General features: G+C 40.5%; 4 protein-coding genes and 1 long non-coding RNA gene across 38 annotated transcripts; 2 read left to right on the top strand and 3 right to left on the bottom strand.

Annotated features, from left to right (window-relative positions):
* Positions 1-3,945: 3,945 nt before the first annotated feature.
* Positions 3,946-56,463, bottom strand: LOC129783666 (uncharacterized). Of its 2 annotated transcripts, none has more exons than XR_008745446.1 (3): positions 56,137-56,463; positions 11,669-11,788; positions 3,946-5,425 (listed from the first exon to the last, which is right to left on the bottom strand). It is a non-coding gene; the product is annotated as an uncharacterized LOC129783666 (long non-coding RNA). The 2 variants fall into 2 exon arrangements; XR_008745445.1 differs by lacking the exon at positions 3,946-5,425 and adding an exon at positions 8,947-10,508.
* Positions 56,464-84,535: 28,072 nt separating this feature from the next.
* Positions 84,536-106,047, bottom strand: LHX2 (LIM homeobox 2). Of its 2 annotated transcripts, none has more exons than XM_005231418.3 (5): positions 105,032-106,047; positions 102,105-102,310; positions 100,994-101,376; positions 92,753-92,958; positions 84,536-85,334 (listed from the first exon to the last, which is right to left on the bottom strand). In XM_005231418.3, exons 1-5 carry the CDS (start codon positions 105,257-105,259, stop codon positions 85,047-85,049), a joined length of 1,311 nt encoding a protein of 436 aa, XP_005231475.1. In that variant the 5' UTR covers positions 105,260-106,047; the 3' UTR covers positions 84,536-85,046. The 2 variants fall into 2 exon arrangements, with proteins under 2 accessions (XP_005231475.1, XP_027634112.1); XM_027778311.2 differs by having other exon boundaries at positions 102,105-102,307.
* A 32,135-nt stretch (positions 106,048-138,182) lies between these two features.
* Positions 138,183-355,183, top strand: DENND1A (DENN domain containing 1A). Of its 5 annotated transcripts, XM_055793719.1 has the most exons (24): positions 138,183-138,342; positions 144,569-144,639; positions 174,354-174,397; positions 192,903-192,952; positions 198,744-198,863; positions 227,968-228,037; positions 229,183-229,263; positions 231,457-231,510; positions 238,227-238,337; positions 246,303-246,403; positions 255,826-255,871; positions 264,831-264,932; positions 272,294-272,419; positions 303,839-303,940; positions 304,494-304,581; positions 305,164-305,204; positions 306,906-306,977; positions 308,061-308,117; positions 315,354-315,485; positions 332,837-332,896; positions 337,417-337,505; positions 347,261-347,389; positions 349,882-350,137; positions 351,050-355,183. In XM_055793719.1, exons 1-24 carry the CDS (start codon positions 138,326-138,328, stop codon positions 352,370-352,372), a joined length of 3,342 nt encoding a protein of 1,113 aa, XP_055649694.1. In that variant the 5' UTR covers positions 138,183-138,325; the 3' UTR covers positions 352,373-355,183. The 5 variants fall into 5 exon arrangements, with proteins under 5 accessions (XP_055649694.1, XP_055649695.1, XP_055649691.1 ...); XM_055793720.1 differs by lacking the exon at positions 332,837-332,896; XM_055793716.1 differs by lacking the exon at positions 347,261-347,389.
* A 5,055-nt stretch (positions 355,184-360,238) lies between these two features.
* On the bottom strand, positions 360,239-433,859 carry CRB2 (crumbs cell polarity complex component 2). Of its 8 annotated transcripts, none has more exons than XM_055793713.1 (14): positions 400,002-400,264; positions 388,372-388,617; positions 387,913-388,263; positions 385,391-385,586; positions 384,730-384,869; positions 384,077-384,259; positions 383,017-383,130; positions 371,196-372,143; positions 369,820-370,376; positions 368,759-368,924; positions 367,004-367,871; positions 365,260-365,376; positions 364,672-364,798; positions 360,345-361,670 (listed from the first exon to the last, which is right to left on the bottom strand). In XM_055793713.1, the coding sequence occupies exons 1-14, from the start codon at positions 400,072-400,074 to the stop codon at positions 361,443-361,445; spliced, it is 4,314 nt and encodes a 1,437-aa protein (XP_055649688.1). In that variant the 5' UTR covers positions 400,075-400,264; the 3' UTR covers positions 360,345-361,442. The 8 variants fall into 8 exon arrangements, with proteins under 8 accessions (XP_027633761.2, XP_027633764.2, XP_055649688.1 ...); XM_055793711.1 differs by having other exon boundaries at positions 360,348-360,477; positions 361,411-361,670; positions 387,913-388,617; XM_027777960.2 differs by having other exon boundaries at positions 360,239-360,477; positions 387,913-388,617.
* On the top strand, positions 433,761-506,632 carry STRBP (spermatid perinuclear RNA binding protein). 21 transcript variants are annotated; one of them, XR_008745436.1, is made up of 20 exons: positions 434,072-434,200; positions 458,637-458,812; positions 462,098-462,315; positions 466,222-466,387; positions 469,074-469,218; positions 474,778-474,872; positions 475,285-475,380; positions 476,137-476,248; positions 476,838-476,935; positions 477,409-477,520; positions 478,212-478,337; positions 479,170-479,369; positions 482,762-482,920; positions 485,022-485,156; positions 486,076-486,216; positions 487,808-487,931; positions 490,033-490,077; positions 496,334-496,398; positions 496,679-496,749; positions 497,811-506,632. XR_008745436.1 is itself a non-coding variant. In XM_055793737.1 (19 exons), the coding sequence occupies exons 2-18, from the start codon at positions 458,810-458,812 to the stop codon at positions 496,354-496,356; spliced, it is 1,998 nt and encodes a 665-aa protein (XP_055649712.1). In that variant the 5' UTR covers positions 434,072-434,200; positions 458,637-458,809; the 3' UTR covers positions 496,357-496,398; positions 503,917-506,632. The 21 variants fall into 21 exon arrangements, 19 of the variants coding, with proteins under 19 accessions (XP_027633768.2, XP_055649712.1, XP_055649711.1 ...); XR_008745435.1 differs by having other exon boundaries at positions 496,334-496,749; XM_055793737.1 differs by lacking the exon at positions 496,679-496,749 and having other exon boundaries at positions 503,917-506,632.
* Positions 506,633-513,690: the final 7,058 nt, after the last annotated feature.

Below are 513,690 nucleotides of genomic sequence, written 5' to 3'. Positions count from 1 at the left end.
CTGGTCTGGGAAGTGAAATGGTATCACATGCACAGCATGTCAAACCAGAGCAATGCAAACTTCAATTGTACATGCTGGCAGTTTCCTGTCACAAACAAACTGCAGACCAAGAACTCCTCATTACTACCTCAGTCATTTCAAAGCATAAATGCAATTATCATGATCTGATCAGGAACAACAGAGAAAGAGGCATAATTTGCTGACAACACTATTTGCAATAATTAATCTCCCAGATCTTGCCTTACAGGGTCACGGACATCTTGAAATGGGAAATGGGATGTTTAAATCATTTGCTTCCCTTTAATCATGTGCACATCATGTGCACCAGCCAGGGTGATGGAGGGCCTCCTGCTCAGAGTCTGGCTGGTCCAGGGAGGACAGGCCATGCTTAGGCGCTCCCACCTGGGGTCCAGCAGGCTACCTTAGTCCCCTTTCCTTCCAGGGACCAGGACTCTGCAAATCAGGAGAAAAAGCCCTGCTTTCAGTTAATGGAAGGAGCTGTAAAGCTTTTACAGACATCAGTTCAAATAGCCTTTATCAACACTGGAGTTGGCTGTAGCCCTAACCTGAGATGCCATCAAACTAAGCCCACAAGCTCTGGGGTTTATCACTGGGTGAGTGTGGGGAAGTTTCAGCCAACTGATGAGTAAAGAAGACACCCAGATAAGACGGGTGTAAAATCAGTAACCAGACAGCATGTCTCAAGCAGGCTTGCAGCCTAGCAGGGTGGGGAGGAGTCAGGCAGAACAGACAGGGCATGGGCAGGGTTTAGAGAAACCAAGTCAGGCGTTAACCTTGCCCTGCAAGGTGCCAGGAGAGCCAGAGGAGCTCAGCATCTAAAGCCTCGCTAGTCCTTGGCCTTGCTGACAATACCCACAGCAAACCAGTGACTGTCAGTGGGAATAGCTGGATGCTGTGCTGAAGATCCTGCTCCCTCACAAAAATCAGGGATGTGTCCCACATCCTCCCTGTGCTCCCTCTGACTGCAAAGGGCTTTGTTTCGGTCACCCAACATGCCTCAGGAGGGAAAGGATTACATGAGCAGGGGCATGTGTGTCTCCAGGTCTGCCCACGTGCTGCTTGTCCTTACAGCATCCAGGCAGGTGGGTGCTGTAGTGTGAGATGGGAACTGGCTGATGCTGCTATAGCAGCAATGTGCTGTAAAAATGAGCCTGAGAGAGTAATATTGTTTTCATGGGGAAAAAAAGTCCTGCTCACCTGTAAGGCCACTGAAGCAGAGAGTAAAAAGGGTGCCTGGAAGAGGTAAACAGAGCCAGGATGCAAACTGCATTATAGAGTTGCCATTTCCAGTGCTGAGCTCTGGCCCCTGGGCTGACTGGCTTCCTTTGCTCCCCGGAATAAGACCTGTCAAAATTCTCCTACCTTTGATCCCTTTTTGCAGGAAGATGTTGTACACATTAGATGCTCATTAACATTTATGTAAGTCATCTGCTGCAGTAGAAGCTTATCTTTCTGCTATTTGGGAGAAAAGAAAACTCACAAAAGGTCTGCGCAGAAAAGCCCGGGACCACAGCACTGGAAAGATGTTGCTGAAAAGTCCATCTGATCCCTCAGCACTGGTCTTACTTCTTGCTCCCATAGTAATTCCCACAGAGGCAGAAGCAGCGCAGGGGGAGCTTCCCAGCTAAACTCTTACTGTTGCTATACCAGGTTAAGCAGTTAACTGGATGCACTCTGCTTTCAGACAATGGTTCACTGAGCACAGCTGTCACCAAACAACAGCATAGCAGAGACTGAACAAATGCATTCCGGGGAAATCAGATAATAGAGGTGGAAAGTGTCTTGTGATCCATTTAACTGTCTGCTCCCATGAGACCACCGCAGAGACTACTGGATTTGGTAAACCAGCATGACCGTGCACACACACATGGTGGAACACGTTCACACACAGCAACCCTCGGGCAGAGCACGGCACGGCAGAACGTGTGACCCTGCCAGCAGGCTGCTGGGACCAGCATGGACATCACCAACAGTCTCTGTGAGCAGGTCTGGAGGGAGGGATGGGCACTGTACTCTGGCCAAGACTAATCTTGGTGAGCCTGTTGCTTCACAGAGTCTGTTCAGCAGATGAAATCTCACCAAAGCACTGTGTGGAGTTTACACTGAGCCAGGTGAGTCTTGCAGACTCTCCTGCTCACCTGGCTCAGAGAGACTCAGACCACTCTCCCCACTGTTGTCTTAATAATTAAGAAGTTGTTCTTGCCAGATTAAGGGCACATCTTTCTTTACAGAGCAGCCGGCTCTGTTTACCCCTAATTGCACTCTAGGTAAGAGGTTAAGAGGAGAAAGGATCTTATTATCTGGGTAAGCTGAAAAAAAAATCCCCAACCAGGAGGGCCAGTGCAGCTGTTCCTGCTTCTCCAAGGGCAGGACTCTGCCTCTGGAACCTCCCCAGAGCCCCATCCCTACCCTGGAGAATTAATTATCTGCTCCTTGTGCCTGGGCAGAGAGTGGAGAGAGATGATTCCTTTGTGTTATGAGAGGAATTGTGAGACAGACGAATTAGGTCTCGCTCAGTGTTCAAAGTCAATTACAGCGCAGCCTGGAACAGCTCAGGTCTGCACAACACACCATACCTGGTATACAGAGTCCTGCGTATGTCTACGCACACAGAGCTGTGTTGAAGCAAGGAAGGATTTCTCCTGCAAGGGCCTGAGACTACTCAGACAAATCCTATTGATCAGCTGAGGTCTACAGAATAAAACCCCCGTGACATTAGCCATGCTCTGCAGTCCAGGGGACCAGCAATGTTACTACGAATGCCTGAAGTGCCGGCTGCTGTGAGCCCTGTGGTGAAGGTACTGGTTTGACAACACCGAACAATGACAGACAATGTAAAGTAGGCGGCAGTGTCTTAGCTCTCTGTAGCTCTATCCTAACCAAAAAGGAGCAAAAAGGCTAGCATGCAATAAATGAATCCTGCAGCCTGGCAACTAGGACAAGGTGGAGCTGTGAGTGCACAGCACAGGGATTACGTGGGGCAGCTGCCAGGGCACCCAACTGGGATTGCAGCAGGACTCAGTAAATCAGAATTGAATGAAAGACGCATAGAGGACTTCATACAAACCGTCAGAACAATTGACCTACCTGGCAGAAAGAGGTTTTAAGCACAGAGTATCAGAAAAAGCAGGTTCAGGAATGTTGAATTTTTCCAATTGTATTTAATCTGAAATGAACAGCACAAGACACCCATCTCTCAATAGTAATTTCTATCAAAGGAATGTGGAGCCCATTTGGGACAGCATGTTGTCTGGGTTCATTTCCATTCAGATGTACTCGCACTTCCCATGCAGCTCAGAAAACATGCTTATCTTTTCCAAGTAGGGATGCTTCTTGACATAGCTAAGAGATGCTGGAATACACTCTGTGTGAAGCACAGTGAATTCACGGCAGGAATTGCTTTCCCATCTCCTGAGCACACCAGTCAGCTCTGAAGCGATTTCTTCTTCTCTGTTAACAATGTAAAGCTTTGGCAGATTACCCAACTTAAAAAGTAATTTAAACTGCACTTATAAAATATTTCATGAAACATTTCTAAAAACATTGCCACTTTCACTCCCCAGCCATGACAGTAGCAGTTGAAAGAAGGATAGTGCAGTGAAACCGCTCTCTTAAACTCAGATCTCTTGAAATTTCTGCTACTTCAAGCTGCTATTTCTATTCTGTATTCACTTAAAAGGTGTGGAAAATAGGCATATTCTATATCAGATTTTGTTGTTTTAAAACTGGTGGAAGTAAATACTTTGATCTAATCACATGTAAATTATGTGTCACTGTTAAAATATGGGACTGCATGTAAATCTCAGATACAAAAGAAGTCATCACCGTCTCCATGTAGAATGAAAAGAAATGTAGAATATTAAAATCAGGAGGTTCAACTTTATTAGCATAACAGCTTCAGTTTATATTCATGTGCACCAAAAATGCATTCACAGCAAAATAACTCAGAAAGAAGAAAAGCCCTGATTCAGCACAGTAATTTAACTCATATTTAGCCTAAGCATATGCTTAAGTCCAGCTGGGCTTAAGTCCAGATGGAGAAAAGTCCTCTAATAGTCAAGATAAAGTCAATAAAAGTTGAACAAATGATTGCAGGCTGACCAAAAAATCCAGAATAGTTTTTATCTGAGTTCAGTCTTTGTTTCAATTCAAGTGTGTTCTGTTGTTACAAATCTCTTTGTCCGGGCCTAAGCCAAGTCCTCTGAGGCTAACAAATTCATAATAAGTACTATCCTTGAAGAATGGGGGGCAAAAGCTTCCAGACTGCATCAATCTTCCATTGACAGCAAAAGAAGTGGATGGAGCAGCTACAGGTAACAGCAGCAGAAGCCAAGTGGGGCATACTGGTGTATACAGAGAGCCGAACAGGACACTGTTCGTCCTCCATTTTGTGTGAAAAAATGCAACAGGCCATGAATTCCCACCTGCTCCCTTCTCCCTCCTGAGCTGAGCAGCAGTCCAGAGCTTCAAGGTATTCCCTCCCCGTCCTCCCAGCTGGGGGTAGGCTGTCATTGCTGAAAGGTCTCCAGCTCTCCCATACAAAGGCAGGCCTGGTGTCAGGGCTAGAGAAAGGACTTAAACCGCGGGTGGCAGAGAGCTGTTTTCCTCCCCTACCTGCTCTAGGGGAAGCGCTCGCTTTGCAGGAGGTGATTTTCAGTGACAAGACACTGATGCAGAGGTGGTTGTGGCCACTGCATGCAGAGATCCCTGACCTGGCAGGCTGTTGTGACTCCCTCTGAGAACTGGCAGTGCCTTGTCAGGCTGCTCTCAGATTTCCCAGCTCAGTGATCAGTGACAGCACTGTTACAGACCATCATGGCAATGAAGCCATGGCTCAACTGCATAAGGGGGGAGAAGCGAGAGAGGGCTTCGCTCTCTGCCCGTCCGTCAGCGCTTGTGTGAGTGTCTGAGTCCGCATCCAGTTCAGGCATCAGCCCGAGAAAACAGAGAAGGGTTTTGTGACTTGCCTTGGTGAAAGTGTCACACGTTAGCTGCAGCAAAGAATACAAAGCAGTACTGCTAGGCTTGGGGAAGACATGAGTATGTTAAAAGCAAAATAAGATCAACATAATAGGGAATGGTTTTCAGCCACTATTAAGTGGAAGAAACCTATGCTACCCTTCAAACAATAGCACCTGGCACCCGAACAGAAAAGCAAGGCATCTCAGCTCACACACATGCAAGAGGCTAACAGATGCTAACTGATGCTAACAGACTCTCAGACTGGCTTGAGAGGGTATTCCAGGACTGCTGGGCTGCAGTGGGCAACAATGGGAGAAGACTGAGGAACTCTGCAGTACCACCGCTCAGACTGACCCTCAGCTGCTCATAAGCAGAACTGCTTGTTAAGACCATGAGCTTTTCAGGGCAACAGCAAAATTCTTACTCAATATGTATATGACACCTAGAGAAGGAAAAGTACATTGTCAGTGAAGCCAAAGTTGTTAGCATAAATATTGCAATGAAAAAAACTTTTTCTCAAATTGAGGAAGAAACACCTGATTAATCTGGACAATGGGCTGTGCCTCCTGTGGGTACAGGCATCAGCAGCAGGGTAAAACATTTTGTCCTGTTCCAAAAGGCTTGATGCCCTAAAAGCTCTAAACCCCCTAAAAACTCTCTGGTGACATGAATTCAACCGTTTCCCAACAATCTTCTTTTCCAGAGCAACAGTGAGACACCCTCTTTCAAGGCAATGCAAAGCGTCACTGGCCCCATGCACACAGGAGGAGATCACTGCTTTCTCTCTCTGCACATTAGGTGACTTCACTCTGTTTGCTGTGAGCTTTTGCAAAAGGTTCCTTTCATCAGCTGCCTTTGAGGTTCTTTGAAAAATGGAAATAATTAGGCATGTGTATTTTCATTGGCACAGAGAGGCTGAAGCCTGATCTGAAAGGCTTTGCCTTTGCAAGAAAATAATAGGTCCAATTAAATGTACTTTATTCTCTGAAGTTCAAACGCCATAGCTTTGGGGGCAAAAAATACGTGCAGAACAGGGATATAGGTATATATAGGACTGGGGTTAAAGATAATCTGGGTTTACAAAACAACAATGCTGATGATTAATAGAGAAGCAAAGGGTGAAAGTGTGACACTCCTGTCCAGAGGGACAACAAAAAAGCCCTGTGTCCACTGGCACTTAGTCCACTGAGAACTGAGTGACTCCATTTGCATGCGTAATCATACACCAGCCTGCTAAAATGATGGATGTAGCTGTGATAAAAACACACTGGCCCTGAAGGGAGCTGGCTCAGACCCCTAATTATCACTCATGATTCCTTGTTCAGTTAATACTTGCAAGAAGTTTCTAAACTTTCAAAGGAATATAAATCTTATCAAAGTATTTCTAATTGCACGTAAATGACAGGTACAGTGTCATTTAGCTTGGGCTGCAGGGAAGGGGCAGCAGAGTTCTCCAGAACCAGTGCAAAGGTCTAGTACTGCATTCAAAACTCAGAGAGAAATCAAACCCTCATATAAATTTTAACTGAAAGCAAAATTGCAGTTAAAAACCAGAGAGGATGCTCTAAAAATAATTAAAATCATGTGAGACAAATCAACATGCTCCTCTGCTTATGGGTCTTGGCTCTCTGGGGGCTAACGCCTGTCTTTGCTGCCTGCAATGGCTTTCTTTCTGTATGCTTGGACAAAAGACACTTTATTACAGTAATTTATCACCCCATAAAAGTGGCTTTCTTGTATTGCTGAATAATTCTGAAAGAAATATGTTTTAAAAATTAAAAATGCAGTCAGTGTATGCACACTCAGGTCTGCTGGGAGACATTTCTGCAACTACTGTAACTGCCTGGGTAGTTTTAATACCTCTACCTTCTATTATTTAAAGTATGATGATATTTTTTTTCCTTCTCTGAGCTTTGTCAGCTATAAATAAAAGATAAGGGTTGAATTGTACAGGGTATCTGTAAGCACTTCCATTATTGATACTTAATGCTACTTGGAGGGGGTGGTAAGACCATGGTGCTTCTCATTTGCACCTAAACCCTGAGGCCCAGCTGAGAAAAGCAGAAGGTGAATGTTTGAGAGGTCATTTTTTCTGTGCATGCTTCCATTTTTTGTCCTCCATGTGGCACCTTTCAGCATGAAAATGAGACCTATCCACAGATATTTAATGAAACATTAAACAAAGATGCTTGGTGTGGCTGTGAAAACTGTTTGATGGGACCCAGGATTAACAGGAAAGGATTCCTAGGATAATCTCGGGACTCAGAAGATTCTCAGACAAGGTGTAGAACCGTGTCCGTGATTGTGAAACAACAAAAACTTGTTTTGCACTTTATTATCCCAGAGGGTCCTTTGTCTGCTGAACTGGAGCTGCTTTCTCCCCAGCTCTGGAACAAAAGGAGCTCCTTTTCTTGGCACTCTTGACTTTTAAAGTGTTGCCCTTGTTTTTAGCGCCACATCAGTCAGTTGTTCCTCAAAAGCAGTAAATAAGGAAAAAAAAAACATGCTAAGATGGGATCAGTAAGAAATATACTTATCAGACTTGTCCCAAAGCAGAAGGGTTGTTTGACCTGGGATCAGTCTGAAGGAAAAGGAATGTGTTAGTAAGGCTACTGTTAAGGCAGACCTGTAATATGGTTTTACAGGTTCCAGGGTCCTTGTTCCTCACTCTGCTGTCTCCACCAGCTCAGCATCCTTAGGCACTGGACTGAAGCAGGACATTTGCCCCAGGGTGAGTGTCCCTACAAATCTTTTATTTATAGCTCACTCATGTCCTTGTTCCTCAGGAAAGTGGCGCCAAAGCAAACCACATGTACATCTTTTTGTCTGCTGCTGTAGCTGTATCAAGAAATTTTTTGCTGTTAAAACAGATAGGCTTTTCAAAAGGGTGAGGACTACCTACTCTATAGGAAGTGTCATCCCTACAGTCTCTTGGATTTGCAAAGTAGCAGGAATTGGGTTGGAACAAACACATGAAAGTAATCCTAAGGGATAAACGGGCATGAATCCTGCCCTCTGTGTCATTTCTCCAATGCTTTTAAAGATCATGTGGCAAATTCTAGCCCATGGAGCCAGGCGAGTGAGTGCAGTGCCAAAGTTGGAGAATAACTGGGTAAGTGGAGTCACTGTCAGACTCAGCCACCCGTGTGTCCACAGGCTCATACAGGGAGACGGGAACCATTCAAAGCGATGCTTCCCTGGGAGTTTTCATAAGAGCTAATGACCGCCTTCGGTTTTATTGTGGCCCAGTGAGATCACAGAGTAACCGGATTGCTAATCAGCCCCGATAACACACCAGCATTTGCCTGATGAGTCAATAAGTACATTGAGCTGAGTTTCCCCTTCATATTCTCTGTCTTCCATATTGCCTCAGAACTGGTAATGACTGTATCAGATATCCTTTACCAGCCGTACACTAATTACAGATCTTCAACCAGTCCTGATGGTTCTTCAAACCACAAGATGACAAAATTAGATCATTACTCACATCACCCTCTTTGCAGACAATTATCAGAGGGATGCAACAGTATCTCTCCCCATTTCATTTTCTAAGAAGTGACTTCAAGACCCAGAGAGTGAGATAGTGAGTCATGCTCAGAGGTTTCTTCACCAGCTTTTATTTAATCAAAGTTAACAATAAGAAAAGCTGCTCTCTGTGCATAGATACCTAAAAACTGTACTCACATGGTAGCACTGCAAGAACAGCCACACAAACCTCAGGCTCTGCGTAAATTCAAATCACTGGTCTACATTTTAAAAGCAAAGGGGTTGCCAGGCAAATCATAGGCACCACTGAAAGCAGAAGGGTGGGAGCCTGCATCCAACCATGAGCATAAGGGAGAGTCCCTAAGTTATCTCACTGACAGATGGACTCCTTCTGTATCGCACGTCCTTGAACTGCCATTTCAGTTGGAAATACGCAGCAAGCAGTCACACAGACACTGGGCAGGGCGCTTAGAGGATTGGTGCTGTAGAAATGCCTAGACAGACACTCACTTGTTGAGCTAGCAAGTTTTGGTACAGGTACAGAGCTACACTGAATCAGACCAGAGGCTCATCTAGCCAGTGTCCTGTCTCCATCAGTGCCCAAGGCAGATGCCTAGGGCACAGTTTAAAGTCAGGCCACTGTTCAGGCTGACCCAGTTTAGCTTTTCATTTATGAAGTCATCTGGGGAAAGACACACCAGGCTGAGCTGGGCATTTCCCACATAAGCGTGGCAGCATTCCAGATTTCCTAAAATGCCACAAAACCCACAGCCCCACTGCTTACACTGCCCTTGCAGTCAGCTGTGTGAGCTCCTGCTAAGCACAGTTATCTTTCCGGGCACTCCCAGCCAGACTTGCAATACCACAGATACTTTGCAGAGCTGCCCTGATTATGCTTCATGTTATGGTACCAGTTCTACGCAGCTTAAAAGGCATTAATAAATAATTAATTGAAGTTGTTGGCTTGCTATATATATATAAGCAGCATGTGTCCAAAATGGTTACCAGCACATCAGTGGAAGTTACCATAGATAATGATAAGCTACAATTAAAAACAATCTATTGCTCTGCTGGACTGTGTAACCGTATGTAATAAAAGACTAATCACTTATTAAAACAGCTACAAATATTTCATTAACCTTTATGCATTATTTCTAATGGGGCTTGTCTACTCTGCAGTCACTGCAGCGACTAAGTGACAGAAGTACTGGGCAGGATTTAAGCAGCCCTGTTCTGGCTCTGCGGGCAATGCAGCTGCTGTGACTAACAGTATTGTTAGTGCTTAGCCCCGAGTATTTACCCAGCCTTTTGGGCTGGGTTTCTGGCCCATGCTGAGTTCTGCGCTGTTGCAGCACTACAGTTAGCAGCACACAAAGAACAGGTTTAAAGCTGAAACTGGAGCTGCAGCTCCTGTGAGAGCACATTGAGAAATGACTCTTCACCATGGAGCCCTGCATGACACATCTCTGGCAGAGTCAGGCTGCTCCCTGTGAAGTGGCGATTCCCAGCACTGGCATCCCAAACTGGATCCCCCTGGCTGACTTCCTGCATGCTGCAAAGACATTTTGCCTACACACAGTGGACATTCCCCATAATTCTCTAGTGACCAGTTGAACTCTTGCCACCTGGTTTCCTTCCCATAATAGAAATCAGATGGGTCTGTTTTCTGGAAAGAAGCTCTCCAGAGAGCTCTGGATGTCTCTGCTCACCTTCATTTTGTGTGAGCATCACCTGTGCTGGGAACACCCATGTTGTATTGTGCCATTTGCACCTGGGGAGCTCATTCCATTTATTGTGTTCATGTTCTGTTATCAGTTGGATCTGGATTTACACAGACATATGGAAACTCAGGCAAAATCTTTCCTCTGAGCACACACTATTAACTCTGCTGATTACTCCCAGCAGTACTTACCACTGGATAAGAGAGGCTTTCAGAACTGAAGTACTTCAAGGACTGTGTTTCCTTCACAGAAGCTTGTCTGCTTCTTCAACACCCTGCTATTTGAAGCTCTCTCTGCCCATGGCAGCCTATCACAAGCCTGCAGAAATTAAATCAACTCAAAAATGGTGTGCGAACTGAAAAATGGTTTTCAGGAATGCTTTTTAAGCGTGTAAAATAACTCCATGGCTTGTTGAAAGCCATCAAGGAGTATGCTTGAGGAACAGTGTTTGCAGACAGCAGAAAATAGCTCTTCATTCCAAAGGACAGTAAAGTATCTCTAGTTCTCTTTCATTCCTATGCAAATGTTGTCCTTTAATGTGGCTGGTCTTCGAGTGATAAAGGGCGTACCTTCCCCATCAGATGAAACTATGGTCTCTTTTCTGTGTTCCTTATCATGCTTTCTCTATGCAGGAAAGAGTCTAAATTCTTCCTTAACCTCTCAGATTCTGCTGTGTTGAAGCCCCAGTATTACATCCTATTTGGCTTCCCAGCCCTACCAGCTCTCAGACAGAATCATCTGAGACATTGCCTGGGCTGCAGCCCTCCTTTATTCTCATGTTTGTGGGACCTATTCACACATAAGGGACCTCCATTTTGCTTGATCTGAAAGATATGTGACATGTGGAAACAACATACTTTGAAACATTCATGCAGCAGTTCCATAACCTCTGCCAGAGTTCACAAGTTGCACGTAGACAGATTCCCTAAATCACTACGCTGAAATACACTGTTCTCCAGCAAAGCCACTTCTGTGCCTAGATGTAGTTTCTGCCTGTTGGTATCTTTTGCTTTTGAAGGTTGGAATTTGTCTGATATATCAAGGCTAGGGGAGGAAGCAGTATTTTGCTGACAAAGGTTTGAAACTCCTGTCAGTTTTCACCTGTGACTTTCAAACCAAACAAAGCTCTAGTATTGCTAGATGTCACAACAACAATGTAAAGTGTCGCTTAAGTGCATGTTTCCCCACTGTTTCCCCAAAGCACCAAACAGCCAGGTCTAAGCAGAGGGTTTGGGAACCTCTCAGTGAACCTGGGATAAGTTTTCAGCTTGTAAAGTAAGTCGATAAGTTTCTTTTTACACAAATCTACCTTAGGTGATACGTAATTTATTAAGAACACGTGCACCTTGTTTCCACTGGGGTATGAGTGTGCTGGAGCTTGTATGGCAGAGGAATCCTTCCCTGATCCTCTAATACTAGGGACATATTCAAAAGCACCAATCACAGAAGCACAAAGTTTGAGCAGCAGCATGACTCACCACAAAAGATAAAATATCAGCCTCCCAGGAACGGGTCCAGGAGCACAGGGACTGCTGTAACTGATGAGCTGAGTGGTCTGTCTGCTCCAGGGTCCTGCCTCCCACACTTGCCAGCAGCAGCTGTTAGAGAGAAAAGTGCAAAATGCACTGACCGCAGTGCAAGTTCCTCTCTGCTCCCCACCCCCGCCCCCCGCAGCAGGACAGCAATTTGTGCTCTGAAGCAGCAAGGTTTAGCTATCCAGCCCAGAATGATGTGATGTGGTGTTTATAAACTCATTATTACATGTGAGTAATGAGACAATCCAGAGATCCCAAATATATTTTTTGCCCTGTTAAGTTTTTGACCCAGACAATAATTTTGCTGAATTGAAAGTACAATTTGTATGAAAAAGACTCTCTTTTTCTGTTAATCTTCGTATTCCTGCTTTGCCGTACACGGTCTCTCTGCAAGACTTGTCACAGTAGTGGAGATTGCCCTAGTGCATTACAAATGGTGGAAGGTTAAGAACGATGTGGCAGGTTCTGAAAAATTCTAAAGAATCTCAGGCAACGATTCTTTAAAGTTTTTCTTTGGCATATGTCTCCTTTAGCATTGAAAAAGGGGTTATCTACTGTGGACATTATATACAGGGTGGGGAGCACAAGGAAATTTATGAACTGTTTTCTGGAGAGCAAGCGCCTTTCAGTTATGGTATGTACAAACTTAACATCTTATGCTCGATTTGACAAGAAAGAAGAGTTTCACTAAATTGTCCTTGCATTTGCTCCATCCCCCTTGCTGCTTTCAAATGCAGAAAGCATTCATCTCCTTTTCAAAGATCCAAAGAAGACAAGTCTCAGAAGAGAGCATTCCTGCCCAGGGTTGGATCCAGAGTTTCTGCACTTGACTCTGTTAATAATGGGTGTCCCTGAACTCACTGTTTACAGGATGAATGAAACATTTTTCACCTTTTGTTTGCCTCTGTTCTTGGCGCCTCTGCAAACTATGAAAAGCTGAAAAATCTGGAGCTTGCCAAGAACTGTTAATATGAAAACTTAATCTTTCCTCTCTGGTCTGGCAGTCACAGCTGTCAAACAACATCTAATATCTGATCTTGGGCAACACCTGAGCTTCTTCATACAAAATGGCGCAGAGCTGGGGCTCTACATACACGTCATACAGGTCCATTTCTTCTTGTGTTATGTCAGGAGCAGCCAGGCACTGCAGCACAGCTTGGTCTACTGCCTGTTCCCTCTTCCAGAAGCACCATTTTTTAAAAACAAAATCCTTGGCTGTCTTAATCCTTCCAGTCCATTTTCCAGTTCATTTCACCCACTGAAGTAATCATGGTTACTTCTAATGTGTCTCAAAGTATCTGAAATAGCTTTTGTGATTTCCTACTGCTGGCTTTGGAAGCAAGCGAGCAGGGAAGTTGCCCAGGGCTCAAGGTCTTAGGCAGGGCCTGTTAAGCTAATACAGGTAGTAGTTGAAGCCTCACTGATATAAGTGTAAAGGAGTCGTCCATCCCTTGGCCTCTGCTTGAGTCTAACAGCCATTCTACATGCTGCTTTCACTCCTACATAGTTTGTCCTGTGTGCAAAGTGGTCTCTCTTGGCAGTGCAATTTTCTTCCTAATGTTAAATCTTTTGGGTCTCTTCAGCCAAAGCTGAGTGCAGTTTCCCACAGAGCGGGACACCGTACTGTGTATGTTAAGCCTGATAGCAGGCCCAGTTTTCAGAAGTGCTGAGCACTCACAACTTCTATTGCGGTCAGGAGGTGCTTCGTGTTCCCTGAAACCACAAGCTCTGCAAGTCCAGCTCTCCATGTCCCCATTCCTCAGTACTGAAGTCAAACCCACTGTCTTCCCAAGTACTCCAGTACTCTCAGCTGATGTAAATTAGCTATATTCCACGGAAGGCAGCTGGACCACACAGACTCGCATTGGCACTCTGATCCCACCTTTGCCAAGGACACTGCGGGTTTATTTACACGGGTAGCCACTGCCTGGCCCATATTAGTGCTTCAAATATATAAAATATTGCATGCAAGTTGAGACGGGATTGCTTGAATGGGTTAGGGAGTATCAGGAAGCCAGGCTGGGCAAGCAATTGCGTGATGTGCACGCCTTGTCCCATACCCTGCAACACACCACCAGTCAGTTCACTTCATATTCCTGTTCAACCACCCGAACGGTCTGTCAGTGGTAACGAGCAGAGTGGGGCCGAACAGACCAGCCTTGACAGACTGTAACAGGAGCTGTGGACCCAGCTGCATGTGCTGTAAAACTCTCCTTGACACCACCACAGTCTGCTCTCTTGGAGCCCTGGAATGGTTTCAGCATTTCTCAGACAGTATCATATCAAATTACTGAAAGTATTTTCAAAGGGGTATTTGCTTCCCTAAATTTTGTTTGCGTTAATAAAAACTGACAGAGTTGGAGAGAAAGCAAAGCACATGTGTTCCTGGAAAGAAAAAAAAAAAAAAAAAGCCAGTCAACAAAAATGTGACCAACTGGAGAACAGTGCAATCAGGATGGCTTTGAAACATCTGCAGCCAGAGAGTGAGGGAAGAGCACAGGGAAAGAAGGAGCAAGAAGGGGAGAAGACAGCTCTCCGCAAACCTCAGGCTACCTTCAATGTCCTCCACTCACTGCCTTCTCTTACAGATGCTTATTTACATGTGGTTCAGGCAGGTAAGGCCAGAGCTGAATAGACACCTGGTGCACTTCCAGCAGCAGCATTCTCTTCCTTATGAACAGATATGGTCTCCTGTCTAGGAGGAAGAATAAGTCTCCAAGGCTGACATTCTAATAACTTTTAGCAGTGCTAAATAAAAGTTGGTGGCAAGAGGAGGACTATTTTATTTACTTCTAAGTGCCAGAAAACAATTTTTCGTTTCTTTCTCAGGTCAGTCATGTGTTTGTAGCTTAGAGCTAATTAAAATGCTAAATTACCTCCAGCAACTGCAGAGAAAAATCATAAGTTAATTACCTGTGAGAAAAACTTTTAAGTTTCTTAGTTCATTTTGAGATAAACAAATGAAACCCCCAAGATTTGTTGCTTTGGTGGGTTTTCATAACAGGAAATGGTACTACCACATTTCTGTCTGTAGGAACTTCCTCTGGTTCCCCTCTTGGCACTAAGGGAACTTTAGGAAGCTGCCTGAAACAGGCAAAAAACCTTTGCCGTGGCAGGAAGCCAGTTCCCTTCACTTTCTGTCTCCTGCTGAAGTTATTGGGAACCACTGAAAGGCTGCCTGGCACTTGGCTGAAACAGGAAAGTAAAGGTCTGTGTCCTGCAGTTCTGTGCTCTTAACTTAGACACACAAGGGAATTAAAAGAGGAAAAGTAATGTCCTGATTTCCTATGCTAAGCCCTGCTTGCCTTGTGTGAAACAGACAATCTTACTCCAGGACAGTCTGATCCTAGACTGAACCCATCCACACACAGAACAGGTACTGCTCTCTGCATTCATGGGCAGCCTTTTTGCAAACTAACATTAAAAGGCAGACAACACCTGTAGCAACAAAATGAAAGCTGCACTCATCGGAAAACCTGGCCTTTGGCAGCACACATAAGGTCACATTAAAGTGTCCACATCCCAGCCCTGAACACCCCTGCCTGAAGTTCCAGGCACTCCTGTTACCATCCTGCCAATGGTCTGCGAACGTGGCTCAGCTGCAGGCGTGGAGCAGGGGCTGCTGCATACTGTTTCCCCCATCTTTTAAGCAGCCCATTGCTTACTGCTGCTGAAATGCTGCCTGCAAGTCATCGTACTGCCTCTTATATAGAGAGTTTATAATGCACTATAACTACACTGTACAGGGTCAGAGCTGCTTAAGCACCTGTAATGGGACCTACAAGCAAAGAGTAGGCAAGGATAACACTCTAGATCCCGTGCTCATTGTGCCTGGAGGGGCAGGACCTGGACAACCCCCTGCTGAGACTGTGCCACTCCAAGGAGCTTGCTGTGTGGCAGAGCAATAGAGAGGTCCCTGAATGGTCACTATTAGCAACTGTGAAATACGTATCTCACCCAGACACACCGTTAAAATACATCTTTCTAATTTGGAAAAGCAGATTTTGCCATCCTCCCCCACCCTTTCAAGCTCAGAAATGTTAACAAATGCTACAGTTCAGAGGTATGAACAAGCCTGTCCTAATAATGTGTCTCTCTAGATTCTTGTCATGCTGCCCTGGTGATATTCAGCGTGATAATGAAGGCAGCAGGGAAGGAAGAACAGAGAAAATAGCAAACAACCTGGGAATAATGTGGAGTTGCCATGAAGAGTCACAGATTTGCTTACTGGAATTTAGAGCAGTTTGATTTTTTCACTGATGTCCTGCTTGTTGTAGCAGAAACCAGTACGTAGCAGCAGAACCACTCAATGGGGCTCAACACTGCACGGGCAGCTCAGGTACAAATGAGAAGATTTGTCCTGGGCACTTTGTCAGCTCAAAGATGCTCTTAGCCTACAAGATCCAGATGGAATGAGAGGGTACAAACAGCACCAGGGCTGACATCACCTCACAGCCTCGAGAAGTTCTTACTTGGGCTTATCTTAGCACTGAAAATGCAAGAATGACCTCTCCTTTCCAACCATCCCTGGCCAGCACCTGGGCTGCCAGTCACAGAAGAGAGCAAGGGTCAAGAGAGCAGGGTGACAAAATAGCTCCCCAGTTTGCTGCAGGACCTCAGGAGGTTACTGCAGTCGGGAGTGAAAGGTGGGAAAGTGAGAGGGGATGGAGCAAAAGAGAGAGGGAGGATCTGCTTGTAGTGGAAGGTGCAGAGATAAAGGAAAAGCCAGGAACTTTCCATCCATCCATATTGGCCTTGCCCTTCATTCTCTCACACCTGCTGCCACATGTGCTCATTCAGCACCCCCAGCACCCGCAGCAGGCTCCCGGCATGACCCCCTGAAAACCCAGCCCTATGATCTTTCCTTTGCTCTTCAGCAAACATACTGTGTGGATTTGTACTGAACAATTCATAGCTGCCATAAAACACATGTGCATGTCATATAACAAGCTATGAAGTGAGGCACATGGAAAAGGCATGTGGTTCCAAACCTGCAGCCAGGGGTACAGGATCCCTAGATATCAGGTGCCCCAGGACAAAGTCAAACTTCAGGAAAGAATCTGGAGGAAAGACCTGAGAAAGGAAGACTGGGTGCTGCCCATTTTGGAAGCAAGTAAAAGATTATTTGCCAGGATAATTAAGAGGGAGTGTAAGATTCAGGAGAGCTGCCTGAGCTGCGCTTTTTTGTGTCCTGTCATAAAACAAAGTGATGGGGTAGGTCAGAGTCTGGTACTGTGGTTTGCGCCTGAGAAGTTCTGAGTAGATTCCTTTTACACCTGGACTGCAGGGAGTAGGGAATATAAGGAGCAGAACAGCAGATACTGCTGCTATTAAACCTACTGGGTTTAATACCCTCTTCAACCTTAGGATGCTGTGACACAAACAGAAGTGGGACGAGCAAGAGATTCAGACTTCTCTGTTCCTCCAAAACTTCAATGCACTGGAATGAAGTTAGCTTTTTATTTTCTGCTGATTTAGCTGATAAACTTTCATGATATGCTCCATCAGGTCAAGGTGGCAAAACTCTATTTTTTAACTGGGCTCAGAGAAGTAAGGTCCTTTTACTAGTTTCTGTAGAACTCTAGATATAAATTTATTGATTTGTGAGATGATTTTTTTCATCTTGGCATTTGTTTTTAATCTTTCTTAATAGACACAAGGTTTAATTCACTGTAACTAAAGGTACTGGGATTTTAGTGAGTTTTCTGTCAGTTCCCATAACTCATTTTGATGGGAACCCATTGGATTTTAATGGAAACCTATTAGGTGAACATATTGTGATCATTAATGAACTTGATGTGCAATTATACGGGGAACCACCTAAAGGTAATTAAAACCTATCAAGACCACTAGGGAATAAAGAGAAAGGAAGTTAGTCTTGTTTAAGACAATTAGTGTAGACAGTGATCTGAGAACAAAATAAATGATCCCTGATGGAGAAAAGCTGTGTAGGTGGCTACCCTGGAAGATATAGGCCATGCAAACAAGGGCTTCTTTAGAAAATCAACAATTATGGTAGTCTTGTTTTTTTCTATTTTAAGTGGTGCTTTGACAGGGAAGTTCAGCCTTTTCCTTCCTATCACTTAATTCTTCGACATTTTGCTAATCCTCTGGTTTTCTGGGTCTGGGACAGAAGAGCACAGAATGTCCTTCTGACACCTCTGTGCTTGTAGATCCAGGCAGAGGGAAGCAAAGGAGTGTTAATCCCTGTTGTTTTGAAAGGATCTGCTGGATGACATTATGCCTGGATTATGCACACAGACAATTTTCACTCTGTGTTCAGGGTAGCTGGAGAGGTTGCATACGGCTAACAGCACAGAAATGGCAATACCCCAAAGGATGAAGTCTAGGCGTGGCAGAGAGCAGAGCTGTGTTCCACCCTTAGCCAGGGACTCAAATGATACGTAAATTTTCCTTTAGTCTAGTACTGTTCTGCCCTACTGAAATGTTGCTTGGCACCAGGGGCTTATCCTCCTAACCATGAAAGGCCAGCATCTCAAAAAGCAAGCAAGCTGCAGTCTCAGAGTGCCCCCAAATCACCAATATATTCCTCAAAATCACAAGAAATCCTATTGCTTGTTGACCACTAGACAATTAAAAGGTCCCGCGCTCCACTGTTGTTGATCTGCTCACGCCTTTGGTGCAGAAAGGGAATGTAGCATAGTTAGCTGGCGGGTGATGTCCACCAAATGTCATTCCTGAACACATTTGCCTTAGTCCCTATTCACCAGCGTCAACAGCAAGGCTTCTTCCCCATCCACTGGCAAAGGCTTTCGCCAAGATTTTAGAATTCAACAATGAAACAGGCCTGCAACTAAAACATTTATCTGGCAGTTTTCCCTCTTTAAGTCAAAGTGTTATGTTGGCACACTGCACTGTGGGTGGCGATTTGCCAGAGAAAAGCATGTGTTGGAAAACCTTGCTCAATATTATAGCAATCTCGTGCTCGCAAGCCTCGTACAACTCAAGGAGGAGACTGCCAGCAGGGCTCACAGCCGTCCTCCCCTCTTCCCAGGGCAGGCATGGAGCAAAGCTCGACAGTTGCCCAGAGCAATCGAAAAATGAGGTGTTGCTGGACACAGCCTAGCATGTTACATGTTGGGTTGGGGAGGAATCGGAAAGGTGGGGGGGTTGTACAATGACTGCCATTAGTATGTGTCAGCTGGTCAGCAGAAGAAAGGTTTGGGGAGGATAGCATAGAGAGACATTGTTTTATATTTTTGAAACAGTTCCCTGCAGGTCCTTAAGTTTCTTTGGGACCAGCCCAAATGTTGGACAGCTCTGGTGGGCTTTTTATATGGGGCAGATAATCCTCCCTGAAGCAGAAGGAAAGACTACAGGGACTTGCCTGTAGTACAGAAAAACATATTGAGGAGGCAGCAGTAACTTAATATGCAAGAGAGGCCTGGATTCAGAAGTCAGTTGCATCATTCATTTAGCAACACTCAAGCCGTGCAGCAAGAGCTGGGCCGCCAAGTGAGTGCACTGGGCATTGTGCTCCTGCCAAGTTACGTCTTAGGGGAGCCAAGGAATGAGCCAAGATGAAAACAAGAGGATGAAATGGAGTACTACAGAGCCAAATGAAATCAGGACTCTCTTTCCCCTGTGCTCAGCTGACCAGGTACCTGCCCAGTGAATGGGACTGGGAGAACACAGACTGTGGACAGCTCTGACCACCCTTCTTTCCCTGTGCCGTGTGCTGATACGGCTGAGGTGCAGTTGGCAGGGCAGAGCCTGTTGCCCCAGCTGAGCTCAGTGCTGGTGGAGCTGTTCCTGCTGCATACACAGCCAAGGACCTCAACTAAAATGTCCCTTGGACCATCCAGTTGAAGTTCAGCCTTTTGGGGCACTTCTAAGCGAGAGGTCTTTGAGACGCACAAGTCTGCTGCTGAAAGAAGGGCTCTAACTCAGCTGTAACTTCTGAGGCTGGTGCTGGGGTTCACTGGGTGAGGCGAGGGCCCCTGCTTTTTTGGACAGGATGGTCCAAGCAAGCCCTCTTGCTATTGAGCTGGAGGTGTCTCCAGAAACCTTCCAGTCAGAGCACAAGCAGGACAGTACAAAAAACATACCTTCTGTTCTAAAATAGCTATCTACAAAATTGTTATCAGAAATGATAGCTAAGTTAGACATCAAAAAAGCCATGAAACAGGTTAGCATTCCGTCTGCTTTTTCACCATTATGAACACCAAGAGCTCAAGGTCTTCAGACATATCCTTATCCTGCTGTCCCATTTCACTTCCCTCCTGCTCCCTACCCCATTCCTGCAACAGCCTCCAGGCCAGATGTTCAGCAAGTGAGTGGCAGAGTGGCTCTGTGAATCCTACCAGACAATGGTAAACTGCACCTCCTCTGTGTAATCCTATTTTTCTCCCTCAACTGTAGTGAGGTACAAAGAATCTTTTTCACATCAATCTTTTTAATATAAAGTTCTGCAATATCTTCAGGGTTTGTTTGAGACCCTGGTTGTTGTTGAGCTGGGGAAAGAGTTACTGCTGTAATCACTAGAAGTCACAGCCCTGCTTGAAAAGTGCAGCTTCATCTTTTAATTCCTTAGTTTGGATTGTGATTTCTCATTACACTTCAAAAATTAAAGCAACATGCATTCACCCCTCTCCTACGTTCATGTAGCTGCAACACTAGAAGTTGCTTTGAATCACCTGGATACAGAAGATATGGGACAGATGGGAATGGTTCTTGGTGCAGTCTCACAAATAGAGATGCAGCATTACAAATGTTTTAGCTAAGCCAAGCTCCTGGTAGTGGTATAGCTACAGGAAGCGAACAGTCCAACCCGCTACAGCTATCACAAAGTGTGGTTAGAGCAAAAGCAATTTCATTTCTATTTAATGAGGTTTCCAAGTAAAGACATTCTGGGTTTTCTAGGATCTTCATCTTGCTCTATTTAAAACTACCAGCAGGGCAGATGTCACACAGGAAATAACACCGCTGGGCAGCTAACGATCCTGCAACAGCAGAGCTATTGCTCTCCTGAGTTGCACAGAGCAAATACTGGAATCTAGCACACCTCAGTGGAAGTCAGTAGAAGAGCCCCCTTGTCAGGGCTCCCATGCCTGGTGCACTTACTCCTCCAGCTAGCAGGCAGAGCATGAACCTTTCAGATCGAGAGATATTAGAAGGGAACCACCCTGGAAGAAAGGGTCAGAAATAAAACAGCAGTGCAGCAGGTACTCAAAATGTCTGTGTAACCAGAGGTACACCTCACTTCCTCTGGTAAAACAAAAAAGAAAAAGAAAAAAAAATGGAGTGTAGAGCAGGAGGGGAAAAACACGTGGCTGTGATTAATACCTCAACCTTTTATTAATATGCCTTTATAATTCTATCTGTTCCACTTCACTGGTGTCAGGAGCTGCTGTGCTTTCATATGTCTCCCAATGCATAATTTGTTTTTGAAAAAAATATGAAGATAATACATTAACATTATGCACGTGCCAGTAATGCAAGCCATCCTTCAAAATGCTCCCCTCCTGACAGAACTGCATGCAATGTACACGCCTGAAAACCTCCTTAGGATTCCTAGCCTGCTTCCTATTTACCCTCCATTTGAACTGAAGCAGGAGACGGGAAAAAATTCCTTTTCTTTTCTGAAGTTTCTTGCCTTTTGTCTCTGTGGTGTGGCTGGCCTTGCCCCTGTTGCAGCTGAGATTCTTTTGCTGCATGTTCCAGTTGGGATCCTTGGCCTTTGGAAGAAAATAGCAGCTCCACCAGCAGCAGGTTCTCAGTTCACAAATACTTCCATGGGGGACACTACTCCATTCTCCTTTCCTCTTTCCCCATACTACCAGCAAAAGCTTCAATTACCTTTTCTTACCACTCTTGCAAGCCATTTAACCCTCTTCTTACTCCTGGGCAAGCTCAGTAACTGATTTACATTGCTTTGTGCCTGTAGTCTCTTCAGATACCTGAAGTGCCACAGATCAGAAGGGCAGACACAGAGCAATATATTTGAGGTAGGAGATAGGATCTGGAGTGTTTTTACCTTTTTGCTTTTGTTTCATATGTCTCCCTCCAGCCCAGCTGCTACTGATGGAGGCCGTGAGAAGGACTTGAAAATGCCCGCTGAAGTGAGTGGATATTATGGGATCTGGGCTGTAATTTTGTATTAATTGTTCCAGTCTAACATATCTGAACATTAGTATTGTCCTTGGATAGATTTCTGTGATATTTGGTCTTTGCATTCACTAAATTAATAGACCATTTCAAACCTGTCACAGTGACCCTAGGCTGTCACAGACTCTTCCCTCACAGTGGGTATCAAACCCACTATTTCTGCCTGTCTACAGTCACCTAGACTAGTCCCACACCGAGTCCCTGCTTTCCCAAGACACACAACTTTCCTGCACCAATATAATACACGAATCGTACCTGTATATCACATTAGCACTGTGATAGCCTATTTTCATCCCAATCCTTACGCTTACTCCTGGCTCTAAATTGTTCTTTATAAAGAGGTCTGCAGGGACCTTGTTATTTTTATTGCTGTAATAAGGCAGCTCTACAGGAGAGAAGGAAAGTGTTTAGAAAGATAGTAAAGGCCCAGAGGCTGTCTGAATGTCAGGGAAGGCCTGTTGCAGAGGCCAAGCAACTTGGACTCTTGCCTTGGCAAGCACTAATTGCAAAATGTATACCAGGCAATAAAATACAAAGGGTGAAGCTATCCAGCTCAAGGATGAACCTGCACCAGGATCCCTGGCCAAGAAAGGAGGTAGAGCAGAGGTATTACACCTCCTCAGAGGGTGCTTTGGGGTGGTGCTCCTCATTTTGTGCTCAGGGAACAGGCACCTTCAGCAGCAATGACCTGAACCCTAGGGAGATGCTCAGTAAGGGCAAATTACTAACAGCACATGTATGTATTTCAAGTAATTCAAAGCACAGGCTCATCAGGCAGGTAACAGGTGATGAATGGTGCTACCCAAGTCGTGTGCTCAACATGCCCGAGTGCTCTGCGGTCCTGTGAGAGGATGTGCGGAGCCAGCGCTGGCAGCTGCCTGGAGCACCTCCCCTCCCTGTGCCAGGGGCCCTCCCAGGGACCTTTTGGGGCATTTCTAAGAGTTTGCACATCTGTCAGGATGATTCCCCTGCCGCTTGTATGTGACAGATTCATTGTAGCTTTTCCCATGCAAATCCTATCAGAACTGTGCTGTCATGCTTCTTTGTGAGTGAAAGAGTTTGATAGAAAGATTCTGAAAAGAACACAACACACAGGCCTTGCTCTGCACCTGCCGCTTTGGGTGATGTGAAATCTCTATCACCATTACCTGCAGGTTGAGGAGTTTGTTGTGGCAGATATGTTCCCAGGATGAGGATTGACTGGCTAAATCTGTTGATGGTCAAGCAAACAATGATGCATCATCAGATTTGTCTCTCAGGACTTCAACAGAACAGGTTTTCAAAAAAGATAGATAGATCGATAGACAGATAAGTGTCCTGGTGGACCTAGAGGAGATGAAGTAGCACACTGACAGGTGAGAAGTGCCTGCCAGTAAAAGGAATCAGTGCACTGGCTGAAATAGCTATCGATCCCGTGAGTGCTATTGTCTAATCTGAAATCAAGTCCTCCAACACGCATGACAGAAGATCACAGCCTGGATTTAATTTCCAAATCATGCAGTAATAATACAGAGAGAGATAATGTTAAAGGTAGAGCAAGTGTAAGAGACTTCCAGGGTTACAGTTGAAGCAAAAACAAACATTAAATAAATTGGGTGACAAGAGCTGTGCCCATCCTCACTGCAGCCACTCTCGCTGAGCAGAGATGCTCAGAATGCTTTTGACCGAATGTCAAAAATCAGAAAATGCTGTTTCATCAAGAACAGAAGTGCTCCCTGGGAACATGGGCAGTTCAACAAAGCTTGAAATAGGAATATTTCTGAACAATTTGTTCCTACATTCTGAAGTCTATATCGCTATATACTTTATTGTTATATATCATCTCTGACACTTCAAAATTATTGCACAGAAATGCCTCAGTATTAGAGAAAGGTAATGTTTTGATAATGCTGTTTTGCAGGTTTGTTCCCAACTGAAATATTTCAGATGTTTTGTCCAATGTAGCATTTCAACATTTTGGTTTTTATCATAATTTAGGACAAAAATACTCCAAATTCTGAAATATCAGAATTTCTTGGGGGAACAATATTTTGTTTTCCAAAAAGCCTTATTGCTGAGAAACTAAAAAGTTAGTGTCTTGGGAGGTGATTCACTGCTGCAGCAGCATCTCAGATGTGAGAGTACACTATACTAATAGATGAGGCTGTTGTATGATGCTAATATGGAAACTAGAGCTCCAGCAAGCCGTTCATCTCCCTGGTGAACAACTGAGCTCAGTAGCTCACAACTGTTTGCTTTATATGCTCCCTTCTTGTTGCCATGAGTCCAGGCACACATATTCAGTTCCCTCAGCATTCTTGCAAGACTTAATACTCATTCCAGGTTCCCTCTTGGCACAGAAAATTTGCTGGCTTGATCCAAAAGTGAAAGCAGCTTTTCTTGTCTCAATCCCATTGCTTTCAGCACAGTGGCAACTCATTTTTCTGAGTGTGCTGGGATTGAAAGAATGAGCTCTCCACTACATACCTGTGCAAACCACAAAGGCTTGGCCTGGAAGATTTGCTGTGAGAGCCATTCTGCCACCATTATCTCAGAGTTCCTTTAAAGATCTTACAAGGCAGTGATTGATCTGCCCATTGCAGTGGGTTTGACTAACATTTCATTACCTATCCCCACTGAAAATGTTGTTTGATTTAGGTTCAAAGAGCTCATTATGTAGGGCTTTTTTTTTTTTTCCTCAGGAAAAAAAAGTGGAATGCAGAATAAGAAAATATCAAATACTGAACTAATTACAATTTTCCAGGTTTGGTTGGTGTATGAGTGTATCTGAGATTTTGCTCATTACCAGTTGTATAATATAATTTCTACTGCACAGTAATTAGTACCCAAAAAATAACCTAAGGAATTTACACAAGCCTAGTTGGAGGACAAGAAATAAATCACTGAGGAGTAGGTCTAGGGAAAATCCCCAGTGAGGACATTTCACTATTGATGTAAAACACTCAGAGGATTAACTTTCAAAACAGACATTTTGGGAGAAGCTCAGAAACATCTCAAGGAGAGCCTCTGTGCCATATTCAGACAGTTAAACTCCATCTCATTGCACAAGCTAAGTGCTTTTATCTAGTTGATGTCAGCAGATCTCCAAACAGGACCCAGCTCAGGCTTGGGAATCATGCTTTCCGTTGACTTGGCAGAAGCACTGAAGTGATACTCAGCCCATCTGAACACAGCTGCCTTTCATCGCACTACTTTGTTTCCAAGACTCCCCTTCTTTTGACAATTCATTCCAAACACCTGAAGCTGACCTGAAGAGAAATTTCACTTAAGCACTAGCAGATATCTCTTCCTTCTACCACCATGGTATTCATCCTGAGACAATGGAAAATGTCATCAATCCTTTGAAGTCAAGAGAGCTATGATAGACCAGATGACAGATCGGCTCCCTCACAGTCAACCAGGCTCCCTTAGGTTATGTATAGCCATGTGAATTACCTTCCCAGCTGTGCAGTGTGACTGAGAAATAATCATCTGACTCTTAAAAGGCTTCATCTTGGCCAGTGGTGCTCACCACTGCCGGGACAGGACATACTGAAAAGCTGCTGCTTCAATTTTGAGGCAGATGGGTTTTACTACATATGTGGGTTTGGTGAATGTGGTTTGTTCTCCAAGTCAGTTGAGCTATTCTGAACTTTGGCCTGGATCTGAAAGGAACAGCTCTCTGCATATCCCTTCTAAACCAGTTCATTCATTCCTACTTTCTGCCCTTTTTCATTCAGATACTTTTTCCCTTTGAAACATGTCCAGTTGTTCTACCCCCAACCAAAAGAGAAAATAAAATTTACGATGTACATAAGCGTACTCTCTGTGAGGCTCTTCCAGCAGCTCAGCAAGAAATAAAGCCTACTGGGATGTATTAAAACCAATGACCATCCCAGACTGTTTAAAAAGAAGTTAAGATACCAGTAACCAAATACGTTGCCGTAAAATGTATTGCTCTGTCTGTCTGGGTCTGTGTTTGCCATCATATCAAAGCCTAGCAGTGATCCCCAATTTGCCTGTATTGGAATTCTTCACTATTCACCACTCCTCCCGAATCTGATGTGATCTGCAAACTAGGAAATCTTGCTTTCTATGTCCTCAGCCAAGTCTTTCATACACTGTAACTATCAGAAAGACCAGGATCTGCCAGTGCAGTCTCCTACAGTACACGCTCCTTTATTAACTTGTCTTTCATCTTGAAAGGCTTCTATTTATGCCTCCTTTCCCCACTCTGCTCCTGTCCTCTGGCCAATTTTCAATCAGTGAGCCAATTCTTCCCCTTTCCAACTCCCCACCTTTAGACATTAACCTCCGACGTGGGACCCTGTCAAACACTGTCTGAAGATCCAAGCCTCTCCTGACTGCTGCTTAGCCTCTTGTCTATGCCGACAGGAGTGTATGTTCTAAAAAAAGAAATTTCCAAAAGTTAGCGAGGCAGAAAAGGTCCTTTCCGGAAACCATACTGGCTATCTTTGGTCAAGCTGTGCGTTTCTCAACAGGCCACCTTTCATCTATTAAAACATTTTCTAAGACTTGTCTTCACCTGAAGAGAAACGAACTTCCCTGCAAGACCCTGGTGCACATCTAGGTCGTTCCTTAAATAATGGTGGGAGGCTGTCCGCCTTCCACCTTTGAGGAATCTCCTGCAAAACACTTCAGCTCTGTGAAGTGCCTGTGAAAACCTTTCCAATTTAGACCCACAGTTCCTTTAACCTCTTTAATAAGAGAGCCATAGAGTAGGGGGTTTGGTACCAACCATCCACTTCACACCCTCCAGCTCCCTGAAAGCTTCATTTCCTGTGCTCTCTTTTCCTTTGAGGAATAAAGTCTGGTTTCCACCTTTCTACTTACAACTTTGGTCCAGACAGCTCCTCTCTGACTCAGGTGTATTCTCTCTGCCAGTAGCCAAGCCTGGTGTTTCTACTTGCCTCATCTCTACTCCACAACAAATAGGTTAAAACAAAATTAGCTTCCATCTTTCCAGCCGGTCCTTTTCTTCCTGCTGACACGCAGACTCTGCCAGCTTGTTCTCACCCTGCTCAGTTCCAATGCCAAAATGTCCCCAATTACCAAAGAATCCCATATATCCTGCTCTGTGTGTGATCACTCCTACACCATTATCTTGCCACTCAATTCATAGCCTCTGCCTAGGAGCAGCAGTAAACCTGTCTCAATGTGCCACTTTACATCCACATTGAGTCTCCTTGGTCTCCAGAGGAGTGTCTCGGTTCACAGTCACCTTTCTGCTATGCCATTTATAGAGATATGTGTGTGCTTTCTTCCTTGCATGCCAGATGAGGAGATGAATATCCTATGTTGCTTACATAGCCACAGAAACAGGCATTTTCCCAGGCCACTATGTTTTGCATGATTAGAAAGAGCTGACTTAAACATATTCAAGTGATTGCATGGGCTAGTTACAGTACATTGTGTGGAGTGGCTGCAATTTTTATCCTCTGTATATTCACATTGCCCTGGACAAAGGTGTTATGTGAAATGGAAAGGAGCAAGATCAAAACTTGTTTTGGGCAGAAGTAGTTCTTGAGTTTGAGTAATTGTTGGGGCTTGGTGGGGAGGGAGGAAAAGATCAGCCCTAAATAATTTGTGTCCAGTTCAAAGACTGAATTTCTCACAGGCTTCCCAGTTCATCCAAAATGTACTGATGTACAGGGAGAAGTAAAAATTATTCTGCTCTGTCTGCCCTACTTCAATGTCCTTCGCACTAGGCAAGGCAAGCCAGCTCTTTGCTTCAGCTTGAGCTGTTTCATTGTCCAGGTTTTAGGTCATCCAAGGCAGTGACAGTCCCTCACCAGAAACCCTTCCAATCTCCTGAATAAATACGGGAAACACAGCAATTCTTCTGGCAGCTGGTGGAGCAGAGGACTGAGAACTAAGCTGATAGCTCTTCATGGCATTGTCCCAGACAGACATACCGGCTGACAGAGCTCTATGCTGCAGACTACTGCGAGCAGTACTGATGTCAAGAGGAAACAGCTGCTCCTTTGGGTTTTCCTGAATTTCTCTGAGTCCAAAGGCTCCCCAGCCCCAGCCGCAGCCACCTGGCCAGGCATGGCCTATGGGAAGGTTCATTCTGTATGCGAAGAAAGTAGGTGAGGCCTCTCACAGGTGCTTGCGTGGCTGCCTCTTACGGCCTTGCTGAGATCTTAACACAGCAGTACAGCAAAAGTGGCAGGTAACACCAGAAAGGCGCCTGGCATGGCCCAGCACTGCGCTGGTGCTGCAGCCAGTGGCGCAGCCAGGGACAGGACAACACACCTCGCCTGGTCAGCTGTCCTGGCTCTAAGGTCATTGCCACTTCCAGCTCCAAGCCCTTACTGCAGCAAACTCTCTGCTTGTCCTCTGGACTACACTTCGCTCCCCCTCCACCCCAAAGATAGCCAAGGTCACATTTGCTGAGTTACAGGCTCCAAAGAAGCTTTGTTTGTTTCAGACAAGCCAGGGGGAGCAGACAAGAGAAAGTCAGTCAGTGTTATCACAACTAATGCAGCTCATTAGAATTGTTTTAAACTCTGAAAGCAAATGAATATCTAATGAGATTTCCCCCCAGGTGTAATTAGCAATAAGCTTTACATTGCTCTAAAAATACCCTCCAATTTTTTGAAAAACTAAATGCAGATAACTGGAAGCTCTAGTTACACTTAATGAACTGAACAAAGCACATTGAAAACTAAGAATATTTTAATTGTGTTTATTTAGCCTTCAGCAAAGGATCCAAGACATTTTCATAATCATCAAATTAATTTCAAAATGCTTCTTTGTAAGTTGTCCAGCTAGCAATGTCGATGTTGATCATATCCAGTGGACTATTTCCTGATCGGACAGTCAACTTACTAAACAATCTGTTATTCAAGAAATTGAAGCCATCTTTTCACCAAGCTTTCCCTCCCCTTTCTGCCTCCCATGGGCTGTTTATTGTATAAAAAGAGTTTATCAACTCAAGAAGAAACACTGCAGTTCTGGTTAGTGAAAATAATTATGATTAGATATCTTCTTTCTCTATATTTGTCCCAAAAAGAATGGTCAGGAAAATACTAATTTTCTTTAAAATTGTCAAGAATTACTAAAAGCAGGTATTGCCTTTCACATTCACTTCAAATTGGTAAGTTGACTTTGTATCACTGAGCACCCCAAATGGCCAATTTATTTTGGCAAATATCAGCCAGGGCTGTCTAAAACACTGACCTTTGAAAGAAAAGAGGCTACAGCTTGGTACATGTATCATCTTTCCCTGTGAGTGTTTAGGACTTAATCCTGGTTTTGATTAAATCAACAAAACATCAGCAAGACAACTGCCTCACAGTTTCTCTGCTTCTGGTGATTGCTGCCATGTTTTTGAGATGTAGCATGAGGTGGCCCCTATTGTGAGTGCCACTATCATTTGGATACCTCCAATGTGCCTTTGTCCATGGGTGATGCTAACATATAATACAAAAAAAAAATCACAGGACAGGAAATAGGGCAACCAGTCCATGCTGCACAGAGCGATGGGGCCCAGTCCTGCAGCCTTTCCCACATGCTGCTCCGAGGGAACATCTCAGCGCAGTGTCCACGGATGGATGCATGTCCTGTGGGTGATGGGAGCTGCACAGCTTCCTGCTTTACCTTCATCAGCTGGGAAGGGCAGTTTGGGAGCACCACATGTCAGTTAACAATCCAAAATCAAGCTGTTAACTATTTTGTCATATGGATGGATCCTTGCCTCTCAGCCAGGCTGGGGGCGCTTCCTGGGCCTGCTTGCTAGGGCCATCCTGACACAGAGCCTTTCTACGCCACTGTGCCATTGCAAGTCAGAAAAGCAAATGCAGAGTAAGAGCAGGGGTGCCTGTCGCCTTCCCAAAATTCATACTGCTGTGAGATATTTTTTTTTAATTCAATACTGATCACTAGAAGGCGGAGCAAGCAGAGTAATGAAAACAGAGCTTGAGTCAAAGAAACGAATACATAGAATAGGAGCTGTGATGAGACCTTTCCTGTGAATTGTCAGTGTCATTCCACTAGAAAATTCAAAGTCTAAACAATAACTCAGTCCCTTAGACTCCCCCACACTTCCGTCACAGGTAACGGAGCTGCTGCTTCTCCACAGACAGCGTGTTCACAGCTTCATCCACACATCCCTGAATAAGCATGAAAGAGCAGGACACAAGAAGGGACCATGGCAACTCTCCCTCCTGCTTCTGCTGATCATCCTCCATGAGTAGCCCCTGGAGCCCAGGCTTGGCCCAGAGCACAGCCTTGCTGCACTGCTTCACACAGCCCAGGTAGTCAAATCCCATTGATGTCCTTTGTGTCTCCATGCCTAGCTTGCCAGCTTCCTCTGAAGCATTGCAAAGGAGAGTTAATTAATTCTGATCAGTTCTAATAGTCTTCTAGGTCACAAATTGGTGATTCAGCTTCATTAATTTGATTTCTAACATTTCATCCTTTGCACTCTGCCCGATTAGCTTCTTGAAATTTAGTTTCAGTAAATGGGATGAGCAAGGCAGAAACTTCCAAAGAGATTTTCCTCATTGGCATTTGGAGGACAAGCCACAGCACAGAACTCCTGGATTGGCAGCCAGGGTGAGGTCACCTCAATTCTGCAAACTTCTTGGTGACAGGGATAGTGTGGCCAGGCTGCAGTCTGAGTCACTGTGCAAAGGAAGCATTGATTTTCCTTTCACTCAGACAGGCCTGTATCAAGAAAAGCACCAGAGCAAATTGCAGTAGAGTATGACTAGCACAGGAGGAAAATCAGGCCATAGAAGATCTGAAAATAACAAAGAATTAATTTTTCTGGTAGTATTTTTAAATAAAAGCTGACATTGATTTGTAGGCATATGTAAGCAGAGATTATATATACTGAAAAGTTCTCTATTCTTTCAGGCATCTATACATGCAACATCAGGGAAACAAAGCAAATCATGTCAGCTGCACTCTAGGGGAGTGAGAATACTGCAAGTCACCAAATGCTGTTCCTTTGTCTTATGTGATTTTTAGACAGGCCATTGCTATAAGACCCCCTGAAAAGTGAACATTTCAGGTGGAGGAAATGAATATATTATTCTGTATTTGAGACCTGGGTGGGGTTTAAAAACAAAAAGACATTTTTCAAAGTGACCCAAGGATCATTATGGCTACATTTCTAGTTTTCAGATGAGAAGTCTGTAACATGACATGTTCATATTTGTCTCTCTGTGGTAAGAGTCTTTATTGTATTCCACTGTGCAGCATCCTTTTTTCCAATGGGAGACCAAAACCACTTCTTCCTTAGTAGGACCTAGTCCTTCTTCCCAATGAGTAAAAGCTTCAGTATACTTACACATGCCTGCAAGTCAATGCTGTACTCACAAAAATCATTATATCAGCTGGGGAGGGAAGAGGGCAGGAACAGTATCAGTCAAAAAGCAGCATTTAATTCTGTGATGCTGAAAGTTTCACGAGAAGGTCAGAGAAAGACATGAAAATGTTCTGTGATCCCTGGTGGTCCAGGCAGAAAATTGTACCTTTTGTCTCCATACAGATGACTGAGAAACATCTTCTAGCTGAATTAACCCCAGAGTTCATTGTGAATCTCAGCCCAAGCCATGGCTTTTCAGCCAGGTTTGAATCAGCAAGGTGCATGTGGTTTTGCCACAAAACCACAAGACAATATAAGTTTGGGGATATTCCATCAAACCTAAGCCAAAGCTTATCACAGCAGAGAAATGTGAAAGCAGGCTGGTCCCACCTGGCTTGTGGGTTTCACTGCAAACACATCACAGAGCTTGAGCTGCAAAAGGAAACAGATTTCTGAGGCCAAAGGAAATCTTGGGGTAAAAATATTTTCTAGAAAATTAGTTGAAACATGCAGATGTACACCCAGAGCAGCGCAACCTGAGAGAGAAAACAAACCCACAGCTGTGGCTGGAAAATAAACCTGCTCTGTCGGCAGCACAGCTTTTCACATCACAGGAGCCAATGAAAAAGTGCTCGAGTGTTCTCACTGCTCAGACATGTGCAACCTGGACCCTTTGCTGGGCTTATTGTTCCCTTGCAAAAGGCCCATTTATAGCAAGCCCAGCAAGCCTGAGAGGGGAAGGAGGACAATGGCAATCTCTCCCATTCAGCAGCAGAGGCCTAGGAAATATTTGCTACTCCAGGAGAGCAGCAGAGGAGCCTTTTCAAAGCTGCCTTTGCTGGGAGCTGAGTGACAGCTGAATCACAGTGCTGCTTTCCAAGAGCCAGACCTCAGTAGCACTGCCAAGAGTGGCCCGTTGTATTCAGAGCCCCGACACAGCTGCAGTTACTGGGAGGTCCTGCCATTGTCCTCCCCCAGCAGAAAGATGTTTCTGTCCCCCCTTTATAGACCTCCATCGCTGCCCAGTACAGGCAGGCTGAATGAAAATGTCAGCAACAAGCACCGAGCAGATGTGAAGGGACCATGCTCTCTGACCTGGATTCACCCATCACGTGGGCTAATGCTGCTAGATGGAGAATAGCTTTATAAGACAACTTCAGGGGGATGGGATGCTGCCATTTGAAACAGCGTGAATGTGGGGCACAGATATGACTAACTCAGGAACTGTGCTTCAAGGGAGGCTGAGAGAAATTCTTCCAGGGAGACATCCAGGAACAGATCAGCACTGTAAGAGTTCAACAGGATTTGTACACTCAGGAGTATACTGAAAACTCTCCCCATCTAATCCCACTCTTAATTTCCACATAGTGCACATTGGTGCACAATTAATACCCCACTTTTGAACAGTGGCTGTAGGCTTAAGTCCAAGCTTTTGCAGTAACAAAACCAATAAAAAGTAGAAGTTTTAGAAAGCATTAATAATGTAATGTTTCCAGAAAGTAAACAGTATGTGGTATCATTCTGTCTGTGGTATCATTGTCTCTGCAGAATAATAGAATGAATTTTATTCAAAACAAACAAAAAAAAGAGTGAAAACAACTAGTGTAGTTTCACAGTCCTAAGTAAATAAGATGCAGGAAAAAATAAAACTGAGTAAGAGAAAAATACCACACATGTTCAGAATAAATTTTAAGCACATTTTGTCCCCACTATGTTTGTGACACTTCCTCAGTGGATGCTAGAACTGCAATTCATCAGCCCAGCGCTCACATAGAGATCTTAAACATTCACCTGAAGTGCATCCAACTGTCTGATTATACAAAGATTCAGAATCTGCCCTGTCTCCATGCATGCACTGCTCCACCAGCCAGCACCCACTGCCATGTGACTTACGTGACTACCCACGACTGCAGCTAGCATATGGGCACAGATTTGCAGCATCTGAAGAAAGTACCAAGCAACACGATTGAGAGTTGGGTAAGAAAAGGAGAGGAAGGGGAAAAGAACTGGGAGGTCTGTCAACAGGGCAAGCAGTGTGGTCCAGGGGGGATTTTACTTCATTTGGGAAACAACGGGACATTTACGGAAGGGACTGTGCTCCTGGGGATAGTACAGGAGAGCAGCTGCTTTACACTGTCAGCCAGATCAGAGACAATGCTGCATCCAAGGGCTGGATGTGAGCCAGGTGTACTAAATGACTACAGAGATACCTAAGATACAGGGATGGTAATCTCTCACCAGGTTTGAAATGCAGATGAGGGTCTGCAGAAAGGGCAGCAACACAAATATCTTGGAGCTGAGAAAAGCCAACTTTGAAGGGAAATGAGACAAAGCTGAAGGAAATTGGCTGGGATTCAATAAAGCCTGAGAAAAGCACAATGGAAAGGGTTTAATGCAGTCAGAAAGTAATTACGTTAGAATAATTCTACTTTACAGCATTTTTTTCATCATCAGAATTTTTGTCGTGTTCTCTCTCAGTGAGTGGCAGAAGCCAAAATTTCACAAGGGAAAAGTCCTGAAAGAAATCTCATGTGCCAAAGTACTGAAGACACAGGATCCACGATTCTTCTCAGCCAAGAAAGAAGCACTAGAGGAAGGCAAAGCAGGCACAGCGGTGCAAGAGCAGGTGTTGGCAGGCCTGCCGGAAAGCTTCGTGGCAGTTTGTACCTGCCACTTCGAGTGCTGTCAGGTGTGCAGGCAGGAGAAATAGCCGCTCCATTCAAAGAGCTCCTGGGTAGAAGGTCAGTGCTGTGAGTGACAGAATAAAACTAGAGGGACGGAGCAACTTCTTACCCACACTTCAAAGCAAACAAAGTGCCAGTACAGACAGCACAATGAGGCCATTGAAACCAGAGAGTGATAATGGGAGAGGAGGCGGCACCATACAGCTTAAAACCAAACAGATTCTTCCCAGAACTCAATCCCAGAGGCATTACAAACTGAAGGGAAAAACAAGAGGGTAAAAATAGATTCAACTCTGATCCACAGTAATTGCACAACAGGGATAACAGGGATCTCAGAGGTGGAGATCATAAAGCGGCAGAGTTTTAAAAGTTAAAACTGTGAGCACCAAGAATCAAAGCAGAAGTTGATGAATCTGGAAACTACAACCTAAAATGTTGTTTCGGCTCTGGGCTGGCTGGGACATTTCTCTCAGTCCAAGAAAGGGTCCTCCTGCCACTTTGACAAACAGGGGCCCTTGCTAGGAAAGTGGGGTATGTGCAGCTTATACAGCCACTAAATCCCAAGGAGAGGGAAAAAACATCCTGCTCCTGACCCTGGCTGTAAACAGAGCAGATACGAAGCCTCCAGCTCTGTCTTACTACCATCTGCGTAGTAATCCTGATGAACTACAGCATTTTCCAGCCCAGCAGGATTTTTCCATCTCTCAGTTCTAAGGGGAGATTATACTGAACAAATGATTTGCACTTTAACTTTAAAAACTTGCTTTTCCCATGTGTCTTTGTTCTGATTTTATCTGCCTTAGAAGGCAAGGCAATTTTGACTAACACAGAGTAATTAAAGTTTGAGACCGGAGTCTTAAACTACTACCATTAAAATTTCTTCCAAGTTACTGACTCCTAAATAGGTTAGACACATGGAGAAGGAGCCTTGAAAAATGAGCACGAGCAGCCCATAGGGTTCATCGTGTGCGCATACAGGCACATGGAGGGGACGCAGAGTGATTAGCATCGTTCCACAGATGGGGAGTGTCCATCTAGCTCCAGCCCCAGGGACAAGCACCACAGCCACTGCAGTTCCTGGTCATGCTCTCTTCTCCCTCCCTCACCAAAAAATTGCCAGTGCCTTCAGCCTCTGAGTGGATCAGTGCCACAGAGCCTGGGCCAGTGCCAAGCATAGCTCGTTTTATCTGCACAAGTATATAAGCAGGCTTAGAACAGGAGTAATCACAGCATGCATTGCCAATTTCATGTGCTAAAAAATAATGACTCATTCTTCCTCCCCAAACTGATCATGTGATAAAGAGGAAAGCTAGACTTTGGTTTCTCTTTCTTTGCTTTCTGGTTTCTGATCCATTAGGCTGCGTTCATTTCGTGTTTTAAAATGTTCTTGCATAACCACAAGGATTAGAAATATGTTTTCTAAAATGAGAGTTCAAATTGCACAAAAATCCATTTCTTTAAGCATCTGGAAGAAAAAAATCCCACCAAATACTGCAGGACTTAGTCACACTACCAACAGGACACCAGTGAGTCCTCTTCCAGCAATCCCAGCCTGATTCAAGTGCCCTGTTCCCAAAAAGAGTTCTGCCTCAGGAGTAAACAGACAAAGCCAGAGAACAAGCCTTCCTGCTACTCTCACTGCTGCCTCTACCCAAAACCCTGAAGAACAGAAGCATGTCTTTTCAAGACTGACAGTTCTCTCACACCTATAAGAAAATATTTCAAATATTACATGTAGTTGTACCAACTCGTGATGCCTTCTATACCAAACAGTCCCTGGTTCGTGACCATACCATGCTTCAGGTACAGTTTAGAAAACTTCTTTCCAGCATCACTCTTCTTCTTGCCAGGGGAAAAAAAAAGTTAAGCTTTCCCTCCTAACAGAAGTATTAACTATTGTTTTCATGTAGCAAAGCCAAGTAAAAGAAATGTAACAACCACTAATGCAACAGCTATAGGGCTACAAAACGATGCTAGCCATTGCTGGGGGTTATTACCAGAGTCCTCGTAATTCAAGAGAATCTCGTATCTCCCTGCATTTACAGCAGGAACACAGGCCTTCTGCTGAAGAACGGAGCATTGGGTCTCTCTCAATGTCACACTGAATTTATATGTACCTCAGAGTAGAGGCATATGTCATTTTTCTGTGATTAACACATTTCTAATGAGATCCAGACAAATCTGACGGGGTGATAGGGTTTGGAGGGAAATTAGGTGGTTTTGATTCAAACCCTGGCTTCCATCAAAATGCTGTGGTCTGTTAGAATGTCTGCGGACATCATTTTACAACACACACTCACACACACAAAAAATTCCCTGGGGGTTCTAAACCCTGATTTGCAGCAGGACCCAAACTAGAAACTTGTGTAACCAGACTGCCAGGGACTAGCAGGAGCCTCTGCAAGGAGAACTGTAGTGGCTGGACAAGACAAGACAGAGGGGTGCCACTGGAATGGGGTGCAGATTCCACCACCTCTCACAGTTACAGCTTTTGAGGGCCTTTGTCCTTGCTGTCCTGGGAAGTTGCACACAGCAGAAATGGCCAAGCCACTTCCTGAGTCACCCATCACTACTGTCTGCAGGAGCTGAATGTGTCTTGGAAGCCTCCCACTTTAGCACTAACTGTGATCAGTCATCAACTCTGCCTTGCTGCCATCCGATGGGCTCCCAGCACTAGGTGGTCTGGCTGTAGGCACAAACACAACCTAAAAAGATAGTAAATTGTGTGCACAGACACATGGTTTTTTTCATGTCCACCAGATTATAACTGAAAATATTTCAACAGCTGTTTCTTTTTGCTGCAGGGGAAGGCAGGGAAAGGGAAGCACATGGCCCAAGTTATTATCTCAAGGATACTTAATGCTGCTACTAAAAGGAGCAGACATTAACTATGCTGTCACAAATCTATGTCCTGCTGTGGACCGAAGACTGGCAAGTTCCTCCTCTCACCTACAAGTAATTCTCAAGCAGCCATCGCATGATGAAGAGTTTGAGGGCACCTGAACGGTCATTCCGCTGTCCAGCGTAATGGGTCAATTAGTACTTCATGGCAGGTTCTTTTCTCATCCTCCAAAGCACAACTGCTACTGGAAAGGCACAACCAGGAGGGAAGGTCCAGAGTTTTAGGCTGGGCCTGGAAAAGCACCTGCCTCCACCACCCAGAAGATACTGAGATGAAGTGCCCCCTCACATTGCATTTGCTGTACCACACTGCGTAGGTTCCTGGCAAGAGCAGGCACTGACATCTCTGTGCCCAGAGGTGCCCTTTGGGCCTCTCTACTCACTCCACAAAACCCATGCTGCCTCAGATCAGATATGGGTATTTGTTCTCTCAGGACATATTACAAGTGCTTTAGGGCTCGTCTCCCGAAAGCAAACCCTCAGCCTTGCTGCTCACTTTATGCTCCTCTGTAGCTACCCAGGAGGAAATGTTTCCTTCATGCTGATTCCTAGTGTGATGCCTAATACAACCAGGCAACATGCCCTGTATTTTAACTGTCTAGTAAATATTTCAAATGCTTCTGGATCACAGTTCAAGCATTAGAAACAGCCTGGTCCCGGGATAACAAGCTACCCCTGCCTATAAAGAGCAATGGTTTATGCCTTTCTACCTGAGCATGCGAGAGAACAGCAGCAGAGTGTCACCATTCTTAGCTAATTTGGCACTTCAAGCAAGAATGGGGCTTTCATCTCTTCCTTTTCATTATAACATGGTGAGACACACATTAGATATCAATAAGTAACTAAGCTGGCTACAGAGGACAAACAAATAATTGCAGACGCTTGCTTGGTAAGTGATAAGCCTTTTTGGGCTCGATCACCACCTGTAGGCAAGCTTTGATTCATACATGAGATCATGGAAGAGGAAGTCAGGCACAAAACAAACACGCACAAGAGAGTAGCACTTAATTTCTTCTGGTACCTAAGACAGCAAACACAAGCAAGTGTAACTCTTGTAAAACTCCAGTGGGGAAGAGGCAGAAGAGATTACTCCGATGCTTTCATTTTTTCTAATCAAATTAATATTTATTCTTTGCACGTGTGCCTCCCTGTTCCCACCCAAGTATACACCCTGCACTGTGTGATGGTATCTCCAGCGCCAACGGTTGCTTCAAATAAAGAATCTCATGTTACCTCCCCCTTAAGAGGGGACTAGACGCAGGGTCTCTCTCACTTGTGTGTATGCACCAGCACACAACAACGAACCAGCCTGAGAAGCATTTCCTTGGGGCAGGAAACTCAGGTAGCAGCAGCAATAAAACACCTTTACTCTCATTCACAAAGCCAGGTCAAACCAGAGAAAAATAGGTTGCGCCATCACCTGCTGAACATGTACAATGTGGAGAAATGGGTTCGGCTTCAGGAAAGGGCAGCCAGGCTGCAAAGGCCAGGAAGAAAACCTGAGTGCTTCAGCCCTTGCTCAGCAGGGCTGTGTATGGAGCTGGCTCCTGTTTCTCGAGGCCTGAACCTGACACAAATGCTTCCAAACTCCAGACTTCAGCCTGGGACCTCCTTGGCCTGACAGCATGCTTCACCTTTAAGCAAAGTTTAAATGTCAGATGGCTGCTAAGCCAAAGGACAGCGGAGCTGTGAGCTGCACCCGGCGCAGCAGAAGAAGTCAGGGAGATGTCTGTCAACTTTTACTGCCGCTCTCTCCTGTGCAGCGTGAGGAACAGGAGAACCTAAAACACAGCCCGTTCTAACAAGGGGCTTATTTGAACTTTAACCAACACAGTAGCCACTAGATGGCAAACTCACAGCCAAAACTGAATACTGACCGTAACAGACTCCTCAACTGCTGTAAAATCAATGGTGCAAAAAGCAAGCGGGGGGACAGGGGAACGGGGCAGGGGCAACAACACACACCAAACACAGCAAGTTCCTTCACCAGGTTCAGTTTCTTTGTGTATTTCTGTCCCATCACTATACTGCACAAAGATGAGCCATAACCAGTGTGCTGTCAACTGTGTAAATCTTCTCCTGCTATTAATGTGCAGTTCCAAACATCACAGGCACAGTCATGGCAGAAGAGACAAAACAAAATTCCAACACATCCACTAAAAAACATATTGCTGAAGCCAGAAAAAAACGGCAGCCTGCAAATAACATGGCTAAAGGAGACCAGATTGCAGATTATGTATTATTCATTGCTATCATCATCGTAAGCCTCCAGCCAATCTAGTTTTTTCAGCATGGGCTGCAGGAAAGGTGGGGCCACTATGTAAATCAGAAATATCTTGCAAATGACTCTTACATATTAGCTGCATGTCTGTGAAAAGAAATGAATTGCATGGTAGCCAAAGCTCTACACAAGCAATCATCTTTGTCTTGCAAAGTGGCCATTTGTATTTTATGTCAGCCTGTTATTATCCTGAATCAGTTCTTGAGCAAAGATCAAAGCTAGTGTGGGTAAAGCAGTCCTCACTCATTACATGTTGATAATTTTTCTAAGTAGGAGTCCTTTCCAGGAGCTGGAGTCACAGCAATGGGCACTGTTACGTGCACAGATTCTGCAAAAAAGCTGGGCCACACTGAGCCAAATTTCAGCAAAGATGCTGAGAGCAGCTGCCTGCCTCCACATCCAGAGAGACTGAATGTCAAAATTTCTGTGCATCTGTACAAATACAAGGGCAGCAATGTGATGGTAATTTTACAGAAAGCACTAAACTTCTCATTTAGCTACAAGGGGAAACATCCCTTCAAGAATAATAGGAAGTAGATCCATTTTTATTTAGTGTCCAAATGTACAAACCACCAGTGATTTTACCATGCTACTGTACAGGGAAAGACCAACTCTCAGGCAGTTAACATCCCTTGTATGACTATAACAAAGAGTTGATCAAAACAATTTTCTTTTTTACACCAATTTCAGAAGTTCATTTTCCCCAATAGAAGAGTTGTCTGCTGCACTCAAAGTAGCAGCAGTGCTATGTACCCAGACTCAAATACTCCTTTCATCCACAATTACTTTAGGAGTGTCAGGAAAGAATAAACTCACAATCCTGCAAGCATTACTGAAAATATTTGCCTCACCCAATGATACTGTTTCACGCCCCTCAGCAAATTCAGCCTAAATAAATAAATATAGTGGATCCTACTGATCCCTGGTTTTGTAAGTGTGGAGCCATTCAGCAGAACTCATTTCCCAGGTTACTCTTTCATACAACTTATCAATAAATTTTACACCATCAGTTCTGAATTACAGTAACTCCACAGATCTGTGGATCACCAAAGTCAGGGTGTATCTTGCTCATAATACTCACAATAACCATCTGCTCCTTGCCAGCTGTGAACCTCAGCTCCAGAAAAAGATATGCCCATTGACCCACTTTCCAAGAATCCCAACTGAAGTACTCTGGAGTCCATTCATGTGGCTCATCCATATATACCCTCTCTGCTCTGCTTTTTTCAATTCCACAGATTTATACAAGCCAGAAAAATTTCTCCTGAAAGGGTACTGTGCAGCCTTAAGCAACAACACATTGCTTCCTTTTGCTATTCTGGTTCTGCTGTTTCCCTGCTCTTGCACCCACTCCTTTAAATTGTTGACACATCTCATAAGTGTGTCTGTTATGACCAACATATTTGATCAGTGTGTTTCAAACCTGAGCACTGCACTTGCCCATTTAATGAGCAATATTTTAGACATTCTCCAAACTTCCTGTCACCAGCATTAGCTAACACACGAGCGATCCAGACAGACTCTTTTGTTCTGAGCAGCTGTGCCGTAAAACAGGCTGAGTTATCTTTGTGGCCACAAACTGCTCTCCAAGGTCTCCCCATCCCCAGTCTGCCATATGTTGCCCCGATAGTTTGTACAAACTCTTTCATTTCCTCTCTATCCTGTTGCATTTCATCAGGTTAAACTAAAAGCACACACCGGTATCCCAAAGCCTGGCTGTCTGTAGTGCTCTGTGTGCTCCGCTCTGTTTTGCAAAGGGCACACAGCCTTTCAGTGAAGTTCCTTACATGGTCTCTCACTAAGCTCTCTGATTGTCAGGTTTCTCAGCCTTGCAGCTCTTCTACTTTCAAGGAACACTTGTGAGCACTGGAGCACTGTGAGCACTGGAGGTGTCACACTCAAAGCAGTCCGTAGCAAAGACAGTGCTAGGTGGTCATGCTGCAGTGTGGCTATCTCAGGTCAAGATCGAGAAGTCAAATTGATTTAGATAAGGAAAACCGTCAAAGAATTTTGAAGCCATCCACTGAGGTTGGAGAGAGACAGGGCCACTCATTGGCCAAAGCGCTGGGAGCAAGGTGTAGCTTCCTATCTATTTTTGTTCCCTCTCCATCCCACTATGGAATGTTCCCAATACTGGGGACAACTAATCAAATGAACATTGGTGCCACTAAGATAAAAAGAAAATATGAGATGAAGTGCTGATCAAAATTAAATGCTGGTTAAAATACAATCCTTTGATCCCCAGTTGGGACTCCAGGTTTCAAGAATTGACAGCCCAGTCTAACACCCCCATGTGATGAACAGCCAAAACTGGCACTGGATGTGGCTCCACAGTGAGTTCTGTGACGGAGACCTCTTCCACATTCCCATGGGGGGGCCATGTGGCAGAGGCATGCATCACAGACAGGTCCATGATGTGAGCTTCTGCCAGGCACAGAGCCATTAAATGGCTTTCCTCTGCACCCAACAGCTATCATCTGTGCCACTCTGTCTAGTACCAACAAGGCTGTGTTCCCTCCACAGTGCTGTCCCTCCTCCCCAGCAGCCTGCTACATAAAGAGTGTGCACAGAAAACTGTGTCCTGGTTTGGAGAGGAAAGTCACTTCAGATGATCCAGCCACAGTAGAGGAGCTATCTCATACCACCCTGTCAGGCTGCCAAACAAACACAGAATATCTAGCTCATTCATAACTACTGAGATAAAGGCTTGCATCAACAGCAGATTTTGAGAAAAGCAGAGCAAACTATAGCTAAGAAGCAACCACTTGGAAAGGCAGAGGCTGTGCTGTACAGACATCACGTGCTTCACAGGAGGAGAGTTTGTGTCCTTGATGCTTTACTGGAGAACCCTGTGGAGCCTCACTGACATGACAAGCAGCAATGGTGAGAGTGAAGGAACATTCACAATCTCTTGAGCTCTGATTATGAAGAGGAGCCTTTTCAGTTCTTCTCAGTTCCAACTTTGGAGGCCAATGAGACATGAATACGTGTCAAGCTCAGTGTCAGAAGGATGCTAATGTGTGTATATAACCCAGTCTGACAGGCAGCCTCACTATCTGCAGATTTTCTCAACTCTGAGCAAGCTGTTGCCATCCAGAAATCCTGCACCAAAAGTCACCGTAGTAAAGCTCACTGCAGAGGCCCAGCACATTTGATGGGCAACACTGCACTTTCTGCACCTGCATTGTGTGGCACATGCATATATATTTCTGTCTGGATAGGGCCATATGAGAGCCATACCCCTGGCCATGACCCAGCCGGCTGCACTAACTGGAGTTTAGGAAATACTGTCCCTGCTCCAGGAGACACTACTACAGTGAAGTCAGTGGAGCTCAATCAAAATGCCACTTCTGCTGTGAATCCAGGGACTCACATCCCCTCCCACTGGGGGACAGCACATTTTCCATTTCTCTGAACAATCTTACCAAGCTGCAAGCATCAGCAGCACTAAATTCTGCTCTCTTTTGGGAAGGAGCCAAGACTGCAAATGTAAAGCACAGGATGTGATTTCCTGCCCCTCCTGGAAAAGGAAGCTACAGTCCAAAAGGTACAGAAAGAACTATTAATCCTAGAACAACCATTTTAATGTTGATGAACACATGATGCAGCTGCAGAAATACCAATTCAATTTAGACAGAACTTGTAATGTGCTAACCATGCAGGACTCATGATACTGAAAAGGGGATACCAGATCTGGGTGCTAAGAAGAGGAATTATTATTCACAGGCCCCTAAGGAGAGATGCCTCTAGGACCATTGCTCTTCTCTCAGAATTCTTTAATCAAGAAAATACTAGAAAACCATAAAAAACTAATGGTAGATTCGTTACAGAATCTCCTACAGGTCTACTTTATACTGTATGTATGAGCCAATCAGCAGCAAGGTGCTGGCTTCTTGGGAAGGGAACAGCTTATGGAGTGAAAAGAAAACTAATGTACAACCCCAGCAGGTTTACTTTTGCACAGGCTTTAAAAAGAGATGGAGAAATAAGCAGCGCTATTGAGTTAGTGCAGAGATGGGCTGTACAATTCCAGTAGCTGTTGCCTGCTTAAGCACAATGAAATAGGATGAATAGAAGCCCTAATGTGGCTGACTCACCCTCATTACCCAACAGCTTAAAATGGGGGGGTGGGTAGGGGGGGTGTCTTCTGAGGAGATCAGAAAATATATTTTTAGATGACTTAAGGTGTGAGTCTGTACAGTTTACGCAGCCCAAGCCACAAGTGCCCGTTATTTTCCATCTGTATGATTGTAAGAACTCTCCCATGTGCAGAGCTCAACAACTACTTTTGTTTTCAGAGTGTCTGCAACCATTTGCAAAAGACTGACAGACATGCATGCGCAGACACACACACCGTGCTGTCATGGGGACTTGCCTTCTGTTCTTTCTCACTACAGTTTCCCTCAACCTAAAATAAAAGCATGTTATGCTGTGCCCTTTGTGCAAGAAAATATAACACAAGAGTGTTTATTTGCCTATGAACACTATAATCTTCATAGATCGATATTAAACCCCTTCACACTTATTTTCACTGCCTAGTTCAATTGAACTTAGAAATTCCAATGTATCTTGAGAGAGTGCTGAACAGCTGCAAACTAGCCAAGGGATCACATTCCCACAGATGGTATTAGAGTCCAAAGCCCTTCATGTTTGACTGTGGGATATGTACAGGTCAAATGAGAAGTTACACTGTCTGGGAACAAAGTTTAACAAACCTTGCAGACAGTGCTATTTGTTTTTACAGTTTTTTGACTTAATACCATTTACTTGGAAACGGCTATTTTATAGAGGTTTTTTTTCTGTAGAGGTAATTCAAGGCCAATTAGCTTTCACCGGAGGCCATCTTCTATGTAAATTCTAGTATGTCCAAACTTTGTAGCTTCTCCACTGATTGATTAAATGTAAGGTTTGAAGTACTGTTTTCAGCGGTAATCTGACAGGTGTCCAGAGAAATGCATTAGGCTATACAGTGGTCGAAGGAGGGGATTAGGAGCTAGGACCCTTAAACTCTAGATCTGCTCAGTATTGTTAATTATCCTTGCCAAATTTCCTACCCTCATTTATAATCTGTCGGAGACATGCAGTAAATTTACTGGATGGGGAAGGAGGAAGATGTCCATGATTGTTTGGCACTCGCAGGCATTATCTGCTATGGCCTGTGCTCAATGTCATGCAGCTAAGGTGAGACTGTCAGCCCTGCCACGATCACTCACTGCAGCTGCCTCCAGCTCACAGCTCAGCACTGGTGTGAGCAGCCAGTCCAAGAACAGCCAGTGACAACAGTTTGCTCACAAAAAGGCAAATGGGTGATGATGAACATAGCAACTTGTTCTTGCTTGTGATCAGTAGCACCAGAAAGGATGCTATTCAGTCCAGAAAGACCAAAAAGCATAGACCCACATCATCTGTCTGACCAGAAACTGCTTTCATGTACTTGCTGCTATGCTCAGTAATGATCCAGAGCTCCAGAGTTTTGGAACATGCATTTCAGGGGCAGTGACTTTCCAAATACTGCAGTCACAAGAAGTATGAAACTTAGAAAAAGCAAATCTTTTTACTATGGCTGTTTCAGAAAGCAGGTGTACAAGAAGACCCCAGGTGCCCAGATGCTGGACAATGCAGGCACAATTGTATGTTCAGAAGCAGTAGCAGCTTGTTCAAAACCTCTGCCTGAAGAGCTGAACTCTGGAGTCATCTTTCATTATTTTTAACCAAAGCTCAAGAGCTGCTTGGCAGACACGAGCTCTGGATTGCTAGGCAAGCACAAAGTTTTATTGTCCCTGTGTGATTGAGAGGCTAACCCACAGGATCTTTGTTTCCTGACCTCATGTATTCAGCGAACACTGTAAAGTGCACAATGGTCAATGTGGCAGCCTATTTGCAACAGCCAGGGCAATAGGCAATTATGCTCTGGAGACAAAATGATTGTATGCATGTCTATATGAGAGTAGGAGAGAACAAGAGAAACAAAGAGGAGAAGAACTGGTGAGAGTATCAGCCAATTTCTCAAATGCCCTGCCTTCCACAGACAGGCCAGTGGGCCACCCCCCTCCTCAAACTGCCCAAAGCAGTCATGGCCTCCAATGAAAGTGTCACCTTTGAAACTGAAGAGGTGAGCACAGATGTAAAACAAGATCTGCTTCCAATTGAGTTCCACAGCCTTCCTTCAACATCTCCAGTTCACACATCTTATGTTAGCGTGTCCTGGACACCTACAGCCAGAGCACAGCTGAGTGGATTCTCACTCAAGGCTGTCCCCAGGATGCAGAAATATAAATTATCTAATCACATCGAGATAGAATATATCTGCATTGCAGCAGAATGGGCAATCTCAGAGCTTTCCAGTGGTATTCACAGTGCCTTTCTTCATGTAAGCTTCCAGAATTAATCACCAGTGTATGAATTTGGCTTCCCATCCCTTTCCCCAGCTGACAGGAATTGATGGCACCAACTGCCGTCACCACTAGAAATAAGTGATTCCTTCACTAGCATGGCAGACATATGCCAGCTAAGAAGAGAAGATCTGATTATCAGACTTGCTTGTTTTGGCTTTTCAATGCACAAAAGGCTGTTTTTCTCAGAATTAGGGTGACTGCAACAATCTGTTTTTAGACAGAGTTAGAACCGCAAGATAAAAGAGGCAGAAATCTTCTCATCTGCATATTTACCATCAAAATGCAGCAACTGCATAATTTAAGCTTAGTGTTAAAAATATTGTATGTATATTTTAAGGTTTTCCTACTCAGGTGAAAAGGAGACATCCTTTCACTAAGGAGGTTAATTATTTCCTAATGGTGTGAAAACAACAGAAAAAAAGGAATCAAAAGGAATTCTCTTACCCTTCCCCCTACCTTGCGGCACAGCAAAGAGACATCTCCATCCATACCCTTCACAGACACATGCAGTAAAATGACTCAGAACAATAGAGCAGAGGCATGCACTAGTAACTGGGGTCCCACTGAGCCCCACGAGGGTCTGGACACTTGCACAAAGGTACAAGTTACAAGACATGTGTGGAGAGAGCAGGAGCTTATTCTCAGCTCATTAAACTGTTCACCTGAGAAGGGAAGCACCCCCACACCCAGGGAATGGGCACAGGCCCTAACCACCTAGTGGGTCTGCCAGAGGAGAGGCTCTCCAATACCACGGGCAATGGTGCCACCCAGCTGGGCAACCACTGCCCCCAGCCTTCTCCAGCATCAGCATGCCAGCAGCTGCCTCCTCTGCAGTCCTGAGCAGAACATAGCTGGGCTCTGGCTGCCCTGTGTCATCCTCCCCACCCCACACACCCTCGGAGAGGTGCTCTTCACTAGGCCAAGCTCCACAGGGAAGAATGAACTAAATACAGGCTGCCTCTGTGGTATTCAGTCACGACTGAGCTCCGTCAGTGGCACCACAGGAGTTTCCTCACTCTCTCTGCTATACATATGTAGCCTTTATACTCTGTAGAGCTGAAGTCACCAGCTAGCTGTACATGAAATCTGACTTAGTAAGAGGACTTCTTCACCCAGGGGTGTCCTGGTTTATTGTTGTCTTTCCCACTGGCTGCTTCCTTAATAGAGACATTTTTATGTGACCTCTGCTGCTGTCCATACAGACACGTGATGTTCCAGACAGGACCTTGCTTTCATTCTAGGAAGCATCCTTTCCTCTCCAGCACTGCCCAGGAACCCTGCAGCACGATCAGTCACTGCTCAGAAATGTCTCTGCGAGCTTGGCATGCCCCATGAGGGCTGCAGAGCAGGCTGGCCTGCTGGACACAGCCAGCTGGTACTCCCTTCGCTGACACAGCTTTCCCATGCTCTCTGCCGGCTGCCTTTGCAGCCTCACACGGCCACACAATCCACTCTGCTTTGACAGCCTCATCCCTCAGACCCTAGTACCTATAACTACCTGATATGCACATGGGCTTCTGTTTAAAAAGACAAGTTAGAAGGGCAATGCATGACAATAGACCGCAATCTGAAGACAGCCAATCAAACCAATAAATCCCTACTCACTCCCCAACAGCTGTAGCCCAATTAAACTCAACAGTTCACAGGTGTTCATGTAATGACTTTAACACAAAAAAGCACCGTTCCCTTTAGGGGCCTTTAAAAAAATTTAGAGCTCTTTAAATTTTATATACCAACAACATCAAACCAAACTAGGAAATAATAAAGAAGGAAAGGAGATAGAGCAAAGAAAATACACAGAGTGTCAGCGTCAGCATCAGCAACAGCCTAATTAAACAATAGCCAACAGGAAAATGCACATTCTGCTCACCCAGCCACGGCCCTTCTTGAGACCTGTGTGCTGGATGCAAGAGCAGTTATTCATACAGCCTTTTCAGCATTGTTGCACCAGACACACTTTCATTCATGAAGTCCCTCTGCCTCCTCAGAACAAAGCTGTGAATGAACTCATGCTAGCAAACCAAAGGCCTGCATCTATCATTTCTCTCCAACTCTTTGGCTCCCTCCCTACCATGAGGTCAAAACTGGGCTGGTCTCCATGGCGTGCTGGGAGGCAGAGCTGTACACCTCTGGAAGTGACTAATGACCCCACTATTTTCTGTGGCCCTGCAGCACATGTTAGCTGATCCAGGGAGCCCTGCTGAAGCTGACACCCTTGCTGTTCGGGTTGTCTGCACCATCTGTTTGCTGTGTGCCAGCAGCAGGCTCTTGCTAGGTGCCTCCTTATTCTTGGATTTTGTTACACCTTGCTATCAGTTCTGGCCACAACCTCATTATTTTCTTTTGTAGTTTTCCCATTGATTGCAGGTGTTCCCTCTACTTCTAACTCACCTTCATCCCCTTCATTCTCACAGACCTACGTGAGCCCCTAGCACTGTTAGGATCACAGCTAGGAGCTGCCACATCTATTCATTGCAGGAGGGATGAAGAGACAGGAAACACAATTCTCACAAACCAAGAGAAGGAAGCACCAGGCTGGAGAAGAATGGATACTTTTGGGACCCTACAGGGTCCTGAAGATGCAAAGAATTTGCAGTACCTCAACCTTGGGGGAAACTCAGTCCAAGGATTCTTTCTTACTGCCCTTGCTTTGATTATGTGTTTGTAGCTTCCAACTTTCCCATGGTGACCCACTAAAGCCCAAGTGGATCTGAAGCTTTTGCCTTGAAGCAATCCTGGCTTCAGCTTTTCATTCTTATGAAGAAACGTGAAGTGTTCTTATAAAGAAACATTTTTGTCCAAAAGATTTTTTAAGAGTATCAATGAAAAGATGCTGCTCTGTTGAGAATTAGAAGGTTCTGGGAGAGGAACTCAGTTTCTCTCCATCTTACTAAAAAACAAGAGCCTAAGAAACCGAAATATTTTGAGGCTTCAAAAATCAAGTTACAGTGCCAAAACAGTGCAAAAGAAGGCTTTTCCAGAGTTCCTAGAAAAGGAGAAGACTGTCTTGCTGGGCCTTTGAAGCCAGGAATTAGCACAGGAGCAAACCAGGCAGCTCTGAATCCTGAAGTCCATTTTTGCATTAGCACAGCACAGACAGCAGCAGTAAACTCCCTGGCCCCAGTCTGCCTTTCCCAGAATATGAAATCTTAAATACTTTCTAGAAGCAAAAAGATGCGGGGTTGCAGACTTCATCCATTCCCTGTCCTCTGCTTAGAGGGAGGACTGTAAAATGTAATCCCCCTACAAAAGGCAGATTCATAGAGCAGTATGGAGATCTTCACAGTTATGTATCTTATTCATGCACTGACAACACCTAGCACACTGGGCCGCAACCTGGAGACTCCTTTAGGAATTACTGTAATATAAATAGTAAATGAATATGAATAATTATCTGAAGATGATAACTAGTGATTTAGATATGAAAAGGCCCCAGGATGCAAGTGCTAATCTCCTGAGATACTTAGCCATCCTTTCAAGATGCATGAAGACATATAAGTAGGCTAATTACAAAGGAAAATGTCTCTTGTATATAGATCTCATCTAAATTCAGAAGTGAGGCAAAAAACAAATTGAGAAGATACCCAGGAAAAGTTCAATAATATTGCTGGGAAAGGTTAATTTTCAGAGATTTCTTTAAGATAACCCAGAAAAACCCTTAAATACAAAACCAGTTAAACCTTAAATAGCAACTGCAAATGTCACACCAGAAAGGCACTCTAAAATGAATAGGACTATTGAACTGTGGAAGCATCATGGCAAAAACCACAACAATTTCATTTTCTTAGTTTAGTTTCAATTTCTAATTCACACAAGTAGCTTAAACACGTTGATTTGAGATCAAAACAGAACTGCAGGTTACATAGCATCTGTTCTATAGGAGGGTGCTGTGTGCACTGAGATAATTTTAGATGAATGTGTTATAAACAAGATCTGTGGAACATTGCAGAGTAGCAAGTTTTGAGAGAGAAAAACATACAGTTTAAATGCATAAATTGTTTAGAATGTTTAGCATGTGGTTGTAGAGCAATCAACCAAGTAATCTGTTTTCCAGAGTAGGACAGCTCACACAGATGAAACAGTAGCTTCCTCTGTAATTAATGTAAGTCTCATTCAACACTCAGAGAAACATCTTCTTACTCTGTGCAAACTTGGTGCAAAGCCACAGCTTTTAGCCACTGCTTTTGTTATTTTCCAACAAGAAAGTTGCCCAGGCTGCTGCTGCAGTTATCAGGCCTGCATGCATGACATATTCTGGCTGGGAAAGGTCCACTGATGACCAGACTAGACCTCCCCTGGGACATACTGGTCAGTGTAGACTGCCACTTTGATACTGTTATTTTGGGATATGGTCATTTTTGCTGTGAATTTCTGAGGTTATAGAGAAATAAATACATGTTTATTCCTTCTTGGGGAGGACAGTTTTGGAGAGACCCAGGAACCAAGCTACACCGCTGAGGTGCCTTTCCAGATTCGTTTACCAACATACTCTAAGGACATCAGGTTGCCTGTTCTGCCTACAGCAAGGCGAACACTATACTGTGTCCTGCACTCACAGGACTGGTTTCTAACAGGTCTTCCTATTCTAGTCCTAGACTCAACATTCCTCCAGTATTCCTGGGTCATCTCTCAACATACCTTATTAATCCCACAAGTCCTAGATAAACTCAGATGATAATCAAAAACTTGAGTGTAGAAATGTAAACTAGATTAACATTTTATTTCTTCATAGTTTTTCCACCATGTGAAAAAGGTTTGTGTGTAACACAGGGATTTCTGACATACTCTGCCTTGATTTATCGATACAAAAATTTTCTGCATTTCAACTCCTCTTTTAGTCAAACCTAAAAGTGAGTTCATGAGAATGGTGTAGGTTCAGGTCAGAAAAAAGGCATTTCATATGTGAATGTAAATGAAGATGCATGAAAAGGGTTTTCCTTTTAGATAAAAAATCTGATATTTAAAAAAGTGTGAAACTACCTACAGAATATAAGACAAATATCATTTCAGTTGGTTCATAATCCTATCCAGGCTGCAGTGGAACATTTCCCTGAAATGTTTCCTGCCTTGCTCAGTTATTTATGATTTGCTTTCTAGCCTAACTGCAGCAACTGACACCCTGCAAAGAATCAGAATAAGAAGAGAAAGCAGCTAGCACCAGCTTTCTCTGAGATGCTCTAACCTTCTGACTCCAAAGCAGATTCATCTCTTATCGAGCCATCACCACAACTCACCACAGGAGCAGTGCGCTGCCGTAGTGCTCATGACCAACTCCACAGTCACTTGTTGCTGAACACAGAGCACCCAGGTACTCAGACTGCAGGGAGGAGCTTGCAGGGTAGGCTAGTTCAGCTCAGTGTCAATGTTTAGGCGATAACACTCTGGAGATCTACTGAGGTCTGCAGCACTGTATGAGTTCTCACCTTAGTGAAACCTGTGATGAACTGTAACATTTTCCATCATCTGGAGCAAGGGCTAAGTGTAACCTGCTGCCCTAGTAGCAGCCCACTCCCGCTGAAGCACAGTAACACAGTAGCTGCCAAGCCCTTCCTTCTTCTACATGAGCTTTTCCTGCCTTCCCTGAGCCTGCTGAACTGATGCGAGACACAACCACACCAGTCACACTCCATTCAGTGAATGAAGCTGGCTCTGTTTTGCTGCTACGAAGACCAGCAAGAAATTGCAGCAGCTCTATTCTGCCCTAGGGAATGGAGACAAATGGGTCTGGCTCGCTCTATAGCAGAGTCACCCTCTCATTGTGACCTCCAAAAATTCTCTGTGGCAACTACACATGAGAGCATAGTGAGCCTGAGCAGTATTAACAGGGACACATATTCCCTCCTCAGCTGCGTAAAACTACCCAACAGTAGCACCTCTCAGTGGAAGCTGCAGCAGCCTTGCTTCAGCAGAGCCCTTCTGCAGAGACCAGAGGTGGAAGGGAGATAGGTCACTGGGTGTGATGTGAAAATACCCTCCTTGCAGTCAGCACTGGTCTCCTGCAGCACTCTGCAAAGGGAAAAATCACACTTGTGCTCCAAACCAGCACAAAATTGCCACTAGACTGCCAGAACTGGTTGCCCATGAGGACAGGCTCTGGGTACTGGATTGAGCAGGGCAGTGACATCTCTTGGCTAGACATACTCTCCACTCTCTGCTCACATGTTTGTGGCTACCCAGTGGCACAGAGACTAGGCTGTGATGAGGATAAGGTGCCCATCTGCTGTTTGCACTGGTTGCTCACAGGGCATGCTGTGACCTCCTCCCACCCTTCTCCAGGCACCAGCCGCTTCCATACATTCATCTTCTTGCATATTGAGCCACTGTGCCGTCACTCACAAAGCTTATATTTAAATACGTCCTTCTGTTGAACTCAAATTAAATATAGCCTAGTTGAATCTGATACCATGAGAGAACCAAGGCTGGAGGCGAGACTGAGAATGAGGAGGAGATCACAACTGAACAAATACATTTAAAGTTGTGAAGTTAACACCAGGCTGCACATCTGACTCAGGTACACACTGGGTTTGCTTCTTTTCAGCTCAGCTATAGTATTAGTTGCAGTGAGGTCATCCTTGCATGTCCTTCTGCTTTATGTCTCTTACTAGATAGACACACACAAATCTTCAAATTTTACAGACAGAATGAAAATTCACACAAACATTTGTCTTCCTGACCTGTCAGCACTTACGGCAGCGCCTGACTGACAGATGCACGACAGGGGAAATGAGAACCTCTGAAAAGGCAGGTATCTCAGGACTGATTTTGGAGTCTACTGACAACAATAACAATCAGCTCTTAGCTGATGTCACAGTGCAACAACAAAGCCTGCGGCAGCTTGTGCTGCAATTCAGGCCAAGGACTCATTTTGGGCCCTCTCCTGATGTGGTTTGCCCTGCCAGCCATTTTTCAAGCAGTGCTTAAAATCTGTTTGGGGAGAGTGGCCTGGGTGACTGGATCTGAAAAAGGACCAGAGCTGAATGTATGGATATTAGCAAAGACATAATTAAGGAGCCCAGATGTAAAAAACCAAAAGACCAGAAAGTGTGACCATTGAAGTAAGGAAGAAAAGTTGTAACGTTGTGGTAAGAGCGTTCACAAGAAGTAATACAGTAAAGTTAAAAACCAGATCTTCAGGCCTGCAAGACTCAAGTGTCCAGATCCACTAAGCTGTCTGCTTAATACCTTGAAACTCTTCATTAGGCTTCAGGTTGAATAGCTTCTAGCAGCAGAACAGATTTCATCTAGGTCAGTAAGCCATGAAAAGCCTCATCAGTCATCACATGATAACCTTGATTGAACCATCCACATATATTTAAGAAACCAGTCCCATTAGTTGCATTGTGAGGAACCAAGCCAAGTTGTTCCTATTTCCGTCCCAGTATCCTAAAAGCTAGTCCAGATCTACTTTGCTCCAACCAGCTGACTTACTTTATGGCTACCTGTTGTCTTTGACAGCTACGAATCCACTATGTTTAGTTACAAACTGAGCCAGGGCAAGGAGAAGCAGAGGAGGAGAGGGAAAAGCATGCTGAGTGAACTTGTCGGGCTTGCAAGAGTTAAAGGTGCTGTGTGTCCCAGTGCCTGTAGACTGTCTCCAGTACTGATAAAACAGTGTGCTTCGAAACATATGGTAGGCAAGCCCTGGTTTGTCCTGCTGCAATCTCTTCAATTATTTTTTCTGTTGTATATTTTACAAAGGATAAATCAGGGAACATTTCAAGAAATGTTTTCTCATTCTAAAACTTATCAAAATATTGCTGACACTGATCCATGGCTGGGAATGTCATTCCTGAATAAACATGATGTCATTCTCATTCCATTCATACTTCTCCTGGACAGCTGCTGTCAGCCTCAGTGAAGAAAAATGCCACCTCGCTGGTGACAGCTGCCACTTGAGGTACTTTGTATATCAGCCTCCATAGGAAAAAAAAAGGAGCCAGTCACGCAGATGCTATTTAAAGTATGTTGCATCTTGATGAGAAATGCAAAAGTTAATATGGAGCAGGTTGCTCTGTGTCAGAAGTCTGGACAATGAAGAATAAGGAACTTTTCTGGTCTCACCTTCCTAAGAAGCAAGACTCAGAGAAGGCCCTCACTCCTGCACTGCATTTGCTTTAAAAACAAAGGAAGTGCTAGCTAAGATGTGCTTTGGTTTCTTTACTTTTCTTTATTTTAATCAAGACCTGGAAAGTCTTCTGGAACTTACAACTTAAGGGGGACAAAGAAGTGCATGACCAAACCTATTTATGTATGCTTGCCATGACTTTATACCTTCTATGTCCCAGAAAATACCCTAGAGGTGATGCTTCCAACTTGGTGTCATCTGCAAACTTGCTGAGGGTGCATTCCGGTAAGAACCTGTAACTTGACAAAGCAGGTAACTGCCAGGGAGCAGACAAGCCCTCTGCACCTGTTCATGTTTAGAGGGGACTGTTCAGATCAAGGGCTTCAGTCAGACTCCAAAGTGCAAGCACCAGCACGCTAGCGAAGCTGTGGTCCAGTCTGCAACAGACAGGCACATGCATTACTTTGCAACCACACTTAGAATGCTCTGGGAGAGTTCAGAAGGACACAGGTAAATGAGAAGTCAGGACAGAAGAATGAATATTTTGACTTCTGATGATGGTTTTTATTAATTTCCTAGGCCACAAAGAAAACTAAACCTAATCCTTTAAGTTTCCTCCACCACCAGTAGAGTCCACAAGAATTGATTACTACAAATCCCTGATATGTGTTGATGGAAACTGTTTTGAGGCAGTTGAACCCTTGCATTGACTCACTTTTCCTCATTCAGTGTCAAAGGGGCAGATGTATAATCTGGCAAGCTTTCCAGATGCATCTTGAGCAAAGGAGAGCACTGCAAATCATTAGTACTAGGCAGGATCTTTCAGTCTGTCACAGTACCACTGGCAGCACTCAATATGTACTCACAGCACACCCAGGATGACAAGCACCTCATGGAGGGGACACCAGTATTCACCAGAGCCAGTTTCTCAAAGAACAAATAAGTAAATTATCTTCCTTGCATGCTGTGGTGTTTCATCACACACACTCTGCCCCCAGTAGAATGGCAACAAGCCCATGCTAGGCATGAGCTCCTTTGTAGCCATAAATGTTGCATTAATAGGTTTCTTGCTAGTACTGGGCTATCAGTTTAACTTTATTACTTCTCCTGTCCCATAAATGCTCTCAGGTTCTCTTCCAAGGAGTCTGTGCAGATTGCCAAACAGAGAAGAATGACAATGACATGGCCTCTGGCTCTCCCCTGAAACAGCAGCTTTTCTGTCATCCCCTGGAAGTGCTCCAGTTTCTTTACAGCTCTGGAAACGTGACCTAAGCAAGGTTGCCAACACATGTTCGTCCATGTCAGACATTACTCTGATTCTGGAGCCTGCGAGGAGCCTGTCAGCTATCATTCTGCCAAGAATACCCCAGCCCTAGCTCCTCTGCTTTCAAATTCAGTCCGTGTTAGGCTGAGTAAGAGGAGCTGTCAGGTATGTGGAAAAACAATAGCAGCTCTTGCTTTAATTTGCATGCCCAGTATTGAAATCCTTTGTCACTAACTCAAGTAGGCAGTGGATAAAAACTAAGTGAAATATAATGATGCAATTCACATAAATGCATGAAGAGAGGATCTCTGCGCCTAACCTCATGCTTGCCAATGTTCTGGTGCAGATTTGTTGTGTCAAAGCATCAGAAAACAAGCATGCTGGAGTCCCCTGATCAAAATGTTCACAGTCTCACAGACTGTCCACTTCTGATTTCAGCACAGTGGCAAGTCACCAGTTCTTTCTTTAACCTGCTTTCCTCCGACACCTAAACACCGCCTGACCCTCTGCTGGGACTGCCCTCCAGGTGTGTCCCATACCAGGTTGCTCTATAGTTCTAGCATTTGGAAGAGAGAAAGAAAACCTCCGTGCAGATTTTTTATGTGTGTTGGTCTTGCCTGGCCCTTTTGACACAGAGATCCTCTGCTTCTTCACCGTTTCTTCCTGCTGGCCTGTGTGCGTAGCCTTATTCCCTTCTCAGGCTGCCGTTGCAGCCTGCACGGCTGGTAAGCACCCACATCTCAGGCAGCTGAAACACCGAGCACCTCCCAGCGCTATCGGCTCCTCACACTGCAAGACAGGTGGAGAATAAGGGAGCTCCAGCACCTCAGCTTTAAAAAAGAAAGCCAAAGTGCAGAGCAGTCACCTATACAAGACTTTCACAAAACTCTGCCTTAAATTGGCACTAACAGAAGTAAAGCTAAACTTTTCTCCACGTGAAAGCCCTCCCCTGTCTCACAGCCCGGCTCTTTGTCTCACCAGCAGCCACAGATCTCCCCAGTGCTCAGATGTGACACACCCTAAAGCCCCAACCTCACTTTTAATTAAGGACTGTGCCCCTGCCAGCCCGTTTTCCAGGAGACCGTGCTCTCCTCATGGAGAGCCCCCTGCGGCACCCAGGCCTCCATGGCCTCAGCCTGCTCTGCGCAGGGATGCAGCCCTCAGGCCAGCACCGCCGCCACCGCAGGCACTGCACATCGTTCATAAGAGAGGATACGACAGAGGGAACTGAGCCCCATGCTCAGTGTAGTGCACTACATCATTCAGTTGCTGTGATCCTGCTGCAAACATCTCCTGAGGGGGAACATGAGCAGCTCCACACGCTCCAGGCCCCAAACACCCCAGACTTCCAGCCTGTCTTCTCTCCAGCCTCACCTGGTGCTGTCTTCTGGGCGATGTTTCCTCACATGGCGCCCACAGGAGATCACCTGCTCCACAGAGGCCTCCACTGACACCGCTGGCCCTTCCCTTCATGGGGAAGGGGCGTCCATGTCGGAGGGCACCGGCAGCAGAAGGCAGGTCCCTCAGACAGGTTCCCGCCATGCCCAGGCCGCGGGAGGGTCACTGTGCTGAAGTGAATTCTGGGATTTCCTCCACTTTTGAGGATAAAACACTCGCTTTACAGAGGCCATCACCTCACTGAAAGCACCTTGCACCTGAGGAAAGCCCCACCTTCCTCCCAGCAGCCACCGAAACACCGCAGTTCTGTGAAACGTCCTTTCTCGGAACGTGGCCGCCTCAGGAAAACCCAGCATTTGATTCGAAACCAGCCCCGACAGCCACCTGCCTGCTGCAGCGCGCTGCGGCCGGTCTGTGGCGGGAGGGCAGCTGCCAGCCGGGGCTGCCACTCCTCCGAGCAGGAACCCGCCCACACCACTCCAGAACCTTCTGGCACCTTCCCTCAGGGAGACATGGCCACAGCGGGGCCCAGCTGGGCCATGCCAGGGCAGGGTGGCAGCGGCCATGAAGGATCCCCCGCCCTCACGAGGCCTGCGGGCGCTTTGTGAAGGAGGGGGCATCGCCGGCTGCAGAGCAGGGCCAACCCTTTGTAACGGAGTGTGACAGTTTGCAGGGACACTGCGGGAGGCAGAGGAGGGGACAGGAGCTGCCACCACAGCTGAGTGGGCATTGCCACAGCACTGTGCAGCCCCCGAGCCCCCCAGGGCATGCCCAAAGGCCCGCCAGCACCAGGTCCTGGGGCAGGGACAGGACTTCCTCCATCAATCAAGACAGAGCCTGCAAGCCTCAACAAAGAAAAGCTCTAGCAAAGAGTTAATTAAAGAGTTCCATTTCCCTTCGACACAGACCCTGGTCCTTTGTGAGCACAAAACTAAGCCTGAGCATTCCCACAGCTAATTATGAATATGTTGAGGAGCTTTTTGATATTACCGCTGTGGTTCATGCTGTTGCTGCACAGTGCAGACAACACCCACCAAAACCACTGGTGTGCTGGCTGCAGCCTCTCCCCTCCCTTGTTTTGTTCATTTATGTTGCTTGCAAGCTTTAGTGGCAGTCTGGTGTATCCCTGGAACTAAAGCTGTAACTGCTTTCTCCAGGAAATTCTCAAAATTGCACCATGTGAATCTAACCCTGTAATAGTGATGGGGAAATTACAAAGATTTTTTTTTTCTATAAAAGGCTCCTGTATTTTTCTCCTAAACAGGCGGGTCCACAGGTAGAAATACAGAGCAGGCACATACATGTAAAGCCATGGTTGCAGCAACCTTTCGCCAAGGTTTGTCAGAAGCTCTCACAGCTCCTGGCTGTTTCAGAGCAGAGTTGAGTTTTGTGAGTAGATACGTGGTGATGTACGCCCACAAGGAAAGTGGCTGCAAAGCTCAGAACACAGACAGTACTTCCAGAGACTGCCTCTGCTGGAGGGCTTGCTGAGTCACATGCTGACTGCTGAAATACGTGGTCACCTGCTAGCTCAGCTACTGCAAAAATGGTGGGAAGGTGATAGCAGTTCACACTCTAATGCTTCCTCTCACTGCTCAGTGCCAGGTCATCCAGCATTGTTTGCTAATGCCAAGTCCATGTGGGATGTTGAATTAGGACATGGTGTCGGTGCCCTGAGCTCACAGCACAGTTTTCTCCTGGAGGTGCAGCTCAGTACATGGTTAGCATCACACCAACAAAAAGAATTCTGGACTTTAGTTGGACTAAATGTTGCAAACACATGATAAAGACCAACTTCTCCGCAGACTACGTGGAACAGCGCACAATAAAGCAAACCATGTCACACACCAACAAAAAGAATTCTGGACTTTAGTTGGACTAAATGTTGCAAACACATGATAAAGACCAACTTCTCCGCAGACTACGTGGAACAGCGCACAATAAAGCAAACCATGTCACAAACGTGAAAACCTAGAGCTGCTTTCTCATGTACCATCAAACTCCAGGACTCTCTCTGCCAACAAGACTACCTGCCAGTTTCTTACAGTAAGAGAATTCTTTACACCATTTGGGCTGGTTAAGTATGGGTACCAGCACGTGCTCATGTTCAGCATTGATTCTCCCCAGAAATCCCCCATGGGAACACTGAGAGCAGCTGTAAAACACTCCGTCAGGTCTGCTCCAGGGAGGTGATACTGTCTATCTGCCCGGTCCAACTGATGATACTGGGCTTGGCCTTCCAAGCTCAGCTAATCATGGCCAGCTGACAAGAGACCCTAATAGGAGGATCTCACTGGAGCATTAACAGGAAGCAGAGAGCGTTATCTGTGCAAGGGAATGACTGCTTCAAACAAGGACAAAATCAGAAAGCAGAAAATTAGAGCTTCAACCATAAAGTTCAAAGAACATGGGGGAAAAAGCATGAAAAATAATTTTGACACTTTGAAGTAGAACTCAATTGTTCCATTAAACTGTATTTTTAATAAAAATAACAATTACAGCATTCCAAATATCTATTTTATAAGCTTTACTTATGTATATTTTTTTAATACATGTCAGAAATTCTTACTTGAGGCAAATGCAATATTTATAGAAAGCAAGAGACTTCAAAACAGCTCCAGAGACTTTAAGCTCTCGATTTATTCACAGATTTAGAATAACTCAGGAATACAAAATGACAAAATGTACATTTTTTATATTGTTTACTAATGTATTGTCTCTTGTCCCTGATCCGTCATTTTCCTGACTGGAGGAAACACATTCAGCTTCTTCACTCTCTTTAATGCTACACACTTCTGGAGGAAAATATTCCCATTTGGTGAAAATCTATCACAATTCTGTCTTGCAGAATATCATTCCCAGAGAATTATGTGAAGATCACTAATAAATACATTTTTGCAATGACAGTCATTTCTTCTTTGGTCATGATTTGTACCTATTATTTGCCTCGGCCTCTCCAGTTCCCAGAGAAACTGCTGGTGAGGGTGAAGAAGAGAAGAGGCAGTGCAGCTTCACACCAACATCCAAATGGAGGTTTGCCAGTGGCTATAAAGGCTAGCAAGGTGTTGGTAGTGAGTTAACCCCTAGTTAGACTGGGTGTGGAAAGATGCCCTGCATGGTGTGTTGGATCTGCTTGGAAGCAAGGAGCAGGCTTTCAGGAGGATGGCGCTGGGAGGTCCATGTCTCCCCCCCCCCACCTCAGACACTGCCTGTCTGTGTGGGCTTGTGCAGGTCACAGAACCTCATCCTCAGCAGAAGAAAGGGCCCTCCCTCGGCCAGGGCCCGCTCGCAGCCCCTGGGCCCAAGCTGTTCTGGTGAGAGATGCCATGAACAGCCAGCAGAAAATGGGTAAGAAGATAGGAAGCAGTCAAAATACTCTTTCTGTTAGCATAGTAAATGCTTAGTTTTCAAAAACAATGACTCTAGACTCACAGAAAAGAGTTGCTTAAAATGCCAAATATTGGCTCCTTTTGTATATTAAGTCTGTGTGAATGTGTGACATTCTTCAGTTTGGAGACATTTCTGAAACTGCAGAATTTCCACTGTTCCTTTCTGCCTCCTCAATCAGCAGGTGAACGTGTTTCCCTCTTGCTGGCAGTTGTACCCTGGCAGTTGCACTTTCTGTTCTCATGTGGGTTTTTTCATTATATTACAGTGCACCTGTATTTTTACATACATTGGCCATACCTAAACGCTGCGATAACTGAACACTGAAAAATTTAGGAGCAGCCAGTCTGTAACACTCCACCTATGGCACAGGCACAACATTGCTCTAAAAAGGAGGAAGGGGAAACAGTCAAAAGCCTAAGAGAGCCTTGCAGCATGAGCTGAAGTCTGCTGTCCTGTGCTCTGGTGGAACAAAGTTGGGATATTCAGCTGCAAATAGCTCCACAGTGAAATTTCCAAATCAATACCATGTTTTACTAAGAAACCATAAACTAGTACTGGCTTCTCCTTTTTATTTCAGCACCATGTAAGCTTTAGAATGAAAACTGATGTTCTAAAAAGTAATCTAGCCTCTGATTTTGGGGTGTAAATTTATTCCACATACTTCACTATGTGCCTAGCAGAGGACACTGGGAAACAAAGGAATTTGTGACCCACATACACAAATAACTATATGTGCAGCATGATACAGATCTGGGCAGACACAGGGTTATTTTTCTTTTCCAAGAAAATCCTGGATCAGAATTAGTCAAAAGACATGTTAACCTGGCAAAAGATAAGTCCAGAGCTCTCCCAAGTGTACTGCTGATGAATCAACAGCTAGAGCACTCAGCCAGCTCAGTGTTGTGCTAGTTACACAGCAATAAATGACGTACTTTTGCTACACAAATTGCAGCAGTGAAGATATGCCGTGAAATGCATAACTGTTGAAAGATGATGAGCACACAGTTCACTGTACTACTACAGCGTGTCTTTTTTAGACTTAGCCTGACGTTTCCAACTTCTACCAAAGTCCTGCTCAACCAGAAGGTTCCAGCACCAGATAAAAGACCACAAATTTCACCTACTCAGTTTCCTGAGAGAGAAGAAACAAATTTAAGGTTATGCTTCCCCTTGGACCCACGTGGGCCCTGCAAAGGCACAGTGTCTGCCCAAGATCTGCACAGGAACTACAGATCTCAACTTAGTTTGTTGAACCACAGGTGTCATTGGGGCTACATTTCCTGTAGAAGCAACCTCCACCCATACTCATGGCTACCAATGTTCAGAAAAACAATTCTGATGCTTTGGCAAAAATAATTTTGCAAACTGCAGCAAACCAACACTGTTCGGCTCAGTCTTAATTCACAGGAGTGTCCAAAGGTAGATGGCAATTTGAACTTCCTTCTTCCAAGCCAGCAGCTGCACTGGTCACAAGCTGTAAGTGAACTGTGTTCTGCAGCTGCACATTCTCTCTAATAAGTTGGTGAACTTACCGTAGGTGTAGTGCTACCTATGCTCTTCTTCAGACCATCTCTGAGATTTTTTTACTACTTTAAATAAGTGCTTTTAAAACTGATGCAGTTGCAGTCATTTCTGTCACTAGCATCCAAAAGTGTAACTCAGGGCACAAAACGTCAACAATTTAAAAGTGAGAATAAGCGCTGGGATCTTTTTTCCTTCCATGGTATCTCAAGTTCAAAGTATGATTCCTCACATAGTGCCTTGATTCCAGCAGCTGGTCTTTAAGAAAAAACAGTAATTGTCTAAAGGCATGTGACAAAATCATGCAAGTTGGTAAAAGCAGAGCCAGAGGGGTGGAAGAAACTGGTGAGTCAGCTCATCACAGAAACATATTTAGAGCTTAACTGTCTGTAAAACTCAATAGGGGCTATGTGTTCTAGGGCACTGGGCCAAAATATGCCCAAGAGCCTCCAGCTCCATATGACAGAAGTAGCTCTATCATGCAAACAAACACTTTTCTGAGCAAAGGATTTTAACTGAGTGAGCAAACAGGTCTTTGTGAGCCTTTCAGCACAAATGGCTTTGTGCTACCAAAATCTGGACCCTTCAGACAGAGACAATTTTCCTCCCTGACATTTCCCCTTCCCCTAAAGGACGTGGGAACAGTTCCCAAAGCACCGTGCACTTGGGGAACAGAGGTTGCATAGCTCACTCACCAAGTGGCCACACACTCGCACTCCCGACAGGTCCAGCCCTGTACTTCTGCACCTCCTGTGCCCTCTGCACCTGCACCAGTCATTCCTCCAAAGAGAAAACAGTACATTAATGGCCAGTTTTCTGCCTCCATGCAGACACTAGCAAGTACCCAGTTGTACCAGACCCACGCAGCAGACTCCCTGGCAGGTGTCACTCTTGAAGAGAAACACCATCAGGAGGGATGGCCCCAGGCCAGTCACCCAACCTGCCATGAGCCAGTTGCTGCAGACACTGGTCCCACCGTACCTGTTGCTGCCTGCCTCAGCTACTGGCTAGTTTCTGCTCTGATCATAAAAAACTATCTTAGAGCATGAAAACAATCAGTGAAACTTCTAGGACATAAAGCAAGGGTGCAGTCCAGAAAGAAACGGTGTCACAGGGCAAGCCCGGCCCAGAAGGATTTTTACGGGCATACAGAAATACAGGGAGCTGCTGTGCAAGGGCACACGTGGCTGCCTTGGGAGACACGGCTGCTGCCACAGGCAGGGCCTGGCCGGGCTCCGCGCTGGCGGGAGCGATCAGCACGCACAGACTGGGCTTAACAGCGGGTTTTACAAACAGTTTTTACCAGCTGAAGTGATCCTGCAGCTGCCTTTGGAGACTGCTATTAATAGTTAATTTTGGACCATTTGGTTGGTGCTGACAGAAAATCCCCCGAAGTGCTCACCAATGAAAGCTTTCCCTGGCTACCTTTAAAAGGGGAGGCTGATTAACCAAGAGGTTTAATTGTTATTTTTGATGTTCTGGGTGTTTCCATGAGACTCTGGCACAAAGCTGTGGAGATATTTTAATGTAAGCTTTGACAAATTCACTGGAGCTAAAGCAGAGCGCTAACACTGGAAGCTCTGAGGAAGTGCCAAAACAGGAGTTTTTAGTGTATTGCACAGCTCAGGTTTGTGCTACACAGGCTGCCATGGCCAGTGGCATTTCTTTGCGGGACAATTTCGCTACTAGCACCCCGTACCCTCCTTGACCAGAGTTATTTTTTTTGTCCCAATACACACAAAACTACTGTTTTTTCACAAAATCAAAGAACAAAGCCTTGCTGACACCAAAAATGCCCCACATCACCCTGATAACAACCATTATGCAATTATCTGCAGAGACATGGTGATAACTCTGCTTCAAAGGCATGGGAGATACGGTTTCAAATTAGGACCACAGAACAAATTCTTTGGTTTGATGACACCAAAGAGCTCATACAACTCTGCTGTAACGAGTAGGCATAACACACTGACCCTCATGGGCCCTGCTTCAAGCCCACGGTGGGCTCTTAAATCAGCAATGTCCAGTTTGGGTTATTTTTCTTCTATGTAAATAAGGAAATTCATGCTATTAAGAATTGTGGTTAAACTGCACAATAAAAACCATGGGCATTTGTCTGTATGGAAACCATCTGTGGTCATAAGGTCTAGGGCAAAATCACAACTGCCCTGGGTACCTAGAGAAGTGGTTACTGGCATCACCAGGCCCAGCTGCTGCCTGTGCAGACCAGCAACTGGTGCCATTCCAGCAAACCCTGCAGAATCACAAAGAGCAATTTCCAAAGCATTTGAGCTGGCGCTTTTCACCGGCACTAAACTCATTCAGCTCCTGTGCAAGGACAGGGTGGCGGAGCAGGTTTCAGATCCTGGGGAGACCTGTGCATAACCCCACCTGTGCCCATCCCCTCTGCGACCTGGCCTCACTGCCGGTTGCTGCACCTTGGCATACTGCAGGGCCTTGGGCTAAGTCAGTCCTTTCCGTATCGTATCGGTTATTGACATTTCCCTGTTCGCAGCTGCTGCAGGAGCAATGCTGTCACCAGGGCTCAGTGCAACGACTGGATCGGGGATGTGGGGGAAGGCTGCTCATGCTCTGAACACGCTGGATGAGCAGGACCCACAAGCTCCTGTGCCGAGGGAGCCCTCTTCTCTCTGATACTTTGTCTTAGCAGGACCTCACATTTTTGCATCTTGCTCCAGTGCTCGTTCACAAGCCTGACACGTATGACTGTATCCTGTGTGGCCCCTGCTAATTCATGACAACACTAGTGACGGACAAGAGCTGGCATCTTCCCCATCAACACACACTCTGGGCCAGCATGAGCAGCAAATCTACAGTTGAGGAATCTCTTAAGTTAAATGCTGGAGTGAGTGCTTGTGGCTGTATCTTGCAAGCACTGTTCAAAAGACTTGGCTCCTGGGGTTGGAGTATATCATCTTCAGTGTGAGCCTCGCTGAAGTTAATATTAATGCGACAAATATTAATGCTACAGCTAAGCCAGCCAGCTGCTGCACAAGGCAAAGAGGAGAGTTTATAGCTGAAAAGTCCCTGCAGCCTATTAGTTCTCTGCAAGACAGCAGTCTCATCCTTCCAGATGTGCGCTCTGGCATTCAGCTCCAAAGCGTCTGAGAGCTGTAGAGCTGGCAAGCTCTACACATGCCAAATGTGTCAAAAACATTTCTGAGGAGCGTCTGCTCTTGCTACCCATCCCATGCTGTCCCGTGCTGTTCCTGACATGACCGCAAACGGTAGTGTCACACACCAGGGTTCTCGCTATCAGGAATGACATTTTGAAGCCACACTCCCGATGTCAGCCCCAGCTCTGCCGCCGAGCCCTTGTGCCAGCACGGGCTGGTGATTCAGGCTGCGCTGAGACCGAGCAGGGGGTGCTGGCCGCAGGGCGCTCCACCTCCTGTCACCAGGCAGGGACGCGGTGGAGGGGTCCCGGCTCCCCTCTGCTGCCGTCCCTGGTTTCCTCGCCGTGAGCGAAGGCTGAAGCACGCTGCTGGGCACCGGGGTGTTGCAGAGATGTGGCTCTGGGCACAGCCTGGGTACCTGCCCAAACTGGGAGCCTGCGTTGTTGGGCTGGGTTTGTGGATTCTCACCTCCCTGGTTTGTAGGTGCGTATCAGCCTGTGCATGTGCCACTAGCTGGAGGTGTATTTCTATCACACACCGGCTTAGCAGGACCCATGCCAGAACCTTTGTACACGTTACTAAGTTTCAATAAAGAAAACGTTGCTTTGTTGAAGGGTACAACGATAAAACTGAAACCTTTTCCACTGCATGTTTAACCAGAAGTTACAACATCGGTGGATGCTGCGTTTAATTCTCATTCACACAGAAGCAAATGGCTTGCAAAGATGCACATTTTCATGTCCTGAATAGCAGTACTTTTTGGAAAAAAAAAAAGGCCTTTGAGAGAGCAGTGATTGCTGCGTTCCAGCCCAGAGGTGTGGCTGCCACCTTCCCTCCATAGTAACGTGAACAAGTGCGCTCCTTGGGGGAATTAGAGAGCTGAATTAGCAACCACTGGCCCTATCGTGGACACATGTCACAATGCAAACCAACACTGTAGGAGAGGTTTGCTTTTATTTGGGGGTGAATTGTATTTCCATGAAAGAGAGACAGTAAGGCTAATGGTGCAGGCACAGAAATTAGCCAGGATGTGACAGAGGCATAGTGAGTAATGCACTGGAAGTACTAGTGGGGGGGAAAGACTGAGCAAGAAGTATTTTTCTTCTTTTTTACATTTGTATGTGGACAGATAATACACACTTACATCTCTTGGTGTGTTCTATATTAGTCTCTCCAGTGTCACTGTCTGCCCCTAAAAGACCAACATTTCCCACTCTTCCTCTGCTTCCACAGAAAGTTTTACATGACCTCTGCACAGGTGGAGAACAAATTTTGTTCCGCCAAGTTCTGGCACATTAAACCTAACAAATATACAAGAGATGCAAGAGTAGCTAATGCTGTGTGCTCATTGCCTTTGTGATACATCACTACTAAGGGGAGTGTAGAGGGGGCCAGTCCAGAGCAAAACTATTGTTTGCAATTGCCTTTTCCTTTTGACATTTTCAACGTATGTTCTTTTAGGATTGTAAATCTCCTGCAATGCCTTTACAACACAGCTGAGAAGAGGCAATATCTAAAAGGCTGAGGAAGAAAATGTCCTGCCACCTGGGAGCAGCACTCTTTATCTCCCCAGTAACATTCAGGTGTCTTGGGCCAGTCTGGCTCTCTTCTTTTCCACTATATTTTTCAGTCAATGCATGCCTGATTCTTTTTTTGTTCTTTCCTGAATTGCAGGTAGCTTTGAAAAAATACGCATGAACCAGCCCTGCCAGGTGAAAAATAAAGGCTCCTGATTGCTATCATTATTATTATACCACTAGACATTTTATTAACACTAAAGTGTGACATTTCCCTCCAAAGAAAGGCCTTCTTCTGCCCTTCTGCATGGCTACTTTATTGAATCCAAACTCCGTTTCCGACGATCTTCACCTGTTTAAATGCTGCTGTGTTTCTAAAAGCAATTTAACCTTTCATCTTTTATAGATGGATCCTTTTTTAACAAAAATCCTATAGGGCCATTTTTCTCCTCATCTCCTTGTGATCTCAGTGATATTACGTGATGTAGCTTTTGAAGAAGAAATGCCGAAACAGCAGCTTCACCACCTGCAGCTAATGCAGCAGGAAAACGGAAAAGGCAACCTGGAAAAATCCCTTTTCAACATTTCTCTCACAAGCTCCTGGTAAGAAACCCCCAAACTGACAATGTCTCTTGCATAGAAATGATGGGCAAGCGCCCAGGAAGGAGGGAAGGGCCTGGAGATTTTGCCAGTGTAAAACCCTTCAGCTTGTTTTCCAGCCTTACATCCTCTCATTGCATCAATGACTCAAGCGCCACCCAGCTTTAATTATCTATATTTGGCAATGGCTGTGTGTTGTCCAAGGTAACACAGCCTCCTGGGATGAAGAAAGTTATTCCGAACACAACCAGTGCCAGAGAGGTGCAGTCTTTAGAGACAGAACTGTTTTCAAGGCATTGTTGCATGATTTTACTGCTTACTTACTGCATGGCTCACACGGGATTTTTGGTTCAATAAAAACCAGACAAACTACAGACACTAGTATGTATTTTCCTCTACTAAACCCTCTAATCCCAATTCAGTGCAGAGTACTCAGAGAAATTCAGCCTCTCTCCATGCCAGTACATGCTTCTCCTTCTCCCTCCTCAGCCCGGGCATCTCTCCGGGGGAGGCAGATCCGTCCTCACAGCAAGGCCAGTGCTCCCTGCGCCCACACACGCCACCCCAGGCAGGGATTTACCACCAGGGACCAGAGCACCACAGGGCTGCACTGGCACCAGCTGCAGCAGGTCCCTTTCTCCTCCTCCCATCTGCTTTGGCACCAAAGCTGAGTGATGGCCAGAGCCCACAGGGTCTTTGGAAAGACCTACCACAAATGCAGAGCCCTCCACAGCGCCGCTTGGTCCAGCTCTGCCACGTGCCCATGGAGAGGCACCTGCCTCCGCTGCCCAGCTGGGATCACCCCGTGCCAGCTGGGGGGAGCACAGAGAGCCTGGGCGCTGTGGGAAACTCAAGGTGCCTCCAGACAGGGCCGGGCACCCTCTCCCCGTACAGCCACGCTCGGCTCCTTCCTGAGCCCCTGGCCGGGGAGAGCAGGGCGGCAGCTGGCTGCCTTACTCACGTGGGGAGGGACTGTGTGTCCACAGAGGAGCCCTGATGACCCTTAGGCTCTGCTCACCCTACGTTTGCACAGCATTAGTCCTATGTTTTCTCATCTAATGGCTCTTGTGGGCTGCACCACTTCCACAAGGGAACTCACCGCTCCAGGTCCCCCAGGAGGCCCAAGCACTGCGGCAGGAGACTGAGCTGGCTGAGCAACACAAACAGCGGCTGCCACAGCCCCAAGGTCTACCGGTGCCGAGGGGGACAGTCAGAGGTCCCTGTGAGCAAGCCCTGCCATGAAGAAAACCAAACATGCCCTGGTCTTCCTGTCACCGAGAGGTTCTCAGGAGTTTTTCAGGGAATTTTGAGCAGTAACAAGTAGAGAACTTGGACCTTTTCTTTATAAAGTCTCTGGATCTCTAGTTTGAGCATTGTCTGGTGACTATGGAGAGGAACTGCTGAGTCCTGCAAATGGAAGTTCCTTCCTTGGTGCGGGCAGCTGTCCCTGAGCAGGAGCAGCGCTCGCTGACCCTGAGTACAAGCTGTTTTGCAGATCTCCTGCTCCCTTCTCTCTCCCCTTCCCTGTCCCTCTGCATATCAGGTGTCAGGTTTTAGTTTTGGAGCTTTTGCTTCAGAGAAGCTTCTTCCGGCTACACCTGTGAACATCCTCTTGCTCTGGAAGATGTTATTGTGCATTTCACCCACAAATGAAAGACTGTGGACTCTCACAGGTGTGCCATCTCTAAGCTGTAGTTAAAATCTACATTTAACTATAATTTACTTTATAAAACACATTAATAAAAATAATTAAGGCCACATAGCCAGAGCATCCACCAGCCAGAGACATCATTAACATTCCCTGTACCTGAATAACAAGCAAGGAAAAACAACACAGGGATTTAGAGTTCAACTTGCAAAAGATAACACCATGCATTAGAAGCGAATGAGCCTCCCAATGGGAGAAGCACTAGAGAATGGAAAGAAAATAAAGTAGGGCAGTGTGCCAAATTCAGGAGGTTTAAAAAAAATAAGCAGCACAGCCATCACAAAAGAATCCCCGTTTCAGCCCAGCATGGGAGGAAGTATGAACTGAAACCCAACGAGGATTTCCATGTTACTGTCTTAATTTGTAAAGGCTTTGAAAAATAACACAATGCTGAGCTGGTCTTTCTTTTTGGGGAAGAGGGGAGAGGGTCAAAGGGAACTGTATTGGTTATCAAATAATGACAGAAAAAGCTATTCTCTCTGGCTCTCCTAAACTCCCAAGTGACTTGAAGGGACACAAAACACATCCAAAGAAACCCTTGCACAGGAAGGCAAAGCAAAGCCTGCACCTTTCTCCAGCACGCTGCTCTTGTGTAGCTGCTCCCTGCCTCCTTGCTGTGCGCTGACACACAGCTGCTGTCCCCCCGAGGGACGGGAACTGCACCTTGAAACGGAGACCGATGCTTGGCCTCACGCAGGAAGACACGCTTTGGCGACTGAAAAGCATATGGCAATAATGGCAGGATCAGATCTTGGGCATTCAGTGAGAGTTCTGGACACACGCCACCATGAAGGGCTCGTACCTTGTAATTACTGGTCCAAGCTGGAGGGAGTTTATGCTAATGACACCCACAGGTACAGGACACAGAGCCTTTTTGTCCGTATTGCTGAGGGATGCCACATTCACATCTAACTTTGCCTCCTGTTCAGGATTTTTGATTTTCCCATTCTTATTCTGACAATTTTAATTGTATAAACCCCAGCTTTTCACCTTTTGTTACTCAATGGATATAGGAGAAGGTGAAATGCAGGTAGAGCACCACAAAAGCAAAAGGCAGGTGAGCTTTGAAGGAAAAGGGATCTAGGAAAGGGACAAAAAGGAGCATAGAAATGGAGGGTTGATCTCTGTTGTACTCACAGCATGTAGTAAGCCAAGCAACAGCTACTGTACCTTAACTAGGCAACCGGTAGAAAATCAAACCTTCCCTGTGATCAATAGGATAACGGTGAGAGTTTGATTAGCCTTCGAAAAATTACAATAAGGAGAGAAATTTTTCTCTCCATGGGCTGGGTGATTTCCCTGTGAAAGTTTTTACAAGAATGAGGCTGCATATAATGCGTCTTGTTAACCCAAATTACATGCACTCGAGTTCCCTCTCTTTCCCCAAAGAAATCAGAGGAGAAATCAGGCGTGAAATGGCATGTGGGTGGGGCTGCGCAGAGCAAGCACCACACTTGTAATTAAATGAGACTCGCTGAGCCCCCCCTTCTCACAGCCTTTCAGTTTTTCTGCTGGGCTTCGCTCGCTACCCAGAAACTGGGGAAGTACTGCTTGTGCACGGATTTTACACACTGTGCCAGAGAAAGCATGCTGCAAGGAACAGGGGTGCCTCTTGCCTTTCCCTAGGTCAGGAAACCTTCAGGCCTGAACTTCGTGCTGCAGCCCCAGAGCAGAGCTGACTGCTAGAAATGCGTCATCTACTAATTTGTCGAGTCCACTTTTTAATATCTGACACAGAAGGGCTTCTATCCTGTTCACTAGAGGCAACCGGACAGTGTGATGCATTGCAATGTAATTTTTCTAATCACGTTCATCATTTCTGCTACCAGATAATGTCACCAACTTCACCAGATGTGCCAGGAGCCCCTTCTGCCCTGTCACCCCCGAGCGTGTGCCCACACCCCCATGTGCCGCTGTTTGCACCGATGGGGTGAAACTCCCTGTGCTGGTCCCCGCCAGCGGGCAGCACGTGTGGCACAGCTGTACAGCACAGGGCAGCACGTGTGACACAGCTGTACAGCACGGGGCAGCACGTGCAGCACGGGGCAGCACGTGTGGCACAGCTGTACAGCACAGGGCAGCACATGTGACACTGCTGTACAGCACGGGGCAGCACATGTGACACAGCTGTACAGCACGGGGCAGCACGTGCAGCACGGGGCAGCACGTGTGGCACAGCTGTACAGCACAGGGCAGCACATGTGACACAGCTGTACAGCACGGGGCAGCACGTGCAGCACGGGGCAGCACGTGTGGCACAGCTGTACAGCACAGGGCAGCACATGTGACACAGCTGTACAGCACGGGGCAGCACGTGCAGCACGGGGCAGCACGTGTGGCACAGCTGTACAGCACAGGGCAGCACATGTGACACAGCTGTACAGCACAGGGCAGCACGTGCAGCACGGGGCAGCACGTGTGGCACAGCTGTACAGCACGGGGCAGCACGTGCAGCACGGGGCAGCACGTGGGGCACAGCTGTACAGCACAGGGCAGCACATGTGACACAGCTGTACAGCACAGGGCAGCACGTGCAGCACGGGGCAGCACGTGTGGCACAGCTGTACAGCACGGGGCAGCACGTGCAGCACGGGGCAGCACGTGGGGCACAGCTGTACAGCACAGGGCAGCACATGTGACACAGCTGTACAGCACAGGGCAGCACGTGCAGCACGGGGCAGCACGTGTGGCACAGCTGTACAGCACGGGGCAGCACGTGCAGCACGGGGCAGCACGTGGGGCACAGCTGTACAGCACAGGGCAGCACATGTGACACAGCTGTACAGCACAGGGCAGCACATGTGACACAGCTGTACAGCACAGGGCAGCACGTGTGACACAGCTGTACAGCACGGGGCAGCACGTGCAGCACGGGGCAGCACGTGGGGCACAGCTTTACCGCATCTCACGTTCACAAGCTACGTTTCATTGACCTGGAGGCTTGAGAGCCTTTTGAGCCTTTACATGGCTACACGTTGCGGTGGGTTTACAGTCCGCTCCCAGGAAGTGCTGCAGGAGACCCTGCAGGCTGCGGCCGAGCACCCAGGGGTGCTGCTGAGCTGTGGGGCGCGTTGGTGTGACACCGGTGCCCGGCCAAGTGCCCCCCAAGAGCCTCCCTATTGCCCTGGCCACGTTCAGGACTGTGGGTTTTCTCTCGCAGCTGTGTGCAGGGAGGCAGCACGCTGGCGCGGAAAGAGGCAAACCCCAGCCTGGCTGTTCCTATGGGAGTAGGTGCCACCAGCTGCGGGGGGGTCCGGCCAGGCACAGGGGGGCTGCGGCCCCTTCCCCCCCCCAGCCCAAGGGCGCCGGGACCCTTCCCTAGACCTTCCCGCTGCCGAGCTCCCGCGGCTCTCGAAGGCAGCGGGGCTGGGGGGACGAGGAGGGGCTGGGGGGCTGGGCTGGGCTGGGCTGGGCTGAGCTGGGCTGGGCTGGTGGGATTGGGCTGGGATGGGCTGGGCTGAGCTGGGCTGGGCTGGGCTGGTGGGATTGGGCTGGGCTGGGGGGATTGGGCTGGGCTGGGCTGGGCTGGGCTGGGCTGGGCTGGGCTGGGCTGGGCTGGGCTGAGCTGGGCTGGGCTGGGCTGGGCAGGCCCCTCTGCCCGCAGCGTGCGAGGCCCCGCAGCGCCACCGCCAGGGGCCCACCCGGGCACCCCCTGGCTCCGGCACCCTGCGGCACAGGCACCCCCTGGCTCCAGCACCCCATGGCCCGGGCACCCCCTGGCTCCGGCACCCTGCAGCCTGGGCACCCCCTGGCCCACCTGCTGGCATCGCTGCAGGGAAGAGCCGGAGCAGCCCCCAGTGCGGGAGCTGCGGGACGGGGTGCAGGAGTTGGGTTTGTGAGAGCTGCTCATGTCTCCTGGTGTGCAGTGAGGGGGAACCCCGGTGCGGTAGTAAGGAGAGGGGCAGCCGGTACCTGGAGAAAGCCAGGACACTCAGCCCTACCCAAAAGCCCCTTGGGGACAAGGAATGGAGCTAAGAACATGTGCCAGTGATGCCATCCTGTGCCCACAGGCTCTTTGGGGGTGGTGGACTGAGCACAGGAGCGCTCAGGAACTGGTGTGAGTTTTGTGCCAGGTCTGGTTTCATAGCTGGAGACCAGCCATGCTGACCCAGCCCGGACCCCAGGCCAAGCCTGCGAGGGCACCCGTTTGACACCGTGTTGGTGCCTGATGTGATGCGGTTCGTTACAGCCTGGACAGCAATCTTGTGCATGTGGGTGCTGCAGTTCCCAGTCCCTGCCGTAACATCCACGGGAATGGATTCCCTGTTTCCCAGACAGCACAGAAAACAGTGTATTCAGTTGCTGCTATTATTAACGGCAGTAATAGAAGTACAATAATGTAAATACTAATAATTTGCACGGCAGCAGTGGCAAGAGCGCTCGTCTCACAGTGGGGCCTAGTTGTGCCAGGTGCCGGAGCACACGCAATGCCCAGAAGTCTGCAATCCAAAGACACTCAGCAAAGTCTAGGTGACAGGAGCACTTCAGCCCCACTCCTACAGCTGAAGTCTGAGCTGCTAGTGGAATGTAATGGCAAGATGGACGTTTGGTTATGAAAACAGATGTTGTGACTCTTCCCCTGACTTCTGCTTCGCTGTACACTTCCCTCTGTCAGTGTGGAGACCTGCCATTGCTTCCAGGCTTGCGCTCCTCTGTCTTTCTGGTCCTGGCTGTCCTTGAAGCCCACTGTCTCCTTGGCGGCTTGTGTCCCTGTTTCTTTTATGCTACTGGTGCGCTGGCACCCTGCCTGCTGGGGCTCCTTGCTCCTCAGGCCTCCCCTTAGCTTCTGGCTTTGTTTTTGTCAGTGAAGCATACGGTACAGCGCCAGCGGTCCCGGTGATGCAAGGGAAGGCTGCGGTTGCAATAATAAGCTGTGTAAGTAAGCCCTAAGGGGAGCAACCTGGGACAATACGCTCACGGTGCTGCCTTCCTCCCGGGAGCAGGGACAAGGGAAAGAAACAAAGGAGACTAAGTGAAGAGAGGCAAGCAGGTGGCACTGGGGAGACAGCAGGTGGAAGCAAGGCAGCAGCGTACAAAAGATGAAAAGAGGAACGTAAGAAGAATATGAAGCTCAAAGAGGTGCTCAATCTGGGACAAGAGAATGCCGAAGAAGGAGCCACGTTTTAGGCCTTTGCAACAATAGGTTGTGAGGGGGTCTGCTTAGCAGAGGATCAGCTCTCCTCCTTGACTGACAGCTGCTAAATGTGTCAGTACCTCAAAAGGAGATGTTTTCAGTGCATGCACCTCAGGCTGCCTCTGCTGATCCACTGCCTCAGGTTAGGTGTATTTTAAACACTATAAAATAGCAGCATCTTCAACGGTTCCTGAGAATCTCCCCTTCTCTGCAGTCATCAAAATGCACTCCTCATTCATGTCTCCGTCTGACACTGGGAATATCTCAACCCTTAGCAACAGGTGATGACAGGGCATGACATGTTACATCAGTGTTTCAGTCTCTAGAAGAGCAAGATTAGGTTTCTCCCACTGTTGCATTAATGTCCTGTGAGATGCACGGGGCTCAGCTTGCAAGCCAAGTATCATGTTGCCTACACACGGATGTATGGCTGAGCACTGCAAAAACACAACTAACATACCGGTAATCCTTTCATCTTTTTTTTTAAATTCAGCCCTTTACCCGGGGCCAACTTAATGTAACGCTTTGACAGTCCAGATGCCATGTCAAGAACACATAAAATTAAACTCATTTTTCATCGGTGCCCCGACAGAAACGGCAGAGGTGGCCTTGTAGAAAACACAGGCAAAGCTGTGTTTTTTAAAGAGAGCTTGTGCGCAACTGAGCTTACTACAGGCTGGAATCTGGGGCTGAGGGTCCTGTCTGGTTCAGTTTGGTGAGGAAACCGCTGAGGCTTTTTGGAGATGCCTGTGCTACAGTGCAAGATGACCCAGAGACTACCCAGGCAGCTCCAATTGCCGCTGCACAGCGCTGAGCCCTGGCTGGCTGGCTGCTCCAGCCGTGGCTGTGGGCTCTGGGCAGCCATCACCTGGTAATGCGCTTTGGCTACTCCACAAAGCTGATCAGGGAGCCACCTAATAAAAACCCTAGAATTACGTGTTGGAGACCAGTGCCTTTAGTCTTGATCTGTGTCCAAAAGCAGTAAGGAGAATAAAGCAGAGGGTCTCTGATGTTATTTAGGTGTTTACTTCTTGTTCTCACTATTCCCAAATGTTCCTGGAAACTGCTACAAAATCTGAGCATTGTCTTGCTTCCAGGTGCTGTGCCTCTCTGGCAAGGAGGACTGTAAGCCCAAAACTGGAGCTCGGGGAAGGCTGTGCTCAGTAGTGGGAGAATCTGGAGATTTAGTCTTGTTAATCCAAAGAAATTGCTGCAGCTGGGCCACATCAGTCCATTTTTGCAAAATAATAGAAATGCAGGGATGGACAGGTTTGGCACGTGGGACCCAAATGGGGCCATTTGGTGTGTGTCCAACCAAGGGAGCTTTCCCAGAGATGTGACAGTGACATACAGACACACTGCATTCCCGAGCACTACAGATCACGTACTGCGTAACTGCAAGGCTTTCAGCCTCCCTAATGAATCCTGTTAACTGTATCATTAACAATGATCAGCTAGGCAAACAGCAAAAGAGGTAACCAGTTATTAACAGAGGACTCTTTTATTGTTTCTAAAAATACGCCTGTGCAGCTAGGTGTTTTCTTGTTCTCTACGCACACATTAAAGAGAAACTGCAGAGCAATAAACGTTAGTATTTAAAAACACCCAAGTTAAGAAGGGCACATTCACTATAACTTTCCTCTTTATGGAGGAATAACAAAGGATCCCTAAGCTTCTATGGTTCTACAGAGACTATAAAACGATTGTGAGTTTAACTGAATCTTTCCTGGTTTTGAAGGTATAAGATTAGTGTATATCAAGGGAATACGTTTTGCTAATACTTGAGGTTCAGTCCAGCTGCATTTTCCCTTCATTTTATGGCATCTGGTTTTGTCACTTTCAACAGTTAGGTAATGCACCAAGATAAGAAACATACCCAAAATTAAACTCTGTAAAAGGAGGGATTGGACTTACGTTTTCCCATTACAGGCTTTGTAGGACTGGAAACTTGGGCAGCCAGAAACGCGCGGCGCTAGTGCAGTAAGTGACATCTTTCCTTGTTAATTATTCATACGTAACAACAGATCTACTGCTAAGTAAACACATTTAACGAAGAGAGCCAGCTTACAGTAGCAAAGAGCAGTTTTGGGTACAAAGGCAGCACGTGTAATAGGCTGGGTTTGCCTCCTTCAGATTTCTGACAGAAAGCTTGGAAGCATGAAAGAGAACGCTAGCCCTCTGACATACTCTTGCCATCTTTTACCTTCTGTTAAGAAGGGCTGGGGTGCTGAGCTGTTGGTAAGTATTGAATGTTTAAGTATTGTTACAGACACTGTAGATTGTTTTCTCCCTGACCTGTGCACCATGAATCTGAAATCGTTCCTCAAACCAAAAGCCTTCTGGGGGACCGGGGACGGCGGCACCTCTAACACAGTTAACGTCTCCTTATCCTGGCAATCCTGCACTCCTGACCTCCGGGCCCAGTGTCCTTCCCAAACACTCCTACACTGACTTTTATGTAGAAATGTATCTTTATTTTCTTTCAGTTGTAAAGCTCCTAGGACCTCTGCTGTCTCTCGGGGAAGGCAAAAGGATAGACTTCTCATGCTCTCAGCCTTACCTCTTTTGACTGTTTAGTTTTCCACATCTGTGCTCACAGCCTTGTGCTTTCTATCTGCAGTTACCAAATAATATGATCTAGTGTCTCCTTCCTGGAAAAGGAAGATTTCCTTCAGTGCCATCCTGTATAAATTCCGCTGAGTTTGTTGCATGCGATTGATGTGTGCATTGTCACATATCTTGCAAATCTCCAAATGGACATGCAATAGTTTCTGGTTTCCATTTTCCAAAATAACACAGATCAGGTTCTCCTGTCTTCAGCATGGCTTGGTCAAGCAGCCGTTAGGACCCAGAAGGTGCAATAGAGGTACACGCTCATGGCCACATCCATCTGCTGCGGTTTCATTTTTGCATGGCTTCCCACGTGAAATGTAATGACTTCCACTTTGCAACCACACACATTTTGCTCTAGTTTGGCACTGTTCACTCAAGAACTTCAAAGCGCTTTCTCAAAATAACAGCAAGTCACCTCTGGACAGCCTGTGCTGGCTGTGAAGTACTGTTCACGGCGGCACAGGAGGCAGGAGTCCTGCCTCGGCCTCTGCTCCAGCCAACAGGCAGAAAAAGAAAGAACAGAAATACCCGGAGTCCGGCCAGAAACACATTCTCCCTTTTAATACCTGGCATCACCTCCAATATAATTTTGGAATTAAAATGGATTATATTTTTATGCAGATCTTGTAAAAGCAGCCTAGCTTTCCGTCTTTTCTAAGCCAGCAGATAATTGATGGTACCTGCACGTAAGTGGCAGCAACGCACCTCGCACTCCCGACACAGATCCCCAGGAGCTGGAGCTGTTTGGTGAGGAGTGAGCAGTTCTACAAACTACTGCCAAAGTCTTTTCCGAGACTCCTCGTTTGTGCTGGAATAGCCAGAAGGGACTCTGGAGAATCCTGTCAGTGCCAGTGGGTGTTGGTGTGCGCAAGCGATAACCTCTGGGACAAAACAGAAAGACTGAACAAGAGAGCATGAACACAAAACATGACTAGGAACTGCCTGCACTTGGGGAGCTAAAGAGTGAAGAATCACAGAAAAGAGCATTGTGTAGCTTTTATATTAACCTAAAATGGATTCCTGAACTCTGCAGGCACAATAGGGGTAGAACTTGAAAATACAGAAAGATAAATGAAGGCCACAAATGGCCTTCGTTACTTTAAAAAAGCCTTTCAGAGTGTGTGGTTGGGCTTATTTCTGTAACACGAATGACAGTGGCTGCAGTGTAACTTCTGCTGTCATTTAGCACATTGAGTGAACTGTTAGGAGTCAATGTATATGAAACGGAGAAAGTCTGGGTCTGTATTAATTAGTGTTGACTGAAAGAGATGGTAGGAACATCCATGATTGATTTCTTTAAGCATAATATCAGCTCCAGGAGGCATCAGCAGCTGGCCAGGGCAGCAGCCCGTTCTAAGAATTCTCTTACAAACCCTGCCCAGATGAAAGTGAGCACTGCAGACAGCGCTGGAGGGGAAGATCCTCCTTTCAAAGAGCAGCACAAGCTCATGGGTGTGAAACGTCTTGTCTCCCGAGTCCACGTGCAGCTCACGCTTGTCTGCCGGCTTCTCCAGAAACGGCCAGATCATACAGTAACAAAAATGGGTATAAAAGCTTTTGAGCTACTTCTAAGGGATCCGTGCATGTGAACTAATAAAGGTAAGTCTGTGGTCAGCAGGGTTAAATCCACCAGACAACAGTCTGCACTCAGCAGAAAGCATTCGGGGAAGCTACAGTATGAAAAAGCTGAAACTGCCTGTCTAGAATAATTAGGAGAGCAATGATAAATAAAGTGTTCTTCTGCCTCAGAAAGTTTCATACAACCCTGAACAAATTCTCAGAACCTCTGGGTGCAAGAGGTGAGATGTCTCTGGGCACCTGCCACCTGTTTGCCCTCTTATCTCTCTGTGGGTGACGGTTCTTCCCTGCGTTCCCAGAGTCCTGGCCCAGACCAGCTTGGCATCAGCTTCTTGCTCAATCACAGCCTGCAAAGCCATATTACTGAGTATTTCTTTTGTTGGTCTTCATTTCCAGAAGAAGAACAGCAAAAAATGAGTGATCAAACATGTGGAAATGATGAGAAGGCAAATGAAATGGTGGAAAAGCAATTTCTGTAGGCTGGAGGCTGTAATCAGAAAAAAAAGGCTGAAACCTGTCCACCTTGATCTCACGTCTGTGCTTCCCACATGCCAGGGTTAAGCAGATGGACCCATGGCTGCGTGTGGTGTCAGTTAGGCAAAAACCTGGTCTGAACAGTATTTTGAAGGTGTGACGTGCTACGGTGGAGCTACCAGAGCTGCTGGGTAGCTCCAGGAGCACAATGGCTGCGGGCCAGGGGCATTCGGTCAAACGAGGTACGCCACCGCCACCAGATTTATCTTGTAACTGTACCAGCAGCAGAGCTGGTAAGAACATAACTGGGCCTCTTGGGCTCATTTCTTCTTTAGTCATTAAGGAGAGGCAGTGAGATCCATCAGATCTATACATGGAGAGCCACTGGGAGAATTCAGTTTGTTAGCTCTATGTAGGGAAGAAATTGTCCCTAGCCATCTAGCAAAGGTTTCAACCAACACAAATAATACATGGTTTAGAGCTCCTTATCATTGTTACTCTTTATTGGACCAATACGTTCATGGAAAATCAAAACCCTTTCCTAGGAACACTTTAAATTACCGAAGCATGAGTATCTTCTCACTGTTTTTGAATAATAACCAAGGAATATTAAATTACATGGTAATTACTGTGCAGTGGATGGATAACAGCCTGTGTAGTTTTGTGTCATTGCAAGAAGAATACATGGTTGTTTCTGTGTTTGCATGCTGCAAATTCACTGTGGCTTCCTAACACTAATTACCCAGTAATCTGTAGGCACCTGGAAAAAGTCATTGCTGATAATTAAACCAGGTCAGCACAGAATTGCATAACACTTTCCAAATATTTGTGTCCCTCTTGTTTTAGCTGTTACTTTTCCACCACTACCACCCTCCTTAGGCACTGGGCAAAATTATACAGTGGCTAGAATAGGTTTCCCTCTTTAATTTTTAAATTTTTTTATTATTTCGGTTTTTTCTAGAGATTGCAAAAAAATAAATTCCTGTTAAGTGTGGAAATTTACAATCTGATAAACCGATACAGTGGCACATAAACAAGCTGTGTAAATATATATGTGGAGCCGTGCCTTTTTACAGGGATTTTTCTTAACAAAATAAGAACTTCTACAGAAGTGGTATTCACCAGAAATAATTATAATTAGCACAGTGTTACGCATTAGCATGCTGAATTATATTGCAAGGTCTGAATTTACTGTCAGCAGGTTGGATATTTTAAGTACTATGCTTTGCTCAAAACAAAACCCCAAAAATATTTGCTGACCTTTGTTGCTACAAAAATCTTGTTAGGCTAGAAAGAACTGCCGACATCATAATAATCTGATCAGAAATCCATTAAATTCCCAGTACATCTTTTTATCTAGTCCTTTGGAAAAAAAAAGTTGGCAAATTGATAAATGTCATTCATGGCCCTGATCCAGCACAACTCTTTTTTTACCAGGCTGAATGGTGAGAAGAAACACATGTTTAATTAGTATAAAAGGTTAGGGGGGAGAGTACAATTGTAGCAGAAACAGTGGTAGTATAAATTTCTATCTGCTAGGCCTGTCAGTATTTGCTGCTTCAGTGGAAATAATTTTTGAGGCTGGGTTCTCTCTCCCTAAACATGGCAAACATGCATGCTGGAAGCAATTAATTTGGGTGTCTGCTCACTGCCGCGTGTGGCCGGATTTGATTCCCATGGCAAAACCTGGACCCAATGGCGACAGCGTAAGCTCACCCCGGCTGCATGTCACTCCCCACAGAGCAAACGTTCCCTGGGAACAGTCTGCAGCCGAACCCAGCCAAAGAGGTACCCTTCTCTATGACTGCCTTCGCATCTGATGCTTTTGTAACTACAGATAGCAATATGTGATGGCTGATGCAACTCAATACTTAAGTCCCATTCATGACACAAAGCCAAAGCTACCCTCAGTAAAAGAACCTAAAACTGACTCTGTAACACCCCAAATGCTACAAGACTGACTTTGGAGGTAGCTTACAAAATAATAAATGTTAGCAAAATGAGACATGGGTATTGATTACAATTATACGTTATTACAGTTAATTGCAAATGTGCATTAGTTTCTCTGCTGCTCCCCAGGTGGTCAGCTTGCTTACTGACCATTTCCAGGAAGGTTTACCACATCAAGCACACGAAGGCCATGAAGATGCCTTCCTAGCAGCAGAGCGAGGGCACAAGCGCGTCATTAGCAGCATTCTTTACTGGCAAAAGGCATCACTGCTACCCCATGCGGCCATCTTCCCCCAGGGATTTTTCAGAGAAATTACTGATAACTCACCTAATGTTATGACAGAGTCAACATGATTCTTCACGTTCCACATCACTGTAAGCATCCCAGCTACAGCCTGCAATGAACTAAAGACCGTCTCTCCACTTATGGAAGTGAGAACAGGAGCACTGGGAGTCCAGCTGCTTTGCTGCTTGTCTTCATAACCACAGCAGCTTCTGCGTGTCAAAAACACACCCTCTTTATTCCCTCCATATAGTGATTTGCCAGTCCTAAGATACTCTTAAAACACATTTTTATTCACTGCAGATCAAGAATCTAGTATTTATTCCTTTGCTTCTCTTTAATTAGAATGAGAACAGACCACAATCTGTATAGCCCCTGCTGCTTGCGGGGGTGGGGGTGCATCGTACTGGAGACCCTGAGCAGCCTTAAATGCACGGTACAGGAGGGTGCGAGCAATGTTTGTGGTTTGTTATACTTAGTTTTTTAAGCAAAGGTACTGCAGACTTAGGCAAAATTATTTGAAGTATAGGATTAAGCAGAATTCCAATCAGCTCACTCACAGGACAAAAGGACTTGAAGGTCTGGAAAGGGAGGTGTGATACTATAACTGTGGAAAGCAGAAATGCAGATCACTGGCAACTGCATAACTGTATGCACCAAACAGGGGATGCAGAAGCATTTCACACCCACCCAAACCCTGGCTGTTAATGTGAACTGGACACGTTGCACATATATTTCACCTGTAGCCTTTTCAAACACAGGTCAAAAAAAGTGATCTCAGAAATGCACAGGCCATCCATTTTCCAGATCATTATTTTAGCTACAAATTAATTGCTACCAGGAATAGTTTAAATCCTCCTTATTCAGAAGGGATAAATTCCTGCAGACGTAGGAAAAAACTCCCCTGAAGCGTTCGGCTGGTTGGAGGATTCACGCCATGGCAGCTGTGGGCAGTCGGACTGTGTAAGGTAAATGAGCAGTGTTTGCCAGCGTCAGTATAAGGAGACCGTGTAAGCAGGAGGATACAAACTGTGTGGCAGGAAGATGATCTACGCTTCATCAAACTGAGCCTATTGCCAGCAGTTTGTGATGCGTCCTGGAGAAGAACCAGGGTTAGAAAGATAGAAAGAAAAGAAAAGGGGCAAAAAGACCTTCTTTAAAATGTGTAGGCTTATCTCTTCACGCTATATTTGATGCTGTGACCCTTTCTAACGGTGACATATCAAATTTCATTTTAGAAAAGAGCAACAGAGTTATGTAATTAGTCCTGCTTTCTGAAGTAAAAAAAAAAAAAAATCATAATTCACCTCCTTTCAATTAAAATCTCTCCTTCCAACCATTATTAAGTCACTGTGAAGACCAGAAGCATGTACACATGGAAGTTCTTTTAGTCACCTGGATGTCTCTATCATTGTGCCTGAGTACAAAGCCTGAGTCTTGTTTTCATTTGTGGGGTTTTTTCTCCTTTTCCTTTAGACAAAGGCTTTTTTTACAGGTGTCTAAGCTTTAGCCTTTACCTTCCAACAGACAAAAAATAACAAACAGTTATAGGAAAGTGCTCTAAATATGTTTTTTCGTAACAGCTAGAAAGAAAAGATAGTTTGGAAACCAAAATATCCTGGAGGCACTCTCTCCATCCATAGTATATTTGATAAATTGACTTTTGCCTCCAGGGCAGGCATTCAGCTTCTTCATTAGTTTAATGATCTTTAGCCTCCTCTTCCCAAACTTATTTGAATGAAAAATAAGTTTTGTGAAAGGTAGCTATTAATAGTGTCAGTAAATTGTAAGTTGTGATTACATATCGCTGACAGTAATGCTGTCCCTCTCTACTGTAGATCAAACTATATTTATTCATCATTCTTAAAATCAAATATCCTTTCTCTTTGCTTGACAAGAACTATCCAGTGTGCTGCTGGGTACCAAGGTGACTTGAAAGTTTTTATAACATGTATCCCCTTTTATATTCTGTAGTATGTACGAACTCAAAGACAGAATGTCTGCATTATCTTAAATAAACTAGGTAAAATGTATTTCAAAAAGTTTCTTGAGTCAAAAAGTAGCAAATCATTGTATGTATTTTCCATATTTGTATAGGTTTCATTATATTCTCATTCTAAGTTACTCTTAAGTCTCTTTCATATTTAAAAAATGAACTACACACCTATCATGCAAAATGTAAAGAAGTATGTTCAACTAGTTCAAATTAGATATACAGTAAAAATACACTTCCAAAGAAATATCATTTCCATTTTTGTTCATGTTTTTAACAGAATTTCAGACTAATACATCAAATGTGGAACTGTACAAGTATGTGAAGAAACATTAGGATTGCAGTAGTAAAAAAATGTACAGCATTCAAAACCAACAAGCTCTAAACAACCAAACAATACCACAGGATTGAAACAATCATGGGGACAACATAGGTCATTGGAGCCAGTGAGTGAATCCTAATGCACCTACATAAAGACCCTACATAGAATATTGTCTCTTATTTATATGCAAAAATCCCTGATTTGATTAAACCAGACAATTTCTCTAATTGTCTCTTATAGGTTTTAGATAAGATTAACACGAGAGTATTCCCCTTCATAAATGTCAGTTATTTGAAAAGGCAATATTGAGAATAGATTTGAAATGTATTTCCATCCACGTGGATTCAGGTAGTTAAAATACAAGATCACAAATAATAGCACTGCCGTTTTAAAGAACCAATTGAATTGTTATCCGCTACATTTGCCGTAACACTTAAGAATTCAGGATTCAGCTTTTTAAAACTGTTTACAATTTAATACACAGGGTTTATAATTATGGGCTGTATCCATTTAACAGTGGACCAACATTGCCTTTTAAATCAAGAAAAGATCCAGCTAAGCATGTAAAAACAAAAAATAAAATCTCCAAGGTAATTGACAATGAACAAAACATTACATACAGCAGAATCTCTGTGCCCGAGTATCTTTGAAAGGCAGATATGTACTCTTTTACAGTGCACTAACCAGCACAATTCCTTTATTAGACATGTATTTTATAAAGAAAAATGTCTTGGCCAAACCTGTAGCCGTTATTAATTCAATCCAAATTATCTTTTTAAATGTTTCATCATTGTGCATAAACTTAGTGAGCTATGCTAGCCTATTGGTTTTAGTGACCAGAATGTAATCCCTTCCCCAGATCTTAGCTAGTTAGGACATTTTTAGGACTCTCTGGCTTTTCAGATAACTCACCTGTGGGTTTTTTTAAGCTGAAGTGTAAAAAAGGTTAATAAATGACCTAATTATGTCAGCATTTCTATCCCACAGTCCTCATGCTCCGAGATCTGTCACTGATCTCAATAGGAATTTGGCTTGTACAAGAATGGCAAATTTCATCTGAGAAAGCCGAATAAATATAGCACTTTTAAACCCAAAACATAGTTACCAAAGTGTCTGGCCTACTAAATAATCTTCAATGCACTGAAAGGGCAAAGAACATGAATCTTGGCACTTATCTTGCTGCTTATTTGGAATAATCTTTTAGCAATTTTGATCCATGGGAATGACGGATTAGTTTTCGAGCGCTAGCCACACAGAACCTAACATTTGACTGAAATAAACTGATTGTAACAGGGTTGAAAAGGAACAACCATATGCATCTTATGTACCACTCAAAATCTATAAAACTACTGGGCAAACAGCATAGTGTATACTCGTTCCTATACATATTTAAAATTTGTTGAGGTATTTCTTTAATTACGGAAAAGCATCTTTAAAAACAATAGGGAAAAAACCCCTCAAAATATGAGTTATATTCTGCACAGATTTTTGGGGGAGAAGGAATGAAATTGTATTGAAAAGTCCATATTCATTAAAGGAATAACCACTTTGCTTAGTATTGATAGTATCATATTCTTCCTTGGCTTTTTATTCCTTCAAAGCATTACAAAAAATGTAAGGCTGTGACTTTATAAAACATAATTTTGCCTCGATTTTGCCCACCAGTGTTGTAAAATAACCTGAAATACTTCTGTCTTTTTCCTAGGGAAAACATTGCTCAGTGTCCACCTCTGTAACGGACTGACTGATTGTGGCCACACAGCTGTCGGATACCCCGTTTGCCTCCTCCATGAAATGGAACAAGCTTCCTCTTGCACAAAAGCAAGATTGTTTTCATAAATGCTAGCTGAAGTCAAGTTTCTTTCATGCAACAAAATTAAGCATAGTTTTTCTGTTTGAATTTTAACATTATCTGATAGCTTCTACCTGCAACTAACAGTTATTTATTTCTCTACAATGAAGATACCTAGACTGTTGTACACGCTGGATTTCTCACCCATACATACTTCAGGAACAGGAGGAATGCATACATCATATTTAGAGTTTATCCTAGGCAGATACTGTGTTTGCAGTGCAGTTTTCTAATCCTTTTAAATACAATCAGCCTACCTTGACTGTGACACTAATGTTAAATGTAACTGCAGCCATTACCAAGTAGTTTCCATAAGTGGTTTTATTACTGGTTAGATTTTACAAATTCTGGTATTCGAACAGACTTTGACCTTAAAATTCTAAAACAACAAAGCAACTGATGAAAGGCTTAGGACTATTCAAAGTAACAAACTCTTAACATTTTTGCCCTGGTCATAAATATACAGAGAGAAAAAGAGAGAAGTGGACATGGAATCCAAAGAATGTAGATAAAACAGTATATAAGGCACATGGCAGTCTTTGAAAATACAGAAGCTTTAGCCAACTTAAATTAATTGCTGTTTCCCTTGCTCAGTCCACAAAACTGTACAGTTACACAAATGTTGTGTTGCAATAGATCTTCCAAGTTATTCTTCAGTCCATACTCCGTAATACCAGAACACTACTTTTCCTTCTGCTTTTTTAGGAGACATCCTAATTGTGGTTAGTCAGTTGCTCAAAGCCTCTATTAAAATACACTTGGAATTTCAGCTAAGAATAATTTCTTTTTTAAAGAAATTATTAAGAAAGAGTCATCAGAAAAGATTTGTAAGAGTTGTCTGTGAAGGACTTCGAGATTCATGAACCTCAAGACTTCCGGGCACTGATGTCAAGACAGATGTCACAGTAGGCATAGTAGGATTAGTCAAGTCCGTTAAGGTAGTAGGAGTGCTGGATGGACTCATGGAGGCATTGGATATTTCTGAGGCAGGACCTGATGGGGTCCCTGCTTGGAGTGTTGAGTCTGAAGTCTTATCCACCCCTGTGTTTTCTTGACGTAAGAGGTTCCGTCTGAATTTGGCTCGAGCATTTTGAAACCAAACCTGAAATAGTTTAATATAACAGGGTAGCATTTAAAGAGCTGCAGTGTTTAGAAAAGCAAAAGCATACTCACAAATTCACCAATGCTTGAATTGGGGAAGATGTTTTTACTGGTAACATGTTAGAAAAGTAGCCCCGGTCATGTGAAGTGTCCTCTGCATGCCTGTTAAGCTTTCCTCTTTCCCTCTTCTGCAATCCTGTATAAACAGTCTGCCTGGGACAGGAGTGGACTAAGGATGGAGGAGGGGAGTCCTTCCATTCAGGCTATGTATAAAGATGCTTAGAAATTTGGCAGCCTGCATGAATCCTCGATTGCCCTCAATCCCAGAAGTATTTGTCTGGATGGGGCAGACATCAAGCATCTGAAGAATATAAAATAATGAGTTTCGGCACCCTTGTATCTCAAGTCTATCTCCCATCGTAAGCAGCTGGTGACCCAGACCACAGCACCTGCCCTTCTGCAGGCCCTGAGAGCTCTCCCAGGAACTTCCCGATGTCTCATTGTCTGCATTGGTCTCACTTTTCTAAAAGGACTGCCCCTCTTTCTTACTCATCTCTTACTCCTCTTTCTCAAACACTTTAGCTCCCTTCACCTATGCCAGTCTCCTTTTTCAAATGTTTTCAGTACTGGAATGATGTTGGGAAAAGAATCTTGAGTGGTATTAAAGACCCACATTGCATTGAAAACTGTCATTTCAGTAGAAATTATATCCACATACAGAAATTTTCCCAAGATTGTTACTTCTTGTTTTATTTGATTATTATTTATGAGTGAAGGACAAAAGCAAGGCTTCATCTTTCTCAGTTAAACTTCAGTATTTATGTCCAAGTTAATAATGGTTTCCACTGACTGCAGGATTTGTTTAAAGATAAAGTATTTTTCTGACCTATATGAGAATAGATAAAACAAAATGTATTTGTGAAACTTGCATGAAACCCAGGTACAGCATATTACTTCAACCGAATTTGAAAACGTCATTAAATACCCTGTGTTCAGCCTATATATCTGTTGATACCAGGTAACTTTACTACCACAAACTAGGTGAAATTTCACTATGCTTATTTATCAGAAGGCCTGTCATTGTTACATCCTTTACAATGGACTCAATCTTGATCCTACTGTCCTCATGTTGACCTGCTATAAGGAATAGGACCGAGTCTTTCCATTCCAGATGCAATGAGCCTCATCATCTCTGTATCTGTCGGAGAAAGGAACCAAGTGAGTGAAAGGATCTGCATAGCCCTACAATACCTCCACCAGATCTCTCCTTTGTGGCCTGTGCAGGGAAACTGGGTGCACGGAACTCACGAGGCCACACCAACCCATACGGAAGTGCTGACCTCTAACTCCAAAGCAGCATGGTCCCACCATAGCATCCGCTTTAAGCCAGGCCACTAACCAGGAGCGACGCGTAACGCAAGCAGTCCTGTGAGGTGTTCTGTGGGCACCCTCAGCTTCCAGCCGCAGCTAGGACTGACGAACATGTCTCAGCTGGTTTTCCTCTAACTGGGTTTCTTCTCATCTATAGATGCTCCAGCCCAAAATTCCTCCTATTGAGCCCTCTTTCTTTATCTCTGGAAAGCTTTCTCGGCCAACTGAGGGTCTCCAAGGTGCACATCCTCCCTCTCAGACTCTCTCCAGAGAATGCCACAAGGAAATAACCCTCATGTGCAAATTCCAGCAGTGGCTGTAGGAGCTGCATTCGTGGGCCATGCATACATGGCCATCCCTACAGGTCCTTGTTTCTGAAAGCTTAGAGTTTTAAAACAGTTTATGTTGGCATTCCCTTTGTTAAAACACTTAGTTTAAAGGCTATTTTTCACTTTCATATATGGCAGGAAAACAAAAATCTTCTCCTAAACTAGCACGGGTAAAAATATACTCAAGATTTGATAACACAGTCCATTATAGTGGTAAACCCGTTAAAGACCAGCACTGTGGTCAAAATGGGGCAAACCTAAGTGTGATATTTTTGCCTGACACGTTCACAACCAGCGTCCTCTCCTGTGACTCTTCATTCAGAGCCACGCAAGGCAGGAGGCACAGAAGTGTGCGCAGGGTTCTGAGCAAGGCAAGGAGCCTCGTGTGCAGGGGATGCAAGTGAAGCGAATCAGTTTGTTCTGGTCACTCAAGCTGCAAAGTCTCAATCGCTAACTAGTTAGGAATGGTGAAAAGCAGCAATTTGAACATTTATGTGATTTTTTTACCTTTCAGGAAGAGATAATTTATATTTGTCCCACAAAGTAATTTGGGGTTGTTTTTTTTTAATGTACCTTCTAGCAATTGTAAAAAGGATAATACATATGAAGGTGAAATAGAAGTTTAGACACTGCCACTGTTGATATGTACGTATACCATAGTTATGGAAACAGAACAGGCAAAACCACTAGTCCAGTTGCATATACACATATTTCTGTGTAACTTCATACTTACGTTCATTAAAAATATCCATATTTATATATGCAGTAGTCCCAAATGTAAGTAACATTTCCATTCCTAGTCACAAAACAATTTTCTTGTTTGAAGTGTATAAAACCGTAGAAGCCATCATAACTATTTTGTGTATTTACATTGTTCCTAAACATCCAACTGCTCCTTAACCTTAACAGGGCAAGAGACTCTATGGTATTTTTTCTGTTTGTGATTTGAAACACGTAGTGTGTAAAGAAAAGTGAGCAAAAATACTGATGTTTATGTATTCCCCTTTATCTTCTATTACATATGAAAACCTGTGCTCAGATGCCCTTACCAATGGCCATTCATGCTGCTTTCAGGAGTGGCACTTGTAACATGGCTCATTCTCTCCTTAATAGTGGTAATTCATGCTAGACACAGAAAATACTACATAATCTCGTACATAATATTAAAAAATAGAGACTATATGACTACTTTCACTTTCTTCCTCACTGAGGTATTGTCAAGGTTAATCAGCTAATGGTTATAAAGCTCTTTAACATTGTCCAATAATAAATATTCATACTATTATTGAAAAGACATCTACATATGTGTTCACTGAAATTCTGAAAAAAACTTGTCTTATGATAGAAAGGGATAACAAAAGCATCGCGATGGTTATATTCTGGTATGTGATTAAGATATGACAGTACTCAGCAAAGATTTCACATTGAAGCGTAATTAAAGAATTAAAACTATTCTTTTCTGAACTGTAGGAATGTAGGCCTGCTTCTCTACTGCCCTGTGTCATTACTCAGAGCTGTGCAAAGTAGCGTGTAAGAGCTGGCAAGTTGGAGCTGCCCATGCAGAATGGCAGCGCTGTGTGCTCACATCGGCAATTCAGGCCCTGCACCTGTAGTGGTACTACAGTAAAGTAAAGAAATAATAACCTAAACATATGTAACTGAAAGAATTGTTCCAGAAGGACCTATCTCACATCAATTACACAATTAGGAATCTGGTCTTCAGTACTAAGGAATAAACAAAATCATTGGTAAGTATTTAGTGTTTTTCTGTCCAACTCTATCATTATAAGGCTGAGCTGTTTCAAATCAAAGGGGAAAATATGGACCAAAACTTCCACTGAAAAATAAAAGCAGCTGTGAGACCCACCACTGATGCTACCACATCCTGGTTAGTGGGGCTGTATACCTGTAGCTGGGCAACTCCGCAGCTAGGCAAGAGTAATATTTACTGCAGTTAAAATATTATACTACCTCTTCAGTGTTCTGTGCAGCTAACCCTTTATGCCCATTAAGTAAAAGAAGAATAAAATAACATCTCCCTTAGGTAGGGAAGTATTGAAAATAAATATGCTAAGTATTGCAAAGGATACTGCAGTGAATGAGATAATCTAATCACTTTAGAAAACTTTATTTTCTTGTTTGTAGCACCTCTGTTCTTGCAACTGTTACATATTAGTTGTATGAATAGCTTCTGCTAGAAACAAATTTTTAAACACAATTTTGCTCATCCACACAGCTACCTGGAGACTGAATTTTACTAACTAGTAAGTGGAGAAACAAAAATGTAAAGGATGTTGCACCACAAAGCAAACTACGTTCACTCATTGCACACACACTTTGATTACTCTGTTGTAATTAGTAAACACACAGTTAAAGGGAAACTATGGGGTATTTTATGAATGGAGGCTTGGTAAAGAGTCTGCAGGATGCTAGCCTAAAGCAAACCTACACCAAAAGGTAGCACAGGGTACCCATGCGTGATTGTGAAAATTTTCATGCTTGTTGACTACTGGAAGCTGAATTACAAAAGTCCAAATGAATGCAGTAATCTTTGTAGGGTTTTCATAGCAACTTTTACTGGGGAGTGATTCAAGAAAGAATAAGCAGTGTACAAGACACCCACTGAAAAATAACACTCTGTGTTCCTAACCTGCTTTTGCCATGGAAAATCATATTCCAGACTCCTGGGGAGAGAAGAGGTACATACCCATAGCTAGGAAACTGCATCTTCTTAGGGCTATCTACTTCCACCTTCCCTATCTAAACTCACAAAAAGAAAGATCCATTCCCAAAAGAGGCATATTTATGCCAGTTAGCTCACATTTAGCTGGTCACTTCAATTATGAATGATAGCTTACAGTAACGGGCTTGTGTTCCCCAGCTGCTGTACAAGAGGTATATGAATTGAATCACAAATATAAAGCTAAATTGGAATGAAAATAAATAAAATAGGGGTTAAAAATATAAATATGCTTACTGTGATTCTAATGTGGCTACTTACAGAAAATAGTTTGCATTACAAAGCCACTGAAGGGAATGTAATTTATGAAGCAGTATGTTACATTCCCATGCCATTCCATTTCTGAACATGGATAGCTGATGGCTAATTGTATATAAAGCAAAGACAGAAGTCAGGTCTTCCGAATCCGTTATCACAGATCGATAAGAATATGGTCAAATTCTCTGCTCATTGACAAAGTACCCTTGTAATGTGGTATGTAGGACTGTCTATATAGTAAAGGCACTACAGCTGTTTCCTAAATCACTAGGAACTCTACCACATGTGTTTAGGAAGTACACTCGTTTCAGAACAAGAGACCCTGTTTCTCTTGATCTGCTGCCTTGCGTTTTCTATTAAAATATATTCTGCTAATGATAAACAAAGAGCCACGATCCTTCATCAGCTGAACTGAGATCTGAACATACAGAAAATACAACAGCTTACAAACACGCCTAGTAACAACATAGGGGATGTGGAAGATTTCTTGCTACTGGCAAGTGTGCATGCACATCTGGGAGTCCATGTACCTTCAGTATGTAAGACAGGCTAATACTAATGATGCTTGTTTAGATCAATAGTGTCGGTGAATTACTTCGCATTCAGTAAGTGACACAGCCAGAATGCCAACCTTTCTGACTCAAAAGAATTAACAAGTGACACTGTATCAGTAACCAACATCATGAAGAGTTATCCCTAGCAAAGAGCAACCCTGAAACTCACACAGGTGAACTTCAGTGTTTGAAAAATTGCCTCTCACAGGTTAAAGATAAACCAACTGGGCACAAAGGTTCTAAAATCAAAAAAAAACAAGTTTGTTTTCTCCTGGCCCAAATTAAGGTTCAAACAAAAAGTCCAAGAGTATGGAGTACAGGGTGCTCATAGCAGACTGGAAAACTCAGGCAATCCGAGACAAAGTATCACTCTGAGTCGTTTTCTTGAACTGCCTCCAACAGCATCTTCCTCTGGGTGCAATCCTCACCAACTATTACCTTCCACCACTCCTGAGCTAAAGGAGCCCAGACATAAAGGACTATTTAACTGTGAAAGTAAAAGAAGTGAAACATAAATCACCAAAACAATAACAAAAGTTTAGTGGAATTGTAAGGGTCTGCCACAACAAAGTGGAAGCACTAAGCACCATAAAACTGCAAGATGTGATATGTTTAGGGTGGAAACAGAAGCAATGAAGAAACAGAAAGAGGAACTGAAGTTTAATAGAGACACAGAGTCCAATTTGGGAGAAAAGGAAATACATTCTGAAAAGGCAGGAAGAAACAAAGACAGTAACTTGGAAAAAAGATGGAAGGAAAGACCCATTAGGTGAAAGAAGAGAGAGATGGAAGTCAGGTTGGTGTGGAGTGAGGAGAGAGAACAGAAAGATGATCAAAAAGACACTTTCTAGATACTGATCTCATTTCTTCATGCACTATGTGAAATTTCTCAGATAATTCAGGTGTGAGTGCACTGTAATGGACAGAATTACTGGAGTGTCTAAACTCTGAGGATAAAATAAAGACATGTCAAAACAAGGATAGATGAATGCAGTGAATTATTTTGCCCATGTGCATGGATAAAGGAAAGCTGCTATCAGAGACACTACACCAAGTGTTAGGATGTGCACTAGTTGTATTGGAGGAATCTGTTCCACCACCAAAAATCGACCTCATAAAACAAAACAAAAAAAAAAAAATCCAGCTATGGAGAACGTAGCCAAGAGTAGTAATTACGTACGGTTTTTCATTAGTAGTTTTTATGGGGAAGCCTACAAAACCTTTATTCCTTCTTTAGGTATTAACACTGCAAGGTCCAGAGTCTCTCCAGTGAATTCAGTTTTTCTCAATATTTTTTGTCTGCTGCCCTCCACTTGCCTATGAATTTGCGAGAACTGTCCACAATGTTTTCCCAGGAGTCTGTCTCTAAGCCCTACCTGTCTCTATGAAGCTCAAAAAGCATTTTTCTACAATGAAGACCCATTTAAAAATTTCAGCAATAGAACCTGGAATGCCATGGCTCCTATATGTCCAAACTGATCTCTAGGGATAGCTATTTGGATAAGCGCCCATTAAAAATGACTTCTTGAATCAGAACTATAAATTCAAATAGAGCTGAATCAACTAATATTCTCACCTTTGCTTTCCATAATAGTTCGAACGGAGTGTATATCCGTGAAGCAAGAAAAATCCAGCTTTCAGAGAAAAAGTACTTTTAAAATGCAGTCTCCTTTCATTCTGTTACTAAACTATGAATAAAAAATTAATCTTTGAAAAATTAAATTTAAGTCCACTTCAATTATGAAAGAAAAGATATCCTCCTTGTCCTGATAAAACAAATTCAAAGTGCTAATTAATTTCTTATAAAGGTAAACATTCACAGTAATTTCTAAATTAAGAGCTCTCTGTTTACAGTGAACGCACTAACTAAAATAATTCACTTTTTCTTACAGCAGATTAGAAGGTAAAACATGCACCAGAATTAACTAACTACAGGAAAACAAGCAGGGCCCTAAACCTTCACAACTGTCATTAAAATTAAAACCCAAGTGATCTGCTTTTGGGACACTGAAATGAAATAACTTTTCTTATACTTTCTAGGATTTAACTGGTCTCACAGAAGGTAAGAACAATTAAGAAAAGCTGGAAAATCAGCAAAATCCATGGCATTCTAAATGTAAAATTGGTATTTTGTTTACTTTTCAAAGCAAAAGACTGTTCTTCTTACCTGAAGAACTCTTTTGGTCAGGCCAGTTTTCTGAGCTAGCTGTTTCAAGTCCTTGGCATCGGGATTGTGGTTAATAGCAAAGTATGACTTCATTGTCCGCAACTGGTGGTGTTTGAATGATGTCCTCATACGCTTTGTTTTCTGATTGCTGGGGTATTGCTGGTCTCTATCCAGGTGGTCACCATCGTTTTCATTGCAACTTAAAGCTTGAGGCAACAAGAGGAAAAGGAGTGTAAATCTATGGCTCTGTGACCAACACTGTTTGCAGTTCATCTGAGTGCAGCAATTAAAATAACATACCATGGCATGTATTGTACTGGTACAAATCCTACTTGCCTTCCCCTCCATTTCTGCATCTTCTATTTTCCCCTTACAATAACCAGCCTGCAAGGACCCTCACCTGCCTCTTTATGGCTTTTAAAATGTCAGGTCTGCTTCCTTTTTTCTTCCCTCCATCTCCACACAGCCTTTCCTCCACTTTCTGCTTGTAGGACAGTAGCTGTCCTCAACTCTGTAAAGTGTTTTAATGTACTTTGTATCACTATAAATTGCATTGTAATGTACAAAGAGAGCTACACAATACAGTCCACTTAAATCTCGATGGAACAGACCAGTTAAAATTATAATTATTTCCTCCATCAAACTAAACCCTGTAGAGTACAAGAGAGACCATTAAATGAAACACTATAAAAGAAATAAAGTTTGTGGGTACCAGACAGAAAATTATGACTATAATTTGACTAGCTAAAGAAATAAAGCTGTTAATACTGTCCGTCACTGACATGCCAAACAAAAAGTATCTTTTAAATTATTTTTATGTTTGTATTTCCTTTTTTTAAAAAAAAGTATTTGCAAATACTAGCTTGAATGATCATTTCTATTATATCCTTTTGAAATCACTGAATGACACTGATTGATACATTTGCATAAATCAACTGTAAAGCCTGTAAAGGAGGTCTATGAACAAGCAACATTATAATAATTATCAAGGAGTATTAAAAGTTGAATGCCAAGCAAAATAATCTCATAGACCAAAAGCAGTCTTTCATTTATTTGTGCATACAGTAGACCATACAAAAACTCTTAAAGTAACATTAAGGACTGAGCTTAAATCCACTAAAAAACACAAGGATATCACTGAAAATTAGCTCTGAAAAACTGTCATTAGTTGCTTTTTCTGTTCCAATACCTACAACTCCCTTTTCATTTCCTGTAAGTTTTGTGTTAAAAGTAATGAAAAAATCACTACTATCTCTGTTCTATGTTGCATGCAAAAATGTGAAAAAAAATATATTTAAAAACGTGAATTATTGGTGAATTTCTTAAACACATAACCAGATTTGTTTTCAATTACCCATTATTGCTGGTTCATTACAACTGAGTACATCTCGTAGACATGTCTTTATAGTCTTACTTTAAATTCATGCTATCAATCAGAGGGTTTCAGCCCTAATGAAAACATACAAATACTGAAAGGCACACATTAAAAAAAAGTTTTTAAAAATATACACAAATTGCATGTACTCATAAGTAAAAATGCATACAGATTCTATAAACAGCAGTTTTGCAGCATGTACAGTAGCTGCTTTGCAAACTTCAGCTTCTCAAAGCCTTCCAAAAAGATATGGCACAATCTAGAGCAAGGCCTGCAAAAATTGAGCTTTAAGACCAAAAAGCATGTTTGTTTAATAGATGCGTAGAAAGTGTCCAAAGCCTCAATCTTTTCTGTGTGTTTCAGTACTCCTATAATTTAAAAAGCAGCTTAAAAAAAATTATGCTGTACATATAAATGTGTGTGCGTGTGTGCATGCATGTGCGTACATTTGTATAAATCCTTTCCAGACCTAAGGACCTTGTGCCAAATTCTAGCAACAAGAAGCACTTCTGCTTGTTTTCCTGCAGCATGGAAAGACTAGAAGCACCTGAATTTAAAACATTAAAAGGAGATAGTAAAAATGCAGTATTAATGGAGCTGGATGGAATGTAGCAAAACCTTTTTGAGTTCAAGAACTGAGATGTAGTTGCCAAACTGGGGTCATCCCATGTGCTCCAGTCTCCTTCATAGCTACAATTCCTGATGTAAAGAATACTGGGATAAGTAACTGAAATTATATTGCTCATAACAAATTCTATTATGGAAATGTAAAACCAAGCAGTGCTTGGTTTTAAGCTGTACTCACAGAATTTTAGATATTAGTAATGGAAAAGACCTCTGTGTATTATCTTAAATGCTTTTAAACCCTCCCAGAAATAATAAGGCAGAGACTTAGGAGGAAACACATCAAAATATCTGTCTGAAGGACTGAGGTCTGTTCATGTTAATATGCAACAAAACAAACCCTAGGGCTGCGAGTAGCTGGATTTTAACCTGTTCCATAGAGAATGAGACACATTCAGGATCCAAGGAAATAAAAGTGATTCTAAACCCTCCCAGAAAGGGTATCAGCTTTTATCCGAGCCCTGATAGGACAATGAACAATTTATTGAATTTCTTATAATTTTACCTCCTCATCTACTAAATAAAAATAATATTAAAATGACAGTAAATACATACCATTTGAGATTGGCAACATATTGTCCTTTTCTATGGGGAAAGTTATAGAATGAATTTGAAAGTGTGCAAGGGTGCCTGCTGTTTGTTTTCTGGCACAAGTGGTTCGGGTACCCCCAGGCATCACCCAATAAGACACAAATATTCGTAGTTAATGCCAATTCCCCTCTCATATTTGGTTGCGATGCCTGGCACATCTTCCGAAGTGTATTATATTAGGTCTAATATTATATGCGTCTCTCACAGAATCTGAAATATCTATGGGCGTTGCAGGCACAGGGATACGGGAATGGGCCAAGGATGTAAGCATGTGAAGGTTTTAAGAGCTGATGAGTTTCTGCACAAGGCATCATGGTGTAAGACTAACACTGTACATGCTCCTCAAGCAACCCTCTGTTTTTCAGGCACTTTTCCCCCCTTTCTTTGTGGTGTCCCTGTGTATCTTCCAAAGGAATTGTTGAACTATCCACACGTAAGATTTCCATTCAATTGCAGGCTCCTGCTGGGAGTTCAGAAATACCATTGGTAAAATTCCAGTTGAATAGAGGAGTCATAAATTAACTAATGTTTAATTTCTGTTCTGTGATAAAACAAATTCTGAAGTGGTGCCAAGTCTCTTTTTTGTCCCTAGAACATTTCTAAGGCCCTTGTGCCTTTCCCCCAGTCCCCACACCCAGGCCGTTGCCCTCCAGTCCTCCGGCTGGTCTCACCAGAGGCCAGTTCTTGCAGCCTCCTCCATCAGCACCGTGACACAAATGTCCACTTGGCCACAAGATGGTGATGTCCACAGAAAGCATCGCTAGACACTAAGATTAAAACATTGTATTTTGATACTGGTGACCAAACTATGCTCTGCAGAATAATGCCTAACAGTGTCCCTAAAAGGAGCAACATGAGTATGCTGTTACCTTTGTAACAAACACTGTGGGAAGAAGGAAAACTCAGGAGCACCATTTCACACCCAGATGGCCAGAGCCCCCACATGTTGGGGCAAAGCATGTGCTTAGTGGTTGGTAGGTCGCTAAGTAGATAGTACATGAAGAAGATAGGGAAGAGTAAATTTCCTTTGGGGGAACTTCTGTTCCAAGTAGCTTGTGTTTGACATGTTAAATTACGCAAAAAGAAAGCAAACTAATCCTGATTCTGAAAGAATGATGAAACAAGAGACACATTTGGTGCATGCATCAGCTCTCCATATTCAGTGGCTCAGGGACACACTCCCCTTCAGTAATAAGAGTCAAGGGGATGTTTTAACCTGCTGCTGCCTGGAGAGGGAACTTGTGATTAACCAGACCAGACAGGGGTGCAGCCCTGTTTGTTGTTTGGCAGAAGGTGTAAAGGACTTTGTGGCACCCGCATCTTTGAAGGCAACAGAAGTGAGACAGGGCCCTCCGAACGGCACTGGGGCAGGAGCAGAGGCAGTCTTTCTCCCTGGTGGAAGGAGACACTTGGTGAAGGCAGACTCCTGAACTCCTCCCTGCAGCTGGGGTGGAAGGGGGTGAAGCTGTGGCACTGGGAGCAGGCAGGGTACCCCCCGCTGCTCCCGAGGTGCCTGGCAGCGCTGCGAGGAGGGTCCCGAGCCACGGCCAAGGCAGCGCTGTCCCAATCGTGACAGCTCGGGAAGCGTTTCTGGGAAGGGGGAGATGAGGCCCGTCTGAAGGAGCGACTGCCTCCCAGGCCAAGCATCCCCAGGCCGGGAGAGGGGCGCAGCGCAGGGATGAGCCACCTTCCTTCCCCCGGCCGACCCGACAGAAGGGCGGCGCGTCCCCGAGGGGGCGCCCGGGGCGGGCGAACAAAGGGTCCGGAGCGGGGCCGCGGCGGCACCGGCCGTGCGGGGCTTTTCCCCTCAATTAAGCCAAGTGAATGGCGTGAATGGCTGGTGCGAGTGCGCGGTAATTCCCTGAGCGTCGCGATTAACCCGGGCAGTCCCGGCCGAGCCAGGCTCCTCGCTGCCGCCGGGCCGAGGGAAGGGGCTGGCGGCGGGGCCGCTCCGCTCCCCGTGGGGCTCGGCCCGCCGCGCCCTTCCCCAGGGACCCCCGGCAGGGAGGGAGCGCTCCCGGGGCCCCCCGCTCACCCTCCGTGGAGCGAGCAGCGCCGGCCCCCTGCCTGCCTCTGCCCCTGCCCCAGCGCCGACCCCAGCCCCTCCGCCTGCCCCAGCCCCGACCCCAGCCCCAGCCCCCGGGGAGGGGCCAGATGCACCGCGCCGGGGAGCCCGCGAGGTGACCGCGGCGGGGGCAGAGAGGAGGAGGAGGAGGGAGAGAAGCAGGAGGAAGGGGGGGGGGGGGGGGGGGGGAAGGAGGGAACTCTTATTTTTCTTAGGAGGCCGCTGCGAGACCCCCGTTTTTAAGGTGCGACCCGTGTTCGCCCGCTCGGTAGCGGCAGCCACAGGAAAGCTTGTTCTGGGCTGTCCGTCCGGGGGGACGCGACGAAGAGGAGAAACCCGCTCCTCACAACTTCCCGGCATTTTCCCTCTTTTTTGTTGGGGGGGAGGGGGGGGGGGGTGGGGGGAGGCTGGGCGCGACGGCGACGACACACACACACACACAGAGAACCCACCAGCCTTTTGACAAAGGCCGACCCAGCCCCCGCACCCCGGGGCCACCCGTGCCGGGAGCGGGGCCAGCCCGGCCGCCCCGTCCCCATCGCCGGGGGCGCGCACCCAGCCCGGGCGCTCGGGCACCTTCCTACTGGAACACTCCATCTTCCTGCTAGGAAAGGAGGGGAATACAGCTTACAACCTTCGCCGTTTGCACAGATCATGGTATTTTACCAGCTCGTCGTGCCCCAAGTTTGCGCAATACATCTGTCATTTGCGGGGATATTTTAGTGTCTTCATATTAAAGACATACCAGGTACAAATGAACAAAATACAGCAGGCTGTGGGAGGTTTGGGGTCTAATGCACAAAGGGAGTATTCAGAATTCTTTACAGGTGCTTCTGTGTTCAGCAAGCTTTCAGCCATTGATTTACTGACCTAAAAAACCCATCAAACTCTATTCCAACAAGTGAAAGAAGAAATTATGATCACAGGAACACGCTTAAAAAAAAAAGAAAAGAAAGGAGAAAGAAAGAAAAAGAAATCTTTTTGAAGTTTCAGCATCCTTCTAAGCTATTTTCCACTTGTCAGGCTCTATCCACATCTAAAACCCATCATCCCCGTGCAGAGTCTCGTTTAAGTAGAAAAAAAAAAAAAAGTCAGTCCAATTCGTGTTGCAGATGAATATTTGCTGCAACTTACGAAATAATTCCAGTCTCAACTCTACCTAAACCCCTAAGTTTACAGGTCCCCCTTTTCCCATCACCTCTGGGAGTAGATTTATTTACACAAAGTATTCTACACAAACTATCAGCAACAGATCCCTCAGAGGACAAGATTGTGCATTTCTGAGAAGGAAATGACAAGTTCCATTTAAAAATAAAAAAGAAGCTATCACACTTTTAAACGGTTTCCCTTTCAAAGGCACCAAATCGAAGGCTTTGCAATAATTTGCCAGTTTGTGAAATTTTACATCAACGGGCAGGCAACCTGGTCTGATTTCCAAGATCAATGGCACTTATTATCGTATAAATTAGTCGATTATTGGTTTAATAAATAGTTAAGTAGATAAATAGTTCAAGCAAAGAAGCCAAAGGTTCCTCAAGGAAAATCTCTTCAGCTGCAGGCTCTGAACAAAAATTGTAAAGACCAAAAAATCGAAGGGCAGTTATTTTGAAAACGAATTTTAAAAAATATAATGAGAGACGGTTTATCTAGGAAGTCAGGGAGCAGTAAGACTTCTTCAAGCTGTGCTCCCATCCAGGACAGATGCCGCTGGTTCAGTTTACAGGTCCTTTGAATCTGAACATCTGCCCTGAGCAGGGAGACAGCGGAAGGACAATTAAAACCTAATACCTCCAAAAAGGAGACGTTTTTAAACGGGCAAGATGCATATTTTATGTATGTTTTAAAGCTCAACTATTACTCGCGAGAACACTGCACACACACCTTTCATCAACCTTCACCACCGGGACTTCTACTGATTCTTGCTCTGTTTCCAAATTATTCAGTAATTAGTTAAACCAATAATAGCTGGCAATTTTGTTCCCGAGGTGCGTTTGCCAGTTAGGGATGCGCCTTTTCTCCCTGCCATTTTCAGTGCAAACCACTCAGTTTCGTCGCTATTGTTACTCTGGTTTAGGCGCAAAACACCCGCAGCCTCTCTCTCCCTGCGCGGTCGCCTCCCCCGCGCCCGCAGCCCTCGGTGCTGGCAGACCACCGGGCCCGCCCGAGACCCCCCCCCGCTCTCCCACGCGTGTTCGTCGTCCCCCTCCCCCCCGCTCCGCTCCGCGCAGGGCGGGCAGAAGCGCAGCGCATCCCGCAGCTGCGAGCTGCGGCCGGGGCGCGCAGAGGTGCGGCTGCAAACAGACCCCCACAAACACGGACTTTACCTAACGCCCTCTCCGTGGGCGGGGGGATGGGGGCTGGGTGTTAAAGGCAAATCTACACCCTAGGAAACATGTCTGAACTTCGTAGATTAAAAAAAAGCAAACAAGCCCGGAACCGCGGAGAAGCGCAGGCGACACTGCAGCAGCACCACGAAGGAGGCAAAGCGAGCGTCGTCTCTGGGGTCTAACGGGGCGGCTGGGCGCGCAGCGCGGGGAAACTCGAGCCTGAAGTAAACCCCACCTCTGCCTTTAATTCTTCTAATAAAATCACGATCTAAGAATTTTCTTTTGTCCAAACACTTTTCCTTGTTGCGCGCAAGGAGCGGTGCTGCGTTATAGGCTGGAAGATCCAGTGATCGCAGCCGTTCTGGTGGGCAGTTACATGGGTGAAAGAGCGAGGGGAAGGGGGGAAGCAGGGATGGGGGGTGGGGGGGCACGAGAGTACTCGAATTCCTTTGCCTGCAAAATTACAGTGCTGTGGTGGTGGAGAGGTTAAACGAGGAAACACATCAGAAAGTTTGCAGCTCAATGCAGAGCGCCCGAGAGGCAGGGCTGGAGCAGAGACTGCAGGCTGGCGGCTGCTGCCAGGTTCGCTCCCTGCCTTCCCGCTGCTGCTCTCGGTCAGGAGGCAGGGGCTGCGGCGCGGGGAGGCTTTGCAAAGGGGATGCTGTGAGTTTCCCGACTCTTTCTGGAGCCACATCCGACGAACAGAACCCCCAGCCGAAAGTGCCATGGTACGAGCAGCTCGAGGCGGCCTGAGGACACCTGCTGCCTGCAGCCCCTGCCCTGGCTCCGCGGCCGCCTGCACTCCCACTCGCTCCCACGGCAGCTCCGTGGGAAACAGCCGGTTTCCTCCTTCCTCCCTCGCTCTTCCCTCCCAAAACTACGAGTTGCAAGAGCTCAGGACAAGGGCAGAACAATTCACCCATCAGCAGCCTTTGCGTGTAGCTACTAAAGAAAATTCACAGCTCTCTGAAGTGCTAACTTACAGTCTCTGGTTTCCAGATTTTATTTCAGGCTAGACTCCCCCTTCTCCCCCTCCTTAATCAGATGACCTTGCTTCAAAACATTTTATTTCCAGCTGAAGTGAAAAATGCTAACATATTAGCTTCTGTAATTGCAGTTTGACAGCACTTGATCTCAATAATTATGCTGCAGCTAAACTATTATTAACGGTTTAAGCTAAAATAAACGGAAATCCCCCTTTGGAAGCAAACAGAAACAAACCGTTTGAATTGTTCTGGGGGAAGATGGGGGTCTCTTACCTGCGTTGTAGGCTGCTAGATCTGCCCCAGGCCCTGGGCTCTTCCTTTTCCGGGGTCTCCCCTTCTGCACAGTCCCCACGCCGTTGTAATAAGGCAGTCCCAAAGTGTTGGCAGAGCCTGCTCCCAAAGCCGGGCCCTTCCCAGCGGCTACATCCGAGTGATTGAAATGCACCTGGTACTCCCCCTGGATGAGAGTCTCGAAATGGAGGCGGCAGTACACCAGATTGTCCTTCATGCCAAAGTGATCGCCGGTGGTCAACATCTTGTTGCAAGTGGTGCAAGTGAAGCAATTTAAGTGATATACCAAATCCCTGGCCCTCATGACCATCTCGGAGGCAGAAATCCCCAGGTGACATCTCGCACATCTCTGCACCGAGAACCTCCTGCAAAACAGAACGGCCAGAGAAGACGGTGAGAGGCGCATCCCCCCCCCTCCCCCCCGCCCTTCGTCGGGTCCGCCCGGAGGGCGGCAGAGGGAGAGGGGCTGCGGGGCCCGGGGCGGCCGCCCCAGCCAGGGCAGCTGCACAACGCCGGGACGTTTGCGGAGCGGCCGCGCTCCCCAGGCCGGCGGGGTCTCCGACCCGTTCCCCACCTCGCAGCGCAGCTCCCGCCCCGCCAGCCTCCCCGGGACCAGAGCGGGCTCGGGCCCGGCGCAGGAGCCCCGCCGCCGGCCGGGACAGCTTGCCCGGGGTCGGCCCCAGCCCGGCATCCCCGCAAAGGGGCACGCGTGGGGCGGCCGGGCGAGCCCTCTGGTGGGGGCTCCAAGCTTGGCCGTGTCCTCGCCTCGGGCAGGGATCACGCCTGGCCCCCTCGGCCCCTCATTCCCATTCGCAGCCCGAAAGCCTGTGGGGGGGGCGCTGCCTGAGGCCCCCGGAATCCGCGAACAGGCTGGTGGCAGCTGTGCCCCCTCCCGAGAACACGGGTGGGTCCAGCCCCACCACGAGTCCTCCCCTGCAGTGGGAGGTTTCAGGAGCCCACAGCCTGCCCCACGGGGGCGGCATGCCCACGGGCCCTCTCCGCAGTCCCCTCAGGACGGGGTTTGCTCAGCCTGGGGGGCCGCCAGCAGGTCCCCCCCGCCCCCCCCGGGCTGGTGGCTGAGGGCGGGCTGTACCTGTAGTAATCCTCCTTGCAGTAGATGCTGCCGTCCTTGCTGAAACAGGTGAGTTCGGACTCCAGGTTCAGTTTACATTCGCAGCACTTCAGGCAGCGCATGTGCCACTGTTTGTCCACAGCCAGGAGGTAATAACGGTCGGAGATTTTCCCCCCGCAGCCGGCGCATAGGGCAGCCCTGTCACTGCTGATGGAAGGCATGGTCTGCTGGGGGAAAACAATTACAAACCGTTAGCGAGAGGGAGAAACTTGCGCTCTGCTGGGCTCCCCCTCCCCCTGCCCGGCCGGGGCCGGGCCTCCCCTCTCCCTTGCCGGGGGCTTGGCTGCGCGGGGCCCCGCGCCCGGCCGCCCCGACAGCGCGGGTCCCCGGGGCCGGCAGCAGCCCACCTTCCCGGGAGGGGCGGGAGGGAGGCGAGGCGAGAAGAAAAACACCCCGGGTTTTAGGGGAGGCGTCCGGATCAGACCCAGCTTTTTTTTTCTTTTTGAGTTTCCAGCCCCAGAACAAGAAAAGATGCTGTTCAACAAACAGGCGCAATAATCACAGATAGTTAATTCTAAAATGTATTATTATGGACATACTGAGAGTGTCTGCATAGTTACTGCTCTATGAGTGTGTGTATGTGGAGCGTGTCTGTGTGTGTATTTTCATAGCTATAAAATTCCAAGTGAATTACGATCAAACCCCCTAGTAGTCACAGTGCTACAGACACAGCTCTCCTTGCAAGCTGGTTCCAAACAACACGTATCCAAATCTGCTGTGACCCAAAGGACTAAAGGGATCAATAAATAAAACTACGGAGGGAATGAGCATTGCTAAATCCGAGGTGCAGAATGTTTTATCAAGAAAACGAAATAGTGGGAAACGTGTAGGAAAGAAAGTGGGGGAAAAAACAACAGAGCACTTTAGATTATGTTGGGATAAACTTGGAAGCAATAAAACTAAATGTAACCCCTATATAATTTAATAGTTTAGTGTCACATCGCAATCCAATCGAAACCCTGCAAAAAACAAACACATACATATTCTGTCAACTTTACCAAAAAAAGAAAGACAGAAAAATATCGAAAACCGTTTAAGCACGCTTATTTATTTTAGCAGGCACCTTAAACCAGTACTCAAGAGGGGAGGCTCAGAGTGGAGCAGTGTTTGTGGCAGACCTTGCAATGCGCTGCTGTCCACTTCGTTCCAAACTTACTATTATCCGCGTTGCACAAAAGCACACTGCAGATTTGTTCTTGTGCAAGAGAACCCGAAACATTTTTTTACAGATGTGACAAACTCGCAGTTTGTTTTGCTTCGGGGCGGGGGGAATTGTTTGTTTACTTTTACCTCCTCTACAGCCTTAAGTCCTTGCGCAAATCAAAAAGAAAAGAGAACTAACAGGGAAGAATCGAAAGGAACTGAAGCTATTTTTTTCAGCACATGCTAGACCGATTACTTTCATCCAGTACTTGCAGACATCACAAAATCCCATCGCTATAAGCACTGTTTGCACTACACCATTCCTACTATCAGAACTACATATAAATAAAATTATGGCACTACATTGGTACGTCAGCCACACCAGTGCACTGATAGCTTTTTTCTTTAAGGCATTAACTGAACTCTGATTAGGGATCGTTTTATAACCAAAATAGTTTCTTGTAAATCCACTCTAAATGAAATACAATTTTTCTGCTTTGCTTTTCCTCTAAGAAAAGTATTCTGAGATCCAGAAATGGTATTTAAGGATCCAGCACTCTGTCCCACTATTTCTTATATACACATGTGTATGTGTACACATTATATATAGATATATAAAGGTCTCACGCCACGATATTTATTCCGGGAAAGATCGTTTGATACTGTTAAATTGCACGGAGAAATACTAACTTTTCCAAAGAAAACCAGAACTGTTTAAATAAGAAATCACGTCCTACCCTTACAGTATAAAGGCTGTTTTTCAGCCAGTATTTCCGGATTAAATATTCTCACTGTCACCTTTGAGTAGGTTTCTACATAGCATTAAAAGAAATAACACATACTGATGAAGTTTCAAAACCCGAGAACAGACATCTTTCTTGCATATGCCCCTATCAGTTTACAAGGCAGCATTTAACCAAAGGAAGGGGTGATTTCACTTCAGAATTATCATTTCTTAACGAAAAAGTAGTATACATAAAACGTTGAATCAGTTAACACACTTCAGAAATCTCTTCCACTTTGCTAGCTTAACGTTGGTTAGAAGGATGCATCTTTTTATTATCTAAATGTATTAATACACAAGTACTGCGCATCAGCAGACATAAGATAAAAAGTGGTAAAGTTATACAACTGTGCATCCATCCGTCTGCCTGAAACACATCTTCTAGTTCTGTTTGCTATGTTTGCAAAACCAGTGTTAATATAAAAATTATTTTTTAAAATCATAATTTAAAGTAACTAGAAGTTGTTTGTTTGGAGTTTTTTATATATAAATGCTATAAAGAATACGCCAGTGTAGATATTATACCTGAAAAATAATACAGAATTGGATTCTTTGGTGTTTGTGTTTCCATTCTGCAGACAAAAAATTCCCTGTGCCAAAATGTTATCTGTATAAAAGCATACTTCGCCTCTTCATAAAAACTTTGGAAGGCCGGACAGGCTGGGGGAAGGGAAGGAGTTCCTGGACGCTACCAAAAGGCTGGTCTATCTTTCTGTTTTCTTGCAAGACCAGTACCGTTCATTCCACCCAAGCATTACTATTACTATGCATATTATTAATAATTAACAGTTTCATGCCTTTCCCCACGGTTTTATTTAATCTTTTGGGGTGCTTTTATGCTTAATTTTCCTCTGATTTGCGCACGTTTCCCCCCGATCTCTTATTTTAAGGGAAAAGCTCTATCTTTGAGGGGTTTATTATGTTTAGGGGGTTGAATGACTCCCATTCCTTCGCTTCCTACCGTTTCGGTCTCTCCCCTGTCTATAGCCGAGCTGATGGCCGGTGCTTCGCTTTTGGTTCTCCGATCCATCTCGTCGATGACCCCGTGCATCTCCGAGCCGGACAGACTGTGGAAAAGCATCGCTGAGGAAGCAGAGGAAGAGGCCCCGAGTTGCTGCTGCTGCTGACAGTTGTCGGGGTCCCTGCACGAGCCCAGAACTTGCATTAACCGGAGCCCTCCCCCATGCATCTAGCACGGCCGCCCCGTCTCTCCTTGGGCACCGGGCTTTTCACCCCGGCAAAGGTCTTCGGAGCGCAGCGCAGGCACTGATCCGAGGTTGCAAGGGGATGGGGTGCAGAAAAGGCGGGCGAAGGGGATGAGGGAGAGGGGGTAACTGGTGGTGTAAGCTTCGGGGCTTGGATCTAGTCTGTTGCGCGGCCCCGGCGCATCCCTCTGGGAGGCTTCTTCAGTGCAGGTCTCATTGCCCCAGGTGCGGTCCCAGGCTTTATGCTCTGGCCCAGCTGGCAGAAGGCTGGACAGGTTTACGGTTGGGAGGGATTAATAAATAATAGAAATTTAAAAAATTAAACCATCTTCGTTGAGAAATAAATAATAATAAAAAAACAATAACGACAAGCCCCCTACATCGTACTGTGCGAAATTTAGAGGAGGAAAGCAAGGGAGAGGGAGGCTGCAGCAGGCGGAGAGCAGGCTGGTGCTGCGAGGATGGGGCGGATGCCCACCGCACGCACTCACAGTCCAGAGGGCTGGCAGCGGCGGCAGCTCAGGGGCAAAGTTTGCTCCTTCCCCCGCTCCTCCCCCAGCCCGCTGGAGCTCATTGGGAAAAGAAAAAGCCAAGGGGAAGGAGGAAGAGTTGGATGGGCACCAGATGGGACGGGCACTCGGTGGCCCCCCTCTCTCCTTAAAGCGGCGCGGCCCGCGGGGCCCGGGGCGGCTGCTCGCAAGGCGGCCGCGCCGCGGGGGGGAGCGCAGCGGCGGAGCCGGAGCCGCCGCCCGCCGCGGTGCCTGCGAGCGGCGCGTCTGCAGCCCGGGCGCCGCGCGAGGCTCCGCGCCTTTTCTACAGCCCCTCTGACATCATGTCCTGCCCCGCCGCCATTGGCTGCCGCCGCGCCCGGGCCCGCCGGCATGTGCTCGGGGCTGGGAGGCGCGGAGGGGCGCGGGGCCGCTGCTCCCGCTGCCCGCGCTGCCCGCGCTGCCCCACCTGCTGCTCCCCGCCGCCGCTCGGACGCTGCGCGGCCCCGGGAGCGCCCGAGGCGGCCGCTGAAGGCCGGCACCGGCACCGGCACCCGCTCAGAGGTTTGCGTTTGCCGCCCGGTGACACTCTGCGACGTGTCACGCCTTGGAGCAACAAAGAGGCTGTCGGGGAAAACGCCTCCAGCGCGGGAGAAGTGGGGGGTCAAAAGTTTGTTTGCACTCCGAGATCATGATACCCCAAACACTTACTGCTAATCACCCAATAATGCTCATTATGAAAAATCTTCCCCCTTAGAATATAATAATTTGTGTCGCTCGAGTCCGTGAAGCTTTCCACCGACCCAGGGCTCTCCGTGTCTCTGTTTCTCAGTAGACTTAAGAAAACCAGGTCAGGAAGGTCTCTGAACTTGAGGAGAAGCTTCAGGAAGTCTCCAGAAAAGACAAAAGAGTACACAGGGAAACTGTGGCTGATGTCTAAATATTTATCCAGAAGGTAGGTAGTAAGGAAGGCCTAATTGGTATTAAAGATGTCAAATATCACACTTCTAATTATGTTGGGGAAGGTAGCACAACGGAAGGTAAATCTGAATGCACATTTGAGATCATGAGACACACTGCTTAATCCGTGGCTGGGAATTATTACATCACTTAGTGTATTCCTGTTAGGTGTTGTTTTCTGACATAGTGATTTGCCTCTTACAGGTGTAGTGCAGTTCAGACCAGCTTTGCTAAAATTTGAATTACTCCATTTGCAGTCAAACTTCGCTGGTTTTACATGTTCTGTTCTTGCAATAATCTAGGCTTTTTATCATCTTTCTGTTGGGATTGCTCTGAGTAGTTAAATACATTTGCATGTCACAGAGGAGAACAAAGTGTCTCTTGTAGAAATGCATATGAAATAGCCACAAGACCCCTCAAGAAACCATACAGAATGCAAGCTAATTTGGTGTCTGTGGGAACTATCCAAAGACTGTCCTAAAATCAGGCCTTGGAAACAATGGAAGTTCATGTTTTAATTCAGATTAGAATTCTGCATTAGTGGAGCTGTACAGCATTTGTCTTGATGAAGTAATCTTTCCCTTCCTCCGTTAAATTGCAAGGCATTTCAAATGCCGTCTGTGATGGGAGATTTGCCTCCAATAACAGATGTGGAATATTGCTCACTGGACACCACACACACCACTGTGGAACACCCTTGTGTTATCTTCGCTTAAGCAACTTGCTTAAGTATTATTAAAACATCCTTAGATGATTTAATACCAGTTTAATTCCCTATCCTATAATTGATTACATACGTTTTGCAGTTACGAAGGGTCATGGATTCGTATGCTCTGCCTGACAGTACTAATTATTGAAAAGATTTTATATATTTAACTGAACTAAAATACAATATTTTATGTAACAGTATTGCCCAAGTGGTTGGAACCAATAATACCAATAGCATGCTAAAAAGGTATGGCATGACCTTCAGTTCACAGGCTATCTCTGATTATCTTCTTAATGGATATACAAACACAAGAAGACATCCAACCCTTGCTACCAAAACACAAGGAGAGTAACTGAATGTAAACATAAAGCTGCTAACGTACACACTGACACATGAATGGCATTTACATTGTTCAGAATAAAATCCAGGATAGTCTTGAATAATGAGCAAAAAAACCCCCAACGCTATAGCAAAATAATCTGTAGAATCAAACACAGACTCATTTGAAATGAGAGTTTTTTTCATTAAAAAAATGGCGCAGCTAATAATAAAGTCTTTTAACCTGTATTTTGTTATAGGTGACAGGTGAACAAATCACAGGTCTTGAGTTTCTCTACCCTGCCTCTCTTGGTAACGTCATCTCCAGTACCATCTGCTACCTACCAGACAAACAGACCAACCACATAATGAGGTACCAGCTTCCACCCAGCTACCGTGACTAAATCAGAACAAAAGATTCAACGCCTCCTTCAACAAAGGAACACAAGTCTAAGCTGTCTTTGCTAATTGCTGGGTTTCAGGTTGTCTGTTACAGATTTTAAGTGAGCTACAAACTTCCATCAAATACTTATAGCTGTTGGATAAAGGTACTAAGAATAAAACATAAATGGAAGCAAAAGGTAAGAGAGAAGAGAAGAAAGCTTAGAAAATAAGTAACTACTTACGGTAATTTAAAGGCTATGGAATAATATAAACATGAAAGACCAGGGGGCAGAGTGATTGATATCTCATATGTTTTCAATGCCCCTACGGTTATTAGACTGCAATATATGGGAACATACAATAAACTATGAATTAAAATGTAATTGTAGCTTCAGGCATCTTCTTCATTGTCTGCTGTGGTGTTATGTCTTCATGCACCGTGATTGACAAGGTGTAATTAATCATCTTACTCAGTTGTAAATATGGGCACCCTTCACAGTAGGCATCAGGAAGTGTGTACCAGCAAAGGAAGCAATAGTTGACGCTGATATACCATTAAATCAAAATCAGAACGCTTATATGTTCAGAAATGTGTGTTTGGTGTGACGCTGTTATCGTTTATTTCTAAAATACTGTACCAACAGATTTACTTGATTTGCAAGTTAACTACAACATTAACTGATTTTATTTATTTTGTCTCTTCTTCATTTTTATAGGCAATGATGTTGTTCTCCTAAAATGTGAGACAGTTTGCTTCTTGTCAGCAAGTGGAGCTCAGCTCTTCATCTCCCTGAGTTGCCGGAGACAGATTAGCATGCTTCAAATTCAGTTGTTCTATGGACTGACTTGAAATGATTGAGGGAAATTATTACTCCATTCATATATCACTTTTTGCACTGCTTATATACTGAGTTAGACACTTCAGGTAATTTTAAAGTGAAAGAGAATAATGAAATAATTGTATTAAGAAACACTATTCCTTGTCACAAATGCTGTCCCCTAACTGTGAATGAATACATTTTTTAGGATTTTTTCAGTATTCCAGGGCAAGAAACATTTTATATCTGTTTCTTTTTCTAAATGATTACTATCCATATCCAGTTAGTGCAAAAATGGTGTATGAGTCATGGGAAATTTAAGTGTTTGTCTCAGGAAAATTTGGTAGTATGCATTTTTTTGACGCACATAGAGCTGCTGAATGAATAATTGGCAACCTATTTAATGTCCTTTGCTTTAAAGCTGTCTAGTACGTTTGCCGTTTAAAAAAATGTCTTTCAAAGCTGTTACATATGTAACAAAAAGAGGTTGCTATCACCATTCTGACATGAACAAAGCCATACAGTGTGCTGCCTGAGGTACTTCTACCATGGTATTAATTACAAACACAATAATAAATGAAAATTTGCAAAGTTCTCAAATTCCATTTCTTTGCAATACCAGCTGATGAATGTTTTACAAAAGCATGAAGTAAAAACAGCAGTCTAGGAATTGGCTATTAAATACTACCTAAGCCAAGCATTTTGGGGAGAGTATGGGATCTGTTGGGTCTGTAATTTCACCGTTTACTCTGATGGTGTAAGATCTCTAGCTGTCTCAGAAGCAAACCGAGCTTAAAACAGTAGTGCACTTTCAAGAAGATGATTGACTAAGAATGTGTTTTATTTTGATTTGAAAACCTGTCAATCATTCATAGAAAAGACCAAATAATATTATTATATAATATCAACTAATTGTATTTGTCTGGTAAACCAGGAATATGCAGGAAAGATAAATAATACAGTTTTAAAGGAAATTATTCAGAATGTTTTGCCCAGATGTGCTGAAATAGTCACTGGTACAAGCAATAGACTTCAGATAAAAATACAAGCATGTATGTATAGATGTGAGAAAGAAACAAGATGCCCATGATCTTACATATTTCAGTTTATATGGCCACAGCTATTTAAACAATTCCAAAACTGCCTCTACGGGTGTCAAAGAGGGAGGGAAATCTTCAACCACATGATCTTCTCTCCAGAGTCCTGTTAAATCCACTGAACTTAAAACAGAACAAGAAGTGTGAAATATGGGTTTGAACATGTTATGTCAGAAATGTAAAGGTTGGAAGCCTTTTTAGTAACCGATATTAATATTGTATTAAATGTTATGAAAAGGTAGGTGTTGGAGAGAAGGGCTGGGCTCATGTGCAATTTTGTCAAGGTTTTTATCTGTGATTATGATTCCAGATGTATCTATTCCCTGAGGAGAAAAATGAAGTAAAGTTGGCATGTGACATGTGTTTTAAGGTGTTTGGCACAGTTTCCCAAAGTGATGACAAAATGTTCATTTTTATTACAATGAAATGGTAAAGAAAATATGATTCTGAAGGTCAGTAGCTGTATATTTAAGATAGCTTTGGAGATTTATTTTGGGGAACATAGATTTTTGGTGGGTGTTTAGATCTGATTGCCTGACTTGAATATCTACCATAGTAAATAATTTAAGTAGAATAATTTTTACAAAATATGAAGTGGCAATAACTAGAAAATCAGTAAATTTCATGCACAGAATATGGCAAAGATTGCAAAACCATGTATTTGCATCTAGTAGTGTAGCTGCTTCTTAGTGGTTTTTTACATCTATTTACTATGCACTAATCTTTTTGCTCTACAGTTAAAGTTCAAGTAAGTGTAATAAGATTCTTTGCAGGAATACTTTTTTAGTGTAAACGGATAGATTATTTTTTTTTTTAAACAAAGTGGGGAAGGTATTTTTTTGGCAAAAACTATTTTGTCTAAATGCACGTTAAGAGTTTAGATAAGAAAGTCGCCTATGGCTACCCAGCTCCCTTCTCTCTTCCTTCCAACCCCTTTCTGTGTAATAGTATCAGTAATTCCATGCTGACAGCAGGGCACCCAGGGCTACATTACCAGGCAAACACTCACTCATAAACATTTTACAAGTTCAACATCAACCAATCCTGGAGGTTTGGGAGGCTGCCCTGATTGGGTATATCATGGATTTGGTAAACACGGCTACATAACAAAAATAAGGTTTGTAGAGAAAGAGTCCAATAGCATTGCTTTCTTTGAATAATCAGAGACTAAGAATATGATTAATTCCATATTTTATGAGTAAACTTCCACAGCTCTGTATCCATCTGCAAATATTCAATGTGATGTGCTCAATACATTCCTTTCTGTTCTACAACCACATTTCTTTGTGAATTTAACCACATCAGAAAGCACTTCAGATTTCTAACACAAATATTAGATGCATTTAATGTAAGGAAGCTTCCTTTATTGGAGGTGATTGGGAACATTTTGTATTTTATAGGTATATTTAAGAGGTTAGCAGTAGGGGGGAATCGTCTGTGGAAAATCTGTCTACAGCTGAAATTTTTAGATGCAGAAGTGTTGCTGAAATGCCTAATACATTCACATTCTTTTGTTAAGTAGCTTACAGGACTATCCTCTTAGCTACCAGATACTTCTTTTTCTTTCTTTCTTTCTTTTTTTTTCTTTAAGTCAAACAACATTTCTTTTTTTCCCCTCTTTTTTGTTATTTTCAGGAGTATATACTTGTTTTTATTTTTTCTGTGCAATCAGAAGATTTTAATTCTCAAGGGCTTTACTTTTTCTATGTACAATTTTTTTACTCTTTTCAGTAATCTTCTGCAACTTTATTTTATATTTAGTGCATGCACGAGAGGTATACAGCCCCTTATTTTCTAGTAAATTATTGATAATGATTTACAAGTTTTCACAGATTAATTTTCCATGGGGTAAATTTTCTCCAATATAACAGCTCCAATTAAAGAAAAGAATGGCAAAGGTTAAGGTGTTTCATAATATGGTTTAGAAATTAATTTTTGAAGTCCTTGTGTTTATATTTTACATTTAGAATCCTATTTATACTTCAGTATAAGAAAAATAATATGGAGAGTTTGAAAATTAGAAGTCTGGTATTTTCCAGATATTGAAATGTGCCTGCCTAATGAAGGCAGAAGACTTGCCCACTAGATTTATTTTAAAGCAGTGCTTTTAGATATTCATAAATTAAAATGGCAGTTTTCAATGAGATACTTAATTACAATTTTATTTGATATTTGCAAGATACCTGACCATTTAATATTTCTCCTTTATTTCTCTGAGCTGATCTAATTGTACCTCTCTATTTTGCATTTATTTCTCTTTGCAAACACTACATTATTCACTCTATCCTGTGCTTATTAAACAGTGCCACCTGCACCAAATGAAACAAAGCTTCTCCATCAATCTATCCCAGCTAAAGAACCCTGACTATATATTATAATTAATTGAAGCTCAATTGAACACTTGAGTCTGAACTAGATACAGTAACCTGAAAAAAACATAAAAAAAAATAGGATGTACTTTAAAGAAATCTTTTAAATGAAAATGTTCACTCAAAACTGAGAACCTAACCTTGTACCAAGCACTCTTCATCATCTCTGCACAGTACCTCAAGTAGCAATTAGCAGGTCCTTTAATTAATTAACTATTCCCTGTACATCACAGGGATTTTTGTGGCACTAACGTCATCCCTCATAAGTGAATACCAAATTCAGTCAATATTTTGTCACTATAAACCCTTATCTGGACTACCTGAATGCCCACCGCCTGCCTCTGAAAAATGATTTCAAAACACAGAAAGCAGGTATGGAAATCAGATGCAAACTTTACAGTACTAGCCTGGGTAATGAGAATGGGTAACGCTAGAAATGGAGCAGTAGATGCACGGAATCTTATAGTAAATATTTGCAATAGGAAGAAATCAGATAAGATACAAACTGAAATAGTAATGATGAAATCTTAGAAATATAATTAAATAAAATTATTTTATAAACAAAGCTGAATGTATTTTCAACTTTCAAAGTGCTGCAGACTTCGCTCACTGTGCTGCCTATCTTTAACACTGTCCGCTCTCAGACAAGAACAGATTAATTAAGTGGCAGGTCAGACACAATAAGGTGAAAGGGCACTGCCAACCAATCAGTGACATTTTGCCAATTTTATACTTTGCAAACTTTTTATATAAGTGTGGCTGATTATTTTCAATGTAATTCTCATTTGGAAAAAAAAAAAAAGTAGTTTTAAGGAAATTAACACCTGAAAATGAAACACAAAATACATATTGCTGGTTTTAAGATTTACAAAAGATGCAGTATGTAAATTTGTTTATATAAATATGTATAAGATATATGACTGTACGAGGCTATGTGTGTGTGAATGAACATATGTGTGTGTATCCATCTATCTATTTGTAGATTCAGACAGAGACATATGTTATCATTTCTTAGAAGCAAATATCTGCAGAAATAAGTCTTTGTGTTCAGTAGTTTTCTGTAATGTGTAGTAAGTTTATCTTAAAGAGATTTCTGTGTTCAGGAAAGATCTTGTGAATTTATGTAATGTACAGCATAATGAAATCAAATAAAGTATGCCTCATGATTTTGCACAATTATACATTAGCACTCTCAACATGTGTAATATTTTGAATTATGGAACAAACCTTATAGATAATTTTTAAGTAGTAGATAATACATATAGTGGACTTGCAGAAATAGATGCTGTAGAAATCTCAAGAAACAAGAAAGAATTATTATTCAAATAATTTGGGACTTTTGCCAAATGATATTATAATAAAAAACCCCAAAATAATTTAATTGGGACTAGTCATGAAGAGTAATATTTATTAAATTACCAAAAGATAGTAACTGCACCTTAGTAAGATTTTCTATTTTGTAAGAGTAACAGAAATTTCCATTTTTACCTCATGGATTCTTTTACATCACTGTTACTGCAACTTAAGTTTAAAAAATTTTGGCATGAGCAAAATGTAAGGCAAAATGCAAAGGTCAAATGATAAGCTATGATTGTAGCTCTGTTTTTGCTGTGTAAATCTGCTCTTATCAATAATTCACTATTCATGTTTTACAAAGATTCTATCTTTACATTTTTTAATTAGCACTTACACTTTTACAAAGATAATTAAAAAATAGGAAATATTAATATCTGTACTTGGAGTCCTTATGTAATAATTTACTACACATTTTCCAATAAATTTGGCAAATGAATACTCTATTTTGATACATCAGTCTCAAACAAAGGTGGACTCTGATGCAATTTTTCACTGTTTATTTCCCTGAATCTTTTGGGATATAAAGAATCGTGAACAAATACTTAACAGTCTGATCAATAATCATTGACCGTTGTGAGCCCCTCGTACTCTAACAAGCACAGCTTGATCATGTATATTTGATCATTGTAAAATTTCAAAGCGCCCTGATACAGCAGAGCAAGTCTTTCTATGGTATCTTTTTGCTGTTTCATAAAGTACACATTTCCCATGATTTAGCTTTACCATTAATGGAAACTTATTGCACCTATATTTGATGAAGCTCAAGATCATGAATTTCAGCTTTATATATCCACAGTATTTCATATCGATGGTAAAAATAAACCACTATCCTAATGTTTTAGGATAGGAAACTCTGGATGTGTCTATGGATTCAATGGACCCCAGAGTGCAAATCTAAAAAGCCCTATCGTTATAAATCTTGCATTCCTGTTAAGTGTTGGCATGCACATTACACTGAGGTGTGTTAAGTTTATTTTAGTGGAAAAAAATTTAGTAAAAACCTTTCCCTTGATATCCCTTTAATTATATGTTCACATATGTATAAAATAAAAAATATTCAAGTTCAAAGCTGTGTTAGCCCTCAGCCTTATTAATATCATGTAAAGAGATAAAGATCTAAGTAAAAAATATTTACAGTGAAAAACGTCTTTGCAGAACTTTATTATTGTTTGCAATTCCACATCCAGTGTTTTTTATACAGGAATTTCAGATTTATCATTAAAATATAACATTGATGCCACATTTGAATAGCTGCCTTTTCTGCTTATAATCATAATGTTTATTCTAACTTTCTGGGCTTATTGTTTTAGACAGATATCAGTTTAATTAGCTTAAGCTGTCATACTCTAATAAATACAGACGGGTTGCCTGGTTCGGGAGGAGGAAGGTGGCTGCAGATTTCAGGAGCAGAGACAGTTAATGCTTTGTACATTATCATGTAAACAGCAAAAGGACAAAAATAATTACCTGATAAACTTTCAATTTCTGACTCTTCCCTATATGCTTTCTGACCAATTTTTCTATAGAAAATCCATTCAAATTAGGCAAGTCCTCTAAGTATCTGCAGCATCTGCTGGTTCAGACACCTTCCTTTATGCAGAGTACCATTTTCATATGATAATACATGTAATATGATATAGAATGACAGAATGCATGACAGTTGCCCATAATACATAGAAAGTCACTCAAAGGACAGAAGCGACATTTGGATAATTAGCATCCATTGGGCAGTCAATCATGCGAATAGAAAAAACTGAACAAAACCCACAATGGAGTTAGAAAACAAAAGGGACCCTAGCCAGTCTCAGGATTAACTGCTCTAAAGCGATCTAAATGCTTTTGTATCTAAAGAACTGAGGCTCCCAGGGCTGCCCTGTTCCCCTCTAGATACCCAGGGAACTAATTGTGGCGATCAAAGTTAAAGCATTCTCTCTTCTTTATAGACTGCTAAATACACAGAAAAATTATTTCTCCATTCGTGTTCATTAAACTATTTTAAAGTTAAAAAACTGATGCCATGTTCTTTTGCCAAGTGAAATGAGCTAGAGTATTGAGATTTTCCTGCTTTTATGGGAACACAACAGCCCATTTAATTTAAAGTCTGCCTTTGTTTGAATAATATTATTTTGCTGTTGTCCAGTCTGCTATCTCTTTCTTTCTGGATAACGAAGGCAATTGTCATTAAAAACTCTTGTGTGAGAAAATCCTGAAAACAGCTAGGAATAATAATGATAATAACAAAGCCCATTAACAAAATTAAGAAGGAAAGGTCTCACAATTTCTTAGTAACTGCCACTTCATAAAATAAATAGCGTATTTTTTCACTCAATATATGCAGCTCAGAATATTTCCGCTCCCCAGATTAGTTGGAAGATGAGGGCAGCCTCCTTTAAAGCTCCATCTAACAGAAGAGAGAGAGAAAGAGAAGAGATACAGAGAGAGCCCCAGGATGTGGAAAGTCATGAAAATACCTACCCTGGAGACAGTATTCCCATAGGATCCTTTTCATACAAATTCCAACTTGCCTAATGCCCTTAATGAATGAAATAAAGAGAGAATTCAGAAAGGCCCATGCTGATGGCTCCTGCTGGAAAGTGTGTGGTTTAAGGCATAGCTGCAGCAGTTCTGGGAGGGAATCGGCTCCGGTCCCCATCAGCCAAGCAGACAGGAATCACTGGGGCGAAATCTTCCCCCTCACACATTTGCAATTGACTTGAAATAACATCACGACACCTTTGGATAATTGACGCCTTCTTACCTTTCGTTGTCCTTTGTAATTAATATTTGTAGATCTAGAGGTTTCTCCCAGCCACAGATAACAGGAAGGTGGAAGGGGTGGGGAGAGAGAGAGAGTGTGTGTGTGTGTGTGTGTGTACGTGAGTGTGTGCGTGCGAGAGAGAGAAACAGAGAGAGAGAGAGAGAGGAAAGAGAGAAGCACAGAGAGGCTTTGGTTGTGTGTCTCTGTCTGGGGAATGGTGCGTTGGTGTATTTGTATGGATGTGTATTTGGGGCTCTGTAAACCTCTGGAGTTCTAAAGGCAAGACAGAAGTGAGAAGTGTGATGAGCTGGGTCTCCCTTGTCAGTCGTGACAGAGTTTCAGCAGCAGTGACCTTCAACCCTTTTGCTCTGTGTCAGCCTCAACTTGAGCCCCTTGCCCAGCTGCTGTGCCAGCGCCAAAACGCAGAGAAGGAAAGAGGGACAGCAGAGGTAAGGAGGCAGAGAGAGATTGAGATCAGAAGGGCTTTTCGCCCAGTCAAATGGGCCTCTGGTGACAAATCAATCACGGCCTGTTCAAACCAATGATGCTGCCAGTCTCCAGCTTGCCAAGCCCTCCACAACCTCCCCCAGCTCTTCTGGCTCTCCTGCATGACACTCAGCTGATGACTGGGGCTCCAGTCAGAGCAGGGTTGCTTTTTACAGGTTGATTTGGTCATTAGCATCGTTTCTTCTCTATCTCCCTCTTGCTCTGCCTTTGCCTACCATCTATTTATTTATTAAATATTGAAAGCTAATAATAGAAGAGGGATTGTGACACACAGAAACACTTGTATATGAGTTTGTGTACTGCCTTGCTAAAAGTATCCAGATTTATTTATTTTATTTTATACACTTAGGAAGAGCTACCTGGTTTAATGTAATTAGTAGATCTGATCAGTGTAATCGAGGACAAAGAAAGCAGGCCTTAGAAGATCCTCACTCCACCATCTCCTTCCCTTTATTTACTTCACACTAGTAAAACTGGCTTCAGTATTGTATTCCACTACACCCATAGGACAAGAATTATTTTTCAGCTATCTTTTTTTGAAGACATTGTTAAAATACAATTTTGAAGTCCCTTTTAAAGCTATGAGGCAGTTCCTTAGCTGGAACAAATTTGCATTGCCACTGAAATTCTTGTATTTCTATGAGTGTGTAGTGATAAAGTATTAACTAAGGTAGAAAAACAAACAAAAAATTGCTACTAAATCATAATAAATACTTCTTTCAATAATGAATTTAATATAAATATCAGTAAAATCTTTTAAAACAGTTGAAGAGAGAAACAGCAGTATAAGAAGAGCGCTTAAAAGTTTAGAAAGAACAAAGTACTCTCGTGCAGGTTTTGTGATCTTAGGAATTACACTCTCCTTGCCCCCCCCCTCCCCCAGGCCCCAATCACTCATACAAAGGGGGAAAAGAAGTCAAAATAAGGTATTAACAGAGAATATATTGCGCTCTCTTAGTCCTCTCTAACCTTAATCCCCGGAATAAAATCCTCCTCCTGACAAAAAAAAAAAAAAAAAAAAAAAAAAAAAGAAGAGTATGGCACATGAAGAAAAAGGGAGAAGTCCCTCCTCACCCTCTCATCTTTAGTGCTAACCTCTTAGCTTAGAGATATCTTGTCTGCATAGTCAGGGAAGTCTGTGTACATTTTTACGAACAAGTTTACATGTTGACTATCCAAGAGCAACTGGTCAGCCTTGACAGTGTGGTGGGAAGGAATGATGATGGAGATGTATAGAACAGAGCTGAGCTCTTCCAGGCTCTGTTAAAGAGAGCTTGAGCAAGATACAGCAGCATCAAAAGTATAGCAGAATATACTAAAAAATGTCTCCCCTATCTCCTTTCTAATATGACTGAACTCTGCGAAACTGAAGTGCATTGCAGATAGCAGTGTGGGGTGTTGAACAGCCTGTAGCTGGAGAGTGCTTCGGTCTTTATCTTCAAAGCTGTCCTGTCAAATACAAGGTCTTTTAAACATCAGAGGGATAAAGTTTCTGATTCTGAAGGGTTCGTTTTCCTCTTGGTTTTCCTCAATCAGAAGTTAAGCCCATACGACCCCCACAGTAAGCTGGCTCCAGGATTGCTGCCCTGCTGCTTGCCCCATGATTTGGGGATGCTTGTATAGAGCAATCTTGATTTGCTCACTGTTTGTTGAGTTCAGTTTTCTTCATGTTAGTTCTTTCTTCCATCTTACATGTCTTAAGGCTTTTGCTGTGTGGCAGTGAATTGAATCTTATGAACTTAAAGGAAAATTGTGGCTGGGACTTGGAGAATATTAATCTGTTGCAGAAAACGCTGAAGCCTGAACATGTGAGAATTGAACTAATGAGTTTTTTCCTCATTTCAGTCTCTCAGTCTCTTTTTTAGCCATACCTTAATTGCAGTGTTTCCTGACAAAATAATCCTAGCTCCTAAAAAATTTAAATGTGCACCTTCATTTCATTGCTCATCCTTCCTTTTACCAACATAATAAAAGAATTAAGATGATTTTCAAAATAATGTGTCTTTCTCTCATCTTATTGTCAATAAATAAGTACTACACCTAAATCTAGTTGATTTCTAAAATTAAAATTCATTACATTTCTGGAAACTCGAACTATCAGCTCCATGCATTTTAATTAGATTGTCTATTTTTTCATTTATTACTAATACATTCTTCTTAACTATGATTTATTTGTTAAACAAAGTGCCATAATCCGTCACTTATTCATCTTAATTTCAGCAAAATTAAAGTAGTCGCTGTTATATTACACCTAATTGCACTTGCAATGAAAAGAACGGAGATGTTAATCAAAATAAATTGAAGATAAACAATAAAATCATTAAATCTTTGCTGCAGTAAGTGTAACTAATCAGTTTTGACTTGAAGCGACCGAACACAAATAATGAATCTGTCAGTGAAGACGCGCTCATTAAATACAGCCTAGTCCGCTAGGGTCCTGCAGGCAGCCTGGAACACACAGCCCGGCACAACCCTCTGGTGCCTCCCTGCTATTAGGGGAAAGCGAGGGAGAAAGAGGAAACTGTACACCATTTTCAGGACTAAATGTATCTATATCTTGCAGTGTGATTAAGCAAAGATGCAAATGCCACAGGTATACAGCTACTCCTGTAAACACTGTGCCAGGAACAGTGAAAGACTGTTTTATTCAGCAACCAGCAGGTCAGAGATTAGAAAAAGGGGAGAAAGGGAAACAAAACACAGCAATTTGGAGGTATGAAGCACTTGGTCTTAAAAGTTATTAGAAGTACTAGTTTTATAGCAGATAAATGAAGGTGGCATTGTGTTAAACCATGTATTTTAAATAATATGTTTTGCACTAGTATGAGATAGTGATTATAGTCCTCTGCTATACCCACACAGTAGAGACAATGTATGGATTAGTAATTGAAGCTGTTCATATACTCATTGTCTTTCTATCATTTACCACTTCCAATCTTACCAGCTTATTACAAGGGACAAAATGAGAATTCCAGGTATTTCCAAATATGTTACACTGGCAAAGACTCCTGTATCTGAGCAGCCTGGTGAGCAGAGCTAGAGCAATCTACACTTTCTACTTCAGCTTTTAAATTGTTTACTTAATTATTTGAGTTTCCCCAATGGAGTATTTGTGAGTAATCATTGGTGAGCATGAATTTACATGACAAGGAGCTATTTTTCTTTAAATACTTCTGAGCACTACCTTTTCGTCTGATATGAGACAGCAGCTAAGCGCAGATATAAAACACAAGCAGTGGACCCAGTTCTGTGGTTCTTAGGATTAGATTGAACTATGTCATTATTTTCTTAAACAGCATTATCGGTTTCTAAACTGAAGATAATGTTCTGTATTTTCATGTTTCCCCCCATGTTATATCAATTGTTTTATTTATTTGCAAATCCGACTGTCCTTTGTCTTAACCATTTACTAAACAATATATTTCAGTTTAAAATGTTGATTAGCACAAAGAATGTCTGCCTTGCTCTTGGAATTGTAACACAACCGATCAACACTGTACAATGCTAATGCTTTCTACTGTATGTTAAACAGCGGTCAGTGCAAATGATATAGTAATGGTTTTAACAGTTAATATGCTCTAGCTCAAACATATCAGAGAATTACACATATTTTTTAGTTTACTTTTCATTATCTATGGATAAGAAACAGGCAAGGTAACCTCTGAGCAGGAGGCTACTTCTAGCTCAGTTTTCTTCTTTCTCTTTTTCTGTATATAGTTCATATTTGGGTCATAACAAAAGAAATCACAGGACAACAACGATTCATGGCCTGATTACAGTGTTGGATGACTACTAAGCAAGTTTTTTCCCCTCTGTTTTTCTCATCCTAGTATGATTTGATTTTTGTTAATAATTAGTTTTTTTAAAAAATAAAAAATCTAGCTGATGGACTTTATATTTAGTTTCTGTTCTGCATCTTTCCAGTATTTATAATGCTTAACTTGAGACTTGACATTTCTCAAGGCGCTCATTTAGAATGATTTATATGGGCTTTGCCAGTTCAGTGGCAGGTGGGTAATTCTAGAAATTAAATATTACCTGTTTTTTACTGATAAAACTATAAGCACTTAACACAAGTAGTAAATATTACTATACCTGATATATAGAAAAGGTAATAAAAATACAGACTGAAAAGTGGCTGGCAGGATAGGAACCAGGTAATGATAAAAAATTAACAAAAGGATGGACCTGATCCTTCATTAGTCAAAAACTCCTACTGACTTCAGTCAAAATCTACCTTGAATGAGAATGATACAGGGCTCCAGAGCTGTATAGTGGCCTGTGTAAAGTTAATCTGAGAATCTTATTCCAGTTGCTTTCAGCAGGTCTCTAAAAAAAATTCACCAATACAAGTGACACTAATTGGACCCCATGTTGGGAGACTTCGCAGAGGAGCTTACGATTGAATGGGCCTTGGAAACTGAACTCCCTCTCCTATCTAGATATGGCTCCTTGAGGTCACAGTTAAAGCACACCAGGGGGTCAATGTAGAAGAAGGTTGCTTTTTCTTCACTTGTGCTTTACCTTTTCTGCAGCTAGAATACTTCAATATTCAGGCTTCTCAATGTATCACTTTATATGTGCTCAATATTTTAACTACCCTCTGGTTTTTTTGGTTGGGTTGTTACACACACCCCCCCCCCCCCCCCCCTTTTTTAAAAAAAAATGTAAAGTGTTTCGGACTTTGTTCAAGCAAAATATATTTCAAAAACAGAAGCACTGATCATACGTAGTTATGAACCTGAATCACATGTAGCACATACACAGTGATTAAGAAAAGAGTGTGGACAGCCTGCAGAAGAGGAAAGATTGAAGGAATTTTCTTTAGCCCCATTATGAGCAACAGTTGATGGTTAGGTATCTATAAATATGTTTCAAGAAGACAAGGTGAGATTTCAGTTTGAATAGGAGACGAGTTTGGAATAAATAAGTTGGAATAAATAAATAAATCTGACAGTTGGGAACATAGGGATGATAGCTTAATCTGTGTTTTGACAATAAGATTACACCAAACTAAGATTTGGTTGGAAGTGAGAGAAGGCAGCAAACACATAGCTCAGCTAAATACCTTCAGAAAGTTGGAGATGTAATGTCAGGATGAAGGATAAGTGATGAAATTATTAGAGATGCAAAAGAAGAACCATGAAAGGACAAGGGTCAGGGAAATCAAGGACAAGATGTTAAAACCTAGAATTCAGTCAACAATTCTGAATGATGAAATGTTAAGGGGGATGAAATTGGAATAGTAGTTCTCAGCTTTAACAGAGAAGAAGTCTATGCTCTACACAGATCAGACTCTTAGGTATTCAGCTATTATAGTAATAGTTTGTGTGTAAGTATGTAAACCAATTAATCATTATGGATACATAAACCAGCCCCCAGCCCCCACCCCCAGATGGATACACTTCCTTGTTTTTATTCCTTGTTTTTATGCATGTATGCATACACACTGATTTGATGGCCAACCAGTAATCTAATATAGCAGCACAGCAACTATAACTCTGACAGAAGTAGCAAAGGAAGTAAAATAGAAAGAGAAACATACTAAACTGTATCAGAATGTAATTTTGAGCATAACAATGTAACAGATTATAATCCTGGGAAAGGACTTGAAGCCCAGGACCTCTCAGTTACAGAAAACTAATTATGTGAATTTGAGCAACATGTGCTTTCCCAAGGAACATTGCAGGTTCCTTTTGACCAAATGTTTTTTCAGAATTTGGTATGGTTTATTTCAATAAACTACTGGATTTACTACTGGCTTTTCCATTTTCCACATTTCAACATGATTCATAAATTATTAAAATTTCATTTAGCAGAGGTAAATATTCAATCTGATTTCACTCTGCACAAAGAACAAAAATTCAAACTAGCAATTTCAACAAGTTTGAACACTGCAAAACAGCAAGTCCTTCTCTCAGATTAAATCCAAAGATCCTAAAGTCCTTCAGCAGCTTTATATATTATCATGAAGTAAGTATTATGGAACACAAACGTGGGAAAATTCTTGTCTTTACTGGTCATCTTATACCATCCTTCTTTCCCACAGTTTTTATCTTGTAGATCACTGAGTTGGTGCAAAAACATCAGTCTCTTAAAGGTTCACTTTACAAACCACCTAATTTTGCCCATTACTTTGCTGATTCTATAAAACATTTCACTCTAGAAGGGCAACATTTGACTAATGTCTAAACTGGTATCTTCTTAATTGTGAAAACCAGTGTCTTCTGTAGCAACACAGGAAAGAGAAAATGCCATACTCTTATCAGTAGTCCATCTAATCCAGTGGCCTGTCCCCAGAAATGATGAGTCCTATCAGAATTCCCAGTGTTCTCCAGGGAAAATGCTTCTTAACTCCAGGTAGTTGGGGTGTGGCTCATTTCTCCTCACATGTGTAGTAGTATCCTAAAACTAAACCAAGTCACCTAAGCTCTCAATTCAATGGAGAGAAAAAGACACCTTCAGAGAGGGATTAATCCCACAAATTTTAGGGTAAGATCACAGTCCATGTAAGGCTCTCTGTTTCTTTCTACTAATAACTGAAACTCTACTCAACTAGCCTAGACTGCTCTGGCTGTCAGGTGAGAGTAATCCTATACACTGCTAGCATATGCACCCCTTAAATTGTTCACACCAAGTGATATAAATGTCTAGTTATTTTTTAATCTTTTATAAACTTTTGGAGCTCATGGTATCTGTGGCAGAGAATTCATAGGCTATTTATAAGTTGTACTAAAAAAGAACTGGAAACAATTCTCAATTACTTGCTTCCATTTGGACTGGGCAACCCATTGCTTTTGCATTAGGAAGAGAAGCAGCTGGTCTGTAGTATCTCTTTCTGTATGAAGTTACACAGCTCTACCCTATCTACTTGCGTAAGTTTTCTCCGTGAATGAGTCTAAACCCTACATATTTCCCAACTAGAATTATGTGTTTAGTAGCTTGATTAATTGTGTCTCTGGAATATCTGTGAGAATATTTATACCAACTGCATCTTTTTTAGACTAGGAGGGTGAGAACTGAGTCCAATATTAGAGAAAAAACTGTATGCTTAAAAATTAATCATATTTAATGTAATGTTTGTGGCTAATTTTAAATTTAATACAATCTGGACGACTACTGCAAACTCAGGGAAAATATTATTTTCTTGGACATATGCTCAGATCTTTTGCCTGAATTTCTATACTGAATTTCTTGTGGTATGTAACTCCTTGTTCATATAATTTATTTTTTATTCTATGACTTGCTTACTGTGGGACAGTTTTTAGTTGGAAACAGAGTAAATTTTAAAACATTCAAAGAGCCTTGTAGACATATTGGAAGCCACTGTTCTGTGGGGATGGAGAAACATGTTTTTTCAGAAGGACAGGTTTCTTAGTTCTGACCATATCATCCTAATCTAAGTGATGTGCAATTTTATTTTAACTGTTTCTTATTACTGATGTATCTGGATCTGTGTTGGCATTTCCAGAACTAACCTTCATACCTTTTAGAGCATAAGTACCCTCTACTTTGGTATACATACTGATTTTAATCAGATTGTATATTCTTGTTGATCATTCAGAAATTTCTTCTTTAAATCCCCTTAGAATTTATTGATTTACTTTCCAGCTCTAGGAGCCTGTTTTTATTTAATTTGTGAATTTGTTCCAGCACATCTTTTAATTCCTGTGTTGACAAAACCTCCTCTGTATTACCTAACAGGAGGAAATTTGGTATATTTGTTTTCCCCAAATTCTGTGTGGAAATGCTAATAGAGAAAAGTCATTTACCTTCATTTCAGTGTCTGTATTCTCATTAGCTTTCTTACTTTCCTAGCAAATAGCCCACTGGACTTATAAAATCTCTTCCAGGCTTGCTGCTTCTTAATACTTGAGAAAATCTTGTTTTCATGTCAGGCTATCTGCTCCTCAAATCCTCTGTCATCCTTCTAATCTCCACTGTGTATCTTACCCACTCTATTTTATCCCTATTGACTTCACAAGTTAAAATTCTACCTTCAGAAAAATACACGTTTGACTACACTAACTTCTTGAACCTTCCTGTAGCCCTATCACTCATTTTTGCTTGTCAGCTTCCTTTTTTGTTTAGGATTATGCATGCCTTCTGTTACACTGTTATGATTGCTCAAGTAGCCTCCATGCCGAGTCTAAGGATTTTAATTTCCTCACTTTTGACTTTAGGGTCTTTTTAACTAGCTTCCTCATTTTTTGTACAATCTCTCCCCTGAGGATGTTGAAGTTAATTATATTGTGGTCACTATTACTTAGTGGTTCAACTTTACTTACTTTATAAACTAACTCCTGTGTGTTACTTGAGAGGCTTTTCTTGACTTAGTTCTTTATAGCTCTAAGATTAAAACAACTAACATATGTAACAAAACATTTTTTTAACATCTTAGCAGCACTAACTGGAAAGTCTAGGAAAAGGCATGTACTTACAGGGGAATGATTAACAAGAACCAAAAGCATTACTCTAATACTGGTGAAATGCCACCTATTCTTCATTAACTGTAAGACTAGAACAAATCAAATCAACTAATGATGGCTCCATTTAGAGGCAGGAGCATACTGATATCACCAGAATACAATTTTAAATAATTTTAAATAATACCACAAAAGAGTCAGAACTAGATTCAAAAGAGCCTTTCCAGTTGGATGTTAATCCCATTTTAGAGAAAGGGAATGTATTTGCTAGCTTGCAATACTGTCTGCTGCAGTTTACTATTTAAAGTTCCTCCGAATACTGAAGAGTTTGGTATTTCCCAGCTCATGGTACTACCTCATTACATCTTGAAGTTGTATAGTTGCAGTAATTACATAAATAAAATTGACTTTTTATGAAGTATACAATGAGTGATAACATTTAGAGAAGTGCACTTTGGTTTGGTTCCCCCCCCAATACGGAATGGAATCATTAGCATCAGAGAACTAGTCAAAGTAACATACAGAAATAAACTAGCGCTCTTACTTTTCTTAAATAACACCTGCAGTTTGGGAAGAAAACTCTCCTTTATTGTGAACCTGCAGTCTGTCAAGAATAATGCTACATTTCAAAAAATTAAGTAAACAACAAGACACTAATCAATGACAATTAGCAGACAATCCTCAAGTTAGCCAGGACTCCCTACATTCTTAATAAAATGAGTAGGTTTCTTCCCCAACCAGGTGTTGGACATGAGGCACATCTTATCTGAACTTCTCAGACAAAAGGGGAGTACAAACAAGAATGGACAGATCTGGAACTTACCCCTTGTGTCAGTCAAAGTTACTGATGTCTTCTGAACATCAATGAAGGAAAATCAGTAAAAGAAATTTGTGGGCCATCAACTCCATTTTACATATGCAAGTCCAGAACAGCTACTGTCTGTCTAGCACTAGCTGTTGCCAGAAAGGTCATGCTTCAGCAATCATATGAAATTACACTAATATAAAATCAGTATAAATTACATAAGTCAGACCCCTACTATTTAATAACTGTTCGATTGTAGTAATTTGAATATTTGACCAATTTTCCATATAGCAGTATAAATTAAGTCTTGATTTTAATATTATGTAGTTCAATTTTGATATAAACACATACTTTGCTATTGCTAAAACAACCAGGTTACATCACAGAAGTGCGATTTGATGTTTTCTTAATAACAATTTAAAAGTAATAGCTTATGACAACATGTTGTCTGATGACATCTTAATAAGTAGTGGGCCATCAATAGTTATCACGTTACCCCATACTATGGCAGAAAGGATAAACAGATTCCCCCTTAGAAGGGCACTGAAGCTGACACTGCTAGTGGTCTTTCAGTTTACAGCGATTGTAATGATTATATTTGAAGCCTGGCTCAAAACATGTTTTATTTTTTTATAAAAAAGTTGTGGTAATTGCTACTGAAAACTCAAGATGGACAAACCTGAAAAAAATTAAGATCCCATCAGTTTTGTGAGATGGGAAAAACTGAGGAAAATCATAAAGCTTACACCAATACTTCATACCAAGATCTTATTATTTTTATTTCTAGAACCAGTGCAACAAAATATAAAATCACTTTTTAAATGATAAACACTACCAATGTAGAAACACTGTATTATATAAATTCATTGTTCGTTCGTTTGTTCACTCCTTCCTTTTTTTTTATCTCTTTCTTTTTTCCTTCTCTTTCTTTCATGCTATCAGAGTTCACCAGCTTAAGCTGGGCAGTCTACTGTGCAAGAGTTTAGTATCATACAAAGTAAGTACTTCCCTCTGCTCCAACAACTTATGTCTTGCTGTTCTGGATTTCTCCTAAGTATCCTTGTTCTTCCAGGCTCATTAGTAACTTAGAGGGACTTGAATGTAGCAGTCTGATTTACATCAGTGATCTTATTCCTTTCAGCACAGGAGGGTTATCTTTTCTGTGACAAAGGCTATCACAGATATGAATAACTATTTTCATACTGGGCTTTTTTTTTGTCTAGCTGGAATCACACCATCACAGATTTTGCCTCATAAATCTGACTTCGCTTTATAGAGCAATAACGGTACAGTCAGCACTCTGCCATCACAGCAAGGTGAATAGAGAAGAGTAACTTAGGTCAGTTGCTTCTTTATTATTGGCAGATGAAATAGTGTCTTCAACAGCTTCAGAGCAAGAACCAGCTAGTGTGTTTTCACTATGAAGGCAGTGCCATTCTGAGAAGCCATAGCAAGAGGGTTTTTGCTACATGCAAGGAGGGACATATAGAGTAAAAGCAAACTGCTAAGTAGGTAACCTACTGTTATTACCTGCTGTTATTTGAAAGCCGCTTGGGTAAAAATTTGGAGATTGAAATATGTATGACACATTAAGAGGCAACAAAAATATGGGAGTTCTGTTAACTCTGGTAGACCACAGTAAGAGGAGGATAAACATCGCAAAGCCAATTTAATCTACTTGGAATGCATAAAAAAAAAGTCAGGACCTCAGACATGCCCTGGAAAAGGCAAACATTTAGCGCTTTTCAGAAGATGTCATTGTTTCTAGTGTTTGACACAGTATTGTTACTTCTGTAGAAGTGCGTGTTTGATACAGGCATTTTGTAAATATTTGTTCGCCTTTGTGAAAGAGCAACTTCAAAAAGGTCTGCACCCCGGCAGCACAGCTCTCCCCCAGTGCAGCCCTGCTAGTGGCAGGAGCGGGGCATTGCTGGCCAGCCAATAGCAGCCAGGCTGAGCCTGCAGTCCTGCACTCATTGGCTCCCCTGCTGCTGCCCGACCAATGGGAGCACAGCTGCCCACTGCAGCAGCCACCAGGCGCGACCTGCACAAGGCCAGAGCGGAGCTGTCCCCAGGCCTTTCCGCTACTGGAAACCCAGGGTTTATTTGTATTATTTATTTAATCCACAGAATCATGCTTTTTGTTTCATATTTAATAAAATTATTATTATTCATTATGGCCTTCCTCACCTCCTTCTCTAACTTTTTTCTTAGTTCACCTCCTGGTATCTTTGGTAACATACATACAGGGATGTTCACAGTCCAGTGTGATGTGTGAGTGTTCTAGTCACATGGTTTTGCAATTCATATAGAAAGTTCTAGAGAATTCTTCTGACTTTAAACTTATAAGATCTGAATCATCTTCAGCAAATCAAAGCTGACCTGTAGAGAATATGGCGAATGGAAGACCCTGACACCTGAAAATCACATATGATTTACAGAAAAAACATGGTACCAAACTATGATTCCTTTAAAGCTGGTTGCAGATTGTTTCCAAGGACATGTAGAAGCAGTCATTAGTTGTTACCAATACTCATGGGTTTGGGTATTGACAGTAACCATTTCTTCCTAAGAATGTGTTATTTTCCAGTGGTCTTAGATGAATAATGGTGGACATTGATACTTGGAGACATGTCAACTATGTAAGAAAAATGTGTGTCTCTAAAAACAGGGATACATTTCTGCTAAAATGGAGTAGAAGAAACATTTTCAGATAATAGTATAGTAATAGTCTGTAGGAAAAGAATTTGACAACCTGTAGAAAGCTTAAAAAATTAGAGTGTAAACTTTGAAAATGTCAGGTAAAGTATCAATAAATAAAATGTCTTCAATTTAAAGTTACACTTATGGAAAAACATTGCCATATACAGTTCTAATTTAATTTTACTTTGGTAGGTAGTTGTCTCTGTGAAGAAAATTTGAAGTTGCCATGCTGAAGTTGATATAGAAATACCAGTCTTTAAGACAAAACCTGCTCTTTGCGGCTGGAGAGTGCTCTGAGGTGAAGGTAAAGGTAAAAGACAAAAACCAGTTATCAATAATAAACTAAAATATTATAAATAAAATTAACTAAAATATAAGATAAAAAAATATCAGAAAATTTCTCAGATGAGAAAAGAGCTGTGTTACATGATACAGGCACAAAGATCAAACAGGTGAGAGTAAAAGCGAATGTGGGGAAGCTGCTGACAGGAGACAGTAGAAAAATGGTGTCTACTGCAATATGTGTGTAACAACCAACAAGGAGTGCTGACTCTTTCACCATAACACTTTTCTAAGCACCAACTTCTTAATGGTGAGCTGGCTACTTCTCTTTTATTCAAATACCTTGACAGACCCATCACATAAGATTTAAGTCTCTAGGCTTTTAAAAATGTATATGTTCAGGCTTTTTGGGATAAGAACTTAGTCAAAGAAAAATAAAACTGAAGATAGGAGTTTTTCTCATTTAGTTCTGAATGTGTAAGATCCACAATCATTTTCATCATTCAGACACTGAATTTCATAGATCCTAAAATCCAGCTCCTACTAAAGGTATCTTCTACCACTCTACAAGACAAATGTCTCAATGACAAACTGTAGAGCCTGAAGTGGACTTTTAATTCCATCAGCATTGGATATCCTGAGCAACAGAATAACATATTGATGATAACCTTTACTGAGAAGCATAAGCATGCCTGATTTCTGGGCATATGACTTAATCCATGGATTTCAGCAACACTGGCAAACAAACCTAGGGATCAGCACGTGAATATTGGTCTGCAGCCCCTAAGATAGGGTGTCTTGTTCTGATCACTCACAGATACAAGTGGCAATTTTTTCAATTAAAAGAATCCAGCAGAATTCACAGCTATGAACTTGAAGCATTACAAAACCTAAGTTCTTCAGAGAGCGCAGTGGTTCCTGGTTCCTCAGCTTGCCTTCAGCTTGAACCATCTATACCCTGCTTTCAAAAGAGATGTACAGGCTAATCAGATCGATAATTCTTTGACCTGAGCTTTATCACCAGTTACAGGTATTGAGTAATGTGAGAGAGAGCACTGATTTTTCCAGTACTCCAGAATGAAGTCTACAGAGTAGAGGAAGTTCTTTTAATAATCATCCTCTGATACTGATTTGGATGTTTGGATTAGTTCCCTCTCAAAAAAAAGAGGAAAATTGGTAAATTGAAAACAAAACAAAAAAATGTATTGGATATTTGTGTTTCTTTTTAAATAGTAATTATTTTTTAATAATTTTAACACCATTTTTTTATGGTGGCATACTGTGAATCTTTAATTCTTTAGGTCAACAACTTAAAAGCCAGCTTAAAGAGCCTGAAACAGAAAATATGATCACTATTGTAAGTGATGCAAACAATGGAAATAATTAAAGAGAATAAAACAGACAGAAAAATCACTGCACAGTTAAAGACAAAGAACAGACAGTTCTGGTAGACATTTTGCTAGTTTCCCCATACAATTAAATAACCAGTTTTTGTTAATCATAAGAGATTCTGACAGGGGAAAATGTAGACTGTTGAGAGACAGTAGCACAAGGAAATGTTTGCCATATTTAGATCTCTTTTCACTAAAAAATGAGGAGGTCATTTCAGGTCAATCATCCTGGGCTCTTTTCTTTAGGGGAATGAGTCTCCAGCATGGCTCTTTATATTAAAGGATTTCATGGGCTTGAGTTATAGCTATTGGTATAATCACAGGTATCAGAAATAAGAATAGTTATTTCTTATTTCTTTGTGAATGGAGAATGAAGAGGTCATTCAGTGTATGGTACTTCAAACACTTAAAAGGAAAGGTATTTTACTGCTTACTTAGCTTTTTAAAGGAAGCCTACAGAGGGTGGAAGCAAGGACAGGTAGCCTGGGAGTGATACAAAGAAATTGCCTGAGCAGCCAGGGATCAGGTGAGGAAAGCTAAAGCCCTGGTAGAATTAGATCTGGCCAGGGACATCAAGGGCAATAGGAAAAGCTTCTATAAGTACATTGGTGATAAAAGTAAAACTAGGGAAAATGTGGGCTCTCTTTGGAAGGAAACGGAAGACCTGGTTACCTGGCATATGGAGAAGGCTGATGTAGTCAACGACTGCTTTTTGCCTCAGTCTTCACCAGCCACACCGCCCAAGTTGCAGAAGGCAAAGGCGGGGTCTGGGAGAATGAAGAACCTCCTGCTGTAGGAGAAAATCGAGTTCAAGACCATCTAAGGAACGTGAAGCTGCACAAGTCCATGGGACCTGACAAGATGCATTTGTGGGTCCTGAGGAAACTAGCAGATAAGTGGCTAAGCCACTATCCATCACATTTGAGAAGTTGTGGCAGTCCAGTGAAGTTCCCACTGACTGGAAAAGGGGAAACATAACACCCACTTTTAAAAAGGGAAAAAAGGAAGACCTGGGGAACTATGGGCCAGTCAGTCTCTCACCTCTGTGCCCAGCAAGGTCATGGAGCAGATCCTCCTGGAAATTACGCTAAGGCACATGGAATATAAGGTGATTGGTGACAGCCAACATGGCTTTACTAAGGGCAAATCATGCCTGACAAATTTGGCGGCCTGTGATAGAGTTACAGCATTGGTAGAGGAGGGCAAAGCAACTGACGCCATCTATCTAGACTTGTGCAAAGCATTTGATACTGTCCCACATGTCACCCTTGACTCTAAATTGGAGAGACATGGATCTGATGGATGGACCATTTGGTGGATAAGGAATTGGCTGGATGGTTGCACTCAAAGGGTCGCAGTCAATGGCTCAATGTCCAAGTGGAGACCAGTGATGAGTGGAGTTCCTCAGGTTTCAGTATTGGGACTGGTGCTGTTTAACATCTTTGTCAGTGACATGGACAGTGGGATAAAGTGCACCCTCAGCCAGTCTGCTGACAATACCAAGGTGTGTGGTGCTGTTGACACACTGGAGGGAAGGGATGCCATCCAAAGGGACCTTAACAGGCTTGAGATGTGTGCCCATGCAAATCTCATGAAGTTCAAGGCCAAGTGCAAGGCGCTGCGTATGGGTTGGGGTAATACAAATACAGGCTGGGTGGATAATGGATTGAGAACAGCCCCGAGGAGGACTCAGGGCTGTTGGTTGACAGGAAGCTCAACATGACCTGGCAATGTGCGCTGCAACCCAGAAAACCAACCATATCCTGGGCTGCATCAAAAGAAGTGTGACCAGCAGGTCGAGGGAGGTGATTCTCCCCCTCTACTCTGCTCTTGTGAGACCCCACCTGGAGTACTGTGTTCATCTCTGGGGCCCCCAACATAAGAAGGCCATAAACACGTTGGAGTGAGTCCAGAGGAGGGCCATGAAGATGATCAGAAGGCTGAAGCACCCCTCCTTGTGAAGACAGACTGAGAGAGCTGGGGTTGTTCCACCTGGAGAAGAGAAGGTTTTGGGAAGACCTTACAGCAGCCTGCCAGTACCTAAAGGGGGGCCTACAAGAAAGCTGGAGAGGGACTTTTTACAAGGGCATGTAGTGATAAGACAAGGGGGAATGGCTTTAAACTGGAAAAGGACAGGTGTAGATTAGATATTAGGAAGAAATACTTCACTATGAGGGTGGTAAGGCACTGGAACTGGTTGCCCAAAGCAGCTGTGGATGCCCCATCCCCGGCAGTGTCCAAAGCCAGGTTGGATGGGGCTTGGAGCAACCTGGGACAGTCGAAGGTGTCCCTGCCAATGGCAGGGGCGTTGGAACTTGATGATCTTTCAGGTCTCTTCCAGCCCAAACCATTCCATAAGTCTATGATTTTATGATTATGTACTATATAGAAAGTATGCCACACTGCTATGCAGAAATGGAAAAAAAGCACCTTTTTTTATTTTATGAGAAAATTTCAGATACATCTGCATTTCTTATTTTGACCATAAAATCATAAGGCTTATGAAATCATGGAAGACATGAAGAAGGTAAATCAGAAACAGCCCTTCCCTGAAAATTCCAAGACAATATTTGGTGAGGAGTCACATGAAATTACTGTGGCAGGTTCAGCACAAAGAAAAGGAGGTGGGTTTTTTCACCTGGCATGTGATTAAGTTATGGAAACTCCTTGGCATAGAAGGTAGTGGATTCTAAATTATATATGGATTTAAAAGCAACTGAACAAATTAAAGGAAGAAAAATACCCTGAAAGCTATTAGATAGAAGCAGCACCTGTGGCTGAGAAAACAAACACATTAATTTATTGGAAGCTGGCAGTGGATTCTACAGGCTTCCATTTTTATACACTCCTCCTTAAACATCTGCCACTGTCCAGTTTTGGAGACAGAATGCTTTTGATTTAACTCATTGCTTATGTTCTTACGACTGTTTTTATTTTTTTTTTCCTTTTTTTGTCTGTCAGTTTTTATATTCTGTATTTTCCAAAGATCAGTTGCATTCTGTGCAATTAAAGATTACTGTTTCTTAACTTGTAATCGAAAACAAGTACATGTAACCCATTTCCATCCGTACAAGTAGGTACATAAGCAGATTTAAACATCTCTCTTGTTTCAGGGCATAAACTAATGTCTCTGAAGGCTAACCAGCTATCCTAACAATGCCTGATGAATCACAGTTTGGGAGCATTAAGAACAGGCTTTCTACTAAAGCAACATATGTGAACACTTCTGGAGGCTGTTTGCACGTAAGATGGGCCAATGACCTGATCCATAACTCATGAGGCATATTGTTTGATAATGACAAGAATTACAAGCTTGAGGCTGATAAAATAACTTGTCCTTTAACATCTAAAAAATATCTTTAATAAGCTTTCTATCAGTTTATCAACATTGGTAGAGATTTTCCTAATCTTTACCCACCGAGAAATTTGGAAAAAACATACGTGAACATTATAATCAATACTATTCAGGTAGAAATATATTCTCTTTCAAGGCATAACCTTTTAGATGAAGCCTAACTATTGATCTATAAATTCAGCATTTTTTTTCTTCCCATTCTCATTGGTTCAGATGTACCAGAGAGAATTTCCCAAGTAAACTCAGATTACAGAACGCTTCAAAAGTGTTGTCACTGACTGAGAAGAAACAGTTAACTATGTTTTCGTGTACATTTGTTGCTGTGGGTGCATTACATATTAAAATACAGGTTCAGTCACACCGACCCAAATTCATGCTAGAGTGCATAGTATGAGACCTCTGTTTCTATGGTATTGAACTAAGACTTTCTGGTCAATCTGGAAGCATCCTAAGGCTTTCACCAATCTTTTAATTCCTGGATTATTTTCTTCTGCCTGAAGTTTCCCTTCTGCTTCCCTTTTGTTTGCTATTAATGCTTCGTCTCTTCTGGGAGGGTGATTCACAGTTAATCAGCTCATCTATTCTGAGACATTCAAAAGCACTGCTCTGTGGACAGGCCAGCAGGCATTGCTGTAACCCTTGTGCAGTTAAACCCTTCCCTTTCTTTCCTTATGGACTTCACTGTTTCTGCTGCCCTGTAACTGTTACACAATTATCACCAAACTACTGGGCCAGCTGCAGACATTAGTACCATTAGCAGAATTGCAGAAAATGGAATCTGGGTTATCTAATGAGCAGCTTATTTACATAAATATACCAGGTAAATCGGTGGGGTGGAGTTTTACAGCTTGAACCACAAATTAATATTAGGCAGATAGAGAGAAAAACTTCCTGTATTTGAACAGGAACATCTACATCATATTTAACGTTTTTGTTTTTCCATCCTCTTTTAGCACCTTCACACAGAAAATGCCGTTTTCACAATATGAATAAACATTCTCTAGATAGTTGAGATTTTGCATGGATTCTACTTTATTATTGCCATTTGGAGGGTACAAGCTGTGCTCTATATCCATGCACTGGATTCTGGAATATACCTGATTTTGCTTGCTTAATATATACAAACTAAAGTTATAGCGCACCATACTAATTATATCTTGAGCGTCTGCTTTATTCTTTAACTAGATGAAATTCTGTTCACTCATCCTTTCCTCACCTTCCTGGATTCTCTGTCTTAGCACTACTAGATTTACAAGCTCACACTTGTTTTATTAGGCAGTCCTTTAAACTAGAGTTTCCACAGACTGAATTTGCAGTGTTCACGTTGCTACACCCATTAGAATCTCTTCTGTAGTGAAGACAGAACCTTAGAATTTTCCTTACACATTCCCATTTATTTTTATTAATTAAAATCCTCTCTATTAGCTGTGAGCAGGTAGGTCATCCTCTTCTTGAATTACACTAACATTGTTTTTCAGACAGATTATCTCATGCTTATCACATAACCTATGTAACTAATATTTCTTGCTCAAAAGTTGTAGCATGCACCTGCACATTATCCAGATTGAGAAACTGTTTATGAACAGGTACCAACATGGGGTTGCTATTATAATTTCTTCCCCTATGGGGTAGGAAAATACGCTCATTACAAATCAGTCACCTACAAAATAAATGTTTTACCGAGACATATTTAAAGGTAATCACCAAAAACTAATTTTGCAAACCATTTTCCTGGCATTTTTAGTTATTAGCCGCTCTCAGTTCATCCACCAATTTAGCTATGCAGTCCTCTCAGCCTAGTTCTTGAAATCCAATTTTTATATCTTGTTTTCTCCACATCTGGGTGAATGCATACTTCCTAATCATTCATTTACTGAGAGGATTTACATTGCTCATTGGAATCACCTAGCATTTTATTCCTTAGTCCAGTCTAAAAATTATCCTATGTAAACCAGTCTACTATTATTGCATTCTATACTATCTCCATTAAATATTTACTAGATCTGTTCATATTAATCAGTTTACAAAATCTTTTAAAAGCACACTAAACAGAACAGAGCAAAACTAAAACTGAATCTCTAGCTCTACCTCGTAAGTTTAATGTCAATCCATTTTCCAAAACCCATTTTCCAAACCATTTTCCATTGATGAAATTTAAGAAACTCTTTGCCACTCTGAAAATGTGTTTTTATTCATATTGTTATTTTTCGCACTGCACTAGCACTGTATTGACCAGCTTCCTTATTTTTTTTTGCTTATTACTGTGTTTTTTCTTTTTTTGTTTGTAATCGATTTTAACAATGTCTCTATAAACTTACCTTCATTTAACAGTTATACATATAATCTTTAGTGTACTGGTTTATTTAAGCGGGAAGAATATCCTTGGTCTGAACACAGTAATTTTGGTTAAAAAAGCTATTTAATACTGATACAGGTATTTCTGTATGAGACAGGGAACACTGACATAGATCACCTTTATGTAATGCATATCAGGGAGCAGCAAAGGCCCCTGCACCCTAAAGAAAGCTAGTCAGGAGCTGAGGGTGACCACGATGCAGGCTGGGCAATGACCTCAGTGGCCAGGCACAGTCCTGCAGGCGTGAGCTGGGCAAGCAGAGCAGGGGGGCTGACAGCAACAGATGCTCTTGACAGTGCAGTGGCCATCAGACAAGATCAAGGCAACAGGTCTAAGGTCAGTCCAGGAAATCCAAACAATAATTCAGGATCAGGACTGGGTATGGGTGTATCTACACCACAGCTCAAGCCATGACTGAATGCTGAGGCCTGAGCTGACACAGGGCTCCTGTGGCAGAGGGTGTGGGTGGAAGCCTGTGGGGGAAGTACCTCATCTCAAGTACTCAAATTAGTACTAGAAACACTCCTCATCTACCTAAACATTACTTTGACTTACTGTAACTGTGAATAAATCTTTCCCAACTTTTTGCATGTTTACCATATTTTGTATTTATTACTTGAATGAGGACTGTATGGTTTCTCCTACTCGGCCTCTTTGGGGAGCAAATGGATACAAAAGTACCTCAGATGAGATATTATCTCTCTCCCCATCTTTCTAGCAGACTAGATTCTTCAGCCAAGCAGTTGGCTTCCACAGTGATTTGCAGTTTAGACGTCTTTTAAAGCCAAATTTCCAATTATTTTATTCCTCACTGCAGATCATCTCCAACTCAAAAAAGTTAGGAATTGTTAAATTATGCTAGACATTGTCTAAACCTTCCTGAAAACTGCCTGTAAAAGGTGATTAATAAAATTGTTGGGTACCTGTTTAATCCTGTTTGCCAACTCCAATAAGGCATGTTTCCAAATCTAACTGCAATTTTTGAGTCAACATAAGCTTTGTTCTCAGCAGACTGCATTTCATCTCTCCTTCACTTCTTTTTGAGAAGCCTCCAGTCCCCTTTATGGCCTCACCAGGGCTTGTAACTCTTTCTAGCCATCCTGTACTGCTTTTTCAGCCACTTTGGCTTCTGTGACCGACAGTGCAGAACGTCCTGTCAGAGCTCTGCAGGGCGCCAGCTCGCAGGCCCCTCTCTGACTTTTTTTCTTTGTCTTCTGCAGCCCCCAGGCACCGGGACCTGCTTCTGCCGGGGACTCGGCCCATGCCTTGCCACTCCGTGGGGGTGGCTCACCTCTTCACAGGGCTTTCCAGGAAGCACAGTCCTGGTCCTCATCTGGTCTGGGCATCAGTCCCCTGGGCATTGCTACGGGCCCCGGATCACGCCTGTGGCGCGTTTTGGCCCTGCTCAGGGGGTGCCTGACGATTCGGTTCCCGCTGGCAGGACGCAGGGCGCCGTGCGGGCAGGGAGGCTGGCCTCCTCCACGACCGGCTGCTGGAGATGACTGTCCCGCTCAGCCCCCTCCTGGGCTGCTGTTCGGGAGGGCTCCGAGCCGCTTTTGAGCGCGCAGGGAGCTCTACCCGCCCCGCCGCGGGACGCCCGCCTGAGGCGCCTGAGGGAGCGTGGGCACCCGCCCGCCGAGGCGCAGCGGGGTCGCGAGGCGAGGCGAGGCCGCGAGGCGAGGCGAGGCGCGGGCGAGGCGCGCGCAGCGTTCATTGCCATGCCAGCACAGCGGGGCGCGCGGCGGGCCCCCCGGCCGCTGGCCCCGCCCACGCCGCCGCCCTGGCGGCCCCGCCGCACTACAGCTCCCGGCAGCCCCCGCGCCGCGCCGTGACTCGGCTGGGGCGACGGCGGCGCCGGCCGGGATGGAGTGAGGGGGTGCGCGGCGGAGAGAGCGCAGCCCACCGAGCTCCGGCCCCCTCCCCCCTTGCTCTCTCTCTGGCCCGGGTCTATGCGGCCCCCCAGAGACCATGGGATCCAGGATCAAGTGAGTGCCCCCCGGAGCTCTCCAGCCCCGCTTGCAGGCCCTCAGGAAAGCGGGAGGGCTCTGGAGAGCGAGAAGGGGACTTCCCCGCCCTCCTTGTGAGGCCGCGCGGGCCAGACCCCGGCCGAGCCTCCAGGCCTCGGGGAAGGGCGAGAGAGGGGGAGGAAGAGGGGGACGAGCGCTTCCCGCCCGCTGGCCGGGGAGACGGCCGGGTAGAGGCCCCGAGCCGCCCAGCCCCCGCTCGGCGGCGGTACCCGCGGCGGGGCGCGCCCCGGCCCTGCCCTGAGGAGGGGCGGAGGGCGCCGCTTCCCGCCCTCAGCCCCAGCCCTGGGCTCTCTCCCGGTCCGCAGTTCCCCGTGTGGTAGCGCGCAGGGTCAAGGCTGCGAGGGCACTTCGAAGGCTCGGGGTGCAGGCCTGGAAGGCTGGGGCTGCTGGAGTGGGAAGGTGTGCGGTGCCAGCGTTGGTGCCGTCTGTCGGGGGTGTGGTGGGGTCAGGAGAGCTCAGAGCCCCCTCGTCCAGGTTGGGGCGTGCTAAAGGAAAGTGGCTGTGATGTCTTGGAAGTGCACTAGTTAGGTGATTTGAGGGAAGTGGTGCAAGTGATTAATATGTTGGGCCTGCAGCTCCATGCGCTCAATACTCTCCTTCAATATTCTTTAAAATTTCATAAAACTGGGGGTTGATTTATTGGTAAGCCCTGTTGGTGTGTTTGGTATTGACACATTAAAGATCTCAGTTCATTCATATGCTATTTCAGGCAAATGCCAGGCTCCTCTGAGACAGGTAGAGGTGTAATAAAGCTATCGCCAAGCAGGGAGTGACATCTTTGTGCACGAGAGGTGTGTGATAGAGCGGAGAGATCCAGTTAGTCGGTATTTTATTCAGCACTTTCAGCAGGTGCTGTTGAGCAATTGCTCTTTCTTCTTGAACACAGTGTTCTTCAAGATTACACAGTTCTTTAACTTTTCACCTCTTTTGTTTAACTTGAATATGTGACTGGAGGAGATGTAGTTTGTGGCGTTTGTGTCATCACACATCTTCATGTTCCCAAGCCCATAGGCTGGATAGGCATAAAGGTGTGTCTATCCAGCCAGGTGTTTTAGGAAAATGTAGGCGGATAGTGAGAGCTTGTAATGATAGTGTGGAGGTGATTGTGTTGGTTCCAGAAAGTAACGTACCTTCCTTGGGGGATACTGTGGGGATGATTTGTGCACTTTTTTTTGGCATATGGGTTCTCAACTGTTGCTACAAGAAAAAATCAAAGACTGAGGAACTAGTTAAAACTCTTAGCTTACATTCAAATACAGCTAGAATTTAAAATCATTACTATTTTGATAGCAGAGCAGGCTATATCTGTAACTTGTACCTTTGGATCTTGCACTGGTCGCCCTTGCTTGGGTCACTTCAAGATTATGATCTGAAAGGACTTAGTCTACCTTAAATCTACGAAAAGGGTTATGCTCACTTAAAATGTAGTTTCTTTTTTGTGTACATATTGAATCCACAAGCTGTGATTACCATCTCTGAGTTTTTGATTGCTGATTTGACCTTTAATGGCTTTGCGTACACTTTGCTGGATGTGAATGCAATCACTCAGATGAGAGCTTCAACTGGAAATCTCACTGGTATCAGTGAGGAGATGTAGCAGTTAGAAGTATTTATGACAGCCACTGGACTTCAGGACTTTTTCTGTCCAAAGTCTTGCAGTGTGAATGTGTCTTTCAAGATTACAGACAAAGCCCATGTTTTTCTCTGTCACCAGGAAAACACAGGTGATAACCCCATGCAAGCATTACTTCTCATTCCTTTTGTACTTTGTGAGAAAGCATTTTGTCCATTGTATGATTAAGCAACTTTGTCTTGAGCTATAATTAATAAATCACTTTTTTTCCACTTTGGACAGAACACTGTGCCTGAGTAAGGACAAAATTTCAAAACAGTCTTGAAGTATATAAAGAATGAGAGAGCCTACCTGAGTAACAGGCTTTTCTGAGCTGGATGTTTAATCCAGCAAAGATTTTCAAGTTGATTAGTAGCTCCTATTATTGGGGTGGGCAGGAGTGTGAATGAGAACTGTTTTATAATTGGGTATGCTGAGGCATGCTTCCTTCAGTGGTGTCGCCAATATGTGTTGGAGCCCTCGCAAAAATCCAGTAGTCTGATCTCTTGCTTCTTGCTATAGACTGGTGATTATGAGAGATATTAAATGCCTTGATATGTGATCACTTGCACATGCTATGGTATACTCCTAATGAAACCTGGACATATATGTCAACTGTATTTTTGATATTTCACTCAAGTGAAAGAAATCAAGAAATCACTAGCAATCCCGTAAACTTTTGGCTTCTGTATAGCTGCAGGCGAGAAAAAAAGGTAAGTTGAGTATTGGGTTACACCATTGCGTTAAGCTTCCTGTTGGAGCGTGTCACGCACTACTTGCAAGGCACTCTGTGCCAGCAAGGTAATGTAAAATAGGAATCTAGTTAACCTGGCTGCTATAATTTCTTGGTAACTTTCAGTACTCAAGACTTTACAAGAGAGAAGGGATTTATTTGGGGTTTTTTTGTTTAAATAACATGTCGATATCAGTCTATTCAACAGAATTGCATTGCACTGTTAAAAAAAGTTGGCACGTTCCTTTCCAGAGGTGGTTGAATTTCAGTGGTGACGGAAGAGAACCCTGATACTAATCAGGGAATGCTTTCAGATATTTAACATAGATTGCTATATACTGAAATCTACCTAGGGCGTACCAGGCAGAAAAAGTTAAATATATGGAAATAAACCAGGGTTTGAGGTGCAGTTTCTGAATTGAATTAACAGTTACAGTTTTCTGCTAATATTTTTCTGCAGGAGTTGAGCTACTAAGTCTTGTTAGGAGACAACTAATTATCAGGCAGTGTCAGGCTCCTCTCTTATGCCTCAATTTTTAAGTAGAATGCTACTTTCTTTTATGAGTGCTATTACATTTTCCTATGTGTACAAAAAAAATGCTACTGACAATTTAAACAGGCTTTAGGTACTGAAGGCATCTACTTCCATACGTACAGCTTCAGAGAAAGACTTTGTTTAGTTTTGTTCTGCACAAATCTCTTGCAGTTTTGCAGTAACTAATAATTTTCATTGTAAAAGGTACATAAATATTTAAAATAAGATATTACTTCAGTGTGAAGTAGAATTTCTTACGGATTGCTTTGATACTAAAGCTATTCCTACATCAGAAACTTGAAGTAATTCATACAACTAGCAGTTATCACAAAAGCATTCCTTTCTCATAGAGCTCCTTCCTAAATTCCTGTTTACAAAAAAGTACTGCATTTCCTTCTGAAGTTATCCAATGTGTTCTGGTACGTGTGTCCTATGTATTTTTTTTTTTTAATTGCATCTGGATGTTCATTTGATAACTGACCGTGGGCCTTTAAGTGATTATTGGAAGGAAAGAAAACTTTGTGTGTGTGTGTGTTTAAGGTTATAATGCTGTGAATGATTTTGGTGGGTTGAGGTTTCAGTACAATGCACAGGTGGTATTAGATGTCTACAGGTTATTTTAATAGCCATAAAAATGGACTGCAAAATATACATATTATGATGCATACTTATGCTATATTTGCAAACTATATGAACTCTCATAGTGGTTTGTTTGCTTAATTCCACTGAAAAGTTATAAAACATGCAGAATTCAACAATGACTTCATTCTCATACCTAGGTGCTAGCTTGTTGAATGCAGCCTTTAATACTAAGTTTCTGACCTGGCAAAGCTACTTTAATTTCACTGTTCATAGAAATAAGTGGACATTTGTCATGGAATATTAAAATACAAAATGTGATGTCTTTTTGTCTGAAAGTTTTGGTATATAGTATGTGCTCTTGCCAGCTGTGTTATACAGTGTTTTCACTATTGAACACAGACTCTAACATAATACTAAAAAGGTGTTTGTTATTTTATCCATTAGCTGTAAAAATATTATAAAATTTATAAACTTTTAATTAAGGAAACAGGGTGCTAAAAATAAAGACATAAACAAGGAGGGTAAGATAAGGCTGGACAGCAATATATATGAAAGGAATAATACGTTTCTGGTGTTCTGTGGGTATCATTTCATCCTCGTCCTTTACTGTGGTTGTAGGAATGTAGCTAAGAATCTCAATATGTGAAGCAGATTATATGCAGCAACTCTAAGTAGCACAGAGAGAATTATACAAGTGTGTTTTATACTGCACAATACTGGTTAACTTGTTGATTTTTAGAATTCTCTTAACTTATGCATGTAGTTTTCTGAAAAATGAGTACTTAAGACAAATCAGTTGGGAACTGATGGCAAATTAAATTAACTTTAATTGAATTGTGAACCATTCTTGCTCCTGAGAGCTGCTCTGTAAAGCTGTAGAGTGTGATCCTATGCTACTGAAACCAATGGTAGCTTTTCTGTTGATTTAAATAGGTGTGGGGTTTGGCTTAGAGCCACTTGAGTTATACTAAGTGGGCCTGTGGCATGGTTAGAAATGTTTTGTTTAATCCCTTTTTGTGTTAAAGTAGGATTTAAAATAATAGAAGTTCTCTAAAGAGTAGGCTGAACTCCTTGACATGTTTGGTTTGAGATGCTGGGTAAGATTAATATATATATATTTTTTAATCAGGTAGGAATTCTAGCATATATATACACATATGTGGGTTTTGTCATTATTTTCATCTTTAGCTGTAAGGGAGCTAACAAAATTCACAAGTTAATTATACCTCAGCAATTCTCTAATGTTAGATAGTTTACATTAACACATAGGAGACAGTATTATCACTATGCAAACAGCCATAAATATAGAGCAGTAATTATGCAGTTTTGATTCTTGGTTTTAACCAGAAAGTCTAAGAATAAAATGTCACATGTTCAGACTTACAAAATGCTTATTTCAGTAACCAAACAATTACAGTCTAGTGTGTGATTCTATTTAATCTCATAAAAAAATTTGGAGAAGCTAAAATTGTTAGTAAGGAATTTAACTCAAAATATTCTTTCTTATATAATCACTCGCTGCCTTTATATGCTCCTTATGAAATGTAATTCCAGAGCTTCACTTACATAGTTGTATTAGTAAGAACTGAAAATGTATGCTAGATTTTTTTTTGGTTTGATTTTTTTTTTGTTGTTGTTGGGTTGTTTTTTTTAAAAAAAACCTTACTCTAGCAAAGTACGTATCTTTCCTCAAGCTTCATTTACATTCTGTAGCTGAATCTGGTCTCATTTTTGATGATTGCACCTATTTCCTTATTTTGCATGCATCCGGCAGCTTTCTGGATTTAATACTCCGGAATCTCATGAGGTGAAACCTTGTGCATTTGTAATATTCTTCAGCATGGCCTTTTACTGACAAAGAGATAGAAATATTTTGATAGGTATTAAAGAGGGGAACTGTCTTAATCCTAAATACAGCCTGTTAAGTTTTCCAGTAATGTATGTGTAAAATGACTTTGCATCCTCTTGACTGCAGCTTCTTTTTTTTTCTCCCCCCTTCCTTTTTCCTGAGCAAATAGGTGTCATGAAGTTGAACCCAAGGGTCACAGTAATGAAAATGTGAATCTGGCTTTTGTCCCGTGTTGGGTGATGTGACTGTTACCAGTTTAGTGAAAGAGCATGAAGGATTTTTTTTCCCTGAAAAAAATCCCTGTATCTAGCACAAAGGTGATTTACTTTCTCATTGGAAAGTAAAGGTGAAATAAAAAGAACTTGCTTTTGCAAGTTGCACATGTAATCAAAATTATTATTGTGGCCAAGAACTGAAATAACTGTTGTTTCTCTATCTGAGGAACATTCTGAAAAGTGATATAAAAGGTATGGTTTTATTTTTCTGATGAAGTTCTGAATGATAGGCCTGTGATGTTTTAGTATCTAGAAATGCAGACTAGTCACAACAATTGAACTGACTTTTAAGGTTCTGCATGCTTGATTTCTATTGTTTTGATTCTTTCTTTTTCCTCTGTAGAGGTTTGTTAAGACACCCTGTTCATGTTCGCTCATCTGAGCTTCAGCCATACCTTGTCACATACTAGTAAGGCAGAAAGATCTGATGTGAAATCATCCCCGACTATAAAACAAGAAATGTAGTTTATCAAGTTGTCATTGTAATGTATGCATTCTTAGAACCCTTTTTGACTGTGTAACTGGAAGTACACATAAAAAAAATTCTTAATGTGCTAAATAGTTTTTTTTTTTGTTTCTCCCTCTCCCCTCCTTTCAGACAAAATCCGGAAACTACCTTTGAAGTGTATGCAGAAGTAACCTATTCAGGAGTCAGTTGCACTGGGAAAGGTACTGTTCTGCACTGTAGTTCTACCTATTTATTGACTAAAAGTATTCTTAAGAATCATGTATTGTGAGATCACAAGGTATATTTAATAATATAGTGTTCTAGCTTTTAAAGATATCTTAATCACTGATTCTGTAGAATCTTACAGTTAGGACTAATAATGAGAAATTCTTGCCTCTGTCCCCAATTGTGGGCAACTTTCTGATTTCTTTGACTGTTTTACCTGTTTTGTCTTATAAAATAGAAATAACTTACTTCATTAGATTGAAAAAGTAAATGCATTTTCAGATTTGTATTTGCTGCTCATGTAAGGATGGGTAGTTTTAAACCAAAAAATACTCTACAGCTTCTTGTTTGGAATTTATTCTTACTTCTTCCTTACTTTCTACAGAAGTATTTTTATTGGTTCCCAGAATTCTTCCTTTGAGCAAATGATTTTATCTAGAAATAAGGCGTAAACACAGCTTATGATTTGATTAACTGTTTTTACCAAACATTGTTCTCAAGCCATGATCATACCAGAATTTCTCTGTAATACTATTTCTGGCAAGTATTTCTGTATATATGCTAGAGAAGTCTCATAATTGCTGAAACCAATGTTAAGTATATTTGTGAATTTTTGATTGCACTTTTTTCTGAACCTGAGGAACTTGATCAAATAAGCACGAAAAGCAAAGGCTGAAATTCGTAATCCCAGAATTTAGTTCAAGAAAGTATTACTTCAGTCCTAAGAATGTTACGAAAAAGGAGGGATGTCAAAATTGAATAATTCTGGTTAGTCAACATATACTGATACTGAAGTAATAGGTTTTTATTAAATGATCATGTGTGTATTGTGTATATGGTATAATGAACCAGTAGAAAAGTTTTTGTATTATATTTTATTGAATGGAAAGTCAGTTGTCTCCTTTCATATCTGTATTTGTTTGTTACAATCAGCAAAAGTCAAATACCTGCAACTCTTTCCTTTACCACCACAGCCTCCGTGGGAGTTGTAACTGGAATACAGTTTTGGCTTGTCCTACTGCTATATGCCATCACGACTATTTGATGTAACTGCAGGAGCCCTTTTAATAACTAGTCTTTGTTTCTGCACATCTGACCTGGATTCTAGTGCCAGAAAATCTGAACAAATTTGACCATAAACATTACATTGTACAGTACTAGTGTCTGGGTATAATCTTCTCTTTGAAGTTTGTTTGCATCCCCCTGGAGGGATTAATTCCCTGCTGTGGGAAGGTGGGTTAAAAAGCACGGAAACTACTTTACAGGTTTTTAATTGGAGAATTTAGTATACATTTTGTTCTATAAACCAACTGATTCTGTGGGAGTTTCACTTAGTTGTGTTTTTGTTGTATGCACTTGTAGGTGCAAAATCTTCAGAAATATTTTTAGTGAGTAAAAAAAAGTTTTATTGTTTTTATGACTCATATTCTGAAGTTACTGGTTCTCTCTGAATAATCTTCTAAAAGATTGTTTCCCAACCATATTTTTTCTTATATTTAAGAGGTGCCCGTTATTCTCAGAGGTCTTAGATTTGTGTATTCCCAAATATTCTGTCCTGTTCTAAGTGAAGTTTGTGTTTGGTTCTCCACAGCATTAACTATATTTAACAGCTATGCTGTATCCCAGGTAAATCATCATTCTAGAAATGTAGACCTAGACACCTATATGTAGTCTTTTCTACTTCTTACTTCTTGGCCGGCTGTTCTATGCCAGAAAGCCGAGAATATATATACACTTTTTTTTTTTCATTTTTGTAATCAGGGAACATATGTTACATGACAAGGAGCAGTTACTATTAAGAAAAGCTAAATGTATAAAAGGTGTATGAGGGGCAAATTCAGGCATGTTTAAAAAACTATTTCTTCCTGTGTAATGGATCTCAAAATTAACTAAGACAACTGTTTTTGAAATTCTGGGTCTAGTATAATAGTGCTGTTTATCACTTAGAATGCTTTTAATTCTTATATTGATAGTCTGACATGGTCTTGAGGAGGATGTATTGCTTCAGAGCTGTAACAGTTCTAGTGCATGAGATTGTCTGGCTTGTGGGATGGTAAAATATGCCTCTCTTTTGTTTTATTCAAAAGTTTGTGTAGCTGTTGTGTTTTGACCCCAGCCAGCAACTAAGCACCACTCAGCTGCTCACTCACTCCCCTGCAGTGGGATGAGGCAGAGAATTTGAAGAGTAAAAGTGAGAAAGTAGCGAAGGATGTTTTCCATGTGACTGTTAAATACCAACTGACAGTAAAGGTTTTAGTATATTTCGTAGCTCACTTGGCAGATGATTGTACATTCAAGTAGCTTTACTGCTTGTGTAATTGTTAACAATCTAGCGTTAAATGTCTATTTGGTCAATAACTTTTGAAATTAATGAAAACAGTATTATCCATTGACTATCATATAGAATGATAGAATCATTTGGGTTGGAAAAGACCTTTAAGATCATAGAGTCCAACCATTAACCCAGCACTGTCAAACCCAGCACTGTCAAGCCTACCGCTAAACCATGTCCCTAATCACCATGTCTACACATCTTTTAAACACCTCCAGGGATGGTGACTCTACCACCTCCCTGGGTAGCCCCTCTTGATACAGAAGGCTCCCTCTTAGTTACCAAGACAGTTGACTGCAGAAGGAAAAAAAAATCTGTTCTGGGCTTCAAGAAAGACATCAGTAAACTGGAACAAGTTCAATGAAGGACCACCAAGATGGTGAGTGAGCTAGAGCACTTGCACTGTGAGGAGAGATTGAGAGTACTGGGTTTGTTCAGCCTGGAGAAGACTTCAGGGAACATGAATAGCAGCCTTCCATACCTATGAGGAGTTCATCAAGATGAGATATCCAGGCTCTTCACAGTGATGTGTGGCAGGACAAGAGGCAATATCTGAATCAACACTGAATCGAGGGATTCTAACTGAGTATCGGGAGTGTCTTCACTGTGAGGACATCAAGTATTGGACCAGGTCACTCAGAGAGGTTGTGCGATCTGCATGCTTGGAGGTTTTCAAGACCTGACTAGATCACAGCCTGAACAACCTGGTCTGACCTCACACCTGGCCCTTCTTTGAGCAGGAAGTTGGACTAGAGATCTCCTGAGGTCCCTTCCAGCCTGAATTATCCTGTGATCCTAAGATTTGATTCCTAGAAACGTGTCAGGAACATCTGGAGGATGTTTTGTACTCTTAATATGGTATGAAGAGAAAACTTGATCGAAACCAAAGAAGTTGAAAAAGAAAACATTGTTTTATTCCAGTCCAGGCAGAGCTCTTGCCAAACCACAATGAAATGTGTGAACTGTGAAAGGAAATGATCACTGGTTCACCTCAGCTGTGGTCTCGCTGTCCTTTCTCCTTTAGATTGTTCAGAAATAATGATCATCTGTGCTCAGCATTGGTGACTTGTGTATTTCTGGCATGTGAAGGCTTTGCTATGTCGTACAATTCCAGCATTCAGTTGTATCTAAAAGCTGTGCTTGCGCTTTTCTTTCCTTACAGTCATAGATCTTATTTGGGGACTTACGGATTTTTCTTAATGGGCCACTTGATTTAAATGTGGTAACTTTATTTTGAGAACTGTGAAACAAGACAGCTGCAACTGTGACTAGCAACATTAATATGAGTAATTGTTATTAAGAAGATATTTCCTTAAGAGAAGACAGTTACCAGATCAGTTTTTTGTCTTATGATTGTGATTTCTGTGGAAGCTGGGAATTTCCCTTAGCTAATTGAATCTCAGTTACTGTGTGCGTGGTTTGTTATTTTTTTTTTAAAGAACATTTGACTTCCTAAAATTGAATGAAAATACAAAAACGCTTTTATCTTAACTTTGTTACCACTTTTTTTGAATTATTTTTTTATTGGGATGTCTGGAATTCAGAATTTCTTCACTTGATATTTCAATGGTGCATTTGTCAACGTTCTACTATTTAGTTTCATCAGATAGCACTGTTCTTTTGTCCATAACCTCTTCTGATAAAGTGTTGGTTCCTTCTCACCAAAGGTCTAGGGCACCAAAATAGAGTAGAAGGAATGCAGTCTGCATCTTTACAGTGACAATACATGGAAGTTACCTAGTGAGAAATCTGTGGTGTGTATGTCAAGTATAAGTATGTCAAGCATAGGGACTTTGCAAGTCTAATGCTTCTCACCAACTCCCACACGCTTATTCTGGAAGAAAGGAAAAAATCATGGTTTTAATTAAAAAATGGAATATTGTTATAGGGAAAATATAGTGTTAATACTTTTGATTCTTTCCTTTGTAGTATCAGATAAATACTGGGTGAGGACTGTGACTCAGAGGAAGAGGTGTAGTTCTGAGGCTGATACAGAAGCCTGGCTAATAGGCTGGCTTAGGTTAGTCTTAATGGGTACATTTTGCGCAGTGGTGTAGTTGAGATGGAGTAAGATTCCAATGCTGTACAGATGGGCACAACAAAGTTAACTCTTTGTCAAGTATGCCTGGTGACTTTGGCTTTCAACCATTCCAGGTTGTTAGGACCTAAAAAAATCTGATTACTAAGAAAAAATCCAATTCACTTATAAGGCTTTAATATTCTGTAGCCTCTGTGTGGGGTTTTTGTCTTTGCCTTTATAGATTTTAGTGTTGTGTGATTTTTGACAGTAGGAAAACTTCTAACTTTCCTTATCACCTAGATAAGGCCATCTGCCTTGCTAAATCCAGGTGTGTTGCTTTAAAAAAAAAAAACCAAAACCCACTGCAACCAAACAAAAAGTTTTAGATTTATCATTAAAAAATCCACTGCAACCAAACAAAAAGTTTTTAGATTTATCATTAAAAAACCCCACTGCAACCAAACAAAAAGTTTTTAGATTTATCATTATTATTTTATAGGTTTCACTATATGAGTTAACCTTGCTTCAGGAATTAAATAAACTAGAGCCTCAAGATTCATAGATAGAAGGGAATTATAATACAGTTTATTGCCCAGCGGATACAAGTAATACGTACTGGACATCATCTACAATTGTGTTAGTTCTTCTTTTCTGCTGTGATACTTAATTACTTAAATGTGACTTGGGAGAAGTGAGTAGATGTACTTTTTTGTTGACACTAAAGTGATTACTGTAGCACTTCTGAACGCTACATGCAAGGTTTAAGGTCTACCATTGTTTCTGTTCGCATACTGCTTTATGTTATATTATGTTTCACTGTTCACCCTGGTTTAAGAAAAATGTTTAAAACCAAACTTTGTATTCAGTGTTTTTTGTGTGCAATACCAAAAGGTTTGCAGGAGGAGATGTCTGTGCTGTTTGTGTAATCACTGATGTAGCTGGTGCTTCTCAAATTCAAGAAGCTAAAAGGGTACCCATTTAATTCTCAGCTGGAAATGCTGAGTTTTCTGCTGTTAGGGCAGTGTGTGTCTATAAAATAGCACATTCCTAAGTAAATAATGTTGGACATTCTATATGGAAGCTACAGATTACAGTTTTATTTTAATAACTTTTGATAAGTCTGTGTCTTTGGTGCATGATCTTTTCTCATTCATTGGAATTGTTACATGCAGAGGATAATTTGAGAGCCAAATAGATGCTTTAAAAAAAATACTACTATTTTACTGGATTTGTTTTCCTATTTTTAAACTTCATGTAAAGGAAGAGAAAATGCATTTTATGAGATTGTGAAGTCCTAATGTAGGGCTTGTGTATTTGTCATGGCATCTCATAATAGTAAAACTACACAGAAATTGAGGTAGTAAATTACAAAGAACTTGTATTGTTTCTTTTACAAATTATAACTGCTTAAGTTAGCTTAAGCATTTCTAGAAATGCAGTTCTGTACTATTGACATATTCTATGCTTAAAGTGCATTGGAACTACATTTCCTTTTTTTTATAACCTCAGCTAAAAAATTGTTAGGGGGTTTGGGTTTTTTTTAAGGTGCAGAAGTCAAAAGAATCTAGCAATTTTAGTATAAATACCTATATAAAGAAAGTGAAAGCATACTAACTGCTTAAGGAATCTTTCTTTTACTTTTCAAAGAGCTTTAACGAATGATCTGCAGCAATTGTAATGTCATAAAAATATGATGTCACAAATTTAAGGGTTTTGCTGGACCTCAGCCAAAGATCGTCTCTTGTTAGATAAGGCTGTGAGGAGAATTGTAGTCTAACTGTCAAACTGTTCCATGTAGAAAAAGAGAATTTGTTAGTCTAAAGTAACTGATCAAAATAGTATCTAAAGTTGTGAGCATTTACTTTCAAATGTTCATAGAGTAAGATACCTCCCTGCACCCTTGTCTGGGAGGACGCAGCATGCTTTTGTATGGGGTTTTTGTGTTCTTGCCAAAGCAGACATTATAAAAGTATGTCAAATCTGTAGTTTTACCATGTAGTGTGCCAAAAGGCCTTTCTCTCCAAGGACCTCATCTTTCATCTTTTTGTGAGTGTAGCATAAATTCTTGCTGTGTGTTCAAGGAAAAAGCTAAAATGGTTTAGTACAGCTAAAGGATTTCTTTCTTCTTAAAAAAAAAAAACAAACCAAAACCCAAAACCCAACCAAAAATCCATGGTAAGTTAGAAGCCTAAATGCGATAGCATTGACAAAGTGTAAGTGTGTTAGAGTTTAACAAATGTTCACTGGATTAGTAAAGGAAATGTAGTTTATACTACTTCTTTTATGACAGAATTTAAAAGGTCTTGCTGTAAGACTTGCCATGTGCTTCTTTCTTTTCTCAAAAACATACCACTAGGTTGAAAAGGGAGATGAATCTTAGAAGGAAACTATTAACTCTGAGGTAGTTTATCATTGTTTGAGAGAAAGGATGAAATTTGCATTTGAATCGGCTCTGAGAGTAGCATGTACTACTAATCTTGTTCCTACTAGAAGCTTGTGAGTAGTTTAAGTACTTCCTTCTTTACTTTTCATGTTCTAGCCTTGTGTTGTAATAGCTCTTTCCCTCCCTCCCCCCCTCCCCCCAGTAGATCACAAATGTTATAACTTAAACTAATAGAAGTCCTTAACTCTACTGGGGGAAGTCACGATGTGCTTGGGCCCTAAAATTATTCTACAGTTGTCACTATGGTTTCCATGATAAGGCTTTTGCAGATAGAGAGAACTAGCAGGTTTCTGTCTCTGCAAAATAGACATACTGCTAACTCCTTACCATTGTCTTTTTATCATATGATAGATACAACAGATATATAGATATATCTATTATCATAGATAATAGAGCAGTACCTCCATATAGATGAATCATTTTCTTGAACATAAGCAAAGTTACTGGAGTAGGATTAACTTAAGAGTTGGTCATTCAAAAGTTTATAAACCTTACCTGTGTACCTCTCAGAGAAACCTTTTTTTTTTTTTAAGTGAAAATGTTTTATTGGCTGATGTCTGCCTGTTCTGTATTGAGAAATAGATAACATACTGAAGATTAGGAATAACAAAGGAAGAGTAAAATTCAGGTCTCTTCCCTTTAAATAAGAGCTTTCTGTTGAGTATGTGCTGTAACTCAGGTATCACAAGTTTTCCAATCCCATCTTTATGGTATTATGTTGCTACACTTAATTTACTAAAGCAGGATTGGAAAAGTAACTGAATCTAAGTAGATAGGTAGTATTTGGAAATTCTAATTCTCCTAAGCTGCTGCTTTGTTTTTCTGTTTTGATTTGATCACTTTTCCATCTTGTTTGTACTTAGAAGAAGACTTTTACAAAGAATTTAGTAGGACTGCAGCGCCAGGTCAGGTAAGTAGCGCTGTCTGAACTGTTTTGTTTGAACGGAGTTCAGAGTTTGGCTTTTACATTGTAAATGAAATACTCCATTTGAAGAGAAACTCACTTTATGAAAAAAATATTAAATCTGTCATATTGCAAGTCATCATAAATTTTATCTAGCACACTTTTTTAGGTGTGTTCTTACTGATGGTACTCAATTTAAGAAACCCCCCAAATGTTAGTTTATATCAAGTATAACTGAATATTCTTCAATTTCTGTAAGTTATTTTGTGGGAAGAGATCTGTTTGTCCTTTTTGCTTCATTCCTTAACTACTTCTGTCTACAGTCTTTTCCATTTCACAAGTATTTACTAATCTGTACTATATTGCTGCTGCTGGTGCTGTTTAACTAGACAGAAAAATTCAGCACAGAAAGTCTCACTCACAAGACTTTAAACTTTTGTTGATTTATATTTTTTTAAAGGAGCTTGACATCTTCATCAAGTTCACAGTGGGCCTGCTTTGTTTGCTTTCTCTTGAATGCTTGATAAGATTTTTCTTCTATTGTTTTGTGCAGCAAGGACAGAACTTGCCATGGCTGAGGTGGTTTTTTTGTATATCCACAATATGGTCATTGTCTGCTGCTGAATAATTGTGACTGCTTTTTGTACAACCAGAACTAAGGCTTTGGCTGTGAACAGATTCCTTCTTAGCGTGAAAAGAGACTAATCCATGTAAATACAGCCCCAAAATAAAGCTTTACAGAAAAAGGGAAAGGCTGCTAAGCAGGAGGGCAGAGGTCAGCAATTTAACCTTTAACCTAACAAATAAGAAGCATGAAAGTTCCTGAATTGGTTTACAAAGGCAAGCTCCTGTGATCTGTCAGTTTTTCTTTTCATGATAGAGTTGGGTGAGAAAACTGACTGACAGCTAGTGCCTTTTTAACTGCAGGTTGAAATTAACTGCTAAACTGAAACTTTTTTAGGGAGGTGTTTTTTTAGTGATTTTAACAAATTATTTTCTTTCTCTAGCTGTACTTAGTTTTCCTTGAATTTATAGAAGAGTTTGAATGGTTGTTCTTTTTAAAGAGTTCTTGAAAGACTCGATTTAATACCAAATACTACTGAAACATTTAATATTTTAGCTTTTGAGCCATTTACGAATTTGATGAAGCACTTGATGCTATTAACTCTCTGTTGATGTGCTCCTTTAAGAGTAGGGCTGTTATTCCAATAACTGCAGAGAGATTGTACTTTGAAGAGAGTCAAGGAGTTGCTGTTAAAGGGTGTGTGTGTGACTTTATTTAAGGGAGTAATTTTAACTTTAGTTCATTCTCAGTCACAAAATTTTCCAAGGTGATTTGGTTTTGTTTGTCCTTATTTAATCACAACAGGTAATCTCATTAATGAGTGTTAACTTTTGCTTAAAGCTTAATGCATCTACAATCAGCTGTTAATCTAGATATAGACATTTCTGTAAAGAACTTTTAATTAGAATGTCATTCAGATGAAAAAGAAACAAAGTAGTAATGACTTGAAAGTAGGCTCCCTGTAGATTAAGAATAGCAGTTTTGGGGTTTTTGCCTAATGTTGTAAGCGTTGTCCCAGAAATGACTGATGTTTGATGCATCCACTGTTGTACTGATGCTTCCTATGAGTTTTCAGTGGAAATATTGGAGTTTAGAAATTGTGTCTGTTTATTCTGTTGACATGTAGACATAATTCTACACAGAACACTACTTTGTTCAACATGCAAGCAAAGCAAATTTGGTAGAGCAAAAGGTGAAGTAGATCTATTTTTATTACTGGCTCTTTTTGTTATAGGTAGTTCCTTGCAAGAGGAGAATGTAAACTCTAATTCAAAAAGAGGCCTATCAGAGTGCCTGAGGCAGTATTGGTCTGCTGCTTTTTGGTGTGATGATTTTTTTTTTTATATTTGTTATGGACAAAAAAGACACCTTATAAGGTTTTATCAGGTTTTCTTGTGATTTTTTTGTTGGTTTGGGGTTTGTTGTTGGTTTGTGGTGTTTTTTTTTAAAGATTGAAATAGAGTTAGAAAGAAACATGATTTGTGTTTTTTTACCAATTATTACCAAGTAAAATTATTATTTGTAGACTACTGTTCTACTTCAGCAATGGTTGTAATAAACCAAACCAAATCCCAAAGCCCACCTTTTGTGCTACCAGAGACAGGCTGATCCTGCAGTATTCTACATGAAATGCTGTAGCATGCTGATTCATAGCAAAGGGTCAGTGTGTGGTATGCTTCCCTGTAGCAGTGTTTGTGAATAACAATGGTAAGGCACATTTTAATCATAAAGAACTGTATTATGTTCTGTTAATAACCTAACATCCTCATATCTGTGAACAAGGTGTATCACCAGCGCTCTACTGGATTTTGTCATTGGAGAGGGGAGAAGGAATGCTGAGGGAATGCTGCTGAATCCTGTGCGATGATTAAGAAGGTTTTTGGCCCTGCTAGGGCTACCAAGTTTTGGTAAACCATTTGTCAGAGTTCTGGATGCTGAGTGGTCATTGGCTTGGGAAGATGATTTTTATGTCGGTTTTGGTGTTGGTTTTTTTAAGATAGAATTATCTTTTGATATACTTTTTAATAGGACTTCATGGAAGGCTGGGATAGAAATAAGGAAGTTGAACTGCAGTAATAAGGATGATACTTTTGAATGGAAGGGTGGGAACAAACAATTGATAGTGATAATCTATTTTCTGGAATGGGTTATAGTCTGAAGAGTTCATTTGCTTATACTTCCCTAGAAATTAAAAAAAACCTGCAACACAACAAGCCCCTCAAAGCCCCCAATATTTAAGTTGGTTGTGATATTTCTGAACTCTTCCATGACTGGCTATTTGGAGAGTAATGTTTTCTAATTTGATGAACTAAGTAGTAAAAACAAATGATGCATACTGTAAGTAGTCAAATAATATAAGACTTGTAGAAGTGACCTGTAGAACATCATAATCTGTGTGGAAAGTGCCAGTTAAAAGATGAGGAGCTGGAGTGAACGCTTGTATTTACTGTGCTAAAAATGTGTGGTCTGCCCCAGACTTCATCAACTAATACAGTACATGCACCTAGGGAAGGAATGGAAGGAAAAAAAACCAACAAAACTTTGAGTGATACTTTTAAAGCAGTATCTTGGATACTGTAGCCAAAAGAATTTCCCCACTCAGAATTTGATTTGTGCTAAGATTTTAAATGGTGGTGAAGGGAATTACATTCACGGCTCTCCTTGCATTCTACTGGGATAAACTGAGTTGCATCTTTAGTTCCTTTGAAGAGTCATTTATTTGAAACTGCATAGTTATGAATATAAATAGTGGTAACATTACCATTTTTGAATTGATTCTTACTTTTTTTTATCTTTTAAGTAAATAATTACTCCTTATGTCTAGTTGACCTGTAAAACACTTTTGATATCTTCTATTCCAAAGAATCTAAAACCAGATTGTCACTCTGGAAGAACACCTATCAAAAATTATTAATGCAGACTTAACTCAAATACCAAAATGTGAAGTCAAAATAGCTGACCAAGTATCACAGTGTAGGTAGACAGTAGAATCAGGCTGTTTATTTAAATAATGTGCTTTATCTTTTTGTGAACATGGTGCTAGGACAGTGCAAACAAGTAGGGAAAGATACCAGGAGATGAGAAACAGCTCAGTCAGAATGGAAATTAGCTTATGCTGCCTCTTCAATAGGCAGTTGAAGAGATGGTGGAACAGAACTGGCCCTTAGTGAAGGGCAGGATCAAATTGTCATAAAATATGGCAGAGTAAAAAAAGCAACAAAAAAAGCCACCACCCCCAAACCAAAACAAAACACAACCCCCAAAACTTTCCTTTGCAATGAGTATGAGAATTTCTTCTAAAGTTGCTCTTCACTTGCACCTGAAGTAGCATGTAGTTTTATCTGATATTTGCCTGTTGATCATTCACTCAGTTTAATTTGAAGAATTTATCAAATGTTAAAAAGATTCAGTAGGGTAAATCTCTTTTAAAGCTGTAACTTATGTCCACAAGTGCATTAAAATTCATACTTACAATTATCACAGACTAATATTAATCTCATCTCATCCCATTTTATCTAGGGGTGCTATTTGCACATAGAAAAATGTTACAGATATGTTTTTGTTTCATTGTGATAAATGTCCTTCTACACTAAAGGTAATGTTATATTTGTCCTCTATATTTGTTGCTCTTACTTAATGGCTTAAATGCCTTGTGTTTGTGATAATCTGTCATCTTTCGTACACAGTAGCATTAAAAATTGTTTTGATTATGGTTTGAGAAAACTTACTTGTAAATCATTCACTAAAAATACATCCTACTTCAACGTATTGTAGATTCCATCAGTACTATGTAATTAAATAGCTCTTAAAGGTATCTTCTGCTGTTAAAACAGATGCGTATAGCTTTGTGTGTACCTTGGCAGTATTCATAAACAAAAATAGATGTGGTGAGTAAATAGAATTATTTAACTTGTTCAACATTTCATTCTTTAATGAGCTGTAGAAGTAAAAAGCAGAATCTCACAATTTACCATCTATTTTGCATGGAGATAGCAAAAAGCGTGCTTGGTTGCATTTACAAATACCAAATGTGGTATCCAGTAATACAATAATTGCAGTGCTTTCATTTTGCTTATTTCTAGATTGTTTTGCTTTACTCTGGATATGGAATTAGATCCTTCACTAAATCATCTTGAAGCAATTCTGTATCTAGACTAAATCCATAGACTACAGTGGGTATCAATCACACGGACAATTAAAATTGAGTATTGACATGTTTTTAAAATAGTCATGTGTCTCAATTTTGTTTATCTCAAAGTTTTAAAAACCTAATGACCTCATTGCAGCTTGACTATAATTACCATGTTTAAACTTCTATGCATTTTTTATTTTAAACAGCCTTTGTGTTTTTTTTTAAACCAAAAGAAAATTAATGAGAAGAGACAAAGAGACATCAAAGAGGTTTTCCCTCTGATTGCAGTGTTAGAAGTTTTGCCTGAAAATAGGTTACATTTCTTCTGTTTTCAGCTGAATCCTCATTAACTTTACATTTTAATGATGTCCAGAGCAAATTATAAGATTATGGTAGATGCCTTAAAGGGAAGCTTAAAGGACACCTTTTTAATGTTTGTTTCTTTATTAGTGGCAGTATTTGCACCAGTATTATAAACAGCATTAGAATGCTAAAAGTAATCCCAAAACATATCAGAAATATCTTCCATTTCTGCCATATATGTAGTATAAGTATCTTTATTTAGTATATAACACAAGTGGAGCATGTTAGGGGGATATCTTCATCTTTGTAGAAGACAAATGTAAATCATGCCCTTTGAAAGAGTTTACAAATTACTTTGCATCTTATAGTCAGTTTAATTTATAATGATAAAGGAAAATGGAGACAGGTGATGTAACAGAGCCTCTGAATTGTTTTCTTGAACCTTCAGTGGAGAAGAGGATTGAAATGTGAATAAAGTGATAGTTTGTGTTTTTACAACGACATAAAACATTGTTGGGGGAACTTGGTGGAATTTCAGTGTATTCCATTTAGGGGAACGCTATTAACAGCAATTCTGTGTTCTAATGTACCTCTCCTACTAAAAATTAAGATTGCATAATTACCTTTTTAGATGAAGAATTGTGTTATATCAAATGCAGCAAAAGAACTGGTATTTGGTAACCTTAAACAAGGATAACTGAAATTGGTGATAGCTTGAATGGAGTTTGAACAGTTGAGAATCCAGGTAGCCTGAGATAATCCTATAAAACAAAAAAGTATCTTTAAAAGTAAAACAAAATAAAAATTGTACCTGCTCCCCCGGAAGTATAACAATTCTATATTAACATATTTTTTTTCTGCTCCCCATGTTCCCCCCTTGTACCTTTGCCCCACAGAAGGGTATGTCATTTCTGACTGTAGCTCAATGAAAAGTTAGATGAAAAGGTCTTAAGGAAAGTGAGGTCTTCTGTTTTCCTGTCCTGACTTGGTGTTACGAATAGAACCTTTGATTTTCTTGTGCTACCCTCTAATCAATAAACTAAATTTTTGGGAGGTGGAATTATGGCAAGGGATAGGAAGAAGACTAAATGTAGGAGCGTCCCAAAGTTTAGTTACGAGGTAGGACTCAAAATCCAAACGTAGTTAAATGTTATTTAAGATCTTAAAGGTTAGTATTTCATGACTACATTGCCATAATAGAAGTGAATTTCTAATTAATCTCTGATTATTCCTATAGATATGGCCCTGCTTGACATGCAGTTTTACAAAGCTAATGTCCTGGATCTATATATTCAGTATGTAAGACTAGTATTTCTAAAAAAATTCTTTGCAATGGAAACAATCTTTAGTACTTGTTTTTAATAAGTTCAACCTCCTTGTATGTTCCAGAGTCTTAATGGCTGTCTGCTGTAGTGTTATCCAAAGTTTGCTGTTACTGTCCACCTGCAGGTCTGTTTCTGCAGTTGAGTGGAACTGCACTTGTGTGTAGTCATCTGCTATGAGATGCTCTTGAGAGCTCAAATTTGTAATCATGGCTATCAAAATAATCCTCTTTGTCCTGAGAATTCTACCTAAGGGTGCTACAGTTCTGTGATCTATTTTTCCACTGAAATGTGTGGTGTTCTAGCATCTTGACATATGTACACATAGCTCTAACGTAATTGAAATTTTCCTTTTTGTTTTGAACTCAAATAAATAAACTTCTGCTAAGTAGTGCCTGGTTGAAGACTTCACCCTTGATTTAGACTACTGTGTCTTGATGGAAGCATTTGACATGTCCATCATTAATAAGTAATTGAATAATGCAAGAGTCATTATACAAAAAGAAAACTCAACCTTTCCATTTCAGGAAGATTTTTACATATTTATATTAATGTTTTGTAGAAACTGTTAGAAATTTGAACTGTCATGATTGTCTAGCTGTTACAGCGGACCCAAACTGCGCATCCAGGTGTGCCTTAGCTGATCTTTTCTTGGAAAAAGGGTTTAAGTCTTTCAGATGTTTGGCGCTCCTTAAGCTTGAAAATAGCTTTCAAAAGTTTCGCTTGAATCTTTTAGCTTTGATGACTTCTAATGTAACTTTAGTTTGAAGGTTGTATTACTGAAGAAGAAAAATTTGAGTGCCATTTCCTGCCTCTCTCTCACCTTTATTTTTTAATTATCAGAGAATTTACAGTAACTTAATCTTTGAGATGCATAATAAAAATACTGATTAATAAGCTGCAGCTGATGGAAAGATGTGTATGTTATTTTGATTTCCTTGACATGCACGATTTTGTATAGAATCATATTAGCACTAAAAACCTGAAATGTTCTTCCTGGTAACTTATTCTGCAAGTATTTGCAGTGTGGCTATTTCCAGCCAGTTCTGTGTTAATGATAGTGCAAGGTTGAAACATTCCAATCATTCATATGCCTGTCCTCCCTTTCTCAAATGTGTTTCTTTGCTCAGTGTTTTTGCCTTATTTCTTTTGCTTTGTTGTGGTCAATTCAGCCAGTATAATAGCAAAGACATTGGCTTTTTTTTTTCCCTTAATGAAGAGTTATGTTAGAGATATACTATAACAGAGATAAGAGCTATTTATGTCCTAAGCTATTGATTTTTAATTAATGTTGCCTGGGCTCATACATGTTGGCAGAATTGCTAACAGCTTGTGGCATTTTTTAATTCACATCTTCTTTTTTGGTATTTTGACAGTGTCATTCATATCTCATGAAAAAGTACCTCGTCAGGTTAAATGTGTTAAAACACCGAGGGGGGAAAAAAAAAAAAAAAAGAAAAAAAGCAAAGAAAAAAAAAAAGCAGAGAATGGAACATAGGGCTGCCTAGGAACCTTGATCCATTGCCAAAGTATTTAAACAATTTAGTGTTTTGGTTTTCTAGCTCCAAGCTGCTTCTCAAATCCCTTGCTAATTAATCCAGTTAATTCTTTGTAGACTAACTGTATGCAGGGCTTTTTCTTGTGCTTCTATCGCTGAGAACCCTGTTTTGTTTGAAGCAAACCTAAGCTCTGTTATAAAGGTTGTAGTAATAAAGTGAGTACTTGCAGATGTAAATACAGTGTTTTGAGCCTTTTTAAAAGGAGCTGTGTTTGTGTGTGTAACATCTCATTTAATCTTTCATGTTTAAAAATTAAAACATATATGCTTATATAAAAAGATGTAAAGAACTTTGTCATCAGTTCAATCATTTAAGAAAAGGCCATTAAGAAATGGAACAATTATGGCATGAAGTAATAGCGTTCTGGTACTATGATTACTGATGTATGTTTATTTTTCACAAGTAAATTATTGTAAATGCTCTTTGTTTCTGAACTCCAGAATGGGTGTTTCAATATAGGGCAAATAAGAGAGTTCAACAGGAAGGAGATTTTTTAGAAATGACCTGTTGATACTTTGGATTCTTTTGATTAGGGTACAACTGTGTTGTGAATTCAGAACTGGAAAAAGCAGCTAGGGAGCAGAGAGCTTAGAAGCCCAATTAGATGTGGTATGAGGTAATGAGGAAAGAGTATACACTCCTTAAGGTGTGCTTGTCTGTGATAAAAGCCACTACAGCTCTTGAGCTTACTTCTAGATTTTAAGATTAGTTGAAAACTGTGTCCCCTCATCATACTGCTTATCAGTGCTAGGCATATGATTGTGTGCAACAGTGCAAGTGTAGCTGTCAGTGTCCCTGCCAAGCACTACAGGAAAAACATCTCTGAATGTTCTACTCCATCAGCTTTCTCAGTGATTTTGAGAAGTTGCCTCTGAGGACATACTGTCTATAGGACGCAGCTTTCCCTCCCGTTCTGTGTAATGCTAGGTGTTCTTGCAAATGGGTGATGGAGTGCAGATATTGGGGGCTTTTGCTGCCAGCTGGCCATAACAAGTTATGCTCCCCTTTCCTTAGTCATCCTCAAAAGATTTGCATGTCAGGAGTTGATGACCATCTGCACTGCAGCACCTTGTGGATCAACCTGTAGAGAAAGTGGATTACAGTTGCATTTTTAGATTACCTTTGGAATTGGTGATTTTATTTTTCTTTCATCTCATGGTCATTAGCTACATGAGGTGTATTTTTCCATGTTAGGACCTCTTTCCCCTCACCCCCACTAAGTTTTGAATACTGTTCAAGAAGTTCAGCTTCTGTCATCAACACATCTGACTCCACAGAAACCTTTTGCAGGAGAGCATATTGAATGCTTTTCCTTTTTTTACAAACTTTCCTCTCATTTAGTGCTTCAGTTTGTAGGCTTTCACAAGACCTCAGTGATGCTGCAGCCTCAGTTGAGGATCACTGTGACCAGTCTCTGATTTTTTTGTAATTTTTTTTTTAAACTTGCTTCCAGCTTGCTGGCTTTTACCAATTTTCTTTACGATTTTGATAGAATGGGCAGTACTACTAATATGACTGGTAAGTTGAGATGGGCATGTAACAGTTCAAGCTGAAACAAAAAGATGAAATTGAGTACTGAAAAGGTACAAGGCTAAGTTCTGAAGTGTATCAACAGAATAATGATTGTGTCTTTTATATGTGATCTTGCATGCCTTAAAACTTAGGAGTGAGTTGATGACCATTGAAACTACTGGTCAGTAAGGGTCATTTAATACCATAGGTTTCTGTAGTTGTAAATGCATGAAGCTCTAAGTGTGTGTACGTTGTAGAAACCACAATGGTTATATTACTCTTTATAATAATGTGTCCCCCCAAATGATAGCTAGGCTTGGTTGATAATGAAACATATATGAATCATATTCATTGTATGCTAGATAGGGTATATATTACTCTATATTCCAAAAAGTATTTATTTAAACATGTCCACTAAAGAAAACAACAGAACTAAGAATGGGATTTTCAGTTTCCTGTGTCGTAATTTAATCTTTGACAGAATCTGTTTTTCCCGCTTCAATGGCATTTGAATAACTAAAGCGTCCTGAAATAATCAGAGATGCAATAATAGAAATTCTGAAGCCATCGAGCCCCAAAATGATTTTGAAGAGCTTGTTTTCTATAAAATCTTGTATTGCTATACAGGGAGATTCCCTTAAGAGATGATAATTGTGCAGATCAGTAACACAGAGCAGTGTCATTGGGAGTTGGTGGTACTCCACTGAAGTAACACATGGTAACTTTGAAACTGAAAGTAGTTTGAGACTATCAATGTTGAAAGTATGAAAGTAAGGTCAGAGTTTTAAATGTTATAAAGTTACATAGCTTGAGGCTTAGAAATCAGTATTCACTGTTGCATGTTTAAGAAAGAAGGTATTCTCTGTGTAATTTAGGCAATTACACAATTGCTGAAGAGTAGGGTTGTGGTTTTTTTCTTTTTTAGTACACTACCAGAACTTAGGGTTGGCTAGAACACTTTTGTTGCAAGTGCTTTTTGAGTCAGTTCAGATTAAACCTGAAATGAGAGGGTCCATATAACAATGTATTTCTGCAGTACTGGTATGTATTTGCCTAATAATGTGTCTATCTGAATTTATTATGGTTGATGAATTTTGGAAAGACATGAAAAATGTTGGATGATTATAAAGTGTTCTGTAATACATGGAAAATATAGGTTATTAGCAAATTAAAATGGCCATAATATCATTAAACCTAAACCCAAAAATGGTGAAAATAAAGCAGTTTGGAAAATGTTTATAAAACTCAGAAGTGTTTTCTAGTAATGAAAAGCCTGGTGTTATGTTGGAAAATGCTATTTGTTTTCATTAGCAATTCCTTTAGGTTTTGTAATGTAGTTGATTGATTGCCATGGCCACGTTGTGGTTTTACATGAGTTCCTTGTAATATAATATTTCTAAAAAGTAGTATGACATTAAAATGTTATTCCTGGCTTTCTTCAAAACAACAAACAGAATTAAAAATTTTCTGGTTGACAGGGGAAAATAGAAAATGTGACATTATGTAAAAATTTCTCTTAAAATTAATTGAATAAGGATTTTTTTGAATGAAGGTGCTTATTCCTTTGCCAATGTTAGGTATAAACTAGTTGGCTATAAACTCTAATTTTATCAAATATAAATCTTTTATTTTTGCTGTAAAAAGCTAGCTTAAAGAAATTGTTTTGGGCTACATATGCTTGAACCTTCAGCAGAAGCAGTAATCTTGGGAAAGTAGATAGGCATACATAAGCAATTTGAAATACATGCCTTGTAAATATTAAAGAGGGTGACTGTTTCTTGTAAAAATGTCAAAACTCTAGTTGCTTTGGTCTTATCTTGCGTAACTTGAGAATTTGCATTCTGGAAATAAGTTAAATTGGCAGATATACACAATCACTGTTTGTGTCTGGTATTGTTAAACTCTAGATGATGCACTAACTCTTTTTGCTGTGTGCTAGCTACAAGTGATGAAGGTCTGCTTATTTTTATTTCCTTTATTGCTTCTGAGACTTAAGAAAAATCTTATCTTGTAAATCCTACCCTGTGTGGTATTGGCACTTCCAGATTGTCACATTTAACTCATAGCATGAAATATTAGTTAACTGTTTCTTTCATATTTTCAGGACAAGGAGGGCTTGCCAGCTGCTGTTGAAGTGAAGAGGCTGTCACCAGGCAACTCTGCTGTCTCAGAATATAAGTACAAAGAGGCAGGAGAGAAACAAATTCAGTATTCATGGCCTGAGCACTTGAAACATATCTCTATTAAATTTATAGAGTGGTGAAAAAGTTATGAGGAAAAAATACACTGATCAAACACAAATAAATTTTTTAAATTATTAAAAACAAAAAAAGCCTACTTAAACTAGGTGTTCCTATTCAACTTCTACATTTAAACTCTTTTGTAAAATTATTACAGGCAGCCTGTAAAATGTTGCAAAACACTTCATATTTAATTTTCTAAGCCAGGCTTTGTGGATTTCTTGAACATTGAAGTAGGATGTTACATAATTTTTTTTTTTTTTTTTTTTTTGCAAGTTCCTAGCTGCTGTATAATTTGCTGACTAAAATTACAGGGCGGGGGGGGGGGGGGGAGGGGAAGAATTTAAAGCATAATCCATTCAGAATTTGCTCCTTGCAGGGCTCCTGAAGTTTGGCTTAGATTTCTAGTAATACTAAATTTCTGGGTTGGTTGAAGAACAGATGGTTATGAAGAGAAATACCAAAGTGCATAGTAAAGCAAACTCAAAAGATTCATCAACCATGCTTTAATATGGACTTGAGGTATCACCAAAGTTAATTAACCATTGCATATAAAAGATCTGAAGACCTCAAATGAAGATGAGAGAATCATGTAGCAAACAGGCTTGAAATAAGTACTTTTTTTGTCTTCTGGTTTTGATCTCTATTGTTTTAGCTTTAGCTCTGTCCTATGCATCCCATTTTTTATAGTTCTAGCTTTAGTTATATGAATATCACCAGTTTAGAAATTAATATGGAGTAAAAGTTTTCTGCTCTTCTTTGTGAAGAGTTAATTCTTGAGTTTTCTGATCGTTGGAGTCATCTTAAGTTTTCTAATGTCTCCTTATTCTTACAGTTTAGAATGTTAGTAGAAGAGAAGTTAATCTGTACTGTTATACAACTGATTATTTTTTTTAAACTGATTTGTTGGTATGGATGAAACAAAGGGAGTTAAAGATTTAATATAGAGATAATTCCCCAACCATATTTCATATATTGAACGCTTTGTGCTTGCAACCCAACTGTTTCACAACTTCCATTAAAATAATTGGTAGAGTTTTGATTGGCACCATTCCATATGACAGTCCAAGACAGTAAATAATAGCAGGTGAAGATGGAACAGCTTTTATGGTTATGTTTGTGTTAATGTTTAGATCAAAGCTAACTTCAGTGGGCGTTTTTGTGTGGGGTTTTTGTTGTTTGTTTGTTTGGTTTTTTAAGTCTCCATCACCTGTGTATTTCATGATACTTCAGCTCTTCGAATGGTATTGAAACTAAAGAAAAGATTTTTTCAAAGTTGTGTCTGTGCCAGAGGGAACTGGAGATACCGTCAGTAACTACTCCTTTTCTGTAGTGGAATGTCTGTGTGATGCTAAATGCCTTTTAAGTGGCAAGCTGAACAGTTCAACAACTTGACAGGACATCAAATAACTGATTAGGAGCTGCTAAGAGGAAACTAACACAAACGTAGCCTCTTTCTGCAAAAGGCAATGAATGTTTTTCCTGTTGTCTTATCCAAGAAGTGAAAGTTGTTTCTGTTTTGCATTTATTGTACTTCAGGTTTTTAGCAGGATTGTAAAATGAATTTAACCAAGGCTCCTTTAGGTGGAAGGTTGTTTTGGATGCTAGAAGCAGTGAAGGTCTCATATTTAAGATTTGCTCTGAATGGGTCATAAAGCTCCTGATGGACTAGTGCATGCACTTGTATACTGGTGTGGGGAGGTCAGTTAGGAACCTAGCCACCTCAGGTGTACCGAGACAGGGCAACTGACAACTTGTGCCAGTTCTTGTATCGTTAGGGCTATTACCTCTCCAATCTCTATTCTGGGGACTCTGTAGAGACTTAAGTAAAAATCTGTGAGGAAGTCGTCACTTAACCTGCTTTATTTTGGAAGGATTAAAAAAAAAAGAAAAAAGATATTGCTGAACACTGCCTAGGAAAGTTTTGCTCCTCACTGCCCCTCTGGCTCTTGATGTGTTAATAATATAAAACCACTTATGGAAATCATAGTGATTTGCTTAATCTGTTCTGGTTTTCTCTCTTCCTTCCTGTTTCCTATGATGTATATTTTATGTTGCCTTCATTCTAAGTCTTTCTCACTTTTGGATCATTTTACTGAACTCTGTACAGCATTTTGTGTGTGAGTTGCAAGACTTATATTCTGTTTCTAGATTAAACTGTTGTGAAAAGCATTTTCTTGTTACCAGTGAGGTTTTTGGCACTTGCAGGGCAGACTTCCAAATGTTCTGTTAAGAGAGCGAGGCAAACGTGCAAGTCTGGTTTTTATGGTGTTAATGTCAATGGACTCGTTTGAATAACACTGATGTATATAGTACTTGCTGATTTGCTCAACTGGTGATTGTACATCATTCACAAAAACTTAAGTACAGAAAAGGATAGGTCGGTGTTCACTTATTTATGCCTAACTTGTCACAGAAATGTGGACAATATTTCAAAGATGAAATATTTGTTTGAAATATGATGTGCTAGGTGAACAGTTTCATTGCATACTATTCTCATGTGGGTGGTGTTCTTGAATATTGGACCTGCTATGTATGCTTACAGTGCATATTGATTTTTTGGGGTAACTTTAGTTGCATGCATTGTGTTGCTGGCAGAGGGGTTTTTTGTGTGGGTGTTTGGTTTTTTTTTTTTTGGTAGATATAGTTAAATATAGACATTCTCAAAGAATTTTCTTTTACATCTTGGTTCTTTTCTACACTTTTAAAATATGGAGTACTTTAAGAAGAAAGGATTGAAGTTTTAAAGTCTCACATACAGGAAAATGAAATTTTTATTCTATACGTATTTTCTGCCGGAACTTGTGCTGAGGTTTCTTGTCTGTCGTCTTGTATGTGTAGCTTTTTTCTCTTCCACATTTTCTCCACCCCACCACCCCCCGCCTTTTTCCCTCCTCCCCTTCTTCCCCGTCTCTGAGATGTTATCTGCATGCTAAGTCTGCAGCAGTTTAGGGGCAAGCAGAAGTGTTTGGCTGTACTGAATACAGGACATCAAGGAGTTTGCAGAGGTTTGGAAAGAAGTTTACATTACTTTTTAGTTGTGCTGCATAAGTACTAATAATGTGTAGTGGGTTGAAATTAAAGTTGTTCTGAATGGAAGTCCATTTCATTTTAGAGGGACTGCAGCTATAAAGACCTTAAAGTAGTTAATGGGCTAAATCATTTAGGGACAAAAATTAAGTAATTTTCACTGTATTTTTCAATTTTGGATTAGCATATCTGAATGACTTGTAACCAGTATGGATTAAATTAGCTGACTTTTATCAGAAGAAACAGTTTAGTAGCACTGGTTTTGTGTGGTTAACTCTAGGAAGTATTTTCTGATAATTTGAAGAACTTCCCAGGCTTTATAATTTCCATACACTTCAAATACAGACCAGTTTGAGTTGTGCTATTTTTAGAAGTAATTAAGCATGCCTTTTTTAAAAGCAAAACTCTTCAGTTTATGATGTAAGAAAAGTTGAGAGTAAAAGAGCAGCATAGTTACACTAATATGCCATTGTAGCATGTTCCCATCCTGTCATCTGGAAAATTAAATCAGGTTACAGCATGGATTAACATCTAGACTTGTGAGGAGGGGAAGGTAGTGTCTTAAATGCCATGAAATTGAACAATGGGATTATACAGTTCACAGCTAATTTCAATGTTCTTCTTTATTTGGCTTTTTGTTGAACAAGATTCTGTAGGTAGAGGCAGTAATAGGTTTTAGAATGGAAACATTCACGTATTTAGCAGAATACTAACAATAATAGCTTGAATATGGTTGAGTAATCAATACGATGCATTACATAATGCGCATAGATGTGAGGTAGAATCTCTACTACTTAGAGGGGAAAATCTAAATGTGTTAGCAATGAAAACTGTATTCACCTAGTGCGGAATCAGTGGTGTTACCCATTTGTTGATACTCTAAATGCATTGCAAGGAGCCAAAATACTGCTGTGACAGTGCGGAAGAGTGTTACTCTTCTATTGCTGAGAAATAGCATTGTCTTTTCTTACTCACTTTTCAAATTAAAAAATGTGTTCAGTTACAAACATTTTGCATATTGTTATTATGAGAAGTGATTCAGTACTTTCCCTCAATAGCACCTCTTAAAATAGCTGCAAAGGAAACTACTTCAAAAATAACCATGTGATCCATTTTGTCTGTGTTTTTCCTGACTGGTACTCCCTAGAACAGGGTGTCTATTGAGAGCAGTAAGGGCTAGCAGATCTCCAGGTCTTTGGCCCACCTAGATTTTGTGGGCAGCAGCTACTTTGTATGGAGGTATATCGTCGGGGAAGAGGGCTTACAACAATGTACATCGGGTTGGTAAGTGAACGTGCTTGTGACTTGACTGAAGTCACTCGTGAATCTTAGGAAATTCATATAATGTGCTATTGGTTTAATAGCTTTTTAAACCTGAGTGTAAACATTGGGAATGAAGTTAAGGTGACTTTTTTCTTAGTACCAACAGTTTCAATTTAAATTTGTGATGTATATGTATTTCATTGCACTTGCACCCATACAAGGATGGGAGAGTGCAGATAAGGTGGTGTGTTTTAGCTTTATTTGGGAATGGTATTGTTTGTATACTATCTGCTTTACATGTGTAACGTAAAGTTTTTGGTGCTATATTTGAGAATGCTATTGATATGTTAATAAGATTATTTTCCAGAGAAGTTTGTCTGTACTTGCTTTAGACAGAAACTGTGTGGATCTTGTCATCTTTTGTGAGCTGCAACTACAACATCGGATTTAATGAAAGATAAACAGGAGATCCTAAGTTACCATCAACATACAAGTTCAACCTGTAGCACAACTTGAGTTCATGTTTTGGGGTTTGGGAAAAGTTTAGTTTGAGAAGCAGCTCCATAATTCATATGACTTTTTCCTTTCTGTTGTTAACTTTCGCTTTATTCATGGTTTTGCAATGTCTCCTTTTGCTGACCTTAGCTGAGCTCTTAATGCTTTATAACTTCATAGATGACTGGTGCACTGGAAATCTTCAAGCTCTGTACTTTGCTGTAACTGTAAGAGGTTGGTTGGGATTTCAGTCTGTCCCTTCCCCTTTTCTGATGTCAGCAAACAAATTCTACTCTCCTGAACTTGAAAGAAATACTTTACATGTGTTTACTTTGCCTATGGAGTGTTAAAGTAGAGAAATATTTGAGCATAATTTCATTACAAAGCCTGTTAGCTACCTAGAATAATAGCATTCACTGTGTTTTGATTTGAGAAGAGTTTTCTTACTGTCTGGAGACACAGTGGACCTCCATGTAATTCTGTTTGCATGCAGTGTGGAAAACAAAATTACTGTTACTAAAAATGAAGTTTCCAAATTACTTTGGTTTATAGGCAGAGTTGACAAGACAGTTATGTTCATGTCTTTACCAAGTATTTTATATGAATACTGAAGCATGTTTTACTGACACTAGTGGTGCTGATTAAAGCTGAATCTTGAATGCTTGATTGAGCTACCCTCCTGTATTCCTCCATTTGTATGACCATTTTCCTTTGTTCAGAATAATTTGAATATTGTGTCTAGTGTGATTATTAGATACCATGTGCTTCAGCAGCGGAGAGCCTAGCTATACTGAGTAATAGTAATGTTTGTTTTTGTAGATGTTTGTATTTATGTAAATCCTATTGGCTTAGTGAGAGTGTTGCAGCTTTCTGGCACTTCATGTAATGACCACATGGAATTTAAATACAGTATTGTGTATATTTGTGTAGGTAAGCATAGTTGAAAACACCTTTCAAATGAATATTAGATTAACAATGAAGAATGGATAAGGTGATGAAAGCTATAATAAGATGTGATGTAGTTTCTTTTTCCATTGTGTAGTGTTTTCCAAGTAAAGATACTGAAAGCTTAGTAAATATTCCCAGACCATTTAAAAGCTGAAGTGATGAAGCTTGAAACAATGGTAAAATATGGAGTACTTGTAAAAAACATGAGGACATGCAAGTGTGTGGCTGCCAGGCATAATTTAAAGGCGCTGTTCTTAACTGTAGCATTCCAGGTCAGATGGACTAGACATTCTGATGCTGTTACGAAATGAGTCATCAAAAGCAAACTGTATACAAACTATACGTCCCACTGTCTTAACAGTCATGTGACACCCAGTGCGTTTCCACAAGGTGCTTTGCTTATCCAGCTAAGTACATTTTCCTGTCATTTCCATTGAAATTGGTGGATGAGAAATTAAGTTAATTCCATGCGTTTAATGCATTGTGGATGAAATTACATTCTTCTAATGTATACAGGTGATTGACATAAGTTTTCATTTATATTAAAGACAGCTTAGCTTATGAATGTATCATAGCACTGTGAGATCCATTTTGGGGATGAAAACAGAATTGTGGACTGTGCTTTGCGAACATGTTCCTCTTGAACCTGTGGAAACTGATTCGGGTGGGGGCTGTAATGGTGGTTGCATCTTTTTCTAAATTACAGTGTGGTAATGTTTAATCTGGTGAGTGAAATAGTGCTATCAACATGAGGATATCAGTTCACCAAAGCCCAGATTCAGATGTTCTGAGTTGCTTAGTCTTGAAAACAACTGTAACTACTTCATCTGCTTGAAGTCTGCAGAGCACAGCAAGCATCCAGCAAACTTCCTTCTGTCTTCTTACTAAGCCTTTTAGTGTATGTATTTTACTGTCTAATTTTAGAGAGGTAGAAATAGTTTATCCTGTAATTTATGCATCAATAGACAAGTAAAAGTGGAATGGTACTAATTAAGAGATGTAGGTAAGACTTAATATAAGCAAAGTAAAGATTTTACTACTGTGAATAAGTTACTATGTGGAAAACTTAGAAACTGCCTGTTTTGTGTTACTGAATTGCTTAAAAGACCTATTTCAATAAGATCTATTACCTGTGGTTTTGTGGGGGTTTTCGTAGTCTTCGGTTTTCTCCTGTAACCAAGCTCACTGAAGACACAAAATAAGAAATAGGTATTCTAAATATTGACTTACAGATTATGAGTAACTAGGCTGGATGCCCTATAGGAAGGGTTCTTAAAATGCAGCATACCTGCCTCTTGTTGTTTGCAAACCACAGCAGCAAGAGGTAATCCATCCTCGCTGGCTTTTCTCAAGGGAAGGTGGAGGCCAGCCTGCTGCATTTACACGTAGCCTGACCCAACGCTGTTGGAGATGGCTGGCTGTATCACTGCGTGTGTGTGAGGAGAGGAAGCTGTGGAGATGGACAGCAAAGATTGAAATGTTGCTGCTCTTGCAAAATCAATGTAAAGATATATCAAAATTCTTACCGTGACAAGAGCGTGTGACAAAACTTTGTTTCAGCAACAGCAGTCCTAAGCTAATTATAAAGGTGATCTGACTTCTGGTGTGTTGTAAAGATCTTAATAACCAATGGTCTAATTTTTCACTACTGCATATTTACCCCTAAATAACAAATACTCAGAAATGCATAATTTCTGAAATAATTAAGGAAAATAATTCTGTAGTAGATCAATTAAACATTTCAGTAACTTTGAAAATTGAAATATCAATAGCCAGTAATGAATGATACTAAGGAAATGTTGGAGGTATAAATTCTAATGTAGTGATGGTGGGGGGGGAGGTTACTCTTTGTTACTTTGTGCTGGTAGTCACCATAACTGCATTTTAATTAGGTACTGCACTCTACAGCATAGGCAATAGCTGTGAATGAGTCAACACTGAAAATTTTGCCAAATCCAGTTCAGTGGATAGTCTAGTCAACTGATGTACAAAGTGTAGCAGTCCTGTAAGAGATGAGGACAATGGAAATCTTTTTGGTTTGTTGTAAGTTCATTTATTTTGACTTTCCTGTGTTAGGGACATGTATGGAGTGGGGAGTGTTTTTTGAGGTTATTTTATGCTGTGTTGTCTTTAGCCACTGCTCACCCTTATTTCTTGATGGCACAGAAATTTTTGAGAGGCAGGAAAAAACCTCCCAATTTTCTATGAGAATGAACACATTTAAATAAAAACTCTGAATGGAAATTGATGTATGTAGACAAAGCTAAAATTAAAACTGAAAGAGCCTAACAAAAAATCCTTGGCTGTGATTTTTAAGTTATTATTTCAGTTGTGTTTTGTTTCATTTTAATGAGAAAGGTGTGTAAGGTGGCCTCTGAGACAATAAAAGCACTAGCATGTATTTATTTGCCCATGATAACTTTCAGCTATCAGTGCTTATGAGTGACTCTTAGCATCTTGCAAAGTGGTGCACAATGCACCTCTGTTTTCTGGATGGTGAACTGGCTAGAAGCTTTCAGGGTTTACGTAAAAGCTGCCAAATAGGTTCCTATAGGCCTTCCTTCACGCCAGTGAGCTCCTGAAACACAGAAAGGCTTTCAAGATGCTAAGAAAACACAAAAAATACATGTTAACATCCTGCCCCCCCCCCCCCCCCCCCCCCCCGCTTTGTATGACTAATCTGTTTTGTGTATTTTGAAAGAATGGAGAATGTGGATTATGATCTATGGAGGAATGTATTTAGAGCAAACACACTATGCCTTTATGTGCCAATTTAATTCCTCGTTTCCTTAAAAAAATGGTAAATGATAAAATGCTGTGTGTGTCAGTATGTGTATAGAAATTTATATTAAGATTGAGAGCAATGGGTCAATGGAAGTGGTGGTGGAGGGAATGTCAGTGTCGTGTTCCAGGCATCGTTACAGATTTCTTAAGCAATATTACATACTTGGATTTACAAATTTCTTTCCTTGATGTGTTTTTTTTCTGTGAAATCCTGAAAGCTTAGCCTCAAGTAATTAACTTAAAAAATACTTAAGATTATGCATCATAATCTTCCAACTGATACTGTGCTTATTTTGATGAAATATGAAACTGTATTATTCTGTTAATTGTGTATGAAGTATTGCTTGTTCAGCTGTTCACATTTGTTTGCACGTTTGGGCACTTAGCTTAGCGCACTTACCTTCATCGAGAGCTAAGAATTTTCAAACCAGGGTTTTAAAAAGTGATCCCTTGCTTCCTATTTCTACCTTGTGTTAATGTAGAAGGGTGTGCTCATATGCATATGTAAAATTTGATACATTATGTATGTAATTGTGTGTGTGTAATGGTGAAACGTTAAGACTTACCATCTGATTCTCTGGAAAAAGTTAAACTAGAAAGTTTATTAACGGTTCAGTCTTGCTGTATTTCTAATGTAAAAAGAATACACCTTAATAAAAAGTTTGCATCTCTTAGCAATTGAACCACCAATCAACTAATGTATTACTGAAGGAAACTTTGCCAATGAGGAATCTAGGGTGGAACTGCTGTTTGAAATAACAGTGTACGGTGCATGTGTCATAAAAGTGACTCTTCCCTCCAGAGCCTTAGGTACAATGCAGTATAGCAGTAATTCAGCAGTTGTGTATGCAAGGTCACTCCCTACATAATGATCAAAATTTGTAGAAACATGTAGCCAGTGAGCCAAGTCATACAACCAAACCCATCTGATGAGTTTCAATGCATTACACTTTATTCTGAACTCCTGTGTGATTATTGTATGGTTTGTTTTTTGTAATTAAAAGAACTTTGTAGAATGGAATCTGGCCTTCTCAGCTGTATTTCTTTGAAAAATGGATGGCTTTGAAGAGTTCTATTTTAAATAGGTTGTCATATAAATAATTTCGATCATGATATTCTGTTGTTTTATGAACATCTCTAATTAAATTTAAGATAACTTCTCAGGGAATACTACCATATTATTTATTCTGACAGCCAAAGGAATAAGGACTTTGTGTCAGTCTTGAATGCTTGGTAATCTGAAGCATTTAACATTTGTTTTCCTGATGAGAGAGGTTACAGTGCTCATTACCTCTTTCAAATTCTGGATAAATATTTTTGTTTTCTAGGGAGCATACCTTAATGTAAAGTAATTTTGAGAGATTTGTAATCTGGCAACACTAAAAACTATCTATGGAGGTTAATTAATGCAGTGCCTGTAACTGGCAAAACTAGTTATCTGATTAAAACCAAAATCTTAAGTGCATTTGGTAGCCATTTTCTGGTGACAAGCCTACTTGGCAAATTGCAGCCAGAAAGATACTGCACAAGGTAACAGCCTAAAGTTCAGCGTAGTACCAGGACATCTCTTATAAGATAATTTATACAACAATTTATATATAAATATATTTTTACATGTATGTGTGTATGCATGTGTTTTATGTGTGTATGTCTTATATACAGTTTTTCTCTTTCTGGAGGAGGGTAAAGGGAGAGCCTTGAAAAGTCCTTCCCTGCTCTTATCAACATAGCAGCCTCAGCTGCCCTCCTTGGATCCCCTGCCAGGGTTGCTATCATCTTCTGATCAAATATTAATGTGTGATTCTCTGCTTGCTCACTAATCCAAAGCCAATTAATATTATCTGTCAATTATTTACAGATCCTGAGGTGCGGAGGCAATTCCCAGAGGGCTACAGTGACCAGGTTTGGAATGCGTAATTAATTTTTTACATGACAAAATTTATTTCAGGGTTGTTCAACATATTATTGCTGCTCTTTTTACTGAAAGAGATAAATGCATTCTTAGAAAGAAAAAGAAGCTGTAATTAGGAGCAGAAGGATAAAAACATTTTTACATTTAAAGCAGAAAATGGAAGAATTTTGGATCTCATAAGATTGTTTTACAGTCTAGCTTTTACAAGCGAACATGAGAGCTGGAAGGAAAATTGATTAATAAATTTCACTTTTTGCCTTTAGGTGCCACAACCTGCAGTTCATTTGGCAGTCCTCACTTCATTGTCTGAAAGGTTTATAGCTATATTTAACTGGGCACCTGGCACTACAGTACATTTTTTAAATTCTTGCCTGATCATGCAGTCTCTAGTCTGTTTCAAAAAGATGGTATAAAAATATGAATGTGCGGGTAGAACACACAGGTATCTATCATCTAGTTTATACACAAATCAAATCTGGAATTTTTCACAGGATCTCTAGCTGACTTTGAAATTAACAGCTTCACATTACCTTCTATTTTACTGTGTCTCATTAGAAGTGGATTGGGGCAGGGGTCAGAGGTTAGGGAGAGGGGATTATTACTGTGGTGTCTATAAGTACTACTGGAGTTAATGCGCTGTTATTGTTTGTCAGTGTTTAGGGTAACTGCTGCCTCTGGGTTGTGAGTGCAAGCTGATTTCTTGCACCTTTATTTCTGGGAAATGCTGAAGTTATGGCATTGTATAACTGTAATATAACAATAAATTTTGCCTCAATGAGTCTCTGATATTGAGTTAGGGTCGGCAGAGCTATTGCATTTCAGATCCTTTTTTCTCAGTTTATCTTTTCATGCAATATGAAAATTCGTGGCATTCAGACTAAAGCATTTAACAAATTGTTAGATATGATAACTCGTCAGGGCCAGAACAAATGTTTCCATGTTTGGCTGTAATCGCTTCATGCAATGGGACCTTGAGCAGGGCTTTTGTAGTTTTGTTGTACCAGTTTGTACCAGGTGTTTTGTAGTAGTAGTAGTAATAATGTTTTTTTTCAAAGCAGCTATCCAACTGTCTGACTGCTTTTCTTTGTAGTTTATTATTAGGAGTTCCTTTATACATTAAGTACATCATGAACTAAACTTTTTGGGGGACTGCATCCATATTGCTACCATTGGTCTGCAATTTGTGAATGAATAGATCCCTAGGTTTGTATTTCCATCATAGACTACTTTTCAGCACATTATAGCATCTCAGGTTCTTCATATGTGAACTGATGGTCCTTTGGAGCTAGTACAGTCAATTGTGTCTATGGTCAAGGTATTAAGGAGAGTCAGGTACATAAAATTTACTTTGTAAGATTCTGAGCAGTCCCCTTACTTCTGCTGCAAATGATTAGGCTTGTATAATATTGCTATGAATATGCAAGACTCACTGAAACTCAGAGGAGCCACAGGCTCATATATAATTCTTAAGATGTTCACCCAGTTATAGTCAGAATTTCCAATCTCTGATGTCAGACCCCACAAAATACAAAGTAGTGTGTTTGTTGGGACGGGATGGATTTTTAAATCCTCAACTGTTCTGCACATACAAACTTAGAGGGAAAGCAGAAGAAAGGAGGGTTAACTTCTCAAACGCAGAGTAGCTTTTAAAAACATTTTCCCTTTTGATGCACAGAAAGGCTATTTTCTGTGGTAATAGTACCTATACATTCTTTAAGAAGAGCACATGTCCAGAGTTGACAAATTTAGATTTGAAAAATCATTTGTGAATATTCAAGTAAGTCAGAGAGAGGAAAAAAAAAAAAAAGGAAGAGCTATATCCATGCTTTTCCTGATTAATCTAGAGCTCTGAGAAGTGTATAGGCTGCAAATCAAGCAAGTAGGTTTATTTCTTAAAACTCCTGGTTTATTGTTTTTTGGAAGAAAAAAATTATAGAAGTGCTAAGTCACTGAAGATAAAGATACACACTATGGAACCCTTGATTTTTCTGCATGTGTTCTGTATGCAAAGGAGAGACATGATATGCATGTTAGCACAGGCAAAAATTGTTTCGAGCAATCAAACATTTATGGTTTAATCCAGAAGGAATATTTGAGTTAAATCAACACAAGGTAAAGCACTTATTAGTAAGAAAAAAAAAAAAAAGGAAAAAAAAAACACCTCAAGTTTTTTTTATTCATCTAAACTATCAGTGCTTGTTTTTACATACACTGTATTTCCCATGTACCAGCACATCTGATCAGAGACCCTCGCTGCTGCTAGATGTTTTATTCTGTGTGTTCTTTGTACCTTACAGTAAAAGAATCTGTCACAAATTATTGTGCCTCACTGCTTTAGAAACTGAGAAAAAAGGGAGGTTAGATTGACATCTGTGACTGAATAATGATGACCAGCCTTTTGGCTCCCCTTGAGCCACAAAGCTAGCATTGCCTTTAGAGAGGAAAAAGGAGTAAGAAGAAAGGGGAGGGATAAAAGAGAGTTACAAATCTGTGGTCCCGGAGATGTATTACTGTTGGGCCAGTTGTCTGCGTGGTATGATAATCCATTTTGATCTTCTGTCTTAATTGTCTGCTAAAGACAAATGGGCAGTAAAAGTTCATCAGTTTCATCTTTTGCTTCTCATTTAGAGACAGAATAAATGATCCATCGCTACAGAAGAAACCTTTCTTTCTGACACGGAAGTAATGCAGACCCAACACGTTTTATTAAAATATTTCTCCCTCATTATTTCAGTCCTCTCAGCTCTGATAGATCTTACTGTTTCATGAAAAATGTAATCTGAAATGTAAATAAGGGTTTGATACAAAGTAAGGAAGTAATGAGCAGGCTAGCCACATTGTAGGAATTTTGATTGTAATTACTGACAAAGTGAATTCTGTGTGTCCTGATTTTTTTCCCTCAAGTTATCTTTGACACGTTCAGACCACAATGACATCTACGGTTTAAATCTGTTAAATAACTGTATAACAGAATATTTTATAGAAAATGTCATGGACAAGGTATCTTAGGAGCCTTGCTAAGGAAAGAAAATGCTAACGATTGCTCCAGGCCACTTGAAATGGTTAAAACTAGGGGGCTTTTTTTGAATGTTAGGAAGGGGGCTGAAGTAATCTTGAGATACATTTTAAAATATAAGAGCGTATTAATTTGTTAGGGTGCTTTATAATAGCTTTTAAGGATAAAATGTGTGCTTATGTATATGTGGTTGTACCTAACGTGAAATACAGTAGTTGTTGGTATTATAAGCAACAGTTCTTCAGTGCTAGCTTTTTACCAATGGTCTTAAGAATTTAAAACAGATGAGAACTCTTAGTTATTCTTTACAAAATACAGTCACTGTAGGTGGAAGTATCTTTTTTTTTTTTTTTAAAATAAGTCAACAGTCTAGCAGAAAGATACTTATGTATTACTACATTTTCTGGTTTGGGTTCTTAATAAAGCTGTAGTAATGAAGTTCATTTTTTTTTATAGGTGAAATCTTCTGCTATTGGAATATTATAAATACCAAAGTGTGGCCAGGCTGCTTTACCCTTATTACCATATGAATTTTGGCTGTCCACTATTTTGAAGATTTATTCCAAGTTTAATAGCTATCCCGGGCTAGCTAATTTTAATACAAGGAAGTTTGTTGCAAAGATATGAACTTCTATCAAAAAGAATGTTTCAGCAAATAGTTGATGTATAAATAGTTAAAAATAGGAAGTAGTCAAACAGTCAATGAAAGGTGTAGCTGAAATTGCACAATTTTGTAATATGTAATATGTCTTTAAAATGGCTTTTTTGAGTAGTGCATCATTCAGTTCCTTGCTGTTTTAATCTTTATAGCTAATCTGAAAGGGAAAGAGAAAATTATGTGGTGATAGTTCCCATTTATGAGCTGCTTCAAGTGGGCATGATGACTCGTCTATAATTTGATGAACTATTGTATGTGTCAGTTAATTACTACAAGAATGACTGAGGTATGCATGCTTGCAAGCTGGTACTTAAGCAGATTGCTGCTTCTATTCTGCTGGTGATTTTTCTTTCCACTGGCATTGAAACAGAGTTTGTAATGAAACCAACAATCTTTATACATTTATAGAAACTATAAAACTTTTACGGCAGTCTTTATATAGAAACTAATGGTCTTTCTTGTACAAAGTCTATGAGCGTTGTAGAAACATTGCACACAGGGAAAAATAAAAAGCACCCTTTCTTTGTGTCATTGTAAGAGTTGTGTGATTGGAGAGTATTTACACAGTGCTGGCCATAAATGGAGCATACACCCCCCTATCTTGCAAAGTCTGTGTGCTTTAAGAAGACTTAGTTGCTTGAACAGGGATGACTGTAATCCATTTTGGTGTTTCTGAATTGCATGTGATATTCTTAGTATAAAGTTTTTGCCTTACAGGTTGCATAGAGTGCATGATAAAACCTTTCCTAAGAGTAATTTAATAGCTATCCTTTCAAAAATAGATGAAGAAGTTGGATTGGAAAGGTTGAGTAATAAGTAATTTAGAAAACCTAGAAAAGTGGTCATAGCGTTCTGAAAGCCACATTGTAGTAAACCCAAGGCAGTGTAAATAGTAAATATATGAAGTATTGGATACTCACTTCTGAAGCATTTGATACTCTCAGTTTGTATAGAGTTATCATACTGCATTCATACAGGGAGTCTTTTTAAGTGAAAGCCTAATAAAACTTAATGTAGGATAGTTATAAACATTTTCTTGTACAGTGACCCCTATTGACTAGGTAGCAGTGAAATAGCAGCATGAATGGGAACCTTTGTGTGGGGTAGGCGAGCAGCCTGTGTAATGTGTGGGGAGATTACCTTGTACCTTATGTGCAGATGGCACAGCTGCTGTTCCACCAAAGCATTCTGGAGGTGACTTTCCCTATGAGGACAAAGCTGGGTTCTTTGCTTCAAGTCCTGAGAGATAGTGGACAGGACTAAACCATTGGCTTTGACTACAGAACTGAGTATTTTAGAGTGGTTTTCTAGACCAGATGTCCTTTAGTATAGGAAAGCAAAGAAGATATATATTCCTCATTTGCTGTGTCTTACTCTGTCATCCTGGTGGTATGTTACAAGTTGTTTTTTCAGTAGCTTTTCTTTAGACCAAGTAGGTGAGAGGTCAGTTTTTCTTATGTATTTCTATTTATGTCTTTTATGTGTTTCTCTACTATAATTTAATTAATATGAAAAATGCAGAACCTCTTCAAATCTAATGTCTTCGTGTATGTAGTAGGGTATACTACCCTTGTTTGAAGTGTGTTACAAGGCATTTGTGCTAGATAGAATTGCAAACCTTTAGAAATACATGGTGAAGATGATTTGCGTTTTAACAGAACCTTTGACATAATCTGTTCATCCAAGTTCCATTTTAGAATTGAAGTTAGTAAATCTAAGGATTATAGTAAAGTATTTCTGTGATGAGAGAATTCAGCCGTGGTATGTTTAACATCATAATAGAATAGCTAGTTTTAGTAATCCTTCAGATCTGCACAGAATTTCACATAGCATCATAGCATTCTAGTTTTTTTGTTATTTTGTGATGGCTGGCTGAAAAAATCATTGCAGTGGATTTGTGCAGAGCAAAATAGTAAAAGTCAGTCAGTCTTTAAGTATCCCTGAAAAAAGTTAGCCCTGAAATCTTAAGGCATGCTACATAGTCAAAAACTTTTTTTTCCCCCCCTTAAACTAATAATCTTAAGTAGCTACTCCATTTGTTCCTCTGTGAGAGAGCTGAGATGGAAATGCTGTTTTCCCTGTTCGTTGCATCATTGATGCCATTAGTTGAATGTTTTTCCAGTTATGATATCTGTATTTCAGAAATCATGGTGCAGGGAGGAATGGTAAAAGTGCACAAAACAAATACTAATTAACTGTCAAGTAATTAATCATTGGAAGGAGCCCAGGAGATGACTTGGTTTTGGCTTGAGAGTACCTGATCTAGTGTTGGACTCTGAAATCTCTGCATGAAAGCCATGTTGAAAGCCACTGTCCAGAAGTTAGAAAAATTCTGAATAAAAATAGAGGAATAATTGGGTTCAAGTGTGCGGAAATGCAGTTCAAGCCACTTTCTAAACATTTTCAGTTTTCTTTCATGTAAATTTGGAATCAATATTGGAAGTTCAATAAACACAATTTGATTTCACCACAGATTATTCAAAAGAGTGCAGATATTACTGGATACAATTGTGTGGCCTTTGTTATACAAGAGGTCAGACTAAGATGATCATAATGGTCCCTTCTGGCCTTAAAAATCTGTGAATATATGAATAATTGAAAACCTGTCCTGCCAACACTTATTCGTTGAGGTAGTCATATTAAAATCCTGTGGGATTACTTGTGTGAGTAAAGGTTGTGGGATCAGACCTAAAGTGAGTAATCATTATCACTTATGTTTGGATTTATTGATAAACCTATAAGATATTCACTTCAAGTAAAGATGGTTTCTTTAAAATGGGAGATGCTTATGCAGTGATATTCTACGTGGGTTTGTTAGGCCAGCCATTATAAAAATACTTTAGAAAGTTCTCTTGTTTCAGTCTCCTGAACCATTCAGTTTATACTGGTGCTATAGCTCAATTCATAAACAATTTCAAAAATATTGTTTAAAAACTTGTAATATGTAGGAAGTATCTTTGTTTTGTTTAAAAATAAAATTCAAGCACTTAACGATACGGTGGGTATAAGCATATTAAACTTGTTAATGCATCTCAATTTGTGTAACGGTCTTCCTTGCTATGGCTGCTGATGTTGATGTTTGCACATACAGGAATACTGGGTAGTACTGTCCTTTGAAACAGTAGAACTTCTTCTAAAACATGTTAAAATAAGTATGAGCAGGTAAGTGGTGTTGTCAAGGTTAAAGTTAGAAACCAGTCTCTGATATGCCCTGTCTTTATATTAACAGTCATAAAGTATTTAAGCAATTTCACAGTTGATTAGAGATCGCTTTTAAATCAAGAGTTTAGTGGGATCACTTAAAAATCTGAATTGCTGATGACTAAGACTATTTTTGAGACCATGCTACTAAACGAGCATCGATAATACTCTGTCTTACAGCTTTTTCCCCCACTTAATGTGTCTTCTATTGCTTCTTTAATGTAGCTGTACTATTTTAACAAACTTAGGAGAACATTTGTTTTGTAGCTCCTAAAGTAGTCATTAATGGTTCAAAGTTTCCTGAGCATGTGGAGGAGGAAACGGTTCTCTGGATTCTTGCTCTTGTAACTTGTCTGCACATACCCCAGTGTATAAATGCATTAAAAAATGTCATAAAGAAGCTAAAGCTTCACTGAAAGTGCTGTAAAGACAAAAAGCAAGTGGGAAATAAGTGTATTTTTTTTATTTGCAGAGCATCCTGTGGCATGTAAAAGAGTGTCAAACCAGACAAAACAGCTTGTGTGTTGTTATTTAAATTGATCGTCTTGAGTTCTTGTAGCCAGGTGCTGATGCATGTCAAGGGTACCATGGGGAGTTCTAGAAGATGGCTGTCCCTTTGTGTTCATTTCTAAGTGGTGGGAGATTTCTATGATTTACTCTTGACAACAAAAGGACCTGCTAGAGTTTGGGGCAGTGTGGATGGAAATACAACTTCTTTTTGGTTTTACTAGCCAGACAGTCCGGCTATGTGACTATGTGACTGCTATGATGCTCACAGAAAGTAGGCATGACCTTTTATTTGTTCCACACTTCACACCCGTGAGTGATGAACTGTAAGATCACATAATCTGTCCATTCTTCGTAGGACAAGGAATTTTATATTAAAATGTTATTTGTCAGTGAAGTCAGATGGTGATTTGTTACTTCAGTAATAACAAGTATTCAGCTGTAGCCATCTGCATGGTTATCAAAACACCGTGCCCTCTGTAGATCAGAGGGTGTAGGAGTGGAGTGCTCTGCAGAATGCACAACACAGAAGAGATGTGTAGGAATGCCAGTAAAAGTATGAGTAATAAATGACAGGTGTACTGAATTCCAATTTACTATAACATAGCAAAATAGTAGAACTCATGTTCTGGAAGGTATATATTTTTTAATACTTTACTACCTTAGCTGTGAAAGAAAACCAGTCTATAAGAGTGTGTATAACTGGAATTTTGAGATTTTTACATATTTTAATTTCCTGGTTCTGCATTTTCTCATAGCCATCATGAGATCTATGTTGACATGTTTGCTATTGATCCTGAATAACTTCATAAATGTATAGTGCAGAGCATTTATATGGCATGATGCCTTAATTGAATTTCCCAAATTATGTTGCGTACATTATGCTTTGTTCTGTTTTAAATTTATTTTTTAAAGGAATGATTGGAAGGTAGTTTGAAAGAAAGGATTTGTTGGTGATTGATAGATGGTATTAATTGATACTCACATACTCAATTTTCACATCTCTGGGCTGCAGCTTAGAACTGGTAGCATATTACAGAGAAAAGTTGGAAAACTTAAGTTTCCAAGTTCAGACATCTTTGTACATGTTAGTCACCTGTCTTTACTTCAGGTAAAAATTGCTAATCTATGGCTAATGAATGTTTTTATAGCTTTCAGGTTTTTGATCACTATTCTCTCTAGCATATTCTCGTATTTGGAAATCTAAAAGTTGTGAAAATACTGATAAATTTTGAAAAGCTGTATCCTCTTAAGACCCTCAGTTATCTAAGGTGATCACAGACTCCATCTCATCTCTGCAATGCTTAATGTTAGAAAAGTTCTTTCCCTGGGGGCACTAGTGTCCTCATCATATATCATAATTTTCTCTTTCTTTCTCCTTCAGAGAATTCTCAAATCAGTGTGATGGGAATGCAAGCCTGAGAAAGTACTCCTGAATTTTAAAAAATTGGTCAGCTGTTGCCCCCTTTGGGATAGTTGTTTAGTTTTGTGGTGTTTCCTCAGCTGTGAAAAGTAGGTAATACCTGTGTAATGGAGTTGTTAAGTAACTTCATTAGTGACTAGCTTTAAAACTCTTCCACAGTGACGTGTTCTTCTTTCCAGCAGTAAGGAGGATCTTGGTCATAGCAATTAGAAGACTTTTGTGAGAAGACAAATCCAGGAATTAGATCAGTTCCTGGCATTTGAAAACATTGTGCTAGGTATATCCATGGTATTTGTCTTAGCAGTCATATTTAAGTTTTAGGTAACAATTCTAAGTGTTCTTCTGTTTTCTTTTAAGTACAATAGCATGATGAAACTGTTTTTCTCATTGTTTCTCAGGAATTACATGTTTTGCTCAGTTGTCGGTTAGGATTCCCAGTCTGTAGCTTATTTCCTGCTAAGGATGTCACTAACGGAGAATTTATGATATAGAATGACTGAGTTCAGTATACGCTCTAATATTCTCTTTGGTAACCAGTGCAGGAAGAAATTGGAGCCTAATGTTATTCTTTCACATTTCTTAATGCTTTGAATTTATAGAAAAGATCTTGTCAGTGAAATGACTTGATTTTACAGTGAAGGTAGAAATTCTGTAATACGGAAACGGCAGAGAAGTGATGTTCAAGTCTTTTGCACAAAGGCAGAGAAGTTGATGATTGCAAATTCTTACCTTGGCTTCTTAACTACAAAATTCTGCTGTTGTCTTTAACCAAACTATTTCCAACATTTCTTCATATCCTTTTTCTTGAGCAAAGGACGGGAGTTGATTTTTAATGATATTTACTATTCATTGAACTAAATTTTTTGTTTGTTTCTTTAGTGGCGATTTTTTTTTCCTGACTGGTCATTTATAACATCCTAGTGATTAATTTTGCCTTTAATTTAGTTTCCCGTCTGTTGTGCCTGGATGCTGCAGAACTGTATATGAAAATTTGCACAGAGCTAGAAGAGATTACAATCTTCAAAAGCCAAAACTGTTTGGTTTTTTTTCCCCCTACCCCCTGAAAAATGACTCTTCTGTTAGGGCTGAACTACAATACAGATTTATAAAGGTGTAACATAGTTACATGGGTGGGGTTTGATTTTAGGTTTTAATTTAGGTTTGGAGCTCTGGCCCTTCTCTTTTAATGTATTCTATTTGTGTGAATGGATTCTTACGATTTGCATTACCTGATTATAGTAAAGATCAAATCTGGCCCAATCTTGTGAACACGACTGAAAATCTAATTGGAATGGTGCCGTTGTAATAGTTTTCTATGATCATAAAGTTTGTATTTGATAAACAGAGCTCACTTTCAGATATTCTAGCAGATACTAGTTTATTTACTTGCATGTGTTTTTAAAAAGGTTGGTCAGTGGATGCTGCAGAAGTGCTTAACAAAGCATGATCTTGCCCATTTATGTAAACAGGGTATTTCTTTTGTGAACATGTCTTGTTAACTATCCGTTGCAGACCTTTATTGGTGCTTCTTGAATAATTTGTTTAAACTATGCAGTACAGATTCCTTATTTTAGCACTAAGACTTACAAAGGCTTCTTTTAGCAGCCTTTAATTTTGTACTTATGTATGTGACATAGCCTGTGGCTGTGATCTCTACTGTGAATCTGCAGTTGTTTTGGGATGAAAGAAGGAGGCAGCTGGAAACTCAGTAGCTACATCTAGCTGTCTACCTAGAGAAGGCCTTGATTTCAAGTTTATCTAAACAAGCTCGACTAATCCCAACTATCTAGGGGGATCCACTGTCAAAACAAGCAGCATGGCCCTAAGGCAAACACAACCATACAGAAATGAAGGCTGGGACTTCCAATACTCAGATGACTGCATACTGGAGGCTTTTTTTCCTGAAAGAGAGTAAGAGAGGTAGAATTTGCATAATGCCTTTTCATTGGAAACTTTTGGAAAGCTGACAGAGGTCCAGCTTATAGCTCTGTAGCCACAATACAGAGTCTATAGGAGAATCCTTGAATGACCTAACCATATTGAAAGAAAAAATGAAAGCATCGAAGTATAGCCAAGTGAGTGTGGAAAAGAGGGCTGCTGCATTGTCTAACATCTGCTCTACTTCTCGTTAGTTTTGTTCTTTGGTATTCTATGTGGACTTTGGAGAAACCTAAGACAGCCTAACATGAATCCTATAATCTTCCTTCTGAATATTTATGTAGTGTGCCAGCCTCTAAGCTGTCCTTTGCATCTTCCTACTTCCCCCTCATTTTCATGCTCTCAAATGAGGCCAACATTTCAAAAGCTAAATAAATGTTTGTGAATGTTTATAAAAGATTTGCATAAATTTGTCCTTGTTTGACAAAGATCACTTTTTTCTTATGCCAGTTCTGAAATTTTTTAAAGGTTTCAGTGCTTGTCTTGACAACAAAGTCCTGCCTCAGAGAACAATGATTGCTGATTAAGTGGGTATGCAGTTGTAGCTGAATACAGCGTTTGAGATGTCTAAAAGGGCCAGTCATCTTTAGCCAGAATTGTAATATTTAACAAATGTTAACCGAAGTATATATTTAAAGCTTTGTCTTCGATGCAGTATACCTGTGCAAGTGACTTATGGTGTGAGAAGTATGTGATTAGCTTTTTACAGCTAGTAGTTCTCGCCTAATTTTTCCTAAATGTGGAAGTGAAAATACTCCTCATTTTCAGTCACTAAATGTTTAAAATACATTTAATTCAATTAGTATTCTAGCTTTCTGATATTGACACGTATGTTTACCAATTGATCAATGTTTATGCACATAATTGGACCTAACTTTTTTCTGCCCCTTTGCACAATTTCTTCAATTCTTTGTGATTTCAGGCTGAAATTACTCAGTTTTATTATTCCTACAACAGTAGCTGTATATTAAAAAAAAAAAAAATTAGCACGTTAGCTAAAATCCATTTATCTTAGAATAAACCTAAATTTTAATTTTATTGCAGGGGTTTTAAGGACATTTGTTATGGAGATCATTTGAAAAACGCTTAAATATTTAGTTCAGCTTTACTTTCAGATTTTTTTCTGCTGAAAAAAAGAGTAATAGTCGTTCCTGTTCTTTTGTTCTATTAGTTGAGAGGTTGAAGTTGTCATTAAGGCAAAAGCTAGAGCTACTTCTCTGACACAGTTTTTATCACATCTGCTAGGCCTGTGTCCCAGGAGGAGCTGTGCAGAGCAGTGAATTCAGCATAGGCCCATTATCTACTGTTTTTGCGTATGTTGTAAAAGGAGTGAGACCTCAGGGAGGCTTGGAGCCTCCTCCCGTGTAATGTCCAAATCAGATTTGAAGGACTGGTGGCAGGAAAGCTTTGGCCTTGGGGTGTGAATTCTAAGAAACAGAGTCACAATTAGGTTTAAAAAATTCAGGGATTTTCAGCTTTATCTTGAAATATGTTTTTAGTAATGCAAGTAGAAAAGTTGCCCATCTGTGCACATATTTTGTACGTTTAAAATATTTAAATGGTAGCAGGCCTCAATATGCTTAGGAAATGTTATTTATCTCATGCTGTTCCTGTTACCAGGATTATGTATATATGCATTGGGGTTTTTGTTTGTTTTTAAAAAATAGCATTTTCCTGAAAGCAATTGGTTACCTTCAGTGAAGTGATGTTATTTCATACTGGGTACTGTTCCCCTTCTGACCTTCACACAGGAAAAAGTGACTTTTTGTAGAAGAAAAACCCTCCCCCAATTCAAGCTTTATAATTGCTTAAAAAGAGCTAATGGATTTTTAAAACACTAGCAAATGGATGGACTACTGCTAAAATGTTGGATTTGGAATACTAGTAGAATTAAAGAAAGTAGAGATAAAACTATATTAAGGTAATTCAATGCTATTAGCAAATTATGCTTCTGATTTTTTGGGGTAGAATAGAACATTCTTTTGAAGAACTGATTAAAACAAATTCTTAAAATATTTTGACCATTATAAAAATCAGTATAATGTTCAGTACTGCTGTAAGATCTAAAAAGACTTGACGATAAAATAGATGCAAGATGGAATTTGACATAAATATTTTAAATTATCAATGATTTTTGAAAAAATATGTGTTATATCATGTTTTTAAAAACTAGAAAAATCTTTAAAATCTGGAGAAATCTTGGTGTTATTGTTCTTTGCTTTCTCTGCTCTGTCATGTTGCAAATTCTCAGCTTTTTGTTGTGGTTGTGGAACCCAGGCCTCTGCATGCAGGATACTGTCTTTTTAATTTGAGAATTAGGCTTTATAAACTGCTTGAATTGAAATCCTTCTCCTGATTTTTTAACTACATAATTACATGGCACTTGTTAATTCATGAGAATAATCTGTAATAATAACTTCAGGAAAATTTGCTGTAAGATAATATAAACTGATACTAATAATAAATGCAAATTAAATTTTAAATTTTCAACACACAAGATTTACTGATCCCTGTTTGTTACTCAGAGCTGTATTCAAGTAAGTTAGTGGTTGAATTTTTTGTGCTGGCATTGCTTTGACATTTATATTCTTTAAATAAAATTTTGAAACATGACATTTTTCTGTCCATTGTAAGTAGTTCCTTTGTAAAATGTTTTAAGTAGTTACCAAAACTTGTTTCTGAGGTGCTCATTATTGTGCAGAAAGATTTTCCCTTTCCTAGGAAAATGTCAGACCAGCCCTGCATAGCTAACGGAATTTATGGTGTTCTAGATTGTTCTGTACTTTTCTTTCACCACCCTTTCAGTTTTAAACAGAGTTGTTGTCAGATTCAAGTTGGTAATTTGGGTGCACTGACAATTCTTTTTTTAATTCTTAAACCTGTTGTTCCATAGCAGTGGATGATTTTATTAATTGTTAGCTTAAAATAATTCAAATAGATGAATTAAATATAAGAGCAGTTTACACTTTTGTGGCTGTAAGGTAATGTACAACCCAAATTTCAAAATGATTGGATAATATTTTGCTTCAGTTGATGTCTTAGCACTCTTTTTTTATGCTATGTTAACTTTTTTGTAATGTTTAAATTTGATGTTGTTTCTAAGCACAAATAAAATTGTCTATACTTGCTTGCTGATCAAATTGGGATCATGTTACCTATCCTCACTTTCCTTGATCCCATAAGGCTGGCTGTCATTGTTCTTAACCATTGTTGCTCTCCATTTTCTTCACCTTCCTTTATCAGTCTGTGGATGTGTTCTTCGTGTCCCTCCATGTGAAGTGGATGGGTTTCATGTTTGTTTCATGGATTCAGATGGTATTTCAAGCTGGATAAGATGAAAACTATTTGTATTTCCACCCTCTCTGTTTAGTGTTTCACTTACAGTAACGTCACCTGTACTTAATTTCTGGTTTAAGGTCAAGGAAATAAAACAGCATTCATCTTTTTCATCACTGAGTCATCTCTTCTCTCCATGGAAAACATCTCATTTGCAATGCTCCATTCTCTTGTAATATTTGAATTGTCCTCCTGTAAAAATGTATGTACTTTCTGAAATATGGCTGTGGAGTTCTTGTTTTTTTGTGGTGTTTTTTCCCCATGATCCACAGCTAAAGGTCTTGTCTGTACTCTGGGTAGTCTTTTAAACCTCATCTGATTTTTCCCTCAGGTTTCCCAATAGGCTTCCAAATACAGGTCCCCAACCTGTTGGCTTTTGTGGTGTATTGTTCCCCTTCTCTGACTCAGATTAATATTTGTGTGTCTTGCCTTAATTGTTTGTCATTTTTCACAGAACTCTGCCTGTATTTTAATTTCTTGTCTCTCCAACTTCTACTTACACTTCTTGTTCCGCTTTGAAGTCTGTTGTATTGTGTATCTTTCTAAGACTGTTCGCAACAGTCTGCTGTTCTTGCATTAGATGAACAATTTGCATATCATTTTATCAGTGCAGTTTTGTTTAATTGTAGCTGCAGCATGGGATATTTGTTATTCATTTGTTATTGATGTTCATTCGAACAAGAGAAATAAAGCAATCCTGTATGTTTAAGAGTCTGTGAAGTTGTTCTCTTGACTTGGAAGTGGGAGCACACAGTGAAAGGTTTAAAAATGAAAATAAAAAATGAATTAGGATACAGCTTGCATATTAAATTCACAAGTGGGCATGCAAAATTTTTCAGCAATGTGGAGATTTCTTTACTGTTTCATCTCAGTATATAGATAATTTGGGACATAAGCCAAGTGTGTATTGTGTGTATTTTACAACCTTGCTTTCCATACACTTTTCAAGTGTGTCTCTCGCATGTGTGTGTAGGAAATCCTTTTAAGAGACTGCCTCACCTTCATAAATTGCTATGTGACACAAAAGGGCTGAACACTCTATTCTTGCCTCATTTATTTTGAAAACTTTGCTACTGAAACCAAACTTAATCAATGAGCTCTGTGTTGTCTCCGATAAGTTATGTACTGGCTTTATTGATTGGGAAGGATTTTAGAAAACCCATGTGGGGTTTATAATGTCAGCAGTGTTTTGATTATGAAAAGAGTTGGAACCTTGGGACAAGGAACCAGGTGGTGTATGTCCTAAAGCCACTGGTGACACGGCTGGGCTGAATCCCTCAAGGGACACAGTTCATGCCCTGCACTTTAACGGTGGTGACTGGCTGCTATAGAAGCACTTTTTGCTCATTAAAATGTTAAAAATCAAACTGCATGTAAAAAGATTTGTGAAAATATAAACTTGGGGATTGATCCAGAAAACTGGCATGTAATACCCTGGAGACACTGGTTTCAGCTACTGGGTAATTTACGCTTATCAGCTGTGTGTCCTGGATTGTTTTGGGTTCCTCCCCCCTTTTCTTCTTTTTAGGGTTTGTTTTTTTAGAGGCATTAATGTAGGTTTTACTTTAAGGAAATAGGCATAGGGGAATAAAACAAGAAAACAGGCTATTGATACTACCTCTGTGTGTCATGTCAGGCTAAAACATAAAAAGAATTATAAGATGCTGACATGGAGTGATTCTAGGTTTGTTTTCTTAGTGTTTTTGTTTGAAATGTGAGGAAATGATGATTTTTTTTTTACTAGGCCGTAAGTAACCACCCACCTAAAGTGGTCTGGTAGGAAATTGTATATTATGTAGGCATTGCTAATTTTTCAAACTGAGCAGTATATAAAGGATAAAACCCCCCAAAACATTACATTTATGGTAATGAGCTTGCAACTTGAGCAAAAATTAAATAGTTCTCCAGTAATAGTATTTCTCATATGCAGATCAGCAGTTTTGTTAATTAAAAACATATACAGAATTTTATAATATATTTTTCTTTTTAATGGTTAAAATTTAAATATACATCTGTGGTTAACCTGTACTAGTCTAAATATTTTAGTTGTAAATCAAGGCAGAGAGAAGTATTGGTATATAATGAGTGGCAAATTATGTCCAGTAACATTATAAAAGCCACATAATAATGCCACTGTAAAAATCTTTCTTTAAAAGACAAGGCAACGTACAATGGTACAGATTCAATTTATTGCCACAGAAAATTTAATTTTCTGTGTTTAGGAAACTATAAATACCAAGAAACAAGTGTATAGTAAGTTCTGAGTAGTACACTTATCCTATAATAACACAGTGCTGATGAGATGCTGAAGTGTTTTATTATGCGAATGTTTTTACTTGCAGTTACAGTAATTACTTAAATCATAAAAATAATGCAGAGAATATATTCTGCCATTTTGAGGTCACTGACCTGTTATCTTTTAACACTGTTTTATTTCAGAATTCTATGTAGCAGGTAGATGGCTTTGTTTCTAAAAATAGATGTGCAGTCAGTATTTTGAGGACAATTTGTACTGATAAGGCAAATAAAAATGTAGGCACTTACATTAGGCCTCTATTGTATATATAATAATAAGTAATAATAAGTAAGTAATAATAAGTAATAATAAGTAAGTAATGTATACTTACTCTCCTGCAATTAATAATTTTGATTCTTTTAAAGTTCTGTGGGTTTTGCTGGGTTTTTTTAATTATTTTTTAACATTTTATACATTAAGATTTCAGTTGTGGATAAAGAATAACTGTGTAATAGTTAAAATTTGTCAAGATGTAGTTTTTGTGCACAAGCAATCGGAGCTGTTCAGCAGACAATCGATCCTTGTGGAGGTGAGCGAGATTCTGCACAAGGCTGAACTCAATCGCATTAATGAGGCCTTTACTATCAAGGCATTATTTTGTATCAAAATACTATTTCTGCAGAGTTTACACTGAAACCTGTATAGCTCCTTCCCGTTTCCTGCTGCAAATGAAAGGAGGATGCTTCTTTGCTTTACATGGCATTCTTCAATAGATCCTTTCTTGTTCTTTAAAAACAGGAGGTTGTTAAATAATCTATCAATAAACTGTCAAGAAGTCAAAGTTTCCGTATCTGTTTCTGCCTGAAATCTGAAGACCTTGCCACATTTTAGTTGTCAAGAAACCTCCAAAGAAGAGTCTATGAGCAGTTGAGCCTGAAACCATTGCTAAGAATGGGATGTGCTTATTTGAATTATGTAGGAGGAACATGTTCTTGCAAGGGAGTCAATATGTTTTCTGCTTCATTGAATAGGTTATTAGATTGATGTAGTTTATTTGTTGAATGATGGCATTGGTTTTAGAAATAAATGAAGTGAAAAGCATCAATTTAGTTATTGATGGTAATTTATTGCTATTGGTCAGAAAAGTGTTGAATTTACCAGAGGATTTGTTATTTAGTCAGGGTTATCTTGTTTCAGCCGAAAGCAGAAACATAGTTTACGTTTCAGGTCCTGAAATATTTAAGCGTGAAGGAGAATGAACAATGAATTGGCTGGTACTAAAGGTCTGCAAACTGGGTATAGCTTTATGGTGGATTGTGGATTATAGAATTCAAATTTTAAATATTATAGAACAATATAATGTAAATGAATTACTTCTGTCTGTGAATACAACTGTTTTGGGACTAACATGTTTCTGGCTTTGCCTCTTCAATGACTGTATTTGTTTCAAGTTATAAAGTTGAAAATTATTATTTGCTGATCATGTTTTCAGTTTTCATGTTCATGCTTTTTATTTTATATCATGCAAAGGCTATGCTTAGAAGTTTCTCTGCGGTGGTGTTTTGCAACTTCTAGAAAATGGTTTGTAGGTTAAATGATGTGTATTAATTTTAATACACATTATTTTAATCAGTCTTTTAACACTCAGATTTTCTTTCTAATAGGAGTAGGCAATGTTAAACATTCCTGCTATGAGCTCTACTGGCTTTATCTTTTGTTACTTATCTTGCTGATGTTAGGAAGTATTCTCTAATCCCCCAGACCTCTGTTCCTAGGTAACAGTCAAAAGCTGTGCCAGCAGAAGTGGTCCTGCCAGGCCAAACCCATGTGGTTTGGTGTTATTCACTATGATCCATATGGTCAGGGTAGAGATTGTCCCTAGAGAGGTGTTAACACTCAACAACCCAACCTCCTCCTACTCTTCGGAGAATTGCTGGATGGCTCCTGCTGCCTGCCCATGTGTGAATCTTGATTAATTTTTCATTTTTAATGAAGTTTGATCATGTTTATTATTTCACATGATTGACTGCCTGGTACTCCTGCCATGTAATTGATAAAGCCCATATTTCTTCATCTGTCTCTTATTTCTTCAGGGCAAAGTTGTGAAATTGTGTGATGTGGTTAATATTAGATTTATTGGTCCCAATAGATGTATAAATTATCTCTTTTTCTCTCCACAGGAAGTTCTACAGACTTTGACCAAGTTTTGTTTCCCCTTCTATGTGGACAGGTAGTGTTAGCTTTTCAAACTTTACAAGAAAATAAGCTTGTCAATAAAACCACTGTAGAAAATAAAAACCATACCATTCGGAATGTTCTGTCTGCTTGACTGTGACTTAAAGCACCCAAGTGCAAATTATAGTCTTAGAATCACTTTTTCCTGGGGTTTTTATGGGCACCATCAAAAAAAAAAAAAAAAAAGTTTTAAAAGTTTGAGCTGTTCAGTGGCAGCAGTAAGAGTGCGTTTTGTTTTACTTCTACGTAATGCTTGGATGTGAAAATGCCTGGGTAGTAATTATCAAATATGCATATTAGTATCAAAGCTTTGTGTGTATGTATCTTATTTCTTAATTGCCAAAATTTGGACAGAACAATGAATTAAGTGCTTTACATTTAAAGGTCTCTTGATCTTGCTGGAATGCTGGTGCTTTACTTGGTGGCTACTTAATGTAGCCTCTAATTTTGAGTGAAAAAAAAATGGTTAAGTTACAGTGGACTTGACAGGAACTGCAAATATTTAATTCTTTTATTTAGAAAACTCCAGAACTTTCTTAGTTCTTTAATTTTGCTTTTACTGTGGATTATTTTCAATGGTTTAATGAAAAGAACAAGCATTGGAATCTTGAAAGGATGCACACTGCTCATATCATCTACAAGCATCATTTAATTGGTTAGAATCACTTGTCTTAGGTCAACTAACACACTGAATGGTTTTTGAATGATTAAATTGATCTTAACTATGATTAAACTGCTAGGAATCTTTTTCACATTTCAGTGAAATCAGTGATAATTACAGTACAAATTGATTTTCTTTATAAGTCAACATCCATATCTAATACCACTTCTTGTTTGAGCCATTATTCAATTTTTTTAAACCCCCCCCACCTCCCCCCATAGGCCAGCTTGTATTTCTTAGATATCTTGAAATATTTTTCACTGGTTTCTGTGAATGGAGATGAAATCTCACCACACTTCTCTGGAGACAGAAGTCTACATATTGAAACCACTGCTACACTTTGTCCTTCGATGTAGTCATCTGGGGTTGGAGGAAGCTGAAAGCTTGGCTGGATCATGCAGACGGTATGTGCTTTCAACCCTCCAGGTGGTTCCTGCAGATCAGGGTTGAGAGCCATTGGTGAGGCACTGCTGGAGACAGCTATTATTACCAGTGCCTCTGCTGTATCTGATTTGTACATAAAAGGAGAATTTGAATATCCTGGGCTGTCAACATGAGCTACTAACCAGCACTTGTTGACTTCGATGACCTTTAAAAGCCACAAATACTTATAATTTGGAAGCACTTTTTGCTGTTTATCTTTTTCCTTTCCTAAAGGGAGGGAACAGTACTTACAAAATAAGTACTTATATGTATTTTTCTCATGTATGTGTTTCTGCTAGAAATATTTGTGTTCACTATGTGTAGGTTTATTGTACCTAGGGGTTTTGTTTGTTTTGCTGTTGGTTTGTTGGGTTTTTTTTGTTTTCCTCAGCAATATAACATTCTGAAAGATAAGAACGCTGAAAACCCATATGGGGTGCAAATGAGAACATAATGAAAAGTGATTCCCATTTCTGGATTCTCTTGTTTGAGTATCACAGACTGTCACTGAAAAGACATAAGCCAACAGTTTTGAACATAAAGCAGAGATTGTAACCCATAGTACACTTAATAATTTAAAATAAAGAATGAACTTTGATTACTCTGGAAGGTAGATGACATCCCAAGTGAAGGATATGGTGGCTGAAAGAGATGTGTGTGCTACTTCTCTTCTTGATGTAAAAATACGCGCACACACCACCCCCCCCACACCCCCCGCCATGAATAGGTGTGTGCACAGGTATAGATAGAAATAAATACTTGTAGTCCTCTGTGATGTAAATTAGCTTTGAACTGTGTGTGAGAATTCACCTGCCAGTTAGAGCAAGAAGGTAAACAGCCTTATATCACTGGATGCAAATTAATGTGACCATGATAAAGAGAAGAATACAGGGCATCTTAAGTGCAAAATGTTCTTCATCTTTTAGCTACTTCCAAAATTAGAAGTGATCGAATACCTGTTTCTAGAGGCTGTTCCTGGAACTCAACAAGCAATGAATTTACACTAGTTGGTCTTTTTCTTTCCCTATTTACCGTTAACCAGCTACTCTGTGTGTGTGTGTGTGTATATATATATATGTATTTTAAATAAAGTTATTTAAAGTAGTGAGCAGGTATCCCCATAATGAAATTACTATAGACAGTGCTTGAATATTCCCCTCGGTCTTCTCAGTAAACGATTTTTCTACTTTGAGTTGAAAAATTGCTTCTAGAAGAAATCTGTCTTCAGTTATACGTCAGAAAGGTCCTTACAGTCATGTTTGAGTTGACTCACTCTCTAGTGGGATTTTATCCCTCTGTATGTGCCTGAGAAGTGGTGTGTTGGATCAGATCTCCAGTTACTGTAATTCTTAGTCTTCAGGGTGTTACTTTTTTTAATATTTTGTTCATTCTGAACAAAAAGACAGAGAAACACTGAAGTGGTTTCAGTAAAGGCCTTCCAAATACTTAAGTGCTATTCCCCATTAACTAGATTGCCTTGTTGTTAACCATGACAGTTTTAGTATTAGAATCTCTCTGCAATGTTGAGAGGTCTTTAAAATTACTGTTCTTAGTATAACAGTGAAGATACTGGCTCATTGTTGAAATGACTTAAGAACATGGGATAATACCTTCTGTTGGAATAATACTTAGTGTAGGATATCTCTTCATGTTCTGTGGAAAAACAATCAGTAGGAATTACAATGAAAAGATACTGATAGAAATGATCAGAAATGCAAAGTCGCTAAAGAATAGATGCTACTTTTCTTTTCACCAGCTCAAAGCCCAGAGTAGCATTGCCAGTCATAGAACTTCAGTTTTCAACTCCTGCTAGAGTCATGTCCCCGGTTTATATATACTCTGTGTGAGGACTTTTACTTGGGGAAATTTAATTTATATAACTATATTCAGTGTTATTCCACTGAAAAGCTGGCACAATACTGCAAATCTTTTTAATGGTAGAAGTGGGCTCAATGGTACTTGAGTCTTGCTTTGCTGACTTTGATGTTAAACAGTGGTATTTCTTTAACAAGTGCTGAGAAAGGATGTAAATCTTCACCTATGTATGTGTCTCCATTAAGGCTGCATGTTTCATAAAGCAGATGGCAAAAGTTGTGAATACTGTTGGCCTCTGCCTGATCTGGCTTCAGATGATGATAGGACAGTAAGATTTTGAGGCAAATAAAAATCTTCTGCATATCTGAATGTGCTGAAGGTTTTGGCACTCATTGACACAGGTTCTTAATTCTTTCTATATTGATTCTTTTTATATATATTGTTGCTAGTGGTCAAAAATCACCAGGGACTAGTTTGCTCCTTCCTTTAGGCAGCGGATTGTGAGTTTTCTACTCTTAGGGTTGCAGGATCAAGGATTTTTAAGAAATCACTCTTCCTCTCTTCCCTTCTCTCCAACCCTAACTTCTGTCTGTCCATTTAGAGATGAGATTATGGTGCTTCCACCCCATTAGGCTCTAAACAGACCTTCTTCCCATTTGAAAATAGAGCTATGACTTTTAAGTAAAGATTAAGAAAAACACTTTTTATGTTGGGAAGTTTATCCTTCCACATGAAGACCTGACAACATACCAGATATATCTAGTTTCTGAAGATCACATAAATGCAAGAATCTTTAGGTTTAATTTGGAGGAACTTACCAACTTGTCACAATTGTTTAACAAACAAGCTTCTCCCTGCTTCAAATGAAGCATGTTTTTTGCCTTCCCCTCCTGCCCCTTCCATAATGTTGTCAACTAGAATGCTCTTTCTCACACACGCTCTGCTCTCAACTTTGTTAAAATTAAGTATATAATCCACTTTTTAAACACCATACTAAAATCACCATAGTAACATTACACCCAAGCTTTACAGATAAAACGCAACATCAGTAAGGGTTTTTTTGGTGTCCCCTAGCAGCTCAGTATGGTGTATGGAAATGGTTGCTCTCTTGACGTGTAGATTTCAGTAGGATGATAGTACTTACACTGTCTGATTCTCAGACTACTGAAATGCTTTTAAATATCTGTTGTCTTGTTCATCTGTGAATTTGGAGCACTTTTCCGTCATCATCACTGCATGGTATTCCTTCCCTGTTTGGAATCCACTGAAGGATTCTTATTTCTAAGCTGGACAGTGACATCTTTCTGATCTGGATCAAACTTCTATTTCCTAAAAGTTTTTTTTTCTCTAGGCACTGAGTGTATAATCTCCCACATAATTGTCTTTTGCATTGTGTACGGCATTGCAGAAGAGAATATTTGCTTGCTTTTAAGGCTTGTGACTGTTAGCTAAATGACCTTGAATGTCATGGATTTTGTTGTTGCTGTTGGTAGGACTGACTTGTAAAGATGCACGTGTAAATGCTACTCAGTTTTCTCCGTTCTCAGTAAACCTCAAATAAACTAGAACATAACCTGAAACAAGAGTTCATCTCATATCATTATGAGGTCTCAAATAGATCTGAAATTGGATGAAAAGTCCTCTAATAATTACACTAGTCCCAGATGCACCACTAAATGCCAAAATTTCTGTTAAGCAGTAAAACTAAGTCTCTACAGACAGAGAGGTGAATTGGACTTGGTTTATGTGGAATCTACCATCGTGGTACATAAGCATTTGATTAACTTCAGACTAATGTTGTAATATCTCAAGAATGTCTTTCATTTTGTTAATAAATACCATTCAGAAAGTGCCGTGCTTTAAATGTAAAGCATCTTATTTTGATCTTATTTTACTGTTTTGAACATTACCTATCAGTGGTAAAATATGGATGTGAATTATAGTATTTTTAAAGACATGAATTTTTAAATGTTTGGGTTTTTATTTATTTTCATTTCTTTATTTGGGTAGCGTTTGTGTTTCTGTTTTGGTAGTGATAGGTGTTGGTTGTGGTTTTTTGTTTTGTTTTTCACAACTGTGTTTTTCCAATTTGGGCAAATTTTCCTATAGTGGTACCTTTCACTGTGGTGTGGGTGGGAGCCAACATCTAAGAACATTATTAGTTCACTTGAGGTATTCTTGAAGACCTGTTAAGATCTAATGGATGAGGAAACGACTCATAATTTTGAAAGATCATATAAAAGTCCTATAAAATTATTTTTGTAGTCATGGCTGGCTTTAGCACAGTGTACTTTTGATTCTGGTTTATCTTTTCTTCTTTTGCACACCATGCTAGTCTTTCTTTTAACTGGTTACCTAGCCACTAGAGTAAAGGAGAGTCACCTGGCATGGTTCCAGTTGCTGAACGTTTTGGAATGGGTTATCTGGCGTACATGCAAAATTGGTAGATGGATAATAAAGCTTCTATAAGTCAATATCCAAGTGCTGAAGAAGCTTAGAATGTTATTAAACATTGTCTTGCTCTTGGAGTAAACAAATTAGTAAATGAAGAGTAATAAATATTTTGGGTCATATGAGAGAACTTGGATTTAGCTTGTACAGTGTGTACTACGTTGAAGATGGTTGGTACTCATAACCATTTTCATTTAAAGATAAACACATTTTTAGTGTCTTCCCACACTTATGACATGGGAAGAAAAAAACCCAAAACCCACTCCTTCCTCACCAAGCAACTAGCATGTTGAAGTTTCAAGAGAGTGTGTACTCTTAATTTCTCAAAAGAACTCTGCTGAAAGAGGAAATGTTATAGGTTCAATGACTTAGACTAGATACTTCTGACACAGAGTTAGTTCAGCATTAATTTTTTCCTCTTACTCTTTATTTTCAGCCATGCAGTTAACCAAGTTGGGCAGAACTTTACATTTGTGCTTACAGACATTGACAGCAAACAGAGGTTTGGATTCTGTCGCTTATCTTCTGGGGCCAAGAGCTGCTTCTGTATCTTAAGGTAGGTCTGTGGTTTGGCTTTTGGCTGACTCTAGGAAACAGTGTTTGACTTTGCTGTGTTACACTGCAATTATAATTTCCAGCTGTTCAAAATTATTTTCCTATCTGGTCCTCAAAGTCACTGCTCTTCTGCAGAAGTGATGCAAAATATCTTGCACTTTGAGTTCCTCTGTAGATAACTGTGTTTGTTTGTAGTCAATGTTCTTGAGTTAAGTGTAGAAAAAAAAATATCTCTTTGCAGTAATTTGATATGACATAGCATGATGGCAGCTGTTATCCTTAGCTGTCACAACTGATCTTGTTAAGACATTTCGTGGACATTTGTATATGCAAGTTTTATTAACAAAGCATCTGTTGGTAACTGAGAGAATGTCACTGATGCTCTCCACATCCTAAAAGTTTGTATGTATGAGCTTTACCCTCTCTCTTTGAGGATTTTGTGAAGTTTGTCATAATAAAGACTGTTAGTGGAAATTGGGAACAATGCATTTAGCATGAAATGGGAAAAGAGGCTCTATCAGAGTAATTTTTGATGACCTCCCACAGACAGGTATGAATACAGTCTGTAATTTTCTATCCACATTTGCTGCAAGAAATTACGCAAGTAAAATCAGTTTCAGTATCTACCCATATATTAGTTCCATTAAGAACTACTATGGATTAAAGATTTCCCTGTGACATTCTGGCCTGTCTTGTTTTAAACAAATTTAAAGAGTGGTCTGACTTCTGCTTTCTGCTTTTTGCATGTTTATGAGAAATTGGAAGTATTAGAGCAATGGCCCAGGTAAAGATAGCTTAGAGTTAACTGTGTGGATCGCCAGCTAGGTGACTGAAGAATCGTTTGAGCAATCACAAATGAGGACAATTTCCTTTATGAGCAATTGTCGACCTCTGTCTCAGTCGTGTCTGGTTTGCTTTTCAGTTGAGAAAATCCATTGTAAGAACAAGAAGAACTTGTCCTCATCCTACGAGTACTGCATGTTGCATGTGACAGAATGTGAGCTTCTGTATAGATGTTATTGAATATGACCCCTCTGGAGAATTTCAGGGGTGATGTTGCAAAAACCAAGAGCTTCTCATTTCATTGGGTTGCATACAGCAATGCCATGGAATAGATTTTTGGATTGATGTATATATTTAAAATGAACATCTGTGGCATTTGTGCTGGCACTAGACTGGTGAAGATACTAAATGTTTGTTGTGTTGTACTTCAGCTTTATACTGATGGCAGTGATCTGCTAACTAGGTCTTCACTGAAGCTTAATATTTGGGGGAAATTATTGTGAAATCTACCAAAGTTACTAGTTAATTGTGTGGGAGGCAGGCTGACAGGTGTTTTCTCAGTATCTTCCTTCTTTCTATTCTGTACTAGACATTTTGACTATTATTAGCTGTGGCAACCCAGCAATATGGAACCTATACTGAAGACAGGGAGGTATGTCCCTAGCTCTTTCCCTATGGCTGCTGCTCTGTATAGTTGGGATGCTGATTCGCTCTCATGTGGAAAGTGTCTGGGTACATAAGGTAACTTTTCCTGACTAATGACAAATCAAAGGAGAAGCACAGTTTAGAAAGAAAATCTGAATGAGGAGTAGTATGAGTCCCTCCTTGATCTCTCCTGGATAAGAGTGCTTTGCTGTCAGCTCCCTTATGTTGAGTGAATGCCAAGGAGAAATGGAGGAGTTATGTTGTAGTTAAATGCCTTCTGCTTCAACTCATAACCAAAAAAAAAAGGGAAAGAGGAAAAAAAAAGTTATAGCAGTGGATGAATTGGGAATTTTAGCTTTATTCCTACTCCTTTCTCCTATGAACTAATGAGAAAAGGCAAGTTCATCATTAATGCAAGTGAATGTAAGTTCTAGAGGATAATAAAGAATGTAAATCAGCATGACACAGATGGACTCGCTCTATTCCCAGGACTGCAGCACCCACTGTTGATGTGAAACTTTTCAGTGTCCTTTATGAATTAAAGGATGCTGCATAGTAAATGGATGGGTGGAAATATGCTGGAGAATGTGAGAATGATACAAAAAAGCAAGTGGGGATGAAAAGAAGATTTATTTGTTTTTAAATTGCAGGTTGGATGGCAGCAATCTTCAAGTATTCCTTGCTGTGTTCAGCAACAGTTTACGAATTAAGTGGTATTGTTTATTGTTGGAGATGATACTCACATGTTTATCAGTGAGAGATTTTATGGGTCTGGCTATGGTAAAACGATTCGGAGGTGGGAAATCATCACGTTTGGTTATTGAAGAGGAACAGGAAAAAAAAGGAAATTCTTTTCACTCAACCAGTGCTTTAAAAACTTTCTGTAGAAGTCTGGAAGTGAAGTTTAAAGCTGAGAATATACTTAGAAGGCCAGAAGTCAAGGTCTGGACTGTGAGTTTTGAGGTGACCTTGAGACTTTTTCATGTGGGTACAAAGTATAATAAGGTGCTACTTGGAGCTGAAGAGCATTAAAGTTATCCACATGGATGTAGTGCCTGTGGCGAGCAGAAAGGCAATTCCCTTCTACCAAGGAACTGTTTTGGCTGTTGTAACCAGTATTGTTTAGAAATCTGCTTTCGAGATAGTTTTCATAGTTTTGTTCCTGCTGTGGTTAGCATCACACAGATTTATGGAAATCTTTGATTAAGTTTATAAACTGCATCTTCTAGGTGTTCTGTGGTTTTATTCATTTTTATTTTTTTTTTTTAATGTAGGACCACTGAGTCTGTTTTATTCAGTTTCCTTTTTTCTTCACTGGGTTTCTAGCTAATCATGAACCTACAATGATCAAATAGTGTATGTAGCAGGAGGTGTGGAGTGCTCTGTAGCGTGGATGGCTATTTGCTGTGTTTCTGACAGCAGAGGGCGGACAAAAGCACAGAACAAGTGTCGCAGATGGTCTGGTGGGGTTTTTTGAGGTTCTAAGCAGTGAAGTGAATGAAAAAAGCCCCACAAACTCATCAGTATCTTCTGGGTGACTTGGAATTCTGGACTATCTTTTTCAATGCAATATATTACAAAACTTAAAATACACTTTTAAATTATTTTGTTTTCCAAAGGATGAATGCACTGTAAGTTGAGAGCTAATGTCTAAGTCTAAATTCTGAGTTCTAATTCGGTAATTTTAAAAGCATAGAAAAATTTCCACGCCCAAAGATTTTTTTCTAAGTCTCTATTTCAGGACTTCAGGACTTTAGCTGAAATGAAATAAATCCTATTAGATATGTGTTAAGAAGCAGATTTTTTTTTTTATTATTTCTTTCTTTGCTTGTTTTTTTCTAGATGTTTCCTTAATCTGACTTCACATCAGATTTGGCGTGGGTTTTTAAGGGTGAACAGCGTATAGATGGTTCTGAATTTAGTGAAGATCTGTAGTCTTTTATTTAAAAAAAAAAAAAAAGAAAAAACGGAAAAAAGAAAAGGGAAAAAAAAAAAAAAAAGAAAAGGTGTGGAAACATTCCCAAACTGCTGTTGCTTATTTTTCTGAGACATCTTCTTAGACTCCTTCATCAGGCATGTCCCCTAGTTTTGTTCTGGAATTTGTGTACCTTTTGTTTCTTGTCTTTTCTAAGTGTTCTATGTTTGTACAGAGGTAATGTTCCTTCATTAGGGCAGAAGAGCCTGGAAGGTGTCAGAGAGGCTCAGAATTTGTTCTTGATTACTATTTCCTGCTAATTGCAGTGTACTGAAAGATAATGTAAACATACTGATCTACTGATATGATCTCAGTGATCAAAAGTAACAGTATATATTTATCTTTCTGCTTTTGTGGATTCTTAAAGCATATAGATGCTTTCTGATTCTTAAGAATTCTGCATGCTAAGGCTCTTAATTTTCATACCACAATGTTTTAATATTAGATTTCCTTAATAGCTTATTCATTTTTTTCAAATTTTTAGCAACTGTAGCTGTAAGAAATTCTCCAGAAGTGGGTTTGTTGCTTACATTTATGGACACTTGTTCATTGGCTCCGTTGTACTTGCCTCTTTGGCTAACTCCTGTGCCTCTTAAGAGTTCTAGATCACAGGCTTTGATGAATCTCAGCATCCTTTTGATGGGAAAGCAATACGTAAACCAATTTGTATTGGTATCAGTAAGTGTACTGTAAAGAGTGAGTATTTTATTTTACAATCTGGTTTCTCAAAGCTTAAGTGGACAAACACTTTTGTATGTGCTCTGCCCATAGGGGGACGGAGTTAAAAACCTCATAGCTGAAATTACTGTAAGCATGCTACTTCCACTTGTACTCTTTCTAATGGTCTGAAGATGGGTGAAGAAAATGATGATACAGGAAATAAAACTATGAAGAGACTGCTGAACATACAAAATTCTAAATTCTACCAAGGCATTGTAACATGAAATTCCTTTTTTTCTTTCTTTCTCCCTTCAAAGAAAGATGCCAAGTTTTTGTATGAAGACATTATTCAAAAGTGTATATCAGTTTTCATTGTGGCTGGATTTTTTGTCCTGAGTTTTGTAGAATCTGACTCCTGACAACTTTGTCTTTCTGTGCATCATGAAGGAAGAAAAAGTTCTCCTATAGGAATGTAAAAAATGTCATTAACTCAGTCCGAATATGTTTTTATTGCAGAATGATTATTTAATAAAACTAACAAGTTTAATTTTTAAAAATATTTTTATCTTTTATTTTCTGAAATATTTCCAGAATCCAGTGTAAGGATCCAGTTACTGATGCTTGAAAAATTCTTCAGGTTATAAGCAGATAAGATCCAGTCATGTCTTCAAATGTCTATTTCATATTCTGACTATCTGAACTTTAATAAGTTACATGTTTATGAAACACACTGCTTTTACATATAAAATAATGGCAATGTTGAATGTATGGTAACCTATTTATATGTATGAACTGGTTTAAATGTGTAACTCAGTGTAATGATTTCAGGTTATGTAACATAATAAAATGGTGACCTGAATACCTCTATTTTTTATTCAATAGTTAAAAAAAATCACAGGCACTTTCACTGAGTTGACCCTAGTATTAAATGTGTACTTTTCTTACAGCAATGTATATTTATATTTAAGTTTAAAAAATAATTTTAGGGGCTCAACTGAGAATTTTTTGTATCTATTTAACTGAACTTTTGTACTAAGTAGGTATAAGGTCAAGTATAATAATTGTGCTCTTCAAAACCTGCCAAATGGTTTTGAAGTAACATTCTTGGCTTCATAGTCCCTTACTTTTGAGTAAAAATTCTGAGGCCAGTAATGTGAAAAACAGAATGATAAAAGTTCTGAAATAAAAATGTGTTCAAACAAACAAACTAAAACCGAAAAACCCAACAACACAAAATACCCCCAAACCCCCAGCACTTCTACAGTATAATATAGCAATCCTAATAAAACTGTTTTTAAAATTTTAAGAAAATTAGCTGCTAGTGTAAAACACCACTTTCTTAATCTTGTCTGGATTATTGGTGTGTGATAGAATATTAAAATCTATAATTTGTTTTATATACGATTCTTTTTTCCAGATATTATAAAAACAGCTTTGGGAGACGTTAGGTAAATGCTGCCAGACCACACACAATGGTGTATCCCTTGGAGGCTGCCTATATGCTGTTTTTTCCCTTCCTGTCAAAATGGGTAGCAGCAATAATAGTAAAAACTTTCAGGGACAAGGACCTGATTGCTGGTACATGAGTGAGACAGTGGGTACTGCTTTGACAGCCCTAGAGGTGTGTGGTACTGGATAGGCTGTGGTGCCCTGAAGGCCCTGAGATTTATGCATACTTTGTCAGTTGAAGTAATTAGACTTGGTGGACAAGCACTCTCATTCCTGTAACCCTGTAATAGGTATCTTGCATTTTTTTAAAAAAAATATTAACTGTTCTGCTTTATCTGTTGAACTGTGAGTTATAGGACCTATTGCCAACTGCTTGAAGGAGCAGTAATAAGTCAAAGGTTTTTGTGTTGCTCCAAGTTTTGTTAAAGTTAAAAAAACCCAAACAAACAAAAACAACAAAGAAAAAACCCAAAAAAACCCTCCCCAAATCCCCAAAACCACCTTTGTATGGTTTTGCTTTGGTTCACAAACTTACTGGGCAAAGTTACTGATTTAAGAAGGTGCTATAACCATGTGCAACTCTGATTTCAATTTTACTTAATTTGAAGTTTTCAGTGGGTATTCAGCTTTTGTACCCAAAATGAAAATCATTCTTCTGAAGTGAAATGCAGAAACATTTGTGTGGAAATCCCTGTTGGCCAAAATAGCTAAGCTCTGCACCACTCTTTTTCTAAGATAAAAAGAAATGAATCTATAATAGTTTGTGACAGATGGCAGAAAATGTAACTAACTGAATGTGATTCTGTATGGAGTTATTTGAGGTTTTTGGTGTGATTTGTTGTGAGTTCCTCTCCTCCCCCCTTTCCTTTCCTTTGATTGCAGTCTTTGTCCATTTATTCTTAGGATAGAATAAGATTTCTGAGCAGGGGCCTCTCTTGTGGTGCAAAGTGAGAATTGTTTTTAATTGAGCAGAAACATGTGGAAGGATCAGGAATATCTCAAGGGATTACAGAAAAATTCCAAATTTGTACTACTTACAGCTTGTGTTTAGAGCAGGGTCTGCTGGGAATAAATGTTAGTTAGTGTGACCTGTGACCTTAAAAACTGTTGACATGGATTTCAGCCAGAAACTAGCCACAGAACTCCTTTGTTAAGCTCATTCATAGCTCCTTGAAAACTCTAGTCAGTGAAAGTTGCCAGCTCAAATCTAAGGAAAGCAGAGCCCTTTTTTTTTCTTTTTTTTTCTTTTTTTTTTCTTTTTCTTTTTTTTTTTTTTCCCATGCTTTGGAAACAGTGGACGCCCCTTAACCAGCAAGACTTCTTTAATAGGACTGCATCGCCTAAACTTGATTGGAATTGACAGCTTCCTGGCTCAGGCTTGCCAACTGGCAGGGTATTGATGCATAGGGGACAAACGGCTTTAAGGGCCTGTATACCACTGTTTGTGTATGTGCCTCCAAAATGTAACACACTTCTGTTGTGATACCTTCTAATGTAAAGAAAAAAATCCCAAGCCTTGAACACTGTGTTTAGTTCCACAAAACTTTCAGTTATTTTGGAGGAGGAATTTGAGTATTTGTTGTGGGTTTTGTTTTAAAATGACTATCCTGTTGTCTTTTACAATTTTCCCTTTTCACTGATTTGGCCAAAAGCCACAGAAAAGTATTTACACTTAGGGGGGAGAGCAGGAATAAATCTTGATTTTAGAATTTTGACAGTGGTGTTGTGGTTTTTTTTCAAATGCGGGCATATTGTACTTAAAAATCTGATTATTCCAATATATAAGGGTTACATTTACAAAACCTCCTTCTTAGGCACTCACTTCTTTAGGAATTTGTCCCCTTAATGGATTTTGTTTTTCTGATTCTCTAGCTGATTCTAATGGTAGGATTCATTATTTGACCTGCGTGAAAGCTCACCTGACTTACTAAATTTTACTTTTGAAGTAAGATGTACTATCACACCAGTAAGTGATGTTGCTACTATGTATATCTGGTGATAACAATAGATACAAAATATGATATGGGAAGGAAAATACAAATCTTGGTTAATTTTAAGATTAAAAGATGTATGTAAAACAAAGTAATCTTCATGAAAACTCATTGAGCAGATACATGGTAAACTGAGATAAGATATCCTTAATTGATTTACAATGAAATTTTATGCTGTTTCTCAAGCGTAGGGTAAAGTCTCACTGATTCAATATCCTTTGAACAACCGACACTGTTAAAACACACAAATATTACAGTTTTGATTCAGTTATTTCTTAAAGGCTTAATTTTGTAAAAGTGCACAATATGTAAGGCTGATGTATATATTTTTTTTTTAGTGTCTTCCGTGGGATTTTTTTTAAAGAAAATGGCAGATGCAAAAGTGAACCAACCTCATTTTTTCCAAGGACAATGCAACATTAACTGATAATGACTATTGTTTTCTAGGGATGGAGAGGAAGGGTGGTGGCAGAAGAAACTGGAAGCTGCTTCCCCCGTGTAGCCATCCTCTTCCACTGAAGGCATAAGATTCCTGCCCTTTTCTTAGTCGTTATCATCCTCTTTGAATTCTTGCTGGTTCTTGTAGCCTCAGAGAGCTGCACTTCCTACTGAACTCATTCCTGATTAGCTGAAGTAATTTGAGTTTTACCGAATTCCACCCATGTGTCCAGAGCTGACTTTGCTGCCTTCCTGCTTATGCCACAGAGCATCTTGTTCATGTTAGTGAGGCAAGTTGGAGTAATTCAGCTCAACAAAGCTTGATCCTATAGAAATTCTTTAATAGCCTCTGGAAATTATTAAATGCTTCAATTAGAAAGATTGATATATTTTTTGTTGTTGGTCTAAAATGTTCCATAGCTGTTGTTTGTGAAGAAGTATTTGCAGATGAATCAGGAAGTACATCCCATTCTCACTTTATCCGGATGAAAGTTTGGAACATTAAAAAAGTGCAGATTTGTAATGCATGCTTTGAACTAGTGTTAATAGGAATTTTCTTTTGTGGAGTATAAAGACTTTCACTTTAATGACAATTTAATATATTTAGTAGTAGTCTGATATATGGGAAGGCTGAGACATAGAATTCTTTTTGTTAACTAGAAATTCTTACCTGATTTACCGTTTCTTCATGCATTGTGTTTTTCCTTTGCATAATGAAAGTAAATTAAGAGGAAAACTATTTTGTGCCTGGTAAAAAAAGTAGTTAGACTACTCCTTTTCTTTTTTTTAATTTACTATGTAGTAACCACCCCTCCACACCCCACACACCCCCATCTGGCTTCATGCTTCTTTGAGAAATATGTAATTAGAAGTATTGTTTAAGGTTTTGCTGTTTTCCCACTTGTGGGTCATACATGGGTGGGTTTTCTTGTTTGTTTTTTTTTTTGGTTTATGGTTTGGGTTTTTGTTTTTGTGGGGTTTGTTTGTCCGTTTGCTGTTCACAGGTGTTGATTTCAAGAAGAGCAATTACTGGTTTTGGGTGTTTGGTGTCATGTCCCTCCCCAGTCTTACCATTGATACATGTACGCAACTCAAAATTTAATTTTAATATCTTGGAGTGATTTGGAAGATGGAGAAGGGAATTAGTGCAGAGAACAACATGGTACCAGGACTGCTGGGTTCTGTAGCCAGTTTTCATTTGTGACAGCTGTAATGAGTGTGCAGTCTCATGACCGTTACCCTAAGTACTTTTGTTCTGGCAAGCTGAGTAAAATAGATTTTGGGTGCTTTTTCTTGTTAAGGTTAGGTTACAGTTAGTTCATCGTGGCCTGTGTGAGGTTAGTGCTTTTATCCATTTATGTCATATTAATTACTGTTTACAAAAAGTTTACATATAATCCATGTTTTTGAAAGGAGAGGAAGAGAACTGATAATGAAACTAGGCTTGCCTGCAACAGAGTAAGAATTTATTTGCTAGTTTAAAGTGCAATTACAAGTCTAGGCTGCAAGCAATGCCTGTACATAACCCCAGAGCAGAGATAGCCTTTAAAAAACCAAACAAAACACTCCCGTCCATCTCTCTTTAACTTGATTTCTTCCCTTCTAATTTTTGCTGTTAGGCTTCTGTGTGGACAGAGAATTACTGTCTTAATTAAATAAGAAAAAAGTCCAGACTTTTATTTTATGATAATATACTGTAGTCAATTGTTGAACAAAATGGTAGTAAGCAAAATCAATGTTTTGCTTCCATATGTATCTATACGATCCTTTCAGGCCTTCCAAAAAGATGTATGGTAATGGTTGGAAATGATATGGAACGCTTTTAGGACAGTCTGTTTGGGCCTTGTGATGTATCGACCCTTGAATACCTGTACTAAGAACTCTTTGGAGATGAAAGAAAATAGCAAGCTCGTTCTGTTAGACACTGGCAAAGGCCATAAAAAATAAATGTATAAATCATGAGAAATTGGATCTTCCTGATTCAACAGTACAACAAAATTATACCTAATAAAAATGTTGTTATTGAGCCTCCGTCTGCCAGCTTCCTAGATTTTTTTTTTTTAGCAGTGAATTCAAGGCATGCATTGAATATTAGAGTTGAAGATGCAGATGTTTCTCAGTTCCTTTGCATGGACCTTACAGAGAAAAGAAGAGAGGGCAGGAAAAACTTGTAGCTACAGTCTGACCTCCTTTCACAGAAATTCTAGTTTATTACAAGCTTTAACTGTAGCAAAATGGTTCAACTTCCTTTTCTGTGTATGACAGGAAATTGATCTAAAGTGGCTTAGAAAATGTGAGAACGCCATGAGTGGAGTATGCAGGGTTGGAAGGGGTCTCCTGTTGTTGCAGGCATTTTGCTTTAACTTGACATGTTTATAAAACAGTTTACATCTTAAAAGTTTAGGGTTTTTACCCCTGCTGATTTGCTTAAACAGGCACTGGCTTTTATTTTCAGTTACTTGTCAGAATATATATGGAAAAGTGATGAACCTAGTGAAAAGAGAGCTTGACATCAATTAAATTTAGCTATCTGTTCTGTGTTTCTGATTTCTGATACACTGTTTCCAGTATAGTTTTTCCAAACTTCCTGTGTTTTTTCTTTATTGTCCTTACAAGTTTTACAAGATAGAGATGATCTGTTTAAGAATACTGTTCCAGGAAAAGGAGGAATAAAATTTTGTATTACATCTTCTCATTTGTTGTCTTCCATTTTCATCACGGCCATTAAACTTTTTTTAGATGCTAGAAACTTATTTCAGAAAGCCTGTACGACTGTCTCAGTAGCTTATCTTGCTCAAGTATTTTAAAATAAATTTTGAAATGTCTCTCAGCTTATCTTAGCTTTATAAAACTACTATTATCTGCAACGCTGAATAAAATACACGTATTAAAATAGTCTTAAAAAACAAAAAGTATGCAATAATGCATTTTTTCTGTCCCATCATTAAAAAGCTTCTATTGAAGCTTATTCCTAGTTTTTCTTGGTCCTGTTATTTATCGTGAATGAGCACAAACATTATTAATCATGTGTATGTTGTGCATATGTATTTCATAAGAATGTGCATTCATCTGTGTGTACATGTGCAAGAATATGAGGTTTTTGCATATTTTCATATGTAAATGACTGTCTAAAGAGCAGTCAAACCAAGACAAGTCTTAAAGAATCCAGTTGATTCTACATGAAGCTTGCGTTTTCTATTTTATTGATATGTGAGAAGTGTGTATAGTGTTCCTTCTTCATTTTTTTTCTTTGTAATGGTATGCAACATCATAGTTGCAGCAATAGAAATGCATTTTTATGTTTTGAGTTTTAACCAACATTGAAAGGAGTCGATTCCACTGAACTCATAAAAAATGAATTCTTATTTTCAACTAGATGTAGTTGATAAATAACAAGTCAATAGGGAATATATTAAATGACACTGAGTGAAAAGCTTTGGAGTTTTCATTGTGGTGTTGGTAGGTCTGTTAAAAACTCTGCTAGCTGAACTTGAAGTTTTAAAGGATGGTTGAATTGGTTTGAATATTTTTGTTGAAACTTAAATACTGTAGAACCTTGCATCTAAAAATCACAGGCACAAAAATGGCAGGCTTGATGGATGGCTCAGCAGAAATGGACAGGGCTGGAGTAAGGTTTCATTTTGTTGGGTATTGTCGTTCTTAAATACACTACAGCATGCTTACTGTGTTAAATTCTGTTTTTCTAATTCATCATAGTAGCAAAATAAATCCATCATAAAAAGGTACTTTTTTCTTTTTCTGGTGTTTTTTACCTTATTTGTTTCACTTTCGTGTACATTTGCAAAATGTTACCAATTTGTGCTGCAAATTCTTGCAAATTACCTGGTGTTGTCAATATAGATTGATTAGAATTTGAATACTAAATGTAATAGGAAGAAGATTTAGAAAAGACAAAAAATGTGTCAAGTTCTGAACTCTGGATTGTTCTGTAATGACAAATGCTGTGAAAGAGGGAAAAGTCTTTCCAGGTGATGGAAGGGCACTGGTTACATTGCTTTTAAATGAATTGAGATTCTTGGCTTTTTTTCTGCCTTGCCATGCACACCTTCGTTCTGGTTTTCTGTTCACTGGTGACACATGCCTTATGGTTGGAGTAGGGCATGTGAAGTCTTTGCTGCAGATGCTTTATTGTATGTGAACAGCTGGTGATGTTTGAAAAGAAGTTCCTTCTGTTTCTATCAATTTTTCTCTTATCATCCACTAGAAACAGAAATTATTTATGTCCGCCTATCAAGTTTGGTGAGGTTGTACCGTGATTGCAAAAAGAAAAATAAATCCTGCTGTTATAATGAACCTAGTGTTACAAAATGTTAGCTCCAACCAGTCTGCTCCTCCCCCTGACCCCCAATTGCTGATAACATGCTTAAGGAAAACCAGTTAAGCCAGACCTGATCTGGTCCATTTGGGCAGGTACTGCAGGCATGGGTGTCCGGAATCAAATGCTGAATGCATAAGAGGTTAGCTGGTTAATATTAGCAAAATAGTTTCCCCTCCTGAACATCTTAGATAAACTGGACCTGTTGTTTGATAACTGCATACATGAGCTGTAAAAGAAATCTGTATAACCAAATTTAAGTCCCTTTTTACTTGTAGATAAGAGGTTGCAAAGAATATTAATATTAATATTTCATTTGGATGCTCTTCAGCCATTTTTTAATTGTTCCTAGACGGTGCTTGGCATTGGAGAAAAGATGTTTTGATTTTGGTTTTCACTATATATATATATATATATATATATACACATCATTGTTCTTAGTTGAAACTGTGTTACCCTTTAACACTGGTATTTGTTTCTTTACACGTTGATTTTGGTAAAAAGTCTGAGCTGTGTACTTGCGTTAATTTTGTAGTGGGATAGAGTTATACCACTTTTGATGTTAGCAGCAGCCAGAAAGTACAGGGAGTTGTTTACAAAAGAGTCCCATCGATTCCCCTTTTCTGTGGAAGCATTCAAGCAGTAAGACCTGCACAGTCTGTTTGGCACAGTAGCTGCTCTCAGCTGGCCCTGTGCCCTCCTGCTGTTAGTCAGGGCAAAGGATGTGCCAGATCTCGGATTGTAACGGAGCAGAGCCTGCTTGCAAATCTGCTTGTAGTTAGCCTGGGGCCTTTTGGCAGCAGACTACAGCCGATTGATTTAGTTGCAATCCTTTTTCCTTAATATTTTCCATCTGGCCAACAATGACCTATAAAGACAGACACAAAACAGAGTTTGAATTATGAGGCGCATAATAGTAAAATGCTTCCAAATCTCGCTCTAGAACCTGCACCAACGGATCGCTGCCACTGTGTAGCCAAGGGAAGCTTGTTCTAAAGCACTGTTGCACAGTGGTGATAAGAAAAAGCATTATTGTAGCTCTCAAGTTCAAAATTGTGTAATAGAGAAATGTGTATTCCAGTTAAGCTCTTAATGTGTTTCCCTTCTTGCTATTTCATGCTTTCTGTTGACCCTGAGAAGGAAGTGAAGCTCTCTCAGCGTAAGCTTCCTTGCACGCTTCTCTTGCCCATACTGCCCGGGCTAAATTGTGCCGTGGTGTCAGGAGCCATGCGAGAACTAGGGGTCGTAGAGCGGAGACCAGGAGGGCCAGGGAAGGAACGTGAATATGGAAATGCTTTAATGCACACAGCAACACGTTTGGGGATGTTGCATTCTGGTGGATGTTAACAAGGAGGTGATGTGCCCTGAGCTTTCACATCTGCAGGCATAGATTAATGCTGTCCAGAATGAGCTGTTTCCAGATCTGGGCTATTATCAACTTTTCCAATTCTGGTAAAAGCAGAATTCTTGCTCAGATTACAGTTATCTAAACACTTCTGTTCCTCTGTCTTTAAAGTTTGTATTCTTAAAGAAAACCTGTGAATTTATTTGTACAGCTCCATGAGTTATAGCAGTCCTGGCATTGCAAGCTTTTTTCTGTGCAGACTTTACCATCTTCACCTAGGAATGCTTGGGATGTAAAGGATTCAGTATTTTTCCCCAAAGGTAGCAATAAACCATGCACAGGCTTTCACAGATCATCTTGGTCATAATATTTACAGGAAAGTTAGAAGTCAATTGAACTAGGAGAAGGCTCCAGAGTGTGACTCACATTCACACTAACTACAGGCCTAAGAGGCTGGATGAATCCTCCTGAAAGGGTGCGTGTTTCATGTCATTAGCTATAGTGAAACCTACTTGAGATCTAGGCAGTTTTTCTAGTTTAAAGGTGTTACTATTTTGTCTCACCTGTGGAGTCCAAAGCACAAGTAGTCTGTGCTGTATATTTTAACATGTGACAATTTATTTCATCTAGTAAGGTAATATTGCAACTATTCCAGGCCTCAGACATTTAGAACCTAGAACCCTAAATAGTTCCCTTGCGGGAGGAAGGGATGCGTTATTGTGTTTTTTTGTTTCTCCTTTTAGTAGAAATTTTCACTTGCTGACTCTGAAAACTATAATGAGATGTGCAGGGGCAAGGAAAAGAAACTTCTGGTGTCCTAGACTGAGTTTACCTCAGCTTTGAGTTACTCTGTACATTTCCTGAAGCTGTTGACTGTATAAACCAATGCAGGGCTCTTACCCGAGAGTCGCTTCTCTGCTGACAGTCCTTTTTTCTTGTTTCATCACAGTCTGCTGCCTGCTGCTTTTAATCGTAGCGGTAGTAAAATTGGGGATCTGAGTTCATGGATGTTGTGTTCATGGAAGCACAGTGAGAGGCACAAATATGTTACCGTCCGAGCACTGCTATAGTGTAGCAGAGCATTCTGGTTGGAAACTTTGTATTATTACAAAAAATAATAATGAAGGGCAAAATTAATAGCATAACGAATCTGTGCAGAAGGGAGAAATGAGTCCTCATGATGGTTTTAGGAAAGAGCTAGAGGTAAGGATAGACAAATAAGATGCATCATTGAGACATGGGTTGAAGAAGTAAGGTAGACCAGTTAGGATTTTAGCTGTCGTTTATAATATTCCATGCATGATTTTTGGTCATCATTTCCCTCCCCCGTTATAACTCAGGATAATTCTTGCCAAAATAACTAACTTTAAAGGAGAGAGATTTTTATTTTTTTTTTATAAGACCAGAGATTAGATTTCAGATGGAAATTAGATTTCAGGTAGAACAGTTGCTGTCATGTAACAGTCCTGGGTTGGAACTGTCAATTTATTTAACTGAACAAACTTCAGGTAATTTTTATAGCTGTTGGCAAGTTCCATTCATTCTGAATGTTCCCTCTTGGAGCAAAAATTCCAATACTGGTGTAGTGAAAGTATCAGTTCTGTGCTATTGTCTTGCTGTTTTGGTTTTGTTGTTGTTTTGGTATGCCTCTAGGTAACGTAGAGTTCTCACCCCCAGTTTAGTGACGTGATCTTGCACCATTGGAGTGTCTTGACAGAACCTGTGAAAATGTGAAATAAGAACAGTATTTGCTTTCAGAGTATAACAAGTAAATACTCAATATAATCTTAGTTATGACTTAGAACTATTTGATGTCTCTTAACACTATTCTTCTCAGAGACCTAGGATCCCTTAAAACAACGCCCCCCACACCATTCCTTCTCATCCCTCTACGTTAACAGTCCAGGGCAATGCTAATTTAACTGACTTTTAGTGAATTTAAAGAATAGTGAAGGTGTGTCAAGGTAGTGTATTGCAGATTTTGCCAAAACTTTCATCTTGACTGCAAGTCAAAACACTTTTGTAAAATACTAATGAGAAGGATCACAATAGAAAATGTCAAGTGTTTAGTCGTACTAATGTGTTGCTGCTGGTGGAATTGGATAAAGCTAAGAATACTGTATTCTAGTCCAGCTAGTTCACTGGTCTTGCCTATTGACCAGAAACCAATTTTACTTAATTAATTAGGGCTTCATGTCATACCTTCTTTAGTTGCTGAACAACTGTAACAGAAGTAATTAAATTATGTCACTTTTTATTACCTTTGGCTTTGGCCGATTGGCTTGGAAACTTCCATTTTAGTGCTAATACAGAATGAATTAGCGCATCACCTTGGGGGAAACCCAGTTCCCTGGCATCAAAAAAGTAGGGAGGAAGTAGTTCAGTACGAGATGGGTAGATCTTCTCTTCCACAAATGGATCAATTTTGGGTTGCTGTCTGAAGGCTTACAAAATGCATCTGTCAGGAATGAGACCATCCTGTACTTGCTGACAGATGTATACAACACTTCCCCCAATCAGATTACATGGCAACTTCCTTCTTCAAAAATCAAGATGTGGCAGGAGCCCTCAGGTTATGCAGTGGTAATTGGAGAAGCGGGGGCTGTTCTGAGAGGTAGAACTGCTGAGAAAAGCTGCACGAGTTGACTCCTGCATATTGTTTCAATAGAAAATGTGATTCAGCCACACTGTAGTAATAGGAGAAAAGCTTTATATGGATTCGTAGAGGCAGTTTTATCTGGATTGTGCATGGATCTGAAAGAAAAACCTTAATTTGTAACCCTGGCTGTTTCAAAACATGCTTGATAAGGGACAGATCTTCCTCCAAATTATACAACACAAGTGTTATTGACCTAACAGTAAATTACCTTCATGTGTTTCAGAATTAATCAGTGTTGGTCCACCAGCTCAGAGTACAAAATGATTGTTGGCAATCTCCTATTTTAATAATTTTCTTAAACTGATTGTTAGACAAGAAGTCTTATAAATAAAAATTTTGCCCTTTAGCCTGTTAAAAGGCCAGAGAGTCTTCTTTGTTAATTTGTGTGTCACGTTTTCAGGAAGTCTGTTGATCAGGTTCATCGGTGGTGTTTCTGTAGGTGAAGAGTCAAGTACTAGCATTTCATACGCTTATTTTTACATCTAAATATATTTGTTGTGAATCCTAAAATCATTGTACACTGTAGTCATAGACAACCTGAAATCAAATATCAGACTCTTTACGGTCTTCAGTTGAAGGACTGCATTCACATCTTGTATTACAGGTGCTTATTTGCTGTAAGTAAAGTGATTCTTATGTTACTGGCCCAGTTTCTTGCATTCCCAAATTATGAATACCAAGTACCACCACAGCACTGAGAAAATAATGAATTCCTCGCTTGGCTCCTTCAGATGAGTTTTTGAGTTTAACTTCTGTGACTTACTACTGACTGACTTTGTCAGTACCTAACTTTGCTTATTTATTAGGAGACATGCAAACTACCACTGAGCATGTGACAACTACTTCACAGTAATGAAGTTCCCTCTCTGTGCAAGGGAGCTATAAAAGTCCTTGCTGCACTTAAGATTGTTTCTTGCTGATAGGAAACAAAAGTGGTTTGAAGAATATTACAGAAGAGGGGTACACGTAATTGATTTCTTCTCCCTCTGTTACTGAAATAGTCTCATTCCCTTCACCCATTTTCTCTGCAAAGAAAATTTACCAAAATGCAAAGAGTCAACGTAGTACCTTAGAATACTGTCTTATGAACACACAGAAGTATAAAGCTGCATTATCCAGCTTTGCTGCTTTGGTTTTGGAATGGTTTAATGCTGTCTGTTGAAAAAACAGGTAAGTCTGGGTTTATCAGTTTTCCTCAGTATAAATCTCCCCTGTATATTCAGAAATGGAATATTTGCTGTCTTGCTCCTAAAATGTTTGCCTCTTACTAAAACTTGTCTTGTTTTTATTGGTGTGATTCTCCAAGCTTTTTCTGAATCCACTTATGGTGCTGATCTATGAGACTGAGATATTTACCATGTGGCATGCTTTTTTAGTAAGTAGATACTACTTTCTATGGCTCAGAGGGCAATTAATTCTCTCTCATGTGGCACTGTAATTAGCCAGTGAAAACCTTAGCCTTCCTTCTGTGACTTAGCTAATTGATACTTACCTTCCTTAAATATTGATCTGACAGTTCTGATTATTCCACTGTAAATATAATTTTGTGTCCTAGTGAGTTGTTCTTTCCCAGAGATGGGCATTGGTCCTGGACGAGGCTGGTTGCTCTGGAGGTAGAGTGTGTTGGCCTGTTGGGAGTCACTTACCCTCTGAACCTGTTACAGTAATGGTGTGGATGGCTTTTGAGCTATATTTATTACGCTCAGAGTTTTGGGGACTCAAGCTTTTTTTTTTTTTGCCTTTTTTTTTTTTTTTCTCCTTAGCTTTTGGCATAGGTTGGTGTCTAATGACTAATTCAAAATACATGGGTAGAAAAAACCCCTCTGGTTCAAGGGTAAAAGGCCCTGGGAGAGACAGAGATTGCAGAAAACACCTGCTCAGCTCCAACTTTCCAATATGTGGCAAACGAGCAAAAGTCCTTACCAGCCTTTCAGTGTGGCTCTTGAACATAGAGGTGTGTAAAGTTTTTCTTCTCTATGGGAATTTATTGGCATTACAGATTGTGGTATAAAAGATGTCAAAATTCTGTGGCTTTCGGAGCTCACTACAGCAGTGTGCTGGAGCACATTGTGCATGTTGCTGATAGGGAGCACATTTGATTTATAACAAAAAGTTTGTAATTCTACTGAAATTTCAGCTGAAACTTAGTACTAGAGGGCATAGCTCAAGAAGCGCATACGATTGGAGTCTGTAATGAAAAGGAGCTGTTTCTCTCTGGTCAAGGAAAAAGGGTTAATTTGCATTGGGATGAAAAGGCTGTTCAGGATCTACTATTTCAACCTGTGATAGACTTAACAGTAGTCTTTGATCCCCAAATGAAATGTGATGGATTTCAACTGATGCCAGATGTCTCAAACCTAGTGGGATCTCTGATTGTCTGCCACATCTAGAATTCTCTCTTCCAGCACTTTCATGTGTGCTTTTAAACATGGTTTGAGAAGAGAGATTCCTTGACAAGCTAAGCCTTTGGAATCCTTTCTCTGTATTGTCACTTCAGTGGTGATCTTTAGGCTCTCATGCTGTCTAAAGCATCCTACTTTTTTGAAGTCAAACCTCATGTGCCAAACCACTCTACTTCCTAACTGATTTTACTAAGGTCCAGGAAATTTAGTCCCAGTGTAATCTGTAACTTTTCTCAGTTTAAGGCTGTTCTCTGCCCTCTTCTTATTTGTTAATTAGAGCATTTTTTTTGCTGCCCAAGTAAAAACATTGTTCAGTGTATTCCTGTTGACAATAAGTGGAATGTAATTGTTGTCTTTTTGAACTCCAAGGCTGTCTTTTTGCATTTCATAAACCTTATAAACTATCAAATGCTTCAGTATACTCATCTTCTCACCAAGTGTACTTTTATGGGATATTCTTTGCTTGTGGTTTTAATAAGAGTATAAAGATATAATTGTCAGTGTTTGCCTTGTAAATGCAAACTTTTTTTCTTTATGTACCTTTCTTTCATGTCGCTACTTCAGTCCCTTGCTCTCCTGTGTGCTTGAGAAGTTTCTTTCTTGGTCTTAAAATAAAAAAATTCCCAAAGATTTACAACATTCTCTTCTGAAAAGGAGCAGGAGACCTTATGATTGTGTTTGGGAGTTTATGGGGCTTCCCATTTAATTTTACATATACTAAAAAAAAAACTATTTTTTTTTTCATAAGATAATGTATTTGATCTTTTAGAGTTAATCATCCTAGCATGCTAAATTTGAGAGGAGGTATACCTGGTCGGACATGCTTATGTTGGCTGGGTACAGTAAGAACTGCAGCTTTCTACTCCATTAAAGCCTTGTGTAGTAGGGCTTGCACTGTTGTAAAGCTGATCAAATTGCACAGTTCTTTTCTTCTGTCATCAGCCTGTGCCCCAGGCTTTAGAGATGTATGCACTCTCCAAAATCTACTTAAAGTTTTGCATTTTGTTTCAGCAGACCCTAGGTTCTGTCGTTTAAATGAATTCTTTTCTCCGTGTGGACTGACAGAACTGTCACTTGGCAAGTTTTCCCAATGGAATGAATAACTTGTGTGTTAGAAGTTAAAAATCTTTGATTTTTAAAAAGGAGTGATCTACCAGAGGGAAAGCAGAAGGCCCCCAATAACAGACCAGACCTTGAAGATACTTTTGACATAAATTAAACGCCAAACATTCTATCATAAAATTTAATAAGCTTTCTTAAATTTTGCAGTGATAGGTAATCCACAAAAAAAAAGCTTGACTATTGAAGATACTTAAAATTTTGTGCATTCTAAATTATGTCTATACTTATGTGTCAATGAATGTACAGTTTCTTTGTACAGAATATAGGATGTTAATATATGGACCTGTAAGCCGAAAGGTGTGGTATTCCTATTTTCCAGTCTGGAGCGTGATGCTCCAGGTTCTTAAAACACATATTCTTTTTGTATAAAATGGCTTTCTGTGAAAGTCCAAGGCATGTTTTTCACAGAAAAGCTGTTTCTTTTTCAGACTGTAAAATTATGTTCTTTTCTTCCTTCACAGTGTTCCTGTGAGAAGCAGGGGAGGTTGCTGTGCGCTGGGTTGATAGATGCTTCACGATGTTGCATACTGTAATGCTAAAGTTCTTCTGAATTAGTTTTATTTACATAAATTCCACAGTGCAGCTGCAGTGGACTCCCCCCCCCCCCCCTTCCCCGCCCCCCAAGGTTTTAGAGTGACCACAAAGAAGCCGAGACAGGGTGACAGCTTTGTCAAACTCGGGCTTCAGTTCCATTTGGGCTGTCCCAATTAGATGTTTGCGTACTAACAAAAGGCACTTGGAATGGTTATCTCAAGCTGCCCTTGCACTTTTTAGCTTGACTAAAATGTAAAATTGTTACATCATAAATATCTTTGTTACAGTTTTCTGGCTTTGCGTGTTAAAGGGTGTCTGCAGCTCCTGTGAGCTGTCTTTTGTGAGAGACGCTGCTGCCGGCTCTCGAAAGCCACTGTAGCTGTTTGGGGAGCAGGAGGGGTTCGACAGTGGCATTTAGTGAACTCGGGAGTTGTCATGTCAGTGAGACTTGCTGTATCTGCTTATACTTGGTCACACTGGGTAGAAAAACAGGAAAGGGAATGTTTTAATTGACTTTTATTATTAATACTCAGTGGCAAGTCACCGAAGTAAGCACTTTCTGTTGACAATTCCATAGTATTAAGATGGTCCGTAAGATGAGTTGTGTATGTTCCTTGTGAGCCAGTTCCGTGGGGTTAAATACTTGTAAAATATGTATATGGGTCACGTGCTTAAGCTACAGAACTTTTAACTGAATCTCATGGAATCGTGGAAAGATCACTCATGGGTAATAATCAAAGGGAAGTTTATAAAAAAATGGAGAAAATGCAAAATGGAAAGAAATCCTATGAGAGCAAGAAAAGGAAAAGATTTGGATGGCTTTCTACAATGGCAGAGGCACTCACAATGGTTTTGAGGTCTAATACAGACACAGAACTTTGAAATAAAAAGAAATAAAAGCTGATGTTCAAAAAGACTTTTGGCTGATCCTGTGGAAGGTAAGCCTGCATCTCATCAACATGCACAGATGTTGCTATGGAGATTTGTGGGTATGTGTGTATGTGTTTAAGCTTACAAGTGTGAGAATGTGTCAATAGACTGAGTCTAGAAGAGAGAATAATGATGTACTGAGTTCCGTAAGGTGTAGGGGAAGACACTGGGACACATAAATGGCTGAAATGGGAATTTAGCCTACGGAAATTCCCAAATGAGCCCAGAGATGCCTTGGTTCTTTCAAATGCATTTTGTAAAAATGCTGGAAACATTGGGTGGGGGAAGTAAAGGAAGGTGGGGAAAAAAATAAAGTAATGGTGCATTACTGCAAGGAAAACAGGCATATGAAGACTCGTCTCTCTCTTGAGGGGAGAAGAGGATTCTTTTTAAAAATATATAATTAAGACATTTGACTTAGTCTTAGCTGTTAATAAAGGTGCAATTTAAAAACAATTAAAACCCGGGAATTGACATTTTTAATGAAGGGAAGGAAAAAGTGTTTTTATGACTGTGCCTTTGCTGTTTAAAATTGTGTCGGCATAAAACCACTGAAGAGCATGGTGACTGACAAACATAACTTAGCTCATCATCAGAATCTGCAGTCACCATTATTAATTTAAATAGAACATGATTGCTAACATTAGGAATAATGCTGTCCAAGAGGAATATCAGTAGTTACCAGGTACAGGAGGATGGAAAGAAGCAGTATTACTTTTAAGTATAAATTGCAGAGTGTTATCTTTAAATGCAAGAAGCCTTAAGATAACTGGTCTCCAAGAGACTGTAAATTTTGATTCATTTTCTGTACTCTTTCTTTCAAACATGGTGGTAGTGGGATTATCCACAGAGATGCCTTCTGAATTCCAGACGCAAGGATCTATCATTTGTCCTGCAGGTATTATCAAGTACCTTGAGTCAGAAAACTTATGTTCTGCTTCACCAGGAATGTTCATTGGGTCAATACATGGAAATTAATAATGATAGCAGCAGTAATAATAGTAATAAACTCCATCTCTTTTCAATTTTCTGAGTCTTACCTGAGATTTTGCTCTTGCCCGTTACTCTCCTGGAGGATTTCCATTTTGGAACAGTGATGTTGCCTGGAGTGGGTGTGGAGATTGCACTCCTATTGATACAAGTCACTCAGATCATACGAGTGAGACCATGCAAGAAAAGGTGTTTCACTCATTAGACCAACACTTTGACGCATGAAACCCTGCTGGGCTTCTTAGTAATTTCACTGCCACAACTAAGTACTAGGTCATCTATGTTTTGAATTAATTATTCAGAGTCCATAAACTGAAGCACCAGTGTATTTTATTGATACATGCACAAGTCATGCTGGCAGAAAAAATACTTGGCCTGAATTTCCTCTTCGTTACAGTTTTGTCAATCAGGAGTATTTTCAGTGAAGTTAGTGATGATGCATGCTATGGTTTATATAAGAGCCAAGCTCATTATTGACAGAATTAAGTATTCTAGGCCACTGTAGATTATTGTACTGAGGAAAAGGTCAAGATTCAGGAACTCTCGAATCCAATCCTGGCTAATACAGACAGATTTTGTAAGCCTGTCACTACAGAGAAGTATGCCCATCTGTAAAATGGAAATGACTGTTCTGTTTTGCATGGGAGATGGCAGTTGGTTATGCTGTTATCAAAATATATAGTATGTGTTATAAATAAATACATGTTAAAAATTCTACTTATGATCCATGTGAATGGAAGGAATAAAAGTTGTGTGTGCTTACAGCTTAGTCTATTAGGAGATGCTACGTTAAATATGTTGTCAGACTAGTTATTTAGTCTCATTAATTTCAAAGGACAAAGATGTATGCACAAAAATGTCATTCTGCCTATATATGGACTGGAAGTCATTTTAGTACTCTGTAGAAATTGTGTGAACTAAAGTGGTGCTTGTGTTTGTAGGGTTCAGTTACCAAAGGTACCACAGGTGCCTTTCCAGAAGTGTTTGCTGTGCTTTTTCATGGTGTCAGCACACCAGTAAAATTGAATACTGGAGCTGTCAATGTTAAAGATCAGTTGTATGAACAGTTGCTGTGGTAATTAGAAAATCTTTATCAATAATTTTTAAAGGTACCCCTTGCCACTGGGGTTTTCTGCTACTGTACCGGAACACGTAGCATTTTTTCTGTCAAAGTTCTCAATATGCTTTCAAACTCTGTAGTGCTCCATGGGAGTTTGCTTTGCTGAGCTTAGCTTTCACCATGTTCTTGCCCACTTCAGTTATCTTGCTGTCTCTTCCTCCTTCACGGTTCTCTGTTACAGCTAACACTGGAAAATCTCTGCCTTTTTAAGTTGACTTTATTGGAGATTTACCTTACTAACAGTAAGTAAAATTCCTAGTTCCATACCATGTTTGCCTGTTTTCCCAGCCTCTCTACACTTGACCTTGGCTGTACATGGTATTTGTGAGATAGCTACGGTGATTTAGAGTGGTGCGTGCTGTAACTTATGACTCTCCTTCATTCTAATGAGCGCTCAAAAATATCAAAAGAGATGATAATGGTGAATTTTTCACATTTCAAACAGAGTGTATTTATTATCCAAACCTCTGTTCATTAGTAGTCTCTCAGAACTGGATAAGAAACAGCTGTTTTTTCTTGAGGAAGGCACCTTTTAATTGATGCCCATGTAGATATGCTGCTTAAAGATTTCCCCGGTGCTGTTCTTAGAGGTGTTGCATTTTCTTACTCACTCTCGGGCAATTCCATTTGGCTAAATTAGTTGCATGTCTTTACATCTAGGCAGTTGCCTATCATCTTGGTTTTGTATATACTTTGTTGGCTTTTGTTTTTACTGGAAGGCAATCTTTATATTCTGATGGAGATAAACCATTAGCTCTTACGTGTTGGTGCAGCTTGAAGTCCCATAACTTATTATCAATGAGCACTTCATTTTACATAGGAAAGTAGCCAAAGAACTGTCCTAAGATTATGAAGCATGATCCTTAAATCTAACAGCAAGCTAAGGTGTTTTCAAAGGGCAAAGTTTACCTTCATTTGAAATCCAAAACTGGGTAACTGCACGGTACGCTGGACACGAGCAGTGCAGTGAAATCTGTAGTGCCTTCATGTATAGTTTTTGCCATAGGCTATCTTATATTTTTGACTGTAGATACTGAAAATTTTATTTCCAAAATTGCCTATGACAAACAGGCTAAAAGAAGGCTTGGACTACTAGTAGATTAAAACAAGGCATCATTTTTTGGTGTGCTATTGTGGCCTTTCTGCTTTATATCCATAGGTACTGTTTGCCCTGGCTAAATTTAAAGTGTTACTTTCAATTAATGTTCCCTAGCGTGAGGGGGAAGTAGATTGTAAACAATGCTAATAATCAATGTTTTTTAAAAGCTTTATGTATTGTGTTTAATGAGAATAGAAGGATCCTGAAAATCCACTTTTCTGCCTAGTTTCATTGCATTTGGCAACTTAGTATCACTAAAGAAAGCTCTATTGCATCGTCTCTTACTGCATCCCTCTTGCTGGGGAATGACAGTATGTGCACGTATGTGTGTGTACACGCATGATGTGTGTTGAGTATATATATGTGCATATAAATGCAGTTGCTTTATTTCGAAAAGTGTCAGCTTAATGTTCTCCAATTTCAGTCGCAGTCCTTTCTGGAGGTCAGAAAACGTGACCTCACATGTGCTGCTGTGATAGAGTAGTTTTTTCCTTTCAAACGTTAAAGCGCACAAGTGGATTAATATGTTGAAAAATTCAAAGCTAAATTGACTGCAGTACAGCATTTTCATCTGTGTAGCAGCTAATATTGGGTGATGACATTTTCTGTTCAGTGTAACGTTTGAAGTATAGATTGGACTTGTGAGAGGAGGGCTGGCTGGCAAGTTGTACCTTTTGCAGCTGTTGTGCGCTGGTCATCTGCATCCTCCTCCTTCCCCAGCCCCTTCACTTGCTGTGGCGTCGGGTGCGTGGGCTCTGCTCCCTGCCAGCCTGCTCTGGGAGACGTGACCCTCTGCCCAACGGCAAACACCCTACCTGGGATGGCTGGGGTTTGTTAGCATGCTAATTTGCTGCTTTTTATACCTTTCCTGTTGTCTCAACCTGGCCTGTCAGTTGTTGGTTTTGCACCACTGTTCTTTAAACACTACATTTTGGAAACATTTGTATTTACAAGCTGCAGTGCAGCACTGTTGTCTTAACGTTTTGACTGACCCTAATTGCTATGACACATGTAACTAATGATGTTTTGTACTTTCAAGGAGTACACTAAAAAGGTGATGACATATGAGTTACTGAATAAGGTACTGTGCAACTTGTGCAGTAGAGTTTGTGCAGACCTTATGGAGCATAATAAGCAGTTTTCCTGTGCTCGTACTTGTTTCCCGTCAGACTGGCCTGTCTCCAGCACTGGGGCTGCATCGCACGCTGAGGGTTCAGAGGGAGAGAAAAGCGGCGTGCTAAACCCATTTCTCAGCTTGAGGAAGCCTAATTTGATTAGGCTTTGGTTTGATTCTTGTGACTTGTGGCAAATATATCGCTATATGTGTGTGAGAAAACTGAAAATGGGTGTAAAATTAAAAAGAATTAGAATCTCAGATCGCCCTTTTATTTTTGTTTACTCTTCAACCACGGTCTGATTTATGCTTATTGGAGCCTTTGAACTTCAGCTCCCTTGAAGAATCTCTAGTCTATTGCTTTTTTGATGTTGCTTGAAGGGGGTTGGGGGTGTGTGCGCGGGTGCATGCGCTCACATGCTATGGTGCTCTGGGCAATTTCACTCCAGAGCGCTTCCCTTCCTTTGTTTAACCTATGACCTGTGAAAACAAGAGTTAATCAAAAGTTCTAAGGTAGCTAAGAGGAAGGGGAAGTGTTTGGTTACAAATTAAATATGAGCAAGTCATAAGCCATAAATCTTCAGTAGTGCTACCAGTTGTGCTACTTAAGTTGCATGTGGTACAGAAAGTTTTTGGTTATAAATCCACCCTCCGTTTCTTTTGGAGGGGGTGTTTAAAGGCTGCCTCGAGGATTTGCTTTTTTTAAGAAAAAAATCCACATATTTTCTTTTTTCCTTTTGGCAGAGATCTAGAAACAAATTCAGATAACTATATTTCTTGACTACCACCCACCCCACCCCCAGTTTTAACTGGTCACAGTTTGGTCTAATAAAAGCAGAACTGCTTGGAGTAGTAAACACGTGGAATAAGTGATGAAGTAAAAGTATCAAAGATGGCAGGATAAATTAGTTTTCTAATGCATCCAAAGCTTTCAGGGTGAGAAGGATCCTGAATTCTGCAGTGGCAAAGGAGGGAGGTGAAGACTGAAGTGAGATGACCTATGTAATTTACACAGTTCTGTGGAAGGTTTGTTTGGTTTATCTTGTCTTGAGCAAGAGCTACACAGATCCGTGTGTGTTGTATTGGGTTGTGTCTGCTTCAAATACCAGCTGATTTCCTCAACTTTGAAACTGTGAAGCTTCTCTCCTCAACATAGGAAGGTATTCTTAAAATAAGAAAAAGCAGCAGCTATGATGAGATGCTAAACCATTATTTGGAAAATGTGGATTAAAATAAGGAAGACTTAAAGGACAATCATGAAGTTCATTATAAGATACTAGTGAAGAGAAAAGGGAAAGCTGACAAGGAGTGTGCAAGTATAACAAATACGGCTATACCTTCCCTTTTGTTGTATGGAGGGTTTGCTGATGTTTTGACATTGGGTGAATATGAGACTTTTGGGGCTATTTTTATTAGAACCACAGAAGCTGGTTTCTAGGTATTGAGCGAAAGAGTTGAGATGGGATTGGCTGGGGTAGTCTCACGGATAGAACCTACAGATTTGTCATGTTTGGTGTATTGTGGTAATAAAGAAAACTCCCTTGAATCTGTAGTGGGATAAGGTTTAACTGTGAACAAACAGGCCCCCGACAGGACCCATAAGTAAATCTCTGAAGAAAGAGCACAACCTGACCTTGGTTTCAGAGCCCAGCGTTGTCCCTGTTGGGTACACGGACCGCTCCTTGTGAACGGTGCTGGGAGTCCAGTCCGTCCTCACTCGTCGCGCTGGGGCTCAAAGTGAAGTGCAATTCCGGCAGGTAGAAGCTGAGGTGACTTGCTTTTGTTTATTGCTTTTATACTGATGCATACATGATAAACACAACAATATTTTAGAAGATTCTCATTTTAATTCTGTATGTGTAGTTTTGCAGCAAGGCCCCTGAGCAGTTAAGTAGAACTTTACACCTTCCTTGGAAAAAGTTTTGGGTTCAGGGAGCTTTCTGCCTTCTTGGTTTGCTGTCTCTTCGAACTCTTCTGATAGATGCCTTGCAAGGATTTGTTTACCAGGTTCTTAATCTCTACTTAGCAGATATGTTTTGAGAGGATTTCTTGTTACTCTTGTAATGGCTTTTAACTCTGCTGAAGTTTATTTAACTAGACAGAAAGAAAGAAACTTATCTTCTAACTAATCCTTCTTGATTGTTTACAATATAATGCCAAACTTAAATGCTGTTTAAAGTGGTAATTGTCTGTCTTTCTGCTCTATTCTAATACATAGTTTGCAAAGATGCTTAGAGTATATTAATTTAAACGATAATACTGTCATATAACACAAAAAGTTAAGTTGCTTATCGGTATATTTTGATAAGCTACTTACATTTTACAGTAGCATTTGCAGGCTTCAAACAAATGTTCGTGATGGAGAGCCATTCGCTTTATCTGTCTCGTATATAGCTTCTCACTTCATTTATTACTAAAAGCTGTACAGTTAGGAACCGTGGGGCACTCAATTCTTTATAGTTGTCAGGATGTAGTCATATTTTATAAAAACTTTAAATCCTGTCTAACTATATCAAAATAGAATCCATTTGCTTCAGAAAGCATCTGTGATTAAAAGAAGAATCAGTTTGTGCGTCACACAAACTTGCTTTCCTATCTGCTGCAGCTGAGGAGAAGTTCCTTGCTGGTATTGGAGCTGAAAAAGGAATTGAAATGAAGAACTGTGTCATGAAAATAGGGCACAGAGTCGTACCTAAGCATACCGTAGTGAAAAGTAACGTCTTAGCTGTCTGTCTTACTTTGTGGAATGGAAATGTAATGTAAATGAAAAAAGATGTGATTTTTCAGCATGTTTGTCTTTTAGTTTTGTTTCTTTATTTCTTTTGTAAGTTGAGTGCAGTTTTGCTGAAGGTAAAGTTTCTATTTGACCTAACTAAGGGCTGGGCTTAATACAATGATGGAACAGATTTGACAACAGTTAAAAAATGAGATACTGGTTATGCGGTTTAAAAAATGCAGTTGTATCATGATTCAGACCAAAATAACTGTCTTCAATCTACTAGGACTCTCAGCAGCTGTACAGATTCAGATACAGGCATTCAACAAATACTTTGGGAAATAGTTATAATTAAAAATGTTCCACCGTACGTGAACATCAGTGTGGATTTATCTTACAGGTTAAAACCTTCCATTGGATTTGTATGTTTGTTACTGACAGGGTGAGAGGGAAGGTGAACTCCCAGCACTCACCTGCCTGACAGTGAAGTTTCTTTACAGCTGGTGCTACATTTGATGCTTGGTGCCTACAGGTGGCTGGAAATGCTGGGGAAGAGTAAATACTGAAGCTCAGTCCTCAAGAGAAAGGGATGCTTCAACCTTCTGGTATTGTTCGCCTTCAAATGGAAGGTCTGATGTGGCTTTCCTAACAGATATTTATAAAGTGTCATGTCCAGTGGAGGCTGTTGTTAGGATGCATCTGTACAGCAAAGGCCAGCAATCTTGAATTTATTAACTGAGATGTAGCAAGTTAAACGTATGCTTTTTCTTTTTTTTTTTTCTTTTTTTGTTTTTTAGTTACCTCCCGTGGTTTGAAGTCTTTTATAAGCTGCTCAATATCTTGGCAGATTATTCAGCAAAAGGACAGGTATTATTCTAAAATACTAACTCTTCTTTTCCCTGCCCCAATATCAAATGTGGGAGTGAGGATGAAAACAAGCTGTTTTAAGAAGTGCTTATATCAGAGGTGACCATGTGAATTATTGATCTGTATGGTGCAGTAATACAGAAGATCATATTCAGCCAAGCTGAAAGCTTGGCAAGTACCTTTGAAAAGTAAATATGCTTTTAAATTATTTTTGGGAAAAGATAAGGGTCAAGAATGTGACTGTGGCTCCAGCATAAGTTATTAGTTTCTCTGCAGTCGCCCATACTGTGCAGGCTTTTTGATTACCTGAACTGTATACAGCATATCCGTGCAATTCCTGTATTGCAGTTTCATGAGTCTTTGATAGATATCTTGTCCAAGTTTACTTGTCCCGTAAAGTAAGTGCAGAACCAAGCTTACCGATGCAAAATACTTACCCACATAGCATCATCTAGCCTAAGCCCTTCAGATGTGTTTTGCTTTTAAAGCAAAACAAAGAAAATTCAGTCTAAAGATAGTGGAAAAAATGTGAACTAAATCCTTAAAATTTGGTTCTAGGTTTTTAAATGATGATTCATGATACAGAGAAAACACATCTATGATTGCAATACCTAGCCTAGTTGCATGTGCTTAAAATATTGCGAGTATAATCTTCCCAGTTAGTTTGCTGCTTTGATTTATTACCATTTAGTGGTAATAATTGTATTTTGCATTTATCAAAATCATTTGCGTTTGAGGTAGAATCACTTAAGATCACATCTTTATCTAAAATGGTTTAAATACATTTGGCTTTACCCTCAGCTAGTGAGTTGTTATAAAAAATTTGCAGTGAAAACTGGCTTGCTCTGAGTTGAGTAACTGTGTAGCGCATAGGTTGGTGACCCAGTATGTTGCAGAAATATGTAGAAATACATATGAAAAAAGTATTCTAAAAAAATCAAGTTATAAACCCCAACTGTCAGAGGAAACTACACTTATTTCTGTTCATAGTCTAATGTATAAATCTATTTCATATTTCTCATGCAAATTCTCTAAGCCCCCAATTCCACCAACATTACGCTTGCCCTTCCATCTTGGAGTTGTAGCAATACCTACTTAGTATTTCTTTTGTGTGTGTGTGTGTGTGTCCCTCTTTCTTATTTCAGGATAGTCAAAGGAGTGAGCTCCTAGAAACATTTCATAAACTTACCATCCCTGAGCCAGGAACCTCTGTTCATCTTGGAGTGGTAAGTGAAGTGGGAGAGATGTAAACGAAGGTGTTTAATTTTCATTACATATCATAATAGAGGAATGTCAAAAGCAATTCTCCTTTTTGTAACTTGGTACACAGATGGTGTTTTCTTGTGAGGACGCAGAGCTGTGAAATTCCCCTTTTCACGTTTGGGGCCCTCTGTTTCCCTTTCCTTAACCTCAAATGTCTTTGAAATGCTGTTCTTTGGTTGGAGGAAGATTGTGTATATTCCCCATGGAAATTTCTCACCATATCGTCTGTGACCTGCGAGAGGTCACAGAGCAGCAACATGACATTTATTGCCCACACTTCCCCAGAACTCCTATATCTGGCAAGTACGCAAGGGGGACAAGACTGGGAAGCAAACAGTCACGTACCTGTCATGGCAGCCTTTTGAGTATTAACTGTTTATCACATTTTCTGATTCCTTCTTCTTTTCCTCCCCCCAAGAAAAAAACTTGCACAAAAAAGGATTTATTTCATTTTTATATCTTGTGAGAAAATTAATAAAAGAACACTGAAGGAATAGATGTGGGTTTTTATTGATGGGGTTGTATTTTGAATTTAGTCTTTTGGGGGTTTTGTCTTCAAATTCGTTTTTGCAGAACAATCTTGTGTTCCAGCCTGTAGTGAAAAAACACTGAAGATGCACGTTACTGCAGTTGCCAATTAGTCATTTAGAGTTCACATGGAAACTAGCGGTGTGTGCAGCCACAGTTCTCCCTCTCATTTCCTTTACTCTTTCTTCTAAAGTACTTTTTGGCAACAAGCAGCTTACTCTCATCACTTCACCCTGTAATGTCAGTCGACAGGTAACAGTTGTTTGGCCTTGCTAGGTCACCAGCTGGCAGTAGAAATGTCCCAGTCCTCTTGAGGCTAGCTCTTTTATCAACAGCATCTCTGTTTAGGGGACGAGCTGTCTCAAAAGGCAATGATCAGTTGGGATATTTCGGTTTTTTCATACCAGTGGTTTCAAGGAATGCTGCCGGTCTCCCCTTGTCTCAGACATTTCATGGGTGATGAAGCAAGAAAGGATATAAAAAAGCAGCCAAGGGACTGTTAGCTGTGGTGTCTTTATGCATTTTATTTTGGCTGTTTACAAGTGTATTTTGGGGTCAGGGTGAGTTTCCTATATATGATACAGTTGCGTATGCTATTCCTGTATCTTTGCCTTGCATCTTTTCAACTAAACTAAAACAGTGATATATCAAAAAGCAAAAATTGTGTTTATTATGTCTAGTGTCTATATTCAGTGTAACTGTTACACCCGCTTGCTATTTCGGGTTATAGACTGTTGAGGAAGCACTGAAATGTTTGAGATGTATATGCAGGAAAATTGTGTCAATTGTGGAACTATGCCAAGAATATAACAGCCTTAAAAGCTTCAGTAAGTAATTAATAAGTAGCCCTAAGACAAATTGTGAAAGTCTTAAAAATACTATAAATTGTATACAACATTGATTTACAAAAGCAGTTTAGTCGCATTTGCTCTTTTCCTTTCCCAAAGCCCTAACTAAGAATCATGCAAGTCATGCGTGATCAGATTGGGAACTAGAGTGAACTTGGTCTCTTGGAATGCAGACAATTAAAAAACCATAACAGTATAATGGATTATGAAATTGCAAGGCCAGTGTAGTCTTTCAAAATGTGTTATTTAAGGCGTATAAAAATGACCTAGAACTTAAGCAATATTTTCAGGTAAGTCGGATCAAAACTTCAGGACGCGTTTCTCAGTAAATTTCCATTAACTTCACCATCGTCTTGAATGAAACTTCCTGCTGCTGCAAGTCGGAGAAGGACCTGCTTGCTGCTGTTTCCTGTAGTCCGTCATGCAACCTGCAGTGGGCTGTGAAAGATGGCTTGAATTATAGGCTGCCTTGGAGTTTCCTTGGCATATGTCATACATTGTGTGAGTCTGTCTGTATCAGCGTCTCTGAAGAACAAAAAAAAAAAAGTAATCTAACTTTTCAGGAACATTTGATACTTTCTATTTTAATGCATTTCATATTGCATGTGTGATCTGAGAATCCATGCTTTTGAAATCCATGATAAAGAAGACATGCTGGTAGTTGGTAACAAATGTTCTGTCATTTTTACTTAGTTGAGCAACTGCTATTACTAATACCAAGCATTAAATTTAGATTGCTTTTGACAATATTGCAATAATCAATTTTTGCTCTTTTTTTAGCACTCTTACTTTACTGTGCCTGACATCAGGGAGCTTCCTAGTATACCTGAAAATGTGAGTACTCTAGAGGACTGTGCACTTAACCATTTCTATTTAATGTCAGCAGCAAAATAGATAACAATTGTTACTTCTGTTTGGCCTACTAATAGATTATATTCTGTAAAATATTGCTGGATGTTGAAGTGAACTTTAGGTGGTTAATTTATAATAAGTATTGGGCGGAAAATGTTATGTTGCTAACTGCAGGAGTACATGACTAACAGGCCTTTTGAAGTACAACATACCAGTAGAATTTAATGTTTGCCATTTCAATTAAGAGAAGATACCAAATGAACAGGAAATTGACAGCATAATTATCTTAAGCTGTAAGTCAAGATATTTATTTTAAAAAATATAAAGCTTTTATTAATATCACCACTCTGTTATTACTTGCTCTTAACATTCCATGATTTCTTGGTTCTGATAAGTGAGGGAACTTGAAATACACATATATAGTTTTAGTCTTCACAAAGTTGGGAAAGAATAGTGATTTGGTAACAGTGTGTAACAGTGTGGTGGTGTTTCAGACCACAATCATGGAGTTAATTTGTGTGAAAACTTGCTCACTACAATAAGTCTATGAAATTCTTGAAACTAATCCTAAGGCAGCTTTGTGATTGTCATTTGAATGAGTGCTGCGGGAGTCATCCTTTACGTAAAAATGCAGAATTATGGTAGAAAGGAATTTCATCCACTTCACCAAGACTTTATGTCAAAAAGAAGACAAGAATCTGTTGAAGTATTTCATCTTTACAGATAATTTGAATCAGGGTTTGTTTTCTTCTCATAAGTTCTGAAGAACTGCTGTTTTAAAAGAAACTTAATAATTTCACAACTAAAGAAGCAATTGGTTTTTCTTCTGCATCCAGACTGACATTTCCTTCTCCCCTTGCTCTCACTGTTCACATAATTTTATTGTTTTCTTGATGTGTGAGACTTGAGCACAACATGAAACTAAAGCTAAAAACTAAACTTGGGAAGTAGTTGTTGGAACCTGCTGGAGAGATAACATACTGGTTTGAAATGACTATTGTTTGAAAAAATGTTTCAATATTTTTTATTCATTAAAGTGTTACGGCTACTTATTAAGTGAAGGCAAGAATAAAATCTTGATAGTACCTTCATTGTAAGAGTTTGATGTTCAAACATCCATATTGCTGGTATTTAAGGAAGATCAAATACCACTTTGGTATTAATTTGCCTCATTCTTTAAGATGCTGTGAGGATTCAGATACCATATATCCTTACATAAAGCATTTTGTTTAAGTTCAGATGAATATCTAGGGCCTTTGCTTTAAAGGTATAGTATTGGCTGTAGTAGCTCAGGCAGTCATTCTTTTCTTTGTGGTAACATCTTCTGTATCATAGCTACACAACAGCATTCAAGAGCTGACAGTCTGCATTTGTGATTAAAAGCTGAAATGTATTAAGGACAAAGTAATAATGGACAGATTGATACGGGTAGAAAAAAGCAGATCTGCTAATTGTACAGTGAAACTCTGCTGAAAGAAGGACTTAAGAGACCACTAAAAATGATCCACTTGTTAGATGGCTTTCTGAAAATGTCAAACATACCTGGTTTCTTTAGGTCCACTCTTTCAGAGATGTTTTAAACCTCACAGAGTTGTCTTCTGTGTGTTTCAGCATGCCTCAGCTTTCTAGCCAGATGATAGGTCTGTGGGAAGACAATGCTGGCATTTGCTTCTCTTACATACTCTTTAATATGCTCCTTCTATGTCTCTTAGCCAAATTTCTATGCCTGACATCTCAGTTTTCTTTCTCAAATGTTTTGCGGTCTGCCTTAGCACCATATACCTTAATTTATGGCATGAAAAAAAAGGGAATCGTCAAGACATTTCATCTTTTTTGTGGATGATTTGTATAGCAGTTAACATTTGGGATTTTTTGTTTCTGTTTTAAAATATTGTTGCTAGCTTTTCTGTGTTGTAGGCTTTTCATACTGACATGTATCCTGTCAGTAAATTTGATAATGTGCTCTCTCTTCTAAGGTGCTTTATTTTTTTAGAAATGTGATCCATTAGGAGTAATTAAAGAGTCAGTTCCTGAATCTTAACCAGCTATCAAATCCTGTCCTAATCCAGACATGAAGTTACTTGTTTATAGGGTTTATATTTTATGTTCATCTCTTCTATGGTAACCATCTCACACTTTAACAATTTTTGTTCAATAAGCCTCAAATCACCTGGAGAGCAAGGAAGGAAGTTCTTTTTCCATTTTGCAGACTGGCAAATTGGAGGACAGAGCGAAATGAGCTAGTAACAGTGAGAAACCAGTGGCAGGGATTAAAAATAGATCATCTGCCTTGGGCCTGCTCTAACTGACATGGAACAGCTTAATAACACAGTACATAGTACAGGCTTCAGGAAGGATAGCTGTATTTACGCTCTGTTGGTTATGTCTGCTGGTGATGTTGTGTTATATTCAAAGGTATGAGTCGGCTTCCCAAAACATTTGAGCTGGAGACATGATGAATGCTCGTGAATCAAAGGCAGTTATAAAAGCAGAGGCCTTGGGCCAGAAGGAGTTGGAAACCCTTTGAAAGCTGAACGCTCAGCCTTCATGGCAGGGAGTGCCATGTGATGCTAAAAAGCATCCACTTTGAGTCACTGAGTGGGGCTGATGTGCCTCAGAGGGAATGTGGCTGTTTTGCTGCAGGTACCCTGTGCAGTGATGTCACCGTGAAGGATGGACTCTGCAGCGTCAGGGGTGACCCAGGGCACCTCTGGGAATAGAAGGGGAAGGAGGTTTCGTTCAATTAACAAATATGTGTGCCCATATAGATAGATATATACACACACAAAATTAAAAAGCTAGGGCTCATTCTAGGAAAGAAAAATAATAAAAATCAAATCCATTGGTCTAACTGTTGCAGTTGGCTGTCTTCTATTTCTCAGGCATTTTCTTTTTTTTTTAATAGTGTAATTTCTTATGCATCCGTTAATGCAAGTTTCATGTAGAGTTGAAGCATACTAGGAAATAATACAAGGGCATTAAATGAGCATAAATCTTCATGGATTTTAATCAATTGGCATGATTTATTCAAAATTCTATGTATCTTATCAGTAATTACATTTTAAAACCTGTATTAGCAAAAGTTGTAGTTCGGCCAAACATTGAAGTTGTGTGTAGTGATTAATGGAGAGCTGCACAGAACTCTGTTTGGAATGTTAACAAACTTCTGGGAATGATCTGTTTTCATGCCAGATCAATATGTTTAAGGAGTCGTGAAAACATTTAGCATGGACACTTTTATGTAACAGCTAAGCATTCTCTTTTTTCAGAAGACTTAACTTATATGAAAGATTCATAAATGCATTGTGACTTCAGAAATAAATTGGGTTCGTTGCAGGAAATACAGTGCCAGTCTAAATTTCCTAGTAGTATCTGTTGTGTTTCAGAAATACCAGGTAAGTTAGCAGTCTGAAATGCTGACGTTTTCTTGGTGGTGATGTTCTGGTGTGGTTTTGTATCACTGAGTCCTTTATTTCAGAATGCCTGATTTTTCACTTTATAACTTATGTCTTTTGCTACCTGTTTTTCTTAAAATCACACCCCGCCCCCCCCCCCCTTTTATTTCTGTATTTACACTATTTGATAAAGTGTATTGTCATCATTATTTTGTTCTCCTAAACCACAGCATGGCATTATAAAAGTGTGTTAGCTGCATACCAGATTACCTAACCTATGTTAGATTTTGGAAGTGTGATATTTTAAAGAAAATGAGCTTCTAAATAAGATGAGGGATTTCCTATAGGAGGATGGAGTGGGAAACCTGACTCTGTTTGATGGACTTGTCCTAATAGGAAATCTACTGAAGTCTTGTAAATGAAGCTGTTCAAGAGCAGTCCAAAATAAGTGACCTATAATCCATGTTACTGTGTTTGAGCTTCACTCTTTGCTGAAGAGAGAGCTCATCAGTTTGTTCCTTCAGTGAGAAATTCTTCGTTAGATGATGGAGGAAAAGTACATTAATTCTTTTTTTTATCTCAAAAGTTAATGTGCGTGTGCATTTACTGGTACGGGACAACAAATGATCCAAATAGGTGAGTGATACAGGAATGAACTTTCAAAGAAACGTAAGGGAATTTTGTAGCACTCACAGTGAGTTTTGAGAGAAATAGCGATATCTGTTCCCATAATTTAATTTGAAAACCCCATGTTTTACTCCCCCAAGAAAGGCTTAAATCCTAGGAAACAAAATACACAACAATTATACTGCAAATTGGAATGCTTTCATTTGTATTTATTTAACTCATTCATGGTTTTGTCACTTACGAGACATGTCTTTCAAAATACATGTGTAAGTCCCAATTTCATCTTCAAAGATGACAGCTTTCTTATAAATAAAACTTAGAACTAACACGTGAATTTCCTTAGTATCAATACATTACCATACAGCCCACATGCTTCGCAGGTGTCATTGACAAATTTCTGAGAGCAAAGACTAAAACCTTGTAAATCTTTCCATCTGAAGGTACGTTTGACTGTCACAGCCAATATTTCACCACGATAAGCTTGATGAAAGAATAATTGCAAATCAAGTTCCCATGTCTATTTTCCTCTCACTAGTGGCTCCTGTTGCCTTATAAACACGTCCATGCACAAACTTGTTTACATCTGCAGGCAGAACGTAGGGATTATGTGCCTCTTTGGCCATGCCCCTAATTTGGGTGGCATCAAAGGGAGTTCAGTGCTACTTAAAATTTCTTTTAATTCACACTATTTGCAGTAATTGTGTCGTCATGCACTGTGTTTTGGTGTCGTAGAAAGATGGGTGAGAGGGGGAAGATGAGCCGTAGAGAAGACAGCTTATGTTTAGACAAAAATATCATGCTAATCAGCACAGATGGGATGAGAAATACAGAAAAAGTACATGATAGTTTAATAGGTTTTTGGCAAAATGTGTTAGCTTTTTTTTTTTTTTCCCCTCCTTTGAATATACCTGCTGTGGCTATAGCTTTTCCGTAACAAAGACCTGAGTGGTTGTTTTATATTAAGATGTTTGAAGCTAACCGTAACGAGCTTAGTTCTTATCTACATACTGGTACAGAAGTCTTCCAAATACAATGCTTAATTTTTCTTTAGTTCTTTGTGTTTGGATGGCAAGCTGTGGAACATATTTTTGCACAGTATGAAGCATCTTGGCAGACTTCTCAGGCCAAGTATTGGTGGTTTTAGAGTTATCTTTGGATCTGTCAAAAGTGCTAATAGGCTTTGTTGAGCTTCTTTAAGTTTCTAAATCATATTTGCTTTTTGCTTTTCTGCACTTTTTTTATTTAACGATGATTAAGATTGCAGTTGAATTCATGACTAATCTAATTTTGCTCTCACATGTGCTTTTTGTATAAGACTGTCTTTATCATATAGCAATCCTTTCATATCTGTAAGAAGCTATTTGGAAACAAATTCCCTAATTCAGCATTTTTGGATGTATTACCTTTTCCTCCATCACCCCCCCTTTTTTTACTTTCTGTGTTTTAAGAAGTGAAGAATATCCTCTATGCACAAAAATCCTTTTTTGTTTGCCTTGCACTGTAAAAGCCCCTCATTCTAGAAGAGCGTAATACATTTTGACCAAGTTACATACATGGTGGCTTTCTAGTTTTGATAGTAAAGATCTTAGGATCACATTCTGCTGTTTATTAGAAGGCATCTTAAATATTTAGTAAATGATACATGATTCATGCCACTGCAGTATGCACAGGGCAATTATGTTGGTAATGATGAATGGATAACGTTGCTGGCTGGTGGGATGATGTGGGGGATGAAGTGGCCATAGCTTCTTGTGCAGCTTGCTCTTCCCCCCCCCCCCCTTTAATTCAGTTATTTACAATAATTTTTACATAGTTAATTTTTAATCTTCTGAAGAGAAAAAAACATGGAAGAAAGCTGTGTTGCCTAGGAATTGTATGTGTCAGGTTTCGGCGGTGTTGCCTGCTTGTTTGTAGTCTGTGTCTTGGTCTTTCTATCTAATTTAAAGGCAGATTGCAAATGTGCTTTGCTTACAGTATTCTTCTACTGCAATTGATTTTCTTTATGCTGTATTAACATACTGATCGCTGAAGAAAAATTGGATGTTTGAATCCTGCCTCTTCATCAGAGATGGGCAACCACTGAAATTTTGAGAGAGGGAGTTCTCTGTCTCCTTCCTCAGTTTCCCCAGCCCCCCAAGGAAGTGCTTTTTGTCTCCCACCAAAGGAAATGTGTGTCTGAGTGCACACAGTGAGGAGTTCAGACAACCTGTATAATGTTTTTAGCTTATGTGTTAAATGCCCATGTGTATTTCCAGTTATCAGAATTGTCCTAGCATAGACGGAGCTTACATTTGAATTTGTTGTATTAGAATTGCCCTCCAAGAGAGCTGGTTTTATTGTTGGGTTGTGAGATTTTTTTTGTCCTTTATCAGGCAGCTTTGAAGTTGCCATAAAAGTGACAGAACATATTTTTTTCTCAGAGAAGTATCTTGTATTGAAGAAGCTATATGCGAAACATCATCAATTTTATTATTCCAAGACTTAGCTCCCCAAAAGTTAGGGGAAAGATGTTGCAATTAAGAAGTACTCTGACATAAGATGACATACTGCTTTCTTTCATTAAACCACTTACTGGATGTAGTGTAATAGGAGGATGAAATCTCGTTATTTTTTTTTTTGTTAAGGACGCTTGTTTTTGTAATGTCATGAATCAAAAATTATTTTCTCTCTTCCCAGAGAAATCTGACAGAGTATTTTGTAGCAGTTGATGTCAACAACATGCTGCATCTCTATGCCAGTATGCTGTACGAACGCCGCATCCTCATTTGTTGCAGTAAGCTTAGCACTGTAAGTAAAATGCAGATTAATTCCTTCTATTCACAGCACTTTTTTTCAAATGACAGTCATATATAGGAAATGATCTGATGATCTCCAGGGCCCCTTTTCAACCCCAGCTATGCAACCTCAACTCAATTCTGTGGTTCTGTGTTGCTTTTACTGAACTTCTCTTGGCCTCTAATGTTCAAATGAAATGTTTTTTTTGGGTACAAGAATTCTTGAGGTTGCTTGGTACAAAAATGTACAAACATTTATGCCTTAGTAAAGTCCCTCTTTCATAACTTAGTTGACAGGAAAAAAAAATAGATAAATGATACTGTCAAATGGATGTTCCAGTGACCTTCTCTGGGTAGGCCAAAGGAGTGGACTAAAATACATTGACAACCCACACTTTTCAGTTTTGTTTGATAAGGTGTAGCCTTAAGGATACTTAGGCTCCATCAGGTGTCTAAGAGATGAAAGGTATCGAATGCTCTAGAGTACTCACTTCTAAAAATGGCTGGACATCAAAACAAGCACACCGCATGATTTAGTTCAAAGTTAGATGTCATGCATTTCAAGGTTTATCAGTCAATGAAATTGTGATTTTCTTTATAAAAGAATTGTTAAGTTTTTGTTCTGTTTGCTCTGTAAATGGTTATTGATTGCTTTCCTTTATGAATGACGAGTGTAAGATGGTTTAACTAATTTTGCTTTCTAGTGCTATGGACTAAGTCCTTGAGCGGTCCTTTCTAAAATACAAGCTTTCATTACTGTATGTCCATGACCTACTTTGTGTTTGAGATTAAAACTGCTTCATGGAAATGTGAATACTATTGAAGGCTGAAATTATGTACATAAAATCATGTAAGGATGGCCTGTGTATACAGGGTGAGAAACTGAGAGTGAGTAAGGCTTCATACTTAATCTCAGAAGAACTATTACAATATTGTTTTGAAAGGTAAGTGAAACTAGGAGAGTTAGAATGATCTCTGGGACCTATTAGTAATTATTAAATGTTTACAATCAATCCCTTAGTTAAGTGAAAGAATTGAAATGTTGTGAAGTTTAATACTACAGAAAACTTGTAAAATCTTAAGTTTTCTGTCTGCCAAGTGTTCTATGTCCTCTGTATTAAAACAAGAAAAAGTAAATCCAGACCTGGTAATTGAGTAAAATGAGAGGTGTTTGTTTCAGAAACCTAAAGAATGGAAAGAATAGTAAATTATCAGAGAGGAGAAAAGACGAGAACGGCTATCCAAAGCATTTCAAAATTTGTGTGGTTGGTTGGTTTAATCTCTCCCTTTGTGACAGAGCCTGGGAAGAAGAATTACTTACCTGTCACTTTGCCTTCCTTAATGAGCCATTTCACAAGTAGCGTTGTGTTTTCTTCCCTATCTTTCTGCTATTTCTCTTCCTTTTGCCTCTGTCCAAGATAAAAGCATGTCTGGTTCTTCGGTAGGGAGGGGTATTCATACTGTGTGTTCTTATCTTACAACTTTATATATAAACTGCTCCAAGATTGGAGTGACAGTGTAAGACAGGTTTGAAGTGTTGGGCCAGAGCCAGTGATTCCTTGCCTGCACGCTCTGCTCTGCATGTTCCAGCAGTAGGAACAAGCTGCATTATTTTATTTCAAACTGTGCTCAGCGGAAGCCAAGACCTTGTAACTGGAAATGTACCAAACTGAGAATTCTCAAAGTAAAGCGAGGGTGGTGTGGTGGTGAGAGGGATTGGTTTCTTTGTTTTTAATTTTTAGGTTTTTAACAAAAAGGTGGAAGAGACCTATTTGCGGTTAATTTCTTCTAACTTTGAGAGACATGGCATGCTTCATGCTTAAGGCTTGAATTTAATATGAGGTGAGAGAGAGAAAATGAAGCAGTCCTGGATAGAAAGTCTTTCATGGTGAAGTGAATTCTATGCTGTAATATATCACATCAAATTCAAATTTTGATTTGAAATACCCTTAATATAGTTAAGTTGAATAAGATTTAGAGGTAACTGAATGAGGCTGTGTTTATTAGCTATCCTATAAACTATGTGTACTGAACCTATGGAAGAATTATTATTGATTTCTTGGATTTTTTTTCTTTTTTCCATCCAAAAGGAAACTCAGTTTCTAAAAATGTTAAAGCAATTTTTCACGTTCTGTTTCTTTATGTATTCATGAAAAGCCAGATATGAACCAAAATACATAAAAAAACCCTTTTGCTTGGCAGAAGATCACCTGCTGGTGGGAGCATGCTGTTGCAAAAATGAAATGAGCTTTCCTTGCATCCAGTATTCTCTCTTCCATCATAACTTGCTCATGCAGCCCTGCTGCAACAAGGCTTGTTAACTATTTGTGATAAGGACAGCAGCAGGTTGCCTCTCATTATAAAAAAGTGGCTTTCATGAAGCCTGATGACTCTTAAAAGACTTAAACTGGTGAATTTCTGTGATGTTTCTGTTTGGCTCCATCATACTGAGGTGTATTTCTTTACGTAATTTTTCTGTTATTTTTTGAGTGTTAGTACAAAGCAAAAAATACCATTCTGATGTGGAAACCCTTTTGTTCCTGGGAGTTGAGAGCTTCCCATGTCATTTCTTCCAAGTCACAGAGAGCTGTAATACACAACCTGTTATTCTCTGGTTGGTTTCTGACATGCCTTGGCGCTCAGAGGATAAGGAAATGGTGGTCCTTAAGAAAAGACAGCACATGATTAATAGCATTCACCAAATGTCCTTGTGATGCAACATAGGTAAGGGCTTGCACAGGTCTTGTTCTACAGGATCTTACATGATTTTAAATGTACGAGCTCTTCCTTCCCAAGAGCTCTGTTGCTGTGTTATAACCTGCCAGTATAGATCTTGACCTGCTTTTGCAACAGCCCGGCTTTCAGTGCTTAGTTCTTAGGTAGCTTAGTCTTAAGCTTTCTACTTTGTTTTTAGCCCTGAATAATGCAGAGAAATGATCTTACAAACATGCAGAAGGTGGTCATTTCTTCCAGTATATATTGCACATTTGTAGCGATGTACTGCATCTGTAAAGCAGTGTGGTGCATATGCATCAGGAGAGAGAGTAAAATGCACTGGGAAATGGCCTGTTGATCAGTTTATAACTTTTATATGTGTGACAAAATCCCATTGTTTTAATTTGCTCAAATAAGGCTTTGAGTATTAAATATAAAACTGTGAAAAGTGAATTAGGGAGTCAGTGTCTCTCTTACATAGCTATCTTTTTACGTTCTCTAGCAACAGCTGCAGGAAGCTGAGGTAGTGGAACTAATCTTATTTCAAAATGCTGGATTCCTGTAGTTTTGACAGTTGGGCATTTCTCAGGCTGCCTTATTATTAAGTGCTTGTTTTCTGTATGGCAATCACTAATCAGGTGAGGTCTCCAGCAAATATGCTATTTCTTTTTTATGAGCCCTTATCTTGGCGGAGTTGAAGGACAGTACTGGTGCTTACCCATGGTAGTAGGTTATTTGAATTCATGCCAGATAGCAAGGTGGGAGTACATCTCAAAAATAAGTGACAGGTTCTGCTCAGATGTCTGCAGTGTTGAGCATTATGTCTGTTTAATCTTTTCGTGCTGAGTTTTAAAACCAATGGGAGGGGGGCTTGGAAGGGGCCTCCTTGGATTACTGAGTTCACTCCTCTACAGCGGCAACCATGTTATATAATAACGTCAGGAAATAATCCATTTGATCCTCACAGAAGCAATTGTACAGTAAGAATTAAATTTTTAAACAGTATTTTTTCCAGACATCTTTTTGATTTGGAGAACAGAAACAGAAAACATAAAGGATTTAGGAATATAGAGGAAAAACTACAGTGGGGAGGTATATCCTTTTTTTCTGCTGCATATTTTGGAGCTAGGCTATGGCTTTCATCTAATCTGTGAGAGAGGAGCATCTTTTCCAGTAAGAATAATACAAAGGTAAGTTGAGATACAATGGGATAGGGATAAATCTTTAGCGTTTTGTGAGTCATAAACGTAGACTAAATTAAAGGTTTTGTAGCTTTTTTTTGGCTTTAATTAGTGTCCCAACATACCAATATTTCCATCCCATATGGACCATAAAATAATGTTCACCTGCTAATAAAATACTGAGAACGACTGAACAGGTGCTCATTCAGGTACTTGCTGTACCCAGTCTGCTTCCCAGGGTGCTATTTCCTTAGGACAGTGGTTCAAATCTGGTTTAAATTCTTGCGTGTTCTCACTTAGGGAAACACGTTATCAGCAGTGGGGGGCTGTGGAGCTTTGTGGACCCTCATGTTGTGACACTTGCCAAGTCCAGCTCTGCTAAGGTGAGGAGTGGCTGTGTAGCTTTCATGGGAGATAAAATGAAAACCTAAGGGATGTTAAAAGAGGGTCAGACAAGACTGCCTCCAGATTTTATCAATATTTCTTGAGACAGTTTAATGAAATTGTGGAGATGCTGGAGTGGGTGTTAAGATGAATGGAGATGAACCGGTACTATTTGTGCAGATGAATGTCAGTAATTAAACAAAATTTTTGGCCAGATTATCTGTGGTTCAATATGGTAGAGAACTGGTAAAGAATGTAGGCCAAGAGATGGACATGATAGACAAGACAGAAATCAGGGGTGCAAACAGATTTTGTTTGCAGCCCTGGTAAGTGGGATGACTGTGCAGCAGTGAGCAGCTCAGTGAAGAGAAGCTTCATTGCTGCACACCACGATGCAGCTGCTGAAGTCTGAAGAAAGTAAGATCAAAATGGATTCTGGAAAAAGAAACACAAGAAGAAATACAAGTCTGAAGGATGATATGATCTGGTTACAGAAATTTCTATTTGGAGTTGAAAACTGGGTGTACTAGCATTCTCCCTTAAAGAAACTACAGTTCTTTGAGCCATAGTTTTATGAAGAAAGTTGAAACCTGTCACTATCAGAACTAGAACAAGTGAAGGCAGAAGCAAAGGCTGCTGGGGAAGAGTAAATACGCAAAAGAAATCCATGCCTCAAATCTTAACAATTGTTAAATATCTAGATAAGATTGAACTACGTTGAATTCTTCAAAGCTGTTCAAGAAATTTTCATGGCATGGGACAGTTTGGTGGTCTTGAGGGTAAACAACTGGCTAAAATGTTGAGGGGGAGAAAGTTGAGAAAAGTTTATGGTTTTTCTAATTCTGGAAGTTGCTAAGCAGTCCAACAGTGTTCTACTCTGGAAGCTGTTCAATGTCCTCGTGAAAAATTATTTTTAAAAAGGAGAAAAAAAGTAGCAGTAATTTTGTTGCGTAGCATGGATAAATGTAAAATAATGCTTATGGGAGAAAACGCTTCTAACCATGTAAGCAATCAGGGTCTGAATAACTCAAGTGATTATTACCACTCTGAAAGAGAAAGTGGAGTTTTTTTAAAAGAGAGATCCATCGATCTATGAAAATGCCATCTTATTACTCAGTTGAAGGCTTATAAGCCAAGAAAAATTATTATGAAGAGAGAGAGAACAAAAAAGAAGGCGTAGTACCACTAGATAAGTTCATGGCTTGCCCACATTGAGCACGAGTTCTTATCTACTCCAGATAAAAAATGATAAAGTAAAAGAATGAAAAGTATAGAGAAGTGTAACAAGAGCAAGTAAATAAAGAAAATAATCTCTCAATTATGGAAAGCAGAGTAGGATCCACCAGTATCTTTACCAGGCTAAGTAGAGAACTTGATAGAAATAGAGAAAATCATGTATGTCTCTTAGAAGATAAGTAGGAGATACTTTCCTTGTTTATTGTCTCAAAATGCTCAAAACTCAGAGCACACATTAAAAACTGTGAGGAAACAGGCTCAAAATGAATGGATGGGGCAGCATTTTTTAATGTATTTATTTGAATTCATTGACACACAAAATGTTAGCTGCAAGCTGGTGGTAATGGAGAAAGTGGGAAATACCAGTTTTATTGATGAATGTTTTAATCAGTGGTTTTAATAATTTGTTGACCACTGTTGGGCAGAATACTGGGAGGCAAGGGGGTTTTGATCTGGCTTAGTAGGCCATTCTTTGTCTAAGGTTTTCCTTGATTAGGTGATAGAGTGATTTGAACTCAAAAGCATTATTAAACAGACAGATTATTCATATGTATTAGCCACAATAATGATATCTCTCAACTAGGTACAAAGTATAGCTTAAAATTCTGGCTTTTCAAACTGGAGGAGTTTATGTCTGATATTTTTGTCATTAAAGTCCTGTATGGGTTTACACCTGGCACACTGGGTCTTGGGCTCTAAACAGGTTTTTTAAATCTCTGGCTATTTTGAGCTGTAAATTGCGAAGTATATTTTGGTTCATCTTTATAGGCACTTTTCTGTTTTTGAAAAACACCTGCTTGCAAAGCTCATACCTCACCGTGGTTCTTATCTGAACCGCGCTGCAAAGCACAGTAATTCTCCAAAAAATTCCATGTTCCCTTGGTGTATTCTCATTGCTTACCCAGATCTGTATTGTTCAGAGGCTTAAAAATAGCACATGAAATATGTGCCTGTCTTCCATCTTCTTGCCTAATGACCTGCATTTTAATCAGAAAACCAGGTTCTATTACTTAGAGAAACAGAATTGGAATTACATAAAGGCTTTGGCATTGAAAGTAAGCCAAACTACATCCAGAGTTAGAGATGATTTTCCCTGACATGGAGCCTTAAGAGACTGTATTAGCTCTTCTAGACCATTTTCTTTCTCAGTCGTGGGTTCCCTATGAAGAGGTGTATAATTCAGTAGTCTGTCTTAATGGAAATTAATAATAATGAGGGTCATTATTTATTTTTTTTAAGGTTACACCACATCTAACTGAATTAGGATTAATGTCACCATTTGCCTTTGCTTAGTTTCATCTCACACAACTTCAGGGCCACCACAAGGACCTCAGTCCTTCAGAATTTGTCTTTTTGGCATTTGTAAGCAGTGTTCTCCCTCCTTCCTATTGTCCAGACAAGCATTATATGCTCGATTTCATTGTATCTTCAAATAACTGGTAGGCTTTTGTTGAGTATCGTTTTCAAAATGGGTCTCACAAGTGAAACACGTAGTAGTTGTGCTGGGTATCATTTGAGATTAAAAGACACTCTAAACTGCAAAACACTGTCAGGGTGGATGTGATTGCCTGTCACCTCTCAGTCCTTTCCTTGTATGTGTCTCTTTGTATCAGTGTTCGGATTAATTTATTTTCTGTTTTTCCAAGTGCGTGTGTGTGTATTTTGTGGTATTTTGACTATAGTTTTGACTGAGATTTCTTATTGAGGATTGCCACCTTCTCCATTTTAATATCCTTAGTGAATGTGACAAATATCCTGCTTATTTTCTTTTCCAAATTATTAATTATCATTTGAAATAAGATTGAGAGACATAATTTCCTCCAAAGCTCTGTGATGATTCTCCCCATGGCTTGACTGGCACTTACGTTTGCTGTTTGTGATCTTTTCCATTCAGTACCTGCTAACAGCAAAACTATTCTGAATGAGTTTTTAACAATATAACTGAGAAATTCATAGGATCCAATGATTTGGTGAAAGGCAATTAGATAAAAATCCCTTTTAAATAATAAAAATCTAGCCAGTGAGTTTAGTATGACATATTCTTAAGAAACATATGCCACATTTTTTTCAATTTCTGTTATAATTTCAGTGCAGCTTTATGGTATTTAATGAATGGTAATTACCAGGATTGGGGGATTTGCCTTTACTATTTTTTAGTTCTCATTGTGTTTTCATTTCCATGTTTCTGTTGCTTTGTAGAACACTGGGGGTTTTTCTCAGGTTTTCTTTGTTGAATGAATCACGTTCTCAGCTGTTTACAAAGTCAGTCAAATGACAACCACCATAAAGCAGTCATCCTTCACCCACCAATACCTTTTTTTTTTTTTTAACAAGAACGTTGTATATTTGCTAATAAAGAATGTTGATATGAGAGCAGAATGGATAGGGTTTTTTGTGCTAACTTTACCTTTCTAAGCTTGGTTTTTCTTTTATTTATGATTCTGTTTTAATATGTTTTTCAGTTAACTGCCTGCATTCATGGGTCTGCAGCTATGCTCTACCCGATGTTCTGGCAGCATGTTTACATTCCTGTTCTGCCCCCACATCTATTGGACTACTGTTGGTAAGGCTATATTTATGTGTGTATGTATATATATATTACATATATGTATATATATCACTTACATTCACAACAGTTTTCACATTTCTGTATAGCAAGTCTTAAGTCCTCTTATGATGCAACTGTTACTCTAAAAATATATCAGCATATTAAGGAAGCAACTGACCTAGTAAGTAAAAAATTTATTTTCATGGCAAGATATAATGGTCTAGCAGTATGTTGAAATACTCTTAATACGGAATGCTACAACTTCGATATTGTATAATTAAAATCTCTTTTCAGCATATCTGTGTTAAATGTTAAAATTTGAATTAAGACTCCAACAGAAGAGAATACAGTGGAGAAGATACTCTCTTTTTTCTGCTTCCCTGAACTTCTCTTGGGGATGGGGGAAAGCTATTCATTTTCCTGCAGTGATCTTTTATTACCAGTGTGTGTTTAGAACATGCTATTTACCTTATTTAGGGGAATGAATGTAAACCTTTCAAAAACTTACTCATTATTGTGATGTGACAAATTTTGGCACAGCCCATGCACAACCTCATATAATGACAAAGCTGGCCCTGTTTCGACCAGGAGCTTGGAGAAGCTGTCGTCCTGAGGTTCCTTCCAGCCTGCTCTATGATTCCACACTGTCCAGGTGGTATAAGAAGCCTCATACTCACTGTAGGGGTCTGCAGGTTAGCGTGTCCTTAGCGTATGCCTCGGGCTCTGTGGCTGATGGTTCAGAAGCCTGCCTACAGCACCCCTCAAAAAAGTCTCACAGTTGTAACTTTTTTTTTTAGTGCAGAGTCAGTTTAACCTGCTCAGCCGTAACATCACCTCTCCCATTTGCTGTGCACAGGAATAGTGGACGAGCACTCTGAGTAACTAACAAAGAGGAGGTTTAAGATGCTGCTCTTTCTGTTATCAGGCATGCTGCACATGCTCAGTTTGTGTGACTTGCAGGTGGGGTTTTTTTCTTCCCTCTGTGTATGCAACAGGGAGATGAATTTTGCCCAAAATGAGTGGCCTTATCTTAGGCTTCCTAGAGAAGTTAAACTTTCAAGCCCTGTTAGAGAGCTTGGATTTATTGCTTGAGCATGCAGGGACGGAAATAGTGAGGCCAAAGCTTGGCTGGAGTTTGAGGGATGTAAAGGGTAACGAGAGGCTTTTACAGGCTTGGAAGCAAAAGGAGAGCACAAGGAAAACATGGACCTGCTGCTGCATGGTCACACAGTCAGGTGATGAAGGAGATGGAAAAGGGTGAGGGACTCAATGCCTTTGTCGTTCCTGGCAAGCCCTGCTGGCTGGCTTTCGGGGCTCCCCGTGTAGCAGAAATGCTTGTGGGAGAGTGGTGCTTAATGTGCTTTTGGAGATGGTTTGGAAACATAGAAACAGCCTCCCTCTGCCCCCTAGCATTTTAAAAAGTCCTCAGAAAAAATAAACCCCAAACTTAAACTTACTGAATCATATGATACCATATTTTAAGTGTAGCTCTTAGTGTGGAGGTTGGCTAGTTTTTTTTAAGAAGGTTAGTGTTCTGTGTGACGCTTTCCCTGCATTTAAGCAAGAGCAAGGAACCAGCCAGGATAACTCACTTTAAGTGAAGTGCTAGGAACTGAAACATGCAGATTTAAAGGAAGCTTGTTCCTCTGCAGATGATTTAAATGTTAAGTGTGTGCCTATGTCGAGGATACACAGAATGGGATCTGAAAACTGTTATCTCCTGTAGAAACGAACGTTCAATTTACTCACTTCACAGGAAGGGCAAGTTCTAGTCATTTGCACTGCCAGCAGGTGCCCTTTCTCTGCATAATGGCCTTCGCATGTGTAATTAACACATGAAGGCTGCTGCTGCCAGCTTTTTCTTCAGGTACATGCTGCTGTTTTCAGGACAACGATGTGGACCACAAGAGGCTTTTACGCTGGGTTTGAAGATGAGGATTTCATCGACTTTCTGACAAAGACATGTTAAAAGGGGCAAAGTCCAGATCCCACAGTTGGGAGCAGAAGTGCGCAAAAAGCAAACACTTGGGCAGTGTACCCAAGGAAATAAAGACACAAGTCACTGAGCTCTACTGAATGAATTCTTTCATGGTGTAACACCCTGTCCATATAATGAATGAGCCAGCTAGTGTGTGAAAAGTATGATTTAAAAATGTTTAAGTATTAGGCAGATTGCAATTACATGCTCACAAATACAACAACTGATTACCTTAGCCAGATATGAACTTTAATTGGAGAGGTAGCTACACACACTATAATTGTTGAATAAGTCAATTTAACAACAATTTATGTGCCATAAATATATTTCTCAAAATAGAGTCCATCTATTTTGTAACCATGTGAACTTAGAGACATCATTTTTGCCTAGGAGGACTGAGAAATCAGTTCCGTGCTCTCTGCTTTAAGGTAGTGTTACCGCGTATTGGTGTTAATCTCTTGGGGGAAATGACCTGAGATTATTTAAAATAAAAGTGTGTAATTTAAACTATTGCTTGGTTATTTCTTTTGAAAATGTGATATATGAATTTTAAAGAGCTGAAATGGAAACAAAATTTAAAGTAATGAGAATTCTTCAGTTTTTATGAATATAGAATATCATGTTCATTTAGTTGACTGTCCATTTATTGACTGTTCTGTGTGATGTTTTTTGAATCTTCTCTTTTGAAAATCACAAAGGGTACATAGACTGTTACTTGTGATCTTTGAAAGTTTTTGAAGAAATAATCCACCTGTGATTATTTGCTTTTAATGTTTGAGTTGTGGTGGAAACTTTTTGTATAAAGGAAACTTCTAAGGTCCCGACTGATACACTGACAACTCCATGGTGGTTCTATTTCCTTGGAAGGGAAGGGGTCACAACACCCATTGGATCTTTCCAGAGCTACAAAAAGATAGAATAGCTTTCTTTTCAGAGAACCGAACGGGTAGAATAACTAACTCTCCTCCTACCACTTGAAGATCCTTTTAGCCATCTTCATGTAAGAGAAACTTCAGGCTTGGTGTGGAGAGTTCCCTTTAGCTGTTGAGAGAAGTGCGCTTTCCCACCAGGAAAAGGTGGTTGGTTGGATATTGTTGCAGGTGAATAGCAACTCTGCCACAAACATGCTCAATGTGAATCTGTTCCACATTTTTTTCTACAGTGTTTTGTCTTTTATTTACATTTTACACCAAGTACTTTCAAAACACTGTGGTTTCTCATTTTTTCAGTTTGCTCTTTGCTGATTTTTTTTTAACTTACAATGCATAAGGGAGACAATTTTCTTTCCATTTCCCTCTTGAAATGATTTTTTTTAAACTTAGTATTTATGTTCCCCTACATTCGTCATTCACATACTTCACCACAGAATTGAAAATGCCAAAAGCCTGTGTCTTCAAAATGTTTGTTCTTGATATGCTTGCTCTCTGTACAAGGGATGCTGAGTCAATAATCACGGTGTAGTACCTTGTACATGTATCTGGAATTACTTTGATCATCTGATCCCTATCATTTACATTAATGAGGGTGGGGAGGGGGAGCAAGGGGAAGAGTGCTATCCTTTATTTTTATTTTTTTAATTAGGTACCATTCTTCGATATATTTTCAGCCCAGGGAAAGATTTTGGGTGGAGGAGACGAGAAACTGGTGATAATCCTATCATTAGTTTTCACACCTTAATGCATGATTGCTTGTTCCTTTGAATACAGAACAACAGAGGAAACCTATGGAGCACTGCTGGTTGTTTTTTGGGTCTTTTGTGGTTTTGGTTTTTTTTTTTCTAATTTAAAAAAGTACCTGCCAGCAGGTGCCAAAAGTACTGGTTAATGAGATACTGCCACCAAGCATCAGTAGCTAACCACATACAACTACTTAAATTTGGCCAGATCTTGTCCATGTATTTTGTTGTTGGGAATTTAAACATTTCTTGATGTGAAAGAAACAATCTATTAATTTTCTAACTGCTTCTTCCAGTTTGTTTTTCATGTGGCATAAAAACACTCCCACTGTGTCTGTTTTCTTCCTTTTTTGCTCTCAGTGTCTGTGTTTAAAATTAGCCTGTAAGAAAAGCCTGTCTTTGCTGACCTGGTAACACAGCTTAGTACGTTCTCTAAGTCCCAGAGCATTGTCACTTGGGTTATTCTGTGGGCTTTTACCAGAAGCAACAGTATATTTTCTAGGGTGATTAAAACAGTCTTTTATATTAGATAGACTGCTTAGCAGCCAACATTAATATATTCTGAGAGCACCCTGGCACAGCTGCTGAACAAACGTTTCTATTGGTGCAGTTTTCCCTTTCTCCAGGAGTTGGGTTTTTTTTAGCTCCCTTTCTCCTGTTTTCTAAATCTGCATATAGTTCAATATGCTCCTTTAAGTAGGTGGAGGGGGTAACTGGAGGGCAAGTACTCCTGCTGCTCTGGAAACAATGATTCCTTCGTCATGAGCCTCTTGGTAGGCATTTTGATTTAGCTTGGTACATCTGTGTACTCACTAAAAGCTCTTGTAGTTGCTCTTCTGGTTTCTTAGCTGTACGTTTTCTACATCATGCCAATTTATGCAGTCAAGTTTCTAATTTGCATCAATTAGCTCAACAAATTTCTGATTGAATTCTGTTGCATTTCAGTGAGTAATGTGAAGAGAAATTGGGAGACTACCTTAGAGAGTAAAGTACTAATGATGTGAGAGTGACGCATCAAGTCAGTATTTGTGCATCAAGACATGGACTTAGTAAATGTGATCTAATCAGTTTTCCTGTAACAATGAAGCAAAATGGTGCAAATCCCTGTGTGGCTGTAAACTGTTAACTTTTTTGAGATCCTTGGGTTTTACATTACTTTTTCTGGTGAATTGCAGTATTTTTTAAAGGTGGTGGTTACTTTTTCTGGTGAATTGCAGTATTTTTTAAAGGTGGTGGTTTTTTTCAGTTAAGAGGAAATGTCCCTCTATTTCACCTGCTTCTCTTCCAATTAGTAGTTGCCCACCTCTTGGGAGCATAATTAAGAGGTCTCTAGTTAGCCTAAGGAAACGAATTAAAGAAATTGTAAAAATGCAACTGTAATAAATGGGCAATATATAGCCATTAAGTCCACAATATCCATATTCATGCTTATGCATTGCTACTTTAATGATTTGATATTTACCTATATAACTCATTTGATTATAAATAACGCTGATTGCACTGGGAACCAGTGTAGCACAAGAGAAGTAATAACCTTTCTCTTTGTTCCAAAAGACTTAGGAAGGCATTTTGTTTAAGCAGTAAATATGCGCAGTAGGAATTGATACTTCTTAATTTTGCACTTAATGGATATTGGCTGCCATCAAACAACTCTGAGTAATTAGTAGTTGTGGTTGTAAGAAGCCCCAGGAATGATGAAGTGTCAAGCAGTAGGCAGAGACTGGTCTGAAGGGCAGTCTTTAAGCTGTCATGAGTCCCAGAAGGATTAAAGGTTGGTGGAGTGTTTCTCCTGTTTATACAAGCAATGTGTCTTACTGAAGTTCGCTTGAAAGGCTTGGAAATACACTTCTAACCTGATAAAATATTAAAAACTACTTGAGAGTTTCATGTCTCAGGACCTGAGTAGCAGTTAGGAAGAGCTATTGAACTATTGTAGTGTGTTCGGAATGGGAGAGAGGAGGAACACAACATTCCCTTGTACAGGATGGTAGCTGAGTATTTCAGTAATGGTGTATGATTAACACGAGATAAAGAAAAATGGTGACAAAAGCAACTTATGAAGCCTGAGATGAACCTTCAACAATTACTTTGAGGTGTGTTTCCTTTTCAGTCAGATGGAGTGATTACAGAAAAATATAATCTCTCTGGTTGATTTTATTTGAAATATTTATACTCTTTACCAGAACTATATTTTGTTGAGGTTATTTATGATGTTTGCATAGTTAAACTTTTGGGAGTGTAAGGAGCTATCATGGTGACTTATCCTTAACATATCTTTGTATTTGCTTTGCTGTTCACGTGTCATTGAACAGTGATGTCATTTCTGATACAATGAATTTTGATAACATAGTTACTCAGATAATTTGAGTTTTGTTATTCATGGAGAAAACTTTCAGGTCCACATTTGGGTGATTAACAGTAATGGTTATTTTAAAGCAGTTTTGAATAAATAAATTTCACACACACACCTTCAAAAACAAGTGCTCCATATATGCATCAGAGATCCACTTTTCTCCAAACCTGTCACCTTTCACACAAGATGAAACCTGCATTTGTTTCCCTTGATTCTCTGCTGGGATGTTTGTAGGTGCCTCCCATTTGTTGTTCCTCTTCAGTGTCTTTCAGTCATTACAAGCGTTTGTGAATAAAACTGAGTTAAATTTCTTTTAATTTATTCTCATAATTTGTGAAATTCTTTGTTAGTCTTCAGATCTAATCCATTTCTAAATGGTGTGGGTTTTTACTGCTCATGTCTGAAATATGGCTGCAGCCATCTGTGTAGCTCCAGACGTCTTTGCCCAAGCTCTGACCAGTCAGTGTTTTCCCTCTGGCTTCTGTGTGCCAAGCAATTGCTTATATGTGTTGAAAAATCCTTAAAATAATTATTTTCATATGGTTTTGTCAACCTTCCTCATTTACCTTCTTCTTTCCCCATATTCTCTTTTGCATCAAACATGCTATTCACCTTCCAGAGCCCTTCATAGCACGTACCTGCTCTGCTTGTCATTCTCTGACCAGTGCCATGCCCCAGTGCCCCGTGATTCAGTTTTTTCACCCATGTGTTAAATGTTTCTCAAAGAAATACCCATGTTTTCTTCTGTGCTCTACCTCATTCCCTAGTGGAAATCTCTCTGACTATTTGTAAAACTAACACAAATATTTGCAAAACTAGCACGTTATACTGTAACAAATTACTGCTGCTCACTTTCCGTTTTCATATGGATCAACGAAACCAGAGTTGTTTTTTTCCTGTCAGTGGGTATGCTAAAACCACTCTCTGTGGTTCTGTGGTACCAAATTGTTCCTCCTGCTTTCTCCAGTCTGTCCAAGTGTATGCACTGTATGGCCTGTGAAGCACCCGACTGGAGCCCTTTCGTGTTTAGTAGTACAAGTCTAAAGAAATAACAGCTTTCAAAACACTGTTAGAAGTCGGGGTACTGCAGCCTTTATGCAATCCCTGTATTAGCTTTATACGCTGTGTTGCCTTTACATGTAGTGTCTGTCGCTAGGAAATAGAAAAGATGATTCATTGCATCCAAAGCTGATCCATATATCTTAAGCCATAGCTTTTTGGTAATTCCTTAAAATCTTACTGGGGGTGCTTGGTTTTAAGGGTTTAGGCATTCTTATTGTTCTTTTGTTGAGAAACTGGGGGATTGAAAGATGGACGTGATACAGTTAATTAACTTTTACAGGTTCAGATTTTCCTGTGCTTGGTGACAGAGTCTACTTTTGGACACGTTAATAAATGGCTGGTTTTCTGGAATACTGCACTCTTCCTGCTTCCTTTCATTAGATTAGCCAAGGTTCCACTAGATGAGACATTTGCAGTCTTAAGACTTCCTGCCGCGGTTCAGACTTTGTATTTTTGAGATTGAAGCTGTCGTGTTCATGAAACTACTTAATTAGAAACACATTCATTTCAGTGCATACTGGAGGAGTCTTGAGCAGCACAGCCAGGCACACAGGGAAGTTGAGCATTTGTGCAGCTGGCAGCTAAACCAGTGGTTTATTCTTTGAATATAAAATTACTGGGATCAAACAACTTGCTCCTGGAACATGGCCATTGGAAATAGAGATATGAGTGAAAGAGATAACGTTTGTTGCAAATAAAACATGTAAAATGACAAATAAAAATACTCCTCAGTAGAGTGGCAATCCATATGTGATAAGTGTGTATTATGTTGTATGTTAAAAATTTCTATCCAAGAACTTGGATGTATGTTCTGGTTCTCATCTGTGGAATTCCCAAGGAAGCAGAACCTTCAGGGTTTGTACCAAGTTAGTTTCTGATTTAACAGTCCCTCTGGGCTGTCTGTCACAAGGTGCTGTGTTGGGTGAATCTTGGGTGGGGGCATTCTTGCCAGCCTTGGCAGTTCACTAAGCTGCAAGGTAATGCAATAAATGGCACTTTAGTTTGAAGTTACATGTTTCATGTCAGAAGGAAAAAACGTGTTTTCACGTAGCATGTCTAGTATAGAGGATATTTCCAGCTCTTGGTACAGCATCCAACAGAGTAGCAGTTTTAGGGGGTACATTAGGAAACATGGTAAATTATTGATATGCATATCAGTACCTACGTTTTTTAAAAAAGCTATTTCTCCTGAAAGTGCAAAGCAGTGATTTTTGCTGTTCTGGTGTCTTTCAGTAGTTTTTTCAGCACTACTCTCACTGAGCAGTAGGCTCATATTGCATAAAAGCAATATGGAAGATATTTTAATCCAAGGCAGTACAGTGACATTTCTCTCATTTTTTTCATCTGAATTTGAAAATGAGCTCTTTGAGCTTCTGTATCCAAAATGAAATGAGGCTCTATTTTAAAAGTTGTGTCTGTCTGTGTGCTTTCCGTTTAACAGGCAGTATATGCCATATTTGCAATTAGCAGCTTTGGCATGCTCTTTGATGTGTTCTAATAAGCTGTGCAAATATAAGCTTTCCCCGATTAGCTGAGTGGGAGTCCTGTAATGAGCTTAATATTAGAAATACTGTATACACAAAGATACAACTTTCATTCAGGATTCTTGAGTTACATAGTCCATGTTGGTGTTTGCTAACATCGTGGAAAAGAAGACAGAAAAGATCAGTCTTTCTCTTAAATGTTAGCATTCTGTTTTGATAACAGAAGTATCACACCTGTGTTTCAGGCTACAAATTTGGCCTAAGAGCCTCTTGGTCTGTTTAAGTTTTGCAGTCAGAAGGGAATAACGCTACCAGCGTATATCCCACTAACTCTGGAGTTCATCAGAATCTTCAAAAGTAATTTTTTAAACATTTTTATTTTATAACTGTAAACATAAATGTGTTTGTACCCATATTCACAGGAATTAAAACTTGTAGCACTGGGTGATACATATACATTAAATTAACCACTTAATGCTACAACCGGATCAGTTTTTTTTAAAGAATACTTTTATTAAAAGTCTGGGGGGTTTTTTTGAAAACGGTAATAAGATGGTTTTTTTGTTTTTTTAAAAATAAGACCCCAGTATTTCAGATATGCTTAATAGCTGTCCTTTTGTACTTGTCTTAACTTCGTCACTGAGAAATTCTGATGTCAAGAAAAATTAAATTCTTGCAGTAGTGAAAGGATATTGCATAGTAAAAAAAGTCTTTCAAATATGGAATAAAATTTTGTTCACATGTGGTTTGTTTATATATACATATTGTTTTTTAAAATAAAGTCTAATACAGTATCCCGGTATTTTCCTGTAGCTGATTTTATAAGTCATATGTGTTAATCCAGTGTTATGAGAATGTAAAGCTAGGTTTTTTTCCTCTTTGCAGTGCCCCAATGCCCTACCTCATTGGAATACATTTAAGTTTGATGGAGGTAAGTCTTTCTCACCATTTCTGAAACTATATATAGTTTTATGATTTAGAGCCAAATTCTGCAAGCAATTATACATTCATTCATATGCTTAAAAATGAAATAATCCTGTTAATTTGGGAGTGCTGAGAGAATTGAAGTTAAGCATCCATGATAATGTTAGTTCTTAAGGGAGTCTTTACTTGATACCTTGATGTGCTCCTCGGGCATACTTTCTGTTTGCAGTTCAGCAATCGAGGACGAGCTCGCGTTGTGTTCCCCTCTCCATCCTTTTGCTTCATTTAATCAGTTTACTGCCTTAGTTTGACTCTATTCACAAAGACAGAGTCGATATTAAACCAAAATGTTGACAGTTACAGTTCTCTTCTAAGCTTTTGCAGACAGATTGTAATTTTTTTAATGTTCAAAAGATCTGAAAAGAAGGAACTTGCTGTTAATGTTAACACAAAGCTGGCAGAAAATCAGCCCTCACAGAAAGCTTCACTATAAACAATTCAGAGTAATTCATGTGACTTTTTAAAAACTCTAAAAGTGGAAATGGCACACTTGCTTTTGCTTCCAGTACTGGTGAAACAGTTGATGACTTTCCTCAAAAGTATCTGGAGGACAACATAAGCTATTAATTTAGATCCCTATGAAAATCCTAGTCCTTATTAACGTGCCCCTTTACACAGGAAGTCTGAACAACGTGTATATGCTCTGTGTGGGAAGAGCTATTCCTGCCCAGAAAGCATTGCCTCTTTTGTAGGCTCTTAAATTAGCAGGCAGTGTTGAACTGGTGGGAGTTGCAAATGCCCTTGAAAGTTAATTGACTTGTAGCCCTGTTTTAGATACCTGTGTTTGGAAATTTAAGCTTAGTGTTTAGGATGCATAACAATTTATAAAGCTGAGTTTTACACCACATAAAGTAATGCATATTACCAGGATATTTGTTCTTATATTGTCCATAAAAATGTGTGATTTCTCTGGAAATATTGATCAAACATATTCTTTCACTAGGGCATATGTATGTAATAATGATCCTCTGTGTGTCTCTGTGTTAAAATTTAGACTAGTATGCTACATATAACTTCCCCCTTTTTCCAGCGTTAATGTGAAGTTATTTTAGAAGTTACTTTTTTCGTGAGAAGCTAGATGGAATATGCAGGACCTTTTTTTTTTTTTTTTTTCCTTACCATCCTGGGTACAGACTTTTTTTTTAATGCCCTTTATACTGCTAAATAAAGCACAGAATTGCAGTACAATGTGTTAGTGAATAAGCAATTATTTTAAAAGTCAACATGTACGTTTGTTTGCACATCATATGCTTATGTTAAAGGGGTTTCTGATAATTACCCTTGAATTCTGCATAGGCAGGACTGAAGTAATACCTAGGAAGAAATAGTCTTAAAATAGTATAGATTTTTCATATTGATCAAGAACCTTTCTGCCCAATATCTGTACTAGGTAATCATTGGCATGCTTATTATGGTATCTATTTATTTAAAAAGTAGGAAGCGACCTGGTAGAGGACGGGATAATATCTCAATACAGATACTTGTCAGTTTTCACAAATACTGGTTAGCCTGACTATGAGTATAGAAGAAAAATTAATGATTACACCTTGGAGTTGCTTTGCACGATGTCTCACTCCTGCCTTGCTACATAAACCCATTACCTCTTCCTTTGTCTCAGTTTTTCAGATTGCAGGGCTCTGTAGGCCTTCCAAACTCCATCTGTAAAAACTCAAAAGGAGGAGTTGTTCTTGGAGAAGCCAATTTTCATCCGTTTTAGTAACTTGTGAAAAAATCTGTTTAGTACTAAATCCAGTATGGCTTTTGAATAGCCGGAGATTCTGGAACACAGACACACTTTGGCAAAGTACAGTTATTCAAAGTGCCTTATGAAATAAATTAAATAAATAAAACAAACTGTCTTCTCTCCCTCCTCTGCTCTTAAGGAGAAATTGAATACTCCCAGATAGAAATACATCTTCCAGCTAACTGTGCTTTTTCCATTGAAAAATAAAATAAAACCACACAGTGGGCTATTGCATCTGTTTGTTGGCAAGTACTGCATAATTTCTCTGTGCCTTGGGCAAAGGAAAGGTGACATTTGTCAAATGAGCTAGACAATTACTAGTTTATCTCTTTGCCTGTTTTTGACGCTGCAGCTACTCTTTGTCTTTTTCTTCATATGTAGGTGTAAAATTGTGTGGTTCATTTGTTAGATTAGCAACCTAGTAGCAACAGCAATTTTTTTCATGATCTAGCAGTTGTGTATTTTTTAAAATGATATATTGATTTTCCATATCAAAATAGTTTTATAAATTACAACTAAAATCTAGGGTAGTTATTCAGCTTCATTTTTCTTGAAATGCTGAAATATCAGCAAATAGATCTTTAAAAGTTTTTTGATAATCCACGTGTTCTAGCTTCAGGATAAGGGATTAATTCTCCAGCTTTCCATTCAAGTTAAGACAGGTGGACTTTTTATCTACTGTAGAGCCCCATGGGAGTAATTGCAGTTATATATAGGCTCATGGTTCTGCCTCAGCAGCTCTGACTGCAGAATTTGTCATTGTTGCGTAAATGTTAGTGGAAGCCTAAACTTGTGCAGGGAAAGCCATGGTATAAAGGGAAACGTGAATTTGAAATGTAGGAAAAAACCAATTTTCTAGCCTTACTGTTGTTTCTGAGATTTTTGCTATCCCTGTCTTGGAGTGGGTCTTCTGGAAGAAATATAGTGGAAATGTTAACGATTTTAAACAAAGTACACCCTCTCTCTCACCTCAAAAGATTATTGTCACATCATTTTGTATCTTAAAGTTAGTTTGCAGTTTCCCGTTACATGGGGTCTCTGCAGAAGGAGCAGTTATTTTAATGGAAAATGACAAATTTTTCTTACGATTAAAATATCAAGCATATCCATTGACTGTTAAATCTAATTTGCTGTGACTGAAATGTTCTCCAGTGAGATAAGATAATCTCCTGTTATAGGTCAGAGGGCTCCAACTGATTTATGAGGGAAAATCTCGGTAGAAAATATAGAGCTGTGTTTTGTGCTCTTATTTTTCAGCTCTTCTATCATCACCTAGTTAGTCATTCTTTATAAGATTTCCATTTAGCAATCCATAAAGTGACTTCAAAGAAGGCTAAAAGTTTATAAGCTGTTGGATAAGCAAGGCTGGAGCTATCACATGAATAATGGAACATGCTTACGGAACTAATTGAATTCATATTAGATGAAGATAAGTACTGATAAATAATGAGATAGGAAAATGAAACTCTATCAAATGAACACATCCCTTTTGTAATCTTGTTTTATTTTCTACCTGTGTACTGTGTGCTATTTTAGTGTTCAAATTATATTAAATTGACCTTTGCGTTACAAGGGGTGTTGGGCTTAGCTGGCAGCCTTTTACATTTTGTCATAGTAAACGATTGTTTCAGCAACTGTTTCTGTAGGAAAGGTTATTAGTGTGATGGTGCTGATGGAACAGGAATGCCCTTGACCTAGTAGACTACCTATTGGAATTTAGACACATGTGGTTTTGATTATTCATTGGGGATAGTTCTGTTTAGCTGTCAGATACTGAGCTGTGGGCAGGATACTTTCTTGTGCTAGGCTTCCACTCATTGAAGTAACAACGCCCACCATTTTTGTGCTCTATTCAGGGCACAGAACCAACCTTTAAAATTAATGATTAGAAAACTGTTTCTTATGCCTTTTTTTTTTTCCTAGTGTTCCAGTCACTCAAGGACTTTTTCTGGGACTTGAGATTTTTCTTTCTTGTGAGAATATCCAGAATGAATTGGTGTGTGAAACTTCACATTGCGTTTGTCAGAATGATTTTTCTAACCTTCTCCCTAAGCATAAAGGATGGTTATACATATCGTAAAACCTACAGGAGCAGGTTTTTGTTTTATTTTAACCTAGTATGAGTAAATACACTTACACATTAGGAAAAGAAGGTTCACTAAAATTCCTGCTCTGTGTGACCTGGCAGCTGATCTCGCATAATGTTGGTAGTCTCCTCTTTACACAGACAGATGAACGGAGAGCTGCATGTTCAGCCCTCTGGACCCCATGTGCGTGTTCTGGAAGCACTTCTTGGTGTATTTACCTGGTCTTTCCAAGTAGACGTGAGGGTGCTCCATTTGTGATCCAGTGTGACGGCGTGCCAGTTCGCAGGCACAGAGTCTGGGCTAACAAACTCTGAGAAACAGGTTGCATCAGCTTGGGCTTAGTCCTGGCAGTGCCACGTGGTTTCCCCTCACCGCAGAAGACATCCTGAGAATTGATTGACCATTGGCATCTTCTAGTGGTAGTGTTAATTGTTAATTATATTTTTTGATTGGGTGAGGAGTAATATTTATCTTTTTCTATCCATTTATACTTAGGAAATCACTGCCTTTTCTAGCTATAACTGAAGAAGTATAGCTTTTTTACAGGGTTTAAATGAAGGGGTTATATATATATATATATACTTAAATCCAGGTCTTAGAAAATTAAGTGTAATTTAGTCACTCACAAATACTGTAAATATGGCTGTACATGGTTTCAGGAGTACCGATTAAAAATGCATTTAAAAATGTGACATTACGGAATTGCCTTTTGTCCAATTATTGGGAAAATGAAATTAATAACTGTGGGGTTCTGGGGACACACACACACACAGACACACAAACACGTTTGAGGGGTAAGTTTTAAGAAAGACAAGCACTGCAGTGCCAAGTAGACTTACCAGGAAGCATAGAGGGTTTTTCTTCTGTGGTACGATAGCGATAACATTAGACCCGCACTAGTGATGTTTGTCACTCAGTTGGCAACAGCTGCTTGTGATAAGGATCTTGAGAATCACCTGTACAGGATCAGGGTACTGCACATCAAGGTTGGGAGATGGGCGGAAGAGTGGGAGATGCACAGGAGGGGGCACAGCCCACCTGCTGTGCCCAGATCAAAGGGTGGAGAGGTCAGGGGGCACATCCAGCTTAACCAGATTTGTCTGCTGAATAGCTATTTCAGATTGTAAATCTAAGGGTGATTTCATTAAGTCCTTCTGGCTGCTGTTGGGGCATGAAATAATAAAATTTTATATCCGTTGCCTTTCCTGCTTCTGGCAGCCAGATTGACACATTGTTGTCTGCAGTGTTGTGGTGTTTTTCTTAAGAAAATAAATGGAAACTATTAACTAAGTAGAGACAAGTCATTAAGTAAATGGATTTTAGACTTGTTGTGAATCATACTTACATAATTTCAGATATAACACACAAACTAGCTACTAAGAATATTAGTTTTTATTAAGAGTTTTACCTGTCCAAAAGAATTGGTGGACGGTATGTTTTCTTTGTTATAACAGAATTTTATAATATGTTGATCACATTTGTATCTGGTTATGAAACCTCATGATCAACTTGTTTTTTTGGTTTTTTTAATACCAATTTAGCCATGAAGTTAGGCAAACCTGTTTTTTGGGGGGGGAGGAGGGTGGTGTTGTTGGGTTTTTTTGTTATGTCGGGTTTTTCTTTAAATGAACTATTAAATAAAATTGTTCATCTGAAAGAAGTTTAACTTGGGATATTTTTTTTATGGTAGGAAATGCAAAAACTGCCAACCGGACAGCAATAATAAAATTACATTTAGTATGAAGTGGTGTTAGTGTATTGAATATTGCTACTAGCTTGTGATCCGAATGAGACAGGAGCACGTCTTAATACTTCTATTAGAAAATAGTTTCTCAGTGTTTTTGTGAACTTCCACATAAAAAATTTAAATTAACTTCAAGTGTTTGGGTGCTTGTGAGCAGGACAGACGCACTAACTGCTGCTTATTTACTGACCTGGTGTTTAAGGCCCCCTGGAGTTTGTTTGAAAAGTTAAGAGATTTTCACAGTAAAGGTGCCATTTCTAAAATTTAAAGTGCTCTTTTCACCAGGAGATAAGTTCTCTCTGATTAAGTCAGTAATTCTTACTAAGCCATGTTTATAGAGGCCATAAACAATGGGTTCAGCGTGCTTGTTAAACCAGCTTTCCATACCTCTCCACTCTTTTAAAAAGAGACATTTAAAATAAAAGGCAGGTGTAGATGTTAGTTCGATTTGATGGTTTTTAGGTGATTAATTATAGCTACAAGTAATTTGGTAAGGATGGTTAAGAAAGGTTTGAAGTAGTGGTACGTGATGCGCATTTTCACTGAATCACCTCTCTTGACTCAGCAAATCCCTAGTCTGTAGTAAAATTAGATAAGGAAACTGTAATGTTCACATTTCCTCTTGCTGTTTGCTTCTCCATTTATTTATATATATATATTTTTAGCAAAATATGAACATCCTGAATGTAGTCCATTCTGTTTAACAGGTATCACTTTATTTGTAAAATTTCGGTTAGATATTCAGGTAGTTGTGGAATGCAACTGTATACGGCTTAGTGGCTGTCTCTTAGTATTTTAAGACAATTAAAACAACACGCAAACTACCTCTGAAAATGGTCTACATGTAGGTGTGATTCATAGAGTCCGCTGGGATTTGATGGGAGAAATGTAGTTGGACGCTGGAAATTTTTACTGAAATTCCAACAAGAGAGTAAATACTTTTATTTCCAGGTCAGTTGGGCTAATAGGTGCTACGTTTAGTGAAAGAACCATGTGATTATTTGACAAAAGCCCTTATAACTGTCTAATAATACCTTTATCAAATACTATAGTAAAAGATGATAAACACAGATAAGGATTAAGATGAACTGGTCAGTCTGTGTTTCTCTAGGATGAGCCACAATTGGACCTTTGAAAAATTATATTTTTTTCAAATACATTGCAAGACAGATGCTATAAATCAAGGTAGTCTCAAGTGTTTTATTAAATTTGAGAGTTTGTCTCCAGGGAAATCCACTGTCTTAAATACTGAGAAGTTTTAAAGTAAGGTTGTGCTCTTCGTGGTGTAAAGGTATAGCACAGCAGAGTTTAATATTAGCCTTCCTTTCAGATACAGTTATTTCTGGGCCATGTGTGGAGATGATTATGTTGATCAGCATTTACGGTCCTTGCTCCATGAGCATGGTGCTGTACCCCCTGGCAGATACCCACTTGTCACAAGCTTATTCTTTGCTGTAGAACCCCCCAACACTTTGCTGAAGGGAAGGTGCAGATTCATCACCAGTGTTAAAAAACAGCCATTGACAAGCTCAAGCACATGTTTGTTGCTTCTTCGGCAAGAATCAAGAGAAGTTTTTAATTCCTTCTGTCTTGTGCTAGCAGTCGATTTTGACAAGCTTCTGGCTTTGGTTAAGTACGTTGCAAGACCTTTTTGTTGGAGCTTTTTAGACTCCTCTGAGTATAAGTGAGATTTTTAATTTTATGAAACAGGAAGGAGCAAATCAGTTTGTCTGGTGCTTCCGGACTCCTAGAAGGAGCAAGACTCCTGGATTGCTTTAGAGTTTATCAGATGTAGCCAACAGAGTGACCTTTGGTTCCTGAAATGTAGAGGAAAGTACCTGGTTTGTCATGCAGTACTTGAGCTTTTTATATGGAAAGCATTAAATGTAGTATTCTTCCATTTAAGCTAAAGAAATTTCTCATGGAAGACCTAAACATAAAAGTCTACAAAGTGCTTTTTATAGTTGTTGGCTTTTTTTTTACGCGCCCCCCCCCCCCCCCCCCCCCCCCCCCCCCCCCAAGTACACAGCAGTTTTCTTTATAGACGGAGGGCTGAGCCTTGAAAACTGAAGGTAATTATTTAGATGCCTAAGGCTCAACTTTGCCATTGTTTTAGAGCTTTAGTTCCTTTCTTTTAAAGGAAACAATTCCCCCCACCCCACAAAACCTTAATTAAAAATTGAGTATGTTTTTGTTCATTTCCCTCCTCAGTGACTTGCATTTGGTCCTATGTATAGGTATGTAGATACTTAAACATTTGTTTACAGTGTCACTGGGAAGTTTCTGTAATTGCCATATTCTATAGTTCTGCTCTTTCTGATTTTGATTTTTTCAAAGCTTCATTTGAAGAGGGCTTAAATATTTATAATTAGTCAGTCAAAATAACAATAAAAAAAGGTTTAAACTCTCCTGTTAGTGGAAAAAGTGTTAAAATAAATATTTAAATGCTGCTCTGTTTCATATCAGTGATTAATTTACTGTTGTTTAAGCAGGGAAGTAAAGTCTGACAATGTTTAAATTTGATTAGATCACCAACATCTTCAGACACTTAAAGTCAAAGGTACTAAGGATGGTTCTTTTGAGAAATAGGCTATGCTTTTCTTGTGTATGTCCATGCACTGTTACAGATGATGTAAACACTCAAACTAGATTAAAGACACTTCTTTCTCTCAGTTCACGGGAACAGGATAAAAAGTTTAGAGTCGCTGAACATTAAGAGACTGGGATACGGTGGAGCTGTTTTTCTCTTAGCTTTTTTTTCCCTCCTTTTTCTTTTTAATTATTTCTTTACTAACCTCTGGTAGTGCCCATTCTACTCAAATACAGTTGTAAATTTTTCTCTGTTGGGGTTCCAAAATTCACCCTGGAATTTGGAAACCGGTTCCCATCCCTGATTTAGTGCAGCTCTTAACTCCTAGAAAAGCTACTGTTTATTATTGTTTAAATTAATTTCTAAATATAAAAATATATACTTGAAATCTGACTGTGCTAGAAACTGCTAAATGTGCAAGCAGGATACCAGATCAAGAGAAATATTAGTAGAGGTGCTTGAAATCAATCTTCGCTTGAATAATCATAACTCTGATTTAAAAAATTTCAGTATGCACAATGTTAAGAACGTCTCTCTGCAAATTGAAGGTTAATTTTTCAGCATTGTAAAATGTGAATAAATAAATAGTGAACAGAAAAACACGAATGTTGGTTGTTCTTAAAATGCTTGAAGTTTTGTAATGCCATATTATGCCATCACTTGTCTCCTTTATGCGTAAAATTTGACTCTTTGTTCTTAGATTTTTTTCCTTTCCCTTTTCTTGAATTTGCTTATATTTAGAAAGTAAGAAACATGGCCCTGGAAGATGTAGTGATTCTTAATGTAGATACCAACACACTGGAAACCCCTTTTGATGACCTTCAGAACCTTCCTAATGATGTGGTACGTATTAAATGACTTATGCAACTATTCCATTAGTTAAAAGCGTAAATCCTTTTGACCTGTTTGGTTTGTAACTGAGGTGTCTGGTTGTGTTCCTCTCATTAATATAAGTAAACTGCTTTACCTCAATTCTTTCCTGTTTTGAAGTGTTAAGTAATGTCTCTGAACATTTGCAGACATATTTTCAAGCCTCCTAATGAAAATTAGCTAATGCCCACATAAGCTAGAAATGCTGCAGCAATCCAGTTTTGGTTTTGGAAAGGTATCATCAAGTTTCAGGTCATCTAAAGAGTTAGTCTTTTACAGGTGAAAAAACAGAAATTAAAAACATGCAGGTTATGGTACGTCTGAACAAGAAACAAAAATAAAACTTATTTCTTCATGGTATAGCAGTAGTAGTATTTTAAATCATCTTTATTCATTCTATTAGGAAAAAAATAATCCTGCTTTTGTAGATAACTTTGGTTTCCAAATGAAATGGTATGTTTTTTTTCCTGTGACTTCTTCCAGGTGAGCTTTAATGAACTTTGTGTGTTTTATATCCTGAATTACAATATCAAATGGACTACTTCCTATTCACATCTAGGACTGCTCAGTGTCTATATTTCAGAATTTATTTTCTTTCTAATTCAAACTTTTATTGGTAATTTATTTTTTTAATAACTTGATAGACATGTTGTATAAATATTTGATCTTTCCCTTAAATGGGAAAGAATTACATCCAGCTTGCAACTTGCTGCTGTAATCATCTTCACTAAAGAAGCTGAGAGGGAAGAGCAGTAAAGTGAGTAAGAGTGTAAGAAGCTATTTTTAAGTCTGAGGGTGACTGTTTAGGAGGAAATGGCAGGGGAAAATCTGGATTTCTTTTACTAGTTCAAAATATTGTGCTGACAGTTAGATCTATACCTTTTTATGTGTAGTTGAGAAATAAAATTGATATGCAGTGAACTCAATATGAGCAGGTCTGTTTGAGGAAAAACTCAAGTAATGGTGAATACCCAGTGCCTCCTACTGTGACATCCCGTCATTTCTCTGTGATCTGTGGTGTGATCCATTCTGCAAAAACAGTGGGCTCTGGATGAAAGGTCCATCTTGATTGTGAACATTTTGGCTTTAGTCAAGCATTTAGTCTATAAAAGTTACTTCCATGAATTTTTCTGGCTTTATATAGTTTTTCATTTTGATTTCACTCCCGGCATCCAAATCTGCCAGCTGGTCATCGCTCGTGCCATTATCCGCAACCCAGGGAATGACAGACTTGTAAATTTCATGGAATTATGTAAGAAATGTCTGGATACAGTGAGCGCGGGGCCTCAAACATGTATATGATTTGTCAACAATCAAGTATTATATTAGATTTTATGAGACTTCATTAAAGGAGCTGTTGTAGGCACACTGTAGAACATCAGAAGAGACTTCACCAATAAACACAGAACTTCAAGCTTTGGAATGTAATAAATTTTAAGAGACTTCCTTCCTTTCATTATTTACTTTTACTTCACTTTTATAACAGTAGAGAGTTGTGTTTTATTAGTTCAAATTTCTTGATTCAGTTTTCCACAGGTCTATTTAAAAGCTACATTTTATCTTGGAGGATGTTTGGAGCAGAGCAGAGGAAGTGCTGCCAGCAAATTCAATTAACTGGCATGGCTCACAAATAGCGTACATGGTGTATTTTTTATTTTTTTTTTTCACAACTGCCATATAAATACAGCTGGGATTAATATTTGTCGCAACAAAGCCTTAACTTGAATCATGTTGCGTTGTGTAATTAGTGTTTGGGATCAGTGTTTATGTCTTATTTAGCTTTGTTTCATTATTTTAGTTACCTAGATAATGAAGTATTCTCCTCTAGGTCTTTTCCTTGCCTTCAGACTGCTTAATATTTGGCTTTGACCACTAGAGAGCAGCTGCTCTTCTTTGCAAGAATTGAATTTCTGTCAGTTCTTTCATGCATCATGTGTTTGGAACTGTAAGTGGATCAAGTTGTTCATCTCAGCAGGGAGACCCTAAAGCCAATCCATTATACTTTTTTTTTCTTTTTCTTTTTTTTTAATTTTGCTTTCCTGGGAGGATGGGGAGATTCTGGGACTGCGTTTCCCCCTGGTCTCAGTCTAAACAGATGCATTTATGATCTGAGAAACTAAAAATGTCTTCAACAGTTTCATGATCATAAATGGCTGTTATGTCAAACTATTCTGCCGGTTTTGCTACTTAAAACAGTGAGCAATTCATGCACTGCTGAATAGACACAAAATTTACTTTGCTAAATTAAATCTATCTATATGAGGAAAAAAACACCTTCTGTGTGATGCATTTACCATCAGGTAGTTAATCCCATGGTAAGTTTTTAAAGCTGTTTTCCCCCTCTCCTTGAACAGCTTTTTTAATCAAGTAAATGAAGTCCTGTGATTATTTTAGAGCTTCAGGTAGTGAGTTGTGCTTGAGCTTTGTGACAGTAATGTTGCCACCTAAACTGTTGATTCTTGTGAATCTAGAATGAACGGTTCTTTACTCTTCTTTTGGGTCCTTGGACCCAAACTCACACATACACTGAAACTTCTTTCCAGTTAAGATTTGTGTCACAGGAGCTGGATAGTATTGAGACAGTTCCAGCAGGATCAGATTAAGTAATTTCTTTGCCCCTGTTTACCTCAGCAGTACCTGCTAGCAGTCAGGCTGCCTGAACTGATCAGGTCAGGTCCCTGAAAATCAAGGTATATACTACTGCCTTATTGATGAACTATTTGAAATGTGAAAAATTGTCCCTCCTTCACCTTCTGCTTCTGATATGTTGCTGAAAATCTGGCAGCATGAGAGTGCCCTGGGAAGTAACTTTCCTTTTAAAATAGTCAATATTAAAAAAAGAGATTTATTAAGGACTGTGATTACAATAAGTGCATCTGCTGCTGACAAGTCTCCTACACCACCGTCTGTGTTGCAAGGAATAGCAAAGAGGGGGTAGTAATTTTTTTTATGCAACCCTTATGGATTTTTCATGTATTTCCAAATAAGTGTCATCTTCTAGTCTTAGTTGTAGTCAGAGCTTCATAGTACAAGGAATAAAGCATAAGCTCGCTCTGTCAACTTGTAGTTTTTATTAAATGAAGCCCTGATGCAATGCAGTGTACTGCGCCAAAGAGATCTTACATATCTGATGGCTGTGAGAATATTGTAAATTTGCACTAGCCTATGAATATCTTAGGCTGTCAGTAATTTAGTTGTGTGTGCTACTGTTGTCCATTCATTAACAAGTTATCACAAGTAGGAAGCCTATGTTACAGTTTTCCACTTCGTGCGAAATTAACTGCTTTTAGGACAGCAAGAAGTACTACACTACAACTCTATAGCAGAGCCATTTTCTTAAAGGTGAATCCATTTTTATTTCTTACACTGTGTTTGCAATAGAATGTTTCTTGCTTTATTCATGTTGACAACTGAAAAGCCTTGGACCTAATTAAAAGAATTTCCACTAGCACCTTTACTGAACCATTTCATTATGCTGCATTGCACAGATTGCATTTTGAAACATGGTGATAGTTTAAGTTGGACCTTTAAACCTGAACTGCCAGAAGTATAAAAATCTTAAAAAACATTCTCAGGGTAGTCTGCATGTATATGTGTCAGTTTGGCTAGAAATAATCTTCATATTGAGTGGTCACAGTCTTTTTTTCTTTCTTTCTTTCTTTTTTTAAAGTATTACTGCCTCTTTAGGCAGGAAACAATCATAATTCTGCTTGTATAATCTATTTTGTGTTATGTACTAATTTATTCCAGAGTAAACATGGATTATTCTTTCTTACTTGTTAGTCTCTTTAAATACGTCACTGTTAACATTTTCGTTTAAAAAGCTATGGCATGCATATTGCAGTAATCCTGATTGGAAGAGTAAAAGTGTACATATTACACATGCTACACTGTTTGATTTAGTCTAAGAAGAGAGCAAATGATATAAAAGCTTAAAGAATTAGCAAAATACCTATCAATATTCTGCTTCTATACCAAATGGGGAAGCTGAAACACAGAAAGGCTGTGACTAGCTTTCTGAACTTTAGTTTGTTGTAAAAGGAAGCATAGAGCCTTTTCCTGCTATATAGATGGCAAATTTTTTATCTTCACATGAATATTTAAAGAAAACAACTTAGAAAAATGTTTGAGATGGGTTTGGAAGCTACTCAGAGCTATGGACATTTTATTGCACTTTTAAGAACAGTCTTTAAATGGTTTACATAAGTTAATATAGGAAATAAATGCATATTTCATCCCTACAAGTCCAGACCCTTTCAAACACAGAGAAGTGTGCTGTTTGGGTTTGAAAACCTCATGAAGCTTTTGCGTTTTGAGAATAACAGAGCTCCTTGAGAGACATTGTCTCAGTGAATAGGAGTGAGCTTATTTTATGGGCGTGATAGACTAAATGTGTTATAATGTATTATGTTAATATGTGCTTATGGACTCATTAATGCATGGATCATTGGCATAAGCCACAGCATTCAGATTTATAAGCAATGCTGGAGACGCTCTTGCTTATTTCTGTTATACTAAATAACTGTAATGAAATTCTTTCTACAATGGAGTCTGCAGAAAAATTTAAAGGAAACGTCTCTGCAACTGTTTTGGTAAATACAAGTGCAAATATAACATCTAGTATTAAAAGAAGAAAAAGTAGTGCACAGCATGGATTATAAATTTAACACCTATATAGCAGTTGAGGAGTCACTTTCATGGCCTCCCCAGATCCGAGGCTACTGAAGGAGGAAGTGAGGGACATGCTTATAGGAGGGATAGTACTCAAGAACAGTTGTTCAGTAAAATCAGCCTGCCATTTGCTACTAAGACAGTCTGGTGGTAAAACCCCAAGGCAGAAAAAAGCTCAACTCATCTGGTAGGATTTTGGAGCTATGAATGAGGCCAGGATAAGCTTTTGTTATGAGCTGAAGGATGGGGGGAATGCATGAAAAGTAATTGGAACACTTGAACCATCACCTTATATTTATGAGGTACTATTCATACTCTCAGAAACAAAGTTATGTTCACTACAACAGAATCTGCTTACTCTGTAAGTAATATTCCTGCAACGTTTCTGGCATAGTGTGAAGTATATAGAGCTACCCCAGTGGAGGTTTTTCAGAATGGCATTTGAATAAGGGAGACTTGTTAGTTAGTGGTGGAATTATTTCTGTTAAATTCATAATATGGATATTTATGGAGTCATTCATCTTCTTCTGCAAATCAAGATGACTAGGGATTTCCTGGCTTTCTGCTTTCCTTCTGCAATAGTGGCTCCGTCCTGTCTTCTGCGTAAGGTATCTCGTCAAACCCGCCTTTTGCACGTGACAGGAACGCATCCTTGAAGAGCGTGAGCTGGATTTCCAGAATCGGTGCCCAGATGGTTGTTCTGTATCGTGTTCTGTGAGATTAGTCTCCAGAAACTTGCCTTGTCCTGGTTCTGTCTGCAACACCAAAAAATTGCTACTGACATAACTATTTGTTAATGATTTAACGTAACCTATAACTGTTGCGGCACAGGCACAGCAAGCTTGGTATTAATCCTTGAAATGTTTTATCATCTCCTTTCCCAGCTTGCATTTGGAAAAGAAAAATGCTGTCACTAACAATAATACATAGATACACAACCTTGCTTCAGTAGTTACGGAGCTCCAAGCACTAGAAAAGAGACATCAGACTAAGTCACAACCTTCTTGTATGTGTGAGGAATTCTGAAGCGCAGGGAACAGTGATGGGTAGTCCTCTAAAACTTTAGCCCTTGGTGTGCACAGAAAACAAAGAATATTCCGGTAACCTGGATCACGGTAGTTTTAACTGCCCGCATAGAAGTGCATGTAGTTGATATTTGCCAAGTTGTGATAGGGAGGTGTCCCTGTGTAAATGCTGATGAGACCATGAGGGCTGCGTGCCTGGAGCGCAGCTCTGTGAGTCCTGAGGTAATTAAACACCTCCAGAGTGGAAGGGAGAGGAGCTGTCCTGGACACAGGTGGTTTAGATCTCTTGAGAAGGAAGGAAAAAAAACCAAAACCCAACACTTCAGTAGGCAGAATGCCATGGTTAATTTGAGACTTCTTAAAAAAACGGCAGGTTTTCTGGATCGTTCGGGGTGTCAGTGGCGAGGTGCTGGGCGGGGGTTGGCCGCTGCCGTGAGGAGAGGCCCCGCTGGCAGGGCTGGGCCGTGGGCTGCGCGGGGAGCCAGTGTGGGAAGGGGCGAAGCACCGCGTGGCAGCGCCGAGAAGTGTGAGGAGGCAGGGCCAGTGGCGGGGGGCTGCTGCACCCGGTGAGGGGACAGGGACGGCGGTGGGGGGCTGCTGTGTCCAGGTGAGGAGACAGGGGCAGAGGTGGCAGCAGGGGGCTCTCGTAAGGAGGCGGGGAGGGGCCCTGGTGAGGGGGCAGGGGCAGCAGAGGGGGCTGTGGTGAGGAGGCACCGGGTGGGGGGCCCTGGTGAGGAGGCAGGGGCAGTGGAGGGGGCCTGCTGCGCCCTGGCCGCGAACCTCGTTGCTGCTGCCCCATGCCAGAGGTCCGGCAGGCCATGAGCAGGGAGAGGGGAAGCTTGTTTAGTTTCTGCCTGAGTTTCTCACCATCCAATTCTATTTTAATTGGCAATAACTTAAAATTAATTTTCCTAAGCAGAGCCTGTTTTGCTGGTGATGCTAATTGGGAAGTGATCTCCCCGTGTTTAACTCGGCCCACGAGCTTTTTCTTCGTGTTTTCTCCCTGAGTCCTGCTGAGGAGGGGGAGTGAGGGAGCGGCTGGGTGGGTGTCTGGGAGCCAGCCAAGGGAACCTGCCATATGCATAAATAAAACTCTCATTTTGTTATTTTCCACTAACTCTCTTAAACACAAGGGAATATAGCCTTAAAAGAAAAAAGAATAAAACAAAACCCAACAACTTGTATTTGTGGCAAACAGATTTTTCAGACCTACAGAATTTGTTCTTAGCCTTGGTGGTGATGGGTGGCCTGGTTAGGCAGAACGGTTTCTCTCTTAGTCTGGTGTTTGATTAGTTGAAATTCTTTCATAGATTCTAATCAAGAATGGCACAGAACTTCATGGACTACCTTTAAAAGAGTGCTCGTCAGCATGCTAACAGTGGGTTTCAATTAGGAGGGAAGGTTGAAACAAAAGTTTTATTTTCCTATTGGTTTCTGAAAAGAATCCAACCGCATCTTAGAGAAGTAAACCAGCTTGACAAGTAATGCTTTTAGAACTGAAAAATTCAACTCTGAATTCACAATGCTGCTTTGTGTCATAACTGCTGCTGTGGTTAGCACGTTTTTTCATTTCACTGTGCCCCAGTGTGTTAAGCTTTGTTTGTGACAGGAGAGTGATCTAGGCTTGTGTGATTTCAGGTTTCTGCACTGAAGAACAGATTGAAGAAGGTCTCTACAACCACTGGAGATGGTGTTGCAAGAGCATTTCTAAAAGCACAAGCATCTTTCTTTGGGAGCTACAGAAACGCCCTGAAAATTGAACCTGTAAGTAGGAATTTAGTAGGCATAAGATGTAAAACTGCAGTAGTGGTGGGGAAAAAAGCGAACAAGAACTCAAAGTGTAGTGTAACCTACTCTTACTAAGGTCAGCATTGCAGCTCTTTGACTGACTAGTACTGAAAACAGTGTTCCAGTCTCCAAAAAAAGAAAGCAGTGCAACAAGCATGATCAGTCACACAGGGAGAAAACTTCTTATGGAAAGGTGTGAGTGTTGCTTGTTTTGAAGACAGTTAAGTTAGAAGAGAGATGATTAAAAAGTATACATTAATGATTGTAGGAGGACAGTGCAGAGCTGACCATTTTTTCTCACTACAAAACGTGGGTATTCATCGTATTAGTTTTAAAGGTAGTAAAAGATACACTTTTTACACAATATATGCTCGACTGAAAAATGTAAATTTATGGAATCATGGCATTTAAGAACATAATTAGTAAAGAAATTGCGCTTTTACAGAAATATGAAGACTGTCTGGAGTTGTAACTATTGACGATAAATGTTCTGTTAGGGAAATTCAATCTCTTGCTTCTGGTTCAGAGCTAATCTCTTATTTAGCAACGATTAAGTGCCATCTGAGTGGGGGAAGGATTTTTCTGTACTTGATCTTGGGTTTATTGCTTCTAGTGAGGCATCTGTTCCTGGCTTACTGCAAGTCGCTTCACCGACGTCAATACAAATCAGTCCAGCCAAATCTATGTATTTCCACGTGTTTTGTGACACTCTGGTTTTGCTACCTTGTACTTAGGGGGTTCCTTTTAACTGTCTATCATCAAAATGTACATACTTTAGAGACAAGTTAAACAGGGTGAGTAACGTTCATGAGAGATGTCCCATAAATACGGGGGATGAAAACTACTAACTGCAGAGTGATCTACAAAATATTCCCAAAATATTCTATGTTCGCTGTTTCTGAAGCAGGGGAAACTAACACATGTGCAGGTCAAAATGCAGTGGTAAATCTCAGTGTACTGTTCATGGGCTCATTTGAACTACTGTTGTTTAGACCTACAGCTGCTTAACAAGAAGATCTCTGTAGAGGAAAAAACATACTTTGGTCTCTCGTCCGCCTTCTCTTACCTGCAAGCATTTGGAGGCAGAAATGAAAATTGGTGGTAGCAATGGAGAGCTTGAATACCACTGGGAGGTGCTAAGATGAGTTTGGAGTGTAAGTGGGGAGGCTAAGTGAGCAGAGTGAGAATGAAGGCTTGCTGGTTGAGAAAGGGTGTTGTATTTGGAATTGTTCTGCTCAGTGAAGATTAATGGAGAGATCTGGCATGCAGACGAGTAATAAATCTAATTTTAATCATGATATTAAAGAAGAAGACCAGAAGCTGGAGTGCAGGTGTAGTGTTACTTGAGGTTGAGGATGTTTCAGTAAATAAAGTTTCTTCACTACTAGTTTGTCTTGTTATTTTTAGAGCCAGAAGGAAAAAAGAGCTCAGTATGAATTTTAAACAGTCCAGTTATCACCATCAACTAAGCATCATTCCTACAATTCGTATTCAGGGTTCAGAAATGACTTTTGAAGTCACCATGAGTCCTTCCACATCTTGCTGGGGAAATCCATGTGTTGCGTGTGTGGAAAAAATAAATTGTATAGACTGGTTCATGTATGTCTGGGTATAACTATTGGGCTTTTAAGGCATGTAAGGTGAAATAATGGGAGGTATTTAAAATGTTGTCCGTATAAATAACAAAAATGAAACCAGCAGGACACCCTGGCTGTAAGCCTCCTTTATCCGTGTTGGGGAGACACTGGCTTCCCTTCATCCATGCAGGCTTCCTTGTTCTCTGATGCTCCTCCCAGTAGTTGCCAGGCAACTCTGGGAATATTGGTGTATGCTTTGCCTGGATGTGTGTGTAAGATTAACTAGTTAAGGGATTTATGAAGAAAAATAAAAAATTTAAATTGCTTTTCTGGAAATACCATCTGGTATTTTGAAGGCTGAATGTTAAAGATGAACATTCAAAATCAGTTGACAATGGCACACCCATAGAAAATGCAACTTCGATGGACAGCTAACCTAAGGAAGTAGAAGAAATTGTTTGTTTGCTTATCATTCCGTCGAAGAAAACTTCTAAATGTAGTTGCACAAATATGTCATAAAAACCAGTTTTAATCATCAGGACATGGAAGTTTTCAGGACTTTCTTTTCCAAATCCTTCTATAAATTAAAAATTTGATTTCTGATTATACATTTCAATGTTAAGATTTAGATGAAGAAAATTTGCAAGTGTGTCATGTGCTGAACGTGTCAGTCAAATGACCTGCATTCTGTTTCCAGTTTTGCTATAGACATCCTGTGAGGTATTGGGCACATCATACAACTACTTTATACTTCATTTCTGTTTTAGAACATGCCAACAGTAAATGCAGTTAAATCCTGTTACTGTTTGGAACATTGCACTTAAAAAATTAGTTCAAAATCCTTTGAAAACCTGGTCTCAAGAAGATGCAGCGAAACTCCCAATAGTGCATTATGAGTAAAACAATTAGGACATGTACTTGCTAAGTTCACAAAAGAAAATGGGATTGTAATTTAATAACAAAGTATTGTAACTGGCAATTAGTAAGGCAACTTGCAATTTAAAGCCCTGTGTTTCTCTGTTGTGCTGTACTTCAAATGCTGCACTTGAAATAGGTTTCTGTACTCTCACATAATTCCATCTTTTTGCACAGCAATTAAATTCATTATTGTTTCCCGTCAGCTGATTTAGCTCAGTGTGCTGAGTTTGTAGATTATATACTAACAGGTGGTCAAAGTGATCATGATACACATCTTCTCATATAAATATGGCATGACGGGAGTTTCTCATTGAATGGTAGAAGAACATTAAAGTGTATGCAGCAACTCTTTGATTACTTTCCATTGATGTATCAGAATCCACAAAGACCACAGTGGCTGTCATAACTTGCTTTAAAAATTTTATGTCCATTTGGAGAAAATTATTCTGAAACTGCTACTGGTGTAACAGTTGCAGATAAAGTAATTTTGATGTGTCTGAGACAAATAGAAAAGCAAATTGAAGAAATAGCTTCTAGGAAAAGAATGTATTTTCAAATACCTCCATTGTGGTTTTTTTCTTTTACCACCTTCACATATTGTAAATATTGGGCATAAGCAATACCAAACATGATGTGCTGCTTTGCATTCCATGTCCCATAAGTCAAGAAATCTGTTTATTTTAAACCACTGATAATTAAGAAATAAATTCAAAGAAGCAGCAGCTTTACCTGCTTTCTTAATTTTTGTCTCGTAAGACAATTTAATTACACAGACCATCTCATCTGGTATGAATTGACTTTTCGGGATAAATGATAGGAAGCTATGTTTTATTATTCTTTGTACGCCCAGAATATGTCACAGGGCAGACTTTAAATTCACATTATACTTAAGCATAGTAAGAGATTTTATTCTGTTCAGAAGCTTTTACTCTAAAAGATACAAGGTTATGTGATGTATATATTAACCAGTACACCAGCAATGAATGGGTTACTGTTGCTGTAAACTTTGAGACCTTCAGTAACTAGAACTATGAAAAAACATATCCAGATAATACAGTTTTCAAGTCTAATCTTAAGATTTATGTAACAAATTAACTGATCCAGCTATGTTTCCTACTGTGTATATGTGTTTTCTGTAGTTCCATTGAGCCACATTTAAAGTATGGAAGAATATCTGTTACATGGGATGTACTTTGAGTCTCCACAAACCTCTGTTGCTATTAATTACAGTACAACACATTAGAAGCAGTGTGTTTACTTGGCTGTATTGAGGCAGATTGTTACCTTTACGAACATTACTTACATTTCTAACAGTGACACCAATATGAGCACTTTGTTCACTGGAATGACTTTTTAAAATTCCTGATGATTTTATTTTTCTTTTACAGAGGGAATGTTTTTATCTTCTAAATATTTAATTCGCAAAAGTAGGTCATCTTCAACAGAAATAGCTGTATAATTACTGTGTGTGTGTGAAGGTGGTTCATAGTATTTAATAGTTGTGTGTATTGGTAAGTGAGAGAGGAAATGAGACTCGAATTTTCTGCATTGAAGATGTTGGCTGTGTACTTTCTTCTGCTGACACCTAGTGGTTAAGAAACATTTAATTGATTTGCTTTCACAATCTTTGTTAAGAAACAAACATCCCAACACCTGTGAATGAACTTAAGCTTATGGTGTAGGTTGACCGAAAGCAGTAGGGTGTAGGGTAGGATGCAGTATGATGTATTGGGTTTGGGTTGTGATGCTAGCACAGCTAGCCTGAGCCTCAGGGGTGCTTTTTCACCTAGCCTGGGTATGATAGTTTAACAGTGGGCTCCAAGTTTGAGGTACCATCTTCTCAAATGACCAGTTTTCTGCCTGATCTCTGGATACGTGGTTGCTCCAGTGAGCTTTGCAAAGGGAGTTGTGTATGCTTAATACATTTTCGAGCTTGCCAGATTTGAAAAGCTTATTTACTTGTACTTAGCTTTAAAATCTGTTTATTCTAAACAGGTACTTCTATTTCCTTGTCTTGGTTCCTTTTGTCTGTGTTTCATTGCTATAAATACACTGAAAGATAAAAATTTCTGTGCTTATTTTTCTTTTGCAGTGCTGCTACTTTCTGTATGGATTATTACTAACATTCATAACCCAAATATCAGTCTTTCAAGTGTTCTTGCTGGTAGTTTTCTCTCAAACTTTGCTGTTTTGCATTGCTAAGTCTTACATGCAAGCACTGTAAAATTTGGCATCTTTCACGACGCAGTATACATGGTATACTGAGGTGAGTGGTATATGTAATGCAATGTGAGCTAAAGTAGCCTGTTTTATTTCTGACACACCACTGGAGACACATGTCTATGCATGAGAGACTGGTGTTTGTTTGGTTTTGAATTGAGGCATCCTGGATTGTTTTTAAAAGGGCATTTTAGTTGTTACAAATTTATTAATCTAGTTATTAGGGTGATGAACTCTGCGTTCCTTGTAAAATTGTTTCTTGTGTGTATTGTCATATTACCTAAATCCACACCTTTCCCTTGTTTATAATATCCATGTCAACCTGGTTTTGGTGGATTGTGAATATACTTGATATTCTAATTTCCATGTTTTATACTGGATTTACACAGTCACAACACCTGTAATTATTTCCAGTATGTGCAGGTCTGTGGCAACAATGTCTCTGATTTGTGCCAATGTCTCTGACGAGATGAAACAATTAATACAGTTGCATTACTTGCGGCAAGAAATATATTCCTTAATTTGGCTCATCTTCTTGACGTCTGCCCAGCAAAACTTAGCATTGCTGTGCTCTCCTTGAGAGGCCCTTCTCTCCGTGAATGAATTGCAATGAAGTAATAACAGTAATGTGATCCCTGTCCAGTGCGAAGGGGGTATTGCTGGTTACTTGTTAAGTGTCAAATTTTGCACTGTTTCTAAACAAAATAAGTCTCAAAATAGCGTGGGGGGAAGAGGGCAAAGGTAGCTGTGATGGTATTAAAAGTGTTGCTAAACTGTTTGTGAGGACAACTTGAAATCAATGTTAAAATGAAGAAATACAGGAAAATATGACTTTTATTTTTAGCATCTTATTATTGATTAATAATTTATTGAGGTATTTTAATTTTTTTAATTGACTATTTTTTTTCCATCCCAGAAAGGCAAGGCCAGTAACTTTCACTGTTTGCAGATTCCTTAAAAATAGTGGTGTTCTGTTTTGCGATGTTTCTCACAAGAATGGAATGGTCTACCCCCATCTCAAGCTGAGGAAATACATTGTTGTAGTTTCAAACATCCACTGCTTTTCAATTACATTTAAAACATATGGAATGGTAGTTGGGAGCTTACTGAATGCTTAAGATGCTATTAAGGAAGCATAATGATTTTAAGTAACTACTGGTACTGCAGTGGTTCTGATAGTGGATGGTACTTTTATTAAACTGTTGGATTATGGTACCACTATCATATTGTAAAAATCTTCACATAACTTCAGATTGAACTAGGACCATAAAGAGTTATTGGTACTAACTTAAATTCGTTTGGAATTACTGCTAATAAGTGGATCTCTTCAATGAAGTCTCAATTAATTTCTTTTAAGGCTTCATAGTTATTCAGTCTTATTCAGGTTTATTCACCTGAGCAAACATTAGTTGTATAACTAGATAAATTCTGGTTAACTTTAATAGTTCTGAATTGATTTGGTTTAAGTTTAACCTAAATATTCTTTAGATGTATCCACTTAAGAGTAAATAGAATATCTCAGGGGCAGAGTCAATGCACTTTCCTGTTTCCACACTTTTTATGCACTTTCATTAGTGAAGTTACTTGCTAATCTGTGGACAACAATGTGTTTAAGACATTACAAAATGTTGTCTAATCTTAATATGAAACTACTTATTGAAACTCATATATGTATTATATATTCCAGTTTTCAAACTGCTTTAGCTGAACTACACTGGATGTATGTATATATGGCTTTATGTATACATTGCTGCTTTAGTTCTTGTTCTGTCAAAGTCTGATAATTTATTTTTGGATTTTAAATAGAGAAGGCAATGTACTACTGATTTTCAGAATTGTAACTTGGATGCAAATTTTCTCTTGATATGATGCAATTTAAGCAATGATCAGAAAAGTCATTATGAATAGGAGAAAATAAAAAGTTAACTTTGCTTTTTCAACATAACATTCAATTCAACTTAAGGAAATAATGAGATAAGCCTTTTCAGTTTGTGGTTTTGTCATAGTTCTGGAGCCATATAGGGATATCTGGGGGAAGTGTATGACTTTACACTTTCATAAGGGGTATACAATTAAGAAAAGGTGCCTCCTTTATTGTATTTCCAACTTTTTTTTTTTCCTTGAAAAAAAATGAAAAGCTTTCCTGCCTTCACACAAAAGTGTGAAGACATTTCTGGAGAATTGTTTTATCCTGTTGTTTTCTTTTGGCAGTTTCTATTATCAGCTCTCATAAAGATAGCACTGGTTTGATTATCCATGTTGCAGCTGTGTGTATGCTGCTGTGCATCCATACCTCCTGGAAATGCTGGTGTTGAGCACTGCGCTCCCTTCGGGGTTAGCTGGCCATAGAGTCCTTCGGTGTCTGCAGGAGACGTAGCCTACCTGATCCCACTTAAATCAAGTGCCAACTGCAGTACTCAGTCTGTAAGGAGAAAGCACGAGGATGCTCTCCAGTTCTTTTTGCCGACATTGTATTGATGTAAAGATCTTGCAAAACAACGTACTTAAGATGTGTTGCTGCTTTTTATATATTGTTAGTAGGTATTGGTTTTAATTCCATCCCTTTTTTGAATTTCTTCCTCAGAATCTGGGCCACTGTATTGTCAATATCATGGCATGCTGCTGAAATGCTGCACAACTGAACTCTAGAAACTTTAATGTTTCTGAGTAAATTTATTCTGACTTTTAACCTTGGGACATGGTATCACTTTCAAATGAGACTTAAAAGTTCCTCAAAATTTCTTAGATGAGATGCAACTTAGCAGTTAAAAGGCATTTTTAAAAGTCATGCACCTGCATTCTGGACAGGAGGCAGCTTGACAAGCATCCATTAAACATTAATGTTGTAATTTCCTGGATTTGTTGTAACCTCTTACTAGAGAATCTGCCTTAACAGCTGTTAAAATTCCTGGTATCGATACAGTGGTGCAGCCACTGAATTGCTAGCTTAGTCTTCTGCAAAAATGAATATTTTTTTCAGAAATCCACTTGCACAGTGGCATTTGCTTACTATCCCAGGATATTACGTTTAACATTTCATCAGTCTTGGTGGAGTTGTTCTTCATATGTGCTCTGAATGGGTTCTTATTATCCAGGGTACTGTAGCTAACTATAATGAGCTGAAATATTGACGTTGCTCTGGCATCGTATATTTGCTGGCCAAGAACTGTGTGCACTTTATAAAGAGAGCTGTTGCTCTTTACCTCTGTTTAAATTCATGGCTAAGGAAGGTAGAGTCGAGATTAGTCCCATAGATACTTAGATCTCCTACAACAGTGGGAGTTTCAAAGTGTTTTAAGAGGATGGTTTACATACCCATTTTAGGTTTTTACACCGCTAAGGATTATTCCTTTACAGATTTGTCAGTAATACCAGTAATACAAATTGATTCATTTCTCAGGAAGATATTAAAGCAGCAGTGTGATGGTGCAACATAAGGCCACTGAATTAATTACTGTATATCAATCTTTTTGCCCAGACTAATGCTGTAAAATCCTTCAACAATTCCAGATCCATGCAATCTGAGTGGGACAGAAGTCAGAAAAGTAGATGATGTGTGGTGCAGAGTAAAAAAGCAAATGCCAGATGAGTCCAAAAACAAATTTTGTTGGAATATGTGTGAAGTTACATAAAAAAGTGCATGTTACATGTTGGTGCATAATCATTTTGAAAAGGCTTTGTAGCATTCAGTGCTTTATCTACTATGAAGTATGATTGTTGCCATGGTGAATTATTTTTGTAAGTTATTCAGTGGAAGAGTAAATAGTTGTTTCCAACTCCCAGTAATTGCCATATTCCAGTTGCTTCCTCTACACAGCCATCTTTTGCATTGCTTTTTTTTTCCCCTCTGCATGTGTATTTTAAAAGTATAGATTGTGTACAGAGTAGATCCTTCCCTTTCAGCAGAGTTGTCTTGGCAGGTCGGGGTTTTGGAGTGTTTGTCCATATATAGAAAAAATGAAGATAAAAGATCACTAATTCTTACCTTACATGTGTACACACTGGTTAAAAACAAACAAACAAACATAAAACCACCAAAAACCAAAACCAAAACAAAACCTGCAAACTGTAGTGGAAACAATGAGCAGAAGCTTATAAAATAAAGCTTTTTGTTTTACTTGTGATTTTGTTGTGCTCCTTTTAAAGTTAGTGCTTATGTGTATTTAACAGGAATTTTCTCCCACCCATCTTTACTTTTTTCTTGTTCACGTGCTTTTAACTTACAAATACATTCCTGAATAGACAGTCTAGTAGTACCTAAATGATGATAATTTCTAAATCTCATCCTGATGACTTTACTAACAGATATGAGTAGACAGTGACACTGTGTAAAACCTGTTGTTTGTATGATTAAAGTGGAGATAAATTGGATTTCTGTATATTCTGGAACTGAAACATAAGCCTTTTTATTTTCCTAATATGAAAATTCTGTGTTTTGTGATGTCTTGAAGACCCTAGTTTTCAACAATCTCACTTAGAAGCTACCTGTAACTTTTGCTGTGTTTTACCATTTATGGAAAGTGTTCTAGAAGAAATACTACCCAGAATTTAAAATCACAGACTGAAAAACATCTACTGGGGAAAGACAGTTTTGTTGTTTTATTTTCTGTGTGGTTTTTGTTTTCATTTCAGTCCTGTAGCTGTGTTTTGTTTCTGAGCATTACTGTTGCTATAGACATTTTAGCTTTTGCTGGTTTAAACCTTAAAAATGGTTCTTTTTCTAACAAGCATTTACTGTTCTTCAAAACACATTTAATGTTCTACATCTACGTCTGTTGAGATATCTGCATATGTAAATGGAACTGAAAAGACATTCTCTTTAATCTCATATAGCAGTGTTACAGTGCTTTTATGCAGTAAATAGAATTGTTTTATAATTTCCGAATTTATAAGATACTCCATTGTGTGATGCTGTATGCCAGCCTTGAGGGAGTGGAACTAAGATTCTGAAGGGCAGGTTTGAGAAAGTTACCATAACCTTTTGCTGAATATGGCATTTCTGCCATAAAAGATGCAGTCAAACTTTCCTGTCCACCGTATATGTTAAAGTAAAACAAACAAACAAAAAAACCGCCAAACACCAGTAAAATAAAAAAAAAACCCAAACCCAGCATGGGAATGGTTTTGTACTTCAGTCTAGAATCCCCAAGTAAGGGGTTGTGTGCTCTGCATCTTGTAGTACACCAACAGCAATAATAGATGAAACATTACGTGCCTTTGAATGTGGTTTTCAGATTGCTGATGTTCACAGGACTGCTTTTGAGACTTAATGTTTACCTGTTTCATGCTCACATTTAAGCTTTTGTGGTATCTTAGTTTGTTGGAACCTGTGAGCAAGTTGAAGAGAAGTAAGTATCTTGTGTTTCATTCTCTATGTAACTTTGCAGCCTCCATAGAAATTATATGTTCAGCCATCAGACTGGCTAGGGTCACTCTCTGTGTCTTCTGTGTTGCTGCAGAAATAAAAGTAGCTTTGTTCAAAAGCCTCTAAATCTTCCTGTTACCAGGGAAGGTTGTACAGTGAGGAGCAGCTCCGTGATACTTAAGCTTTACTGTTGAAGGATTTGTACACGCAACTGATAAATTACTTGCCTGTGCCTTTCACACCTGATTCTCTGTTTTTTGTGGTATTTTATCCACTTGGTTTTGTTTCTTCTCAAAAGCCTTTGTGTATTTTGGACTGACTTTCGCCTGTGTGTTTACTGTATTTTCACATGATACTTATAATTGAGAGTGCACAGTCTCAGCAAGCAATGAAGCAATGTGCAAATGCCGCCATGCAGGAAAAGTTGAAGATATAACTAATGAAGTGCAGGGGACTTAGAGTAGAACAATGAAGCAAGTAAACAAACACCAAGTGTAAAATAAAATAACTGGGGAGTTTGGCTTCTGTGTAAGGCACTCGGTAACTGTGTGGGTTTTAAATGAACCTGTTAATAAGTTGCGTTTGATACGAGGAAAAAATAAAAAACAAAACTAAACACCTGGAACCACCACCACACCCAAAACCAAAAAATCAAACCAAACCAAACAAAAAAACCCAAACCACTACCCTCCCCGCCCCCCCCCCCCCCCCCAAAAAAAAAAAAAAAAAAAAAAAGGACTTTTTCAGGCAGGCAGGCAAAGTGACATTTACATTCTCACTAGGATAAGCAGCTGTAGAATTGAAGAGACAGTATTACTTTACTTGAAAGAAGATGGTAGAAGAGATTTCGGTATTTTCATTTGTAAAGTAGGCTGTAGGCTTCAGTAGCAAGCAAACTTGATGAAATAATGATAAAAATTAGACTATTAGATCAGGTTAGGAACAAACCCACAGAGCTTTGTAATAGAAAAGTCATGCCACTCTGGTCTTTTACCGTGTAAATTATAGATTGTGTATGAAGTGGAGCATACAATTTGTGCTCTTATAGGACAGAAAGAATAAAGTGAAAGGCAGTAAATCAAAATTATTTGTAATGATTTGCATAGATAGGTGATAGAGCTCATACAGTAAAAGCCTAAAATGATACAGGGTTAAAGACAGAATGAGACATTTGTATGCATGACATAACTGACAGTTCAGTTTGATTGCTTTCCGTGGCAGACAGCATAGGAGACCTGCTATCATTCCGAATTGTACTTCTCTTCAGAATCCCATTGAGATGTTCTGATACTGCCCTGGGGCTTAGCAAAATCACATGTGAAGAGCTTCAGTAGTGTGCTTGCCATCATCTTGATTCTTCAGTCCTGGGGAGGGACAGGGGTACTGCTTGCCTGGGTATTCGTGTTGGACTTGTTCTTTGTTCTAGGTTTCTGTAAAGGTAAAATAAGGAATGGGGGACTGAGCCCCTTTTCTGATTTGGCTCTTGCATATCATCAGAGAATTGGGCAACTGTTGGTCACAGATATGTTGATTTTGGTATAGGCAGAGCATTAGTGAAAGGTAACTTCTGGCTCATGACCAAAATGCTATGTAGTCAAAAATTAATCTAACACTGAAGACCACTCTTTTCTTCTTTCTTCTGTTTTGGGGGGCGCAAAAATGTAAATTCTGCAGAGGGCTGATAACTATGTTGTTCTTTAAAACACACACTTCTTCAGTCTGGTAAGACATCAAATGAAAGCATTCTGTCTTTTCTTATCCGTTTCTAATTTAATTTGTTGTTTTCTGTTCCTTTCATTCAATGTGTAGCAGCTTTTGGCAATGACAGATATTCTATTGTGACTGAAATATGCATTTTGTAAGTCATAACTTTACTTGGTATTTAAATAAACTGCGTATGTACAGTGTGCAAGATTTATGCAGAACACAGCTGGAGGTATTCTGCTCAGAATTCCTATGGTTTAAAATGTCTCTTTCAAGTTTGAAAATGTGTTGTGAAGTAGATACCATTATGATAATTGGAAGTTCAGCTTCTCGGTCTTGCTCTATTATTTTTTTTTAATACAATTAACACATCACACACACTTCACCTGGTCTCTCCTCATTTACCTCTGACACTTCCTTGATATTTATTTAGACACATGTGGTGTCTTTGCTTTGAACTCAATAGTTGGTATATTCACTGGATATTTTTTAATAAAAGTATTTTTCATTTAGAGATACAAAAATTAGTTTCCAATGTTAGAGAAAAGTATACATATTTATGTCAATTTAAGTCTTGTACTTATTTGCTAGATGATCAGGACATTAACTGTATAAAGATTGTGGAGAAAACTGTGATCACTTTCAAATCAAAATACCTGCTGAAAAGTTGCAGAAACACTTCATTTTATTATAGTTCTCATGAGGGAACAGTACAGAGAAGATATGCAAAAAGTCATCAAGAGAAAAAATTTAAAAGCAATATATTTAATTTTGAATTTGTTGTGTTTTGTTTAAGGCAGCAAACACGGGAAGCACAGGACTCAATGTTTTGTTGGAATTAAGCTTTATTCTTTCAGATTCGGCAGCCATGCTTTTATTTCTAAAAATAAGAGAAAGGCAATGTTTGTTTTAACAACAAAACCAAATTCTTAAACTGAAATTAATAAAATACTGTTGGCATAGTTTTTATATCTTAAATGCGTAGTGTGCTGTTACGCAACATGCATAAAACTATTAGCAACATAATGCCAATGTCCTCCAGAAGACAACTAGAAATTATATGAAATACCTTTTTTTCCAAATTATAAAAACCTTTCTGACAGTTCAAATTTCAGTGATACCACAGGAGAAAAGAATATGAAAATATCGTAATACTGTATTTAATTTGTGGAAACTAGATTTGAAGTTTTCTTTTTTCTTTTTCTTTTTCCATTTTATTTTAGTTTTAGGAACACTCCTAAGGCTTGGAGGTTTGGTAAGGACTAAATGCAAAATCTGGTCTGAGCTTGATCCTCATGATAAAGCAGGAAATTCTTCTGGATTATTTCATTAATTTTATCTGCTGTTTGGAATGAACTGAGGTTATGTCTTTGTAGAGTTGCTGTTCACTGTCCATTTCTGTGATAACTGTTTTCCGTAATATTTTCAGTAACTGTATTACTGAAGGTGTCTGATATTTGTTAAATTAGTTTATTACAGGAAAAAGGTGTAATCTACTGAACGAGAATTTGTTTTCTTTGTTTTAAAATTGAATTGCTCAACTCCACCTTTTCAGGTCCAAGACTCCAAGGTTTTCATATGAAAGTTCAAAGCTGTTCAGAAAAAAAATTGAAAGTAAGCTTTCCCCTTGAATGAGTTTCATATGAACTGGAATTTTTATTCTTATGAAAGGCTTGTATCTGAGTTCTCGTGCATTGGAGAGAGCCTTCCTTGCTTCCTGCAGCACCAGTTAGTTGTGAAGTGGAAATCCACACAATGTGAAGGGTTCTGAAGCGTTGTCCACAGCAAAGGAAGCGTGGTTGTGACAAAATACAAAAATGAGGTGCGTTTGCTTGCTTCATTGTAATCATTGCCATGGAGAGATCCATTGTTCTACAGTTGCATCTTTGCTGGGTTGCTTAGGGAAGGGCATGATGCAGAAACCGTTAGAACAGGGCATTTATAAAGGAGACCTATATCACAATAATGCAAAAGCAAATCAGTGTTTTCTTTTGAGATACCTTTGACTTGGACTTCCAGTTTTCAAAATGCACATTTTAAATTATCTCTATGTAAATCTGCTTGGAAGAGTGTACTTTTTTTTACTTTATTTCCTTTTTTTTTTTTTTAATGAAATCATTCTGTAATAAAATATTTCAAGTACTGGTTAAGCTGTAAAGCTTAGGGCTGATAAACAAAGCATCTGAAGCCAAATGGCCCCTTAGCTAACCCCAATTAAAATAAAGATTTCATTGCGCTCTGTCCTGACAGAGAGGGAACATATTGTTGCCTTTAAGGGAGTTTGGTTTAGTTAATGAAAGAATTTATTTCATTTTTTCAAATACAGAACCTAATTAAATAAGTTTCAACTTGACTTGTAGTTGAGGACGTTTTAACTCCTTAAAGGTTACTTTTGTGTCCAAGTGTAGCTCCCTTTTGAATAATTTCTGATGCAGCATTTAGTTCTGTGATTTATATAGTAAGAAATTTTATAGCTGATCTCATGTGAGTAGCTATATGCTGGTTTTATATATACGTACTTATTTATATGTTGGTGATTCTAAAAGTGTAAAACTTGTTACTGACTCTTCAAGCATCCTATTTGGCATTAAGTATTAGTGGTAGTAACTTACCCTAGATTGTCAAAAGTAATGTGGAAGTGAAGGTGGCATGGTTTTGCTCTGAATGTGCTTTAAAAGCTGTAAATGATACATGTACATTGCTTACTCATGCTGTTAAATGAAAAGAAAAATGTATCAAAGAATTACTTTCAGTGGAGCTTTCCAAGCAGTAGTTAAAATCTGTATCTCTAGTACAGTTTTTCTTAGAGAGGATTAATGGTGAAAATGAAAGCAATTTGTAGGGATTACAAATGTGATTAGTTTGCCTTTCTTCAGGATCCGTCTGTACTTGTATAGGTGAAGTGTCAACTAATAATTTATTACATATTCTTCACTAAGAATACATGAAAAATAAAGAACACTTACCTAAAGATGCTTTCTTCTTATATACAAGAACATTTTATACTGAACAGTTGAAGGCATGTAAAGAATGGGAAATGCTGTCGCTCACCTTAATTTCTTGCCTAAAATTTTAAATATGTTAAATGGCTGCTGTGTCTCTGGTAATAAAATCATATGAGATGAGTTACAGTCTTGGTTGACTGATAGTGAGCAAAGCTGTTGTGCTGTGGTCTTTATACATTGTCAATGTAGTAACTGTAAGTAAAAGCACCTAACCAGCATTATTCAGAAGGTGGTGGGTTCTTTTAAATTTCTTGTTACAGAAGCTGAATCTGATCAAGGAGGTTCATACTTAAGGTAAATTTAGTGTAGTAGGTATGTAATATTTTCCCCAAACGTATCTGTGAAACTGTAAATACATATTGTTTTGGGAGGACTTCTTGATCAAAAATTTAAAAATCTATGTACATTGCATCCCCCCAACTGGGGATTTTAAGCTTATGTTTGGAGTATGCGTTGTCTTCTAAATGTCACTTAAATCCTGTGTTCTCCTTTACATGTTGAATAAGTTGCATTCCAGCTCTCTTAAAATGAGTTCTCAGTGTGAGCGAAGAAGCTGTCTCTGGTAAAGGGCTATTGATTTCCTTGAGTCAAAGTAATTTCCAAAGCTTTTGACTGCTTTTGCTTCAGGTTTATGTGATGCCGGATTTGATTGTTACCTTCAACTATGGAGATAAATGATATCCAAAGAATTTCTACCTGTGTGAGGAAATAAATTAATTTTATTTACAGATAAGTCACAAAATAATGGTTTCGGAGGGGCTTGCAGGGGCTTTTTAGTTGGAAAAAAAAAGTGTTCTCTGATGTGGGTCTGAATGTGAATGAAATCAAGGACTAGATGGTACTGGAGTTCTAAAAATCTCTTACATATTTGGCTTATGTTACAGATCTTTAGCTAACTAAAATGCAGTGCTGTTCTTTTCTGTGAATTTCTGTAGATCATTATAATTAAGATGTGTTTCAGAAATCTCAAGAATAGTTGCCAAACATAGCCAAAAATAAAACATCACATCTATTCAGAGTTCTAGATATCCTTGCTCTGCCTTAAAGCTATGTTTCCCATCCATTATCTTGTCATAGCTTGTTGTGCTCAATTTTAATTAAATTTTAATAGCAATTTTTCAGTCATAACTGACATGAAAGTTTTCCAAAGACTACTATACCCACAGGATATTTCCCTTACATGTTTTTCTTGTTTCTTGGTTTTTATCTTGTCCAAATTCTGTTCTTTGGAAAAGTCTTTGGTGAGGGAGAACATGAAACAGAAAATGGAGACAATTATATAGTGACTTGACTGACAAGTATCAGTTTACAGCCAGAAGTAATCAATTGCATTCTCTTATTCTTTGGGAGCGTTGATTCTAATAGTCATAGAAGAATTCTTCTAAACTGGTATATATTTAATAAAATCTTGGGTTTTATTTGATTTTACTTATGCTTAGTGTAGTGTATCCATTAAGTATTCTACATTTAGGTTTCAACATATGGATGCTGAGTCTTTAAAAACAAAAATTACTTTTGCAATGCTGCAACCTACAGTTCTTGCTTTTCTGCCTTTAAGGGTGTTGTGTTCACAAACGTTATGCGCCGCTTTTACTTTGATAGCCCAGAGTCTGAAAAGTCACTTCTTGTGCTTAAAAAAATTAAGAAAATAATGTTGGATCATCAGTCCTTATTGCTGTATAGGAAGCCCTGTAATATTAATTGGCTGTCAAATCCCTAAGAAATAATGGATTAACGTGCTCCATCGTAATGCCCTGTTCAGAAGCTTGAAGTTTGCTGATGTCCCCAGCCTCTCTATTTAACGCAATTACAGATACGCATTCAGGACATTTGAGTGGATTGCATTTCATTAATACGATTTGAGCAGACAATACTAAGTTGCTGTTGGGCCTGCTTTGACAGCTAATTACTGAAATGAAGTGTGTATATGGCTAAGAAACAATGGAGCACTTGTCAGGAACATTAAAACAATGCAGAAATAGTGCCAAATCTTGGAATCACTCCATTGAACAGGTTTTCTTGTCTCTGCAGTCCAACCTTGGGACATAAATGATTTTGGTGGTGAGTTACACTTTAGGGAAATAAAGTTTGTTACCATTCACTCAAGTGCAGTATAGTTCTGTTTTGCCCTTTTCTCTGTTTAATTCAGATGCTTGTTTGTACTTACTCCTGTTGCTAAACACACCTCTTGCTTACAGGCATCATTGCACATTTTCCTCCATAAAAGTCTAACCTGGTTTGAATACTGGAGTTACTGTGAACGTCAGACAATTTTGTCGCATGATTTACAGGAGAAGCATGTTCTTACAGTTTGAAGGAGGATAGGGAGTGACTTCTCATTGTCCCTTCCAGTATTAAAAAAAACAGGGGCAATCAAGTGAGATTTGTAACAGGAAAGGTTCAAAGTAAATGAGAAATTCTTCATACAGTAGGTGGTAATCCTGCCAAGCACTTTATCAAATGATACTGAGGAAGTTTGTCTTGGTTTGGGGGATGATTGGAGAGATAGTTGGGAGAAGCTTCTGTTCGGGTTTATTTAATACACCAGCAACAATAGACTCAGTAAATTTGTTGACATGAAGATCTCGGTCTGACAGTCTGAGGGGGAGAAATAACATTCAGGCTTTCTACCTTCCTGGTCTTCCCTGAGCATCTTCTGATGCCTACACTGGAGATGGAACAGCAGGCAGATGGACTTTTCATGTCATCAGTTATAGCCCTTTTGTTCTAAAACTGTGGGTTTCAACTCCTGTCTTGTCATTCATAATTTTTTTTCTCTATCCTATGTTTGGATATCAACCATTGGAGATGAGATACTGCTACAGAATTATGTAACTTGTCATAAAGTAAAAAAAGAAAAAGCGGTAACTTGTTCCAGATGCTGGGTGCACAAGGCTCTCCCAGCCCTTCTTCATTTCAGGCATTCTGAGGTGTTTTGCTAACAGTTGTCTTTCAGAAAAGTCAATGTTTCTGTTTGAGACTGTGCTACACCTTCAATGTTGAGCACTTTCCATACCCACCTGAAAGCTTCTTGTGCATATGTCGTTCTAGAATAGAAAAAGTTAAAGCTACTGTGTGTTCAGTGCTGGGGAGGGGGCTTATCAAGGCTTTTCTAAAAACCCTGTACTAGCCATGTGGTTTTGTCTTTACGATATATCTGCAGAATTATTAAAAATAATATGATGCTGGCCACAAAGCATTTATCACCCAATTCAACTGACTTCTGCATTGTTGTGAGACAAGGTGCTAGTTGTTATTGGAGACTTTTTTATCTGTTGATATCAAGAGGAGTCTTGGGTTACCAGTGGGGTTTATCTGGACGTGTGCATCCTTATCCCTGACCATAATGAGAGCCAGTGCCACCTCTGAGCAGCTCGTGTTATTTAATCTGTGCATCTCCAAGTCCACAGGTAACATGGAGACAAGTGAGTTTGTATTAAATGCATTTGAGCCTTTATTACTTCAGTGGTACTTGCTCATCTTTTCGGTTTTGCAAGGCATTTTTCTTTTTAATCCTTAAACATTTCAGTTAGTAAACAAAAGCAGAGAAAACTGGGGTGGGTTGTTTTTCTTTTTCATTCCAGTGACAATAAGGATCGGCTAAATATGCAGATTTAATCATATTTGCAATCTGGTGATCTCTACAAAATTGCTGCGTAGCTTCTTGGTCAGTATGAAAATGCACCTTTTAAAATGTACCGCTTTTAATAACTCAAAGAGATTTTGCTTTAGTGTTCATTCATGAGTAATTCAAGGATCTATTACAAGCTGTGCTATCGGGCAGTAAAATAATTGCAGAAGAAAAATATTCTATTTCTTGTTGAAATTGAATTGAATCTAAAAACTCTACTGTTTAAACTGGAGAAGAAAAAGAACAGTAGCAGGTTGCCAATAAAAGGTCTTTTTTGCCTGATCAACTCAAAAATTCATGTTGAGGTGCTGGAAGAGTTTTTGCCATTCTTACAATTCATTTTACAAAACAAGTTCCAGACTGAGCTCTGCTTTCATGTATTCTCTCTCCATGGAAATTATGTCCTTTTTCTCATTTCAAATTAGGTGAGTACAATGAAATCCTTATTTTACATATTTATTAACAAGGCTTTCATCCCTGTGGTATTGTAACTATCCTCACTGCTTTATGCCAAGAAATTACAAGGAGAACTCACAAACCTTTAGGAGCTATATGTGATCACTTGTTTCCAAGCATTGTTGCTCATACCTGTATTCTTCTTGCATGTTGCTCCACCAACCATTATTTAGTGGCCTTCCTTTCCATACACTCTCGATGGCATTGATTTGTATTTATTCTTTTAAATTCTGAAATAAATGGCATTATAGACCTCATGCTAAGTTCAGACCTCTGGGTATCCATTGTTAGAAAATTGATGAGTGAAGAAATTATGTTGACTCCATTGTCTGGCATGTGGGGGGTTAAGGGAATTTTTAGCCTCACCAAAAAGTATTTGGTCAGGTACTCAGGTGCTGGAAATTTTCTTAGCAACATCAGTCACCTAGGAACACGATCATCTGCTGTTCTGGGGTAGAGATTACAGAGCTTAATGATTAGCTACTATAAGCTGCAGCTGATGCCAGACTCTACCCCCTTTACACCTAATTAGCCTCATTAATGAGCTCTTCTGCTCTCCACAGAGAGGGCTTCCTCCTTGGAATAGGAGGCAAAAATACTTCACCCAGGTAGATGTGCTGAAACCTTTAATTATTGCCCACACCTGCAAAGCGTTGTGTCTCTGACAGCAATATTGCTTAGCTGAAATTGTGCTTGTTTACAGTGACCACAGTACAAAGTATTAACTCTTTAGCACCTTAGGTATGGTTTTTAAGCTTTGGAAAGTATTTATATAGGGTATAAATCTAAGCAGTCAGAAATTTTGTGCTTAATAGATGTGTGTGTTGTTTGGTTGGTTTTCTTTGGTAGAGGACAAAAATGGTTCCAGAGTATTTTGTTTAACCTTAAAAAATGACATTGAATTGCTGTTGAATGTCAAATATTGAATTAGCAGAACTAAGAACACCATTAGGCAAGTTTCATTCTTTAAATGAACAACTTTTACATTTGGAGCAATGTAATTTTGTACATTTAAAATTAAAATATGGGAAAAATACACATGTAGTAATCAATGCAGCAGACAATAACTGAGCTAATGAGGTGTTCTGGTGTGATTCTTAGCCATAGCAATTATTGGCAAATATCTGCTACATTCTAGTGTTTAAATTTCTTGAGATTTGATAACATTGTGTTTGGTTTATTATTTATTTGTTTTAAAGCTAGAATAGTTATGTAAAGTTTTTGTGTGTGCTTGGGTCAAAGCAATTATGCCTATGAAGAGCAGACGTGTATGTGCATTTATCAAATGAGCTCAGAAGGCAGCTCAAGTCAGTGCTTATTCTAGTTTTTAACAGGGAAAGTTCAAAATGCTAATTTTGCAGTGCAGGTACTTTGTTGGTTATTTAGTAACTTTTTCCACCCTAACCAGCTTTCTTGACTTTTCAGCAGGAAGTGCCTATGTGGTAATAGGTAGCATCCGTGATGTAGGTGCTCTGGGGCACTGGGAAGTATGTAGTCCAGCCCTGCGGAGCAGTCAGCTTTCTTGAAGATGACACAAGCAGGCGGAGGGTGTTTTCTGGTGCTGTTTCATGTTTGTTTGCCTGGCTTTCTCGGCTGCTGGCCTTTCATTGCAGCAGGTGAAGCAATCACAGAGAAAATCTTGGGCTATAAGATGCCCAGTCTGCAGGCAACTGTAGTCATAAGTTGTGGGTCTTTCTGAGGGAGTTTGAGCAGAGGAATTATTTTTTCCTGGAAAGTCATCTTATAAAATGGATAGAAGATCATGTGCCTCCTAGAAGGCATATTCAGTGCTTGTGCAGTATTAAGGCTTTTCAGCCAAAGTTGGGAGACTCTTATATTTTAGTCAACTTTGTTTCCCTTGAAGATGTTCTTAGCAGAATGCCAAGCTAATTTGAACTAAAGCATTAAAGTTAAAAAGGAATCTAGAACAGAAAACATGTATTCATACAGTTGAAAGGATATTAAGAAACCGAAAATAGGATCTCAAAGCTGTGAAGTCACCGCAGTCATAGGCATCATTATGAGCAATTATTATGAACATGTAGAGCAACGTTTGTTTTACTTTATTAATAATTGAAACAGCATCAAACCTCACCAGACGAGAAGTAGTAATAATGCACCATGTGAATCACAGAAATTCATGTGCCTTTTTCCATGAATGCTATTTGAATTGAATGCCAAAACGAAGCATCAAAATGAGTGATTTTTCAAATATTTGGATAATGTTTTGTCAATTGTTAGTACTCCTTACACCTATTGTGTAAATGGGATTGAAGTTTGTGGACTCTTCCGACTGAAATCTTGGCAGGTTTAGTTCTGTTTCCTAGGTGAGAAAGCCTGAGGTCCCAGGGCAGATGAGAAGGACTTTTACAAGATAAAAATTATCATTGAGGGCATGTGGGTCTGGAGGGGAGTAGAGTTGGCATTTTTGGCCCAGCAAATATCTGCCCATCTGCTCTCTGTCAGAATGTGTTAGAAGTGCATCTGGATCCGTGCCCCAGAGTTTCAGCGCTGAGCAGGTCATGTGCTTGTCTCCACGACAACTCAAGGAACTGTGCAAACTGCTGTGCTCTGAGCCAGATGCTTCTCTGCACATGTGGTCTAATTAGATGGCATTCTTCCCCCCTCACAAAAGAGTTCAGAAATTTTGCATGGTTTCCATGTCAAAAATGTGTAGCTGATATAATGGGAGTTGGGAGGAGTCATGCGGCCAAACACTAAATAATTACACTTGCTGCAGAGCCCAGCTTCAGTGTGTGAGAGCTGTAGGGTTGCAGGAATGCAGAACAAATTCCCTCCGGTTACTTCATCATGGATTGAGCAAAACCTGCGGGGGAAGTGGTGAAAAAAAAAATCTGCTCGTTTTTCAACCTCATACTGGATGCAACTTTTTTTAAATGAATATACCAGGAAGGATTTGGGGAACTGAGACAGATTACACGCCTTGAAATAAATGCTTGCAAGACACAGCATTCTCAGTCTCTCAGAGGCGGGATGTCTTCTCTCTCCCTCCCCTCCCCTTAAAGGGTTTGACCAAAAACTGCAAGAAGTGAGGTGATGTAGAAGAGAGCCTGCCAAAATAAAATCAAACCTAACATAAAAAATTATGTTTTCTAACATGGCAGGATCCTCAACCTATTGTGAGATGGGGGAAGGGGCTTCATTTAGTGCCAATGATTGAGGAGCTATGTTAAAAGTAATTGAAAAGTAGCACAGTTTTTGTGGTTCTATCTGTGTCTTGCCCTCTCACGCAGTAAAATCTGAGCTGCTTTCTGACGAGCAGAGTGAATAAATGGCAAAAGGTGAATTAAGAGCTCTTATTTATTTTAAAAGGGAAATGCTTTACTTTGCTTTTTTCCACCTGTAAAGAGAAACATCTTGAGCAGTTGTGGACTTGGTTTCTGAGTTCTTTCCTGGAAGTTGTTTGGGCAGACATGTAACATACTAATGCTCTGTAAGGAGCGTTATAGAGGCAGGGGTCTTTGGTGTCGCTAGTTCCAGTTCTTCCCAGGAATGGATGCTGTTGCATCTTTAAGAGTCTAGTGACATAATTCATTGATTTACGATGTTACATATATGATAAATTAACCATAGCAAGCATATGTGTGTGTGCATTTATATATTAATTACTGACCACTTAGGTTTCCCCATAGACCATTATGTGACCTGAACAGAAAGGAATTAAACCTTTTTCCAGTGTTACTATCCAGTGCCTTTGATTACCTCTCTCAGGGGATGTGACTTCTTTTCTAGCTGTGTTTTTTCATGGCAATAGTTGAGGTTTCCGCAATAAAATATCAAGTGGTGTAATACGACAAATTGAACTACAGTGCATTCTATTATAGTAATGGCATTTACTTTGTCAGATATTCTATGAAGGAGGGGCATTGTATATCATGTTATCTTACATCTTGTGCATTAGTATATCTACTAGAGACTAGATGTCTCTAACTCTGTGAAAATTTAAAGTGTAATTCCATTATATACATTTTATTTAGAGAGACAGGGGATGTGCTACTTTTAGCAAAGAGAATAGGATTTTATGACCTACCTTTATGACTAAAGCTTCTCTCAGGTTGTTTTAGTGAAGTTGAAGACAGTTTATTCTCCTTCTGCATCTATATTAGCATCTAAATATTAAAATATTTTAGCCTTGAAAATAGCTGTTTTGAGGATCATCATACAGAGCAGTTGTATACATCCTGCACAAAAACATATTTCCAGCATTTTTCCTTGGGTGAATCCTGGAAGGTTCATTGATTTGGGTGAGGCTTGGCTTTTTACATGTATCTAAGAAACCAAAAGAAAGCAAAATATTAACATTTGTGACCTTTAGGCATATTGGTCATTTCTAAATCTTGGCCAGTCATTTGTCGGTTTTGCAGAGATCTTTATTTTAACAAAATACTTTGTATTCTATTGAGTTTTAATAAATGAAACAAACAACAAAAAAAAAGCTTGTCATTTTTCTCATACAAAATACTTTGTGTAGATTCTGTTTCCAAGCACACTTTTTATATTTTATCATAGTATAAAATAACTTGTATAAAGAATTGCACTGTAATTTTTCTCCTTTTTTGTATTGTCACTAACGTTCCACAATAGTTAAAGTAGCAAAAGGCCTTTTTATTATAGGGAACCTGAATTGGTAGCTGCTTTGCATGCAGAACATACCAGCTTCAATGGGAGTATTGCTCATGGAATGATTGCAGAACTAGGCCCTGAAATTACCTTGCCAGCTAATGATAAAATCACATGCAGGCCACAGGGGTTTTTGTGGAATAAATATAAGAGTGGAACAATATACAGTACACATTATACCAGTAATTTAAAGCATATTCAGGACAAAGAGAGAGTTCCTAGTGCAGGCAGCATCATAGAGATTTGCTGTATCTGATAAAGATTAGGTTTCTCAGCTCGTAATACCATACTATTACTTTTCTTTTGTTAGTCTTTCAACACCTACACTCATGCATTGACACAATATCAAGTAGGAAGAGGAAGAATAGCCTTGTATTTAAGGTACTGAACAGGGATTAAAGAAATTTCGGTTCTTTTCCCTGGCTCTGCCAGAGACTTTTGTGACCGTGTACAAGTTACTTATTATTTTCATGCCTCTATTCTTGATCTGTGAAATAGTGATTATTTTTTTCCCCCTTTTTTTTCTTTTTTTCCCCAGCCCTAAATGCTTTCTTGCTGGCTTCTTTGCACTTTATCTTCCAGGTTTGTTGTGTGAATTCGAGAGACACGAGGCTGTATCAGTTGCTTAGGGATGGGAAACGGCTGGCTGATGCAGGTGATTCAGAAATCAGGGCAGGCTGTGGCTTGAATTAGCCATATAAACACTTTGAAAGATGGCTTGCTCTATTACAGTAAAGTAGTTTCATTATTTGTGAATATGACTATGTGTCATTTTACTTGGTCTAGCGTGAAAATGCCAGGTATCCTAATAAACTAAAAGGGTTTGAAAGGAAAAGCAAAAACATGGCTATGTGATGTAATTTTTCTCCAGTTACACATTTTTCATTAGTTTCATCTTTTGTTTGAAGGTCTTTTTGTGCAAAGTTTGTCAGATCCTGCAATGGTGTTGGGTATTACCATCTGAAATGTGTAAAGGGGTGGTGTTGAACTTTCACTTAATCTCTCTGTATCTGAGCTGGTTTTCCTACAATATTTTAATGGAAATAAATCTTATTCTATTTTTTCCCTAAAAAAATTTCATAGTAATTTTAATGCGCCTAAAGTTTTTTGATCTGAAGGCATTTTTGATGTTGTAGAATTGATTACAGCTTAATAACGCATTGTGTTATAATAGTACATGTATTACTAGGGTTCTAAAAGGAGCACAGGCCACAGAGTTATAATTACAGTGTTAAAATAATTTTTGATGAAGTCTTTATTATATGCAGATTATAATTTCACATGTAAAGTTGAGTTCTGTGTTTAAATTGCTTTATCCTAGTTGGCAGCCTGCTGGTAAATATTAACGATAGCTTCAGTGGTTATAGGAAACAGTATTTGTCCTTTCTGAGGATGCTTGCTTGTTTATTTGGGTTTTGGTCAAGGATGTATTTGTTGATGTGTGTCTGCTTTTTTCTCTGCAGACTAACTCAGAGATCCAATTGCTATCTAGTTTTATGAAGGGAATTACGTAAGAATTTTGGGAATGCTTACAAGGTGAAAATTTTAAATCTATTAACTTCCAATATCTACATGACAAAACTGGGTTATGGCCAGTAACCACAAACGGCTCTACAGTTTTGCAAGCTTTTCCTGTTTTTTCTCTGGTAGTGCGAGGTGTGTGCTACTTCTTTGTAGTACAATCAGAAAAACACTTCTGTGACTAGTTAGTGACTCCAAGTTAGGAGTTTGGGGAAGCACGTTGTTTAAGTTATTTTGTGCAGTGCAGAATATGTCAGTCTTGCCTTGTGTGATTTGTCTGTCAAGGAACATTTTGTGAAAGCAAGCTCCCAAGCTCCTGTAAGGGTAATGCCTGTGTAGCTGAATCCAGCTTGCTGGATGTGCATATACGCACAATCCACAGCACAGGTATAATCTAAGTTTTGATACATGAAATTTTGAAGGGAATATTGGTGTGATTGATTTGATTGATGTCAGTGATTTGACTGACTTACAATCATCTTTTTGCCTTTTATTTATTCTTCAGTGGTGATATTACAACTTATTACAGGAGTTATCAGATCACGTGCAGAATGACAGCTGTCAGAAATAACAATTCACCAGAAATTGCAAGGGTTAAGAATTTAGAGAAATGGCCCATTTTGTTTGATACTGTGAATCTTATTAAAAGTATTTATTAAAAGTATAGATGCTATAAATCTATCTTTTTAAAAAAAAAAAACGGTAGGGGTATTCACTCTTGATGTATGTCTGCCAGAGTTAGACTAGGGTACACCCTAGTGAGGAACATGAAAAAAACTCTGAAATTGGACTGGTAATGGAAATGGGCATTTACATGAGACAGTAAGTGTTTGGACAGTACACTCTGTGTTGGTAAATACATGGTTTTAAAATGCTTTTCAAGATCACACTTAGCAATAATAATTTATCAGAACTGGTAGTCTCTTTCTGAACAGTGTCTTAATTTAGTTTTCTTTAGAAGTGTGGTCAAATCTCTGAGCACATGATTTCTTTGTTCCTGAGCTGCATCTTGAAATGCTAATAAAGCTATGGTATCATTTGCTTAATGCAGAGTATTTGATCTATGCTTTCTTGATTCCATTATGACTGAGGCAGATGCAAAGAGCTTTCTTGCGCTGAACGTATGTACTAGTTATGGGGAGGTTATTTGTCGTTGCAATTGCAAGCTGAATGAGCCAATATCCTATCAGGTGTCTGTCACCAATTTCAGGTTTTCTTTATGGAATCCTGCTGGCTGACTGATGATCCTTCTTCAGCTGTGATGAGCTAATTTTTCCTTGACATTGTAATCACGATTCTTGAAAGGTCTGCAGAGCAGTTGCTTGCCTTTGGTTGCTGTTGTATTTGACATTGACGTATATATCCAGATCAGTAGGATCATTCTCCTATCTTAGTTTCATTATAATCCTGGATGGAATTAAGGATGATGATTCCTAGAATATCCCTACAGGCTTTACTTTGTCATTTGCAACATAACCAATTTTAGTAAAAGATGTGGTTATTTGCAAGATCTAGGTAGTAATAAAGCTGTGATATATAAATCTCTTGCATGTCGTTCTTACTGTATATTTGGGGGTTTGCTGCATAGTGTACTGACAGTAGACTTACAGCTTGTGGACTGTCAGATTGTCGTCTCATTCTGCACCTTTAAATTCCACCCACATTTTTTCATTTCGTGGCTGGTTTACAGAGCAGCTCTAATGGCTTGTGTATTTATTAGAGAGGCTTTGAAAGAGCACCTTACATGGTTTAAAGGCATGCACAGAGCAGCACAAAATTCATTACCCTGCACCACATGCTGACCATGATAATGCAGAAGAGAAGAAGAGATTACATATATCTTCCATGGCATAACTTTTAGGGTTGTCTCAACAAAATCTTCACACTTGGGTTCTTGCGTTTTTTTGGTGTGGTTTTTTTCTGTTGGTTGTGGGGTTTTGTTTGGGGTTTCCCCCCCTTTAGAATCAAGTTTTGTGAAATTTTTGCTTGTGCAAGAGACTCTCACTGTTGACCTAATTTGAACCCTGTCTTTATTATCTTGATGTTTTCTCCAGCAGTCACATGCTGGCTTTAAAGCCCCATTATCCAGATGCAGGCTTTGGTGTCTTACCTCTTGCAGGAGTGGGAATAGTTAGACTGAAGTGAGTTCTTAGCATCTATGTCTCCTCCCAGAATTATCATTTGTGTTTGCCTCTGTCCCTTCCTCTAAGTACTTGTCTAATCTGTGCTGTCTTTTGTCCTGTGTATTTTTAGTCCTTTATATTCACTGTGAAAGTTATTGCCATAACCAGTTAGCTAGCCTGCCTGCAAGTGTGGTAAGTTGGACAATTCAGATACAATACTTCTCTCACTGACAATAACTGTCTGCAGAAGGTCCTGTATGCTCTTCTGAAAGAAAGTTTTCCTTTCTGAGGAAAAGTGATTTCCCTGAAAGGTGGGGGATCATGGTGAATTTTTTCTATGGTGTAGCTAATCAAAATTGGGCTTTATCTTTCAATTTGCATTATGGCTTCTTAAAATTTAACAGCAGGTTTCATGAAACTGCAACAGTCTGAAGTAAGTCCTAGGCTCCTTTCGTTTTTCACTTGCTGCCTTAAGCAGTTTTAAACATTATTTTAGAATGTAACAGAATTCCAATTTAAAAATAGGGCCAGCAACAGATCAGATGTGGGCTGGAACTTTTCAGCTTTTTAAGGGGTCAGGAGATAGCAGCACTGCCCTGATGAACTTCATTATGCCATGTGAATATAAAATATTCATATAAAGGGAGATTTGCAAAGGCATAAAGAAAAGGCACCTATTTTTTCAGTGCATCTGCAAGTCTTAAGTCTGAGTCTTATATTTTGCAGTTATTTCTCTTGTGTTAAGATTGCAGATTAAATATCTTTGAAATGTGTATGGTTTTGTATTAAAAAGAATTTTATGATCCAATCTTGAAATATATGTGAATTATCTAATATTACAGATTAAAGCAGATTCCTCATAGAGTTATATTTTGCACACATTTAGGGCATTTGCAATGCCTTATCTTAGCTGCTGTTAGGCGTTTATAGTTGGAGAGGGGAATAATGGATATTTAAGGTGTTGACGAATGAAGGCCTGAATTTTAATTGGAAACAGCAAGTTTAGGAGTTGATGGGGTTTATTGGGACAAGTTATTGTAATTGTTTTACATGTGAGCAAGACCATTCATTTCACAAAGTATTGGTAGTTCTTAACATGTCCCCTCATGTATAATGTCATCTGCCAGTAAACGAAGAACTGATTAGCTTTATAATTTACAGTTAACTAACTCTGTCAAGAAAATGGTCTTGCTGTCTAGCTTGTCTTTTTGTAATGAAGCTGTGGATGGGGGTTAGCAACAGTGTGTTCACCCTTCTGGAGGTCATGGAGGATGGAAGGTACTAATGCATTCTAAGCTGAAAAGCTCACGCTTGACCTAGATGATTAAAGTTTTCCCTGTCATCTAGCAGCAGTTGAACCTGAATTGTCTCTTAAGAAGTCAAAAGGTCTAATCAACCTAATGAACAAACTCAATCGTTAGTACATTGGGGAAGGAAGTGTGTTAACGCTATAATAATACAGGGCTCCCCCAACTGCAATATGTGTGTCTGTAGGAATGGTACATGGCTCGGCTGTAAGAGAAGCTGGTGCCATGGGCTGCGTGTACAGTGGAGTAGAGGAAGCTTCTGACTGGCTGGGTGTAGTTCCTTCCACAATGATCATACTCTTCTCTGGCCATGGGATAAGTTTGGGGTTCCTGTAGCTTATAGGAAGGGTTGCTTGTTTGCTTTAAAGTGTTTTGTTAGTGAGGATTACATGAAAGCTAAACCTTCCTCTGGTGAAACTCTGATCATGGACAAAGTGTAGATTCATGTGTTCCTCCCAGCTCTTTTCACACTGCAGACTGTATCTATGTCAGACAACTACTTTTGAGGCATCCTTTGGTACATTCTGGTAGCTGAATTTGATGGGAAATCCTTTTTCATACTGGCCCAGTAGACCTTGCATCCTGTTGTTTGTTTTACAGTTGCCTGCGCCCTGCTTGGGAAGTGTCTGTCACTACATTTCTGTAGTAATAGATGCATTTGCAATCTCCTAAGATTTTCTTTTACTAATTGTAGTGCTCTGTAGTATCCTGACTTTTCCTTCATGGTAGCTGAGAGAGTTTAAACAAGTCTTAAGTGGGATATCAATAACTGAATATAATATATTAAGTTCTTGCTGGAGGAGCATATATTAGTCTAAATTATCAATCCCATCTCAAGATCAACTAATGGCTTTTTCTGTTTGCCAAGTTACCTCTTGCTCGAAGTCTTGTTTTGACACTTCCATGTCATGCAGAAGTTCTGTCCCTTTCTGCCATCTGCTAACACAAGTGCATGATCAGCTGTTAGTCATTTAAATGTATGACAACCTTTCAAGCAGTACATACCTTGATTTTTGAGACAGAACCTTTGTCATGGCAGTAGTCATTGTGTCATAGTGACTCACCAGTGTCTTATATACCAGGCACATGCCAACCAGACCTGTTTTTCCAAACATTTTTCCTTTGATGCTTTGAAACGAAGTGTTTTATTTCTTTATCCTGATGAGAACAAAGCCATAGGGAACCGGGGTGGGGGAGGTGGGGGGAGTGGGGGTGGGTGGGAAGTGTTTTTTCACATTCATGCTTCTTGCCCAGAAAGACTGTAGTGATTTTGTTTTTCCTTGAAATATCTGCTAGAATAAATCAAAGACAGGTTATTCTCTTTAAAATTAATCATCCTAAAACTGTAGTTGTCACATAAAGAGACCTGCTTTCTTTTCCAAACCCATGGAAATTCCTTGGCCAAAGGAAAGGGTGACAGAAACTATCCTAAAGAGTGACTTCTTCCCTCTCGGAAAGGCACCCATCCTGTGCTTAGACAGTCACTTGCAATTGATCCTTTTCCTCTTGTTAAGAACAATCTGTGACATCTGGCACTTGTTGACTGCTGGGTTAGAGGTGAAGTACATGGTGTATCATCGCGGCGATTCTGGTTGTTCAGTTCATTGGGGGCCAGGAAAAAATTTATTGCTGCGGTCTGATTATTTGATGCCAAATATTTCCTTCACTTTCCTCATAAATTACATTAAAACCCAATATAACTGTTTGCACCCTGTAGTTACAATGGTGAGGTCAGTTATGTCCAAGGACAGGCAGTCGGCAGTGAACATCAGCTGTCGGGTTGACAAGCTCTGGGGTAGCACCACGCCTCCGCAGGGAATGTAGCAGTGGGTAAGCCTGATGGACTGTGAACTCAGGGAAAAACCTCCGCATCTTAAGAAGTGTGAATGTCATCACAGTTTGCACAACATAGTTTTGAGGATTTAGTATCCTTTTAATGTGGATTAGGCGTTAGAAATCCTGGGGTCACATGGTGGCTTCCAGCATAAATTGGTGGGGAAAAACCAGTATGCCCAAGCAATGCTGTGGCATGGCGGGTTTTTGAGCACAGCCATTTTAGCGGCACTGTTATCCTGACTTTACACAGCCAAGGAAAACAAGATTGCTGATATAAAAAGCTCTCAGAGATGGAGTGATACCACCCTTTTCAAAGGGGTGTTTCAAGGTTTTTTTGCTATCTAATATTGATTTTGAACACTCAACAGATGAAGAGTCCAAATATATTTTAGTATGAGTATGAAAAAGCCTCCATATTAATTATACATCAGTATAATTTTATCATTCTTTTTTACTTTCTTGTTTTTAATTCAATAAATATATTTCCTTGCTACGTTGAGTATTTGTAGATTTAAGTGTGGAGGAAATTGTGCCCTTATGGCAGATGCACAGCAGACTTCAGCATTAACATAACTCATTAAAATAAGATAAAAGTAGAGCTGCAAAACAATTTCTGTCTTTTGCCAACAAGGTTGTGAAAAAAGGAAATTTCACTCATTCAGTACATAAAAGTCTAATCTTCCTGAACTGTGGAGAGGACACAGTAGACATTCCTAACTCATTTGTGCAGGTTAACTGGCTAGGTCTGCTGAGGCAGAGAAGCAGAATATACAAAATTCAGATGACTGTCGTATTTTGGGGGACGTTAAGTAAAATTACCTTTCTGGATGATGAAAGTTGTTTCACCAGCATTAGCAAAATGTGCATGAAGCAAATGTGTTTTACTTTGATGATACACAATTTGCCAGTTTCCAGCCTGTTTCTCACTCAAATGATTGAAACCTGGAAATAAACTACAGTTTATTCAATGTTGTGTAAGGCCTACTGTGTTTATCTATTTCTTTTGGAAGGGAAGTAGATAAAATGGAGACAGGGGATTCAAATGGATTCAGACAAAGCTTTTTCAGTGTTTAATGCTTTGAACTCTACAGGGTGAACCCATCACTTTTTGTGAAGAAACATTTGTGTCCCATCGTTCTGCTGTCATGAGGCAGTTTCTTCAGAATGCCATTCAGCTCCAGCTCTTTAAGCAGGTACTGGCTTAATTGCTCTAATGTAGAAGCAGATTCCTTAACAATACAATTGGGTTTTTTGAGGACTGTTTCTATAATCCTTGATCTGTCAGCCACATAATGAGGAAAATTCATGTAGTGCAGCACCTTAATTCCTGCTTGCTGGATCTTCTCAGATCCAGGTGATTAAGTATTTCTGTATTTTAAGAGGTGTATGTTTTTTCCCCTAGTGTCTCTGTGCTCAGTTTTGATCTGAGCATACCTAGACCAAATATACCTGCTGTAAACTTCATACAGAAAGCATATTACTGTTAAACATGATATTACTGCTTCAGGGAAGCTGAAGACATGTATGTATAAACAAAACATGTGAATGCTGGTTTTTTTAGTGAAGCAGCATACTTCTTTGCATTGGTAAATGTTTTGCCAGTTTTGGTTGTGTATTTGTTCTATTTAGAGTTCTTTCCTGATAAGAACATTGAGGTTATTCTAGAAAATGCAGAATAAAGTCTTTCTGAAAAGATAAAGGATGGGATGCTTGATTTGTTTATGCTGTCTTTTAACATTGATGCAGTTCATTGATGGCCGTCTGGATCTCCTTAACTCTGGTGAGGGCTTCAGTGATGTTTTTGAAGAAGAGATAAATATGGGAGAATATGCAGGTAAGGAATATAGTATTTTAAAGTAATTTCAGACACTCTTCTTGACCTACTGTTTGTGGGCCATCATGATGTAATGGGTTGTTGTGGTTATTCACTTAAATAACTGAGGCTCAATGATACCCGTAAGCTGAAGTGTCTTAAATGTTTGTTCTTTCATCTGTCAAGAACTTTGAATAATGTGTTGTAGTTTGAATTAAGTCTGTTCAGGTTTACAAAACCTCAGCTTTACCACAAGGCTAAAGTACAACTCAGAGTCCTTGCAATGGAGCATACTGAAAAACCTTGACTTTACCCAGAACCACCTCAAATTTCTTTTAACGATCTTACAAAAAAAAAATCTCAGTGTTCTTAAATGTCTGAAAGTCAACCCAGATAAAATACAGATGTCTCCTAGCAAGTAAAAGAAAAATTGTAGATATCTTGTCAGTTTTTTGTTGTGTTTCCATTCAAGGAAGAGAATGATTGTTCTGTTCTGTTCCTGTGCTGTTCATGCTCCTAGAACCGCTGAGTGCTAACACTTCACATTTCTAACTTGTTTTCTATTCGGTAGAGTTACGGTTTGGTTTTTGTGATTCTCTCTAGGTAGTGACAAACTGTACCACCAGTGGCTCTCTACAGTAAGGGTAAGAACACAATATTCTTCCAACAAACATTCTGATTCTTACTGGACCATTTTACAGTGCTGTATGGCTGTTAACCTCTGTCCTCATGAACAAGGCTAACGTTGTTTGCTGCAGTGCTTAGCTGTGACCGACTTGAGTTTAGTTGTGAGAAACTAATGCACTCTTCAGAGGAAGGAAAGAATAGAAGAAAAAAAAAACACTTAAAAATTACTATAGGATTTCTCAAGTTTTTGAATCCCACTTTTAATATCTTGGAGACAGATGGAAACAAATTATTGTCATTTTAGCAAATAATTTGGGTTTTCTTTCCTTTTAATAGAAGAGGAAAGACAAGGGAACATTGCCACACCAAAAAGCTCTTATAAAGCTAAATGGTGTGAAGTGCAATCTCTTTGGTTTAGTGCTGTAGTTGCATAAATTATTCTCTAAAAGTATTTAGATTTTTAATGTGTTATTATTTTAGAATATATTTATAATATTATTTTAGAATAATAACTGATTTTAGAAGTCTCTTTTGATACATGAAATGTATTGAAAAGTAAAATATTTCTGCTTTATGGGTATGAGTCAGTAGGAAGGATTGAATTGTTTTCTCACAGAATTTTTTGCAGCATTCTATTTGCCTACTGTCCTGGTTATGAATGCAATTATATTCCTTACACAAAATGCTGTGCTCAGTATTATCTTGATAATATTGAATTAAACATATTTTATAACAGTAATTTAAAAAATCCCATCATGTAGGTAAATACATGTACATAAATATATATAAATATGTAGGATGGCAAGTAAATTTAAAATTATGAGGAAAGGGAACGGCTGAGTGAATATAAAAATACATGTAATTAAATTCAACAGTTTATAATTTTTTTTAATTGTTATGTTGTAACAGAAGTAGTAAATCTTAAAACTGTTTGCATCTGATTGTGTCTGGTCTCTGGAAATAAATTTTGCACTGAAATAAGAAAACAGAAAATTATCTGAGGTTTAATTCCTTGGATTTTACCCATATCCTGTATTTATGAAATAAGGCACTGTACAGCAATAGTCAATGTTGTGTGTTGTATTAAATACCAACCAGACTAACAGTTTATTCTGTCTGACTTACTATTGTTTTATGACTCTTACTATGTTCACCACATGCAATTCAGCTTTTCTAGAATTAATGTTTATGAATGTAGTTAATTTCATTTTCCCTCAATTTATCCCTTTATCAAGTACTTAGATCTTTAAAAAGGCAGCATGCTTTTGTTAAGTAGTTTTATGGGATCATGAAAAGGAAAATAAAAGATTTTTACTTCTTCAGATTGAATGTACAGGCTTCCCTGAAACAGAATTTTCTGCCCCAGTACTTTGAGTTTTTGTTAGGATACTTTTGTCTTAAACTTATTTAGGATTTTAATGCAATGTACAGGGCAGCCTTGATGGTGAGTGGAGCAGTCATAGAACACTGTTTTACATTTTTCCTTTGAAAACTACGGTATTAATCAGAGTTGGGTGTGGTTCCTCTGGAAAATCAGAGAAAGATTTAATACATTTTTACTTGTGTTCTTTTTCTTTAAATTTACCGTTTTAATACTCAGCTCTGCTAATAAGCATAGTTAATGCTTTGTTATTTTAAGTTAATAATGGTGGATTTTAGATTGCTGTTTGCTTTAAAGAGCTTTGATAAAATTTATTCTATTGTTACTGTAATTACAGAAAGGAAGTGGAGCCATTTTAAATACAGTAAAGACCAAGGCTAACCCTGCCATGAAGACTGTCTATAAGTTTGTGAGTATCAAGTACTGGCTTACTACTGAGATAAGAGTCTAATTACGATTCTGTTTTAACCTTTCAAATGAAACTCAAGACTTATATTCATTTTTATTGGTCTTGTGAAATTACTTAAAATATGCATTCATCTAAATTTCAAATTTAAGTGGAAAAGTCATTTTGAAATTTAAACATAATTGAAGTGCAAAGGACAAGGGAAACTTGTGATTTCTTTTGAAAGTATAGATGATAAATTCTATTTATTATATAGAACTATTTCTGGGAAACAGTGCCTATATGCTCTGCTAAGCAGCTCTACCATCTCATCATTACTCTGTTGGAAGTCATTGTTACCTCAGGTTTCTCTGCTTGCAGCTTCATCGAAATAAGGGAATCCTCTCATTTTCCAAATTGTTTCCATCTTTTCTAAATGTCAATTAATTTTCCCTAGAGATTTCTTATACCTGCTTATTTAGACCCCAACTCACTGAGCTATTCTTTAAATGAAAATGTTTTCAATTCTGTTAACAAACAGCTAGTATGTTACTGTGTTACCGTGTATGGCTGCCAGTTTCATTGTGCAAGATGAAACAACGTAGAAACAAGCAAGGATTTCTTTTAAGCTTGATTTTAGGAAATAATGCTACAAAAAGCATTGAGATAAGTATTCAAACTTACTATTTTTCTCCAGCATCAGAGAGATGAGTAGGATGAGATTAGCTGTGCTAAATAGAACTGGCATCCAGAGTACTGCAAGGCGAAAGTTTGCAGGCTTGCTATTGATGGTTAAATTTTAGCAAAGATAGATTTTTAGAGGGGAAGACCTATGGTGTGGAATGTAAAAAGATGAAAGATGTCTAATGCATCAAAACAGATAAGAAAATTTTTTTGCAACAAGTTGGGGGGTCTGTGGTGGTGGTTTTTGTTTGGTTGGGGTTTTTTTAGCTTTCTGTTTGTTTTAATATGTTTTCAGCATCCTGTTACAATCTTTTCCTTACCATTTTTAGTAACTAGAGAAGGTGAATCTTGATGCACTGAAATCAAGCTTAGTCACTGCTGGAAATAGAAGGGGATTTTAACTTAAATTAATTTTTCATGCAGGCAAAAGATCATGCAAAAATGGGAATAAAAGAAGTGAAAAACCGCTTGAAGCAAAAGGTACTTGAAGTTCTTATTCAAAATGTATAAGCACCACGTACGAACTACTTAGCCACAAAAAGCATTATGTGATCAATAGGAAGCTGTTTGATACAGTGTTGTTAGCACACTTCAAAATGCATTACCAGCTGTCCTGGATTTTTCACACTATTATAAATATTCACAGACACAAAAAAATTGTCTTCAAATACATAAAGGCTCTGACTTAAACCCACAAAAGCCAGAAAATTGAGTGTTCTATTTGGAGTGGTCCCTTTCCTGTCCTTTGTGCTGGGGCATTGTGGAAGTGGACTTTATGTGAACTGGGAGATCTTTCCTACAGGAATGGCGGTGAACTTTTTGCTGATGGCAAATTGTTGTTACTTCTACAGTAATCAGTCAGGAAAAATAGTGTAGTGTCTGTTATTGGGAAGAGGATTTATATGTTTCGTGAGTGTCTACTGCAAAGTTTAGGCATAAAGGAATTAAATCAGAGTTGGTGTTCATTTCAAATTCCAATTATTGCAGAAAAAAAGACTCAAACTGTTTGTTGTTTTCCAAATCTGTCTCTGTTTGTAAACGATACAATTCCAAGAATGCTGAACTGTGTTTGAAGAATGTGTTCTCCAATACTAACTGCTCCTTTTAAGCCAGTGTGGTCATATTGATACATACCTTATGAATGAATGGTTAACTCTGCCTTAGGTTTATTTCAGCTATTCTATTTATTCAATGAAAGAGAGCTTTTACACTCTGGGGAAAACGAGATAGCTAACTTGCTAATAGAACTCAAGTTCTTAGTCAGAAATTTTTATTCAATTTGTAGCATAATAGTTTTGGGGTTTTTTTCATTTGTGCTATCTCAGTAAATTTATTCTCTATCTTAAGAGAGCACTGCAAATGTATTCACATGGCACAAACAGGTATCTACCTGAATGTGTCAACAAAATGTTAATATAAAGGGAATATTGTGCAGCTGGGTTATGAACTGATGGAATTAACTGTGTGTACAATCTGAATGCTGTTTGCTCTCTAAATACTTTAGCAGATTGCTAGAGGTTTTTGAGGAAGATAAAGTTGCTTCAGATGCTTTTAATACTACTTTATTTTATTGCACTTACTATTTTATATGTCATCACTTTAGATATAATATGAATAATATTAGAAACATGAAGCAGTTTTCCTGTACATGGAATTTTTTATGTAATTCCATGTGTTTCACTTCTGGACATAACCTTAATGAATAGTAAAATGTTTGGCCTCCTTGTGTGCATTTCTAAAGCATTTGGAACTGTGTAAAATGACCAGGTTATTTTCATGTATTTTAAATGCTAATATAATTGTATGCTATTCTTTGACATTTGTATAAAAGGCTGAGAAATGTCTCGTTCATTCATTGCTTTGTTTCATTATTATTGTTGTCTTCCTAGTCTTTCAAGCAGCAAGCATTCTTTTTAAAAAACACACATAATGTTTAGATATAAATGGCCCAATTTTGTTTCCCCTTCCCTATTATGTGGCATTTCTGTAAGTTGGTTAAACATGATTGTTGAACATACGCTTTCCCAAGAGCTTAGAAGATTTCTACAAGTAGTTGACACATACTGCTCTACTACTCCTTTCTTCATTAAGTCTGTTCTTTTCTATCCCATCCTCTTCTCCATTTTGAATGCAAGACAGGAAGATAACTATGAAATGAGGTATTGCTCTGTATAAAGTGATAAAAATAGTAAAAATTGTTTTGATCACCCTCATATTACTTTTAATCTAAACATCTGTTTTGCTCTGTTGACAAGTCTATTAATGCATCCTCCAATTTTCACATGAGAACATTGTATTTTTCATGTGTTTACTTAACTAGTATGTGCAGGTGTTAACTGTGTGAAATTCTGGCATCATTAAATGCTTAATTTTTGCCAAAATGGGGATGCTAGTCTTTCATCTTCTAAGGATAACCTAAGGTTATTTTTAAACTAAACTTACTATCCGCTGCATTTTAATGTATTATTTTCCATTATTAATACAAAAAGTATGCAGGCCACTGGTAAGGAAAAGTCAAATATAAACATCCCTTTTCCAGTTCTCACTGCCAAATATGAGCAGCTTCTGTACAAGATAGAATTTAAAAATGCAATAAAACTAGAGGTCTGCTTCCTACAACTCTGCATAGCAATGGTGACCTCTTAAATATAATCAAGAGCCCATTTTGCCCTTGGTCTGCTCCAGTCTCGGGTTTGAATTGCAAATGAGAAATGCAGGATTGACCTGTTGAGAGGTCACTGTGGTGTGTGTAAGGTCCTTCTTTAATATGATAGTAGAGATTGAATGGGGCTCTGTTTCCATCCCTTGTTCATTTGTGGTACAGTATTTCAAAGCAACAGAAATAGTTTTCAGAGGATTCTTATGAGTGATAGCAAATAATTGTTAATAGATACAGCATGATAGCTTTATTTTATATCTGATACAGTACTTTTTTCTTTTTCTTTCTTTTTTTTCTTTTCTTTTTTTTTTTTTTTTTTGTTGTTGTAAAGGCTGCTTTTTCCATTTCACAAATGGACCGTGGTGGTCAAGTCACTCCGTTATTGGCTTGTTTGAAGCTTAACTACATAGAATTAGGAAGAAGGAGGAATATGAATGGTACCATCCTCAACTTTCAGTAAGGAGAATGAAACTTACTGAAAGCTTCTGGATAAGACAATTTGTATAAATGGTTGGGCACTTGGCGTTAATGTATTCAACACAATTTTACTTACTAGAGCCCTGTGTGTCTCTAGTTAATGTCTGTTATCAATGGGCTATTGTCAGTGCTTTATTATCAGTACAGCTAGAAACAACTCATTTAGAGGATTATAAAATAACCTGAAGAATCCTAGACATTCTGGAATGTGTTTTGCTCTTCTAATAGTATTTGTATTCCATTGCAAAAGGTCCCTAGAAAAATTACTAATGCATATTTAAACAGAAGAAGACCTTATCAGTTTACAGGGTGAACTTTACATATCTGTAAATATATATCTTGCTCATTCTCTGGAGTTCCTCCTTTAAAATAAATAGGTAGTAGAGATTTCACCTGAACAGACAGTTCTTAGGGGAAGCACTGTTTATATACGGAGATAATTGTGGAGTGTGTTAGATCATTGTCGTTCTCTTTTCCCAGTAATCTATAATGTGTCTTTTTTCCTCAGGCAAAAGGTGTTTCTGTTTTCAATAATACCTTTAAATTACACTTTCTTTTCATTAAGTCACTGAAACATTGCTAGGTTTTTGCAAACTCTGGAGAGTTTATTCCAGTAATGAGCAACTTATCACCTTCCATTTTTTCCCGTTTTTTGGGGGGGATAGGTCTCATGTTTTTTGCTGTTACCCTGAATAATACGTATGACTTGAGCTATCTCAGGAATGCCTTGCTGGCTTACACCTGCACTGCAATACAAAGAGCTGCTCGTGAGCACCCGCTAAGCTGGTACACTTGCACAGCACAGCTTGGGGTGGAAATACAAGCAGTGGTCTCAAGTGCAGTGTGGAAGCACAAGACAGCATTCTGGCTGGTACGTCCTCGCGCTCGGCCAGGACGCACAGCTTTACCTGGCTTTTCTTTTAGTAGGAATGGGCACTGCTTTTTTAAGGCCTGCCTGCCCTGTGACCCACTGCAGTTCCTTGGTCATTTGTAGTTCTCAAGCTGAAGAACTGCTTTTATCAGTAGACATTTTGTGAGCTCTGATACCTTTCTGAAGCTGAAGTTCAGAATTGGTGAGTGCTGTTTTCCTATTTGTGGTTTTATTTCTCTCTCTGTCTTGTACTCCCCATTGACTTCTGAATAACTGCATTCAAAGTCTGTTAGAGTGCTGCAGGTATGTCACAGACTGCTTTGAAGGAGTTGTCTACTTTCCAATTATAGGATTGCCAAACACTTTGACATTTAAACATTTTAAAGCTACTTGGAGCCCTTATATGGGGAGTTTAAAATCGGGTTTCTCTGCTTATTTAGCTCAAACATGTTTTAATTGAAGGTATAAAATGAACTTTTGTGAAGCAAATTTTGCTTTGATGACTGAAGCTGTGTTGTTGATTTGTCTGCCTTTTGGTGATTTTGAAAAAAATAGAGAGGTATCTGTCACGGTCTACTCAGTGGACTTGTGATAGTTCGTTTACTATGATCTCGAAGCGCAAAAAATCAAGGCAACCACACCAAGGGGGTTATGCTTTGATCAAACAGCACAACTTTATTGTTTGCCTGTAACGCGGTGTGCAATAGAGTGACAGGTAGGGAAGAAGAGGTAATGTAAAAAAGGAAAGAGGATTATAGCTACCACCACGAGTCCAAGGTGTCCCTATGGTCCCAGGTCCAGGCAGTGTCCCGCCAGTACTTCCGATCATCGTGATCCTTGGTGGGGAAGACCTCCCAAGTTCGGTCGCTAGGGAACCATCTTTTATGCCAGGGAACACACCTTGCTCCTCCTCTGGCCCATGGATTGTTGCCCATCTCGCCTTCTCGAGCAAGGTTACCAGCATGTCCAAAGAGGGGTGCCCGAGGTGTGGTTTGCCTTAGAGGCGGGTGGCTTCAGACCAGGAGGTGTGTTTTTGTATTATAACGATATTATAATGAAGAAAGTTCACCTGAAGTTCAAGTTTTCTGGTTTGCTGCTACAACAGTGGTTGTGATCCATCTTCTGGACAGCGGTTACGCGGCCTTATTCTAATTGTTCCTTCCAGTCCCAGGTAGCAGGGAGCAGCACAGCACTCCTCGTACCATGCAGTTCTCCTTCCCAGGGTCTTTGTTTCTTGGTGCCCATGAGGACTGCATTCCATCTCCAGGTCTCTGTTGGCAATGTTGAGACAATATCATTCTCTTTAGACCAACTCTTAACAGTATCAAATAATTTAATTCTCATATTTTATTAAGTAAATCTTTAAAAAAAATGGCTGAAATCTGCTGCAGTTTCTTTGGAAGTGTGTACACCAAACACAGTGGAAATAAGCTTTAGGAACACATTATCTTTTCTATGCAATTATATCATCGGAGAGGTACAGCAAATCTGTAGTAATAAAAGCTGCAAGGATTTGCAGTGATTGTTACATGTCTTATGGGGTTTTGCTTAATGGCTTTATCTGTCCGAGTCTTTTTGTCTCCTCCCATTCTGCTGATGTCCAAACTTTTGCATCCATTTTACATTTTTCTGGAAATTTGTCCTGGATTGGAAGATGCTTTGCTTTCCATTGATTCCCAGCTGTCTATTGCCTTGGTGGGAGCCACAGCTCCAGGTGGAACTCTGAAAGCTCTGGAGCTGGGAGCATCCACTATTCCGTGCAGGTCAGGTGGCTTTGAATGCGCCGGACACCTTTATGGCATATACATAACAGGTCTGAGGCTTGGTGCACGTTTAATATGGATATACCTGCAGAGAAGTATGTAAATAAAAGGTTTTATTGAAAGTTGTTACATTTCAGAACCTTGCTACCATAGGTTATATGATTCCAAAATTGACCAGATCCCTTGGTAGCTTGTTGCTGTTCTGGAGCTGAAGTATGAGTTTGATAGAAGCTTACATTTCTTGTCCCTAGTTGTTTTGGGATTCTTCGTTACTAATTCAGTGTACTTTGTTGTATTTTTTTAAAGACAGCATAGCATTGTGCAGCTGGAGAGTGGGGGGAAGAAAAACTTTTTCTCCCTAGTTTGACTTTAACAAGTTGTTAATTTCCCCAGGATCCTTATGCCCATATTGGTGAACCACTGCTCTACCAGCTGGATCTAAAAAGGTCTCTCAGCTTCTCTGTGGAGCAGACAAAGCCCCTTAGAAAGTCCATCCAGCTTTTTGTTTCATTTGACCTAAACACATTAGGTCAGTCTGTGTCCAAAAGAACCATTTCTAATTGGCCATCAGCTTACATGTCTCATTATTGTACCTTAGCAAGAGGGAAACTTGAGGGGGCATGTCAAAGGTCAGTGAATCAAAGCAATGTCTATGTCAGCAGCCAACCTTAGGTCAGTCTTGCAGAGATACAGTGTGTGCAGGTTTCTCTCTATATTTACCAAGCATTATTTCCTTTACATTGTTGCAAAGAGATGTAAGGTTTGGGGCCCACTGCGTTACAGACTTTCTCAACTGACTTTCAAACTCTCTTCTCCCTGATTCCTTATGTCTGCATGCCTTTGTCTTTTTCAAAACCCATGTTACATATACCATACATACACTTGCCAAGTCTTCCAACCTAGGTTGATGGGTCACATCGCTTCTGAAGATGGGGACTAATGTCAAAAGCAAAGCGAAACAACAAAGCATGCTGCTAGGCAGCAGTTTGTTTTATACAATCTCCTGAAGGCATCTTCAGCATAGACAGACACAAAGATAAAACGCAAAGCTAACTAAGCTGTGAGTTTCATCTCTCCATGCCACTTCCACAAGTAACTGTTCTGCCACAGCTTGTTCTGTGAAGTATGTAAATAGAATTAGTTTTCATTTCAGTTTACAAAAAGCAGGGTAGCCCTGTTCCTAGGTTTCTGTTGAATTTGTCTTCTTTTGTGAAGACAGGCTGGGAGAGTTGGGGTTGTTCAGCCTGGAGAAGAGCAGGCTCTGGGGAGACCTTACAGCACCTTCCAGTACCTAGAGGGAGGCTACAAGGAAGCTAGAGAGGGACTTTTTACAAGGGCATGTAGTGATAGGAAGCGGGGATGGCTTTAAATTGAAAGTGGGTAGGTTTAGATTAGATGTTAGGAAGAGATTCTTCACTGCGAGGATGGCGAGGCGCTGGCCCAGGCTGCCCAGAGCAGCTGTGGGTGCCCCATCCCTGGCAGTGCTCCAGGCCAGGTTGGACGGGGCTGGGAGCAACCTGGGCTGGTGGGGAGGGGTCCCTGCCCCTGGCAGGGGCGTGGCTAGGTGATCTTTAAGGTCCCTTCCAGCCCAAAGCATTCTATGATTCTATGAATTCGTTCCTGGGATAGAAATTTTGAGCCATGGGGTTTTTTCTCCCTGTGTATTTCCTGGCTTTTGCATGTTTAAGTCAGACATTTTATTGAACATGTCTGTTCACATGCAACATTGGTGTCAGGAGGGGAGAGTGGTTGTATACAAGCTCTGATGAACAAAGTGCAACAAAATGTTTTATTCTAATGATGTTTTCTTTTCTTTACTTTGGTGTTTTTTTCCCCCCTAACATGAAAATTGTTAGTCAGCGTTATCCTCTAGTGTCTCCTTTGTGTCCCTTACCCTTAATCAAGAATGTTCCTGGCCATGCTATTCACCTTTTCCTACCATACAGGACATTGCTGAGAATGGGTGTTCTGCAACACCAGAGGAATCTCTACCAAGGACAGCACCTTCACCACTGGTTGAGAAGAAGGACCCTAAATTACGAGAAGACAGAAGACCAATCACAGTACATTTTGGTCAGGTATGTTTTAATGTTAGGTTTCTTTAAATTGTGTGACTCAGCAAAAATAGCTCAGAGAAAGATCACAATAATGAACATGCCAATTGTGTTTGGGTGCTGGGGTTTTTTTTGGTAGCTGAATTATGTTATTACAGATTTATATCTGTTGTATCTGTTTAAATGGGATTCTAAACCCTGCTTTTTCTGGATGTTACTGATTCCTTTTTGTTCATACAGTGGTTTTGAGAAAAACAAATTCTAAGTGAATGGGGTGGAAGCATAATTATTATAGCAATTCTATGAACTATTTTGCTGTTCTTTTAACATGCAAAGTGCTATAGCCCTCAGGACGGAGGATGTGTAATGTAAAATATCCTCTGTTATCTAGCCAGATCATTAATGTCAATATGGAACATCCAACTATTAAAGCATTTTAACATTCTCTGAAAATTAAATGCAATGAACTAAGATGGAAAAATCAAGTAATAGCTTATTAGTGTACTCTGTATTTCAGTATTGACAACTGAGCTATACGCATTAGTTATTCTTACAATGTTTCTTTTGATATGTCTGCAAAAGAGTGAGTTTGGTTGTGTTTTTTAAGAGCTAGTCAATTAGCAAATGCTGTAGTTGCTGTGATTTTCATGGAAAAGCATACAGTATGTATTATCAGTTTGCCAGTGTTTCCCTATTAAATGTAGCCTGACACGAAAAAGAACATGATTTGTGTTCACAGTTCTCTTTTCTTTCTCTGTATCTTTTTTTACAGTATTATGATCAGAAAACAGATGAATATCTGGTTTCTTCTCTGGAAACATAGTGTAATTTAAAAATACCTGTAAAATATTGGGAATTGTAGAATGTGAAGCGAACCAGATTTTTAGAGAAGTATCTATTAATAGAAACTAGTCAGTATAGCTGCATTGACTGTTTAGGTATTATGTAGGGCTACAGGAGATGTAATCATTGCTCAGAGCAACGTTGTCTGTATCGTTTTAGAATTAGATTTATTTCTTTCAGAACTTTCACCAATGTGCTAAATGTAAGTTCTTGGAGACTTTTTTTTAAAACAGATTCTCTTGCAATTAATTATTTGTGGTAGTGATTTATTTTTCACTTTCTGTGCCAATACAGTCGGGAGGAACTGGGGCTACTGGAGTAATGTAGCCATCTAGCTCTAGCAGGAAAATGTTACATTTCATTTCAAGCAGTAAGAAATCCAGATAATATGATAATCTACTTTCAGTTTTTTCCTTTAGATTTTTATGAAGGATGGATGGTTCAAACATTTTGGTAGATTAAGGAATGTATATAATTGAGTGGAAAGTGCAAATTTCAATTCATGAGGTTTTTTAACGGTCACTTTCAAATTTTTTAATGATCACTTTCTCTGTGTCAAAAGAAACACACATCAGCTGTAGTGAACCACTGGCTGTGGTGAAAGGCTCACATGCTAAATGCTTATTACTGTCATTACATTACAAATGTTGGGTTTCCAAAAAATGATCTAACTTAGCAGTTGTAGGGCTGTCTCACTTACAGCCTTTGTCCTTTCATGGGTCTTTTTTTCTGATAGCCCCATGCCGAAATGAAAATTAAATCATACTTTCATTCAAAAGGAAAAGGTGTTCAGATTTATGAAATATAAACTAAGGCTTTGGGGAGGAAAAAATCAACGTTTACTGTTTATATGGGAGATGGCTTCTAAACTAGTGATTAAAGGGAGAGATTTTAGTGTCACTTTTAACTCTGTCTAGAATACAGTAGGTGGGAACAATTAAAAAGCCACAAGAACTCTGAAATAAGGGCTGTTTGTGCATTCACAGCTCTTATAAACTGAAGAGGATGAAAGAGGCTTTTTTCTCATTGTCACTTGCTTTCTATGTCTCCTAGTATTATGCTAGTGTATATGGCAAAGGCAGACTTTTTTAAAATGCATGCATGCGGATTAGGGTCAAGCCCTGTGTATCAGTAATGCAGTAAGCCTCGTCCATACCACTGCAGTGAGAGAGCCTACCAACAGCAGCGAGATGCTTTAATTGAGACATGCTGTCAAAGTGACAAACACATTTGCATACAGTCTATTTATTTTCGTTGGAAAGGTCTGCAGTCTGCTGTTGGTTGAACATTCTTAATCAGCTCGCTGTAAGTGAGCCGGCAGCTAGCTGTCCTATGCTAGGTGCTTCTCTTCATTACATGACAGATTAGCTAAAGGGGGATGGGCTAGCAAGCCAGCAGCAACCTTTAATTTTAACTCGTTATCTCTCACCCTATAGTGAGGTAGTTTCTGGCTTTTCCAAATACAGTTGTGTATCTGCAGTTGTTGGTTACAAAAAAATATCCGTAAAATATCTTGAAATGTCTTTGAATTTGTAGCACCTCGGCTGATTGTTTTCAGAAATTTAGCAGCAATTATCTAACTGTGTGAGATTCTGTAGTGGTGTAGCTCATTTTGGTGAGTGGTTATCAGGCATTGTTTGAGAGGGTTGTTTATTATGGGATTGTTCTAGCAGCGGTTTCTGTCATATGAAGACATTGTGGGAAAGCTCTGCTTCATTGCAGAAAGGATTTTAGCCAGACAACCTAGGGCGATGCAGTAAAGATTTAAGCAAAGTGTTCTTAGTAAGACTACGTGAGAAGACCAAAGTGGAAGGGTGTGACCACAGCTATTTCTCCAGTTTGACTTTGCATGCTTTTTGGCTTACTCGGGGTGTACCTTTAACGTTGACCCTCAGATCAACCAAATACAAGGAACTATCGTTATGGACTCTGAGGCAATTCAGCTGTACTCAACAAGTAGCAAGAGCAATATAGGCAACTGAAGTTTAATGAGTGGGGAGAAGAGGGAACAATTTTCAAGCCAAGAAAAAGATTCAGTTTGATAGTATGAAGTACTGAAGAATACTCTCTGTTTTGGGGAAAAGTAAGGTTAATTATAGTAGAAGATACAATGCTACAGAGAACACCCTTTCTGAATGTGTTGTTATTGCTTGTGTTCTTCTGGCTTTTTGTCTTTAAACCTCATCAAAACTTAATTAAATCATCAGAACACATGCTGCATGTTCAGCTACTGGCATCCACTGTCATAGCTGTCCTTGGGATCCCTCCCAGTGGTGCCAAGTGAGGCAGGCAAGCACTGTGAGCCCACTAACAGTTGAACAGGGCAGAGTGGGACAGCTAATACAGGTGACCTGACTCGGGTGTTGTGGCCTTTGCTTTCATGTATACACTCCCATTTTTAGGTAGGATGCACATGTTTATCTTTGTCATCTTTTAGCCATTTGGAAAATAAACACTTCAGTGTGTCACTGTGGCTATCTTGGACGCATTCCTTGTCTGAGCAAGCAGCTATTAGGGGCTTCTTTTGCAGGACCCACAGCCTCACACGTTGAGGTTGGTTGTGATACTGGATGTGTTTGGTTTGGGTTGGTGGTTTTGTGGGGTGGAGGATGTTGTTTGGTTGTTGCTTTGGTTTTTTTGTTGTTGGTTTGGGGTTTTTTTTTAATTATGTTCATTTTCACCTAATGGCTGCAGAATTTCTAGTTCGTTTGATTGTTCATAAGTCCTATAATTTTATGTTCAAAATAAGGGAGAACAAGTGTCTGAATACAGACCTTTTTGTAGTATTTTTCAGATTCCGAGTTTGCATTACCAGTGCTTGAGTTATGTTACTGCTAGAAATTTCAGCCTCCGTCACTGAACTGGTGGTGGTGGCAAGCTACAGTGGTAAGGATGCGGCACAGAGCATAATGTTAAGCAGCCTTAGATCTTTTCCATTTTGTGATTTTTCATTAACTGATTGATCCGTATTGCAGTTCAATTTTGTTTGGCTTCAGAAATATGCTGTTTGAAAAGTTCTTACTATCTCTACACCCTAAACAAACAGGACAATTAAGAGTTGCCTTTATGCCACCACCCAAAAAAAAACAAACCAACAAAAAGAAACCTCCAAAAATAAAATAAAAAAACCAAACAAGACTTTTTTTCTTTTCTTTCTTCAAGATTGAACTATCCTGATAAGGTATTTGGGGGGAGGTTGATTTTTTTGAAGTTTTTTTGAGACAGAAGTCTCAAATACCTCATTCAAGTATCCAGGTAAGTGATATTGGTACATGTTATGTATGTTATAGCTAAAAATCAAAGAGTCTGGGAAATGCAGGCATCCAGGCATCTCCTTAATGATGGTGATTGTATAGCTGTTTCAAGTAATACAAGCAGCTCTCCAAAATACCTTGCTGGGGTTTTAATGAGCAGCAGGCTTTCTCAGTTCTCTTATATGTATTTATTTTTGTGTTATCTAAAGCAAAAGAAACAAAACAGTACAGGAACCCCTTATAATGTATGAATTGATGACTTTGCTAAGGGAGAAGGGTAGATTAATATCTGAATGTGATATTTTAGAAGCCTTTTCCCTCCAGAAGACAGTGCTTAACAATTAGGCCACTAGTACACCAGCTGTGGCTATGATAAACACCTACCGTGGCTGTGTACCACAGCCACAGCAGAAATGCTGTATGATTTTTAAGGGTTTGGGACTTTGCTTAGGTGAGCAGAGGCATTGTCAGGTCCCTTTAACTACTGCAGTTGTGTGTCCTGGGTGTTTTCATACAGCTCCCTTGGAACCTGTGCCGTTTTATGGTCTGCGATTGTGGTCAGATGGAGCACTTGACGTCTGGCAGAGTTGCAGCCCTCTTCTTGAGAAGTAAAGGGAGCACTTTATTTTCCAAAAGTATACTTGTTTTTAACAAGTCTTTCTCCTAATGAAGCTTCTGCTTCTATCCACACTGCTTCCCACCCCTCCACCCCTAATCAAGCCTTCATGCCGTTCCTCTGGAACGTTGCAGACTGCCTCTACAAGAGCCTCCTTGTTCATACAGGATCATTACCTCTGGCCAGCCTTCCCAGCAGTCTTTGAGAGGTGGTGCAAGCACACGAGAGTGTGAGCCTAGAATCTTTAAAAACTAATCTGTACTTGGGAACGTTCTCTCACTGAAGCTTTCACACAGTCAGTACTATTGTAGTAGCACTATTCTAGTACAACTTAAACAACAAATTATAAGCTGCCCGAAACATCATTTTTGGGGAAAGGTTATCATTTCATTAGAAGCAAGTTCTGCTGGCCATTCCATTCAGCTTTCTAATTGTTTCTGTTATGATTAGAATGTCTTTTGTCAGCTTAGGTGTGTTAATGTTTCTGTGGGTTATTTTTATTTACCAGCAAATAGAATATTTTATTCCATTTATGTACCAAAAGGTAAAGCTTAAGAAAATACAAAAGACTCTACCAAGTGTATCTTTACTTAAGAGAGTCAATCATACCCTATTCTTGATGCAAACTAGAGAGAATTAGTATTCTGGGGGCTAGTGTAAATAACTGAAACAAATGGAAAATATACTCATACTAAAGCAGCTTACCTGACTGTGAAAAGACTTGTCCTGTCCAAGTTCTCTTTCCAGCTGATTCTTAACTGCTGTTAAACTTTCGCAGGCCATAAAATGGAAATTACCATCCTATTTGCTGTTTTGATAATTTGCTGTAAATGAATGTGTTCATTTTTTCCATTCCTGATCTGCGTTTAGACATGCAGAACAAACAACTCTACTTGGTAGGGCAGGTTTCTTCTTCAGGAAGATTGAACAGCATTAAGAGGTCAGGGGGAAGATGGCAAGAAAACCAACCAGCTACATTCCAGAAACGCAAAACTGGATCGCTGAGGCCAGAGGCAGCAGAGGGAGGGATTATCTCCAGGGTTAAAAAGATGAAGTTGGGAAAGGAGGAAGGCTCCTTTGCCGAATCCTGTGACTCCCTTCACACCCAGGTGCATCAGAACAATAGCAGATTCCCCTGGATCACAGCAGGCATTGTGTGGCACTGAGGTTGAAAACCAAAGGGGAAAGGGGAAAACAAGTTCATTTTCTAGTATTCCTGCAACTCAATGCTACGGCTGCAAAGCCAGCCTCCTTTTCTTGCCACTCTGAACTGTTCTGACAATAGAGGTACCTTCATTAAGAAAATGAGCTTCCATTCCAATCTTCCCCACTGATGAGCCACATGGAATTTCCTCCTTCTCTCCACTTGATTCTTTATGGATTTAGCGAAAGTGTAAGCCTAGTTCTTTAAAATTATTTTGTCTCCAGAAAGCATATTTTCTAATCTCATGTCTTCTCACTCCTTTCTTTGACTTTTCCTTTCAAAAAGGAATTCACCGTTGCTCAGTAAAAGTCTCCTTGCAAGAAAGGCAAATGTATTGGCCCAGAAGCACTTGTCCACCTAATATCTACTTGAGGCTAATCAAATGTCCCATCAGGTTTTTAGGGGACAGTGTTCTTAAACAGGGGAACAGAAACAATGTCAACAGACAAGTAAATAATTCATTTGATTGAAATTCTGCTTTGTGGTGTGCAAGATCTGCAGAAATGGCAATCCATGGGATAGTAGTTATCTAACTAAAAGGCTTGCACTCTTGTCATGCGTGTAAATATTTGACAAGTGAGACCTGGTGCTCCCTTTAGGAAGATGTACACCACCTGCAGAGCATAGCCAAAGGTTATGCCTCTCGTGCACTCACTTGCCAGTATTTTCTAATGAACAAGCAGACAGCTATGTCTTCTTCAGCTACTACAGTGATGTAGTATGTATGTAGCTATGTAGGAATTTGTGCTTTGCAGTAAGATGATGTGGCTCTGGTCCTGCATCCAGCAGATGTGTTCATCCACAAAAAAGCATATTCTGGACTGTGTCTTTTAGTGTTTTCCAACTGTCTTGGCATTTCAAGTGCTTCTTAAATAGGGATGTTCGGAATAAATTTGCTGCCCTGGGTGCATGAAAGTCAGATGCCATAACGCTTGGATATATGAAGAAAATACTGAGGTTGAGCCGACCTCCTAGGGCTCTGTGACAAGCAATAGCAGCTGTAACATGTCTGCAGAATTTCCTTGTTAGTCCTGTTACGTTGAGGAACCCATAAATATCTTGTAGAGAGTATCTTGGTCCATCACTGCTGGCATGTGGAGGAAGAATTGAGCTTTATAAATAAAACATGCATATAAAATAAATACATCAGTACATGCAAGGCTAACCAAATCACCTAGATTGACAACTTGAGAAAAGCTCAGAGGGTCTTATGGATGACTTGCTTAGTCTATCAATGTAGATCAGCATCCAGAAGCTTCTTATGTATTACTTATGAAGTTGATACGTGCAGTAAGGCCAGAACAGTCTGAGTTGACCTCTGGGCCCCTGGATTAAACTAGAAGATTAAAGGGAGAGAGAATGTGAAACATCTGATTCTTCTAACTGCTAACCCCACTGTGAGTGCTTGTTTGGCCAGGCATTTTTTGGATTTGCCAGTCAGAGCTAGACTGATTAATACCAAGTAAACGGTTGTGGAGTGCCATGCTACAGATAGAGGGGCCATGTACTTTTGTGTTTGTGCGGAGGAGTATCCCCATGATTATGCAGAATTCCTCGGTGAATGATGAAGCTGAGGGAAGCATATAGTCATTGCTGTTCATAAAACTCCTTAAATTAAATGAGAGACCATATCCTTTCTTTTTTTCTTTTTTCCCTCTGTACAAGTATTCTGCTTGCTAGAGAGGAATGGCTGTTAAAAGATAATAAGGCATATGTCCACTTTCCAGCCTTTTAAATCTTGTGGGTTGCATGATCTCCTTGATTTGAATTCCAGTATCAGGCCCACAGAAAGCCCGATGTAAAGCTGACAAAGTGACCAGTTAAAAAAGAAAACACACACAAAATAGTGTGGCTTTTTTCTTTATATTTAATATTGCATTGCTGGATTTTCCAGCGTTTTAAATGAAAAATATATGTAGTTAGTTCCATGTTGACAATGTCCTTGAGGATTTGACAGTGAGATTTTCCAGCAGTTGCTCTTCGTTAGAATCCTGGTGGTGTTTAATAAGGCAGCCAAACTGCTGGCACCTTCGGTTCTTGTTTGTTCTCCGAGGGCTCGGGGCTGCTGCAGTAAGCACATCGACCAGGGCTGATCATTACAAGGGCGTACGCCACCATGAATAAAAATGTCACACGTTTTCCCATCTCACAGCGGTACAAAATGTCAGTCCTGTCAAACAGACATTGCAGGTAGCAGTGAGCAGTCAGTACAAATTGGGAAGCCGAATATTCCCCCAGCTTTCTGATATTCTTCATCTGAAGCAGAAGAAAAACAGTTGTTAACCTATTAGCTGTGATTTTAAACTCTGCTGAGATAGTAGATGGATAGACTTTAACACATGGGGATAAATATATTCCTGGGGTCTGGGATTTTTTGCAACGTGTCTTTCCATGCGTGTATGTTGAGAAATAGAATGAAAACAAGCCACTGCAAAATATACCTCCTTTTGGTAGGAGTCCTTTGGAAATTAGAACATCATCTCAATGAGATTCTCTCTGAAAGCCTCCTCTGAAAAAAGCCAAACCAAAACTTCCTTGCTGTTTTGCTAGTAATCTAGAAAGGGCATGGTTCAATGAGTTAAGGGACTTTTCTTTCATGGTCCTTTCATCATGTGGTAACGTAACAGACAAGCACGATTTTATTCTCTTTCTGTACAAATGAAAGATATGCTTTCAGGCTAAGGTGTATTATGCAATGGAGAGTCCATAGGATATGTTGTTTTCTGGGTGTTAGACATGCCTTAGTACCATGAACCTGTGTGTTTACTGAGTTACCCATCTAGGATTGAGGCATGGATATTGTGAATGCAGGATTCTGCTGTTACTGCAGGGTCCACAAAAAATCCAGTGCAAAAGGTTAGGTGCAAACGAGGTGACAAAATGTCAAAGAAAAAACCAAAAATGGTACTAAGTTACCAGTGGTTGCTCTAAGGACAAGGAGGGCAGGTTAGATGAGCTGCAGTGGTTTATGTAAAAGTGAGTATCTCAAATTTACTTGAAGTCCATTCTGTAAGTGAAAATTTCTTTGGTTTTTCTCTGATACTTTCTCAGACCAAAAACAATGGTGCATGCATTTAGGCTAGTGAATCATTGCAAATTGCCCTCTTACCCAAACGGCATTGATTGCTGAAGCCAATTGCAAAAGGAAGGCTCAGCAAGGAGCACTCACGTGAAAGCGCTCCAGACAGAGCGGAGCAGTTAAAGCAGCACTGAGGCAGTGCCAGCCTGCTCCTGGCTGACGTGGCTGCCTGGCTGCGGTGGGATTCTGAGTCATCCAAGGCCTCACTACATATAAACAAAACAGGAAACAAAACGTGTGAGGCACTTCTGAACCAGAACTGCTCTAGATTGAATTAAATATTTTGTGTTCTGTAGGCCTCTGTTTCCTGCGGGAAGAGATACCTACTACACAGAGCTTAACGTACAGGGGTTTTCAAACTGTGGTCTGCAGGCACCTGGGATCCGTGCCAGGGAAATAAGAGGCTGTAGACAGTCATCTCCTTTGGAAAATGTCAAGAGTCTTCAAACTGCAAAGTATTCTATAATACCAGTTTAATAGTTAGGGGAGGTGGGTTTTTTTACAGTGTTTTAGAAGAACTGAATGCACATGTAGATGAAGGAGGTCAGGGTTTATTTTCAACTGCACAGCAGATAAAAAATGAGATAGAAGAACTAAGCGGTTACAATCTCCAATAGTATTGGTATAGTCTTTTGTGGGTTTTGTACTGCTTGTTTGCATAGTATATGAATTTTCCTGTCACTGGAGCTAGGAAGTAATCGGAATTCTTGACAGGTCTTTAAACCATAGATACCATTACAAGCTACCCACTACTACATAATATCCTCCCATCAACATCATGTAAGAACACATGCTGCTTTGGGGCTTGGCCCGAGTATGTCTGTCTGCTCAACACTTACTGCACACATAGAAAAATATATCCATCTAATTCTCAATATTCTTCCTTTTTTCTGTAATTACAGACAAAAGAAACAAACTATCATTAAATTCTACAGCCAAGGGGTTTATTATTTAAGTTATGTGTTTTTAGAATAGTATCGGTTATAAAGAATAATAAGCCATAGTAGTGCAACCTATGGTTTTAGGATTTTCTGTCCCTGGCACCCTTCCATATCAAGCAAGTGATAAGACACAGCCAAGAGGCCTATTTGCTTCATCCTGGTGGAACCTTTTAACTTGGCAAGATATACATGATCCTGACATCATGCTCTTGATTTCCTTCTTGGTTTTAGGAGAGATCTACATCTGGTTAGTACTGTGTAAGTCCTAGATGTAAAGCAAACTGTGGTATGTTGTACATTATAATATGTAATATTTGTAAAAGTTAGCTATTCTGGGATTGTGGGCACAGTAGGAGATTAATAAACAGACATGATCAGGGCTGCCAAATGAGGATGAGTTATCAGTGCCCTGGGTCTAGATGCACTATAAAAATTTTTGTACCCTTGATTAGGAAGGACACAGTTTGTCTCAGCCAGGAGAGAGAGGAAGCAAGGGCAGACTTTCAAAAAAACCCTTTCTTCCCCTGTAGTAAAAAGTGCGTTTCCTCTTAGTGGCTTTGGGATGGAACTGTGCGTCTTTGGCAGTATCCCATGACACCAGATATGACTCAGATGCTTGCAATAAAGATCCTTATTCGGTATTAGGGAAAACAGGACCTTGTAGGCACCTACCTTTCATTTCCTCCTCTTACTGTCTACCTCTCTGTTGTGTGATGGAAGATTCCTGGTAAGAAAGGTAAGAAGATAGTCCTTGTTTTTTTCCATTAAACTAATCAGAGTGTTTAATTGTGGCATTCTCTGCCCCTTTTGTAAATTCTTGGCAGAGCTATAGCCATTGCTACGTTTTTGCCAGATTCATTCTACCTTCCCAATCTACAAATATGGCTTGAAGAATGAGGCGTCCCTTAAAACTTGAAAATTATTTTTATCACAGGACCCAGCAGATTTCTTTTGAAGTATTTCAGAGTGTAAATTAAAAATATATGCTGTAAAGCATACACTGTTCTTGTCATCCCAGTTTGTGAGCTGTACATATGGGAGTATGTAAAAAGTAGTGTGTGTGCTGTGCAGGGATCTGGATGGATAATGAAACAGCTGCCTCATAGATTCCGTCTGCTTTCTGTACTGAATCTTTTTAGGTACCATACATTTTCCAGTGTTGTTATTTTCTCCCCAGGTTTTTTGGTTTTGTTTTGCTTTGGTTGTTTTTTTAGTTTGTTTTGGGTTTTTTTTATTATTGGGTGTTCAGTTGAGGTCCAGCATATTCTACCAAAGTCAGCAGTTCAGATCTTTTGCAGGATCATGTGTTTGAGCATGGGTACATTCAGGACAGTGCATCTCTCTCCTTTGTCTAATCGTCTTTAAGACACACTAGCAGTTTTTAAACCAGTCCTCAATTTCTGAAGGAAGTAAGATATTCATATGGAAAGCTTTGTTTTGGAAATGTATTAGAAACACGTCTCACTACTTTTTGAGCAAGAGAAACACTTCTTTCTGTAAGTACTGGCAAACCAGTTTCCACCTACTTGTGTTTCCTTTCTGCATTTTTCTAGTTGCACTTGTTGCTGCACATGAAGTAGCGCCTCTAATTTATTCATAAAGGCTCTGTTTTGAATGCCACTTTTTTAAAAAAAAAATCCCAACAAACGTCCACAATTAATTTGAGATAATGTGCTTTTTGTAATGTTTTCTGTAGTATAAAAAACCCAAATAACTGTATTGTGCAATTTCCTTGGATACATAATAGCTACTTTGAGATGTGGGATATATAATTTTTAAATAGTATTTCTACAGTGTAAAAGTGAATGTAAGATGTTTTTTTCTTTCTCCAGCATCTCATAGCTTAAAATCACTTGCCTGATAATTAGTAAAACAGTGCCAGATCTGCAGTCATAAAATTGGCTTTCTGCACATTTTCTGTCTTGCTGCTTAGAAATATTTAGAACAAGACAATTAAAAAAAATATCTAGAGTAAAAAGGTATGGTGATAAACAGCTACTGGTAAGAAAGTGCTAATTTAGACATTTCTTCCCTTCATAGAAAAAACTATGGCATATACATTTAGGAACACACCTAGAATAGCAATTTAGCAGCTTTTAGCAATGTAGCCATGTGCTGGTTTGTACCCGTTCATCCTTACAGCACAGGAAATTAAGTTGATATTCCAACACAGCTTCCCCTACTGACCTTTTAGAAACAATGTGTTTTGCTGCATTAACAAATTAACTTCAAATCAAGAGCTTTACCAGCAAATACGGTCTTCATATAGTTTGAATATACTGGCTTATCCCATTCTGGTGACAGATACTAACAGCAACATTAAAAATGAAGCTGTGGTAAAGGGCAAATAACTGCTATCTCCTGGTGGGCTTCCACATCAGTTACTTCTCGCTGCCCTTTGCCTGTTCTTTTCTGTGCTTCACATCACTGATTTAAGCCATACTATTTCCCTATCCATATTTAATGGAGAGAACATGCTGCTGTGAATATGTAGTTTTGTCTTATTGTTCTATTCGGATCTCTTTAGGGTTCAGGAATGTAGTATGTGGTGCAATACATACAAGACCTCAACCTTCTTTCTGGTAGCACTTCAGTGGATAAGATAAATTTGAATCTGAGTGTTGGATTTGATTGTGTTACAAGTACCGAAGTCACAATCTGAGAGTGAAGTTAACACAATACCTATTTAAAAGCCCAAGAGACACAAAAGTTTCTACACTTTTAATCTTTTCCCAAAGCAGCATTTGTATGTGTCTTTATTGTGGAAACAGATAGAATTATTTTTTGATCAGAGATGAAAGCTTAATCATATGTGATATTTAAATCTCAGCTGGAAAAAAAAATAATCCAGTGACAGGATAAGGATATGAAAATATTAGCTCCTGCAAAGGGATAGTTTATTGTTACTGCGTAGATCTGCCTGTAACCATCACCCAAAGAAAACTGCCTCTGTTTGATCACTGGCATCAGGAATTGTCTGATAGAGAGGCCCTTTGTGTACAAATGCCACCTGTGTGTCCTGCTTTACCGGACCCCTTTCTTCACTCCAGTTTTTGTAGTTACCTCCACCACAGTGTGTGGTTTAGTATTAACCTCGTCCCCCTTAGGTCTGGGCTGCGGGACCAGTTGGTTTCCTTCAGCTTGGTGCATGGCTATGAAGAACCTGTCTTAGTCCAGCTCTTAGGAGGATTCTGTGACTTCTGCCACTGCCTGCACTACTCTGGGAGCAGATGTAGTTTATGCATGCACTGCTCCTAGATCTAAGCATCCTTGAAAATGAAACTTCAGCATTTGTCTTCCTGCTTGTTCAGAAAGCACTGTTGGGATCTCATTTTAGGAGGGTATTTGGCTGGGTTATAACTCCTCTTCCTCATTAGACCTGCCCCCACCTCCCCACTCCCTGGTTTGTCATAGTATTCCATGCACTACTCTGTGTGCTGACCTGCATATAAACAGAACCCTAATGTACCTCTGGTATGTACACCAAATAACTGCTTCTAGATTTTGCATCAGGAGCATGTCATATATCTGTGAAACTTCTCTTTTCAGATTGTTTTTATGTGGTAGTTTGCTTATTTGCCTGGAAGTCCCATGTTCTTCTCATCCAAGTTTGCATATCGGCTTGAAACTCCTGGCTTATACATAAATATTATAGGGTCTTTTTTTATTTTCACTTACATGGATCTAAGATGATACTTGCACAAAATGTGCCCTAGCATGTGCTTGTTCTGTCCTTGGACAAACTAAAGCATTTGTCTGAAATCTTTCTGTGATTTAGGGAAAGAAAAAAAACTTCTTCCTTTTCCTGCCTGCCTGCCTTCCTTTTCCAGCTAACTGAAATCTGCATTGCAGAACCTTGACCAAAAATGAGCTGATTGAAACTTGCGGGAGTGTATCAATGCTGCTTCTTGTATAGACTCACCTTGTGTATTACATGTCTTGTCCAGTACCTTGTCATGTGCAGAGAAAAGTGCCAGCTGCTCTGGAGGAGAAACAAGAAACTTCTCAGTAGATAGATGCAGAATTTTAACTGCTGTCTGAATAAAGCTTCTCAAGACGCTGATGCAACAGATGACAGTGAAAAAGCAGCTGTCCATCCTTGCTTTCACTAACATATCTTGTAGTAAGGTCATGATATGAATGATAGTTTGTTTGTTTGTTTTTTAAGGTAGGTACATATATGGACTTAACAGTAAATTGTGGCTGGACCTAATTCCACATGGGATTCCAGATGTCAATCTATGTGGCATTCATTTGTCATGTGATAACTTCAGTGAGAGATGAGCAAAGTTCAGTAAATGAAAAGGTAGATTTAGAAGAGCAGCAAGATGGATCAATGCTGATACCAATACAAAGCTTAGTAAAAAGGAGGAAAATGCTGGGAAGAAATGAGTGGAGATATGACATAACACTTGAGCTTATGGTCTTAGATTGTGTTTTAAAAAAATCTATCTGAATCACAAATAATTAAGTAAATAAATGTTTTAAAAAAAATCTGTGCCACATCACCAAGCTCAAATAAAATGGAAGCTGAGGTAACTTCAGTAAGTGTGGATAACTCACGCATATATAACATAAACCTTGAGAAATTCTGTCTTAGTGTATTCCTTGGTCTTGAAGTTGAGTAATTCAATGAGAATCACAGTTTATATTAAAGAGGAGAGTTTTTGACCCTCTTAAAATGGGAGAAAAATTGAAAGCAGCACAGGCTTATGCTTATCACTCAGAGACCAGAAAGAAAAAAAAAAGTATATATAGTTTTGAGTTCTAGACAAGATCATGATATTTTAAGGTCTGACTTGTAATTGTTGGTCAATTAGGACTAACAGGAGTAAAAGATCAGTGCTGCTTGTGGTTTGGCCACAGGCAAGGAGTATGCAATGGCATAGTAGTTGTCCTCCACATTGTACCAGAACATCTAATGCTTTTGCTCTTTTCTGTACTCTGACTTGTGTATGGATATTTTTCAGTTCACATTAGTAAGTCAGCTGAAAAGGATACCAATACTGGTGACTTCTAACACAAAGCGTAGATTTCAGTTACCCCCAAATATTTAAAACTCGATTTTATTGTCATGGTCTAGTCAAACAGTGATGTGGCAGATAATTAACAAATCCTGTCACACATTTTCTGAGAAAATATTTTTTCTCTATGGAGTACTTGGGTGGCCAAGCACAGTTCAGTTTTACTCCTTGCAGTGACTATAATCAATGTATTGACCATCTCGCTGGGAGGTAATCCTCAGCCACTGTGTTGTCTGTCTGTCTTGCTCTCTGAGGGGCATGCCTTTGTCACACATTTTGCAGAAGCTTTAGTAATCCTGCCACTGGTTCATCAGCTAATACTGCTGATGCTACGGTTGTGCAGCGTTTCCTCAAAAATCATCCTGGCTTTTGCTATAGAAAGGAAAAAGTGATTCGCAAAATCCAGGACAACACTGCTAGCCGTGGCTTTAGGAAAATACTTAAATTTCCCACCTAATTAACCTACTTGAGAATTTTCTAATGTAGGAATGTTCACAATTTCTAGGTAAGTAAAAGAGGAAAAATAACAAAGGGAAATATATATGAAGAAGGCATAAAAAATTTGAAAAAAGAAATGAGTAATAATTGTGTCTTGTTTTTCTGCTTCATCAAATACTTTGCCGAAGTTGCTAGGTAGTGATTGAATGTCTTTTAAGTAACTGGAAAAGTATAAAGTTTGGATTTTTCGGTTGTTCCATTATGCTTCTGAAACATAATGGAAAATAAGTATGCTATGTTACATGACAGAAGTTAAATATATTGTAAGATTGTGCTCTGAGCCTGAGCAGGGAAGATGGGAAGATATACGGCAGCATAACTCAGCTTCCCGGACTGAAGTGATAATGTAAGGTACAGAGGAGAAACAGGACAGTGGGGCTAACAGCAGCCACCTCAGCTCGCCACTCTGTCATTTCTCTCTTTGTTCTCTTTGTTTTCATACTCGCTTTCTTGGAAAATACAGAGGGAAGCTATCAGATGGAATAATTCTGGCCTCAGCTCTCCATCCCAAGTGTTCTGGTTTGTTTTTTTTTTCCTCACCCACCCCAAAAAGTTGAGCCAAGTACATATGTGCGGTCTGGCGCTCCTTTATTGACAACTCAAGGAAGGAGAAATGAACCAATGGATGCAAATGGGAAATTTGAAAAAAAAGTCTGAAGAGGTACAAGAGGAGAATGAATATAGTGTGAAGAAGGGGCGGCTGGACTTGTGCTATTGCACAGTGTGAGGGTAGCTGAGAGGGAATGTCTGTCATTCTAGAATAAAGGCTACACTAATAAGTTAAGAACGGCTGAGACACAAATCTGGAATCTTTTCTGGAGAGAAATACAGTAATCTGCATAAGCTTTCTTTTTCTGTCTGAAGAAGCTGACTCCCACTGCCAGTTCCTGTGCCTTTTCGCTGTGGCTGGCAGGTGTTTGTGGAAGGCACCGTGGGCAGCGATGCAGTCGTTGTCTGGTCGAGCGGGCGTTCAAAGTCATTCACATGTGCTCCTCACGGAGGGCTCTGCTCGTCTCTTGAGGTGCTAATACGTGTACACAAGCTGCCACAGAAAGGGCATTAACTGTGATCTTGTTCTCAGCACCGAAGTTGTACTTTAGGATGGTTTTACTTGCAACCTCATTCATTTCAGTGGATTCCTTGTCTAACAGACTATACCTTAAGATGCCGTCTGTGTGAGGAGAGTCATGCTGCTGGCTCAGCCAAAAGCAACTGGGGTGGAATAGCTCCAGTGCTGTTAAAAAGCAATGAGTTGGCCCGCTGCTAATTTAAAAAAATGAGACACCAAAATAAGCATCTTAATGCACTGTTCCATCTTCAGCATGTTGGTCACAGAGCTTTTAGTTTTCTTTACAATGACACTTTGCTCTAGGCATTTAAACCTTGGTCCAGTACAGTATCTAAACATGTGCTCATCTTTAAGTGTATGAAGAGTTTTTTCCCATGCTCTTAAATGTCTTTGGTTTAAGGCCTTTACTGTAAGTTTTCACAAGCACTAAAATCACTCTTGAGATTTTAGTGAAAGCTTTTTTGAATGTCCTGCTTTGCGGGATTCCTTCAGTTTGCATAAATCTTGTCCAGAACACTTAGACCTAGAGGTCCAAGAATTTGTCTTGAGCATCTTTGTTGTCCCAATAAGTTTTGGGTGATCTGGTCTGGAGGGCTGATCCTGCTACCTTTGCTTTAACATAAGCAATGTTAAGCCTACAGCAGCAGGCACATACTGGTATCTTTCCTGTTGTGGCACTTTGTAGATCATGAGATTTGTCGCTGTTTTGCGGGGGTGGAAAGCATTTTGTGAGGTGAGTATGAAGTTAAGGTAAATCACATGTTATCATCCACTTATACTGCTTTTGCCACAAAATCAGAAGTGTTTTCATGTAGGTGACTTTAATTTAGTTTCCACTTTGATACAGCAGCAAAGACTCCGTCCGCCCCGGCCACCGCCTCCAAAGATACAGCGTTCATCTAGGCCTGTGAGTAGTTGGTAGTTTTGTTTCACTGCCACAGCTTAACACTGCCTGAATTACGCTCTTGGTAGCATTACTAAACCTTGGTAGTTTGGATTGTCAAACTCTGCAAAAAAGCAATGTGTGAATTATGCTCCTAAACACCCTTCTTCTCTGCTGCGGCACAGCCCTGGGACCTGCGTTTATCCTGCTTTTCTTTGACGAGTTCTCAGCTTTCAGTCAGTTCTGCAGGTAACTGATGCTGCTGTTGCAACGTTTGTTTTCACTTTTGCAGTGATTAATTCTTAAACAGAAAATCTTGCTAGGCTGGCATAAGTTTTTAGCCAGTGAGCTTTTGAAGACTTGCACTAAACTCAAATATGAAAGGAAGCAGAAGTCTGAAAAGGAAGTATTTCTCTGCAAGTTATGCTTTAAATTAATTTGAGACGCTTAATTTTTCTCCATGGAATAGATGAGTTTATACACATGAAGGCGGCAAAGTCTATATTTGGGCAGTAGAACATTAGTACAACATTATGGATGGTATACATATATATTTTAATTTAAAATGCAAGCTGGGACTTTACGTAATTACGTAGTATAAAAAATGTGGGCACAGCAGGCTGGCCAGGGGCAGTGACTCTTCCACAGAAGAACAGCACAGAAATCATTCTCGGGCAATACCTGTACTGTATTAGGCAGTGATACCTTATCTTGGCAGTTTTTCAGTCAAAACATGAACTGTAGGAAATTGTTACATATTAAATATGACAGATGGCTTTAAAATTGGAGACTGTGCAGGATCTGCACCAGTGATAATTTTTTTTAAATTTATTTATTTTTTTAGTAGTAGCTGTTTAGAAGGGGTGTTGTTTTTCTCGACAGCATTGGAAGATACTTATTTATTCAGGACTTTTGCTTTATGAATATAATTTCCCCCAAAAGGTAAATACATCTTCCTCCTTGCTTCCTTATACATGTACATGCATAAGAAAGAGAGAAATGCAAGTTTTCAAATCTAATCTTGCTAAAACTTGTTAAAAATACATTTCAGATGAGCAGGCAGCTGGGTAACAAGTGCACTTGGGTGTGTGTTAACTTTTGATCTTTGGTGCATGTTCCTATGTTATGTTTCAATAGCATGTCTCTTTTCCTCCCTCTTCCTAACTCTGGGTGTTTAGCTTAACAGTCATTTTTATGGATTCTTGCTTTGGAGATTTGTGTTTTCTGTGTTTAAAAGGTAGCATTGAGTATGCTTGTGTGTGTTCTCTTAAATGTAATGCATATGGGAGACCCTCCCAGACATGTTACACTAGGCACAGACGTTCGTGGTGCTGTGGGGTTCCCGTCGTGCTTCACAGCCCTCTTGGGTTGTGTGCAGCAGGTGTATGAGGGCACCTGGCGATTCCTCTGAACAAAAGTTGCTGTACAGTATTGCTCAGATTGAGTAATGTATTACATCAAAGTCTTGCTAAGAGTGTTTAATCTCTCAGCTGTGGTGCATTAACAGTCCTCACTATAATGTGTTTGTGTCAACTGTCTTTGCTCCCAATGTGATTGATAAGAGGTTGGAACTGTAAGAGTAAAAGCTCCTGTTGCATTCATCTAGCTGTGTCAATAAGTGGAACAGAAATGCTTCATTCATCAAGAGGAAATTCAAGATAAATGTAAATGATTGTAATCACTCCCAAAAATATGCTTGTACCAAATATACATAAATTTGTTGTTGTTCAGAACTGTTATTTGGCTTTTAATAGTTGAAACACATTTTTGTGTGTGTAAATAATACTTTATGCAGGCTGCTTTTTCCCTCTCTTAGTCTTGGCATATATACAGAGGTAGGTATCAGCAAGTAATTTATCCCAGTCTTTTACAGCAAGCACTGAAAGAGGAGACCAGGTCCCTCTGCTCTTCCGACCAAATCTACATAATACCAGAATTCCTGAGAAATACTTACTGTTTCGAGGATAAATCTGTTACGAAGAGGAATCCATGGGTGCTAGTCCTTGCAGCGAGTCATTGCTAATAATAAAAAGAAAAACACAGACCAAATAAAGGTTAAGGAAGCAGAAAAGATATATTCTTTACATTCTGCTGTTTTGGAAATGAGTTGTGGTGGTATTATGAAAGAGAGAGGGTTGTTGCTAATAATTAATAGAGATCTGTTTGGATTAATAGTGGCTGTTTGGAAACTTCCTGCAATTAGAAAAAGTTAAAATATAATAATTACACATAAAGTTGATGGGGACAGTAATAAGCACATTTAACCCTTCTGTACTGGATGTTTACCTTTTTTCTTTCGGCTGTGTGCTCATCTAATTGGATTTCTTTCATACTTTTGCATTTGATAAGCATTTAACCTTGCCTATTTGGCTACATAAAGCTCAAAATCCAGCAAGGAATTGGCTTGATTCCTGGCTTTTCCTTGCAGTCCCCCATGAACAATGCTCTAAATCCTACTTAGCATGTCACCCTGCACTTTACTGGTCTGGTGGCCCCCTGAAGCCATCCAAAACTCTCATCTCTCTCCCTCATCACCATCAGTCCCCCAGGGTACCACCCAAAAGGTGAAAGTGTTCCCAGCATGATGACAAGCCAGCTTTACACATCATCTTCCAGCTCAGATTTAATTAAACAGGTTTCTTTCTTCCTCTCTTTTTCTCTTTCTCATTCTCGCTCTCTTCTCCCCCCAGTTCCTCTTGCTTCTCTCCCCCCTCTCTTGCATGCACTTGCTCTCTCTTGGTCTCTCTCTCTCTCTGTTTTATCAACCCTAATGAAGCAGTATTCTTCATCGATCCTGCTGATTGCCAGCCCATTCCTTTTGTTTGTTGGCACCGAGCCATTCAGCCGCACTCTGACAGCTCAGCTCGTCTAATTAGCTCTGTTGTTCTTTTCCCCATGTTTCACCACGTTGCAAGTTCAGTTGAAGTTGCCACAAACTTAATCCTTACATTCCTGCCATAAATTCACATTCTTAAGCCGTCTTTATTGTAGAGAGGAGAAGCCTTGTATGGGGACTGATCTTCAAGACCTTAACATCTGACCTTTTTATAAGCTGTTTTTCCTAAGAAATAGTGGCAATACAGCTCCAGATTTCTTTATCATATCTGCTGTACATCATTTCCTTTGAAATGAAAATACAATACAATAATCCCGCCACTGTCTTCTGCATACTGTTGTGTAGTGCAGAAACACTACATGCAAATTTTCCTGGCAAGAAAATTTTATGTTTATATGGCTGGGGTGGGGGAAGCCAGGAAGCGCCCCCCTCCCCAAATAATAAACAAATCCAAAATACCCAACAAAAACCTGCAGAGGTGGGGGAAAATCTGCACCTATTCTAGCATTGTGAACAAATTCATTAGCCATCCAAAGAGTGCTCAGACTGTAGGCTGCTGACAGCTTCCTTCATATTGTGACTAGCACCAGAGCCCAAGCGCAGGGAGGTCAGAAGTTGAGCTGTGTTCCGAACTTTGAGAGCCGTGGGGATTTCTGTTGAAACTAGCACTCAGCTAAACCAACAAACCAGAGTGTTTCAGGTAAGGTAGTACCTTCCTGACAAAAAATGGAAGCTGGTTTCTACAGCCTGACCCTGATGCTGCGAATGCTCATTCCCACAATTAACTCCAAGGGCTAAGTTCATCAGCAGGATTACGTGCTGCTATAGGTAGGCACATGCATAAACTTTGCCTATATAGTGATCACAAGTGCTTATTCCTTTCCTGGAAGTAAAGCTTGTTTGCTTGTAGAGTTAAGTAAATTAAGCTTGATTTCTGAAAGTGATAGATAGGTTATTTAAGATTGGATTGGCAGCAACGTCATCAAAAAGCTTTGAATTTTATTACAGACAACAAAAGATAAACTAATGTAACACTAGAGGTGATGATGATAATCTGTCTGGCAAGGGTTTCTGTTCAACTGCTGAAAGGAAGCAAACTTTTAATGAAAAATGAACTATGTTTTTCATGTTCTAACATTTATTCTAAGTACAAATGTTTCAGTGCTCCCTTACACAGAAGTCTTCACTTGAGAAGTTGGGTTCCTATGAAAAAGTGGACAAAAGGAGCATGATTTCAGGGCTGAACTCCACTTTCCAATATAATGTACAGCACCACACAGGATTTTCCAGTTTTACTCTATCAAGTGAACTGTATAAGAGGAAGCTCACATTTAGGGAATCTTTTGTCAGATACTTAGCCTGTAGCAAAAAGAACAGTGGATCAAAGTTTTGTTGCTTTGCTAATAGCTAACAGTGACAAGCATATATGTTACATTTGCTATTCAAAAAATAGGGGTTGGGGGGGTTATGGGGGTTGTCCTTAAATAATTTGTGGGTCCCTGTAGTTTATATTCATCTTTTCTATTCATTTGTATATCTATATCCATTTGTAGCATTGTTGTGGCACAACAAATAAAGACGTTGAAAGGCAATTCTGAACAGAAGATACCTTTAAGATTGCAGTAGTTATGCCTATTTTGTATTTATGTCTGTAGTTTGATCAACTTGAAATATTTGACGAAATGTTTTTTCTGTGTGTATGTAATAGGTTCGCCCACCAAGACCTCACATTGTTAAGAGACCCAAGAGCAATATTGCTGTGGAAGGACGAAGGACTTCAGTTTCTAGTCCAGAACAGTAAGTGCATTGCTGCTCTGCTTCTCTCTAGTTGCATCAACAAACAGTGCATCCAGAGCTGGAACTGGGCAAAGGAGAAATAAAAATACTAGAGATCAAAGTAATTTTTAACTAACAAAAAATTCATTTTTTAATTATTGGAACATTTTAGAGGAAGTGTGAAAAAGCAAGAAACCAAAGTTTACTTATTTGGAAAATTCTGGTTTGCCAAGTGAGGCATAATCTGATCAGCCTGTTTAGTGAAAGTTTTCACATTTCGGAGGTTTGTTGATTTCTTTGGGTTTTTTTTGTTTTGAACTATGCTTTAAATGAAATTGTTAGCCACATCCCTGCAAATCCACTGTTCTTGCTAGGCTTTACCTGGAAGATAGGGAATTGTTTGTTTTATAGTGGTGGCAGTAAGGCTTGTGTCTCATGCTTGAGAGTCCTATTAACAGAAGGTCTGTAATGAGCTCTATAGCGAAGGCTTGTAGAGCTTAACTGTCTTGCACAGTACTAGCAAATTTATCATCTCTTTGGATTTGACTATGAAGTAAACAAGGGTGATGCTCCAGATAAGTTGTACTGTTGTAGCCTACTGCTCGTGTATAAAATATGTTGGTTTCTAACATCTGTCAGGTTCATATGAACAGAATAGTCTGTTTCAGGTAGTTCCATGGATGTTGCATATTAAAGTATTTTTTAGAAAGAAAGACAATACTGTGTATTGTTGCAGATATTCTTAACATGTTGCCATAGTTGACTTAACAATAGGTCATCAAGTGAAAACCTAAGAAGAGAATAGATATATTGGACCTTACCAACATAGCCCAAAAGACACTGTTGTGTATGACAAATATACGTGTAGGCTGCATCAGCATGTATTTTGGATTTAAAGTTATTCGGATTCTTCTATGTTGAAGTGTAGCTACTTCAGCTGTTCAGGAGTACAGAAGATTCAACAGCACTAAGTTCTGGTTGGATGCAGAGGGTGGTATTAGCTATACTGGTCAAGGGTCTGAATAAGCAAGGTTCATCCTCTCAGTTTGGAATTTGGGAAGCTTAAGAACTGTGTGTTCAGAGCAGTTGATCTTGGAAGAAGGTGGTGTGAAACATGTGGCTAGAGAAGAGGCAGACCTGCTTGTTACTCCCGAGGAAACTTCTGAGCAGTGAGTAAGAACAGCAGGCAGCAGAGCCAGTATACGTTTTCTGAGTCATGTGGCAAGATTAAACTGGTGCTCTCCAGATGTGAAGCATCTTTGATTCTGTCCTTCAACAGTGAGTAGAGTGGCATTTTCCAAATGTCCAGTCTCATGGCAGTGCAGCCTTAGCATGGGCAGGCACACTGGAACAGCTCCCAGACTACAAGCAAAAGATTCAGTGGCTGCAAGATGGTTGCACCGATCTAATCTGTCACAGATTTCCTTGTAACTCATCCCTACTTGCAGCACGAAGTAATTGCTTATATCGTAGCCACTTTGTGTTATTTGTTTATGTACCAGCCTGTGTTGGCTTTACTGTCAGTAAAGCAAAGCACTTTGGCTGGTGGCCAAGATTACAGGGTATTTGTTGTATCTGAAGATACTAAAATCCCATTAAAAGAAAAATTGGTTGCCTTCCTTAAGCAAATCTTTTTCCCGCATTTACCCGTTCCCTGTCACCACCGTTTATGAAGGAAAAAGAGGTGGAGGTTGAGCCCCCCCACCCCGTCCCCCCAAAGTTAAGTGTGTGGCTAGCTTTTTCCCAGCCGCTCTAGGATGGGGAGATATTCTGCCTTTTAGCTAAAATGAATGGTCACTTTTAAATTCGACAGCTTTATCTATTCTGTAGTGGAATTTGGTTGCCCTCTTGTGGAGCAGATTGTGAGTCCTGCAAAGGGGCTTGTGCTGGTACAGGGTGGTAGCTGTCCCTGCACAATTACAGGAATTTTTAAAATAAACGTTTTCTCTTAATATTTAATATGATGACTCACTGCATGTAGGTGAAGGATAACTGAGTCAATTTAACCGTTGTGTGTGTTTCATATGAAGGATTTTGCATGTTTGGATTCAAAAGCTGCTTGACATTCCGATGTGGCTTATTGCTAACATGTATTTTCAATTCCTGCCAGTATCAGACCAGAAATAAACATAAACATGAATGATAAAAATTACAAATATTATTTTACTTGGGTTTAACTTACTGCTGTTAATTTTAGCGAGCCTGTACAATTTAGCTGCTTTCACAGACTAAGAGAGGTTTTTTTGTGAAAAATATTTACAATAATCTACAAAAGATAATGAGGATGCTTTGTAGTTATAAACTGACTTATTTTTCTTCATGAGCGTTTTACTGATGGATTTTTCCATCTTTAAATGTGGAAGAAAACCAGGTAATATTGCTAATACCACTGACACCTGCTTTATGGTACCAGTTGTGGTCTCTCCCTGATGTTTCACAGCTTCAGTATGTTATCCAGTTCAAATGCAGTGTTGCAGCAGGATCGGATGTATTTTCATTCTTTCTTGTCTTCAGCTTCAGGTGGCAAAAAAAACTTAGACATAACTACTTCCAGATGGTTAATTGCAGAATATTGCACTCAACTAGATCTCCTGTAAGGTGTCTAGTTAGAGCGTTTTAATAAAAAGTTGGGGCGGTAGGGGAGTCAGGGCACACGACGTGCAACGATGATGAGACTGACACAACAGTTGTGATTTCAGAAGTACAAGTGGAGGAAATATCTAACCTTTACTTAAAGCTCAAAGAAATTACCTCAGAAATAACTTCAGGTGAATGCCTTTGAAACAGGTAATGACTCTGTAATCCTGACCTTTTTCCATGCTGTTTATCTCAAAATGACATTTTGAGTAAAGGGAAAATATTTTTTAAAATATTAATTAAAGGTAGGATTTTTGTGACATTTTTCACAAACTTTCTTTTTTCTGTCCCAGTAGAAATCATCTTCCCATATTGTTCTAAAATGAAAACATAAAGCCAGGTGTTCTCTCTGTAAAAAATTCACATTGTTTTCTCTTTCTTGGATAATACTAAAATGAATGAGAGCACCACAATGTGTATTTTCACTGGTGTTACTTGGTAGCATTGGAGTACACTTATTGCAGCTCAGAGGAGGTTCCATGAAAATAGCAGCAGTGTGGAGAGGGTGCTTCTCTTAAACTAAACTTCACCTAATTAGCTTAATTGCACTGGTTCCAAAACTAATTATTAGCCAGTTACTTTTTTCAGGTACTCGTGTGTGGGATAGGTTTGTGAGGAGCAGCTTTGGTTCAATGAGAAGTTTCTTTTTATATTTAAAACTAACACTAACTTTTTGGCCTTGAAGTGACTACATGAAGGCTTCAGAGGTGTTTCCCAGCATCTCTGACTTCTTAGCTCAGACTGTGACTTTTGCATCCTCCTTCCAGCTGGTGGAGGCAGGATGCTGAGGGCAGGGTGCCACCACCCGCTCCACAAGCCGGACACCATGAACTCATTTCTCAGGGGAGCCTCTTGCATTTCTAATGTTGCGTGTCGTCTCTGAAAAGTAAACCACTATCTAGGCACCCTCTCAGTTGTTACATTTATTAATGTATTTCTTATGATAATAGGAAATTTGCATGTTCAGTTACATGAGTTAATTTTTTTAATATGTATAAAAGAAAAGCATTGTTTTGGGGGTATATGTGCTCATTTTCTAATCAGTCTTCAATTAGAACACAGGAGGCTGGGAGCAGTGACTTCAGAGAACACTGACAATATTGCTAATGTCTGTTGTTAAACCATTATATTTAGAAGAGCTGGTGAAAGAACTATTGTTTTCCCCCCTCAACGTTTTCAATTATTTTTTTTCTATTTCAATAGAAAGGGGTTTTTGTTTTTACAATTTTTTTGATAATTCAAAGTTTGTGATGTTTATGATTCTTAAAAATTTTTCACTAAATCCAAAATGTGTAATTTAAAAAAATAGCTATAAAGTAACAAGAAGAATTTGTAGGTGAGAGCTCAGAAAATGCTGGATTACCACCTGGGGCAATCCTGACACATGGGACGTGCCTTCTTAAACACAAATTAGTTGTTCACAGCAATAAGATGTTGCATTTTTAACAGATAGGCAGGTTTTTTGAGAGCTCTCTTTTACACCACAGCAAGATTTCCTATTAAATATAGAATAGGCTTCCAGAGTGCTCTAGGATCTGTCTTCTGTAAGTACCGTCTAGCTGGCTTCCAGGGCATGCAGAGTGGGAGGAAATTAAAATAGGAAATCAGAGGGTCAGGCTCACAATTAACAGCATGTCAAAAGGCTCTTGGGCTGGCTAAACCCATGTCAGTGCTGCAGCAGTTCATTATGGCTTTCCAGAAGTCGTGTAGGACTTAGCAGAGAAGCTAATGGCTTTCCCGTATACCCTATGAATGAAAATAGACTGCAGCGCAGTAGTGGGTTATTACACTGAATTTGGTGTGAAGTCAGCGTGATGGCTGTGTTGAATGATACAGGCTCATAAAGCACATTAAATTCCAGTTGTTGTAACCAGGCTCTCCGAGCTCTGCCCACAGCAGTTGTGTACGGTAAAGGTTTTCCGTGGCATCACTGCAAGCCAGGATCTCCTTCGGAAGAAAGCTGAGCCAGCGAGTACCGGTGCGGACAGAGCTGGCTGAACCAGGGCGAACATGGCAGGAGCTGGCTGGAGCAGGCGATGCCGCTGTGCGGTGGCTCCCCTGCCCCGGGGAGGCTGCAGCGGGGGAGGGTAGGCAGGACGAAGGTGGCACCAAGGAGGCAGGTGCCCAGCAAGGGGGACAGCAGATGGGTACCAAAGGTGCAGAGCCGTTGGGTTTTGCTGCAGGCCATGCCAAGCGAGGCGCGTAGCACGAGGCAGGGAGCTCTTTGGGAGCTCCATCCTTCCTGGCTCGCCCGCCTCACCGGTGTGATGGTTTAAAAGAAACTTTAATTTTTGGGGCCTATTTCTGCTGTCTGCTTTGGAGTGAACCTGTCGAACGCATGCAGCTTGCCTTTGTAAAGGGATGTGATAGCTGCAGGGGAAATCGGCGAATAGATCCTTAGGACTGAGTAATAGGACAAAAATGTGAAATGACTTCTCGGAATCCTGCATCTAGATCTGTCGGAGAAGGCAGAGGTGTCATCCAGCTTGTTCCCACTTTGAACTCTTTGTTAATATTTCTGACTCCCTGGAAAATCTGTAAAAAGTTCATAAAAACTATAGTACAATTAATTACCTGCCTTTACTGGGTGTAGTGATCACAAGCTGTTGTTTCTGTTATCTGGTTGGATGACTTCAGATATGATTTTTTTTCTTGTTTTAATTTAAAATATCCTTTATGCTAATTTTTTTGTTTTTCTGGAAATATTCTGCTCCTGTGAACATTCACAGTATACTAAAGTGAAACTTTAAAAATCAAACAGGTATTTTAATATTTTTGTTAGCTCAGGCTTGGGTGTACTGAGTATTCAGAACGCGCAGGAAGGAATTCCAGTGATAGGTCTGTGCTTTGTTCGGATGCAGTAGTTACCAGGTAATCCCCACAGTCCCAAGGATCCTATTTCATACTGCCAAGAAAAAGCCCAGGAGTCCAAATCCCTCATTCTCTTCATTTTACTGTCTAAGAGGGACAAATTCCTTATTCCCTAAGGCTGCTGTATAGCTATTCTTTAAAAAAAAAATATTTATTTTTTTTTAAAAAAAAAAGAAAGAAAGAAAATTGGAAAGTCCCTTTTAGGAGAATAATGGCAAGTCCCTACAACCCCTTTGTACCATAATCTCTGTAATCTGGAAAAAGTAACACAGTTAACAAAATACACAAATTTAATTTTCCCCTAACCAAAATATCTTTTAAAATTATTACAGAATTCTCCTTATTAATTCCCATATCCTGCACTCACATTTTCTGTATATATTTTTTCTATCTCAAGTACATTTAGGTGTCAATTAAATTTGAAATATCTACATTTGTCAGCATTTCATTTTTGGCCAGTGTGATGTGCTGCTGATTTGTCCATGCATCCTGACACATGAAAAAAGCTCCTGAGATGCAGATCTTCCTCATTAAAAAAGAAACCCACACTATCATAATGGTACGCAGAGCCATGGAGCGCATCCCCAGCTTTATTGCACTGTGTTTCTGACATGATATTTAAAAAGGAACAGCCACGGCTGTCAGTACTGTCATATGCTAGTGCTAACCGAAGACATGTTAAACTAAACATTAGAAAGAGATCAGCAAGTCATCTGCATGGTAACTCAGCTAAGAGATTAGGTAGGCAGGAGCTGGTGCAGTCATGTGGAGATGATGAGGGTTGTAGCTGTGACGGACACATCCTTTTTTCCCTCTAAGACTGCAGCAGTGCCTGCCTTGTAGCCGGGCTTGCTGTGACCTGCCTTTTCAGAGACAGCTCTTTGTGTATGAAATCCTAGCAAGTGGTGGGTGGCAGACTGCAGGAGAGTTGCCGAATTGGGTTAATGAGGGAATAGGCACTTTTTTTGGATTCCGCTGCCTCAAGCTAATAAAAAATTTAAACTTGGACAATTTTAGATTGTTCATCCCTTACCTTGGACCAGCACAGCTTGCAGAGCACACCAGCAGTGAAACTCGAGTGGTTTCTTTTTTCTAATTATGAAATCCCGCTTTCATTTAAGGACTCTTGCAACAGCAACAAAACCGGTGCATATTAACTTGCTATATATTTAATCTTATTTGCACCGAGCTGCACTGAAGTGCAATTGATGATCTAACCAACAAGATCCTATCTTATTTCTTCATAATTTGTTCCCAGTTTCTTTAATATGTGCACACAGACACAACATGTTTGAATTTAGCGTAGTCTGAAGGCAAACAAAAGGTATCGGAGGCAGTGCTGTAAGGGCAACTGTACCAGTACATCTGTTATGTGCAGTTACCAAACATTTAGTGTATCGGCAAGATATGTGGAAATTCAATATCACTTTTGATTTCTGGAAATAATTTTAGATGTTCTGGACTCATGTTAAAAGGTAATTTACTCTCCTTAAAAGAAAAAGACGTGTAAGTTCAAAACAAATATATTTAAACTGTTTATGATTTCTGATTTATTTTAGGTGGAGCCTTTTGTTAATGTAAATTGAAATTTCGGGGTAACAATCACTTTAAAAAAAAAAAAGAAAAAGAAATTTATAGCAAATTTTTCCTAATGCAGTGGCACCACCTCACTTTCCCTGGATGCCTATTATAGCAGAAGAGAGGAAAAGAACAGCTATGCAACAGCTTTAATTGGAGCACCACAGACTATGATTTAATGTTATCAGATGCATCCACTGCCACCACTATTTTAGACTTCTTATTAATGAGCTCTGACCTAATTGTGAATAAACATTTATTCACTGTGGCAGCTTGGGCCCTCTTGAGCTGTTGGTTGCAGTGTCCAACTTCTGGTTTTCCGACCTAATCTTTTAGACCAATTTTCATAAACTTTATTATATAGTTAATTAGTGAATGAAGCAAAAGAAATAAGGGAGTGAAGGCTGATTATGAATTCAAGTGCCACTAAAGGCAGTTTATTAGTACATCTGTACTATAAAGGCAACAAGCCAAATTCTTTCTTATTCTACCCATGTTTTTGGTCCTGTTGTGATTTCAGCCTATCCTCATTTTATCTATAACACACATAGCGGTGTGATACATTTGCATTGCTCTACAATGTTGACAGGATTGGGACCTATCCGTTGTTCCACATGATGAGGCTAATTCTGCTTACACCAAAATGAATTTTATTCTGGACCTCAGTAGCAGCAAAATTAGGCTTCCATCTCAGTGGTGTATTGCTTTGTGTCCTTCACAATGTGCATTTTGATTCGCTACAATAACGAGGATATTATCAGGGATATGTGGTTGGTAAAATGAAGATGTTTGGGAAAAGATCTCATCCAGATGGCTAGAAACAATATTTGCTTTTATGATCCTGGTGATCTCTTTCCCATTATTCTAGTGATGTTGGGAAGAAGAGAAGGGACCTGTAAATGATGCTGGCTAGCAACATCCACCATGTTCATCAGCCTGTTGTTTGGTCCAGGAGACATATAAAGGTGGTTTGTAGTGCTGTTGAAAAGAGGTTTTCTTGGGGTGTTTTTTCATTTCCATTCATGCACACTTGGATATGCCAGGATGCAACTGAAATGGGGAGAATAAATAAGAGATGATACATAACACTTAAAAATTTCATTATAAGTGCATATACTTTTGGTGGCTCTACACAATGTTGTCCTTGAGTTTTAGTAGATTGAAAAGCACTGGGCTGTGGTGTAGAGGCCTCTGATTAGTAGTGGTAAACATTGATGTGCTTTTACTGCTCTCAGTTACTTGTGAAGCATTTATCTTAACATTTTTGTGAGAATATATTTTCTGTAAGCTGTTTTGCCATCCAGAGCTTTAGTGTTTCAGAAAGAAATTAATAGTGGCCCCTGCTTCATACTTGACTAAATATTAGGATGTCTTAGCATTGCAAATTAGGCAGTATTTGAGGCACAATAAATTTCTTTGTACTCTTCAACCTGTTAGTTCCAGTGTATTTCTGCTTAAACACCCTGCTCCTGTACTCTTTCCTCTCCTACTAAAGCTGATAGTGCATTTAATTGTTTAAAGCAGTGATAGCTGCTTCTGAATTTGCTCCAGTGGAAACAGTGACTCTTAGAAGCGTACTCATTATACAGCCAAGAGTCGTTTACTGAGGTTTTGGTCAAAGTGGAATGAAGCAACTGATAGCTACTATAAATAATAGGAGAAAAAAAGTACCATGAATTCAGCAAGCTTTAAATATTTTTTTTTATCTGCCAACCAGCGTATGTTTACCTGGACCTGTATAGGCATGCACCGTTAGTTTTACATTCCTAAAAATTTAGGCATTGTCTTCATTGGGTACAAGAGCAAATCCTGGAGACCTGACCTCTGTGTGTGAAGCAAAGGTGACCAATATGTTCTTGTCAAAAATCTGGTGAAATGTTTTTGGTGGTGATTGGGGAGGTTTTTTGTTGTTGTTTTTTTGTTGTTGGTTTGTTGTTTTTTTTTTAATTACAGCTAAAGTGTGCTTCCAGAGGCACTTCTGATTTTCGGTAGTTTTCATCTGAAAGGATTTTTGTTCCAGGCTGCTGCTAATGAATTCATACTGTGATAGTTACTGTCCTGTATGTAGTAGAAACTAGCTTGAGTGCCTTTTTGCCAGACTTTGCAAGTAGTTAACCACTGAGTAAAGAAACATACACACCTTGCTTGATGAACTGTATTTCTTATAAAGCCTTGGACAGTTTTATTTTTGTTCTAGTGTGAAGCAATTACAGATATCAATAACAGATACAAGTCGGAATTGTCAGCCTCAAGTCAGCTTCTCTCATATACCAGACTAATGTCAGTCTAAATATCTGTGAAGCAGAGGTAGAGCTACTATTTGTTAGCCTGTAGTTGGAGCTCAGAGAATCTGAGGGGCAAAGATGTAGTTCTAAAGAACAAAAAGACGCCCAGCTCTCTGGGAAATGTAGTGGGGAGAAGGTGGGTTTCTGTGTTGGCTTCTTTTGCAGTGTGGGTGTGATGGCAGGTCTCTGTGCACTGCCCGACTAGACGGCACCCTAGGCGTTTTTAGACGAGTTGTGTTTTCTGCCTGAAAAACAGAGTTCAGCGTTTACCTGCAGAGCTGTTTGCGGCAGCCATCAGTCACGGTCAGGAGGGGTTTAGAGCCTACAAATCGCTCTGTTTCTCTCCCCCTGGAGCTTTGATTGTGACAACCTGGTAATTTCCTTTTCTCTTCCTGTTTCCCCCAGCCTGGTAAAGCCTATGCGACACTATACAGTCTTCCTCTCTGAGGACTCCTCTGATGATGAATTTCAGCAGGAAGAGGATCCTGTCTCTGGCTTCTCTGAAAACTTTTTCTTCTCTGCTCCTTTTGAATGGTCTATGCTTTATTCTTTCAATGTATTAAGTCAGTCTTTGAACAGTGGTTTTGGCATTGGTCAGGGTGCTTGCTGCTGTACTTGGGATTTTGGAGATGCTCCTGCACTCTGTGTGGTGCTTGATGAATGTTCAGCGTTTCTCCTGCTTGTTTGTTTTGGTATTCAGCGGCATGCAAAAGCCTACTCCTGCATGAAACACTACGCAGCGGTGCACTGCTTATGGTTTTATATCAATTCGAGCTCTGTGGGATGTGACCCTTCCACTTGCCCTTTGTTCCAGTGTGCTGCCTGTGTTCCTCTCCAAACCTCCCACCACCCTTCCCTGTGCAGCGCTGGGTGTTCCTCCGGCATTGTCCTGTGAGCCTTATTCCGGTGCAGTTACCAGCCTTTTGTAGTTTCACTTGCTTGATCCCAGTCTCTGTTCTGTCAGGTACCACATCCTCAGTGACCGTGGGGAGCTGCCATGCAGATGTCCCGAAGGGTTCCGACTACAGTCTGACCTAAAATTATGCAGGGAAGAGGAGGGAGGAGTTTGTTGGGTTTACTCACTGTGCTACTTGTATCCAACTTTTTCATTTGTAATGGGTTGTAAATTCCCAAACCTACGTAAGTCAGTCTTGCCCGGTTTTGGAACAGGGTGCTGAGCAGCTTGGCCACGCTGCCCGCAGGGCTCCGCGAGAGCTGTGTGTTCAAGCCTGGCTGCAGCATTCCGGCACCTGCCCGCGGTGCCCGTGTTCGGGAGCGAGCGCAGCCTGTCCGCGCTCGCTGGCCCGAGCCTGTCCCGTGGCTTTGGGATGAGGGTGATGCTGTGGCGTGGAGCACAGGGCACGCGGTCCCGCTGTGCTGAACCTCTTACCGCGTGTTTGAACATACCGACCCCAGAGGGCAGGTGTGGCTGAGGCCTCGCGGAATGTCATCCCACGGGTTTGTTCGTTCCTAGCCTCACCTGCTTGGGGATTTCTAGGAGGAGAAAGGGAGATAAACTAGAATTACAGATAAAACTAGAATTACACTCATTCTTTAATAAATGCAGTTACTGGCTTGACCAGAACCGGTAGGAAGAGGTGCCAGGGTAGTACTGTGAGCCACTGATCAGGAATCTGCCTGGTGCCCGATCCGGGCAGTTTGGGGTGCTGATGCCTGGCTACATCTGAGCAGCTGGAGCCTGATGGGTACCGATGGGTTAGACTAGGCTGGAGAAAGAGGCTGCCAGTTTGAGAGTGGAGGCTCCCCCAGTGCTAAAATTCATTGCGTGATGCGGAAGGCAGGTTCCGAGACCAAAAGGGACGTGGCCGCTGGCACTCGGGCGGGGGGAGGCAGAGGTACAGGTGCAGTGGCAAAGAGCCAGAAAAAGGCTCCCACACTTCTGTTTTTGGGATGGAGGAGGCCAGGCCACTGAAATGGTTTGTTTGCAGAATATTCCTGGGGCGGGGGGGGGGGGGGGGAGGGGGGGGGGGCTTGCAGTATGATCTAGTGCTTAGCAGATGAGCACATATTGTGTGAGAGACTGAAGATGTGACCAAGACTTGCAAGATCACCCTCCTCCTAAGGACATGTACCATCAGCTGTCTGCCTTGTCCTTGCATTATTATCTTGTGTTGCTAGCTGAATGCCTGCTATTTATGTGTTGATGAATGAAGTAAGAAAGATGAGTCCTTTATAAATTTGCATGATATAGATGTATTATAATAAAATAAGGAAAGAGGAGGAGGATTCTTCCATCGTGTATGTTTTTGCAGGTCTCAAAAATATTTTCTTTTAATTGAAACCTTGTTTAAATGCCACAGTAAAACTGGCTGCCAGTCAAATGCCAATCACCACAGATATGTGTGGCACCTCTTGTTATTAATTGGATGCGCATTATGCTGCTGTGCTCTGTACACAGAACCAATATGCAAATCTGCTGGTGTTCATTTTTTTTGCTGAGGTATGTGCAAGAAAAGCATCCTGCTAACTTGGCCTTGGCTGTAAATGTAAAATAGGTGTCTCCATAATGGATTGTGTTGTTTCTTGATAAGATGACACCAATGTAATCATTGGAACTCTGCACAGTGTTCCCAATTATTGCAGGAAAACACTGAATTATGTTCTGTGCTGAGTTAGCTTGAAGGAAGAGAATGTGAGTGCCTGCAAAACACAGGGTCCTTTGCAGCGTGCTTTGCTGGGGGGGAGGGAGAGCTGGCATCCAGTCATTCCTGCTGCAAGAGGTCCCTTGTCAGCCTGTCTGTTACTGCATGATCGCAGCTTTCCTCTGAGTACTTCCCACTGACGTCTTTTTCCTTTCTGAAAACTCTCGAGTGCCCAGTCATCTTTGTATGTCCTTCTGCCCTTGGTCACATCGCTCACAGGCCTGCTGTTCACAAGGCACTGTAAGCTGTATTTCGCCACCCAACAGCTTTTTATAAAGCCATCTAGCTCCTTAGTAAATACTTGTTTAAAAAAAAAAATTACAAAGACAGTCATTTGCAACATGATTTTTGTTTTTCTCCCAGGCCTCAGCCATACCGGGCCCTGAAAGAATCCGATAGCGCTGATGGGGAAGAGGCAGGCAGTCCCGAAAAACCAAAAGAGCTTCTGCCCGCCAGCCCTGTCCTCTCAAGCAAGGCCACAGAAATAAACCTCCTTGAAGACATTTTCCCTAACTTAGAAGTAGAAACACAGCCTCAGCCTCTCAGCCAAGCTAAGAGCCTAGAAGACCTGCGGACTCCCAAGGAAGAGGGAGATCAGCGATGCACGTTCGATTACCAGGTTTGGACTGGGTTTCACGCGTGCTAGGGGGGTTGGCCCAGAACTAGGGCTGGCTGTCTTACGTCCTTCTCTGAAGAACATTTTGATATTATTGGGTAGGTGCATCCATTTTCCAAGCATTTGTTAATGTATTTCAAAATTAATTTCTGAATTAAGAAATGACTGGAATGGGACTCAGTTGTAAGACAGTAACTTTTTCCACTAAAGCTACAGCTTTTACTTCTAAAGGAGGAAAGATTTGCCCTGTTCCTCAGAATCTGTTACGTCCATTGGCTGTCACACGCAGTTATCTTTGAAGCTGATGCTCAGCAGGAGAATGAATACCTGGGAATTTCCAGGTCCCCTCCAAACTGCGTGATTTTTAAATGATTTTCTTTTAATCTGGCCGTTTGGGTCTAGGCATCATTTGAACATTCATCTGCACTGTAGAAGAGAGATTCTTTATGAAGAACTTCACTGAATATATGCAGCTTATAAAATGCCAAACTAAAGCAGACTCTGAGATCTTCATGTGACATGAAAGAAAAGAATGTAATTTCTACCTTATAATAATATTTAATTTGGTGTTATAGCCAGATATTTCATTTGACAGCTTTTTCCATACAGCAATTAAGGCTTTTCACTTTCTGCACCTTAGATACAGGTACGTGCTCCTTACTTGGCTCACAATAGATGCCACAGTGTCACAGCTGAACAAATCATTAGAGGCAGAGCTGGAATTAAAACTGCAGAGTCCTGCTTCTGATTGCCTGCCTGCCGGCTGAGGCTGTGTGCTGCTGTCCCTCTCCGGTGTGCGCAGCCTGGACGGATCCCCTTCCACTCGCAGCTCAGCAGTCTGCCTTCACTTTAAGCTCTATGTTGTGAAGAGATGAGTAAAAGTTAAATTCTAATTTTTTTTATGCTTTCTTGCAGAGAATGGATCTTGGTGTGTCTGAGAGGAACAGGATTGTGCCAACCATGAAGCTGTCTCACCCTTACAACAAGCTGTGGAGTATGGGTCATGACGACATGGCTATTCCTACCAAGTATTCCCAAAGCTCACCAGAAAGGCCCTTGACTGTCCTTGGTAACATGCCACCAATCACAAGGAGACCCCGGAGCAGAGACAGCATCCTGGCTTCTGCAGAAAAGGATGAATCAAACCCTGCCATTCAAGGGAACATCACCATTCCTAGGCCACAGGGAAGAAAGACTCCTGAACTGGGGATAGTGCCACCACCGCCAGCACCCAGGGCTTCCAAGCATCAGACTCCAGCGGGACAAGCAGAAATTCTCACCACCCACGCTACAGGACGTAGCCATTTGGTTTCAGATCTGATCCCAGAGCCCTTTGGAGTTGGTAGTGTGTCCTTAGACCCCGAAATCCAGCAGGCTGTAAATTATTCCTCTCATCCATCTCAGCTTTTGTCCAGTGCTACCAGCACTGCTGAGATGCTCCAGCCTGTCAAGGTGAAGACAGAAAGTGCAGGTAATGAAAGCGACTACCTTCTTAATCTCCTGGATCCATTAAAAACAGCCAGCTGGCAAAGCAGTGGTCCACAGCAAGGTCCCCGCAGCCTGCAAAGCTCAGCTGCTCCACCTGCTGCAGCTGGCTTTGTCTCGGTGGCAAGTGACTTTGTGCCTCCTGCAGCTGCACCATTTGTCCAGCCACTGGGTTACCCTTCCCCAGCACCACCACCTTTTTTACAGCCATCTCCTAATCCATTTACACAGACAGTGCCAGGAGCCCTTTCAGTGTCTTTAGTTAGACCCCCAAGGGGCTCTTTCACCCCCTCCTTAGGTCACGCGTATAGCTCTAGCTTCATAACACCTAATTCGAGCTTCTACCCACCACAAAGACCTCAACCACACATCTCAACACTATCCATGCCAAACTTGTTCAGCCAGGCTCCCGCTGTGCCACCAGCTCGCTCCTTACTGCTGCCGAGCCACAGCCCTTCCCCAGCAGGCTCTCTGCAGCCGGCGTGTTTAAGTGGTCCTTCCAAAAGCAGAACGTTACAGCTGGGCCAGTCCAGCTCAAAGGTAGATCCCAAGCAAGCACTAGCTCTCCTGTCTAATGAACCCCCTTTGATCCCTGCCAGGCCAGCTAAGGGCTTAGAGTCAGTGTTACTGTCCTCAAAATCTGAGGAGACAAAAGATCCATTTGAAGATTTGTTAAAAAAGACAAAGCAAGACGTGTCATCCACACCAGGTAAGGTTGAACAGCTCAGAAAGCGATGGGAAACCTTTGAGTAGCACTCCTGATGGCCTTTTGATGTCCCTTCGGAATTGACAGAGGGGTTGTTTTTTTTTTTTGAGCCAGCATAAAACCGAGCATTTCTTTTATGGAAGGCTGAGCCAGGGATAGCTGCAGGACCATCACTGAGCTGCAACTCGCACAGGAATTTTTGCCCAGAGTTCAGAGTCCCCCCATTGTCCTGGTCCCTGCAACTGCTTCCTCACTCTGCACCACTGAAAACCCCCAGGATTCTTGCACTGACCAAAGCGGGACGGTAGTTGGGTTTGGGTTTGGTTTGGTTTCTCACGCATAGCTTTTCAGACAGTACTACTGATGCAGAAGTTACTCACTCCCTTGTATTTTCAGTCCTTGGTGCAGCCAGGAGTGTGACACAGCGCATTGCACTGCTGTTTTCTTCCTGCCTTTGTTGGGTTTTCCTTGTGTTACACATAGCTGCTGTGGTTTGTTTTCATAGGTGAAGTGCAGCAAACAAACCCTGACTTGTGGGCTGCACTGAATTAATCCATTAGGCTCTTTTTTTTTTTTTTTTTCTTCCCTGTCTTGAAATGCAGACGTGCATTTAGCTTACACTCTTGGGTGAGCTTTGGTTGCAGATGTTTGATTTCCCTCCCCCTGTACACTGACATGGAGAGGTAACAGGGACCTCTCTGCTGCGGAATGGTCGTAATTCCTTGTTGTAACAAAACCACAGCACAGGGCAGTTGCTCAGGGTTTGGTCCTGCATCTCTGTTGGGAAACTGGAAACACCAGCAATTGTTTTCTTTTTTTTTTTTTCCTTTTTTTTTATTTGTTTGCTTTTGTTAAATACATCAGAAAATAGAGGGCATAAAGAGTATCCTAGTTCTTATATATGTGTATGTTAATATTATATATAAATATTATAAATGGCAGTATATGAACGGAATGTAACCATTTCTTACTTATTACAAACAAACAAAAGAAGAGAAAAAACGTGGGGTATCAGAGCTCCCAGCTCATGAGTTGAAGTTAAGCGCCAGCGCGCTGGCAAGGTGGCTGGGGCGCAGCGGGATCCCAGCTGCGGTGCTGGGCCAGCCGGGCAGAAGCTTGGAGCTGAGCTGAGGGGGTGCTGCAGTGCTGGGAGGGCAGCGCACCAGCTGCCTGTCACTGCCTGACTTCAGAAGCGCTAATTGCTACCTTGAAGCAACTGGGATTTCACTCTGGTCCGCAAGGCGCTCCGCGCCCTCAGCCTCTGTCCCACTGTGCTGCGAACCTTGCTGGCGTGACAAGGCAGTAACTGGACCATGAAATGGACTGTGAGGTCACGAAGAACAAAAATGCAATGAAAAGGTCAAAGGGTACGTTCATTCAGATTTTCTAAGACACTTGTCTGTGGCAATAGTATTCTCAAGAAATTTCATCTTAATCTTAGCATCCTTCATAAAACCTGCTGTCTTTGCAGTGATTATTTTTGTTTTACTTAAGTGGTGCTTTTTTGTTTTGTTTTGTATTTGGGCACAATCTGATGTAGAACGTTGCTCTAGAAGAGGTAATCACATCACCACTGAGCCTTTGATAAAGGAAATCGTTTTGGACATATGGGGAGATTCTTGTAAAGCTTTATCTGATTTCCAATGTATCTATTTTATTCATATAATCTTGGAAGTTTTCTTACTCTGGTGTATGGAAATGGCTGTCTATGCTTTTGAGTCTGTGCAGTACAAAAGAAAAATACTCTTAATAGCTGAAATGCCAAGTTTGGGAAAGACCTTAGTATTACATTAATATTATATTTCTGTAAAGTACTATTACTCTGACAAGCCAATCAGTTGGATTTGTATTTTCTTTTTGTGTTGGAAGACAGATGGTTTTAGTATTGCATAGTAAAATATTTAAAGTCTAAGATAATAGTTCCATTTTATTTTATACAGTTCAGAATATGAATGTTATATATGAATTCAGTCTGGAATTTCAGATCTTTGCTGTGAGCTAGGTGATGAAGCTTTCTCAGTGATGGTGGAGATGTACAGGCACCAGAAAGCTCTGCATACGACATGCCTTCTGAATTTCACATCATCTTTTTTAAAATTTTTAATGTCACACACTGATTATATACTGAGTAGGCCTGTTATGCATGCTTAACTAAATAGAAAAATGCTCAGGTAATTCTGTATCACTGCAAATCATTTTCCATCACTGGTTATTTTACTCTGCCCATGTTATAGAATATTTTATGCAGTTGGATTTTTAGACAAACAAGCACTCTTGGATTATTTTTTTAAGTCAGTTTTGAGGCACTGAAAAGTATTAATGCTTAACATAAATGGCATTAATCACCCTTCACTTGATTTTGAAGGGGCAAGGGGGGAGTTTGGACACACCTCTGAGGTCCAGGAGTGCCAGGCAGCACGATCCTGGACTTTGTGACCTTCCTCACTTCTTGAATAGAATTTGCAAGCAGGAGACTGGTTTACATGCTTCTCGTAATAAACTGCCCTGTCCCTAGGGCAGTATCTAGGCTTTTTGTCTTATTTAATCTCAGGAATTCCTTATGTGATTCATTCCTAATAGTACCAGATGTAAACAAAGTGTGCTTGTCTGGGAGAGCAAGCTTGGATGTAAACCGTTTCTTTTTCTGATGTAGAAGTATTTTTGATGTTTTTACTAACCAAGTATAAGTGTTCCTGCCATTATTGATCAATGACTTTATATTCAGCTTTGTACATTTTCCTCTACACGCCATACTTGTTTGCTTGTGTGGTACTGCTTTGCTTATTTACAGATGCTTTCTTCCATTAGAAACGACTTTTATTTAAAAGAAAAAACAACAAAGTTTCTGATGCATCCGATGCTGTACAGATGGTAGAACCATTTTTGTGTCTTGTTCACTCATTAGGTTAGAAACACTCTAGACACTGGAATTGGAACCTGTCGAGAGACACAAGAATCTTGTTGCTGAAGACCCTTCTCTCGTTACCTTACATGCATGTGTTAATTATGAGGCTTGAGATTTCTCTGCACATACTAGGGATTTTTTTTCTAACCTTCAATGAACTGTCTGTGCTGCTTAGATATCCCCCCTGCCCCTTTTTTATGTGTATAGGAAAAAAATCAAGCAGGAGATTGACATCTGCTCAGTTTTCTTTCCAGTTAGGAGGCTAGAGTGACTGCATATTTCAGGGGAAATTAATGTCCCGTTACCAGCCATAGGAAACCACTGATTCTATGGCACCCTGAAGAAAGGAGTGTGCGCAGGAGCATTCCTTTTGTCAGCTGGGAATGTTTCACACTCTGTCTTCCAAAGAGCGTGTAAGTGACAGCTAACTGTCCTGAACCCGGCCCAGCTGCACTGCGGGATTTATCGTGGTCTGCCTGCGGTACTATTTGTGTGTGTGTGTTTTGCTTCTTGCACACTTACCATCCAGGCTTTATGATCAAAGTGATTTTTCCAGCATCAGCAGATCAAATTGGTCAGTAGTGAACAAGAAGCCTGTTAGTTGCTGCTGCTTAAAACATCCAAGTTTGGGGAAATCTTTTTTTTTTTTTTTTCCTTTTTTTTTTCCTTTGCTACCAATTGTTGGAAGTTAACAGCTTTAGGTAATTAAAAAGTGAACAGTGAGGAGAAGAGCTGCTGCAGTCCCACCCTGTCCTTGGGAACAGTAAAAGCTGGCGGTGGCAACGTGAGACAGACTCTGGCCTGTGGGAACCGTGGGTTCCACTGTGGCTGCGCACCGCTCTGTGACAGCCCTGCACCGTATTTTCGAGTGGCTCAGCGGAAGGGCATCACAAAACAGAAGTGAGCTTGTGGTTCTTTTGTAGCACGGTAAAATTAATTCCCCGACGAGAGTTACAAGCTGTTGCAGAGCAGGGGCTCTGTGTAACCTTGCCATTCTGTTACTCAAAGTATAAAGATGGAGCAAGGGTGCTGACATAGGCAGAGCTCGCCTTGTGCTCCGAGTGATGTATACGTTCCCTGTGGCAAGTTTGCTTAGGTTATTGCTGGGAACCTTGTTTGTTTTCCCAGAAGGTTTGGGAATTGCATTCCCAGGGACACCACCTGATTGTCTTGCTTTTTTTTGGTTTTTTTTGTAAACTGAATCTGTCGTTAGTCTTGGCCCCGACACTCCAGCGCGCACTTTGCTTACCCGTCCCTGTTTCAGGCTTACTGGGTTGTTTCCAGCGCAGCCGTTACCGCCGCAGCCCAGTGACCGTTACGCCCGGTGATGTGGGCCCCCGGCCCTGCGTGGCAGCGGAGGGGATGTGCAGGGGCGCGGAGCTGGCCATACTTCTGGGAGGCGCGCTTGTCTCTGCGTGTAGGCTTTGATTTCACTGTATGTGGACATCCAGTTCCCAGCAATTAGAATTCCTTTAGTTCAAGTCATTGATTCCCACATTCTAATCTCCTTTCTGTCTGCTGCTCTGACTGGGGCTGCTGGCGCTGCGCTGGGTCCATGGGACAGTGTTCCCGCCAGGAAGGGGCTTCCAGCTTGTCCTGCAGCTCAGCTATCACATCGCTCCGCTCAGCTCCCTCCCTTCTGCTGGAGGCTGCTCCTCTTCCGCCAGAAGAGGATTTCTGCTGCTGCTCAAACCCGTCCTGACTCATGCCGCAGTGTCCACCGGCTGTGGGATCGTTCATGGCTCTGACCACAGTCTGATTTGTGCTCATAAAATGAGGGATGAATGGTAAAGTGTAGCAGCACAGGTCAACGGAGAACGCAGCAGGTTCCAGCTGCCCCTTCTGTGTTTCTACGATGGATTGTTACTGGCTGCTGTGCAGGGCTGCTGTGTTCAGGCCTGTGCTTAGACCTCTGGTGTGTGACAAACACAAATAATCAGAAAATTAATGAGTTTTTAACTGTGAAAGAGTCATTGAGGTTTGCCACTGTGCAAACTGTGTGTTACAGACCAAACCCAGCCATCTAGACATCGAGTTACTCTTTGGAAAAAAACCAGTCACAAGTCAAGGTAACTAGGTCTATTTTTAACCAAATTTTATTGTAAATTTCATTTGAAGGAAATTTAATTTTTTACAAATTACAAAATTTACAATTACAAAAGAAATCAGGATCAGGATCATTACCTACAGCAAATCCAGTTTTGTGAAAAAATATATTCAAAAATTAAATATCAAAAGAAAGTTAAGTTCATTATTGAAAAAAACAAACCAACCTTTCATAAATTATCTTGCAGAAATGCTCAAGACACTGACAAAGTATTTTAACACTTTTTCTAGTACTGGCTTTGGGTGCTTGAAATAAAAACATCTGCTCTGCTAATTCTGTAAAGCGACGGAGCAGGAGCTTTTGTGCTGACTGCGGGGAGCAGCAGGGGATGCAGACAGACGCTCTGCGTGTGCTTTGCTGGTTTGTAGATGTCCGCGCTGTTGTGGGTTTTGTAGCTTCTTGTTGCCTTTCAGGATATTTCAGTAGCTCGGTAACAGCTCTTATGACACAAGTCTGGTTTTCTTCTCAAAATAATACAGGCTGGAGTAATATTGGTTCATTTAGATCCTGTTGCTGCCTTCATTTTTCTACAATTTAAACACAAAAAGTGGAGTGGAACTAGAAGTTCACATACACACCCCTCCTGGCAGGGCCCTGGTGGTTAATCAGGTCCGTGTTTTGTGAAACGCCAGAAAGCTGTAGGACTATTACGGGTCTCTGTGGGATGAAGAACACCCCTACCTTTGCCTTTAGGTCAAGGCCACGCAGGGGCTGTGGCAGGACACGAGGGGCTCTGCCCCGGGGGTCTGGCCCAGCCCGCTGCTGCTACCTGGGGTCTGCGCCCTTTCTCACCAAGAGCCAGCCCCTCCCTTAAGGTGGGGGAGAATCAGACCAAGGGTGAAGGTTTGTTCCTCCGTAACCGCTCAGCACTTGCAGCCTGCCCTGCCAGCCCTGCTGTCCCGAGACGCGCTGCCTGCACCTTTTGTTCTCCTGTCGCACCTCCACTGCCGAGCAGAATGGCGCTCCCCGTTCTCCCGCAGGGTGCAGCTTCACTGTTCCACTGCAGCAAGGTGGCTGCCAGCGGGCCTGGCTCTGGCCTGGCACTGTATTAGACCTCCCTAAAGAGCATCTGTGAAGTACCCAAAGCAAATAATTCGTATGGAAAGTAACAGCAGTGTTATTTCTAATAAATAAATAAAAGCGACTGCAAGCTCACCGAAGTTAGGTCATTTCTTTACTTCATCAGTACTGTCTCCAACAAACTACAGCCAGCGTGGGATCGCCACTGTCAACTTCTCCTCAGTATTAGAGGGGAAATGATCTTACGCACAAAATATTCATTTTCTTGTCTCCCAATGGTTTGTTTTTTTTCTATTTTCCGAAATTGTCATTCTTCCTTTTAGCATGCAGAACACCTGTTCTTAAGCGGACAGACCTGATCAGTAGCTTTGTACTCTTCCCTTTGCTTAGAACTACTGAAACATTTACAGCTGCAGTAGAAAAAAAAATACCCAAAAGTAAAACCAAACAGTGTTTTTCTTCCAGTGGTGATTGGCTGTGGTGGGGGGATTCACACTCTGCTTATTAGCAGTACTTTGGAGATTACAAAGTAGACAGCGTTTTCTAAAATACTTCTCGGTGATAGTTGCAGTAATTATTCTGAAATGCTAATGATCTTAGACTATTTGGCCTGCTCTGCTGCATTTCTGTCCACAGGCTCTGCCACATTATGCTAAAGAAGCAGCAGCACACTCGACAGCTAAAACAGTAGCAAAGGAGAAGTAAAGCCACGCAATACATGTCCTGTTTAGGGCAATGCGGAAAGTGAACACTGTGTCTCACTACAACACAAACCCAGGTTTTGTGGTAAAGGTCACTGTATTCACTAAATTCCGCTCTTTTTTATTGACAAGCCCAAACCTGTCTGTCCCAAGAGGTACGGGTCATGAAATACCCCCCTCTCCCCTCCTCGTACAAACAAGTACTACCTGATGTTCAAACACTGTCTCTTACTCAGGCCTGCTCTGTGGTCCTGCTGCTTCGTGCCAACTCCTGACCTTGAGGCACCTGCTCTGTGTGGGTGGCAGATACTACAGCTGTGAACAGATGGGGGAAACATCCAGCCCAACATCAACCTGGCTGCAAAGTCCAGTCAAAGCAAAGCGATCAGTTCTTCTAATACAAACGTCCTCCTTTCAAGAGGGTGAATACTGTAACTGGCAACTCAGCCTGAGAAAGGCACTTAAAATATTGCTATGGTTTAGTCTAGTCTTAGGAAAAGACTTAAGTAGACGTGTCTACTGTAGCACGGTAGTACTTGTTTTCTGGTATGTGATGCTGACTCTGGCCTAGTTTTGGACGGGCAGCAGCAGCTCCAGGAGATCCCGCCCATCAGTGACCCGTCAGCTTTGCAGAGGAGGCACAGGCACGTATTTTTTTGAAACCTTCACATTATTTCTCAATACAGTGGTTTAATTTCCATTAATTAGACCTGCCTCGCTTATTTGCAGTGACTGCATGGCAGTGACAGTTGCAAGGGCTGCAAGCCGCTGTGTGACAGAGAGGGAGGCAGAAGCGGCGAGGCGGGGCAGCGTGCAGGTGGCCGCGCCCTGTTGGCTGGTGCCACACAGCCCCATGTTCTGCCAGCGGTTCTGGGTACCCCACCGCTCCTGCCACTGCTTGCTGCCCCTCCTCCACTGCCCCCCCCAGAACTTCTGGTTTTCCCTCCCAGACTTCACTGCCCCCGCCAGCAGACCGGTTTTACACAAATCATTTATGGGATAAGCTGCAATAACCGAGCTCGTTCAAGCAGCTGAATCTTCCTGCCCCGTAACAGCAGGCACTGCCCGTGGCCTAGGAAGTAGCTGAAAGCAGCACAGACCTGTCCTACAGAAACACAACTTGACACCTAAGACGGAGACACCGCAGCAGCTCCGTGACTGTTAACGGATGACACAGCACCTGTTGTGTGACCCCAGGTCTTAGATCAGCCGCTCAGTTGGTGGCATCTTGATTACATTCCACATTTCCACTCGAGCCCCATCTTTTTCTTGACGGCTTGGGCTGTATGTTCCCTGAGTTGCTCTCCTCCTCTTCATGACAATCACCGTGGCTGCAACAACTGCAAGGAGTAGGGCAGCCCCTGCAGCCCCGACTGCTCCCACAACGGAGGAGTTGCTAAGATGCGCCCACACTGGCTGCTGTGGTAGAACAGGGTGTTACTCAGAGCTTCTGCGTAGACAGTGCTGCATTTCACATCCCTCATCCCGCCTCCCCGAAGCTGCACTGAGCCAACAGCAGCGCTGGACAGGAGCTTCCCCCCTTTCACCGTCATTCCCCCCCCCCCCCCCATGTCACAAAAGAGCCCAGGGAAGGCAGGAGCAGCCCGGTGGCCTCTCCTGCCCCACGTAAGCTTCAAGTGCAGCATCTGGCAACAGGCACTGCCACCAGCTCCAGCACTGGCCCCCACCCCCGCAAAGTTCCGACTGCACCTCTGCTGCGCGGTACCCGTGGGAATGTCTAACAGAGATCACTTCATAAAACATGGATTGGTACAATGATTTCAGTAATTCCTGACAATCCCCTGTAACGCCCTGGCTGGCACAGGGCAGGAGTTCACAGCTGCTGTTGCTGTTGAGGACTGCTTGTGAAAACCTCACACCTGAGCTGCAAACGCTTTGAATGGTTTGCAATTATTGAAAAAACAGAACAGTATATACAAACCAATCGTAAATACCCTCTGTACAACGCTCCTTAAAAGTATATATAGATCTCAATCTGTAAATTAGTGCCTCATTTAGCCCTGCCTTTTTAACGCAGATTTCGCTATGCCATTGCTGCCTGAAAGGTGGAACGGAGCAAGGGCAACTTCAAAGCAGGCGCACCCCAGCAGCTCCTGCAGAGGGGAGGGTACGGGGGGGGCTGTGGGGCAGCAGAGAGGGGAGTAAGGAGGCTCACTTTGAGCCAGCGCAGTGCAATTGACTCAATTAACTGAAACCAGCTGGAACAGCTATTGCATACACAGTCTGCCTTGTACTTCTAGGTCCATGTCTTCATTACCATGCCTTAAGGAAACTGAGATAGGGTGGATCTGTGGCTGCAAGTGCTGGAAAAAGATCAAGGTCAAAGCCGACCTTGCAGGTGCATCTCCTTGTCATGGCAGCGCCTATATTAACCGCTCTTCAGGTGGCACCTTTAGGACACTGTCCATCTCCAGCCGAGCTCCTGCCACTTCTTGCTGACTCGGACTGTAGGTTCCCTCTGATTGGCGCCTCTTCCTTGCAGTGAGAATCATGAATATGAGCCCAATACTGAGCAGCAGTAAAGAACCACAGGCTACAGGGACAGCTACTTCAATTAGTGGGGAGGGGAAGAGAGCACCTGGAGTCCCTTTCTGTAAAAGAAATTAATGAAGAAACAATGAAACTCCAGTGGTTACAATAACTTAATCTGAAGAACCCAAATGGTCAGAGATTAGAGGGAAGAAGTTTTTTAGAAAAGCAAAAAAAAAAAAAAAAAAGAACAGGCAGAAGATCTGTACCTGAATGGAAAAGGACAACAAGTACAGGGCTTGAGGGCACCTGCACAAAGAATGCTCATGTTCTCTCTTTAATCTCTCCGCAAAACACATTCAAATTTATTTTATAAAATGGACTGATTTTAATACAAAGAACAGACACTAACACATTCTGAATATTTTTTTTTCCAATTCAAAACAAGTGACACTCAATGACACTCTTTAACTGGCAGCTTTGGTGAAGCTGATCTCAAGAGGGCATAGTTATAAACAGAGATTTACCGATGGAACAGTTAATGCCATTACAATAATTCACGCATGGACAGAATTACCACAAGGAAAAAAACAAAGGATTTACTGAGCTGGGCAGCTAACCAGCGTGGAGACGGCAAAACTGAGTGCAGACAATTTACGGGACCAGTCCCAGAGCTACAAACTTGCTACAAGGAAAGCTGTCCCTTGCTAGTGAAGACAATGCACAGCTGTTTGTTACAGTTAGAACAGCAGTAAGTAAGAGCCTGAGCAACACTGCAGGTATTAGGTGAGGAAAAACTGTCCAAATAATACCACACACTCCGTATTCTCCCCTCTGCTTACGGTTTTTCACACCAGGATAGCCCCTGAAGATTTAAATGCCAGTGTATTCAGCATCCACAGTGGAAATCTTTTAAGGGGCCTCCTTACCAATATCAGACTAAAACACGTAGGCGTCGCTAGGAAAAAAAACCCAAACCCACCTATAAATTTAATGGAGTAATACGAATTTTCAGTAACGCCAGAAAATTTCCTTGAGCAGGGAAATGATACTAAAAAAAAAGTTCAACAATGCCTCTGATGGCAAGGTAGAGAATTTATTTAGCTGTTAAACTGTCCATCACAACAAGATTATATGCAGCCTTGGGATTCAACACTTCCTTGAAGATTCTGGGACAGGGAGATGTAATAAGTTTCAGGTTTAACAGTTAACCAGTCTAGGAAAGACTAGAATACAAACCAAGGACTGACACACCTTGCAGGAACATTGGGAAATCCTAGGGCAAATGATTTTAAATAATTTAAATAGTGAATGGCAAAAGCTAGATCCATTGAATTTGTAGCTCAAAACTTTCAAATTACAAAGGCACATACTTTAGTGTCCACATTGGATAAAAATGCTCCGAAACAGACTTGAAGACAACTTGCAGCAGGAAGGGGGAGGATGTTAGAAAGGTCAGTATGTGGATGGGGGATGGAGATGATAAAAGGCCCAAGTACTGAGAAGACAGAAATGTAGCCGAATGAGTATTCTTTAGATTCTGGTGGAATTAAGGATGGTACAGAACACAACAACAAAGAACTAAAAAAATTGTAGAATTTTTTTCATTTAAAGAAAGCTCTGAAATTACAATAAGCCTAAAAATAAGAAATATTTCTTATGGCTAAAAATAGTATCTGCCACCTTACAGATAAAATAAAAGAATTCAAGCTTGATTATTTACAACTTTTGGATGCTGCACAGTCTGTGCTAATGTCACAAAGCATTAGAGCGCAGGAGGAATATTCCCAGAGTACCTGGAAGTCCTTCTGCCATTGACTGAAGTTTAAGTTGACTCTCTAAGCCTGCCAAGACTCAAGCGATGTGCTGGGGTTAGTTCTGATTTTGCACAGCATGCAGATTAGTCACATGGTACCAAGGCTACAGGAGTTTTTTTGCAGTCCACCCTCCGGCCTGCTCTTTAGTTGCTGCTGCTGGTGGGAGGGAGAAAGAGAGTGCAGCTACCATCCCTCCGCTTCCACAGCTATTGTTAACAGCTAGTGGAGCCAACAGCCATCCCCTGTCCTCCTCCCTGCCCCACATCACAGGCCCTGGCCTTTGAAGAGGGAAGAGACAGATGGTTCTGCAGAAAGTAACAGGGATGATGACAGTGCATACAAGGAATCTACACGAAGTGTCCTGGGACAGAGGAGACAGAGATGCCTGAAGGAGTCTATGCATGCAAACGGGAATTGTCAGGGGTGACCTCATGGCACATGCATGACAGAACCTTTAGTAACAGCAACAGCAGCAAACCCCACCTAGGCACACAGCCGTTTCCATGCAGTGTGGGTTAGTACATTCCCAGGTTACCAGACAAGCTACCTGTCCGTGCAACAGCTTTACAGAGAAAAAGCAAGTGTATGATGTAACAACTTCCACACAGGCAGGATTCTAGCCTCAAACAGCAGTGCTTGCCTTATGCAGAAAAGGAAAAGCATCGCTGAGACTGCCCACCTGCCAGGCCCAGCAGGGCAGAAGCAGACTCAGCAGGTAAAGGATGCTGCTACTCTACTTGTACCTGAATCACTTTTAGCCAGACTTCATGTGACTGCCCTCCTCCAAACCCATCCATTTCTACCCAGACGATCTTTGGAGAGATCTTTGGTGCTTTGCAATGCTTATCCAAGATAAAATGCCAGCTGAAATTCCGTTCTCTGGGAAATTGGGTGGGGAGATATAAGTAGTATCTCCTTTTAACAGGTCCAGCTGCAGTAGTTTGATTTTACTGTCCAGGGAGTCATAAATCTATGGAAAGTTAGACAGCCCTGGAAACCATATGGCAGCCCATGCAGATACTGAGAAGTATTTGCTGCCATTGCTCATACGCTGGAGACTGGCGTGCAACAGCACCACACAGAAAAATACAATTTCCCGCTACAGGTTTCTTTAGTACCCACCGATTTCCTAACTGTGCTTAGCAGCATGCTTTCGCCAGGACATGCAGGGGACTGTGCAACACGCAGGCAGCCTCACTAACACCCACGGAACCCAAGGACTGCGCTAAGCCCACTTTTGCTGCTCCTCACAGCTCAAGTTTGGCAGAATAGACAGGAGCTTCCACGAGCAAAGGGAAGTGCTTACGTTAACGTCGCAGCGCTCTCCCGTGTAGCTGGCACTGCACAAACACTCGTATTTGTTCTCAGAGTCTTGACACGTACCTCCATTCTGGCAAGGGTTCGGATCACACTCATTTATGTTAATTTGACAACTGGAGAGGAAAAGTGTATTAGAATTAAATGAAATTTCTCACATCTGTTTTTGTGCCATAGAATGTAAAATCATACAGTCTACGAAACCCTCATTTATTTGAGAAGTTCCTGTCGCATCTTTTTCAGGTGCTTTCCAGGGTCCAACAACATGAAATTTTTACCCATCCATACCAATCCTCCTTTTGCCATTTCCGTGTGACCGAAGCCAGTGCGGGTCTCTAGCACAGTTAATGAACATTCATGAGGCACAAGGAACTTGGAAGCTGTTCACACTGCAGAAATTGGTATTGTCAGCAGGATCACATCAAGCCTGCCTCTTCTACAAGTAACAGCTAGGTTACAGTTTTGGAGCAGTTGTTTCAGTGGAAGAGGATGAAGCATTTCAACCTGCTCAGCTACCCCGCTGATGCAAGAACAAGCGCACTAGCTCCTTTGCAAGCACCAGAAAAACAGCACTTACTTCCTTCCAGTGAAGCCTGGCTTGCAAGTGCAGTTGGCTCCCCAGCTCTCGCTGATGCACTTGCCACCGTTCAGACAGGTGAAGTTCTTGCCACATTGCTCAGGTGGGAATGGCCATCTGTGAAAAGCAAGAGACAACAGCCCTTAAAACAGTGGTGTTGAGCTGGCAAGGTCATAAGCACAGTCATTGGTATTTCTAGGAAGGGGTTTGGCACAGGTGGAGAAGGGAATAGTCTCAGAAATCATCCATAATGTGACGGTACTACTTTGGGCATGCCCTGAGAACATGCAGGAGCCGTATATCAGTACTAGGACTATACTCACACAGGTGCCTAGCCTTGCTGATAAAAATATAAACAGAGACAGGACACGTCTGGAATACCAAACTGCAGCACAGCCAGGCCACCAGAAGGATAACACAAGTACTAGGTAACTCTACACCAGAATGACGAAAGAACAACAGGAACTTCAGCCTGGGTAGATTAGAAAACTGAAGCTCAGCCATGTAAGTATTTATCTCGGTGTTCAATATTTTAACAGGTACAAGTAGATGCAAGGTTAAATAACACGCCGATTCCTACTTCCTTTACCAATATAAGACATACCTTTGTGACTAAAACATACTGGATTTTTTCCAAACTAATACAAATGCTATAGATGTAGACCTTATCAAAAAACACCCAGCCCTCCTCCTGACTCCATATCAATTTCTCACCAAATTTTAAGTGAGCTCCATGGAAGGATCATGAAGTGTGCACTGCTAAGCAGCACAGGCAGTATGGTGACGGGTAAAGAAACTTTCCTCCCCCAGTATGTATTTGATAAGGAGCAGAATACTCAAAGGGACATTGTTTTAACCAATACGCAGAAACAATGCCCTTGGACTTAGGACCAATGCCACAAAATACAACCAAGCCCTTGTTGAAGGAGTGTTCTTAATTAATCTAGGAGTGCACATGTATTTTTATCTAATATTGTAGGAAAGCATTTGGCAGGGTAAGGCTTTTTTTGCAGAGGTAGTAGCAATGGGCACCTTCATTAGCACTGGTAGCTCTCTGCTTACAGGCAGGCTGAGTAGTGCTTGAAAGTTGGCCATGTATCACTAGTAGCAAAAATAAGCACAGTTGGGAACTCCTGCTACAGGATTACAAATCTCAATAAACCCAGTGTCAAAAGTTTTATCCAAAACAGCATTCTCAGCAGAGATTAGATTGTCCCTCTTCTGCGCTCTGCACAGGACCCATCCTCACTGGGACCATTTCTATCACTCCAGGACATTCAGTGCACCTGAAACTTCAGAATAAGCTGGCTCCATCCTCTGGGGGCTTGGAGGCTCCTTGCATTTCATAAGCAGGCCCGCAGGGTATTATTGGTTTGATCTGGTTTTGTTTTGTTTAAATCAATACAGGAGAATGCCAGAGGGGAGTCAAATCCTGGAAAAGGTGGATTTCTTGGGGAATGCAAGAAGGAAGTGACAAGCAGCTACAGCACTTGCACTTTAAATGGCTCTGAGATGTAGCATAGGGATAACCCACACAAAAAGAAAGGATCCTTATCTGCATGAGGCTGAGCACCTTTCAGTGAGGATTTGGATCCAGACAGCACCTTCCAGTTCACAGCAGAATGTAGGTGTTTTACCTACCAGATACTTGCAATGAAAAAGTGTCCTGAAGTATCCCAAAGTAAAAGTTCGGTTCATGTGGGGGCTCCTCTGACCCCTGCATCAAACCAACCAAGACACTTACTCGCAGCGAGGTCCAGAATACTGAGGCGGGCACTTGCAGGAGTAGCCATAAACGCCATCAATGCAGGTCGCTCCATTCAGGCACTGGTGCCGCACACAGTCATCAACATTGATGTCACACTTCTTCCCAATGTACCCCCGGAAGCATTCACACTGAAAATCTGCTACTGCATCAACACAGTCCCCATGAACACACGGGTTTGACTGGCAGTCATCAACGTTAGACTCACACAGCAGCCCTGCCCAGCCAGCACTGCAGGCACAGCTGAAGGAATTGAACAAGTCCTGGCAGGTGCCAGCATTGAGGCAAGGGCTAGAAGCGCAAACATCAGCCCCAGTGCAGCCCAGCTGGATGGTCCTTCTGCTGGACTGCTGGAACTGTTCCGGCTGGGGGTACGCGAGATGGGCAGCGAACGGCAGGTAGATCCCCCCTATCTTCACTTGTCCCAGGCAGCCAGTGAAATTTTCAGCTAGAACAATTACTGCATTGTTCTTCAGGAAGTCCAGGTTCCCAGCACTTCCCTGCAGAGTTGTATTAACAGACCCATCCAAACGAGCCAGCCACCTGGAAGAAAGTGCAGATGGCTCTTCCATAGACACAGAGATGGTATGCCAGGCACCATCCGTGACGGACTTCTGACTCAGAAAGCTGACACCTTCGATGCTGTTCCCACTCCTGATGTCCACGAGCAGGGAGGAGTTCTTGATAGCTATCTGGAGGGAATCCACTTCTTCCACAGCCCGCAGCAAAATAGCATCTTCATCCCTGGTTCTGAAATCCACACGGAGGCTGCTCAGAGTTCGAGTCACTGACGTATTGGTGGTAAATTCAATAGCAGCATAACTATTAAATGTTGCATTAGCCAGACCTATAAATAAAGGGGTAGAACATAAGGGATTTGAAAGACAGTTGGTGTCATGTTTGAGACAGGCAGACTCCTGGCACGTTCCCTCCCTTAAGAATCATGTAAGCTTAGTGTGAGTAGGATTACAAGCCTACCTGCTGGCATCCTTAAAGCTCTTCCTGTTTACAGCTGCACCTCTAATAATAATATCAAGCTCCTGCGTAGCAATTTCTACTCATTAGTCTCACAGCACTGCACGAAAATACAACTATTCCCCTTTTACTGCTAGAAAAACTAGAAAATAATACATCAGGAAATAAAACAGGAAAGTAATACATCCAAAGCTGCTGAGGTGGCCAGTGACAGAGCCGGGAACACCCCAACATCCTGAGTTCCAGGACACTTTCTACCCATTAGACAACACTCGCTCCGCATCAGGGCATCATTAACTAACTAGTTTCCTTCATTCTCCATGGTTCTGTCTTAGGAGAAAACTGAGACACGTTTGCAATACTTAATTGGGTCCTACTTGGTGAAATAACCCGAGACTCTAGAAATGGCTGAACACTAAGAGAGCAGCATAGGCCTTGTGCTGCAATGATAAGGTAGGCAACCACTCCACAGAAGTAGATAGTTCTCCCCTGATCCCCTTATCAAGTCAAAGCAACTATCTGTGAAGAAAACACCTTTGAGTACCACCTTTGCTCTGTCACAACCTGGCGGTAAACCCCTAAAGTACACGCTGCCCTCAAAAGTGTGTGCCTGGGCATCATTCCATTTCCTTTCTGCAGCATGTTTGCATTTATCGCAACAGTACAAACTGGGAATACTGATCATAGACAGTGAACAGCAGGGATTTTACCAACATGAGAGAACAATATTTTACCAACAATTGTGAGAACAATACTTACACACATATCCTGCCAGGACATCTATACAGGTGGTAGCTTCAGGACATGGGTCACTTGCACACCAGACTCTCTCTTCACAAAATTTCCCAGTGAAATTTGCTGGACAGCTGCAATGGAAATCATTCCAAGTGACAATGCATCTGCCACCATTCTGACATGGTTCAGACTGAAAAATAGAACGGCGGAATTTAGGAGCAGTGTAATTCATCTTTGGATCTAAGAGAATGTGGTAGAAGGAAACGCAACAACAAAGATTAGTACCAGCAGTGCTTGAATCAGGCAAGAAGGTTAATTAAAACAGTGACTCAATAGCAGCAAAAGAAGCACAAAGGTCTCTGCCCGATAAATTCCTGAGACCCTGCCTATCCTGTGTGATCAACCCTGCTGATGAATAGAAACTCCCCAGGCAGAGCCCCACCAATCTGGAAAAGAACACAGCACAAAAGCAAAAGCAAGAAACAGATGAAACAAGCTGCAATGCTCCTGAAAACCTCACCAAGTTCTGTCGCTAGAAGGACACACCTAATACCAGAGACAATACCTTACAGCACCATGAGCAAGAAGGGCAAAATTAGGGAATATGGCCTCTCCATCTCCACGGGTGGCATAAAGGAGAGAAAACTTCTGATCTAAGGGCACCATGGAGACAGTTCCTTGAACTGCTGTTGCTGAAGCCACAAATGCCTGGGGGAAGAGGTTGCTGTGCAACTGAAACAGGAGGAAGGGAGGAGGTGGAAAGGTTACTGGTGAGAGGCTGGAGCCTGGAACATCCATGTGGGCTCAGCAAATGGAGGTGGGCAGCACAAGAGCCGGACTGCCCAAGTTCAAACAACTACAAAAAATACCAGGCAGCTAAAGAAAACTTGGTGCTTAAATTGTATCTAGTACACCGGAGTGACACAGAAGCATACGGGACCACACGTCCTTCAATACTTGAAAAAAACCACCACAAACCAAACACTTCTCGTCTTCCTGATATCAGCAACAGTCAAAATTTTCTGTAATCACAGAACTATAATAAACAACTACACGTATGTATAGACAAACGAGAGACATCATACCTTGCAGGTGTTATCAGAGATGCAACCATTCACAAGATTACCACTTTGAGAACTATTGAGTTCCTGTGGCAGACTGTAGTTCTCAACCTGAAAAAACTCTATTTGGTGGCTGTTCAGTTGGATGTCTTGCAAACAGCCTTTAAAATAGCCTCCCCACGCATCACTGCTGTCTGGGTTAGGGTGTCCACCAATATACACTTCATAACCAGCTAGAAGAGGTCTTGCTATGAGCTGTCCTAGCTCCACATATGCATCTGATTGGTGAGCACCAACAATTCCTCCTTGGAAAGACAGAGCTACCAAATGTCTTCTCCCATCAACTAAATTTTCTGGGAATGTCACAGTATCTGTCGATAACATCTCTATCTTCAGCTTGCCGTTCTTCAAGTATATAGTGAGGCAGGGGTCAGTTTTGTTGCTGATTTGCAATAGCAAACCGTTAGGTTTCCGACTACGAATGAAAAAGGAGATGTTGAAGTTTGCACCAAGGCTATCAGAAAGGGTGAAAGAGGCAAAGCTGGTGGAATTCTCTAGGCCAAATGTTGCTGCTGGGCGCTCTGGAAGAGAAAAGAAGTGCACATCAGCTCAATGTCAAGGGGAACGCAGCTGGCACAGGGATATTCGAAGCTGCAGCTCCTTATGAATGGGGCAAGATCGTTCTTCCCAACATCTTCAACATGCACCACGGTAATTATGCTCTCTCCCCACACAGGTCTGTGAAGTTAAGAAGTAGGTGAATGTGTCCTTGCTTTCTCTGGAGGATGTGAATTCAAGCACCCAAGTAGCAGAAGAGGGAAATACAGGCCTAGCAGATTTACTCAAGGACTTGTAAGCTACAAAGTTGCTTTTAAAATTCATAAATTTGGTAACAGCAGAATAACTTTGTACTTGCCAAGTTTAGGGCTCAGGAGTGAAACAAAAACCTGGAACAATATTAATATAAGCCTTGCAGGAACAAAAAAAAAATGCAAATATATATGATTTTAACTCAAAATTGTCAAAGAGCTTCCCCTTAATACTTCGTGTTTTATCTATAAAGCAATACATTCCTATTCATCCCCAACTCAGAAGTTCAAGATCAACTTTTCACAGTAGAACAACTTCCCTGCCCTCCTGCATTCACATAGATCTGATACAAAGATGAAGTCAGAGCCTCTGGCTCAACAAGGAATAACCACAAACCTGACAATCATTCCTGCAGGCGCAAGTGACAGAAAAGGGATCAATGAGAATTTTATTCACAGAGGGTTTTGCTTTAGTTTTCTCACTGGTCTAGTAGAAAGTACTGCTTCCAGAGCTAGCATCAATGCTTACCCAGTATCTTTGAAGCACTGATCGACAGAGGAACTGCCAGATGTAAATCACGTGGCACTTACCATATGAGCAAGCTGGGCCTCCATAAGGCCTAGAACAGTCACACCTGAAGGTTGCCCAGAGGTCCACACACAGCCCTCCGTGCAAGCAGGGCTGGGAGAGGCACCACTCTGTCCGGTCACAGCCCTGCTTCACTGGGGAGGACTCGCCCACAGGCAGATCCACCGGGAGCACAGCTTCAGCATCTACCTGCAAGTCTTCCACGCAGCCGACAAAGCCTTGCTGGCTCTGCGTGTTGTTGGCCATTGGATCCTCAGCACCTCCAACATACATGTTCAGGAAGGCATGCGGGACCAGGGCAGCGCCATCTGGGACAGGGGAGCTCTGCAGGCAGACACCTGCACCGCAAGAGTCATGCCAGAGCTTTAGCTGCAGCATGCTGTGCAGAACAACTTCAACTTTATGCCACCGGCCATCATCAACTCTCAGCCCCTCCAGGAGCAGTGGGTACCCCACATCCTCCCTCTTCAGTCCCGCATGCAGAATGCCGTCAAAGAGCTCCAGGAACAAGTATTCAGCTTCATGGCCTCGGTAAAAAAGGATAGCGCTGGGCAAGGTAGTTCGGAACCGGAGGGACACGTTGGCAAGCTGATCTCCTGCTACGTCCCTCCTGCTCTGATTGTTCATGGGCAGCTCAATGAGGAGATACCCTCTGGAAGCAAAGGAAAACGTTGTTGGTGTTGAGCATGTGGCATCATAGAAACCAGGCTGGCACTGGCACAGGTGGCCGTGGCTCTCAGCTTGGTAGGTTGGGATGCACAAGGCCTCATTTTGGCAGTCGTGCGTCTGGCACCCAGTGAGCTTGACAGAGCAGTTCTTCCCTCCCCATACAATGCCATCCTGGCTAGGGGCACAGTGGCAGGTATAGTCAGCAATGCCATCCTCACAGACAGCTCCATTCTTGCAGGGACCCTCCTCACACTCATTGATGTTAACCGCACATTCCACACCTGCGAAAGAGATTTAGAAATGGGATCTCACTGCAGGGGACTGTGACTCCCTTCCCCAGAGAAAGGCTGCCAGGCACAGACCGCCCGCTCCCCAGCACTGCCGCTCGCTAAGCCATTCTCTTCAGGAAACCACCAAAAGACGAAGACCTGCTAGCATGAAGTCCCACGCTCGCTAGAGTGGCCCACCACTGGTATAAGGGCAAGAAAAACATCCTTCTGTGCTGTCCTCCCAGATGCTGCGAAGGTGGTGCTCTACAAAGAGCCTCAGCCAGTCTGCCTACATCACCCAACAGACCACTGCCTCTTCCAGACCACCTCAAGCACCACAGGTCATCAACATGCAGAGGATATTAAAGGGACAAACCAGCACAGACAAGGATTTTATGCTTTTTTAGTAACAGATTTACTACACTGAAACTCAAATTAAGTCTATAGATCTGAGGGGAGCATGTTCCAGGCACCATCGTTGCAGACAGCATTAAAATGGGAAGTTACTAGAAAGCCTCAGTTAAGAAAATTCAAATTCCCAGATGGCCCTCCAGCTGTAAAACACTCACAAAACTCAATTCATTATCAAACCAAAACCAAAACACGCTCCACAGGCATTTTGTCATACTTGCACTAAGTTGATTTCAGTTCTGTCCAGTCCCGCAGAAGTGAACTGGGTAAAAAGTACTGCATGGCCGTTCAGCTGTCTCCTCGAGGCACACGCACCCCAACCGCGCTCAAGTAAATTACAAGACATTACACTCAAATCTGGTTAATGAAAATCTGCTGTCATTTTCCTGAGCATCTCCAGACTGACAGAAGAGCCCTTCTGAACCAGTTCACTTTATCTAGCCCATAACATTGGTTTCCACTAATCTTCAGAGACAGTCACACAGATAAACCAAGCATGGATTATCCCAATCTAATAGCATTACACGCCGAATCTAGCTAGCAAGCACAACGAGGACAGCAGAAAGAAAAAGAAGGAATTTGCACACAAAGGAGGGGAATCAAAACACAAAAGACATTTGTAAAAAAAAGCCATGAGACAGAATGTGCATGTCAAAGAGATTAGAGAGTTGCCTGAGGGAAAGAGATGAGGGGAGATGGGGCATTAGGAGCACTGGAGCTGGACTTGACGTGTGATTTAAAGAAAGAAAAAAAAACACCACACCACCACCACCCCCCAACTTAGCAAAGATACAGGCTTCTTGAGTATATGTATTGCTGGTTTGTCCCTCCTCCGGCCCCAGCAATGCCTCACAGGCAGCCCTGCACAAACGTCTAGTACCCTGCTGCCTAACCAAGTCGCCTTACTCCTTTCAGACCCAGTTTTTAGTTGCTGTTACCAGTGCTGTCTCTGCAGATAGGCGGGGATTCAGCACCAGCTTCCAGCTCCAAAATGTCGGTTTGTGTCAGTGTAGGGACATACGTATGGAGCTCTGAGAAGCACTGGAAGAGAAATGGAAGGCTCTGGTAACTGCAATTGCCAGCTATGCTAGAGCTGTCCTGTAGGCAACATTACCTCTGATTCCTCTAGGACATAGCTCTCTACGGACATAAACTAGAACTGCTCTCTGTAGTGCCTGTGGAAAAGCACTGAATTCGGCCAATAACCTCTGCCTTGAAGAGTCAGAGCTGCTAATACTACCTCAGCACAGCCTTTTTTTTTTTCCAGCTATTAATGTCTGGCTCGCTTAGAACAGAGAACTTGGGGTGTGATCTTACCTGTAAAAAGGAAGCAGCAAGAATGCCAGGATAAAATTAATATTTCAGCACAAATTTATGGCCACACTTGAAGGAAATGTGTTGGAATAAATAAAGTGTAATGGACATCTCTCGGTCTGAGAAACCCAGCCTGGGAGAAGATGGGAATACTTCAGCTGGAATTAAGAAAAATCAGTAGAGCAGTAGAACTACGTGGAACAGCTTTTCTGAGTTATCAGTGGATTGGAGGGCTCCCAAAACTGTAGGGGGCGAGTTTGCAGTCAGATTTAAGAGGAGAAGCTGTTGAATGGTGCCAGAAAGATAGGTTTGGTATAGTCCCAAAGCCTCTCGTTTCAGATCGGAGCTGTTGGTATTTACCGGGGCGATAAGGAGAAGATAACACCGGTTTGGATAACAAAAGCAGAGAGCTGTGAATTTTTGCATTTCTGAGAAGGCTGGGAGGCAGGGTCGAAAGCCCCGTTTTCCCCCCATCACATTCCTAGCCTGACCACATCTCCTCCGGCCAGTGCACTCTCTCCATGGAGCAGCAGGAACACCTGCCTAGGCTGCTTCCCAGCCTCCCAGCCGACACCTGTGGGGTGAATGCTTCACACCAGGTGGCAAATTAGTCCCTACGGTGAGTGCACAACCCCAGGCTGGTGGCTAATTAAACACCAAGCTTTCCCATGGGATGCAGCTGGTTTGATTTTTTTACATTTGTTTGAAAAGGGTGAAAAGAATAAGCTGACACTTCAGGTCTTTACACACTGCTGTCCAACCTCACAGCTTACAAACAGGCAAAGGAAATGTTCAGCAGCAGAAAGGAGAGCAGCTCTTCCCAGAGGAACCTAACGCACAAGCATCATCTTTATCGCTGTCATTGTTTCTGCCAGCAAACAGCCAGCCTTCACAGGGCTCGAGCAGGAGGAAAGGTCCTCTAAACCAACACCTAATGTATTCTTGCTTGCCTAAAAGCCAGTGCAGGGCCAGATTTGAATTTGTAGCAGTTTTTAAAACAAACTGGTCACAGAGGAGACTGTGCAAGAGTTCTAAAAATCTGGCTAACATTTTTTCCTGGAAGCCAAGGTCACCCCCTGCTGAACAGTAGTTACCTCCTTACATGACTTACAGTGACCATACCCTTCATCAGCCAGCTGTCTTGCCCTCTCTCCTCCATTATCACCAATGATTTTTGTCAGCTGTGAACATCTCCAGGTTGTCAAACTCTTTAGTCACACCAAAACAAGGGAAAAGGAGGTGTCTGTTGCATATTGCTTCCTAGATGCTAATTTCAGCACAGCAGAGGGGTCTGTAATTTTAGGGTTTGGCTGCAGATGATAGACTGTAAATGAAGAAGGCGATGCCAGCAAAATAAAGGAACTTCTCCCTACTTCAGAAAAAATAAATCGTTGCTGTAGGCCATTACAATATCCAGAAGTACAGGTCATTTCCTGGATGTCCATTACCCAATCTTTTCCAAGACGTGGACAGTTATGTCTTTACAAACCCACAGGAAAGTCAATATTAAGAAGTAGTTCAAAAGTAGTATGTTTCTTTAAGAGAGGCTTAGGCACTCCCTTTCAGGTATATTAAAAAAAATAATAATAAAAGGGAGGAACAACTCCATTTGATAAAAACAAGTTACTCTTAAGTAGTCTCCTCTGTTCCCTCTAACTTTCTTAGCTCAAATGTTTACTATTATTAAACCAATAGTAAAAGCAATGTTGGCAACCTAACTCTTTACATCATTAGGAGACTTTAAAATGTTTAATGAGTTTCTTATCTAGTTAAAGACTAACAAAAGCAAACCAGTGGAACTTGTTATCTGAAAATCAGAGAAGTGTTTTTTAAAAGGCTGCTGTCCAGAGACAAGTAACATTCCAGTTAACTCAGCAGTGTTCAAGCAGCCCCAAGCTAACAGCCCACAGGGCTCAGGTCAGGAAAAAACACTCAGAAGATGCTGGGCTTTAACAGCCTGCAGTATTTTCAAATACAAATCTGTTCAATAGATTCTAAAACATTACTGATGAGGTGAGAACAGTCTTGTTTGATAGGTACAACTCTTTTTAAAATCCATATAGCTCGCCATTCCCTGAATGAGGTAATCGTTTACTGACTACTATTAATAAACAAAGATTCACTGTCTACAGTGTAAGAATTATATACTTGAGCAGACACGTAATATGTTAAAATAATAAGAACATATAAAGAGAGATATTCTAATTTAGCTGTCATACAAAAAAAATACTTGGAAGGACGAGATTTATTCATGGGCCCAATCTTGAAACTTACAAGTTCAGTGGGACTTCCCACCCCAAAGCGGCTTGCCCTCTCTGTAAAACAGCTGAATTCCTAGCAACCTTTCCCGGTGCATCCTAATTAGGGTTTGTATTATTATTATCAAAAGAAAAAAAAGGGGGGGGGGGGGAGACAGAGGGGGGAAGAAAGAATTAGCCACAACGAACAGACCCGACACAATTATATTTGCACAATTACTGCCATTCCCATGGCAACACGCTGCTGTGACCTCTCTCCCACCGTGCACTACTACTCGAGGAGGCGGTGGGGGAGGAGAAGTGCACAGCCCAGCAAAGGGCTTGTCCTCCGAGTTAAAACAAAAACTACTTCTCAATAAAGGAGTTTTAAACCATTAAAGGGAAAAGGAAAATTACAAAACACATCTGTAAAAAGCAAAACTACCGTTTCACCGAAGTAACAGGGGGAGAGCCGCATGTTTATACAGTTCCCCCCCCCCCAGGAGCCAAGACCCGTGCCCTGGAACACCCCGGGTTGATGGCGGAGCCAAGCCAGGAGGCACTGGGAGCCCGCCGACAGCTCCGCGCTCAGTTTGCGGCAACAAGGACATTCCTTGCACTGACGTTTCCACAACAAAACTTTAGGTCTCTTCAAAATAAAAACATTCTTCCTTTCTAGTCGATTCTTGTTCCTTCTCATGCCTCCAGCTCCCACTAATCGCACAACCAGCTCCCTGCCCCGGGCAGGCACGCAAACATTCAGGACACACTGCAGTTACTGTATAGATCTCGTTACCTGCGAGCAGAAAAATTCCCTCCAGGATCAGGCGCATCAGCACAGATTTCATGGCCGACTCCTTGTGGACATTTGTGACAATAAAGGGGGAGAAAAATGGGGGGACTGGGGGGGGGAGGAATGATAAAAAAGGCTGGACTGAAACGGCAGAATGTGTGTAAGCGCTCCCTGATGCCAGTCAGACAAAAAGGGATTGGAGATGAAACTAGCCAATATAGAAGAGACCTGCGCTGTAGTAAGATCTAATCCAGCCCTGCTCTAAACCTCTCCAGCTGGCCTCTGTCAGTGCTGACATGAAGAATGCATACTCACAGTGTATTCTCGCTCGGTGCATTACAGTAATACCCTGCAGTATCCACAGCATTAGCTCCAACAGTAAAAAGTCAAAAGACAATCTCTTGCCCTTGCCGCCTCCCAGGTGAGTCTGCCAAATTCCATGAACAAGGCCAAACAGACTTTTTTCTTTTTACAGGCCAAGCCAAAAAAGCTGCATTTCCACCACTGTGTAATATCCAAATCATACAAATAAGGAGAGTTCCAAAGGCAGAGCGCAACCTGTGCCCTGCTGTACATTCAATACTGACCTGACCAGGGACCAGCACTCCGTGTAGCTCCCGCCCTCCACGTGCCCTGCTCTGTACATCTGTAAGCACAAGCGTTTCCGCTCTGCAATAGCCACGAAGGAAAGTCTCAAGTTTTAACCACCATGATCTGTTTCTCTGAAGTCAAACTGAATGGTAGGAAATGCCCTGCTTTATGCCGACTGTAATGGTTCAAACATGGGACTGCAGAATCAGAACTCTCTCCTCATTAGCAACCTTATAAAATTAGCTGCTGCAATCTCTTTTTTTTCCTCTGTGGTTCTGGTTTTTTTGTTGGGTTTTTTTTTTGTTTTGTTTTGTTTTGTTTTTAAATGTGGTTACTTTCATATCATAATGTTCCTGGAGGCAGAATTAAACTTTCATGTTGTAAGGAACACAGAGAAGGTTCTTATTTCTGTGAAAAAATGTTATCTGGGAGCTTTTTCCCGGACTTGCAAGTCTCTGTTAGTATCAATGTCAGGTCCAAGCAAACAAAAACTCCCACATGTCAGTCTGGAATCTGCATTAGCAGTATCACTTTAAGATATTAAAAGAAAGCATTCCAACAACTCTTGCAGCTATTTTACTTCCTTCGTTTCACTCAATCCAAACATGCCAGTCAATTTTACAGATATTTTAAGTAGGAAAGATATGGCGACTGTTTGTTTGGAGTCAAAACTTATCAGACACTCATATTTGAGTCCTATGCACACACATATCTATCCTAGTGCAGATTTTAAATGCTATCTATATTAGCTAGTATGACCTTTCCGTTATTGTTCAAGAGAAAACAAATGTGTAGCCTGTGCCCATTCAATCACCTACTGCAACAATGAAGTGTAACTGTGAAGACTGGAGAACCTTAAATCCCTTTAAAAATATCCATATTTTGATTTATACACACATACATGTATATGTTTACATACACACATATCTATAGTGTTGATAGGAAATATATTGTACCAAACCCACGTAGCATAAGTCAGCGCAGACTTTCATCCTCTACTAGTCACTACATCTTTTCAATTTCATTACATGAAATATTGCTAATTAGAAACTGTGATTGCTTCTTTTCCCAGGATCAGTTTAAGGATATATAGACTTGGGTTCTCTTAGTGAGACTGATGAGGATGGAGAAATACACACATGATAATTCTAAATAGTACATATTTATACTTAAATAAGACCTCCTATAAGCCAAAATGGTGGATCACTGAACATCTGTTTCAAACTACACACAACTGAGGAGTAACTGCTTAGGTTCTTTGAAACTGGAAGATTTAAAGAAATTAAAAGGATCAGATGATTCATTTTTTAGAGGGTTTAATTCCCCATTCTCACACACTGGCAATCATGCAAGTTACAAGATTCAGTCATGGGGTTTAAATTCAGAGAATTATTTTGTTCCTAATCATTTGTAAAACTTCTTGGAGAAGGTCAAAATAAAGAACATTAACTACGTCAGAGGGTTCTTAGCAGAAAAATGACACAAAATGGAGAGTGAACTTTGGATAGAATATCCAAATTTCACACGTTCTTTAGACAGAGATTAGCAGCTTCCTCGCTGTGCTGGTAAATGAGACCCAGAAATTTAGGAATTTATTTCCAGGCTTCAGAAACACCCATCCTAGTCTCAAGAGCTAGCCTTCCCTTAAGGAAAGCAAAGCAAACTTTGGTCTTCCTGAATGCACATGGCAGTTTACATACTGCAAGCAGTGACCTCGTGGCAAGCAAATCCATTATCGCTGAAAATAATAAACATTGCTAATAAGTATTTTCAACAGACTGAATCTAGTCTAATATCTGACATCTTGAAGCCATCTCTCCTGATAGACACAATTAGAAGACAGCCATCTCACCACACCTATGCATAAGAGAATTCTGTCTCTCTGGGATGCTGCTCTGCCAGAGTACTTGCCTGGCCTGATTCTAAAGATGACATTAAGCTGGGCTTCACCCATTTTGGTTAGTAAAGAAGTGAGATTTAATTCATTAGAGTTGCTCCACCACTAATAATCCTTGCAAAAGTATTTAACCATGGTGAGCTGGCATACCTCAGGTTGTCTGTAGTCAGAAAATCTATACAAAGGTCTAGTTCAAAACAGATTGTGCAGTCACAAGCATCAGAATCTCAGAGGACACTTTTGATCAAAACTCACCGGACGCCTAGACAGAAGCAGGATCTAAACTGAAGAGTATGCTCTTGCAGCATTCTGATCAGATGACAGGAAAGTCAAAAGGTTTGATTAACCATGGAGCTATGATGCAGAAGGGAGATGCAATGTGGAAGGTAAGAGGTGTGTGTATGTGTGTGTCTCCTGAAGTGTTTCCTAGCTTGCTTCAGCTGTATTTACTGAAAGGGATTCTGTTGAAGGGGTAACAGTCCTCTAATCTCTTTACTAGCTTAACCTTTTAGCTTCCCCTTTTGTAGAGGCTACATCTCTAAAACAAATCTGACATCAAGAAATACCTGCACAAAAAAATTAAATCTATCCAAAAGTGGTTAGAAGGAAGAAGCATCTCCCATTTATTTCATGACCCACGACCCAGGAATTCAAGCCTATTTGATCTGGGCTAGCACTCTGTAAGAGTAACCATTTATAGCTAGCTACACAGAAAGTATCCTTCTTTAAGGACAACTGACAAAGACGTTATGGCCGAACAAAGCAAAATGGTCAATAAGCTTTCCAATTATATTGAGACACATTCACAATCTCTCCCAAATTTACTACCACATCGCCTTCTGATTACTCATGAAAGTAGAAGCATTTCTCAGCCATGTGCAAAAAAGCTCAGAATTTTACCATGATCACAAGGTGCCACCACCAAGGGATGACTACAGTTGAAATGATGCTGCTCTTCCCCTCTCATTCAGGCTGACCAATGCCATAACACTGTGTTTTAGGACACTGCCTTTCTAAAGACAATTTAGCAGGAGTGGAAATAAGAGCATGAGTGTTTAGGCCATTTTTTAAAGAATGAATGAACCAAATTCCACTTGGGCAATTACAATCTTTCAGATTAAAAATCAGCTCCCATTCCAAGTGGAGGTACCCATCGTCTTCATGTCATGGCCTGAATTATTGCCTGGTACATGCATGATGAACTGAAACCATATGAATAAAGAATTCAGTTTGGTTGGGTTTGTTTTTTTCCTAAAAGACAGACTTTTCTTAATATGCTTTTTCTCTTGACCACAACTGACATAATTTCCAAGACCATGCAAGATTCATTCTCCTTCTCACTTCATTTAGTGCCCATGCAATCTTTTGATTCATATTTCTTACATCCTCTAAGGGTACATCCTCTACTAAAGCACAAACTGATGCACTGAACAGACTCTTCAGGACCTATTACATTGTTTTCTCAGGAATGAGACACTGCTTTTGCAACAACTACATTTCAGAGAGCGCTGGCTCATCTCCCTGCGCTGCTGTAGCCTGAGACAGCACTGAGGCAGTTAATTTTCAAAGAAAGAATTTCTCCTGACTCGAATTGTTATCCCAACACTCCCCAAATTCCTCAGACTGAAGGAAAAAAAAAAAATAGAGAAAGAACCCCCTGCCGCCCCAAGAATGCGTTCTTCATCAGAGTAGCAAGTTCACTTTAATCAGCGGAGGCAGCTTAAACCCAAGTTCATGGCAGATCTAAGCTGCCACAGAAATGTGTTTTGAACAGAAACATTATGGGAAGCTTCACAAAGTTGTTCTGTGATCCTAATATGAAGTAATAAGCTGTTTACCCAGCATGACTGTACTGGGATTAATTGACAAAGGAGGGGAGATTAATTGCTATTATTTCCCTGTCAGCTTCACTCCTCCACACGCACTCACTGATCTCACAGACTGCTCCCAGCCTTTCACTGTGTTAATGTGTCAGAACTACCTCAGCTGAGACAAAGTCCTTGACCAAAAGCAATATCCAGAAGAGCAACCTGCTTCTAATCCCCTTCAAGTACTAATGAACCCAAATTTGATGCAACAGAATGAACTCTAGCACTTCTTTGCCCATCATCCTGTGTTTCTGTCAGCTTTTCTGCCCATGAGCACGCTAAGAATTGGAAAGGATTAAAGAGATCTGCAGTTTGGCAAAGCACAATGAAATTCTGAACTCTCCAAGGGTGCTGGGGCACTAAATGAGGAAAAGGGAACAGGGCACAGAAGTGAGTGGGAATTCTGACAAGCAGGATAAAGTGTAAACCACCTCTTTGGATAAGATCTCAGTTCATGAGTACAGCATTGTAACTACCCAAGAAAATACCAACAAAGAGCTTAGATAAAAGTCTGTTTTCAAAGCCCTCACCTACAAAAGCAATTTTTTCTTGGCCTAGCCTATATTAGGAATCCAAAAAGAATGAGATAGGCCAGAAAACCCCGCAAAGAATTCAGCCCAGTTACAGGTGTTAACTAGAAGTCAATTTGAGATTCTGGGAATGAAAGGACCTGTGTAATGGGTCTTCCCAGGGAAGAGCTGGACAGAGTTGCACCAGCATAGCTCAACCACTATGGCCACAGAAGGAAAACAGAAAACCTTCCCATGCAAGCAAGGTCTAAGACAGTCTCTGGAATGCTGGTACCTGCTGCTGCAAGAAGAAAGGGACAAGGTTTTCTTCTGGCTTCAAGTTTTCCCTTTTCCCACGAGATGGCAGCCTAGTAACACTGCGGAAAGGTTACATCCACCTCAAAAATACATAAATACAAGATCGTGCTGGGGACCACCTTCCTTAAAAACTACTTCTTGGTGTTAAATTGCTCAAAACAGTGAGTACACATGGAATGTAATAGTGCAGAAGACTGAGAACAAGTATTTTAAACTAAGATGAGGTTTAGTATCAGTTAGCAGTGTACCTTCCCAGCAGAGCTGATATGCAATATTCGCTATCCCCTAATTTCTCAGCTAGAAAACCGAGACCCATTAGGGTCAGGCAGGGCATTTGTGTAAGAATCCAGACTCCTCATTCCCTTGTAAACAGAGAAGGCTTCACTTGCTCACATCACAAAGACCTTTTGACCTCCCAACACAGCAGATTACTGCCTTCAGCCAAAAATCGCTGGCTCTTATCATCCAGGGGAGTTAGGGAATGGAGATGGTTTACAGATGTTCTATGTGCTGGTGATCCAATCTGCTATAGCCAGTAGCTTGTAGCAACTAGAATGCTAAGCAACCCTATTTTTATTTGAAGGCTGGTTTTGTTCACCTTCATAGTACATCTATAAAAAAAAAACACCTCAGTTCTCCCAGTGAACTTTCACTCCAGGGTACAGAATCCCTACATATTCTCTGCTTAGACTCTTCTACATAGTTGATCTTATGTCTCAAAATCTAGTTCATAGCCTATCAACTTACTTGATCAAAATCACCTAGCTTTCCCACAGCATTTGCACCCAAAACTGTAGATGTCCCACCGCAACACTACTGCACTCCCCACATCTCAGTCCTGCTCAGCAGCCTGGGCTACCCAGCACTGGAACCCAGTCTTGCAGCCAGCCTCAGCATTAATTAACCAGAAGGGCCTGATTCCAGCCACCCCCCTTCACCAGCATTACCTGAATAGCCTGGTAGGCAATGGCAAAGGAAGTCGTTAATAAGGTCCACGCAGAGCCCTCCATTCTGACACGGCTGGGACTCGCACTCATTGATGTTAATAAAGCAGGTCTCCCCTTTATAGTGAAAACACAAACAGGCATCTTAAGCGCACACGTGCACCAGCAAAGGAAAGAATCTGAACACAACTGCATTCATAATTTTTTGCACTTCTTCTCTGTCATCTAAAAATGCAAAAGAATTTCTTGAACTACAGCATGTCTTTCCAGACGGTCTGGCAAATAGATACTAACACCGAAACAGTTAGGGAAATGGAGTACAGAAAGGTCAAGTGATTTTCCAGTGTCATGAAAGGGAACAGTGGCAGAATCAGAACTTCTGACCACTCCCATCTGTGCAATAGTGGGCCAAAGTCTCATTTTTCTCTCAAAAGAGAATAAAGTATTACTGTTTAGCCCATCCTGCCAGGGAATTTTCCCCACTGTTAAATCCATCTTTTTATACATACCTATAAACCAGGGAAAGGATGAAATTTCAGTTGAACATCCAGAGAGCTTCTAGCTCCAAGAGCCAGATTATCAAGAACCCCCTCTTCTCCTACACACCCTGATTATACAGTCACTGTCACAAGAGTAGTCTCATCAAGGAAAACACCTATGATAGTTATCTGGGTCTCTAGGGAATTGTTTCCTTTGATGAGGAGTTTCACAGATACCCTGTAGCGATGAATTCTGCCATATGCATGAGAGAGACACTGACAAAGAGAAACCACCTTGGCATCTGCATAGCCAGAGGGCACTCATCAAAGCACTTGGAAAGTGCATAGGCTGCTGCCTCAGCCTTGCTAGACCAAGAATGACATTCAGACAGCTGTCTGCAATATATTCAGTACACTATGTGAACAGAAGCACTTTTCTGATGCATCAGGCTGCCACCTCCCCTGAAGTACCAGTCGTTTTAAGTGACTTCTGTTGCACAGTTAACATTGCTCCATTCCTATCTACTCAAACCATGCAGTATCTATTAGATGCTGACAGGATGAACATTTACAGCACAGCTCACCTGCAAAGCCTGGCTGGCACCAACAGAGGAAACCAGCTGCTTGGCTATAGCTGAAATTACTGGGAAAATCAGGTTGTGTTCCATAATAGGCTTGGTTGGATCGCTCAAAGCATACACCTCCGTTGTGACAAGGATCTGTCGCACACTCATCCACATCCTCTTCACAGTGCTGCCCCGTGTAACCTGCCAGGAGACATCAGTGTCAACAGCAAGGACAACTTCACTGGAACTAATCTCCCAAAAACTGTGGCTGCACTGAAGGTGAGAATAAGACCCAGAAGACACTGCACTCATCTAGCAGGGAGTCCCAGGGCCCTCCACCTTCCCCACTATGTCAAATGCAGGAGCCAAATAATCAATTTGCAGGAAAGCATTACTTCATAGGAAAAGACATGATAGAAAATGGCAGAAAAGAGAAAGAAAATTTTATAGTTGAGAAACAGGGTGCACTTCCCAGCAATGAGGTCAAGTGGATTTTGGGATAGTCTGTAAGAGGGTAGCAGTGGCAGCCTCGCTGTTTCAGACAGCAATCAGAAAAAAACCCACTGGACCACGCAGTATGATCATCAATTCTTTACATAGGCATTTAGCATGTGCTCTCTCTATTGCAGTGTGCCTATATGCCAGCATAGTAAAGTTGATTTCTAACCTACCTGGCCAGCAGGCACAGCTGTAGTTTTTGATTCCCTCCACGCATGTGGCACCGTTCAGACAGGGTTCAGAGGCACACTCCAGAATATCCAACTCACAGTGGTCCCCCTCGAAGCCTGTGTCACTGCAGTCACAACGGTAGCTGTGGGGCAGCAAAAGAGAGCGACGTGTAAGCCCCACATGAGGAAAGAGCAAATGGAGCTAAGGTCCTCGTACCCACTTGTGAGGCAAAGGACAGTTCCCACTGCACAAACAGGCCACACTACTGACAGAGCAGACAACCCTCAGCAGCCTCTGAGTTCACACCTTACCTGTGAAAAGGTAAGTTCAGACACAAAGGCATGTTGCCAGCAGTTGCCTTTGCTGTTCACACTCTGCAAATCACTTCCCTTTGTATCTGATGTATCAGCTGAAAACGGTAACAGTAATCTCTTCCTGCCTGCCTTTAAAGCACCCAGGAGTTCTGCTGCTGGGAGGGGTCTTCTCACTTACTTCCATAAATCAGTTACCACCACTGTGACCACAGGGATGTACAAAAAGCTAAATCCAACCCCATGCCACAGACGCACAGAGTTTTTTGACTCTAATTCTCACAGGTTACACCACGTAGACTTTTAGATCAGTCCTGGTTATCGAACTGCTCAAACAACACTTATTTCCCACCTGTTAGTGAGGTCATGACATGTCCCATTGTGCTGGCATGGCTGGCTCGCGCATTCATCGATGTCAACCTCACACTGGATTCCTTCATAACCTGGCGCACAGGTACAGGTGTAGAACCCAACATGATCATTGCACAGGCCCCCATTCTGGCAAGGGTCTGCATCACATTCATCTATTTCAGCATCACAATTCGTACCTTTGTTACAAAACAGAGAAATATCTGTGTTACAAATCTAGAAAAGTGTATCTGTGCTGCCTAGACTTCTAACCTGGAAACCCAAACTGGCTAGCATAGTGATCTGTTCCAATTTTGCTGTAAGAATATTGGGAGCTCGCAAACAGTATGTGACACTTAAAAATTCAGGACCTTTAATTTCTACTTTTTTTTGTCTAGACTTTTGGATTTTAGTCTTCTATCAAAACTAAAAAGAGTTTCCAGTACTTGCAAAGCTTTAGTCTCTTTCATTCAGGTTTGGTAAAGTAGCTGATCAGTCAGCACTTCACAAATAGCATCCATCTTCCAAGAGAGCTGTAAAATCTTGATCTTATGTACATCTCTTAAAAATCTAACAATAGCTGGCTTGGTTTGGGATCCTTTGAGAGCAGGGAGGACAGGGACAGGAAGAGAAGAATCACACTGCTAGTCAGTGTGACTGAACTGTTATATACAATATAGCTCTTACAGTTTTAGTTAGACATGGTACTCTTCACTTGTGTAGCGTTGCTATTAATCAGATCCAGTGTTCTACGTCAGATGCAGTTGCATTTTGGATAGGGGAAAAGTGATCTCTACCTGCTTCTCCAAAACATTGTTCCATTTGTTTAAATAATATTTGTAACTTGCTTTGAGATACCTAGGAAAAAAGCATTAAAGCAGTGCAAAATGCTAGTTACAGTGATACAAGATATTAGTAATTTTATTATGAAATGCTATTAAAAATTAGGTGTTAGCTCCAACACTACTGCTCAAGAATAACAGCACTTTTGGTCCAAAGTCTCAGCTTGCCCTGACAGAGTAAGACCTCCTGTGCAACTACTATGTAACTACCTTACCCTACCACAATTCCGCCTCTTTGAGTTGTCTGTGGCCTGGCATCGCCTCCAAACCTTAGTCATTACAGGGGCACCTGCCAATCCACCTAATCTCCCCTTCTTGGCAAAGGCTCACCACATAGTGGACATGGCCATCTTAATCCTGGCGGAATGTGGGCCCCCTAATCTGCTGGTTCAAACCCGTCAATACCCACACAAAACATCCTTCACCCAAATTCCAGCTGCAAGCACCCGGAAACAACCTGGCTTTGCTAGCCAGTGGTGCTAGAACCTCTGGGTGAAGCACTAGATCATAAGACAAAGCTTCCTATTTGACATCAGAATAATTTGGAGTAGAACAAACTCCTCCAGCTGCCTGGGTCATTTCAGCATTTCCTTGGCAGGGGAATCCCACAACTCTGAATTGAGGATTCAGCATAAAGATAAAAAGAAACTGATCTGCAAAGACAGAATTCTGCTTGATACTCAAAATCAGAAGTAATCTTAAGGCCTACGCACAAATTCTGCTTTTTTCTCTCCTTCATCTCCGTTCTTTTTTTATCAGAGAGCGAGTCAGCATCACTGACTGCATTCCTGATACTGTAACTTCTCCTCATTCCACCGGTAATCAGCGGCATTCCTGCACACCAACCTAACTCTTTACACACTTCAGTCTGTGACAACGAGGAAGGCTGAGAAAGTTCATGTGCTAGGTGGTACCAGGCAGACGTGCGCGCTGTACAATTGCATTCCACTCTGATAAGCAGGGCGGGAGAAAGGAGAACCCCCAACTGCCTCCCTCACAGATAACTCACAGGTGTAGATTACTCTGAGTCACCATTAGCACAGATGCACCAAAAGAAAAATAAAAAATACTTGTGTCACATGCAGAAAAACATTTGCTGGGCATGAAACAATAAGAAAAGAAGTCTCCAGCTAAAAGCTACTTTATTCCAAAAAGACTGCTTCCCTCAGAGAAATCCTGCAGGACTGGACAAAGAACTGCAGGCCAGATAGTGTTTCCAGGCATAACTTACCTCTACCTAAGTATACATTTCCTGACAATAAATCTCTTTTCTTGTATACCTCCCTTAATTCCTGACAATAAATTTATTTTCTTGTATACCTCCCTTAATTTCATACTTAGAGCTAATCACATCTACTTGTATCTAATACTTGAGTTTCAGACAGTCCACCTACTTCCACTCTCAGATCCATGTCTGAACATGCACACTATCCATGGAAATCAAAGCCTTAGCTATTGTCTGGAAGCTGCAACAAGCAGCCCTACACCGTTATTCACACACAGTACCAAACACTCCAGAAAAACGAGTTGTGCAACAGAGATTTCATCTCATAGCCTTAAAACAACAGCTCTCAGGACAGCTACTAACACTATAAGACGCAGCAGCAGCAGGCAAATGGTGGAAACTACATGAACAGTCAGATGTAACCCAACCACCCGGCTAATACATGAGTATGAAAGGTACCTGTGTAGCCGGGGATGCACTTGCACAAATAGTGATCCATCTCATTCAGGCAGGTGCCATTGTTTTTACAGGGCCGGGACGCACACTCGTTGATGTCTATTTCACAGTTGTATCCTTGGAACCCAGGCACACAGAAACAGCTATACTCATTCACCCTGTCTCGGCAGATGGCTCCATTCTGGCAGGGGTTGGAGGCGCACTCATCAATGTTGTCACTGCAGTTGGCCCCGCTGAAGCCAGGCTGGCAGATGCAGGTATAGTCCCCAGGACCCTCGACACATGTCCCGTTATTTAGGCAGGGGTGGCTAGAGCACACAGAACTTTCTGTTTGGCAGCCTTCTCCATTCAGTCCTGTTTGGCATTTACAGGTGTATCCATTTACACTATCTACACATTCAAAACGAGGATCTTTACAAGGGTTGCTCTCACACTCATTAATATTAATGTTACAATCAGTACCTGTGAAGTCAGGCATACAGATGCATTCATATTCCAGCAGTCCTGGAGTCCCGTTGCAAATCCTATGGGCAGGACACCCATGTTTAATGCATGCATCATAGAGGAGTTCACAGTTCACGCCCATGTAGGCTACAGGCTCCACAGGGCAGGTGCATTGGTAACCCATTTCCAAATCCTTACAGCTCCCACCGTTTTTACATGGGGATGAGGAACAGCTGCTATCATTTTGAGAATATGAAGTTCCTGCTGAGAAAAGAGACTTTCTGTTAGTCAGCATTCAAAGCACTACAGAAGAAAGTTCTTCTGCTGATCGTCACATACAATCTGAGATTGCCCACCGAAGTTCCACACTGCAAGGGGTTGTTCTAGCCATTAGCTGAGAAGGATCCTGGAGAATCAAACATGCACTCTACAGAAGACAACACAACATGCCTTCATATGATGGCAATCAGGAACTTCTTGCTAAGTCTGGTGACTAAATGCCTGGGTTTTAGAAGGCTCTCAGAAACCAACTATTTCAATTGTGCTTATCCATCCATGAATCACACTGAAGGCAGTGAAACATATCAACTTAAATCCATTCACAAGATGAACTTTGTGTAAAATTCAATGACCCCTTTCACTGGTAGGGCACATGGCTTGTGCTTGGAGATTCACAGGGGCAGACAGGATCTTTTAAGATATTGGCTGCAGCTCTTAATGTCCCAGCTGCTCCTTCTGAGGATACAATTTTTTCTCAGCTAATCCACCAGTGATTTCAAGATGCTGCCATAAACAATCCAACCCAAACTCCAAACTGGCACCTTTCACATGATTACATCGAGCAGCTCAAAGTTTGATAACCACTGGCTGGGCACTCTTCCCCCACAGGTTAGACAAGTAAATTTACGCAGCAGTTAATTTTTAGGTGTTATGAGAACAGCAAAGAAGAGCAGAGATTGATGAGATTCACTGTACAGACGGCATTTCAGAGCCAAACTCAATATCTGCAGAGCCAAAACACGAGTCTAATATCCAGATAGCAGCAACTAATGTTGCAAATAGATTCCCCTCAATCTGGGAGTGTTTGGATATGATCAATTTATTCACACCCAGCCACAACACCTTGCTGTCCCCCAAAATGGCAGTGTTTAGAAGGCTTTTCCTGATTAAGCAATTCCACCATCCAGAAATATGATGGGACATGCCCAGGTAACTGCAAATTTAATTAATGTAAATGAGATTATACAGGATACATGATATAACCAAAAAAAAAAAAAAAAGGGGGGGGGATTCAATTAAAATATTGTCAATGGAGCAGAATGGAAGAATAGAAGAATCCCCATTTCTTTTCCAAAAGAAATTTCAAGTTCAGTTTGTGAAACAATCTGGTCAAAAGGCAGAACAGCCCAGAAGACAGCAGACAGTTGCCTCGATATTGGAATTATGTTACATGCCCTGGACTCAATGACACAATTATACACTTTCCAAAGAAAAAAAACAAAACAAAACAAAAATAGTATAACGGGACAAAGGCAATGCAAACAGAGGACTTCTCCCTTCACATAGGCAGCAGTCATTAGCCCCTCATCCCACTGCAGCTTTCTGATATCAAGAGTTTTTTGTTTTTCTCCATTCCCGGATACACAAGAGAAAAGCTGCAGGTAGTACCCCAGAGTGATTCCTGCATAAGTGTTATGAAAAATCCAAACTTGGAAGTAACTCCGCAAACAACTACATAGCAGATGTTTTGAAAATGTTTATGAAAAGCAGCCACAAAGCAGAGGTAAAGTTCACAAAATAGCAAATAGTACCTGAGAAATAGCTACTGCTTCTGGTGACACAATCCTGCCTGCCCACCACTGGAAGTCAAGTAACCACTAGCATTTAATTTTGTTTTTACATGCCACTGTGTAAGCAGCTCTTTGCCCTTTTTGCTGCCTTCTGTATGTAACTGTGGGCCAGCCAGCGAATCAGTTTCTGGGAAACCCTATGAAACTGTAGGTGGACAGTTACTTGGACATTACCCACAGCTCACCACCTTTGGCTCCCACGGCATTACTGCTAGTTGAGAAATGTTAACGTGCTGTGCTCCATGCTAAGGATTTGCCAAGATAACACACAACACAGCATCACTTCTCAGCTGACCTTACACATTCTCTCACTCATGCCATCGCGATCCCAGCCCATTTTTGGTCATGTTTGCCTTGCTCTGGTGCACCTTCTACACACCCCACAGTTAATCTGTGTCAGTGCTTTTCTATCAACTCACTGTCCCATCAGCTCCTCAGCCCCTTTACACCTGAAGGTGGAGGCATCCCACTCCAGGGCCTGAAAAGGATTTATAGGAGATTTTGGTTTACAAAAGCCTGCCCCTGCCCTGACCTCCCCCAGATTCCTCCCACCAAAAGACTGTAGTGTTTCTAAGTCTTTTTTTAAGTGGCAGTGTTGATGGGGGAGGGAGGGTTCTCAGGGATTTAGGCAGCCCTTTCTCTTCCTAGCATCATCTCTATGGCCCACCCCTCCCTTCCTCTCTCATGTGATGCTGGGGAGAGTTGTTGAGCATTGCACTGTCCAGCAATCTCATTATTCTGCCATCAACCCTTTTATTCTCAGATTCCCAGTGAGGCAGAAAACAAGGATGACGGAATCTGCCTGGAATCTCTGTAGCAATTAGAGTGGGAACCCAGGAAACTATTCGCAAAAGAGCTTTACTAGGCAGGAGATACGAGCCTTTGTACGCTTAATGAGTAACCAGCCCCAGCCTGCACTTTCCACAGGCCAGAAGCACAGTCTGTGATTAAAAAAAAAAAAAAAAAAAAAAAAAGCGAAAAAGAGACCAAGTCCACTGCATGTTCAGAACTTCTCCAATTTGCAGCAGTCTCCATATGCAAAGAAATTCACTTTTCTACAGAATCACCATGCACTGCTAGTGTAGACAGGCTGAAGTCGTTTCAAAGGCTACGCGCATAGTTTTCTGCTTCCATTAGAAGCAGATAGTCTAAATGCTTCTTGTAAATAAAGATAAACATCAAATCCCTTTGCTATTTCCTGTCATTTCCAAAGTTCTCTCATAACAGACATACCTTTTTGTACCTTCTCTGTTTTGGTTCATCATATGACCATAATGCTCAATAAGCTCTATTATTCATTAATGCCTGTTCATTACAAAAAGATTTGGTGACAAATACATGGCCCCATAGTCACACACAAACTTGCAGACACAACAGGCCAGATAGCAAGTCAAGCAAACACAAAGCTTCACTAAAAAGTCAAAAGGCCCTCTTGGCTTACCAAACCCAGCAGTACAGTAACAGGGAGAACTCCCATCTCCTCTAAACTCGCTGGGAGCACGAACTATAGCGGTGGTTCGCTCGTGTGTACTCATCAGCCCTGCTGAGTAACTGGTCAGGTACAGGACTGCACAGAAAAAAGCTGAATTCCTGCCTTGTTATTGTATCAGTTTTAGCTGCTTTCTATGACCGAATGTTACCTCAGTTCTGTCTAAAAGGGATGATTCCAGCAGGGCCTCATTTTGGAGGAAAATACTCCTTTTTTGGAACAAACATCCTGAAGTAACACAGCATCGCTTTTAAGGCGTGCATGGTGCAGGCTGAGAAGACTGCAGTGTAAGTCACAAGAAACAAAACATCATCTAAATAACTTCAACTTGTTTATGAACTGCAGCTTGCAGAAAATCACCCTACTCAGTAGAGGTTGCAGGCGTATTAACAATACTAAATCCAGGATTATATCATATACTCCCCTGTATATAGGAAGCCTATATTAATACTGTAATATTTCCCAAGGACAAAACCTATGTATGCCTAACCCTAATATTCATTCAGTGGCAGTACTAAACTTCTGGCTAAATTCCACAGATGAGACACTGTTACGGAGTGACGTCAGAAAGGGGGATTTCAGCAGTGAGAAGTGAGTACAACACTTGTGACATCACCAGGAAGTTAAGCACAAAGTCTGCAAGAATTCAGTGTACTATATGGGTATCAAAGACTTAGACTACCACCTAGCTTGAGAAAGAACACAACACATACGACGTTTCCAGCTCTGGTTTTGTTATTTTCATCCATCAGTCCTAGGACATACAATAATTCCTCTCACTTTTGGAACAGATTATTATGTGAATAGCATATCTATACCCACCAAATGGTAATATGCATAATGAATAAATTAGCTTTTCCTTCTGCACAATGTACCAACCATGAAAACATGTTATTTAGACTATTTCGTTTCATGAAAATGGTGAAAACTGGGGCAAAGAAATAACTGAATGATGAGAGTTTATAGTTTTCCACAAAAGTAGTTGCTGCTGGATTAAACAATGACATTCAGGATTTTTCCTTTACCTTTCACAAGAACATGAATCAGTGATGTTTAAAAGAACATAAATATATTTGTCATACCATCCTGCAACCCTACTCTGAAATGAAACTGGAGAAGACTACAGTTTCTTTGAAGAATACGTTCCAGGCACTTAAGGGTGGATTAGGAGGAACTTCAAAGGCTAGCAGAGTCACATATAAAACATTCATCGAGCTCTGTCAGGACAGGTCTGGTTTTACACTTTAAAAGGTAGCTGACATACATTTTCCCTAAAAGATGAGGTTTGTGACCTTTTGTATCACTCTAAGGCAAACAAGCTGCATTACCAGGCTTTGTTTTAATAATTGGCTTCAATAATTTTATAGTTTATACCTTTACTAATTGATCTTGTCAAAGGACACTTGCAACAGCGAGTTTTCCAACCACAAAAAGAGAAATGAGAAATTAATGAGATGCTGGGCAATCCGAGATGCCCTTGTTAGCAGTTCACTGTCTCTCTCCCAGAAAGTCCTGAGGAATTCAGTAAACTGGGACAAGATGCTGCCACACTGCACTGGCAGAGGAGGTTGTGGGAACTGATAAGAGATGGTGCGGGAGGAGGAAGGTCTCAAAGAGCTGTAGCAAGGTTTTCTGTCCTTTTCTTTAAAATCAAACCAACCCCCTCAACTTTGTTCTCCATAATCTCACACATTGTGAAATCCAGTGCTAATGTCCCTCACAACATGAGTTGGATTGAATTTCTTTCACGGCCTCCCCTCTCCACCCTGACATTAAGTTAGTACTGCTGGCAGGTTTTATTAGACACCAATTATGAGTTGCTAAGACACACACAGGACAAGGAGCTTCAGTCATTGTATTACTTCACTGCCCGTGAGATGCTACTTTAGCATTACTTACTCACTGGCTTCTATTTTTTGGTTTTGCTTTCCATAAGTTTGTTTTTCAAAGTCTTGGGAAAGTATGATAAAGAATGGATGCCCTCAAGCTGCGGATACACCTGACCTCAAGGAAGAGCTCAGTGCTTCACTGATAACTACCTTAAAGGTACTCTTAAGGGTCATTAAAATTCCAACAGGGAAGCAGCAGCATTGGAGTTATCAGGCCAGAGATTACCTTGTTTCCTTCATACAAAGGACAATTTGGACAATTTTTTTTCAATTGTATTTAATGTGATATTCAAATGGATTGATGTAATCTCTACAAACACAAAAAAATGTAAAGCAGAGTTTAACAGTACTTACTGAAAATACCCACCTCTGAGTACCTGCTCATGTATGTGCACTGCACTCAGAGTACATTTTCATCTTTTCACTGTCTCCTATGTACAATCTCTCAACAAAATGCTCAGAATCACAGACACAACTGCCAGAAGAGTCAAGATGCCACGATATTATTTCCTGACCTAGCAAAACCTTAATGTGAGCTTGGCCAAGCCAGTTCCACTTCATGTATCATTTTGCCCAACTTAAACAATAGCTACACATGGTTCACAAATGTCCTGTAAAATGAAATTAATATAAAGTATTAAAGGCTTTGAACAGAAGTATTACTGAACTAAATAGTTGGATCCTTCCGGTCTCTACAACACGGAGGTGCTTTATTTCAGCACGTAACAAATACTACAACTGCCTAGCAAAGGGAAAGACAAATAAAAGAGTGTATTTTGCTTATGGATTCCCACTGGTAATATGAAATATATTTTCCCAGGTTCTAGATTCTGAAAACTTGCCCAATTTCACACATTCCAGCTGTGGCTTTGATCATTCCTAGATGCCTGAATAATCTTAGGAAGCAAGAGAATACCTAGCAGGACAAGGTAGGCTCTAAAGTGGTATACGATATTAGATTGGGCATTTTACCTAGACTAATTTTGGCAAAATTAATGATAAAATAAATTGCATCTTTCTTGTCTTGGGGTCAGTCAGAAGTGGGGCTTCCTGAGAAAAGGATGAAAATAAGTCTGTACGTGTCTAACTTTTCTCATCCCTTCAGCTTCTCTCCCTGAAAATCAACACAATTCACATTACCCACAGTCCAGTTTAAAAAAAAAGACAGAAAACCAGAGGATGTAAAATGCTGGACTGAAGCTGCAACGCTTTTAAGGGGCACTCAGCCTACACATATGCCCAACAGTGTTTCCCCATGACATGAACCAAGCAGAGTAAAGGGGTGTGCACTCTTCTCCTGAAGAACATATTACTGTGAAGGATTCCCAAACAGAGGAGTAAAGAGTTTACACACTGCATCTCCTAGAGTAGCACTTTTGTTTTCTGTTAAACAAGTTGCAATGGACAGGACTCTAGCATATCTTCCTCTTGTTGTAGTGAGATACTTTGGGGAAAAGACTGCTTCATGTTTGCGAGTATTTATTTAAGTTTCCAAAACTATGACTCAGACATGATATATTAAGTACCTTTTGTGCACAGATTTGTTATTGAGTTCCTTGACTTCCATGCTATTTCAAATCTTGCTCTCTATGCTTATCATCTTTTACAAAAAGGCCCTGCAGGCTTGTGGAGAAAGAGGCTTCCTTCAGGTGTATTTCACCTGCCCTACACACTCAACTGGAAAAAAAAAAAAAAAGACAATTCACAACCAAGAAGTGAGAACAGCAGGCTTCCCAGCAGCAGCCTCCAACTGCACTCAATAATAATTGAGGTAGAGCAATCTTCAAGTGCCTAAACCGTGAATGCTCAGTACCTCAGCCTGATGCAATGTTTAGCAGGCAGGCTGGGCTCCTGCTGATCACCCCAGCACATTTCCCACTAGAGAAAGATACCAAGGCCAAGAGTGGAAAGGGAACCCCTCCACCTCAAGTATCAAAGTAACACAACTACTAAATAAACTCTGAATAAAGGAATGGAAAGAGTTATGTCTCCATGACAACAGGAAGGCATGTGCTTATATTAGTAAATCCCTGCTGACCTCTGCTGATCTTCCCCTGTCCTGGTCAGTGTAAAGGATTAGTGGAAGGGTACACACCATGGCCTGTTCCCGGGATCCGTGCACCAGGAATGAAGACTGGACAGGCCTGAAAAGGGGCTTTCATGCTGTTCACCTCTCTCCTCCCCACCCTTGCTAACTTTGGAAGGATAGCGTATCTGCTGTGGGAGGTAATGGCAGAATAAAATCAAATCCTTCTCTAGGAAGTACCTTCAGTGTACTCATTCAGGGAGCGTACAAGGCCTTTTTAGGTGGCTTTACAAGCCCCATTTCCTTTTTAACACAAAGAGATTAAACCCTTTCTTCCCAGACCTGAGGGAAGCACCTGCTCCTAGTAATACCAGAATCAGATAATAAAGTAATAAGATCAGAAGAAAAAGGCCCTGAAATTCTCTGAGACTACTGACAAGCTCATGATATGCTAATAATTGGCACTGATTTTTCACCTAGCCTAAGATGCTCCATGACCTGTACTTGTTCCATTTAACATGGTAACGGGCAACTTTTGACAGTGGCTTTAACAGTGGGCTTTTCTATTCAACATCAGAAAATTTCAAATCAGAAAATGCATGCACAGGAAACCTTCCAAAATACCACTGTTTGATCACAACTGCTAAGCCCCCAAGCTGCAGCAGCTTACTTACCACCTTCACCAGCCATCAGGAAAAGCTCTGTTCAAGGTAACTTGCTCCTCCCACCTACCAGCTGCTCCCTCTCCTCCCAACCACTTCCCATCAGCTTTTGTTTGAACTTCCTGGTCTCATGCTCAGGTGATGTCACCATTAGGATCAGGTATATTCAATTCCCCTCAAGATCCTGCTGCTCAGAGTCAAGTTGTTCTTCTCCGTTCTTTATAAAAGGGAGAAATGATACTTCAGTGAAAATGCAGGCTGAATCTACACATCATCATCACCACCTCAGGTTATCAGCTTATCAGATCTGACAATCTCTGTGAAGCAAGACAAAGCATTATGACAAAAATAGATCCTCAAAATAAAGATTAGATAGTCAAAAAGCAATGTTGGCAATCAGCAGACAGCACTTCTAAGACAATACTGAATAAATGGCCCAGCAAGATGGCAGGGATCCTGGCAATGCCTATAGCATCTTTAAGAAGAGACATTTTAAAAAGAGCTTTACTATTCACAGCTTTGACATATCTTGCAGAGTTTTGGTAGATTAAACACACAAGCCCAACATCTTAGCCAACTACCAGTTTGGATACCAATTTAAAAACCTCTAGTGAAGTCCCTGCACACAGTTGAGATTGCAGTTTTTCCTATCCAACATTTTAGACAGATACTGTGCATTCACCTCTTCCCAGCCTATTTCTGACATTGTTTGCCATTATTACTGGAGACCAGCAAGTTCCAGACCACAACATTTGCATGCTAGGTTTTTGGTGTGACAGAGCTTTTCCATGCTAGAGATATGTACACAGCCCACTAGTGTAAAATATTTATAAAGGGCGAGATCACTAGACTTTCACTAAGCCAGGCATAAAATGAAGCTCAGTTTCCCCTTGTGAAATATGCAGAATATTTACCCCCTCAAAGAGGCAAAATGCAGATTCCTGGCTTTCTCCCATCCAGCTTGCCCAGTGAATTGCTGAAAGGTGCCAAATGGTGGGCAACAATCCATAGGGCTGAGCAGTGCCAATATTATGGCCAGAAGTGTTAACAGCGTTAATCAGAAACACCACTTCAGGGAATTAAACTTAACACAGAACAAGTAGCCAGCTAGCTTGTTTTCATTATTTGTTCACTGTTTTAATGCAGATTTGAAGATGTAACTCCTATTACCATGCTTCTAGAACTTGGAGAGACAGGAGCTATAAATCTGTGATATACAGATTTTATGATAGTACTGCATATATTGCCACAGTAACTCTTTGATCTTCTGTGCTTATGACACCCCAGTATTTTCCCTGAGCTGACCTTCATGGTTTACACATTCTCTGATCTCTCAGCCATTTCCACAGATCAAACACTGAGGCAGGGGTTTCCTGTGTATTCAGTTAACTAGATTGAGTCACAAGATTTAGTTTCCAATTCTTATTTAAATATACTGACAATCAACAAAACAGCTGAAAAGATTGTATTTCTTTGTTTCCAGCTTTGAAGCAAGTGAGATTTAAATTGTCTGTATGTCCAAGCTAATCTCAAGAGCATACATCAGAGCAGATAGCAAACTGCCAGAAAAAAGGTTTGTCTGCACATGTTCTCTCTCAATAGGCGTCCAAAGCATTTTCCAGGCCGAAGGTATGTGAATTACTGTGCTCATGGTTGGCCAGAGTTGTGGGAACAGAAATAAGTAGACACTCATTCCGTCCTCCAGAACCTCCTTTAGAACACAACAAACTAAGCTGAGAGCTAGTCTGCCCATTACACAGACAGCAGCAGTAAAACTGGAATCACATGCAGAGTCTGTATGACTGCCCCTCTGGAGCTTATTTTAAGAAATCGGAGATAGTGTGGATCTGGCTGCAGAATGGTCTCAAAAGTTCTGAACAAATACCTTAGCCACTCTGTGCTTCAATGACAGTTAGACTCAGTCAATTATAAATAAATTAAGAAAAAAACTGTTATATGCATCACAAGGGCAAGAAAAGGCGTTTCCTTATGGCTTTAAAATTCTGTGAGTGCTATATAAATACCACCGTTCACTGCAGTTAAAATCTGGCAGAATTTCCTTTGCAAAATAGGAGCAGGTGGAAAGACTATGGAAATCACTGCTTCCCTTGAGCTTTGCTGGCTATATCAAGAGGTGTAATCCACCTGCACTCCAAAAGAAAACAACGTTCTCAGTAAAACACTGTTCCAGAAAAGAGCTTTACCCAAGAGTGAAAAGCTATCAGTCCCATGGTCAAACAGCACAAATCCTCAGAAACATGCCAGCCCTCTGCCAGCCACATACTGAGCAATACTGTATATGCAATGGGCCTTCCTTCTGCACAACACAAAGCCACCATAATTGCTTCACACTCCAAACCAGTAGCCATGGTTACTAGATACAAAAGACAGTCCTGCTGCTTCCCTGTGGCCAGAGGAATTCCAGGCACTTGGAGCGAATGCACCAGACAAAGAAGCTGGTACAAGGAAGAGAAAAAAACAACAACCAAATCAGACAAAAATCAAAACATATTTTGGCTTTTGTATTCATTGTCCTAGATGCTCAGAGCAAAGAAAATTTAAGGAGGCTTCAGAGGGGAAAAAATACTGTTGGGGAATCAAAAGAAGGGCTGAAAACTTTCTCCAACTCTCAGAAAGTACATAAACATCATCCACTAATGTGAGAAAATGCCAAACACAGTGTACAGCAAATATTAGCAGAGAAAAGGCACTTTGACTGTATTTTCTGCATGTTCTCCGTGTTTTACCTCCACTTCTTCAATGTCATTGATCATTCCTGTCCCAGCTCAGTGGAAACCAAACAGGACTTTTATATACAGATACTGGCCTGGCAGTGCCAAGGAGAGGATATGGAGGCCGGTTCAATCCCAATCATACTTTCCAGTAAAAGGCTGGACATGTTCCTGCCATGATCTTATAATCCCTAGATGACTAAAACAGACGTTTAGGCTCAGCAGCCATCCATTCCAGATAAAACAGAGAAATAAGTTTTTCAGGGAGCATAGGAAATTGTATACAAGGGTGACTTTTGGAGGCCAAAGTCATGTGAACTTGAAGTATCCAGTATACTCAAGTATATTCTTTGGCTATAAAATAAGTTTTCAGTGTGGAAAAAACAAAACAAAACCAAAACAAAATTAAAAACCCCATCAGTGTGATACACTCTTTTGTTATCTCATCACTTCTTGCGCTTTCAATATGGATCTGCTTTCTTCAAAATTTCTAAGTGAGATTCTCACGTGCTGCCTTCTTCCTCCACATTTTGTACCAGAGGTATCTGGCACTTCAATGTATTAGTATACACCCCCTAGGTACACTCCTCTTCTGCCTAGATGTATTTGTAAAGCGTATAGAATGGAAATAAAGTTTGGTGTTTCTTCTATGGGCACAATCATAACATTCAGAACTTTTCAATGGAGAAAATGGTTACTGTAATAGCTGAATACTTAATTACATGAACGTGCACACACTTTTAGCTCTTGTGAATAAATGCCTACATGCACGTGCACAGGGAGAAAACCAGAAGGAGACAAGAAATAAATAGAAAGAAAACCGTATCTAGAATGAAATGCCTGTTTACCTTTCAGACAAGAAGTGTTCAGGCTTCAAATCTAATTGTGAGGGTGACATTTTGTTCAGTTACCTTTGCAATACAAGGGCAGGTCACAGAACTGATCCAAAGTTACTGCATAGTAGCTGGGTAAGAATCAGGCACAGAAGACAAAAACTTACCCCAAAATAAGAGGAAAAGTGGCAGCAGGAGAGCAGCATTGTACGCCCTGGAGGTAGTTTTCTTTAATTCCATGACAAGTCTAAGAGTGGCTGTTCTAAAAACCTCTGGGGAGAAACAGTAGTTGGAAACTAGCAAATACCAGCTCTCCCCACATCACGGACTTTGGAGAATTCTCTCTACTACAGGCACCCGCTCCATGCTCTGCCGAATTGGGGACTAGCACTGACACGGTGGACAGAGTCCCCGTCCACTCCCGAATGCTGCACTCGTGTTCCCGGAGCAAAGGGAAAACTCTGCCTGGATCGCACGGACTGAACCGCGGCGAGCAGGGCAGGGCAGGGCAGGGCAGGGCACGGCACGGCAGCGGGAGGCTCACGGGTCCGCCCCGAAAAACGCGGGGCTGTCAAAGGCAGCAAACCATCGAGGAACTGGGAGATTCACAGCACAAGGCAAAAGGCAGAGAGGGCCACGGGGGGGGGGGGGGGGGCGTTGCTTTCTGTTTTTTTAACTCCCCCCATACGATGAAGAAAACAAACCTGGTGTCTCCTCCATAGCTGTGGCAGGAGCTCAGAACTGGCTTGGAGACTGAGGAGGCTGGGGCTGGGGGGCATTTCTAGCACCAAGGCTTCTGTACCAGCTCATATTTACAAATTCCAGGCAAGGATCAATCACTATTTTCTGATAGAGGCTGCTTTGTTCAAGATAAAATAAGACAGGAGACAAAACCACACTGTTAATCCCGAAGAGCAGAGTTAGTCCACATTAGTCTTCAGTGCTCCCTCATACATCATGAGATATGTGAGCCCAAAAGACATATGAACCCACAAAATGTATGTGAACTCCTCTTCCAAAGAACAGTTAGAGATCAGCAGGAGAAGTATCTGCATAACACAAGAACCAAATCACATCACCACCTTTAGATGCACCTGTTTAGTTTTAGAAGTGGAAAAAATTACCAGTGTCCATTGTTTTATGACAGTAACTGGAAAAAGACAGAGCCCACACACAGTTGTGACCTACTAAGTACCTCTAAATCCACATCACAATTGGATTAAATTAACCGTAATGAGAATTACGTACATTGGCTCACCCTTCCACTGACAACTAAAAATAGAAGGCAGGTAAGGTACCATACACACTCCTAGTTTGAACAAATATGCAAGATACAAGGAATAGGTGCAGACAGACCTAGGTTGCACATGATGAAAACAGCAGCAATCCTACAATGAGTAATTTATATTATCTCAGTGTCATTGCAGAGCACACAGAGGCTGATGGGCCATGTGCAGGGAAATGGGATATTTACTGCATTGTTTTTACCTTCAGTACAGAAAGCAAAACAGTCACCGCATGAGTGTTTTCACCACCAAAGCACTGCAATTCAGGAACAAATGGTTCATCTCACTATCCTGCCTTGGAATGCTCCAAAGATGATATATCATGTGTTATCAACCTTATCTGGACCACCCTGCCCCCACTTTCATCTCTGGTGTCTTCAGTCTGTTTTCTCAAGATCAGCCTCAGTATTAGTTTCTTGCCAGCTACCACGACCATCTGGAACTCATTTCTCTCTAGACTCTCATTTTGCTGCCAGGGGATGTAACCAAATGCTAACATGCAGAATCTTTCTGCTCAGATTTTTTTTGCCTCACCTGCATGAATTACCCTCCTAACAACGCACCTTTTCCAAATGAAAGCAAATATGTATTAATCCATTGCACAATTAACACTGCAAGAAATTGCCATTCTTCCCTGTCTGAATACAGCCACTTCTGTAAGTCAACTAGTGTGATACTTCACAACACTTGGGAAATAAAACTATCCATAGTAATTTATGGCTCATACATCTACCTGAAGGACATGCTCAGCTTTCATAAAACAGATTTAGTGTAACAAATCCCCACATACAAAACCGTGGAGATCCTCCCACAGAGGCTTAGGTCTGGTGCAGCTCTGCTGCTACTGCTTTGCTGCATGGCCTGTGGCATCCCATACCCCTGACAGAGCCATTAACTATGTAAAACTTGTTACACACTAGCTAGACTCAGACAAGAGCAAAACAGCTGAGGCTGAACAATTAAAAAGCTCCAGAGAGGAACACAGGAACATTCTTGGTGTCTCTGAGTACATTTGAGACAATGTCTCAGGAAGTAGCTTCTTGTGCTAGTGATGGAGTTGTACTCTGGAGTCTTCATTTGGTCTTTCTGTCAAGTTAATGTTGACAGGTTCAAACTCAACTGCTAATGTGGGCAGTAACATCAATAATACTACATATGCAGGAATACTAAGAAGGGTACCTTCAAAACGGTACCATTTCATGCATTTGTCATAACAGAGTTTGGACTTGAGGAACTGGGAAATGGCAGCAGAATATGGTTCTCAGTGAAAACCTACCACAGACAGAGGTGAGATTCTCATGCCTGCACTGCTGCCAGGACACAGTGAGTTCTAGGGTTGGAGCAGGTTACAAGGGATGATCCTCTTGAAAAAAAGCGTTCATATGTTCTCTATGACTACTGTTAACTGCAAGCCTATCCATGTGGTCTGCTAGGACTTCAGGCTCATTTAGTGTCACTCTAAACCCAAGCTAACAAAGCCTGCACAGGTCAAGACATCCGACTTCCTTATAATAACCAAAATACCTTAATCCAGTGTCTACCTGTGAGGATATTAGAATTTATTTTTTTCCAACATTCATGCTTGCAATGTTAACGAGATTTTACCAGCATAAATGGCAGACCTTTTCTGTGCTGGACCCTTGGGCACACAAAAGCCAATGTGGGTATTAACCAGCTTAGTCCAATTAAAGGACCCTAATGCAACTCTGTTAAGGCCCTGATTTGTTAGGCTTGACTACATTTACAAAGAAGGAGCACAACTGGGTGGATTTGTTATCTAAAGCATAAGCTCCAAGTCCTTAGTCATCCTTGCTAAAGCCTTCCCCAAACTGGTCATGGTTTGTGCTACCTCCACATCACTGCTGTCCAACGTCAGTATAATCTGCTCTTTAACATAGTATTAAAACTAGAGCCAAAGGACACAGCTGCTTTCGTCTCTGTAACACTCATTACAAGAGACTTAAGGACAGCAGAACAGCAAGGCTTCTATTCTCAGCCAATAGGCAGGAAACTTTGCAAGCCGGAAATGCATGCCATGAAAATGGGGCAGCAGTAGGCAAGCTGGATTAAGAGAAAAGGGAGAGAGTAGGTCTGGAGTACTCAGCAGAACCTTTCTGTCTTCTTGTTCTACATTCTTTTGTATACTTTTCACAAAACAATCTTATAATTTTTCTACAAACAGTTCAGAAAGAATTGCGCAAAGTACCTAAGCAAAACAGCCTGCACTTTCCAGTCAAAGAACAATGTACGCTTGCATGAGTTTCGCAATCTTTCTTCACACAGGGCTTAAAATAATCTAATACTACAGATTGGATACTAGAGCTCAGACATATGATATAACAGCCAGTATCACAGACAGAAACTGGTAAGAATAAAGGCATTCCTATCTCCTGCCATATAGGCATGATGAGGCTCTCCTCCGAGGCAGCCACACCTTCCCTCCTTACAGTTGTGGAACCTCACCACTGAACACAAATCTACTTTTCTGAATTGAACAATGCAAGTTAATAGCATCAAAATCTTCTGATTTCTTCCCCAGCTTCATCCTCTGAAGGTTATTAGGCACAACGATAAACGAAGGAGCCCATAGTAACACAGTGGCTGCAGACAAGTCAAGCTAGTAAAGAAACAAACTTCCAGTTCCACTGAAAATCAGCTTACAAAAAAATGACTGCTTCAGTATGCTCTTCTGCTCCCAATCACTGCTGAAAAGTGCCAGGTATATTTTTTTAAAGTTCAGGTTTTGGAATTTCAAGCCCACAGACTCACAGGCCAATTCTGTAAACTGAAAAGTTCAAACACAGTTTGGTGATGTAATGCTCGAGGGTTCCCCAGGGTCCAATCTCTAACTTCAGATTGGCTCTTGCCTGTAATAACTAAAGTTATTGCCCTTAACATTCATCATCACCACTTTTCTATCTGGCCACTAGATGCTTCCACCTGGCCACTAGATGTCCCTTCTGCACCATACAAATTGAGCAAAGGCCACTGATGAAAACAGGAGCGTTAAAAAATTCATGTATTGTCAGTGCTGCCAAACCAATGCAACTAGACACACCCTGAGATGCTGTAGGACCATGTCACGCAGCACACTGAACACTGTGACATACTGCAACAGCCACACGTCAGGAGAGCCAAGGAAGAGTTTTGTCTGCACATTCAAAAATTTAAAGTTGCTATTAAAACCCGGCAAAAACCACACAAAAAATTCCAGTCTCAAGACATCTTAATTGCACTTTTTAGACACAATACATTTAGTTTCCTATCATTGCTAATCAGAACTGCTGGCAAGTAAATCATGCTGCCTGATAAACTATGGAGTATTGAGCATATGACACTGGTCAGTCCTAGGTAGTGGCAATTAAACAATTGGCTTGATGAGAAATGGAAGCAAGCTTGCTATTTCTTGCTATGTAATAACTCGACAAGGCAATGTAATGGATGGTCAGAATTTGACCCAGTCTCTCTTCCCTGGAGCACAACAATCAATTTCAGATACAACTATAGTGTTGTGGAGGAGGCTTGGCAGTCCAGCAGGACAAAAGCAGAATGAACACTTACTTATGAGAATTTCACAGGAAATATCTGCGTGGATTAAGAGTGACTGTGGAACACGGATCTCATACACGCAGGTTTTGGGTTTAACTTGCCATACGTGCACCCTGCAAGCCTGGCCAGCCGGCGCCATCCTGTGGCAACAGACTCGCGCTCCTGGGACCACCGGCACCCGGGCGCACATGCCCGACTTGTGTCAATCACAGCTACAAAAAGCGACCAAAACCTCGGTGAAAGCCTGCCCTAACTGAGAGCTGGGACACCACCGAGTCTTCTTAAAAGAATACCACCTCTACAGAGATGACGTGCGGAATTAAGACTCTATAACTCGAAAGTTATAAAGTGGGTATGTTTATTGCGCGCAGATGCACGGGGGATCGCTCCTCCACAAGCGTGCATACCCGAAGTGACGAACCATCTCACATTTATACAATGAAACAAATGAATATTCAATTAACGCCTATACATATTCGTTACCTAAACCCCGCTTCGTATGTTAATTAGCTTATCAGTCCGTTTTTGGAATGTGGTGGTCTTGCAGGTTTGTAGGTGATTCATGTTCTTGTGACCATCCGATCTTCTTCAGGTGTTTCATGTCCTTGTGACCATCCAATCTTCTCCAGCAAAGAGACTTAGCACTCCCTCCCTCTAGATAGCATTTGGATGTCTCTCATCTTTTTCTCATTCTCTTTTAAATAGCCCCTTTGTTAGAGAAAGAAGGGCAGGCGTCTCCCCGTCTCCCCTTTGTTAGAGGAAGAGGGGCAGGCTCTCCTCAAAACTGTAGTTGTCTCCTCAGAGCTGTGTGCCTATGTGACCAGACACCGCACCCATGACTAGTCACCATACCCACATTCCTTAAGCAGACACATACAATCACAATCGATGTCCATTATCCCCATTTCACACTATTTCTCCATATCAGAGAAATGACATCTTAAGCAGAACTTTTTCTTATCTGTGTCATCAGCCTTTTCGTGGGAGACCCCCGTATTTGTCTGCAGACTGCGGGAGGTCTAGGGTCAGAATGTGAGGGGACAAAACGAGGACAGCCTTGTCTGAAGTCTGAAATCACCTACTGTGCCTTGCAATGTTGGCTGCTTGCGCAGAGATCTTCATTACATGCCTCATCCCAAAAAAAAGAGCAAGCTCTAAGAACCATGACAACGATATCCAATACATGCATAGTAGCCATAGCTTCCTCTCCAGCATACATAAGCCCATTCACAACATACGTAGACGAGGCTGTAGTAAAGATAGGGCCATACTTCTGCCAACTTATCTCTAAAGGGAGTTACAGAAGTCAGGCTCTAACCACGTAAGTACCCTTTGATCTAAACGAGACCCCGCTGGAGTGCTGCAGGTCAACTTTAAGCCCCTTTGATCCTCTTCCACCGCTTACAGCTGCCTCGGTGGAGGTGAATCCTTTCCAAGGGGCCTCTTCTGGCAGACGGGAAGATGAGAATGTTGATCAGCCAACAGAAAGCTGCTAACAGCGTAGAAAAGGTCTCAGGCAAGATTTTCTGCAGTAAAATGTTACAGCAGGAAGAAACGTCTCCAATACATTGCCTGGGTCTAACAGTGTTTTGGAGTTGTGTTGACTGTTGAGAGGCCTTTTTTGCTGCTGGTTTTGTCAAAATGATCCAACCTGCTTGTAACTACCACTTGCTCTTCACTGCGGCTACTCCTGCTCCCAGGCAGCCCCTCACGCCGCCGGAGGGCAGTGCTGGGCAGTTTGCTGATCTACCAGCCTGAAAAAAAAAAAAAAAAAAAAAGTTTTGAAAGGCAACCGTCTGAATTAGCATATGTTTGTTGCAAATGTCTGCATTGCTGGCAACCCTGGAGTCATGCTGGTGCCTAGGGCGCTTAGCAGGCTTCAGGGGAAAAGCTAAATGCTCAGCCAGAACCAAAGGAACCCACAGTCAGAGCCAAAGGAAGGGAGCTATGCCCTGCAGCTGAGCCCGGGTGAAAGGAACCTTGTAATGCAAAAGTTTGCACTCTGAAGGCCAAAGGGGGGGGGTGTGGGAAAGGGGAATTCTGGAAAAGCCCCCAGCTGGACCTGAAAAGCAAACACATCTAGCTGCACCGTTTAAGCTGTGTGTTCTGAAGCAGAGTCTAGCTTCAAAATCCTGTATATGACATCTATCTCTGCCATGAAAATGACAGTTTTGAATACTGCATAAAATCAGCAAGCTCTGCCTCATTTTCCTTCCAGATGCAATCTCTTTAATCTCTCACAGACTTCATGCAGTCTGCTCTGTAATGAGGCCTCTGGGAAAAACTGGACATTCTTACCACAGTAGGTGGCAGGATATAAAATGGATGCAGACCACAGATGTGCCAAACGTTGAGGAAGGAGTAATTTTCTCCAAGAAGCCAAAGATGTGGGGCTCACTTTTGTGCATTAGCACCTTAAATGAACACTCCATTCAAGAAATACTCCTATTACCTCCAAACAAAATCCAGGAAACTAAACAGACACATTTGTCAGCAGGAAGGCAAAGGACAACTGTACAGAAACAGCCATATATTCAATTTCCATACTCACAAACTGGGGATGTTACCATCCAGCTACTTTCAGTATCTCAGGCTGGCAGGTTCCTGACTTTCTGGGCCATGTTTCACACCGGTATTAGCATAACCACTGACTATGACACAGAGCAGCAAACATACCCAAAGTTAACTTCGGTTCTAAGAGTATCTCACAGACTGAAGCTGCCACATGAGTCAATTGTTTCTTCTTCACAGATGCCCCAGAATAATGGCCTTACCTACACTGGGTGTGCAAAAGTTGCTGCATCTGGTATCGCTTGGATAAGAGGGTCTGGCAGCCTTGCAGGGATTACTGCAGCACACACCACCATGGGGGGAGACATTTCATTTTGCTGAGATGTTAAATCCTGGTGTTTCCATAGCCATCCATTTGTCAGATTGCTTTATGCAATTACATATGCTTTACATAATTGTTAACAGCATTCAATCTTGTTCTCATGGTCTTCAAATGGTGGTTCATCCCAATGTCAATAACACTGAATTTGTTTCATAATTAGGACTTGAATAATTAAATTGTCACCACACTGGCAACAATTCTTCCAGCCCTGTTCTGTATGCATAGGCCTCTCTTTAAGAAAAGAAAATATCATCAGTCAGCAAATTTAACTTAATAAGCATATATACTTATACTCCTGGCTGTTTCCTCCTGGCATAGAAAGGTTTTGATGATGACCAACTACATTACTACTTCTGAGCATTAATGTCAGATCAAAACAATCTAAGCTGAGAGACATTCCCAGATTTAGTTAATGCTCTCATTCTCTTATTAGTACTGCTGCATTACTGTAAACTAAAATCAAGGACTAGGGACCTATACAACTGCATGTTACGGCAATACGCCTTCCGTGCCAACTGGACAGCTCAACATCAGTTATGATAAATACAACAGGTGAATTGTACCAATATGCTAGACATTTTCCCAACTTCAGAACAGCAAAGGTTTATGAGTGATCTATTACAGGTCTTAAGGTATCAGCAATCTCAAATGAAAATTTATTTCAAAGACATCTTAATTCTATGACCCTTGCAGGCTTAAATTAGGCATAATCCCTCATGTTTGCATCTGAAAAATATCCTCACCTGCTTTTAACTGCATAACTGTACCAGAAACAAGGGTAGGCAGAGGTTTTTAGGGCTTCAGCATTTCTCTCTGCCCTGAGGGAAGCTCTAGGTTGTTCCACTTCTCTTACGGAGCATGGTTTATGCACGTTTTCTACTTCATGTTTTGCAGCAGGCAAACTAAGCTCCTGCTGAGCTTCTGCAGAAGGCAGAGTATTGATCTGCAACACAAGTGTCTGAATCTTTAGCTCTGCTAGCTGGTGTGCTGAATGTGCACGGGAGTTCATCAATATATCTGAAACAAAATCTACTTGATGGTGTCTGGAAAAAAGAAAATGAAGCTTTTATAGTATGCTGAATTAAAACACACTCTATAATCTTAATTTATAACCAAGAAGTCCAACTATGATATGTTCAACTTTCATATACACAATACATTGCATTGTGCAAGGTCAACCTGGCTTTCTTGCTACAATGGCCAAAAGAAGATGTGATACCCAAGTCTGGCTGTGCATTACTGAAAGCGGGAATGGCACAGCTCTAGGTGTTTGGCACTTTATTATATGGAGCATTTTTAAGCTGAAGGGCTCTGCTGTTCATGCTGGAATTCAAGAGCAATCAGTCCTGTGTGCCAAAGGCCTCAGGTGCGGGAAGGGCAAGCAGCAGCAGCAAAGTCTGAAGCAGAAGAGTCCGTATTCACATAAGCACTCAAAAGCTTGCAGTAGAAAGTGACCTTAGCAGATTGAAGCAAACATATGGGGAACCATTTTAAACTTTTCAAACCTACTTCCAAACACCACCATAGAAGTACAGCACTGTTAGCTCTCAGTAAAAGCACAATGGTAGCTTCATCTGTTTACAATTGTTTCCATAAAAGCAGCGCAATAAGCACCAAAGCACCTCTCTCTGATGAAAGACATGTAAGATTTCTTATGAGGTTGTATACAAAATATTCAAGTGGATGGGTCCAGAAAGTTCCCAAGAACTATGCGAAGAAACATGGAAAGAATTTTAATACTTTAAATCAGATGACTAATGCCAATCCAGCCTTGCCATTCACCAATTATACATGTAATTTCTGGAAAGTAACATGATAATGGACAGCTTATTTGAACATTATCCATTTTGTCCCTGAGAAACTCCATTGCAACTAAGTCAACCCTAGATATACCCCCATAAGAAGCAGCATCTTGTATCTTTAAAGAAGTTTTCCAATCTGTCAGCATCATTTATTACGCCTGAATGCTTTATGAGACAGAAGGCACAAACCTGGCAATTTAATTCCAATTTGCTTTGGGAATGACTGCATATTCCAATCTAGCTATACTATCTGGGCACACGATGAATCTTTCTGCTTCCAACTCAGCTTTAGGTCCTCCTCTTTTTATTACAGGACATGACTTCAGAAAAATTTCTTCTTCTGTATCTGTGACCAGAAGGCAAGCTGAAGTGAGCTCCCTACAGTAGTAGAACAGTTGCAGGAATTTAATTTTACTCAATGGTGTATGAATTGCTTTCCGGATCTTTAGCTTTGCTAACCTGTTCAGTGAGTCACAGATACTTCATGAGGGCCTATCACTGCTTTAAAAAAAAATAAAAAAATCTCTGGCTGAAAATTTAAATTTCATTTGATCCTAAATCCTTTTTAATGCATGGCTCTGAACCAAGGGACTTAGCGTATTTCTGCTAGTCTGACTTCCCAGAAGGTCAGCAGGGCAACCACTCTGGAGAAAATGGAATCCAAGAAGCAAGGTGAAAATCTCTTTAGATCTGTGTGCTCTGAGAAAATGACAAACCACTGTCACTTGTACTATATGAGACTAAATGAAAATTTCTTCAATTCCAATTCTACCTCCCTGTAAAGCTTGTTAAAACACAGGTTCCCTTTGCTTCTGCATTTCCTTTGATTCAAGCCAGACAATGCAACATGGAGATTAATCACTACCCAGCACCCAGTATTTCTGAGATTTCACAACTTCATTTCACTTAGAAAGGTAAAACATCAACTTGCAATACTGTCAACTGTATGGGGATTTATGTTATAGCATTTCCCCTTATAACTTGGGGAATCATACAGCCATTTCCCCTTGAGTGAGCTAATGATCACTTTGAATTTTTCTTTGTTCATCAGAGTTAACCCTAAGTAGCCTTCAAGAGCACACACTACATGCAACTGATCCAGCACTTCTTATTACAGCAACCAGCTTTCAGGAGTACATGGATGAGAAAACAAAAGCAACCAAAATGCATGGGAGAACATCAACATGTTGGTTTTCTACCTTGAAACAGTTTCTTCCCATTCAGTAAGAGGTTATGTCCTTCAGACATGATTTTAAAATAGTGAATCCACTCCTGGCTATTAACTTCAACACTGATATATACCTAAGTCCAATTTCCTTGTTTATCTCCTCTCAGTAACTTAACCCTATGGGCAATTTCTGTTAAAATCATAAAGCTGACACTTTGTATTGCTACCACCAAATAGTCACTGAAGTTAACACTGAAGTCAAAGCCACAGTTTATCCTCTTTCCATGACTTTAAAGCTCATAATCCTCCATTAAATTAGCCAGTAAGGACATTGATTCGCTGATTCAGCCCAGCAGAGGACCTCACCTCTTGTCTTTTTCTACTGCTTTACAAAAATGGTACTTCAATTACAAGCACATCCTTGTGGGCTGATGGAATCTCCCTGTTAGGTCAGAACAGGTCCCTACAATTTAGGAACCAAATAACTTATTTGGGCAGTAACATACAGGAATTGCCATGGCAGCAACAGACACAATGCTTCCCAATTCATTTATCCATCTTCAGCTGAAACTGAGCTTCCAGGGGTGAAATAAGGTCAAAACAAAGCAAAGAGCAAAACAGAATCTGTCCGACAATAAGCCAGGTGTCAGGCATCCGATCCACAGAGCCTGATCAAGGACAAAACGGTCATTCTCTGTTAGCTGTGGTGGGATGTTGGGAATTTTGAGCAGATGTTAATAGGATGAATACATACTAGTCGTACAGCCTCAGAATGATAATGCCTCTGAACACCAAAAGCATATCGATCTCCTGAAGTGCATAGTCAGAACATCTAATGGCTCTAGAGAGAAAAGGGAAATACTCAAAAGGCAGGTGGGGGAGAAAAAGAAAAAGATGCGTTAGACTGGAGAGTTTTATCAGTTAAAAAAGCCTTGGGGCAGACAGGGAATGTTAAAATGCTACTGCGCAAACAGACACCTACTGAGGGATGCTAAGAATGCACACTGTGCATAGGAATGGAAGAATGAATTTACTGAATTTGTATGATTATAAGAGGTCTTACACCACTTCTTCTAGGTACAATAATAGAACCAAGAAGAACCTAAAGAGGAAAACAAATCCTTATTGCACTGTCCTGGTGGGTCAAAACTGTGGGAAAAGAAAAGCTAATACCAGTGATGCAGAGAATGCAGATGCTGTTCAAAAGAAATTCAAAGGGAAATTCTTTCTATTTTAATGACCTCAGCTGTTATTAGTAATGCAGAGCAGGGCTTTGTTCTAAAAGCAAATTTCATTTCTAACCTGCAGTGTCTTTTTCAAGCTTGAGACATTTGAAAGCTTCTTTTTAAACAAGGGCTGTGTAACTGGGAAATTCAATTCATTCTCTTTGCTTTGATATCTGTTTTGTTCAGCACTGTACACACCATCAAAAGCAAAATATTATCTTCCACTTTGCACCAGAGGGCCAGGTGGTCCAACGGCATACGCTCTCCACTCCGTTGTACTGATCCACTGTTTTCACCATCTCACAAAGCATGTAGCTCTTTGAAGGAGGATGAGACTCCAGGACAACAGGACTACAAATTATCAGCTTGTTCACAGGTGTTTTTCTTTTTTATGGCTACAAATCAGACTAAGCTACACTTACAGAAAGACCCTTGTAAAGTTCACTCTCAGCAGTGCCACCATAGGAGCATACCATAATTCTATGACCTCTGGTCAATAGTATTATATATCCACTGAACCACTAAGGACATTAAGCAAACACATTGAAGAGATGAGAAAAGATTCCAGTTGTCCTGAGCTTCCCACTCTCTGACCACAAAACCGCACTCTCGTATCAAATGGGGAATGAAACTCCAGGGACATTTTAATCCTACACCCCTGCTCTAATTAATAATCCTACTTTATCAATATTTGATGGAGCTGTTACTGTGTCTCCTCTGACCATTACACTTTTCATATAATGCTCTGAATTATGCTCCTCTATAGCAATGTAATAGCAATGTACTACTTTCAAGGTAACACATACAGAAAATATGGCACCTCCTTTCCTAATGCTGTGCCTTTTTGCAAGACCCTGCGTCAGGACTAGCCTACCAGATCAGCAGCTATGGCACATGCAGCTGAGTAACAACTTATGCAAAACTTACATTGACTCGGCCCTAAATATTTATTGGCTTTTCCTCTTTGTGGCCCAATATACCACCATCATATGGAAAAGAAAATATATTCATATCCTGAAAAACAACCCAAAAAATAGATAATGTTGAGCAAAACAGAGAACAGTCATTGTGTATACTGGCATAGAGGGACCACAGTTAATAAGGCACAAAATCAATTACGACAAGAAAAAAAATTTTTTGCAAACTAAAGTGTTGAGGATGATGATGTAGCATACTCTGTGCTAAAAATAACAGAAATGCCTGTCCCTCACCACAAAACCTTCATTCACGTCACACAAACTCACTTGGAAGAGCACGTGATTAGGCATGCTGTTGTGGTTGCATTTCCACAGGGTTAAGAGGTTACTGCTGCTACCCAATTACTCACCAGCACAGTTCCACAAGAGAGTACTTCCCCTCTGCTTCGCATGCATAACTGCAAATGCAATAACTCCCAAAGCAGATGTTGTTAACGTGATCAAGAATATTAACTTAGCAATTGCAAGTGCTTAAACTAATGTGAATTGCTTAGGTAAAAAGCAGCTCAAGAACAATTACATGCAGCTACATGAAAAGGGAAACATTCTACATTCCGCATCACTCTTTAAAGATCCTCTTTGGAAAACAGAGTACTTACTCAAAATTCTCCACCAGTGCACAACCGTTAAGATTAGTCCCTGCTGCTGAAGAACTGAGACACAGGGAAAGGTGGTACAAATTCATGGACATAGAAAAGGCATTTTCTATACATTCTATACAGTCTCCCAGTTTCTGCATACTGTACCTCCCATGTGCAAGGGCTCCTCTTTAAAACAAACATAAAAAGTAGAAGTAAAACAAACATTTAAGAGAAAAATAACCTGCTGACAGAAAAGAAGCAGTCAGCCTGTGCATTTTCTCAGTGCTAGCCAGCTTGTTTCTCTACAGGACAACTGTTCCCAAAGCAGCCGTAGAAACTGAAATACAGCAAGACATTGGGAGGCTTACACTTTCTTGTCACATCACACATTTTACCAGTTCCAGGCTTTTACTGCATTAGACAGCACTGGTGTCATAACCTGCAAGTATCCGTTCATAGAGAAATACAATGAAGGAGCAGAGAAGCAGATTAATTCATCCCAGTTCAAAGGCTGGGACATAGTGGCTTCCCTGTCTGAAAGGCAATACCACGACAATTACTATTTACAGGGAGGGGACAAAAAAAAAAAAAAAGGGGGTGGGGGTGGGGGGTAGAAGTACTTAAAAGTCATCCCAACCTTCAGTCACTACAGATTAATCATAGAAGCATGACACTCTTCTTCCTTAGCTCCCTAATGGTGTCTCACTAGTGAGGGGGAAAAAGGAAAGAAAGAAGTGGGGATGAAGGAAAACCAAACCAGTCAAAAGCAGGTTTGGGACTCCATGTAGTTAGATGTGTAAATTATCTATTTGTGTGTGTCTGCAAGGAGGCCATGCCAGTTCTTCCATTCAGAGTATACAAACCTGTAATTTCAGCACCTAGAAGTGAGGCTCCAAAGTTTCAAGCCCAGACATGATTTCTTGTGCTTCTGTTCTGCACGGAGCCCAGTGGAGACAAAATTTCTGTTGAGAGCAATGGGAAGGTTTGGAGCACACAGAAATCACGCCCAAGGGGGTTTTGCAGCTTTAGCTTGTGGAACATAAAGCAGAGATATTAACATGGCAAGAATAAAAGGAGAGTAACAAAGAAGTTTTGAGGTATTCATGGGACAACAGGTAGCAGTCAAAGTGCCAAAAAAAGCCAGACAGATTGCTAGTTACTATGCCTTCTACACTTACCATCTGACTCAAAGCCCAGCAAAGTAATTAAAGATAGCTAGCAATTACAGTAGGCTGCGGTTTAGGCATACTGAGAGCATGCTGCTATGAAGCTCAGTCCTTCCATATTTCCACAGATTGTGACAACTGTGAGATTGCCGAAGGTCAGAAAAACTATGGAGGGAAGGTGGAAGTCCTGAGTAACATCTGTGCAATGAGTTAGAAACACTAGATGATGCAAGCTTTGAGGGAACTTTTATGTCATCTATTCTGTCTTTAGAGAGAAGAAAACATGTGGTTGCTTTTTATTTTTTCACAGCAACGATACAAGCACAGAACAGCAAACAGATGGAGGTGTCATAAGCAAAGTGTGAAAAAGAAAAAAAAGACTAAAGTGAGAGTCCCTGTGCTAGAGATGATCACGCTGTGAAATCCTGTTTGTAATGACCTGTCAGAAAAATGCCTCAATTACTACAGGTTGGGATAAGCATAGGTACTTAACCTTGGAGACAGAGGGTCCCCAAGGATGGACTGGTTATCCACACCATAAAGCAAAGCAGGTCATAGACCTGGGCACGCCCAGGACTGCATGCAGTACAACAGCAAACTGATGGCTTGGTGTTGTAGTCAACCCTGGCATGACAGTGTTTACAGGAGTATTCATGCAAATTCTGAGTAGTGGAGCTCCTGAGAGGTGTCCAGTGACAAAGTAATGCTTTTGGTTGGTTGGCTCTACCCACAAGTAGAGAGAAAGGGAAAAAAAAAAATATGTGGAAAGTACAGAAGAGAAAACATCCCGCAAGTGGAAGGAACTAAATGTTACGAACATATAATGGAAAAGGCTTAACATGGACTATTAAAGACTACGTAACTCCATCAAAAACCATGGCAGCAAGGTTTATCTGAGCAGTGTGGATTTTGAGGAACACACTGTTTTACCCATAAATAGAAGGTTTGGAGATGTTAGAATTTACAGTCTTTTTGCCAGAAGGTCCTTTATTAAAATTGCTGTATATGGTACCTTGTTCAACTAAAGAAGAGGCTCTTTCTGAAAGGATGTTAGTTTTCAATTCTGTTCTTGAAGGATGCTGCAGATATTGATTTGTACCTCATGCTCAACATAAGTTCTGTTTTCTTCACAGTTCTGGTGCTCAGAGCAGAGAGAGGCAGCATATTCCTGAATACTTTTCTGGGTCTCTAAACAGATCTTTTTTTAACACAATTTTCTCTGAACAGAGCTTCCCAGTACTTCTTCATCCCATAACCCAGCAGCCATAAACCAAAGTATTTGGCAATATTGAATTGCTCAAAGAAATCTGAGACTTCTGCTCATAGGTCTCCCTCAGGGCCCTGAGTGGGTTGCAATAGCAGACAGTTGCTCTAAATAGCTCATATCCAAACACTATGCTTGATGATGATTAAATATATAAAATGTTACACATCCAGTGTTTGAAACAAAAAAGCCCAGAGCACCTAAGAAATGCTTTCCACACAGAGCACATTATAGCACTGGAAGTACTGGAAATCCTATCATGTGGTCCAGTCACAAACTATTGCTCTAAAGAAAAGAAAATCAGAACAGCAAGGAACAGTGAGAAAGTTCGAGATGTAAGACTGATTTTTTTCCGTTTTATTCCATGTGTAAGCCAGTCTTTGTTGCAGACTGGTACAAGAAAACAGATGTAACACACACCCATTTGCTACACAGCTACACTTCCTAGGAAGTGCACTAGTCTAGGCAATTCAAGGCAGAGGGTTTTTTATTCTTACTGTGAGATCTGTATGCTTCAAAAGGAAATCAATTTAGGTCTCTTTCCCTTGAAAAGGCTATACTTTACAAAGATGTTGCTAACAGAAGAAGTAAATATCTGCAGAACATGCTGATATTCTCTAATATCAACTGCAAATTAATTCAACTTTGCCATATAGTTATACTATTTTTGTAATACAATGCCAATCCTGACAATCAGTATTGATTAGCAGTTTGGTAGTAGTTCTCCATGGCTGCTGACTGATCAGGCTGTGGTCCCCACTGTTCTAACAAACCACACAAAAAGTCAAAGCAAAAGCACAGACAAGTCAAACACCAACTCTGGCTCACTGAGTAATTTAAACATATGAAAGTAAGCATGGCTTTATGGTCTTTCAATTATGTAATTGCACCTGAATTATGTATGGAACAGAGGGCGTACAGGAATTCTGGTGGAAAGAAGCAGCACTGTGCAATAGTATTTCCTCACCCAGGATAAGGCATGAATGCGCCCTACAACAGGTTCACTCCCGTTTAATGGAATCCTATAATTCCCAGAGAATCCACACACCCATCTTCACTGCAAGAAGCTGTCTCACGTGCCTAAGAAATTCCCTGTAGTCCCTTCAGAAGAATACATTTACATTGCTGCTGAGCAAAAACTTTCTCCTATATCCTGCTGTACCCTTATTTAGCTCAAATACTGTTCAAGGATAACATAATACCTAGACACTTCAAACCTCTAAGCCTGTAAGACCTAACTGATTTAATGTGAAGTGTTTAAATACAGAATATACATCATGCCTTTCATGTTAGTCAGTGCTTTTGTAATGTATGGCAAGTCCCAGAACTGTTCTGATTATTCTGGGATTTTATCTAGTCAGCAATTTTACTGTTCTGTTGAAAAGTATGACTGTCTGTGCTACTCTAATTCAGTATTTACACCTCCACCATTTTTGTGAGGGACAGAAACGAATCAAGTCTTATAATGTCATATAATCTAGGTTACTTGGAAACAAAAGTCAACTTTGTTGTTGTTTTTTTGTGTGTTGTCACGCCAGGACTACACACATAGTGGTGACAATGCCTACATTAATTATGGCATCAAGTTCTGCCATAGCAACCTATAGTGGATCTATAATGAATACAAATGATCTATTAGTATAACCACTCCTGTGTTCTGTCCTTAATTCCACCCTCTTCTTTTCATTTGCTTTTGTATTCTGTTCAGTGTTCTTCATTTTAAACACACAGTTGTATATTATGCATAAATAGACACTTTTTAGAGAAGTGGTAGGAGATAAGTGATTAATCCTCCCAGATGGTTTTTCAGGTTGGCCTGTCCTTCTCCATTTCAATACCCAGATATCAACAAGAAACATTCTTGTACCTCCACCCTGCCACCTCCTTAGACTGGGTCTGTACCTCGCACTGAGCAAAATACTGAACACTGCTCCCCGAAGCTCAGCTTCAAGCAGAAAACAGGAGCTGTCAACTGCAGATACAGTCACACTTGCAGGCTAACATTTGGTTTGTGCTGGGAAAACTTCTGAAACTGTAGGTCTAATTTTGCATAAAGAATATTTGTGCTTTTGTCTTTCCCTTAGGCACAATGACCTTCCCTTGAAAGACTGACAATGCTGGCCTGCTGATTAGCAGTGCCGCTTTGCAGCCAGACCTCCTCCAGCCGGGGCCAGCGATAGGCGGTGAAACCCAACTGCCGCGTGGTGGCAGAGGTCAGGTACCACCATCACATCTCCGGTTCCCGAGAATGCAGCGTGCATGCTTATTCTCCGCCCAAGGTGACTCTCAAGATTATTTCTTGCCTCCTCATTAATTACTATACTTACCTATAGACAAATTAAAGATTAAAACTTCAACTTCTATTCCATTAATCACTTTGAGTTCTAGTAGAATAAACAGTATCACATCAATTCATTAGCTTGAGGGTTCATAATAATTTAACACAGTCATTTTCAGGTTTCTCTCTGTGGTATCACGGCTCACACCAGAGTTAAAACATCAAACACCAGTGGCTACCTTTGTAACAGAAAGAACGTACAAAGTTCTGAACCACCATAAAATTTGCTGCAACTCACAATGAACAGAAAATGGATTTGCTGCAATAATCAAATTAGGCTTGTTTCTACACTGCTCTTCCAAAGACATCTTGTCTTATCTTTAAGTCTTTAACTGATAATTGAATTACTAGCTTATCGACAGCAACTACAAACACAGAATATGTTACTTACAGTGACGGTTCACAGCATAAATAAACAATATTCTACAGATGCTTCTGAATGCCTGCTTCATGAGATCTTGCTTATCACTCCACTTCTGAGGCAGCTACATATTTTATCCCTTAAAGATGCCGCAACAGCTCTGATTCTCTGGCCAGAACCTTCCATCCCATGAAAGGGGCAGCCCCATGACTTCAGCAGCTTTCCCGACATAGGAGCAAGCTGCAAGGTCTACTCACAAGAAAAATGTTTTAAGTCAAGCCAAGGGGACCTACACAGATTTACATAATGTTCCCCTTTCTGCAGCTATGCTCTCCCCTTTCTGTTTCACAGTCTTTTTAAAACCTTCATGACACTGAACATAAATACATAGGGCAATAACTATTCATTTGATCTATAAATAAAGGGAACTGATAATTTCACATTTGCAGGACTTCTACAGAAGGATTGAGCTGAACACTGCAAGCTAAGTTTATGCCTAAACTTGGGCATATGGACTCTTTCTCCTCCCTGCAAATTCATTACTCAGGCTCTACTCCCCTCTACCTAAGCCTTCAACTCCATAATGCCATTCAGCACAAGTTACACAGAAAGTCACTGAACATCCCTGCTGACACACTCCAAGCCAGAATGCTTCCAATTATACAAGATAAGTAAAGCAGGATTAGGGAAAAGGCTCTTTAAGGACAAGTAACTTTTATCAACCATTTTTTCTGACAGGAAACTTTGGACAGGCTATGCAAGTTGAAGTTCAGGACAGAGTTTATAAACCACAGGCATTTAACCTCAGAAATAAATATCACAGATCCTCCAAATAATAATTTCACCTAGTAATAACTGTTTGTTTTGTCCACACAAGAAAACTCTGATCTAGAAACACTCACATATTTAAAGACCATCTTAGTATAAAACATTTCATAAAACTTCAATTAACTGCAACTCATCTAGCCAATTTACCAGGTTACCCAAGCTGGCTCTGTACACCAGCTGCACTTCATCAAATAGGAGTGCTCTATTTACAAAGAATGCATTTATCCAAATATTGTGGACCTTTTCTGACACACTAAATGAACAGAGAGAGTAAGCATAAATACACCAAGAGGCTTCTGCAGCGGTAGGTTTCAGGATATAGAATAATTATTACTGCTACTGAAGATTCATTACCTTTCCATGATGAAACAAACACGGGTTAAAATCAGAGCAGGCAGTAACTGTGTAAGAGAGAAACCAACTATTTAACCTAATTTACAAATTTTCAACAGGAACAGTTACTGCAGAGACTGAATATGCTATCTACCAAACTTCCATTAATTCAGAAGTATGTCACTTTGAATACTATTTTTTCATTCATTACATTAATATTTTCCAAACCTAAGTCACAGGGGTTAAGTCACAGCTGTTAGAGATGCAAAATCTTAATTTGACTCTTATTTCAGCATAGGTAAGGAGCTGCCATAACTGGTATCACTCTGTTATACCTAGACCTACTTATATTTGAGTTTCCCATTCCATATGCGTACTCCTCTACTTCCTAAAATGTGTTTAGTTCTAGAATTGTATAATGCATATTTGGTGCCTCAAGTGCTGCACAAATTAGTTGGAAGGTGCACCTTTCACTTCATTATTGGGCATGAAGCCTGGAAAAATACAAATGTACATTTTTAATATGATAAACTGTGATTTGCCAGATTCCTACAAATCCCTCTTTCTGAAAAGTTCTGGTAAGAACAAAAATTTGCATACAGGATTTCATAGGAAGCAAATGTTATATAAAAATGTTATAAAACTATTTTTATGGCCCTTAACCTCAGGGTACCCAGGCTCTTAAGTAATGACAGCAACAGCACTGACCTCTGCATCCATCCAGAAAAACTGGCCATCTGTCAATCTTTCTTTACGAGTTGCTCCAGCTTCTTCCTATAACATCTAAATCTTCAAAAAATTTTGGGAAGATCCCCATGGTTTTAGATCACGCAAGTCTCACCAGCTCAACCAAACCCCTTTTGCAGTCTCTGCCACACCACTCATGAATCCCCTCATAACGCAGCACAGCTTAATTCTGCCCTCAGTATTCCAGTCTTGCATTCAAGCAGTTTGGACCTTTCCTTTATTCAAACCCTGTAGACTCTTCTGCTTTTCAAGTATTTAAGCACTTAAGCTTTGCTAATGCATCTTTTTATTTGCTGTTCTCACATGTTTTTGCTAGACTAGACACATGCAGCACACTACCCAGCTTTAAAAAAAAAAAAAAAAAAAAAAAGCATGTAAATATCCTTAGAATGGCTCAACTGGAATAGTGTAACAGACAGCATGTGGCCCTGGAACAGAGGCCATGCTCATTGTAATGCTACCTGCTGAGCACAGCCACCAGCATTCAGGGCATTATAAAAAGGGCATTACTGTAACAATGACAAAGGCAGTGAGCGCTACTTGCATACTGTTTAATGAGCAACACAGACTGTGGCATTTGGAGACTGACAGTTCAGGTTTGTTAATTGTTGGGGTTTTTTAAACCCCAAATTTCCACCACCTATCAAATAATGAAGAGCCTGAATTAATCAAAGAGTCAGTTCTGAGAAAGCAGCATACATGATTTCAAGCCCTTCTGCAAGACACACATGGATGTCTTTCAAGGCCAGCATGACAAGTCTTCTGCAAAGAAAGAAATTTCAGAAAATCACAATATACTTGCTTAGAAATCATTCTGCCTTCACAGGATCTGAACTATAATTAGAATGCTGATGCTCTGTTGCAACAGAGACAGAAGTAGAATTACAAAGAGAGAACACAACAATTTTCAGCATAGGGTATAACCCACAAACTGAAGGAACAGGTTACAATGGACAAACTTCTGGTATCAGCTCTTCCCAAGTTTCAGACTTCTGCAGAAGCAAAACAGAAGATCTGACAAAAATATTTATGAGCTCAAGAAAAAAACCATTTAAAAAATCCCATGAAAGGTATTTCCACTCTTCCCCTTTAAATTTTCCACAGAACACTGTTTTTGTAGCTGCTAGTTCTGTGACCTTGCTGGAAGTGACCAAGCCAGAGATCAATTAGTGCGTAAGGAACAGAGAAGCAGCGTTGACTGCATTCTGCCTGTCCCTTGGGAAGAGCAGCTGTGCTTCAGGGTACAAGCAGCATAAGCCTGGAAGATTGTTATCCAGTGGGAGTGCTGACACGCAGGTTGGTTACTAACTGCAAGATGCGCAATACAGCAGACCTGCAAGGAAACAGGAAAATCTCCTGTTTCCTTTGACTTCCACATTTAAAATTTTCCAATCATTTAAAAACACTTAAATTTTGCACATAAGGAAACCTTATTGCACTAAAGTATATCTACAATAAATACACCATGCTGGCTTCAAACATAAATTATGAATGTCTGTTAGTACTCTTCCTAGTCACATGCCCCATAGGAAACTACCGCTTAAAAATATAGCATGCTCTTCACATATCCCATTTAATCACTTATCAAAATTGGGAAAAGTTTGCCTGTAAAGATTATTTGGGAATATGCAAAATAAAACAAACATTTTCTGAATCTCAGTGGTTTCCTGGCTTTTATTAGCAAAGGACAGGAAACACCATCAGTGACATTTAAGCATGATCAAGACACCTATCAACATACCTTAGAAAAGCCTGTTGCTTTTCCTTGAAAGGGAAATGCAGTACAGAGGGTGGAATTGCTTATAGGGAAGAGAAAAAAAAAATTAAAAAAATAGAAAGTAGAGTAGTTCACACCAGCAGTACTGAAGTCCTGAACCTAGATAGATCATTATTCTTCTCTATGATACAGACTGGTTTGGAATGTGTTACCCAAAGAGGTACAGCAAGCATTTTTAAGCAAGCTCCACAAACCCTCAGTATATCACCAGTATCCCCATTTCATAGACAGGATGAACAGAACGCAGAAGAATTTGAAGATTTTTCTTGTGTTACACACCAAACTACAGCGACAGAACAGGATAATAGCCCCAGTACTGTAACTTCCAGTTGTGTCCCCAGTACTGTAACTTCCAGTTGTGCACCTGAACTACCACACAAGTAACCAGAGAGGATAGTGTCCTTCTTTCCTGAGACCTCCAGCAAAGCAGCAATACCCTCTGCTGTCACCAATGACGCACAGCTCTTACCAAATCCACTTCAGACAGTTCTTGAACATGCTGCAATTTCTATTTTCTCTTCCACATAGAAGACCAACATAGAGAATTTGGAATTAGCCGAGTGCCATCTCCACATTGACCAAAAACTACTGCTACCTAATTCGTCTGGCTTGTGCTCCTACACCAAAGTAAAAGGCAACATAACACATGAAAGAAAAGAGACTTTTACAAGTATCAGCAGGTAAGGAAAACGGTTGTTGGTATCTCAGGAGACTACTGAAATCGTTTATCCCACGCAATGAGATCTTATCTCCCCTGGGTCTTGACTAAATTATTAGTTACTGGTCTCCGTCTCACACCCTGCAGTACAGACTACAGGGACCACAGAGCAGTGACTTGAATAATAAAACTATCAAACTTCTATGTTCTAACTTAGCTTGTCTATTAGACCAAGTGATGCAAACAGAACTCCAGAAGAAAGTCTCTCCCCCCAAAAGACATCTGGAGCATTTATTTGTGTATTTCAGTCCCTATTTTCCAGTGACCATCGTAGTGTTCAGAAACACGTCATATTAGCCACTTGTCTCTGGCCAAGGGAAGAGGAGCTTTCTGTAATTCAGCCTCAGCAAAACTGCTTCACAGCACCTTGCAAGGGACTTGATGGGGGTCACGTAGCACTATCTGCAAAAGCTGCCTGATGACATAAAACACAAAACACTTCGGGGCACGGAGCAGGAAAATTCAAAGATCAGCCCTACAGAACCCTATATATTAGCTTTTTTAATTGCAAATATAAGCATTATAAATGCTATCCTGGAAAAGTTATCAGAAAACATAATGCACGATGATGACCACATTCTCAATGCTAGAGAATGCTTCTGTATGTACTAAATTTCGTAATTGTCTTGTTACTTTTCTTTGTCCTGTGACTACACTACCGCTCCAGCAATGGAAAGCCAAGGACAGTGACTCAGACCTCTGTGGTTCCTAACGGCTGAACACCTTTACAACATAATTGTGGGGCTTTCCACTAAGAATATTCAACTGCTGACTGTATTCCCGGTGGTAGCTGTATTCTCAGTACTGCCTGAACTCCAGCTCTTCAGTATTTAAATCAGAACATAAATATTTCACATAGAACTTAGCCTAAAATAAGCCACCTGTCTGGTTACTACAATGTTACAAGTCTGTCTGCTTGCCTTAATTTGCATGCAACTATAATGCTATTTGTGTGATATACTTTAAGGCCTCCCAGAAGAAACCTGAGAGATCAATAATCCTTAAATAAGTAATTAGATGAGCTGAAATCATTTAGGTCATCAAATAGCAAGTGGGATAAATAAAAAGTCACAGCTCCACAAACACCTGCATTTAATAGAATTTTTACATTCATTTGTTGAGTTAAATGATAGAAAGAATGTACACCAAAGCGTAAGAGGCAGAACTGCTGAATGGTATCTATAATAGGAAAGCAAAACAGGGTAACACTATATACCTGCATTAAAATTATTTGGCAAGTTAATTAAAAAAAAAAAAGAAAAAAAGAAAAGAAACAAGATACATCAACAGTCTTCAACTTTCCACGCCCAATGCAAGTGAACTTAAATAAAAAGTTTGAAGGAAACTTTCAAATCTAAGGCATGAAGCAAAGACAACATTCTGTGTAATGAGGAATTTCTACACTCATAGATGTGTTACACTAAACATGGGGAAAATGTATGTAAAACATACTCTCCCATGAATATAGGCACATTTCTGTTCAAATGCCTCGGGTTTAATCTAAGTTGCCACAGCTACCCCACTCCAGTACAGTACCCTGTCAACCCAGAGCAGGCACCTGGCTCCTGCCTTACCCCTTCATAAAGACCACTGACTTGCTGCCTTCCTTCAAAATCCTTTACTATCTTCCCTCAAGGAGACCTCCAACCTGAAACTCTTTCAGTCCTGGCAGGGAAATCAGTCTTTCACATTTTCAAACATCTCATTCATTCATTCCTAGACTTGTACTGATCCCTACATACTACAGAACAGCCTCACGCTCCACATCCGTATAGGCTCCTGCCTCCTCAAAGTGAATTATGGGAATAAAGTTTGCTACCTTCCTTACCGTATGTGGTTGAAAGACTCACCAAATTATAGCTGATTACAATCTTCTGAAACTACTGACTTAACCTGACCATTTCAGACTTGCTCTTGGGCAAGTAAACTCTGGGAAATTTCTGGTGTACGATCATCACAAGGATCTCTCTTCTACCAGCCACATGGTAGAATGCCCAATGGGTCGTTCACATGACTGTCTTTACAGAGCGGGCTCAGTTTTCCCTTAAAAGGGGAAATCTGAGACACTTCCAAATTGATATTCAGCATTGCAGTCAATGCACCTCATATGACACAGATGTTCAAACCTTTCACAGTGTTTCAGCAGCACACATAACTCATTCGCTAGTCATAGCTTACTGAAATCTCTAGCTACCAAACATCCTACATGTCAATAACGTCTTGGCATATCATAGTCCACGAAATTTTGAGGTACCTGCCTAATGTCTGGAATACAACCTGTACCTGTTGCAGATCTGTTTCCCATTTATCACTTTATAGGTCAAAACTAGTTAGTTAAGCAGCAGCATGCTGGGTACATGGGGTAAAGAGTCTCAAATATGAAGGGTTACTTCTAGTTTATGCAACGCAAGGTACACCACACGTTATCACAGAGGAGACAAAACACATTTCAAAGATAAAGCCTTCAACTGTGATTGTGGTTAGAGGGACGTGCCAACACCCATTTGTCACATCTAGATTTTAGTCTACTGGACCATACCTGTTTGCTCCAGAACTTCGACTACTTCAAGACAAACAGAGGTCAGAATTACAAACTGTTCTGACCTCATGCTGCAGTACTGGGTTTGGGTACCGATACGTCCAGGAAACACTCATACCAGCTTCAGCAAGGTCAGTATTCTATCCCAAGGGGACAGCTTGTGAACATTTTCTGAATACCACTGAATTGTGGCTGTAGTGTCACAAAATTTTTAATGAAGTTATAAAACTACTTCATTATAACCAAAATTATCTTTATAGCAAATTTTTAGATGAGATTTCTGACCACAGTTCAAAGGGGTTTATTTCTATCTAACAATTACTATTATTCCTAAGAGTTCTCCACTTCCTGTTGTTGAAAATGAATCTTGGTAAAGCTTTTTAAAAATTATTATTATGACTGTACTGCCAGCTGCACTCAAGACAAACTGATTCAAGTTCTAGGCTTCGGGGTCATTGATAGACATTCAGCTATTAGTACCATCAAAAAAACCCCAGATTGCATAGACAAAAACAGATACAGGAAGGAGAAAACATGCAGTTAAAAAACCAAAGAGAAAGAAAACCACAAACACCAAAAACAAAAACTTTTTGTACCAGAAGCAGATTGAGAACAGAAAGAAAATTAGCATTTAGGAATGAAAAAGCCTATTCACTGTTGATGTAAAATACAACACCCGCAGAGATGGAAGCTGGGTTTATTTTTGATAGCAGCATAAACATTAAAGATAAGCCAAAAGCATTTAGAAAATATGGGTGCAGTACAAAGGCTCATGTGATGAGAGATATTTTGCTTTTAATCTTGACCTGGAAAACCTCTTGTATGACAGAGCCTCTTTTCAGTGGAGTCACAGTCCTGCCTCATTACTCTGCCTATTAGTGATAAAAAGGCCACCCAGGTTGTTTCTGCTTTGGAATGATGGTAGGTTTTCAATCCTAAACTTCAGAAGGAAAAGAAAAAAACACCCAAAACTAATATATCTGTCTAAGGACCCGCATTAAACTCCTGTTTTCCCTTATCTGGTCCAATTGCACTCTCTCCTAAAACAATAACCCTCACAACTGTACCACTGTTTTTCCAGAAAGGACATACATATTCCCGCAAATATTAGCCTACTTGCCACTAATACATATGAAAATACTTATCCTATATTGGTATGAGATAAACATGCATCATACCCTACCCACACAACTTTAAAAACAGCTGATTTCCAGATTGGTTCATCCCATCTACAATACCAGTACTATATAAGTGCTAACCACATCAATCACAACCATTGTGAGCGTTAAGCAATCACAGGATCAAATCTCACACGTGTGTTATAAAGTATTAAGACTGAAAATGGTGGTGGACGCCTCTCTGAAGTTCAGTCCTACTTTGGATGCCTGTTCATACAGTCCAGGCTTCTCTAGGGAGGAGAGCCACAGACCAATAGTCGGTCTCTGGAACTTTATGCCATTAAATTGCAGTGAGAAGCCTGCTGTACGGGACACTGCCAACCGCACCCGCCCAGCTACAAGATGCCTGTAGAATCTTCTTTCCGCCACCGTTCGTTGCACAGACCACACAGCAGAGGTGCGCTGCAGCCAGCTACAGTCCCTCATTCTCACGTGCAAAACAGGCAAAAGCACTTCCATTCACAGGAAAAGAAAAATGTTGAAGATGATACATCAACACCTCATTTCCCAAAGGAGAAACATTAATGATCAGGAGACCTCAGATGATCATTTAGGACCCCACCCATATTAGAACCGTTAATTAAATGATTACTGAAGATTGGCAGTGTTGTTCTCAGGCCTTCCTGTTGCACAAGGGATGCTCTGTTGGGTCAGGTCAATGCTCCTGTGTACCCTGGTATTGTGTCTCTCGAAGCAGCAACAAGAGACACCGCTTTGAGAAAGCCTGTGAGCCTGGCCATTTCCCGTGTTATGTTCCCTCTGTTTTTCCCCAAGGTCCACAATTGTTGTCTTAGCGATGTTAGCAGGTATGAGGTCGGTAACTACTGCTTTGTCTCACTTCCCTTTCTGTAGGGCCTGACATTGCACCATCAAAAAGGGTTTGCTAGATTCCACCAACTGCAGAAACACTTTGAGACACGAATTAAAATTCGTTTTTTTTCCATGCACACTGACAGGAGTGACCAAGTTCCCTCTCCTATGTCAATGATGAGCAAGATGGCAGCAGCCCTTTGAAAGAGTTCATTTTTTTTCCCATTCGGGCAATGCAAGCCCTATTTTGAAAAAAACCATTGTATTAACCACAGAGTTTTAATTCCTCAGGAAACACTCCTGGGACATGCAACAATGAAATAATCTCAGCAGAAAACACGTCTGCACGTGCACACTCACATTTTAAAGAAGCCTGGTTACTTCTACAAGTTTTGTTGTGGCCACTAGTGCAAAAGTTTTAACTATACATTCGGTAGTTGCCAGATGGGGGGGAGAATACAACCAGTGGGCTTAAGACAACAGTACAGTCTACAAAACACTTGAGATGTTAGGATGGCTGAGGCTAGCTATGCTGCACCCTGTCTTAAACAGCACCTATAAAAATAAGATTAAAGCACTTCTGTTTACAAATAGTTCAGGAAGCTGCTGATTTCACTACAGACAACTTCACTTGAGCTGGTTCTAGCCAAACAAAGTAAGGAAGGGATGCTGTGACCGGGTCATACCAAAGGGACTGTAATGCTGACTGCTGGTAGCGTAGAGCAATTCACTTGCTAGTTTAAGGAACACTCTGTACCATGTCAGTCAGCACAGCTAAGACACATCAAACAAAAATGTGAAATCAGAAGATTAACAAGTAGAGCAGCACATACTGAGACATGCACCTTTTTTTTTTTTTTTAACCTAGACCTTTGTTGTTTTTAATAATTGATATAAAGTAGCAAATGACTCACTAATTGCACTTTTAAATTGTAACCCAACCTGGAATCAATCACACATGGCATAATTTCTGTTCTTATTTGAAGCTAAATTCACCACAGTGCCTGCAGTAGCCTCTCTAATAATTGCATTAGTCATAACCTGAAAGTATTTCCCACTTACTTGGTTCCAGTTTTGCTTGCTTTTCAAGCTGATCCTCACCCCTATCACTAAAAAGATCTCTGAAATGTTACCCCACAGAGCCTGCTCTGGGACTTGAAGAGCACTGTGGTACATTTCATGATGCGATTCCTCCTCTTTTAGTGTCCAATTTCCCTGCAGCACCATTTTATCTCCTTTGCTCCAGTCCAAAGTCAAACAACTATCATTCAGGATTATTAGCAAGTACTCTGTAAACACTTAGTAATGAGTTAGGCACACAAAGAACTGCCAGATTTATTTATGTCATCATTTGTTTTGCAGCACAGATTCTAGATTTTTAAGTACTCTCTACCCTGGATAGTCATCTGCTTGATTCTCTTCCTTTTATGCCCATGAAAGACTTTTTTTTTTTTTTTTTTATGAATACAGAACTTGTAAGCATTTTTCAGAGTGAAATTATTTGCTACATAATGCCACAGATTGTCTAGTAGCTGTGGGCAAAAAAAAAAAAAATGAAGGCACAATGAAATGAAACAGAACAATAAAAGTCGGGATCGAGTATACACAAAACAAGGTAAATTCTGACACCTAGGAACAGCGTGGGATGCTCAAGGAACAGCAAGATGGTATTTGAGAACTACCAAACATGACCTCAGTTAATCAACTTCTGCGGGACCCTCACTAGGAAACAGACATGTTAGAGCCCATGTTAAAGTAAAACTTAACAGTACTCACACTCCTAGCCACACAGTAAGAACCTAGGCTTAGGCGACACCAGTCCCAGTACAAGCAGGGTGTAAGTAGAGTCGCTTGGTTAGGATTTGGACGTGCTTTCATAAGCCGGGCACCCACACACAGTTACACCTACCACAAGCAATGCTCCTCTACCCTGGCACAGACCACGCCAGTACTGATACCCTCTCAGGTTTCTTTCCCCCCACTGTGAATCTTCTGCCCACATCCTGTGGAGAAACAGATCCAGTTAAAATCTGCCAAGTTTCCACTGTTGATTTCCCTCCCTGCACCCCCAGACCCCTCCTAGCAACTGACCACTCAGATATTCAGGCTTTCATTTAAATGCAGATTTGCAGAAATACTCTTATGGACTCTGGGTTTTAATACTTGCACAATTGCCCTGTAAAGACCAGTGATTTTTTTAAAAAAATGTTTACCCTTTCTTAATGCAGTTTTAATCCGCTCAACATCTATTTTAATGCTGATTATAATATAACCCTTTGTAACTTTCACTTTCCGCTCTCTGTGTTGTTGGGATTTTTTTTTGGTAGAAGCCAGATGACATGACTTTCGACTTTGTTTTCTGTATCCTTTGGCATTCTACCTGCCCTCTTTTCTCCTGACTTATCCCCACACAAGCAAATACAGCAATGCATAGAAGTGGCTTTGGACACTTTATGTTGTATGGAACTGTTTCCAGCTTCATTCTTGTCATTAAAGATGAGCTGCTTTTACGAACTTCAAGATTTTCTTCAAAACACTTCGTACTTGCAAGTCATCTTCTTAGCTTATCACCTTTCTAAATCCAAGCCTCCTGTGTGGAAAGCATTCAAACACTGCCAAACTTAAAAGCATGCAAACAGCCACATTAAATGTTTGATCAGTCCCACTGAAATTAAACACATACAATAATTTGTTTTTATAGATTAAAAAGACGTAAAGTCAAACAAGTTCCTTTTCTAATTCTCCAGTTTCTTGTTATTTTTAATTCTTGTGAAGCTTATGAGACTAATTTCACATGTAAAGGCAGCTTTTTTCTGTGAAGATTTTTAAAATACACGCCTCATACAGAGTTATTTTTTTCCAATTCAAAGTCTGTCCTCAGGTATCTTGCACAAATCCCATTAACTTTAGTACATCTCTAAAGGCAGAATTTGAAACCTGTAAAGAACTGGGTCACTGGACAATGGCAAGTCTCAGAGACTTCTTTTCCGAGTTATAACAAGAGAAAAATACCTCTTCCCTCAGGCACTATGCGAACATTCCCATTTGTCTGTAAACAATACCAAACACTTGAAATTTGATAGGTTACATTTCATCCTCGCTCACTTAGGATTTTTCCCTTTTACTATAGCTAATAGCCATTTAGTCCTTAATGTAGTATTTGTAGCTGATGCTAGATCATCCAAGTACACAATCCCACGGGGCTGCCTCACTGCAGATTTCAGTGCCTGGTTCACTCCAAGCTTAAAACTGGTAGCTATCAACAACTGCTTGTAAAGGGTCCCTCTGTTTTCCTGGGGTTTTTTTTTTGGTCCCCAGGAAAACTGCTTTCACATGCTGGTCATATTGACTAGCTCCTGCCTTACCTCTATTTTTTAACACCGGTAATAAAATCTCTCTATCACATTCATAGAATACAGAATAATCAGGTATGAGATCTACAAGCAGGAAAATCAGTCCAGGAACAGAGTGTTTTTTTCACAAACTAATCTACATTTATTGTGTCAGTAAACGTGACTGAAGTAATAGTCTTAGAAGACTTCCATCACCATGATCATTCTCTGCAATGAACATCTGAGATCTATATACTGTTCTCATACAACTGGTTTTATTCCATTACATACGCTTGTTCTAGCACAAAACTTAATGTCGCACTTAAAATGAGACCATCCTAACCTAACCCGGCCAGTCAGGAGACACAAAGAGACAGGACAAGTCACTATGCACTATTCAGAAGTTAACTATGAGTTCCCTTTCCATACTCACTTTTCTTAGAAAGTTCAGATTTGCCAGTATCATTCAGATAGCAAAACTCTAAAAAAAAAATAAAATGTCCAAGTTACATGCTAATGACATATAGTTTGTGTTTTCAAAGAGAGTATCACCCTTTAGATTTGCTTCTGCTCCAGACTGTGAGGACAGCCTACTGGAATGAATGAGGACAAGGCCTGGAATTCTAATCCAGACTATACTAGTTGTGTGTGCAACCTCCAGCAAAGTGTTTCACCTACCTTACATGTCTGCACCTCTACAGACTTTGTGATTCCCTCAGTTGTCTAGGGGATGCTGGTAACATTCAAGAATACATGAAAATATCTTAAATATTTCCACGCAAAGATCTGCTGGCAACACACATTATTTCCATCATAGTCATATATGGGGGAGAAAAAAAAAAAAAAAAAAAAGGAATCTTTCTATGCCAGTATTTTGTCCCAAGAAAAATAATTATTAATTTTAATTACTTTAACTTGCATCACGGTAACTCTAATTCCAGGTTGGTTTTGGCACAATTCAAGTCACCATCTCTTATTTGGAATAGAGATATAAATTCAATTTTCTTGCTTTTTATTCCTCGAAGCCTAAACACAGATGTTAACTTTTTTTTCCAAACTCACGTGTTCTTTTCCTTGTTAAATTTCTGTCTTTGTACTGCAGCACCAAAGCTCTTCCGATCCACTGTATTGTAGATTAATCCATCAATCCCTTTTCCTCTGTGTTTTTGCCCTTGGCAAATCATTAGCCCAAGGGAGAACTCAACAGAAAAATCCAAGATTTCACTCCAACCACAGCTGAAAATATCTTTCTTCTGCCTCTACAAAAGCTTCGCTATCTCAGATACCATATCTTGCAGATTTTCCTCTCCTTACTACATTTCCAGCTTTACTGCACAGCCACTAATTTCCACAGTTGTCCCTTTCCATTCCACTATCTTCCCTCCAGCAGCTGCCTTCTGGGCTATATTTGTACTGTGTCTCTACTTGCCGTAATCAATTTCAAATAAAAACGTTCTCACATTAAGTCCTTGGACCAGACCCTGATTTTCTAGCCATTATCTTCCCCCCCACTTCTCAAGTCATACGATTTAGCTGAACACATTCATTGCTTTGAAACCTCTCGATTCTAAACTTGAAAGTAGTAATTGAGATTCCTCAGATTCGTTTCTCTTTTCAGTCCTTGAACACCATGAGATAAAAGTTCATTACAAAAGTAGAGCTACTCCTGACTGTTCAAAGAAGATACAAAACATAAGATTAATTTGAAAAGGCTGGACCTTTCACTACAGGTAAAATTATTAATGCATAGGTGTTTTCTACTTCCACTCTAATGCTGCAAATCACTCTTTTGAATGGAAGGTACTGTTTCACTTCAGCCCTGAAAATCTCCTGATCCTACTGCCTTTTGCAAAGTTCTCTCCTAGGCTGCTTCAGCACAGCATGTTGTGTACTGATTATTTTGGCACAGAGCTCCCCAGTCAACTGTCTTTCACCTTTACAACCTATATAAAAATTAGTTCTGGAAAGTGTAAAAGGTGGTATTAAATATGATTGCCGTGGATTTATGCACCAAAAGCTGAGTTCAAAAAGGCACTTAACCTAGAAAACCCAAAATTTCAAAAAAAATTCTGAAGCACTCATGTGAAGGTATTGGCCCTCTGAATAATGAAGCAAAGCTGTAAAGGTTCTATGGAGCACGCACCCCAAGGAGGAAAAACCCACCAGACTGAACCCTCCCCGCTGTACCTAGAGGTTGTGGTGTGCTGCAGGTTTCTGTGGAGCCTGGTAGTGACAGCACGGGGAGCTCCTCAACCCCACCGCAGCGCCCACCTGCTCTGGAACGCTCAGATGTCAGGGATCAGGAAGGATTACGCCAGGGCAACTGGAAGCTAACTGGAACCCATTTGTCTGGGTTTCTAGAAGAGGAAGATGGAGATCACTGACCCCAGTGTTCCTCGCGCAGCCAACCTGCCTGACCATGGCACCGAGCTGCCTCGGCTCCCACGTCCTCAGGGAACCGCTGAGGATTCTGTGGTAACTACTCACACGGAAACGCTACTTCTCAGCGCAGTTTAGGAAACCGCTCCCTCTCTGCGCTGCTGCGGGTGTCACAGTGGGATATAACCCCCGAGGCCGGGCCCTGCCTGGGTACGCGGTGCCGGGGCCCTCGCACCTCACCGCGGCCTTCGACCCCTCCATCGCTCCTTGCGGCCTGGCGCTGCGCCACGGCCCCCTCAGGCGGCGGGGCCGGGGCTGCATGGGGCGGGTATCGACACTCACGGCCCGGGGCCGGGCGACAGGGAAACCGCCCGCCGAGATGCCCGGCGCGGGGAGGGGGCGGCTGCTCCCGCCCTGAGCGGGACCGGGCCGGTGCTCCGCGCACACCTGCCTCCCGCCGCGCCGCCAGGCCCGGCCACCCCTCCGCCGGGGACGGCGATGAGTAGGACCCGACCGCGCCGCTTACGCACTCTGCGCCCGACACGCTAGCACCTACGGCATTTGCGCAGCGCCAGCCCTCTCAGGTGCAGCGCCCGTTGACGACATTACGGAGAATTCGTAGGGAACACTGACCTCTTTGAGGGGCTTTACGTAAGTGACGTTCCTAGGTGCAGGCTTGGCCGCTCCTAACCCGCGTAGCTGCGGGAGCCCTCCGAACCGCAGGGACCCCTCTCCCCGGACGGCGGGTGGGACTACGCAGTTTGCGCAAGGAGTAGCGGCCCCAGGTAGGAAACCGGCCGGGCCGGGCCGAGCAGCTTTACGCCAATTCCGTAAGGCTGCGCCGGCCTGCCGCGGGGAGAGAGGAAACGGCCGGTTCCGCGCCGCTACGCAATCGTCGCGACGGCCCGGCATCCCGCTACGCAGTTGGCGTAAGGCTCTCTCTCAGGTGCAGGGAGGGGGCGGGCCCACGTTGCCCGGCAGCCCCAGCCTATGGGGGCGCTGGGCGCTGTCACGTGCCGGAGCCCCGCTCGCCGCTGCGGAGCCGGAGGAGCCGGACGGGGCCACGGAGCCGGGACGGGGCCGGGGGGCTGCGCCGGGGCCGGCGGCGCGCGGGGTGAGGCGGGCGAGCGGCGGGGCCGGCGGCGGGCAGGGCGCGGGGCGGCGGGCAGCCCTCCCTGCGCGCCCCTGAGGGGAGGCGGGCGCCGGGCGCCGCTCCTCCCACTGCACCGGGCACTGCGGGCAGGAGGCAAGGGCAGGGCACGGCGCGGGGGGCGGCGCGGGGGGGATGGGAGGCGGCGCGGGGCGGGGGGGGGGCGCTGCTGCGCGCGCGGCGGGGTCGCTCGGCGCCCTGAGGGGCGGCCCGCGGGCGGTGCGGGGGCGGCGGTGCGGGGCTGGGCGCTGCGCGCGGGCGGGCGGCCTCGCGGCGGTACCTGCCCGCGGGCGCGCAGGTGCGTGCGGGCTGCGCGCGGGGCGGGGCGGGGCCGCGCGGGGCGGGGCGGGGGCGCCCGGCGGGCGGAGCGGGGGTCCCGTCCCCGCCAGGTGCCCGGGGGGGCGGCGGGCCGGGGCTCCCGCAGAACTTCGCTCGGGCCGGGCCCGGGGCGGCGGCACCCGCGTCCCCCGCGCTGCGCCGCCTCCCCGGGACGCGCTCCGGTGCTGGGGCTCCCTGCGGGCCGGTTCCCTCTCCTCGTCCTGCGGCTGCCCCGCGCTGCGGTTTTGTTAACGATTAACCCGCTCGCTCTGCTGCAGGGGGGGCTTGGAGGGGCAGCTGGGGTCCTGTGCAGGCTGCTGAGCCACCGAAACCAGAGTTCTGAATGGGAGCAGGAGCGCGCATTGCCTACCTCCGTGCCTTATTATTTATTTACCTGGTTCTGAAAATGGTGCCGTGTGATTTACAGAAAGTACGGAGAGCGTGTCCCGCTCCAGAGAGCGTGCATTCCCGACAGCCCGGCCACAGGGCACGGCAGTACCAAAAATTGATGAACCAGGGGGTCCTGGATGTACTTGAATTATTTTTTTCCTCCGGCTGTGCACTATGGTTCCATTAACATTTTTTAAAAGTTTTGCAGACTTTGTCCTCAAAACTCAGGAATTCAAAGTGTGGCTGAAGTAAAGAAAGGCTGAAGCGGAGGGCATTGTTGTCAGAACAGAAGGTATTTCTTATTGCCAAGTTCCAGAAAATATTTGCGCAACTGTAACTTCATTTAAAATAGCTTAAATTAAAATAGCTGTGTGTTCTAGTGAGCATTTGAAACTTGGCCTTCTAGGGTAATGACAGAAAATTAAAATAATTTCCTTCATTCATGCAGAATAGTTTAACAGCCTTGGAAGGAATGGAGAAGGAAGGACTGCTTGAAAAACTTGGTCTCATTTTATTTTTGAAGACATGGTAGTAACCATTTTTGAGAGACCCAAAGGAAGCGACTGTGGAGGCGGAGGGGTCTGGTGCTTGCGGGGAGGAAGGAAGGAAGGAGGATGGAGCAGTGCTGTCTGTGCTTGGAGGGAGGCCTTACAAACAAAACTTTTGGAACAGGAGGGGAGGAAGGCCTGACGGTGTCTCTGTAGAGGTTATGTTGCTGTGTTTCTTTATTTGCACAAGGTTGTTGCTCATAGTCTCTGAAAAGCAAAAGCGTTTTCCAAGAATTTAAAGAGTCCGCCTCTTAGACGGGCCATCAGAAATTTGTAAAAGCTGGGTTGAAGTTATTTCCTCCCAGTGTGGAGAGGGAGAAGTAATCCATGTCAGCAGGCTGCAGCTGGCTGTAGCTTCTGCTAAATTCCTGGTCATTTTTAGGAAGTTGGACTTGTCTCTGGAAATTTTCCTCTGCTTTGTGTTGGTGTGGGATGAAGGGAGAGATGGCAAAAAGAGTGGGTAGGGATTGCCAACAGTAAGGTTTCAATATTTTCGGTTTTCTGTTTCTCGGGATGTTGTCATTGACGATGCAAGTCTAGTGCTGATTTGGCATTTCTAGTAGAATCTTTAGTCCTTGCTGGTTTTCTTATTCCTGTTTCTATAAAGGGGTTTTATTTGCGTGGGCTATTCATCCGAACTAATCATAATTATTGAACTATTGACAATGTCGTCATCTCTCCACAAAGACAACACTGATGAAGTGCCAGTTCTTGCTCCGAGTGGTTGATGAGCTAAATGCAAGGTAGAAATCTAGGACTTAATTTCTTGGGGAACTGGAGAAATACTCGATCTAGAAGTACTTGTGTGTTGGGTGATAACTGGTATGAGTGCTGCTGAAGAAGTGACTGAATCAGCCTCATGGTTTGTCTTAGAAGGAGGACTTGGACAGAATTGATTTCATACCAAAGATTCAGAAGCAAATGAGAAGAAAGTGTAAATGAATGGCAGATGGCAAAAGGCACACCATGCCTAAACATTAGAGAAGTAGTTTAAACTCGGGTGGATATGCAGGTATTGGTGACCCTTGTTTCTGACGTGTAAGCAGTTTTTTCCATGCGTGTTCGTTCAGTAACATGATGCTTAAGGTGGCAGAGCTCTTTCCTTTTGAAGCCCCTCAGTTAATGTTCCTCAAAGGCCTGCGGGTGGACTGAGATACTACCTTTTTTGAACTGCGAAATCCTGTTTGGAAATAAGAAAAAAAAAATAGTCTGAGAAGCTGCTTCATGTTGTGAAAAACCTCACTGTAGAATCATGAAAGCTGCACTTTTTCCACGTTGCTTTGGAAGCAGCTGAACTTTGTAACTTGGCGTGTAAATAGAGCTCTTTGAAGAGCACATCCAGGGCTGGAAGGAGGGGAGAGGGAAATGCCCTGGCTTGGTTAACAAACTTCTGAGCGTGTAAAGAAAGCCACGGTGGGCGTGCTTGTTGAAGTGTCTGTTAAAACACAGAAGTTTGCAGAGTCTTGTCCTTGGTTGTGGTGGTGTACATACACCTAGAAGTGGCCAGCGTAAGCGTAAATATGAAACAAGTAGGAAAGTGGTGGGTTGTGTATTTCTGTAGACTGGGCTGGGGGAGGGAGAGTACTCGGGCGATGGAGGGGAAGGTGCCAGGGGATGTGCTGGACACCCAAGGGCGAGTGAGGATGCAGAGGTTCAGTCCACACCTCGCTAGGGTAACTTGCAGCTCTTGGTGAGTTAGGATTTATGGTGAGCCTAGCCGTGCCAACAGACCACTGCAGCACAGCAGTTTGATTTCTGTAACTTACTTTGTATCGAGGCGGGAGGAGGGAGGGGTTTTCCGTGCTAACAACATGCACATGAGGAGCACTTGGCTGATGTGGTGTCCTGGATTTGCAATAAACTGAGCAATATTGGCAAGTAAAGATTGCTTTACTGCTGTATATGCTGTAGTGATGAGATCAAAAGGAAAATTCCTGTTTAAAGCAACATGAAAAAGTTACAGATTTAAATAGCAGAAAACTGCAAGTCTTAAACATTTCTGTAGAAATCATAGTTTAAGTACATTTGTTGTAGTTGCAGTGTGATTTGACAAATAAAACTTTCTTTTTCATTTTCATATTTAAAGAAACAGAAGCCTAAGCTGCCCTCCCTGAAAATATTTGCTTATATTTTTTATCAAAAGCGCTAATTGATACAAGCTACAAGACCAGAGACAATATTTTTTCAGTTGTATTTTTGCATTTCTTGGCACTTGTGCAGTTTTTCCTTCTTATGTGCATGTCTCGCTGAGCAATGATGACAGAAAACATAGATTGTGGCACATACACTGTGTCAACTCACAGAGAGAGAGTGTTTCTGTTTAACTTTTTTGAAAACCTTAATTCAGGTCCCTTTAAGAAAACGCATTCATAGGATTTCTTATGAAGGATATGAGAGAGTTAACGTAAACTTCTTGCACTTTGGATTTTTGGACTTTATTTTGTAACTAAATTACCTTATGTTTCTGGTCCTTTCACTCTCTGCATCAGGGAATGGAAGAGGACTGAGAAAATTCTTGGACCCTACTCCGCATTGGTCTGTGCCTTGTATTCATACTTCTGCTTTGTAACGCATATACTGACCTTTCTGTTGATTTCCTATGCAGTATCGGAATGTGAACAAGGTGCTGGTTGTAGGAGAAGCATAAGAAAAAATTCAGGGTATGTCATTTGTTCTGCTGTTACTGAAGGCATGTATGTAAAGCATGGGACTGGGGCTGTTCTGTCCCTTCTCTCCTGCTAAAACCAAGACCTCTGAGAGTAATCCAGTGCGTGGATTTTCCATGTGGCTGAGCGGGGGTGCTGTATTACTGGCCACCTGCACATTTGCCGGTTGGCTAATGGAGTAGTAAAGACCATGGATTATTAAAACCCAGGCCCTTGTTGTTTTACTTAATTGATTTTTCTATAATTATGCAAAACTTCATAACTCTTTTGTAGTAAAGTATCTTCATAACGTGCTGGCAAATTAGAGGTGTAGATGGATGTTGAAGAAGAACAATCTTGCGAAATCCAATTGCTAACTGATTTTAGGGGATCTCTTGGATTGTGGAAACTTAAGTAATCCTGCTGCATGGGTTGATTTAAATTAGTTCTCTTACATTGTGGTTTGGCATACTGTTTAAGAGCCTCAAGACGCTACTTGTGATTGACATAACAAAATGTAAATTATATGCTGTTTTACTAGGCTCTGATTTATCTGTTGTAAGGTTTGTGTACCAATAGTATTAAGCTCTTCTTGCAGTAATGTTTCTCTTGCATGCACTGTCTGCATAGGGGAATTAAATTATCCTTAATTGTATGCTTAAAAATAAAACAAAATTGGGGTGTGTCTGGCTATCACAGTAAAATAAATTTTGCTGCTTCTTGTTCTTTTTGTGCATTTACTTTAATTGACTTTATTGAAAAATTGAATGTTTGAATATCTGGTTGGAAAGAACACTCTTACTGGTGGCTAACCATGAGATGTCATGGAACTTGAAGAAATATTAGAAAGCAGAACCAATTAAGGTTTTAGACCTTAAACTGTGATGTAGTTACTGCCGAAGAAGTAAAATGATTGAAGCAGAACTTGGCATTTGGCTTGGCAGTAAATGAACTCAATGGTGAGAGACTGGTGTTGCCTCTTAGAAATTGCCCAGGAGCAGGAAAGGGCAAGCTGGTTTTAGAGGCCTTTACTTCTCTATTTCCTCCGTTTATTGGGAGGGGAGACACTTTAACTAAATGCATTTCTTGTTTGACTTGTAATGCAGCAAATCTGAGTGTTAGCATAGTGTTTGAAGTACTGGTCCCTGAAGTGTCTTTAGTTATTTTCTGAGACACAGGTGTGATGCTCCGAACACGTGGAAGTGTTTCTCCCAGGCTATTGGATTGAGTTGATTATGACACTAAACAAGACCTTCCCCTAATCCTCGCTGTCGGCTGGCAGTACCTGCTTTCCTGGAAGAGCATAAACAGAGTACAGGCGTGTGGGAAGCGCAGGAGCTCTTTGAAGCTGTTTTGGGAACAAGTGGTGTGTGTTTTTAGAAATGAGCTTTGGCAAAACAGTCACTGTGGAGGCTGAGACTTGAGGCTGGAGAGCAGGGTGTCCTTGGGCAAGCAATGCTGCTGACTTCCTCCAGTGAGATTTTCCCACAAAATGGTTTATCCTAGTGCCAATGACACTGAAACTGATATATTGTTTTTATTCTATATGTTAAAGGAGGTGGGTCAGGTCCTGTAACAGTGAATTGTGATAAGCCATGGTTAATCTTGGAGGAGGCATCAAAAATTTCATTACTTGTTGCAGAGCATTGAGTGGCTTTGTTTTTTTGTTATGGTGCAGCAGCCAAAGCATTGTTACTGAGAGCCTGTTTAACCCTTTCCATAAATGTGGTATCTCTCTTGAATGCCCTTGTAGCTGCTCTTTTAAAAGTGTACACAATTCAGCAAGGAAACAAGCCAACATGCCGCATCCCACTGAAGTTAGTTGCCATTGTTGAAATAGGTGGTGTCTTAAAGTTGCTAGCTGGTATATGTAGGAATAAAGAAGGTGTTTAACTTAAATGGTCTTTTTACAGCCTGCTTAGCAAGACATTGAGTGGCTGTACTAAACATATCACCTGGAGACTTGTGAAAGCCTACAGTTAAGACAGTACAAATCAGTCCATTTAAAAAACAAATTACAGCTTGTATTGAAAAGAAAAAAAAAAGCCATTTGAGTTCTCTGCCCTATGGGAGTCAGCTGTCAAGAGTGAAGCTGGTGCTGTGTTTCTGGTATGATATGTAGCATGATCATAAAGGATCCGACTCTGTCACCTTTCGTAGATAGGATGAATGGGGTCGGGTTGGGGATCTTTTTGTTAGTCATAGAAACAAATAACATGTTATCTGAAAGTGCTGACTAACGTGTGTTAACGTTTAATCAATTGTGGAGTTCAATTCAAATAACAGCTATTTATGTGGTGGTAATTATCTGATCCTGAGCGTGGCTGTAGTGCTGAGCTCTGGGCTGGTGGGGCACGGTGCAGGCAGCGCAGCCTGGTTTTCCAGCCGTGCTGTGGGGAAGCTGTGAGAGATGTGTGACTGATGCTGGATCTGGATGAAGGCTTCTGTTTTCGAGTATGAAGACAAGAAGAAATATTGGTAATTTATTCTTATTTTTTGATACTTCTGTGCCGAAGGGGCAGCTCTTCGCACATTGGGAACTTGCTCTTTTTCTTTGGGGTGGTGCTGTAGTTTGCTCTCTGACCCTCTGTGTGCTTAGTACTTTTTTACTTATCTACTTGGCTTGATTTCCATATATATAACATGACACTTTTTAAGTATTTGCTGCAGTGGAGAGGGCTCTGGAATAGAAGGGGAGCTGTAGGTGTACAGCATGTGTCTTCAGGGAGTGAGGTACCACAGAACACATGCCGCAGCTGGAAAGCTGGGGGCTGTGGTACGATGGGACAGGTAGGGAACATGGAGCTCCAGGTAAGATAGTTGGAGGGAAAGGGTTGCAAGGAATCCATAAAGGACAGTATGGAGGACTGTGAAGTGCTCGTAGAGAAAACTGAGGATTGGAAGGTACCCGTAGAAATCTGGGGAGTGTTTAGCCCCAGAATAACATATTGTGGTAGTTGTGCACCTCAGAGCCAAGCCTGGACTAGTTTTAGAGTAATTAGTAAGAGAGACTTCAGGTTCGATTGTCTTTGGAGGTGGATTCTAGCAACCTGAACTGGCTGATCTTTTTTCTTTTTTTCTTTCTATATAGGGACATGAAAGGTGTGCCTAGGTAGGTCTTCTGTTAATTAGCAATACTGATGTTATTATGATGAATGTTAGTTATGTAACTCCTCACCCTGAATCAAAGAGGAAGAAAAATTTGTATGGCCTCAGCTCTTGGCTTTTGCAGTTACTTTCCTGAATAGTAAGTGCAGCAAGAACAGGAGGGTTTTTTCTTCTTTTTTTTTTTCTTTTTTTTCCTTTCCCCTTAAGTAAACTAGACTGAAATCCTACCTGAGAACCTACTGGAGCTGGCAGCTGGACTCTAATGAAAGTGAAGGAGCTTGGGCTCATCTTATTTGCCTCACGAAAACTTTTGACATTGCTAGACTGAGAAATGAGATCTCAGATGTAATCTCAGATGTCTGCTGGAATTATTTTGTAAATGCATGTGGTACAGAGACTTAGAATATTTGGATTTGTACTCCTCTTCCAGTCCTAATCTCTTTGCCTTTACTCTGATAGCTGGTTTAGCTCAACAGAAGAGGAAAGGAAAACATAAATGCCCAAGAACTGATTTCTCCCCACCTCTGCTTTGAAGAATGCCTCTTCCATGTCATAGATTCTTAGTGACTGTCACCTTTTCAGAGAGCTAAAAGTGTTTGGTAAGCAGCTATTCAATGTCCCAATGCCTCATGATTTCTTGATTTGATGTCTAGATAATTTGACCTAACAAATAGATCAGGGCTTCTTTGGTTACCTGGTCATGCTGTGCAAGCCTTTAATAATATAGAGACTTAATTTGTTTCTTTAAAGTAATCAGCTGTGCCATTTGGATGACCTTAAAGAGTGTATCACTGGGCTTGAAATGGAGCGCTGCATCTGTGTGGTAACCGCGGATGTTACGTTCTGTGCATCACAGTCAAGACTTGAATAATCGTGAGCATTCCTTCTAAAACTGGAAATGGGTAAAAAGCCCAGTGAATAACCTCTTCAACACCAGGTGCAGAGCAGCACTGTGATCCAGTGGAGAAGGTCTGGTGTTTAAACCGAAAGTATTGGTTACGGGAGCATTTAGCCCTTTTTCAGGTTCTGCTGCTGATTTACTGCACAACTTCATTTCTTTGTGTCTGAAGATCCCCTGTAAAGACCTGACATGTTTCCCTCTGTTGCAAAAGCTGTTATTTTAAAACCAGCAATAAACGTACTCTGGTAAATATGGTGACAAGTATTCTAGAAAAGCCAGGAAGAAAAGCAAATACTGGGAAGGTGGGGGGAGACAAAGCTGATAACTTCTTTGCTTCTGGTGGGTGAGGGTGAAATTGGTGACTGCCAAAAATATGAGCTCAGAGAAGTATCTTGTTCTGCTCTGAGCCCACATCTGTACACACCTCCTCATCTCTACAGATGGCCAGGAGGCTGAAGAGAGAACACAGTTGTCTAAATTTGTGTAAGAGAAAAGAATCATGACTCCCACCTTGAAGGCGAACAGGAACCTCCTGTAACTGGGTTATTTTCAACAATTTAAAGAATTTGGTTGATTTTTCAGTTTTAGCAAATTATGTGAAACCTGACACTGTTTTTAGTTGCTAAATAAATGATTTTTTTAAAACTACTTTGTATAAAAAGGTGGTTGGCTGGAACTGTACTCTTTACTTTTTCAAAACTAGCCTGCTAAGGAATACATTTGATCTAGAAGTCATCTTTTCATGCTGATGTTTTAACAACTTACAAGATACTTCTCCACTTCAGTGTTCATAGTACTTCATATTTTAGAAAAAACAACGGTCGCTGTTTAAATAGTGATGGTACTATTTAAATCAATCATGATAAAAGGCACAAAAATAAAATATTTTCTTCTTTATGTTTCTCTTCTACCGACATTAGCGTGGGAATAAGATCGTTGTTTGTAGGTTGATTATTTTTATAAAGTCTGCTTTATTTTGGGGGGGAATTCAGTCATTTTCCTTATGTTAGCCCATGAGATAAAGGATGCTGTTTAAAGCAGGGAGCTGGGAGTCAGCATTATATAAGTGGTGGCCTCTTGACCAAAAATGTTTTTGTGAATGTGACCTCATGTAATAAACCAACAATAAGAGTGGTTTACAAAGTACATCTTTGACAGTTCTCCAATTAACCCCCGTTCTTTGCAGACAGGAGTTGAATACTGAATGTTCCTGAATTGTGACTGTATATACTGTTCCCCTCCACCCCAAACACTGAAGAACCTGAAACTGGAGACTTCCTGACCCTTTTAAAAACAAACGAGCAATGTTGTTTAACTTCTTGCTATGGGTCAGGAACCTGAGCTTCATGCCAAGTTTCAGCATGAAACTGAAAACTGAAACTCTGAAACTTTCAGAGTTAAGAAAAAAATCTCTTGCAAAGAACACTTATGTGGAATTACTGATAAAGCTGCGACTGTTGAGACGCTGTGACTTACTAAAGCAGATTCTTAAAAGGGGAATGATATGTGGCCTGCCCTAAACATTCTTCAGTAAATTAGAGTTCTTATTTGAAAAATGTAACCCAGTGCATAGGTGTGATATTTTGTGTTCCTTAATATTGATTCTGCATTGGTGGTAAAATAACTGTGTTACAAATAGATCTTTTTCTGTGTAGTTGGGTAGTAACACACCTCTGTTTTGGTTCCCGTTGAGATGCTTCCAAGTGTGCTTTTAGCAGTGCAACATAAGCATTGTGTCATTGTCATAACAGCATTCCATTCTCAGTGAGAAGTTGCAGCAGCACCATAGCAGCAAAGATGCCCTTGGCCCCTCCCTTACAGCATGGTGTTGGTCATCCTTCCAGCACCATGTCTGCAGAACTTTCTCTGATGGCTGCGTTGAGTTCCGTGAAATTTTGTAGGGGAACCAGCGTACTGAAAGAATATTAAGGATTCAGAAGAGTTTCCAGAGAAACAGTCGAATAGAGTTGAATTAAGCTGATTGAGATGAATGAATTGCCCAATGAGGTGAAGAGAGTCGAGGTAAAACTGTCAAATGTTCCTTCAGCATTTGGAGTATCCATTTACTGATGCTTCTGCAGTTACTGCAGTGTTTGAGTATCATTGTACCAGTGCTTCTGCAGTTGCTGTAGAAACTGTTGGCTCAGGCTCTCTCCTTGCAGTTCTCCTTCAGGGGAAGAATGGCACGAGGAGAGCTTGTATGGGCATGGGACTCGGGGGTACGTTTATTGCTTTCTTTCACACTGCGATCTGTAATCTTTATTTTTAATATAAATCCCTTGGCTAGCTTCTTTCCTTTTGCTTGTAAATGTTTGATGTGTATGTGGTGCTCGCAGTAAAGGAGTTCTCTTGTGCCAGAAGAACAAAGACTAGCTTTCTGTTTGCAATGGGCACTGCTGATTTGCAGCAGTCGACTGGTTTTACTGCCAGTTTTAGCAGGTGCACCTTGTCTCAATGGGTGCTCTTTACCCTCGTCACCCAGTACAGTAGTGAGCCTCATGCTCAGTACATAGAAGACTGAATTTTGTCTGAGAGCTGAGTACAGGGGTCTGCTATAATTCTCTCTTTCCTTTTCCCTGCTTCGTTTCCATTATTCGTGCTCTCTTGTGTTGCAGTTGGACTAGATGATCGTTATAGGTCCCTTCCAACTGAAAATATTCTAACAAAGTTTGGAATATCTCCTCAGAAGACTTCTCATGTGCATATGTAGCAAGCAGTTCAATAATATGCATGTACAAAATACAGTCAGAACTTTTCTTCATATTTCAGAATGTTGGAGCAGATTAGAAAACTTGACAGCCTATATGCTGTAAAAAGACTCTAGTGTTCAGTCATGAAAGTGTGTAGAGAGAAGGTTGTTAGTGTAGAAAAGACTGAAAAATGTGTTTTGGCTGCTCTTGTCGAGAAAGAAAAATATCTTCTAAGTTTGTCATGGGGTTACAAAAACTTGCTGTTCTCTTCCTGATAGGTAGAGAACGGGGAGGCTGGAGGGAAGGGGGGAGAGCGGGGTTGGTTGGTGGCCTTTGGTGCTGTCCTTCTATTGCAGTGCTTCATCTGCGGCAGCACAGAGCGGGCTTTCCTCTTGCCAGACTGGCGGTAGCAGCCAAGCACTGCAGCACAGGAACAGCTTGCATTGCCCCAGCACAGAAACCATTACACAGGGTAGCTGTTGGGACTAGTAGGGGGGAAGGAGAAGAGCTGCTACCTTTTAGACCTCTCTGGGTTTGCTGTACAAGAGACAAAATTGCTTGTCTGGAGATCCAGATATCCAGAATGCATGAAGCCCAAGGGAAGCGGTACATATTTGTGACGTCTGTGCGTTCGCTTTGCTTCTGTTTGTTTGTTAAGAGCCTAAGAGAAGATGGGATTAGAAGGAGGAAAAAGTAGCATCAATAGGGATGAAAAGTGGCCTTTGGGCAGAGTTGGGTTTGTGGTAGGGGTCATCATATTGAAGTACACACTCTGTATTCTCCTTACCAACAGATCTAGGATCAAAGTTGTTGTCCTGAATGAACTCACAGAATTTATAAACTGCTATTAGATGGCTGGAGCTGAGCATGGGGAAGGTTGAAGACACTTACCCTGTTTGAGGTGTGTGATTCGGGTACAGGCAGGGGAAGTGATGACACATGCACTACTGGTCATCCGGGAGTTGCCAATTTCTTTTCTGATTTTTGAGAGAGATGCTGTGAGACCCTCCATCCTTTTTGTTTGAGTGGTTTAGATGGCTACCTAGTATCTAGTGTGACAGCAGGGGGGGTTGATTGGTTGATTTTTTTGTTTGTTTTTTAAGAGAGCGAGAGAGAAGAATGAACTCCATTATCCCCTATAGCCTGCCTCTATGCCATGTAGAGCTTTAGAAGTGGCAGAGACAACTACTTTTGGCTTTTTTTCTTCAAAGCCAAACATTATGCTAGAATTCTGTGTCTGGAACTAGATGCTCAATGCTGAGGAGCAGGCTGCTTTATAGAGTGGGGCTGCAAAGCTTCCTCTTTATCTTGCAGAATGGCTCGGGTCCCTTGCTAGTGTCCTGAAATGGTCTTATTTTTCTGGCTCCTGTTCTTCCTGAGAACAGACTGTGTGTGTCCTGCTGCCTAATAAATGAGGGACTCCATTGTCCTCTTTTGAAAGACACATAAGGTGCCTGAGTCCATGTCAGTTCAAGAGTGGAGTGCTCAAAAAATTTGATGCCTGAAAATAGGACACTCTGAATTAGACTCCTGAGTTTAATCACACCATATTCAGATATTGAATTGCTAATTTGAGTCTCATGAATCTACAGGTAATTGTCAAACATTTACTATGACGGTTTGCCAGGGTGGCTGTCGTCCTGTGAGGGAGAGACTGAATGGCAAAAGCAGCCAGCAATGCAGTGTCTGTTCAAATTAAACTAAAGAAGCCGAAGTAAAGGGTGGAAAGCTAGAAAGCAGGGGGAGAGAGAGCATGCTCCATGCTCGGTGTGTATAGTAAATGAAAAACTAACTACTTTTCCGAGTCCTGCCTGTTTACTGTGGCATTGGGCAAGTCACTTAAGTCATTGGGCAGTGGGGTCTCTGTGCAACAGCATAACACTTACACCTCTTACAGCAATTGGAGAATTAGTATTTATGAAGTGTTGTGAAATTATGTGCGTGTGGCTAAGGTCTGATACTTTTTGCTAATAAAAGCATGTTGAAGCTTGATACTGCAGTCAGAATGGAGAAGACTGAGTAATGGTTTTAGTCTCTGCTGTAAAGTCCAGCCTGAAGATTGCGGTCTCCCGCAGGTTAGCAAGGTGACATTGGGTAGTACTGTCTTGTTTACCGGTAGATGGAGAAGTAGTTTCCCAGACTTTCTTGGTTTGTAACCTCTGAGTCCTTTCAGTCAATTTATTGTTCATGGTGTTGCAAAAAGCCTTAATCTCTTGGGTGGCTGCAGAGACAACGCTAGGGAACTTGAAAAGGTTGCCAGTTGCTTCTACAAAACAGCTTGGCAACACCTGCATACTTTGGTGAGTATCAAGGTGCAGTGTTTAAGAATGAGATCAGAGAGCCTAGGAAAGCAATATATTCTCCCCATGGAAAACTGAAAAAAATTATCACAACCACTTTGAATTAATACAGTTATGTAAGCAGTGTTACTCAGCAAACTATGCTTATTCTCCAGTGGAGATAAGTTCGATTCCTCTGTTAGCTTTTAATTTTCATGGCGATATTCCAAGAGGAAAAAACACTACTTAAGCTTTGTTTTTAGCACAGAGGTAGATGGAACATCTCTGTCACTTGTCTGAAGCCATGTGTTAAAAGGCATGATTTTTTTTTTCCTAACAGTTTTGCAGAGTAATAGGGCAGAGTATGATTTGGATTACAGAAGACACATGCTGGGTCAGTTTCAAGTCTGCCAAGTTCTAATTTGCAATTTCTAGAAAATTTAGAACAGAAACATCTGAGTGCCTGCAGAAATCATCATTCTAAATTTAACTTGTGGATTTTGTCTCGGTAAGGCATGAAACTGTCTGGTAGTATTCGTCCACTGAGTTTCAGGGTCAGCCTTTTCTTGTGTTGTGAATTCTGTGCTGGTGGTTCTGGCATTGCTTTTCCTGGTCCTGCGGGGTGGGAGTTTTAAATGCTTTAGAGCAAAATGCTAAGTGAAAAAGGGTTAGCTAGGTTTAATTACTTTCTTTTTGTTTCTCTCAAAGCAAGCAAAAAGCCTTTGGAAAAAGTTTCTTTCACCTTGTTATTGTTTTCTTTAATTTCTGCAGCTAATTAATGGTGGACTGACTTTTAAAAATGGTTCTTATTGGCCTCTAAACGCTCCGTAGGAGTTTCCAAATGGCACTGAGAAGGCCCAATACAGGGGCTTTTGTTTCCACAATAGAGGAGCCGTGCAAAGTGAGTAGAAGAACTCATAAACCAGCAGCAGCAAGTGCTCTTTCAGTGCACAAAGCAACACATCCATGTAATTTTTTAAAAAGGATTTTTCTCATTAACGCAAAAGCTTCAGGTTTTAGAGTTGAATTTTATTTGAACTGTGGAATGAGCTAGATTGACTGCATTATTTTACAACTAAAAGTATAGTTTTAGACTGTGAAAGCCAAGCAGGCTTTTTGTTCTGACAAGAGCAGAGTTCAATGTTCATGTCCCTTTGGTTCTTGTTCTCCTTGTTGTGGTACTTGTAATAATGGTGGTGCTGTGACATGGGTGCAGATTTAGGTGTCTAGGTAGGCAATAAAAATGTTAAGACTCTAATCTAGCTTCCTCATACCATGTCACTGAAGGATGAAGGGGTTTATATCCTATTGCTGAGTTTAGGAGAATACCATTCATTTAAACTTAAACTATAGCTGTTCCTTAATTCTGGTTTTGATCCTGCCTCCGCATCTTGAACTGTGCGCTCTCCTACCCTGAGAAGTTTTGGCTTTCCAAGTGCACCTTCTTTTGAAAATAAAATAAAACCCATCAATGTTGGTTTTAGGAACAGCAGGTTCCCTGTTATCGGGGGAAACTGAAGTGGCTAGACACAAAATGCAGTTAATGGCCCAAAATAAACTAAGTTAGATTGTTTTTCTCTAGTCTTTCCCCTGACAGTAATTTCAAGTGTTACTTTTAGCAGCTATAGTGTATGAAGGGAGCTTTGGGGAGAAAGTGAGAGTTTTGTTGTTGTAAATCGATCTCTCTGCAAAGCTGAGAGCATTCTGAATGCTGCTATTGATTGCGCCGTCTGTTTGCTTCCCTCAGAGAAAAACGGGTACGCACCCTCTTCTGCACTAGAGTTCAGCAGCTTGCTATCACACGCTTTGTTTCCTAACCTGGATGTCATGTCATTAACCTCCACAAACTCCCTAAAAAGCAGGTTCCTGTGGTTTGTGGCAAGCGTGTTTCCTCCAAGACACTTGATGCTGATCATAGCCTTGTATTTTGCTGTTCAGAAATGTGTTGCTTAACGTTGACAGGGAGAACAATGTGTGGTGTTGATCACTTGATCTAAGGAAAGCAGTAGTGAATGGCAAAGACTGAGGAAGCTTCCTATTAACGAATGAGGAACTAAATGTCTTTCATGCTGTTGGGAGTAAAGTGGCACACTAGAGATGACTGCATTATCTATAAAGAGATACTAAACTAATTGATAGCTCCATATGAAATACAAAGAAAAGAGACCAAACTGGCGAAGTTGTGTCTATGTTCTTAAAAATTATATCCTGGTAGGCTTGGCAGATTTATACTGATAGCTGCTTCTTTCCACCAATTTTATTTGAAATTCAGAAGATTTAAAAAAGATTGAATGTGACTTCTTGAGTTCAAGATCAGTTGCTTGTACAGTTGTGTTCTCCAAAAGCATTGGAGAACAAGTGCTAGAGACACCTAAACATAATTTTGCTAACTTTTTTGTTTCAGTATGATGCTAAAAATAAGCAAACAAAAAAAGCTGTGGAATTCACTACTCGTTTCAGGAAGTTCCTAAGGATAAGACTGGCAGATATAACTTATGCAGAGAAATGTATTCTACAACGTAGCTTGTGGTCTTCAAACTGAGCATTCGCACCGCTGATGGTCCCTGCTAAAGTTATCTTTTTTTTTTTTTTTCCCTTTTACATAGCTGTACTGTGCTGTGCTAGCTGGAGAGAAGAATAATAGATGAGTTTTGCAACTGAACTTGGCAGATCTGACAGCACATGCATGCAGCATAGATCTGCTGCAGCAAGAAGATGCTGGATTAAGCCAATAAAAGTTATTTTTAGACACATACAGTTTTACAGGGAAATAGGGTTTTTTTTCTATTGGTTTTGTAAATCTCTAAATATGATTATGGCTCTTTTTCGTCCTTTTAGCCAAGCTAGGACTTCCTACTACAAAATCTTGTTCAAGACATAAATAGTGGATTTAGAACTGTCATTCTGACATTAGTGACTTTTCCATCTGATGCATTGGTGCAGCATTTTTTACTTTCAGTATGGATATCATTCCTAGTTTTCATGCCTAAATAAACTGCTTCAAATCTTTTGGTAGGTTTATCGAGCATTTGAAGTAAATAATTGTGTTCCAAGGCTGAAAATTGATGGCAGCCAGGGTACCCTTCCCTAGAGAGATATCCCCATTGCTTTCTGTTGGAGGGATTCTTGCACAATATTCTGAATCAAATTTGGTAGTTTCTGCCTTGCAGACAGTATCTCTACCATTCTTCTCTCTCCAAATGCTTCCATTACTGACCCTGATTCATTGGCATTGAATACTGTTTCTTTGGAACATGTGCTTTTTAGAAAAAAAATCTACTAAAAATCCCCCTTTCCCCTTATTTGTGTGTGATTGACTTACAAAATCAATTTCAAGTCAGTCATGTGGAAGAAATTCATTAATTATACTGCAGGTTCTGTTTTGTTGTAGCTGAGGACCACAGTGAGCCCTTGCAGGTGGGACTGACAGCAGCCATGGGGCAGGACTTCTGGGCTGGTGAGGCTGTACGGGTTGTATCTGCAGCGTTGTGGAGGAAGAGTGTTTTAAAGGAGGAGGCTTTTGTTTTGGAAACAACCTAAGATCATAGTTACAGATTTTGTTTCAGGTGCTGCTTTGGCAGTACGTGTTGTGACATTGAACTTCAGACTTCCCTGGAAATAATAATCTAAGGCACAGGAGAACAAGAGGGAAACGGACTGAAAATAACAGGGTTGGATGGATGAGATGGCTGGAAAAAAAACTTATAGTAACCTAGAACCTTTGAAAAGATGTTTTTTGACAAAATAGCCAATTAGACAAGAAGTGAAAAATTAACCTGAACTTGTTCAGTAGTGATAGCGGTACTAAACCATGGTAAAAGTCTGATGGAGGGTGCATAATGGCTGAAAGTACAAGAGCTCCTTGCATGATACTTGCTGGGTCTAGTTGTCTTCTTTTCCAAATCCTTTTAAATCTTCTCTCTTTAATTAAAAAAAAAAAAAGTCACTGAAGCAGCAAGACTGACATACTAGAAAATGCATTTAAGTGGAGTCATGAATGTTTAAACTGGCTGAAAGGCAGATGTGCCCAGTAGCCAGTGTGGATCTGCAGTATTGAAAATGCTGGCTTCTTTACATATTGACATCAAGAAGGAATTCTAGGGGAGAAATTGTTGCTTAAATTTTGCCATTAAGGGTAGCTGAAATTCTAGTCAGAAGGATAGGGTAAAAACTTCTTAATACTTTGAAACTGAAACTACATAAACATTAGAAAAATGTGTTGCACATAGTATTTACATTGTATTACTTGTAAGAGAGTTACTAAATTTGTTTTATTTACAACACAGAGGTTTAGAATCCATGTTGCTTTTCTCTTTCATCTTGCCAATTACCAAGATAGGTATTAGCTTGAGATGCGGAGCAGAGAACAGCTAGCAGAGCAAGCTTGTTTTGCTCTTGCCTCATGGGATTGATGAACAGTGCAGACCACCAGTACAAACAGATCTAGTTTTACCGTAGGACAGTTTGTTCTCCAGTCTTTCTCTTTTAAATTTTATTTATGACCAACATAGGGAGGGAATACTGTGATTTCCAGTCTTTCATGTGTATGCCTTTGGCCTCACAGTTCTGTAGGAGAAAGACACGTTCTCTTTGGTGGAAGAGTGACATCTCGCTGGCCTTTCCTCTGTCCCGGTTGTGTGTGTCAAATGGAGACAGCGGTGGGCTGCAGCCGGGGTCAGTGTGCAGCCTATGGAATGTGAATCAGAGCAGGAAAGAAACTGGGGCACTGCAGCTATTTCAGTTGAGCTGAAGGGTGCTAGGGAAGAAATGTCCCAGTTCTTAATCTCTTAAACATTGTGGCTGCTTTCCACAGTGGTTCTGGAGCAAAGAAAGCCTTGCAGCTAAGGGAGTGGACACAAATGATACAGACATGGAAAGTACCTAGGAATCGGAAGGTCTGCAAAGCTTTGGTGTTGAGATACAAGTGCAGAACAGGGCTTCGGTGGTGAGAAGCCCAGCATGGCACTAAACGGCGCTGTGTGGTTGAGGAGGTAGAGCTGTGATTCTCTTTTGGAGAATGTGATGTAATGTCAGGCATAGATCCAGAATTTTGCTTAAACCAGCTCTGTCTCTGGAAAAATGACATTGCAGATGGTGAGTGTAATTTCAGTGTAACATCATCCTTTTCATTAATTTAGTTAATTCTTCAAGTGTAAATGAATGTAGTTACAAATTTCAGATGATTCTGAATGTGGATGTCAAATTGCAACTGCTTTACAGACGGGTGCGTACTGCAAAGTAGCATCAGGTTTCCACTGTCCAGTTTAGCCAGAAGAGCAGGAATGCTTAGCATGTTAGAAGTCAGAAATCAGTGTAACATTTCACGGTTGTTGAGAATCCAGTGGTGGTTTCTACTTTGTCTCAAATTAATACTTTGCTATTAATTACTTAGGTACTATCTAATCTGTGATTTTTTTTAAATTTTATTTTATTTTTTTAAGATACCTGCCAAGAAGTGCTGCCTTTGAGATGTTTTGTTTTCTGTACTTCTTAGCTCTACAGGTAATTCAGTTTTGGATGTTTCTGACTGGTTGAGCAGGAAATACATTAAACTGTTAATGTTCATGTGTCAATTTGTTATTTAAGTGTCAACAGCCAGTTTTTAATTATTTTTTGCATGTGGTCTGTCTCTACTCAGTCTTGCATGTTGACACTCATACCAAGAGATGAAGGCGTTTTCAAAATTAATTCATTAGAGACCCTTTTAGCGCTAGCTGTGACTGGGGTGCTGGGCATTGTGTGTTGGGGAACATGAAGCCATATAAAAATCTGGAGGGCGATAGATGTAAAAAAGTACTTTGAGGGCTGCAACTGGTGTGCTGCTCTGAAGACCACGTAGGGAGTTTGGTGGTGTATCTTCCTGCCCTCAGTAGTGAATAGTAGCTTAAATACTGAAGGAAAGGATTTATATTGCTTCCAAACCTATTTTTTTGTTACACGTTATAATTTGATACCTGCAGTTATTTCTAATGTATATTTCTTTCTGAGATTGGATGGTATGGTTCTATATAAAGTACAGCATTTTATTTTTCCGGTGATTGTATATATGATCGCACTGTGCCTCTGCGTTCCTTTTTTAACCTTCCTGTTAGGCGAGTGATGATTTCCCCTTAGACCATCTTTTCTTCACCCTCTTTCCAAGAGCTAAAAATATAAGCTATGCTTTGCGCATCCCTGTTTCCTTTTACCTTAGTATATCAATCTAGATTAACTGATTGTTTGGCTTGAATTCTTCAGCTGCTTTAATTACTTTACCAGTGGGATCTATTTTGGCTGTTTTTTCATTCGTTGCTTTACAATCTGGAGGGGAATCCATGTGTTCTCCCACTGTCAGTTGCAAGGACTTTGTTGCATCTTTGAACCCAGGTCCCAAGTTCCCTGCCCATGCCTGTCCCCCTCGGCACAGCTGGACCCTCGGGGAGCTCTCTCAGTAGACGGGTGGGCAGCTGCTTGCCTTGCACTGTGAGCATCGTCAGAGCTCTGGACCCTGGAAGATGACTTCCATTCCTCAATTCTGGTGATCACAGGTGCCATGAGTCCAGGTCTGTTTATCAAGTGTGTGCCTGCCCTGTCTCTGGCACTTGTTAAAGCCAGGTGTTGGGGCTACCTGGCAGAGGCTAATCCTACGGGATTTCCGAGTCCAGGAGCCTTCTCTCGAAGAGAGCTGTGAGAACAGGAGTACTAGACTCAAGTGTCTGTTGTGTGAAGTGTAAGAATTTGCCAGAGGAAGTACCTTTCCCGCTTTGAACTCTAGTGTTGCTTTGTAATTATTCATTTGGCTGGAAAATTCCAGCCTTCTAAAGGCTAACCCAGATGCAACTTTGCCAGGAATTGCATTACTTGGAAAATAGTAAGACTACTATGAATATACAGTCTCCAGGTGAAATTGAATGCTGAGCATATTGTTGGAAGCAGTCTGAGCCTTATTAAATATGTATCCCAGTGTTACAATTGCACTTCTTTACAAAATGCTTATATGACTGTGAGTGGCAAGAATTTCTTTTCATACGGTGGTGAAGAATGAAGAAACCAGTTCTGTGCAGCATACAGGGAGTTCGGATTTAAAGTAGTAAATATCTGCACAAGCAGAAGGTCAGTCATACTTTGCAGATTTCTTTGCCTCATACTCCTCACTGAATCCTCATGAATTGTATTTCTTATCTGTTCCCCTCAGTTTGTTGATACTTTTAACATGAGGGAAAACTATTTTGATATTTCTCTGTCAGTTACTTTGACATTAATCAACATTGCAGATCTTGTTTTGTTTGGTGTCTGGGTACATCATAAAAAGAGTTGCTGAAAGAGTTCAATTACAATATCAGCATCTCTGCCAAATGTATTGAGCTGTTCTGAAAAGCGGCTTGTCTTTTCTGACCCAGATACACAGTTTCCAACTGTGGGAGATGCTGCCAGAAAGACTCTTGGCAGAAGGCCAGCAATAAAATTATACTGCAGAAAAACACAACATATTTTCAGCAGTACTGTATAGGGTGTGACGAAAAATTACCTGTCTGCTGAATGCAAAGCAGAAATAAAAATAAACTTCCAATTTAAAATTGCAAGCCTCGTATTCTGACTATTGCTGACTTTTAAAGGTAACAAAAAAGGATATAAATTCCTTTCTATTACCGTGTCTGATACACCTCAGGCTGCATTAGATACTCACTGATTTGTTATTAGCAACCTTATTTGGCTTTGCTGCTCTGTTAACGTATACTCAGAGTGAGCTTAGGGTGATGTGCACTGTAACTGCAGTTCTCATGGACAGACGCTGGTGTAAGGGTAGGTTAGGAGGGTGGAGGCCGTTTTTAGTGCCTCAGCTGAATATTGTTGGCATGTGCCTTCTTGATGTAGCATTTAAAACCAATTTTCATGGCATCCTTCTTGGCCTGGCCAGGTGCCTGAAGAGCAGCTCACTGAGGTGAGGGTTTGGAGGAGTGGAGTCCAGCGACCCTGGTTTGCTCTTCTCTGTTGCACCACTAACACTCCCCTGCGAGGTACCATGCTGTGCTGTGAGGGGGCATCAGAATGCCGAGCACAGTTTATATCTCCTTTCTGGAAGCTCGTAGCTCCCTGATTCTGCTGTTATCTTTCAGTCCCCATGGAGCACAAGTACCTGTTTCTCCTGCTTTTTCACTTTTGTGTTCACCAGCGCTCAGAGGTAGCTAAGCGCATTCATTATTCTGGCTGTTTAAATGTCCGTCTCTTGGGAACACAACTGCCAGATGCAGGGATATATCCTACTACAAAGGCCTCATCTGAAATTCTTTTCGTTGTTTGTCTTGTGCCAAAGCATAAACTTCCTCTGTGAAGGATGGAATGTTTAATGGAAACATTGCTAGACTGTCATGGTGTTTTAATAACATTTCTAATGTGTCAAATCCCCAGTGACTTTAAACCACACTGCAGACTCCACTCCGCTCCTCTGTGACCTGGTTTGGAGACAGCAAGTATTTACTCTTGTTTTACACTTTGGGGCCACATGATGCAGAGGTAAAGTGACTTTCCCAAGGTCACCTAGGTCTTGGTAGTGCTGGTAGCTTTTCCTAGAAATTTTTGTGCAAGTGTGGGTGGCAGCCCCTGGGTAAGACAAGCGTGCGTTTTAGTATTGTGCTTTTTATTCTGGGCATCAGCTGTTAGTTCCCTGAGGATGCAGGGACAAATATCCTGCCTGCTGTAGCCTGGTAGTAAAATAAGGCTGTTGGATTTATGGAATAGCTGCTCACTTCACGTAATGCTTTCTGATGTGTTTTGTGCTGAGCTATGTTCTGCTGCCTTAGTCCATATGGTTGGAGCAGATTTGATTTTAGTTTTGCTTAATTTAATTCTGCATGCTGTCAAATGTACATTGTTCTGTATATTGTGTCTGCACTTTTATAGTAAACTCCCTCCTGTTTAGTGCTTTTGTTGAAAATTTTCTCTCAAAGTCTGAACTATATTAGGATTTCACTCCTGTGTTTATTTGTGTGAAATATTCTCGGGATGTTAATGAAAGAAGTTGTCTATCAGCTTCAACTCGACTTTCAGGATTTTTTTTCCCCAGCTTTCTGGATTTTATAGTAAAGGTCTCTTCATGATTCAGCTGTATATGCCCAGACCTTGGCCATTCACTGCTGAGAAAAAGGGCAGGTAGAATCGAACTGGTAAATACTCTCTTGCCACTGAAATTTGAAGCTGCCTTGGAAACAATATGGTTACTACAGCTTAAGGCAAAGTACTGAGAGGTGTCGGTGGTTTTGCTTCTCTGCCCAGTAGAAGATTAATGCCCATAGTAGCTGTGAAACATTTATTTTCAGTCTGTTTCAGGTTTTCAAAGAACACTGAAAAGCACTCAGCACATCCAGGATTGCACTCTGAGGTATGTCTGTTTCCAGAGCTTGTGATGTAGTTTGCAGACTTGCCCTCTAGACAACAGTCTGCTCAGCAGTTTACTGGAGCACCAGAATTTGCTCAGCCAGCTTTCTCTGTCCATCTGCTTCCAATACCCTGTACAGGCTGATAAGCAACAGCTTGCGGTAGTCTTCGGAGGGAGGCCAGGCTGGAGTGTTGCTCGGAGTCTAGAGACACTGTACTGGGCATATGCTGCAGTCAGCAACACATTCCAGTGTCCTCCTCTCTGCCTCGAATTGCCAAGTTACTGTTACCAGAGAAGATAGCAAACTGAAAATGTGAAGTGTAGGAGTCACAGGGAAGGAGAGTATGTGAAGATAGCTGGAATTCAGTTTGAAGAGAGAACTAACTTGAAATAGATAGATGGTCTAGAAACATGTCCCATAAAAGTCTCTCTAGCTTGCCATCTGATGACTCAAAAGCATATTATTATTATTATTATACAAAAGCAAAACAAAAAGACCTCCTAAAGGGTGTGGTTGCTTCTGAAGGTGGAAAAGCTTGTGACTAGCTCGTAGAATAAATAGTTCAAAAGGAGTAATCTTTCTGTATTTTCCTTCTCAGCTGCCCCTGCTTGGCTTTCAGGATCTCTTAAGAGAAGAATCTGGTCTTACGAAAGAACATCCTCTTCCTTGATCGCTTCTGGGAAGCAATGTGGTAGAGTTCTAGTGTACCTCAGTTGGGTATTTGGCCTTTGTGGTAGGAAGTGAGGTCCTTCAGTGTTTTCGTTAGCTTGCTTTTCCCAAGTATTTTTAGTATGACTGCATTTAACTCTCTTGGGGTTTCTTCCTTGGCAATCTTTAGCTGCTGGAGCAGACAGGCCCCTGCACAGTGTTCTTGTCTGGCTGTTCTTTGTTTTACTCAATCCTACATCCTAAATTTGGTGGTGTGCGATACAACCAACCAACTATTAGGCACTTGCTGCCAAAGCTATTCGTCCTGTAAACCTGCTACATTTTTCCTTTACTAGGAAAGTAGTGAAGCAGGATTTGTTGCTGCCTTTCGCCTGGCGTGTTGAGATCTCTATGGGATGCAACATTTTAATTATTCCCTGTCACACCCCTGAGGTTCAGGCATCTACTCTGCTTTCAAGTCATCTTGCCTATCCCTCTGCTGTTGCCAAACACGCTTTTAACCTCTAACAATGTCGGGATTCTCCGACAGACAATATGCAACATACTGCTAGAGAAGAAGGGATTGACTTGCAGGAGAAAAAGAAAACAAATTTGAGTGCGTGTGTCAGTCTGCAGAAATTTACTGACTGGGTTTCCAGTTGCTTCAAAATGTTGCTGAAAAGCTGACGCAACAATATGTGCAGTGAAAGGAAAACAGGACTTTTCTGCAAGGACTAGTGTCTTGCTATGCAATGAGCTTATGCTTTCCTCTCACATTACCTGCTCTGTTATTCTGCTCTTCTATTGTCTTACAGAGTGTTTGTTCGCAGTTCCTTATGCTGCCAGGCTGGTGTTTGTTTCTTAGTGTAGTACAAAAGGGTTGCTTTTGCAGGATCTTTTAAATGTTGTATGCTGTGAAAAGTGGTGAAAGACAGAAAAGGCCGTGTGGATTATTTCAGCTGAACGCTCTGACGAGTCTTAAGTCTTCAGTTTGTTACAATGTGCTTGTCTCTCTTTATATAACGACTTGCAGTTATTGCCACCTGAAGTCTTAGTTCTTGTTGCACAGCATCCGACACATCCAGGATTGAGGGCTGCACTGGGGATTTCAACAGATAATTACATTTTGATAATTAAATACAGGGGGGTTGATTCCTAATGTGCATGCGATGTAAAAATAGACACTTCTTGAGCTGGTTTCATATAGAGCATATTCGAGATGATGGATTTCCCATCTTCCTCATATGAGAAACTTAGGTTGCCAGGTGGCTGACAAGCCACACCGAGAGAAGCTCTGACTGGCATGGGTAAGTCGTTACATACGTGTGGGCACATTACAAAAAGTTGCTTTCCACAGTGACATCTGCTTGTTCAGGAATAAACGGATCAGTGACTGCCTCCCCATCTTGAAGCCTGCTTGCTTTAATCAGTGGCTTGACTCGATGTGCTGCATCGAACACTTATTGGAATTAACATGCCGTTTCTTCTGGTTTCAAGTTTTCTCTCTCTTTTTGCAGGTGAATTACAGAAAGTGACTACCAGAGCATCTTGGCTGTATGAACTCTTGAGCTGTCAAGGGACTAAGAGGCTTATGAAGAGGTTCTGTCAGGCAAAACAGTGCTTAGCAAAGACACCAAGGAGGAGGGAAAAGGAGAAAGGGAGGGAGAGAGAGCTGAAACACTAACAAACCATGGTAGGTATTTGTCATCTTTCATAGGGTTGCATTAAAAATATTATCTGCTGACAGTCTTGCATGGGGCCTGATAAAAGGGGGGATTTTCTGACCTTGCACTAAATCAGAGATGGTGCTGCATGCTTGGAGCAAAGCAAATGAGGTCTGATATATTGTCAGCCTCTTAAAACCAGAGAGTTGTCTTGTGAGCCTGCATTACATGAATTATTAAATATGAACGAAGGGGATGCTCATAAGGTTTTCTAATAAAACTGGCATTAGCAAGCTGTACCAAACAGCACGAGTGACCTTGAACTTGCAGATTGCATAACGAAATGCTGATATTCCCCTTCCACCTCTTTCTCACAAAACCAAGTGTTGATTATTCGTATTTGTGTGCGTGTGATTGAATGTGGTTCTGTGCCTGCATTGTTAATAGCATGGATGATGTTGCTGTATATGGTTTAAATGAGGAGTTGTTTCTGATCTGCCTGGTACTGGTTGTGAATTGGGAGTGCCTGAGATGTTGAATTTGTAAAGATGTGCAGGTATGAAGTATTGTGATGGTAAGATTCTGAAAAGGTGTTCACTAAAAGCCAATAAACCTTCCCAGTTCCTGAAAAATACTTGTAGAGAGCAGTTTAAGCATTATTTTTTTTTTTTTTAAGTCCTCTAAAGTTATTACTGAGATAATGGAAATGAGAATAAATGCAATAAATTTTAAATACAGTTCTCTAACATTTGTGTAGCTGATTGCTGCTATGAGGCTGTGTGTTTATATATATATATCTCTAAAAAAAAGACCTAAGGTGAGACACTTACTTCTTACAGAGCACAGAGGGAGGAAGAACACTTGACAAAGCAGAGTTGTCTATATATTTTATTTTAAAGTGTCCCATTTTTTGCTGCTATTTTTTACCTAAATTGTAATGAGGAATTGATCTTGTTAGTCCGTCTTCATTAGAAAACAGTTGTCTTCTGATATAGGAGTTTGTAATTTGTTCCTGTTTTACTGTTTTTCCTAATTGATATTTCATGAGATAAGAGATGGTGGGGGTGAGTTAATAAATCCAGCTTATCAGTTTTCACTGCTGAACTGCAGCTTCTCTCTATATCCGTGTGGCAGAGAAGCCACAAGAGGGACCTCCGGGAAGCATTTTGCAACCTGTGAAAGTGCTGGGGATGATACCAGACCCCGGCTGATGAGTTTCTTTTACTACCCGAATTGTCCATCTGGGTAGGAGCCCAGAAGTTAGGAAAGGGATGGTGTCACAATGATCTTCAGTGGAAGGGACCTAGTGAACACAATAAGCTGGGAAATCAGGACCGGTTCCTTAACAAGGATTCAACCCAGAGGCCTTTGAGCATCTTCAAAGGCTCTGTGGCTGTTAGGAGTGCTGTTACAAACCCATGAAGCAGGGAGAAAATGAAACCTAATTAAATTATTTAATGTGTAGGAGGAACAGAGGTTTTTGGTTGATGATTCCAAGTTCTGGGAGGCTTTCAGCAATGATTGATGTTTGTGTCTATAGAGAACAAGATATAGAGCTGCTCTTACCAGAGGTCTGTGCTGTGATCGCAGCAGGTCTGGGGCACTGTTTAGATCAAAAAAAGTCTCATCTGGAACAGCGTGTGGCACAAACCATAAGCTTCCTAGCACAGGTTACCCAACCGCTTAAGTTTACCTTCCTCAACAATATCACTAGGGACTCAGTTTCACTGCTGACTCTTTTAATTAGCACTCTAATATCTTCCTATTCTTTAAACTTTTTTTTTTTTAAAGAAATTACTTAGTCTTTTCTTATTAGTTTGTCTCTGTCCTCATCTTCATTCATGCCTTTGTAAATCCCTGAGCAGTTTGCTAAGCCCCTTGCAGCAGTGTGTGTTGCCGATGACTTCATCTGCAGCAGCCATGGAACCCTAGCAGGGCGGCTGTCTGATGGCCGCCTGCTGAGGTGTGTGCCAATGTCTCTAGTGCAAGTGGAGGAGAGGTGGCTGCGCTCAGCACTTCCAGAACGTGCAAAGCTGTGTTCGGAGAGTATTGGTGCCTCTTACAAAACAGGAACCTTTTCTGTCTCCTTGTCTGCCCTCCTTTCCGCATGCTTTACCCAGTCTCCTCTCACCCTGCAACACTTAGGTTTTAAATTTCCCTGCCTTGAAATGAGGTTACCTTTTGGAATAAGGAACCCTGGCTTTTCTCTTTGCTTTGAGCTATCCAGCTGCTGAAGGTTGACACAAGCCAACAAACATCGCTAAAATTCAGGAACTCCTTAATTCTTGCAAGTATTCCAGGGTAGGGAAGCCCCTCTTTCCTTTGTACTAATGCTCACGGCTTGTAGGTCCTTCAAGCAAGATCAAGGTCTAACTGATTTCTCGCTGACTTTGAAAGCTTAATCTAAATAAACAAGCTAGTCAAAGGATGAGGGAGGTCTGTCTCTGACACTTAATGAAACTGGGAATGAAACTCAGAGGGTTTTTTGGTCCCCTGTTTCAGCACTCCAACCTTATGCTTAGCCAGCCAGACCATGTCCTCTCCTCAAAGAGAAGCGTGGCAGGGGAGGGCAGGGAGAAGTGAGATAATGAAAATGAGACAAAGGTGGGGAGGGGGAGGTCATGAAAGGACAAGACATAGAAACTCCACTTCTAGCCGTTGCAGACAAATGCATGCTACAGGTCTTGACCGTATTTTGTATCTACCACAACTGTAGATGGGTGCATGGAGTTCTCCCTTTTTCTGATTTGTGACCCGTGCACACTTCCACTTATGAGGCATGTACCAAACAAAAGATGAAATCTGTCTTGCTTAATTTTTGGATATCTGTAACATCTAGCCTGATGTAACAGTCTAGATTTCTGTAGTCACATGTGGGTGGGTGAGGAAATGTACCTCTGAAGCACAATTTATCTCATCCCAAAGTAGACATAAACTGCTTCAGATGTGCCTGGTAGACATAAACATGAACTGTGCTCTACATGTGCATGTTCCTCTTAGTAGCCAATAAAAGGATTCTAGAAGAGGTAAATTAAGGCATCAAATATTAGGTGCCGTATAACCCACCCAAGGCCGTATATGTTTTGCCAGCTTAATGCTGATTTTTGCACTGGTGTTTGCTTGCTTTTTTTTTTCTTTTTAAAATTTATATTTAAATAAAGATAAGAAATCACTCCTGTGTGATTATAAGCAATGGTCGTCATAAACCACTTTCCTACATCTGTCAGGGAGGATTCCCGTTCAGGCAATGTCCTTCTATCGATAATCCAATAACTTTGTTCTTTTTTCCCCCCCTGTTTCCCACTTCATAACAGAGATCTATCCGATCTTTTGCTAATGATGACCGCCATGTAATGGTGAAACATTCAACCATTTATCCATCTCCAGAGGAACTTGAAGCTGTCCAGAACATGGTATCAACAGTAGAATGTGCCCTTAAACATGTCTCTGACTGGATGGATGAAAAGAACAAGTCTACAAAATGTGAGGGTGATGTGGAAGCAAAGGAGGAAACTGCAGAAAGCAATGCCAAGTGAGTGAGCTGAGCCTCATAATGTGTTACTGTACTGCTCTGAATTGGGTTCCTTTCCCTCTAAATAAGAGTCTTAGTGTTACTTGATTCTGTTGCATATGAATGTTCACAGAAGGAAGTGGATATATTTGGACTTTTTGAGGTGGGAGCACATAGGGTTGAGGGCAAGGAATAGTAATAAGCCCAGTGTGGGCAGCAGTTGGTCTCTATTTCGTTATTTATTTTACTGTAATGTTGTGAAGTTGAATTTGGCAGACAAACCTTTCAGTAGTTATAAGCGAATACATGTCCCTGTAACACACCAATGCAAATCCACAGCCATGTATTTTAGGGGCTCCTTCAGCTTAATGCACAAAAAAAGATTTTTATAAACTTTGTTTATTCAGCAAACTAACTTTTCTAAGGTTCCATTACCTTCCATTACTGTCCATGGGTCAACCATCCAAGTGTTATCAGCACAAATCCAAAACGTTAGCCCATGCACACTACTGTGAAGAAATTTAACTCAATCCCAGCCAAACCCAGTACAATTGTGTAGTTCTCTACAGAGTGAAACATCTGTTTGCTCTCTGTCCCCGTCTGCTTCCCGACATAGTGCCAAGTTTTGTTCTAGCAGAACGCTGGTAGCCAAGGAAGAAGCAGGAGCAATTAGTGGGGGGTTTTGGTGAGTTTGGGGGTTTGGGGTTTTTTCTTCCTTCATTTTCTCTGTGTAAAACTTTTTAACTTGGCCACTTCTGGCTCTTCAGTGCTTTCTGGGTAATCTGGTTGACATGCTCGCCAGCTCAGGTAAGTGTCTGTCCAGGTTATGATGAATTGGCTGCTGGTCTCCCGGTGCTTCACTTCCTAATCCATGACTTGAAAAACAGATTTCCAGTTCTCTGCACTTCCTGTGATCCAATACTTCTCCACTGAACTTCTTGGGACAGTCTGGTTACATCTGCAGCATAACCTGCACTAGAGATGCAGTCAGAGACCTCTTTCCACTTCCTTTCTGATGATGCATGGAATATTAGTCTGCTGCTGCATGGGCTTTGCCTAGTACAGTCTGATCTTAAAACTGATAAAGGAGGTGTATTTTTTCATATATTTGTTACATTTTCTGGCACCTTTTATGGCAGTGGAAGGTTTATTGTGAGACCTCTCTTGATTTTTGGTGTTGTGGTAAATAAGTGAAGTTGTTTACATTTTGGGATGGTGGAAGTGTAGCCTACTCTAGCAGTAGTAGATGGAAATACAGACCCTGTATGTTTTATACTTCTGGAGTAAGATACAGTTCAGTGCAAGTCATGGAAAAATATCTAACTCTGAATCAGGAAGACTGCATTAGGTTTTTAAACTGAAAAAATAGTTTACTGGCTTAATATGAAAGAGATGGTGATTACTGTTGTATTTATCAGTTATTCCTAAATGCATAAGGATGTCTGTCTGAAAATTCAAAAGTTAAATACTGTTTCCTGTTTTATTGTAGTAACGTGGTTCTTGGTTATTTCCATGTCTTCATAAATCTTTAGAGTAGCATTTAGGAAAGAAGGTGCAAAGCCCTGCTGTGCCTCACTATCTGGATGTACCTCAGTTTAGACACAAGAGATGCGCTGTACTAACTGGGGAAGTTTGTATGGCTGGGAGGGGCAGAAAGCATTCATGACTCGATCTGGTTTCTTGGCAGTGTTGTGGATTCTGCAGAAAATTCTTCATGTGTTAGTAGTGGTTTTCCCCAGGTTTCTTTCTTAACATTTAAGGTTGTCTTTGGTTATCTCTAGGATAAGGTTGTGGGCATGGGAGCTATTGAAATAAACTGCTTGCTCTGCATGAAGTTTAAATGCAGCACCACCTACTCAGAATATACTGATCCACATAGGAAATGTTCAGCAGCATGAAGGCTGTTGCCTGATAGCCTTGGAAAAGTAAATATACAAATGGTCCCTCATTTGATGCCTGTGGTTTTCTGTTCCCTAATAAATATTTAACAAGTCTGATCACTGGCATTTTTGTGTAAGGCTGAGCTGTGATAATGTCACTTTTCTTTGGTGTGAAACGTATTCAAATAGAAATAGCAAAACACTTAAAATCATGAATATTTTTACATAAATTAATGTATAAATTGCTGTAAGACAGTGTGATTGTATTGACACCAGAGAATAATTGTAGTGGATTGGTAGGCTGCTTCTTTACGGATGGACAATTAAGTTTCGTCATCTTCTTGAGGAAGGTATTTAAGGTCAGTGTTTTGCTGAAGAACAGTCAGTCTTTCTTGATACGCAGGTGCTGTATGTGGTGGTGCTGCCTTCCTAGCACTACTGGCGATGGTTTTAGGTGTCTTCTGATGTTGGTAAAATGAGCACGGAATGGATTCTAAAAACCAAACAAATAAAAAAATACCCAAAAACCCCCAAAAAAACCCCAAAATTAAAATCCAAGCCTGCAGTAAATGCTTTTGAGACCATTGGACAGCCTTGCTTTCACACATGTGTGTGGGATTTTTCATGCTTGTGTTCTGTTTGGAGTACAGATTTTATAAATGGCATTGTACTATTTATACATATAAAATAATTTCTGTGTCTGTGCGTTTGTTTGGGACAAATTATTTTAGTATTCACTTTGTAAACCCCATTTTAGCTTGTATTGTCCAAAAATATGTAACTGACAGTGTCTTAATGCTAATTACAAACCATATGTCAAGGAGTTCTGTGTTTTCTCATGTTTGCATCCAGATACGGTTGAAGTAGCATAGTTCCAGGGTGGAAGCTGAGATGATGTTTACTTTCTAACAGTTTTTGTTTGTTTGCTTCTGGCTAATCAAGGATGGTAGCTGGTTTGGGATTGCCACTTCATTTCCTGTGTCATTCCTTCTTTTCATCTGTCTACTGCTTAAGCACCTGTTCCTGCTCTGCCATTTAAAGCACATTAAGACAAAGACGGTACAATTATTAGATGAAGATACTTCTGAGTGAAGCTTAGGATCTGTGTGTTAACCCTTGATCACAGCATGACTGGTTTGGGTTTGTTGTTTATTGGGTTTGGGGTGTTTTTGTTTTATATCCAGCCTATCTCTCTGGATGGCAGGAATGATGTGAACAGGAATGCTCTGTTCCTGGCTGAGGTGGTTATGCTTTCTGTGGGTTTTGCAGTGGCGATGTGCCACAGGGCGTGGGATGCATCATGTGGCAACAGCTGGTGTTGAACTGTCAAAGATGCATGTCTTGCATTTTTCCTGATGTTTTTAAGCAATTCTAGCCTACTAAGCTGGTTTTTGTTGGTCTTGTTGTCTGTACTTTGGTTTGTACAAAACCAAAGTGTTCTTATGTTGCTTCCAGGGTTGCTTACTGTGGCTCATAAGTGCTCTGTGGAACCGTAGCTGGAAACTTGTAGTCCGACCTCTATTTCTGTAGGTTTTAGTGGTAAGATTTGTTGAAGAAATTGTGCCTGAAAGGCTTTTTGAAATTAGAAGCTTTCCTGAAATGTCAGTTTGTAGTATGGGCTAAAACTTCAGGATTCGGTTGTATAATTTTAAAGATAAAGGTTTGAATGTATGGATCAACTAAAAGAAACATTGAAAAAGTGCATGGCCATGTTTAAAGTTGGAGTGTCACTAAAAGACAACTCAGATCACTTTTGAAAACGGTTTCTGTCAGAGAGCTCCTCTAGATTAATTATTTTACTCTTTTTGGTGGATCTGCAGATAGTGAACTTGGGTGCACTTGGTGACTTGAGGTAGGCTACATTTATTTTTTCACAGGAGCTACTTGCATAAAAAGAGTCTGTGCCTTTCATTTTCTGATCGGTATTACGCCATTTCAGCACAGTCATCAGTCCCATCTGTTTATCTCCTCACTGTGATAGGATAATACAATTATTTTGAATGTGTGAAAATACCATTTTAATTACTCCAAATTGTTTCATTTTCAGGGATCAAGGTGGTCGGACATTGTGTGGTGTTATGAGAATTGGCTTGGTTGCAAAGGGCTTGCTGATAAAAGATGATATGGATCTGGAGCTGGTTCTCATGTGCAAAGAAAAACCCACAAAGACCTTGTTATGTATAGTTAAAGACAATCTCCCAGCTCAAATTCAGGTGAGTTAATGTAGGGTAGTCCTCTTACAATGGCCAGTAGCCCTGCAGGGTGTACTTGGGAAAAGGCTGGAACTTGTTCCAGGAAAAAAGACAAGTGGCATGGATTAAAGAAATAGAGTTTGAATCTAGGATGATATCTAAGGTGTGCGACACATTTTACGTAGTGACATAAAGTAGTTATTCACAAAATCTAACATCTTATTCCTGTTGTTGCCCACGCCCCATTTGTGATGTGGGTTTCCCATGATGGCAGTTAACAGTTCTGTTTGGTAACTAACCCAGCTGATTTTTGCTCTCTGGTCTGACCACTAACGTGAGCTAAACTGCAGCCCCAGAAGTCTTCCCCATCAGGCATGTGAATCAGTCTGTATTGTTGTCCCCTGCCGCAACCTTAAGTTCTACACTGCAGCTGCTTTGCTTCACTTGGGCTGTTCCAAGGTAAACACCTCTGTACTCCTGAGTGAGAGCAAGCCACTTTAGGTGGTCACTCATTTTAGCTCATGTTAGTTGTGAGCTCATAATTCTTTTTATTTATGGCTATTTAATTCTGATGTTGGCATCTAGTAGGCAGCACTTAGAGCTGACATCGGTCTCTTTAAAGCAGCTAGGGATAATACCTTTTTCACAGAGTCAGTCTGAATAATCAGTCCAGCTTCCAGACTGACACATGCTGTTGCCAAGAAACTGCCCTAAAGTATTTCACTGCAAGTGTCTCTCTCCAAACCATGTCCAAACTTGATCTGCTTTTCTCCCGATCAGCTTTTCTGGCTTTGTTGATTTCCACATAGACAGTATGTGTTTTACCATTCTTGACAGCTGTTTGTTTTCACTGTTCACATAAAGGGCTTGTTTTAATGAGATAATGTTGTGCCTGCAGATGTGGCCCTATCCATAGCTGAAAATGCTAAGTATCTATTGAGTAGTAGAGAGTAAATTTTACTTGTTTGAAAATGATAGGGATGTGTCAAGTAGTAAAGAGTACTTTTTTTTTTTTTTTTGTTTGTTTGTAGCGAGGCATGAGATGAGAAGGGTTGAAAGTGATAAGAAAAGTTAGCGTATGCTTCAGGAAAGTGACAACAGCAGAACAGATGTAATGAAAAGATGTGAAGACTGCAGTAAATTCAAGGGACAAGTAGTTAAGATCCTATGGGGAAGAATTGTGAGGAAAGGGATTACAGAAAAGATGAGTGTTCTGACTCATGAAACAAGCTACAGCCACTGTGGGCATGAAAGACAATGAGGGGTTCTGCAGATGCACCCGATGCAGGAGGAGGAAGGTAGGTGCCAGCCCACTGGTGGACAAAAAGAGCAAATGAGGTACAGGGATGTTAACAGTTCTGCTTTGCCGCTTTGTCGGCTCGGCTTGTAGTGAGCAGATGCTTACAGATTTTCATCCCAACAATAAAGGAGCTGGAGGAGTACAGATTGCAACGAGGAAAGAAGTTAGAGTATATGTTAGATACGCTCTAACTGTGTGGTCTTGCTGCAGCAAACTCACAAACAGAAGGGGCAGCTTTAGGACTCTGAACCACCTGTGGTTATCTTTGCACTTCTGGAGGTTGAGGGAGGTCCCAAAGGACTACTGAAAGACCTGCAGACACAGATCACTTGAGATAACTCTGGTACAATCCACAATGGAACAAATTATAAGGTGGTTGGAGTATTATCTACAAAAGAAATCTAAGCAAGAAATTAAAAGTTTCTTGAAAACAGTTTAAAGCCCACTCAGTTTATTGGTGTGCTGTCAAGAGAGGGAGGTCATGTTTTCCAGGCATTGTTAGGGATCTCTCCTGGCACTGGTATTAATGAGTGAAGTGGGTGACAGTGTTGTCTTGCATCCAGTTTCAAGCACTGTGTGGAAAGGGAGTGAGAGGGATGGGTGGACAAATCGGAGAAAATCAGACAAGTGAGAATGAGCACCTAAGAAACCCACATAATTAAAACTTACCTGGTTAGGAAAAAGTCAAGACATAATGCAGGTGTAGGTTTTAAAAGACATTAACGGTTATTTATAAAGGGACAGTGATTCAGTGTTTCACATGACTGCCAAAGGTAGGGTGAGAAGTAATTGGAACTGCAGCAAGGAGCGTTTTTTGTTGCAAAATAGGTCATCTAAATTATATCTGCAGCTAAGGATCAGAATAGACTATTTGGAGAGGTGGCAAAATCTCTGTTGCTAGGGCATCTGAAGATATCTTAGGGTTGGTAGGAGATGGCCGAGGTATGTTTGGTTCTACTTCATGGCAGGTACGTGGACTAGGTGAGCTGGTGCAGCTCTGGCCCTGGAATCTGTCATCCGTTTGCACTGACAGTTACGGTTGTGTTGGTCATGCCACATATGAGAGCTTTTACATTTAGAGGTAGCGGTACCTGAGGAATGTGTACTTACTAAGAACAAAGGTTGCTGGCGGTATTTGGCATGCTAGCAGCTATGAAAAAGTTAAAAAAGAGTGATAGCCTAGTGGAACTACTCGGTGTTCTTACTAAACTTGTTGAAGATCTTTATTTTTTTGTAAGCATGTTACTGGGGTTTTTCTGTTTGTTTTTAATGAGGGAGGCAAGGTCTTACTTGTTATTGCAATGTCTGGTAGGCTTCTCATTAGTTAAGAGGCATATGCACATACAGAGATTTTGCAGTTTTTCAGTTGATTGGGAGATTCTTGAAATCTTTCTTGGTGACTTTCAGAAACTTACAGAAGAGAAGTATCTCGTGGAGGAGCATGTAAATGAGGCAGCTATTATTATTCGTAACACAAAGGAGCCCAAGCTAACTTTGAAGGTGATACTTACATCCCCTCTCATTCGAGATGAAGCAGAGAAGAAGGAAGGAGGTACACAGAGCGTTTTAACTTGTTTTTAAGACTGTTCTATCTAAATGCCCTGACTGTGCAGCACAGGGTTAATTGGGAAGTAGGTTTTTAATTGTGCATCATGTACTAACTAGATTGGCTATTGCGACCATAGGTTACCTTATCTGTGCCTTAAAAAGACAACAGTCACTTAATTTTCATGTAAAATATGCATAGCTTTCATTTGCAAGCAATATGCCTACATTGATAACTGGGACGTACAAGTAGATCTTAGTTCTTTTTTTCAGACTTGCTAGTTAATTCTTGAGCACCCCAGCGCTGCACAGTCTTGTTTTCGAATTAAGTCAGTCAAGTGGGATTGGTTGGTAGTATCTTGAAAACCTCATAAAATTATTTCTCCTTTTACATAAAAACACTCTCCTGCAAAGCTCGCAAGTATGTCATCCTGGCCCTCAATTTTTATTAATTGATGATACATATGTATATGTTTCTAGCTTTTAAGAGTTTCCTAACTGGGATACAACTGAAGTTGCAGTGCTGTAACACAGCACTTTTGCTTCTGAATTGAATGGTGTACCTCACGTCTTTAGAGCAAAATAGATGTAGCAAATGGTAACTTAGTTTCTTTCTGTTCCTTCTCCCTAACTGCTTGATGTCCAATGTAGTTCCATGCCCCTTGTTCAAGGAATGTTGACTGGTAGTATCAACCAGGTTGGAAACAAACACAGAGAACTAGAGAAGAGCAAATGTAGCCATACTTTGTTTCATTTTTAGAATCTTGTCAGTAATTTCTGCTTCCGCTTCCCAAACCTGTCCCTAGAAACTTTGCCACTGGATGATGTCAGACCTTTGACCAACTGGCCACTCTCTGTCATGACAACTGAGGCAGCTGGGCCCATGTGGGCTAGGGAACTCCCTGTTGCTCTCTTCCCATTTCTAGACTTGCCACAAGTCCTTTGCTTCCTCCCTTCTCCCACATGAAATACCGACACAATGAGAAATGTTGGTCAGTTTCTCCTGGTTTTTGTTTGAGGCCATGGCAGGAAGGATCCCTTTTCAAATGAAATGTTACACTTTGGCAGCAGTTGGATGCAGAAAAATCTTACAAAACAGATGAATGGCAAAGATTCCCTAATTGCAATGTCTGCTTATTCTCAAATTAGTAACCATGCTCTTTTGCAAGACCATTTAAAAATAAATTGCATGTTACTTCAGTTATTCTTCAGCTTCCCATAAGATGCTGAGATCAGCCCTGTAGTTCTTGCAGCTGATCCGTATTTGTGAGAAAGAGCACAAAGTGCAGAACAAATTTTAATGGTAAAGGATTAATAAGATTCTCACAAGGGGATGCAGTTTTTCACAAAGGTTTCTGTCCAAGTATTTTCTTGCAAAAAACAATGCCTTTGTGGCAGTAAACTCTGGGGACTCCTGAACTCATCACAAACTGAGTGAGGATTTGGATTTTTATGCTTTCCTACATTTAAAATGTGGGCGTTTTGTTTTGTTTTCAGTATCTTAAAATATTCTTCAAGATTCTGTACTAATTTCTTTTAAACTTAAAATGGTTTTACTACCTCCCTTAAGAGTGCTGTTACGCTGTCATTTCTGTACAGCTGACAAGACAGTTAACAAGGTAATTGATCTTGTTTTAAAGCCCAGGTTCTTTGACATTGATTCAACACAAGTGAACAGAATCATTTATCATATTCCTTTTCTAAGGTATGTGAAAAGTTATGCAGATGTCACTAAGTAAATTTAAGAGGGGCATATTTTTTTTGTATTTCCAACCATATTTAGGTCACTTTCACTTAGATTCAGACCAAAAAGGTTTCATGTCTAATATCAAGGGAAGATGACTCAAGAGAAAACTGTCTGCTGAAAATACCTTGATCACCTCTCCAAAGAAAGTACTGCCATATTTTTTCAATACTCCTGAATAATGCCAACCAAATGTAAATATACTTTCTATGCAGTTTTAAAAACTGTTTTGAGTTTATTCCCTACATCCTTTTGAATGAAGGAGCTCAAAATGCTTCTCAACTTGCCTTTCATCTCACTGTAAGATAGGCGGTGGGGTTGCAGGCGCTGTGGCTGGCTGCCCGCCCGCTGGCACCCAGGGAGCGGCGTGGCACGAAACTGACCAAGGTTTCAGGTTCGGTGTGATTAGCACTAATCTGTCCTCTAACCAAACTGGCGAGGTTAGGCGTAACGGACCTCGTTATCAGTGCTCCCATTTGTTCTGTAGGAATGCTGTGTGTGCCTTCATGCCCTGATGTCAGAATGTATTCGAAAAACATGCCTGGATTTCTCTTCAGTCCCCACCTCTTTGGAAAAGTGTTCATGTTTAAGATGTGGTGTTCATCCTATTTGTTTTTGCTGCTTGTTAGCAAAAATAAATAGTGGACCAGTGTGTGTGTGCATTTCAGTGTTTCTCACAAACGGCTATCCATAAAGCTCTGCTGTCTCATGTGGACTTGAGAAGTCAAGCACCTAAAATTCCTGCATCTTGCATCTGTTTAAAATTCAAACTTCTTAAGAAACTGAATTTTTAGTCATAGCATCAAATATAAACCGGGCTTCCCAGACCAGAACGTTGTAGCTTGTAAATCAGTCATTGTTACTGAGCGTACAGTAACAACAAGCTTATGCAATAATGAACAAGTTCATTTACCAAAGTGGGGCTGAAATCAACCTTGCTCCTTGCGCAGCTGCTGCATAAACAGTCCTGCCTCTGCTGCTGCCTTTGCCGGGCAGACGCAGCCAGCGATGCTCCAAAGGTGCCAAGTGCCTTTGAAGGGGCAACGAGTGACAGGTTTACCTTACCTCTGTGGAGAAGACAACGCTCCTCGTATGGCTGGCTGCAAATGAATGAAGTTGACAGCTACTGTGTGAAGAGAACACATGCAGCAAGCAGGGAGAGAATTCCTGAAGGATTGGTTCTGGGCTGCATAGTGTGAGCTAACGTCAGGGCTTTATTATTAACTGTTCATTTAAACTCCTTCTATCGTTGCCCTTGTTAAAACCATGAGAAAAAAAGTAAAGCTGTGCAATCACATTTGAAAATTTTGATTTGGTCTCACTTTCCTGACTGGCAGAGCATGAAGAAACATGCCATTCTCCTGAGGGTATCGAAAGGGAGCCTGCTGCAAGCCGCTCGCCCTCTTCACTGCCTGTTCTCTTCATCTTTCTGTTTAATAGAATCTTGCACCCAAAAGTTGGCTGACTGCAACATCTGCGAAAGGTGCTCAGGACCCCAAGTACTGAAATTCCAATGGGCAAAATCCTCCAAGATGCCTGTAATTTAGACCTTTGGCAACAGCCTTACTCCTGTAGGAAAAAGCGTGATTCTAACTTGTTGAAACAAATTAAATCTTACAAGGTTTTTCATTCACCTGAGTGGCAGATGACACATATTCTGTTTTTAAAGGAAAAATGAATTTGCTTTGTCAATGTCTGCAACAAACTTCAGCAGAGCCTTGTACACTACTAAGTAAAAGTCTCTAGGTGTTTAAAGATTTGGTTCACTGCAAACAATGATTTTGCAATCAGTCACCTTTGCCATTTCTAACGTTTTAAAATAAGATTCTGATCATTCATTGACAGTAGTTGTTTTGTACATGAGCTTTAAGCAGATGTTTATATTGTCCACAATAAAGTTTTCTTACAGAACTAGAGAGATGTACATTCAGTAATTGTGTGCCACAAAATGTTACTCCTGAAAATGATGAAACTGCAAAGGAAATCTAGAAGCAAATCTTGTGTTTCAAAGTGACCTTTTGTGCTTGTAGAAATCCAATGCTTTGAGACTTTGCAGCTTTTATTTGGAAAACTGGCAAGAGGTGTGATTAATCCCCGTATTGTCGTACTGTTGATGAGGGCAATAAGAAACAATGCAAATATCTGCTGCGAAGTTCATTGGGGTTAGAAAATAAGCTTATAGCACTTGAGTCTTCTGCCGACAGCAGAGCCAGCAGGTGCAAACCGCAACTGTGAACTGTCACAACAAGATACCTGGTTCTGTTCAGTTTTACACTGTGGTTTAATTTTTTCTTGTTTTGGGGTGGGTTTTTTTTTGGTTTTGGTTGTTTTGGATTTTTTTTTTAGCTTTGGGCTCTTTTATCCATCATAACATAATGTGCTTTTACCAGAGTAACCTTCCCCTGGAATGGCATAGGAGGTGAAGCAACTTCAACGTTAAAGATGCAGTTGCACATGTAACCAGTACTATCCAAAGCAACCTGCAATAATGTACTTTGAGGTGTTACTAATAAACTGTACTACAGACTGATGATACTTGCTGGATTTTGCTTATCTAGCATAGTCTTTAATTTGTAATGGATATTGTTTTTCATTCAGATCTGCATAGTGGTCTTGAAGACCTGGAGAGCTGACTGCTGTGAATAATGAAAAGACTGTATTTCCAAATTATTTATTTTGAAATAAAGACTAATAGCGTACTCATGGGAAATTAAACATATTCAAAGTTTTAGTTGAGCCATGGATTTATTTAGTTCTTCTAAAATGTTCTCATGTTAGCTAAAAACTAAAATATTTTAAACCAGATTTCATAGATATGCAAGGTCTGTCATTTGTTCAGAGTTTCCAGAGAATCTGGATGCTGATAGATACTTAAGATTAAAAAACCCCATAAATCTAGGGAAGAAAGGACTGACGCGTGATGTCCCTCAATATAAAACTGGATGTGACTGCTAAAAGCAGTTTGTTGCATGCTGGATAAAGAAAAGAGAAAGGGGAAAAAACCAAAAGTGTGTAAACCTGGACAGAAGATATCAGTGTCTTGTCTCTCAAAGACGACTTTGAATTTCCTCTGTTGATTTCAGTTGCTGTTGGGAAGAGTTTTACAAGAGGCGGCCACCTCTCCAGTACACTAATAATCTGGAAGTTACCAAATTTACTCACTTCTTTCATATGTTCTTGTTATATGAAAGACTAATCTGACTGTAAAATATCTTACTAGCATTTCTGGTATATTTCTTTCATTGAATTATATTGGCTAGTACTGTTCATGCAATAATATTTCAAATATATTCAGTGTTTTTCTGTGGAATTCTCAACAGTTGCATGGACATAACTTCACTTTCTACTGATTACAGGGGGTTTTTTTTATACCCTTACAAGAATATCTTCCTTTTGTCAAAAGAAGCTTGTCTCTTTGAAATTCTCTGCCACCTTTGTGCCATGAAAGTCACAAAGGGAAGGAAGAGGGGAAAAAAGTGCCCAATATAACCCAACAACAAAAAAAAAGAACCAAAAAAGAGGAAAGTGCTATATAGCTATTTTCTGCCCTGAAATGTGTTCTACATTTTTAATAAGATCCCAGATTGTCTGTAGCAGTGGCCATCTTTATTATTACTATTATTTTACAAGGAGTGAATGCCTTTGCTTCTGTTGCACACGTGCACATTTACTACCTTTAATGGCTTGTTTAAATTAAATAACACAGTGCACTTAAATTCTGGGAGTCTTATTATCTCATTGAGATGCTGCCACTCTTTTTGTATTGTGACAGAAACCCCTTGGTCAAATTGTATCTGTCTCTTTTTATCCCATTTTTACCAGTAGATAATGTTGCGATGAAAGATCCTCCGGACTTATTGGACAGGCAGAAATGCCTGGAGGCCTTGGCGTCTCTGCGGCACGCCAAATGGTTTCAGGTTGGCTATTTGTTCTTACCTTGTTGTTATTGTAGCCTTACGAGGTTTAATTTGAGACAGTTTTAATTTTAATGCCTCTTTAATGTCTGACTAGCCCCTAATAGAGCAAAGGTCTAGAATTCTGAATTCAGTGCTGTACTGTGCAAGGGCAAACGTGACAGGTAGACAGCCAGCTGGTCTAGAGTTGTCATGAGGCTACAAAAGCAATCTTGACATTTTGCTTTCTTTTTTATGTCTCTCTAAATTGAAGTATTTTACTTTTATATAACACTTTTTATTTTGCATGAAGCTGATTAAGTAGTAATAATAATAATTAAAAAAATCTATCCCAGGACTCTGTGCATTTAAAAAGAAAAGCAAAATTGAAGGCCAGGTTTTTGCAGGTGTATTGGAATCATTTTGTTTGTTTTAGGCCAGGGCAAATGGACTAAAATCATGTGTAATTGTCCTTCGTATTCTGCGGGATTTGTGCAACAGAGTCCCCACGTGGGCACCACTGAAAGGATGGGTAAGTACAGAAAGAGTTGAAGGCCACAAGGTCGGGTCTCAGGTCTCCTGAGAATTGTAGCAGTGTCTGGATTGGAGAAGACAGTGCATTGTATGAAACACCTTAAACCCCCCTTCCTTTTACTCCTCACTAACTGTGACCCATGTAGGGAAGTACTTGTAGGAAGGAAAGAGAACGCAAGTACTTGTTCAGTCCTTAGGGTGTACAGATGCCATGGAAAGAGACGTAATGCTGTGGGCCTTGCACATCCTCAAGGATTTGCAATAGAGTCTCACCTGGTGCTTCTAAATTTAACTTTTCAGAAATATCCCGAGAATATTTCTGAGAATACCGTGAGAGTGCTGCTCCTACCAGAGGTTACTATGTCATGTTGGCAGGTTTGGGGAGGCCTAAATGCTCTGCGTATCCAGCGAGGAACATTGTAGCTCAGTGGAGGCAGTGTTTTTTTCACGTAGAACTGACAAACCTTGAGAGGAGGAGAATATTCATGTGACTTGGCTTTAGAAGGCTCCTCCATTTAGACTTCCTGGGCACTTAATGGAGAGCAGTTGGTTTCCTCAAAAGATGACTCAGGGCAGGGAGCAAATACACATGCCATGAACTGTCCTCTGGGATGTCTGTCTCTGTCAGTTAGAGCCGTAGTGGATTAAAAATGAAGCGAGCTGATGTGAATATTCTTCCCCTCTACCCCTCCATATTTAACTGCAGTTACAGTTACCCTTGTGTCCATACTAATCATAATTTAATGTCTTCTAGCCACTCGAGCTTATATGTGAAAAATCTATAGGTACTTGTAATAGACCTTTGGGCGCTGGGGAAGCGCTGCGACGAGTAATGGAGTGTTTGGCATCTGGAATCCTGCTTCCTGGTAAGGGGACAGATTAACTTCAGGAATATCAAAGGTTGATCAGACAGCTTTAATGTTTTGCTGTGGCTGTGCGATTAGATGAAAAACGCCTCCCTTGAACTCCTAACCTGCAGTGGAGCTAAATGAATAATTTGTTGTTTGAAATTAAGAGGAAATAAAAAGAAAAAAAGAAGCTGCATGATTGTAACTGTTTGATTGAGTACTTCTAAAGCGGAAGTAGTTAGTGGGGAATGTTAGGTTTGTTTATAAATTAACCCTAGTAGACTTAATGACCATCTGTTTTCTGTAGATTCATTAAAATCTACATATCTATCCAAATTATATGTTTTTTTAAAACTTACTGCTTTTAGTTCATGCTATTACATATGTGTGGTGTTAACCCTGGTAAGTTCTGTGGCCATTGCTGCAAGGGAGTAAAATCTCGGGGTTAGCTTGCTTTGTGTGACGTTTGAATCCCTTACTAGAAAAGGCGCACTTCCTGCTCAGCTGAAGACTGAGATTAGCTGTTACAATGTCCCATCAGTCCCCATTTTCATATTGCTTCTCATTTACTACTCTCAATAATCTGCTTTGCCTCTTTTCCTCCTAGGAGGCCCTGGTCTGCATGACCCCTGTGAACGGGAGCCAACAGATGCTTTGTCTAATATGACAGTCCAGCAAAAAGAAGCCATTACACACAGTGCTCAGGTAGAAAACATACATCTGAGGAGCTAGATACTGTAGCAGTGAAGATTTTAGCTTGTTAATACAATTTATTCTCTGCCAGGATAGCTTATTTTAATGGTAGTCCTGACAGTTTTTCTGGTGCGCTGCCCTGGAAGGATTAAAGGATAGTTGATGAGTGCAAGAGTTAAAGGTATATGAAATCTAATCCTCACAAAAGCAGTCAAATGGCTGCGCACCGCCTGTGTCCCACCTCAAGTGCTTATGGCACAGAGCCCTTGAGTATGCTCCCTGTCAATGTGCCCTGCACTTTGTATTACAGAAATTGAGTTTTAAATTTTTAGACATTAGCATTACCTATAGCTATCATAGAAGATAGCTGTAGAAGCTGTCTTCTCATAGAAGTGTCTTTGTGTCTACAAAGATATTTAGAAACTTAGATAACTGAGGTAAAGTAGCGCTGTGATGTAACTTACGTTTCTGCTGTCACCTTATAGCATGCCCTCAGATTATCAGCCTTTGGTCAGATCTATAAAGTTTTGGAAATGGATCCCCTCCCATCAAATAAATCATTTCAGAAATATTCCTGGTCAGTAACTGACAAAGAAGGTAGGTATTGTTTGCTCCAAAAGTCACTAATTGGGCAGTAAACTAGGGATTAATTTAGAATGGGTGAAATTCCTGAGTTACATGCTGTGAATGTAAGGTAAAGACTTTTCTTTGTGTTAAATGTGTTTGGTTTTTTGTTTTTTTTTTTTTTAAATATTTCAGTGTTAGGGAGAAAATCTGGAAGTTCTGTTCTCTAGAAGTACCAGCAGAGGAGCAGCAGTACAGCTAGAATATACCTGATTAATTTTCTTCAAGCACAAAGCCCTTTGGGGTCTGAATAGCAGAAGCAGTGTTTATGATTCTTATGCTGGGGAAGGAGAGACTGTAGACTTGTCAAAAAGCATATAACTAGTGTCTATAATACGAATTTCTCAATAATTTTTCCTAGAAAACTATATACTTCTAATAAAAATAAATTTCTATGTATATTTTTGTGAAAACAGTATTATTAGAGTTTTTGCCTTAGAGTAACTGTAAAAAGCAACACAGCAGAATAACACTACTTATATCGCACATGATATTGGAAACAGACACCTTGCATGGCACGGTACAGTGAGTAATAAGCTAATATTGGCTTACGTGTAGCCGTAAGAAAGCTTTGACTGATGGTTGAGTTCTCTTCATTATAAACATGCAAGGAACAGTATGGGACTAATCAGACTCCTGCTGTGGAATTTTGTTTTTCTAATAGCATATCCATATTACAAGGAAATTTATACCCTAGGTACAGGCTCATCTGCTCTTAAGAGACCATTTGAAGATAGTGTTGGGGATGATAAAGATCCAAATAAAAAGATGAAGCGTAATCTGAGGAAAAGTAAGTGCAACACTTTTCCATTCTGTTTTCAAAGATCTATTGTGCAGTGGGAGTTGGCTTAAAAGCTTCTCTGTGTTGGTGTGGAATAGCATGTGCAAAAGTCTTTGGAACAAAAAATGTTGTCTCTTACCACCCCACATTTAGAATGTCAAACATCTCTTATTGTGCATCTGAATTTCCCCTGACATGTTTTACTAACTGAATGATTTGCATTTTTAAATGGGATTCCCCATCAAGTTACAGTAAAACTTTCAGTTGCCCAAGCAGCTGAGGTATTTTATTGATCATGTCCCTGTACCGTGGGATTTTTTCAAAATACTGCAGTGGCTTTGCTGTGTGAAGATTTGCTTTTTTGCATTCTTCCCCTTCTTGAGCTAGTTCTTGGTCTCCTAAGACTGCAAGAAAAATAAAATGCTTAATCTACAAAACACTGACATTGCACATATGCACAGACTAGAAGTCTCTCAGCATTGCTGGGATCCAGTCCATTCTGGATCTGGTTCCTCACTACCTATAAAACGTGTTACTCCTTTTATAGCAGCCAGGAAGAATAGAGCTAGCTGCAAAAAATTGTGTTAACAATATAAAAAAAATGGGTAATTACAGTTGTTACCCCGACGTAGAATGGCTTATTAAAGACTTAACAGTGTTATGGCTACCCTCAACCTCTGAGAGGCTGAGGGGTTGTTTTGCTCCTTTATACAGACAGAAGGCACTGAAATGCAAACTGTTTCATTTTTCTGTTCATCTTGTTTTGTTCATTTTCTTTTTTTTTTTTTTTTTTTTTCCCACCCTCCTCCTCCCCCACCCCCTTTCTACTATCTTGTACTAGTACTAGATAGTAAAGCAATAGATCTCATGAATGCTCTGATGAGGCTGAACCAAATCAGGCCAGGGCTTCAGTATAAGCTGCTGTCACAGTCTGGTCCAGTCCATGCCCCAGTCTTCACAATGTCTGTAGATGTTGATGGTACGACATATGAAGCATCAGGACCTTCTAAGAAAACAGCCAAGCTCCATGTGGCAGTGAAGGTAAGGCAGCCTGAAGTAATCTGCTAACCCCAGATCTTGGAACAGAGAGTGTAAAATATGGTTAGAACTAGTAATATGCAACCTCAAAATTAAAAAAAATCTGGATGAAACTGAGCTACTGCCTATGTACTCTCTAAACACAGCTGGCCGTGGTTCAAAGAGCATCGCTGGTTTTATACTAGTGGAGGGGAGGGAGAAATTCCCAGGGCTGTGCAGGTCAGCTCATGTGACAATGGATCAAATGTGCTGTGTAAGTTCTGGACTGGAGGGGTTCAGTTTTGTTCTGTTCTACTCCTTCCTCCTGTTGGTTTGAAAATGGCATGTTGGTGGCTCCCTCTTTCTCCCCTTCCTTCTCTGTGTCCATTCCTGGGTTGTGAGCTCCTGGAAACATGCAGTTGTTTCGTATCTTCAGTGTCTGAAGAGTACCTTTGCGTGCCGGGATAAACAATGTACGTAAATGATTGGTCTCCACTCAATTTTTAGTATCATTCAGGTACTAGTCAACCTACTATTGCTTCTTGTAGGTGCTCCGCATGACAGAACTTAGGTCTGTAAAGCAGTGATAGACTGGAACATCCAACATGAACATCTTCGTTGTACTGCATGAGGACAGTTCAGACTGCTAAAGCAGACTGAGCCTGAGGCGTTTCTGGGAAGAAACAAAAGTTTCTTACAGACAGCTCTGGGTACTGAGGGAGCCAGCAGACATGCTCACCAAGCCACTCTCCATCATTTATCAGCAGTCCTGGCTAACCAGGGAGGTCCCAGTTGACTGGAAGTTGATGTCTATCTACAAGAAGGGCCAGAAGGAGGATGTGGGGAACTAGAATGACCTTTGTGCCAGGGAAGGCCATGGAGCAGATCTTCCTGAGTGCCATCATGCAGCATGTGCAAGACAACCAGGTGGTCAGGCCCAGCCAGCGTGGGGTTATGAGAGGCAGGTTCTTTGTGACTAACCTGATGTCCTTCTACAACAAGGTGACCAGCTTAGTGGATGAGGGAAAGGCTGTGGATGTTGTCTACCTAGACTTCAGTAAAGCCTTTGACACAGTTTCGCACAGCATTCTCATGGAGAAGCTGGCTGCCCCTGGCTTGGAGGGGTGTGCTTTGCTGGGTGAAACACTGGCTGGATGGCCAGGCCCGAAGAATGGTGGTGACCAGACTTAAATCCAGCCGGTGGCTGGTCACAAGTGGTGCTCCCCAGGGCTCAGTACTGGGGCTGGCCCTGTTTAATATCTTTATCAATGATCTGGATGAGTGGATCGAGTGCACCCTCTGTGTGTTTGCAGATGACACCAGATTGGGTGGAAGCACTGATCTGCTGGAGGGCAGGAGGTGCTGCAGAGGGATGGGGACAGGCTGGGCCAATGAGCTGAGGCAACTGTATGAGGTTCAACAAGGCAGAGGGGAGACCTTATTGCTCCCTACAGCCTGAAAGGAGGCTGTGGCAAGGTGGGGTCAGTCTCTTCTCCCAAGTAACACGTGGCAGGACAAGAGGAAATGCCCTCAAGTTGCACCAGGGGAGACTTTGATTGGTTATTATGAAAAAATTCTTCACCAAACAGCCTGTCAAGCACTGGAACAGGCTGCCAAGGGAGGTGGTGGAGTCGCCATCCCTGGAGGTGTTTAAAAGATGCGTAGATGTGGTGCTTAGGGACATGGTCTAGTGGTGGGCTTGACAGTCCTGAGTTAATGGTTGGACTTGATGATCTCAAAGGTCTTTTCCAACCCAAATGGTCCTGTGAGTCTATGAAAGAGAACCTCTTTTAATAGAACTGCACTTATGATAGGAACAAGCCCATCTGCCATTCTGTCCTTCATTTTGTTTTGAGCAAGAATATCCTTTTTAGAAGCTTCATCTGGCAACTTTCTATTTTCCTTTGATTTCAGTTTTGAAAATCCCATTGTCTCATGTGCTTTCAAGTTCAAAGTGTCCAGAAGTATCTGAAGGAATGTGGTGTTCCTCCAGGAAAAGTAGCTCTCTGCATGTGTGTCCTTCCAGACCTTCTGCCTCATTCTTTTATTTTGCCTCCCTCCCTGCAGTTAGTTTTTGTTTGGTTTTTTTTTTAAATACGAAATTTCCCTGAAAAAGCTGTGACTTCTCTGCCCTTGAACCTCTCTGCGTCAGCCAGATCTGTGCTGGTGCCTACCCAGCTCTGTTTTCTCTAAATTTACACATATACAAATCCTTGGCTACACTTCAAAACATTCATGATTCGAGCCAAGAGGAAATGGGTGGTGTGGTAGAGTAGCTTTTTTTTCTTTTTTTCTTTCCTTTTTATTCCTAGCAGATCCAGGCCCTGCTTTCCCAGACTTGCAAGAGGGAATAATGCGACCATTTCAGTTTCTAGATCTCAGCCGTTTTAAAATTTAGAAGCCCTGAAAATGCAGCAAAATAGGATTGTATGGGAGCTGAGCCTGGATTTACCCATGCAGCTCTCAGTTCAGTGTTGGAACATAGTGGTTTCTGCAAACTTTGTTCTTGGGACTAAATTTTCAGTGGAGCTTCAGGTTCATTCCAGATTCTTTTGGGCCCGTGTCTGGTACCACTGTATGACTAGGTTAGGTAGCTGGTTCGAGGAGGGGCTGACCTTGCTAGTGGAAGATGTTTTTGAAGGAACTGATGAATAGTACCTGAATCGGTAAAATTTCATTTGCTATATACAGCTCCTGGTTGTTGGAGGTTGTGACGTGGTTCACTAAGAGGTAGGCTTACTGCAGACAGTTTGTTACTCTGCTAGGTGGGCATTCATTCGCCTCACATCTGAGTTTAGGAGTTTGCTCCCTGTACACCTGCTTTGAAAGCATCTGGTGTTCCTGAAAGATGCAAGCAAGGGAGGCGCGACACCAGTCCTCTAGCTTCAGGGACACACTTTGTATACCACTTGGGTACCTACTGGCTGTTGCCTGCGGTTTCCTAGGAAACTCCAGAAGTACCGTCTGGTAGAAGTACAATGCTTTAATTCTCCTAAGACTGTGTGTCTTGTTTGCCCTACAGTCAATCTCTTGATCTGTCCATAGACACAGAGAGAAGGGGAAAATGGTGTGCAAAACAATCTCCCTACCATAGTGTTAAGCAGTGTCAGCAGTGGATGCACTTCTGAATTTTAATCTCTTATTTTACAAGGAGTTACTGAGATGATGAATGATGCTCATGAGTAATTGCTATCTTTTAAAATTCTGTTTGTGTTGATTCCATTCTTGGAAAACTGGAAGGATTTTCCCCATTGCTATTGTGGTGTTCTCCATTTCAATGCAAGAGAAAACTTATTTCTAAGCAATCCACCTTTATTAAGTGTCATGGTGAACATTCTTCTGTATTGTGATCAGCTTTGTATTTGTTTCTGTACTGCGACCTATTGTACCGTTCATTTCATGTGGCTGTGTTGTAGGTTTTACAAGCAATGGGGTATCCAACTGGTTTTGATGCTGATGCGGAGTGTATGAGTTCTGATGAAAAATCAGATACTGAAGGTAAAAATGAAACAATGTCTTCAGTCCCAAGCAATAATACTGGAAATTCCACAGCTGACACCTCTGCTACCCTAGAGGTGAGTAGTGCATTAAAAAGTACAAGTGATGGAAAAGTATAGGTTTGGGGGGTTGATTTTGTTGGTGGGGATGGGTTTTTTTCCCCCTTTCAGAAGAGGGTGGCATCTTAGGGTGGTGGTTAAGGAATTAAAGAGAGAGTTTCTAGTATCAAATCTGCCATAGGCTTTGTGTCACTGTAGCACAAAGATCAGTTATTTGTCCTCTTTCCTCAAGTTTAAGGTGGGGTAGTCATCTCATTCTTATAAGACCATAAACTCTGAAACAGGTGTTGTCTCCTCTAGTGAGCTCGTTCGGTGCTGTTGGGCTCTAGTAATGCAAATTTCACAATTTCTGTTTTGTAATAGTGAGTTTGTCAAAAAGGTATACTTAGACAGTATTTTACATTGATACACATGAAGATAAATGAAAATATCAAAATTCATTAGGAGATGTTAAGAAATGTAAAACCTAATACCTCTGTGCATACTGAATAGACTAGAAACTGCATTGAAAATGCTCCAGTTTCAATATGATATACTTTTAACTTTGGTACTTGTAGCACCTGGCTTCAGCTACCAGGAGCATGCTGTGCTTGTCTTCTCACTAAAGTTCTGGGAAACAGGGTATTGCTTAAAGGACAAAATTCCCATAACTTCAGTAACTTTGGCTAAATGTCCCCAGGAATCAAGCTGCGATGGGTCTGTAGTACTTTAATTGGATATTTTCTTAAAAGTATTTCTGGTTGTTTCTTCTCACCATTGAGAAACCAGGAGATTTTAAACTCATGTTTAGATGTCATCCCTTTCACCCTTCTCTTTCCAGTTTCCTCAACCAGTGTTTGTGTCACTAGACACTTTAGAGAAGCATCCTGTGTAAAGACTGATGAACACCTTTAATTTGTATATTTCTTCATCTGCCTACTAACTCTGCGGCAAGCTCTCTGGGGGCTGTACTGATAAACCACTGTAGATCCCTGCTTTCTTTTTCATTGTAATGCTTTTTTCCAGGACTACAAGGAGCTGTGTGTTATGCTGTAAATATAAGTAATTGTTCTGTTCTTCAGATACTTCTTGAGATGTTAAAACACAAAATTCTTCAGTTGGAAGCCACTTAATTTCCAGCAGTGCGTAATCACGGACAGCTCAATTCACATATCTATTTAGTCCACTGAGACAATTCCAGAGAAAGGAGATGGGGGTATTTTATACTCAACAAACTGACGTGTTAATTTTCCCTTTGTGATAGAATAAATTTTGAAGTGGGTAATGTTTTAAGATGACCAAGATACGTCGCAAACTACGTGACTTTGGGTTTCCATGTTTATACTTTTGAGACACTACTTCCAAAAGGCAGGTCCTGGTACTACGACTCCTGATCTTTATCCAGAATAAGAAGTTGCTTTGGAAAATACTGCTTTGATCCCTTAATCACCTTTTTCTTCATTAGTAAGTAGACATTTGTACCTGCAGCTGAGTGCGCTCTAATGCTGGCTAATACGCTGAGATCTCAGCGTTACCTTCCTTGCTTTCCAAAGAGTTACAGATTATTTCTGCTGAAACATGTGACCTGGGATATGAGACTTCTTCAGTCAGAGCTCAGTGGTGCCAGGACGTAATTAGATCGAGCAGCAGAGTTGTGAGCAAGGTTGGGAAGACTAATCTCTTCTTTCAGTGATAAAGCTTTTGATTTCAAGGAACTTGACACCATGGCCTCATCTTCAGCTTTGGATACTCTTGGGGTTGAAATTCCAAGTGCAGCTGATGCTGAGTTCAGCTTGTGTAGACACCAAGCCACAAGGACAGTAGCTCTCACCAACAGAAATAAAGAGGGTGGGACTTCTTTTACAGTATTGTTTGTCCTGCTGCCGTTCTTTAGAGAAGAGACTTTATGAGCATGTGAGACTGAGGCCAAGGCAGTGTTACCTTTGATACAGGTCTGTTCCTGGGAAGCCTGCTGAGGCAGGCCTACGTGTTGGGAAGAACAAGCTACTGCAGGGCCTGACACAGTGGTAACACTGGCCAAGTGGCTGGCCGTTGGCACTGTACGCCACAATGCTGTAGATGGCTGTCTGCCTTTTGAGGAGATAAAGGCTCTAAAGCAACACCATAAATGTCTCTCTAGGTAAGAACTCAGGGTCCTATACTCACAGCAAGTGGCAAAAACCCGGTGATGGAGCTCAATGAAAAAAGAAGAGGTCTGAAGTATGAGCTCATCTCTGAGACAGGTGGAAGCCATGACAAACGCTTTGTGATGGAGGTGAGTGAAGCAGTTACAAAGCTGGTAGGTGGTTTTGTTAACCGTGCTTCAGTCTTTGGAGTTGCTTGCTGCTCCAGTTCAGATTTTTTTATATTTTGCTTTTGCAGTGCATATCTCTAGTGGTGACATTTTCACAATTTTGTATCTCTTACTGCTGCTGTGATGATTAGACATGGGGAGAGGAGTATCTTTTATGCTTTAGGAAAATATAATGAGAATTAAAACTGGATTCTGACAGCCCTGAACCACATCATGTCTTGATGTGAGGAGAAGGGAAATAGAAGATCCAGAGCTTGGCAAACATACCTGATTTGCAGGTTTTGCAAACGTACTTGGTAATGCCATGTCAGTGGCCTGGTGCAAATCTCCTATTGCCAGCTTGCTGGGGTATTTGGAATGACTGTAGCAAAGGGTAAACTCATTTGATTTCTTCATTAACTTGTGCCATCTCTGAAGTAGCACTGGGCTCTGAAGTAATATGAGGTAGCACCCCAGTTAAACAGTGTTATGTATAGTGTAGACAAAGAAAGTGGTATATAAGGTATTGATAAAGATGAGGGGAGCCTGAAATGATTCCTAGCCCCCCTGTTTCCTAGCCATATCATTATCATTCATGTCTTGTGAAGCTCAAATATATTGGCCAAATTCCATATCAAATAGATACACTGGTCCTTTTTGAATTGCACTTGTAGTTTCTAGATTCCTCATACCTGCGATATAGGGGTTCACAGGATCACTTGGGTTTTCTTTATCAGCTTCATAATAGAAGTAATGGAAATTTGTCACATAAAACACCAAGGATTTTTATTTGTATTTTTTATTACTGAAGTTCTTTACGGATGGCACATCATGACAACTGGGTGCAGCATGGTATTCCCAAGGATAAATACTAGGCATAAACTCCTATCTCAAATTTCAGGTAGAAGTAGATGGGCAGAAGTTCAGAGGTGCGGGCCCAAATAAGAAAGTAGCAAAAGCAAGTGCTGCGTTAGCAGCACTTGAAAAACTGTTTTCTGGGCCTAATGCAGCAAACAACAAGAAAAAGAAGATTCTTCCTCAGGTAAGAATTGTTACTTGCTTTTTGGACCACTCTGTTGTCATAGCTCTAGTTTGTTTTATGATCCAGGAAGCAAGTGATTTCAGTCTTGGTTCATGCACACATGTAAGGTTTCTATTTTAATACTTCTATAATAATTACTGTAGTATAACAATATAATCTGAGAGTTGGGACCATATTATGGGCAATACAGTAGAAAAGGAGGTACAAAAAAGGAGAGGGCTAGTTAGGTGGAGATACAGTAAGGTCAGTGGTTCAATCAACGATGATGGGGAAGTCTTTTGTGCTTCAGGCCAGTTCCGTAGTGTGCTCCATCATGAAGGACGTGTAGACTTGGGGGATAAATCATTTATAGACAGGTACGCTCTGGATTCTGGTGAGATTTTTGCAACTTTTCAGATGAGCAATTTTGTTTGGTGAGGAACATTTGTATAATGAAGTGCTCAGTCTTGTCCATTAGGTTTAACAGCCACAATAACTTCTCAAATCTATTAAGATTAAGGTTGAGCAGAGCAGAAACTAATCAAGTGTTCTTCCTCCAGAGGGCTACAGTCTGAACTAAGTCCTGAGAATTAAAATTTGTGTCTCTTTTGTGCAAATACATTAGGATTTTCTTAACATTTCATGCTGGAGAAGAATGTATCATAAAATACCCTTACAAAATACAACAATCACATCTTATTTTTGTTTTTGTTCTGTAACCAAGTCCTCTTAATTTCACCAGTATCTTTGGTTAGAAGTATTTCAGTTTCCATTACTATGTTGGAAGTCTAGTAAATGAGAAAAACATGTCCTCACAGGATAATGTTCCACATGCAGTTAAAATATACAAATGACCTCTGATTCAGGCACTTCCTACATTCTGATTTTTATTTTTTCAGTAGGTCAGTGATGGCAGTAAACTGCCAAACATGTCTTTGAAATACCTGGATTTGCATGATTTTATTGTTTTCAGGGAGCAGTCAGGGCATCTAGTTCAGCAAAGCTGTGCTGTGATGCACTGAGCAACACCAGCTTCTCTAACTCCTTGCTGTTCTTTCGCCTGTGGGTAGTAACGATGGGAAAAGAAGGTGGCACTCTAGTACAATTAGGTTAAAACAGTCCAGTGTTGTCATCAGGTGGTTACTGGTCTTTGGGGTGAAACCCTGGCCCTGCTGCAGTTATGTGGGTTCAGAATGGTAGGAGAGAAGCAAAGACAATATTGTAGATAGAGGAGAGGAAGCTTTTAAGGAGGTGGGAAAGGCAGCAGCAAGACGCAGCATAGAAAGGGTCAGAAGCCATGAGTATTCATGCCCACGACTAAAACCAAGGTATATAACACACAGTCCGACCGTGCAGACTGTTGGGTCAGAGTGAAGTGAATGCGCTGGACTCAGCGTTCTGCACTGCTGGCAGTGACCTGGCAAAGGACTCACTTGGTTTCTGTCCATCAGATTCTTTAGGACAGTACTGCTACAGTTATTCTGCCTTTATCAAGACTGGTGCATCAACCATATTTAAAAATCTCTTTAAAAAGTGGTGATTTAATGCAGATGGCCTTTTATTTCCAGCAATGATTTCACATTCTGAATTGCATTTTTATTACTCTGGGCAGACTAAAGGGGTTGTCAATACAGCTGTTTCTGCAGCAGTCCAGGCTGTTCGAGGCAGAGGACGAGGTGCTTTAACACGAGGGGCATTTGTTGGGGCAGCTGCTGCTACTGGATACATAACACCAGGTATGGCATGACACTAATAGCTTATGGTTTAATTTTGGCTGCTGGGGGTGTTCTTTTCCATGTGTGTCAGTCACCTATTCAAGTGATTTCTTCAGCTTTAATCATCTGAGATGAAGCAAAAGGGAGAATTCGTGGGGCTTTAAATAAATCAAAGACCTGAAAAACTGGCAGTACCTGTCCTTTATGAGTGTACAACTTGAAGCTTGGCATACACAGAGCACACAGTTATGAGCATAATGGTTTTCCTGGCTTTGTTATTATATGTTGTCTTCATAGTTCACTGCCATGGCACAATTCCCAAAATTCTCTTCCTAGCTAAGAACCTCCTGGATCATGTGCTCTTCAGCATTAGGAGTGGCTTTCCCAAGAAACCCTTGTGGAGATCAGGTTGGCAGGCTCTGGAGTCACTGTATTCCCAGAAACTTTAGACATGAATTGTGCATGTGAGCACAGCATCTATTAGTAGCTTCTGTGGTGGCCAAAAACCAAAAAGCAAAGAATTTCCATTCATACACTGGCTGATGTTAATTCATGATCCGTGCTGCGTTGTTCTGATTAGCAGAAGCATGTTTTGAAATCCAAGAGCCTTCTGGTCCACTTTATCCATGGTGCTTACAAGGCAGAGCAGGTGACTGGCTGGTCAGGTTATCTCGCTGCCGATTCCTTAGGGCAGACTTGCAGCCATCAGAAGCAAACCCATTCCAGCTTGAAGAACTGAAGTGGGCAGCCACTACTGACTGGTACAAAACAGTGCAGGGGGATTTGTTGTGTTGTTTTGAAAACGACAGGCACACAAAGTGTAAGGTGTTAAAATGTAAACACAAGAAAATTTTAACTAAATGTTTACTTTCTCATTCCCCTTTTCGGAGTGCGTTGTTTGTGACTCTCTGCAACATGTCTGAGGCTTGCAGGTGACGTGTGAAAAGAATCTCAATATTGTTTTTACTTAGAATAAGAACCACAAATTTGTAAGAATGAGATGCTGGAGATTCCTTAGTCAAAGCAAATCCAGTAGCTTCCAAAAAATAAAACTTCTATTCCTTGTGCTCAGGTTTTCAGATTACGGCATGAGCTCTAATTACACCCTTCAGCCGTTCACACATGCTAATAGCAGAGCAGTGTTGTTTGGTAGACTTGCTTCCTAGCACAGCTGACAGCATGTCGTCTTCATTGTTCCTGTATGTTCATGTAATTATAAATATTAAAAACCAGTAATTCATTTTTAATGGCTGTTAACATTGTTTTTGGAACTGTCTTTCTGGATGAGGAGTCATTTATGAGACACTTCACCCTGCCAGGGGCATGCTTCTTGCCAGCATGGAATTACTCCAGAAATAAGTTTAATTTCCCAGTTACTGTAGTTGTTAAGCTTTTACTGGCCTTGGCCTTCACTGATTATTTCTCTTCATCCCCTGTTCTTCTTGCTTTCTGTGATGGACACAAGTGATCCCACCAGGAAAAAAACCACTGTAAAGCCTTCATGAACTACTGAGATGTAGTAACCAAGACTGGTGTTACCGCTGTTGCTTTTTGTCTCACTCCAGAGTCATGTTTAGCTCTTTGGGGAAAAAAAGATAGTTCTCTGCATGCCTCTAGATATTCAGATGTCCTGTGTGGAACTTCCTTTTGTCTGTTAGCAATGGCAGAGAAGGCAGAATTCACTTTACTGATGGTGATGTGGTATCTGCCTCAGGCATCCAGCATTCTCCTCTACAATGGAAGTTTAAGAAAATGACTGTTCTCTGCCTTAGATTATGTGTGTGTGTGTATTTTAGGAAGAACACAGGCAAATACAGGATGTGTGGATCATGCCAACTCCCTGCTCAGACTTGAGGGCTTCAGCCAGAAGAAAATGCTAAGGAAATCAAATATGGAATTTAACTCTTTGATGCTGAGGCGTAAAGTCATTAGGTAGCTTGTTCTTCAAGAAGGATTTTAAGTGTTTTAAGCAATGTTTAATATATATTAGTGTGTTTGGGTTTTCTGTGGTCCTGTTCCATGTACCAGAAAGGGTCCCTCCCTGTGTGGTGGTATGCAAACACCGGTTGTCTTCAGATACTGTAGGAAATGAAAACCATCCCTTTATCTGTTCATATTGCAGGCTACGGAGCACCGTATGGGTATAGTACAGCTGCGCCAGCTTACGGTATGTATAGCCCAATAATTAACAAACTAGAAATGATACAGAAACTGTTGTGGCAGTCCAAATGTGGCAGTCCAAGGAGAAATTCAAAGAGATTAAAGCTCTTAAACCATGACAACAACAATACTTCTATGCCATAACCTTGTGGTTCTTTTTTGGTTGGAGTAGCTTTTTTGCCTATGCTTTGCCTGATTTGTGGAAGGACTGCTTGTTCTAATTGCCTGTTCCCTTTCATACTGAAACTGAATCGAAGTAGTTTTCTTACTTTTTACAGCCAATCTGTGCTCCATTCAAAGACTACCGAAGGGCCTATTTCAGCATTTCTGACCCTTATTTATCTAAATGGCATTACAGTACCATTGGTGAAATGTTTGTCCCCAAGTGTAAGTGGCTTGTGGACAAAACTCCCTTAATGCTGTCAACTCTAGGAAGTCTGTGTTCACATACACCCCCTGCTGCCCCACAGGCTACAACACTGCTGCCTGGGACAAGTAGAATGGTTTCTGTGTAGCCTACACCATTAGCAATCAGACTTCGAGGAAGCTAGGACGTGGTAATTTGCCACAATGCTTTTTGCTAAGAAACACAGTGATACTAGGCTGGCAAAGCATGGGTTTCATGAAGATTGTAAACTAATAATCAAAGAGCTGTGACGGAAGGGTTTTTCTTAACTCAGCTTCTCCCTACCCACTGGCTTTTTTTTATGCTAGACTAACAATGCATACCTCTAACCGGCCCTTTTGGTTACTTTGAATGAGGTTTATGTGGCAATGGGAGCAAAGCAGTTTGGAGTCGGTGATATGTCCTGGCACGCAAAAAGCGAGCCCACCTGAGCCAGTCCCGCTGTCCTCTCCTGTCACTGGGACAGGGGGAAAGCCTGCTACTGAGTACACTTCAAGGCCTGTGGTTTTTCATATGGGAAAATAAGCCTGCCGTTTGCTATTAATTTTCTAGCTTTTGTAGCATTTGCAATGCTTGTTCCTTTCAAATTTGTATAGCTTGGGCAATACCAACTCCCCTGATAGCATTACAAAGTTAAAAGTATTGTAAAATGTTGATTTCATTACTTTATTTTAGAGGTATGAGCTATGAACAATGGGAGAGTGCTGCCGCCGCTTTATTGAAAGCGTTCACTTTGCTTGACTAAGACCAGCTGGTCCTTCTCTGTACTCCTGCAGTGCAACGGGGAAGGAGAATGGGCCTTACGGGTTCCACTCACAGTGTGGAATTCTCCCTTCAAAATTGATGCCGACCTCTCTAGTTTTAGAACTCCTGCCCTGTTGAGTGGCCAAGTGCTCTGACAGCGTGGCAGCCAACAGCAGTGCTGTCCCATGGGGTGTGGTGTCTGCTGGGTTGCATTACATAAGGAACAGCTACATGTTTTTCAAGGAAAAACAAAAGGGAATTCAGTTGAGGGCTTACTTCATGGTATGGATTTTTTAAAAATCCCTTTGGTTCTTTCCAAGCAGCAGTCACAGACTAACTAAGATGACTAGTACCTGCATGTATGTATTTTTACAAGCAGTGACACACAGTGACATAGGAAGAATCCCTTCCCTGCTGAAGAAAAGAATACAGTTGTTACCAACTTCCCTCGCAGCTTTTCTTGCTTTTTTCATTCATTCCTTCCGTTTTCTGTTTTTTTCTCATGATGCCTATTTTGGGAGCTGGATTTTAATCACTTAGCTGTGTATATGTGACATATCACTGACTTCAAAGCATTGTGGAATTGAATGCTCCCATTTTTCACATAAAGAGTTTCTGTTTTTAATGTCTTATGATTGTGATGCAAAGTACTGGGATAATGCTTTTTTGGCTGTAAGGTAAACATGTCTTTCTGCCTTTGTAAGCTGTTGCATGTTGGGAAACTTCACTTTGATCATCTGGTGCTCTGGAATACCTGCTGTTGCTGCTTTGTGATTTCTAAATGGATACATAGGTTAAATACTAGAATTTAAATAGGCAAGATTAAAAAAACCAAACAAAAGTTTAATTGTGCAGAAGTTTGCGAGGCCACAAGAACTCTTTAATAATCACAAAATCAGGCAGATATTAATCTTTCCAGATTTGCCACTTCAATACAGGAGAGGACATGCAGAATTTACTGTAGGTGCTTGATATTTGGCTGACCTACCTGGATGCTTATCAAAACTGCTGAACAGTTTCCCTGTGAGTTCTCTTTCAGGCACAGCAGTGCCTGTCTGGAATATATGCAATTGTAACTGGTCTTTGAAATTAACTCAGAACATAGAATGAGATAATAGAGATAATTATCATAAAGTTCATGAAGTAGAGCTTCAAGTCCAAATACACATTCTGCTTTTCAGAATATTGCTTACTTTAATTTTACCAAACACCAGGACAGAAATAAAAGCAAACTTTAAGCTAACCATCTGGAGTGCAAAGTGTTGAAGTGTTACTGTTTATGGGACTCTGCACCCTAAAATCAAATTGACTGACTGATCTGGAAAAGGTTAATGAGAACACTACTGTAAGCTCTTATCTGACTTTCTTGGATCACTGAACTCATTTGGAGTCCTCTCCCTTTCTTCTCTCTGTAGGTTTACCCAAGAGAATGGTTCTGTTACCAGTTATGAAATTCCCAACTTATCCTGTTCCCCACTACTCATTCTTTTAGCAAATGGCAGAAGCTAATTCCTATTGATTGAACAACACAGTACAGAATGTTAGAAGAAAAAAAGCCTTTTTATCCTGTTTTCTTTGAACACATACTTGAGCAAAGTCATTTGTAAAGAAACATCTTTTTCCTACTTCTTGATTTTAACAAAATGCAAATTTAGTTCTCTAAAACTTGAAAAAAATGTTCTGTGAAATGTTACCTCATTTTCAAATAACTTATACCAGCCTTCTGTTATAGGGAAGAACTAGAAGCTTAAATCTTACGTTTTAAATGAAGTATTCGATTATGTAAAATTAAATTTGTGAAGGATGTATAGAATATAAAACACTGATCACAAATAAACTGTTTTGTTGTAACACAAGAGTACTGCCTGTTTCCTAATGCAGTCACACAGATTCAGTTAACATCCTGTACTTGTTGTAGGGTTATTAAATGCAGGGCATAGTTCTTTAAAAAATAAAAATAAAAAATAAAAAAACCCCAAACCCACACAATAGAAACTTTACAGTTAACATTTAACTTTGTAAATATTATGTTGTGTAATAAACTTAGTAAAGTATGGGTTAAAATATTGTTTTATCTTATTTTTTTATAGTTAAGCATCAGTACCTGAGTTTCCTTACAATCTTTAAGATCAGCATACTGTAACTGTGATTTTGGACACAGTCTTAGTTATCCAAGAAGGCTTTTCACTCGTACACAAAATACTGAAAAACAAATGAAACAAAGGGAATTAAATCTTAGACTGTCTCTCTGTATTAGGTTGCATTCAGTGAAATAAGTATTAAACAAAGGAAGTTCCCACTGAAGGACTCTTGTTATGTAATTACAGGGATACACAGTTCAGTCTGTATTGCCCAGAGAAAGGACGACAATAATGTTACAATCAGGTTCTTTAGAGCTCAAAAGCTGCTGGTTTTCCTTTCATTTCTGTTTTTACAAAAAAAAAAAAAAAATTAAAAAAAATTGTACTTGTTCTTGTGGCCTTCTTCACTTTTAAGATTGTCTGCCCACCCTTGATTTTCCATCCACCATTTCTACAGAAAGCATTTTAGTTGTCAATCTTATATTAAAACAAAGGGTTCTCCTTTTCCCCCTTACATTTATAAGAATCTAAAGCAGCAACAAGGTCCCCATGAAAACTTGCTATTTAATTGTCCCAGTTCTTGTTGAGTGCTGCTGTGAAAAGTGACACACTTCAGCCATAGGCCAGTACTTTTCTAAGAGTTGGTGCTCAAACCGAAAGAATCCTCTTTCCGACAAGGAGTGTGTGCACCTGTCTGAAATTCCAGGACAGGCCCCAGCTCTGTGCTGTCTCCATGTACTGTAGACTTCTGCATAACAACGGCTGTGGGCTCTAACGAGGGATTCGAGTAGTCTTTATTAAGGTATCACCCCACAAAATAAGCAGCGTTGTTGGTTGCACTTCTCTACTCAGACCTCACCCGTTGCTTTTCAGTAGGTTTGCTTATGTTCATGCTCTTTTAAGATTGCCTTTATCCACTCTGTTCTCTAACAGACTCTGCTGCTGAGGCAGGGGGAGCTTTATATATGAAGAGGGTGTAAGAACAGTGCTTAAAGCAATGTAAAGTTCCTCCTCCCCTATGCCCCCCCACTGGAGGGAAAGAAATATTAGAAAAGCTTATTAAGGGGTGGCTTATGTAACAAGCTGCTTTTCTTGGAATTAACTGCAGCTGTTATTCTTAAGCTAAGTATTTGTGCTTAGGAATGTGTTTGTATCTTAAATGGTTTTTTCTTCTGCCGTAGCTCTTGCTTTGGTTTGGTGTTGGTGGTACTTTAATAAAAAACGTAGATCTATTGACAAGTAGTGGTGAGCCTGCTGTTGTCATCCATGCGTTAGTGTCAAAATAAAGAGCAGGGTCTTGGGGATGTAGTCAAATTTAGTGGTGCTCATAAATCACTGATATATTTTGCTGGCCTATGGATGAAAGGAAGCCATCACGGAGCAGAAAAAGCATGGCTGATAAGAGCCCATTTTTGTTAATCAAATATACGTTAAAGGAATCTTTCCTCTGCACATGTTTTTTCCCCACCCCTCTTTCGGAGTTCTCCTGATTGGCAACTGTTTGTAGTCTCTTTTTTTTTCTTCTTTTTTTTTTTTTAATCCCTAGCTTGTAAAAATTCAAACAAAATATATTCTGAACCAATTCTATACAATGAACATTCATAAGCCAAATAATTCTTATTTCAAAAACAAGGAGGGCGCTATGCTCTTTTCCAACATGATGGCAGTCATTTCAGATGATTTATAGAAGTCATTTTTTTATTTTTTTGTCATTTGTTGGGAGTTACTAACCACATTGTAAACTTGCCCCCTTGCTGCATATTTTACATTTCTCTGCTTTACTGAAAATATGAATGAGCTGTCAGTTCTTTGTTTAGAAAGTGGTAACCTTGGAAGTGTTAGATGTTTCAATACCTTCAAAGAATTAAAAGTGCCCATTTTACAATGAAAATTCCACTTGCAGCTAAAAGAGCAGAGAAATTTAAATGGAGCTTTAGCTTCAGCCAGTCTCTGAAATTAACGTGAAGTTTTTGCTTCTCTGCTCTTTTCCCACTGTAGGTGGTTTTTTCATTGACAGTCCCTATTGCCAGCCTCTCAGCATCGCACCTTTTATTATTCACTTGGGCCCTCAAGATTTCTTCTCTGACTTCTAGAACCATCAGGTTGTGTGGCTCGAAATGGCATTTTGTACATGTCTTAAAAGCAAGAACAAACGTGGCTCGTTTTGAGGTTTCTCAACTTCAGACATGGAATCTGAGCTTTTTTCCTTTTTCCTTTTTTTTAAAGTGTTTTTCTCACTTCTTGAACTTTGTTCCGTTTAATGAAAAGCAATACTTACTCCAAGCCACAGTCCTTTCTTTGGGTACATAGCAATAGATGTGTATATACTTCTGGTTATTTCTTCACACTAGAAGGGAAAGACTGGTGTGTTGGGGGGTGGGGAGGGGGAACCAAACAACCAAACACCAAAACAAGAAAGAAAACCTAGCAGAGTGCCTGCTTTAAGCAGTGAATCCTGCATTTACTTTCACTACTTTAAGTACTTCTGAATTTTAATACTATGACTGTATTTGCGTGTTTCCTATAAACTTGCTACAAAGACTTGCAATGGTCGCTCTGGAGCTGTAGTGCTTTGTACCATTGTGCATGTCAGCAGACATGAAATGTAGCAAAAAGGCAGAAGAAAAAAAATATATTTTTTTTTCCAAAATCTAACTAAATGATATATTGTCTCTCTCTCTCTCTCTCTCTTCCCCACATCATTAATATGAGGCACAAAAAGGGTAGGCCTGAACTTGACTTTCAAATGGATTGCTTTTGTGTCTCTTAAAATCATCATCAAATGATAGGAAAACATATTTGGTAAACAGCTAGTTCACAAAACTTTGCTGCTCTAAATTTACTGAGTTTTTTTCCTCTTAAATATTTGTATGTTGATATTTTGAGATTGTGAATGACCAATCAGCAATAACTGAAAGGTGAATGTTTTTTTTTAATGGTATTGGAACATCTATATGTTGCAGCTTAAGACTTTTAAGCAGTTTTCAGCAGGTTAATACCACTTTATTCTCATTCTCTCCGGACCTTCATAGCCATATGCACTTGTATAAAATAAGCAGAAATGTAGTGACTGTAAGCTGAGATCGTGATATAAAAGGTAAGAGATTTTATTTTCAGCTTAAAGAATATTTTTATTGCTTTTTTTCTAAAAATCTCATTTACCTGTGACAATCTTGTATATGGCGTTTTTATTATGTCTTGTTGAACTAAATGTTTAAACAGGTAATACATAGGTCTGAATTCCAACTTTGTATTTTTCAAGGCCACTTCAAATACTCCCGTTTCAGTTAAAAAAGAAAATATTACTTAACACTTTTAAGAAATTGTTTGGTTTTATCAACAGACTGTTCTCCTTCAAATATTTTTCTCTTGTGTAGCATAAAAAGCTGTATTGATACTGCTGTGTGTCAGGCACTGCATTCCTTGCATACCTGTGGAAAACATTTGGGTAGGTACCAAAGCCACGGCCATGGCCTGCACTGAAAGCCATCCCATGGTTGTAGGTACGTGGGATAAAAATGAGAAGTGAAATGTGTGATACTATCTAACTAATAAGGAGAGAAATTATTTCCCCAAACTATTAAAGCTAAACTGAATGAAGAATGAAAGACTTTGATGATATTACAGTTAAAATCTGCAGAGATCAAATTACATTAGGCCAAATTAATTCATGAAGCAGCCAGGTTTGCTTTCCTCTTGTGGGTGCAGTGGGAGGGGAGGAAGGCAGGCAGGCAGTGATTTAACTCTGCATGAATAATTTGCTTAGCTGTGGTTTTCTAAAGCTAGAGATTAGGATACAGCCATCCATAAATAATTACTTTCATTTCTGTAGTAAATGTTTTAACAATATTTTACTTGGATTAAAATGGTTTTGGATTATGACCTATATAGTGCACATGATATGTGTAGTTTTAAAATACTAGGTTTTTTTAATTTGCCTTTATATAACCTTGCATTATGCAAAGTTGCATAGAACAGTACTGCACAACTGCAGTACTTGCAGTACTTGAAGTTGCTGGAAACAACTCTTTTTATATAAAAACAGTTTAAAAAAAAAAAAGCAAAAGGGAGGGAGTTGATGGTGGTGTTATTAGCATTTTAGGGTCTCAATTCAGAGATGAAAGCATAAAAATCCCCGACTGGTCACAGTTTGTGCCGATGTAAAACAGGAAAACACTTGGTACAGAATATGCAGTAGTGTATCAGGCCAAAAGCTTGTTGTTTTGCATCAAAATGTAACAGCAAAAGTAAACTGTATTCCATTTCAATATTGAAACATCAGATCACTAAATAACTGCATGTGTAGGCTATCCATAACTCGGGACCTGTCTGGATAGAATTCATAGGCTGATGTAGAAAAATAGCTGTTAAATATCGTTAGCTTTGCTACTGTGGGCAGAAACCTGACCCTGCAAGTGGCCTATATATTTGCACCTGGGGAAATGAACTTGAGGAACTGTACGGGTGACTTGCCCGGGAAAGCACATAACCATTTGATTACATTTGCAGGTGCAATTGATGAGCCATCAGAATGTCCTTCCCATTCGGTGGTGCAGATTTTCATCTGCTGTTATCTTCAAGGTGCAAACCTGGGGCTTGGTTTGAAGCTCACTTAAAATTCAATTCATTCTTTCAGCCTGTCAGGCTAAGCAGTCCTGACAGTGGAGCAGCAGGCTGCTCACTTTCCTTCGGAAGACAGTATTTTATATGCGTCAAGGCAATGTTAAGGTGCATTATAATGAACTTCTCTTGAGTATTCCTTTCCTAGGCTTAACTGATGTCAGTCTGACAAGCACTGTCCAGTTCAAGGACTGATTAATAAAATGTCTTGCTGACTCTTATCTGATCTGTTTCTTTGTGGCCTGTACTTGGCAGCTTAATCCATTTGTATTGGTTTCCATCAGAACTGCTTTAACTGTCAATTTCCATATTTTTCTGTCATTACCCTTTAGCTCTTACAATCCTAAGTATTCCACTCTTCTGCTTTTTTTAAATTCTCACTTTGTTGGATCTTCTGTTTTTCACTGAAAGGATACTAAATTTCTCTAATGCATTTTTGTCCGTAATGCAAGTACTTCTGTCCGAAATTTGTCCCCTTGCCTTTGCTGCACTCCTCCGTAGGAGACAACATTTCCTGATATGGGGAATACACAGTGTACTTAAGACTCCTAAATCCTGAGCTTTGCAGCCACTTGGAATCAGTGATAAGATCCTAAGGTCAAAGACTGCCTAGGAACCTGTCTCCTTGACAGTGGAACTTGGAGCAAAACATTCCTGTGTATTGAAGGGTCAGGGATGTAGACTCTTGAAGTGCCTAATATATTGGCATTTGAGAGAGCAGTTGAATTCTCACAGTAGGTTTTAACCTAACTGAAATACCAGGCTATCATCTGATGAGTAATTTGGGTAACATCTGCTTGATCAATGTTGCAGCCATCACTGTTTTGCTAAGGCAGAACTAGAAACTCCTTTCTTTTGCATAATACTTGCAGGCTTTCTTTTTTAAAAGCTGCCTCAGAGCATGGTCTAAAGTGCCTTCTCTGTCCGATTAGAGTTCTGGTTTATGGCTACTGAGCTTTCTATTTCTGGATATACCCAACAGCCAAACATGTAAACACAGTTCCGTATGCTTTGTGCAGCTGCTAGTACCCTCGTCTACAATGTTAATTTTGAATTTTAGTTCATCAAAAAGAATTCTGAAAAAGTTCCTTTCAATTAGTACATACATAAATAGCCCACTATGGGAAATCTCTGCCTGTACACTACCCACCTTAGTTTTAGCTAACCAGATGATAAGAGTGTATTTTGGGAGATGGTGTCTGGCACTGAGAAGATTAAAAGAAGCCAGAGACTTCATACAATAAAGAATTGACCTGTTTAACATGCTGTCTGTATTGGAGGTGAACAGCATTACCATTGACTTTGGAAGAACAACTGAGCTTCGGTGGCCTACTCAGTTAACACTGAACCAAGTGAGGCTATTTACAGAATGGGGAGATTAAAATCCAGACTGTTCCACTTTTACAACAGCAGTTGTTTGCTGTTAGCTGCGCCTGCATACAAACCCATTATCAGGCAGGTATGTGCTTCCCCTTTCTACTAGTGTGGGTTTCATGGGACCATATGAGGAAGAAACATGTGTATAACAGCCTGGTGCATTGCTGACGGGTGTCTGAAGTGCCCTGTTCTCTCTGGCCCATCTCCCCTTCAAAGAATTTAATCCCAGTTGACTTCTTACACAGCTGTAGCACTGGTGTAAGAGCAGCACTGGTATGACCTTGCTGTGAGGTCATGCAGTATTTTTTTGTTTTGAAATAGGTGAAAGCTAGACAGAAGTATTGTTTAGAAATTTGTCAGCAAGTGACTTCGGGAGACACGTGGTGTTTTTATACTTATGATACATTTCAGCAGGTAGCTCCACTCCAGAACTGCATAGCTCTGCAAGGAGCTGGCACCTCCACTTCACCAGCTGCAGTGGTCAAAGAACTTAAGTTTTAAACAGCAGTCTTTACAGATGGAAACTCTTAATTACGGTGCACTGCTAACCATGCCTCATGATGGGCGAGTGGCAGCAGGAATGCTTGTCATTTTCCAAGATGTGCAACTGTGAATTTTGAAGATGTAAGGTATTTAATAAAAGTAGAAATTCAATCCTACTTTGCCAGCCATATGAGATTTTTCCAGGCATGTTCTATCTAGAGAAGCTTTTAGGCAACCAGATTGGTTTAGAGGGCTTGGCTAGCTGAAGATGTGGTACATGATGCTTCCTGCCATCATGTCCTCTCTCTGCCAGTGCTTGCTGTCTCCCTCAAGCACACATTCAGGAGCTGGAACATGGTGACCTTATTCCTGGGCATTGTGCCAGTGGGATGGAGGGAGGCCAGCCTATACTCATGAAGGGAATGTGGAACACGCGGCCTGTGTTGCCCAAGCAATTTCTGTTGAACACAGTGCACAATCCAGCCCTCACAAAGACAATTTAGTGCCTGGGTAGGTGGTTCCTAATCTATCCAATTTGCTGTCATGTAGCCAATGTGAGCTAATTAGATGATGCAGCAATTGTCATGGCTCCCACTTAATGTGCAGTAAACCCTGCTGCTGTGGTTTTCACTGCAGTTAAATACCTTTGCTTCTGTGAATTCTGTCCTACTTCCCTGCCTTTTCTGATCACCTTCTAGCATCCCAGTAAATAACTGATTCTCTCTAATTATGGAATTGTTTCATAAAAGTGTCTAGATTCTTAAAAACTTTTAATCAGCCTATGAAAAACTTCAGAGAAGCAGGCTTTCCTACAAATATTCAACTTACTCATGTGCCAAGGGACTATTTCTAGTCATTTACAAAGATCTGTGAAAACTACTCTGGTATCTGCGATCTCTGGAGACTAGGATCCCTTCATTTGAGAACACTTGGAAGGAAAAAAAAGATTTAAAGTGTGTCTTAATAAAAGTCAGTGGCTAGAGGGCACAGAAGGAACTTAATTGGGGGAAAATGCACAAATTAAAACTATTTCAGGCTTTTTGCTTTCATTGAACTATCGAGAAGAATTTCCCTGACCGCAAGTTCCTCGTGTTATTAGGAAGCAGAAAATGAAGGAAGAGTGGCATGAAGATTTCTCAAGTGGTCTAGGAAAAAAAATCTCATATTTGTCGGCTATTCAGCTGTAGGACATCAGTCTCCTGGCGCTTCTTCCAGAACTCCAAGATAGCAATAAACATGAGTAGCTTTAACCTACCATGCCATATCCAGTCCTGGGAATGTCCTTGGAGAGTGAGCCTGGCAATCCCTGTCTTTTCAGTCCATTTTTTTCAATCCCCTGAAAGAAAGTGTCACCTTGCTTCCTTTGTAATTCTGCATCTGTACTTCTGAGAGCCCGTAGATTATCAGAGTCTAGAGGTGGGTTTCCTGAACACATCCCCAGAACTGAGTAAGTGAAAAGCAAGTAGACAATACAGTTATTTCAGTCTTTACTCAGACCAAAGTGCCAGTTTGCCTCTTTTGCTTGGTAGGTTAAGATACGATCATTCGGTATAAGAACTTCTTGCCTTCAGCTAAATTCTTGGTAACAGTTGCCTGTTACTTAATAAAGGGAAAAATATGTCCCAGCTTCAGCTGAGTTCCAAGTCACGGTAAACGGCTTACAAAAACAGCTACTATTTCCGGTGGCTCTGGGAAACCACACAAGAACTCCGCTGCAGTGGATTCTTTTGGACACATGATGAGATATGTAAATATGAAGTTCAGAGTGTTGCTCTCAGTTGTGAGGCTGACTAAGACCTCTCCTCTCTGGCATGAAAAGAATGAAAATGAGTTCTCTGCTGGACTCATTGAGGAGTTCTGTTAAGAATGGTTGCACTGTCTTAACAGTAACTCAGCTTGAATGTTCAGGACACAGACCCTCTCAGGCTTCCTGCTGAATAAACCAATTGAAAAATGAGATGCTTTATTGACTTGTTTAAGCAAAGTGAAGGGATATTGTAGTTGCAGCTGCTATCTATAGTACATGAGACAGCTTGTCTAACAGCTCATTTGGTTTCATTCTTCTGTTTTAGCACATCTAGTTTGCTGTGAAACTGATCCTTACTGTAAAGTGGAAATTCTATTATAGTCATTTTAGAACAATCTGCCAGAGAAACTTGGCACTGAGGTCCTATGCCTGTGGATTGTGGCAGCAGTTTTCACCTGTACTTTCTTTTGAACGTTAACCACTTAAGCTAGTAATTAATTGTTTGGCATTAAGACAGTTGTCATCACAAAGCTGTTTTATTACTTAACCCCAGAAGTTCTGTCTCTTTAGCTTTATTTGTGTCATCTTATTCATACTTATTTATGTCTAGGTTTTCTAGTGCTCCTGAAACATTTTCCTTTTTCCCCATTCTGCTCATGGAAATGGGACTGATTCAGTTGTTCATTTGTAACTGATGTCCAAGATAATACAAAAGCATGAGTAGGACGCATATGCCTGTTCCTCTAGTCTGGGGTCTTCCAGGAGAAAGGGTGCTTTTTCTGCTAGGACTGTCGAACACTGTGTAGGCAATGCAATGCCTTACTAAAAGTAGCTGTGTGAGTGATGTTAAGAGAAAACCTCATCATGCTGTAAGATTTAAATTCAGTAAAGTGTTGTATTTTGGTCTTTTTCTCCAATTCGTGTGGCCATGTGAAGCATTCAGACCACATGTTTACCTTCATGTTTAAGAGGAGATGAATGTCCAGAAGTGGTATGTGGAGATGTGCAGTTCTAAAGCAAATTTCTTATTTTGGATGTTATTTTATCTTGTATTTGGTGCCTTAACTCTGTACAATCTAAGGTCATATATACTGTACCACAGGTAGTTTAATAGTTAAGTGTACTTTAAAAGAACCCAACAAGCCTAGTCTACTTGCAAAGACTGAGGCCTTCTCAGTGGGAGAGTTCTCTTCCATGTTTAATTAATAATCCATTGATAAATAAGAGTTGCAAGAATTTAAAGAGCACATAAAAATTTTAAACACAGATTGAGACTGAATTTCCATCTTCAAAGGTTTGTGGCAATAAGGTAATTAAAGGTACAGTCTCTTCTATGCTGTGTAAATAAAAAACATCAAAATGTTTTATAGCTAGCCAGAAGTGCATGTTTGTGAAAACCTCTGGACTGTTATCTCTAGTAGAACAAATTACACTAATTCTAAAAGGCATTAATTGAATGTAATTGGCTAGCCATTCACTGGTACAGGGGAGCTGGAATGAGTGAGACTTGCAATTAATTTTTAATTCTGAAATAGCATGTGGACTTAAGTCTCATTCCTGCCTCTTACCTGCATCTAGAAGCTCCGGGTGCCTTATGCTGCTTTGCAGTTCACGAGGTGTAATGCAGCTTCTACTTGAGCACATGCTTGCTGAATGCATCTGGTCCTGGTAGAATGGACTGAGGCAAGAGAGAGAGAGAAAAGAAAACAATGAAGCTAGAATGCCCTTCTCTTGTCTTAAAGGTTGAGCATCATACATGGGAAGTTGGAGGGAAAGTTCCACTGCCTTTTCCAAGTCCATTAATAGAATCTGTGGTAAAATCAGGCAGTTTATATCTACTATGGCAAACCAGGAGCCTTCATATACTAAGAGCAGGGGACATGATACTGTTTTTTCAGTAATTCATAAGAAATTGATGGTTTAAGCTATCTATATAGCAGGCTAAAAGCTGCTAGTATTTTTTTTTTTTTTCTGTTCAGTAAATAAGTCCAGGGTGGAAGGTTTTCCAGAGGAGGAAGAACATGAGAAATCCAATGAACAAATTCTATTCCCGATGCAGCCCTATCCAAAATAGGGAGATTGCTCCAACAGTGTATATAGCACTCAACTGAATTTTGGGAAGGAAAGGAATAATAGTAATTTCCCCTAAAGTACTACTAGTAACTTATTTCTGCAATGCCCACAGTATTCTAGACAACTTGCTTTTACACAGAACAGCATAGCAACAAGGGGAAGTAGATACTGCTTCCACAACTACATGCAGTAATGTACATATTTCAGGTCACCAATATTGGTGTAACTAGTTATGACAAAGTAGGTTCACCTTACCAGAAAAGCATGTTTTCAGATTCTATCCATTTCCTTTTTTTTTTTTTTTTTTTTTTTAAGCTAGAGGGGAGTTAATTATAGTACTCATCTGTTTCAAAGGGAGTAGAGCAGAAGGTAAGTTTAAACTTCATACTTCCAAGCTGCTATAAGTTGATTAACAGTGTTCCATGAAAACAACCTGATGTACTACTTTATTTTCTTTGTGCTCATTTCTATGTTCTTAGAAAAGCACAAGCTTGTGTAAGCGTAATCAACACAAAGTTACTCAGGGTACTGTGTCATCTCAGCAGCGGACACTAACTGCATCTTAAGTCAATAGGCACATATAAATAAAGCTTAATTAAGAGAAACAGAACATGGCAGGTTTTGCTTCACTACTGGCACTGTTGCAGTTTAATGATCTATGCATACGGACATGTGCGTATTGCTGCACTCTCAACAGAACCTGTAGTCCTGTAAGCATCCTGTAAACTAACAAAGTAAAACGTAGTCAGGAGAGAGAGAAGTCTTCTTTCATTATTTTCACAAAGAAGTTTATAAACAGATGGAAAACAAGAATAATGGTGGTCTGAAGACCAGCATTTACAGCAGTACAGCTTTTGGAAATTTAGTGATTATATGAATTTAATTATGAAAACTCTAATTTGCTGTACAAACTAGTATCACTGCTTCCCTGCTCAACAGGATAAAGACAAGTGTAGTTTTCTAATAACATCTATTGCATGGAAATACACATATACTGGAAGAAAACGGAGGCTGTACTGCAGAGAGCATATTCAACTACAGAGCCGTTCTCTGGGCAATGCTGCATAACATAAGAGTGGGTAAATATGCCTTCAGGGACAACACAACACAGAACAGATGTTAAAAAAAAAAACAAACCACACACAGAAAAAAGCCTTGAAGCTTTGTCCAGTCATATATTTACTCCTCCCTGAAAAAGGAATAGCTACATTCATATACATTTACTGAGTTATATACATCAGACATCACAAAGGTCCTTAAGGACAAATGTTTTAAAGCCAGTCTCCTTTTGGACAGAAAAGGGAGGAAGTTGACTCTGTCTTCCAGTTCCAAAGTACAGTGTCTTATTTCTGATCCTAACCCTAAGTCAATATTTATTGATCAAACTGACTAAGCTTTTTAGGTCAACAAGCTCTCTATGAAGCAATTCTGTTCTCTCAAGCCTCTGCAGGGGCCAGCAACTGGTGCTTAACTACTACTTCCACTCCAGAATGTCACCGTTCTCCGGCTGTCCCAGAGCCATTCTGGGACACTTGCACTTGTAAGAGAGCAACACGGCTGGGTGTGGGGTGTGCTGTCCAAAGTACTAAAATACTACAGCAGAGCAAGTCCCAGTGGGCTGTATGCTTTTTCAAGTCCTGTCCAGTTCTGTGACATAGTTGAGCATGAAACCTGTACTGCCAAACGTACCAGCCCCTTAATGAGAAGGACATCTATGTGAAGCAGTCTCAGAAGTGGCAGTTTTGAGGAAAGGCTGGTGTTTTCCAAGTCCAACTCATAAGCTTTTTTTTTTTTAAGTGGTTCAGTTTCCACTCACCAAAAATCACCACAGTCAATCAATTAAAACAATTGCTGCTAATTTGGGCTAAAACATCCCCTTTGTATAACCCAAACTACCACCACCCATCCATCTCAAGAATTCTTTCTTAAGCAAAGAATCCTCAGGAGGCAGAGCCCTACTAAGAGTCTGCACACTAGAAGACAGAGAGGAAATCTGTCAGTGCAGTATAATGTGACTTTTCTGATGACAATTACTTCTACAAGACAAGGAAAAGACAGAGGCAGTGCTTTGGGGCAGTGTTTCATGCTCAGCAAGTTTGTAGAGGGAAGGAATGCAATTCTATAAATCACTTGTACTGTATTTGTTTCTAGACTTGAATGAATTTCACTTTCCCTTTGTGGGTCAGCATAGTAAACATTAAAAGAAAAGGTCTATTTTTCTAAATCTCTTTCACCAATAGAGGTCTGACCTGCAGCCAACAGATGGATTTATTTATCCACAGAGGACAGAGTGTTTATTTTTACACTAAGATTGGATATGGCAATGAGAAGTATGACCTTTGAACTATCTAAACCTTAAATACTATGAACAAATTTTACAAATGAGTAATATGGTCGACAATTCCATCTTTCTTCCCAGTAAATTCCTCTCTCAAAAGAAGGTACCCAGAATTAAACTTCCAAATGAAGTACAAGAGATCCTTGTGGTCTAATTACAGACTACTTTCAAAATATTTACCATTTCTCCCAATTTGTAATCTGTACAGAACAAAGATGATTAAACTATTCCTGACTATACCGTAAATAAAGCAACTTCAAACAAAGCAATTTGGCAACAACCTTAGTATTTATAGCATTAAAAATTAATCTGAACGTTCAAATTGTCTTAATTTGGTAGCAGTTGAGTGGGAAGAAAAATAACTGCACACTGAATTTTAAATTGACCTGTTATCTACTCACTAGCCAAAAAAGCCTGCAAATGTAAAGTAAATGGAATGCTCTTTGTACATTAAGCTCCTTCCTCACGTGATGCTGTACCCTGTACACTTGGCTTCATTTGGCTTCTGTGTTGTGGTTTGTACGCCAGCCACTGTTATTAACTGTACACAACACTTAGATCTGCACTGTAATCTTGGTTCATTTGCCACTGATTGTAACCCAATGCTACAGACTTCTCTGTATATAAAACCGTTAACCATGTCCCATTTGCTTCCAATAGCATACAATAAAGGCTTATCTCTGTAAACAGGAATTATGGCCTTATGATTGGTTTGGGGTTTTTTGTTTACAGTGAGGAAACTGGCTTTAAGGTGTTTTGAAGCCTGGGAAGCCAAACCAGAGAAGTCCATTCTGCTTTAGTCAGGTACATGGGCACAGCAGAAAGGGGAGACAGGCTTCCTAAGGCTGCAGTTTTATCAGAAATTATTACTAGCAAAGTTGTGACTTTGAGATGCAAACATAATGCACATTTATGCTGTAACAAGCAGAATTCAGTCCTTCACAAAGGTGGCACTGAACAGAGTATACAAGAATGAAATTGTGCACAAATCCTTCTGGGTGTTAGCCAATGGAAGCAGCAACAGGAAAACCCAGAGAAGGCTGTGATGAGACTAGCCAGGAAGGCAAGTTTTACTTCAGAATAAAAAGTGGGCATTTCCTAGTGATTAGCTGATTAGAAAAACTGGATGTCTATTTTCTTAAATTACATATGTAAAGAACGAGTAAGATTCTCTCTGACATTTTTCCTTCTCCTGCCCCTCTCATTTCACTGTATTTCCTAAACATTAAATTCCTGTGGACCCAGTTTGTCCTCTGCGGTCTGAAGCAACTCCAAGCAATTTCCTTGTCCAGACAGACAATACCATGAGAATTGTGTGGCTGCTGTTGTTTGCTTGAGGCTGCAACTCATGGGAAGATTTACTGGAATATATATACAAGTATTTCCAGTTGCCTAGAGTAACATAACACAGTTTTACTCTAGAAGGAAAGATAGAGAAATCATTTTATCATATGCTTTTACCTTTCCTTAGAAGTGTTTTTTCTGGTCTTTAATTCAGCATTTCAAGTCTAAGTGCAGAGGTCATTAATCAAATTCAGAAGAGATCAGCCCTGAGGAAGGATTAAAAACTGTTGTGAGCTGACTGAAGTTCAGATTGCTCTTAATAAAATCAGATGTATGGAACCCCACAGCTTAGCATATATGATAACTAGAATAAGACTTGGTATGAAACCTTTGCATTCAACAAGAGTGTGCAGCCAGCTGAGTCTGCTGTTGTGTGGCAAACAAGTCAGTTATGCACATAAGAGCTATTGAACGACCACTGTACCAAAACCAACTAAACCATGCATCACTTAAAATTCAGAGCTCCGTCAAATATTCAGCAAGTAAGATCCATAAAGAACTGAAGACAGTTAAGAAAAACATCATTAACACTTGGCTGAAACTGAGGTCAGTTTTACCCTACATATCAGCATAATACCATACCTATGTACATGATTAATGTTACCTAGCTTATTAAGAGGTCATTCAGAAAGCTACCTCAGGATTATCATCTTGGAGGTGCTGAGAAGGCTGACAGCTCTTCGGCAGTAGCCTGGCAATTGCTGGTCAGTGACAGCTAATGAAAAGAGCTGGGCCTACTCCAGGAGCTGGCTGACATTCTGTGGCCTCACAGGAATGAAACAAGGGGTAGATAAGGGAGTGGTGCATGGGAGCAGTAATACAACACTCAGTCTAGATGGATAAAGGAGGCTGGCATGGCCTTCTTTCTTCACTGTGAAACTGCCCGAAATCTCCTACTTAGTTTTATTCCTGTCCTGCTGTAACTAACCTCAACCTGTCCAGGCGGTTACACAATCTTGCTTGGCAGAACAGGGAAGCTGCGGTTTCTGGCCCCTTGTACTCGTTACTGTTCCCACCTCTCCCTGCAGCCCCCTCCAAACCAACAAGCAATACTCAAGTCTTCTACTTTTTCTCAGCATCCTGCAGTGTCTCTCACTATCAACCTGCAGATGAATGCATACAGTGAAATCTGCAACAGAAAGCTCCTTCATCATTTTCAGTACCTCTCCAATGTTGCTTGACCACTCTGGCCCCATCCTTGCTGGCACAGCACTGAAGGGATCCATGCAGAAAGAACCATCTGCTTAAGCAGGACGCCCAGTTTACCTTGCTGCAGTCGTCATCACCTTGAAAAAGTGTATTTGATTACAGAGGAAGCAGGAAAAAAATGATTTCTTGACCTATGTCCATGCAACTAACAAGCCAGCCTGTCACTTCCGTATGCAATGAACTGCTGCATCTATAAATCTGCCCCCAAAAAATCAAGAGAATTAGCTCTAGTCTCACTTTACAATAAGCACACAATACCAAACAATGGAAATACCATGTCCTACTTTTCTCAGTTTCAGCAGCCTGATTTATCTGGATGTCAGTTCCCTTTTCTCATGAATAAACAACAGATCCCAAATGCAAGGTTTTGTAACAAGCATTTGGGACACTGAGCTGACAAAAGCACCTATTTACTCAAAAGCACACTTACAGCCTGTGTACAGCAAACACTAAACCATCCCTCATGGTGGTCTACATTGATGCTGGTCTGTTTTAAAAGACTTGCAAAATTTTAAGGAAAAGTAGTTAATGCAGAGTGAAAGTAGGTGTCTACTTTCAAAAGAGAAGTGGGATACTCCACAGTATCTCAAACAAGGACATCTGTGTTCCCCAGGCTCACAAACACTTGTTTTGTTTAGCAGCCTTGTGGATGTTGATGATTACAGGTTTCCCTGGCAAAAAAATCAGAAGACACTCATTTCAGCATTTAGGTTTCTGAAAACACAGGCATCATAGTCTGAGCAACACCCTACTCACCACAGGACCGCTAACCTGGGTGAGAACTGTTAGTTGTCACTCAGAGCAAAGACTTAAGCATGGGATCTATTTCTATTGTTCCACAAAAAGCATTTAAGAAGTCAGATCATGAAACTGTCCACTGGTTGCCAGCAGTAGCAACATAAATTTCATCATCAGACCCAAGTCCCACAGAACTACTGCACTCCCCTTCAGTCCCTCCATCAAGCACCTGATCTCCCCAGCGCCAGAGGAATCTGTCTCAGCTGCAGAACTCCCTACCGGCACTTTACATTTAACTTGACTGTTACCTATCCTTACAGGGCAACACTTCAATAAAAAAGAAGGGTAATTTCTTCACCAGAACCATCCCCTCTGCTAAACTAACACAAGTTCTTCATGAACAGCACCCCTCTTTCTGCAAGAACAGATGTGTCCCCTCACTTAATTGCTCGCAGCATAATGCTGACTGGTTGTTTGCTGCAGGATTGAGTTCCAGCAAGTCAGCTAGAAAGTGTTCTTCTCTTTCCCATTTGCTAAGCTGTAAATTATCCTTCCTTTTTGTGACCCCGATCCTTGGTACATTCAACTGAAAGGAACTGGAGCTGCTAACACTTTCAGGGCCTTGAATTCATCTTCACTTTGGGGCTATACCTTCCAGCACATTTATTTGTCTGTGTGTACTCTTGTTACAGTAATACAAAAAGGACCTTTCTTGCTCCAGGCACGAACACCGGGCAAAAACTTTGGATCTCAGAAAAGGGTCACATAACCTAGCACAAATAACACTTCCCTCTTACCCTCTGCATAGGTGCTGACGCTTGCCAAAGGTGGGATTTCCTGCCTGCAGTGAAGGCAGACTCAGCCCTCTGCTGGTTATGATTTATTCAAAGGGTTGTGTTTTGTTTTTGTTTTTTTTTTAAATCTGGCTAACTTCTGATTACAGTAGAAGAGGGAAGGATGAAACAGGGCAAGATGACAAACTACAGCTCAGTAAATCAAATTAGGTTGCCCTGCAAAAGCAGTTCCACCCAAACTCCTGTATCACTGACACTGCAGGTCTTGAGGTAGCAACAGGAGTTTTGCACCCATCACAAAGCTAGCATGTGGACAAGGATTTGCCAGCTCAGTTATCCTGGTTTCAGTGAACAATGTGGTTTGGTGCTACATGTTGAAGACACATACACCTTCTGTCTGCAGTCCGGTGACTGCAAAGTTCTGCTGGTGCCTCAGTTTAGGCTGTGAATAAACAAACCTGAAAGATGGAAGGTGAGACCAAATCCCAGGGACTCAGGAAGGGTGAGGAAAGCTTTCTCCATCTTCTATTAATACAGTTATTCCAAAAATCTTCCTTATGCTGGTTCAGCTTCAAGGCTTACACCCCCAGAAAATTAAGCCATATTGCAAGAAACTGCTCCAAACTGACTTTGAGGGCTCTGTTTCTGTGTGGTCTGAAAAGAAAGGTGCTCTTGCAGAGAAAGCCAAGAGCCAGTTTCCAAGCCTCAACCTCAGCTGGCAGACCTCCTTCCAGTCAGTTTCATTTCATCTTGGCCATAGGAGGGCAGAGCCCTGTCTGCACCCTGCCTGCCTGAAGGGTGGGATTGTTCCTACCCAACAGCTTTATACTGGGAGATAGAAGGCATAAGCCACAGTTAGAAAAAAGGATCTGTCCTTCACAGCTATGGCTGACCTACACAGGAAGAGCAGTATCCTAGATTCTTTGTCATTATTGCAATCCTTTGTTCTGCAAATTCTGTTCTGGAAATTGTGGAGGGTAAAAAACACAGAGACACAGAGCTCCTTCTTAAAGGAGGCATCTGTTTACACCATTTGACAAAAGCCCAGCAGAACTAGTCTGCCAAGACCAGGCTGCATGTCTGAGCAGCTATCTCAAGTTGGTTTATGCTCTATTTAATCTCCCACCTTGCTTGCTATGTACAAAGGGCACATGGACTCATCAGGGTTGTCTAGGATAAATGAACTGGTTTATTTTAATACTGGAACAAATTACACAGCTGAAGCAAAAGGCAACACCCTCCCTTGCAAAAATAACAAAATTTACAAAACCTAAAGACACCACTAAGGCCAGACTAGCACATACCCAGATCAGAAAAATGCAGCAGTGTTCAGGTGGAAGATGAAGAATAAACTAATTCAAGTACATTAAATTATTCTCACTGAGAACAAATGAATGAAGACTTGGGACAGAATTCAGAACTTCCGAGTTACACTACTTGTCACTGGCCTCCTCACTCTGTCCTAACCTCGGAATGAGCAGCACGTGTAACTTCTAATGACATTAAGAGATCAGAGCAGGCTGTTGAGCTGCTAGTGGATTCTAAAATCAGTCTATTATTGTAATGCTGAGCACCCAGGAGCTCCACAGTTTGCTGTTCCGTTTCTGTGCTAGCAGCAGACATCTCATCCATAATTCATACAAGTCTGGCACAGGCTTCCATAGCCCCTCTGGCATGCTGGGTTTTTCACCATTACCATGCAAAAAACACTTTGGGGAGATGCACAGTCGTCATCTTGTAGAAACACTATCCTTTCCCCTCCATGCTAGATGAGATCTTGTTCCACAAGTCATTCTAAGTGGGATAATGTGGCAGTCCTGCCATGCACCAGGTAGGTGGAGAGCTCAGATATACACTACTCGGTAAGCAACAAGCCTCCATCCTCTACCTCTTTCCCATCCATTCACTCTGGTGTACCACTATTAAATTACCATAAAACCACTTCTTTGAACTAGTATAAGCCTTCAGGACACAGAAGACATTAAGTCTTTTCTTGTCAGCCAAGAACTGCCAAAGCCACAATGGTTTTCTGTGGTATTTCTAAAAGAACTGATAAAACCCGTTTGCTCACATCACGAAAGCTGATACGAAAGTGGCACAGCGCCCAGTCTCATCTCAGAAAGTACTTTACTACCTTTCCTTGGGCACAGAAATTGTATGAAATCTGCACAGCAGTCGTCTTTTCCCATGTGGGATATATTAGTCAGATAAGAAAACTGCATCAGGAGTCATTCCAGTGTCACCTCCCAAAATTAATTTATGAGTGTGGCTCTGATCCTACCCTTTACTTGGATCACACAAGACAACTCTATGCATTAACAGATGCTCACAGCAGGGAGTTTAAACACACGGCTTTGATGTGTTCATGGTATACACTAACCGCACACTCTGCATGATAAGGGCTTCTGCTCGTATCTGGCAGCCTGCAAATCACATCACTTCTGCACCTTCAGGAGTCTCAAAGTCCAGAGTGGCTGTGATTCCATCTGAAGCACTGCAGAACCTTCCTAAAAATTACTTCTGTCATACAAGCTGTTGATTAAGGTGAACCTCTGCAACATTGTAACTAAAACAGCATGCTCACTGTTACAAAACAACCTGTACTCTGAATAGTTATCTCCCCCAGAGAGTCACGTATAGAGTTAAGCTGCACACCAAAGGCCCATAAGGTGAGATGGTGATATAGCAAGCAAACAACTGTCACATCACCTCCAACTGTAACTCAAGTCACTAAAGCTGATGAAAAAATACTTTTGCCCTAACATCTTAATTAACATAAATTTAAAGTCTTCCATATTCTGAAAAACTTTTCATTATTATGTGATAAACTTTTGCCATGAAGTTTGCTGCACCTCATATCTCAACTGGTATTAGTAAAGCAACACAGTTAACAGAAAGACTTATACCCTAAGTCAAGCCAAGACTTACACTCTAAGACAAGTTCAAGATTTATTAGAAACACATCCCATAGTTTTAGTTTCAACCCACTTCAGTTTCACTACACTTCCTCCTAGCAGATCATTTCTGTACAAGGACATAACACAACTTTCAGAACAGGCTCACAAGAGAATAATATGGAATGTTCTAGTCTTGTACCCACTCCAGATATCGCTCAGATTGTAGATTTTGCGTTTGCTAAAAGGAAATGAGGGTTCACACAGAGGCTTTTGTTCACGCTGGGCACCTAGTATCATTAGATTCCTTGGAAAACTCCAGGCTTAATGATTTGAACGTTTCTCAACAATTCATTCAAACAAGCAAGAGTCTATGACGTTTAGTGACAATGGTCAGCATGCTGAAAGCAGAAGGTTTTCATGAATGCGTCCCCCAGATCCATCTGTGCCAAAGCAACAGGTCCCTGCCCCTGGCAGTTTTGTCACTGTCATCCTCCCAGATACGATCGCAGCTAAGACTTGCTAGCTGTCTTGTTTGTGAAAGTGCTCCCAGCCTGCGCCAACCAAAATCGGCTGGGTCACTTCAAGCAGTTTTGTTGCTGGTCTGAACTAATCACTGCTCATTTTGTAAGAAGAAAATTACAGAACACTACCAACTGGTCTGCTGGCAAATTGATGTGAGTCATTATTCCAACAGCCCACAACAACTGGCATCCGAGGGCAAACACCTCTGACGTCAGCACTGCACCTGGAAGACAATATCTATCCAGAA

This window comes from Falco peregrinus, chromosome 1 (genome assembly GCF_023634155.1).
Source record: "Falco peregrinus isolate bFalPer1 chromosome 1, bFalPer1.pri, whole genome shotgun sequence".
Lineage (NCBI taxonomy): Eukaryota > Metazoa > Chordata > Aves > Falconiformes > Falconidae > Falco > Falco peregrinus.
The sequence above is the reverse complement of the archived record's forward strand: the minus strand, read 5'-3'. Positions and strand labels throughout refer to the sequence as shown.

Coding starts and splice junctions, on each gene's coding strand:
- DENND1A (XM_055793719.1), top strand. Junction 305,205..306,905: donor AGTGGCTCTCTACAGTAAGG/GTAAGAACACAA, acceptor CTGTAATTACAG/AAAGGAAGTGGAGCCATTTT. Junction 306,978..308,060: donor TGAAGACTGTCTATAAGTTT/GTGAGTATCAAG, acceptor TTTTTCATGCAG/GCAAAAGATCATGCAAAAAT.
- LHX2 (XM_005231418.3), bottom strand. CDS start 105,259: ATGCATGGGGGAGGGCTCCGGTTAATGCAAGTTCTGGGCTCGTGCAGG. Junction 101,377..102,104: donor TGCAAGGAGGATTACTACAG/GTACAGCCCGCC, acceptor TCTGTTTTGCAG/GAGGTTCTCGGTGCAGAGAT. Junction 92,959..100,993: donor TCTAGCAGCCTACAACGCAG/GTAAGAGACCCC, acceptor TGTTGCCTCAAG/CTTTAAGTTGCAATGAAAAC.
- CRB2 (XM_055793710.1), bottom strand. CDS start 400,074: ATGGAATTAAAGAAAACTACCTCCAGGGCGTACAATGCTGCTCTCCTG. Junction 385,587..387,912: donor GTGCATCCCCGGCTACACAG/GTACCTTTCATA, acceptor TTTGTAACAAAG/GTACGAATTGTGATGCTGAA. Junction 364,799..365,259: donor CCAGGCTTCACTGGAAGGAA/GTAAGTGCTGTT, acceptor TTTCCTCTCCAG/TTGTCAAATTAACATAAATG.
- STRBP (XM_027777967.2), top strand. Junction 474,873..475,284: donor GGCACGCCAAATGGTTTCAG/GTTGGCTATTTG, acceptor TGTTTGTTTTAG/GCCAGGGCAAATGGACTAAA. Junction 477,521..478,244: donor GTCAGTAACTGACAAAGAAG/GTAGGTATTGTT, acceptor TTTATACCCTAG/GTACAGGCTCATCTGCTCTT.